The sequence below is a fragment of the Eulemur rufifrons genome, chromosome 16 (genome assembly GCF_041146395.1).
Source record: "Eulemur rufifrons isolate Redbay chromosome 16, OSU_ERuf_1, whole genome shotgun sequence".
Taxonomy (NCBI): domain Eukaryota; kingdom Metazoa; phylum Chordata; class Mammalia; order Primates; family Lemuridae; genus Eulemur; species Eulemur rufifrons.
The window spans coordinates 11,524,806-12,077,974 of NC_090998.1; the positions used below are offsets into that span (position 1 = coordinate 11,524,806).

At 42.9% G+C, this 553,169-nt stretch overlaps 2 protein-coding genes and 2 pseudogenes across 5 annotated transcripts; 2 read left to right on the forward strand and 2 right to left on the reverse strand.

Moving 5' to 3' along the window:
• Positions 1-92,427: 92,427 nt before the first annotated feature.
• LOC138397231 (HIG1 domain family member 1A, mitochondrial pseudogene) lies at positions 92,428-92,709 on the forward strand (annotated as a pseudogene).
• Positions 92,710-169,455: 76,746 nt separating this feature from the next.
• LOC138397232 (putative uncharacterized protein encoded by LINC00269) lies at positions 169,456-192,784 on the reverse strand. Its single transcript, XM_069491200.1, has 4 exons — positions 192,759-192,784; positions 185,869-186,041; positions 180,793-180,812; positions 169,456-169,590 (listed from the first exon to the last, which is right to left on the reverse strand). The coding sequence occupies exons 1-4, from the start codon at positions 192,782-192,784 to the stop codon at positions 169,456-169,458; spliced, it is 354 nt and encodes a 117-aa protein (XP_069347301.1).
• Positions 192,785-198,662: 5,878 nt separating this feature from the next.
• ETV6 (ETS variant transcription factor 6) lies at positions 198,663-420,055 on the forward strand. Of its 4 annotated transcripts, none has more exons than XM_069489514.1 (8): positions 198,663-198,947; positions 290,949-291,078; positions 372,704-372,868; positions 384,708-384,842; positions 399,252-399,797; positions 412,175-412,317; positions 413,661-413,761; positions 419,611-420,055. In XM_069489514.1, exons 1-8 carry the CDS (start codon positions 198,915-198,917, stop codon positions 419,714-419,716), a joined length of 1,359 nt encoding a protein of 452 aa, XP_069345615.1. In that variant the 5' UTR covers positions 198,663-198,914; the 3' UTR covers positions 419,717-420,055. The 4 variants fall into 4 exon arrangements, with proteins under 4 accessions (XP_069345615.1, XP_069345616.1, XP_069345617.1 ...); XM_069489515.1 differs by having other exon boundaries at positions 290,952-291,078; XM_069489516.1 differs by lacking the exon at positions 198,663-198,947 and adding an exon at positions 202,754-202,911.
• Positions 243,123-243,554, reverse strand: LOC138397190 (prefoldin subunit 6 pseudogene; annotated as a pseudogene).
• Positions 420,056-553,169: the final 133,114 nt, after the last annotated feature.

A 553,169-nucleotide genomic window follows, 5' to 3' on the forward strand; every position in this document is an offset into this window, starting at 1 on the left:
CTCTTCCCTCATGAATAGAAAAAAACCTCTCAAAATTCTATTCAAATGAACATTTAGTGAGCCCATATTAAATGGGGCACAGCTATGAAATTCCCCACTCCCATTTCTGTATGATTCACACCACACAGCAGGATCAATGCTTGTTGCTGCTCAGCTGAGCACATCCTGTGTTTCTCTTGTTCTCTATGTTATGCAATCTTCTATAGTGTAGTGGTAGGCTTGTTCAAAAGCTCAGAATCTTCTTAGAAAGTGATGGATAACACAGTCATAGTCACAGCTAATGGAGAATTTGCTTCATTTTCTAAAATAAAAAAAAAATGCCAAGAGTTACCAAGAGAAACAGAAGAACCTAGGATTCAAAACATCAGGCCCATTTTTCTCACTTACCATGATGACTTTGGACATTGTACTTAATTAATTTCTTTAAGGTGTGATTCTTTATCCTCACTCCCTCTCCTTGTGCCTTAAGTGAGATACACACATTGTCTAGGTATCCATTTTACTGCATGAAGAAACTACTGTAGGGACTTCCAAAAATGCCAAGAATAAGGTGAAGTACTAAAATTGGGAACTCTTCCTTCAGAGCTCTTAGGTATTAGAGTATTTGATAGGATTATATCATGTTCTATGCATCAGAAAACCTGATGCTCTCCCTTTGTCATGCTCTCCTTAGAGAAGACTGCATGAGCTGGACTGGAGCCATAACCTAGAGAGACAGAAGGAAAGAATCTTGGAAGACTCAAGGCAGGATGCTTTGTTTATCCTATGTCTTTTAGTTTACAAAAATCAAATCAATTGCACTTGAAAGATACTCCTCAGAGAGTAAAGAGCATGTCTTCAACCTGCTTATTACATTTTATAGCTGATACCACCATTTGGAAAGGGTTAAGTGTGGAACTCTTTTCCAGTGGATTAAAAAAGCATTGAAAATGGTATCACATCTTTTCTAGGACACCAGCGCCAAGTGAGAAGAAACTTACAAGCACGGACTTAAAACATTCCAAGCCTTTAGACAAAGCTTCATTTCTCCAAACAATTACATCAATGAGTCTTTAAACCCACCTATATCCTCTAGGTTACCCCACCACCCGAGCTTTCACATGGCCCACCTTTTTGGGTCCAACCCATATATGCCTTCCATTTAGTAATTTATGACTTTACCTGTAATTCCTGTCTCCGTGAAATGTATAAAACCAAACTGTAACCACCCACAGCAAGGCTTTGAGCACAAAACCCTGATCTTTTTCTTTTGCCGAAATTCCTTTCTAAAGCGGCTTGGTGAGTCACACCTACAAATGATTCAATCTCACTATACAGATTTTGATAACTGAATATAATGTGGTTTACTTCCCAATCAGATTCTGATATAGCATTACATAAATGACAGAAGACACTTATCTGAACTCAAGCACTCCTTTAGGCAGGCTCCTGGTCTTTTAAAAAAAAGCCTTACTCTTACAGCCAATTGTCAACTAAACAATCCCTAAATCCAACTATTATTTGTAAGCCCCCCTTCTTCAAGTTGTCCTGCCTTTTGGGAACAAACCAATGTATGACTTCCAAGTACTGATTTATGACTTTACTTGTAATTCCTGTCTTCCTGAAATACATAAAACCAAACTGTAACCCAACCAACCACAGGTGTCCACTTCCTGAAGGCTTCTTGGGCATGGCTCTCGGCCATGGTCTTCAAATTTGGCTCAGAACAAACCTCCTTTAATTATTTTATGGAATTTTTCTTCTTTTCCATTGACAAAGTTCATCTTTCCTCATAAACGCCCCTTTAGTGTTCCAGGCAAACTAGGGCTTGGAAAGTTAAAAAATATTCTGCTTTCTGTCCCACTCAGAGATCTTCCCATTTTTACAGAAAGAGAGAGACATGTGGTGGTGGAAAGAGCAAACGTATGAAACTTATATCTTACTATAAGTGCAGTGGGAAAAACTCCAAGGATTTCAAACAAAAAAAAATGACATGATCTGACTTTTGTTTTGAAAAGATCATTCTGACTGTTGTGAGGAGAATTGAGATGGGATGGGGTGGGAGCAAGAATATTACCAAGAACAGTCAGAGGCTGTGAAGGTCCTCTGGGGAGACAATTGTGGCCTGAACCAGGGCCTTGTAGTAGACATTATGTAGTGGTCATACTTAGGAAGTGTTTTGAAAGTAGAGCCAACTGGTTTTGCTAATGGCAGTGCCTGGGGGGAGTGAAAGGTAAAAGTGACTCCTATATTTTTAAACAACTGAGTGAAACAACAGTCATTAACCAAGAAAAGATTGGCAGATGTTATGGGCTGAATTGTTTCCCCTCAATTGATATGTTCAAGTGCTAACTGCCCACTAGTGTTTCAACACAGGGCCTTTAAAGAGTTTTTGAAGTTAAAATGAGGCTGCTGTGTTGGGGCCTAATTCATTCTGATGGGTGTCTCTATGCAGAGAGAACATTTGGACACAAAGAGAGACACCAAGAGGCTTGTGCACAAGAGAAAGTCTATGTGAGCACACAGCAGGGATTCAGCCATGTCCAAGACAAAGACAGAGGTCTCAGAAGACACTGAACCAGCTGACACCTTGATCTTGGTCTTCAAGGTTCCGGAACTCTAAGAAAATAAATTTGTATTGTTTGAGCCACCCAGTCTGTGGCATTTTGTAACGGCACCTAGAGCAAACTAATATCTGAGAGAGCAGATTTTAGGATGTGGAAATCAAGAGTCCTGCTGGGGACTTGTTAAGTTTAACATCCTTATTGGAAGGCAGTGGATGGCTGGAGGGCTCCGACTCCTGGGGAGAGGATCCTCGGCTCCTGCAACAATCCTGCAACTCACTCTCACCCCACCTATGTCACAGACAGCGTCTCTTTCAGTGTTCCGTAACTCATGTTTCGCCTTTCTCTGATGACTTCACACCTGATATTTATTCTTTCCCAATTCACTAATCTCTAGCACTTATTGCTGACATTGGAGTTCAAGGAAAGGGCCTGCACTGAGTGATATTTCAAGTACTGTCTCTTCTCTTCCTGTACTCAGCAAGCCAAGGTAAGACTGCCTTACACCAGGACTGATGCCTCTGCAGCCACCCACGTGATGAGGCAAGTCTGCCTGGAACTGCAATCTGGAACTCCTCTCTGACCCTCCTTTCCACCTGAATATCTGCCATGAGGCACCTGGACAGGACCACTCATGTTCAGTTCTCATTTAAAATAGTGTCCAGTGAAAGTAGGGACAGTCATCAGGTAGGCACAAGCAGCTACTGCCTGCTTCCCATAAAGCACATTAAGCCCACCTAGAACTGTTTTGCTTTCTCACATAACCAGAAAAGCCTTGACAACTGCTAATATATACCCCCTTCAGGATACATCCATTATTATGCCAGGAGAAAAAAACAATCTACCTGGTACAAGGGCAAAGATATCTGGAGCAAACTCCATTGTATTAGCAAGCCTTGCTGTCATATTACCTACAGCACTTGGGAAGGGCCACGGGAGACCATCATGTGCACAGCATAGGTGTACACTGGTCAATGGACCTCTCTTTAGGATTTCCCATCACATGACCTTTCCTGCCTTATCTCTAACCAAGCCATCCTCAAATTGCCACCAATTTGCACACACACGAAAAATGAATAATTACATAAGTCATAAAAGGCAGCTAAGAGGCAGCTGGTGATACTGACTCATCTAGATCTTTCATGAATCGATGAGCAGTCAACTACCAGATATAACAGAAGAAATGTCAGCTGAAAAGAGAGTTACCAGTTCAGGGGTCCTAAAAATGTACTTTTGGAAGCATACTACTTTGTTGTCAAGTTAAAAAATGAAAAAGAGCTTGTGAATAATACAATAGGCTTTGATTTAACAGAGTAAGTAAGAAATTCTTCCAAAATGTGTATCCAAAAAAAAAAAAAAACTAGAGGTAAGAGCAAAAAAAACCACAAGATTGATTGATTCAGAAGATAAAATACCAACATATGAGTTTCAGGAGGACAGTGGTGAGGAATGAGTATCAGAATATTCCAGAGAAAATCCCCTGTTGAAGAAAAATTTGAGAAAACAGATGACATAGAAACTGACTGCAAAAGAGTAAGTCACCACATTGCATTGGAGACTTTGAAGGGAGAATCAGACTACCTAATTGGAGAATATAATTATCCATAGTGGTGGTGAAAAACATTTCCTAGAATAAATAAGGGCTTAACTGAATCTTATAGAACACTCTAGAAAAGGAAAAGAGCACGGAAGAAGTTTTAAAGACATGGAATACCATGGCTCATTCAAGAATCTGTGTCCTCATCTTGTTCACCTATGGAAATCCCATGGTGGTTTGCATGGCCACTTTTGTTTTAACAAGTCCTGAAGAGATTAATAAACCTAGAATATTTTAGGCCACCTATGTTCTACATCACTCAGTCTTCCCTGGTTGCACTGAGATCCAGAGAGTCTTAGACAATTCTTGAGGGCCTGAGCAGGTTGATATGGCCTGGATACTTGTCCCCTCCAAATTTCATGTTGAAATTGGAGCCCAGTGTTGAATCTCGGCCGGGCGCGGTGGCTCACGCCTGTAATCCTAGCACTCTGGGAGGCCGAGGTGGGCGGATCGTTTGAGCTCAGGAGTTCGAGACCAGCCTGAGCAAGAGCGAGACCCCACCTCTACTAAAAATAGAAAGAAATTATATGGACAGCTAAAAATATATATAGAAAAAATTAGCCCGGCATGGTGGCGCATGCCTGTAGTCCCAGCTACTCGGGAGGCTGAGACAGGAGGATCGCTTGAGCTCAGGAGTTTGAGGTTGCTGTGAGCTAGGCTGACGCCACGGCACTCACTCTAGCCTGGGCAACAGAGTGAGACTCTGTCTCAAAAAAAAAAAAAAAAAGAAATTGGAGCCCAGTGTTGAATCTGGAGCCTGGTAGGAGGTGTTTAGGTCTTGGCTCTGAATCCTTTCTGAATGTCTCAGTGCCCTCCCAGGGACAATGAGTGAGTTCTCATTTTACAGATTCACACAAAAACTGGTTGTTTAAGGGGGCCTGGAATCACATCCTCATTCTCTTGCTCGGCTATTGCTGTGTGACATGCCTGGTCCCCCTTTGCCTTCTGCCTTGATTGGAAGCTCCCTGAAGCCCTCACTAGACACAGATGCTGGTACTGTGCTTTTTATCCACATTCTGCTGAACCATGAGCCAAATAAACATCTTTTCTTTCTAAATTACCCAGCTTCTCGTATTCCTTTACAGAAAGGCAAAACAGACTAACTCACGGGGTGAGGGTCAAACTTCTGTCATCCATGCATACCCAAATATATTTTCTTCTCACATTTCTCACAGCTAAACAGAAATGATCCCTATATCCTCAAATAATTTAGAGAAATATCATAAACATATGACATATGTACATACAAAACATGAATGATGGAGTTTGGGCTAAAATAATAGCCAGAGATATTGACCATGTTCATTTCTTCCCATAGGATCCCTGCTGACAAAAACATACACAGAAACACACACACACATGCATGCACACACACACATGGCACAACACGGTGGGAGGACTCAGTAATAGTCCCTCTGACCAGACTAGAAAACAAACAATGACCACTTCAATTCTAATATTTGTGCTGATTGGTGGCATTCTGTTCCTTCAAAACTTTGCCCAAGTCACAAGTTTTACCTTTTAGATATGAAATATAGTACCCACCCAATCCTGCTTGGCTAAAGTCCCAGAGAGAAATAAAAGATGCCGTTGACTTAATGTGAGCAAAGTACACCCAGGCTTTTAGAGGGTAAGGTCCATCTAGGAGGGAAATCAAAGGTGCCATTGTTCTGGTCGTCTTCATAAAGGGAGCTGCCCCGTTTCTCTCAGCACAGAGTTGGGGGAACAAACCCTGAGCATCCTCCAAGATGATACTGGTCCTGCTCTCAGTGGCTATGCTGGCCCTGACCTCAGTTCAGAGCACAGATAATGGTAAAAAGAGAAAAACAAGTGGGAGGTAGGGAGTAGGGGAGGCACTGTGACTGGGCTTGTGGCTTCAGAGACCACACGGCAGAGGGGCAGGAAAGCAAGAGGGCAGGGGGATGGGAAGGGGCTACAATGTTGTCATGCCAAAGGTAAGACCTGTTATGTCCTCAATGCCAAGGACTTATACTTTATTTAAAGTACTCTGGAGTCCAGTCCAGAACATTGACCAAAGGAATGACAAGGTAAGATCTGTATTTCTGGAAACATCTCTGTGACTATGCTGTGAGGGATGAAGGGGAGGACGGAAAGATTGATCCAGGGAAGCCCCGTTGTGAAGTTACTATAGTGGTCAAAGTCGACAGTGGGGATGGTGGCCTTGCTGTACACTGGCTGCAGGATCGATGACAGAGATGGACATATATCCAAGCTAGTTCAGAGATGGACATTCAGGTAATAGATTTGTCTCTCTCTACATAGAGATACACAAACGTCAGGGCCTAATATTGTCAGTGTTCTCCCACTCACATTTAATATTTCAATGTGCTGTAAGCCGTTTGTGTAATATCATATCCAAATAACTACTCCCAGGTTGCCTTCTTGAGAAAGCATGTGGATATAAGCAAAGTAATTAGAGAAGAAAGAGAGCAGAAGAATACTGAAATATAACATTGCAATGCCCAGAGCACTCACCCTAAATTAGCACTGGGTTTGAGAGATCCCAGGGAGGACAAAAAGGGCTTTTCTATTTTGAGTTCATGGTTGACACTCTGCACAGTGACAACCCTGCCGCCTCCTCACCACTTCCTCCCTTTCTAACACCACCACAGGTGGGGGAGGGTAGTTAACTTCAGGGATACATGGAGGATAGACAGAAGTCCCCTAGCCTTGTAAAACACTGAGAGCCCGGATAGATTTGTGATGTGACTTTAATCGCATCCTGTGATTCTTTTCCTAGATGTCCTGTTTGAAGAGTCTCCTCTCCATTTACCAGGTAAATTCCAATAATTCTCAATCAACTCTCTGTTCCTAGTTTCTCTTAGGATTTTTCAGCTCTCCAGGGTCGTCTCACCAACATTTCCTCATCAGGAATTGATTACTGTGAGTGCTCCTATAGACTCAGGCAAACCTCACCCAACCATGACTCTGGAGACCATGAGCAGGGCCACCACCTTGAGTGACAGATCCCATGGATGAGATGACAATAGGTGTTGCCTAATACCCCCAGCCAGGTCTAAATGCTGAGAGAGACTAGAGGAAGGGGAAGTGTCTTCACTCTGTCTCCTCCATCACCCTGAGAGACTCAGCTGCTTCTTTCTTCTCCAGCATTCCTCTCATGCTTCTATCGCTTCAGGAAGAAATGCAAATAAATTGTTGTCTGGTTCCCTTTTCTCTGCATTGACACACTTACCTGTGTCCTGTTCCTGATGAAAATGTGCCACAGCTATCGAGTGAATCAGTGTGGCCCTCCACCTTGTCTTTCTCTTCTCTGTTTCTTTACTTGGATCTTGTAACCTGGCCAACCAGCTCTAGTTTTCCCCATCAGGCTCAGCTGACCAGAGTTGGAGCCACAGTTAGCAATTAATTACAGAAGCCTGAAACATAGCTGGCAACTGATATTCATGATCGCTTTGCTTCTCTTCTGTCATTGGCGACATCCTCTGGGGATTCTAAATTGTTCAAGACTTGGTTTTGTGCCAATTTTAAGGACCCATGCTTGTCCCATAAGCAAAAAAAAAAGAGAGAGAGAGAGAGAGAAAGGTTCAATATCAAGTGTAAAAATTAAGAGGAGATCTGAATAAGGAAGTAGTGGGCAGTCATTGAGAGCCAAGCTGTGGAGAAAACTATGTGATAAGGTCAGAGAAGTGAAAAGAGAGGAGAATCTTTCATCACTGAGGTTGGCTATTCTTGTGTATTACTTTTACAGATGTATGGAATTCAAACCAGAAGCCAGACAAGCCCCAGGGATCACCTCCTGAAGGACACCCATCTGAACCCCCTCCCTATGACGGTCCTCCACAAAAACCACCTGGACCAGGAGGCTACCACCCCCATCCTCTTCCACTTCATCATGGAAACCATCATGGACCACCTATACACGGAGGCCATCACCGTCCTCCTCGGCCACCTCCTTCTGGAGCACTCCCAGGACCACCACCACCACCACCACCTCCTTCGGGAGCACCTCCAGGACCACCACCACCACCTCCTTCGGGAGCACCCCCAGGACCACCACCACCACCTCCTTCTGGAGCACCCCCAGGACCACCACCACCACCACCTCCTTCTGGAGCACCCCCAGGGCCACCACCACCACCTCCTTCTGGAGCACCCCCAGGACCACCACCATCACCTCCTTCTGGAGAACCCCCAGGACCACCATCACCACCACCTCCTTCTGGATCACCCCCAGAACCACCACCTCCTTCTGAAGCACCCCCAGGACCACCACCATCATCTCCTTCTGAAGAATCCCCAGGACCACCATCACCACCACCTCCTTCTGGATCACCCCCAGAACCACCACCTCCTTCTGGAGCACCCCCAGGACCACCACCATCACCTCCTTCTGGAGAACCCCCAGGACCACCATCACCACCACCTCCTTCTGGATCACCCCCAGAACCACCACCTCCTTCTGGAGGGCCCGTGGGAGAATCACCACCACCTCCAGAAAAACCAGCCATCACAGTAATCTAAAATTCACTGACAGGTATGCTTCTACTTCATTTTTTATCAAAGGCCCTAACTGCTACATTTCTAAACCTTTATTGTGTCAGTCAATCAACTATAACCATGTTCAAATTGTATAGTCCTAGACCCCATTTCTAAAGATTTCTGTTTCATATTCTGGGATAGGGTACCAAGCCCCTGTATTCAAAACAAGCTCACCAAGATAATTCTGATGTTCAAAAATACTGCCCCCAAACTTCTTTTCATTCAGTGATTACCCTTCTAAAATTGGCTTGGTAGTTAGGAAGTAGAGCCACGTTCTTCTTGTGGTCCTCTGCCTCCTATGCTCAGAGTCAATGACTTGCCCTCTCAGGTTTCCACCTGAGCACTCTTTACTCAGTCCTGCTGCACACCAAGCCTCTCAGGTGCAGTATTTCAGCTATATTAATCTTGAAGTTGGTGCTGCTAAATGTTATCTAGCTTTCCATACACTCACATTTCAATTTTACATGATCAATGGAAAGGCATGAAGCTAAATATTAAAGGCATATCTCATCCTAGCTCCCTACCCTCTCCCTAAATGCCAACACCATTAACCCTTTGCTTTGAGGCATCCTCTTGGAAATATGTATATAAACATGTATAGCTCTTTTTTTCCACAAATGATATCATACTTTCTATGTAGATCTGTATGTTGCTCACTTCAAATCATATTTCTTACAAAACTTACATATCAGTTAATAGAGATATATAGATCTCTTCCATGTTTTGATATTTTTCTTGTTGTTTATTTGATTTGGTTTGGCTTTTTTTTTTTTTTTACGATTATATACTAGTCCATTGTATACTTGTTCCATGATTTCCTTAATCAACCCGTCACTGGACATTGAGCCTAGTGTCAGTTACTCCCCATCACACGCTATGTTGCAGTGACCATCTGTATGTCACTGAACATATTCACCAGCAACCAAAACAGAAACACTCTAAGAATAATGTTTTCTCTTCATCTTGTAAGCAACAATTTAGTGCACATTATCTGCTCTGTGAATAAACACAGTAAACGAAGAGAAATTAGGAAGGAAAGGGGGGAGGAAGGATGGAGAAAGAGAGACAAGGCGGGCTCTCACCTACAACTCTGTGATGATACCAGCAAAGGATCCTGCCATGAAAGCTCTTGTCTATAAACTTTCTTGTTTGTTTGTTTGTTTGTTTCATAGAGTGAATAAGAAGACAACAATCTTTGAAGAAGCTCTGACACTTGAACAGTGTGATCATAACTTTAACTTGGATATGCCAATAAAATAATAAGCATCCAATTTCTGATTGCTGTCTTTATTTCTGGGTGTTTGTTAGGCTTGAATTTGAGGGCCACTAATACAATTCAAGAACATCCAGGGAAAATCAAGGTGTTGGATTAGAAAAACCACCAGCTTGGCCAGGTGCGGTGGCTCACGCCTGTAATTCTAGCACTTTGGGAAGCCTAGGCGGGTGGATTGTTTGAGCTCAGGAGTTTGAGACTAGCCTGAGCAAGAGCGAGACTAAAAGTAGAAAGAAATTTTATGGACAGTTAAAAATATATATAGAAAAATTACCTAGGCATAGTGGCGCATGCCTATAGTCCCAGTTACTCAGGAGGCTGAGGCAGGAGGATCGTTTGAGCCCAGGAGTTTGAGGTTGCTGTGAGCTAGGCTGACGCCACGGCACTCTAGCACAGGCAACAGAGTGAGACTCTGTCTCAAAAAAAAAAAAGGAAGAAAGAAAAGAAAAACCACCAGCCAGAGTGTCTCTGCATGAAAGACAGATTTTAGAAGAAAGTGAAAAAATATATACAGGCAGACAAACATAGATCAGACAAGGGTCAGAAGGAAGTGTGCCTGAAACTATAGGAGACTCCACAGGAAGAAGTTGCGGAGGAGAACTGGAAGGAGAAAGGCCCCCAAGACACTTGGAGACCAGCAAAAAGGGTAGGTGGAGCAGCTACATTTCTCCTCCCTTATGTTTTGGACTGTGGGTGAGCTCCTGAGCAGAGAGACCTGCCCACACCAGCCCAGAAATGGCCATCGCCAGTGAGCCGTGAGCCTCTTGTGGACAGGGCATCAGGCTCCCATCTCCCTCAGGGCACCTCCCAGTCTGCAGACCCGAGCCAATTGGCAGGCACCATATTGCTTCATTCTCCCCTCCCCTTTGCCTACTGGCCGCTGCCGAGAAAAACAATTTAGCCAGCACCTGGAAGCATCTGCAGGGAATGGGACCTTTCCTTTTGGGGACCTACAGCAGACTGAGAGGTACTCAGATTGCCAGCTCCCTACCCACCAGCCCTCCCAGGTGCTGTTTGCCTGGTGACTCCAGGAGATCGGGGCAAATCCTGAGGTGGAGAGACACTGATCCAGCTTGGGCACCCCGTGGGTGACTTGAGACCAGCACTCCTCTCCATGGAAGGGTCAGGGATTGATCTCCAGGGCCCAGGGGACAGGCCTGCAGACCAGATCCTGTATACCCAGGCCTCAATCGCATTACCCTGGGGCACAGAAGGGTTATTTGTGAACGACCCTACTGAGTGTGTGTGCTTTCAGGGGCAGATCAGCGTGCCTGAGGAGCAACCCTCCTCTCACAGGAAGGCCGTGCTTCCAGCCCAGGCTGCGATTCTGGGCAGGGAATCTCCTGACCTGCATGACAGCCAGGGTAGATCCACTGGCTTGAGGTCCTGCCTGCAGACAGAGGCCCCTGGAGAAACTGTGGAATAGGGGAGGGTGGAAAGGAGCAAGGCCTTCTCTAGACTGTAGGTCTCAGACAGCCCCACCCCCACATTCAGACTTTTCTGCTGAGAGGGCCATTCCAGCCCCTCCCTGAAAGCTTTGCCCAGAGGCAAAGAACAGACCTTTGACCCCTACTAACAGCATTTGTGGAGCTTGAGGGCAGGCTCACCCAACCCAGCTCTGCCCAGACTCACTACCCAACCTGCCCCCACTGAGGTCCAGAATAAGGACACCCCTGGAAGTCTCAGGGCCCCACCCACCACGTTAGGCACTAGAGTGCCTCTCCAGAGGAATGAGAGCCAGTTACAGGACCCAAAACAACACTGCAGCCTGCTCCTCCCAGCAAGTGCCACCTACTGACAGGGGGGTCATTCTGCACACCCTTTTACTGCATCTACTGACTCATCATATAGGGTGTGGCCCAATCTAACCCACAAACAACACCTACTGGCTCTGAGACTAAACAGGATGTGTCATCATCCAAACAAAAATCTAAAAGTAAGAAGCAACAGCTGATCCAGATGGGAAGGAATCAGCGAAAGAACTCTGGAAGTACGAAGAATCAAATGGAAAGCACACCCCCAAAGAGAAACACCAGCTCTATAGCAATGGACATCAACCAAATTCAGAACACTAAAGTGACAGAAGAATTTCAAACATGGATCATCAGAAAACTCAATGATATGCAAGAAAAAATGGATAACCAACACACAGAAACCACAAAAAAAATCCAGGACTTGGAAGAAAAATTCGCTAAAGAAATCAAAATATTAAAGAAATATCAAACCAAACTCCTGGAAATGAAGAATTTATTCAGGGAACTACAGAACACAGTGGAAAGCCTCGAGAGCAGGGTAGATCAAACAGAAGAAAGAATCTCAGAGATCAAAGATAACACCTTCCAATTAAATAAGTCAGTCTTAGAGATAGAACAAAGAAATAAGAGAAAAGATCAGAGTCTGCAAGAAATGTGGAATTACGTGAAGAAGCCTAATGTGAGAGTTATGGGCATTCCTGAGGGTGAAGAAGATAATACACAAGGGTTGGATAAGCTATTTGAAGATATAATTGAGGAAAATTTCCCAGGCCTTGCTAAAAATCTAGATATACAGGTACAAGAAGCCCAAAGGACCCCTGGCAGATTCACTGCAAATAGGAAGACACCACATCATGCAGTCATCAGACTGACCAAAATATCCACTAAAGAGGCCCTTCTTCAAGCTGTAAGGCAAAAGAAACAAGTAACATACAAAGGAAAGCTCATCCAAATAATTCCAGATTTCTCAACTGAAACCTTACAAGCAAGAAGAGACAGGGGCCCCATTCTCACTCTTCTAAAACAGAATAATGCCCAGGCTAGAATCTTGTACCCAGCAAAGCTAAGTTTTGTATATGAAGGAGAAGTTAAGACATTCTCAGATAAACAAAGACTGAGGGAATTCACCAAGACAAGACCAGCCCTCCAAGTACTCAAAACAGAGTTACACATGGACCAGCACAAGAAACACTCACGAATGTAAAACTACTCAAAAGCTAAAGATCAAAGGCCAGATACCACAATGTCTCAAGAGAGAAAACATAGCAATGAAGTTCTACCCAACAGGATGAACACAAATCTGCCCCACCTATCAGTTCTCTCAATATATGTGAATGGCTTGAACTCCCCACTCAAGAGACATAGGCTGGCACAATGGATAAAAAGCCAAGTATCTGCTGTCTCCAGGAAACTCATCTAATCTGCAAAGATGCATTTATACTGAAAATAAAGTGATGGAAATCAATATTTCAAGCAAACAGAAGCCAAAAGAAGGCTTGCATGGCAGTTTTAATTTCAGATAACTTAGTTTTTAAATCAACCGAAATAATGAAAGACAAAGATGGTCACTATATAATGGGGAAGGGTACAGTTCAACAAGAAGACATAACTATACTTAATATGTATGCACCCAAAATAGGTGCACCCAGATTCATAAAGCAAACCCTACTTGATCTAAACCAAATGATAAACAGCAACACCATAATAGCTGGATACTGAAACACCTCACTGACAGCATGGACAGATCCTCCAAACACAAAATAAACAAAGAAATAATGGACTTTAACAGAACTCTAGAACAAATGGGCCTGACTGACATTTATAGGACATTCTATCCAAAATCCACTGAATATACATTCTTTTCATCAGCTCGTGGGACATTCTCTAAGGTTGACTATATCCTAGGATACAAAGCATGTCTTAAAAAATTTTAAAAAATAGAAATTACACCATGCATCTTCTCAGATCACAGTGGAATAAAAGTAGAAATCAACCCTAACAGAAATTCTCATTTCTACTCAAAGTCATGGAAACTAAACAACCTTCTCCTGAACGATCATTTTATAAATGAGGAAATCAAGATGGAAATCAAAAGATTCTTTGAACTAAATGACAAAGGAGACAGACACAGTTATCAAATTCTGTGGGACACAGCTAAAGCAGTCCTGAGAGAAAAGTTTATTTTCATAAATGCCTATACCCAAAAGACAGAAAATTTACAAATAGACAACTTAATGAATAGACTCAAAGATCTGGAGAAAGAAGAACACACCGACCCAGAAGAAGGAGTGAAAATAATAAGATCAAATCAGAACTAAATGAAACGGGCAACAGGAAAACTATACAGGGGATTACTAAAACAAAAAGTTGGTTCTATGAAGAGATAAACAAAATAGACACACCTTTTTCGAGACTAAGAGCAGAAAAGAAAAATCTCTAATAACCTCCACCAGGAACAAGAAAGGAGAAATTACAACTGATGCCACACAGATACAAGGTATCATCTATGAATTCTACAAAAACCTTTATGCACACAAACTGGAAAATGTGGAGGAAATGGACAAATTTTTAGAAACATACAGCCTCCCTACGCTCAACCAGGAAGAAATAGAATTCCTGAACAGTCTAATATCAAGAACTGAAATCGAAACAGCAATAAAAATCCTTCCCAGAAAGAAAATCCCCGGACCAGATGGTTTCGCACCTAAATTTTACCACACCTACAAAAAAGAACTGGTGCGTATCCTACAAAAGTTATTCCACAACATCGAGAAGGACAGAATCCTTCCCAACACAGTTTATGAAGCCAACATAACTCTGATACCAAAACCAGGAAAGAATGCAACAACAAACAAGAAAACTACAGACCAGTATCCCTTATGAATATAGATGCAAAAATTCTCAATAAAATCCTAGCAAATTGAATCCAGGTGCTTATCAAAAAAATAATCCATCACAACCAAGTGGGCTTCATCCCAGAGATGGAGGGATGGTTCAATATATGCAAATATATAAATGTAATTCACCACATAAATAGAAGCAAAAACAAAGACCATATGATCCTCTCAATAGATGCAGACAAAGCATTTGACAAAATTCAACACCCTTTTATGATAAGAAAGCTTAACAAAATAGGCATAGACAGGGCCTATCTAAAAATGATACAAGCCATATATGACAAACCCACAGCCAACATCATACTGAAAGGGGAAAAATTGAAACCATTCCCACTTGGAACTGGAATCAGACAAGGTTGCCCACTGTCCCCACTGCTATTCAACATAGTGCTGGAAGTCCTTGCGAAAGCAATCAGGCAAGAGAGCTAATCAAGGGTGTCCAAATGGGGAAAGAAGAGATCAAATTCTGACGCTTTGCTGATGATAAGATATTATATCTAGAAAACCCCAAGGATTCAATGAAGAGACTCCTGGAATTGATAAATAAATTCAGTAAAGTCTCAGGATACGAAATCAATAAACACAAATCAGAGGCATTCACATATGCCATTAACAGTCAGACTGAGAACCAAATCAAAGACTCAATACCCTTCACAATAGCAACAAAGAAAATAAAGTACGTAGGAATATATTTAACTAAGCAGGTAAAAAACCTCTACAGGGAGAACTGTGAAACACTGAGGAAGGAAATCGCAGAGCACATAAACAGATGGAAAACCATACCATGCTCGTGGATAGGAAGAATCAACATTGGTAAAATGTCTATACTACCCAAAGTGATCTACAGATTCAATGCAATCCCTGTTAAATTACCAACATCATTTGTCACAGATATAGAAAAAATAATTTTACACTTTGTATGGAACAAGAGAAGACCCCGTTTAGCAAAAGCAATTTTAGGCAACAAGAACAAAATGTGAGCTGTTAATTTATCAGACATCAAACTATACTACAAGGCTGTGGTTATTAAATCAGCTTGGTATTAGCACAAGAACAGGGACACAGACCAGTGGAACAGAACTGAGAATCCAGATATAAAACCATCCTCATATAGCCGTCTAATCTTTGACAAAGCAGACAAAAACGTACATTAGGGATAAGATGCCTTGTTCAATAAATGGTGCTGGGAAAACTGGATAGCCACATGTAGAAGACTGAAACAGGACCCACACCTTTCACTTCTCACAAAAATCAAATCACAGTGGATAAAAGATTTAAACCTAAGGTGCAAAACTAATAGAATTCTAGAAGAAAATGTGTGGAAAACTCTTATAGACATTAGCCTAGGCAAAGAATTTGTGAAGAAGACCCCAAAAGCAATCACAGCAACAACAAAAATAAATAAATGGGACTTGATTAAATTAAAATGCTTCTGCACAGCCAGAGAAACTGTCACAGGAGTAAACAAATAAACTACAGAATGGGAAAAAATTTTCACATGCTACACATCTGATAAAGGATTGATAACTTATTTAGAACTCAGAAAAATCAGCAAGAAAAAATCAAACAACCCTATCAAAAAGTTGGCAAAGGACATCAATAGAAATTTTCCAAAGAAGACAGAAGAATGGCCAACAAACATATGAAAAAATGCTCAACATCTCTAATCATCAGGGAAATGCAAATCAAAACCACAATGAGATAGCACTTAACTCCAGCAACAATGGCCTTTATCAAAAAGTCCCAAAGCAATAAATGTTGGTGTGGATGCAGAAAGAGAGGAACACTCATACACTGCTGGTGGAACTGCAAACTAGTGCAACTTCTGTGGAAATCAATATGGAGATACCTTAAACAGATACAAGTAGACCCACCATTTTATCCAGCAATCCCATTTTGGGCATCTACCCAAAAGAACAAAAGACATTCTATAAAAAAGACATCTGCACTTGAATGTTTATAGCAGCACAATTCACAATTGCAAAGATGTGGAAACAACCCATGTGCCCATCAATACATCAGTGGATTAATAAAATGTGGTATATGTATACCATGGAGTACTACTCAGCTATAAGAAATAACAGTTATATAGCATCTCTTATATTTTCCTGGATAGAGCTGGAACCCATTCTACTAAGTGAAGTAACCCAAGAATGGAACAACAAGCACCACATGCGCTCACCATCAAATTGGTTTCACTGATCATCAACTAACAGCACATTTAGGAATAACATTAATCCAGTGTTGGGCAGATGTGGTGAGGGTGGTGAGGGGATGGGTGTATGCATACATGATGAGTCTGATGTACACCATCTCGGGGAGAGACACACTTGAAGCTCTGATTGGGGGATATACGTAACCTAAAATTTTGTACTCACATAATATGTTGAAATAAGAAAAATATGAAAAAACAATAATTTAAATCACACAAAAAGAAGGATATCCAGGAACCTTTCCACCCATGCTGTTAGCAAGCTCCCCTCCTCCTTGATCCTGATCCAGCCACTGCCAGGGGAAAAAGTTCCCTTATTTCTCCCTTTTCCTGATTTCTGTAGAACACATGCTAATTTTTCATTATAATTAGATCTTTAAATGATTTTCTAGTAGCTTCCAGGAAATAAGGAAAATATAACCAATGTGAGGAAGCTTCAGAGACTGAGAAAATTCTTAAAATTTTCAAAATCATTGGTCCTGGTTTCTAGGGAAATCAATGTGGTTCTAGGCCTCTTCTCCCTAGAATCCACTGTACCCCCTTTCCCCTTTCTTATCATTACTCAGTTTTTTCCCTTCCTATGTTCCCCCATCATTCCTTAACAAAACCGGAGTGGATTACATAAAGGAGGCATCATGATGTATTTTAAAGGACAAGAAATTTGGAGTCCTTCAGACTTGAGTTTAAATCCTCTTTTGCTTGCTAGCTCTGAATTCTCAGTAAGCTAACTTAAAACTCTAAGACCTTCCATTTCCTTATCTAAAATGAGAATAGTAGTAATGACTACCTTAAAGCACAAATGTTAACATAATGTATGAGATAACATACATAACTTTCTAACAATTATTTTAGGGAAGAACAGTAGACTAAAACTGTAAGGAATTAAATGCTTCCAAATTAAAATTTTTAAGATAGCTTTGTCAAAAGGTCTAATTACAATATTTCCTCCAGATCTTAAAAAGGAAAAAAAAAAAAGCATGATTTTGTCTATACTTTTATCATTTTCTATCTTACTACTCTTCATAGATTTTTTTTTTTACATTTCTTATTAGCAATTTTTAAAAAGTGGGTACCTCCTGATTTGTTGTGTATGCTGATAAACAAAATACGGAAGTTTAAATTCACAACATTTTGAATTTGAAATGGAAAGTCATCTTAAACTTCTACCAGATCAGGTTATGAGTTAGTTAGTTCACAGAGTGATGTGTTACCTACATAATGTTAAGGTTTGTCAGTCTACCACTCAAATTAGAATAAACTCTCTTGGATGAGAAAATAAAAAAACAATCAAATTTATAAAACACTCAATAGCTGATTCTTGGACTATCATAAATGAAGCAAGCTTCTTATAATTCAAATCAAGAGAAAAACAGGCCAGACACAGTGGCTTACACCTGTAATTCCAGCTCTTTGAAAGGCCAGTACAGGAGAGTTGCTTGAGGCCAGGAGCTCAAGACCATTCTGGACAACATAGTGATACTCCTTCTCTACAAAAATATATAAAAATTAGATGGGTGTGCTGGCACCTGACTGTAGGCCTGTAGTCCCAGCTATATGGGAGCTGGAGACAGGAGGATTCCTTGAGCTCAGGAGTTCAAGGCTGCAGTGAGCTGAACTCCAGCCTGGGCAACAGAACAAGACCCTGTCTAAGAAAGAAAGAAAGAAGAACAGGAAACAAAGCAAACTTCAGAAATGAGAAGGCAAAATTTTCCACAGATACATGGATTTTTAAAAGAGTAGTGTAATAGAATGTAAAATTCTATTCTGATGTAAAATATTCAACAAAATTGATTTTATTTTAAGATAATATAAATTACTAAATTTGACTCAGAAAGGCTAGGACAAGTTCAATAGAATATAACCTTGAAAGAAATAGAAGAAGTTGACAGGTAACTGTCTCCAACCACATCTCAGTATCACCAACATCAATGGACACAGCAATTTTATGCCTAATATTATACATGATTAAGGAAAACATAATTCTTATACTATTTAAAATTTTCTAAAATATAGGAAAGATTAATGAGTTTCTGAATTTATTCTGTAAGGTTCACTGAAAAAAAAACACATAGACCTGCCAAGATATTCCATTAGGAAACATAAGTACTTAAACAAGTCAACACTGTGATAAAAAAAAATAATGTTAACATGCCATATTGAAAGAGGATGGCAAGGAAGTCTCAATATTAGTAAATTTCCACCCCCCCCCCCACACACACACCTCAATGTCCTCAGAAATTTCACTGAGAAGTTCAAAAAAAAAAGAAAAGTACAATCTCACTATAAACACCACCAAGGGGGCCAACACACATACACCCCAGCCTGTTCCCTTGCTTTTCTTCTGCCATCAGAGGAGAAGATTCCTTGCTCCTGTCTTTTACCTTCACACTGAATCCCACACCACATTGCCTAATCAAGGATTTTCCTTCTTTGACTATTTCCCTTTTCTCCCCTACATCTTCAATTTCTGCTTCTTTATAAGATTGAACCAATCAGCACAAATCTGCAGAAGTATCTACCATTTTACAAAGCTCTCTCTACACCCTTAACCTTTCCTATCTAATATACTATTTGTCTGTCAGCTTCATTGCAAAAGTCCTTGAAAGAATGTCTATAGTTATTGCTCCCACCTCCTCACCTCCCATTTTCTCTTCCACAAATTCTGTGAAGGCTTTTGTGCTCACCCTTTCATTGCTTTGATTCCACAAGAACAAAATCCAAATTTGTGACTATGCCCAAAACTCTACATAATTGGGCTGTACCTCTCTCTGAACTTATTGGCCTTTCTATACCTAATTGACTCCACTCCAGTCACACTGGCTGTCTTCATACTCCTCCAATACATCAGGATTGTTCCTACCTTTATCAAGAATGCTTTGGCACTTGATGCAACTCGGCCCAAATGTCACCACCTTGAAGCTTTCTTTAAATACACAAAACCCCTCAATCTCCTTAACCTGCTTTATTTTTGCATCACTATAATTGGCATTGTGATTTAGCCAGCACCCAAGATTCCTATCTCCTGGTATGCCCACCCTCATGTAGTCCCCACCACATTCTATTAGGATGGTTCCGTGTGACCAACAATAGGACACAAATGGTGGTATGTGACCTCGAGATTAAGTTAGAAAAGAAACTGTGGCTTCATCCTTTATTCTTCAATTTCTCACCCCATCTTTCTCCTCCACCCAATCACTTCTTTTGGGAAAAGCCAACTGCCGTATCAAGTTGCCCTATGTAGAGACCATCCTTTTCAAGCAATTCTCTCAGAGTCTCCCTCATTTGTTGTCATACAGGGAAAACACCCAGAGAGGCTGAGAAAGAAAAGTCTCCAAACTCCAAGCCTTCACTGTTGACCTGACCTCTTTACCAACCTCACTCTTCCCAAATTGTTTCTAGCAATAACACACGTGTGGAATGAATGATAGACATGGGCCTGCTTCCTCCCAGTAAGTCCTGCTAGGAAGTGAGATGTCCAGTTCCAAGTACTGAAGACACTTAGGTAGTGATTGTCTCATTAGAATGGGGAACTGTTTTTTGCCATTTGTTTATAGTTGTATCCTGCAATAACCAGCATTAATGCTGGGAGTTATCTATTCTCCCAGCAAAACAGGTCCCAGGCAGCATCATCACAAGAGATTTGGAAATAATAGAGAGAAAGAAATAACAAAGACAGAGACAAAGTGCAGTTTAAAGTGATGGGGGAGTCAGGGGTCCTGCAGCATTTCCATGAGCTGTGAGGCCCTGAGTGAAATCCCACATCAGTATTTATTGTTACAGCAAGCAGTTGTCCTTGGTTAAAGAATATGTGTACAGCTTGTTCACTGAAGTTTCAAGGCTCCCCAAAGATTTCCAGGGACACTTACCTAATTCTGTCTAGAATAGTCGGTTGCAAAATTTTTCTAAGATAAACATGTTAAGCCCTAAGTGAAAAATAGACTTAGCTGAGCGTACAAATTAAAGACAAAAATGTAAAAAGCAGGAACATTGAGTCTGTATACTAATCTAATTTATTTTTATAAATACAGAGACATGTAGTCAGGAATGAAGCAGGAATAGCCTTGAAGTTTAAGATATTCCCAGCTGCACGTTGTCTGCTGGGCAGGCATTTCAATCAGCTTCTCAGCCTTGGGCCCTAACAGAGCTCTGCCTTGCTCTAAGCTCTAGGTTATAGCTTGCAGCCTCGAAGAAACGTTGCTTTGTAGATGTCCTCTGACAATTCCTCCCTTTGCTGCCAAACAGTTTCTAGTCTGTGAACTAACACACCCACAGATTCCTTTGAAAGGCAAAGCCCTGTAAAACTCCTGAAAACTCTCCTGACTCTTAGCTTTATTTCCCAACATCACTCCCTTTCATTTTAGAAGAAAGTTGATGAAGTTGGATAGACATCACTGTGAGGCATTGTTCTCTGGAGTCTTGTCTTCTTCTGAGCTTTTGCCAGATTATACATAAGTACAAGAAAATGATTAAAATAATTCCAAAAATTTTACTATAGCGGAACTCCCATAGATCTGAAAATGAGAAAGTGGATTAGCTGAGTCCAATGCAGATGAAATGCCATTAATGATGTCAGCCTCAGAGAATAAATTAATTTTGTGACTGAAGATATTTAATATTTCTTGTTGCAAATTTCCAATCTCTTCAGTCAGATTTCCTTGATTAAGTAGATGTTTCTTAATGTTTTCCCAAGCAAACCGAGTCTGATTATATATATGAGGTGTAACACAAAATTGAGTGATATTTCAATCACAACAGAGTCTAATTTGCTTTTGTAGGCTTACAACTTGAAATCCCAGTAAGGTGACCGCCTGTTGTAAGTCAGGCACTTGAGTAGCCAATTAGTTGGCAATTCGAATTTGGGTAGACCATAATTGATTTAATTCATGATGCCAATTTTGAGCAAATTCAGTAGTTTGCACGGTTTGATGTAAAGCCGCTCCTGCTATAGCTGCAGAGGCGGTCACAGCAATGATTCCTTAAATAGCTGCTATTAGAAGATCAATAAGTCTTTGGTGTGCTTAAAAATGTGGTTAAGTAGTTTGTCTAAAAGGAACATTGCTGGGGTTTCTTTCCAGACTCTATTCATTTTAACAGGTAACCATAGTTTGGTTCTGGCTTTGAGAATATGAAGTGTTTCTGTATAAAGATTAAACTTTATGGCGTTGTCAATACAGGTATAATAAGAACAGTTGTTACAGGTCACAAGAAAAGAAAGTGCATTGTACTTGGCAAGGCCAATCATAAATAAGTAAGGCAGTTTAACACAGGCTTGGATATAATGAGTAGAGTTCAAATTAAAAGTCCACACTGGACTATTGTTTGTATTTAATGTGTGTGTGCTAATCCAACCCTGTAGAGAGTGCAAAGCAACTGACAGTTTCCACAATTGATCATGAATAGGACCATTTAAAGTGTGAAGGGCTGGAGGGCTCACACTGTTATTGAGCCATCTAATATGACTTTGAAAGCCAGTGTCATTTACAGACATCGAGGTGGCAGTTTTATTCCAATGAATTTTTTTTAAGATTGTGACAGGAAACATGCATCTTCTGTTTTCTCCATTTGGGCTTCCAGTCTGGGCTTGATTCTTCTGCTGGGAATCCATATGGTCTGTCCATCATCTGTCAAAACGCAAGCATAAACTCAACCCCACACCTTTGCCCATCCTTCTCTCCATTTATTTTCTATATCATCTTTCCACCAGATAGGCTGGTGAGGAAAAGAGTCTGGTTGTCGACTCCCATTCAATGTTTCTCTATTGCTGTTATATTGTCTTCTTTGTGAATATTCAAAAAATTTAGAGTAAATAAGGATGGATTTATTCTATCTCTGGGGGACCGTATACCTCCCCCTTTTAGTTTAAATAACAATTTTTTAAGGTTTTATGAGTACATTCTCTAATACCTTGTCCTTGAGGATTATAGGGAATACCAGTAATGTGTTTGATATTCCACTTACTGCAAAAGGTTGCAAAAGGGTGACCAGCATAAGCAGTGCCTTTGTCAGTTTAGATGGTGGCTGGGACTCCCTTATTTGTAAAACAGGAGTATAATGTGTCAAAGTACACGTTGAACAGTTTCTCCAGGGGATGGAGTGGCCATATTAAGACCAGAATAACTGTCTATTGTGACATATGCAATTCAGAAATATGTTTAACATCCATTTGCCATAACTCATTTGGTGACAGGCCTCAGGCATTAACCCCTGCAAGAGACTAGGCTGATTAATTGTTTGCCAAATGGGACAGTGGGAAACAATAAGCTTGGCTTGATTATTTGTTAGGTGAAACATTTTTTTTATTTCAGTTTATTATGGGGGTACAAAAGTTCAGGTTATATATATTGCCCATGTCCTGCCCATCCCCCCAGTCAGAATTTCAAGCGTGCCCATTCCGCAGACAGTGCGCATTGCACTCATCATGTAGTTATACCCGCATCCCCTCCCCCACCCCCATGCCCCCGATTCAGAACATTCAAGCGTGACTATTCCCCAGAGGGTGCACAACGCATTCATCATGTAGGTATACACCCATCCCCTCTCCCCACCCCCCACCTCAGTCCAATATCCAATTGGTCTTATTCCCAAATGTGCACTTAGGTGATGATCAGGGAAACCAATTTGCTGGTGAGTACATGTGGTGCTTGTTTTTCCATTCTTGGGATACTTCACTTAATAGAATGGGTTCCAACTCTATCCAGGAGAACAAAAGGGATTCTATATCACCGTTATTTCTTATAGCTGAGTAATACTCCATGGTATACATATACCACAATTTACTAATCCACTCATGAATTGATAGGCACTTGGGTTGTTTCCACATCTCTGCAATTGTGAATTGTGCTGTTATAAACTTTCGGGTACAGATGTCTTTTTTATAGAATGACTTTTGTTCCTTTGGGTAGATGCCCAATAATGGGATTGCTGGATCGAATAGTAGGTCTACTTGAATCTTTTTAAGGTATCTCCATAATGCTTTCCACAGGGGTTGGGACTTTTTAATTAAGCCTTTAGTACTAATATGAATTAATTGATGAAATTGAGTTGCCTCTTGAACACAATCAATAAGTAATTGATCTATTTTTTCATTGCCAGCCACCAATGGGCCCGGAAGATTAGTATGAGATCTGATACGAGTAATAAAAAGTGGAAACTGGCGAATCCATATAATCAACTGAAGTTGTTGAAACACCTTGGAAACATCATCAGTTTTTGTAATAGTAATTGTTTCCAAGGCTAGAACTGCTTGCACAACATATTGTGCATCAGAAACAATATTTAAAGGTGAAGTAACATCTTGTAAAAGCTGAGTACAATCCTGCAGTTCCATTTTTTTGTGCTGAATTATAAGGTGTGATCCGTACTTTATTTAAATGACCAGAATAACCTGCCTGACCATTGCTGCTACTGTTAGTAAAAAAGGTAGGGGCATGAGGTATATGTGTGGATTTTACTGTTTTAGGTAATATACACTCAGTTAATTTTAGAAATTGGTACAATTTGTTTTTTGGATAGTGATTGTCAATTGTTCCCACAAAATCAGATATACTTGATTGCCAATCCAGATTTTGTTGATAAGCAATTTGAATTTGTGAATTAGTAAGAGGAACAACAATTTTCTCAGGATTTTGGCCACTTAGTTGTTTTAGTCTTTGATGGGCTTTAAATATAATCTGACCAATTTTGTCCAAATATGTCATGAGATGTTTCTGTTGTTTATATGGGAGAAAAATCCATTGAATTACACCCTCTTCTTGAATTAAGGTAGCACAGGGAGAATGTTCTGATGGGTAAACAATGAAATCTACTCTTTTTTCAAGATCCACTCTAAAACGTTGAGCTTTGTGAATATGAGATTGAATCCACGCCACTTCCTCTTGAGCTGCCTGAGTTAGCTTATGAGGACTATTAAGATCAGAGTCACCCTTCAGTATATCAAACAAGTTGCTTAAAGCATAAGTAGGAATTCCTAACATAGGTCAAAGCCAATTTATGTCTCCTAGTAACTTTTGAAGATCATTCCGAGTTTGTAGTTTGTCCATAGGTATTTGAACCTTTTGAGGAACTATTGTATTTCTATCAATGAGAGACCCTAGATAAGTAAATGGATAATCCACTTGGAACTTATCTTCAGTAATTATTAAACAAAATTGAGGCAATACTTGTCTGCCCTGTTCGTATAGTTGTTCCAATTTTTGTTTACATGAACATGCAAATAAAATGTCACCCATATAATGAATAATGTAACTATGAGGAAAACAGTTTTGTAGTATTTCCAAAGGCTGATTGACAAAATGTTGGCATAGGGCCAGGCTATTAAGCATGCCCAGAGGTAAGACTTTCCATTGGTACCATTTAGTTGGCTGTTGATTGCTTAAAGCAGGAATGGCAAACGCAAATTTTTCTCAATCAGATATTTGTAAAGGGATTGTAAAAAAGCAGGCTTTTAAATCTACTATTACAACATGTCAATCTTCAGGGATTATAGTGAGAGATGGGAGTCCTGGCTGAAGAGTCCCCATTGGTTGTATAATTGCATTGATCTTTCTTAAATCAGTTAACATTTGCCATTTATCAGATTTCTTTTTAATAACAAACACAGGGAAGTTCCATGGACTGGTGGACTCCTCTATATGTCCTCTTTGTAATTGTTTTTCTACTAATGTTTGAAGAGCAAACAAATTTTTCCTGGTTTAGCAGCCACTGGTCTGTCCATATAGGCTTCTGTGATATCAATTTTAGAGCCAGTGCATAGTGGTGCCCTTCAACAGCAGTGGCCACTATCCAAAATTTGGATAGCCTACACCGTGTCAAGAAGAGTGCTCTTTTGATGCTATGAACTTCAGTCCCTTGGCCTTTTTTACCCAAAACAAAACAAGGATTATAATTCATATTAAGCATCATTTGTTTAGCGGGAGCAGAAAGAGTAGGTACACTGATGGAAGCTCCCCTTTGTTGTAACAAATCTCTTCCCTATAAATTAATAGCTATGTCAGCCATATAAGGTTTTAAGGTGGCTGTCTGTGTATCAGGGCCACAGCAATTTAATATTTGTTGACTTGGAAATATATTAGTCATAGTTCCAATTCTGGTAAGCACCGTGGAGACCTGTTGTAAAGGCCAAGCAGTTGGCCAAAAACCTTTAGAAAGAATTGTAACATCAGCTCCAGTATCTACAAGTCCAACAAAAGATTGACCATTTAGTTTGATCTCTAGTTGAGGTCTCTGGTCATTAACAAAAGTTTGCCAATACACTTTAGTACCGGTACTTCCAAACCCTCCTTGTCTTTGAACATCAGATTTTCCAATTTGCATATAAGGTAATACCAGAAGTTGTGCAATATGGTCTCCAGCCTGGATAGGATAATGAGAAGTAGAACTCACCATGACTGAAATTTCTCCTGAATAGTCTGAATCAATTACACCCAAATGCACTGAAATTCCTTTCATAGTAAGAGAAATCCAGCCAATAATTAACCCTACTGTAGGTGGAGGAATTGGACCAAATACACCTGTAGGTACTTTACAAATGCTAGCAGATGGAGATAGAAGACAATTATCAAGAGATGGCAGCTCTACTGCAGCACTTCTCCTGGCGGGAATCAGGTCAGCAAACTTTAATTTTGTGGAATCCAAGTTTGAAATTGTTGTGAGGGCTCCTGCCCGGGGCTCTGTATCCCCACATTGTTCTCCTGAGTCTGCAGCTGCCAAGTTGGGAACTGTTTGACAAGATTGCTTCCAGTATTGATTTTCTTGGGGTCCCAGGCAGGGCCCCATCCCTGTCTCCCTGGTCCTTAAGGAGGTGGCCATCAGCATGAAATTTAGAATGGCAATTATTAGTCCAGTGGTACCGTTTACCACAGCCAGTGCAAAATGCTGGAACAGGACCAACCGGCTAGCTTTTATTAGTCGTTCTCTGAAGTTGTCGCCAATCTTTTTTCAAAGGAATTTTCAGCCACAATTAAAACATTTAGAGGCCGTTTTTTGTCCACTGGGGCTTTTTCCCTGGACAGCCTCAGCCAACAGTTGCATATTATAAGTGTCTGACCCGACATCCCAACAGGCTTTTATATATTCCTCTAAAGGAGTGCCATTGGACGTTAAAGGGTGCAAAACCCACTGAAATTCAGCATTAGCATTATCAAAAGCCAACATATGTAACAGCATATTTCCTAAATCAGGAGGACTAACCGTTTTTTTGCACAGCATCTTGCAATCTAATAATAAAATCCACATAAGTTTCATTAGCAGTTTGCTTAACATTCACACAAGAAGACACAGTTTGTCCAGGTGGGGTAATCTTTCCCCATGCTCTAAGACAGCATTGCCAGACCTGAGCAATAGCCTGATCATTATATTTCAATTGGGCATCTATGTCAAACCATTTTCCTTGTCCCATAATTTGTGCTTCCAAAATATCCTTTGGTGAATCTTGGGAGTGATTAAGCCACGCTTGCTGAGGAGCCTCAACCCCCCACCAGGTGGTAAACTGAAGAAACTCAGAGAGAGATAAGACTCTCCTAGCAAGCGTTTACCAATCCCAAGGAATTAATCATTCTACTTGAGCCAATCCTCAAGCAAGACCTTGGTGTAAGGAGAGTTTGTACCATATGAGATACAGGCAAGCTTTAATTCTTTCAAAGTTCCAATGTTCCTCTGGCATTGTAATTCTCAATTCTTTTCACATAACATTATTTTCTCTAGAATATTCAGAATCTTCTTTTTGTCCCACAAAATACATTAGATGTAAATTGATGTGTGTCTTTTTCCCATTTATTGGGCTAGGCACTCAGTTTTCCAAGAGGGGCCCCTATGCTGAGCCCTGCAACTTATAGAAGGGCCTGCACTCCAACACCAAAACCGAATCCATGATTTATTCTTTTTACTCGCAGTAAATATATTTTAAATGGCTGAGCGCAGTAGCTCACGCCTGTAATGCTAGCACTCTGGGAGGCAGAGGCAGATGGATAGCTTGAGCTCAGGAGATGGAGACTGACCTAGACAAGAGTGAGACCCCTGTCTCTACTAAAAATAGAAAAAATTACCTGGGCAACTAAATATAGAAAAAAATAATTTAGCCAGGCATGGAGGTTCAGGCCTGTAGTCTCAGCTATTAAAGAGACTGAGGCAGGAGGATTGTTTGAGCCCAGAAGTTTGAGGTAACTGTGAGCTAGGCTGATGCCAGGGAAACAGAGTGAGAATCTGTCTCAAAAAAAGTTTTTGAAATTTCACCAAGTAAATACAAAACAGGAATTGTAGGAGAGCGACACAGTCTGAGCTGTGGCCCTCTAGGCCTAGGGATATAGGATTGAGAATGTACAAAGAGAACAAATTAACAGTTTCTGCTCTGGGGCACCAGAGGAAAAATGAATGCTACTACTTAAAGTTATTCATGCTGGCTGGTCTGCGTGCAGTCGTGTTTACAGCTAATCATTCACAACCAGTTACAGATCCCTTTGTTCCTTCTCCACTACTTCAGTTGACCAGCCTAAAAAAAATAAATTAAAAAAACAAAACAAAAAGTTAATCACTGCAAACAGAATGAAGTAGTATAATACAGCTGGCAGACAGGTTGACCTACCCTACACGAATTTCACTCTTTACCACCCCTATGCTCAATAGCGTAGTGTAGGGAGGTACTTAGAAATTGCTGGAAATTTCATATCAGCAGTCAGGTGTGAGGGAGGAAAACTTGCCTAGTACACTCCTGCAGAAGCTTGGCCAGGTCAGCCCTGAGCCCCAACTAAGCTTCCTCCCTGCTATTCCAGAAGACAGCCCTACCCCCTGCCCTCCTCCCACCTCTCCACCTGCTGGCTCAGGGTGGATACAGGGAAACATGCTCCTTTAGGCTCTAGGGCCTAGGTCACAGGGCACTTTCCAAGTCACAGGCAGCAGGATTTGACTGGAAAGGTGACCTGAACCTGGGGTTTATCCTGGTATATAACCTGTGAACATTTCAGAATCTCTGGTCCTGCATGTGTTGGCAGTGTGTATCCCTGCACTGGACCCCACAAATGTTAAGTCAGGGCTTGTGTATAATCACTGGGCCCTTTCCCTGTGAAGAGTCATCCTTAAGCTCTGGGAAATGTGTAGTGTTTCACTGATAAAGTCTTTCCCTGTTTTCTTTGTCTGAAATTCATCTTAGTTCAATTTTTATTCTCACCTAAGAGTATCATCTCTTTGCCTTTTTTACTATTTCATAGAGGAGATATTTACCTTTATATTTCATTGAATGTGTCCTCAACTGCATTTACAAGTGCCAATATTTCTTTCTTTTTTCTGCTCATTCCTTTATTCAATAGCATCCTCCTCTGATTCAAGGCGGCAGTTTCTATTCTTACCACTCAGAATATGTTAGGTACCATCTCTTAAAGTTTCTACTGCTCCTTATCTGGTCTCTGTTTCCTCTAAAGTCTCCTTTTTCTGTTTCTTTGAGTTTTGTTCCATGAAGTTTGTCTACAGATGCTTTGATTTCTCTTCATTCTTAAGCGTTAGACAATAAGATGATCAGAAAGCTCTATGTGCATTGCAAGGGTTTTGTAGACTCATGTGCCTCACAGTAGTGGGAATGAATGCCCTGGTAGCTACTTTGTGAAGACCTTAGGATGCTGTCTCTGAAACAGCACTGACCCTACAGGAATATCCTGTCTCCTGACCTGCCAACAAAGTTGTCCCTGCTGGCACTTTGGAGCTGGCCAGGGTAAGAGGTAGGGCCTCCTCACATTCATTGTATAGGCTTTCACCTGACTTCCCTGTTTTCACCATAGACTTTTACTCGAGATCTCTTCAATGACCCCAATTGTCCCCACCTCCAACGCCTCTCTGGCTCAGTTTTTCTAAATAAAACTACTGTCTCTCTCTCAGTAACAAAGGAGGATGTGAGCCCATAACTTTCCCAACACCTGTCCCACAACCATCTTCACCCTGCCCCTCCCACATCATGTTCAGAGCTCCTGGTGCCTGTAGTCCCTAAGCATGGCCAGGGCACTAGGAGACCAATCAGCACCCATTGATGTGGCGCCTCTTCCTTCCCAACAGATCCTCACAGGTACTTGACGGTTGCCTTTCACCTTTCTGCTTTGCCACGGACCATTCTTCTGTTGATGTCTGTTTATAAAGTGTCAATGAACAATAAAATTAGGATGGATATCAACACAATGCAACAAAGCCATCTCTTCCCTCATAAATAAAAAACACTCTCAAAATTCGATTCAAACAAACATTTACTGAGCCCACATTAAATGGCACAGCTATGAAATTCCCCAACCCCATTTCTGTATGATTCTGTCCATCCAGCATGGATCAATGCCTGTTGCCCCTCAGCTGAGCATGTCCTATGTTTCTCTTGTTCTCTATGATTATGTAATCTTCTATAGTGTAGTGGTAGGCTTGTTCGAAAGCTCAGAATCTTCTTAGAAAGCGATGGATAGCACAGTGATAGTCACAGCTAATGGAGAATTTGCTAATTTTCTAAAATAAAATATTAACAAACAAACAAAAGGCCAGGGGTTACCAAGAGAAACAGGAGAACCTAGTGTTCAAAACATCATGCCCATCTTTTCTCACTTATCACTGTGACCTTCGGCATTGTACTTAATTAATTTCTTTAAGCTGTGATTCTTTATCCTCCCTCCATCTCCTTGTGCCTTTAGTGAGATACACACATTGTCTAGATATCCATTTTACTACATAAAGAAACCAGTGTAGGGACTTCCAAAAATGCCAAGAGTAAGGTGAAGTACTATAATTGGGAACTCTTGATTCAGAGCTCTTAGGAATTAGGGTTTTTGATGGGATTATACCATGTTCCATGCATCAGAAAACCTGATGGTCTCCCTTTCTCATGCTCTCCCATAGAGAAGACTCCACAAGCTGGACTGGAACCATATCCTAGAGAGACAGAAGGGAAGAATCTTGGAAGACTCAAGGCAAGATGCTTTGTTTATCCTATGTCTATTAGGTTACTAAAAATCAAGTCAATTGCAATTGAAAGATACTTCTCAGAGAGGAAAGAGGTTGACTTTAACCTGTTCTTACATTTTATAGCTGATACCACCATTTGTAAAGGGTAAAGTTTGGAACTCTTTTCCAGTGGATTAAAAACAGCATTCAAAATGGTATCACATCTTTCCTAAGATACCAGGGCCAAGAGAGAAGAAACGTAGAAGAATGGACTTAAAACATTCCAAGCCTTTAGACAAAGCTTCCTTTCTTTAACCAATTACAAGTCAAAGAGTTTTTAAACCCACCTATAAACTGTGGACCACCCCAGCTTTGAGATGGCCCCCTTTTGGGTCCAAAAAATATATGCCTTCCATGTATTGATTTATGACTTTACCTGTAATTCCTGTCTCTATGAAATGTATAAAACCAAACTGTAACCCACCCACAGCAAGTCCACTTGCTCAAGGCTTTGAGAACCAAACTCTGATCTTTTTCTTTTGCCCAAATGCCTTTCTAAGGGGGCCTGGTGAGTCACACCTACAAATGAATAAATCTCACTAGAGAGGCTTTGTGAACCCAATATAATGTGGTTCACTTGCCAACCTGATTCCAATATAGCATCACATAAAAGACAGAAGATGCTTACCTTATCTCAGGCATTCCTTTAGGCAGACTCCTGGTCTTTTAGACAAAGCCTTACTCTTTCAGCCAACTGTCAACTAAACAATCCCTAAATCTACCTATGACTTGTAAGCCCCCCTACTTCAAGATGTCCTGCCTTTTGGAGCCAAACCAGTGTATGCCTTCCAAGTACTGGTTTATGACTTTACTTGTATTTCCTGTCTCCATGAAATGTATAAAACCAAACTGTAACCAAGCACAGGTGTCCACTTGCTCAAGGCTTCTTGGGCATGGCTCTGGGCCATGGTCCTCATATTTAACTCAGAACAAACCTCCTTAAATTATTCTACAGACTTTTTCTTCTTTTCCATTGACAAAGTTCATCTTTCCTGATAAACGCCCCTTTAGTGTTCCAGGCAAACTTGTGCTTGGAAGGTTGAAGAATGTTCTGCTTTCTGTCCCACTCACAGAGCTTCCTATACTTCGAGAAAGAGAGAGACATGTGGTGGTAGAAAGAGCAAAGGTATGAAATTTATATCTTACTACAAGTGCAGTGGGAAAACCACCTAGGATTTCAGGCAAAAAAAGTGACATGATCTAATTTCTATTTTAAAAAGATCATTCTGCCTGTTGTGAGGAGAATTGATATGGGATGTGATGGGGGCAAGAATATTACCAAGAACAGTCAGAGGCTGTGAAGGTCTTCTGGGGAGAGAATTATGGTCTGAACCAGGGCTTTGTAGTAGACATTATGTAGTGGTCATACTTAGGAAATATTTTAAATGTAGAGTCACCTGGATTTGTTATCAGTAGCTCATGGGGGGTAGGGGGTGAAAGATAAAAGTGACTCCTATATTTTTAAACAACTGGGTGAAACAGCAGTCATTAACAGAGAAAAGATTGGCAGTTGAAATGGCCTGAACTGTGTCTCCCCTATTGATACATTCAAGCATTAACTGCCCTCTAGTGTTTGGAGACAGGGCCCTTAAGGAGTTGTTGAAGTTAAAATGAGGTTGCTCTGTTGGGGCCTAATTCAATCTGATGGGTGTCTCTATGCAAAGAGAACATTTGGACACAAAGAGAGACACCAGGGGGCTTGTGCACAAGACAAACTCCACCTGAGGACACAGCAAGAATTCGGCCATCTCAAAGAAAAAGAGAGAGGCCTCAGAAGACACTGAACATGCTGACACCTTGATCTTGGTCTACAGGGTTCCGGAACTCTAAGAAAATAAATTTGTATTGTTTGAGCCACCCAGTCTGTGGCATTTTGTAAGGGCACCTAGAGCAAACTAATATCTGAGAGAGCAGATTTTAGGATGTGGAAATCAAGAGTCCTATTGGGTGCTTATTGAGTTTAACATCCTTATTGGAAGGCAGTGAATGGCTGGAGGGCTCCAAGTCCCCCAGAGGAGCCTCAGCTCCTACTATACTCCTGCAACTCACTCTCACCCCACCTACCTCACAGAAGCGTCTCTTTCAGTGTTCCATAACTTAAGTTTCACCTTTCTCTGATGAGTTCACACCTGATATTTATTTTTCCTGATTGCTGATCTCTCTCATTTAATGCTGACATTGGAGAAGTTCAGGGAAATGGCCTGCACTGAGTGATATTTCAAGTATCACCTCTTCTCTTCCTGTACTCAAGCAAGCCAAGGTAAGCCTGCCTTCCACCAGGACTGACGCCTCTGCAGCCACCCACACACTGAGGCAAGTCTGCCTGGCGCTGCCCTCTGCTCCTCCTTTCTGACCTTCCTTTCCCACCAGAAAATCTACCATAAGCCACCTGGGCAGGACCACTCACGTTCAGTTCTCACTGAAAATACTGTCCAGTGAAAATAGGGACCGTAACCCCAATTCCACGCTGGCACTTGCTAGGCACAAGCAGCTACTCCCTGCCTCCCAGAAAGCACTTAAAACCCACCTAGAACTGTTCTGCTTTCTCACATAACCAGAGAAGTCTTGACAACTACTAATATATACCTGCTTCAAGGTACATCCACCATTACACCATGAGAAAAAAAAAAAAATCTGTCTGGTACATGGGCAAAGTTATCTGGAGCAAAGCCTGTTGTATTAGCAAGCCTTGCTCTCATATTACCTGCAACACTTGGGAAGGGCCAAAGGACAGCCTCATGTGCACAGCGTAGGTTCCACAGCTGCACACTGGTCAAGGGACCTGTCTTTAGGATTTCCCATCACATGACCTTTCCTGCCATATCTCTAACCAAGCTATCCTCAAATTACCACCAACCCTGCACAAAAAAATGAATAATTACACAAGTCATAAAAAGGTCAGAAATGTTACGTGGCAGCTGGAGATACTGACTCATCTAGATCTTTCATGAATCGATGAGCAGTCAACTACCAGATATAACAGAAGAAATGTCAGCTACCAGTTCAGGGGTCCTAAAAATGTGCTTTTGGAAATATACTACTTTGTTGTCAAAGTCAAAAAATAAAAATAAAGCTGGTGAAGAATACAATAGGCTCTGATTTAACAGAGTAAGTAAGAAATTCTTCCAAAATATGGAACCAAAAAACAGCCAGACATAAGAGCAAAAATAAAGACAAATTTGATGGATTCAGAAGATAAAATATTACCATATGAGTTTGAGAAGGAGAGTGGGGAGGAATGAGTATAAGAATATTCCAGAGAAAATCCCTATTGAAGAACAATTTGAGAAAACAGATAACATAGAAACTGACTGGAAAAGAGAAAGTCACCACAATGCATTTGAGACTTTGAAGGGAGAATCAGACTATCTATTTGGAGAATATAATTATCGGTGGTGGTGATAAAAAACATTTCCTGGAAGAAATAAGGCCTTAACTGAATCCTATAGAACATTCTAGAAAAGGGGAAGAAGTTTTAAAGACATGAAATGGCATGGCTCATTCAGGAATCTGTGTCTTCATTTTGTTCACCTGTGGAATTCCCACGGTGGTTTGCATGGCCACTTTTGCTTGAACAAGTCGTGAAGAGATTAATAAACCTAGAATATTATAGGCCACCTATGCCCTACAACACCAAGTCTTCCCGAATTGGACTGAGATTCAGAGACTCTTGGACAATTCTTGAGGATCTGAGCACGGTTCTATGGTCTGGATATTTGTCCCCTCCAAATCTCATGTTGAAATTTGACCCCAGTGTCGAATGTGGGGCCTGGTGGCAGGTGTTTGGGTCATGGTGGTGAATCCCTCCTGAATGTCTCAGTGCCCTCCCGGGGACAATGAGTGAGTTCTCATTTTACAGGTCCACACAAAACTGGTTGTTTAAGGGGCCTGGAATCACCTCCTCATTCTCTTGCTCCGGTTTTTGCTGTGTTACATGCCTGGTCCCCCTTTGCCTTCAGCCTTGATTGGAAGCTCCCTGAAGCCCTTACTAGAGGCAGATGCTGGCGCCATGCTCCTTATACACATTCTGCTGAACCGTGAGCCAAATAAACCTCTTTCTTTATAAAGTACCCAGCCTCACATATTCCTTTATAGCAAGGCAAAAAACACTAACTCACAGGGTGAGGGTCAAACTTCTGTCATCCATCTGTACCCAAATATATGTTCTCCTCACACTTCTCACAGTTAAACAGAAATGAACCCTGTATCCTCAAATAATTTAGCTAAATATCATAAACATGTGTACATACACACCATGAGTGATGGAGTCTCGGCTATAATAATGGCCAGAGATATTGACCATGTTCACTTCTCCCTATAGGATCCCTGCTGACACACACATAACATAAACATAAACACACACACACAGAGCACAACACAATGGCAGGACCCAGTAATAGTCCCACCAATCAGACTGGAAATCAAACAATGACCACTTCAATTCCAATATCTGTGCTGAATGCTTGTTTTCAGCTTATTGAAAAACTTTGCCCGAGTTACAAAACGTACTTTTGAGAAATGAGACACTAACAGCATCCTAGCTGACCTATAATGCAGGGCTAAAGTCCCAAAAAGTAGCAAGCGATGCAGTTGACCTGTTGTGAACAAAGCAAGACCTATTCAGTCAGGTGGAGACGTCTACCCAGGAGGGAGCTCAAAGATGCCATTGTTCTGGTCATCTTCATAAAGGGAGCTGCCCTGATTCTCCCAGCACAGAGTTGGGAGAGCAAACCCTGAGCCTCCTCCAAGATGCTGCTGGTCCTGCTCTCAGTGGCCTTGCTGGCCCTGACTGCGGCTGAGGACTCGAGTGAAGGTAAAGGAACTGGGAGAGAAGGTGCTGTTTCTGTGCTTGGGGCTTAGAGGTTCTAGTGGCCTTGCTGGCCCTGACCTCTGCTCAGAGCAAAGATAATGGCAAGAAAGGGAAAACAAGTGAGAGGGAGGGATTAGGGGAGGCACTGTGACTTGGCTTGGGGCTTAGGAGACTACAGGGTTGAGGGGCAGGAAGAGGGCACAGATATGGAAAGGGGCTACAGTGTTGTCATGCCAAAGATAAGACCTGTTCTGTCCTCAATCTATGCCAAGGACTTATATTTTATTTAAAGTACATTGGGGTCCAATGGAGAACGTTGAACAAAGGAATGACAAGGTAAGATGTGCATTTCTAGAAAGGTCTCTGTGACTGTGCTGTGTAAGGATGGAGGGGAGGATGGAAAGACTGATCCAGGGAAGCCCTGTTGTGAGGTTGCTATAGTGATCAGAGTTCACAGTGGGGACGGTGAACTTGCTGTACACTGGCTGCAGGATCGATGAAAGGCATGGACACACAACCAAGCTAGTTCAGAGATGGACATTCAGATAATAAACTTGACTCTCTCTACATAGAGATACACAAATATCGGGGCCTAAGATTGTCAGTGTTCTCCCACTCACATTTAATATTTCCATATGCTGTGAGCCATGTGTGTAATATCATATCCAAATATCTACTCCCAGGTTGCCTTCTTGAGAAAGCATGTGGATATAAGCAAAATAGAGAAGAAAGAGAGCAGAATAATACTGAAATATCACATTGAAATGCCCAGAGCTCCACCCTAAATTAGCACTAGGTTTGAGAGATCCCAGGGAGGACAAAAAGGGCATTTCTTTTTGGAGTTCATCGTTGACACTCTACACATTGACAAGCCTGCCACCTCCTGAGGACTTCCTCCCTTTCCAGAAGCACTTCAGGCAGGGAAGGGGAGTTAACTTCAGGGATACACAAAGTATGGACAGAAGTCCCCTATCCTTATAAAACATTGAGAGCCCTGATGGATTTGTGATGTGACATTAATTGCATCCTGTGCTTCTTTTCCTAGATGTCCAGTCTGAAGGGTCTCCTCTCGAATCATCAGGTAAATTCCAATAATCCTCAATCAACTCCTATTCTTAGTTTCCCTTAGGACTTCTTAGCTCTCCAGGGTCGTCTCACCATCACTTCCTCATCAGGAATTCATTACTGTGAATGCTCCTATAGACTCAGGCAAACCTTACCTAACTGTGACTCTGGGGACCATGAGCAGGGCCACCACTTTGAGTGACAGAGCCCCTGGCTGTGATGACAATAGCTGTTGCCTAATACCCATGGCCAGTTCTGACTGCTGACAGAGGCTAGAGGAAGGGGAAGTGTCCTCACTCTGACTCCTCCATCCCCTTGAGAGCCTCAGCTGCTTCCTTCTTCTCCAGTGTTCCTCTCATGCTTGTATGGCTTCAGGGAGAAATGCAAATAAATAGGGACTACGGACTACTTCCCTTTTCTCTATGTTGGCACACTTACCTGTGTCCCTGCTCCTGATGAGAATGTACCACAGCTACTTAGTGAATCTGTATGGACCACCACCTTGTCTTTCTCTTCTCTGTTTCTTTATTTGGATCTTGGAACCTGGGGAACCAGCTCCAGTTTTCCCCATCAGGCTCAGGTGCCCAAAGTTGGATTCACAGTTAGCAAGTCATTACAGCACCATGAAACATAACTGGCAACTGATATTCATGATCAATTTGCTTCTCTTCTGACCTTGGCGACATGCTCTGGGGATTCTAAGTTGTTCAAGACCTACATTTGTGCCAAGTTTAAGGACCCACGCTTGTCTCACAAGCAAAATTAAATGAGAGAGAGCGAGAGACATTCAATATCAAGTGTACAAATTAAGAGATCTGCATAAGGAAGCAGTGGGCAGAAGGGAGGTGGTTGTTGAGAGGGATGTTGTCAGGGAAAGGGGCTATGTGTTAACGTCAGAGAAGTGAAAACAGAGGAGAGACTTTCATCACTGAGCTCAGCTATTCTTGTGCATTACTTTCACAGAAGTAGGGCAACCAAGCCAAGAGGCAGGCAAACCCGATGGACCACCTCCTTCTGGAGCACCCCCGGGACCACCACCACCACCTGCTTCTGAAGCGCCCCCGGGACCACCACCACCACCTCCTTCTGGAGAGCCTGAGGGAGAAGCACCAGCAGCTCCAGAAGACCCTGCCGAGGAATAGCCATCCCAGTAATGTAAAATGCAGTGACAGGTATGCTTCTACTTCATTTTTCATCAAAGGCCCTAACTGCTACATTGCTCAAACTTCATTGTGTCAGTGAATCAACTGTAAACATGTCCAAATTGTGTCATCCTAGACCCTATTTTTAAAGATGTCTCTTTGATATTCTGGGGTGGCTGAGGAAAACCCTGTATTTATAAGAAGCTTGCCAAGATAATTCTGATCTTGAGAAATACTATCCCAAAACATCTTTTCATTCAATGATTACCTGTCTAAAATTGGCTTGGTAGTGAGAAAGTAGAGCCATGCTCTCCTTGTGGTCCTCTACCTCCTGTGCACAGAGTCAATGACTTGCCCTCTCAGGTTTCCACCTGAACACTCTTTGCTCAGTCCTGCCACACACCAAGCCTCTCAGGTGCAGTATTTAAGCTATAAATTCATCTTGAAGTTGATGCTGCTAAATGTTATCTAGCTTTTCATATACTTACATTTCAATTAATACTGATCAATGGAATGCACAAAGCTGAATATTAAAGGCATATCTCATCCTAGCTCCCTACCCTCTCCCTAAAAGCCAACACCATTAACCCTTTGCTTTGGGACATCCTCTTGGAAATGTGTATATAAACATGCATAGCTCTTTTTTCTCCACAAATGATATCATTCTTTCTATGCAGATCTATATGTTGCTCACTTCAAATCATATTTCTCAGAAAACTTATGTATCAGTTCATAGACATATATAGATCTCTTCCATCTTCTGACATTTTTGTTGTTGTTTGTTTGATTTGGTTTGGCTTTTTTTCTTCGCAATTATATACTAGTCCATTGTATACTTGTTCCATGATTTCTTTAATCAACCCCTGTCACTGGACTTTGAGGCTGGTGTCAGTTTCTCCCTATCACACGTGACGTTGCAGTGACCATCTGTATATCACTGAACACATTCACCAGCAACCAAAACAGAAACACTCTAAGGATGATGTTTTCTCTTCATCTTGTAAGCAACAATTTAGTGCACATTATCTGCTAGGTGAATAAACAGAGTGAACGAAGAGAAATTAGGAGGGAAAGGGGGAAGGAAGAAGGGAAAGACAGAGAGAAGGCGAGCTCTCACCTACCAAACTGGGGTGATACCAGCAAGGGATTGGACAATTCCTGCCATGATAGCTCTTCTCTATTTACTTTCTTGTGTGTTTGTTTGTTTCATAGAGTTAAAAAGAGGACAACAGTCTTTCAGGAAGCTCTCACACTGGAACAATATGGTCATAAATCTAACTTGGATATATCAATAAAATAATCAGCATGCAATTTCTGATTGCCGTCTTTATTTCTGGGTATTTGTGAGTCTGGAATTGGAGGGCCCTAAATACAATTGAAGAATGTCAAGGAAACCATCCCAATGATGCTGTCAGCAAGCTCCCCTCCTCCTTGATCCTGATCCAGCCCCTGTCACGGAAGAAAGTTCCATTATTCCTCCCCTTCCCTGGCTTCTGTAGCATTCATGCTAATTTTTTATTATGTTTACATCTTTAACTGTTATTCTAGTAGTTTCCAGGAAATAAGGAAAATATAACCAATGTGAATAAGCTTCAGAAACTGAGAAAATTCTTAAAATTTTCAAAATCATTGGTCCTGGTTTCTAGGGAAATCAATGCTGTTCTAGGCCTCTTCTCCCTAGAATCCACTGTACCCTCTTTCCCCTTTCTTATCATTGCTCAGTTTTCTCCCTTCCTATGTTCCCCCATCATTCCTTAACAAAGGCTGAGTGGATTTCATAAAGGAGGCATCGCGACGTAATTTAAGGGACAAGAAATTTGGAGTCCTTCAGACCTGAGTTTAAGTCCTCTTTTGCGTGCTAGCTCTGGATTCTCAGTAAGCTAACTTAAAACTCTACAACCCTCAGTTTCCTTATCTAAATTGAGAATAATAAAAACAACTGCCTTAAAAGACACAGATTAATGGGATAACATACATAACATTCTAATGATTATTTTAGGGAAAAACAGTAGACTAAAACTGTAAGGAATTAAATGCTTCCAAAGTAAAATTTTTAAGATAGCTTTGTCAAAAGGTCTAATTATAATATTCCCTAAAAATATTACCTCCAGATGTTAAAAAGAAAAAAAAAGCATGACTTTGTCTATAGTTTTATCATTTTCTATGTTGCCAGTCTTCTTAGACTTTTTTTTTACATTTCTTATTAGCATTTTTAAAAAACTGGGTACCCGCTAGTTTGTTGTGTATGCTGACAAACATAATACAGAAGTTTAAATTCATGACATTTGAATTTGAAATGGAAAGCCATCTTAAACTTCTACCAGATCAGGTTTGAGTTAGTTCAAAGAGTGATGTAGTACCTACATAATGTCAAAGTTTGTCAGTCTACCACTCAAATTAGAATAAACTCTCTTGGATGAGAAAACAGAAAAACAACCGAATTTATAAAAGTTTCAGTAGCTGATTCTTACACTATCACAAAAGAAGCAAGCTTCACTTGTTTCATCTTCTTTAAACACCCAAGTCTTCCTGAAACCTCCCACAGACTGTAAATTCCCACTGAGTACAATTTTCATCACTCTCACACATGTCAGATCATCTACCTCTCTTCTGGAAATTCCCTTTCCTGCTGTTACATGGGATGGTGCATATCCTGACTTAATGCCTTTTTCTTTCTTGATATTCTTTGGTGAAACACATCCTACATTAGCTTCTTGGAAATGAGCACATGAGGCAAAATATTTCAAGATATTCAATGCCTGAGAATGTATTTTGTCTAGCCTGATACTCGATTGATAATCTGACTGAATACAGGATGGATATTATTTTACTCAGAATCTTTAACACACTGTTCCACTGTCTTCTGACTTTCAATGCTCAAATGTTCCTCTATCATTCTAATTTTCAATGCTTTTTATATAACTTTTTATTCTCACTAGAATATTCAGAATATTCTTTTTATCCCACAAAATACATTAGATGTAAATTGATGTGTGTCTTTTTACTATTTATTGTGCTAGGCACTCAGTTTTCCAAGAGGGGCCTCTATGCTGGGCCCTGCACCACAGAAGGGCCTGAAAACCAACACTAAAACAAAATCCATGGTTTATTCTTTTCACTCTCAGTAAATATATTTTAAATGTCCAGGCGCAGTAGCTCACGCCTGTAATACTAGCACTCTGAGAGGCAGAGGCAAGAGAATCGCTTAAGCTCAGGAGCTTGAGACCAGCCTGGACAAGAGTGAGTCCCCTGTCTCTAGTAAAAATAGAAAAAGTTACCTGGGTAAGTCAATATAGAAAAAAAAATTTTGCTGGACATGGAGGTTCGTACCTGTAGTTTTAGCTATTCAGGAGGCTGAGGCAGAAGGATCGCTTGAGCCCAGGAGTTTGAGGATACTGTAGCTAGGCTGATACCATGGCACTCTAGCCAGGGAGACAGAGTGAGAATCTGTCTTCAAAAAAAAAAAATTTAAATTTCAGCAAGTAAACACAAAATAGGAATTGTGGGAGAGGGACGTATTCTGAGCTGTGGCCATCGAGGCCTAGGGATATAGGATTGAGAATTAACAGCTTCTGCTCTGGGGCACCAGAGGAAAAATGAATTGCTACTACTTAAAGTTATTCATTGCTGACTGGTCTGAGTGCACTCATCTTTACAGCTAATCGATCACGATCAGTTACAGATTCCTTTGTTCCTTCTCCACTACTTCAGTTGAGCAGCCTAAAAAAAATAAATTAAAGAAACAAAACAAAATGTTATCCTTGCATATAAAATGAAATAGTATAATACAGCTGGCAGACAAGTGGACCTAGCCTACATGAAATTGACTCCCTACCATTCCTATGCTCAATAGCGTAGTTTAGGGAAGTGCTTAGAAATTGCTGGAAATTTCATATCAGCAGTCAGGTGTGAGGGAGGAAAACTTGCCTAGTACACTCCTGCAGAAGCTTGGTCAGGTCAGCCCTGGGCCCCAACTAAGCTTCCTTCCTCCTATTCTGAAAACAGCCCTGCCCCCTGTCCTCTACCCACCTCTCCATTTGCAGGGTCAGGGTTGGTACAGGGAAACATGCTCCTTTAGGCTCTAGGACCTAGGCCAAAGGGCACTTTCCAGGTCACAGGCCACAGGATTTGAGTGGAAAGGTGATCTCAACCTGGGGTCTATCTTGCTTTATAATGTGTGAACATTTGAGAGTCTCTGGTCCTGCATACGTTGGCAGTGTGTATCCCTGCACTGGACCCCACAAATGTTAATTGGGGGCTTGTGTATAATCACTGGGCGCTTTCTATGTCAAGAGTCATCCTTAAGCTCTGGGGAATGTGTAGTGTTTCACTGATAATATCTTTCCCTGTTTTCTTTGTCTGAAATTCATATTAGTTCAATTTTTTTTCACACCTAAGAGAACCATCTCTTTATCTTTTTCCCTATTTCATAGAGGAGGTATTAACCTTTATATTTCATTGAACTTGTCCTCAATTATATTTACAAGTGCCAATATTTCTTTCTTTCTTTTTCTGCTCAATTCTTTATTCAATAGCATCCTCCTCTGAATCAAGGTGGCACTTTCTATTCTTATCACTCAGAATATGTTAGATACCATCTGTTAAAGTTTCCACTGCTCCTTATCTGGTCTCTATTTCCTCTAAAGTCTCCTTTTTCTGTTTCTTTGAGTTTTGTTCCATGAAGTTTGTCTACACAAACTTTGATATCTCTTCATTCTTGAGCGTTAGACACTAAGATGATCGGAAAGCTCTATGTGCATTGCAAGGGTTTTGCAGACTCATATGCCACAAAGTACTGGAATTGAATGCCCTGGTAGCGATTTTCTGAAGACTTTCAGATGCTGTCTCTGAAACAGCACTGACCCTTCAGGAAAATCCTCCTGTCTCCTGACCTGCCGACAAAGTCGTCACTGCTGGCACTTTGGAGCTGGCCAGGGTAAGAGGTAGGGCCTCCCCACATTCCATTGTACAGGCTTTCACCTGACGGCCCTGTTTTCATCATTCACTGTTACTCGTGGCCTCTTCAGTGATCCCAACTGTCCCCAACTCCAGCACCTCTCTGGCTCAGTTTTTCTAAGTAAAACTAGTATCTGTCTCACAGACACAAAGGAGAATGTGAGCCCATCACGTTCCCGCCATCTGTCACACAACCATCTTCACCCTGTGTCCTCCCACATCATGTTCAGAGCTCCTGGTGCCTGCAGTCCCTCAGCATGGCCAGGGCGCTATGAGACCAATCAGCACCCATTGCTGTGATGTCACTTCCTTTCCAACAGATCCTCACAGGTACTTGATGGTTACCTTTCACCTTTCTGCTTTGCCACGGACCATTCTTCTGTTGATGTCTGTTTATAAAGTGTCAACAAGGAATAACATTATGATGGATATCAACACAAGGCAACTAAGCCATCTCTTCCCTCATAAACAAAAAACAGTCCCAAAATTCAATTCAAACGAACATTTACTGAGCTCACATTAAATTGGGCACAGCTATGAAATTCCCCACCCTGATTTCTGTATGATTCTTCCGACACAGCCAGGATAAATGCCTGTTGCCCCTCAGCTGAGCACAATCCTGTATTTCTCTTGTTCTCTATGATTATGTAATCTTCTATAGTGTAGTGGTAGGCTTCTTCGAAAACTCAGAATCTTCTTAGAAAGTGGTGGATAGCACAGTGATAGTCATAGCTAATGGAGAATTTGCTTCATAGTCTAACATAAAAAATTAACAAACAAACAAAATGCCAGGAGTTACCAAGAGAAACAAGAGAACCTAGTGTTAAAAACATCATGCCCACCTTTTCTCACTTATTACTGTGACCTTCGGCATTGCACTTAATTAATTTCTTTAAGCTGTGATTTTTTTATCCTCCCTCCATTTCTTGTGCCTTTAGTGAGATACACACATTGTCTAGGTATCCATTTTACTGCATGAAGAAACCACTGTAGGGATTTCCAAAAATGCCAAGAGTATGGCCGGGCGCGGTGGCTCATGCCTGTAATCCTAGCACTCTGGGAGGCCGAGGTGGGCGGATCGTTTGAGCTCAGGAGTTCGAGACCAGCCTGAGCAAGAGCGAGACCCCATCTCTACTAAAAATAGAAAGAAATTATATGGACAGCTAAAAATATATACAGAAAAAATTAGCCGGGCATGGTGGCGCATGCCTGTAGTCCCAGCTACTCGGGAGGCTGAGACAGGAGGATCGCTTGAGCTCAGGAGTTTGAGGTTGCTCTGAGCTAGGCTGACGCCACGGCACTCACTCTAGCCTGGGCAACAGAGTGAGACTCTGTCTCAAAAAAAAAAAAAAAATGCCAAGAGTAAGGTGAAGTAGTAAAATTGGGCACTCTTGATTCAGAGCTCTTAGGAATTAGGGTTTTTGATGGGATTATATCATGTTCTATGCATCAGAAAACCTGATGGTCTCCCTTTCTCATGCTCTCTCTTAGAGAAGACTCCATGAGCTGGACTGGAACCATATCCTAGAGAGACAGAAGGAAAGAATCATGGAAGACTCAAGGCAAGATGCTTTGTTTATTCTATGTCTATGAGGCTACAAAAAATCTAGTCAATTACGCTGGAAAGATACTCCTCAGAGAGGAAACAGCTTGTTGTTAACCTGCTTATTACATTTTAAACCTGAACCACCATTTGGAATGGGTTAAGTATGGAACTCTTTTCCAGTGGATTAAAAACAGCATTGAAAATGGCATCACATCTTTCCTAAGATACCAGGGCCAAGAGAGAAGCAACTTACAAGCACGGACGTAAAACATTCCAAGCCTTTAGACAAAGCTTCATTTCTGAAACCAAGTACAAGTCAAAGAGTTTTTAAACCCACCTATAACCTATGGGCCACCCCACCACCCAGGTTTGAGATGGCTCACCTTTTGGGTCCAAAAAATATATGCCTTCCATGTATTGATTTATGACTTTACCTGTAATTCCTGTCTCCCTGAAATGTATAAAACCAAACTGTAACCCACCCACAGCAAGTCCACTTGCTCAAGGCTTTGAGGACCAAACTCTGATCTTTTTCTTTTGCCCAAATTCCTTTCTAAGGGGCCCTGCTGAGTCACACCTACAAATGAATGAATCTCACTCAACAGGTTTTGTTAACTCAATATAATGTGGTTCACTTGCCAACCTGATTCCAATATAGCATCACATAAAAGACAGAAGATGCTTATCTTAACTCAGGCATTCCTTTAGGCAGACTTCTGGTCTTTTAGACAAAGCCTTCCCTTTCAGCCTATCCTCTACTAAACAATCCCTAAATCAACCTAAGACATGTACGCTGCCCTGCTTCAAGATGTCCTGCCTTTGGGGGCCAAACCACTGTATGCCTTCCAAGTACTGGTTTATGACTTTACTTGTAATTCCTGTTTCCCTGAAATGTATAAAACCAAACTGTAACCCAACCACAGGTGTCCACTTGAGCAAGGCTTCTTGGGCATGTCTCTGGGTCATGGTCCTCAAATTTGGCTCAGAACAAACCTCCTTAAGTTATTTTACAGACTTCTCCTTTTCCATTGACAAAGATCATCTTTCCTAATAAAGATCCCTTTAGTGTTCCAGGCAAACTAGTGCTTGCAAGGTTGAAGAATGTTCTGCTTTCTGTCCCACTCAGAGAGCTTCCCATTCTTCCAGAAAGAGAGAGACATGTGATGATGGAAAGAGCAAAGATATGAAATTTATATCTTACTACAAGTGCAGTGGGAAAACCTCCAAAGATTTCAAGCAAAAATGTGACATGATCTGATTTCTGTTTTTGAAAGATCATTCGTGCTGTTGTGAGGAGTACTGATGGGGTCAAGAATATTACTAAGAACAGTCAGAGGCTGTGAAGGTCCTCTGAGGAGAAAATTATGGCCTGAACCAGGGCCTTATAATAGACATTATGTGGTGGTCGTACTTAGGCAGTATTTTCAAAGTAGAGCCAACTGGATTTGCTAACAGCAGTGCCGGCGGGGGGGGGGAGGGCAGGTGAAAGGTAAAAGTGACTCCTGTATTTTTAACAACTGGGTGAAACAACAGTCATTAACCAAGAAAAGATTTGCAGGTATTATAGGCTGAATTGTGTCCCCCCAGTTGATATGTTCAACACTAAATGTCCTATAGTGTTTGGAGACAGGGTCTTTAAAGAGTTGCTGAAGGTAAAATGAGGTTTCTGTGTTGGGCCCTAATTCAATGTATGAGTGTCTCCATGCAGAGACAACATTTGGACACAAAGAGAGACACCAGGGGGCTTGTGTACAAGAGAAACTCCACGTGAGGACACAGCAAGAAATCAGCCATCTGCAACACAAAGAGAGAGGTCTCAGAAGACACTGAACCTGCTGACACCTTGATCTTGGTCTTCAAGGTTCCAAAACTCTAAGAAAATGAATTTCTATTGTTTGAGCCACCCAGTCTGTGACATTTTCTAAGGGCACAGAGAGCAAACTAATATCTGGGAGAGCAGGCTTTAGGATGTGGAAATCAAGAATCCTGTTGGGTTGGCCGGGCGCGGTGGCTCACGCCTGTAATCCTAGCACTCTGGGAGGCCGAGGCGGGTGGATTGCTCAAGGTCAGGAGTTCGAGACCAGCCTGAGCGAGACCCCGTCTCTACTAAAAATAGAAAGACATTATATGGACAACTAAAAATCTATATAGAAAAAATTAGCCGGGCATAGTGGCGCATGCCTGTAGTCCGAGCTACTCGGGAGGCTGAGGCAGTAGGATCGCTTAAGCCGAGGAGTCTGAGGTTGCTGTGAGCTAAGCTGACGCCACGGCACTCACTCTAGCCTTGGCAACAAAGTGAGACGCTGTCTCAACAAAAAAAAAAAAAGAATCCTGTTGGGGACTTGTTAAGTTTAACATCCTTATTCGAAGGCAGTGGATGGCTGGAGGGCTCCGACTCACCCAGAGGATCCTCGGCTCCTGCTACAATCCTGCAACTCACTCTCACCCCACCTACCTCACAGACAGTGTCTCTTTCAGTGTTCCGTAACTTATGTTCGCCTTTCTCTGATGAGTTCACACCTGATATTTATTCTTTCTTGATTCACTAATCTCTAGCACTTATTGCTGACGTTGGAGAAGTTCAGGGAAATGGCCTGCACTGAGTGATATTTCAAGTATCACCTCTTCTCCTCCTGTACTCAGTAAGCCAAGGTAAGCCTGCCTTCCACCAGGACTGACGCCTCTGCAGCCACTGACACAATGAGGCAAGTCTGCCTGGCACTGTCCTCTGCTCCTCCTCTCTGACCCTCCTTTCCCACCTGAAAATCTACCATAAGCCACCTGGGCAGGACCATTCACGTTCAGTTCTCACTTAAGGTAGTGTCCAGTGAAAGTAGGGGCAGTGATCCCAATTGCATGCTGGGACTTGTTAGGCACAAGCAGCTACTCCCTGCCTCCCATAAAGCACATAAAGCCCACCTAGAACTGTTTTGCTTTCTCACATAACCAGAGAAGGCTTGACAACTACTAACATATACCCGCTTCAGGATACATGCATCATTATGCCAGGAGAAAAAAAAAATCTGCCTGGTACAAGGGCAAAGTAATCTGGAGCAAACCCCATTGAATTAGCAAGCCTTGCTGTCATATTACCTGAAACCATTGGGAAGGACCAAAGGAGACTCTCATGTGCACAGTGCAGGTTCCACTGGTGCACACTGGTCAAGGGACCTGTCTTTAAGATTTCCCGTCACATGACCTTTCCTGCCATATCTCTAACCAAGCTATCCTCAAATTACCAGAAACCCTGCACAAAAACTGAATAATTACACAAGTCATAAAAAGGTCTGAAACACTAAGTGGCAGCTGGTGATACTGACTCATCTAGATCTTTCATGAATTGATGAGCAGTCAACTACCAGATATAACAGAAGAAACATCAGCTGAAAAGAGAGCTACCAGTTCAGAGGTCCTAAAAATGAAAATTTGAAAGCATACTACATTGCTGTCAAAGTTAAAGAATAAAAATAAAGCTGGTGAAGAATACAATAGGCTTTGATTTAACAGAGTAAGTAAGAAATTCTTCCAAAATGTGTAACCAAAAAACAGCTAGACATAAGAGGAAAAATAAACACAAGATTGATGGTTTCAGAAGATAAAATATTAACATATGAGTTTCAGAAGGAGAGTGGGCAGGAAAGATTATCAGAATATTCCTGAGAAAATCCCTATGGAAGAACAGTTTGAGAAAACAGATAACATAGAAACTGACTGGAAAAGAGAAAGTCACCACAATGCATTCGAGCCTTTGAAGGGAGAATCAGACTATCTATTTGGAGAATATAATTATCGGTGGTGGTGATAAAAAACATTTTCTGGAAGAAATAAGGCCTTAACTTAATCCTATAGAACATTCTAGAAGAGGGGAACAAGTTTTAAAGACATGAAATAGCATGGCTCATTCAAGAATCTGCATCCTCATTTTGTTCTCCTGTGGAAATCTCATGGTGGTTTGCATGGCCACTTTTGCTTGAACAAGTGGTGAAGAGATTTATAAACCTAGAATATTTCAGACAGCCTATTTCCTACAACACTAAGTCATCCCGAATTGGACTGAGATTCAGAGACTCATGGACAATTCTTGAGGGCCTGAGCACGGTTCTATGGTCTGGATATTTGTCCCATCCAAATCTCATGTTGAAATTTGATTGCAGTGTTGAATGTGGGGCCTGATGGGAGGTGTTTGGGTCATGGCGGTGAATCCCTCCTAAATGTCTCAGTGCCCTCCCAGGGACAATGAGTGACTTCTCATTTTACAGGTTCACAGAAAAACTGGTTGTTTAAGGGGGCCTGGAATCACATCCTCATTCTCCTGCTTCGGCTCTTGCTGTGTGACACACCTGGTCCCCCTTTGCCTTCTGCCTTGATTGGAAGCTCTCTGACCCTCACTAGATGCAGATGCTGGCGCCATGCTCCTTATACACATTCTGCTAAATCATGAGCTAAATAAACCTCTTTTCTTTATAAATAACCCAGCCTCGTGTATTCTTTATAGCGAGGCAAAACAGACTAATTCACAGGGTGAGGTCAAACTTCTGTCATAGATCCACACCCAAATATATGTACTCCTCACTATTCTCACAGTTAAACAGAAATGAACCCTTTTATCCTCAAATAATTTAGCTAAATACCATAAACATATGTACATACACACGATGCATGATAGAGTCTTGGCTATAATAATAGCCAGAGATATTCACCATGTTCAATTCTGCCTATAGGCTCCCTGCTGACACACACATACACATAAATGCACACACACACACAAACATAGCATACAACACAGTGGGAGGACCCAGTAATAGTCTCACCGATCAGACTGGAAATCAAACAATGACCACTTCAATTCTAATATCTGTCCAATTACTTGTTTTCAGCTTATTCAAAAAGTTTGCCCAAGTTACAATATGTACCTTTTAGAAATGAGACACTAACAGCATCCTAGCTGACCCATAATGCAGGGCTAAAGTCCCAAAAAGTAGCAAGCGATGCAGTTGACCTGTTGTGAACAAAGCAAGACGTATTCAGTCAGGTGGTGACGTCCACCCAGGAGGGAGCTCAAAGGTGCCATTGTTCTGGTCGTCTTCATAAAGGCAACTGCCCCAATTCTTCCAGCACAGAGTTGGGGGAGCAAACCCTGAGCCTCCTCCAGGATGCTGCTGGTCCTGCTCTCAGTGGCCTTCCTGACCCTGACTACAGGTGAGAACGCGAGTAAAGGTAAAGCAATAGGGAGAGAAGGTGCTGTTTCTGTGCTAGGGGTTAGGAGATCTCAGTGGCGTTGCTGAAACTAACCTCAGCTCAGAGCACAGATAATGGCAAAAAGAGAAAACAAGGGAGAGCTAGGGAGTAGGAGAGGCACTGTGACTCGGCTTGGGGCTTGGAGACCACAAGGCAGAGGGGCAGGAAGGCAAGAAGTCAGGGGATGGGAAGGGGCTACATTGTTGTCATGCCAAAGATAAGACCTGTTATGTCCTCAGTCTATGCCAAGGACTTATACTTTATTTAAAGTACATTGGGGTCCAATGGAGAACATTGACCAAAGGAATGACAAGGTAAGATGTGCATTTCTAGAAAGATCTCTGTGACTGTGCTGTGAAGGGATAGAGGGGAGGATGGAAAGACAGATACAGGGAAGCCCTGTTGTGAAGTTACTATAATGATCAGAGTCGACAGTGGGGGTGGTGGCCTTGCTGTGCACTGGCTGCAGGATGGATGAAAGACATGGACACACATCCAAGCTAGTTCAGAGATGGACAGTCAGATAATAAACTTGCCTCTGTCTACATAGAGATACACAAATATCGGGGCCTAAGATTGTCAGTGTTCTCCCACTCACATTTAATATTTCCATGTGCTGTGAGCCGTGTGTGTAATATCATATCCAAATATCTACTCCCAGGTTTCCTTCTTGATAAAGCATGTTCATATAAGCAAAGCAATTAGAAAAGAAAGAGAGTAGAAGAATACTGAAATATCACATTGCAATGCCCAGAGCACTCACCCTAAATTAGCACTAGGTTTGAGAGATCCCAGGGAGGACGAAAAGAGCTTTTCTATTTTGAGTTCATGGTTGACACTCTGCACAGTGACAACCCTGCCACCTCCTCACGATTTCCTCCCTTTCCAGCAGCACCACAGGCATGGGAGGGGAGTTAACTTTGGGATACACGGAGGATGGACAGAAGTCCCCTATCCTTATAAAACACTTGAGAGCCCTGATAGCTTTGTGACGTTACATTAATCGCATCCTGTCTGTGCTTGTTTTCCTAGATGTCCAGTCTGAAGAGTCTCCTCTCGTATCATCAGGTAAATTCCAATAATCCTCAATCAACTCACTGTTCCTAGTTTCCCTTAGGACTTTTCAGTTCTTCAGGGTCATCTCACCATCACTACCTCATCAGGAATTCATTACTGTCAGTGCTCCTATAGACTCAGGCAAACCTCACCCGACCCTGACTCTGGGGACCATGAGCAGGGCCACGACCTTGAGTGACAGATCCCATGGCTGAGATGACAATAGCTGTTGCCTAATACCCCAGGCCAGATCTGACTGCTGACAGAGGATAGAGGAAGGGGAAGTGTCCTCACTCTGACTCCTCCATCCCCTTGAGAGCCTCAGCTGCTTCCTTCTTCTCCAGTGTTCCTCTCATGGCTTCAGGGGGAAATGCAAATAAATAGGGACTACGGACTACTTCCCTTTTCTCTATGTTGACACACTTACCTGTGTCCCTGCTCCTGATGAGAATGTACCACAGCTACTTAGTGAATCTATATGGGCCACCACCTTGTCTTTCTCTTCTCTGTTTCTTTATTTGGATCTTGGAACCTGGGGAACCAGCTCCAGTTTTCCCCATCAGGCTCAGGTACCCAAAGTTGGATTCACAGTTAGCAAGTCATTACAGCACCATGAAACATAACTGGCAACTGATATTCATGATCACTTTGCTTGTCTTCTGACCTTGGCGACATGCTCTGGGGATTCTAAGTTGTTCAAGACCTACATTTGTGCCAAGTTTAAGGACCCACGCTTGTCTCACAAGCAAAAAATGAAAGAGAGAGAAGCGAGAGACATTCAATATCAAGTGTACAAATTAAGAGATCTGCATAAGGAAGCAGTGGGCAGAAGGGAGGGTGGTTGTTGAGAGTGAGGTTGTCGGGGAAAGGGGCTATGTGTTAACGTCAGAGAAGTGAAAACAGAGGAGAGACTTTCATCACTGAGCTCAGCTATTCTTGTGCATTACTTTCATAGAAGTAGGATAACCAAGCCAGGAGGCAGACAAACCTGACGGACCACCTCCTTCTGGAGCACCCCCGGGACCACCACCACCACCTGCTTCTGAAGCACCCCCGGGACCACCACCACCACCTCCTGCTGGAGAGCCTGCGGTACCACCACCACCACCTCCTTCTGGAGCACCCCCGGGACCACCACCACCACCTCCTTCTGGAGCACCCCCGGGACCACCACCACCACCTCCTTCTGGAGAGCCTGCGGGAGAAGCACCACCAGCTCCAGAAAACCCTGCTGAATAAGACCCATCCCAGTAATGTAAAATGCAGTGACAGGTATGCTTCTACTTCATTTATCATCAAAGGCCCTAACTGCTGCATTGCTCAAACTTCATTGTGTCAGTGAATCAACTGTAAACATGTTCAAATTGTATCATCCTAATTTCCATTTTTAAAGATTTCTGTTTGATATTCTGCGATAGGGTAGCAAGACCCTCTATTCAAACAAGCTCACCAAGATAATTCTGATGTTGAGAAATACTGTCCCAAAACTTCTTTTCATTCAATGATTACCTGTCTAAAATTGGCTCGGTAGGGAGGAAGTAGATCCTTGTGGTCCTCTGCCTCCTGTGCTCAGAGTCAATGACTTGCCCTCTCAGGTTTCCACCTGAGCACTCTTTGCTCAGTTTTGCCACACACCAAGCCTCTCGGGTGCAGTATTTCAGCTAAATAAGTCTTGACGTTAATGCTTCTAAATGTTATCTAGGTTTTCATATATTTACATTTCAATAACTACATGATCAATAGAAAGGCATGAAGCTAAATATTAAAGGCTTATCTCATCCTAGCTTCCTAACCTCTCCCTAAACACCAACACCATTAACCCTTTGCTTTGGGACATCCTCTTGGAAATATGTATATAAACATGTATAGCTCTTTTTTTTCCACAATTGATATCATACTTTCTATGCAGATCTGTATGTTGCCCACTTCAAATCATATATCTTAGGAAACTTATGTATCACGTCATAGACATATATATATCTCTCTTCCATGTTTTGACATTTTTGTTTTTGTTTGTTTGATTTGGTTTGGCTTTTTATTTATAATTATATGCTAATCCATTGTATACTTGTTCCATGATTTCTTTTTTTTTTTTGGAGACAGAGTCTCACTCTGTTGCCCGGGCTAGAGTGAGTGCCGTGGCGTCAGTCTAGCTCACAGCAACCTCAAACTCCTGGGCTTAAGCGATCCTACTGCCTCAGCCTCCCAAGTAGCTGGGACTACAGGCATGTGCCACCATGCCCGGCTAATTTTTTGTATATATATATTTTAGTTGTCCATATAATTTCTTTCTATTTTTAGTAGAGACGGGGTCTCACTCTTGCTCAGGCTGGTCTCGAACTCCTGACCTCGAGCGATCCACCCGCCTTGGCCTCCCACCATGATTTCTTTAATCAACCCCTGTCACTGGACTTTGAGGCTGGTGTCAGTTTCTCCCTATCACACGCTATGTTGCAGTGACCATCTGTATATCACTGAACATATTCACCGGCAACCAAAACAGAAACACTCTAAGGATAATGTTTTCTCTTCATCTTGTAAGCAACAATTTAGTGCACATTCTCTGGTAGGTGAATAAACAGAGTGAACGAAGAGAAATTAGAAAGGAAAGGGGGGAGGAAGAAGGGAAAGAGAGACAGAAGGTGTCTCTCACCTACCACACTGGGGTGATACCAGCAAGGGATTGGACACTTCCTGCCATGATAGCTCTTCTCTATATACTTTCTTGTGTGTTTGTTTGTTTCATAGGGTAAATAGAAGACAACAATCTTTGAAGAAGCTCTCACACTGGAGCATATGGTCATAACTCTAACTTGGATATATCAATAAAATAATCAGCATGCAATTTCTGATTGCCGTCTTTATTTCTGGGTATTTGTGAGTCTGGAATTGGAGGGCCATGAATACAATTTAAGAACATCAAGGAAACCATCCCAATGATGCTGCCAGCAAGCTCCCCTCCTCCAGGATCCTGATCCAGCCATTGCCAGGGGAGAAAGTTCCATTATTCCTCCCCTTCCCTGGCTTCTGTAGCACTCATGCTAATTTTTTATTGTTTAGATCTTTAACTGATATTCTCGTAGTTTCCAGGAAATAAGGAAAATATAACCAATGTGAGGAAGCTTCAGAGACTGAGAAAATTCTTAAAATTTTCAAAAGAATTGGTACTTGTTTCTAGGGAAATCAATGCTGTTCTAGGCCTCTTCTCCCTAGAATCCACTATACCCCCTTTCTTATCATTGCTCAGTTTTCTCCCTTCTTATGTTCCCCCACCATTCCTTAACAAAAGCAGAGTGGATTTCATGGAAACAACCCAAATGCCCATCAATTCATGAATGGATTAGTAATTATGGTATATGTATACCATGGAGTATTACTCAGCTATAAGAAATAACAGTGATATGACATCTCTTTGGTTTTCCTGGAGAGAGCTGGAACCCATTATATTAAGTGAAGTATCCCAAGAATGGAAAAACAAGCATCACATGTACTCACCAGAAAATTGTTTTCCCTGATCATCACCTAAATGCACATCTGGGAATGATACCAATCGGATATCAGACTGAGGTGGGGGCTGGGGGGAGGGGATGGGTGTATGCCTACATGATGAGTGCCTTGCGCACCGTCTGGGGAATGGTCAGGCTTGAAGGTGCTGACTCGGGGAGAGGGGGATGCGAGGAGGGGATGGGTGTATACCTACATGATGAGTGCAATGAGCACTGTCTGGGGAATGGACACGGCTGGAGCTCTGACTTGGGGGGATAGGCGGTACATGGGCAACGTATGTAACCTGAACTTTTGTACCCCCCATAATAAGCTGAAATAAAAAAAAAAAAAAAAAGGAAGCATCACGACGCAATTTAAGGGACAAGATATTTGGAGTCCTTCAGACTTGAGTTTAAGTCCTCTTTTGCTTGCTAGCTCTGGATTCTCAGTAAGCTAACTTAAAACTCTAACACCCTCAGTTTCCTTATCTACACTGAGAATAATAATAACAAGTACCTTAAAGCACACAGATTAATGGGATAACATGCATAACATTCTAATGATTATTTTAGGAAAGAACAGTAGACTAAAATTGTAAGGAATTAAATGCTTCCTAATTAAAATTTTTAAGATAGCTTTGTCAAAAGGTCTAATTACAATATTCCCTGACAATATTTCCTCCAGATGTTAAAAAGAAAAAAAAGCATGACTTTGTCTATAGTTTTATCATTTTCTATGTTGCCAGTCTTCTTAGACTTTTTGTTACACTTCTTATTAGCATTTTTTAAAAACTGGGTACCCGCTAGTTTGTTGTGTATGCTGATACACATAATATGGATGATTAAATTCCTGACATTTTGAATTTCAAATGGAAAGTTATCTGAAACTTCTACCAGATCAGGTATGAGTTAGTTCATAGAGTGATGTAGTACCTACATAATGTCAAAGTTTGTCAGTCTACCACTCAAATTAGAATAAACTCTCTTGGATGAGAAAACAGAAAAACAACCAAATTTACAAAAGATTCAATAGCTGATTCTTATACTATCATAAAAGTAGCAACCGTCTTATAATTTGAATCAAGAGTAAAACAGGCCAGATGCAGTAGCTTACACCTGTAAATTCCAGCTTTTTGAAAGGCCAGGGTAGGGGAGTTGCTTGAGGCCAGGAGTTCCAGACCATTCTGGGCAAAAGAGTACAACTCCACCTCTACAAAAAATAAGAAAAATTAGCTGGGCATACTAGCACCTGCCTGTAGGCTTGTAGTCCCAGCTATTTGGGAGGCTGAGACAGGATGATTGCTTGAGCTCAGGAGTTCAAGGCTGCAGTGAGCTATCAATGTACTACTGCACTCCAGCCGGGGCAGCAGAGCAAGACCCTGTCTCTGAGGAAAAAATAATGAAGAAAGAAATAAAAAACAGAAAACAAAGCAAACTTCAGAAATGACAAGGGGAAATTTACTATAGATAAATGCATATTTAAAAGAGTAGTGTAATATAATGTAAAAGTCTATTCCTATGTGACATAGTCAATGAAATTGACATTATTGTAAGATAATATAAATTGCTAAATTAGGACAAGTTCAGTAGAGAACAACCTTGAAAGAAATGGAAGAAGTTGGCAGGAAACTGCCTTCAGCCACAGTTCACTGTCACCAAAATCAATGGACACAGCAAATTTTAATATCTAATTTTATATATGTTTAAAGAAAAGATAATTCTTATACTATTCAAATGTTTCTCAAATATAGGAAAGATTAACAAGTTTCTGAGTTTATTCTATGAGTTTCATTAAACAAAATACAGAGACCTGCCAATATATTCCATTAGGAAAAATACTCATTACTACATAAACAAGTCAATACTGTGATAAAAAATAATGTTAATATACCATATTGAAAGAGGATGGCAAGGAAAGCTCAATATTAGTAAATTTCCACCCCCACATACACACCAATGTCCTCAGAAATTTCACTGAGAAGTTCAAAAAAACTGAAAAGAACAATCTCACTATAACCACAACCAACGGGGCCAACCCACATATACCCCAGCCTGTTCCCTGGCTTTTCTTCTGCCTTCAGAGGTGAAACTTCCTTGCTCCTGTCTTTTACCTTCACCCGGAGTTTAGGATGCAACGATAAATACACAATAACAGTTCCCACCATTCAGAAGCTAACACCTTGTGGGTCCTTTGCTGATACACCTGCTTCTCTCCAGCCATGAAGTTATGAGAGTTCTCCATGTTATGTTGGTCTCTTACCTCTAATCAATAAATAGTATTTCTTTACAAAAACTCATGCTTGCCCACTGCTTCAATTACTATCCATGTGCCAAAGGCACAAAGTTGTATTTCTTGCCATGACTTCTACTCCAAGCTTGAGATCTAGATCTATTTGACATCTCCATTTGCATATTTTAACAATACCACTCAATATTTCCCAAACACATATAATTCTGATAACCCTAACCCTAGTGACCCCCACCCAACCATCCCTGCAATACAAAATCTATAGCTTTGGCTCTGTCTCATTCCACATACAAAGTCTACCATCGATTTCTGTTCCCTATCCTGTGAGACAATAAATTCATGTCCATTTAAGCCACTAAGTTTGTGGCAATGAGTCATTGCAGCAATAAGGAAACTCATAGGCTTTCCACAGATTCATCTCATGCTTTCCTGTGGCTCCTATAAAGTGTTGATGTCTGTTTTTAAAGTATCAATGAGGAATAAAATTAGGATGGATACCAACACAAGGCAACTAAGCCATCTCTTCCTTCACAAATAAAAAACATTCTCAAAATTCAATTCACACAAACATTTATTGAGCCCATATTAAATGGGGCACAGCTATAAAATTCCCCAGCCCCATTTCTGTATGATTCAAGCCACCCAGCCAGGATCAATGCCTGCTGCCCCTCAGCTGAGCACATCCTGTGTTTCTCTTGTTCTCTATGATTATGTAATCTTCTATAGTGTAGTGGTAGGCTTGTTCGAAAGCTCAGAATCTTCTTAGAAAGCGATGGATAGCACAGTGAGTCATAGCCAATGGAGAATTTGCTTCATTGTCTAAAATGAAAAGATAACAAGCCAACAAAATGCCAGGAGTTACCAAGAGAAACAGGAGAACCTAGTGTTCAAAACATCATGCCCACCTCTTCTCACTTATCACTGTGACCTTCGACATTGTACTTAATTAATTTCTTTAAGCTGTGATTCTTTATCCTCCCTCCATCTCCTTGTGCCTTTAGTGAGATACACACATTCTCCAGGTATCCATTTTACTACATGAAGAAACCTCTGTAGGGACTTCCAAAAATGTCAAGAGTAAGGTGAAGTACTAAAATTGAGAACTCTTGATTCAGAGCTCTTAGGCATTTAGGGTTTTTGATGGGATTATATCATGTTCTATGCATCAGAAAACCTGATGGTCTCCCTTTCTCATGCTCTCTCTTAGAGAAGACTCCATGAGCTGGACTGGAACCATATCCTAGAGAGACAGAAGGAAAGAATCTTGGAACACTCAAGGCAAGATGCTTTGTTAATCCTATGTCTATTAGGTTACTAAAAATCTAGTCAGTTGCACTTGAGAGACAATCCTCAGAGAGGAAAGAGGTTGTCTTTAACCTCCTTATTACATTATATAGCTGATATCACCATTTGGAAAGGGTTAAGTTTGGAACTCTTTTCCAGTGGATTAAAAACAGCATTGAAAATGGTATCACATCTTTCCTAAGATGCCATGGCCAAGAGAGAAGAAACTTACAATCACGGACTGAGATCTGCTAAATGCTTGCTGCGCCAGTCACGGGATGATCTGCAATTAAGTAAAGAAATGGTTTTCATTCACCATGCATCTAGCATTCTATTAACAGCCTCCAGTTAGTGTTAGTAAATTGTAGGATTCCACTGGGTCTGTGGCACCAAACCTTTCTTCTCCTAATTGCCAAGATACACTGCCAGGGCTGAAACCCTATCAATGTAAACGGAATGCAAATGCACTCCATGAAAAGGGTTGGTTAAAGGTCTGGTCTCCACTCACATCAGAAGTCCCTAAACGTAGCAGGTGTACTGGGCCCATGTTCACATACTAGTACCATACCCCCAAGAGTGGATCCAGCCAAGCAGACATGGTGCCAGATGAGAAGGGTACAAATGGGGACAGAGTACCAGAGATCACTTCGTGAGTCTGTCCTGGAATCCCTCCCAAGAACAATCACTCAAAGACCAAGAATAAATATCAAATACGGAAATGTATGGCCTTACCTGTTGTTCCAGTTATGGGCCCTTCAGAATGATCAGCAGCGACAGCTTCCAAAAATAAAAGAGTAAATCTCTTAATTTAAAAGGCAAAACCACCAGGGAGGGAAATCATCCTTCCTATTACAAACTAGAGATTCTCAGTGTGTTGGTAATTGCCACAGTCAGAAACCTTCTCCTGATAGACAGGAGTGGAAAGAGGTGGGGGCCTGTCCTCTAGCGGAAATGACAGAGGGGTCTGGGCCACGAGGCTGCCTCTTGCTCTTTAGTCAAACGTGAGAATTTTCCTGACACCCTATGGGTTGTGAAGGAAGGATGGGCATAGCTAACTTTGACCTTTTACTGCAGGCTGGGAAGCTGGAACCCTACAAATTCTGAGGGTGAGCACCATTCTGCAGGGGAGGTGTACCCTGCAAAGCAGACAACTGGAGGCAGAGGCAAGAATTCAGACTCACCCAACTATTCCCATTCTAATAGGTCCTTCAGCCTCCACTAAAATACAATGTCTAGGTTCCTCCGACTACTACTGCAATTCCCCAATACACTTAGGGCAGTGCTAGCATATAGTTAGCTATTATTTATAGACATAATCAGATTAAGAAATTTACTTTTGTAGCCAAGGTCCAAAGCTTAATTTCAGCGAAATCTGTGGCTTTCCTCAAACTATTGAGGTTTGTTTACGAGGGAAGAAGGCACTGAAATCTTTAGACCCCTTAACTGATAGACAGAAAAACAAAAAACACCTTGGACGCTTGACACAGGCAGTGGGTAGAGGTAAAGCCACTACTCAGTTCATGAAAATTTTAAATCCTTTTTTTCTGTTCAGTCCAAATTCACTTAACATTTTACACTTACGCATATCTGCTCTCCTGAAGTTCCCTGCCAGAATTACATTGTAATCATCTGAAAAAGAAAAGGAAATTAACCCCATTCTTGTCACCACATCCAGCAACCCTGTGGAGACACCAAGGAGCTTGTCCTCTTTAGAGAAGCCCAGAGGTTGGTCCCAGAGATCAGGTCGGGGCAGACCGCAGGGCTGGAGCCATGTTAGTGTTCAGATTTCATTCTTTGTCTGTTTGTTTGTTTTGTTTTAGAAAACCGATAATCTTTATTGTAATGAAAGGATTCAACATAGTTCTTTCTATGCATGTAAATATAAATCACTTTTTAAATTTAGACACAGAAGTAAACAGTGCATAACACAATGTCTCACATTTAGTAGACTAAAAATTGGTAGCTGGTATCACTATTCTTGTCACTATTTTTAGGCATCTATGGTATAGTGGATCTGACAATGACTTTGACTTAGGCTCAGAATATGTCTTGGCTCAGTTCTGTACTGTCTATGTGAGCGTGGGAAAATTTGTTACTTCTGAAATTAAAATTTTCTGCCTCTTTGTGTATGTGAAATCCTTTTTAAATTCTTTTTTTTTTTTCTTATCTCAGCATATTGTGGGGGTACAAAAGTTTAGGTTCCGTATATTGCCCTTGCCCCACCCCCTGAGTCAGAGCGTTTGAAGCAGATTTCATTCTTGAAAATTCTCTGGGAAAATTCTTAAATCTGCCTCAAGTTTCAAAGAACTTTTGGCAAAAGTTTACTCCACCTCAAACAACAAAGCAGCCAAAGTATCCCTGAATGTATAAATTACCGTCAGAGATTCCTAGGCAATGAGACGTAAGCAAGGAAATGGAGGCAGGGAGAAATCTCTGCATGCCTGACGACAGGAATCCTTACCTGGGGCCATGGTGACTCCTTCCACAGAGGAAGTGGCTGCCTCCACGTCAGGAGCGGATGCTGGGAAGACAAGGTGGGACACAGGTGTGGTCACAGGTGATGGAGGGAATCAGGTCCACTGGAGGAAAGCAGGCCTTCCCTCCGGAGGGCAAAAGCTGGGAGCCCACCCAGACCTGCCCAGGCCACCTCTGAAGCCAGACCCTCACTTACAGCCGGCATGCCTGTTCTCCTGTGTGGTGGAGTCTAAGGCCATACGTGGTTGTATTACAACACTGGCTGCTTCTAGAGAAACCAAAAGGAAAAGAACAGCTCAAGTACTTCCCAATAGGAACATTTCCACCCTCTCCACACCCTTTTCATTCCCAGCTAGATCTTTTTTCTGGGGAAAACACAGAATATAAGCCGGCACACTACATCACTTGTGGCCTCATCACGAGTCTCTTCCGCCACCTGCTGGAAAGGGCAGCAACCTAGCTGCCGCCTGGGGGTGTGCTCAGTGCCACTCTTTGGAGGGGTCAGTTTAGGAAGGGGCACTCAGTATTGTGCCTCTAAATATGCATCGGTCAGACGGGAGCTGAACAACATTCCAAGACTCCCCCTCTATAATTCTCCAGGTTCCTGAAAGCTAAAAACAGAAATCAAGGAAAATAACTATTTCTAAGGAGTAAAGCAAAATGGAATAGACACTAAATGGGCTACTTTTGCCACTTTTTCATTTTCTAGACTGTGTAGGTCTTCATTTTCCAGCCTGTCCCATAGAACGCACAATCCAGGCATTCCAGGGCTTCCTAAACACACAATCATACCCGTGTATGTCTGTTGAGCAACAACGAGGGTCTCCTTGGCCTACAGTAAAAGAGATGTGCGTTGTCACTGGGGCAGGTTATGGGCACCCTGCCAGCGAGGCCAGAGTCCTTAGCTCTCTAACGTGGTCGCTTTGCTTCATCAGACATTCACAGCAGCAAAGAAGCCCAAACCCAGCATCTCACAAATTGAGATGGAGCAGAGAGGGAGCTGGGAGGAAGAGGGCAGCAAAACATAACCATTCTAATGCAAATGAAAAAGCTCCCCTCCTCCAGAGAAATCCACCTGAATTCAGGAAGAGCTAGGAAAGAAAGCTTTTGGGTGAAAGCTTGGTGAAGACAGCTATTTCTTTCCTTTCTCAACGTGATTCCCAAGTTCCCACTCCAGACCCACTGATTGCGATTGCCCGAGACCGAGCTAGCTGCTACAGCCCTCCAATATACTGCGCTCCACCATAACGCGGGGATACCCCTAGAACTTTCTAACCTGAGATAAATACCATAACATCTCTTTAGCACCGAACAGGGAATGGAACCCACGGAAACCTCAGAAGTCCTCTAGTCAAGTACCCTAATTCCGTCTGGCCCACCCTGTTACCTTTATGAAGTCAATACAAACATATTCCAAATCTTATTTTGGCCACTCAGCTACTCAAGCCCTAAAAGCTCAGTGGCCCTTCCCACCTTAAGACCAAGTTGATATAAATCTTACCCAATGCTGCTTTACAACTTTTATAGCAGGTCTCTCTCTCTCCCCACCAAGTGCGCACGCACACACATTCACACTCCATGTGAGGATTTTAGCCTCGTTTTCAAATGCCTTCCAAAGGTCCACTTACCAGGAGGTACTGAGGGAAAAGCCACAGCCAGGGCACACAGGGCAGCGAAGATCACGGCCTTGCTGAGCATGGTGCTGGCCAGGAGGGCAGGAGGCTGGGAGGCTGGGCGGGCCCCGGAGTGTGCTCACCTAGAACCTGCCTGGACTTTTATAGAACCCTCAGCCCCTGTCCCTGAAGGAGGCATTCCCAGGTGCCTGTGAAAGAAAAAAACAAAAGCCTCGCCCACACCAGGAGAATGCCCCTGGAGGAAACGGGAACTGAGGGGAGGGGGGAGCAAGGAGTTGTTTGGAGAAGATTCTGATAAGATCCTTTTCAAATGGGGTTGCATCACCCCATTGCCATCAGCACCTTTTATCTGCTTCTCTGAGGGGCAGGGGAGAAATTCTCATTCCACCAAATTGCTGAGGTGACCCCCACTCCTGGCCCAAAGTTGCAAGATTGTCATGTAGGCTGGAACCAAATATTGGCTTTACTGAGCACCCAAATTGCCACTTTGTGTCAGAGGATGGGACCAAGTATCACAGTGGGAGCCTGCGGGCTACTGTGTCTCTAAGGGAGCACCCTAACGCAAACAGAATCCTGCGCTTGGTAGAGCCCCGTACGAGAACTGTAGATGATGGTATTAACCACTGCGTAATAATAATGAGAGAAATATCTAAAATTACATGCTATTCCACATGTGCTACTACCTCCTGTGATTCTCACCAGGCTTCTACGCAGGAGGCATTATTATCCCCATTTTTCTGGTGAGAAACCTTGAGGCTGAGAGATTAAATGATTCCGGATTCATCTAAAGATATTCATGCTCCTCAGAAGTGTCATTAGCATTGAGTACTTTTTGGCTGTGTGGACCTGGTTCCTGCTGGTGACTTTCTCAGTCCTCCTGGGGCCATTGTGAAGCTGAGATGTGTCCCTGGCTGCAGCTCCGACTCTTTAACCCTCACAGTGGAGATGCAAAACACGAGAAAATGCAGGAGCAAGGCACCACCCCCTCGCTCAACTAAAAGTCACCATTTGTGCCTGGTGGTCATTAACTGATATTTACAGGGTCAAACTCCCATGAGGCTTTTACATCTCAATTTTCTTTATTTTGAAGTTCATGACTGCCCCATAATCCTCAGAAACCTCAGGGTTCACAATATCTTCTTGGAAGGAAACTCTCAGTAATAATGGTAACAGCTAACATCTATCAAGTGTTTAACTATGTGCAATAGGCATGTATTACTTCATCATAATACCAACCCTATGATAATCTTATGATTCCCCTTTTGTAGATAAGAAAGCTATGGCACAGAGAGGTTAGTTAACTTAAGAAAGATCACACAGTAAATGTTATACAGTCAGGCGGCAAATCCACTGGCAGTTTGAAGCTACAGCTGGCTTTGTCTTGTGAAGTGTGGTACTCCACAAGACAATAAAGGAAGGAAACACACACACACACACACACACACACACACACACACAGGAGAGAATATTTTGTTTTTCTGGAAACTCAGTTTCCTTGGCAAGCCCTATGCAATGAAGTATAATTAAACACAATAGTCAGGAGCTTGAGAAGCAAGAAACTCATGAACAAATTGTAGGCAAAGAACACCAGCAAACAGCAGGACTCAAATGAGGTGACAGTGTAATAAGTCACAGGCCAGTAGAAGAAGGAGGAATTTTATCTGCGTCAGGCATAATATGAGACTATGTCCTACCACTGAAACGTACAAGAATTGACTTTCAGGCCAGGCACGGTGGCTCTAGCCTATAATCCCAGCACTCTGGGAGGCCAAGGTGGGAGGATAAATTGAGGCCAGGAGTTCGGGGCCAGCCTGAGCAAGAGCAAGACCCCCTCTCTACAAAAAATAGAAAAAGTAGCCAGGCATGGTGGCACACATCCGTAGTCCCTGCCACTCAGTAGGCTGAGCCAAGAGGGTTGCTTAAGCCCAGAAGGTTAAGTGAGCCCAGAGGTTGCAGTGAGCTCTGATGATGCTGCTGCACTCTAGCCTGGGTGACAGGGTAAGGCTCTGTTTCACAAAAAAAAAAAAAAAAAAAAAAAATTAGAATTAATTTTCAAATGTGCAAAGTAGAATTTCTGAAGTCCTTGAAGAGATCTAGATGAGCAGTTAAAAAGATATTGAAGGGGCAGCAGTGACCTACTTCCTCTAGAAATTATGGCTTGTTCCTGATCATTTAAAATGATGAACACTGCTTTAGATATCCTTCCAAAGGTCATGGCACCGTGTTATTGCCTCGGTTTCCACCAGAGTCAAAGGAAGAGTGGCCACCTGCTGACCACTGTGTTGAGACATGGCTGCAATTTGCTGTCCACTCGTGGAGATGTTAAGTAATTGACATAGTAGGTCCCGGAGAAGAACCAGGGCTCTGCTTAGGAGAGAGCTAATTAAATTACAAGGTTTTCCTTATAAGATTTTTTAAAAAAGGGATTGTAGTTCTGTTGTTATATTGATATAATGTTTTGACTTCTTTGGCTTTTTACATATGCTATCAAATGTTATGAATCATGTAATCTTAAGGTTTGAGGGTACCTTAAATTGCATCCAGCTCATCAGACATTCAAGGTCTTTTTGTTAAATAGAAGATTATTTTTCCCTCATGTAGCCACCCATGGTGATGGAGAACTCAGCACCTTGAGGAGAATAATTCATTGTTGGACAATTATTTTTTTCTAATAGATGAAATGTGCATTCCTGTAATTTCCACCTTTTTGCCCCAGTTCTATTCTTGGGGGTCATATATATAAAATTAGGCCCTTCCCTGCTCTTCAGATGTCAAGGCAGCTGTCATCTCATTTTCTAATTTCTTCATCATTCTAAAAAGAAAGTATAAGTTTGCTCCTAGCTTTTCCCCTGAAGTTCTCTCACTACCTAGCACAGTGTCATGCACATAGGAGGAGAAAAATATATTTATTAATAAATTAATGACTAAACGACTCCTGGTCACTGGTCTGTGATCTCATTTTTCCATGATCTTCTAAAAATGAAGCACTAGTATTAAAAGAAATTATCACAGGTTTGATCCAATTAGAGCAGGAAAAAAAAATAAACCTACCAGCATCCTTCTATCTGGAAAATATGTGTTATTAATTTGGTTGTATTAAATTGATTTGTATATTAATACCAAAAGGGAGGCCTCACAGAAAGTATGGAAGGTTTTTTGACAGCACTCAGAACACTCCAAAGCCTTTGCATCTGCCTGCTCCAGAGTGCGAGGGGTTTCTGGGAAGTGAATTGGGCTGGGGTGATGTCCTGCCGCTGTCTCCCTGTGCTTCCCTAACGCCCACACCCAAGGGAACCAAGCTCTGAGGCACCCAGGAGCATGCAGGCCACACCCGGCCCAGGGCAAGGTGCTTATTTCCCTCCAAAGCTCCACAGTTACCCCCCACTTAGGGAGCAGTTTTCAGAGACTAAGACTCAAATTTCTCCCCTGGGAGGTAGGGATCCCAGAATGGGGTAAAAATGCTGTGATTTGGGACCTCTGACTCCACAGATTAGATGTGGATAAAGATCATCCCAGTGTCGTAGCATCAAATCAAGCATTTTTCGAGTATCTGCTCAGTGACACTATTACACTCAGTATCTTGGGGAGTTCAAAAGAAGCCTCCAAACTGATTCCTTCTTTAAAGGTGTAACCATGGAGTGAGTCAGAATCTCTATAACACAAAGGCAGTTGATAATAAGATACTAAGAAATCTAATCATGTGCTTATAGTACCAGAAAAGTCTATGTTTTGAAGGAATGCGTACAGAGTGACTGCGCAGTGCCGTGACGAGGACAGAAGAGGCCCTAGCCAAGGAGGTGCCGCACAGACCCTGGGTCCGGCTGCTGGCTGTGAACCTGGCTCTGCTAAGAACAGGTGGGTGGCCTGGGCAAGCTCCCTAACTCACAGTCCCTCGGTCCTCTCTTTCATGTAATGGAGGTAGAAGTCAGTTTTACTTCATTGGTTGCTGTGAGGATTAAATGAATGTATTACTATAAAGTGCCTAGAATAAAGAAAATGCACTGTAAACCTTGGCTGTTATTATTAAGTGTTAAAGATGAAAAAAGCTCAGGTCTCCAATGAGTTGATAATATTGTTTTATGATGGGAACAGGAAAGAGCATGATCCTGGAAATGTCCAAGGGAAAGATGTAACAAGTTGAAATTAGAGTAAGATTGACTTGAATTCAATAAACAAATCTCCAGGATATAGACAGGCAGAAAAGCCTCTAGGCAAAAGGAACCAACAATGCCTTGAAGGACGGGAAAATGTATATGAAGAGCAATGGTCCTTAGGACATGAATTCCCAGAGCTGAAACCCCCCTGCTAAAAATGAAAAGACAGAAACAGAAGAGGAAGACAAGAGAATGAGAGTTCCTAAGATTTGCCTGGAAGGCTTGCCTGGGAGTGAATGAACCAGGAAGAAAGCACACCGTGGTACACCAGGAATGGATTTCAGTGGGTTTGACTGAAGTTTTAGGCCCCATGTTTTCTCTGGCACTGGCACAAATGCCTCTGGGAAATTTTGAGACTGACTGTAACTCAAGATCAGATCCTTTTAGCTGATTATAGTAGGATGGTAGGGGGTGGGGAGTTCCCATCAGCTAATTGATAAGAAACAAAATAATTATAATAATAAGATATCACCTCACGGTAGATTGGTGGTTGCCAGAGGCTATGGAGAGGAGAAATTGTCTTATAAGATAGAAAATTTCTAGAGATCTGTTGCAATGGGAATGTATATTTTTTTCTTTTCATTTATTTATTTATTTTTGTGGAGACAGAGTCTCACTCTGTTGCCCACGCTAGAGTGCCATGGCATCAGCCTAGCTCACAGAAACCTCAAACTCCTGGCTCAAGCAATCCTCCTGCCTCGGCCTCCCAGAGTGCGAGGATTACAGGCATGAGCCACTGTGCCTGGCCAGCAATGAGAATATATTTAACAGTATGCAACTGTGTGCTTGAAAAGAGGTTAAATGTTAAATTTAATGTTATATGTTTTTTACTACATTAAAAAATTCTTTTTAGACAGTTATAACAGCTAATAATGACTAAATGGCGATTACTATGTCCTAGGCACTTTTCTAAATATTTTACAAATTCTGGGTACTTTACAAATATTTAATCATTTTAATCCTCACAACAATTCTAAGAAGCATGTAAATTATTATTACAGCATCCAATTTACATACGAGGAAACTGAGGCAGAAAGAAATTATGTGACTTGCCCAAAGTTACAGAGCTGGTAAGAGGCAGAGGCAGGATTCAACACAGGCAGTACGGCTGAGAGTCAGTTCCCATTTTTTTCTCTACACAGGCTCATCTCTACTCATCATCTCAGCGTTAATGGTAATGACTACCATGGTTTGAGATTGGTCCCTTCCTATGTCTCTGCCAACTATATTGAAAGCTTCAAGGGCAGGGGACAGACTTATCCGACTTTATAACATCATGTTCTCCAACAGCAGCCAGCTAGATGCCTTTCCCATCAGCATTGAACCAAACTAGCTCATACATTTGAAAAACAGACATTGACCCTAACAGAATCCCATCCATGTAAGATTTGAACCAGAAGATTTCACCTACTCTGCTGGCTGACCCATTTCTAAATAGCTGCTCCTTCCTTATCACTGGGTTGGGATAGGGACGATGGTGAGAGGTTGGAAATAGGGAATGAGAACAACTTCAGTTTCCCTTATCACATTATGAGCCACAGAGGGAAATGTCAGGAAAACGTTTAAGTATATTTTGCTGACCCCCCAAAGAGGTTTAATAGATATGCACTATGGAATTTTATCCACTGCTATTTTCCTTACAAATGAGCCTCCCCTAACCACCCCAACACTCATTTAGTGAAGTTGAATGGAAGTTCAAGGATGGATAAAGGGATCTATGGAAGAGCCCATCATTAGATTTGATAACCCCCCCAGGGCAATCCTACACAGAAACATCAAAAAATCTTTTATATACTAAATTTCTTTTCTCTCTTGATCACTGGAATTTCGTCCAGCAGTATGGTCTTCTACCCTTTCCTAAAACAAGGACATTAAGAGAATCTCTCTTAAGAACATGAGTATCTCTGGTCCCTTAGGAACAGCCTGAAACAGTGGTTCTTCCCTATAGTGTTACAGTCCCCTTGACAGGCTGCTTGTCCCCCACTTCTTCCTAGAGAATCACCACCCATACTGTTACCCAACAATTCTGTTAAACCAACATTTAATTGAGTGAATATTAAGTGAAAGAAAATGTACTGGGCATTCAGAGTTTAATAGACACTGCCTGCCTCCAAGAAACATACAATCTGCATAATCTAGTGCTTGAGGGTGGTGGAAAGGTTAGAAAATATAATCTCAGGGGAAAAACTTAAACTTAGCACCACTTCTAACATTTGAGCAAACTTGCTCTTTACTCTTCCCTACTTTTGAAGCTCCTGGAGTTGCCAGACACTAGCAACACAAAGGCAAATAAGTTACTGTCTCTGACTCTAAAGATATTGCTCAGGAATAGAAGTTTGGAGGAGCCTTCATAAAAGATGTTGCATTTTAATTGCCTCTTAGAAATATAAGATTTCATCAGGGTAAAATGGGGGGAGGTTATCAGGAAAAAGGAATAGTGAAGCGAATACACATAAGGTAGAGAAAAGAGTGCAGGACACATTCAGGGGGCAGCAATCAGTCTAACATGTCTTAAGGGGATATTGTGGAGGTCGAGGCAAGTTGAGGTCATATTATGGAAAACCTACCTTGAAAGAGTAGACCAAAGAGAATTGGTTCATTGATAGATTATGGCCTGTGATTGAAGAGCTTTTAGTAAGTTAAGCTGATCCAAGTCGTATTTATGAAGACGGGTAGTGAGCAAAATTTTAAAGGAAAGAAAGAAGAGGGATAACACCACAGCACAGGCAGGACACGGAGCAGCAGGACTACCACGATGGCAGCAAGCATGACGATGGCAGTTTACGTTTCCACGTGTGGTATGGAGAGTCAGGGTCCAGGGAAGGAAATCAATGACTCCAGGTTGCGAAGCCTGAGTTATTCCAATGACGTAAGCAGGGGGTCAAACCAGGAGCCAGTTTCTGAGTGGTATTGTGAGGAGCAGAGCTTGATGGAGAGGAGATTTGCATAAGGGGTGAGCGAGATGAGCTTGGCCCTGGAAACGTAAGGTGTCTTAAGAGAATCTTCATGGAAATGCCCCGTAGGCAGCAGAAAACGTGAGGCTGAAGTCCAGGAGATTTTGGTTTATGATCATGATTTTGCTTTATGTATAGACATGCATGAGTCATTTGCTTAGAAGTGCTAACTGTCCCCAAAGCAGTGGATGTGATACCAAGAGAGATGTAGAAAGACAGGAGGGCGGGCCTTACCTGAACCAGGCAAAACTCTTGGTCTAGGGAAATTCTTACATTTAGGGATATAGAGGAAAAATCTGCAAAGGAAACAAGTTGGAGAAGTAGGAAAACCAAGCCAGACTCTGTGGCACACGCCTGTAGTCCCAGGTACTTGGGAGGCTGATGTGGGAGATCGTTTGAGCCCAGGAGTTCAAGTTCCACCTGGGCAACATAGTGAGACCCTGTCTCAAAAAAAAAAAAAAAAATTCCATTACTCATTGACACTTCTGTATTTTCTCCCACCTTTTAGGAAGGGACCAAGAGTTGTTCATGTTGGCATCCTAGATTGCTTGCTGTGCCTATTGCCCATCTCCTCCTCTCTCAGAGAAACAGAATCTCTGATGTTTAGCTGGACACACGGTTCCCCAGTATCAAGACTACATCTCCCATCCTCCAGGGGATTTGAGCAGAACTAGTATGTGTCACCTCTAGGTTTTGTCATTAAAGAGAACAGCATACTCTTTACTTCCACTTTCCTCCTTTTCTGCTCTATGGGATGTGGGTAGGCTGGAAAGTCATTCTGAACCATTTGAAGAAGGGCAACACTATAGGGTCGGCAGAGGAGATATAAGGATCCTGTGCTCCTGTCAAAGGTGCAGAACAAAGCCATTGCACCCGCTCAGAGAAAGACACCTCTGTCCTGTTTAAGACACTGTTAGGATACCATTAGTGTTAGTGCGGGATATTGTTAGTGTTTCCCAAGTAACACAAACTAATCCACACCCCAGCATCTCGCATAGCTCCTAGTAGTTATGCCACTGGAAAAGGGAGGATGGAAAAGATCTCCAAGGACTGTACCAGTAAAGAGACACTTTAGATGATGGCAGGTCTGCAGGAATCAAACAAAGACATTTTGCTTTGAATAAATCACACAGGTTTGGTCCCTTGTGTTTCTTTGTACCAAGTCAAGCTTGCGATGACAAAAGTCTCCAATTTGATCTTGCTGCACTTTGCTATAATTTCATGAAAGGCTTTTTTATTATAAGTTCAGTCTCAAGTGAGGCAAGAAATTCCCTCTTTGATTTTGCAGTCTTTTGTTCTGAGATGCATGACATTTATCAATGTTTCAAAGGGCTTTAAATCTGAATTTATTCTGATACCAATTCCGAGAGACTGGCAGAGCACATATCACTACCATTCTGTAAGTCAGCCCCCGGCACATTGCCACCTCCATGAGCAGGTAAACATTGAATGCTAAATGAGAAAATGGAAATCCAGGGTGGCAACCGACTTGCCCAAAGTCCCAGCTAGTTAGTGCAACATTGAGGCCTTCAGAATTCTCTCCACATCTCAATTGTCAAAAGGCAGAATTACAGCAATTTAGTTTAAAGATCTAAACTGGCTTTACTCGCAGTTCTAGAACAAGGCACACTTTATTCCATAAAATAGAGTAGATATTTCAATGAACCAAGGGAAGGAGGTGGGTTTAATAGACAGAGAAGAGCTGAAGAAAGCAGAAATAAAGAACGAAAAGTGGTTATTTCAAAGTTACTTTCCTTGTAAGGTGGGAAAAGGGAACTAGAACAACAGAGAAATAACTGGTTTGTTAACATCAGGTTACTTCGGGCTATTTCTTTCTTTTTTTTTTTTTTCTCTCTCTCTCTTTTTCTTTTCCTCCCCCCTCCCACTTGGTAAGGATTAAATCAGAGGGAACTTCATTATCCTGCCAATTGAAACTGGTCTGTTCAGGGAAATTAAGCTGTTATCTCTCCTATTTCTCGGAAGGTTGGATAACAACTCAGTTTCAATCTGATGACATGGCACCTCAGATGGTAACTCCATGCTGGTTTTTAGTCTGGTCTGTTGGGCCCAGTGCGGGAGTTTAGTCCAAAACAATGGCCTCCTATAGTTTTGATTTGATACAACATACCAGGCTTAATAAACAATACCTTCTGGAGCACCTCTGTTGACACAGGGTTTGCTGTCAGTAAGGTTTCTCTGGAAATTCCTCATCTCTTCTATTTGAAACCCAATGTTTCATAAGTGGCATTTTTTTCCCCTGATCACTTATAAGGAAACACATGCAAACACATTTTCCTAACTTATTTTATATGGACAGTGGGAAATGGGAAAAGGCAAAGAAAATTCCAATTTGTTTCCAAGTAACTAAGATCAATACATTCTCAACTTGTCCCAATCTTTGCTTTCATAAAAAGCAGCTTATTCACATAGAAGCAAACATCCTGTTCACCTTCCTTCTCTGTTTTCCGTAGGAAGTCCCACTGCAAGCATGGAAGCTTGCAAGTTCTTTTACTTAAGGCACAAATACTTGACATTTCACTCATAAAAATACTTTTTAAGAACAACATCAAGAACCAATGAATGCTTTAATCATGAGAATTCCTAGGAAGACAGGAAGACAGAAAGACAGGCTTTGTTATGATGGTGGGTTTGTTTTGGTTTCTGTTTTTGTTTTTGCCTTCCAGGGCTTTGTGATTTTGATTAAGATACCTTAACCTGGTGGCTTTATGTGAACAGTTACTCAATATCAGCGACAAAGAAAATTTTCTGTGTTCCCCATGACCCCCTAACGCCACCAAGTAGCTGTACCATACAAATCCCACTGTGCCCAGGGGCTACATGAAATCACTAAATTGCTGGGTGCAGTGCAGGTGCCTGTCATCCTAGCTACTCTGGAGGCTGAGGTGGGAGGATCGCTCCAGCTCAGGAGTTTGAGGCTATAGTGAGAATGACCGTGCCTGTGAATAGCCACTGCACTGCAGCCTGGGTAACTTGGTGAAACCCCAACTCTGAATAAAATAGAGAGAAAGAATTCCCCACAATGCTTCCAAATCTTCTCAGTCCTCAAAATCCTGACCCACTTCTCCTCCCTTCCATAAGAAGTTCTCTGATCTCTCCTGTAGCAATCTGATCTGGGTATGTTTGCTCTTGGGCCCCTTCCAGTTCTCCCACTCCATCACCCCTCCCTCACCCCCACCGTATCTGATGTTGAATGGTGCATAGATTACTAACATCACTTCTACTTTCGGCTTAGTCACATCACCCAACAAACATTGATTGCACACCTGCTATGTTTCAACCCTCTGGTCACTCCAGGTGTTTTGCTGTGCATGACTTCTGTGGTTAGCCTTTTTCTCCTGGGCTAGTTACAAAGCTCAGCCTATGTGTGATATTTCTTTTCCCCTTAGAAAAAGTACCAACCTTACTCAGGTGAGGTTTTCCTCACCTTTCCCACTGCCCTGGGGGTTCCTGGAGCCTGGCTGGGTGAGAGCAGGAGTGGGGACCAGGAGCTACAAACCCTTTGTCAATTCTGCCACACAATGCTCTTCATGTTGGCTGGGATCTTATCCACTGAGATCAATCCCTCTTTCTCCATTTCTATTTGGATTCTCCATATAGTGGGAGATCAATAAACTACTCACTGAATAAGTAAGTCAGTAAATGTAGAAATCAAAGACATGAACCTTTTGAAGCCAACTTTTTAGATATTCTCTGTTCTCAATTCAGTGGGCCATCCTATGACAGTCATTCTGTGTGATCCTGTTCCTGCAATTTCGGTACTTGTCCCCGAGCCTGAATCAAAGAATGAAGAATGAGTACAAGTGGCTTGAGGAAACTGCCAGCAATTGAGGAGGACGTCAGACTAGCATCTCAAAAGACCACCATCCTTCCTTTAAGCAGAAATAAAGACTTTTTAAAGTGGAGGTGGATTGTGGCTTTGGGCTATTGTTGTTTAACTACAGTTGGTGGTTTCAGTGGACCTCATCTCTGGTGAGAACAACTCTGTTGAGCCATCTCCTGTGTTTCTGCTAGAAAACAAATGGCAAAGAACATGTTCTGCCCCTTTGATTACTGGCCTAGGAGAAGGAATGCAAGTTTTAATTCCCAGAAAGGGTGGCAGTTTTAGAGAGACAACTCCTAAAGCATTTCCTTGCCCTTTTCCTGACCTTTATCTCTGTTACAATCCAGCAACAAATGTCCCAAAACAAGAACACTGTGTGTAACACAACCCTGTGTGTTTCACTGTGTGTAACACAAAGATCCAGAAAGCCAGAAAAGGGATTCCGGGAAATTCAGGAATGTATTCTGCTTTTCCATGCAAGAAAATAAAGATGGGTGATAAGGACGGGGATGGGAAGCCTGAAATAGAGCGGAATTCAAAGTCACAGCTCAAGCAGTATTTTAGACAAAACCAGAAAGAATTTTGCCCTGCCTAGATTTTTTATTTTTAACCAGCTAGGAAAATTTAATGGAAAATGTAATATCATGCTGCACCTAGGAACTCTGGATAGTGACCAAACATCCTAGGGCTTTGTTTATAGAGATTGTTGTGTTCTTGACTCTAGAAAAGCTGGAACAAAGATGAGGATTTGTCAGGTTTTGGTCTGAAATGTTCGTTCTTGATGAGCTCATGGCCGCACAATGACCAGATGCACCAAAGTAAGGCAAGCATGAAAATGAGGTTTATTGAGGAGAGAAAGATAGGATTATAGAGCAAGGGCAAGACATAGGTTTACAGAGATGATACACATGCCACAGATGACTGCCAGACCCCCTGTTAGGGCAAAGGGAGAGCAAAAGGAAGTACACAAAAAAAGGGGGTTGGTTATGGTCTGCATCTTGTTTTACAGTGCCTGGATCGGGACCTCCCTAGTGGCTCAGATGTCACCATGGAACCACTTTGATTGGACAGTTGGGAGTTGCATGACTTGAGCGTAACTGCACATGCGGGTTGTTCTAGGTCAATTTTCAGACTCTATGGTACCTATGCAGCTTGGCCCGTGGGTTAGAAAGTCCGCCACATTCTTTTGCAAGTGGTGTGCTAAGTTCTGATTGGCAGATTCGTAGGGTGTTCCCTCCTCCCCCAGGTATGGCAGTAGCTCAGGGCAGGATCAAAGTGGGGCAGGACCAAGATGGGGGCCTGAGGCCCACCTTTGTCCTTCTTCCCAGGTAGAGCAATTGCACCAAGGCAAAGCACCCACGTTTGTCCCTAGGAGACTGAGAATCCCTTGCTAACAACATAAGAGGTATCTTCCCTTCAATTAGCACAGGCACCAGCCAGAGCAGGCAAAACATCTCTTTGGGCTTCCCAGGTGCAATCTGCATAGCAATCAACTAGTCCCCCAGTTTCTTCATGGTGAATCAGTGTTATAGGACATCGCCAGCAATTACTGGCTTTTATACAGAATTTGGCAAGTTTCAGGACAGTTCCCAAGCATTGTCTTATTTGAGTCTCACAGCAGCTCAGAGGGGTTATTCTCTATTTTATTGAATAGCTTCAGGATTTGATACTGGTTATTTAGAGGTGAGAAAAAAATGTGTCAATTCAGGCTTCTCTTGTTCCATGACACCTTCCTGGCCCAAAAAACAAAAGCAAAAAAACAAGGAAACTGGGGAGTCAGAAAAGAAAGTGTCTGCAGTCCTGATAAAGGCGGCTCCCAGGGCACCCAGCCTTATTGTCGTAATTACTACATGAAACCAAACATCCCAACTGCATGGTGGCGTCCCATCTGTAAAACCTCACAGACTCACAGGGTTTTAGAACAGAAATAAGTATAAGATGACAACCTTAGAGATCAATAAACTTAAGATCATTAGAATAGAAACAAACTTAGAGATCAGCCCAATACCTTCATGTTAATGAAAATGAGATTCAGAAAGATTGGGCAAGATTGTCTGGGTTCCAATTCCAACACTACCTCTTAGCAAATTTCTTAACATCTCTATGCCTCGTTTGCTCCATATATGGTATGAGAATAATAATATCTACCTCAGAGGGTTGTACTGAAGGCTAGGAGAGTCCCTGTAGTTAGTAAGTACTGAGTATTTGTAGATTCTCGATAAATGGCTGATATTAAAACCACTGTCATTATCTACGAAGCACACATGGAAAAGTTGGAAATAAAATTTGACTCTGAGTCCAGTATTCTTGCCATCACAGGACATTATCAATTTTTGTGGGAAGAGCTTTTCTGCTCTCTTTGAGTTGCCTGAGGCATTGAAAGTAAATTCTTGCTCTCCACACCTGAATGCATAACAGGAACTGTATTCAGAGCAACCCTAAGGCAATGGGTGTCTAAAAAGTGTGGTATCAGGAAGTCATTCTTTAGCCCTACATAAAGGCACAATCAGTTGATCTGGAATCTTTCTTTATTAGACAAGGAGTTTCAGACAATGAGCAATGGGAAAAAAACAGTAATTAGCGTGATAAGGTCAAAGAATGTATAATTCTTCCACTTTGCTTCAGTAGCTGTTATCCCAATGTTCTATACATGGAAAGGCAGGGGGAAGGAGTAGGGAAAAAAAAACTCAGAAAGTCTAACATCTGAGAGTTACTACAAACGACAAAAAATAAACACATAGGTAAAAGTATAGAATTGGCTGATTCCATCTTAAAGCCAGATCTCTCTGGAATAATACATATAGTAAGATACAGCGATTTCACTTGAAGGGCACCAGAACAGCTAGACCCATTACTAAAAAGAGTCTCAGAGGAGAAACCAGTCATGACACTCGAGAAATACTTTGCTACAAAAGCATGTGGAATAGAATCAGAGTATGTTAGACTATTGTCAATGGAAAAGAAGCCAAACTCTATAAAATAATTTAAAGAGGTTTATTCTGAGCCAAATTTGAGGACCATGACCGGGAGCCACCACGCCCAAAAAGCCTTGAGCAAGTGGACTTGTTGTGGCTGGGTTACAGTTTGGTTTTATACAATTCAGGCAGACAGGGATTACAGGTAAAGTCAGAAATCAATACATGGAAGACATACATTGGTTTGGCCTGAAAAGGTGTGCCATCTCCAAGGGTAGGGGGTGGGTTTAAAGACTCTTTGACTTGTAATTGGTTAAAGACATGAAGCTTTGTCTAAAGGCTTGGCATGTTTTAAGGTAAGTAAGTCTGTTAATCAGAGACAAGCTACCAGACATATTTGTTGTGTAAATTGAGGACCTGCAGGTTTGTCTTGCATAGCCCTAGGCCCGTTAATGGGTTACAAAGATTATCTCCAACAAGGGAGAGGGGTATGATAAGGCATGTCTGACCTCCCTCCTCCAGGCAGGGAACTTAGTTTTACGATATCCCCTTGGCCAGGAGGGGGTCCATTCAGTCAGCCAGTGATGGTGGGGGAAGGCTTAGGATTTTGTTTTAGCTCACACTATAAACACCTACATAAAGTCAGTCTAACTTCTCTGTGTTTTCCCAGAAACTAGCTATAAGTCTGGAAAATAGTAAGTTTTCACAGCTTGATAAAGAACAGGGAAAACATCTCTGGGACAAGAACATTCATGAGAAAAATAATGATGTGATCACAGGTCCCCATTTGTCCACTTGGGCATTGGGATCCCATGTGATGAGATGCCGCAGGAGAATGAAATCATTCTGGAGCCTGCTGATCACATCCCCTCTTGAGCAAGCTCTAGTCAGACACACCCGCCACATGAAGTGCAGCACCTTGGTTTACATAGTGCTGCCGTAGTGGCCCTTCCCCCGATCCTGGAACTATAGGGAAAGTAGGATAAAGGTAAAATTTTCAGAACTGGGCATAGTGGCACATGCCTGTAATTCCAGCTACTCAGGAGCCTGAGGTGGGAGGATCCCTTGAGTCAAGGAGTTCAAGACCAGCCTGGGCAACATAGAGAGACCACATCTCTAAAAAATAAAAAAATAAAAATGGATAAGATCAAATTTTCCAGTTGTTCCCTGATCTGGAAGAGCTTTGATCTGGAGCAGAGCCCCAAGGGAACAATGACACTGTAATCCTACTAAGGACCATAAAGTGAGTTGTTAAAGGAAAATTATACTGGCAGTAGAGGGAGAGTCCCAGGCCCCTAAAATGGTAATCAAAATTTACTTGTCGGTTTTCTTCTTGTTACATTCTCCACTTCCTTGTTTACTGAATTCCCAGATAGGCTGTCTGACGTCACACTCCCAATTAAAGTCAGGATGTCCTTCCCAACCATCATCCTCACTGGACGGAACCTCAGGACATTCTCCTGACTGCTTTTTCACTTTGGCTTTCCCAGTGGGCTCTTTTCTGGATCCTTCACCAAGTGGTTTAATTGAATTGTCAATGAATTCCCAACTGAAATGCTGTTCCAAAATTTCCCCTTATTCTCCACTGGTACCTCCAGTCTGTGGTCACAGCAGAAGACACTAAATAAAAGGCACAGAGCAAATACAAGCAAAAGACACTGAGCATCTCAGCAGCCAAAGCAATGTTTGTGAAGAGTCTCTTTCCCACTGCTACTAAAAACTCAGCACTTGTCCCTGAGGCCACATCAGAAGAACAAGGACAAGTGGTTTAAGGAGAAGGAGACGGACGTTTACTAATTTGCCAGCAAATGAAGGGGCAGGCAGACTCCTGTCTTAGAGTTCCAACGTCCTGCCTCTGAGCAGGAATACGGAGCTTTAAAAGGGGAGGTTTTCAGCTTCAGGCTATTGCTGTTCAACTGTAGGTGATGGTTCTGGTTCACCCCATCTTCCACTAAGACAATCTAGTGACCTCTGCTGGGACAATTCCCTTGAGCCATCTCCTGTAGTACAAAGAATAAAGGACACTCCCCTGCCATTTCTGACCACTGGCCTGGGGCAGGGATGCAGGTTTTAATTCCCAAAAGGAGTGGAGGAGGTTTTAGAGAGACAAAAATCATTTTTACCCTTTTTCAGGCCACTCCCCATTACACCATCTTTCCTATCCTGAGGCAGGAGAGGGGACGGCACGCCTGCAAATCTCAGTCATCTTCACAGCGATGGAAATGTTCTAAATCTGCACCGTCCAATACCATAGCCAACACTCACATGTGGTTATTGAGCACTCAAATTCTTAATTTCAGTTAGTTGTTTTAGTTTTTTGTTTTGTTCTGTTTTTTAGAGACAGGGCCTCACTTGCTGAGGCTGGTCTCAAACTCCTAAATTCAAGGGATCCTCCTGCCTGCTGAGTAGCTGGGACTATAGGTGCACTCCACTGCACCTGGCTTAATTTTGTTTAATTTTAATTATTTTGATTTATATAGTTATTTGTTGCTAGTGGACAGCACAGCCTTTATTACATTCCTTGTGTAACAGGGAGAGTTAACTTTTCTAAATTATGGAATAGACGCCTTTTTCATGCTACCTGTGCAGGCTAATTTCCCCTATTAGGAAAGAGAATTTTCTCAGAATAAAAGAAAAAAAATTAGAAATAACTTAGATGTTTGGGCCTTCATTAGCACAAATACTGTCTGAATCACTCCCATAAAACCATTCTTATCATACTGTTCTGTGTGCTGACCAAATTGATTGCCGTTATCCTAATTTATTCTTATTATTACTGATATTAAAAAAGAATAGTATGGGAATTATAATTCCTAGTACTGGTATAGAACATTTCACAGCACAGAATTTTGTTCTGTTTCCAATACTTTCGTATTGCCATCTCATTTAGAGAAACTATTACTCATTTAAGAAATATCTATTAAGAGAAGCAGACAGCTAAGTTATGTATCCAAGCAAGCTAAAGAAGAATGTATACTCAGGCTCATTTTCTCTTTATCTGTCTTTGATTTAGGGGTCCTTGATACTGCCCACCACAGCTTTGCCTCTATCATCACCGCTGGCCCTGCCTCTCTCAGTTCTCCTCCACCCACCCAAGGGCAGAGCTCAGAGACTCTCATGAGCTAAGCAGTCGGGAACTCGACACCAATCAGAATAAATTCAGGACTTGGACTTCATTCTACATTTTTCCACTTACTGTGACTTTAAGCTAGTTTTCTCCAGGAGAAAAGAAGCATAGTAACATTTTCCCCTACCGAATTGTTACCCTGATCTCTATGTGGAAAACAAACATGCAAATGTAACTTACTGTTGTTATTATTCTGCAGGGTCGCAAACAGCCTAAGTTTGCTGTAGCTTGGAAGGCAAACAGATCCTCACTGCTTCCCCTGCCATGACCCTACTGCAAAGGCCAGACAACATCAATGACAAATTTAAAGGTCAGATTTCCTAATTGAGTTATCCCTACACGTCTTCCAAGACTTTTTCTCTATAACTCACCCAACATGATCTTGGCAGGCTTTATTTAATCCAAGTCTGTGTGTACCACATTTTGGATGCTCAGAAAACATCTCTTATGAGAATGAATCAATGGTGTGGGAAACAGATCAGAAAGCTCAGCCGGACCAAGGTGTGATGGGATTCATGGAGAGCCCTTAGGGTTCAGGTGCGTGAGGAAGCCAACAGTCAGGAAACTGGGCTGGCCCTGTGAGTATTACTGAAATGTTTAAGGGTGCTAATAAGCTGGCCAGGGCAGAGGCAACAGCAAGAAGGCAGAGTTCACAGGGCTCACAGAGCAATCGAGTTACCTTGGGTTGGTAGTAGACTCCCTTGGAGCAGGCATAAGAGGGTCCAGGGTGCCTTCCTCAAGGTGGGCAGTCTTCTGTCTCCGATGGGAAATGTGCTGAGAAACAAAGCAGGGAAGTGCCCAGAGGGCAGCTGTGCTAAGATAAGGCAAGAACCAAGCCATGGCCCTTCCCCCACTTTCAAGTCTCCTTGTGGGAGGAAGAGAATTGATACATGATGCACTAAATTTCACCGGGACAATCACCAGCTGGGCTGGACAGGTAGAAGTCATTACATATAAGAGGTCAAATCATAGATTTCAAAGCAAGTTAAGAATAAAGAAAGGTAAAAGGAGGAAGATTATAAATTGGAAATGGCTTGGAATCATGTTAAATACAGCCATCACTATAAAAAAAAAAGGCTGGGAGCCGTGGCTCACACTTGTAATCCTAGCACTCTAGGAGGCCGAGGTGAGAGGATGGTTTGAGGTCAGGAGTTCAGAACCAGCCTCAGCAAGAGGGAGACCCCATTTCTATTTAAAAAAAAAAAAAAATGTTGAGCACCTTCTGGGACTGAGAAGAGGTGACCAGTTTTGTAATTCAAGGGAAAGATTTGTAAGAAAAGACAAGTACAAAACATCAAAGACCGGCCGGGCGCGGTGGCTCACGCCTGTAATCCTAGCACTCTGGGAGGCCGAGGCGGGTGGATTGCTCAAGGTCAGGAGTTCGAGACCAGCCTGAGCGAGACCCCGTCTCTACTAAAAATAGAAAGACATTATATGGACAACCAAAAATCTATATAGAAAAAATTAGCCGGGCATAGTGGCGCATGCCTGTAGTCCCAGCTACTCGGGAGGCTGAGGCAGTAGGATCGCTTAAGCCGAGGAGTCTGAGGTTGCTGTGAGCTAAGCTGACGCCACGGCACTCACTCTAGCCTTGGCAACAAAGTGAGACGCTGTCTCAACAAAAAAAAAAAAAAAAAAAAAAAAAACATCAAAGACCAATCCAAGATTGTTCTGACCATGACCTTGAATTGAAATTATCAGAATAAAGAAAACTAAAAGAACAATGAGACTTGGAAGAAGAAAAGATCTACAGGTATGGAAAAATACAAAATGTATTCTATAGCTGCAAAGCATACTCTAGAAATACATGGGTGCTGGCAAAACCCAGTTGGCTGTTCAGGTTGTGTTTTGACTTTAAAATTTGTTGTTCTGACTTGAGGAAATAGTGAAGGATGGGGAGGGTAAATGATAGGACAATTAGAATGCTGGTTTTGAAAGTCGTTAGAAGGCAAAGAAGGTAATGGGAAAAATCTATGATAAACTTGGTCTCCACTGGAAGATAAGAGGATGAAAAGAAGTAGCAAGCCTGAAGCAACTCTGAAAAGTAAGAAGGTATAAGAAGTCTTTACCACATCTATAAGTGACCTAGGTAGGGTGAGGTAGCCCAGGCACAGACAGGTTGTTTCAGCACGGCTAACTAATGGCATATTCAAAGGCTAGTGAAATATCCATGACAACTCCAACAGATGGTCACCTCAAAAGCTGACTGAAGGCTTACAAAGGAGACCTGAGCTCAGCTCTCAACCCCCCAACACATTGTCCTGATCTCACCCCAAACTTTTCTAACCGATACTGAAGGGACCTAACAATGGACTTCAATACAGAAGGAAGAAACAAATGCATATAAACAGGTATGTGTCCCTGCTGTCAAGAAGCAAGGCAGTGCCCTCCATCTTTCTCCATTCTGTTTCTGCAAATGCAGAGGAATGAGTACGAGATAGGACAGTGAGAAACAGAGGAAACAAGAGATGGCCTGTCTAGTCCAGGGTCCTGGGCCAGGAGTCTTCACGAATAGCATCTCCCTCAACCATGCCAGGCCCACAGGCCAGAGGCTAAATGCTGTAGTCTTCTCAGTCACTGAAAGTAAACAGATCAAACACATGGGTGGGATTTTAAAAAATGAGGGGATAGAAGAAAGGATCCAGAGTGAGGGAATTTCAGGGCCAGGTGAGAACTAGATGTTCTTCTGAAAAAGCAACCATACATTCAAATGTATAAGACCTGAAATTTGAATGCACATTTAAATAGCAAGAGCCACCAGATGTTGAGTCTGCCACACTCATCTTTGGGAAGGCAGGCCCAGAGAGGACAATAGAAAGAGAGGTTGGTCGCCTCCGCTTTCCTCCAAGTTCTACGATTTCCCGCCCATGCCCTGAGCCTCCTGGGACTTCATCACCGTTTTCACTGCCCAGTTCTCACCAGCTGGTCCCTTTGGTCCTAGACCTCTCCACAGACAGGCTCAGAAGCTTCCCTGAGGGGCGCTCCCCACAAGGCTCCAGGGGAAGCTTGCAATCCTCAAGCAGCTTGGGGTTCTGCGCTGGTGCAGGGCACTCCCACCACCAGTTGTGGGAAGCGAGGTGGCTACAGTGGCCCTGGCCTACTGCTCCAACTACCTGATTCATCCCCTCAACCCATTTCTCATCCTGTTCCACCCCGAGCTGAAGCACTCCCAGCAGAGCGCCCAGACTCTGAGTGTAGCCTGCGCCCTGGCTGTTGCCTGGTGCCTGACGGGCACAAAGCCAATATGTGGATCCAGCTGCCTCGAGAGCCATGTGTACCTCAGCCCTGGGCCTTGGGCCTTGGGCCTGGACTCCCACCACTGCGCCTTCCCTCTGCCTAAGTCCTTCTCATCCCTCACGTGCCAGGAAGCTGCTTCTAACCAGCCAAACCCACTGTATGTTCTTCCTAAAGAACTTTGTAGGGGTGAGGGGAAACTTACCCTTTCCTCTGAAAGTTCACTGAAAGATCAACTCACAATTAAGGCAGATTCATAAGAGAAAGGGTTTATTTACCATGCGCATGGGGAGAATCACACAGTGATTACCCCATATCCCAGTGAAGTTCAGGTATTTTATACCTCTCTTTTTGGAGGGGACGGGAGATGAGGAGCACAGGTAATTCTGTTTAGGGGTGACAAAGGGTGCTGGGGGGACAAATGGATGGGGAGACAGATTAACTGGCATTAATAAATGATTCTCCTTGCGAATTAAATTAACCTGAGAGACAGGTATTATATTTAAAATGATTTTGGCCTGGTCTGGCTGCACTCTTGATCCTCTTTCCTGCAATATATTGAGATAACAGGGAAGGGAAGGGAAGTCAATTGTCCCCTTTGATATTTTGATTGAGTCAGTCCGGTTTATGCAGATAGAGGGAAAACCACTTCCAGTGCTTTTTGTTCTTAGTACTTTGGCCCCTTCCAATGGCCTTTAATTCAAACTATTCTCCATACCAAGGAGCCATATTTTGGGGTGAAATTTCCTGAGCTTCTTCGACTTGCAGTTTGCAGCATGAATTCAGCACCTAGTTTAACATTTATCTTTTTTTTTTTTAAGTTTTGCTCTCCAAGACTAAATTCATAATCTCTATCAGTGCAGGGACACACTGTTACTCCTGTTTGTATGCCCAAACAGGGTCATAAAAAAAAAATGTATTGATGATGGGGAGGAGAAAAAAGAGGAGGAAGATTATATGGTTTTTATGATTTCTGATACATTCCCACACCATCGATTGAATTCATGTTATGAACCCAGCACTGTCCTAAGCACCAAAGTGGATGGCTCCTCCTCTCTGTCCTTAATGTGCTTGTGATCAAACGGGCAAGACAAACATGGAATATGAGGGATTTTAAGAATAAAATGTCTTAGAAGAATAAACTGTCTCAGAGGAGGAGGACAACACTTCAAACAAGTACAGGCTAAGATATGAGGCCATTCATGTCCACAATGGTCTTTCATTCTTTCAACAAAAATCACCTGAGTGTCATATTTGAAGTCTTCTGGTAAGTGTTGAGCATACAGTGGTGCATAAACATGACTGTTCCTATTTGGGAGCTTATGATCCAGAGAGGAAGAGAAGAAAGTCAGGCTGTTTGTGTAGGGAGGAGCATGCATGAGGTATACTCTCTCCAGTCTCAGAGGAATTCAGTGACAGGTTTCCAGAGACATAAAACCCAAAGTGTTGTGTCACAAAAGGTGTGGATGTTGTGGGGAAGGTTCCTGGTCAAAGAAAAGAAGGAAATCCCTGTTTCTCAGCCTCTTTTATGGTCCCATATCTCTATTTCTCATCTCTGCCATATGGTTCAGAGACTTAAAAAATATATAAATTTATTAAAAGATGGCAGAAAAGACACAGAGAAAATAAATAATTTCTGAATAGTGCTTTAATTGCTAATGTGGTTCACCATCCTGATTTTAAAAGCAACACAGGTAACACCTATAATATAATATTATGTAGTGGAGGATACAAAATGCTAAACTATGTATACAAATTGCCTACAACTGGATAAAAAAACAGGCTATAATACAACATACTGTATGATGTTCCTTGTCTAATAAGACTATGGATGTTTCTCACTTATTTTAATAATAATTGTTTGAGTAAGCATGATCTGCCTTTATAAGGGGTAAATTTTTATATTTTTTAATGTTTTATTATTATTATTTTTTTTTTTTTTTTTTAGAAACACAGTCTTGCTATGTTGCCCAGGCTGGCCTCAAGCTCCTGGGCTCAAGCAATGCTCCCACCTCAGTATCCCAAGTAGCTGGGACTATAAGTACATGCCACCATGCCCAGTTTGAGGGTTAATTTTTTTTTTAAGAAAATATAAATGGTGCCCCCTTTTTCACATGTTCTGACATGGATATTAACTCATTTGTCAAATATGTGTTGAGCATCAGGCATTGTTCTAAGCACCAATAGGAAATAAAATAGGCTTAGTCTCTGCCATCATGGTGAAGGAAGAGAGACACAAAAAATAAACAAATACAGTAAACTAGATGGGAATAGTAGCATGGAAAAGAGTCATGAAGGAAGTGTCATAGATAGTGCTGGTATAGCAGGTCTGAAGGAAGTCAGTGGGTAGTGCTATTTTATCAGGGGCTCCAAGAAGGTCTCTCTGGGAAAGGTTTTCAACAAAGCTAGAGAGAGAGACACATCCTCCCTCAGGAGCTGTGCCGTCTCCCTCTTCAGGAGCTCTGCTCTCTGAAGAAAGAGTGTTCCAGGCAGCAGAAAGAGCAAGTGCAAAGGCCCTGAGGTGGTGTGGAAAGGGGCTGGTTCATTTTCTTCACGCACTGCTGCCTGGTCTTCTCTCAATATAGGAGTAAAATTAAGAGCCACCAGAGAGAAATTTTCTTGAGGCAAATACATATATACCAGACTTAATTTGTTCGACAAATATTTATTGAGTGCCTGGGGGATACCAGGCACTGTTCTAGGTGCTAGGGCACAAGCAGGGTCCAAAGCAGAGTTCCAGGCCCTAAGGAAACATCATCGTAGAGAGAGGGACTGATGGGTAGGTTAAAGAGGTAAAAAATGCACAGTACGCTGCACAGTGCAAGCGCCAAGATGGACAGTGAGGCAGAGAAGAGGCACAGGGACTGGAGGGTCGTAGGGGGGGGCGGGGGGGGGCGGCCAGAACCCGGATGGATCCTGAAAGGAACACAGGTGAGTCGAAAAGGAAAAAACACATAGCTGAGCTTCCTGTACTGGAATTGTTGCTTCAGTACGGCTTCATAGTGACAAACAAAGGTCATAATTTCAGAACAACAATAAAATCCTTCCATTGTATTTACTACCATTTCCATGTCATTCCCTGCTTCTGCGCAGAACCGGCGTGTACTCAGGGAATGCCCACTCGCGGGAAGCTTCGCTTAAGCAAAGCACAATTAAGGAGTCAAATATGCTAAAATAATGGCTGACATCTATGGAACACGTACTCTGTACCAGTTCTGAGGGCTAAATCTATATCTACTTAATTTATATAAATGAAATTTATTTTTATCTGCACAACTCTATGAAGTAGGTACTATTATTCCCAGTTTATGAACACAATGAATTAACAAATGAAAAGTCAAGCCGTTTATTTGAGGTCACACAGTTCATGAGTGGCTGACCCTGGAATACGACCCCATGGTGTCTGGCATCCAGGTGCAAGCTTTGCACCACTGTGACAGCCCACACCACTTCCCCTGCCAGAGCCAAGGGGAAACCCGTAAATAATGACTCTCACAGTAAAGTAAGAATGACTGAGACTTACATGGTGTTAAAACGTTAAATGACTTCAGAAACCTTGTCACATGCCTTGATCTTAGAGGCACAGAATAAATGGCCCAAAGCCAGGAACCAGGCGTTTCTAAGCTGGTCCCCTTTCGACATAGTACATGGTCACTATTGTTCATGCCTATATATCTCCATCTACAGCTATATATCACACCTTCACTTAAGTAGCTCAGGTAAACAAAATTCCTAGCAGGGTGTGTCTGACCTTCAGTACGTAGGAAGCCAGATTTTTTTGGCGTGCTTATTCACAAAGGCCCACCAATGTTACTGTTCGGACCCAGTGGCATCATCCGGGCCCGCTGCTCCTAGTTACCTTAAATATAAAGGATGAACACGTGCTGGGCAGGAGCCCAATGCAATTGCAGAGTCAATCTGCTTATGAGCAGAATCAGGGCGATCATCCTCAGCAGGACCGGCCAGAGGAGGCCTGGCCCCAAGGCCATCCTGAGAACCACCTGCCAGGTGAGCTCTGTCTGTCCTTGCTGGGCCGGGCGCTGTGGCAACCTCACACAAGGGCCAGCCACAAACAATCCTTGCAGATGAAGGAAGCAGTTAAATGTTAACACGCAGACCCAAAATGATACAAACAACAGGAAGCAAATATTTATGTGGTTGCTGATTAATTTATCCAGTAGGCATTTTTCAGGAAGTATTTTTGAGGTAAGCTACAAAAGACTGCTCAGTGAAGCTAGAGAAAAAGTTAAATGGGCTCCCAAAGGGTGGGAAGAAGAGAAGTCAGAAAGGGTGGCGGATGCACCTTACAGGCAAAGCCACAGAAAGCAGACGCAAAGGTGAAAGGCATCAGGGACTCACCTCAGGAAACCGTGTTGCAGGAAGACCACAGAAGTCGCAGAGCACAAGCAACAGTGCTAAGCTCACCCCATGGACACCACTGTTCAAACAGATCCCATAACCCGCTGCATTGTGGTAGGAATCGTCTGCACCTGTCATTATTTCAAGTATCGATTTCCTCCAGCTCACCGCCAGCTCTCAATGGTGTCACATTCCTCAGTCTTCCACCTCTTCTGGCCAAAACAGTAATATTAATGACTAAAACATTGACACCAATAACTGTCTACAGTTTGATTCAGTAACAAGTCCCACTTCACACAACAGTGGCTATTCCTTAGGCTGGGAACAGGTAAATATAACACAAAATACTCCTTATATATTTTTTCTTTTGCCAACAAATCTCTATTGAGCATTTATTATGTGCAAAATTAAGAGAAAAGAATAGTCTCTCCTCCTACCCTCTCCCATACTGATTGGAAAGGGAAAATAGGAAGAAGGGAGGCATATGGGGTCCTAGGCCTTGACTTTACCATTTAGTTTTAGGAGATGGGTATGAAATGAAGGAAAAAAAAGAAAAAAACAGGAAGAAACGATGCCATGGGAGCTCCGGACACGTGACTGACAGCGAGCCTTGGAAAACTTGTGTTAGAGAAGGTAGCAATCGGTTTGAGCTGTGAAAGTTTAGGAAATTATGAGATGGGCAAGGGTCTTCTGTGCCCTGGTTCACCAAACTGTTCATGTTAGCCACTAAGAAAACATGAGGAGTTAGAGCTCTGCTGATGTTCTACGCCTTTGCTAGCTCCTCTGGAGGGATTTCCCTGAATGGGTGGGAATCCTCATTCCTCCTTCAGGCCACAGACTGGGATTCTTCATGTAATCGCTCCCATGTGTAGAGTAGGTGACCGTTCTGTTCTGGTCCTTCTTTCCACAGCAATGAAATGAATCTTTTTTCCTTTAATCACTTCTGTCTGGCTCTAAGTCACAGTCTTCATTCATGATCATTTACTGAGCACATACTAGACGCCAGGCAGGATGCTGAACAGTGTTCATAGAAAGATTAAATGACATGATCTCTGCCTTTCCAGATTTCAAGGACTAATGAGAGAGAGAGGCGCTTAAAGAAATAATGGCACAGGAGATAACATGAGCTAGAACTCATGTCTCTGTAACATCCACGGAGATACAGCGGAAAAATTAAGTATCCCTGGGGTGGGGAGAAGGAAGATTCGAGGAGACCCTGGCCTGAAACCCACTTCACAGAAAAGGGATCTCCCCGATAACCGACGGGGTCCGTGTGGGAGCGGGGTGGGGAGAATCACTGGAAACACAGCAAGGCCAGGCAGGTTTAACACAACGCGGTGAGTTGGGTGATTTCAGGACTGGAGACTCACTGGGAGACCAGAGAGACAAGGGCCTTGAACACCTGTTGAGGAGCTCAGGCTTCGTCCTGTAACCAGTGAGCAAATACCCTTTGCTCAGGTCAACAGGGCGACTGGCTAAAAATATGAATTTTGAGACCCTACTCCAGAGCAGGACCTGAAAGTCTACATTTTTGGCAACCTCCCCAGGTGACTCTCAAGTACACTGAAGTTTGATAGCAATGGCTACACCAAGGGGGGAGTCTTCAAAAATTTTTCAGCATGGGAGGAAAATAAATTGACACTGTAAAAGTGGTATACACATACGTACTATTTATGGATCACATCTAAACTTTGTACTAGTTCAAAACTCGTATCCGTGTGTGAACATCTAATTTTCCCATTAAGAAGGAAAGACCATGCCTACCCCAATGGGCACCATCAACCAGCTAATTCCTCCTCCTCTGACCACAGCCAGGATGCCTGGGCGTCTTCAAGCACATGTAGCAGGAGTACGCCAGCAGGGAAAAGGCCATTCCTAAGTATTATAAAATATCAAAATACATGTCAGAATGCTAAGCACATGGCAGGTGTTAATTATTTTTCCTAATGAACCTGTGGAGGCTTTCCCTGTTTTGTTTTCTTTTGTTGTCTTGTTATGTTTTGGTTTTGTGTATTTCAGCATAACTTTAGTTCCATAGGATTTTATATTAAGTCTATGTAAAGCAGCGTTCTTGTTTAAACCAAACTGTCTTCTTGATTTGGTTGTATATGGAACCCTTTTGTTTTAACTTTAAGGGGTACCTGAAGTAGGGGGGCGGGGAAGAGGGACAGTAGAACGAATAGGAGAATATTTATCTCCTGCTGCCAGTTAGGCAGATTTTTTTTTTAGAGGAATTAGAAGAGAAGCTAGAGAAACCATGCTCAGAAAAGACTGTAAAAGACTCCAAGTATAAGCAACGCTAACCTGACTCCTTGGGTTTCACTTCTCAAAAAATTCCAGTGACCCACTTCATTAGCGGAGGGAATTTTCTACACACATTATTAAGAGTAGAGATTCCCACTGAACAGCACAGCCTTGACTGACAACCAATTCCTGGGTGCAATAAGCTTTCATGTGTCTTCCACACAAAATATTCCTGACTAAAGAGTATCCATAAATGAAAGTGCCCTACAGTTTAAGGAAGAGAGCCCCAGTCTGTTTCAGTAACAAGGTCATACTGTAACGGAAGTTTTTATATCCTTAGGTCAAGTCTGTCTTCAAACCCCAGATTTACGGGCCGGGCTATCCAATGGACACTTAGATTTTCTACAAGGACCTCAAAGCAAACAAGTTCAAAACAGCTCATCTTCTCTCCCCAAAACCTGTTCTCCCTCTGGTGTCTCCTGTCCCCATAGATGTCGCTTATCTCTGCTAATCTCTGCTGCTAATCTCTACTCAGGCCTGAAAGAAACTTGTGTTACCTTGTTTCCCCCAGATCTAATCGACTAGATCTTGCTCATTCTATTGTTTAAGTAGCTGGTAAATCTGTGCCTGCCTTCCATTCCCCATTGAGGACTATTATGTTTTACTGGCAGCGACCTCCTAACTGGTGCCCCTGCATTCAATGTCACCCCCTCCAAGTTAGTGAGCACACTAAAGAGGGCGTGATTATTTTGTTCTAAAGAACAAATCTTTTTTTTGCCTCCTTGCCCTCAGGATAAAGTCCAGCCTTTCAATACAAAGGTCTTGGTCAAGAGACCAAGCTCACCTCTTGGCATTAAATCTTTTCAGCCCTCTAACGTCAGGACCGCTGTGTCCACCCTCCTAAACACAGAGTCTGAACTGCAGTCAGATCACTGCCTTGTGCTTTGTCAGCCTCGTGTAGATGTCATCCTTGCAGGGAAGATTCCTTGGTCTGACAAGAGAGGGTCCCACATCCTCTCTAGTGTTTAATTACATGTTTACTTACACCGACAGGACTGGAAGCTCCTTCCCGGTCTCACAATTCCATCCTCGGCTCCTAGTCCATATATATTGTTAGCAGCATCTGTGTGATAATTGGAAAGTACCTGGTAGACAGAGTAAGGTTTCAACTGTCCTGACTGTGGTCCTTGTATCTATCTCAGTATCGCCAGTATCATGTACTTACTAATTTGTTGAATAAGTAGATGTGCTTTTCCGTCACACACAGAGCTTTCAGGCTGTCCCCAAGCCCTCCCCCACCAACCACCCTCATCGTTTCTATTTAATACAGAAAACTCTCCTAACTCCAGCTGCAAGGGTTTTTTTTTCCCTTTTTCTATCACTTTAAAGTCTCACAAAAAATGTAGTTAGCATTTTAAACTATCTTTTAAAATATTTAAACAGTATTTTTAAGACAACAGTGATATAATCTGACTTTTCCCCATATATTTCCTTTTTAAAAATTGTGGTAAAAGGCACATAACATGAAATGTATCGTCTTAACTATTTTTCAGCGTACAGTTAATGTTATTTATTATGTTCTTGAAAAGCATTTGGCCATATATATGCAAGGGTTTAATTCTGCAGTCCCAAGTTTTTATAGCCATGCCACATCTCGTCCTAGAAGTTTCCTTGGTTTTCGTAAAGTTAAACACATCAGACCACTGTTTGGGCAAGAAGTTGCCAGAGGAGGGAATGGACATTGCCCTGGATGACTTCAATACAACGATAGCACAAAACCGAAGGGCAAACCTGGGGCTTCCAGAAGGCCCTCTTGTGGTCATCACTACTGCTGTTTAATTGCTCAGCCTCAGAGACCACAGGCTCTGCGGAAGAGCATGATATGACGGGCTCAGGTGGGGTCAGGTGTGATGTGAAGTCAGTGCTCACCAGCCAGGCTGGTGCTCCCACAGGTCAGGGGCCCACAGCCAGCACACTGTGGCAGGAGCCCTGGAAGGAACTTGGGCACTTGACTTTCTTTCTCCCATTCAAATCAAAAAGGAAATAAATACACACACACACACACACACACACACACACACAAAAGAAAAAAAAAACCACAAAACTTAATGTCTGATGAAGGCGGGGGATCTGCATTTGCCACCATTGATACCAGTTAGTCCCTGTGAGTTTATGAAGGCTCCCAAAAGACCTAATCCTCCACTTCAATTTACTTCACGTTGTCTGGCATGGGCCCTGGAGACACCAAGACACCATCATCCCTCTGATTTTGAGGGTATTCAGGAGTCCTCTATCAGTGTTCAGGAGACAAATCCTGAATTCAGGAGACAAAGATTCTGAAAATATTTGTGGTGCTAAAATTATTTGTGGAGTGAATGGGCAAGTGAATGAATGAATGAGTGACTGAGTGAATGAATGGTAACAGCCAGAGAAGAACAGGCAAGGGGGAAAATGAGAAGGGTGCAGTCTGTGGATTACGTACGAAGCCTCCAAATCCACCTTCTCCTGCTTTGCAACATGATCCAGAGCACATACCGCTCTGATGTTTGTCATTGTATTATGAAGTGGAGATCCCAAACAGAAGAGTCACAGTTGGTCCTCTTGGGGGGGGGCCTCTTCAGGCTGAGCTGAATGGTCATAGCGACTCCATCACCTACCTCTTGGTTCACCCACGATCCAGTCCCCTTCTCTGCTCCCACCTACGCTCTCAACTCTTGCACTTGAGAAAGCTATCCTTAATGTCTGCCGGCCCTGTTGGCTTCACCTTAATTTGTTTATCAATGAAATACTTTAAAATTGTGAAGGCTGCTGATGCCAAGATGGAGTTACGTCAGACCCAAACCACAGTGGAGCCAGAAGGTCATGAGGGAGGGGACCTCATACCTGTAAGTCTGAGATAAGAACTATTACAAAGACTCTCTGCCAGTCCGTATGCATGTATGCCTGTGACAAGAACTGTTACAAGAACTCTCTGCTAGCACAAAAATATTCCAGAGAAGTTGCTTCCATGAAGCCATCTCCCTGGCAACAACCAGAGCTACCAATGAGTAATTGCCAGCTCCTGCAATGAGCCTCTATGACTGATGAACTTTGTTTCAAAACAGCTTATGTGAACTTCTCCTTTTTGCCTTGGCTGGATGCAGTGGCTCACGCCTGTAATTCTAACACTTTGGAAGGCTGAGGTGGGAGGATCGCTTGATGCCAATAGTTGGAGACCAGCTTGAGCAACATAGTGAGACCCCATCTCCACAAAAATTTTTTTTAAAAATTAGCCAAGTGTGGTAGTGTACACCTGTAGTCCCAGATACTTGGGAAGTTGAGGCAGGAGGATCACTTGAGCCCAAGAGTTTGAGGTTGCAGTGAGCTATGATGATGCCACTGCACTGTAGCCTGAGCAACAACCAACAAAGCAAAATCCTGTCTCAAAAAAAACAAAAAAATAAAATATTTCCGTTGCCTCAACTTCCCTAGATATGCTATGATTTATAATAACACAAATATCCTTGGTTATAATTCTTCTGCTCATTCCCAAATAAACTCATTTATTTTCAGAGCCACTCTCTTTGTTGTTATTTTAGGTTGACAAAATTAACATTGTGGGAAAGCTTCAAAAATAATTAATTCACCAAAGAATAGTCTAGTAGAAGTGTCAAGAGAAAATAAAAGGACTCTTCCTACTTTTCTTTTGAGAGTATTTGTTTATTTAACAAGCATTGATTAAGCACTACCATGTTCAAGGGAGTGTGCTAGGGACTGTAGAGGAAACAAAGAGAATAAAAGCAGATGCCTGCCTTCCCCGAAGCTCATGTGTTAGTTGGGGAATGAGGCATAAAAACAACCAACAAGAAGCCAGTTGGATCATGAGGGGTTTTGTTGCTCCTGGGAGATTCTTCAAGTGATCACAATGTCATCTGACACAGATGTTTCTTTCTCTTCATATGATGAAGATCAGGGATCCAAATTTATCCCAAAAGCTAAAGTGGCACCATTCATCCCTCTTGGAATGATGGGTCTTGCAGCAATTGTTGCTTACAGATTACACAAATTGAAAAGCAAGGGAAATGCTAAAATGTCCATTCACCTCATCCACATGCATGTGGCAGCCCAAGGCTTTGTTCTGGCCACAATGATTCTTGATGTGGGCTACTCCATGTATAGGGAATTCTGGGCAAAACCTAAACTTTAGAAGAAAAGATGTTATCTTGATCTTGTTGAAGGATCTCACTTTAGTTACACGTATCATTACTGAGGTTGCACGTTTGTTGAAAATAGATCATTTGAGTGAATTCAGATGATCAAAATAAATAACGAACAGTGATAATGCAATGTGATCAACTGCAGGAGATGACCCTTGAGCTAGAATATGGAAATATTGTTACTGAAAGCTCACCCCTTGTCCACGAGGCTGCATCTGAAGAATGAACACAGGAGGTTTGAGGATAAGGAAAGGGAAATTTATTACCGGCAAAGAAGTTTATTGCCAGTAAAGGAGGAAAATAGCAGAGACTATCATCTCAAAATCTAAATTTCTGAGTATTAGCAGAAATACAGAGCATTTAAAGGGAGGTCCCTCAGTTCTAAGCTACTGTGGTTTAACCACAGCTAATGATTCTAATCCTCCCATCTCTGCCAAAGACAAAGCCTGTCCCTGACCTCCACTGGCCAGGCAACCCCCGCCAGCCAGGCGCCAGGCCTGGGAGGGAGCCACAGTTCACCTGAGCTATCACCCATAACACAAAGAACAAAAGACATTCCCCTGCCCCTCCCTAACCTCCTGCCTGAGGCAGGGATGCAGACCTCAGTTCCCAAAAATAATTGGGGAAGTTTTAAAGAAACAGAAAACATCTTTTGCCATTTTTTTTCCAGGCCATTCCCTCTGTTACAATATGAGGAACAGTTCACCTGGTGGCAAGAAACCATGTTTGCACTTGAGGAAGCTATCCTTAATGTCTGCTGGCCCTGTTGGTTTCGCCCTAATTTGTTTATCAATGAAATGCTTTAAAATTGTGAAAGCTGCCAATGCCAAGATGGAGTCACTTATATCAGACCCAAATGAAAGCAGAGCCAGAAGGTCATGAGGGAAGGAATCTCATGCGTGTATATCTGAGATAAGTACTATTACAAAGACTCTCCGAAAGTCCATATGCATGTATGCCTGTGATAAGAACTGTTACAAGAACTCTCTGCCAGCACAAAAAATGCCAGATAAATTGCTTCTATGAAGGCATCTCCCCAGCAACAATCAGTGTAACCAAGGAGTAATCACCGGTTCCTAAAACTAGTAGCATGTGTAAATAGTCACAATATGGTAGGCTGGGAGAACATTTCCAAGTGCTACATGGACAGTCTGAAGGTATACTTTGTAAATAGAGAAAAGGGCAAAGAGTAAATGTAAAACTGGACCAGGTTCTGAAGGCATTAAGTGTCATCCCACATACAAACCACTAACAATGAATTAACAATTGAAAATGGAGAAGCGATATGATCTTATTTGCATTTTCCTAGAGAACTTTTGTGGCAGTGCAAAGGATTATTTGGAAAGTGAAGAAGAGAAGACTGCCTGATATATTTATTAAAATGAAGGCATTTTACAGAGGAACATGACTCAAAGAGGGTGTGTTATGGGCTGATTGTACCTGGGTCTTTTTTAGTATCAGCTACTGTTTTCCTGAGTCATAGGCACAGTTCATGGCTGCTCTAGAACTGCCACCTCAATGGGTCTCAGAGCAGTCAGCTGTTTCCCGGGGCTACCAATAGACCCTTGGAACAAACTCTGGGCTGGAGCCACCCCTCTAGGCATATTGCACAGAATCTTGGACTAGACTGCTGAATCTAATCCAGTTCTTACAGGAGGAAATTTAGGCCCAGAGAAGTTAAGTAACTCACCCATGGCCAAACAACCAATCACACTGGCTGAGTCAGGACTCATATCTATCCCAGGAGGTTCCGTGTTTGTCACACAACAAAATAAAGCCAGTTAGAACCAAAACTCAGAGTCCTTGTTTCCTGGTTCTGTTGTTTTTCTATGGCTGAGTCACACACAGATTTATTATTAGTATAAAGTCATATGTGAATATTGTTGGGCAAGGTTCTAACATTTTCACAACTCTTACAATGGACTAGGCAAAACACTAATCTCTAAACTACAAAAAATAAATGTAGTTACTTCCTCTGGGCATTCTATTAACCTGGTAAGTTCAGTCAGGTTCTTTTCTACATAACACCAGAGGAACTTGTAGGACCTCAGGGAATTTCACTCCAAAATATGACTCCTTGGCATAAAGAATATTTGGAATTAAAGGCCATTCGAGGTCAAAAAAGCACTGGAAGTGGCTTTCCCTCTACCTGCATAAACTGGACTGACCTGATCAAAAGATCAAAGGGGGCAATTGACTTCCCTTCCTTTCCCTGTTATCTTAATATATTGCAGGAAAGAAGATCAAGAACGCAACTAGACCTGGCCAAAATTATTTTAAATACAATGCCTGTCTATTGTGTTAATTTAATTTGCAAAGAGAATCATTTACAAGTCAATCTGTCTCCCCCATCCATTTGTCCTCCCTAGCACCATTTGTCACCCTAAACAGAATTTCCTATACTCCTCATCTCCCCCTTCCCTCCAAAAAGACAGGTATAAAGATATCTGAACTTCATTGGGATATTGAATAATCACTATGTGATTCTCTCCACGTGCATGGTAGACAAACCCTTTCTCTATGAATCTGCCTTAATTGTGAGTTGATCTTTCAGAGAACTTTCAGGGGAAAGGGCAAGTTTCCCCTCACCCCTACAAAGTCAAAGAATTTGTAGGTGTGCCTTAGTGTAAGCATAGCACTAATTGTGGTTGGGGAAAAAAGCTCATTAAGTAGCAATAGAAAAAACAGTGGATTGTGTAGTTTTCAGAGAGGATGTAACAGAGGGAATGGCCTGGGGAACAAAGGATGTTTTCTGTCTCTTTAAAATTTCCCCCACTCTTTTTGGGAACTGAGCCCTACATCCCTCACTGAGGGGGCAGGTGGTCAGAGAGGCAGGAAAATGTCTTTTGTTCTTTGTGTTATAGGAGCTAGCTCAGCTGAACTGGCAGCTCCATCCCAGGCCTGGTGCCTGGCTGGAGGAGATCTGGGTGGGCCTCCCAGGTGGGTGGAGGTCTTAGGCTTTGACTTTGGCAGAGATGGGATGATTAGAATCATTAACTGTAGTTCAATGACAATAGTCTAGTACTGAGGGCCCTCCCTTTGAAACCTCTACATTTCTGCTTATGTTCAGGAATTTGGATTTTGAGATGACAGTCTACCATTTTACTCCTTTGCTGCCAAAGTAATAAACTTCTCTTTCCTTCTCCTCAACCACTTGTCCTCGTTCTTCTGATGCTGCCTCACAGACAAGTGCTGAGCTTTCGGTAACAAGGCTGCCTTTAAGAAAGGAAATTCAATAGAAGATAGGTACACTTTCTGATTTAATACTTTAAACAGAACAGATGTAACCTGTCTGATGCAGAATTATGTAGGTTTCCAATCTGGGGTGTGATGTAAGACACCCCTGACCAAAACCACATACCTACCATGCCTCCAAAGTTGCCAAAATTTACCACCATAAGAAACAATATTTGTGAGTGGCAAGTCATCGTCTCTAGAAACTCTTACCTCCTCCTTCTTTTTCTATTTGAAAGACTTATTAGGAGATGCATTAATTAATTCATTAATATCCACTAGTGTAATGCACAGGAATATGTGAATGCTATGGCAATGTAAAGGTTTAAGATAAATGACAAGAGCAAATGTCATTTTACAGAGCTTCTATTGCAAACTTTACCTCTTGATCCCTAAATCAGCTTTTTTTACAGAGATAACATTTTTTCCCATTTTAGAATGAGAAAATTGAGGCTCAGAGAGGTTAAGAGGTTAGCCCCAGGTCACACAACCAGGAAGAGGCAGACTGTGATTTTAATCCATGTCTTCTGACCATGAATACTATATTCTTTCCATTATATCTGTTTGGTGTATTAGTAGAAACCTCTAAAACAAATGGGACTCACAACTCATTAAAAAAAGGGGATAAATACAAGATCTAAGAAAGTGGTATAAATAACATTCAAATTTTAAATTTAAGAAAAAAAAAAACCTTCATATCTACCAGCTGCCTAGATATTACTGAGTACACACTATGCCTAAGGATGTAGCACTACATCTAGGAAATACAAGCTCATATCATCACAGAGCTTTCCTCAGAAAGAAAGGCAGGTTTTTAAAAAATGATCTAAAGGAATTCAGCAGATACATGTTTCCCCAAATACCTGATAAACTCACTCACCCTCTCAAGGCAAGTCTGTTAAAACAAAACTGAAAATTAAGCAAAGGTTTCAATCCAAGTCTTTCTTCTATTGTGTTGATTATAATACTAACTAGACACACTTTAACTGAAAACAGCTGTTCTTCAAAGTTTAAACTTGCAGTCTGCACTCACTGGTGAGAAGAGATCATTTCAGAGGAAATGCCCTTATAACAACACTCCTTAGACTTAGTATGCACACGATCACCTGGACATCTTGTTAGGATGCAGATTCTGATTCTACAGGACTGGGTTGTGGCCTGAGATTTTGCATTTTTAACAAACCCTACACTCTGATTCATGTGTTTAGGTTTACGTATATTGACAGATGCTGGCTTCCCCCAAATATTAATACCATAAGGCAAAGCTGAGTTTACTGCTGACCTCCACAGAGAGATTGTTACCTAGATTAAGTCTTAATAGCACATCTCAAAGCCAGAGGGCAAAACTGGTCTTTCAACTCAGGGGGCCTTGCTCGGGATTTGGTAAAGATCATGACATAATAATAACTAAAGATCAGTGAACAGCAAGGGCTTTGAAGAATCTTGGGGAGTAAACAGTTGTTACCAACTTCAAAGTTTAACAGTCTGGTTTTTTTTTTTAATGGGTGTTTTTGGGGGAATTTCTTAAAACAACAAAGTTATTCGCAACTTTTAATCTTCCCAGACAAGACTTTCCTCAAATGGCAAAGAATGTTGTTGAAGATAGTAAGGTCTTGTTGATAGTAAACTATGTGGGTGGAGATGGCTTCGAGTTTAATAAAAATCTGCACATGCCTAAACCATGACGGGCTGCGCAGCCATCGTTAAGGCTCTCTTGTCAGAGAGCGCCGCCTGCTGGCTCATGTAAGTTAAAAAAATTAGAATTGCAAAAGTTGCTTTTAATATTATAGAACAGTTCTGCTGCCACCTACTGATTTGTTTTTAAACTTTTCAAATGTTTTACAGCAGAGAGCCCCAACCTTTTTGGCATCAGGGATCAGTTTCACGAAAGACAATTTTTCCACGGATGGGGAATGGGCGAGAGGTGGAGCTCAGGCAGTGATGCCAGAGATGGGGAATGGCTGTAAATACAGATGAAGCTTCTGTCACCTGCTCACCGCTCACCGCTCACCGCTCACCTCCTGCTGTGCAGCCTGGTGCCTAACAGGCCTCGGACCCGGCGTTAGGGACCACAGTTTTAGAAAAAGATGATTCACTTTCATTTAATATATGTATGCTAAGCACCAATCATAAGAGATGCTAGAAAAAATAGAAAAATGACACAATGTTGTAGAGGCAAACACAAAGACAGGTGAGATTCCATGAGGTGGTGGAAGGGTAGGTTAAGAATAGGGGACAGGATACCACCCAAAGGACAGAGCTGTCTACTTACTAGGGGGTGACCAGCATGGGGGGCGGTTAGGGAAGCTTTATGGAGGCAAGGAACCTCAAGGTGGCTCCTGAATGAGAATTGCCAAGCAGATATGCGAAGGAGGGGATAGGAATTCCAGGCAGAAGGAGAGGCCGGGTGAAGACATTGTGCCTGCAGAGTGATTTAGTGTGGCTGAACCACAAGGTGTACAGGGAGGTCCCAGGAGAGACGAGGGGCCAGATCATGGAAGGCTTCCTGTGCCACGTTATGGAGGTTTTCCTATAGACAACGACTGGGGAACCACTTTTGGGTATAAAGCAGGGAAAATGCAGGGTTAGATCTTTGTTTACAAATACTTCTCAGGCAGCAGTATAGAGAATAGATTGGAAGAAAGCAAAATCGGAATTCAGTGCATCAATTTGGAGTCTTTTTTGTTGCAAGTCACATAAACCTATTCTACTCAAATATAAAGGAGGAATTTACTAGCAAGATATCAGAAGTTGACCTAATTATCAAGAGGCTGGAAGACCAGGCTTGGAAACAGGCAGGAGCAAAGGTGGTTGGGGGGAGGCACAGAAGCTGTCTCATGGCTGGACTGTTCTACCAAGAGGATTCTGCTGTGGTAGGACATTGCTGCCACTGCTTCTCTGAATTTGTCCTGATCACCCAATTGGGACACCAGTCTGTCAGCACTAGGCCATCTGCCCATGCCTTGGTAGCCAGGCAGCAGAGTGAGGGATAACTGGCTACTATGACTTCATAAATAGAGCATTAGTTAGGATATCTGCTTGGCTGCAGTAATATAGGCCAAAATTAACAATGATTTAAGCAGGCTGTGGTTATTTCTCCCTCATATGAAGGCCCAAGTTAGCTTGGCAGCTTTTCTCTGTGAAACCATTGCTGGCCCAACCTTACTCTGTATTTTCTCTCTGCAATACTCCACACGTAGTTTTCATTGCACAGCCCAAGGCAGCTGTTCCAACTCCCACCATCACCTTTGCATTCCAGCTAGCAGGAAGAAGGAAGATAAATGAGATGGCATGCTCCTTTCTTTTAAGAACACAACCTGAAAGCGGCATATCTCTCTTGCACTTATTAATACATGCCACTGTCCAGAACTTGATGACACAGCCGCACCTAGCTGCAAGAAAAGCTAACAAAACAAATGTACTCAGGATTCTGTGTGGCCATGTGGTCAATTAAAATCCTATTACTATGGAAGAAGGTAAATGAATATTGGGAGACAACTAGAGGATCCCCAAAATAGGGAGTGAGGGGCTAGATTCTGGAAAGGCAAAAAAAAAAAAAAAAAAATACAAGTCAAGTGTCCAGTACAGAGAGGAAGACTTGGGGGAAGAGAATTTTAATCATCTGTGTAAGAGGTCATAAGGATCAGAAATAAGGCCATGAACAGGAGGATGGGAACAAGTGTTTCAAAATAGTATGAAGGACTCCAATTCTTCAAGATTTGGAGACTGATGGTACATACGAAATAAGAGAAGGGGAGAGGAAAAGGAGGAATCTCAGTTTTCTGACTTTGATGATGAGGTTGATCTTTGTGCCATTCTCAGATAAGAACTATAATGGGAAATACATATGTTACTTTAAGGTCTGTGTGACATTCCAGTGGAGATGCTCCGTGGTCGGTGAAGTACATGGTTCTTGACACGAAACTGATGGATTTGATAGTTGTCAGAATACTGGTGGTAGTTGAAACTGTGGAAGAGAATTACATCACCAGGGGAGAACATGATGCTTGAGACTAAAAGAAGACCAAGTGTAGAGCCTCAAATTAACCTGAGAGCACAGAACCAAAGTTGTTAACCAACCCCACAGCTACAAGGAAAGCTATCAAATCACAGTGCCAGTGACAACACCTGTGTGAGCCACCTCCCAGTGCATCTCTGCCTCCTAACTCGTCTTTGCAAGCTAAAACACTTAATAAGCACTCACTGGACAGAAACTCAAACATTTTCTGTAAATGCTGACCAGAGTGAGTTCATCAGCAGAGTAGATTATCACTGACATAACACAATCCATGGGCTCAATGGGGAGCTTGCTTCAAGCCATTCCTCCCCCACTGAACTGACAAACCATTGTTAACCAGAAATGTCTTTGTGTTAAACATTGCTTTCATTGGAGGCCCATTCCATCAGAGGAATATCCCATTAAACTCCCAGTATCTCAGGTAGTGCGTTTTCCAAATCATTTTCCTATCTGAAAGGAGAAGAGGATGCCCTGCAGAAGAGTTGAAGACTACAGAAGGAGGCTAACTTATAAGAATTCACTGCCTTACAATGTGCAATGCATTGCAGCTACTCCTGTCTACTACTCTCTGTATAACCTGAAAAACACATATATAGTGGTCATTATAACAAACTAGAACAACCGTGCTTCATAAATGTTTAGTCAACAATGGGTGGATCCTCATAAGTTTCACCACCACGAAGTTTTTTGACAGGTCAGACTCCTTCTATATGAACAAAATAAACTCTTTTCATTTTGTAATCCCAAATATCCAGCCTGAGATTGTTTCTCATTTTGTTCTCCTTCCTTTCCTTTTTTCAGCATGTAAAGTTACAGTTGTGGCCTCAATGAAACACTGTGGACAGATATGAATAATTTTTAGCCATATGAAGAATAATTAGCATGTCACTTGATTGTCCCAGTAAAGTTCTGGGAGAACACACAGAACTTCTGTGCTCTGTTCCACTTTTTTCAATACTTTTTCAAAAAGTCAAGTTTATGGAGTTATAATTTATGTACAATAACATTCATCTTTTAAAAGTGTACAGCTTGATGAGTTCTGACAATGGTTTATAGTTGTTTAACCACCATCACAATAAAAATGTAGAAAAATTTTAGCACCCTAAAGAGTTCCCTTATCTTCAAAGTCAGTCTCCACACTGATTCCCAACTCCTGGTTTCCATTATCTGATTTATTTTGATAGTTTTGCCTTCTTCAGGACATCACATGAGTGGAATCCCATGGTATGTACTCTTTTGTGTCTCACTTCTTTCACTTAATGAAATGCTCTTGAGATTTAACCATGTTACAGAAATCTACAGTCTGTTCCTTTTTTACTATTGAGCAGTATCCACACCACTGAATGGATATACCACAGTTTGTTTATCCTTCCATCAGTTAATAGACATTTGGGTTGTTCCCAGTCTGCAGCTCTTAAAAATGAGTCAGCTATAAACATTTTCACACAGGCCTTGGTGTAGAGATACATGTTTTCATTTCCTGTGGGAGTGGGATTAAGAGGCCATACAGACAGTTTATGTTTGTTTAACTTTAAAAGTAATGACTAAACTGTTTTCGAAAGTGGTGCTACCATTCTATATTCTCACTAGAAATTCATGACAGCTCCAGCTCCTCCTTCTCACCAGCGATTTTTATTGTCTATCTTTTAATTTTAGCCATTCAAGTGAGCATGTCATTGTGGATTTAATTTTCATTTCCTTGGTGACTAATAGTGTTGAATATTTTTTCATGTACTTATTCCCATCTTTATTAGGTATCTGTTCAAATCTTTTCCCCCCATTTTTTCCCCTGGACTCTCTCAGTATTTCTTTTTCTTTCTTTTTTTCTTTTCTTTAAGAGATAAGATCTCTCTCTGTCATGCAGTCTGGAGTGCAATGGCATGATCATGGCTCATTGCAACCTCAAACTCCTGTGCTCAAGCAGTCCTCCTGCCTCAGCCTCCCTAGTAGCTAGGACTACAGGCGCACACCCTCATGCCTGGCTAACTTTTAAAATTTTGTAGAGACAGGGTCTCACTATGTTGCCAAGGCTGGTCTCAAACTCCCTGGCTTCAAGCAATCCCCCTGCCTCAGCCTCCCAAAGTGCTGGGATTACAGACATGAGCTACCGTGTGGAGCCCAGAGCTTTTCTTTAGATGAGAGTTCAGCTTTGTTACCGCGATCATCTAAAATATTGTGACAAACAACCTAAGTCTTTTGACAAGATTGATCAAAAACCACAATGGGGTAAGTCTGTCCCAGCTCTCAGAGAGAGACCAATTCACCGTCTGTATTTGTTCTGTCTGGACCCCTGGCTGATTGGATGGTGACCACCAACACCGAGGGCAGATCTTTCCTCTAGTTCCCTCAGACTCACACATTAATCTCCTCTGGAAACACCCTCACAGATACACTCAAAATAATGTTTTACCTGGTTTCTAGGCATTCATTATCCAATCAAGTAGACACCTAAAATTAAGTCCACTCTTGTCAATGTGGCACCCAAATGCATCTCCTTAAACCATACTTAATTTCCAAATACAGACAATATCAAAGTAATAGTTCCCACCTAACATGATATGACTATCCTGTGCACAAGCAAAAACACACACTGATCCATCCCTTCCTCGGAATTCAGCTTTCAGGTTTCAGCATTCAGGATGATGGTGTTCGGGACTGTCTTTCAAGATTATGATTGGCATCAGTTATTATACCTAGAAAATTAATAATTACTTAATATCATTAAGTATTCCATGTTTGTATTTCTCTAATTTTCTTAAAATATTTTGCCATTTGTTTGTTTGAATTGTGTCACAAATAAGATCCAAACCTTACAATGAAATGATATGTCCTCTACGCCTCATTTTATTTATAGATTCCCCCTTCATCTCTTTTTTCTCACCTTTTAATTTTAATTAAAGAAACTGGGTTGTTTGTTCTACAAAATTCCCCACAGCCTGGGTTTTGCTGAGCTACATCCCTGCAGTGCCATTTGACAGATTCTTCTGTTTTGTCTATTTCCTATAAGTTGGTAGTTATGTCCTGAGGCTTGATCAGATTCAGAGTCAGTCTTTTTGTTTGTTTTGCACGAGTATATATCATAGCTGGCAGGGGATGCTTCAGGAGGCACTTCCTGTCTGTCTTTCTCTCTGTTTGGCTGTTAGCAGTCCTCAGGAAGCATTGCCTAGACCCACAGGCGTGCGTTCCCAGGCCAGTCCCATCACAGGTTAATAAGCAGCTACCACAGAGGTGCCTGTTGGAGATGTAGAAATGCATAACATAAGGTTTGACCCAGAAGTAGTCTGCAGCCCACGGGGAGGTAAAATACAGTGGGAGACATGTAGAAACTATGACAGTGCCACAGATGTGTTGAAATTGAAAAATCTAAATGTAATACGAAATCACAAAGGAAGGTGATAGCCAGCATTCTTCAGACCCTGGCCACATACCAGCATGAGAAAGCCCCCAATATGATTTCATAGTCACAATGTTTTCCTCTAAATCAATAGAATAATGATGCACCACATGTTTTCACCTCCGTTGCACAAATATAGTCTAAATACAATATGGTTTACCAGCAGGACATGAACATATTAGTGAACAGCAAACTTGATATTGTCACTAGTCAATGTCCTCTTACCTCCTCTACACCTCTCCCACCCCAATGGCCAATGCCGTCCTAGACTATATGAGCATGATTACCATAACCAGACTCTGAAAGTCAATGACTCTGTTCTATTCCTCACTGGGCAAGGCATCCCAGGAGAACTATGAGAGGGAAATATACAAAGAAAAATACAGTCTGAGGACAAAAGCAGGAATGAAGGTGGGGCATGAAATGATGAAAGTGTGTTAATGAGGAATAGCTGGAAAGACTAGGGATACCAACCCCACAGAAGCCTTGGTGGCAGTGACTTGGCATCTCCCAGCATGTGAAGGGCTGCCATGTAGAAGGCGGCTAAGGATTGCCCCCGGAGTACAGTCAGGCAAAGAGGGGAGGTTATAGGATGCAAGAACAGTCTGAGCTGGCCAAAATGTGAAGGAGCGACTTAGGAGTAATAATTTCCTGTTAACTGGCAGCCAGTCACAGAAGGGATTTGAGCATCCAGTTCAGAGTTTGACCCATCTCTTCTAACCCTGCAATTTGAAGACTGTGAGTCTGAAGCAGCAAAGCTTCAAGCCTCCTGTTGTTTGCCCCTAACCGATTTACTACTGAAATTCCCACAATAGTGTTGCAGTCGTGCTCCTGTCTCCTCACTCCCCCAGCTGCTCTCTTCTTGCAGGGGACACCACTGTCTTCTTTACTGGCAACATGGGGCCTTCCGGTGCCCAATCCCTGGACGCCCCTGCCTCCCACCCAAACCTTCCCTGTGTGTTTGCACTTATTTTCTTTCCCTTCTGTCTGTTCAAGAATAAACTTTTCAACTGCTTTTGACCCTTTCTAATCTTCAGCCCACTGCAATCTGCCGTTTACATCTACCCACGCTACTAAAAATTCTCAGGAAAGTTCACTATCGACTTTCCAATCAACAGAAAGTATTTCCGCAAAAGTCGTCCCCCTGTAGCTAGCAAAGGTAGCACGTAGAGAGGAAATTATGGGAAATGAGACAGGAGAAATAAGAGAGTCAGAGGCTGGATCTGCGGCATTCTTTTTTTTTTTTTTTTTTTTTTTTCTTTTCTCAGTTTTTAATTTTTTCAAATCTTTAAAAATTGTGGTAAGATACACAGCATAAAATTTACCATCTTAACCATTTTTAAGTGTTCAGTTCAGTGGAAGCTTGAAGACATTATGCTAAGTGGATCTATGTTTTTTTTTAAGTGAAATCCACAGACCACTTGCATGAGAAACACACCTGGCGCTTGGTAAAAATTGTGCCTCTTGAGGTCCCAGTCCAGACCACGTGTCTGAAATTGGGGGGGTGGAACTCACAAATTTGTGTTTTTGTTGATGATTACACAGAAAGTTTGAAAAACACTGGGCTACATCATGTAGCAGATTTGGTCAACAGGAGCCCCTTCGAGCTGGCTTCATGCCCTTTTGCCATTTTTCCATAGTGTGTGTTTGTTTCTTTGTTTGTTTGTTTAGTGCTTTCTTGCTTTGAAGCACAACAAGATGTTCCAGGCTCATCTTGTGCTTTCTCTACCCACCCCGGACTTGGCCAATAATACTTCAAGGAGCCCTAATGTAAAAGACTAAAAGAGTAGAAAATGGTTTAGAAGTGCCAATCTGGGCATCAGATGGGCTCCTTGCTATTGGACTGTCATTGCTCCCAGGCTCTCTCAGTGGAGAGAGCTAAGGCACAGAAACACACACACACACACACACACACACACGCATCACATCACATTTATACTTGTACATGTATCTCTTCCTGCCTACATCCTGAAAACCGTGAATTTACTGATACCTCCAATCCCAATCTAATACCACAAATCACAGGGATCACTGCAGTTTCTTCTCTCTCTGTACATTAATTTCCTTCTCAGACAGTGAGAAGCCTGGCTTCCAGCACCCTTAACAATATTCACCTATTTGATCAGTCCCAGTGGTTGTACCTTATCTTCCATCTTCACCGCCACCCCCTCCTGCTCCAGCCCCATTCCCATTCCCAGCTTCCTCCCACGGGATGCCTTCCTCAGCTCGCCTGGCCTTGACGTGCCACATCAGGACATGCCCTGTCCCGCATGGGCACTGGCTTCACCCAGCGCCGGCTCTATACCCACCTTGGGCTAGAGAAGCTCCTCGCCCTCCTGCAGATGGTTTAGGATTGAATTGCTCAGGAAGAGATGTGAAAGGAGGGTTCAGGAGGGAAGAAAAGAGAGGAAAGTGTGAGAGAAATAGGAAGAAGACATACTAGACTTATGGTACAGAGGCAAAATAGATGAGGGTGGGTTCGAGACACCAGCTAAGAATCTTACATTCCAAGTTAAGGATGGTGATAGTTTAAAGGATTGTGGTAGTGAGATAGAGAGAAGTGAATCTATTTGAGAAATGTTTAGGAAGTAAAATGGACAGAACCTGATGACTGGTTAAATATTAATATAAAGGGTAGGGGAAAGGGAGAGGGTAGCATTGAAGGTGACTAAGGTTTCCAGCTTCATAACTTTATGGAAAAGTCACCACTGATGAGCAGAACACTGGAAAAGAACCACATTCCACATATCCACGCATCTCATACCTCTGTTATGAAGCATTAACATAGCTCCTTTGTATTATAGTTGTTCATATGCATGTGAGTTTCTGAAATCAAGGCTTTTCAGAGGTTGGCAAACTATGAACCATAGATCACATTGCAGCCTGTTTTTTGTGTGGTGCACAAGCTAAGAATAGTCTTTACATTTTTAAGAGTGTGAAAAGGAAAACAGACATAAAGATTTGTGACATAGACCATAAGTGGCCTGCAAAGTCTAAAATATTTGCTCCCCGGCCTTGCATTGAAAAAGTTTGTGGATTCCTGCTCTATGTACTTCATTTTGTTTTATTAGATTATGAATACATGTTTATAAAATTGAACTTGATACTTGCAAACAAGATCCTCCAAGGAATTTTAAATTGTAAAGTAAAAATGATACATCAGGAAGCATAGATTTCATGTGAGTCATAGATAGAAAACTGTATCTTTTAAGTTCAGAAAAATGGAAAACTTTGTGCTTAGTCAACAAAAATTCATGGAGAGAGATTTTGTAAAAACTTGAAAGTTCACCTTGTACGGTCTAACTGAAGGAATTTAAGCAGTCGTGAATTTTTGTGGTGAAATGAACATATCATTAATTTTTCAAAATTATATATTGTGGGTGATACAGTCTCCTAACCACCAAGTTTTGTCACTCATAATTTCTCACTTTCACCTTTACTTTCCTTCCTGATAGCTACAGAAAAAAAAGTTCTTTATGCTGAACATTATTATTTAAGTGGACAATAGCTCAACAATTTGGTAAATATGAAGCCATAATCTCTTGTACTTACAATTTTACAGGGACAGAACCCAGTAATTTCTCCATATAAAAACAATTGCTTCACCTCTACAGACCCTCACCACAGTCTACACTGTGCCAACCTTTTCCTAGAATTAAGGTCTGGATATTTGTGCAGTTGGTTGCCTTCAGTAATTAATTTTATTTTCTCTAGTTTTCTTAAGAGACAAGGTTATAGGAATTGCCATGTAAATGAATATGTAAGCCAGTAACTTAAGCTTATAGCCAAGGATACTGTATTTTTAATAGGATAGCAGCCGGGTTGATCTTTTTGCACACAGGTGGTTATAAACAAAACATATTGGTCATGGGAAAGGGAGAAAAAAAGGAAGAAAGGGTAAGACCTGTCCCCTGTCCCATCCATCCAATCAATTCATCTTTAAACATTCAGTTTAATGGAGACTTCCTTTATGAAGGTTTTTTTTTTAATTTTATTTTTTGTAGAGATGGGGCCTGGCTATGTCGCCCAGGTTGATCTCCAACTCCTGGCCCCAAGTGATCCCCCTGCCTCGGCCTCCCAAAGCACTGGATTACAGGTATGCACCACCGTGCCTGGCCCTGTGAAGCAGTTTCTTATCCCTCCTCCACCAGTTGTTGAAGTTAGAGTTAACCACTTTTTTTATACCCCATTATACCTTGTTCTCACCTGTCCTCACCTGTCCTTGCCTGTCTTTCTGGTCTCCTTACCTATTACAGTGCCTACCACAGACCACATACATTTGTCAGATGAGTAAATCCATGACAGGTTTGGAGTTCTTGGTAGATGACAACACCTGATGGAAGCAGCCAGGAAGACTCTTTTAGGATTAGAAAGACTGAAGAAAAATAAGAGGACGTTGAGTTTCAGATGTCCTAGGATTCACTCCTCCTCTGTGGTTTCTACCTTCTGAGAGACCGTGTGGTATGGCAGCAGAGATGGCTGAGTTGTCCCCAATATCCATTCTCCCCTTCTTCCAAGGTGATGGAGTCCTCAACTTTTGCCTAAATACATGACCACCCAGAAGGGGGACTTCAATTCCCAGCTACCATTGTAGCCAATGGGGTGTACGCATCAGCTCATGGGGTGGTTTCCAGGCCTCTCCTTCCTTTTCCCTCATTACCCAGCCTGAGTGACGAGGTCGAGGGCTACATCCTATGTATGGTGGGGCCGGGAGGCCAAAGGAGCCTGGGATCCCAAGGACTTCATGGTGCAGAACTGCCGCTCAAGCCTCAGGCTGCAAACTCTGGACTACTGCCTGAGAAGGAAATTAACTTCTATTTTTAAAAGCCATTGTTACTTTAGGTTTCCTTTATTCGTTTCAGTCGGACCTGTTCCTAAACAATGCAGGGCTCGTGTTGCCAGCTTGGGGAACCTCGTCACCTGCAAGCCACAGGGATTACAATAAACTGCTCTGAAACAAGGCAAAGGTGTAGGGCTTCTACCCCAACTCAGAGCTGGGTTTCAGGACTCCGTCTGGGGAAGCTGGGTCTGCAAAGTAGACGATGAAGGAAATTTCCCAGTTTTCTAAAAAAAAAAAGAAATGGGAGTGGGGGAAAGAGAGTTAGGACAAAACAGAGAGAGAGGCTGAGAGAAAACTAATGATTCTGTCAAGCCTCTCCCAACTCCCTCCTCTTTCCCTGGAAATGGGAATAGAATGTAAAGAAGGGAAGATTAAGATTTCTACCCTCACTGAGGAAAGCTACAAACATTAGAGCTCAAAGGGACAATAAGGAATATCGAGGCCAACCCCATAATTTTGCATATGAAGAAAGTGAGGTTCAGGGAAAAGAAAATACTTTATTCAAATCACACAGCTATTAGGATCAAAGCCAATACTGGACCCTAACATGAGATTTCCCATCTTATTCAGTGTTCTCTTTCATTATTCATGGATTGTTAAAGATGGAAGAAGGCTTAGAAATAATCTAGTCAACCTCCTCATTTTAAAGCAAGAAAAGATATATTGAGAGGGGTCAAATAATTTGCGCAAAGTCACATAGTTGGCTTTTTACTACCAACCCAAGCTTCTCTTTCCTAGTCTTTGCATGTACGTACAACAGTGTGTTGGATAATTTCAAAAATTAAGAATAAATGTGCTTATTCAGTGGAGCAGAGAAGACAAGAAATATAGCAAGTGTAAAACCATGTCACCCCTAAGACTCAATTTATATTGGTCCATGAACAGTTAACAGTTTTCAACATCTAACACTTTTCTTCCTGTACTAACTGGCAGCCAAAGTTGTTTTGCAAAACCGTTTCGAACTCCCCAATACCACGTGTAAGTATGCTTTAAATTTGCAAATGTTTTATCTTTGAACTCCTTAAATAGTAACACTATCAATCTTCATCTTTAAACTGCTTTGTTAAATTTGTTATGATGTGCTTAGACATACCTCTGTGTGTGTGTGTGTGTGTGTGTGTGTGAGACTACACAAAACTTGTCAGCAGGTCACGTAACTCCTGAAACTGTGCCCTTCAAGTTACTGGGCACTTCCCTATGGAAATAGCATTGGCTTTCACCCTTGCTGGAAACAGGGTAGAAGGAACGAGATCAAGGAGGAAATAAAGTTGGATAGGAAGAAGCCACCATAACCCTGTGAATAACATTCACATGCAAGTTTCTGTGACTTGTAAGAGCACAGGGAGGAGACAGGGATTTTCCAGAAGGGTGCTCACAGGGGAGGCAGAAGGAGGACCACATAGGGAGAGGGCCGGCCTCAGGGTCGGCACCAGGATGCAGGAAGGGCAATCTGGGAAGTGCTGAGGGCAAGGCCACACTTTGAACCAGGGTCTGTGCCCTGCACTGGGAAGAAGTCTCAGCATATATTCACCCTGCAACTCTCTGTCCAAGCGAGCACCAGTTGATGTCCTTGAAAATGTTGCTATTCACCCAGTTCATTCTTACTGAGGCCAAACACATTAGTTATGCAGATCACAGACAAAAGAGAATGTCTGTAGCTCTGGACACAGTCACGGACTCATTGTACTTTACACAGGAAGCTCCACACTGAATGCTCAAATGTCATCCTCTAAAGGTCATCTCTAAGTACACAGAAGCAGACTAGGAACACAGGCGGCTCAGCTGAGCACTCAGCACATCAAACAAGACAGCCACGCAGTTGTTCTCCCTCTACCCCAGCGGGATCAGCTACAGGCAGAACAAGCCCAGACTTCGCCCTCAGGCAGTCTGCCCTATGCGAGGAAAGCCTCTCTGGAGCAGTGCCTGGGGCTGAGGAAAGTGAGGCAGTCTAAGGAACCAGTCCTGCTACAGCCAAACTAGACTAGCCTGGGCTCTGATACCCTTGACCTTACATGTGCCTTTTTCTCCTTAATTACCCTGCATACCTCTGTGCTCCCAAGATGGTCCTTTTGCAAGGAGCATCCTTGCCTGTGCCACCCACCCCCACAACATAAATCAGTGTTAAAGGGTTTGAATGGCTTTAGAGATCATGGGCTCAACCTTTCTCAACTATTCATCAAAGTCCACCTCAAATACCACCTTCTCCATAAAGATGCTGTGGTTCTTCTGTCTCTTACTCATTGGTACCTGGTAAGATACTGACCACATTCTGTCTTGTGTTAGGGTTATTTGTGTACCTATTTTCTGCATCACCTACAGAGCTAGGTTAAAACCTACAAATCTTAAAATATTTTGATGTGCTAAAAATTAAACGGTATCATTCACAGTTTCCACAGTTAAAGCTTTCATGCTTTTGGAGGAAAATACATCGTTCTTCACACACACACACACACACACACACACACACATCCACCCCCAAAACTTTTTTTCTCTGCTTTTCTAGATTCTCATGTGTGTGCTTAGTGTGTCTAGTGGGTCTTCCAACAGCCCTGATCCACCCCCCACCCCCACCCCTGCCACTGGTAGGCTGTGAGCATTTTCAGGACAAAAGCAGCCTTCCTCCTCCGTAAGATTACACACGGAGCCCAGAGCACAGTCAAAACATGATAAATGTATGATGAAATGAACAGAGACAGCACTGACTCCTGAGAGCCCCTCAAGGATGAGCAAGCATGAAGTTGAAACGGTGCCATCCAATACTTCCCGGCGCCCCCGGAGACCACACAGCTCCCTTACCCAGGAAATAGCATGAGTCCCGCTAAGCAGGGAGTACACAGTGCACGGCTTCCTGCTCTTCCTGTCCCTGCCACTCAGTGCCCCTGGCAGGAGCCACCTGCCTGAGCCTTCTTTTAGGGAAGTGCTCTTGAGACGACAGCATTAACATTGCACAAACTAATACGTCTTTGGATTTTTCTGGGGGCTGCTGCTGAAATGCATTCAGCAAATGCCTCCAGATGCAGTTTCTCAGATGGCTGGAAAGGTCCTCTACTTTCGCGCCCTGTAGCATCACTCTCCACCCTCTCAATCAGAGACCAGAGGGTGCACACCTCATTTCCTATGTTCCTGACAATAGAAAGCTGCAGAGAACTCCTGCCGCTGTGGGCTGGGTAGGGAGGACTCGCAGCAGGAGCACTGGAAAGCCTCCCCCACGCCCCCAGCTCCTCCCCCCTGTGCACACAGCAGCACCTTCACAGCCTCCTGGTCGTTGCTATCTGATTTCGGCCTAGATGCCCACAGGAGATGAAATACCTTAAGGAAATCCAGCTGGACGGGTCTTTGAAGGTCACTGAGTGACTCCGTGTCACGGTGGAACCCATGCTGGTTACAGTTCATACTGCTTCTGTGACTTCAGAACTCAGGGTATGGCTGGCTGGTGGAGAAGGTTGCAATTATATTTAATGCTGATCTCTGAACATATTATTTAGGAATATTAACTTACGTAACTGCCTAAACAGCTTCCCATCTGGGCTCTCAGTTGCTATAATACATTCTCAAAAGCCATATCTCACCCACACCTTACTGACACCATGCTCTCCTAAAGCATTCACCCCTGAATGAAGTAAGGCTTCCATTCTCCTTTAAGCATTCATTGAAAAGAAAAGTCTTTTATTCCTTTATAATTGTGTTAAACCATTGGCAGATGATTCTCAAAACATTTTCTTTAAGTGCTCTTTTCCATGCAAGAACCACAGAAGTGATGACCAGGGTTGTGAAGTTTTCGGTGACCAGGGGAGGCCTAATACTCGAGGTGAATAGTCACCACTATCCACAGGCACAGGCATATACTGGGCTGCAGTGTTCCCCCAAAATTCATATCCACATAGGACCTGTAAATGCGACTTTATTTGGAAATAGGGTCTTTGCAGGTATAATCAATTTAATATGAGGTCATCTTTGATTAGAAATGCTCCGTGTTGAAATTCAGCCCCTGTGCCATGAGGAAGCCCAAGCAGCCACATGAACAGCCCGTGGGGAGGAAGACGGAGACCCCAGCTGACAGCATCAGCTGAACTCCAAGCACACGAGTAGCACCAATATCCAGCCATAAGAGTGAGACCATTTAAATCTTCCAGTCACCCCACTGCCCCAGCTGACACCACGTGAAGCAGAATTGCCCAGTCAACCCACAGAATCATGTGAAATAATAAAGTTGTTGTTTTAAGACACTAAGTCTTAGGGTGTTTTGCTATGCGGCAATAGATAACACACCAAACCCTTAGTTTTATTCTTTGCTGGATCATTCTCTCCACTCTTCTTGGGCAAAGAAAAAAAGAGAAAAACATCTCTTTCAAGGCCAGATCATGGTGAGTGAGAGAGTTTCACTTAAACCCGTAGACAACGAGGAGTCATTGGAGAGTCTAAAGCAGAGAAATAACATGGTCATGTTCTTGTTTGGAGAGGTCATCGGGGCTGTATCTGCAGGACAGATCACCAGGAGCAAAACCAGAAGCAGTAGCACCTGTTAAAGGCCCGAATCAAAGTAATGAAAGTGAAGTTGGAAAGGAGGAAATGGATGTGAGCAATATTTAAAAGGGAAAATAATAACGTATACATAGGAAATGGAGAAAGAGAAGAGTGAAAATAATTTCCTATTTTACCTTCCTTTCTTTCAGCGTTGGAAGTCTCAAATGGTGTGATTGGTAGCACTAGGGTTGGGGGAACCAGGCTGGCCCAGCTGGAGGACTAGCTAGATAAATCAATATATTGAGGATAGTGGGAATGAAGTTTCTCAGTGTTAGAGACAGAAGTTACAAACATGAAAAGGAAAAACTGTGGTATTGGATTGGAATTGGAGGTACTGGAATCAATGCAACCCCAGTTGCAACGAGCATCCCAGCATCCAGATCTCAGTCTCTAAATACCATTTTCCGTGAAAAGGAACCAGGGCTCCTTAGAGAAATGTCTGATTCCAGGGCTGGAGAAGAGAAAGATGAGCCTGGAACTTTGTTGTGCCAAGAAGTAAGGAAGCACTCAGAGAATTATGAGGACATGTCCAAAGGACACAGGGGCCAGCTCCCATTCATCAAATCTGAGATGATTTGAGCATTAAAATAAATAATGGTTGCAACCGATTATAGTCCATTGAAAAAAATCAAAATTCATGAATCCATATGTGTATAAATACATGAATAATTAAATATATGAGAGTGAAGAGAAAAGTCTAACTTATAGTAGAATGGCAACTAATAAGTGTAGAAGAAATGATATTAGAAAATCATTGTTTGGCAACCATCATAGATGTAATTAATTTAAATAGAATCACCATTGGATGGGAAAACTAGTAGGTGAAAATCTGAGGAGACTATAGACAGTAGCAAAGTACTTCCCCCAAATGTTGATTAATTGCTTATTAATTTATAAATACAAACTACTTACTAATTAACTCTATAATGGAGAAACCTAGCTAACACCATCTTAATCAAGTGATAAAATATAATGTTATCTGTAACAGGATAAATCCACATTAAGTTACTCCTGATAAACTAAGAAAATACAACATTACTTCCACGAAATTCCTGCCAAAAATGCATTATCTATCCATTCTAAGTATGCACTATATTTTTAAAAAAGCAGTATCCAAATCTGAGCATGAGGAAATATCAGACAAACCCAAACTGAGGGACATTCTACATAGTAATTAGACTGTTCTCTTTTTAAAAATGTTGAGGTTGTGAAAACTAAGGAAAGAATGAGAAAATACCCCTGTGGAAAGCATTATGGAGGTATCTTAAACAGATTCAAGTAGACCTGCCATTTGACCCAGCAATCCCATTATTGGGCATATACCCAAAGGAAAAAAGGTCATTCTTTAACAAAGACACATGTACCCGAATGTTTATAGCAGCACAATTCACAATAGCAAAGATGTGGAAACAACCCAAATGCCCATCAATACATCATTGGATTAGTAAGCTGTGGTATATGTATACCATGGAATATTACTCAGCTATAAGGAATAATGAAGATACGACATCTCTATGGTTCTCCTGGAGAGAGTTGGAACCCATTATATTAAGTGAAGTATCCCAAGAATGGAAAAACAAGCATCACATGTACTCACCAGAAAATTGGTTTCCCTGATCATCACCTAAAAACAAATCTGGGAACGACACCAATTGGATATCAGACTGAGGTGGGGGGTGGGGGAGGGGATGGGGGTATGCCTACACAATGAGTGCATTGCGCACCGTTTGGGGAGTGGTAACACTTGAAGGTGCTGACTCGGGAAGGTGGGGTGGGGAAGGGAGGGATATATACCTCATAATGGGTGCAATGCGCACGACCTGGGGAACAGACACGCCTGGAGCTCTGACTTGGGGGGAAAGGCAGTACAGGAGCAACATATGTAACCTGCAATTCTGTATCCCCCATAACAAGATAAAACAAAAAATAAAAAATAAAAAAAAAGAATGAGAAAATATTTCAGATTAAGGGAGGCTAAAAGAAGACATATTGACTAAATACAACGCATGATCCTGGGGTGGATTCTGGAATTATAAAGAAGATTATTGGGACAATTAGTGAAATCCAAATGGGGTCTATGGATTAGATGGCCATGTTACATCAATGTAATCTTGGTAGTTGCATTCTGGTTATATAAATGCCCTTGTGTAAGGAAATACACACTGAAGTAGTAAAAGCTTATGGGGCACCATATTTGCAACTACTCTCACCTGGTTCAGAAAAAAAAATAAGATAAAAAAATACATAGATAGAATGAGAAGAAATGTAAAATGTTAGCAATTAGGGAATGTGGATGAAAGATGTATGGAAGTTCTTGTACTAGTCTTACAAACTTTTCTATAAGTTTGAAATTGTTTCAAAATAAAAATGAAAAATGTATCAATACTCTAGAAAATGCAAATTCATCCGTGCTGATGGAAAGTAGATCACTGGTTGTCTGGGTGGGGAGGGGCCAGAGGGAGGAATTAGGACTACGAAGCTGCACAAGGACACTTCGGGAGGTGATAGATGTGTTGATTATCTTGACTGAATCAATGGCTCCCTGGTGTAAACGTATATCAAAAATATATTGTACACATCAAAACATTTATTAATAAGTAAAATAACATGAAAGAATTATTTTTTAAATTTTCTAATATTTGCCTAAGGAATCCAACCCATCTCTTCATCATGTGAATACTTTTTTTGCCTTGCTTTTCCATATTCCTGGAATGCCCTATCTCAGCAATTTCCTCCATCACAGCTACTCCCACCATTCAGGAAGGCAATGGATTTCCATCTCCATCGACTCTTCCTACACTGAAATCTGCTGTGTCTTTCATTCATTCAAATCTTATTGTCACAATGCATACAATGGAAGTCTACAATCTTTCCTATTACTATATTTATAATTGTCTTGATTGTTCATTTTTATATTTTTTGCTTATTTTTACATTAGGATTGAATGAAGATGTTTAAGTCCCTGAAGAGTAATGTATTATTAAGCGGCATCACACAGCGCCTACCCCAGTATAATCAGGTAGGAGGAAGAACAAACGCATGTGGCTGAGAAAGGGGGCTGGAGTCAGGAGGCTGAGCATAGCCCAAGTTCTACCACTAACTAACTAACAAAGCCAGGATGCTTTGCTTCACATCCTTAGATTAAGTTTCCCCACATGTCAAAACAAGGGTGGATTTAAATGTCATCTTTAAAATGTTCTCTTAACCCCAGTGAGATTGGCCTCTATCAAAAAATCCCAAAGCAACAAATGCTGGCGAGGATGTGGAGAGATAGGAACACTCTTATACTGCTCGTGGGACTGCAGATTGGTGCAACCTCTGTGGAAAAGAATCTGGAGATACCTCAAAGAGCTGGGAGTGGAAATACTGTTTGATCCAGCAATAGCACTGTTGGGCATCTACCCAAAAGATCAAAAGACATTCTATAATAAAGACATCTTCGCCCAAATGTTTATGGCAGCACAATCCACTATTGCAAGGATCTGGAAACAACCCAAGTGCCTGTCAATTCATGAGTGGATCACTAAAATTTGGTTTATATTTACAATGGAATATTACTCAATTATAAGAAATGACAATGATCTAGCACCTCTTATATTTTCCTGGATTGAGCTTGAGCCCATTATCCACAGTGAGATCTGGAGGACATTATTTTAAGCGAAATAAACCAGGCACAGAAAAACAAATATTTCATTTTCACACTCAAATATGGGACCTAAAAAAAAAATTGATCTCAAGGAAGTAGTGAATAGAGTGGTGGCTACTAGAGATTGGTCAGGGTGGTGGGATGGGGTAATGAAGAGATGGTGGTGAAGGGGTAATGCTGTTTAATAGAAGGAAGAAGTTCTGATGTTCAGTGGTACAATGGGGCAACTATAGTTGATGATAGTTTACTGTATTTCAGGATAGCTAGAAGTTTTCAAATGCTCCCAACATAAAGCAATGATGAATGTTTCAGGTGAATCTTGTCCCAGTTACCCTGATTTGATCATTGTATGTTGTGTGCTTGTTTCAAGATGTAACATGTAATCCATGAATATGTACAATTATTATGTATCAATAAAAAATAATAAAATAAAAAAATAAAATGTTCTCAAAAAAAAAAATTCTCAACTTTTAGATTATTTGAGTAGTGACCGCTAGATGGAACCCATGAACCCACGTCCATAGTGCTTGATGCAACAGGCCAGTATATAGGAAAAACAAGAGGAATCGTCCCCCTTGGACAACGGTGTTCTTGTGTGTTTGGCATCTGGGCTAGCAAGTCGGTGCTCAGAGGAAGTCAGACCAAACCAAAAGCCATAGACATTTTCTGTTCTCCTCCTTACTAAATCCCAAGGCTCTTCAACATGAAATATACAAATCCTGTACGATTTTCTGTTATCTGAAGTGAAACATGTTCAAAGTTCCACATATTTTTAGCCAAATAAGCTAAAACAAATATTGTTTTGAGAAAAGGGGGATTCTAGTCACTTATTTCAAAGGCATTCAAGAATATGGAGAGAATTTGAATTTTGTAGAATTTGAAAATAAAATTTCTGAGATTGATCAAAATGGATGAGAAGAAAACAAGCAGTAAGTAGATACAAAAACTATTATTTTGTGTCACTTTTGTGTGTTAATAAATTAACTCTGTTAACATTTATTGAACACAGAAACATCAAACACTACGGTATTACTGATTCCTTAATAAGTGTTTACAAGTCACATATATAAGTGACATACCATGTGCTGTCTGAGTAATCCTTTCCTTTTACCACTGAAGTGTCCTGCTGAATATTTCAAAACTTTCTGTAAAGTGACTTCAGCATCTGGGTATTCCCTTCCAGTGCCAACCCTTAGTTGTCACTGGACACCCTCTGCTATTGGGAAGCTCACTACAATTCTAGAACAAACCTAGATACTTAAGAATGATGAAGGATGATGATGATGAATGATAATAAGACTCTGATATTAATACAATTCATATATCTCAATCTCGTTCAGATCCATCAAACACATTGAGAAAATAGTATTTGGCAAGAATTTTAATTCCTTTATTCCCCACAACATCTTTATAGGTAGTCATTTTTAACACCATTTTATAGATGATGAAACAGAATCCTGATAATACAAGTGGCAAAGCCAGAATTCAAATCCAAGTCTTTTGATTTCAAGTGCAGCTCTTGACAACACAGAGTGATGGAGAGTGTGCTCGATTACCTGAGCCCTGGCACAGAAAGTCGCGCTCCACACAGGTGAGCTAGCATGAAGCTACGGGACTGTCCCCTCCACCCTGGTTGGAGCTGTTCTGGTCTTCCCCATCACAATTATTATTCTTTTTCACCCAGCAAAGAATCTGGCAGGGGATTACACAGTAACATAATCACTTGCAATCGATAGTGCAATGCGACATAACCCCCCTGATGGGTAGCAAATGAAGGAAAAATTGTATCAAACCATTGGCAAATAGCAACAAAATTACTAAAAGAAAACCTCCATTGTCCCCAACCCAAACCAGAGAAAGAAAACTTGTCTGAGGGACTTAGGCTGCATGCAGCTCACCACAGTGCCAAAGACCGGTTTTCTTAAAAAGGGATATTGAAGATAGTGAATTATCTGAGCTACATGAGGTGGGGAGGTTAAGCGCTTTTCTTTTTGCCCACAAACCGGAGTAGGATGTGGACTGGCTTCAGCTGATCCTCATCAAAGCAGCTGGTTCGACAGCTTGGTTAGGAAGCTGATTCACTCAAGAAAGCAAGGAAGGGAGGCGAGAATGTGGAAAAGGATATTGAAATTTTCCCCTAAGGCTTCATAAAGTTGACATCTTTTGCCATCACTTCTGCAGTTCAAGAAACAAGTTACAGCCCTGTCACTTTCATATGAAACCGAGGGGATTGTCCTTTGAACAGAGAAGTCTCTCACAAGGAACGTGCAGGTCCCTTCCAGGTAGGGAGAAAGCTTGGTCCCTACTGGCGTCTGCTGAGCTGCAGGCAGGGGAGCCAGCAGGCTGTCCTACTTCATTTCCCTAAGACGTCCCAGCCCCATCCCGTCCTGGGAACAGGAGCCAGGGCTCGGTCTGTGAGCCCAGTCTGCAGGCGGAGCCTTGGCAGGCCCTTTTATTTTGGCAAAGGCTGAACCAAAAGAGAAGTTTCCTTGCACTATTTACTTTTCCTCTTATAATATCTCCGTCTCGGCACAATCGGTGAGAAGGCAGACTGTTCCCTCCCACCTCCCACAGTTTCTAGTCTGGTTGTTTCCAGCTTGTTCAGTGGGAAGAAATTCCTTCTTGACCTCAGCGTTCCTTTCTGACAATTACCAATGCCTCAGCAGACCTGGGAAGCTTCATCCTGTCTCTCTGTGTCACCCTGGAGGTCTTTCTTATCCACAATAAGACTGAAAGGTTTTTTTTTTTTTAAAGGCTGTAATAAGCTACCTTGTCTCTATGAGATTCTGTAACAGTGAATTGCACGAATTAATTATCTCCTCTATTTAAAAGTTTTCAAAAGTTTCTTCTTCACCATTTAAAGCATATTGCCTTGGCAGGGGCCTCAAGGGGACTGACATAGGTCACCAGGCTGAGTTTAATTAAAGGATTTTCATGTCAACAGGAGAGAGTAACACAGTCTCACTTCTCTAACTCAGCAGGAGACTTTGATTAAAGTGAGAAATAGTCATTATCCCAGGGAGCATGTTCTCCTCCTGTCCCCTCTCCCAGACCTTCTGCAGGTGTCCCTCCCTCCACACCAAGGAAGAAGGGGGTGCAGGAAGGAAACGCTGTACTTCCCTAGGACCCTGGCCGGGCTGCACAGGGGAGAGCAGACCTGCTCACGGGAAGGGAAAGACGACGTGTAAATGGTTTCACTAAAAAGCAGTGAAATTTTAAAAAGTCAACAAGGCAGTTTTTTCCCCCCAATTCCTAGAAAATATTTCTATTTATTATACTAAGTTAATTACAAAGTTTTACTTATTTAATTTTTGTTAAATTATTTCGTGAATAGGAAATATGGTACAAGGGTATATAGTGAAAAGTAATCCTCCCCGCTCAGGGCCCTGGCCACCCATCTCCAGTTTTCTTGCATAGCCTTGCAAAGACATTTTACCCAGTTATAGGCTCAAGTGTCTATGTGTTTACATATGCGTGTATGTGTACGAGTTTATTGTTTATCTGAAATTCAAATTTAACCATGTGTCCTGTAATGTTTAATCTGGCAACGGTATGCTGACTTTAACCCTATGCTCGGCTCTGTCTGTGCCACATTGAGAGTATAAATCACCACTGAGGCAAGGAGAGAACAGCCTAGCATGTTTGGAAAGTGTTGGCCACATATAGACACATGTGTGTATATAGGTATGTATACACACATATCTGCAATGATATATATATATATACACATATATATATATATGTTTCAATATGAGTTCGTGCTGATGTCTCTGACTCTCATCCAGTACCATAGGTGCCTTCTAGCCTTCCCTCTTTGGTTATCTATAACTTCCCCCTCCGACAATGAAAACCCTGGCCCCCACTATCCGTTTACTTATTTGCCCATTATTACTGATGGTACATGTAAAACTGTTTCAGAATTATTAACCCTGGCTGGGCACGGTGGCTCACGCCTGTAATCCTAGAACCCTGGAAGGCGGAGGCGGGAGGCTCTCTTGAGCTCAGGAGTTCGAGATCAGCCTGAGTAATAGTGAAATCCCATTTCTACAAAAAATAATTAGCCGTGCATGGTGGCACACACCTACAGTCCCAGCTACTTGGAAGGCCAAGGCAAGAGGATCACTTGAGCCCAAGAGCTTGAGGTTGTAGTGAGCTACAGTGATACCACTGCCCTCTAGAATTGGTAACACATACTCCCATGAGAAAAATTTGCCAACTGGGTGCAGTGTTTCTGTACAGTTCCTTTTGTCTTTAGCCTTATAATTGCAAATAAAAACAGTGTTTGCAAAGGTACTTTGGCACGCCCCTTTTCTCCATGCCCTTCAGTAATGTGACGACATCCAGTTAGATTCATTCATCAAAGTCTGCATTCCATCCTTGGATCTCCTAGCATTCTGCCTGATATATTTTTTTTATTGTATACATTACAGTTCCCTCTTTGTGATGGACGGTTTTATGGGTCTTGACACATGCAGAGCCATTTATCCACCATCTATCTTAGTGTCACATAGCACAGTTCCCATCACCCAAAAAATTCCTATTCTAGTGCCTATTCTAGTTCCTTTCTCCTGCATCCTGTTTAGTAGGGATGGGGGAGCAGGATTCTGATTTACAGTTTAGTTTGCTGTAATAACTTGATCCTTCAGAAAACTCTCAGCCATAATATAGCTTTGGGGAGGCAGGTGAGGAGCCCCTGGTGTCATGATGGTCCCTGGCACATGCTGACTGGCATCAGCTTCTCCCTGGGGCAGTGACACTTGTTCATCTGATCACTGGCCCCCTACAGAGATCTGCTGAGATCTGTGGCTGGTGAACTTTTGGTCTGTTCTTTTGGCTTGGTTGGTGCTATCTGTAACGGATCCATGCTCCATGGGCACATAGGGCAGTTCAAGGATCTCCCTCTGTCTGATCATGCTGGCTCACCAAGCTTGCATTCGTGTGGCTGTACCCCCATTTAGCACAGGCAGCTTAGAACTCAGCACCCTCAAACAGGAGTAAGTCAAGATGGTGAGGTGAAAGTGTGCAAGTGGTTGGTGATGGGAGGCTAGAGTCCCCCCATCCTCGGTGCTACCATTCTAAGCTCTCACATCTCCCCTTCTGCCAGCCAAAGCCAGGAGGGAGGAAATCAGAACCACAACCGCTACTCTCACGCACCTCACTCCCTTCCTCCTATTAGTCTTGTCACAATTCCAACAGGTGAGAGAAGAACTGGCTTCCTCCCTTCCCTTTCCTGCCTGGACCACGTCCTTATGCATACTTGATGAAGTCTATTCTGGAGTTGACAACTATGGCTCTTGGGCCTCTCCTGTTTTCGAACAAGCTGAGAATATAAAAACCATTTTAAATGGTTGGAGAAATATAAAAATAAGAAGAATATGTTGTGATGCATGAAAATTATAGGAGACTCAAATTTCAGAGTCTAGAAACTTTTGTTAGAACACAACTGTGCTCAGCCATTTACTTATTATCTATGGTTGCTTTTGAGCTAACACCACAGACTTGAGCAGTTGTGACAGAGCCTGTATGTGGCACTCTCAGGATTTCACACTGCTGCTCAGTGTACTATAAATCTCAGTGACACAGTTACAACTAGACAGTATTTCTAGTACCACACATTTTGCCAAACCATGACATTTTGTTTTACTTTAAATACCAGTGCATACCCATTATGTCAAAACAAGAAGAGAAAAGTGAATTTCGAATGTCACACTTTTAAGGCATATGGAGTGAGAATTATTTTGTTATTGCGTTAAATGGCAAAGTGTTGTGTTTATTATGACATTGTAGCTGTGCTAAAAGAATGTACTACACATCAACAATCATCAGGCTAAGCATTCGTTGTGATATGTCCAACTCAGGAAAGCAGTGGTCAGAAAAACATTAGAATATTTAAAATGAAAATATCTCATCCCAGCACAATTCTTTTACAAAAACAAAACATAAAAATGAGATGCCATCAAAATAGGTTTCTGAGCGACCCATTTGTCAACAAATCGAGGAAAATCATTCTCTGATGGTGAGTTAATTAAATTGTGTTTGTTTACAGCAGCCGAAGAAATGTGTCCAAAGAAAACAAACTTCTTTAAGACCATTAGTCTTTCAGTGACAGTAGTTCCTGGTAGAGTTGAAGACCTTGGAAGCAATGTCAATAGTCAATTAAAGGACAAGACAAATAATTTCAGTGGTTTTCCTGGGCTCCTGATGAGCCACAGATGTCACTGATACTACTGATTTGTTTATCTCAGAAATCAGTGCTAGTTGAAGTGACTGAAAAATTAATCTCCACGAATAGTCTGCGTGGAAGAACTCACACAAAAAAGTTCTACAGTCCTGTGCTTCTTAAGCTTCAATGTGCACACAGACCACCTGGGGAGCTTGTGACGATGCAGATTTGTATTCAGTAGGCCTGGGATTCCCAGAATGTGGAAAGTGCTCTGCTGGTGGAGCAGGTTTGGACTAGCAAAGCTGCAGGATACTTAGAAGTTGGCTATTTTTTTTTTTTTTTTTTTTTGTTGAGACAGAGTCTCACTTTGTTGCCCAGGCTAGAGTGAGTGCCGTGGCGTCAGCTTAGCTCACAGCAACCTCAAACTCCTGGGCTTAAGCGATCCTACTGCCTCAGCCTCCCGAGTAGCTGGGACTACAGGCATGCGCCACTATGCCCGGCTAATTTTTTCTATATAGATTTTTAGGTGTCCATATAATGTCTTTCTATTTTTTAGTAGAGACGGGGTCTCGCTCAGGCTGGTCTCGAACTCTTGACCTTGAGCAATCCACCCGCCTCGGCCTCCCAGAGTGCTAGGATTACAGGCGTGAGCCACCGCGCCCGGCCTAGAAGTTGGCTATTTTTGCAACTTAAAGCTGTCACCTGCAGGTAAGGCTAAGAAACACATCAAAAAGTGGTAAAAAATAATTCTACTACTTCATGCATAAAAGATATAGAGGTAAATAATACAACGTATCTTGGTCAGATGTTGAAATGTTAGTGGGTTGGTACATAACCCTGTCTGAATTCAAAACCAATGAAGCTATAAGAGATATGGAGATCAAAATGTCACATTTAATACTGATAAAGCTATTTAGAGAAAGTGCCTTAAATTTGGGCCAACTGGGCTTGCTGGTTCTCCTCTGAATTGAATGACATAAAAATTAACTTTCTAAAATAACGAGTCGGACTCAGGGACAGAGCCTGGGCCGCAGGCTCACTGCATGGCCAAGAGCTAGTGAGAGCACGCAGTCTCTGCACACGGCACATCCCCACAAGAGACGGAGACAGGCTGAGCCCACACACCCGGCCCCTGGAAGGAGCCACTGAGGAGTCAGAGAAGAGTTATTTTAGAAAAATCCCTGCACGTGGAATGAGGAAAGCCTGCAACCCACTCAATCCTTGCATGACTTCAGAAGACCTTCGGGGTAGATTAAGAGGGACAGCACTTGTTTGCTGTCACCAGATGACTCCGTCATCCAGTTATACTCTCAACCCAAGGTTTTCTAACGTATCTCCCACAAAGAGATTTACTTCTAAAAAAATGCAAAATAGAGCAGGGTTGTGTGTCCACATTGGAGCTGCCACAGGGCTAGGAAACAGAGTAATGGGGCCTTGTTAGCTTCTGGAGACCAAGATTCATCTGATTGTAAATACCCAAATGTAAGAAGGGGTTCCAAACGCTGGTGAGTCAAAAAAGAAATGAAAACTGACCAATGTCTTGCAGTCAGGGCCCCACCTGGAAACTGGAAGTTGATCCTCCCCCTGAGCAGGCATTGTTGCTCTGCGCCTGTGAGTACTGCCTGCTTGCAGGAGTTCCTTCGTGCTCTTGACTTTGGCGATGCAGCTGAAGGACTCCTGCCCACTCCACCTCAGTGGCCAGACTGTGACCTCCTTTCACGTCTCCCAGTGCCTCATCTGACGGTATCCTCCACGGTCTCTTGCCCTGGAGAGAACCACGTACCTCCTCATCAAACTGCCACCTGTGATGTTCCTCTCACCCACCATCCCAGGGACAATGTGATTCACATCATCCTAGCAGTTTCCCAACTCTCCCTCCAGCAGACGCCCCTCTTCCCCTGAGGAGGTAGTCCACTGACTCCAAGTCACTAAACCAGTCTGAAGTTCAGCTCTCTTTTCTGGGTAACAAGGAAGTGACAGTAACTGGCTCTTATATGTTCCTTCCAACTCTGAAATTCTATGATTCAGTGATTGCGGTTTTACTGGATACCTAAGAAAAAGTAGAGCCGGTGTTTTAATGGTCTTGGCAATTTTTGTAAATGTTTGTAATCGCTGACAGACCACTTAATCGAAATTAAAACATTACGCAATGTCCCGTACTCAAAATCAGTTAAAAAAAATTCAATTCTTTCTAAAACTGTGAAAATTTTGTGGATGCTTATGTTATGTTGAGCTACAAATGCCTTCATTAAATGAGGCAGCATTCAAACTTATTTAATTTGGAGCTCCACTGTGGTAGTATATAAAAAAGAGCTTGAAGCAAGCGAGCTATAATCATTTCTTTGTTGATCTGTACCCTGAATAGCCGGTTCTGTTCTAATAGCATGCAGCTGGGGGTTTTGTTGGAGGACAAGGGTGCTTAACCGCAACCATTAATATGTGTTTACCAATGTAATTTATCTCTACTCATTCTTCAATTACTATCTCTTATTTAAATATGGATATTTTGTTTCCAATGGTGTGATGTTCATAAAACATTGGAGGACACCTTCTTGGAGTTTAACTAGAATTTTAAGCACTAACCTTATGCTTGCTGCTTTTTGCACCCTATAAGAGTTTGTTGGATTGCATGCCAATTTCCCTTCCAGATTGATTGATTGATTGATTTTGGTGGAATCCAGCTAGAGGTTCAGCTAGAGAGGTTAAGTTGATGCAGCTAAATATATGGATTCAGAAAGAGGAAGTTGAAATCTTATTGCCTGATGACATCTCTTGGAAAAGCGAGAGCCATGGTTACTTGCCAAGATTGTCAGAGCTGTGAGAAATCTAAAAGAGTATCTATGATTCCCATATTTTACAGATGAGAAAACTGTGGCCCAGAGAGTTTGAGTGACTTGCTTTACATTTCTCTGAGAACATCCTACAGATTACAGGACCAGAGAATTCAAGGTGTCTTTTAAGAAAAATAGTAGTTGACTATAGCAGAGGTAAAAATAACATGTTTCCATAAGATAAGTAAAAAGAACAAAGATGAGCTGGATAATTGAATCTTATAGAAAGACCTGGAAGGAATAATAAAAGTCAACTTATTCAAATATTCTTTCCAAGTGAAGAAACAAGACCAGAGAGATTAAGAACTTTATCTGGGGTCACACAGATGGTCAAAGTCAGAGAGAGGACTTAGAATCCAGGAATTTTCACTCAAATCACCTCACTTTTTCCATCTCTCCAAAATAGTCTGCTCCTTATTTTCAAAGAGTAGAAGTGAGCATCTGTAGAATCACAGAAGGCATTAGGACATAAAGCAGATAAGAGATTAATTTCCTGTCTGACAGTGATTTCCTGCAAAAAAAAACCCTGAGATTATTTAGGTTCAATTAAAATTACTATGCTTCTTTTATGACAAAATATATTAAGATAGGAGATAAAGTTGGTACCATATGAATAAAATGATTCCTGCCCTCCAGCTGCTCATTCTTTTGGGGGAAGACATATACAAACACCTTTTACTCCACTGACTGATAATTGTGAAAAGTGCCAAATAAGACGTGTAAAATGGATTAAGAATTTAAGGAATAGAGAATAAAAATATATTTATCAGATATTAAATCCTTGTTAAAAGTCTATATTCTTGACTTAATAAAGACTTTACCACTTGGAAATGATGAAAAGGATTGAAAAGGATTCTAATTAAGGATAAGTCTCTCTTCTATAATATTGGTAAATAGATTAGCTTAACTATGACAAAATGTATTTACTTCTACCCATTAATACTGGTACAGTGCAATTTTTGTTTAGTGCCTTTACCCAGCTTTTAAATTGTACAACATATCCATATATAGAGATCACGTCTATGGCTTTTCTTGGGAACGATTTTACCTTCCTGATGAAATCTTTTTTATGTCTTGCTTCACCTAATATACAATCTTTATACAATCATCAGGCTAATCATCATCTCATCGAAGGGGAGCAGCAAGCCCTGAAGAAGTTGAGAATGGAGGAACATGGTCTCAAAATTGAGAAATCTACAAAGTTAATGTATCCATTAAACTGCATATTCGTGCATTTGCTCAACCAACAAATATTCATTGAGAAAATATTAGAGACTAAATATTCTCTAGAAAATGAAAATATATAATAAACCTTAAAATCTCCTAAGAAAGAATTACAAAGACACCAAAATAATACACTGCTGTGTGATATAAGAAATATGGTCAAGGAATGTGAAATTTGATTGGCAGTCAGGGAATGCTTCTTTAAAGGAGAGGACAAAAGACTTAAATCTTGAGTTATAGTCTTTATCTTGAGTGTGACTTCCAAGTCTCAATGGTTTGTTTTCACTGAACCAATATTTACTTAGTAACTATAGACACTGTTGGGGCCATTAAGAAAAGTAAACATTAGCTTGCATGTTTTGGTTTTAATTATGAAGCATGTCTCAGAATGTAAACCTATTTTCTTCACTCACTATTCATTGTGCTACTTGACAAACTTTGAACAGATAAGACTCATTGAAAACTAGTAATTAATGAGTATATAAACACTTAAGAGTGCTATTAAAGTGTTTAAAAATCCTTAAGAGCCTTTACAAAGTTTACATTGTTTTGATATGCAAGGCAGAGAAGTTTCAGACCAGCTTCTAGAGAGACAATTGCAAATGGATGGGAATGAATTACTGAGGTTTTACTTTAAATGGAAAGACATTAATAGCATTTGATATCCCATTTTTGTTCATATTTGTTCTCGTAGGCCCCACATCAACCAAAATATGTTGTTTAGTTAGTTCATTTTTATGCCTGGTCATAAATACTCTAACCTTTGATTACTTAAATAAGGGGGGTTTATTTCTTCCTCAAATTAGGGATAAAAAAGGGTGAAAATTATCCCAGGTAAAAGGTCCCTAAGAAAAACACCAAAATATTGATAATGATTATCTTTCAATTGTGAGATTGTCGGTGACTTTACTCTTTTGTATATAATTTTTGTATTTCCCAAGTGCTCTACAGTTAGCATGCCTTGCTTCTTTAAGAAAAAAATTGAAATAAAATTATAAAATACTTTAATACATCCTTCTAGCAGATTTAGCCTAAAATATTCATTTCAAGACCATTAATAGTTAAGGAACAAGCCCTTCTGTAAGCAGTTCAATGTGGACCGTACTTAATTTCAATCTTCGTATTATATATATTGGCTTCACACACCCCCTGAATCAGACTGAGAACCTGAAGATCAGAAACATGATGGGAGACTGAATGGCAAGAGTGAGCAGAGACCACTGAGGTAGAGAGGGTTGTGGAGACCTAGTAATTGGTCTAGAAACCATGAGCGGGCGGGCAGTGGAAAGAGCAGTAGAAGGGACAGGTGCAGAGAGAAGCTGAGTCACCAGCGTGGCAGAGACTCACGAAGAGGGCAGCAGACATCCACTCTTCAGGGACAAGACAACGAAATTGATAGAGCTGCTTCTTATCAGAATAGCTCTTTAGTGCTCAGGGAGGTCTGTGTGTCCTATTTGTGATTGATGAGATTATTTTATTCTGTCTCTGTTTTTCTTATAACATAAGCCATCAACTGAGGCAATCTGCAGATGTATCTGTTCCTTGCAACAGAAAAGAAGCTAGCTGGCATAAGCAGACATATAGGTTGTATTCAATAAAATTAAAGCGAACAATAGCAAAACACTGTAATAAATAGCATAGAAGGTAAATTTTTTTCAGTGTTTTAAATTATTTCTTTAGGATTGCATTCTGGAATGAAATGGACAGGCCAAAGAGGTAAGAACTTTTTTCATAAATTGCTTTGATTACGATTGCATTTTATTATTTTTGTATGATTTTCATATCTTTTAATTTCTTATTTTGTGAAATTTCTGATTCTGTTCTGTCTGTGTGGCAGACATTGTATTTTGGCCAACCCAACCTCCAGCTGCAATGTGTTTCTCCCTTACTTGACTCGCTATTGAGACAGTAAAAGCTAAATTTTGATGTTCCACCCTTCCTTGTTGGTACAAGAAATAAATCTTCTGGTGCATTCTTCTCCAATTTCTGTTTTCTCCCTGCTTGAACTGCCAGGAGATGCAGCAGTCATTTGAAACCAAAAAGATAAAAGCTACATACTAAGAATGATTGAGCCAAAAGGTTTACAGAGCCTGGGACATCAGTGATGTTTAGAGTCAATGTATAAGCCTTCAATTGATTCCCATGGGACTTCTCGTTAACCAAGGAAAACAGTTCCTTTTATCTGTTAAGCCACTCTGGTATGTTTTGCTGTTTCTTTTAGCTAAATATGTTTTTTACTATTATACCCATTTTTTCTTATGGCGGTCTATGCATATTCACACCTATGTTTTCTGCTATGAGTTTTATAGTTTTCATTCTTATAATTATGTCTACAATCCATTTTGTAGTTAATTTTTGTATACAGTGTGAAGTTAAAGTCTAACTTCACTCTTTTGCAGGTGCATATCCAGAACATTTGTTGAAAAGACTTTTCTTTTTTTTTTCTCTCTCTCTCTTTTTGAGGCAAGAGTCTCGCTCTGTCGCCCTGCCCTGGGTAGAGTGCCATGGCATCAGCATAGCACAGTGCAACCTCAAACTCCTGGGCTCAAGTGATCCTTCTGCTTCAGCCAACTGTGTAGCTGGGACTACAGGCACACTCCATGGCACCCAGCTAATGATTCTATTTTTAGTACAGATGGGGTCTTGCTCTTGCTCAGACTGGTCTGGAACTCCTGAGTTCTCGCAATACTCCCGCCTCAGCCTCCCAGAGTGCTAGGATTACAGGTGTGAGCCACTGCACTCGACCAAAAAGACTATTCTTTCTCTATTGAATTGTTGGACACTCTTGTCAAAAATCAATTGACCGAAAATGTAAGAGTTTAATTCTAGATTCTCAATTCTGATCTAAATGTCTCTCCTTAATACTAGTAACATACTATCTTGATTACTGTTGCCCTATAGTAAGTTTTGAAATTGTTACATGTGAGTCCTAGATTCATTTCTCATTTTCAAGATTGTTTTAGTTATCCTGGGTCTCTTGCGATTCCATATGCATTTTAGGATCAGCTTGCCAATTTCTGCAAAAAAGACTGCTGGGATTTTAATAGAGACTATTTTGAAATTGTAAATCAATTTGTGGAGTATTGCCGTCTTAACAATATTAAGTCTTCCAATCCATAAGCACAAAAAGTCTTTGCATTTATTTAGATCTTCTTTAATTTCTTTCAATGATGTCTTGTAGTTTTCAGTGTACAAAACTTACACTTCCTTTGTTAAATTTATTCCTAAGTATATTATTCTACTTGACACATGCTACTTGATGAATGTAATTATTCTCTTAGTCTTATTTTTGGATTGTTCATTGCTGGTGTATAGAAATAGATTTTTATATATTTATCTTGTATCTGAAAACTTGCTGAATTCATTTACTAATTTGTGTATGTGTGGCTGGGTTGGGGAAATACCCTAAGATTTTCTATATATTATATAATATCATGTCACCTGTGAATACAGACATTTTTACTTCTTCCTTCCCAATCTGTATGCTTTTTATTTCTTTTTCTTGCCTAATTGCCCTAGCTAGAACCTCCAATACAATATTGAATAGCAGTGGCAAGAACAGACACCCTTGTCTTGTTCCTGATCTTAAGAATTCTTTCAGTGTTTCACCATTAAGTGTGATGTTAGCTGTGAGTTTTTTGTAGATATCATTTATCAGATTATAGATGTTCCCTTCTATTCTTAGTTTATTGAGTAGTTTATATTATGAAATGGATTTGGTTAAATGCTTTTTCTGCATCTATTGAGATGATCATGTTTTTTTGTCCTTTATTCTGTTAAGGTGGTATATTACATTAATTGATGTTCATATGTTGAACCAACCTTGCATTGCTCAGATAAACCCTACTTGGGCAATGTATATTCTCTTTATATGTTGCTGGATTCAGTTTGCTTGCGTTTTGTTGAGAATATTTACAGCTATAGTCATATGGGATATTTGGTAGTAGTTTATTGCACTGTTTTTTTGTCTGGTTTTGGAATCAAGGTAATACTGCCTTCATAGAATGATTTGCAAAGTATTCCGTTCTCTTCTGTTTTTTGTTTTTTTTGTTTTTTTGTTTTTTGTTTTTTTTTTGGAAGAGTTTGTAAAGGAATGGTGTCATTTTTTAAACATTTGGTAGATTTCTCCAGTAAAACTATCTAGGCCTGGGCTTTACTTTATGGGATATTTTTTTTATTATTAATTCAATTTCTTCACTTATAATAAGTCCGTTCAAATAATCTATTTCTTTCCAAGTTAGTTTTGGGGGACTGTGTTTTTCTAGAAATTTTTCTATTTTATCTAGGTTACCTAATGTGTTGGCATATAACTATTCATAGTATTCCCTTATAATTCTTTTTATTTCTATAGGTCAGTAGTGATGTCCCTTCTTTCATTCCTGATTTTAGTAATTTGAGTCTTCTATCCTTTTTCTTGGTCAGCCCAGCTAAGGTTTGTCAAATTTGTTGATTTTTTTTCCCAAAGAACCATCTTTTAGTTTTGCAGTTTTCTCTGTTTTTCTATTCTCTACTTCATTTATTTCTCTTATAACATTTATTGTCTCCTTCTTGGTGCTGGATTTGAGTTTAATTTTTCTCCTCTCTTTCTAGTATCTTAGGGGAGATGATTATGTTATTGTTTTGAGATCTTTCTTCTTTTTTAATGTAGGTACTTTACAGCTATAAATTTCCCTCTAAGCATTGCTTTGCTGTATTTTGTAAATTTTGATATGTTGCATTTTTGTTTTCATTCATCTCAAAGTATTTTCTGGTTTTTGTTGAGATTTCTTTGACTCACTGATAATTTAGGAATATGCTGTTTTAGTTCTACATATTTGTGAATTTTCCAAATTTCCTTTTACTGTTGATATCTAATTTCATTCCATGGTGGTCAGAGAATATACTCTGGAGGATTTTAATCCTTTTAATTTATTTAGGCTTGTTTTATGGCCTAACATATGGTCTATGCTAGAGAATGCTCCAGATGTGCTTGAGAAGAATGTGTGGTTGAGTAAAGTGTTCTATAGACATCTGTTAGGTCTCGTTTTTGTATAGTGTTGTCCAAGTCTTCCATTCCATTGTTAATGTTCTGTCTAGTTGTCCTATCCATTATTGAAATTGGAGCATTAAAGTCTTTGTTATTGTTGAATTTTCTATATCTTTCCTCAATTCTGTCATTTTTGCTTCATATACTTTGGAGATCTGTTGTTAGGTGCATATATGCTAATAATTGTTGTAACTTTCTAATGGATTAACCTTTTTATCATTATAAAATGTCCTTATTTATCTTTATTAATCATTTTTATCTTAAAGCCTATTTTGCCTCATTTATCTATAGTCATTTCAACTCTCTGTTAGTCACTGTTTACATGGTGTATCTTTTTCTGTCCCTTTATTTCAACCTATTTGTTTCTTTGCATCTAAAGTGTGTCTCTTATAAACAGCATATAGTTTGATCCTGTTTTTTAAATCCATTCTGCAACTTCTGCCTTTTAATCAGAGTGCTTAATATATTTACATTTAATGGAGTTACACATAAGGTAGAATTTCTGTACCATTTTGCTATTTGTTTTCTATATGCCTTATGTTGTTTTTGTTCCTCTATTCCTCCATTATTGCCTTCCTTTGTATTAGGTAGATATTTTATAGTGTACCATTTTAATTTTCTTGTATTTTTAAACATATTTTAAAGTTATTAGTTCTTTTCTTGGGGATCACTATTAACATTTTAACTTATAAAATTATAGTTTAGATTAATACCAACTTAATTTCAACTCAATACAAAAATGTTGCTTCTATATAGTTCTGTTCCATTCCCCTTCTTGGCACTGTTATTGTCATACAAATTATGTCTTTATACATCATGTGCCCATCAACACAGATTTATGATTATTGCTTTATGCAGTTGTTTTTTAAATCAGATAGAAGAAAAAAGAGTTAAAACAAAAATGCCTATATACTGTCTTTTATATTAACCTAAATAGTTGCCTTTTCTAGTAAGTTTACATAGTTTGACATATACCCCAAAGATGAAACTAGCTACAGCTCTCCACTTACTTCTCCGGGTTTCCACCTTCACTTAGTTTGGAATCTTTATTTTTCTTATTTTTGTATGATTCATTGATGAACTTTAAAATATATATTGTGTGAATGTGTGCATATATTTGTACGTGTGTGTGTGTGTGTGTGTGTGTTTATCCAACATTTGTAGTTATGTTTGGTTGGAAGCCCAGTTAAAGAAACTGGTTTCTCCATATTGCCAGAAAGCAAAGTGAAATTTTTATTCCTTTAATTATGCATGATTCAGAACTATCAGGAAACAGAGATATAAGGATCATCAAGAAGTGTTTCTCCAATTCCTTTTATTCTCTACTCCAAGAAAATATTCAGTAATACTGAATATTTTTCAATACTACTGATTTTAATCCTCTGTAGGGAGATAAATGTTTTTAAGCATCTAAGCAGTTCTGAACACCTAGTTGCTTGGTTTGGGTGGCAGATAAAGAGGCATTTGCATGTAATCCTTACTTAAGCTCAGTGGACATAATAGTTTCAAAAGCAGCCAGTGTTCCAACCCCTTTGAGTCTTTCTAGGATATCCAGTAGAGCAAAAATGATTGCCAGTGATAATATTCACTCATAATTTTATTATTTCATTTAAACTAGATTCAGTGATCAGATTTCTCTCTGTTACATAAAAGCAACATTAAGATAGAAAATAAAGATATCTTCCAAACCATGAGAGATTGCTTATACAGTATTACCTATCCATTGTAAGAATATCTTTATCTTTCTGGGAAAGATGTGCAGAAATCTTGATAAAACTGAAATTGGGATGTGTAAATACAATTTATGCTGATTTGTTTGTTGATTTTATGCTCCCCTCCCCAAGAGAAGAGAATGTATGATAAGTGATAGGGGACTTTTTTGGTTCCCCAAAAGGGAAATGAACTAAGAGTGTTTCCGAAGAGGTGAACAAAATACACATTAAGGCAGACATTGTCTTCCTCTTGCTCTGTTTCTTACAAAATCTCTGCTGTTATTTCAAACGTTAAGTATAGCTTTTCATCTTATCACAGTGGTAAGATCTTGGGATCAATCTTTGGGATAGAATTAGATAAAAGAATACCTTTGATGTGCTTTGATTTTATGTCAATAAATATCAAATATTTCCACCATAATCTATTCTCTAGCCCATGAAAGACATTGTTAAGATATCATGCCATTCTGTCCCACTAAGTCCTGCTTCCATATTAGTATCCTTGACGGTACAGAACTCAAAAAGTCACTACCAATTGATTAGAGTTGGAGAATAAAGTGGAACCTATTTATTAATACTATCCTTGTTGTAAGAGCCATTCAGGTCAACCTAGATTAAGTAAGATTGTTCTTCTGAGGACCCAGACTAGCTTACCACAGTTCTGAACTAGTGTTAGAAACTGAAATCACAACCACTTAAAAAGTGTTATTTGTTTTTGCTTCACTCTCAATGCATTTTCTTAGGCTGAAAGTAACAGGTCTGAGACAAGATTTAGGTGTGAATGGGTCATTTGAAAAAATACAATCCTAATTTTCCCTATACTCCACTACAGAGAAAAAGTAAGTAAACAAAAGGAAAGAAGACAAAAGGCAGAGTAAAGAGCAAAGGAATAATTAGTAAATTAACAAAAAAGAATTAATGTATGAATTAATGAAATTTCTGGCTTGTTCTTTTAAAAGACTAAGAAACTAAAGTTGTGGCAAGCTTAATCATAAAATTTTTTAAAAAATACAAAATACAAGGAATGAGAAAAGAGGTCTAACGAAGGATATGGAGACTTTAAAATTATAAATGAATTTTATATATTAATATAATAATTCGAAATGTGACTGATGTGAACCAATTTTGACAATATCAATGACTAAAATCAACTTATGATGATCAAAATAAATCTACAAATTTTTTTAAATTAATCATCATCAATGTTCTACACCCAAACAAATTCAAGACCAGTTTTATTCACTAGTACTATCAAACATTAGGTATGCAAAGACAGTTCAACATTTAAAAATATTCAAATGTAATTGATCACTTTCATAAATCAAAGGAGAAAATTTATATAATTTTTGTTATAAGTGATAAAAATTCATTTGATATACATTCGATACACACTTTTCCCCAACTTTCTATTTTCAAGTTTTTCAAATCTAGAGAAAAACTAAAAAAATAGTAGAATGCATACTCACATAGTCTTCATATAAATTCATAAACTGTTATAATATTTCACCACATTTGCTTTTTCTATGTGTGTGTTTTAGATAGGTGAATGGATATAAATCAAGAGATATACAAATATGCACTTTCTATTTGCTGAATCATTTGGGAGTAAGTTTCAGACATAGTGACACTTTACCTCCAAATACTTTAGTATGCATGTCCTAAGAACAAAGACTTCTCCAACAAAACCAGATACTATCACCACATCTAACAAAAATTAACAATAATTTCACAAAATTGATTAATAAGCAGTTCATATTCAAATTTAAGTGTTTCTTATTAAGCCCTTTCAACAAAAAATAAAAGTCTGTTTTATTCATCTTTTTCAGCAATTCCTACCTCAAACCAATAGCCAACATTATAAAAATTGGTTAAGGATTAACAATAAACAATCCATTCATAAATACTGGAAGAACTATAGATGAATATGTACCCAAAAACCCATAAATCCTTGGGTTAGGGAAGGGTTTTCTAATTATAGCAACAAAGCTAGAAAAAAAATACCGAAGTATTTATCTATTACACAATTGTATACTATTGTGCAAGTAAAAATATTTATGTGGCTGAAAATGCTATGAACAATGATAAAAGGCAAATGGCCACCCTGGATCAATATTAATCATGGCCAGGGAAACAGAGTCACATAATACAAACATGTCCTATGGTGACCTACTGCCTGGGTAGAAGGGGCAAGGGCCCAGAAAAGAGAATCTGGAAGCCCAGCAGCTGTTCCAAGAATTGTCTACTGCAAACTCCACAGTAATTATAGAGAGTAAACATTTATATCAGATGTTGGCAATATCTTGAATATCATTCTTAATTTTAATATGTAAGTTTTCATATTGTCTCTCATTTTTTAGTCTTTGTATGAGAAATTGAAAAAATGGAGTTTTGGCATCTGGCTATAGCTCATTCTTTAAAACTGGAAGGCATAAAAATTGCATTATTTTGTTTTTATCAAAGTTATATACGTAAGTACATATAATCAAATACATTGTTACTATTATTGTTTTGAACAAATGATCATCTATTAGCTCAATTAAGACTAAGAAAACTAAAAGTTTTTGTTTTGTCTTCATTTATTCATTCTCTGATGCTTTTCCTGTATTTATGTGGATCCCTGTTTCTGACCTGGATCATTCTCCTTCTCTCTAAAGAACTTCATTTAACATTTCTTTCAAGACAGGTCTACTGGTAACAAATTCCCTCACTTTTTATTTGTCTAAGAAAGCCTTTATTTCTCCTTCACTTTTGAAGGATAATTTTGCAGGGTACAGAATTTTCAGTTGGTAGTTTTTATTCTCTCAACACTTTAAATATTTGACTCCACTCTCTTCTTGCTCATGTGGTTTCTACAATGAAGTCAGAGTAATTCTTATCTTTGCTTCTCTATAGGTAAGGTGTTTCTTTCCTCTGGCTTCTTTCAGGATTTTTTCTTTATCTTCAATTTTCTAAAGTTTGAAAATCATGTGCCTACATGTAGATTTTTGACATTTATGCTATGTGGTGCCCTCTGAGCTCCCTGAATCTGCAGTTTGGTATCTGACAATTACTTGGGAAAATTCTCACCCATTATTGCTTCAAATATGTCTTATGTTCTTTTCTCTCTTTCTTCTCCTTCTGGTATTCCATTATACATATGTTACACCTGTTGTAGTTGTCCTATGGTTCTTGGATATTCTGTTCTGTTTTTTCAGCCTTTTTTTCTATGCTTTTCAGTTGTGGAAGTTTCTGGTTTTGTTTGGGGTTTTTTATTTTTTGTTTTGTTTTTTATTCATCTTGGCTTCAGTTTAGGAAGTTTCTATTGTTACATCATCAAGCACAGATATTCTTTCCTCAACCATGTCCAATGTACTAATGAGCTCATAGAGGGCATTCTTCATTTCTGTTACAGTGTTTTTGGTCTCTAGCATGTCTTTTTGATTATTTCTTAGAATTTCTATCTCTCTGCTTACATTATCCATCTGTTATTCTCATCAAAATTATGCATGTACACAGGTACCTGGTGACACCAATTTTTGTGCCATGATCTCCCTTTGACACAATGTAACTTGGTCCTGAATTCAGGAATTTTTCTACCTTTCACAAGCATGTCAGATTCTCCAATTTTCAAGAATCTCCAAGATGTCTCTGCAGAAACAGTGAGAGAATTTGTTCTCATTCTAGCTAAGAAAGCAATGATACTAAATATAACAATAAAACTGAATACAGAATGCCAAGCAATTTAGAGAATCCAATTAAATTAATTTCATACACCATTAAAAATGTGCTGCTGCGTCATTTCTTCCTTACCACTCTTTTCCTGGATTACATTGAAATCTTACATTTTATTGTTGGTGCCTAAATAAAATTATAAATTCTGATAAAAAGAATCATTGAAGAAGGGTCATGCACATATTTATTTCTGTATGTATTTTTAAATGTATTATTATTTTAGACTTGCTCTGAAATTTGAAGTAATTTTAAATTGCTCCTATGGACAAAACCCTAAGCCTTCACCACTTTGCTATGATGGAAAAGGCCACAGAGCACATTGAAAAATATACTTTTATCCCCATTGCCTCAGCCAAATGTGAACCACGGCAAACATTCTCTACCTGCCAGCTTCTCTTCACCTATATGGCTCCTGTCTTCTTCATATGCTACTCTTTCTCCTTGTGGGTGAATGTCAATTGTCTGGAGTCAAAACCTGGGAGCAGGTCTGCTTTTGGTCAGCTATGCCTGTCACGAGATTTTTCTGTCCTCAGCTTTCTTCAACTATACAAATACTAGATCAACTAACAACTGTTCAAGCCACAAAGTTTAAATCCACTTCACTTACATTCTGTTATAATCTGCAAAGTATTGAAACACTTAGTGATGGTCTACTGCTCCTGCAATAGCTGAATACATCTTTTCTTCCCCTGACTACTTGATTCTCATCCATTCTTGGACAGTTTTAATTAAGTTTTCCCTGAATAATATGAGGACACTATGAAGCACGGTTTCTCAACATCAGCACTATTGACATTTTGGGGCTGGAAAATTCTTCATTATGAAGAACTGTCCCATGCATTGTAACATCTCTGGCCTGCACCTGTTAGATGCCAGTAGTACCCCACACACACACCTCCAGTTGTGTCAACCAAAAATGTCTCCAGACATTGCCAGATGTCCCCAGTGAGTGGTGGGAAAATTTATCCCCAAATGAAAATCAATGCTATCAAGGAAACCTAAATGTTTTAACCTATATATAAGGGCCTTATAAACTACACAGCTTAGAAAAGATTATCTTTGTACATGCTGTGTTTTTGCCTGTGTTGCCGAAGAATATGAGATAAAGTATAGATAAAGAGTAGGAAGGTGGTATTTAAAGTATATTCCAGTTTATTATCTGTATGGAAGTTGCCTTATAAGAAAAGGCAGAGGATCTCTAAGGATGTCTCAGAAGAGGTTTCTGTAGCTAGTCATGTAGCAATTTAGTCGTCCAAGGCACCCACATCATGGTGACCTTGCTCCTTGAGGAGATGGACTGGCCTGTTTCCTGCTTGCTATAAAAGCTGCTGAGCCTTTGACAGCAGGTTCCTCACATGTGGCACAACCCACTGTCCAAGTAGCTGCTATCTGGGCCCATTACCACCTTATGGGACTTAGGGGCAGGAACTAGAATGATCATGCTGGTGTACCCACTGTGTGCTGTGCTGTGAGTGATAAGCCATCTTGCTCTGATCTGTTGAGTGTCTCTGTCTACTTTCACACCGAGGGAGCGGTGGCCAGCCACCCTGGCTGCTGGCTTTGTCAGCTCCTTTGCCATCTTGTTACTCTTTGCTTCTCTATGAGGTTGAGGGTTTCCCCCAACACTTGGTTAAGTTATTTAACTTCCTTGTGCCTCAGTTTCCACATTTTAAAATGAAGATATTAATAATAGTACTTACCTCTTAGTGTTGCTGTGAAGATGAAATAAGCTAATATAAGTTAAGCTTTTAGAACAGGGCCTGGCATATGATTATGTCCAAATTAATGCCACGTTGTTCAGCTCTATTTTCTCCTAGATGATCCTAACTTCCTGAGTTGCCTGCTAAATTCCAAACTCTACCTTTATTTCACAGTAACATTTACTTTTCTTTGTCATGGAATCTGGTCATATTTTCCAGGGTACAACATTCTGCCATCTTTCCTGCCTTCTCCCTCCCTCAGTCTCCTCTACTCATTAACTTTCCTCCTCCTCCTTTGCTGGTACAAACTAATTCCTCCTTTTGTCTTTGGTGTAGTAGTTTGAAGAACACCTTTCGTTATAACATGCTCCTAGTATTTCAGTTTTCACCCCAACGTGATTCAAGGGTTTCTTCCTATCAAATTCCTTCCTCAAGATGAAATTCTTGTAAATAAAATTTCATCATCAACTCAAATAATTAGTTGTTCCTATAGTGGCTGAATATTTTGATATTCTAACGATGTGGGTTTTTCTTAATTCCTCTTAATTACCTTTTTCCCCACTATTCAAGGAGTGTCAGAGTTTTAGAGATACAAATACAGAGAGGATTCAGAAAGAACAATTAAATCCTTCACCTGAAGCTCTTGAAAATAACTCTGTAAAGTCTATAGCAGAGAAAAAGGTCTCGAAGCCAGTGTTTTCGATTACAAGAGCCAGACACTTGAAAGGGAAGCATGTTTTTTAAATCTCCCAAGTTTGGCTTTAAATATCCAAAGCGTCTGGAGGGCCACGTGCTTCATATTTATACCAAAACCACAAGAGAAGTGTGTCATGTCCTGCTCAGAAGGAGATAAGAGCCTGACCAGTGGGCAGGAAAATGAGGATTATGAAGGATGTGCTAAGGGTTCCATTGCTGGTGGGGCCCAGGCCTGTCACTTGCTCCACCAAGGCCAACTCTCTGCAGAGAGGCAGAATAAACTTAGGTACATTTGAGGCATTCCAGAACAAAAAGAACCATTGCCCACCTCCCCAAACAACCTGAGCAACTGTAACCTCCATGCAGGAGCCCTGAGTCAGCCTGAGCAGTAGAACACTGATGATGGGGGCTGGGGCTGGGAAGAAGGGCCTGAGTCCTCAGAGCTTCTTACACCTCAGTGTGGTACGGGGAAAGGCTCCAGACAGGGTTGGGACAGGCTGAGTGCACCAGGTGCGTCATCGTGCTCGGGACAAGGAAGACACAGAATTTAGACCTGATAACTGGGGGCCATGGTGGGTCCAGTGGGAACAGAGAGCAATGCTCAAGGCCTGAAGGAATGAGTTACAAAGGTCAGCAAAGACAGGGACATCCACGGCCCAAGCTCACACACACCCACCACTGATGCCACAACATCACACAAGCATCCCCATCCCTGAGTTTGAACTCAGCGACCAGACCATCCAGCAACGAAAGAACAAGAGCAGTAGGGTTGGAGGGTTAATTTAAATCACTGAGTAGTTACTCATAAAAGACTAAGTTTTAAACTGAGAGTGAATGAAGTTCTCAGAAAACAAGTGAAAATAGAGGCTTATGTGCTAAGCTAGATTCAGTTATAAAGAAATTGTTCCATTTTTTACATATGCAATCTTGTAATAATGAAAAGTTGTGCCCCAAATCTTTTGAGAGAGTTACCTAGCAGTATTTACTAAAGTTAAAAATGTAAAACCCTTTGAACTAGCAATCCTTTAAAGGTGAAAGAACCAGTACGCCAAGAGATATGTACAAAGATTTTTATTTTAGCAATATTTGTAAGGGCAAAAAACTGGAAATAAATGTCTATCAGTACAGGATGGGATGAATAAAGAATTGTACATCCATAGCCCAAAATATCATGTAGCTATTAATATGTTCATATATATATTATTAAATGAAAAAGCAAGTTGTGGTGTTGTGTATATTTTCTCATTTTTACAAAACAAAAGGGGAGGTCCTTAAATATGTTAGTATAAAAATGTAAAAAGACACATCAACTGTTAAGATTCATTCTTTAGGGTTTGGTGTTAGAAGGTGGTGGAAAGATGACTAGTTTTGTGTTTATATTCTAAGGCTATTTGGCTTGAAAAAAAGAACATGTTCTAATCTTGTAATATTTTGAAGCAATAAAATAAAAATGTAGAAAGAAAAAAATGGATAGGAGAAGAAAAACCCTTCAGTTTAGCTGTAACATTCAAAGGACCCTCTCAAAAAATTCTATGAAAAAATAAATATCATTTTGAAAAATTAGACTTTCACTTCTCTCTTGCCTGTCATCCCTTAACTCTGCATCTCTGATGAAAGTGATGAAATACAGTGAAATGAGAAAAAAAAAGAGGGCTCTTAAAATAAACCACCCAATTGTGAAATATACTCAAGAGTTAAGATGTGATCTTGATGATTTTTTGAGTTCTAATTTTCAAAGACAACTTTCAGTTTTGAGAGGGGATCCCCCTTTCACCAAAAATACCCCTAAACCTGCAATTTTCTCCATTCCTCCATTCTCTTCCATCTCCACCCCGAGCTCCTGCCCCACGCCACACATCTCTCCCTAGTTCCCACACTGCACAGTTACATGTCCAGATCTCCTTGTCTTTGCCCTAATCCCTTATTGCCCCCACTTCCAAGCTCCCCCATTCCCCTTACTCAATATCTTATTTCGTTCTCGAGACCACATTAGACATCATAACGTCATCGTGAGCAGCATTAGTCTATTAGTCTATGCAGGGGTGTCTGGAGTCCATACCGAGTTCCACACAAAATTTTTTCACGAAAATCCCTTCATCCTAAGAAATGGGACAAAGGACAGGGACAAAGCTGGCCAGACTGGGCTGTGCACAAGAACAATGCAGGAACGGATGTACCAGGCTGTGTGGAAGACGGTTCACAACTACTAGCCATTCTAGCAAGGAGAGAGAGGAAAGGAGAAAACTACCTGGAGCCTGAAAAAGATCAGAATGGGGAGAGAGCTGAAGGGGTTGACCGAATGTTTTTTAAGAAAAAGAAGAAAGAAAAAGTATCAAGAAATAGAGTGTCAGAGAAGAAATTCAGCAATCAATTTGTTGAATACTATGCCATTCCTACCTTCTTCCTCCTGGTTCAGTGCACATCCTGAGCTCCAGATATGTCCTTGAAGTTTCAAAGTCAGGATGGATAAGTTGGGGTTTATGAAGAGGAGCTTCTGGGGGGTGGTGTCCACTAGCTACAAATAAATATGTGTGCATACTTTAGTGTATTTTCCACTACATGATTTAATTCAGGGTAAAAAGCATAAAAGCAAGCATTACAATTTTTTTTAAAAGTAAATTCAATATGCAACAGTTTTTCTTATCTGCATGTGATGACAAGCAATGGGAGATGTTGGTCTCCATGATTTTGTGTCCAACCAAGTAGTGTAAACTTGATTAATCTTTTCTGAACAAAACATGAGCAATTCATGGGAAGACCTTGGCTTGAAGCAGGGCAAAATGAGGCATGCAACTGAATCAGTGGTGGATTTAGTACGATGGGACTCCTCTTTAGTGATTAAACCATCCCAGAACACATTCAACTCACTTCAAGAACCGATGATGCAAAAGCACATGACCTACTTAATGCTTCAGCTCCTGTGCCTCAACTTTTGTGTAGCATTTTGAAGCAGCCCAGAGGACCTGAACCCAGATCACCCATGAGGAAGTACTGAACTCCCTCCACCCACAACACTGCTCCCTCATACGGAAGTGAGAGCAAGTTCAAAATTGGGTGCGAGTGTTTGCTGCAAGGACTTCGGTCCTCTGCGTGCACATGTTAAGCAACTCAGGCACACACCTCCAGTGTCCTGGCAAGAAAGTCTAACTCACACAAGAACGGGAAGAAGGCCAAAACTACCTTTAAACAGAAGCTCAGTAGCAAAACTGTGGGAGGGAGAGCAGTGAGGTAAGTGCCCTGGGTATATTGGGTGACCCAGCAAGAGAAGAGCTTGTAATGATGGAGAAGTTAGGGTTGGTGCCACCACGGGTTTGGGCAAAGATGAAGAGAGAAAGTGTTCTCCTTGAGAAAAATGCACGGTCTAGCCTGCAAGGATGGAAATGCCTTCTCCACCTTCCTCTGTTCTTCCTGAGAAATTCTGGGTTCTCTATCCATGCCTGCAGGGAAACTCTGTGAAAAGAAAATACCCAGCAGGTGGCAGCACCAGACAACTGGAGGGACACGTGGCTGTGCAGCAACACTAAAGTACTTTGCACGGTAGCTTTTTTGGTGGAATTTCATTTAGCTCTTAGTGACTATTTCCCATAAGAAGGAATTTGTATTCCCAGCACCTAGCACACTGCCTGGCACATGCTGGGTATATTTGTTGATTGAATGGATGAACGAATGAATGAGTGAATAAAGGAATTTTAACAACTCACCTAAATTAGAAAAAAGTCATCATTTGAAATGGTCATACTTTCCTCTTCTTAGTCCATCACTGCTATTGTCATTTTAATTAGTTTTATTAATACTAATAAAGCATCGTACTAGATTCATCTTCTCTATTTTACCCTTTTGCCAACACACATCTACTTTTCCTGTCTCTTTTGGAGACTTTTAAAAAGCATGAGGGTTTTTTTTTTTAAAAAAAAAAAAAAACCTGAGCTTAGAAACACAACAACTAAATCCCAGGTTTAAAAAAAATCACCCAAGTTTGGATGTTGGTGTTTATAAGGGAGGCATTTGTGAATAGATAACCATTCTTTGATTAGGTGCAGACTGTTTAAGTTTTACTCTTTAAAAAACTATTCTTTCATTGGCCCTCTCCAAAATATGCTAATACTTGTGCTTTTTTAGAATCCTTGCTTAATAATAATTTGAGGTAATAAAAATAAACCAACACACGGTTTATTAGTCACTATGCACCAGGCACTGTGCTATATTGGGTTATGGTGATGACTTGCTATCACTCTTGAGATAGGACAAAGAAATCCTCACTCTTTGTTTAACCAAGGACAGAAAATATCCACACTAGGCACCAAAATAAGACCTTCCATATCTACCTATTAGAATGAGGTGTGGCAAAGCTTTCCCTAAAAGCTGATGGCAAGACTTTTGCCAGTAAGATAATGACAGTTAACGATACTCAGTTGGAGCATGAGGGACAATTACATATACAAATGGATTCTTTGAAGGCAGGAATATTCTCTTGTATATTTTCATATTCCCAGCATCTCTTCCAGTATCTTGCATATTTTGAGGCCTCAATAAATATTTATGGACCGTGTAGAGACTATCAGGGCATATCTCAGTGAACAATGGTACTTGAATCAGAGCCATGTTCTCAGCAGAAGAAAATAATAAGCAAGCAGATCCATCAGCAGACTCATAAGAATGGGCCCAGGACCAAAAATATTAGCATCCTCTGGAGGTGGTGACACCCTGATTATCTCTCCTCTCAGAAACTCGCCTTTTTCAACTTCGTTACACCTGGCTGCCTTGCTACTGCTTTTACACCTTTACAATGTATTAAATGCAACTTTCCTGAACTCAAAGAGCCCATCTGAGTTCCTTTTATCAGGAGAGGAAAACATTCTGAGTTATCATTAGTCTCTCTAACTCTGGAGGAATACTGAATCCTAAAACCTATTGTCTGAAATGCTGCTGGTCCCACTGCATCAGGCCCAATTCCTACTTTCTCCTCATTCTGCACACTCTCCCTAGGCAATCTCATGCCACCCATCATTTCTATACCAGGAGCTGCAGATCTTTAGATGTGATTTGGATTGCTTTTTGAATTCCAAATCCATACCTATAGCCGATTGCCTATGGAACACCTGTACCTGGATGTACCAGATAGCTACCTTAAACATATCATACCAAAGGTCAAATTCAGGAGCTCTGGTTTAAGATGGAAGATTGAGCACATCCATTTATCTTTTTTTCCAGAAAACACACTAAAATCACACTAAACGTAGTAGGAATGGCCCCAACCAACCCAGCCCAACAAAAAGAATAGGAGAAAAGCTACTAGAGGAGTGGAGATTCCAACAAAGTTCTGGAAGTGGGAAGACGGGTACAGAGGGATGGCTGGTGATCAGAGCTGAGGAAGCTGCAGCCCAGTGCCCCCGAGGACTGGTACTACAGCCAAAAAGGGAGCCAATTTGCCTAGAGTAAACTCAGAGATGGTCTCAATTGGAGACTGCAAGTCCTACAGAAGGCAAGAATGAGAAACATGCACACAACCAGCAAAAGCCCTTCAGCACCCTCAGAAATATTCACAATGACATTGCATCCATGAAACAAGAACGGGATAAAAGGCATGAATGCCACAACCTCATGTTTCTCCACAACTACTTCTGTCCCTGCACCTCCTGTCGCCGAGAAGGCTTCCACAACCACCTGGTTTCCCAAGCCAGAGAGTTGAAAGTGATCCTTTATTCCTTCCTTCTTCCTATGCCGCCTTCAGTAAACTAAGGGTTGATGCTGTCTCCTAAATATCTGCTTTATGTTTCCCCTCACCTCTCCTATCTACAGCCACTGCCTTTTACAGACCTTTAGTATGTCTTCCCTGGATTCCAGTGACACCTTTATCCCTGTTCTCTCTACCTCTCGTGCGAAGCCTTCTCAAACCATTCTCCAGGATCACGTCGTTCCCTGTCAGCCCTGCATCTAGCACACCTGTCCACCAGCATGTGCTCCATCGTTTGGGTTGAGTGTTGCCCGACCACCTGTCCAGCCCCCAATTTTCACTACTCCGTACTTTGTTCTTTATACCCCAGCCATATGGACTTACTTTCAGTTCTTCTTCAAAACATGTCCTCCTTTTAAAACATGCCCTCTGCTACCTGGCTGGGACCTCTGTTCTCTTTGTTGCCATGGAAACTCCCTTCAGGCCCAGCTCAAGTGTCATCTGCGCTGAGAAAGTCCCCTCCCTCCCCTGAACTGCCATGGGTACCAGGCCTTATATGCCCTGTGCAGATGTCATTTATAATACCTTGTCCGCAGCAAGTTTGTGTTGAATTGTATTTCCTGGCGGTCCCCCCCCCCCCCCCCCGCCACCAGACTGTAGGCTCTTTGAGAGCAGGAACCAATCCTCTGAGCTTTGCATCGCTTGTACACATGCCACAGACATGAATGAACATAATCATAGAATTCTATTTTTTGCAGCAAGGAAACTCAAGAAATCATCCATATAGTCCCTGTCCTTGGGCCAATGAAGTACTACCATTCCCATTTTATGCATTGAGGCAACTGAAACACAGAGGAGAAGTGAATTATTGAAGGTTGCAAAGGTGGAATATACAAGCTTGTATGTGCCGTGGGGGCAGAGGCAGGGAGGGGAGAGAGTGGCCATCATAACTAAAATCCTGGTTTCCCGCCTTCTTACTCAGTGCTCCACCCACAGGATAACACCTCTTACCAGTCATCCGTTACTAAAGAAATTCACCTTGGAAAAAAAAAAAAAGGAAATATAAATGACAACAAAAAATATATTGCCCAAACTGACAAGGCGATTACTTTCTTTAAAATAATGACAATTATTATCTAGATTGTTTTAAGCCAGAAGGGTAATCACCCTTTGAGAGTGTAGAACCATTTATTCATTAGGAACTATGTCCCACACGTAATTTTCTAGTAAACTAACAAGCAAATGCTTCCATAGGCTACCACATTCAGTTCTTCCCATATCCTCTTATTGCGACTTCCGGCACGTATGCCAAAGGTGGCAAATGCGCAAGATGTTATTAGCATGCTGACTGGCCAAAGGCATTTTGGTCCCTACCTCAACACAGTCTCACATAGCCCACCATTGCCATACTCAATTCTTGAGAGTTTGCTACTTTTCTTCACTTCAGGAAAAGATCTGTGTCTTCTGTCTCTTTTGTATCTCCCTTGGTACTCTGTCAATGATCATAACAGGTACTCAAGGGATAACTTATTGAGTTGATAAAGAAGAAGGGAATGACAGAACACGAGGTGACTTTTTACACTGGCTTACCCATTTCTTGCCCTTTGATGTTGTTATTTGATAGCTCTTTCTCAATCTACTTATAGCCTGAATCTATATCGAAATTTTTGCAGATGAGCTCCATTGAGGACATGTATTTTTAAACTATTTGATCCTGGTTTTTCAACCAGGTAGAGCCATTCAGCTGGCCCTAGTTTCACTGGGTTAGCACAGTTAATAGGAACTGGAGCAAACCTGATCAACTGGATTGTGAGTCCAGAATCTGGTTAGCCCAGGGTGTAAACAGATGTTACTTAGTCCTTTTTAGAACCACCATTCAAATGATGTAGATTTCCTAGATTCTTCCCTCAACTGTCTTCTCTTTGAATACTTTCTCCCTGATCAATCTTATCCACTTAGCATCATGGTAACCAATATGTTAATGACTCCCATATCCACAATTCTAAAACCAACCCCTCCTAAGAGCTAAAGACCCCAATTTCTAAGGGCCTCCTACATAATCCCACATGGATAACCTGATACCACCTCAAAAGTAAGATGTCTAAAATAAAACTCAGCACTTTATCCAAACCCGTTTCTCTATCTGTTAAAGATACCATCATCCTCCCTAATACAATGGCCCAGAACCCTAGTCATAATTTAAACTCCTCTGTCCTCTTTACTGTCCCCCTTGGGGTTAGCTGAGACGTCTCCTCCACTCACAATGAGTGCACCTGTGGCCATGCCTATAATATCTTCCCTTGCTCCCAACTATGATTTTCATGGGGTCTGCCCAAAACAGTACCTCATTGCCAGATCCAGTGACTGGTCCAAGGCGTGGCTCCAACCCATCAATCAGCATTTATCTCTGGAAACCTTCAAACTGGCCCAGGAGAAGATTCCATTCTTCTTGAGTCCCACAGCTAGAGGAACATGACTACTTAACCAACTATGGCCATGACCCTCCAGCATGGAGAGAGTCTCTCTGTAGTAGAAAAGTATAGAAACCAGATTCAAAAAGAGGATATGGAAGAAGAATGACATCTGAGGCCTTGATTCAATGGTCTTTACCTGGTTTATCTTTTCCCTTCCCAAATTTAGGTTAGTCATCTCACTTTGCAAATACATTTTCCTTTTTTCTTTTTAGATGAATCAAGTTGGGTTTCCATCACTTACAAAGTCCTAACTTAAGCTTTTTCTTTTCATCACATGCTTCCCCTTCCCCTGGTCAGGTAGGAAAAGATTTAATCAGTTGCCAAGTCCTGTGCATTCCACCTGGTAAACATCCTTCATATGTATCCCACCTGCTTCACCTAGCCCAGGCCCTGGGGCACAGTAGTGGCTTCCCTGCTGTATTCTTCAACTCTAGTCCTGCCTCCTCTAAACATCCACCAACCGCTGTCAAAAAACTTCTAAAGCTCAGACTAAATGTGTCAGCCTTCTCTTCAGTAACCTTCAGTGGCTCCCTAGGCTCACAGAATAAAAATGAAACTCCTAAACTGCCTTTTTTGTTTCTGTTTCATCTCTCCCGATATATCCTTCAGCCAAACACGACCACTCACCTATTGCTAAATATTTCCTGAACTTTCCTGCCTGTATACTTGCAATTTCCTCTCCATCTATCAGAGATACAAATCCCACCTATTTTTAAAATGTCACCTTCTTCATAAACCCTACAATCTCTCAAACAGTAGCAAACTACATTTTCTTTGCTCCTACAGCACTGATGCCTCTACCAAAGCACTTTGCTTTATGCTATACTTATTTTTATACATCTTATATTCCTTTTAGGCTCTAAAGTTCCTTGAGGACATGAACTCTTCTGTGTGAACCATCAGTACCACACATTACCTAGTAAGTTTTCACCAAACACCTATTAAATTGATGTGGATCTAACATGTAGATTTGGGGAGAGGGTTTGTTTCTCCTCAAATCATTTCAAATTTTAATTCAGTGTTGGAATTATGGCTTCCTATGGAATCTCTGAGACATTTGTTATGAAAATCCACACTATTTTCTATTCTACCATTCTCATGGATTTTCTCGGTAAGAAAAGTCCTGTTTAAAACAAATTCTGTAAGGTAATTGAACGCCTGCATCTCTCCCATTAAGAAAAAACATCTTCCTGTCTCCCTCCCTTTCTTCCTTCTTTTCTTTCTTCCTTCCCCCCCTTCCTCCCTTCCTTCCTTCTTTCCTGTCTTTCTTTCTGAGACCATCAAAATGCAAGCTATGGCTCAGGTGTCACTATAGCCGTCAAACCAAAGTCAGCTTTTTGCAACCCCTTTGCCGTGTCAGCAGTTCACCTCTTCTCTCTGATGTATGCAGACTACACCTGAACCAGTGTGAGTCATGTTATTTGTGACATTAAAACAGGGCATCTGATAACATCTGCTCCCTTTCTCTGATCCAAATCATGAATGGAGCTCCTCTTTCTTCCCTCAGTCACCAACTTTTGAATATTTACAGCCTGTGATAGTACAAAGAAATGGATTTTGAACTCTAAGCAGTCTATAGTTAAAGTGAGGAAGCCACAAGGGGAGAAAACACATTATTAGAGCAGATCCCTAATAATAATGACTTTTATGAGAGTGGGAGTGAGCTATGGAAGACGGGAGAGAAGAAGAATGAGAACGAATGACTGAGAGCAATAAAAGTTTACAAAGAAACCCAAGAAAGCTGAATCTCTGCTTATAGATGAAAAGGAAGTGAAGAAATAGTCTTGTGCCCCTCACGTACCAAGTACTCAATAGCCATTTATTTAAGAATTTTGACGGTGCTTAAAATATAGGGCATGCATTCTTAGAATTGAGAATCAATTTAAAAAAAAAAAAAAAAAACTATTCCTTTGAGAGAGCCATGGTAATTTTTGAGACTATGGAATGACTTGTTTAAATGGCTTAACTGAAACTTAGTCAAAGTCCCTTAAGTCCCTATTTGCATGCAATTCTGTATAAACTGAGTTTGAGACAGTCTTTGATTCTAGATATTTATACCCTGGGTCTATATTGAAATTTTTACAGATGAGCTGCATTGAGAACATGCATTTTTAAACTACTTAATCTTGTTTTTTCAACCAGGTAGAGCCACTCAACCAGCCCCAGTTTTGCTAGGTAAGCACAGTTAATAAGAACTGGAGCAAACCTGATCAACTGGATTATGAGTCCTGAACCTGTTGGCCACGGGCAATAGACAGATGTTATTGGTGCAGAGTCAAAGAGTATATAGGCAACTGATCCAACACAGAAGCAAAGAGTTGGGATGTAAGTGGAAATTGCAACAGATTTGTGGTCAGAACAATCATAAAAACATGAGGGTGGGAGAGAGGACTACCTGGTGAGTTTGCTGGAGGGGGTCAGAGGGGATGGGTAAGTAGAGGAATGGGGGGAGAAGGCAGAAAGCCAAGGTGGCACAAGGCAAAAACTTGTATCTTGCAATTGAAAGATTCCATTACTGGGCCACAGGAGGCGGTGGCAGGTTAAACATAGGTGGTAGACAGCACCATTTTGGTTGCAGCCGTAAGATACGTGTGAAGAACAAGGTAAATATTTCAATGAAGACAAAGAGAACATGAAGTTCATGGTATTGTAATGGGGAGAAATTGACTTCATATCTTAAGGAGGGGTGTCTGGGTTTAGAATGTATCATCCATATGTCATGAAGAGCAATATGTGTTTTTAGGTGATCTTCCTTTTTGCTTACTCTCCATTCAATCCATTTCTTAAGTTCTGTAATTTCTACTTCCCAAGTTTTGCTTGGATCTGTCCACTTCTGTTGGTTCCCACTGCTAATGCTCTGTTCTGAGTTACTAAGATCTCTTCTCTTTACTGCTGCAGCAGCCACCTAAATGTCTCTCCACTTCTATTCTTGTCTCTCTCTGATTTATTTTCCACATAGATGTAAGAAAGAACTAATTAAAATATCAATCACACATTTTTCTGATACTTGGGACAGTCTCCTTAAAGTCCTTCAATGGCTCCCTGTTTCACTTGGAATAAATTATAATGATAAAAATAGCACACACCTAGCACATACAGTATGCCAGGCACTCTACTACAAGTATTACACATATTAATTTATTTAGTGTTCAACCCTGTGAGGAAGGTACTGTTATCATAATATATATTTATCAGATGAGGAAACTGAGGCACTAAGAGGTAATTTGTCCAAGAAGTCTGCCTTACCCTGGGTTTCCAAGGAAGCAGAGCCTGCAATAAACACCTTGTACTACTGCCCTGTTGGGGGTACAATCTCAGGCAAGAAGCAGTGAGACAGGCAAGGAGAGACACCCAGTATCAAGGTGAGGCCACCTCTAGTATCAAGCTCAACTGAGTGCTTGATCTTGCCTCACCATCTCTATGTCAGGACACTCCATCTGGGTGGAGAAGGAGAAGGATTTATTCACTGGCATCTCCCTCTCTCTCCCTCTTTGGTCAGAGGTTTACCTCCTGGGGCCTTAGCCCCCTGGCACTTGTGCCCACAGGCAGGTCTTTGCACCAATAGGAATGTACCTGGGCAAAAGATGACAGGTGTGATAGGGCATAAGGCAAGCTGTTACCAGATTGGTCTATGTGCATTCCATCAGAACCCAGACAGAGCTGCCTGTCACACTGGCAGCTGGGGCAGAATGAGTTGCCAAAGACCCTCAAGATATATGAGGCCGCAGGGTTAGAAGTAGGGCACAAGTGGCTGATGCACACAGATAGTGAGTAATAGAGATGGAACACAGCACTGGCAGCCTGGCCTCAGAGACCACCCGTTTAATTGCTGATATATGCCTCGCATGGTAAGACCCAAACCCTACACCATGTCTAACAACGCCCTGCACAATCGGGCCCTGCCATCTGTGCAACTCCATCTTGCACCATTCTTTTTCTCACTCACTAAGCTCCGTGCACACTGTTCTTTCAGTTCCTAAACTACCCTCCATCCTTTCCTGCCACAGGGCCTTAACACATGTTAGTCTTTCTGTGGAGATGTTTTTCTTCCTCTTTTGCATGCCAAGCACTTCCTTATCTTTTAGTCTCAGTTTAAGTGTCACATTCTCAGAGAGGCCCTCCTGACCACCCTATAAAGGAGGATTTCCCCTTGTAATTCTCCTCCTCAACTGCAAGTGTGTCTCTTTTACAATACTGATCATAGCTTGAAGTCATTTTATTAATTTCTTTGGTAACTTCCTTGTTGTTGGTCTCTCCACTAGAATATAAGCCTCTTGAGGCAAGGGCAATGTCTGTCTCATTCACCATTATATCCTCAGCACAGAGCACAGTGCCTGACCCCAGGAGGTGCTTGGTAAATATTTGTAGAATGAGTGAATAAAGGGCTCTTATATAAGAAACAGATTTTAAGGTGGCATTGAAGTGTTTGAAGTAAAAACACCATGGCGTTACTGAATGGACAAATGAGAGGCACCATAGGTGAAGGTAACAGACTGAAAAGAAAGAGATGGATGACCTGGCTCCCTTAAACTACCCTCCAGCTCTAGGAATCCTTGAACTATGGAGGGTATCTTTAAGGGGGTGCAAAGGAAACAGGAAGGAAGCAAAAGTAGGAATTCCTTAGGAAGTTCAAAAGAGGAAATGTCGAGAATCCAGTACATTGTATGACAGGAAGTTTTTTAAAGCAGGGTTTTGAAACTATGAATCTGTAAATGGGTTACAAAAATCCAGAAGCCCCCATAAAATTTTATATAAAAACATGTCTATACATGCATGTGCAGTTTTCTAGGTTATAGTTTCTGTTGTAAAACTCATAACATTTACATGGTTAGGAAACACGGATTGCAGCAACATCTAGATAATCTAGACTCACTTCCTCAGTTTTCAAATGAAGACATCAAAGCTCAAAGGCATTGAGCTAAATTCAAACAAAATCAGTTAGGTGACATGAAGGCCCAGGATTCATGTCTCTGGATTCCCGTTCCAGGGTTCTTTGTTGTACCACAATGCCTTCCTGAAACTAAGTCATGAAATGCTATGTGAAGAAAAAAGAAAAGTTTAATTTCTTGGGAAAAATAGAAGAGAAAATCCAAACCAATTACAAAGGTAAATGCAATAGAATCACAAGGCCAGAGGAGCCTCAAGTGTCCATTGAACAGTTTCCTGATTTCAAGTGAAACTCCTGTAAACGTCCTGGAATGCTTATTTGTCAAGATGGTTAAGGACTATGAAAGAAGGGTCTAAATAATCATTCAGCCATTTAACTTAGAAGCAAAAAGCTAGATTATCTTTATTTCATAAATATAAACATGAATAAGCTGTTCCTCAGTATCCATGATTGGTTCCAAGACGCCCCTGGGATACTAAAATCATGGATGCTCAAGTCCCTTATGTAAAATAACGTGGTATTTGCACGTAACCTACACACATCCTTCCATATACTTGTTTAAATCATAATATCTATCATGGAGCCTATACATCACTGCATTTGCATAGTACTCAGCATGTAGCAAATTCAAGTTTTGCTCTTTGGAATTTTGTGAAATTTTTTTTCTGAATATTTTCCAGTTGGTTAAATTCATGGATGCAAAACCCTCAGATATGGAGGGCCAATTGTATATAGCAAAACTGCCCATGAAAAAGAATTTTAAAATAAAACATCAACTGACAACCTATCAAAGTCCAATGCTCAGCTATGATGCAAAGCAAAAATAGAAACATGGTATGTTTTTTCATAACTGCTAAAATAGCAAAGTGTGCTGAACATTTAATTATCTTTCACAATGTAAAGTTTAAGGATAAATTAAGTAAATGAAATCCACAATCCCTAGTCCTCATTTTAGGCATTTAATCAATTTTTGTTCAGAGAACATTAGACTATTAGGATATCTGAGTTCAAATTCTTGCATCTGCCACTAATTCCTGAACTTGGACAAGTCAATTTCTCTGGTTCTCAGCTTCTTCCATGTTCACAGTGGAAAAAGGTTGATCTTGGACAGTGTCCTTCAAACTTTTTTTATTGTTTTTGATTTTTTTAATTTAATTTGTTTGATTACCATACATACAGTAAGATATATATTTTATATTATCTGCATGCATAAACATATATGCCTATAATTGAAATAAAAGTTTCATAAGATAATACTGAGCCTTTGTAAATTCAGTGCACTCTGATATTTTCTATTCTGTTAGACTGTGTCCTGTTGTTTTTTTTTTTAATGTAGGTCATGACTTATTAAATCAATCTCATGACCTACACATGGGTCACAATCTACAGTTTAAAAGACATTACAAAAAACATTAAGATCACTTGTAGCTTTCATATTCTAATAAACGTTCTACAAGAACCACAAGTCAATAGTACAATCAATTCACTTGAATTTCTATTTTCTCCCTTCCTATGCCGAAGATGAAAATGGGCAGTGATGGAGATTTACAGGTAGAGAAAGGGAAAATCAGAGCTTTGAGCATCCATGAAAGGAAATTCTGCCAGTAAGTCATTTAGCATTTACCATAGAGAAAAAGACAGGACATCCACAGCTAAATGGGAACGTTTTCACAGACATTTTTTTAAATCTGCCTATGAACTGTTTGAGATTTAAGAGCTTCCAGAGAGAATGTTTCAGAGGAGCAGAAAGCTAAGGGGATAGAAAGAAGGAGAGGAGAGGGAAAAGGGAGAAAAAGAAGGAAAGGAGAAAAAAGAGGTGAATGGCCAGTGTTGGGGAGTGGTCTTGACCCTAGACCTTCACTGATGCAAACCTCAGTCCAAAGAAGAACACCCCGGTACACCTGTGATAAGGACGTCCTGAGCCAGGTCACCTGCTCCACCGCTGGAGCACTCCTTAGAAACCCCAAATCTGACCATTACACGTCTGCTACAAATACCTCAGCGCTTTCTCTGCCTCTCCAGGGTAAAGTACAAACTCTTCAGCGCGGCACAGAAACCATTCACAGTCTGCCTTCACCCTCCCCTGTTCCCCCAACACCGTCCACGACCCCACTGCACACACATACCAGTTACATACGGTCCTTGGTGTTCTCCAAACACCCCTTTTGAAGCCTTCAGGATTTTCTTTCAGCTCCTCTCTCTTTCTAGAATACCTCCTCTCTGCCTACCTCTTCTAGTTCTTCAGGTATCTTTTTTCAGTCATTCACACCTGGTCAGTGCGCCTCTAACCCTGTGCTTACCCCAATCACATGCTAACAAAAGGTATCACAACACATTGTATCTGTTCACCTGCCCCACGAGACCAAGGGTTCCTCGAGGGCAGGGATCGTGTCCATCCTATTCAAGGTGAACAGCGTCCAATACATAGCAGAAATGCATTAAATATTTGTTAACTGAATGAAAATCAGAGGATTCTACTTGTCCCAGCTGCTGTGGGTTATAGGGAGCTCTGAACTTCAGCTATCGTGCTTGGTAGTCAAGTGTGATCAGATTAAATAGATAATTCTCTACCCTCCTGAAAAAACGTTAGCAAAATCTCCACAAAAAAGTAAAATGTAAATCTTCACTGGTTAAAGAAAAGAAAAATGATAACGATTCAGCAGAATGGAAATATAGGCCCGTGGGAGCCACCCAGGAGAATGTCACCCTCTGGAAATGGCCCCTTCAGAAAAGTTTGAAATTAAAAGAGAAAACAACTCAGAAAACAGAAAACCACAATGGATAGTTAACAGATTTTAGGAAATTTCATATTTTAACTACATCCCCTTTATTAGAGGAAAACAGACGCAAATAGGGCTAATAGCAAAAATCGTATGTGTGAAAGAAAGAGAAGCACGTCTAAAACTCATAGCTATATTTCTACTTTGGCTATTAAAGGAGTAGAATTTCTCTAAAACAATAAATCACTGGTGTGACGAGCAAGTAACCTGAGATCAGGATAATTCATTTTTAAAATATTGTCAGTAAAACAAGAAATGGTCACTTTAATCCAATAAGGGATAGTGATAGGAGGAACAAGGTATTGAATGCTAACCCCGAAGGGGCAAATGAAATATCACATCTTAGAAAATGAGCAGAGGCGAGTCCAATGAAAGCCCGAAATAAGGAGGAGCTAAAACAAAACATGATTCTAGAGTGGCTGAGCAGACCCTTTGGCATTGAAGTCATTTCAGATTTGGTGTCTTAACAGGAAACACAAGTGGACAGCCCGGAAGTGAAGAACATGCTTCCATTAAATGCTGATAAAAAGCAGATGAGAGAATATAAAGTACTGGGGCCGTGGTTTGAATCTCCTTGTCTCTACGACATACGGGATATCTCAATTAAATAATGATTTCTCTTCATTTCCTAGAGAACAAAGGAACTAACTGAATAACAGTAAGTGTGTTTGTGGGTTATCAGAAAGAATAAGGAAGACTGGTTCCAAAAGTATTTCCCAGTGAGTCAAAGTCTGGTCTTCAGTGAACTATTTGAAGAAAATGTCTGTGAGCACATGAAGAAATACAACCAGTAAAATATTATTTCTTGGGGACAAGTCAAGATAATGATGTGGTGATGTGTTTCATTGTTGTTGGGATTTTATCCTAAAAATTACTGATGATTATCTGTGGGTGGAAAAACTGAGATTTTAAAAAATTTTTCTTTTACTTATATTTATAGTATCAAAAGTTTTTACAATGAACATGTATTACTATTGGAAGGAAATAAAATTCCCTTTCCACTCTTCTTTCTCCAAAAAGAAAAATTCTGAGTAGGATAACATCCAAAAATTTGGTTTATTTGATCTGGTGTGGTAGAAATATGAAAAATGTGATCCCATCACTTCAAACCACTGCTAAGATGATTGCTAGGAAATTAGACTATTCAGAAGAGCATCAAATCCAGACTTTAAGACGTGGAAACTGGAGGACTTAGTTCCAATAGTATTAGGGGCTTTAATAACCTCTTCTCCCTGGGTGGAGGAGGGCTTTGTGCAGTTGTTGCTGTTACTTTGCAGCAAGTATGGTTGGGAGACTTTTATTTTAATTGACTTAGTCATTGACTATGTCATTACCAAGTCCTTGATTGAAAGGAACAGAAACTAACTCAGCTAGCTCAGATTTTTTTTGAAAATAGGTTTATTTTTAAGGGTACAAGAACCATAAAAATATTTAGTCCAGCCTCACAGGAGCTGTGGATGGGAACTGGTAAGCTACTGGGCTGGGGGTCACGCTCCACAAGTCCCGGCAGCTACACGGCCTCCCTGCTCTTTCTGAACATCTGCCCCATTCTTATCTCTGCAGACCAGATCCCTTCACTGTTTCAAAATTTCTCTACTCTCCTGTGATTTGGGCCTGTGGGTGGCTTTCTGTAGGTCACAAGACTGTCGCCAGGCATGATGCCACATGACAGGGCTCCCACAGCTAACACACACTTTCATAGAGTCCATTCCACGTTGGTTCCAAGAGAAGGTGCGGACTGTCTCAGCCTGGGTGAGGTGTACAGATCTGCCCTGCAGAGGGACTGGGATACAGGACATCAGTGGCCACCGATGCCCAGCCCTTCAGCAGAGGCTTGCTGGGGGTAAGTTCCAGAGAAAGAGATTTTGTGCCAACAAGCATCCAAAATATATTTATTATATTTTATTTTTTATTTATTTATTTTTAAGAGACAGAGTCTTGCTCTGTTGCCCAGGCTGGAGTACAGTGGCATGATTGTAGCTCACTGCAATCTCAAACTCCCAGGCTCAAGTGATCCTCCTACCTCAGCCTTCACAGTAGTGTGCCCAGCATACTCAGCTAATTTTTTTTTTTTTTTTTTTTTAGAGATGGGGTCTCACTGTGTTGCCCAGGCTGGTCTCGAACTCCTAGCTTCAAGCAATCTGCCTGCCTCAATTCCCACAGTGCTGAGATTACAAGCATGAACCACCACGCCCAGCTATTTCTTATTACATCTTATTAAGCATCTTTGAATGAATCTGCACTTCTTCTCCTCATCCAAGTCTCATTCCCACTGCAGCCTGCCCTTTCCTGGCTGAAGCAGAAAGCAACTAATTCATAATAAAGTGCTCATGGCGGATAAAGTGACTTTACAGCAAACCACTCGTCCTCCTAGGGATTGACGTAGTTTACTTTTCTCTAAAGAGACAGAACTTGGAATGTTTTTTAGTATAACTTTCTAGTATAGAAATGGTTTTCTAGTATAACTTTCTAAATCTCAAGGATTAAAGTTGAAGATCACCTCTCCAGGGCTATTTGCATTTTTAAAGAGAATTCTAAATAATGATAATAGTTAACATACACTTAGTGCTTATTATACGTCAGGCACTTTTTTAAGAGCTTCACATATGATAATTTGTAATTCTTACAACAACCCCAGCAAGAGAGTGTGTTAGTTAGGATAATATTAACAGTGGCAACAAATAAATGCTGGAAATATTGATATATACCTTAAACAAAATCAAGGCTTATTTCATGCTCACATGGCAGGCCAGGCTGGGTATTCCTGGTCTGTGTGTGGCTGTTCTCCACTTGCTGATTCAAGAACCTAGGCTTTTTTTCCCTTATGTCTCTGCCATCTCCTAGACCTCCCTGTCATCTGCTTTTAGCCAGGGAAGAAAAAAGAGAGTGTGGAGAAGTTACCCATGTCTTAAAGAGCCTGGCCCAGAAATGACTCACTTTATTTTTTAAATTTATTTTATTCTTAATTTTTTTTAATTTAAAAATATTAAGGATATACAAAAGATTTTGTTACATGGATACCTTGTATAATGCGTAAGTCAGGGCTTTAAGTGTATGCGTCACCAGAATAGTGTTCATTGTACCCAATAGGTAAGTTCTGACCCCTCACCTTCTCCCCCCTTACTCCCTTCTTGGTTTCCAGTGCCCTTTACGTTTCTTTGTGCCCATGTGTGCCCATCGTTTAGCTCCCAGTTATTAGTGAGAACATATTTGCTTTTCTATTCCTGAGATATTTCACTTAGGATAATAGTCTCCAGTTCCCTCCCAGTTTCTGCAAAGGACATTATCTCATTCCTTTATGTGGCTGAGTAGTACTCCACGGTATATATACCACATTTTCTTTACCCACTCATGAATTGACGGGCACTTAGGTGGATTCCACATCTTTGCAATTGTGAATTGTGCTGCAATAGACATTTGAGTGCAGGTGTCTTTTCGATAAAATGACTCCCTTTGGGTAGATACACTTTTAAATCTTCTCTATTGGTGGGACCTAATCTGGAGGCAATACCTTGATGCAAGGGGAGTAGGAAATATAGTCTCCAATGTGACAGCCAGTTCTCAGAAAAATCATCAATCCTGATTTGCACATTTTATAATGATAAAACAGGGACAAGATAACCACAGTAAAAGCTCCTATTACGAAAGGGAAGAATTGTGAAGACGTAGCAATCATTGATCCATTGCAGTACAGATTCTGCCTTTTAGTGATAAGGAAAACCCCCATCTATTACTTGGCACAGCAGCCACCTGAGACCCCCACCCCTCACGGAAGACCCGCACCAGCATAATACTAACCTATTACCTGGTGCATCAACTAATCTATTACCTGGCGCATCAGCATACTACTAACCTATTACCTGACACACCGACTAACCTATTACCTGGCAGGCATTAGCCACCTGTGACCCCACCCCTCGGACCACCCCAACTTAATAAAAGTGGGAAAAATTGGGTAGACAGGGCTCGGAATTTGGTGAGGAGACCCCTCTGAGCCCACCGGTGAATAAACCTTGATTCTCCGACTCTCTGTGTGCTGCCCGGTTTGTCCTCGGGACCACGCGCTGTAACACTTGCTGTAACATTAGGTTATCATAAATATAGTTTTTTAAACGCTTTGCCAAGGCATAACGTGAGTCTCCATCTTACCTAAAGTCAACATCTGTTTCTGCTACCCAGGTGTTCAGTCGATAGCTGTTACTTTAGATTTATTATAGTAGTACTTCTTTCAAAGTAGCAATTATCGTGTTCATTAGGGTATTGTTAGAGGAGTACAAAATATACAGCTCAAACTTAACGGATGTCTATTCCTCATTCCTGTAACCACCCAAGTCACGTGTCACCTGCCGACGGTCAGCTTTCCTGCATGCGGTGATTCAACCATCCAGTCTCCTCCCAGCTTGTGGTTCAGTCTTCCCCTACGGCCACATCTTCAGAAGAATTCAGCAGATGGAAGGAAAAAGTTGACGGAGAATGTATACCTTCTTCTTAAATCTTGACCTGAAAATGCCATACATCACTCCTACTCATATTGTACAGGTTAGAACTTGAAGGAAGGCCACATCAGGTGTCCAAGGAACAGGGAAACGTAGCCTTTGTCTGAGTAGCTTCCAGTGACAACTCCTTATTCTCTAAAGGGGAAGCACAAATTTTGGCAGACAACTAGCTGTTTTTAATATAAAAAGATAACTATTGGATCTTGAGTTATAGATCTTTAGTGACAGGAGAAAAATTTTAAAATAGTATTAAGGAGTTCCTCCCAGGGTGCCTCAGATTGTAACGTCTCAGTCCTCACCAACTCTGTCTCCTAAACCCGTCTGTATGTTATTTTGAAATGTTAGATAAAATATCCATGACAAAAATAGACTCAAAAACAAGAATAGGTGACATAATTTTTTTTAAGTAGCTAGTACTGGTAATAGTAATTGTATCACAGAAGTAACTAGCATTATTTTCAGTGATTTCTATATGTCAGGCACTGTATTAAGCACTTTTTATTTCAATCTCACTAACATTATCCCGATTTTATGGATGTATACATTTAGGAAGTTAACCTTCTGGGTTAAATAACATCTCCTTCCAGGGCCTAGTTCCTAACATTTGCAGGGGAAGAAAAGACTTTTCCCTCTACCCTGCTGGGTTCTCTGGCTGGGGCCCCTGGACATTAAACTGACAAAAGATAGATTAACACGAGAAAAACAGTTTAATTTTGTACCTACCCATGGGAGTTTCACAAAGAAATGTGACTCAAAGAAGCAGGCAGATGGTCGAGGCTTATATGCCATCTTGTAAACAAAGGAAATGGGGTTTGGGGATTCTGGGGGAGGAAAGGAAATGAGTGGTAAATAAAGATTGTCTTTTTGTGCAGATAAAAGTCTCTCAGGTGGTTCGAGTTGTCCCCTGGCGTAACTCTATTCCTTCACAATTGGAAATTTCCTTTAGAAATGAAAATTTCCTTTAACAAAGGTGAAATTTATACTCTACCTTTAGGTAGTTATGGGGAGGTAAAGAGCTTTCCCTGCATCTGCTGGTTCTCAATTGCCTTCAGGTAAAAATACTACATCCTCCAAGGAGGCATAGTTTTGGGGTGTCCTATTCACATGCCCTTCACCGTACACCAATTATTTTTTCAGCTTAAAATTCATGAGTCCCTAAGATTTCTTGAAGAAATACTTGTGAAGTACGGAATTAAAAGATAATGATGATAATTTAGGTGAATGGTTGGTAACAACACAATCATAAACACAAATGCAAATGCATTACCTGAAACTATATGTGAGTCCTCGGTGAAAAGATTATAAAATGATTCAGAACATGCTTTAAAAAAAAAAGAAAGAAAGAAACATATATTTTATGTAATCATCAAATTAAGAAATGAAAGATTCTTGTAGAGAACGTGCAGTTTAAGGAATATTTCCTATTTCTGTAATGTGTAGATCCCTAACTTTATCAGTAATACTTTCTGCTGCCTCAGAGTAGCTCTAATTTGCTAGGAGAGGTTTCTCCTCTGGGTTAACGTTATTTGGCTCTTTCTACTCTTTTTTTTTTTTTTTTTTTTTTGAGACAGAGTCTCACTCTGTTGCCCAGGCTAGAGTGCCATGGCGTCAGCCTAGCTCACAGCAACCTCAAACTCCTGGGCTCAAGCGATCTTCCTGCCTCAGCCTCCCAAGTAGCTGGGACTACAGGCATGCGCCACCATGCCCAGCTAATTTTTTCTATATATTTGTAGTTGTCCAGCTAATTTCTTTCTATTTTTGGTGGAGATGGGTCTCCCTCTTGCTCAGGCTGGTCCTTCTTCTAATCTTGAGGGTCATTTAGAACCGGCATTAGTTCCTCTGAAACGCTGAAAGGTAAATGTCCTCAAAGTCAAGTTATAGGGAGGGAATGATGGGTTCTACTCACGAGTGCCCAAGGATAACAATAGACAGAACACAAGCCAGTCAGAGTTTAACTAGGAAAAATATGTAGCAGTTCTCAGAGAGAAGATGGAGAACTCAAACACCTGGCCCAGGGAAGGACAGACTGCAGGCATGACCACAGGAACTTCTTTGGAGGGGCTTTCCAAGGAAGATACCATGAAATGGGATACGGTAGAATTTGGTGACTATCCTTTGGCTTTCTTGTCATCTTAAGGCACTTTCTCCATTTTTACTGTTTAGCATCCATTTCTCTCCCTGGGCTTCTGAGTCTTCAGTCTTCCTTTCATTGTGGAGCTTCTCCCTACTTGGACTCGTTTGTAAATTAACATTACAGAGAATATATGGAAGGACTAAAAATTTGCATCCAGATGAAGGAACAGAGGGAAGCTTCACACTGCAGGAGGCTTATTGCAGGACCGTCTGCACGCAAAGAGCCGGCCACCCTGGGAGACCCCGCGTGCTCAGCCTATGCTGATGACAAGGGTCTAGGAGCAAAGTATTCAGGCACGTTCTGTTAGAAGCAGAGGGAAAGAAGTTGTACTTTCTTCTTGCAATAAACTCCAGAGTGCTCACTTAGGAGACTGACAGCCAGATAAACAAATACAAATGACGAGGAAACAACTTCTGGAATGTAATAGGGAGAACTAGCTAGGTATAAAATGTATTGCTGAAGAATCGAAGAATTTTTTGACTTGCAAGGGACTTGAAGACCCCCATCTCATCTAAAGGTCACATATGGCAGCCTAGGGTCGAATCTGGCCCACAGATGTGATGTGTTCTGTTTGGTTCATAATTTGAATTAGTTGTCAACATTTAAAATCAGAAGATTTCACATTTTTTAAAAGCCCAGATCCCTGATCACTACTGAAAAATTGGAAGATCTGTCACCCTAAATAGCCAGCATTTGCCCACTGAAGTTCCTAGAGCCGAGCAGTGAGTTTGCCCTTTGGACGTGGCTCTTGTTCCCACAGTCCCTGCCTGGCCTGCTGGCATTTATTCACATAACCTGTCTTTGGGCAGCTTTTGAATTTAAACTGCTAGACTGACCTGTTCATTTTTACAGATAAGAAAGGGAGGCCCAGACTGCCTATCCCAAGCATACCACTTTTTCTGGTTATAATGCCTATGTTGGAGCTGTTTCCATACATTCTTCTATCCCAGGCTTTTTCACTTAAATGGTGAGATTTATTTAGCAAAGGAAAAGAGATTTGAAAAGTAAGCATACAGTCTGAGGAAACAGGAAAGACAAAGGTAATGTTAACACAAGAAATGTGGGAAAGCAGGAAAAGACAAAGGTGATATTAACAAGAGGATAATTTACAGCAGGGGTGGCAAACTTTTCATGTTGGAAGGCTGCATTAATTTAGCTGTAATCAACTAAAGTCACATTCAAGAAACTTCAATTGGACAGACTTGAAAATGTACATTTTTTGTAAAAATTTAACTACTTTGTATTTCAGAATTTCAAACAGTGAACACTATTTGTTAATTTTAAAGTTAACTAACCCTTTAATGACTTTGTTGTGTCTGCTTTTTGTCGGAAAGCATTTGAATATTTGGTTGCCGCATGGAGGTCCACAGTCTCAGCAGATCCTCTAGATGGGTATCAGTCGTTCATGACGTAAGGGCGTCTTGATTTGGGTTAAGTAGGAGAAGGTAGATTTGTAGCAATAAGGGGTTGAAAAGCAAGAAAACATTTTTTGGGCATGTTTCCAAAGGCATGGGTATTCTACTATATTTTTCCATATTTCAAATGGATTTTTCTTAGCATTAAACAATGACTTTAAAATGTCATCTACTGAGAGCTCAATCAATTCCTTCTGTAGTTCTTTAGGTCAGCAGTCACCAACCTTTTTGGTGCCAGGGACCGGGTTCATGGAAGACAATTTTTCCACAGACCTGGGCTGAGGAGGATTGTTTCGGGATGATTCAAGTGCATTACATTTATTGTGCAATCAAACCTCTCTGCTAATGATAATCTGTATTTGCAACTGCTCCCCAGCGCTAGCATCACCATCTCAGCTCCACCTCAGATCCTTAGGCATTAGATTCTCATAAGGAGTGTGCAACCTAGATCCAACCATGCACAGTTTGCACTCCTATGAGAATCTAATGCCAGTGGCTGATCTGACAGGAGGCGGAGCTTATGTAGTGATGCGAATGATGAGCATTGTCTGTAAATACAGATGAAACTTTGCTCCCTCACCTGCTGCTCACCTCCTATTGTGTTCCTAACAGGCCATGGACTGGTGCCAGTCCGCAGCACGGGGGTTGGGGACTGCAGTTTTAGGTGGCTTCGTGATATCAACTAGGTGAGGCTGAAATGTTGATTTGAGTGTGATGTCATGATTTTCAACGTCAGTGAACCTTTCATTGTATTCTCCAATTAGTAGGTCTATAACAGCTGTGTATTCTTCAAATGATTCGCATATATCATCCTGCACATCAGTGACCTTTGCTAACTGGGGAAAATGTTCATCTGAAATTTCCTTTTGAAGAAGTGTTTTGGAAAAAGATAGCTTTTTTCAAAATACTTGGATTTTTTTTGCCACATATCATATATAGGCTTAGTTTTACCTTGCAAAGAAATATTCAAGTCATTTTGATTTGACATATCACACAGAAATGCTTCATTCCTATAAAATCTGCCTTCAATAATTCATATTGCTGATTGTGTTCTTTATAAAATTTAACTATATGTTCTTAATAGAGATAAAATTTTGGCTAACACCAGTCCCTGCAACAGTCAATGCACATTAGAATGATACAGCAAATCTACACTGCCTACCTCGTTGTTCAGCTATAGCATGTTATGAAACTGATGATGCCATGTTGCATTTGCAGGAATATAGTTAACAATTCTCATAACTTGTTGCAAAGTGTCACTTAAAAAAGTAGCTTTAGCACAGAGATTTTGCTGATGCAAAATACAATGAAAACAAATGAGAGCATCTGCATCGGCAATACTTTTTTTATCTGTGCAATAAACCCTTCACATTTTCCTGTCACAGAAGGTGCACCGTCTGTACATATACTCACTAAAGACTCCCCATCCCCCTCAACCTGCCCCAAGGTATGTGGCCCCTCCTTCAACTAAATCTCTATTAGTTGGTGAGACGGATTTGAGACAGCTTCTCCCATTCTCCCGACAAGATGTCTTTCTTGGCAATCCTCATTATCTCAATAATTGAATCTTTATGTGACAAGCTACCAGACCTAGGCCTGTTGGGTCATAGTCTGTTCTCAGTTCTTGGTGTGCTCTTGGCCAAAGAATGGCCAGACACACCAACAGCAAGGCAAGTGTGAAATGAAGTTTATCGAGGAAGTGCAAGATAGGTTTACAGAGCAAAAGGAAGATATACATTTACAAAGTAAGCGAGGTATGTTCACCACAGAGGAAGGAATGGGCCCTCCTGTCATATGAAAAGGGCCTTGGTTATGGTCTAGGGTCTTCTTTTATAGCGTCTAGACTGGGCCCTGCTTGTGGTTCAAACATCACCATCAAACCATTTTGATGAACAGTTGGGGGATATATAACCTGATTTCCCATCAGTCTCTCTGAAAGCCCATGGCGGGCAGGGTGGACCACAATGTAGATTTAAGCGAATGACATGATAATTAGCCTTAGGTCATTTTAGGTCACCTTCTACACCCTATTGTACCTGTGCTGCTTGGCCCACAGGCTAGCAAATCCTCTGCATTCCTTTGCGGTTGGCATGCTAAGTTCTGATTGGTAGATTGGTAGGGCATTCCCTCCTCCCCCAGATGTGGCAATTGCTTGGGGAGCCTGCCTTTGTTCCCAGGAGGGGCTGGAGGTTCCTTGCTGTCTACCGAACAGGCCAAAACCCCGTTGTGATTTTGATAACAATTATGGGGGCTCATTCAGGATGGCATTGCTTATGGTTCAGGGGCTGCAGAGTGGGGAGAGATCCAAAGGCTACCTTAGCACCTGCCTGGCCATATTTGCCAGAGGGCGGCTTTGGACTCTCCCACCACCTCTGCTGACACTGACCTCCAACACATTCATGATTGTCCCCCAATTACCTCTGAAGAAAGGACCTATGGATTTTGACATTTGCATCCAGACAGGTGAGAGCTGTTTGAAGGTACCACACAGTGGGAAACCCCTCTCAATCTGGGTAATTCTGAGGGAATTCCCATTTGTTTTGGGTTGGATAAGCTCCTAATCATTCGTGAGTGTGGGAACTAACCTGTTTTGATTTGGCACTCCCTGGGCTTATTAGTTAAACTGCAGTTCATTTGTTTGGACTCTTTATATTTTACCTGTATTGGTGTGCTACTTGTAAGTGTGGAGGCGGTTAAGCTTTCTGTCTCTATTATCCTTTCTATCTACTTGGAATTTGCTGTTGATGGTATTATAAGCATAATCCAAAGTCTGGGAGGTTGAAAGATACACCTTCTGGTGGTTCCTCTTGTGATAGGTTCTAAGGTCTGAGAGGTTAAAAGACACCTCCATCCTAAGGTCTGGGAGATTAGAAGACATTTCTGTCCTAAAGTCTAGGAGATTGAAACACGTCCCCATCCATGGAGGCAAGTTGACTAAGATTTGAGGACTCCTGCTATTGCAAAGGAAAAGAGAGGGTTGGAAATATAATATATACAGATTTATGTGGAACTTCAGAGGCTCTCATGGCTAGAGTTCTGAGATAAAAGCTATTGAAACTTTGTGTATATGCATATGTGTTTAGATGTGTTTCATGTATGTACATGTATTATATGTTGTATTGACATGGTATCAAAATTGGCTTATAAATGAAAAGAGCGCTCATAAACTAAGTAAATAAACCCTAAGGCTTTTCAGGTTCATGTGAATTTAGTAATCTTTGGTTTAAAAAAAGCTGTTTTTTAAAAAATTGTTGGTAAAATAAAAACAAAAATGTCTTCAAAATTGTCAGCATACGTTTTTGCCTGGGTTTACTGGTCATTTTTATATTTGAAGTTATCAAGGTTTGACACAAAAGTTATAAAACTATAAATCAGCCAAAAAAAAATGATCTGTGTTTGTGTGATTTTTGATAGTTAGTGTAATGAAAACAGCTAAATCTCCTGAGTTAACAGCAAAGTTATCCATGTGTTTAACTTTAAGGTTCTTGCTTAGATAAAAAGTAGGAATGCCTAAACAACAAGTGTCATTATTAGAATAAATAAAACTCTAAGTAAATCATAGCACAAAAACAGAAACTTTTTTTTTTTTTTTTTTTTTTTTTTGAGACAGAGTCTCACTCTGTTGCCTGGGCTAGAGTGAGTGCCGTGGCATCAGCCTAGCTCACAGCAACCTCAAACTCCTGGGTTTAAGCGATCCTACTGCCTCAGCCTCCCGAGTAGCTGGGACTACAGGCATGCGCCACCATGCCCGGCTAATTTTTTTGTGTATATATATTTTAGTTGTCCATATAATTTCTATTTTTAGTAGAGACGGGGTCTCGCTCTTGCTCAGGCTGGTCTCGAACTCCTGACCTCGAGCGATCCACCCGCCTCGGCCTCCCAGAGTGCTAGGATTACAGGCGTGAGCCACCGCGCCCGGCCAAAAAACAGAAACTTAAGCTCAAAAGTTTGTAAAGATATTTTGGTTTTGGTCTCAATTCTAGTTGTAGATGCAGTTTCTTCCATTGACTTTACTGTCTGCAGAAAGGTACACACTAAGTCTGTCTAAATCAAATTGGAAGCTTCCCTTTGGTCTGGATTATTCTTGATTTGTTTTGAGTATTTAGTTGTAAGCCAGCCTGTTATGTTGTGTTGTCATAGCAAAGGCCTTTGGCTAAGAAAATTTAAAAGAGAATCTCTGAACTGTTAATTTTTGTATAGTAATTATTGTTGAATCCAAAGAGAATCTCAAAACAATCTTATTCTTTGAAAGTACTACATGTACTCAAATTTACACTTAGGTAGAAAAGTAGTTTGAGATCATTTAGATTGTTTCTAAAATAGCTTGATTTTGATCCTTATGTAAAAGTGCTATGACTTTGTGTCATTACTTGAGATGCCAAATATTAATGTGAGAGGTTTATTTGGTCTATAGTCAAGTGATGTTATGTCAATAAATTTTATTCTGGGATATACTTACATTTGTAAGTTTTTATTTTTAAGTTTAAAAGTAATAATTAAAACTATATTTTGTGATTGCTTTGGCCTATGTTTTAAAAATCTTTTCCTTCTCTTTTTTCCCAATTTTGTATAAGAAAATAAGTTTAGATATTGAATTTGTTTAGACATTGAATGACTATATTGAGGGCACAATTAATCACATTGGTTGTATATCAAATATACACAGGCTATAAAAATGGTTAACAGAAAACATAACAAACTCTACCTTAGTTTAAGTCTCAGTTCTGTGCCTTGAGATGTAAATTTTCTACCAGGTATCATGTCTTTGGAAGTGCAAATTAGAGTTGCCTAGCAACAATTGTTTAGGGCAATAAAACAAGTAACTAAGAAATCACTAATCTAAAGTGGGGGAGAGAAACTATTTAAAAACTGTCAGATGAAAAATCTTATAAATCTTTAAGATGTGCTTCTGACCGTGTGTCTGTATGTCATAGTTTCAAGATTCTTTTCAAGTAATTTGAATTCTTAAAGTAAATTAAGTAGTAGATAATTATAAAATGTCTGAGTCATTTCTGGAAACATAAGTTTAACAGTTTATAATCAGCTATGGTCCAAGATTTACTTCTTTAAGAAAAAGTGATGGAAAGAACTGAAATTTTTGTAGGACTTTTTATTTAAAACATTACTGATTTTGTTGTGTTGTCAAGACAAATACTAAGTAAATAGCAAAGTTTACCTGATATCTCTAGAATTTAAAAACTATTCCATTGCCAATGCCTTGCTGTTTAAACTATAAACATCCTCCCTCCAGGCCCAGGGACTATCATGGAAAAGGGTGGTATGTAAGATTGTAAGGGATGATTTCAAGGGATGGAATTAGTTCAGATCTTCCAAATCAAGTACAGACACATAGATGCCTAAACAGCTAGCAAAATGAGGGACTTTACCTTTTTGGGCCACATGGTGCAGGCATCCATTGCAACCATAAAGAATTTCCTGCTTCCCATAGACTTAAAAGAAAATTACACAGAAGATATCAAGATACTTGATGACAGAGCTTCCTGGGTAGAGTTTTCCCAGTTATGGAATGTATGCAAATAGACATAATAAGAAATTTATCAGGTACTTTAGGACAAATTACTAAAGTGACTGCAAAATGTATTGCTACACAACAAAAGTCTCTAAATTCCTTAGCTTAAATAGTCAACAATGCTTATGTTTTATATAACAAATTGCTATAAGTTGGTAACTAAATCCAAGACTAAAATAGCTCAATGCTTATAGGTAAGTTAACTTTATAATCTTGCTTTTGGTGTTGGTTTTTTTGATCTTACATTGTAAAAGTTGACAAATGCCTGTCCACCAGCATTCCCATCTGGCCTAGAATATTTTATTGGCTAGAAGTCTTTTGACTTTAAGTCCTTTAGCCATAAAGTTCCCTCTGAGAGACAGGATGGAACCAGGACAGGTAGCCATACCACCCTGGCAATGATGAAACAAAATAAGAGTTTGGCCATCAATGCTGCCTCTAGCAAATCTTGGCCAAAATCGAGGAAATATAAAGTCACACCCCTCTGCCCCACTGACTTCACAGATCCCTCCTGGGCCAAGAGGACCCACCCAAAAACAAAAAAAAAAACTTAAAACTGAGTTCCCAGCCATGATGAGAAGGGAAGTAAGACATGCCCCCTGTGCCCTACGTTGGGCCACCCAGACTTATATAAGCCTTTTGATTTGTTCATTCAAGAAATGCAAGGATTTAGGCCGGGCGCGGTGGCTCACGCCTGTAATCCTAGCACTCTGGGAGGCCGAGGTGGGCGGATCGTTTGAGCTCAGGAGTTCGAGACCAGCCTGAGCAAGAGCGAGACCCCATCTCTACTAAAAATAGAAAGAAATTATATGGACAGCTAAAAATATATATAGAAAAAATTAGCCGGGCATGGTGGTACATGCCTGTAGTCCCAGCTACTCGGGAGGCTGAGGCAGTAGGATCGCTTGAGCCCAGGAGTTTGAGGTTGCTGTGAGCTAGGCTGACGCCACGGCACTCACTCTAGCCTGGGCAACAGAGTGAGACTCTGTCTCAAAAAAAAAAAAAAAAAAGAAATGCAAGGATTTCGACTCAGGGTATTCATAACCCTTTGGAGAATCATAGCAATCTGTACCTTATTTCTCTAACAATTGGATATGGTAACAAAAGAGTGGCCCATTTCTCTGACAGTGGTGGCTGCACTTAAGATGTTATACAAGAAGCTGAAAAGTTTACCCTTGGGCAACTGGTGACTGTTCACACCATTCATAATGTTTTATACCTACTAGAACAAAAAGGAGGCTTTTTGTTAAGGGCCACTGCATGGGTAAATATTAGGCTACTTTGTGAGATAATCCTAATGTAACTCTGAAGGTGGTGTCCACCTTAAATCCAGCCCCCTTGCTGCCTACGGACTCTCATTCCCCATTCTATGATTATATTCAGATTATTAACCAAGTGCATCCTAGTCTCCCAGATTTGACTGAGCAGCAGCCCCTGTCAGACCCAGATGAGGAGCTCTTTTTTTTTTTTTTTTTTTTTTTTTTTTGAGACAGAGTCTCACTCTGTTGCCCAGGCTAGAGTGAGTGCCGTGGCATCAGCCTAGCTCACAGCAACCTCAAACTCCTGAGCTCAAGCAATCCTCCTGTCTCAGCCTCCCGAGTAGCTGGGACTACAGGCATGCGCCACCATGCCCGGCTAATTTTTTTTTTTTCTATATATATTTTTAGCTGTCCATATAATTTCTTTCTATTTTTAGTAGAGGTGGGGTCTCGCTCTTGCTCAGGCTGGTCTCGAACTCCTGAGCTCAAACGATCCGCCCGCCTCGGCCTCCCAGAGTGCTAGGATTACAGGCGTGAGCCACCGCGCCCGGCCTCGGAGCTCTTTACAAATGGAAGCAGTGTTACAAAACAGTGACAACGCAAAGCTAGGTATGCTGTGGTTACTAGCCAAGAGGTAAATGAGCTACAAGCCCTACCCCCTGGGACATCTGCCCAGAAGAATAAATTAACTGCACTGACTAGACTGATTCTAAGTATGCCTTTATGGTAGTGTATGCTCATAAAGCTATTTAGAAGAAATAAGGGTACCTTACCTTTGAAAACAAGAAAATTAAATATGGACCACAAATTCTTGAGTCATTAAAAACCATTTTACTTCCCAAGGAGGTGGCCATCATGCACTGCCAGGGACATTAGATAATTGTGTATGGTAGGCTTGAGGGTCAAAAGAGCAGCCCATCAACTGTCCAACCAATTGGTCTTAATCTCCTCCTTCCAATTGGTTAGACAAGGGACCCTTTATTTGTACAACAGTACACCAGCAAATGATGTTTCCCCAAGGTTTAGGGAAACTGATAACCTCTAGTTCCCAGACAGGCAGGCAAACAGGAGCAGGTACTGTTGGTGCACCCTCTGAGTATATTTTTGCCTATGGGGGTCAATGGGAAAAAACTTCTTGGATATATGATTAACAACTGGACAGTGAGGAACATTTGCTTGTTGGAAATCTTTACCACCACTTTTCAGTCCATACCAGGTCAAAAGTTGCCCATTAAACTAGCTCGCTAAAACTGCCTTCATGAATGACTAGGGGAATTTTGAATAGAAATTCCATCTGGGGGACACTGGGCCAATATTTCCTGAGAAAGATCCCAGAAGGGCAGGGTTACTTCTTTTGATATACTTTGCTACCTTGGTGGGGAGAGAGTGGCAGTTCAGCAATATGTACTAAAAAATTTCAGTTACAGACCCAACATGTTTGTTCTTCCTCCTGTCCCAACTATGTCCCATTTCAGCAGTAAGCAACCAGATAGGTCAACTTTATGATTCCCCAAGATTGAGGAATGAACTAAAAAGAAGGGGGGGGTGGGGGAGTTGTAACTAGCTCTACAAACAGATTTCAATGACCTCTATATGATTTTTTATAATCCTCCCCCTTAACTAACTACTTGACCATTTGAGTTCTTTCCCAGAAATGGTGAATTTTCTGCAAGACAAAGGAGTTGACACTCTGAAAGCCCCAGGGGTAACTTCCTGATTCTAAGACCTGCCATTCCCCTCAACCTGCCCCAAGGCACCTGGGCCCTCCTTCAAAACCCTATGATCTCTGCTAGTCAGAGAGACAGATTTGAGACAGCTTCTCCCATTCTCCCAACAAGGCATCTTTCGTATTAAAAATTCCTTTCTTCCTTGGCAATCCTCATTGTCTCAATAATGGAATCTTTGTGCGATGAGCAACTGTACCTAGGCTGAAACCTGTACTAGATGTTTAAGACTATAAAATTATAATTCAACCGAAGATCAAAATGTACAATAAAAATGAATTACTTGATGTATGTCAAGCATGGTAGTTTAAAGGAAAAACTTTTAGATTCTTTACTTTTGTGATGTCTGGTACCTGCCTAACATGCATGTGTCACACAATTTATCAACCAGGAAAAAACTCTAGATGATGACTAGCTTTGATTAATGTCTGATGAAATTTTTCATGACCAATCCAAGCATAACTGTTAGGAAAAAGTAAAATAAATAGACGTATGTGAGATAAAAGTCTATAACTGAACTTTTCAACAATAATTATGTTCTACACATATCTGCTTAAATATAGCATCCAAAATCTTTTTGGTAACTTAAAATCTTAAATGTATACTAAATTAAGTTAAATGATGGATATTTATTCAATATTAGATTATTTCTAAATAATATATAAATACTGAAATATTAGTTACTGAACATAAGTTTATCTATATTTGGCTTCTTGTTTTTACAGAGTCTAAAGAATGTTTGAGTCTCTTCATAAACATATTCTTTCTGCCACATTGAAAAAGTCTACTATGAGGAAGCATATGCTTCTAGAAATTGTGAAAGGGTATATTCCTAAATTTGTTAATCTAATCTGCAGAATGCTGCTATATATAACAAACAGTCGCCAGTTGTCTACTTCCTTGTTTTCACTGAAAATTAAGGTTATTAAGCATTAAAAATTCTAATCAATATACACAAAGGAACTATTAGGAATAAGAAGGGTGAAGGGAAATAGTATGTACACAAAGTGTGCAAGGAAATTAAGATGTGTTTTAAAGATATGAGGTATGAAGGATGCATTTTTGTTAAGGACAAAGAGTAATTTTTTTTTTAGTAGTTGAAAGTTATTTAAAGATTATTTCAGAATGAGAAAGAAGAAAATAAAGAACAAAAATCTAAATGCATATAGGAAATTATAAAAGGAGAGAGAGAATCTTGTGTGGTCAAGATAGCTAGAAGTAAATGGGTTTATTACAATGTTTTAAAATGAACTCTAACAGCAATAGTGTACTGATGCAGAACTGGAGTTTCAATTGCTGGTTTGTTCTTAATAAGAGATTGCAAAACATTATCTTTGCCTTTTGAGTACTTTGCCTAGGAAACAAGGATTCTGTGACTTATCAAAAATAATTTCCTATGCTTCTTGTTGCCTTTATCATGTCTTTTACTAATTTTTTAAAAAATGAGTCTTCTCAGTATGGAAAAAGGTAAGGTTTTTTTTTTGGAGACAGAGTCTCACTCTGTTGCCCGGGCTAGAGTGCCATGGCGTCAGCCTAGCTCACAGCAACCTCAAACTCCTGGGCTTAGGCAATCCTTCTGCCTTAGCCTCCTGAGTAGCTGGGACTGCAGGCATGCGCCACCATGCTCCGCTAATTTTTTCTATATATTTTTACTTGTCCAGCTACTTTCTTTCTATTTTTGGTAGAGACGGGGGTCTCACTCTTGCTCAGGCTGGTCTCGAATTCCTGATCTCAAGCAATCCTCACTCCTCGGCTTCCCAGAGTGCTAGGATTACAGGCACAAGCCACCGCGCCCAGCCAAGGTTTTGTTTTTGATTTCTTTTTTTTACAATCATGTGACCTTCCTTGTTAACCTTGAAAATCTTTATCACTTCGCTTAAATAGATAACTGTTGTTTCAGAGTTACCTATTATCCTATTTAATCAAGTGTTCAAAATTTTTGGAATTTTTGACAATCTTCTTCAAATTAAATTATAAAGTCTTTTTACCTTGAACTAACTTTTGAGATTCCACAGAAGGCCCCTTGAAAATCTCAAAGAATTTGTTCGCTCACCTTGAAAAAGAGAGATATTAAACTAATTAAGTTTATTTGATATGCTAAATTACATGAGAATCAATGTTTCAACTAAAACATGGCCCATAACCTTCTTTATGTTATATTCGTATAGGTAGATTATTAATATAAATATTTCAAAAATTGTATAAAGTTCCTAGAAATTCATCAATCTCTGCTATCCATGCTATGTCCTGATATAATGTTATTTATAAATATAATTATTACTATAACATATTGTATGCCACAGAAATAACCAAATTTCCTTGTTAATTGTGCTATAGTGAACTCTCACCAGACCTTTATGGCTATTTTTAAATCTTTTGTCATTCGCAGACAGTTATTGCTTTACTTTGATTCTCTGAAAGCTTTTGCAGTCAACTGCAGGTGAAAACGCTTCATCTTCAAGGAGATTCATGGAAAAGACTCTGAGAGGTATCCTGAACTAGTATATTTAAAATCATGCCACTGAGCTCGGTAAAGATATGCAAAACTCTAACGAAGGAACTAATGAATTCATAAAACTGCAAACCTCAAATCAAGCAAAACAGGAACTAATTTCATGGTACTGAATGAACGGATAGGAATGATTATAATTTTTATGGCCTTCTTGTTCAAAACATTGCTCGTTCTTTAATGCTTTGTTTTCCGTATTTTAGGAATTCCTTTTCTCTCTTCTCTTAAGCTATCTATAATTTAGAGCAATTTGGTAAAGTATATCTTTCTCAACAAAGATGAAACACTTACTTTTTCTCTTTACCTGATCCTTCCAGAATTCAGAAATCCTTACTAAGTATTCTTATTTTCATGGCAATATATTTATTTGCATAAGTTCAAGAAGAATCTGTTCTCCTTGTAATAGAATACAATTCAGAACATTGTTTATATGACCAAGGCTTTGATTGGAATGTCACATTTTAGGATGTTGTGCATAAAATCAGATAAGACCAGTTTTAAGGAACTAAGGTTGACTTTATGGAGCCAATGCTTACAAAGTCCCTTGGAATATTGGCCTGGTGCCTGGCCGATAGGGTTCCCACCCTTATGGATGAGTAAGAAAAGTCACTTACTGGTAGACCTAGGAATCTTAAAATATGTTTGGTACCTCAGAAAGAGAGGAATTCACCCTAATCTATAGGTATTGCTGGGAAAGTCTAATGGTGAGTTCTTGGATTGGTTTCCAAGCCTTCATAGGCTTTTAAAAGTCTAATCTGAGATTGCTTATTAAAAGTTCCAAGAAAGCAGACTTCGAAGAGCCTATACATACAGTTGACCCTTAAAGAATATGGGTTTGAACTGCTTGGGTTCACTTACATGCAGATTTTTTCACTATGAGTTATATACCAAGTGGGCCTGCCTTCTCTGCCTCCCATTCCACCTCTTCCGCCTTTTCACGCTCTGCCAACCTAGAGATAGCAAGCCCAGCTCTTCCTCCTCCTCCTCCTCAGCCTACTCAACATGAAGACTATCAGGATAAAGACCTTTATGATAATCCACTTCCACTTAATGAATAGTAAATATATTTTCTCTTCTTTATAATTTTTTAAAAAACATTTTCTTTTCTCTGGCTTACTTTATAGTAAGAACACGGTATATAATACATGTAACATAGTTCTGGTCAACAGTAGGCTATTAGTAGGTAAGTCAAAAGTTATATACAGATTTTTTGAGTGTGCAGGGGGTTGGTGCCTCTAACCCCCATGTTGTTCAAAGGTCAGCTGTATTGTCAATTATTATTCTTGCTGTATTCATGTAAATAATCCGGCCAAGTTTAATGAGGTTAGACTTATTTTGCTAGCAAAAATAGTCTCACTTTGATTATCTTTGATAGAAATAAGGTGATTGTAGAGAGAAGTATTCAATGTTTCAATGAAAAACTGTAGCACACTCTTGTGGATTGTCAAATTCTAGCTATGTTCATTGTCTTTCAGCCTTTTTTTTAAATCTCTTTGTAAGCTGACCCCCGCCATTTTTTGCATTTTTGTCATAATTAACATTTTGATTTTTCTCTCACCCTCCTGATTTGGCACCAATGAGAACTAAAACCTGACTGCCCAGATCCAAATTGGCACTATCTAGAAAAAGCCCTGCAAGCTGAAACTGGACCCTTCACGCTCCACTCTGAGAAATAACCATGACTGTGACATTGTATGTGCCATCACCAGAGACATTCAAACTACAAACCAGGAAATTTGTCAGAATGCCAGTTCCTGGCTTCTTTTCACCATCTCAAGATGCTTTGAGCCCAATATCTAGAAATCTTCTAAACTGATTGTCCTCTGGACTAAAAAGTTGGGTTTATAATTTGTTCCGTTAATCTTTGGTTTTCTTTTGTTTCCGTAGAAATATCCCTTATTAAATGCCTGATTGCTAGCTCCATATAGAGGCCTAACATAGGTGGTTGCCCTATTCCCTCTGGCAACACCGTCTGTGAAATGAGATACAGCTGTTTAAGTAGTCTGACCTATTCCCAGCACTGAGAGACCGATTCAATGACAGGGCACAATGTCTTTAAATGTGTTCTTTTCTGCTTACTCATTCTTGTTCCAGTCTGTTTTTCTCCCCCTTTGCGGATCTCTTATCTTGCAACACCTAAACTGATCTGTGTCTACAGCTACACACTTGGATTTTGATATATGAAACTTCTGGAAAAAAGAAAAGTTTCAAAGAGTGGAATGAAGGGTTCTAACATATGCCACCCCAAAATATGGATTATTTTGAGCTAAAAGAAATTGAGAATCAGCAGACATGGAAACCCTGTTTACCTTCCCCTAACCGCTTAAAAGTAGAGTATAAATTTTCTCTTCTGTAAAGGAAATTTACATTTATAAAGGAAATTTCTGTTGGTAAAGGTGTCTCTGTACCAGGAAGAGAGCTACACCTGGAGACAACTCATCCTCTGAGACACTCTAATCTGCATAGCAAGTCAATCTTTATTTACCATACATTTCCTCCCTCCGTTTCCCATGACTTGACATTTGCATGTACAAGGCCAAAACGCCCTTTTTCTTTGTTCAGCCTGAGATGGTATATAAGCCTTAATCATCCAGTAGCCTCCTTGAATCTCTTTTCTTTGTGAAACTCCTATGCATATTTGCATGCTTAACTGTTTTCTCTCTTGTTCATCTGTCTCTTGTCAGTTTAAATTCAAAGGCTCCAGCTAGAGAACCAGAGGGCAGAGGGGAAAAGTTATTTTCCTCACCTAGAAAACCAAAATGCAGTCCTAGCCAGAGAAATCAAGCAAAAGAAAGAAATAAAAAGCATCCAAATTGGAAAAGCAGTCGAATTGTTTCTATTTACAGATGATATGATCTTATATATAGAAAAGCCTAAAGACTCCACCGAAAGACTGTTAGAATTCATAAGCAAATTCAGTAAAGTTGCAGGATACAAAATAAACACATATAAATCAGTAGTGTTCCTTACACCAATAACAAACTAGCTGAAAAAGAAATCAAGAAAGCAATCCCACTTCCAACAGCTACAAAAATAAAATAAAATACCTAGGAATAAATTTAACCAATAAAGTGAAAGACCTCTACAAGGAAAGCTACCACTGATGAAATAAATTGAAGAGGACACAAACAACTGGAAATACATCACATGCTCATGGATTAGAAGAATTAATATGGTTAAAATGACCATACTGCCCAAAGCAATCTACAGATTGCTACAGATTCAATGTAACTCCTATCAATATAGCAATGACATTCTTCACAGAAATAGAAAAAGCAATCCTAAAATTGATACGGAACCACAAAAGACCCTGAATAGCCAATGCCATCCTGAGCAAAAAAGGACAAAGCTGGTGGCATCACACTACCTGACTTCAAAATATACTACAACGCTATAGTAACTAAAACAGCATGGTGCTGGTATAGAAACAGACACATAAATCAATGGAACAGAATAAAGAACCCAGAAATAAGTCCACATATTTACAGCCACCTGACTCCTGATAAAGGTGCCAAGAACATATATCGGGAAAAGGACAGTCACTTCAATAACGAGTGCTGGGAAAACTAAATACCCATATACAGAAGAATGAAATTAGACCCCTATCTCTCACCATATACAAAACTAAACTCAAAATGGATTAAAGACTTTAATATAAGACTTAAAACTATAAAACCACTAGAAGAAAACATAGGGGAAATGTTCCAGGACATCAGTATAGGCAAAGCTTTTATAGCTAAGACCTCAAAGCACAGGCAACAAAAACAAAAATAGACAACTAGGATGACATCACACTAAAAAGCTTAGGCACAGCAATACAGTGAAGAGATAACCCACAGGATGGGAGAAAATATTTGCAAACTATTCATTTAACAAGGGACTAATATCCAGAATATACAAGAAACTCAAACAATTCAACAGCAAAAAAGTCAAATAATCCCATTCAAAAGTGGACAAAGTATCTAAATAGACATTTCTCAAAAGAAGATATATGAATGGCCAACAGGTATATGAAAAAAAAAATGCCCGACATCATTAATCATCAGGGAAATACAAATTAAAACTACAATGAGACGTTATCTTACCCAAGTTAGAATGACTATTAACAAAAGACAAAAAATAACATATGTTGGTGAGTATACATAGAAAAGGGAACTCATACACTGTTGGTAGAAAATTATAACCATTATAGAAAACAGTATGGAGTTTTCTCCAAAAACTAAAAAACAGCACTATTGTATAATCCAGCAATCCCACTTCTGAGTATTTACCCGAAGGAAAAGAAATCAGTATATCAAGGGGATACCTGCACTCCCGTGTTTACTGCAGCACTAGTCACAACAGCAAAGATATCGACTCAACCTAATTGTCCAACAACAGATAAATAAAGGAAATGTGGAATATATACATAATAGAATGATTTTATTCAGCCATAAAAATGAATGAAATTATGTCATTTGTAGCAACATGGATGCAACTAGAGGCCATTATGTTAAGTGAAATAAACCAGGCACAGATAGACAAATATCACGTGTTCTCACTGAAATGTGGGAGGTAAAACATTGATCTCATGGAGGTAGAGAGTAGAATCGTAGGGGTCGAGTGAAATGAAGTGAGTTTGGTTCATGGATACAAACATACAGTTATTACAAACAGGAAGAATGAGTTCTAATGTTCAGTAGCAGATTAGGATGACTATAGTTAACAACAATATATTGCATGTTTTAAAATAGCTGGAAGAGAAGATTTGAAATGTTCCCAACACAAAAGAAATGATAAATGTTCTAAATGATGGATATCCTAAATATCCTGATTTGATCATTACACATTCTATGCATGTATCAAAATATCACATGTACCCCATAAATACATGTAATTATGTATCTATAAGAAATTCTTCAGTTTGCATTTTGGTTTTTACAAAAATATTTTTAAGGGTTCAGCAGAAGTTTTTCTAGAAAGAAAATGAACAAAAACTGTGGCACAGGGCTCTTTTTCTTCAGGAGAAGGAGGATCTCAGACCTGGTATTGCTGCAAGACTGTAGGATTTATACCAAAAATCGTTGTGTGAATTCACTGTAAAGATTAATAGAGGGAAGTTGCAGAATTTTATTTAAAATCCTGACCAGTGCCAAAACAACAGGGGGGGGAGTGACATAGACAGTTAATAAACTTCAGGAGAAACAATGGGATATGTGTGTAACCAGCATGTGAAAGTCAGCAGGTCAAGGCATTTGTCTTGGCTCTGCCACTAATGGGGTGGGTCACTTTGGGACAAACACTTCAATTCTTTGAGGCTGAGTTTCAACCATGAAGTGAGGGGCTGATTCTCAAAGTGTTATCCCCACACTAGAGTCATCAGTGTCATGAGGGAACATACTAGAAATGCAAATTTTCAGCCCCCTTCCCAGGCCTCCTGGGATGACACTCAGGGTGAGACCCTTCAATCTGTATTTTAACAATCACTCTCAATGGAAACTAATAAAATTTGCGAATGATTGAGTAAGCCACCGGGCAGATGATCTCTATGTGCCTTATTGCTGTAAACACTCTAATTATAAGCTAAAGAGGAAAAATAGCCAAGTTGCCCTAGTATTTGGCATAATACAGTTTTTAAAAATATTCAGCAGGATAAGACATAATTATCTGTTTTGAATGGTGCAAGTGTTTGTGTAGCCATTACATTTCATGAGATGGGAGAACACCATGCACACATGCAAGGGGCATCCCAGTGATGAACCGACCTGAGTCAAAACAAACGTAAAGACCACAAGTGGTGAGACAAGGACAGTCACATAAGCAGTGGGAGTCATCTGCATCTGAGGGTACATGCATATCAGGACTGGTTCAGTGTGCATGCAGCAAAGGAATACTCCCTTCCAGTGTTAAAAAGTTGTATAGTTTTTTAAAAATACATTTAGTGCTCAGTTAATGAACTACTTCATAATTAGCTACTTTCTATTAACATTGTTTATGTTTAAAAAAAAATCTTCAAGCCTCATTGGAAGTCTTAGTGGTATCACAGGGCTCAAAAGCTGAGCTATGGCTGGGCACAGTGGCTCAATGCCTATAATCCTATTACTTTGGGAGGCCAAGGCAGGAGGATCACTTGAGGTCAGGAGTTCAAGACCAGCTTGAGCAACATAGTGAGACCTCATCTCTATAAAAACTAGAGGCCAGGCTCAGTGGCTCACGCCTGTAATCCTAGCACTCTGGGAGGCCCAGGTGAGTGGATCGCTCGAGGTCAGGAGTTCGAGACCAGCCTGAGCAAGAGCGAGACCCCGTCTCTACTAAAAATAAAAAGACATTATATGGACAACTAAAAATCTATATAGAAAAAATTAGCCGGGCATAGTGGCGCATGCCTGTAGTCCCAGCTACTCGGGAGGCTGAGGCAGTAGGATCGCTTGTTTAAGCCGAAGAGTCTGAGGTTGCTGTGAGCTAAGCTGACGCCATGGCACTCACTCTAGCCTGGGCAACAAAGTGAGACTCTGTCTCAACAACAACAACAACAAAAAAAAAAAAAACCACAAACTAGAAAAAATTATCCGGGTGTGGTAGTGTGTGCCTACAGTCCCAGCTACTTGGGAGGCTGAGGCAGGAGGATCACTTGAGCCCAGGAGTTTGAGGTTACAGTGAGTTGTGATGACACCACGGCACTCTAGCCAGGGAGACAGAGCAAGACTCTGTCTAAAAAAAAAAAAAAAAAAAAAGTTGGGCCATAATACCAAAACTCAAAGCAAAACAAAAGAAAACACATAAGCAAAGAAGCCAAATGCACAAGAGAAACCCACTCTCTAATAAACTCGGCTGTCCAGGCACAGCTGAAGATAGTAGGCTGCAAAACTGAGAGATTTCGGTTTGATTTCTGTAGCGTCCCCTTTGTGGGCTTCTCCTTTCCCCTTCGTGGCCTTCTCCTTTCCCCTTCAGAGACCTGCTCTTTAGTTCCTTTTTCTTGTCAGGCATGTATGTTTGTTAATTCATTGGCTATTAGCACTTGAGTGTGAATAAACTTCCCAATGTGCTATTCCAACCGAGCATTTTCATTTCGTTGTTCTTAATGAATTCTAAAACAAAAGATCCTGTCACCTAAAAAGGAGCTGCATGTGTCACCCTTTAGGTAGGGAAATGGTTGAAAGGGGCAGAAGAGCCTCCAAGGTCGGCAAGGAGGGCTGGGCAAGCAGGTCTGACTTAGTGATCTGCTGAGTGTGGCTGGGAGCCGTGAGAGTGGGAAGGTGGATGGGGAAGCAGCCAGGAAACTGCGGTGAAATTCATAGAGACTACACTGTCCACTTTGCCAAAGAGCTTTCTCCCACAGGAAGGACAATCTGCTGGTTGGCTAAGGCAAGATGGTCTGTATCAGTTGTCACAAAATCTGTATGGAGTTTCTTCCAGAACTGAAGCCTTCCTGCCCTGCAGATCAGCTCTCCCCACTCCTTCCTGCCTCTCTGCCCCATCCTCCCTTGCGTGAGTGCAGATCCCGTCCTCTCTCCCTTCCCCTAATCCTGACCCATGTCTGTCCAGGGAGCCAGGGCTGCCGTGTCGCACAGTTCTGTGGGTTGTGCCATACACAAAAGGGCTTGGCTTCAGTGGCACCCTGCTGAGTGGGCAAGTGGATGTTGAACTCAGCCCAGCACATCCCTCACCAAACCCTGAGCTAGCGGGTACCTTCTTTTAACTCCCACAAAAGTGCCCTATGAGCTAGTTGCAACCATGCCAGTAACCCTGTGTTGTGTTTCTGGGCATATCTGACACTACAGTTGTTCTCTTTAAAAAAAAAAAAAAAAGTCCTCTTAACACACTCTCTAGATTGTCCCACACTTTTCATTCCCTCTGGGGAAACACAGTGATGGGCAACCATGGCACCTCCAAGCCGGCTGTTGGCAGGCTGCTTGCTGGTGTGCCCGCACTACCTCCACTCCCTTCGGTTATGTTCTGTGCATGTCAAGCATCTCTATTTGTTCCTGTACTGGTTTCTGCTTGTGATACTTGTTATTTTAATCATCCAAATTAATTAGCTATTGAATACACTGATGAAATAGTGTAAAAAGGAACAGAGTCGTGGTGTCTTTGAAAACCAAGTTCAACCCTTTGCAAAGATGGGAAAGGATAAGTGGTAGAAATAGCTGTTGACTGAGTTGTGGGGCGACAGCTATACAAGGTTGGCAAGAGAAAAATGCAACGTCTACGATTCTGTGCTCTAATTATTTTATATGTGTTTTGAAGTCCTTGAGTCACTTTAAAGAAACTCAAGCTAGAAGTCATAGACTCTGAATTATGGGTGCAGTTCATAAAGAAAGATGTGTCACCATAATCGGCTGACCAGTGTTAAAAACAAAAAATAAAATAAAATAAAATACGTTTTTTAAAAAAAGCTCTGACTCTATATGTAGATGTTTTAAGGTCAAACACATTCATGAATATGTGTGTGCTATTTTAATCAATTTTTCTGTTAATGAACTGTCAACCAATACTCAGTCTAGATCATGTCGTAGAAGAAGACATCTATAGTATTTTATTTAGTGCCTAATGGGACTTGTGTATAGTAGCCCCTCACCCTTTGTGATGCCTTTCCATGGAACTTTAAGTACCCTATGTTGTTTGCCTTTGGTAACAATGTTTGTGACAACAAAGCAATAATGTATCACACGACAAAGGAATCATTCTTAGTAACAACCACATCATATCTAGGCCAATTCAAAATATTTCTTAAAAGCTCTTTTAAATCCAATGTGACTAAATGAAATATACTTTACTACAGATTAGCACAGGACACACATTCTATCTGGCAACCACTAAATCAATATTTGGCACCTCTGCTGGGAATTTTGTAAAAAAATTGCCTTTTAACTTCTAACTGACTAAGAGGCAAGTAATGAATTCACTTCTCAAAAAAAAAAAAAAAAATGCCTGGGTATAACAAACTCAGATCTTTTCTTAGGAATGATAATTTAATATGAGATTAATTATTCATTAAGGGAGGAAGGAAGGAGACCAGAAAAGAAGTTTTGTTTCATCATTTCCCAACCATTTGGAATCAAACTATTGTGCAACTTTGGAGCTGGGAAGGAAGTTAAAGTCAGCAAGCTATGCCTTTGTCCCCTGGCAGAAATTCTTTCTTCCGATCTGATGGTCCCCCATTCTGTTTTATTACCACCACCAGTGAGAAGTTCCCCACTCTAGGAAAGCATATGCTTCATTATGGAAAGCTCAATTTAGAAAATTCTTTCTTATGGTGAGTTCTGGTCTGTCTTTTTATCACCTCCACTTTGTGACACCAGTTTTAAAATTTTCAGATTTGAACATTTCCGTCCTTGTACATTTTCAGGGAACTGAGTATATTTCACCCAGAGATAACAGGATGTGTGTGTGTGTTCTGGATGGATTGGTGATAAGGGTAGTAAATTGCTCAGTATAAGAAAAACCCTATCTATTAGTTTGGCAATTAAAAAGTGGGAGCATACCTGAGGAAGTAGTGAGCGCAAGTGTTCCCAGCTCAAGCATTCCAAGAGAGAAGCAGTGATTATTCATTGGGAGGTCTTCAGGATGGAGTTTTTTATTGGATACAAGGTTAGAATAAGAGGCCTCTAAAGTACCATCCAAAGTTCTAAAAGTCTAGCATACTCTTGACATTCCCCATGACTTTCTACTCCATAACATAATTGGTTTCTTCAAATATTCTTTATACGCTATAGCTTCCAGACCTTTTTAATATTCTAGTTGACATGCTATGAAAATATGTTGATGTCATAAATACCTATAAAATCTTATATTTGAAATTAAATTTGTAATCAGTAAACACGATGTTGTTATGGGGTCATGAAGAAATGACCTCCGTGAGGACCTTGACGTTGCTTGTGAAAACCAGTAAGAAATGGATTGCTGCTTTATAAAGAGCCTTGGAACACACAAATTTCCACCAAAGTGACCAGAATTCATCCTTAGGACTAGAACATAAATTAAAAATCAATAAGTTAATCAATTACTTTGTAGCTTATTTTAAAAAATACAAGTCAAGCATCCCTTATCTATAATTCCAGAAAATCATGAAAAACAAGGTTTTTGTTTGTTTGGGGTTTTTTTTTTTTTTTTTTTTGAGTCTCGCTCTGTGGCCATGGGTAGAGTGCAGTGGCATCATTATAGCTCACTGCAGCCTCAAACTCCTGGGCTCAAGCTATCCTCCTGCCTCAGCCTCCCCAGTAGTTGGGACTACAGGTACACACCACCATGCCTGGCTAATTTTTCTATTTTTTGTACAGATAGGGTCTCGCTCGTGCTCAGGCTGGTCTTGAACTTCTGAGCTCAAGCAATCCTCCCTCCTCAGGCTCCCAGAGTGCTAGTATTACACGTGAGAGCCACCACACCCAGCCTGAACAACAAGTTTTTTTCATAACTAATTAGGTGGCAGAAACTGATGTGAACCACTGGAGGATAATTAATTATCTGTAGTTATCCTATTTTTTTTCTGAATACTCAAACATTTGGCTGCTGAATTATTTAAATGTTTGACTTCGAGTTGCACAATACCACCTTTCTAAATCGAAAGTATCTGAAATCAGAAGCACATCTGGCCAAAGCATTATGGCTTAGGGACTATGCACCTGGCATATGTGACAAGAGACTGGGGTGAGCATCTGTGTATTTGCAAGAAAAAGGATAAGGGATTCCACTTCTGGTAGTGTGTTGTACCAGACATTCTGAAGGACATGGAAATACAAATAAAAACTATTAGATCCTGAATTAAACACACTTTTAACGCCATTTTGGGCTCACATGCAGTAATGGAAATCTCCTACTCTGCCCTCCCCCCTCCCTACTAACCATGAAGTAAATAGAAATAGACAAAATGCATTCCAAACCTGGGCAAAAAGATTTTAAAAATGCAATCATTCCAAAGATTTCAAGATAATGTATTAGTCACAGTAGGCTACTTTATGCTGTGATAATAAATTAACTTCAATATCTCACTGACACAATAGAAAATTTATTTCTCACTCTTGCTGCTACCAGTGCAGGCTGGTAGGAGACTCTTTCCACAAGAGTCATTGAAGGACTTGATTGATGAAGGCTTTCCCATACGGCACCTTGCAAATTGTTGCAACAGGAAAAAAGAACTCATGGGGAACTCAAACTCACCCTTCCCAGCTTTGGACCATAAGTGACAGGTGTCACTGTCACTTCTATTTGCCTGGGATTATTCATATTTCCTCCCCCCAAATGGAAATGTTCATGTAGGACATGACAAGGAATATTTGTTTGATTGCTACTATCTCTGCCATAAAAGGAGAGAAGAGAAACATAGGAAAAGTGGGTCAAATAGAAATTTTTAAATGACATGGTATAAACAAATCCAGATAAATCTAAAATCACAACACTCAAAAAGCAGGTAATATCATAATGGATCTTTAAAATCTAGTCAGATGATATTCAGAAGAGACCCATTTAAAATGTTAGAACAAATAATGCTTGAAAATAAAAAGACAAAAAATGGATAGAACAAGAATATATAACTAAAAGAAAGCGGTAGCCAGGCGTGGTGGCTCACGCCTGTAAACCCAGCTACTCGGGAGGCTGAGGCAGGAGGATCGCTTGAGCCTAAGAGTTTGAGGTTGCAGTGAGCTATGATGATGCCACAGTACTCTAGCTGGGGTGACAGAGAGAGACCCTGTCTCCAAAAAGGAAAAAAAAAAAAAAAAAAAAAAAAAGGAAAGCTGATGTGGCTGTATTTGTATCAGAAATAATAGATTTTAAGACTAAAAAATTATTAGGTATAAAAAGGGACATTCATAATAATTTTTATTTTTTCCCCACAAAATTTTTAGTGTGTCCAAGGAACATAATAATTTTTTAAAAGCTCTATTCACCAAGGAGATATAAAAATTCTAAAGTTATATGCATCCAATAAAATAGTATCAAATTATGTAAAGTAAAAAATTGATAAGGTAAAGAGAGACTATGGTTTACAAAGCTGAAAATATTTACTATTGGCCCTTTACAGAAAAAGCTTGTTGACCTCTGTACATGGACATAAAGCCTTTCAGCAAATTTCCAAATATCAGAATCAGACAACAAAAATCTCTGAACCATAATGCGATTAAATATAAAGTCATTAAAAAGTAAATAATCTCACACTCTTGAAAACTTAAAAGGAAACCATACTTTTAAATAATGCATGGGTGAAAGAAGAAGTAATAATGAGAATTTAGAATATGATGTAGTAAATGATAACAAAATTATTATCTATTAGAACTTGAATGGTGGCCAAGGATGGACAATTTGAACATTACTAAGGGCACTAATTCCAATGCATTGAAACAGATCAAATATGTTTAAATCCATGAGTTTAGATATTTGGGGGAAAAGCTAGTCGATCACTTTGGGAAGATGTAGGGAACTATTCAAATAAAGAGGAAAAAATCAATCATTTATCATTCCTTTCCTACGTGAACCATACCACTGAGTAGTCAGTAACCAATCATCTGGAAACACTAGCCCAGGCAGACAAGTTGAAATGTGCAAGGAAACCCAAGAGGCCAATCATATGCAGCTGCTCAAGTGAGACCACAAAAAGGGAACCCTTGGAGAGGTCTGTGGAAGCCATTGCCTCTGTGGGCTGAAAGAGGAATTGAAGGAGAGTGAGGGCAATCTTGGACCCAATGGGCGCCTCTGCATCTCTCCATCACTACATCTGACTGCAAGAAGCTTCTGAAAGTCACGTTTACTTCTGCCTTCTGGATTCCACGCAGGCTCCTCTTCTGGCCAACTCTAACTCAGAATCATAAGGGAAAGGGAATTGTGGAAAATTGTAGAACACTTCAGTGTAGTCCCACTGTTTCAATTTTGACAACTATACATCCTTTTATAACCACTTCTGAATAGAAATAATAGCAAAATTATGCTTCCACCTAAGATGAAACTAGCTTTCATGTACCTGAAAAGATACTGATCCTCTCCCATAAAGGATACACAAGTGAGATGTATCTTTGTGTCATGTCCATTTATATTTTAGCTGATGCTCACTCTCCCTTTAATATCCTGTAACTTAAATACTAAGGCACAAAGGTAATATCTTTTTTAAAATTTATTTTTTATTTTTACTTTTTTTAGAGACAGAGTCTCACTCTGTCACCCAGGCTGGAGCAACCTCAAACTCCGGGGCTCAAGTGACCCCCTGCTTCAGCCTGCTGAGTAGCTGAGACTACAGGCATGTACCACCATGCCCAGCTTATTAATTAATTAGTTAATTAATAGAGATGAGGGTCTATGTTGCCCAGGCTAGTCTCAATCTCTTGGCCTCAAGTGATCCTCCAGCCTTGGCCTCCCAAAGTGCTGGGACTACAATCATGAGCCACTGCGCCCAGCTGAAGTTAATACCTTATGTTAGATAGAAGAAGGATGAAAGGAAAAAAAGGGGGAAATTAGTGTGTGTACAAACATATTTGAATATATTCATATCAAAAATAATACTTATAACTACTACCATCCTCATTTCTGCTATTGGTCACATGGTCATAGCTGGTATTTATAATTTCCTTTTCCTGCTATCCACTCAGTATTCTCTGCATTCAGCAAGCACCTCAACTTTCCTGGAGGACAACCCAAACCTTCATTCTTGAAGGATCTTTACCATTTGCAGTTCTGCTATATTGAGTTGTTGCAATTTTCTATCAACTTTTTGCCATGGGAGTATGAAGAGGAATAACCAGAGGACCTGTTCAATTCCAAAGATACTCCCATAATGTAGTAGCAACCCGATTTCCCCTTAAGAATCAGAATCAATCACACTAGCTAGTGTAGTAAGGCAATTTTTATGCCCAGAGGTTCAGTGATGTGAGAAGCTCAAAGTGGCCAGGTTGCAGTCTCAGTTTCCAGTTTGCTGAAACTGTTGTGCTCCCAATAGAAAGAGTCTTCCTTAAGGGACTAAGATTTCTAAAACAACAGAGCACAAAGCTGAGAGAATGCAAAGCTCAATTTCTGCTAGTAGACCATTAGAGTTAGTAATAAAAGGAGCCAATTTTATTTCCTCCCCTTAATTCTTTGACCTGGGAAAAAAGCACCACCTGATGGTTGCCTACTCAGTGCATAGATTCCATCCTGGAAAACATCACTGTATCCCTGCAAAGTGTTGTCATTCATGTGGTACCACAACTGAGTCTCCAAAGGACCATCCCAATATCTTATCGGGCCAACTACCTGAAAGTGATGAGGAATATGTTAAGCCCAGCGAATTCCATGAGTTCTAGTCCATTGCTATAATTTATTTGTTATAAAAGTAGTTTCCTGGTTAGAAGTGATGTGGTGTGGAATACTATAAGGGTGAATAAGGCATGCTGTAAGTTCACAAACGGTGGTTTTGCCCAAAGAAATAGAGGCAGAAGAACCAAATCCATATCCAGTTCTGCCCAGTGGAAAGATTTCCCTTAAACACTGTCCCTTAGAGCCACTCCTGAGGGCCTTCGGTGCTACAGCTGTCTACTTTAGGTGGTACTGCCATTCCCTACAAAAAACCATCTGTATCAGGCCTGAACTTTCTTCTCCTTCATAAAGTGGACACAGAGAACTTCCCATGAGACCAGAGGTGTGGACTGAGAGAGAGATGGCCATTTAATAGTAATAAAAGCTGTAGGAATCTGAGCCAGTTGCTAATGCAACTTACTTGTGCCGTCGGGATCTGCTTAAACCCAATCTTTATACATTACTTTCACGTATGTTGGAGTGTTGCTGTGCAGGCCCAAATTTCTGGCCTAGTGGGTCAAACAATACCTAGTTCATAATGGGCAGATCAGGTTGAGTGACAACTTGGCAGTCCAAAGTCAAGCATTCTGCCTTTTGTAGGGTCCAGGAGCAAATCAGAAGCTATCTCCTGAAAGAAGAATGGTTATTTCTAAAAGATGACATAACTTTGCCCCTAAATCCTAAATCCTAAAGATCTGCACTGTAACTCACCAATAGGGTCCTGCCAAAAGCCCCGTAACTACACCTCTGTCTGTCATAGCCATTTCAAATATCAGTGGATCTTCTCTATATCAAAGGGCTCAAGTGACAGATGAGCTGGCATTACAGCTTGGACCTGTTGAAGAGCCTTCTCTTACATTAGGCCCCATTCAAACCTGGCAGCCCACTAAACGTTGTGCTTCCTTCTTTTGGATAGGAAGGGCTAGATGCAGCTATTTTTCTTCACCTTCTAAGAGATATCGTGACCATGTCCCAGATCAGAGGAGGCAGCCACTGAAGTGGAAGGCTCCTAAACTTTTGTGAAATTTATTTCTCATCCTCTGGCTTTTGCTACTTCTTGGTCCAGGTCCAGTCAACATGGCATCATCGCTGTAATTGACTAAAATTATGTCTTGTAACCTGGAGAGACTATCAGTGTCTTTTCAGGCAAGATTATAATAGAAGACTGGAGAGTTGATAAAGGCTTCAAATAGGAGAGTGAAGGTAAATTGCTGAACCTACCATTTAAAGGCAAACTGCATTTTATAATCTTTACCATCCACACTTTAAGGCCTTTAATGGTAGCATTATTCTCTACAGTCCCTCCAAGAATTGTATATTGTTTTTTTGTTTTTTTTTTTTTGAGACAGAGTCTCACTCTGTTGCCCAGGCTAGAGTGAGTGCCGTGGCGTCAGCCTAGCTCACAGCAACCTCAAACTCCTGGGCTCAAGCGATCCTCCTGCCTCAGCCTCCCAAGTAGCTGGGACTACAGGCATGCACCACCATGCCCGGCTAATTTTTTTTTTGTATATATATATTTTAGTTGTCCATATAATTTCTTTCTATTTTTAGTAGAGACGGGGTCTCACTCTTGCTCAGGCTGGTCTCGAACTCCTGACCTCGAGCGATCCACCCGCCTCGGCCTCCCAGAGTGCTAGGATTACAGGCGTGAGCCACCGCGCCCGGCCGTGTATATTGTTTTTGATTTAATATTTTGACAGGTGTAAGCAGTTTTAGAGACTTCTTTCTGGCCTTTTCTATCATAAAAGCCCTCACTCCATAATTTGGGGAATCAACTTGGGGATTCTACCATTTGCTGAATACGTGAATTGCAACTTGCATTTTGGAACTGGGAAAATAAGAATGGGGTGGGTTCAGGTATCTACCAGGCCCACTATGAACTGAGCCCAAGCCAAAATTCCACTTATTCCCTAAGGCCTTACTCTGACTGGTGCACCACAATGACATTTTGGGTTTCTAGGAATAGAGCTAGTATGCAGTAATGCTCCCAAATTCTGCTTATTTTTCTTTCCATAATGTACAATCACAGTGCTAAGTGGCCACAAGTCCCTTTGGGAAAGGGTAGGAAGATGATTTACAATATCCATTTTTGGCAGTGTAGCAGTGTTCTTCCTCAATGGGCACTGCCTCCCCTTAATTCAAGGGCCTCTCTGACTGTGGAATGGATCAAGTCTGGAGATCAGTTGAGGATCCAGGACTGTCTATTCTAGGATTTAAGTCAGATTTCTCCACTCCAGACCCAGAACTTTTTTGTGTATACAAATCCAATAAGACTTTAGTAGGCTGTCCATTTATTTTAATCCTAGAGATATCAAAACAAATTAGCCAACACCAAAGTTCAAACCATTTTGATCACCACCTTAGCTCTGCTTCACATTATTACAACCATGTTTTTTCACCCCTGGGTAGTTAAGATAGTTAAGTGATGTCACTTGGTGCCTGTCATGCCAGTATCCCACCATCCTCAGTGACTTGAGGAAGCCCAGTTTAGTGGAAGCATTAATAGCTTACAGAGAATGGCTACTTCAGAACTCTACAAAGATGCTGGTGTTTTGCTTCAACAATGCATTGCTTAAAGCCTTGAGGAAGAGAAACTCTCCCAGGTCAGAATTAAGGGATGACTAAGCAGTTCTTACATAATAAATCCACGCCAGCCTTCCGACTCCTGATTTTTTGGATACCTTCTATTTATAATAGTGTGAGATGGGCTTATGAAAGAAGTGCTTTTCAGGTACTAATTGACAGAAAAAAAATAGTTTTGCAGTTTCTGTGTGTGGATACATTTTGAATAATATGGGATAAGGACTAAAAACAGCAATAAAGTGATGGTTAATTTTGGGTGTCAACTTGACTGGGCTAAGAGATGCCCAGGTAGCTGGTAAAATATTATTAATAAGTGTGTCTGTGAAGGTATTTCTGGAAGAGATTAACACTTGAATCAGTACACTGAGTAAAGAAAATCCACCCTCACCAATGTAGGTGGGCATCATCCAATCCATTGAGAGCCTGAATAGAACAAAAAAGTAGAGGAAGAATGAATTCTTTCTCTCTCTCTTCTTGGACTAGGACATCCATCTTCTTCTGACCTCAGATATTGGAGCTCCTAGTTCTCAGGTCTTTGGACTCAGACTGAATTATACCACCAGCTTTCCTGGGTCTCCAGTTTGTGTATCACAGGACTTCTTGTTTTTCCTAATTGCATGAGCCAATTCCCTTAATAAATCTGTTCTTACATATCTATCTTTCTCCTATTGAGTCTGTTTCTCTAGAGAACCCTAACTAATACGTGGTTTTAGCAGAGATGAAAGATTCAATAGTAATAATAGATGAACTACAGAAGTTTGGTGGTGGAAAAGGGAAATGGCAATAATCTGAACTGGAGAGCTGCTGCTTCTAGAACAACAACTGGAAATACAGAGGGGAATTTGTAAATGAAACAGAAAGATTTGGCAACAGACAATATACATGGCATAAAAGGCAGCAGTATGTCAAAAATTATTTTGAGGTTCATTAATTTGGAGGTTAATAATATGATGGCATTAGTAAGAAAGATGAGCAAGCCACAGAGAGCAGGCATATGGAAGACAGTAGTTTGAAGGTTAGGTGGAAAAATAAGTGACAAAAGCTCTGAAAAATTCTAAAACTATAACTGCCAAAGAGTGGGCTGATAGAAAGCTAATTAGTGCATGTAGTGACTTTATAATGTGACAACTTGGCTAGGTTGAACTATAGTCCCAGAATTCCCTTCCCTGTATGTTTCCAGTTACGGTGAGCCACAGAGCGAGTCTTGAGTGATTTGTAGGGTAGATATGAAGCAACAGACATTCTGTAGCTCACACATGTTGTCACTTATCTGTTGGCTCGCCTTGTGGGTGTGAGGCAGTGGCTGAGGCTGCGACTGCTCAACCTTTGCCAGGATCCTTCTTCAGTTTCTATAACCCCTGGGCCAGGTGTGTGTGTGTGTGTGTTTAGGTCCATGACAAAGAGCCCCAGCTTGTGTAGGACACCCACTCTGTCAAGGTCAGAGGCAATGAGAACTGACACGGGTTTCAGTCAGTTCTCATGGTCTGGCTCATGCTTTTGAGTTCTAGCTTGTTCTTGATTTCACCTACTTTACATCCATCTTCTCTTCCAAAATGGCTGCCCTATATATATTTCCTGTGCTCTATCAGTCAGCATGAAATTAGAAAAGCAGAACACACTCATACACGCGCACATGCACAAGCATGATTCCGCTTCTTGGATTGCATCCTGACTTTAAAATAAAGGAAATTATATAATTTAGGGCACTGATTCTCAACATTTAAAAATCCATGTCTTATTTGGATTAAGCATAAGCATTTCTCCTCTGCTTTCTCTTTCCACCAGCTATGACAGACCCTTCTTAAAAAAGCATGCCCATTATATTAAGTCATTTCTGGTTTGGCACAGATACAAGGATGGTGTTTGTTATTGTAGTTTGTATTGTTTAAAATGTTATTAATTCCATTTTTTTCAAGTATAACATATTATAGTAACAGCTGTTAAGATTTTAAATTAAACACATCCACTTCCACAAATTCCCCACTCTTTACCCCTCCTCATCACTCTTTTGGAGGACAAAGATGAGACATGCAGGTTGCTCTTCCAATTTGTATGTAGAATGTCTTAAGAGACCATAATTCACTCTTTACACTCCAAACAAGAACAAAAAGAATAACTGAGTTAAACTTCAGAAAGTGACAGTCCTTTATGCGAGGAAAGACCCACATGGTTCTCAGCCCTGACTGAAGTGGAGGGAGGAGGAACATACCATACATGATGGTAAAAAGAAACCAGCCTGTAACAAATGTTAATGGCAGTGTGTGGGCTGATGAGACAGGTTAGACTCCAGGGAAGCCACAAGCATGCAGCAACACCATAACACCTCACAATTCTTTCCCATTGACATTCACTAACTACTGGGGTAGGATAACAAAAACAAGGACAGTGAAGAATGGCTGAGAACAACTCTCAGAGATACACTGGTCTAAAAATGCTGAGAATAACTGCTCTAAGACAAGATTTGCTTACAGGAAAAGTCCTAATCCTACCTTCAACATATTTGAAGCCAATGGTAAATTGAATCAAACTAAAGCTGTAACAAAGCCGAAACCCAGCTCAACTATAGATTATATTGACTCAGCCCCAACTCTAGTGGCCTGACAGGAGAAGGTGTGTTGCCCTTTTTGGAGGATAGTTCATGTAATTCATTGTGTACTATGCTCTTACATAAAATGTCTAACACACAATCAAAAAATATCAAGACACACACACAGATGCAAAAAAAAAAAAAAAAAATGTGACCCATGGTCAAGAAGGGGAGCCATCAATAGAAGTTAACCAAGAAACAGCACAAGTTTTAGAATTATCACATTTTGACAAAAATGCTAAAAGATTTAAAGGAAAGGGTGGAAACCATGTGCAAAGTGATGGGCAATTTCAGGAAAGTATTAAAAAACCAAATGGGGCTGGGCGCGGTGGCTCACGCCTGTAATCCTAGCACTCTGGGAGGCCGAGGTGGGCGGATCGTTTGAGCTCAGGAGTTCGAGACCAGCCTGAGCAAGAGCGAGACCCCATCTCTACTAAAAAAAAAATAGAAAGAAATTATATGGACAGCTAAAAATATATATAGAAAAAATTAGCCGGGCATGGTGGTACATGCCTGTAGTCCCAGCTACTCGGGAGGCTGAGACAGGAGGATTGCTCGAGCTCAGGAGTTTGAGGTTGCTGTGAGCTAGGCTGACGCCACGGCACTCACTCTAGCCTGGGCAACAGAGTGAGACTCTGTCTCAAAAAAAAAAAAATAAATAAATAAAAATAAAAAACCAAATGAAAATGGTAAAAATAAAAAATACAGTATGAGAAGTAAAGAACTAATTAGATGAGCTTAATAGTAAATTGGAAAAAACAGGAAAGAAACTTGAAAAGAGATAAATAGAAAGCATCCAATGGAAACACAAAGAGAAAAAAGATAAACGAAACAGTATTTGAGATCTACGGAACAATATCATATGATCTAACACTGGTATCATGGGAGTAATAAAAGGAGAGGAAAAATAGAATGAGCAGAAAAAATATTAAGAGATAATAAATACAAATTTTCTAAAACTAATGAAAGATATCAACCTATAGGTCCGAGAACTGCAGCCGACATCAAGTAGAATAAATTAAAAGAAAACTACATCTATGCACCTCATAGTCAAAATTCTGAAAACCAATTTAAAGAGCAGATCTTAAAAGCAGCCAGAGGAAAAAAAAAAAACACTGCCCATAGGGGCACCAACATATAAACTACAAGTGACTTTTTATCACAATAATGGAGAAAAATGAGGAATGACATGTTTAAAGTGCTGAAAGGAAATAAAAATCCATCAATCCCAAATTTTATATAGAGTAAAAATATCCTTCAAAAATGAAAATGAAATAAAGACATTGATAGACATACAAAAGCTGGGAGACTCTGTCTCCAAAAGACAGCACTACAAGAAATGCTGAAAGAAGTTCCTGAAGAAGAGAAGTGATACCAGATGGAAAACCAGATCTGCAAGAAGGAATAAAAAAGTACCAGAAAGGATAAATATCTAGGCAAAATAAAAAGAAACATACATTTTAATACATGCATTATATGCACATATTTACAAATTTCTAGATAAAAATACAATATATAGTGAATGTTACAACATATAGAATAGAAGCAAAATATGAGACAACAATGTCACAGAGGATGGGAGATGGATAAATGGAATTATGCTGTTGTAAGCTTTTTATAGAATCATAAAATAGAATACTATTATTTCAAGGTAGACTGTGATAATTAAATATGCAAATCGTAATTTACAGAGCAACCACTATGTTTAACATAAAGAAGAAAAGCTAGAAAGACAATCTAGCAATTTAAATGGAATATAAAAATATCCAATTTACCCAAAAGAAATTAGGACACAAGGAATAGAGAAACAATGGACAAATGGAAATGAATGAATGAAAAGAACTTCCCTCAACCACTATTATTGAACACTGAATGGCTTTGGAAATGAGATTTTACTACAGACTTGATAATGTTTCCTCATGAATTCAACCTAAAATTACAAGGCAAAATAGGGCTAACATGCAAAACTTATACTGCAGTAAAATCATTTTGACACAACTAACATTGTTTGAATCACAAATAATGTCAAGCTGTTTTACACACTTCCCATGCTGTCAAAAGTTAAAACAAGAAGCAAGATCTTCATTCCAACACAAATTTGCAGCAGTTATATTTTTCTGAACTCAAACTATATTTCCAATGGTGTTTTTTGGATTTCAGTGCAAGTGCAAAGGAAATGTCCATATATTATATGAAATCCACTTAACTGTGCAAGTGAAGAGCTTCCACCTAACCTTCAACTGGAAGTGATTAACCTGCAGTGTAATGGCATGCTAAAGGGGAAATATTAAAAGAATTTATAGAGTTCTAATAGAATTTTAGAAATCCCTTCTAAGCAATGAATACACTCAAGTAAAATCACATGCTCATGGATTGATATCAATATTTGGCAGTACCTGTCTGGGTGGAAAGACATTTGCAAAAATGAAGTACATAAAATCTCATTAAAAATCAACATTAACAGATGAACATTTGCAATTTTGATGATAGAGAGCACTTACTTTGCACCCAACCAAGTGACATGTTATTCCCCCCGAAAAAATTTCCATTCTTCTGTATTAAAATTGCTATTATTACTATATTTTGCATTTTGTCAATAAAAAAATTGTGGACATTTGTTTTCCTGTTATATAAGTATCTTCCTAATGTCCTCAATTTTGTCTCTTGACCTGTAAAGACTAAAATATCTACTATCCGCCCGTTACAGAGATGGTCAACCCCTGGTTTAAATGCAGCTTTTGCCACAGCTGTCACTGTGTATTTTGCTTTGGAACCACAAACATTCTTTGTCAAACCAAACATCTATGAATCACTTGGAGAAGGTAAGGAGGAGTTAGGAATGGAAATTGAGAGTTCATTTAATCCTGGGGTTAAAGAATAATTGTAGCTAATTTTGACTACATATAGTATATAACTCTCTGCTAAGGAAGCATTTGTATAATATTTTCTTATTTAATCCGAGAATCTTCTAAGATAGGTGCTACTTCCCCCTCCCCCCATTTCGTAGCAATTCTGATTGAGTTGTAAGAGATCACACTGATAAGTGATGTAGAGGACTTAACCCAGCAATGGGACATCAGTACCAGTATCTGCAACACCAGTTGAGAGGGGCAAAGGTAAACAAATAATTGTTGAGGGGGAGGAGCAGGTGGGCAAAGGCAGAGGAGTTGGTGTGGGCAAGACTGAGATCTCACAGGGAGGGTAGGACCACTAGGTGGCAAAAACTGAGGTTCCTGGAGGCTCACAAAAACCCATTCCCACCTTCCCGGCAACAGGACTCTTGCCCACCCATCTCCTTTAATAAATTTTGGTTCGGAGTGTTCTGATCAATGTGCGAACAAAAGTATTGTTTGTACAAGTCTGGACACATTTTATCATGCAGAGAAGTGAAGGAAAGTGGGCAGGAAAAATCCATGGGGCGGGGGAAGATCTGGGAAATGTACAAGGAACGTATAGGTATATATGTATATATACACATATGCATATTTATAGTGTATTTAACATATTACTGTATAAAGACAAAATTACAACAAATTTCATTTAACATCCTACATCTACACATTAAACCCCTGTGTATGTATTAGCAGGGTTTAGAATTTAAACATATTATAATGCTCTCAACCTTTTGCGGTGGACACTCCAGGGCAATTTGAGAGTCTATAAATAATAATAAAAATAATAGAGTGATCAGACCACTCGTACTCAAGGCTAGCACCCTCTGCCCTACCGGCTTTAACTTCCCCAAACTGCTTTTCCAACCAAATATCCCTCCCCCTGCAGGATCCCAGGGACGTCCAATTGGCCAATGACGGTTTGAGAGAAGCGGTCCTGGGCAGGGGTATTATCTGCAGAAACACGTCCGGTCAACTTTGTAGTCGAGTCACCTATTTCGGTTGGTAGCGGCCGCTATTTCTTTAAATGGGCAGTGGATTTCGAAACGGGAGGGGGGTGGTCAGGAAAAGGAACTCAGCTGCCTTTGATAACTGCCCAGCAGCCTGCCCTTCCCCGGAACGCGTGCTCGCCCGGGAAGCGCCCGCGGCGGCCGCATCCCCGAGCCCGCGCGCGGCGCCGCCGCGTCCCCGGGCGCCCCCTGTCCCGGGGAATCCCCCCACCCGCAGGCCCCCAGCTCTGCGGCGCGGCCGCCCGGCTTTGTCTCCGGCGTCGCGCTCGGGCGCTCGCTCGCCCCTCGCTTCCCCGTGTGCAGTCTGTAACCCGATCTCCCATTTCCTGGTGGATTCTCTTAAAGAGGCAGCGGTCGAGAAGCAGAACAAAGGCTATTGTTTTATTTCCTCCTCCGGGTTCCGCGTCCTTACCGGAATGGCCCTTCGTACATAATTATTTTCTTTGCATCTGCGCTCAGGGAAAAATGTTCAGAACCCGTGTGCACACCCGTGTGTCTAAGACTGAGCTGGGGGAGGTGGGAGGAGTTGAATAAACCTGTTCTGTGGTGTCGGGGCCACGATGTAACGTTTTTCAAAGGCGCCTTCCCGCGGCCGGGAAGCGTTCGGCGGGCGGGCGGGGGTCTCGCGCGCAGGGCCGGGGGCTGCGCCCTGGGCCGGCCCGGGGTCTGCGCCGCGCGCCCAGTGCCCGCACCGCTGCCCCGCGCGGCCCCGCTCCCCGGTGTCCTCCGCCCGCGCCCCCGCGGCCGCCCCTCCCCCCGCCGGCTTTTATTTCCCCGATGCCAGGCTGTAACCCGAGCTTTTATTTCCTGGTGGCTCCTTTAAGAGGCAGAGCTCAGTGCTGGGAATTCACGTCAGTTTCTGCACTGAAACTCTCAAGATCAATGAGCAAAGCGCTTTCTCAGTTCTGCCTTTCAGTTTCTCTCTTCCAGGAAGGAAAACATTCGAGAGAGCGAGGGAGAGCGGCGGGAGGGCGGGGGGCGGGGGCCGGCCGGGTGGGAGGAGAGACGGAGGCCGGCCGGGCTGCGCCCCGGGTCGCCGCGTCGCGCCGCGACCCGCAGACCCCGCCGCCGCGCTCGCCGGCTCCCACGCCCCCGCCGCCCCGCGCGCCAAGTCCGCGGCCGCCCGCCCGCCGCACCCGCAGACCCCCGGGGCGGCTGCCGGCGGAGATGCTGGAAGAAACTTCTTAAATGACCGCGTCCGGCTGGCCCTGGAGCGTTTCTGGGTTGGGGAGAGGAAAGGAAAGTGGAAAAAACCTGAGAACTTCCTGATCTCTCTCGCTGTGAGACATGTCTGAGACTCCTGCTCAGTGTAGCATTAAGGTAAAATTCTTCTCCCCTCCCTCTCCGTGGTCGAAAACCTTGAGCTGCACGCACGGCCGGGGCAGTCGTGCCGGGCTGCTCCGAGGGGCTGTTGCAGTTGCTCTGCGCGCAGGAGATTATTTGGGGCGCGCAGGGAGGAGATGCAGCTCGCGGCGGCGGCGGCCGTACCCTTTAGCGTAACCTTGCTGCTGCCCCCCGCCGAGCCCCTGCCGGCGCCTCGGCCCCCACCCCCTTTCTTTTTGACAATGAAATGCCCGTCACAATTGGACAGGAGGAACCCGGGATGTCTCCAGAACTGTAGAACACCCCCGTAATTAGTGCGCTTTAAAAAAATCCCTGCTCCGTATTCCTACACCCAACATGTGACCGAAATGTAACTTTTGTTCCCGAGGGGTGGTCGTCTTAGAAAAAAAGTTCTTCAGCCCCCATGAGGGATGGAATCGTTTCTTTTTTTTTTTAAAGGACTCTGGATTTGATCAGACAGAATTCCTCCCCCCCCCCATTGTAATTGCAAGCGCTGTCGGAGAGACAGTCCTGGTGTCAGCTTTTCCTGGGCATTGCACAATGAATTTTTTTTTTTTTTTTTAAACCAAGGTGAATAAAGTTGCTGAATAGTTATTTTACTCTGATGCGTATGAAAGTTGAGCAATCCCAAAGTACAAAACTCGTGTGATGCAGGGAGAGAAAGAACTAAGCGACCAGGCAAAATGACCTTCTGTGTTTGACAGTGCGGGGAGGATATCGAAGAGCAGGAATCTCCCAGCTTTCTGGCCATGTTTTGCAGTATTGTAAATGCAGGATGGTGGATGTTTGCAAACACAGTACTTGGCTTCCAAGTAGCTGTGTGTATGCATATCTATATAGCTATAAAGGCTGTGGTGCTGCCGTTTGTTGCTTCTAAAAAGTTGTTGTAAAGTTTGCCACCATTGGGAGGCAGGATGATTTATCCATCTCCCCCAGTTATTTTTCCCATCGCTGCATTTATTGTGAACTTTACTTTTTCCATCAGTGCCTAGGTGGAAAGCCTTTTGCTCTTGTGAGGCTGACACTGCTGAAGTTTGTTTTGGGCTTGGCCTATTTAATGTGTGTCCCTTGAATGGACACTACAGAAACAATGGACAAATAACCTGTTTTCTTCATCTGTGGGGAGTTAGAAAAACCTTTCCTGTCTTAACACTGCTTCTTAATTAGGATCTATGTTGGGGGAAGGCAGTATTTTATCATACTGGGTTTTCATGATTACAGTCAGATTGTAGTGTTTCTTATCAGGAAAGATTTTCATGGGTTTGGGGTAAGGCTACTGTGAACTCACAAGGTGGGCTGGGTTTCTTTGTTTTTGCCTCACAAAAATGCCCAATGGAACTTTTAGGCTTCTGCGTTTGTACATATCTGGGGGTGGCAGTATATCTGTGGGTGTGAAGGGGGTGCCACACTAAAGAACTTAGGATACTTTGATACTTCAAGACCAATTTCTTTTGCGGCATAAATTAGATTCTACATTGAGTTCAGGAAAATCCTGCGGTATAGATAATCTAATTTATTTGAAACTTCATAACACAAACAGAGGCAACTAAATAATAGGGTATTAAACCAGTAAATTGTATTTAGCTTGATGGCAATAAACGTAACATCAGGAAAATCTGCACGAACTATGGGTCAGTAACTTTAGGGTGAAAACAACACAAAGCAATGCTTTCTGTGACTTTTCTTGATACCTCTTCTAAACTGCTCTCACTATTGTGATTGGCTTATGGCTGTGTGCTGGAGGCAGAGTGCTACTGAGTGGCTTGTTTCATTGTGCTTTAGTGGGAAAAGAGTCCAACAATCCCTTTCCACACACACACACACGCAGAACCAGTCCCGAAGAAAACACTTTCTTAAATATGACATAAAAATTGTGTCCATAATTTGCATGTCATTTTTTCCCCTTAATGCGTACACTCTAAGTTCTTTTAGGGTGCCTCTTTTCATTACTGTGTTCTTCTTTGTAATTAAAATAGATACAATGTTCTTTACCAATAATGAAAGTATCACTTTTATTTTGGGTTGGTCTTGATGGAACTAGTACGCTTAGACTATGCATGTGTTTAAGCACATACACCTGAAGAGTATCTTTCCATGGAGTTTGTTTAATTCACTGTGTTCCAGTAATAAGCGCTGGAGATCAAGGACAGGGATTATTCCAGGTCATCTGAAAATGTTCTGGGGATGTGCTGCGTTTCATTTAGTCCCTGGGATGTGGTACAGTGACTGCATAATAAAAAATGTTTGCTGGCAACCCACAAGCAAGTTGCTTGCTTCTAGAGTTCAGTAAACAGTATGCTTTTCTGTGGAGTAGAGAACGAACGTCTCAGGCTTTCAAGGATGAGCTGATGAATCTGATATACCGAACGCGTGTGACATGGAAGGCTCTCCCTCTTCTCTCCACTCCTGAAACCTCACTGGCTCTCATTCCGTCCAAGCAGCCCGTCAGCAGGCAGGCAGTCCCTCAGCAGCTGGCAAGGTGGAGCTCGGAGGAGCCCGACCACAGGCGGCCACAGAGGGAAGTACTTTGTTTACTTCTGAACAGTGTCTGTTCTGGTAGAAAAGAGTAGTGTCCAATTTGGGTGGAGTTGCCAAGGTGAAAGTTTCTGAATTGCCCAATCAGTGACACCTTTGTAGAGATTGCTTATGTGGTCGTGGTTGACAATCAGTGCCCAATAAGGGCTTTTATATTTCTTTTGCGCTTTGTAAGTGTGTTCTCATTACCTAGGGAAGTGAACATCACACACACTTTTTATAGTCAAAGAAAGCTTGACTAGCCCAAGGTCACCCAGACTGTCACTGAGCCCCACTGTTTCTCTGCTTGGGGCTGTCCCTTCGAGCACTGTGGTACTCTTATCATGAGAGTTTAAATGCTTCAATTCCTGATCATTTGGGGCTGTTTCAATGTAAGGACAAGATCAACGCTCTATAAAAAGCCAATTTTTTTTTTTTTTTTTCCCAAAGGATTGCCTGGCTGACTGTGCTGGTCACAGGAAGAAGGAAGAGGCTGTCTTTTCCATCATGAGCCTTCACCTTCAAGTCACCTGTTCATTTTTAAGTTCAGCCAAGTTGCGGCGGAAAGTGGTTATGGCCCAGCAGACACAGTCCTTCTTCAGGGTTGGCACAGTGCTTTAGTGGGCCAGGGTTATCCAGAATGCAAAACTAGTTGCATAATGTCCTTGGTCCCCTCCTTCCCTGCCCTCCTTATCAGTCAGCTAGCATAGCAGAATAAAATTTGTTTTGTTTTTTTTTTAATTGTACTACTAACTGGGAGACTCTCTTGATCTCCCCCTCCTAGACTCTGAGCTCCTTAGGTTTAGTGATAATTATCTTTGTGTCTAGCATCTAGCTTGGCAGCTGGCACAGAAATGTTTCTCAGTACTGTTTGCTGATTTGAAGTAGGAGGTGGGAGGAGGCCAATGCCCTTTCCTCTCTCTGGCTGTGTGTGACCTCAGGGTGACTTAACACTTTCATCTGCTGGCTTTCAGGAAGCATTTACTAGGACCCCGCTACTGCCTCAGAGAGAGCTAGAGCACTCTTGGGGTGTCTGTCCAAAAACCCTTATTAATAGAATTTTGACATAGCCATAATGTTTTATTATTTTGATAAAATTCTCCAAAAATGCTTTTGTGTCAAAATAAACAAAAGAAGGAATTGAGTAAAAGATACAACAAAGGGGCTTGAGGAATCACTTTAAAAGGTTCAGATTAGCAAGCTTCCAAGTTTCCCCAGTTTCTCTGACTGTAGAATCAGGGAACTTTCAGATATTCGGCATTGAGAACCCTTAGAGATCACCTGGGCCAACCTCCCATTTTTTATAGAGGGGGGGAGGTCCAGAGAGCTAAGTGGTTTGCTTCAACCCGTAGGGGACTGAGCCAGGTTTGGAGCAACACAGGCCTACTGGGTCCCAGGCCACCACGCTGCATTCTCTGGGTTCATGGTGAGTCCCTATAAAAGGCCAAGGAAATTCGATACAATAGGCTTCACTCTCTCTGGCACTTCCTAGCTTGGTCCATTTTAATCACAAGCCAGCTGTCTGAGGGTACCGGGGTATGTGCCAAGAAGATGATGTGTGGGGGGAGGAATGGGCTGCAGGGTCTCGTCAGGTGTGAGAAGAGGAAGTAGTAGGAGATAGGGATGAGGGAAGAAGGGCCCGATGCACTTGTGTTTGCACCACTATTTGCAGCAATATTTTTTTTATGGTGCACCGGGGCCTGGTAGTTCTGCGTTGGGCCAAAGGTGCTGGTACCTGCTGTCAGGCCCGCTCTGAGGAATCCTTGCTTGGGCCGTAGGCTCTTTCATCAAGGTCAGCCAGACCTTTTTATACCTTCGTTTATGTGCACCAAGCTCCCTGTTAAAAAGAGCAAAAGCTAAAAACGTGGCAGCTGGTCCTATAGAAAGTGTCCTCGGTGGGGTAGGTAAGTCAGGGGAAACAAATACCCCAAATGTGAGTAGCAGAGGCAGGTAGAACTAAGACCCATCCCGTGACTCTGAGTGGAGCTGCGTTCGTGTGTGCCAAAGAAGGGCCAGGGACAAGGGGTCGGGCAGGGGCTTGCTGGACATAACATGCAGAGCAGTTTCATTTTATTACTGATTTTTAAAACTTGCCCTTTGAGGTCGCTCTCCAGTTGAATGAATCAGTGTCCAATGAGGCCCCCTAGGGCGTAGGGTGTACAAATGACATCTTTTTCTCTGTGAATCCTACTTTAGAAAAAGCGCTGGAGCCTGTTCTCAGGCAGGGTGCGCCACTGCTGTCCTTGTCGTTAGATGTGTGTAAGGAACCAGTCTCCGTGTGTATTTGTTGAATAGCATGAGTGTGAGTTCAGTCAGGGTTCCCACGCCAAGTGGGGCCCTGCTTCAAGACTGTTCACTGTCGAACCTGGTTATTTGGGGAGAGAAAGACTAGACGAAATTCGTGAGAAGTTAGAATTATAGCCCATTAAAAAACAAACACATTTTCATTGATTTTCCTGAACATACCGGAAGCAGGCTAATAAAGTGTTGCTTACTGGGGCATTTCAGGAGAAGCCTCAGTGAATAGGCAAAAATGACTTGTGTTGCACGTTATCCGTGGGGTGGAAACCAACGCTACGACGTGCTTGCAACTGCTCCTTCAGTGTCGAAAAAGGACCACACGTGTTTTATTTGCTCTGTTAATTTGTTTGATAACCCTTTCTCCTTGGATAGTGAAAATCCACAGTTCAGTGTGGTCTTTGACTAAATGATCTGGAACTCTCAGCGTGTGGGCCGGAGGTCTGATTATCAGGGCAGACGTTGCTCCATGGTAAGGGCGGGCTCTCCGGTGAGTGTAACTGCTCACCCAGCCCTGTGGACTGTGCTTGTGGAAAACTGTGGGACCCTTACATTTTTGGAACTTTATCAAGTGTATGTAATTAAAAGTGTCTGCTGCGTTAGTGATCATCGTTTCTACAGCAACCAGTACTAGCTTACAACTGTGTAGTGATTTACTATTCACAAGGCACTTTCTTCTCCGTTTCCTTCTTCCTCTTCTTTTCTTCTTCCTCCTCTCCTCCTCCTTCCTCCTTCTCCTTCTTCTTCTTCCTACTCCTCCATCATCATCACCCCCATCATTTATTGAATACTGCTGTGTGCTGGTCTTTGTGCTAAGTGTTTCATCTACATTAATTCATTATCTACATTATCTCATTATCTCTCAGGGATGCAGTTTTTCTCCCCATTTTACAAACGAGGAAACTGAAGCCCAGAGAGGTTAAGGGATGTCTTGGCCCAAGATCTCCCAGGCTGTAAGTAGCAAAGCTAGACCAGAGTCTATGTCATGGGTCTACAATTCTAGAGTCTCTTCCACGACTCTGTTCCAAAATACAGCCATCTTTGTGAAGAAAAGCAGGAAACTCGGAGTGAGGGGGCTGGTGGGTGGTGGCCTGAGCTGAGGGGAGAGACGGGAATAGAGCTGAAAAAAGTGCTCGTCGAGGTCCCTAATTTCCTTTGCTCTCTGGTCTCCTCTGAAGGTGGCTTTTCCTTGCCATTACACAAGTAGTGGGGACAGCCAGGTGGTCACATCAAGCCCCCCGCCCCCACCTTGGATTGAATGTCTGAGTCTTCTATTTTTGCACCAATCCCCTATGTCCTCTGGTGATACTTTGTCTTTTTATGGGTTTCATTTGGGGTCCTTCATGTTTTTCTCAGAAACCTTTCATTTCCTTCTCTGCTTTTCTCTTCCCTAATCACTTTTTCATTAGGTGGTTACAAGTCTGAGAGGTTGTGTCCCTTCATCCTGCCCCCCAGCCCCAGCTCAGGGCACTTTTGTGTTTGTTTGTTTTTTTTTTAAGCTTTATATACAATCCATGAACACAATGTTCGTTTTTGTTTTCTTAAACCATCCCTCATGTACATCTTTAATAATCTTTAATGCTGTGTGATTTCTAGGAATCTATTTGATGTCTTTTTAGGTGTTCCCTGATTTTCCCCTACCACCCAAGGAATAATCTTTTTTCTTCTCTTTCTCTCATAATGGCGTGACTATACTGGCCTTGTTCTAATTTACTTAAATGAAGAGAGAATTTTAGCCATCTGCCTTCATGAATTTCTGAATTTGAACGTTCTGTCCCCCCCCCCCCCCCCGCAGAAAAGCGGTCTCTGTCACCCAGGCTGGAGTGCAGTGGCATTATCATAGTTCACTGCAGCCTCGAACTCCTGGGTTCAAACGATCCTCCCACCTCAGTCTCCCCAGTAGCTGGAACTACAGGTGTGGGCCACTGTGCCCGGCTTGCACAGCTTTAATGTGGAGTCTTCAGAGCAGATGTAGGGAAGGAAGCAAAGAGAGAGAGATGTGTTGTGAGATAATGTAAGGGGATTTAGAAAGCATAATCTAATTTCTCATGAAAAAGATGAGGAGACTGAGTTTTGTGGCATTTAAATTGCTTGCCTGAGACCACATTGCTAATTGTAGCCAAGTCAGAGTTAGAATCAGGTGTTCTGGCCTAGGTCTGTGTTCCTCTTAACACCATGGCAGAGGAAACGTCACAGAAAGCAGGGAAGAATTCAGAAAGCCTCCCTTCCTTGTTAGGACTCATGTATAGGGTAAAATCTCTTTGCATGGCGCCACACAATGCCTGATAGTCATGTTCATAATGATGACTTCTAAGTTAAAGACAGAGTTTAACTTCTGAGATTTAAGAAGTGAAGAAAGAATACAATGTGTTTTAGAAACATATCCAGAGAAAGTGATTGGCATAAAAATAACGTTAAGTTTTCTAAGGCTAAACCTCCATTGTCTGGATGAGTGATTTATGAAAAATAGTCCCCAGCGAAGACATGGCAGAGCTGGCCGATGCATCTGCACACTGGCGAGGCCTTCTGTGCTCCTGGGGGTATTTTCCCTTTGTATGTGGGAGTCAGACGTACAGAAAATGACCTCATTTCCTGAATGACCCAAAAAGGACACGTTGCCCTGTTGGTATGAGCAAGGTTGGTGAGTGTGCTCAGTGATATAAGTGTGCCACGGTGTAGTTCCCATCGCCACTGCTTGAGATTTTGATTTGAACTTCATGGTGTCTCCTGCTGATTCTTACCTATAAAGTTGACTTCCCTTAAGGGGATTCTAAGTTGCTGAGAAGAGGGCTCCACCTCAGTGCCGCCCTGTGCAGTGCTTCTAGGAGAAGAGCACAGACACTGGAGTACACAGACCTGTGAATCCTGGAGAGAACTTGAACTTGTTCAAGTTATTTAATTGTGAGCCTTTTAACTCATTTGAAGTGGCAGTAAAAATATGTGTCCCTTAGGGTTATGGGGATATGTAAATTGCCTACTACAGTGTCTTACACTGTTTAAAAAAAAAAAAGTTCTTCTCCCCCTTTATATATGCTCCACAACATGTGGATCTAGAAGGGGCTAGAGATTTTCTAGTCGTGTTCCCACATCATACAGTTGAGATGACAGAGGCCAGCGATGCTGATGGTCTTGCTCAAGCTGACGTGGCTGGTTGGTGGTACCGCCTGCACTAAAGTCTAGGCCTCCCACGTCTGCTGACTCCCAGCACGGTGTTTTTGTCACCATCCCATTGAGCTGTTCCTAGGGCTAGGGTCACTCAGTGCTCAAAAAGCTCTTAACTTTAATTGGATACAACAATAGGAGAGATGAGCCAACTGCAATTACATGGTAATGGTAAATGCTTTATGCTTCTTACAGCAACATTTTGAGGAAATAGCTAGTATGGTTCTGAATAAGTTTCCAGAGATTAAAAAAAAAAGGAAAAAAAAAAAAAAACCCCTCAGTCTGGAAGTACTGTGCAGCGCCTAACTAGCATTGTTACTCAGCACTCAAGTATTCGAACCTATTCAGGGATCTGCTTGTTCATACTGTTGCTTGTTTGCGACTGGGGCGAGGCTTGAAAGAGAGCATCGATCCGCTGGTCTGCTTTTGTTTCCCAGGCCGTTCCACGTCTGTCTGGCCACAGAACAGACACCGCTCGCCGTGGGGTGGAGAATTTTCCGTTTCAAGAGCACAGAGTAGATGGCCCTTAGTGGAAGTTTAATTATACAGAAGACTTTGAAAAAGCCAAATTTGTGACTTTGGGCCCGGAAGGAACCTTCATTTAGTAAATGTGAAGGGACCGAAGTACCTCTTTTCAGCGGCTGTAGTCTTCTTGCCCTGGACTCAAAATACAGTCCTGACTCTTCTTTGTATGTACGTGCTAAACGAGAAGGTGAAACACAGACTGGGAAACGACCCTTTTTGAGGAATAGTGGAGAGAATGTTAGCTGCCTCTTCTTCCCACCCCATGAAATAGGTGTGGACTCCATTAAACTGTTGAAGAAAGAATTTAGGTTTAGAGAGAAACTGTTCCTCTGCGCTGCTCTGGGAGCTAAGGGTGGAAGTTTGTGCTGTTCTTCTCAGCTGCCTTGTACCCTCCCTAGTGGGTTGTGAGGGGCCGTGTCACTTTATCTCTCTTAGGACTTGTCTGTGTGATGAGGTGAGTAATCCCTGTTTCACTCATGTCCCCTATACATCAGGAAGCAGTGAGCAAAGATGAGATGTTGACTCTAAAGTATTTCCTGGAAGAAATGAGCTGCAGATAGAAATCAGTCTTGTAATTAAAAAAAAAAAAAAAATCAAACTCCAGAGAGTATCCTGTTTGTCTCTGAAGTTACCCATTTCCCCAAACACTTCCTCTTGTTCCCCAGTGAAAGTGTGAATTTAGGTGTGGCGGGGGGATGTTCTGGTACCACTGAAAGAAGAGAAAGAGAGAGGGAGGGCAGGTCTGTCCACCTCGCTGCAGGTGTGGCCTGGAGGAGTGCTGGGGTCCCTATGGGAGAGTCAAGGTCAAGGGATGAAGAGATCTTGGTCAAGGAGCCCCAAAAGATAGTTAGATTAGAAGGAATATGTTCCTTAGGAGTATGTTCTAATAGATTAGAAGAAATATTAGTACAGTAGGGAAATTATAGTTCACAATAATTTGTTGTATATTTCAAAATAGCTAGAAGAAAAGAATTGTAATATTCTCAGCACAAAGATAAATGTTTGTGGTGACAGATACCCTAAATACCCTGTCTCGATCATTACACACTGTATACACGTATCGAACTATCACATGCACCCCCAAATATGTACAACTATTATATATCAATTAAAAAAGAGGCAAGGTCAAGAGACAATTTAGAATTAGTGTTATCTCAGGCCTGATAACGAATACGTGGGCAGGTAGATCTGCACGGGGGTGAGGAAGAGGAAATGTCACGGAGACTGCACAGAGGAGGAGGCAGGAGTGTGCTGAGCTCTCCGCTGCTTTGAGGAGCTCAGACTAGGGAAGGACGATTCTCTCAACCCTAGTTCCTTTATTATTTGTTATTTCTAGACCATTTTTCTTTCCCAGCCTATCCTTGACCAACAAATCAGACTCCTGCCTTAGCAAACCACGTTGTAGTGTTTCTGGACTCCCGCATACGGGTCCCCTGTTTATTTTCATGTATTGATCTGTGATCACAGGCCAGGCACCCAAAGGGACAGAGGTGAGTCCTCTTGTTTTGGGCTGCTGTGAACTCAGGCCCAAGCCCCTGTCACAGGGTTGGCACTCCTGGTTTTGGAAAAAGGGAAAATCTGACGGATTGGAACCCGGGTGCATTTTGTAGCTGCTGTGTCCTCTTTTTGACTTGAGCTCTGCGAGGTTTAAAAAAACCTGTGTCATGAGTGCATGTCATGGCTGCTTTGTGCTGTTGAGACCCGTGGCTGTCCTGACTGATGGGTCTTGACTGACTATAATGGCCAGGGGTGGGTGGGGATGGCAGGTCAAGGGTCACTCTCACTTTGCACCTTTTGATCTGGTCTTTATTCGGAGCAGGTGAATTTGGTGGGAGAGTTGTCATTTGTTACTCAGCGTTTACCCTTCCGAGTAACATAGATTCCCCAGGCCGGGTGCATCTCCTCTGCTCCCCGACTTTGAGACCTGAATGACCTGATTTGGCTGACTACACCTCCAATCCCCTGGAAAGCTGCCAGCTCCTTACTTGACTTTGTGCCACTTAGTCCTTCCCTCGTCTGCTGACTCTAATCCTTTAGGGTGAGGTGGAGGGAGGGACCGTACCAATTGGAAAGGTAAGAGTGTTTTCCCTTGGAGAGCCAGAGAATCAAAGGCTCACTTTTTGCATCTCTGAGGCTCCTTGCTTTCTGCAGGGCTGTGAGTGGGGAGGTGAGGGTGCACTCCTCTGCAGGCAGAAGTCAGCTGTAGGTCAGACACGGCTTTGGAACACGAAGGCATCCAGGGGGAATGCTGGCGAGCACAGGGAGGCTGGAGTGGTATCCTCTCATCTTCTTCTGCGTGCTGTAAGGGTATCTTTAACTTTCACCCAGATGGGCAGGGAGATGGGCAAAGGGACCTCGGTGTTAGGTGACATCTCAAGTAGGGTACCTAGTAGTGCACCCTTCTTACATGTTCCTACCCTTGCTGGCTTTTGAGCTTTTCTAAGCCGTCTACTCCTGGAAAATGAGCAAGGAGCCACGAACATGCACAGCAGCGTATCTACTTAGCATCTTCTGGGTGCGAGGCAGGATACTCTGCTGAGACATGTGTGGAACAAGGCCTCAGAGGGGAAAATCCTTAAAAATACAAGAAGGAAGAAAGGTAGAGAGCCAGGCAGACCCCACCGAAAGGGGGAAAAGATGGGCCCCGCCGCACAAGTCATCGCTAATGTTAGCCGGCTCTTCTGAGAATTTGTCTGTCTTGAAAAACTTGGTAAAATGGCCAAATGGAGCTTCTCTCAAGTAGGGGGAATGCCTGTGTGTGCTTTTGTGGTTAGCCATCATGTCGAGCAGTCTGATTTAAGGGAAAAATGGTCTGTGTACATTTTCATTTCAGCTGTGGTCTTTGAAGGTTTACCATGGAGGAGGTGTGGGTGGATGAGAATATAGTCCTCTTGCCTCCTGCTTGGTTTTTATCTAGGTTATAGGTGAATGTGAGTTCACAACACAGCCTGTTTTTTATTTGGGTGCATTTTAGGACGACCTGCAGAGCTTAGTTTGGGCAAACCCTGTGACCCTGCCTCAGTGTACATGTTCGTGGGCTGCCAGGCTAAATGCCAATGGATCGCTGGAAAGAATTTACTTTGCAGCTCTGGCCCCCAAATTGCTGTCTGCAGTTCGTCTTAGGATCTCATATTATTAGTTTTCTCCCCTTCATCCTTTTGGAACCTCAAGTGGGGTCTGTGTTGACAAGATTGTGCTTCTCTGGGGAAGTTCTGGCAGCACACTTGAGGAGGTGAGGCCAGTGTTAGTCCAGCTGGCTGGCTGCATCCCGGGCAGGGGGCCATGCTCAGATTGCAAGGGTCTCTCAGCTGGTCCTAGTGTCCCCAGGACACAAATGTTAGGCTTTGGAGGAAAACTTATGATTTTAGGTTCATTCTTTATCTGCATTTGTATGCATGAACAGCCTCATAATTGAAGTGCATTGAAAGATTTCTTCACACTCCAACACGTAGAAAGTGGCTTCTTTGGGTCAATGAAAGGTTCCTAGGTAAAGTTATTGAAGGCTCAACCTTAGAAACGAACACCAGAGTTTAGAATTAGCATGTTCTAGAGAGAACAGTAAGATGGTAGCTGACACGATGCCTTTATGGGCTATTTTTAGCTCTGGTTGGGACTATATGGTATGACTTGTGCTTTCTTGGGCATCATCCTGCTTTTATTCCAAGGATTTGTTCTTGTGACTCTTGTTTGCATATATGCACATCATGTATTCTTTGCTTATAGCATCATAATTTACTGAACGTATGATATAATCTGTTTCCTAGCATATAGAGAAAAAGATTGCACAAAACCCAGCCTTGTTGTGGCAAAGAAACCTAACATATAGATGTAAAATATATCTCCTTGGAGGGTTGGCTTTGTGATGGGCTATAAACGGATTGTTAAACAGCAATGCGAGGGGCTGTTAACAAGCTGTTTCTAAGAGCATCTCCCTGGTCTGGTCTGAAAAGGTAATGTGTACATATTGCCGCTATGAAATAGTTTGCCTGTGGTGTTTGGAGAGAGAGAGAGAGTGTGTGTGTGTATGTGTGTGTCTTCAGTGGCGAATGAACTGAAAGGATAATTTAAAATGTTATTTGCTCCTATGGTAGTGTCTGCATTCTAAACTGGGCAATGTTTTGGTTTGTTTTTTAAGCTGGCTTAAATGAAGAGGTGTTTGGTCAGCCACAGGGTATGAATCAACCAAACTTCAAAAAGGTGCCGTATGTTTATAATAACACCCTAAGTATATGAGAGCTGCTTTAAGGATTTATGCCTTAGTGTACGTGGATGAATAGGTAAATCATCTCCCCATCAGCAAACTATCATTTAGTTTCCCACGTTCAGCAAAGCAGGGTTCTTATTACGTGTCTAATCTTACTTGAACTTGTTTTCGCACTTAGGTGACATAGCTAAAAATTGTGCCATGCCAATTTCAGCTACTATGGGTTTTTTAGTGGAAGAGAACTCTTTCTCGTTACTAGGATGCCATGTGTCGACTGTGTTAGCAGCTGCTGTGTTGAAAAACAGGTGCCTCTTGTAATCCTCTGATGGCTCAGTTTGCTAGCCTGGCAGAGCCTTATTATTATTGTTTTTATTTATTTATTTTTGTCCCACGTCAGTCAGATACTGCCAAGGGATGTTGATGAGCGGGATTAATGTGAGAGGAGATGGCAGCTTCTCTTGGTGGAGGTTTCTGTTACAGGAATCCGTCTAAGAGTCTCGTATCATAAAGATAGGGCTAAATAAAAACCATTCAGGATACGAATCCCAGGGGAGAACCGCCAAAAGAAGGATAGTGAATGAGTAGTTCTGCCAAGTCACCTCTCTGTCATTCTTCAAAGGCCAACTTAAAGCCAGTGCTGCCACAGAAGCCATCCAGGACTGAGGGTAGCGAGTGATGACCCTCCCCTGGTCCACTGCACACTATTAGACTCATCCACTGCTGCTTCTTAAGGCTACTGGATTGAAAGTGTCGGGAGGGCAGAAGTGCCGTCTTTTCTAATCTGCCAGTCAGTCTGGTGCACGCTGACCTTTCCTCTCCATGCTAGGGCTGTGGCTGTCTTCTTTCTGGCCCCAGAACTTTCAGTTGTCTTTTATCTGACCTTTCTACTGCCCCTTTTGCCCCCTCCAATCCAACCTGGAATGATTCTTTGCAGATAAAAATGTGATCATATCCCTCCCCATCTCACACTGCAGAACTCCTTGTGATGTGCAAGGCCTTTTACAGTCCACCTTTCTAGCATCATCTCCAACCTCCCCCTCCACATTATGTTCCAATCAATAAATACCTTCTCTTATCCCAGACCACATCATGAACTTTTATGCCTGGAATCTTCCCCTGATCCTTTTCTTGCCTGGCAGCCACCTTGTCATCTGCAGCCCATTTCTTAAACCTTCCCAGCTGGACACCGTGTTCCCACAACTCGTGGAACTCACCTCTGCCGTTGGCAGTGATCTGCCTACAGTTTAATTGTTTACCATCCCTCCTAGAGTGAAAGCCCAGTGAGGACAGGAGCCTGATGGATTCATGTTTTTATTTCCAGTGTCCAGCACAGTGCCTGGCACAGGAGGGCCAATGGATATTAGCCAAATAGAATTGTCTAATCAGGAAGTATTTATTAAGCTTCTGTTACAGGCTTAGTGGGTGCTAGGCTCTGTGATACGTAAGATAAAGACCTTGCACAGTTGAAATCCTGAGCAAATACCCCTTGGGGGTAGAGGCAGGAAGAAAGGTAGATATCTGTAATATATTTTGAGGCGTATCAGGACCACATGGCAGGGCTAACACGCTGCACCTCTGGTACCTCTGGTGCTCCTGGGAGGCCTTAGGGACTGAACACACGTGGACACACAAAGCACCCACTCATGCTTCCTTCTCCGTTGCTCGCCTTCCAGAGAGGGACAGAGACAGCAGGAGAAAAAGCTTGAGAACCTTTCGGCTGGATATGCTGGAAGTAGCTCAGCTCAAGATAAATGACGTTCGCTGGTTGTCCTCTTTCTTGGCGTGGCTCAGGATGCCCCCTGGGTGAGAGAGAGTGAGCGAGCGTGAGCGCCAGTGGCTGTTTGTTGTAGTTGGGTGTCGTCTTGCCGTACCCGGCTGTGATACTCCGGGACCCAGGGGCCTGTCACCACCATGTGGGGCTGCCAGTGGTGACAGCCCATCTCCCTAGTGGCTGGTCAGAACAATGTCCTGAAGGAGCAGCACAGCTGTCTGAGAAGTCTGTGATTGCCTTCCCAAGTCAGGGCAGGACTCCGACCCTTCACTCGGGCCAGCTCTTTCCACCCTCTCCTCTAGATCCCATGTTCTCTTCCACACTTACCTGAGATGCCAGTCTCTTTGGGGCTCTTATTTTACTCCTAATGTACTGTGTGGGGGGAACTAAACCAGTGGGAATGACTTGAGTGTACCACAGGACCAGAAAAGCAACTCAAGTTATGTCTTGCGGAGCGCATGCCAGCCTCAACGCTTCTGTTGACAGTGGACAACTCATTGGTATTTGTTTATGAAGAGAGGACTGTTCGGAGAGCGTTAGGGTTGTGGATCTGATTTAAGGATGGCCCGATCAGTGTGAAACGGACCAATGGTCAAGTCAGGTGCTCTCATACAGGGAGAGGAAGGCCGTCTGCACGCACCCACGTGGCTCACTTCTCCTGATTCTTGTTGCCACTGACATTCGGCAAGCACTCGGGGCGGTAGGATATGTGAACAGTTTCAACTTCCTACACCCAACCAGACCCCCGCAAGGGGCCTTTTACAGTTCCCCCAAAACTGTCACGAGTGTCCCCGCCACCTGCCAGAGGCTCTCTGTTTCAGACCACGAGGCAGCTGCCTGACAGCCCTGCTGGCCTCCACCTCGTCTTGGCTGCAGGTGGGTCATCTCTGTGCTGCTTCTCTGTCCTCGCAGGGGATTTAAGGGTTCCTTTGCCTCTCTCGGGCTCCAAGAGGGCTTGTGCGGCCGGTCGGGAGTTGTTTCAGGGTTGCTGCTCTAAGCCCCAGAGAGAGCTGGAAGCATAGGTCTGTGTGTGAATGTGAAAAGGCACGTTCATGAAGCTGCTCTCGCAGGGGGAGGCCACCAAAGCTGTGCCCTTTCCTGAACACTCAGCCTACACACCTCACACTGGACGACAGCGTGCTGCTATCTGGTTTCCTCCCACGATTACTACCAAAACCCTTGCTCAACGTCTTGTCTTCACTGCCGAGGCTGTTGAGTTAGAGCCGTTTCCTTCCCCTTCTCCTTCCTCTCTCTTCCTTCCGGCCTTATCAGCCCCGGAGGCAAGCTTACTGTTCAGAGAACTTGGGGACCCAAGGCTTAGTGCTCACGGACCTAGGGTTCCTGAGAATTGGTATGTCACAATCTCATCTTGAGACTGTCCCCCATTTAGTCCTGTGGTGAATTATAGTCTTAGTCCTAGCAACCTGCTTAAGAACAAACTTTTGAACCACCCTGACTGTAGGGCTGTCGGACAGTGTTTTCTCTTGAAATTGCTTAAAAATTGACCTGCCTTGGAGAAAATTTCGGGACCGTTGTCTTAATGAGCGGTTGAAATGTAAATAGGAATGGGGTAACAAGTGCCCTGTGCGGCTAGGTGTGTGGGGGGGAGATACCCTCCCCTGCTCCCACCTGCAGAAGCTAACATTTCCCAAACCCTAAGTTGTGATGTGTGGTCTGATAAAGGACTTCTTGCTATTTTTTTTAAAAAAGTATTTATGTGGCAAGTCTTACAAAAGGCTATGCTGTTACATTTTAGCAAATTACTTTTATGGAAAAGAGAATCGCTTGAGATCAGGGCTGTGAGGGAACAGCTTCACTGTCAACCAGTCTTCTGTGCCACGACAGTGACACCCAGTTACCAAAGACAGCACCCACGCCAAGGGTCTTTAATGTACTTCTTCCATTTTCGTGATCCCTGGCCGGTATTGAGAAGGGCTAGTGAGTGTGTTTGTCTTTCTTCTGGATGAACGTTGCAAGGACACTTAAGCCTTATGCTTCAGGGCAGAATCTGATCACAGGCTGAGATCAGGAAGAAATTTCCCCCCTGTGGCTTCCTATTGCACAATCGCCCGGCCAGGTGTGCTACCTCTGTTAAGCAAACACACACACACACACACACACGCGCACACGCACACGCGCCTCCTTGCTGGCCATGTTCAGAGCAGGATGTTGGGCTTCGTGGGCCAGCAGCCTAATTTATTTGGCAAGTGCCCGCACTCTGAGGAGGCCCCTGCATGTGTGCCCCTGCACGGGGCTGTCCTCCGGGAACGCTGGACTGCGCTCAGGGCCACGTCTTCGGATCCCTCCAACTCTCTGCAGCTCTCCCTTGGTAAGAGATTGGGTCTAAACCTACACACACCCACACGCACACGCACACGTATCATTTTCAAAGTTTTCTGTAAACTTGCCTCCCCTCTCCTGGGCTTTGCTTTAGTTCCTACACCACATCAAACCCGCATCCACTGCCGGAGCATCCAAACACTGCTCGCGGATAATAATAGTAGAATTCTTCTAACCATAAGGCCTGTGGCTGCCAGCCTCAAGCTTGTGTTATAAGTGACTTCCAAGTCTGATCCAAAAGCTGCTTGGGGGAGGGGATACGGACAGGGATGGACTTTTTTCTTTTCTTTCTTTCTCTTTCTTTCTTTCTTTTTTTTTTTTTTAAGGCCCTGGTTGTGCAGCCTCTTGTGCTATCGGATAATTGCCAGCGATTCCCAGGCGCGCCTGCTTTTCTTCCTTTGCGTCTGTATCTCCCATGGCGCAGTTCTTCCTTCTGTCTCTATTATTAGCTTGCTTAGCCTTTCCCTTCGGTTCCCCCCTCCCCCGGCCCCTCCTCATCTTCCTCCAGCCTTTCTTTTCCCTTCACCTCTGCAGAGGTATTTTGGGGAGCCACCTTTCATGTGTTGTTCATAGAGGAACTTTCTTTTTATTTATTAATATAAAATCATCTTCTCCTTCACTTCATCATGCATTCATTCATATTCCCGAAATAGAAACCGTCACCGCCCAGCACATAACGTCTGGCCTGTAAACCTTTAAAGCAGGATATGCCCAAGGGAGGTCTTCAAAAACAAGTTTGCCCCGTGTCCCGGACTTTGTGGGCTCTCTTCTTCCTCGACTGCCACCGCCACGCCCTCTCCTTGCCCTTCTCCCTGCTGTTGGGTGGTGCTCCCCCAATCCCATTCCTCCCCCACATTGCTGTTAGCACTTAATTGTGCACCTGGGTTTGTTCGTTGTTTCCTTTTTCCTTTTAAGTTTTTCTTGTTTTGGGGGGGGTACACTGATAATCCTGTTAATTAGAGATTATATCAGTTTTCATTACCTAAATTTGCTAACTGGACATGATAGTATTTGGTATCAACCATGCCTTTCAGAAATAAGGGAAGAAAAGTAGGTTTTTGGCAGCTTTTGATATCACAATAATCCCAAATTTATAATAATTGAGAAATAGTTCATATAATTCTTAAAGAGTAAAAGCTTAAAAGTTACTCATTTCTTTATAATTGATATGGGTCTCATTCAGTTTTGGTAAGAAACCCAATTTAGATGTACCAGTTTTTCAAATAGTGGTCTTAGAAACTAATTTAATTATTGCTGCAAGAATAATAATTGTAACAAATAATTTCTGGATATTCAGAGTTTTAATGTTTATGATACATTACTGTGTGATGTTGGCCTATTGGAAATTATAATTTTCTCACCGTGTAGCAGAGTTTATGAGCTATGCTGTATTTAAGTAATGAAACTGCATTTCTTTCAATAGACTTTCCTATTGAACTTTTACTGAGGTAGCCATATTCTTTGACCCTGTATCGCTGCTCATTTGTGTGAGGATGGTGTCCTCCTGTTTACAACACACCCTGCTCTGGGAACGGATGGCAAAGGTGGGGGCAATGCTGTTGGAATCTTACCCCACAGCATCCTTTTAGGAACAAAAGCAAAGAAGTTCACACTCTTCTAAAAATAATTGGGAGGAGATTTAGGGAGGTGGCTTATAGGATCAGTTTTAAGACCAGGTCAGACATACAGATAAATTCCCTCTTTGTAAATGAGAAGTAGCCTTTAATAGCTTTAATATGGGAAGTGAGTAGGTGAAATATTATTCCATCTAAAGCATGCCATTTCTGGCTGGTCCGAAGGCAGTGAGTTACCTCATTTGATTGTTCACAGTCGGTTACAGATTGAACTCCTTGTTCTACTACTTTACCCTCTTCTCACTACTGCACTTGTCTAGTCTTAGAAAAATAAAATAAAAAATAAAGCATGTCATTTCACTAAGTATTACTACACTTTGAAACTTGCCCTGCAGGGTTTTAAAAATGTTCTTTTCTGGATTCTAATTATTTAAAACATATTTAAAATAAAGAACCATTATCATTTTATTAAAACCATGCATATTTTTTAGAGAGGGATAGTTGGATCAGCAGGGGTTGTGGGTTGTTCTTGCTTTTCCTTATCTGTCTTGCTCCCAAGAAGTGATGGGAATAGTCAAGAACTTAAAGGTTATTTTGGCTTTCTCTTTTCCAGGATGGGGACCCCTCCCCCCAGCTCATATCCCAGGGGTTCCTGAAAAGGGGTAGGGGGAATGATAGAGCTGTTGGTTTTTGCAGCAATGCCAGAACAATGACTCACCAACTCAGGTTTGGGAGTCCACTGGGTTTTATTTGTTAGAGTGAGGAAATTGGTGTTCTAGCTTTAGATTGGTGCTAGAGTGGTAGGTCTGGGAGCTTTGTAAGAGGGCCTACGGTGGCAGACTTGTTTCTTTCACCCTTTCATTAAACCTGGGATTTGTTCTACAATGCTTTGGGACTCCTGTCCCAATGATAAATGGTCATAGCAAGCAGCATCATGACATCTGTCCAATCGTTCTGACTGCAGAGCACATGTAATTCAGAAGATAGTCATCAGAACAACATAATTTAGACATTCAGAGCTACAGTTTTGAGGAATTTCAGACCAAGGCCCAAACAGCTTAGCTAAGTGACCTGCGTAGGGTCCATGGCTGTTATTGCCATTTTAGAACTAGAACGTAGGTCTTCTGACTCCCACCAGCTCATTGGTTATTGACTCAGCAGTTAGTTTTAATTTAGGTGTATTTCCAAAATAACCAATCAGTTCAAGTGAAATCACTCTTATTAATGAAGAAAAAAATCAACCGGGTTGGCCGAGTGAACATGTCTACTTTTCAATTCGGTATGTTTTGGTCACATAAAGAAACCACAAATCAGAAAGTCGTACACGCTTTATGTTTGGATTTGCTCTTTTTTTTTTTTTTTTAATCTCTATATGAATTAAAAACAGTACAGTAGGAAATAGACTATGCATAAAACAATGCCTCCTCTTCTGCCTTGTCACCAGCACTTCCAGGGGATGTTTCAGGGCTCATTTTAGGGTGAGAGGTAAGTTCTGGCCCCCTGATTGCTCTGTTCCTTCTGCTGAGAAATGTGATCACGAGGTTTCTATTTTACAATGCGCTCTGACTATGGGAAGAAACCAACTCCCCATCCAAACCGAATCGCCTCTGAGATCCTATTAAACAGAAAATGCCCTGAACACCAGTATATGAAAATGCTTTTCTGGGATGAGCTCAAAGCATTTCATCCTCCAAATAAAACCTATCTGCTCGCACTTAGATTGTTCAAAGGCAGATGGTAAGCAATTGAAACAGAGAGGCAAGCTGGCAAAAGGAAAAATAAAACCACAAATATCTGTACGTGAAGGTGATCTACGCTCTTGCCAAACCCCCTCCAAACTTCGTTAACACAACAGCGTAGCAATTAAGTAACATGGGAGCTCAGACTCATATGGCGAATACAGTTGTCCTCCGTTAATGGGGTGAAACAAAGCTTGTGTATAATATACAGTGCTGTTCACCAAAACGCAGAGCTAAAAGGGATTTTAAGAGATTTAAGCGGCAATGTAGCCTAGAAACCATACTACTCCTAACAAACACTTATCTTACTGAAATCTCACTGACCCCCACCACATACTAGCAGTGAGGTCACTGGCATGAAATGTTTGCATTTAGCGAGTGGCCAAGTCTTAAAGAAAAGGGACCGCTCAGCAATATTGAGCTTCACATTGGAAGTGAAATCCCCCAGGGTGAGAGACGGAAGGTGGGGAGCAGAATCGCTCAGAACATCGGTGGAGTCCAGAGCAGTTGCTTTGTGGGAAACCCGCAATCAGCCAGGAGCGAAAGTTACTGCCATCTGACTGCTCTGGGAAGGCTGCCTGGTGGCGAGAACCTCTGCGTTCCCTCAGCCTTTTCACTGACGGCAGGACTTTCCAGACTCAAATCTGGCACTTCTCACTAACCTTGAACTTGAACACTCAGTGACAGCAGGGAAAGGGAGAGGGTTTCCGCTGCTGGAGCTGGGTAACGGTGAAGTGCTCTCGCCGCGGGCCATTTGTGGCTCTGCTGATGCCAAGCCATGGCGTTCCGAGGGTGTGGGAACGAGGGTGTTGATACAGACGGCGGAAGGGGCAGCTTTGTGAGCAGGTGGGAGTGGTGAGTGAGGAGGGGATTTGGTGGGCAGGATGTGAGATGAGTTTACCCTGCTGGGAAGCAATCTGGGGATGTCCGTGAGGAAGAAGATCTAGATGGCTGTTGAGAGTGGGCTGATGTCGGAGAGGAGGGCCCATGCTGCAAACCAGAATAAAAGAAAGGACATCTCAGTATCAAAAGGCAACCGCTGCCAGGGTGTCAACCTTCTGCTGCCCAAGTAGTTCAGGAGAGACCATGGAAGAGTTCTGTATGAGAAAAGGCAGGTAGAATCAGGTCTAAGCTTGGAACTTTTTAGTTATAGAAAGTTCAAATATGAAGTATCTGAGGAGTAGTGATTAGAGGGAAATTATGTTGGCCGAGTGAATATATTCCTTCAGAAATCAATATTTTTTCCTTCCAGGCCCTCCAAATTTTATCATTGTAGTTGCCCAAGTACATCAGTTTATTTCTTACGTGAGAGAGCTTGTCTCATTTTATTGCTGTATACCATTTTCAATTGTTTTCTCGCCTGAGGGTCCTGTGTTTGGTCTTGGTCAGATATTGCCAGTGACGACTGCTAGGATGACCCCTTTCCTTTCGCCCAGCCCAGGCAGACTGTTTCCCGTGGTCTCCAGCCTGAGGTTTGGCAATGATTCATGGCTGTTGAGAGTGGAGTTCAGTAATAAAACTGAGGAATGGAATGGCCGTATTATGAATTTGGTGGAAGCAGGTGTCATTTTTATTCTTCTGCCAATGCAAATCTATCCCAGGGAATTTTTCTTTACTCAGAGAGAATGACCGCCATACCACCTTTCTCTAAAAGGCACAAATGGTAATGAGTATTGGACTCATTCGTTGGCTTTTACCTTGGGGACCGGCAGACCACCCCAGCACGTACAATGCACGGAACCCGGCGAACAATAGAGAACTGTATGCTCGCGTGGCCAGATCGTTAGCTTCCTTCCTCTTTTGCCTTGATTTTTGGGAAGTCCTTGCTTGTTAGTTCCACAGACCCCGGGACATAGCAATATAAAAGGCCAGAGGATGTTCAGATGGGTGTGCGGAGGAAGAGGGAAAGCAGGAATTCTGGGCCAGAGAGCAGATGGCCAGCCAGTGACCTAGGAAGGGAAGCTTAGGCTTTAAAGTTAAAAAATAGTATTTTTTCTTTTATGTGCAGTTTTCAATAAGGAGTACCATACCTCCTTAAGTTGGAGGATTCCAAAAATGATCATAGAGTCGAGGGTTTACCACCCAAAGAGGAAATGATGGCTTCAATGTCATGAAGCCATGCAGACAACACCCAGAGGCAATGGAAACACCCTTGTTCCGTACTTTCTGCCCCTCCTGAAATGTGCACCGTGGCTTAGGGTGTGTGTGTGGGGGGTTTAAGGTTTGTTTGTGGTGTTTTCTCCTTGATGCCCCAGTTGTGCAATTCTGCAGTTGTGAGCCACCTGCTTCCTGCTCTGCTCTTCCAGGAGACCATGAGTGTCCGTCTGCTGGGGAAGTGATGGGGAGGGCGCAGGGTGGTGATGGCTCTGGCTCCCACGCAGGTCCCTGGTGCCCAGTAGGCCTTTGGCTGAGTCTGGATCAACCAGTTCTTGGCTTCCCTAAGGGTAGGAGGGGAATCTAGCGGTGATCTGATGAGAGCCACAGCCCCCCGATGTTGGAGGAAAGCTGAAGCCCCCAGTCAACATTTATGGATGGCGTCATGGGCTGTACAGGTGCAGCCCAGCCCTTGGTCAGCTCCCTGGGAGGGGCCTTGTCCTTTTTCGTGCACACATTTATGAATAGTTGTAGACCCAGCAGTAGCCACAGGAGTGAGCCTAGTTTCCAGTCAAAGTTTATTATCACAAGGAGCCAGAACACCAGAATTTTTTTTCTTTTTTTTTTAGATATTCTTCTGTAGCCCCAAACACCTGCAGCTCCCAGGTGTTTTCACATTGATTTTGAAATTACCCAGAAAACACTCTCTGAGGACCTTGTAGAGATCACCATTTGTACTTCTGCCATGAAGGGCAAAAATAAAGCAAGCAAACAAAAAAGCCCTTAGAAATCCTTTAGTTAGAGTGATATGTATTTTTAAAATATTGTCTATCACTGGGGGGGAGGGCGCTGTATGCATTTTAATCCTTTAAAAAATGTACTCAAACTTCATGATTTATCTCTCTGATATTAGCACATCTGGTACATTCCTAAGAATGTTAATTTACAGTAAGGCATGGGGTTTTCTTTCCTAAAAAAATTGGTGGAGGAGTTATAGGTACCCAGAAGTGGTTAAATGAAACACTCCTTAAAGAAAAAGTCCTTGGTAGGGTGCAGTGGCTCACACCTCTAATCCTAGCACTTTGGGAGGCTGAGGCAAGACGATTGCTTGAGGCCAGGACTTCAAGGCCAGCCTGGGCAACTTAGCGAGATGTGGCTAACAGAAAAATTAGCCAGGCATGGTGGTGCATGCCTGTAGTCCCCCCTACTTGGGAGGCTAAGACAGGAGGATCACTTGAGCCCAGAAGTTGGAGGCTACAGTGAGCTATGATGTTGCCACTGCACTCTAGCCTGGGTGACAGAAGGAGACCTTGTCTCAAGAAACAACAACAAACAAAAACAAAAAAAGAAACAAAGAAAAAGTCCTTGAAGGCTCCTATCTCATTCCTTGTTTTGTGTTTCTTGCCACTGTCTATGGCCACTTACTGCTTATTCATGTCCCTTTCTTGTCAGTTTGGAATGGGCTCAGCCTGGGTGATGGCTTTGGAGATGACCAGCAGTCACTGGGGACTGGAAGCTGCCATGTGAGGCGAGGTGACAGAACACACAAGCTTTATGTCTTTTTCTCAGTCTACTCGTAGTGGAGAAATGTAGGGGTTATAGTGGCACAGCTCAGTCTGCCTCCCCTCCCCCCATCCTGGATCGGTGACAATTCCCTGTTGCCCCCAGGCTGAAGCCCAGCTAACCCTGACAAGGCTGCAAGCTCTGCGTGGTCTGGCCCCGGTCCTTGCCTCCTTTGCTTGGACTGCATTTACCCACTCCAGCTCCTCTTCCCTCCTGGTCTTTGCACATGCCGTTCCCTGAAACGCTGCTTCTGTCTTTCTTCTCCAAGCTGACTGTTCATCCTTTGGTCTCATCTCCCTGGGGTCTTGTCTTGGGTTCCTCCAGTTTGGATGAGATGTCTCTCTTACGTGCCCTCCTGACTTCCATTTTGAAATTTCTATCGCATTATCTTGCAATCGCCTGTTTGTATCCGTCATCTGTCAATGAGCCCGTGAAGTCAGGGCCCATCTTGGTTTTGTGCTTGTGACCACAGTGTTGGGCATGGGCTTGGTGCTCCATAAACATCTGTTGAATGAAGGAGCGTGTAGAGAACAGAATGTGGTCTTTGATTACTTCTGTGTTCTACTCAGTGTCTGAGGCTCCACCGATCCTTCTTGCCATTCCTCAAGACTCTGCCGGCCTTTTAGCTGAGGATAACGCAAATCTGCAGTATCGTCAGGGAGAGTCAGGTTGTTGGAAGTTTGCTTACGCAGAGAGGACAATTCTGAGTTTTACATTTTTAGTTGTGAATTCAGAATCTTGAGTTATACATGAGCTGCAGTGGTTTGGTTTTTAAATTGACTTTCTGCTTATTGTTAAATCCAAACTGAATCAACTGAAGGAAGGCCCTTATCTTTTGCTCCTCCTCCCTGCAAGGACACTGTGGCTCTCTGGATATTCCTGTAAGACAGGAAAAGCGATCACAGATCAATTCTAGTTGCTGCCGCTGAGGAAGGAGAGAAAGATAGATGGTTCTGGCTTTGTGAGGAACCCTGCCTCCCTCTCCCGTCCTCCTCCCCCTCCCGTCCTCCTCACCCTCTCTCTGCCAATAATTACAAAGCTGAACCGAACTGCTACTGAGTCCAAGTTCTTTCCTGGCTCTGAATAAGAGAACATAGATAGCATATGCATCTAGATTCTTTGAGTATATACGTGCATACATACGTGCATATACTCATACGCTCTGCCTTCAGCCTGAAATGACAACCCTACATGAAAACCTATTTCTTGTTTCCTAAGCAGATGGACAGCTATGTTTATGTTTACCTGAATCTTTCTTGGTCAGTTTACTAGGATGGAGCTAAAAGAACAGGGATATGGAGTCTAGTGACTTGAATTAATTGTACAAATACTGAGCATCTCTGATGTGCTAGACAGTATTGGACTTACCAACGTGAAGAGGACAAGGCCTCTGATTCAAGTGGCTTGCTGTGTAGTGAGGTCATCCTAGTGCCACTTTAACTTTGAGAGAAAAGTCATTTAACCGCTTAAAACTTCCCATTTCTTAACTGTAACATGGGGCTAATAGCACTTACTTTCTACTGTTGCTGAGGGCATCTACCTGATAATGTTTGTACGATTTCACCTGACAGGTACCTGTTTATCCTTGACATCTTTCAGTGCAGTCACCGGAGTCCTTTCCAGCATCTGCTGGCTCAGGCAGATGCCCCACCTCGTGCAGTCTCTGCTGGGGTGCTTCACCCCTTGCTGTAAGCACCATTGGCTTTGGTTCCCACACCCGTGCCAAACTCTGTGGACAAAGAGCCTTGTCATGCCCGTGCCTGTAATCTCAGTGCCCAGCGTGGTGTCCGGCACACAGCACTTGACACGTGTTTGCTGCTGAATAAATTAAAGAACAAGGGTTACGAATGGCTAAGTACTATACACGTCACATTATTATTATAAGAAATTTGGGCAAGACAGCAGAAGAAAAACTGAGGGTGCTTTGAGGCCCTGGAGATCAGAGGAGATCCTGGCATACTGAACTCCGGTTTCAAGGCTGTAAATGTGCCCTGCTTTTTACTGTGGATCCTGGTCAACTGCCCAAGGTAAAAAACAAACAAACAACAACAGAAAAAACAAACCTCCTGAGGTCAGAGAGGAGGTCTGTATGTTTAATCTAGAAGTCAGCACATGCCTTCATTAGCTACCAAAACTGCCAGATCCAGGTGGCTGGCAGTCAGAGCCTCATTTTGATCATTTTATGCCACGTTCTCCACAAGTCACATGATGGCACCTTCTTCCTCTGGGTTTCCTCTCCCTTTGCAGGAAGAAATGTGTTTCTCATCTTCTTGGAATCGCCTTCTTTTCTGCTTTGGTCGCATCTTTTTTTTCTGTTGTCCTTATAAATTAGAGAATTAACATGAGTTATTGTGTTAGGGTTCTCCAGAGAAACAGAACCAATAGGAGGTAATTCAGTTACTCTGAGGCATTGGCTGACATGATTATGGAGACTGAGAAGCGCCGTGATCTGCCATGTCCATGCTGGAGACCCAGGAGGGCCACTGGTGTAGTTCTGTCATAGTCTGGAGGCCTGAGAATCAGGGGGACCGATGTTGTAAGTCCCCATTTGGAGGTTGGAGAAGATGCGATGAGATGCCCCCGTGCAAGCCCCGAGGTAGGAGAAAAAAGGGGGTGACTGGTGAATTCCTCCTTCCTCTCTGCTGCTTGTTCTGTTCGGGCCCCCAGCGGATTGGATGGGGCCCACCCACATTGGGAAGGTCCTTCTGTTTCCCTGAGGCTACCATTCACATGCTCATCTCACCCCGAAACATCCTCACAGACACACCCACAAATAATGTTCAATCTGGGCACCCCATAATTCAGGCAATTTAATATACAAAATTAATCACCACAGTTATTAATAACATTTGGGTTGAAAGGAGAATGTTCTTGTCTGTAGTGTGTGCACACACGTGTTTGTATACAATTTTTAACATAATCTGAATGTGAGAAATAAGGAATAAGCACTTTTGGGGAAAAGATCATCTCAAAGGATCATTTTTTTCTCTTTACCCACCTCTTTGACTCTCAGCATTGAAATCACAGTAAGGCCTGATGGTTGTTTGGAAAGAAAGAGCAACTCTTAGCAGTTTATGCACAGTGTTCTAGGTAGATTAAGTTCTTAGTGCTTGATGAATGAATGAATGATTGCATTTTTGACAAAGGACATTCCTTCTTAGGTAAAGCGTGCTAATTCTTCCCACAAATTCTCTTTTCATCCCTTCCCTAATTTCTGCAGACTGCGGGGTGGGGGTGGGGGGATAGAGTTGATCTCTTCCTTCCTTCTTGCTGGGCTTGCCACAGAGCATGTTAAATGATCTCGATGTTTCTCCAATCTATAAATAAACACTTCTTCTTAAAATGGGGCCATCATGGGATCTGACTGTATTTATTCTTGTCATTCTCTTCTTCTCTCCTCCCACAGAGAAATGGCACATTTCGGAAGAGTTTCCATCATTTGCAACATTTGATGATTTGTGTCTTTCACAGACCATGTATCAGAGCTCGTGAAATAGTTTCTTACTCTCAAACATGCTTGTCCTAGGCTCCATGAGCCATCTAGGAGAGCGACCACGGTTCTGCAGGCATCCATCATGGGCATCCTCTGTTTCACACGCCTTCTTACTGCGTTACTCTTCTCAAGTTTACAAATCTCTTTTCATTGATTTCATTTTAGTTTGGCATCGTGGTGTAGTGAGACTAGCACTTGGCTGGGAATTAGGACTAGCTGTGTCCTTGGATAAGACACTTACCATTCTTCCTGGCTTGTAGTTTTTCTCTTCAAGAGTTGAGCTATCCAGCTTGGTGGTTCTCTGGCTATAAAGGCGTTTTGACATCTGAATTCTGAAAGGATGCAGGGAGAGTTTCAATCTTTCATACTTTATGCTTTCCAGAAGTAATTTCATTAGGTATCTGATGCATTCCCATGAGAACCAAAAAAAACCACGCTGGCTCCTTCAGATAGAAACTGGTAGAAATAAAAAGTTTACAGTTGTTGGGGGCAATTAATTTATTTCAGGTATACTGATAATAAGCTAGAACCAAATTGCTCAGCGGACCCATGCACATTATTTAATATTTTCTCTATTTACATTTTTCTCATTTCTAAACTACTTTGGATGGTAGAGTATTTTGCTGCTTTTGTTTTTGGTTAAGAACCCCTTACCCACTTAGTGACGATGGTGCTGTAACTGCCCTCCTCCCCAAAAGGTCTATATTACACATCCAGCTAGGACAGGGCAGGCAGGCATCTCATATAGTTAGACTCAGCCCTAACACATTGGTTTTCTTATATCCAGGGATTAACTCCCTCCATTAAAGACTCATGCAAGGGGAAGAACAGGTAACAAAGGGTTTGTTGCAATGATGAACTGTCCCTATTTCACCTTCATACTGCAAAGTGATCTGCTTGGAAACTAATTAGAGCATTTCCCCAATGGTGTTAATGATCTACTTCTACATGCCTGTGGTCTCCTAGACAGTGGTACCACGTGTCAGAAACTGGCCATAAAGCAGCCATCTCCCTGGCCTGTCTCTCTCTCATAGAAGAATGCTGAGAGTAGCTCATTCCTTCACCTGAATCTCACACCTTTTATTTCAGGCTTATTTAAGGATTTTCCTCTTCCATGATGCTCCTTACCTTCTGTTCTTTAAAATCCTCTTTGCTCTTGGATTCCAGGGTGGACAAGGAAAATGTGCACCATCTTTAATATACAGGCAGTTAGGAGACTTTCAGGTGCTCAAAGTCTGGTCAACATTTTCTGGTGGTACAGGTGAAGATGACCTTTTTATGGAAGCCTGCTAGGCCAGACTCTTCTGCATCTCCCCGAGTATAGACCTGATTTCTTTCTGATATGGCTGGTATACTTGCCACGTGGATGGAGGATAAGGATGGTCATTTACCATGCTGTGGCAGCTGTGCGCCACCTGCATCCGGTTCCATTGCAGCTGGAGCACCATCAAGTCCATTGGGTTTCTTTGTTTTTAAGGATAATTTTTGTTTAGCTCATATGTTGAGTGGAAGACACAGTCCTACCTTTTCTTTCTCTTATAGTGTGCTAAAGATTTGGGTTCTGTGGCCTTAGGCAGTTATTTGCATGGTTAAAGGAGACTGTTTACACTTTTTAGCAAATTTCATGCCCCTTTCTGCTGGGTCCCTGGTATTTTTTGTTTTTGTGTATCGTAAACCACAAAAGTGCTGTGATTTCCATGGAAGGATATGGAAAATCAGGAGATAAGACTGAAATTAGAAATGAGAATGCCTGACTTTAAATATGATGCTCATTTTCACCACTGGTGGAAGGGCTTTAGACCACACAATTCAGTGAGTAAATCAGTACAGCATATTTTTGTTTACACTTTCATTGTCAAGGCTAATTGTTTTGATGTAAAGATTCTGCCTTGATTGGATTCAGTAATCCGAACTGGACATAAACACGAGATATTTTGTTTGAACTTTTACAAGGCTAACTAATTTCACATTTCACAGATAACACAGAGACTTGGCCACATTTTCATAACAATGCCTTCCTTGTAGAGAAGAGATTTAAACCATAATGCAACTAAGATGAAATAAAAAATGTAAAAAGAACTACAATAAATGAATTTGCTCATTCTTTTTCGATGGACCCTATGATCAGCTTTTAGCCTTGATGTATATATCACAGACTGTATTATTTCCTCATTTTTACATAGGTTCGGAGTACTGGGAATGGAAAGAGGAAAAAGTGGGGGTACAACTTCTTAGGACTTTTTTTTAAATACGGCTGTTACTTTCTGTGACTCCTATAACTCAAGGAACTGAGAACAAACACCAGACGCTAAACTCAGAAACAGATTGCCCGAAGAAAAATTCCCTAAAGAGCTGTTGCTACTTTTTTTCTTATGTTACCTTTTTTCTTGTGGGATTCCATCCCATAATATGTACTTTATAAGTTGCCTCTCAAACTTTTCTGCTTTTTTTTTTATAGAAGTGGTATTTCTTTAATTACTGTATAGAAATATACATAAAGATGGAAGACCTTTCTAAATACTGTTATAGAATTAATTGATAATTAATTCCATAGATGTGTATTGCCACATGGATAGAAGATAAGGATGGTCATTTGTCACAGATATTGACAACTGAGAAAAAAGTGATTAAAGGGAATTGGCCTTATGTGTAAGAACAACCATGGCCAATTAATTTTACCTATTTTTCTTTTAATGTGTGCACAAGATGAATGCAAACATCCTGTGTGCATCTAAAAGTTCTTTCAATAAATGCAAAATAATTGTAAATGATAATGTGGATTTTTTTTCTCAGTGGCAGATAAATCAATGCTGCTAACAATTGCTGGCTTCTCATCTATAGCATTTTTTTGAATCGTTGCTAATTTGGTAGACTAACGGAGCATCAAGTTTTATTTAGCTTTTTAAAATATTTCTGTGGTTTTTTTTTTTCCATTGATGTTTTGCTTAGAAAGTCTATTTCCACCCTAAGATCAAGTAAATATTCAGTTAAATAGATGAAATATTACCTGTTTCCTTTTTCCATTTAGGTTTTAAGATTTTGTTAGAGAAGTTTCCACACATTTTCAGAAGTGACAGGAGCAGTGTAATGAACTGTAGGGACACATCACTCAGCTTCAACAATGATCGATGCGTGACTAAGCTTCTTTGTCTATGTCCTACCGCACTTCTCACCCCTCCTCCACCCTGTTATTTTGAAATATAATTCCCTCACAGTTCCATCTGTAAATATTTCAGTAATGTGTTTTTAATAGACCTAAAAAAACTCAACCAAAACAAAATGTCATTATCACACCTAATAAAGCTAATGGTAATATCTTCATATCATCTAATTAATACCTAGAGTTCAAACATAATACCTATTGTTTTTGGCAGTGAGGATACAACCTATAAAAGTAAGGCCTGGAAGTCTCAATACCCAAGAGCTAATATTCTAGTATGAGGAAACAGACAAAATATAAGTCAAAAAAACCAGGATGATTTCTGCTAAGGATCAGTGCTCTGAGGAAGCACAGCGGGTAACAGGAAAGAGGTGACCCAGGCCAGACTGAATCTGTTCCAGGTGGGGTGGTCCGGGAAGGGCCAAGGCCAGGTGAAGAGAAGGAGCTGGCCCTCGGGAGCCCAGGGGACGGTGTCCCAGGCGGAGAGGTCTGCCAGTGCACCGGGAGCTTGGTGAGCCTGCGGAGTGTCACCTAACCAAGAAAGCTTTTTTCACTGTTCATGCTGGCTTTCGTTATAGTCATTTGTGATGTGTCACTTTTCAGTGTCTGACTTTTCAACAGGGTAAATAGAAAGAACCATCCGAGTATACTGGCAGTGAACTTTGGTGTTAATTTTACCTTGTTAGTTATGCTTAATTGCTCCTAGACATTTCAGAAAAAAATGAAACTGAAAATTCAGGCTTCTTAAAGACCTTTTGAAATATACAACCCCCTAAGGAAACAGACCCTTCTCTGTGTGTAATAACAGAGTTCTAGTTTCTGCAGGGCAGGTTCCTTCTTGAGATTTGGGGCACTTCCTGATTATTTCTGGGTAAAATAAAAGTGACAACTTTTTTTTTTTTTCCCTTACAACTTTTTAATACTTCTTCTTTGGGTAAAAACCAGGAAGTGGGAAACGAATGTATAAAAACCAACAATACCTACACCCACATGTGTGTATTTTCATGTACATGTGAGCATATATAGAGGTGAGAGGAGAGAAAGGATGCATAGGGAAGATGGGTTCTATTAAATTTGATTTAAATGAAATGGCAAATTAGAGCACATTCTTGTCTTAATCTTTTCTGTAGTAAAGATAAAATGGGGTACTATGTTCATATGATTGAACAAAAGTGGATGATTCCAACCTTTTTTTCTCAGCCATTAAAAGAAGAATTTGAAAGAAACAGCCTTTGCATATACACACGGAGAGTTTGTCAGCCTTTCTTCAAACACAGCCAGCCACAGTCAGACTAAACATTCGCAGACATTTCATTTAGTCCACAGTGGAGGTATTTGTTGATTCACATATTTTCTTTTTACAAGAAAATCTTCAAGGTTAGTATTCACCACTGAATTTAACACAAAGTAAAATTCCATTGTGTTGTAAGACAGCTTAAAATGCTGTCTTTGATTGAATCTAGAAACTTCTGTTATCATCACTCCTGAAAAAGGTGCTGGTAGTTTAACTTAACCATCAGCTACAATACGGGCTGTGGATAGTTTTGCCATTTATTAAATTATTACTCTTCCTCATTTGTCTTCTTGATTTGCTAAACATCAGTGCTCTGGTGTCACCAGGGACTAACTATGGGATTTTCCTTCTCAATACATGGTATGCCAGTAGGTGGGATAGAGAGTTTATGGTAGATTCAGTTTGTCTTTATTTACTCAAGCACTCTTCCAGGGCCTGGAGCTGTCAAAGGTGAACTAGGAAATTATTGTTTACATCTGCCAGGAATTCACCGTTCTTTTATGAGCTTTCATGCCCTTCAGAGAACATTTTTTTGTACACTATGATTGTCAGAAGGGGTCTGGGATAATTTTAGAGTGGTACAGAGATTGCAGGTCAGCAGCTTCGTCTGCTATGACTTTCAATGCTCTGTGGTAACTGTTTTCTTAAAATCTAAGTTTGCTTTGCAATACCTTTTTTTTTTTTTTCTTAATGAGAAAATGGTAGACACATCCCTGGGTACCCACCACTCATTCAGTCAAGATCACTAAGTATGTGAAATCAATAAATTAAGTGAATATGAAGGACTTATTTTAATAGCACAGTTCTGGCAAAAGTAGAGCTTGTTAAGTATAGTATTGTTGAGTTGTTAAATAGCAAGCGTTTATTGTGTTTCTGCATTTAAAACACTTTCAAGCATTGTAGGGAAAGAAAAGCACATAAGCTGTGGTCTTTATCTTTAAGGAACTCGTAGCCTAATTGAGATACATGTAAGAAGATAAGGAATAGCATAAAGCAGTATGTGATCAATGCCAAATGCAGATGTGTGCTAAAGGGCTTTCAAAGAGGGAGGCAGTTCCTTGTGAACTGGAATAATGATAATAACAGCAGTGACAGCAGCCAGCATTTACTGAGTGTTTGCCATGTACTCAGTACCGATCAAGTATTTTGCAGGTATTTGCTCATTTAATCTTCACGTCAGCCACGTGAGAAAGGCATGTCTATTATTCCTGTTTTACAGCTCAGAAAACTGAGTGAGGTTAGCTAACTGGCACAGGGTCCCACATCAAGGAAATGTTAGAGCCTGAGTTGGATTCTGGGCTGCCTAAGTCCAGAGCCACCATGTTATCTGTGCCAAGTGGTTTAGGAAAACTCGATGGAAGCAGGGACCCTGTGAGCCGAGGAAGCCAGCCTCCTGGAAGAGGCTGGTGTGTGTAGGGAAGGAGTGAAAGATAAGGTCTTGCGGGTGTGATTAAAGGGCCCTCAGTTCCAGGTTGAAGCACTGGGACCTGATCCAAAGGCAGCTGGAGAACCAGTGAATGAACTTAGCAAGAAAATAACATGATCACCCTGCGAGGACGGATGTCACAGGGGAACGTTGGGTGTGTTGCTGGGCAGCCACCATGGCTCGCATTGGGGTTTTCTGATCCTGGCTGCTTTAGTTTTGTGGCTGTCCAGTGGTTTGATTTTTCCATTAGCCCTTTCTCCCTTGGCCTTGAGGGATGAATATCTCCAAAATCTCAGGCATCGGGCCGTAGGAGCACCCTGTCCCACTGGTGATCCACTGGGCTTTCCACCAACTCCTACGAGGCCTAAGTCCTGCTGCATACGCTGCCTTAGATGGCAGAAAGTAAGGTCAGGTGGTGTCCCTCCCCCTCAGGGGTTTTCTTACGCTTTTCTAGATTTTGGGCCCCAAAGTCCACATTTCAGAGCTATCCTGGAAACCCAGGAGGAGAGTGGTTGGCATATGGAGACCCTTCCAGGATAGCCGTAGACCTAGCTGCCCCCTGAGGCCTGGCTCCGGGTCCCAGGGGCTGATTAGAAGGATACTTTGTGATCACTCAGTCAAGACCACATGTCTCTAGAGAACGCAGTTAGGGGAGTAACCACAGTGTTCTCCTCCATGCTGATTAATCTGGGATTTAAATACAGGCTTCAAAATAAAGTGTAAGTGGTGGTAGCTCAAAGAAGCAAACCAGGCTTAACATTAAATGACACGGGGCTCCTGGAAATGTGGAATGACTCGGAACAAAGGTTACTTACTGCATCTATGACTCTTTTTAGACAAAGAAAATATGTGATTAAGAAATATTTTGGCAAGATCTCACCAAGATTATTTACTGGGAAGGAGGCCCAGGACTCAGCCAGGCAGGGAAAATGTGGGGTGTTTGCTTGGATTGTGGAAGGAGTGCATTTTACAGTGTGGAAGTGGACTGAATGCCTGGGGGAGGGGGTGCCATGATACAGGTTTACGCTGGTAGAGGATTCCTGCGGACTCCCGAGTAAGTAGAGGAAGGCGTCTGCTTGCCACAGGGACCAGGGTACGGCTCAAACCTATCTCCGCTCATCAGGCATGGTTTGCATCTTTAGAGACACAGCACAGTACGTAAACTATTTTATTTTAAGCCATGGCTAACTTTTCTCCGATCTTCTCCAGGAGGAAAACTTGATGTTTGCTGTCATCCTGGCCTAAAAATGTCCACAGTTGCGCTAACAGGCAAGCTTCCGTAAGCAGATCAAATTTGCCATTCTGGTTCCAACATTTGACTACCTAGCTTTTTATAAAAGAGGGAAAAAAAAAAGGGAGCTGACATCAACTGCTGTTTCAGGTTTGAGGGTGTTTGGAGAAGTGGGAGTTCTCTGCCTAGGCTTTTGTGGACATTGGATGTGTGTCTGCCTCCTGGCTGGCCACCCTTCCCCCGGGCGGATTCTCTCGGAATCATTTTCTCCTGCCGGGAGTCTCTTCCCTCCCCCAGCTTTGTCTTTTTCTCTGACATCTGCCGCACACTCTCTCCAGGGCATACGGTCCAAAGCCTCCCGGGAGAGCTTCATCTGCTTAGTGTAACTTCTGGAAGAAGATAGAACTGATGGATTTTCATGTGCAAATATGGGCTCACGGTGATGTTCCTGCCAGAAGCGCCACGTACTCAATGTCACAAGCATGAATTTATGATGCAATTTGAAAAGGGTCAGCATGTTCAAAGATGAGATTAATGCCAGTCTGTGAGCACTCGGTGATGCTGAGGTAACTGAAGTGTATCTGGTGGTGTCCGGAGCCGGAGTCCTCCCCTGCAGATGCCAAGAAGAAAGAGGTGGCTCTGCAGACCGGGGAGGGATGTGGGACGCACGTTTCTTGCTGCCTGTCGGTTGGTAATCTAGACACAGGCTGGCAGGCGGAAATCAGTGTGGGGCAGACGTGGCGTGAGCTGTCCTCCCCCCGTCCCCCCACATCACTTCCTTACAGGACACCCGTCCATTTTGTATAAATTCAGGCACCATGTTATAATATTCCTGTAATTTCATTTTTTTTCTTTAAGCATTAGACTTCATATACAAAGAATAGGATTAGTCATAATCCTTCATGACACATCCTCTTCACATTTTCATTTATTTAAAAGGATGGAATAGACAACTGTCTTAGTTCAGGCTTCTGTAACAACATACTATAAAGTGGGCAGCTTATAAATGACAGATTTATTTCTTTCAGTTCAGGCGGCTGGAAGTCTGAGGTCAGGGTGCCAGCGTGGTCGAGTTCTGGTGGCGGCCCTCTTCTCGCTGTGTCCTCGCACGGCGGAAGGGTGAGGGAGCTCGTCAGGGTCTCTTTTATAAGGGCACTAATCCCTTTCGTGAGGGCTCCATCCTTAATTACTTCCCAAAGGTTCCACCTCCAAATGCTATCACATTGAGGGGTAGGGTTCTGCCATGTGAATTTTGGGGGTACACAAACATTCAGTCTGTACCAGTGACCATAAACTCATCCCCAAAAACAAAAGATAGGACTTTGAAAATAACCTCTATCTGACCACGTCATGGGCCTCCCCACACCTCATCCTTTTTCCTCCTTCTACCCAAGGTGACCTTGTCTGAATCCTGTGTGCATCTTCCCTTTCTTTCCAACATACTTTCTTTCGGCTCTGTGTAGTCCTACAGAAGAGCATAAAATATATACACATAAAAAGTGTGTATCTCTAGATATATACTTGATTTTAGTTGTCTTCTTATTTCATAAAACGAGCATCAGACTTTATATAATCTTTTGGGGTTACTTTTTTACTTAATGTTTTTACTGCTAATGTTCATCTATATTGCTACATGTCATTAGTTCATTTGCTTTGTCTGCCCTATAATGTTGTGTTGTATGTAATTATACTCTGTTTATTCCTTTGCTCTCCCACTGATGGGCATTCACGTTGGTGCCAGGATTTTGGCTATTGCAAACAGGTTTGCCATAAATATATTTGTGTACAGGTAATCTGTTGTCTGTGTGCGAGAGATCCTTTGTGTATATGACTCCATGTTTTGAAAACCAGCAGTATACTGTACGCTAGGAGATCATTTGTGGGAAGCACAGTAAAGGTAAATCCTCAGTACATTATATTTCACTTTGGTGTGAAGAATAGCACATGAACTTTGTAGGGGACAGGACACTTCGATGGTTTGAATATTTGTCTCCTCCAAAATTCATGTTGAAATTTAATCCCCAATGTGGCAGTATTGAGAGGTGGGGCCTTTAAGAGGTGATCGGTCATGAGGGCTGTGCCCTAATGAATGGGTTAATCCTTCCGTGGATTAATGAGTTATCATGGGAGTGGGACTGGTGACTTTACAAGGAGAGGAAGAGAGAGAACTGAGTTAGCACGTTCAGCCCCTTGGCCATGTGATACCCTGCGCCACCTTGAGACTCTGCAGCGTCCCCACCGGCAAGAAGGCCCCTACCACACTCGGCCTCTTGGACTTCCCAGTCTCCAAAACTGGGAGAAATAAATTTCATGTTTTTATAAATTATCCAGTTTCAGGTATTCTGTTATAAGCAACTGAAAACAGACAGATACCATCTTATTTTAACTTTATTCCTCCTACCAACTTCCCAGCCCTATGCAGTGCTTGGAACGACTCTGGGCACACAGTAGGCACTTTCATTCATCATGGTGTCACTGTAGTTAATGCCTGTTGACCTCATCTTATGTTAAATTCTTTGAAAGTAAAGCCATGTTCCCTATGATACCAGTCATTTTTTTCCCTCTAATCAGGTCAGTTGTTTTCTTTGCATTGTTTTATTTAGCATCTTCCATGAACTGGGCAGGCACCATCTTAATAGGGCCTGGTTCTTGCTCTTAAAGTACTTCCATCTAGTGGGGAGAGGCTGTGTACAAGCTGAGGATTAGAGTGCATTATGATAATGTGCTCTAATTCCTAGGCCATAGAGAAAGGGTGTTTACCTCTCCCTGGGAGAGAAGACTCCCGGGGTGGGAGGGGGAGACAGTGTTGGGTCTGATATTTGGATAATGGGTAGGAGTTCACAAGATAGATTAGGGAGGCGGATACGATAGATGATTTCAGGAAGTTAGAGGCATGGGAGAACGTGGCACACTCAGGCCGTGGCAGGTGGTTGGCTTTGACTGGAGCATGCAAGGTGCAGTTGAGTGAAGGCGCACGAGGCAAGTCAAATGGCTTGCTTGTGTTTTTGTGAGTGTCTAACGTTTTGGGGTTTTTAGATAGCCCATAGCCATTTTCATTTATTCTCAACCTCTATCTCACAACTAGTCTGGGTCTGTGCTCCTTAGTGACATCCTCTCACCCTTTCCCTTGGTGGCATGTACAGTTGGCTAAGAGGGCCGGTCTGACTGTGGGCCCAGAGTAGGGGAAGGACCCAGGTCACCTCTGGCCCTTGTCAGCCTGTGTGCTTGGACAGTAGAGCTCACCCAGGTGGAGACGCAGGAACAGCCTCTGGGCATGGAGTGGTGCTTTTCTTTCCAGGGACTAAGCCAAGCTAACTCCTTGGCAGAGGTAGCAACCGTACGTGCTGGAGCGATGCTGCTGCCCACTTCTGGGTCGTTCTCTCCCCTCCGTCTCCAGCGGCTTCCATCCATTTGCCTTCTAGTGCGGAAGCACCGGGGGAGCTGCAGGCAAGACCACTCACCCACACGCTTCTCTGCCCGTCTGTTCTCAGGGACTCTGGCTGGAGGGAGTGGTGATTTCAGGAAAGAGTAGCAGAGAGGGCCGGGGGACAACAGGAGGTTCTCTTCTCGGAGAAAACAGCTAGTCTCTGCGACCAATTATCCCTCTAAGAGAGATCAGACAGCCACCACACACACACAGGTGCACACACTTGGGAAGATAGGATGGAGTTGTATCGAGTAAAATTTTTATTGGAATAGCTGTGGTAGAGGAACACTCTACATTATGCCATGGCATAACAGAGTGTTATATTTTGGATGACTATTTGGAAGTCTTTATTTTAGGTCTGTTTTGTTAGAGATCCAATTTCTTTGTGTTCTCGTGCCTACCTAGCGCAGTGGTTAAGGACACAGACTAACGTTTGATGGGCTGGGTTTGAACTCTACCTCTGCTGCCGCTTAGCTCTGTGACTTGTGGCATATTAGTTAACCTCTGGGGCTCAGTGTCCTTAGTTGAAAACTGGGCCACTAATACTTAGCGCTCACACTGGGTTATAATGAGGGTTATGGAAGGTGGCATGTATATAAAATATTTTATTATACCTTAGCTTTTATGGAGTTATTTGAATTTGGGACTCATGTTGCTTTTATAAAAAGTTCGCTTCTTCAGAAGAGTCAGTGAGGTGGCCATGTCAGAACCAAGTGGACCGTCCTCTGTCACACACAATAGATATTTCATGTCATTCAGTGCAGAGAGTAAGTGGAAAGATGATCATACACAGACAGAATGGGCACCTCTCTGCCTAAACATGCTGCTCTTTCATTTTCTTTCTTTCTTTCTTTTTTTTTTTTCTTTTGAGACAGAGTCTTGCTCTGTTGCCCAGGCTAGAGTGCCGTGGCATCAGCCTAGCTCACAGCAACCTGAAACATTTGGGCTCAAACATCTGGCGATCCTCCTGCCTCAGCCTCCCCAGTAGCTGGGACTACAGGCATGCGCCACCATGCCCGGCTACTTTTTCTATATATATATATTTTTAGTTGTCCATATAATTTCTTTCTATTTTTAGTAGAGACGGAGTCTTGCTCTTGCGCAGGCTGGTCTCGAACTCCTGACCTCGAGCGATCCACCCGCCTCGGCCTCCCAGAGTGCTAGGATTACAGGCGTGAGCCACCGCAGCTGGCCTGCTCTTTCATTTTCAAAACAATATTTTAAAAAGTCCCCTCCCCTGTAAAACTCTGCCAGTGATCCACCTGGTCATTGTCACGGTGTTTGTTGCAGCCTTCTCTCTGCTTTCAGATATGTAGCGCTGCGGAGTCGTGATCATTTATCCGCAGGTACTTTTGCGTGTGTTTGTCTCGTCTCTCTCTTTAGAAGACATGTCCCTGCTGGTGCATGGAATAAGATGTTCTTTTCCTTTCCCGAGGAAGTGCTATTTTCGCTCTCCTTAAGGAGCTAGAGCAGAATTTGGTTCAGCATTTATCATGTATCAGTTTATCACTGTGCTTTTTCCTTCTTAGATTGACATGTGTCAACAGAAAATGTGGACTTGGTCATATAAAGATGGTGCCTGTCGCTTAGCATGTGCCATCTCAGTACCTTCTGATTATGGAATTTTGATGAAATCTGTCAAAGGGTGCTGGAAACAGGCTCATGTGAAACATTTAGTTTTCTGGCATTTTCACGCATGTCAAACTGATCTGGTGTGGACTGAAGGTATGTTGTCCTTCCCTTTAATGATGTTATCAAATCTGGTCCAAATTCATAGGACTCCTTAGAAAACTTTGGTGGTATGAACAGATTCTAACGCGTTGAAATAGAGATTTCTCCACCTTCTTTAATTAGCATCTTGAGAGGGAACTGATAAAGTGGAGATACAGACAGGGACAAAGCAGTGTGGAGGGAGTTGGAGAAAAGAATAAGGGGGAAAGGAAGGGAGCCGCAGCAAAGGCCATTGCTTTTAAGGAATTAGAATTCTTCCATCAGACATTGGAATTCTCCTACCAGGTACCGGACTTTGCCTTAGGTTTTCTCTACTTTCCCTGGATCCTGGGTATTCCAGTTGAAGTGAGTTGCGTTGCAGTCCTGCCCGGTTTTGCACTTCCAGGGGGTTGGTGGTGAAATGGAGCAGACACTAACGATGCAAGCTGGAGGGAGAACTAGTTTCATTACTGTGACTCAAGACCTGGCACGGCTGTCTTTTCCCAACTCAAGGTTTCGTCCAATAGACTCTGTAACACGTGGAGTCAGATTGTGAGGAGCTTCCAGCTCTCACCTTTATACTGTCCTCATTTGGTAGCCAGGTGGAGGGTGTTGGTGTTCTTTTGACACCTCTTTCCCATCACTTTTGCTCCAGCGCTGGAGACCGAGGGGTGTCCTGAAGGATGACGAGGAACCTTCGCCGTTCCCCTTGTCCTCTGACCTAGCCGTGCGCTCGGGGAGCTTTGGAGTCTCATGTGGTCAGCAGCCCTCAGCGTGGCCAGTTGGCTTTTTCCACATCTCCAGTGACATCTTTCTTCTTCCTAATGGTTGACTCATGGATCATTAGCATTAGAAAAACGCTTGTGGTTCTTATAGTCCAACTTCTTCATTTTAGACATGAGGAACTCTGACGCCTGGGGAAGGGTGGTGATACGTGTAGGGGAGGAAAAAAAATCTTTTTTCCCTTTAACTTAGACTAACAAAAGACAGATTAACAAGAGAAAAAGGAACGTTATTAACACATGCAGTGCACATCACCTGGGAGAAACCTCAGTGATGAGTAACTCAAAGGCTTAAGTTGTTTTTTTTTTCTTTCTTTCTGTACAGCACTTGTCACTCTCTGACATTGATCTTAGTTGTTTCTTGCTTAATGTTTGTCTCTTTCTACTAGTTTGTACACTCCATGGGGACAGTGATTTTTGTCTCGTGTTCACTGCTATATGCCTGGTACCTAGAGCTGTGCCTAGGACACAGTGGGCAAATATTTGTTAAAACACTGAATGCATGAACTTTGGGCAAGTAACTTAACCTTTCTGTACTTTAGTTTTCTTATGAGTAAAATAGGGGTAAAAATAGTACCTGCTTCATCGAGTTGCAATGAAAACTAAGGGAGTTAACCCATCTAAAGCACTTATGGCCAGCCTGGCACATAGTAAATGCTCAATAAAGGTTCCCTATTATTATAATTATGGAATATTTGACTTCTAGGCTGCAGACTCCTCGAGGACAAAGACTGTTTGTTGTATCATCTTTTTATTTCTAGTAGCAATTTGGCAGACACGTGATGGATATTCAGTGTTTGTGGAGCAGATAGATAAATAAATTAGAAAAATTATAGGCAATACCTCTGTAAATATTTGTCACATTTAAATGAATAGGTCTCCTTACTGTCTTTTTCCCTAAGCTGCAATCGGTGAACCTACACAGAATAGTATGATCATGTTGTGCCTTAGCTCATCGCTTAGGCAGTGGGGCCAGTAATTCATTTTTGTTGCCATGACATGGCTGACGTTTCTTGGGGATTGACAGCAATGGCAGAAACTTGGTGGGTCATGAATGTCACCCCAGCCTGTATGATACACAAGAGCCACTTGAGAGCTCTTCCATTCGTAGTTGATACTTCACAGAAACACTTCCCTGGCAAAGGAGGTACTTAGCAGAGACTGCAGACATCTGAGCAGACAGTTGCAGGAAAAGATGAAAGGGAAGGTTAAGGGAGAAACATCTCCACGCTTAAGAAACAGTTTAAAGGTTGTAAAAGGATTTCACTTTTAAATTTGAGCCAGTCATTACAATTTCTCTGGTAAAATTAGAGAGTATGACCAGATCATCTCCAAGGAACTGTCTTACTTAAAAAATTTCCTGATTCTGTGGAAAGTGTTGAAGAAGGCCCAAGACCAAAGAAGAGTTTAAGGGTCTAGATTTAAGTGGAGATACTGTTAAAATGGAAGGGGATGTTACTGTAAGAGCCGTGGGCCAGTGGCTAAATATTAATGGCATGTAGTATCTGTTTGTGAGAGGAGGTGGAAAATTACAGTATAATGATTAAATAGAAAATGAATTCAGAATCCACATCTTCACAACAATTTCTGACCTCCTGGTTTGGATGAGCATATTTCACATGAACTAAGTTGCATGTTGTCTGTCCAATCTGGGCGTCTGTTTGGTGAACCTTTCCCATAACTAATCCCCAAGAGATTTCCAATCATGCCCATAAGGTACTACAATTTGGCAAGAGGATTTGGACCTTGACGAAATCTCTTGCCCAATTTGGCATCCAGAAAAGGCTGACTTGCCTAATTTGAAAAGAAACTGAAAACAAAAATTAAAAACAAAACCTCTGGTTGTCACTTGTTTGATGAAATGCCATAGAAAACTATAATTTTTTTTCCCATACTCTATTACTATAGAGAGTATTTTTACCATTGACTCCTAAATATCTGTCCTTGGTTTCCTGTCCTTCCCTGATGCAGTGTTCTGATGAGGCTAAATCATTACAGCAAGGGTATGAAGTGGAAATGTGTATGTGTGTGTGTGTGTGTGTGTGTGTGTGTATTTTGTACCATATGTGTCTGTCCGCATTCTCAACATCTACATTAGTTGCTTTGTGTTGCTTCATAACAAATTACCACAAATTTAGTGGTTTAACACAACATACTTTTATCATCTCAGTTTCTGTGGGTGAGGAATCTGGACGTAGCTTGTCTGGGTCATCTGCTTGGGGTCTCACAAGGCCGTGATTAATATGGTTAGCCAGGGCTGTGGTCTCATCTGAGGCTTGACTGAGGAAAAACCCATTTTCATTGGCAGAATTTAGTACCTTGTGGTTGAGGGACAGAGAAGTTCAATTTCGTATTAGCTGTTGGCCAGAGGTTGCCCTTAGTTCCTTACCATGTGGGCCTCCCGATGTGGCATCCCACAACAGGGCATCTTGGTCTTTCAAAATTAGCAAGGGAGTTTAATGTTTTCCATAGCACAAGTGTCTTTATAGACCTGTCCTCAGCTTTTCCCTTGTGATCCCTGTATGGTAAGATAGAAGTAGGGAGAGCCAAGATCCAAAAAGGCTAAATGAAATGTCTAAGGTTGCAAAGCAGCTAGAGGTTGCATTGGAATAAGAATATAAATTGATTAATAACAAAAATGAACACTTACCATATGCCAGGCATGGTGCTAAGAGCTTCACATCAGTGCATTCTTGTTTAATTCCTAGCACAACCCTCTGAGTTAGGTATTACTATCACTAAAGCATTTAACAGGTGGGGAAATTGAAGATTAGGGAGGTTATATGACCTGGCTAAGATTCATAGACAGAAAATGCACAGCCCAGATTTGAACACAGGCAGGCAGATTCCAGAAGCAACTACCATTGCATTCTGAAGACCTCTCCGTGAGAGCATGATACCACTGTTTGGGATTCTTCCTCTCTTTTGTTAGATACTTAAGTTGCTGCAATATTGCAAAGGGATAATTGTAACAGGTTGCTCCTTTAAAAGTGCATTAATAAAATGGAAGGACAACATTCTTTTCTACTTGAGCCAGGCTTCCTCATTTTTCTGAAGACACCTAGGACAAATGGAAGGAAATCAGGATTTAGTGGGATTTGCATGTGTTAATAACACTTTTGCTGCATACGCATCCAAAAAACAGAAATCAAACATGCAAACTCGTCAAAGTTGGTAGAATACAGCTTGTTCATTTTTAATTCATTTAAAATGTTCTTTTTAATGAAGCATTATCCATTTTATTATTCCATAAGACATGAATAATCTAGAAAAGGCAGTATAGGTCTATTTTTCCAACATATAAAACCATATGTAGATGGGTCTTGTTGAGAGATGTTAAAGAGTTGAGTATTAGAAACTGAAATTTTAGAGTAAAAAAATCCAGGGGTGTGTGTATTTCTTCTGTATTTGCAGAAACTCAACTATGCTGTAGGAGACTTTAAAATCTATAAATACAGTGAAGAAATAAAATACGGAGGAGGTTTGCTGATTATTGAGCTTTTTCATGAGTAGTGAAATCGAGCAGCTGTAGGATGGAGGTGAGGAGAACAGAAAAGTGCCACACTGGCTCAGATCCAGGCACACATCCAAAACTGCCGCGGCCATGCCCCCACGTTATGTGTTAATAGAAGGTAGAATGCCAGAGTCGTTCAACTTCAAGTATGCTGTGTACCCCCTCTTCATTTGCATGCATTCAACTTCCTTCATTAAATGGTTATGAATTTGGCCTCCCCTGAACTGATGTTGGAGAACAATTTTTTTTTTTAAATCAGAAAACAAAGCCAGGTATTTTTACATTTTATTAGCTACAGTATAGATCCTAGAGCTGCCTGATTCCCTCCCCTGCCCCCCACCATGGGGTCAGGCCTTCCCAGGAGCCCCTGCCTTTGCCGCCGGGCCCTGCTGGAACTCCTGCTGCAGCTGAGCAAGGGTTTCCCTCTGTAGCTCTGACTGCCGCTCAAAGTCCCAGAGCTGGGAGGCGCATCGCTTAATTTCAGCTGAATCTTAGTCCAGCCTCTTTCCCACTGTGGCCGAGCCTCCCCCAGCTCCTTTGACCAGCACAGGACCCAGAAGTTTAAAGACCACGTTGGACCCATCCAGCAGGGCCAGTTCCTCCTTCACAACATGATTTTCTGTTAGTTGTGCCTCAGGCTTCTGCCTCCCTGACATGGATTTACTCAAGTCCTCCTGTAGTGGTTGACATTTCTCTACTTCTCCCCACAGCTTCTTCTGGATCAGCTCAGCCATGGCCGGGACAAAAGCCTGCAGGGAGTGGGAGAGGGGTGCTGGGTCTCACTCTCTGGGAGGTCCTTGAGCTCCCCTTTCTGGCCTGGCCTAGCCTACTCACGTTCCCCCTTCAGTCTTGGAGAACTTCTTGAACTTACTGTTGTCCTTTCTCCTATCCTGCATTTGTATTTCTTTATCTTAATATTATATAAACCTCAGTCCAGATTTGCCCAGTGCCATAGTTATTTGTGTCTATGTGTCATTCTCCCTACTAGGCCATTTTTCATCAGCTTTGATCCCCTTGCAGTGCCTAGCATGAGGCCTGGAACGCTGGAGGTGCACAGTGTATATTGATTGAATCGAACGAAAGGTATTTGAATGTACAGTTAAACCTAGAACAACACAGGGGTTAGGGGTGTCAGTAAAAATCCATGTATAACTTTTGATTTCCCCAAAACTTAATTACTAATAGCCTACTGTTGACAGGACACCTTACTTAAACAGTCCATTAACACATATTTTGTATATGTTTTACATACTGTGTTCTTACAATGAAGTAAGCTAGAGAAAAGAAATGTTACTCAGAAAATCATAGGAAGAGAAAATATACGTACTATTCATTAGATAGAAGTGGATCATCATAAAGGTCTTCATCCTCATGGTCTTCACATTGAATAGGCTGAGGAGGAAGAGGAGGGGTTGGTCTTGCTGTCTCAGGGGTAGCAGAGGCAGGAGAGATGGTGGAGGTGGAAGGGAGGGCAGGAGAGATGGGCACACTGGATATAACTTTTATTGAAAAAAAAAAGTCACATGTAAGTGGACCCATGCTGTTCAAACCCATGTTGTTCAAGAGTCAACTGTATTTCATGTATTTGTTCCTACTGTGGTAGACAGGGCTTCCAGTCATTAGTTCTGAAACTTCCATTTAAGGCCTCAAGGAGGGTCCCCTCATTCCAGTAATCTGAGAGTTGGCGAACAAATTCAAATCCACTGGGTCACTGTCCGTTATATTCCCATGGGGTTTTTTTGTTTGTTTAAAAAAAAAAAAAACTCTTTTGGCTCTCAGATACTGTCTTTATTTTTTCTTTTGCACTTAAAAATTTGTGGTAAGTTATATTTAACATAAAATTTGCTATTTTAACCATTTTTAAGTGTACAATTCAGTGGCATTAGGTACATTCACATTGTTGGGCAACGATCACTACTCTCCGTCTCCAGAACTTTCACATCTTCCCCAAATGAAACTGTACCCATTGATATGCTCTTCTTCCCTCATCCCAGCCCATGGTGACCACTGTTCTACTTTCTGCCTCTGTGAATTTTGACTGTTGTAGGTATCTCATATGAGTGGAATCATATAATATTTGACCTTTTGTGACTGGCTTATTTCACTTAGCATAATGTTAAAAGGCTTATCCATGTTGCAGCATATATCAAAATTTCATTCCTTTTTTAAGTCAGCCGTTGTCTTTCAAGACTCAAGAGTTTAAGTGTTTTTAGTCTCTGTAGCCAGAGGTAAATTTTCTTCCTGGCCTTGGCCTCTTCCTGGAATGAAACTTCCAAAGGCATTCCCTGTCTTCCGGAGTGGTATTCTTTGGGAGAGCTGAGTAGCAAAACAGAGGCAATTAATGTGAGTGTAACAAATGAGCACCTACTGTATGTCAGGGACTCTTCCTGTGACCAGGGAGTACACGGTCTTGTGGGAGAGACAACTGTATACTCAGCTAACTGTAGTATCATATGCTAAGTGCTAAAGCAGGACCAGAAAGGTTCAAAGAAGAGGTCATATTTCAAACACACTTTGAAGGTGTTCAAGGTAGAGAAGAAAGGGATGGCGTTCCATGAATGGCTGGAGCCAGGGCAAGGGAAAACACATGGCATATTGTAAGGCTGGCAAGGAGAGCCAGAATGCACCGAGAGTGCCGGGGAATGAGGCTGGAGGGTGCATGAACGCCATGCTGAGGAGCAGGGGGCACAGGTAACTTGGAGGCTCGACCCAGTTATATCTGTGGGTTGATGGGTGGAGGGTAGGTTGGAATGGGAGAGATGGGGACTAGCAGCCAGCGTGCAGGGGGAACTGGGGAGGCAACATTTTAGGCAGATGATGAGGGCTTGAAGCAAGGCAGTCACAGACAATTTTCTCATGGCCAGTTGCAGTGGGTCTGTCGACAGCAGAGTTCATTGGATGGCCCCTACCTGGACATCCTGCCTTTTTATATTCTGAAATTCCTATAATTTCAATTGCAGTTTAGAGTTCTGTTTTTGGAACATTTCTGTCAGATCTTTCCTTGTTGTGCCCTTAGTGGCAAAAATGAGTTGATTGGTACAAGACACCTGGACAGTCTCTGACCTTCACGCTTTTTTTTTTTTTTTTTTTTTTTTTTTTGAGACAGAGTCTCACTCTGTTGCCCAGGCTAGAGTGAGTGCCGTGGCATCAGCCTAGCTCACAGCAACCTCGAACTCCTGAGCTTGAGTGATCCTCCTGTCTCAGCCTCCTGAGTAGCTGGGACTACAGGCATGCACCACCATGCCCGGCTAATTTTTTCTATATATATTTTTAGCTGTCCATATAATTTCTTTCTATTTTTAGTAGAGATGGGGTCTCGCTCTTGCTCAGGCTGGTCTCGAACTCCTGAGCTCAAACGATCCGCCCACCTCGGCCTCCCAGAGTGCTAGGATTACAGGCGTGAGCCACCGCGCCCGGCCTGACCTTCAGGCTTTTCACTCCATCATGCACTTGTCAGGATAGTTTTTCAGTCTTCATACTAAGTGAGGCCTGCCTAACAGGCAGAGAGGGATAGTTCTTATGATTGTATCTGACATAGAATAGCTGGACTATAACAATAATTAGAACAGATCAGCCAAGCCGTAGTAGAAGTGTCTCCCCCACTCCCTTCCCTGTGATCTTTTAGTAACAGACGAACTCAAAGAAAACTGTCATACAAGTGTATAAACTTAAACTTTGCCAAACAAAGCTGGGTTGACGTCGAAAGTCATTGGCCCAGCCAATGGAGCTTACCACATGGCCCATAAAGAACTTGGCTCTCCACGAAGGGCTTTGAAGTAAGCTTCCCAGGAAAAGGCATAGTTCCTGCCCATATGCAGTTTATATTCGAAGCTGTAGAATGTCAGAAATTGCTCTGGAAATGGAGAAAAAATGAAATGTTCAGTACCTTAAAAACCAATATTCAAGGAGGTCCCCAAACATATAAATAGAGAAAGTGAAAAATACTACCTGATACAAGTATTGAAAGAAAATGCCCAGGAGTCATTATTTGTCAAAAGCTGAATAAGAAAAAAGTGCTGAAATAGACTAAAAATAATATGTTTCAAAGAAAATAACCTTTTGCTAACCTTTGCATTAGTCAGTTCCTTATTAGAGTATTTTTTTCCTGTTTTAGTCACTACTTTAAAAGAATGTGTATAAATATAGAAGATCAAGAAACGTGTGATAAAAATAATTTAAGATTTGGAACATGAGTTTTAAAAGAAAAGGTTAGAGATTAAAATGGACTCGACTTTATCATCTTCAGTGTGAAAAAAATCAAAAGAGTATTTTTGGACAAGCCAATGCGAATGATACCAAGAAGTTTAAAGCACACGCTCTGCCCCTGTGAGACTTTAATGTCGTGGCTGGGTTTTTATCTCGCAGTTGACTGCTCAGCTTATTTCTTTATTTCCCAAGAGCATGAAGTGAGAGGAAATGCATGTTAAGTTCTGGGAGATATTTTGAAGGAGGAGTAGAGCCAATGAGGAGTTTCCTTCTTGGGGGTTGACAGAACTGACCTGGGGAACTTCCTGGGTGGAAGTCTGGACTGAATGACCTTAATTATGCCATTCCTTTCAAGTTTAAGATCGGAGGAGGACAACTTTAGGGAGAGATAGGTAATTGACTGCCCGTGAGTGTAAGAGTCAACACCTAAAATAGATGTTTATTTCTAAGATTTTGAAAATAGAAGGAAAGAAGGAAAGACAGGCAAAAAGAAAGAAAGAAAAGTTGATCTTGTGATTGAAAAATATTTTCAGGTCATCCCTCTGCTGTTTTTATCTTAGTCTTATTAGTTTCTTTCATAGAAGTTATTATACTTGCAAATACAGGGTGTCCCAAAAGTCTCCGTACAAAGGAAAAATTCTGTCAAATTTTGTAATGAATATTTTGTAAATAAAGGTACGTTAAGCTACAATTTCCCATTTTCCCCATGTATGGCGACTCTTGGGGCACTCTGTATATTTTATCTATTTACTCGTTATTTTGTCTGTCTCACAGGTAAGCACTATGAAAACAGGGACTGTTGGCCGGGCGCGGTGGCTCACGCCTGTAATCCTAGCACTCTGGGAGGCCGAGGCGGGCGGATCGTTTGAGCTCAGGAGTTCGAGACTAGCCTGAGCAAGAGCGAGACCCCATCTCTACTAAAAATAGAAAGAAATTATATGGACAGCTAAAAAATATATATACATATATAGAAAAAATTAGCCGGGCATGGTGGTGCATGCCTGTAGTCCCAGCTACTCGGGAGGCTGAGACAGGAGGATCGCTTGAGCCCAGGAGTTTGAGGTTGCTGTGAGCTAGGCTGACGCCACGGCACTCACTCTAGCCTGGGCAACAGAGTGAGACTCTGTCTCAAAAAAAAAAAAAGAAAACAGGGACTGTGTCTTTTAGTTCTTTACTGTATTTCTGTATTTCTGCCGTCAAGCCCAGTGTTGGCATATGGTAGGGACTCAAGAATTAACTGGCTGAATGAAGGTGGCTCAAGAAAAGAAGAGTGCTAGTGGAAGAAGGGGAAGGGGAGTGAGTTCACAAAGCCTTTTTGTTAAAAAATAAATTTTATTATGTGTATTTGAGGTTCACAACACGATATGGGATACATGTAGATAGTAGAATGGTTACTAATAATATAACAAAGTTAACCTATCTATCATCTCACTGTTACTTTTTTTTTTTGTGCCAAGAGCAACTAAAATCTAGTTATCTGACAAAAATCCCTAATGCAATTTTGTTAAGCCTTAAAAAAGAAGATCCTGCCATTTGCCACAACACGAACAGACCTGGGGGACTTTATAATAGGTGAAATAAGCCAGACGCAGAAAGAAAAATAGTGCATGATCTCACTTATATGTGGAATTTTTTTTTTCCTTAAAAAAAAAAAAAGGCTCAAATACACAGAGGGAGAATGACACAGTGGTGGGGGTGAGGAGGGGAGAGGAAATGGGAGATATAGGTCAAAGGACACAAAATGGCAGTTACAAGGGATGAGCGAGCTAGAGATCTAACGTACACCACGAGGACCGAGGTGAACGAGGCCTTTTCTCTCTGTTGCTGTTACATTAGATAACAATGTGCTAAGACAGGGAGACACATAATGTCATATAAAAATCGGGAGACAAAGCAGGGTAGTGCCCAAACATGCTAGCCCTGGGAAATAGTTCATGCTTTGCCGATGGATAAAGTTTGTTAATTTTTTCTACAACAGCCAAAGGCTCTCTAAAAACCAAGGTTTCCTGGTTTGTAAGTCATCCCGGGAAGGGGGTGTGTGTGTGTGTGTGTGTGTGTGTTTGTATTTCAAGCATCTGACTCCTTTATTTGTATTCTCTGCCCTGGCCTTCAGATGTTTTTTGAGCTGCTTTAGATTAGATTCTCTGCCCTGGGATAATGGAGCAATTTTGTGGCAAACTGCCTCTGTGCTGTGGACTGTTCAACTCTTCTTTGCCTGAGTAGCCCAAAAAAAGTCTCGATTTAGTCCATCTAGCCTGCTGTAGTCTGACTTAAGGATATAAAGTCCCAGACCTTAGGACACTTAACTTTAAAATATTAACATATTAACAAAAGGGTAAAACAAAACACTAGAAGAAGACAAAAAGAGATTAAAAAGCTCATTTTTTCAAGTGTTTGACTTGGTCCACACCATGAGAATATTCCAGGAGGCAACGGGACAACTCTGACCCCTGTCTGCCCACCCGGACTCTCTGACCACCTCTGTGTGCTCGCCCCCGCGAGAAAGCAGGCCAGGAGTCAGCCCAGCTGCCTGCGTTTAAGTGCCTTTCATATCCATGGAAGCACAGAAAAATGAAAGCGGGAGCTTTGAACTTACAGGCTTTTCCAGAACACTGTTGAGAGACTTACTGCAACGGCGGGAGTCCTGTCTTTTGGAGCCACCCTTGAACTGTGGTGGTTTTCAAGCCTTTGGAGGGCTTACGGTTCGCTTTGGCTTGTTTCCCCTGTGGGGACCTCTCTGGGACAGGGAAGCTAGGAAGCCAGCGCTCTTCTGCTCGTGTGTCTGAGTTCTTGATGTCCCAGGCCCAGCTTCCAGGTAGGTGAAAGGAATGAAAGTAACAATGCCTTTCATTTGCAATGCAGCCTTAAGTATTTGCCTTTGCTGGCTCATTCCGTCCTGGTGATGACCCTGTGAGAAGAGCAGGTGGCATTCTCCTTGTCCTTGTGCACGTGGAGACACTGGCACACAGAGAGGTTACGTTGCCCAGTTTAGGGAAGGGCAGAGCAGGCACTAAGCTCCACGTCTCTTCGCTGGGAAAGCCCGACTCCGCCCCATTGCAAGACTGTCTCTCGTCAACCAGGACTGAATAAAAGTAAAAAAGAGTCTGATGTTGTGAGCTTTAGTTTTTAGAGGCCACTACTCATGTTTCCTCTGTAAAATAGCGAGTCAGGGTGCTCTGAGCGTCTGTGGTGGTCAGGCCTCCCTACCTGCCAGGTTACCGAGTTTTTCTACTGACCTCAAGGTTAGGTTTCAGAGACAGACTGTCTTTGTTTTTTTTTTTCAGACAGAGTCTTGCTCTGTAGCCCCGGGCTAGAGGGCCGTGGTGTCATCATAGCTTACTGTAAGCTTGAACTCCTGGGCTCAAGCAATCCTCCTGCCTCAGCCTCCCAAGGAGCTGGGACTATAGGCGCTTGTCACGATGCCTGCTAATCTTGTCTATTTTTGATGGAGACGGGGGGTCTCGCTGTTGCTCAGGCTGGTCTTGAACTCGTGAGCTCAAGTGATCCTCTTGCTTCAGTCTCCCAGTGCTAGGATTACAGGCATGAGCCACCATGCCTGGCTGGGACTGTCTTTTGTGAGCAGGACAGGTAAGAGACAGGTGGAGGGGGTGGGTGAGCCCCCAGCTGGCTACCCTCAGCCCAGACTGACAAGCCAGGAGCTTCTAGGATGACTGCTTTCATGGCTGAATCTGTTTGCATATAATTCACCTTTTGAATTCTATAGATGGAATTGAGTATAAAATCTCGACTCTGTCGGACACACGACCCGCAGGTTGGTTTTTCTTGTCGGGGAGCCCCCTGCCTCGCAGTGAACACCTCGAACAGTCGGGTAGACCTCTCTGCCAGAGGACCAGCTCCTGCGTGCTTGAAAAGGAAGACAAACCTGTATTGTGTTGAAAGGGTCTATTGTTCCCAGCGGGTGGTTGTGGCCAACTTCTTGGACTCCTTTGGCCGACTCTGAAGAAGGATTTGAAGTCGGAATGCTAATCGCTGACTTGCACACAGACATCAACAATCAAACCTCAGGGAACTCATGAAGTAAACAAGAGTGCTCAGTTTCAGAGTCTCGAAGAAGAGCGGCCATGTCAAAGAGGCTAGAGAGGAAAAAATTGTGTCGGGGAGAAAAGATAATTCTCGTTCTCACTCCCTGCTTCTCACATGGGTGGTCTTAAAAATACTGAAGGCGTCCTGAGCTGCGGGCACGTTTCCCACGAGCAGGACCGCTGAGGCAGCCTGGCCCTTTTGGAGCGGGTCTGCCGGCTGAGGACCAGAGCACACCTGTGGGAATCCCACCCCGCGGGAATCCCAGCATTTCTCACCCTGAGCCGGACGGGGTGTCTTTTATTCTCGCTGTGCACCGCATCTGCGTGGATCCCTCATGCACTCACTCGTTCCGTCTAGTTCCAAACAGCAGGCTGGTGTTGAGAATTCTGTCCCGTCTAGTTCCAATCAGCAGGCTGGTGTTGAGAATTCCGTCATCACGAAGGAGGGTTTTCGTGTAAATGTGAGAAATTTGGGATTTGTCGGAACCAATGTGTCAGCCCTAGCGGTGGGTCCACGGGGTCCTCTCGGTTTGGTTTAGCCTTTGGTGATTTTCCTTCTCTCAGTGTAAAGAATGATTTTCTCTCGAGTCCTTTCCTCTGACCTCCTTCGTGTAGATTTATGTCTTCTAATCTGGACCTTCCTTTGATTCAGTGCCGGCTCCAAGTCATGTTTGTGGCAAGTGGCCTAAACAGTCTATCCTGGAGTACAGTGTAGTGGAAGGGCTTTGGCATGGTGTGGGGATACCTGGCTCTCGCTCTTCTCCCCGTGACCTGACGTGTCACTTCCCAGGGACGTATTTACCTGTTAATCGAGCGACTGAACTAGAACCTGGCTATGATCGTTTTAATCTCAGCTTTGTCTCCTTCTATATTATAGCACACAAAGTGACCTTTTAACAAGATCTATTTATAAGCCATTTGAAGCCTATCCATTCTTCCCTTAGCAGTTGTATTTGTGATTTTCTCAGCCTGATTTACATCAAAAGCTCTACTTTTCCTTCAGGTTAACCTTTGTTTCCAACAGGAGAGAGCTCTCACTTCCACATACAGCCTTGATCTCTTTTAACCTGAATTGGAGTCAGTCAGACAAAACTGGGATTCCACGGCCAAATGGAAACATCTCAAGTTTAGGGTTGGGGCATCCTGATGAGAAAAGTTAACAAGAGTATAGACCTGGGATGTGAGGACAGATGACTCTAAAAAGAAAAAAAAAAAAGAAAACATGAGTTCTACACAGACTTTCAAAAAAGAAAAAAAAAAAGGAAGGCAATAAGGCCCACAAAATTTAATCTTTTTTAGAGTCAGGGTCTTGCTATGTTGCCCAGGCTGGTCTGGACCTCTTGGGCTCAAGGGGTCCTCCTGCCTCAGCCTCCCGAGTCACTGGGACTACAGGCATGCGCTGTGATGCCCAGCTAGAACTCAGGTTTGCTTTGGAGATCTCTTAATTGTCTGTGATACGGGCAGGATCTCTGAAGGTGAAACATGTAGGGCATATGTGATGATTAATTTTGTCTGTCAACTTGCTTGGGCCCCAGTGCCCAAATATGTGGTCAAACCTTCTTCTGGATGTTTCTGTGAAGGTGTTTATGGATGAAGTTAACATTGAACTTGGTGGGTTTTCAGTAAAGCAGATTGCCCCCCATAATGTGGGTGGGCCTCATCCAGTCCGTTGAAGGCCTGAGTAGAACCAAACGCTGACCTGCCTGCAGTAGGAGGGACGCTGCCGCAGATGGCCTTGCAGCATCGCCTCCCCCATGGCTCTCCAGCCTCCCGGCCCGCCTTGCAAATGGGCTAGGCTGCCTCCACAAGCACGTGAGCCAGCTCCTTAAAATAAACCTCTTTACACACACACACACACACACACACACACACACACACACAAACCCTATTGGTTCAGTTTCTCTGGAGAACCCTGAGTGACGCAGCATGCCGTCCCTCCCTGCGTGCCATGCAGGTGGCAGCACAGAATTAATTTGCAGAATATCCTCACATCAGGAGGTCAGCGGTATGTTAGTCACGTACCAGGAAGGCATTTGGATGATTCTGGCCTAGGCCATGGAAGAGAAACCTCGATTTTCTGTACAAGCAAAGCCAGCTCTCTCTTTCGGGAGTACTCCTTTCTCCTTGTTAGTATTCTCTCTCCTCCCCAAGCTCCATGGCTTTCCCTGGTCACTCAGATACCTCCTACTCCCCGGCCCCAGCACACGTACACCCACCCTCCACATGCACCCTCATGTTCGTGCTTCCCCTGCCTTCTGCGTGGAGCTCTGGTTCTGCTTGTCACAAGGAAAGAAGTTTAGCTCCTCTGAGCTCCTGTTGCCTCCCGTGTCCCAGGGTCGGGTGGGGGGCATCGTCAGTCTGTATTCAGTACATGTCACCATGTGCCAGGTACTGATCTAAGTGCTTCACCTGTTTGTCCCTGGCCGTAGCTACTATCACTGTGCTCACTTTACAGCGACAAAATGGCAAAAACATTGTAGAACTGGGATTTGAATCCAGGTAGTCCGACTTCAGAGCCCTGCTCCTGATGCTTCTAAACACATTCTAAACTAGAACATGCTCTACAGCTAGAAGCTACTGCTAGGATTAAGATGCGTCCATCGCCTGCGGGCCCTGTGCTCTGCTGGCTGATAACTAGGGCATTTCTGGAGCTGATCCAGGCTAATGAGGCCCTTGGTGGGAATGTTCTGCTGTTTCTAGAAAGCTTTGGTTCTTCGACAGAAGCCTGCTGGCGACCACAGTTTCTGAGCCCCACAGAGAAATCCTAATGGGCCCTGCAGGACATGATGGTTAGTGGGAGGGTTATGTGCCTCCTCTCTGCTCGCCTCTGGAAAGCTACACCCTACTTTGTGTTTAAACAGGTCCTGGAGGCTGCAGTGTAGCCCACTGAGACGAGGCAGTTTCCTACTTGACTCAGGTGAGGATGCAGGAACTTGGAGGGGCAGAGGCCTCAGCCAGGCCTGGTAAATATTTGGGACTTCCTCTCCCTCCCAGGACCACGGCAAATGTTAAATAATCACAGCACTCTTCAGTATGACCACTACTGATCGATTGAGTTGGGCAAATAGCAAGAAAGGTCATGGCCCATCCTCTGGGAGTTCTGGGTGTCCCCGGAGCATTGAGCCTGGCATTAAGTTTTGCCCCTTTATCTTGTTTTCTTTTCCTGAACGTATTTTCCCAGGTTTTCAACATGGACTCGGCCATTATTTTTGTTTCTTCAGTGTTTTTAACTCTTTCCTTTTCTGATAAGATGGAGTCTAACTCAGTGTTTAGTAATTGAGAGGACCATTGCACATCACGAGTTCTAGAAGTTTCTCTGCCTGCAAGGTTAGTTTTCTCCACCCTAACTGGAGGGAGCAGAAGTTATTCCACTTAAGTGTGGAAACTTTCTTTTTGGAACATTCCTTCCTTTTTCTTTGTATATCCTGGTTCTTTCTCTCGTGTAGACACTGGTATGTAGAGATCTCGTTTCTGGTGCCCAGATTCCTTTTCTGAAGGAAAGAGAATGTGTGTGCTGTTGTCTGTGGCAGATCCGTGCTGCTCCTCTGCTTCCAGACATTGTCCCTTAAAGCATTTTCAGATGTCAGTCAAACAGGGAACAGTGGCCCCCTGAGTCCTGTTAGGGGCACATTCTTAATGGCTTTAAAATGAATAAAGTATAGAGAAATACTGTCTGAAGTCATGATTTCGACGTCATTTCCTTACTTTCTTCAACACCATTATTTTTGAACCAGAAAGTATTTTGATCAACATTTTGGAGGAAGAATTGTATGGTATTTCCCAACCTTCCCCCTGTGGGTGGAATTGCATCACTGAGTCGCTTTTCTCTATTTTTCTCCACTTTCTGTCTCCTGTTTTGTCAAGGCTCCAGCAAACTCCAGCCTTTCTTCTGTGTTTTTTAGCCCTGAAATTTTAGCCTGGCATCTGCGGTTGTGTTAATTTCCCATCATTATTTTTTAGCCTAACAAGGAAGCCTCATGAAAACAAAGCGTTTTGTTTAATCCTCAGGTGGAGGTTTGAGCCCCGGTACACGTGGACCCCGTCTTACCTTTTAGCCATCGCGGAGGGGAAGGCAGTGATCTCAGGCACTGCAGACAAGGGGAATTATGTTCCTTTCATTCGCCTTTGCCTTGGTCCTATTTCATCCGTCTCATCCGTTTTAAGGGATAAAAGTGCAATTACAAACATTTCGTGTGTGGTCAGATTTTTAATATGTTAATCTGGTCTGAGATTTAAGATGAAATGCCAGCTCCAACAGAGGTCCTGTGTGGAAGAAAGGACCTGGGTGCCAGTCTCGGTCCAGTCCCTTTTTAGACGTGTGACCTTGGGAAGCCTCTCAGAGACACAGCACCTCATCACAGATGGGGATGGTGTTACCATCTGTCTTAGGGTTCTCCAGAGAAGCAGAACCAATAGGAGATCTCTATGGGTATCAATAGATAGATAAGTGTGTATGTGTGTATGGAGGGGACGGCAGGCTGGAGACCAGAGAAGAGTTGCTATTGCAGTCGGGAGGCTGAACCCCCTTTTCCATGGGAGACCCTGGTGTTTTTCCCTTTAGGCCTTTGGCTGGTTGGGTGGGGCCCACCCACGTTATGGAGGACAGTCTGTTCCACTCAGAGTCTACTGATTTAAGTGTTAATCTCATCTAAAAAATATCTGCACAGTGTTTGACCAAGTATCAGGTACCATGTCCTAGCTAAGCTGACACATGAAAGTCACCATCCCCCCATCTCCCAGGGCTTTTGTGAGCAGCAGATGCGAACAGTCTGGAGCTCAGGCATGGATGGAGGACGCAGCTGTTCTTCACACTTGTCTTTTTTCTCTCTCAGCCGCCTGTACTTCCTTCCTTCCCTCCCTCCCTCCCCTCACTTTCACCCTTTTCCTCCTATTTCTGACATCTGCCCTCCGTCTCCTACCCACTGCTGAGATGGGGATGTGTGTGAAGTGGGAGGAAGGGAGAACGACCAGGTGGGTGATTAATTTGTGGTGAAAAGAGAACAGATCTTGAAGTCCATCAGGCTGGAGTTAATCTAGCTCTCGTATGATCTCGGGCGAGTGACTATGCCTCAGTGAGCCTCAGTGATCACTTATCTATACTATGGCCATAGTGGTATGGATCTGATACAGTTCTTGTGACCTAACATATACGTGTGCCTTTCTCTTGCTTCCAAATGTTTGGTAATTGTCCATTTCAGAATGCTTTTTATATTTAAGTCATTACTCATGTTGAACGCCTTCAGGCTTCCCATTAACATTAGATTTCTTAGTTTACTATGATTATAAACCATTGTTTTCATAAAGTCAACTTATGAGTGTTCTTGTACATTAGTCTCACTTTGCTGTTTCTCAAACATGCCAAGCACACGTCTACCTCAGGGCCTTTGCACGTGCTGTTTCCTCTACATGGGGCTCAGATGACTGCATGGCTTGTCCGTGAACTTCTTTCAGGCATCTGCTCAAATATCACCGCCTCAGAAAGGCTTTCTCTGACCTCCTTATATAAAATAATATACACTCTGTTGCACTTACATTGCTTTGTTTTTCTTCATAGCACTTATCTGGAATAAGTGTTTATTTCTGTCTACATCCTCCCACTAAAACAGTGGTTCTCAACCTTGGATATTCATTAGAATCACCATGGGAGTTTTAAAAAACCCTCCACTGTGCTCCAGAACAATCATATCAGAAATGCCGGGGAAGAAACCCAGGCAATGGTATTTTATAAAACCCCAGGTGACTCCTGTGTGCAGCCAAGGCTGAGGACCACTGCTCTAGTCTAGAACCTCACTCCCCAGAGAACGTGGACTGCTGGCATCAGCATCGCTGGGGAGCTTATTGAATTGCAGGTTCTCGGCCCCACCCTGACCTACTGAGTCCCAATTCTGTTCTTTGGCAAGATCCTCAGCTGATTCATATGAAATGAAAGCTGAGATGTTGCCCTAGAAGGCAAGTGAGGGGCTTCATTTTGCTGGCTGCTGTATTCCTGGTGTGAGAACAGTGCTTAGCACATAGTAAGCACTCACTAGATATTGAATGAATGGATGAATGAATGAAAATTGGAGATGAGAGAAAGAAGGGGGTAATAAGGGGGAGAGGACAAAGAGAAGGAAGAGAAGACAGAGAAAGAAAACAGTTTTGCCTGCCCACGTTTCCTGGACACAGGTATAACAAGTGCTGCTCTTCCTTGCTCTCTGCTCCCAGTCAAAACCCAGCCAGCCTCATGTCTAACATCTCATGGGCTGGTCTTCCGGTCTCCGCACTTCCCAGAGTGATAGCTGACTGATCAAAGATACTGTGATAATGAATTGTCTAACTACCCAGCCCTGCTGCTTCTCTTCAAGCATATATTTGATTAGGGCCTGCTGAAACCAATTAAGTAAATAATTCAGTAAGACTTTAGGAACTACCTGCTACATGCATGGCTTAACTCAGGCTCAAGAGGCTAAGAACCAAAGATGGAAAAGGCACAACTTACAGTCCAGCTGTAGAGACAGACATTTAGGTTAAGTCATCATAACTTGAGGCAAAAAAATGTTCAGTGCTGTAACACACTTCTAGACAGACTGGTGTGGAAGGTCAAGAGTAAGTGATTCCTTCAGATTGGGGGATGGGAGTAGAAGTCTGGTGGAGAGGGCAGGGGCATCTGAGTGGAGGGTGTGTGCTGGCTATCACAAAGGCAGTGGAAGGCTTGGAGTACGGGCAGTTCTGTGTTTCGAGAAGGTGACTGACTGCCGTGGGAGATGGATTAGAGAAGGAAGACCGTGGACCCTTCACACCCAGTTTGGAGATGATTCAAGATAATTTCCAAGTTATATGACAAGGCCCTGGCCTTGGGCATTGGCAGTAGGATATAAAATGTAGAGATAGTTTTGAGAGGTTTTTCAAATGTGAAAGATTATGCCTTTTTTATTTAACCCAAATAAGCAGGAATTCCTGGGGTGACATCAAAGTCAATAATTTTATGAACATATACACCAAACACTGTACAATATTATTAAGTTTTAGGCCATTTCTCTTTCACTGGGCATCAGCTAGACTGGATTAGTGGAGAGTTGAACACTTCTTTTCTTACAGCTTTGAGTCGATGGACCCTGGTGATTATTTATTTTGACTACTTTACTGTGACGATGAAGAGGAGGAGACCAGGCTATAAAATGACCGTCGGAGCCAGGAATGGAGCCGGGCTCACCACTACTGGATATACGCTGAGTGCCAGGTGGCTTAAAGCCGCATTGTCTCCTTCAGTTCCTCACAACCATCCTGTGAAATAGGGGACGGTGTTGTTATTTTAGAGATGAGTAACTCACCCAAGGTCACCCAGCTAGTACATGGGTATCTAGGATTCAAACCCAGGTCTGTCCCGAGTCAGCTGAGCTCTTCACTGCTGTGCCTGTCACCTCCTCAGTCAGCGCTCCCTGGCGCTACTGATGATGCGTCGCCCTTATAAAGAAGGTCAGACATTGTTTTCCTTATTTGGGTGCAAAGTTTTGTTTTCTTTGATAATCATAAATGGAGGATTTATGACAGCTGATTTCTCTCTGTAACTTCAGGCTCGGTTCCACAGCGTGAACTTTGGAAGTAGAGACTTTGAGTTCTTTAAAATATGTAAATTGTAAGAGGGGATAAAAAAAAAAAAAACTAACCCATCAGAGAATTTCTATCAGGTTCCTTTATTAGGTTTCTTATAATAATCGGTAAATATTCAGCAATTCTTTCTTCATGTAAGTAGGAGAGCCCAGGAAAGAGCACTATCCTTTGACCGGACTCTATCAAGCCTGCAATCTGAGTAAAAGGGACATTTGCTGAGCACTCTGGGTCTGTTGCTGAAAAGTTAAAGAAAGGAACGTCTTGCGTGTGATCCTTGTGTGGATGGCCATTCAGAACCACACACATGAAGATCGGGGCTGTGGTCTGGTCGATTGGGAGTGATTTATGCCACCCAGGTGGGGCGGCCTGATGAGTGGGGTCCGTCACCTGTTCGGTTTCTGCGCTGGCATTCGTATCAGCGTTTGGTGGAAGCTGGTTCGCTTTTGGCTGCAATTGGTGCGTGGGGGCAGAGCAGAACTGGTTCCTCTCGTTCGTCCTCTCTCCCAGCAGTGCTCTGAGGATGCCCGGGAAGACTCATTATTCAGAGCAGGACTACCTTAGACATCCCTGTTTCTCGTATCTGTGAAATAAAGGACCCAGACAAGAAGATCACTCTCTTCCCTCCCAGCTCTAAAATTGTGTGATTTTTCATTCACGTGGCGAGGGAAAGAGCCACCTGGGCTGCTGTCGCAGGGCGTACTTATTGCATCAGACCCGCTGTGCTGCCACTCCATGTTCATGCCGTCCAGTGCTGGGAACACCTTCGTGGCCTTGAAACAGTGGTGCACAGTCCGTAACTGCTCAGCCACGTCTCCCAGTCTTATGAGCAGGCACAGATTTCTTGTCTCTTAGATCTAAAATAATTAGGTGGATTTTGCTTCTGAGGGTCGAAAGGCAGCGTGGTAAGCAGCAAGCTCTCCTCTGGGCAGGTGTCGCAGCAGGTGATGCAGAGGTGCGTTGGGCCTTGAGTGCACACAGAGAGACGCTTCCCCTGCGCCTCAGGGAAACCTTTATTTTGCCTGTGTCATTGCTCTTCCCGTACCATGTGTGTGTGTTAATGTTGCTCTCCCACTCCAAATACAGCAGCGTCCGCTCAGCTCCATTTTCTGCCTTTTGCCAGAAAGCAGGCAACCAGCCCTGCCTTCCCAAGAGTGGACAAACCCGGAGCCCAGGGTGCCACATTTTCAGCCTTGATGGCAATTGCTTCGGCTCCCTTATTTCATCACCTATTAGGATGCACAGGCGGCGCTAAGTGACACATAGCCCGTAAAACATATCTGCTTCCTGCTGACTTCATGGCTCTGGAGGAGAGGCTGTGCGCAGGGATTAAGATAGACCGGAGCACCAAGCAGGGGAGCTATGGAATATTTATTTATCCTAAATAAATGACTGTCTCTGTGACAGCTGCTTTCCCTTTCCCCTGAAGTTTAATGCAGTAATGCTGTGGGGCGTGTGTGTGTGTGTGTGTGTGTGTGTCAGGGAGTAAGGAGCATCCATCCATCTCTAGCTGTCAGGTCTGAGAACGTTAATAAAAGGCTCCACCTCATGTTGCCTGCAGGTGATCACCAGACAGTCACTGAAGCATTCAAAGAAACAACGTCTCTGTCTTCTGCTCCTTTGGAGGAAGCTTAGGAAAGCATTCCCAAGGTCATTTCTTAGAGCATATACTTTGGGACAGTTCTTCTCGTATATTTTGCTGTTGTTACTTATCATTGAGAAGTTTGCACCCGAACAGACTCCAGACTGTGCGTGGGCCCCTCAGGTTCCCTACCTCTGGCCTGCTAGGTGGTTACCAACTACCTGCTGCAGGACCACTTCTCTAGCTGACTGGGAATTAGCAGCCGGAGAGACTGAGTTCTCTCAATCTCAATAGCCCCTTATCTCATGCAAATTTCTTTTGAACTGAAAAGAACAAATAAATAGAATGCCACCTTTTAAAACAAGCTTTTATAAAACAGGAGGAAAAAGCCAGACTGTGTAAATGAGAGAGAGACAGAGGTGCCCACAATCAAAATTTGGAATAGATTTGGAGTTTCAAAAAAACAGTGGTCTAGGCTGGGTGCGGTGGCTCATGCCGGTAATCCTAGCACTCTGGGAGGCCGAGGTGGAGGATTGCTTGAGCTCAGGAGTTTGAGACCAGCCTGAGCAAGAGCGAAATCTGTCTCTAGAAAAAATAGAAAAATTAGCCAGGCTTGGTGCCATGTGCCTGTGGTATCAGCTACTTGGGGGCTGAGGGAGGAGGATCACTTGAGCCCAGGACTTTGAGGCTGTAGTGAGCTATGGTGATGCCACTGTACTCTACCTGGGGTGACGAAGCGAGACTCCGTCTCAAAAAAAAAAAAAAAAATAGTGCTCTAAAGTGAGCAATACTTCTTGTGTGCATTTGAGGGGCACTTCCTGGTGTCACGGTCAGTACTGGTGGTATTGCCCCATCCCAGGCCCCCTGTACTGAGTAGTCCCCATACCTCAGCCCAAAGCCTTAGCCTTGCCTGACCACACCCTGCTTCTCTTGGCACAGCTTCCCAGACTTTCTAGATGTCATGAAGTGTCTCTGGCTGGAGTTAACATTCGGCAGGACTGGCTGCGTACATGGTGGGACTCAGTGTGGGAACGCAAGGGCCCCTCATTCAGAAATCATGAAGAATTTCAAGACGGCCCCAGCAGAGCATCGAAACAAGCACAGACACGTGCAGAGCCCCCGTGTGACTGCACAGGCCACACACTCATAAATCTGGTGCCCAGTACTGTATTTCGGAATAAGCAGGAGTCGGTTTTAGGGCTGCCAGACTTCCAGCCCCAGTTGCGGGGAGGACCCCTGGCAGGGCCCTGACCTGTGACTCAGAAAGAGTCATTCGGACAGGAACTGCCCAGGGTCTGGGTTTCTCTCTCCTTTCTGAAGTCATGGAGGCAGCACAGAATGTGTGTGCTGAGTGTTTCGTCCAGTCCGTTAGGGCATCTCTGGCATCTCCAGAACTGGAAGCAGACAGGATTTAGTCAAGGATGCTGAAGCTCCCCAAGGAATGGCTAAGCTGCACCCTGTCAGTGAGGCCTCCGGGGAGAGGGAAACCGAGGGCAGGGCCACGGGGAGCCACGTGACTGGGTCTGGAACCCATTTACTACAGGCAGGAGGCCCGCATCTAAGTCAGCAGGCACTGCCGGGGTGCCCAGCATCAAGCTGGTGTTCTTCGGTGAAGGAAATATGGTCCTTGCCCAAATTATCTTGCAATCTCTTTGAGCAATGTAATGCATGTTAAAAATATCAACAAACTTTAGGCCCACGTAAGATGCTGATCCTTTAGGTCCAAAATGTCATAGAAACAGTCAGTGTTCTGGACAGAGACATGAAGAGATTTTCTTTCCTGAAGGACAAGTTCTGGGAGTGTTTTCCTGCTCTGAGAGGAGGTGACACCAGCCTGTTGTTCCCTCACCAGGGATGGCGAGGAAGGATCGGCTGGCTGACACGTATTGAAGTGCGCCTGTTTGTAATTTACAGGGCTGTAAATAAAGATGCATTTATCTCTGGCCAACACCCACAGGCCTCGGTGCTGCTCATGGTGAGGAACTCGATGTGCTGTGGCATCTTTGGGGGTGCGAGGGCAGAGCGACAGGGAGCAGGCGGGCGAGCCAGGCTGGGGGGGATGAGAAAGGCAAGCCCAGGCACTGAGATCCAGGGGTGGCTGGGGCTGGGGCTGGGGCAGGAGCGGAAACAGGGCAATGCGTGGTGGAGATGGAGACTGTTGACAGAATCTCTGTCTCCCCTCTTCTCTCTTCCCTCACTGCATGGGGAAGCCGTCATGCGGTGCTGCCGGGGCCCAGGCTTCTGCTGCCCGGGCACCAGCACGCTGGCCGCCTCCGAGCCATCCAGGAAGTGAAGGCGTCGCTTACCACCCCCTCTCCCACTGTGGCCTCAGGCTTCCACTGCGCAGGAAGTGCCGGGCCTCCCACTAACCAGAAGCTGTGAACAGGACCAGCAGCAGTTCATACGGTTTGGCAAAGAAAGGGAAGCCGGGGAGTTACGAGTATTAGTGATTCTAGAAGGGGAAGAGTAGCTCTCTGAGGGTACGATAAGGGGGTGTTATTAGCGTGGTCAGGCACAGCCTTCATCTCCGAAAGTCACAGTCACCCCCCCAGTGAGCCCTGAGCGCACAGTCGGAGACGGTTCTGGATGGAAATAAGAAATCTTGTCAGTGAGGCTGAGTTGTGTGGTAGAAAAGAGCATAGTTTTTAGGGAGAGGAAACAGGCAGCTCTGTGTTCAAATCTTAGCTCTGACACGTACTCACTCTGGAACTTAAATTCTCAGAGTCTTAGTTTCCTTGTCTGTAAAATAAGGGTAAAACTTTCCTGCCCAAATTATTGTAGAATTAAACAAGATAATGTTTATAAGATAACCAGCAGGGGATCCAGCACCCCGTCATGGTAGGTGCCCAAGGAATGTTAGGTTTCTTATTTTTCTTATGAGAGCAGAGATACATGTTCAGTTATGTCATGGAAAGTTGGGGTGGTGGGAGAAATCAGGTGTTAAAATGGGCTCCATAGAGACAGGCTCACTTTTTAAGCCTTTTCACCTGTGATCAAAGTTGTCCATGACCTTGGCATTCTGAGAGCTGTCATTTAAGGAAGAAGATATCATAGGTTGCCGCTGTGGAAATTCTAGAATTTGAACATTATGCTTCTGTTTACTTGTAAACCAGGCTGTCACTGTAAAGTTAGGCTGTCTTGACTGTATCTGATAATAGGGGCTTAGAGAGCATGGAAAATTGATGTCTATAGATGATCCCAGTGTCTCATTTTAGCCAATGATAATAATTCTCCCACCAAGTCTTTACCAGAACCGCTAACAAGGAGAAAATCGACCGGTCTGAGTTTCCTCACCTTTTATTGCCCCCTGCGTAGCCTCAGTGGAGGTGCTAATGAACAGTGAAATGGCCAAGGGGTGAGTTGCAAAAGGCTCAGATAATCCACAAACTGGATAATCGCTTTGAGTGACTGAATTAACTCTAGTAGAAAGAACAAACAAATTCACCTGCTGGGCATTGTTGGAAGCTAAATTAACACACTATAAACAAAGGTTTCCTTTTTAAATTTGATTTTTAATCTAGTGGCAGATATTTTGGGACACCGCAGGCTGTCACATCTGCTAACTGATGTTTGGGTGCTACGAAGGAATTACACCATTCTGAGAACATCCGAGGCCTCTCCCTCCTTCCCTGGCCTCTCTACGGCAAAGTACAAAGTCAGAGAAGCAGCCTAATTGGTTTCTCTGAAAGTAAAGAGAATGGAGATTGCTCTCCAACTGAGAGAAATGGGTGACTCAGGTATTTTGACCGTTGCCCATTGCTAGGTGAGGCAGTTCCCAGGAGGGAGCTGTGTTTTATTGTCTGCCTTGACTTACCACTGAAGGGAGAAGCACTGCAGTGTCATTAATGCTGCCTGCTCAGACTCTGGTGCTCATCAGAATCCCCGGAGGGATTTTGAAAACGGTTGTGGGGCCCTTCCCTCAGAGACTGTGATTTTAGTAGGCCTGGGGTGGGACGGAGAACTCATGAATCTAAGTTCCCAGGTTCCAGGGACTGCACTTTGAGAACCACAGGTGTAACAGATGAGAAAATGAGCCCTGGAATCAGACTACCTGGGTTCAAATCCCAGATCTCTCACGAGATAGTTGTACAACTGGGTAGTTTATAGTATACATGGTCTCTTAGGGTCCAAGTTTTCTCATTTGCAAAACAGGAATACTGTTATCTCCTAAGGTGGTGAACATTAAATGAGTTACTGTGTGACAAGCCCTGAGATGGATGGTGCGTGTTCAGTGTAGATGAGTATGACACCCGCCATAGGCAGCCCACAACAGTGAATATAACGGCTGAAACTTTTGAACATTTACCATGTGCCAGAGACTGACCAGGCCCTTTGCATTTAATACCCACCTCCTCTCCCCTGTGTTCTCACTTCCTGCCTGTCTTCTTCCTCTTTCTCTCCATGATCCCCTCCCTCCCTCCTCTTTTCCCTCCCATTCTCTCCTGCTCGTCATAAACAATATTGTGCTATTAAACAAAATTCATAAAATTCTAAATAACAGAAACATGCACCTGTTGTCATAAAGTGAGACCTCTAGGAGTATGAGTGCTTCGAGAACCGGCCACTTCTTCATCTCTGTGTCTCAGAGTGGTACCAATCACATAGCAGTTTGGTGAACGTTTGTTGCATGAATCCTGTGAGCCTTCCAAGTCAAGCTGGATTTATCCGTCAGGGTTCCCTCTAGTTCTTCACCCTACCCTGTCTCTCTTTCTGCCCTTTCCTTCCCCCAGTGCCACGGCACACACACCAAGGCAAGGTGGCATTGCCAACCACCGAAAAAGCTTTTATTTCACTGGCTGCTACCTGGACCACATATCAAAATCTTTAAAACAGGTATTCCTTAGGACAGGGCCAGGTGTCCTTAAGAGCCTCCAGGAAGTATGGAGCCCTGGTCCGGGAGGATGGAACCTGCACACCCAGGGATTCCTTGAGGGAGACCAGGCCCTCTAAAGCCACCTGTGTTTTCTGACCCAGCGGAATCGGTGCCCGGCTGCAACAGCTCTCTCCCCAGCATAAGGGATGTGACATAAGAGATGTCAACTCTCCTAACTCTTGGTTGTGTAGGGAAGTTGGTTGTCAGGTATTGCCCAGTTACAGTTGGTTTAAACTCCCAACTAAACTGCGACTGCCCCCAGAGAGCAAGCAGATCAGCTGCCTGAGTCTCCGGTTACTCCCGCAGCTCAGGTTTCCCTCTGACAGGTCCTGGTAGGGGCTGCTTGTGCACTGTTGCTGTGGCCAGGACCTATCGCAAGGTTTAAGGTTTCCTTGTGCAGCCTGCTTGTTAGGCAGCTCCTAGAGAAAGGAGTATGTTCCAGGGGTTTGGAAGGAGGCTGCAAGGTGTGGACCTTTAGTATTCGGAGGTAGTCACGTGGAGTGGGTCTGTGCCCACCAGACCGGGAGAGCTCGTACCCAGGAGAGAATCTGTAAACTATGCGGTTTTCCAGGGTCCATTTCCTCATTGTTTCTCTCTGCTGGCCCTGTGGCTGAGAACTACATAAACACTGACTGAAGGTACACTATGTGCTGGTTTCTCTGCTAGGTCCTAGCAGGGATCAGGGATAGGATACAAGGATGAATAAGACCTAGCCTTCAGGAAGCCTTTATTTCTGCTCCGTGTATCAGTAGAGAGTTGAGGGTGGTGACAAGAAGAAAGAGTTGGAGGGAAGGAAGGCTTAAAAAATAATGATAAGCCTTAGAGAAGTAGCAATAAAGTGTTAACGTGGGAAAATGGTTTAAACAGCTCATGAAGGTATTTGTAGTAGATATGTCTCCAGATCTGGGCTTGTCTGGCCATGCAGTCCATGCGTGAGGCCCTGGCAGGCTTCCTAAACCCCTTCTGCCTCGGTGCCCTGTGTTGGCTTGAAACTCAGGGGAGACCCTCCTCGTGTGTCAGCAAGGTTTCGGGTACAGGCTACTCCAGCCTTCATACATGTATCCACCTCCCTTGGGTTCTTCAACTTCCCATGTAGGAAGACTGGAATTTTATGACCATGTACTTCTTCCCTCATGGGCTAATGATCACCCCACTTCTCTGCCCATATCCCCTATCAGGTTCACCTTGGGTCATGGCGCGTCTTCGCTCTAGGCCGTGTTCCCTGCCAGGAGTCAGCAGGGAGCTGTTAAGATTTATCTTTCTCTTTATTTTGTATTTTTTTCACTCAACATCTAGTCTAGCACTAAGTTCCTATATGTCATGCTGCGATTCAATGTGAGAATGGATGGGTCAGAATTCCAAATTTTATTTGTAAGAAGACTGTTTTGTTTTGCGTGGTACATGGCTTCAAATGAGACAAGGACTTGGCAGTCCCGAGATTTTCTTTGGAGTGACGTTTGCTTTAATAAGTTTTGACCGATTTTGTAACAGACCAGGATGGAGTTTCCCTTTTACCTACTGTTTCAACAAAGTTAAGTGCATGGAAGAGCTAACGCAAAGGCAATATATATTTTAAGAATTTCAAAATAGTATTCTCAGGGTGCATTACGACGTCCTCTTTGTCCCATGGGATTTATGTCTACACTCTTCTCTCCACATTTGTTACGCTGTATTATTTTGAGTGTTACCTTCCCATCTGGCTCCCTCCACTTGTCTCGAGGGTAGGCAAGAATGTGTCGTACTCATTTCTGTGTCCAACTGTGTTTCCACAGGGCCTCTTGTATTTGGCATGTAGTATGTACTCAAGAAACATGTATGTACCCAAGAAATGTACTCAAAAAGTGATCAAATGAATGGATAACTTGGCTCATGCTGGTTCTTAAGGGCATTCCAAATGACAGGATGTTCCAAAGAAGGGGTATGAGGCTATGAAGGGACGGGGAGATCAGCTGTATCCAGAACCCACAGTAGTTTCCTCAGGACACATTGCCAGATGCATTCTATGTGGGGGAAGCGTCCACTTGTTCAATACCTAGACCAGCGGTCCCGACCTTTTTGGCAGCAGGGACCAGTTTCATGGAAGACGATTTTTCCACGGATGGGGATTTGGGGGGAGGCGGGGCTCAGGCAGTGATGCAGGCAATGGGGAGCAGCTGTAAATACAGATGAAGCTTCCCCCTGCCCAAGTTCACGGAAGACAATTTTTCCATGGGTGGGGAGGGGGCGATGGAGCTCTGCGGCCAGGTCCCTAACAGGCCGTGGACCAGGGGTGGGGACAGTAGGCCTAGCACACAGTTTTCTTTGGGGTACCTGCTATGTGCATAGCTCATATAGGGGATAGTAAAAATGAAAATGACATGATTCCTTCATAATCTAGGTGGGGGGATACTATAGAAACAATAATAATTGAAAGTACAAATCAGGATTGAGCCTGTGAGTACTTGGGCTGGGGAGAGGCAGAGAAATGCCTCTTGTGTGCAGACATTGTGTAACACAGCAGACACATGACTTGACTTCATCCGCGGGCCTTTCAAGGTAGCATCTTTAGCTCCAGTTTACAGGTGAGGAGACCGAGGCTCAGGGGCTGAGTCACTTGTGCACAGTGACACAGCTAGTAAAGGACAGTTGCCAAGATTTGGGCCTGCGTCTGCAGCAGGGCAGAGAGAAGGGACGCAAAACGGTGGTTGTGGTCAGGGAAGAGACAGTGTCTGCACTGCGGGGGGCGGGGGGCGGGGGGGCGGGCAGCGGGAGAGGTGGGCGGGCAGTGGGAGAGGAGCTGCCATAGCTCCGAGGAGGTCGCCTGCCCTTGCGTATCTTGCAGCGCCGCCCTGGCCCACACGCTGCTGAATGGGGAGTTTGTCTGACGCTCCAACAGAGAGCGCAGCACAGAGAAACCTTACATAACACAGACGTGCCCTGCATTCCGTAGGCGACTCGCAGCCAACCGCACACCTCACAGATCCGCCTTTCGTTATGTAGGCGCTGTGGGGTGAGAACCGTATCTTGGGGTCCTCTGGACGTCGTGGCAGCGTGCCTGGGAGCTTCCTGTTCTATTTGTGGTGTCTGTGTTCCCCTCGATCATCCGGCGGTGCTCTGTTCCTCGTCTCCCTCACCAGTGTCAGCTATGAAGTCACTTGAGAAGAATAATAATCCTAAAGAAAGTCTCAGAGGATGAGAAATACAAAGAACTAAGAAAATAGAACCTCGAGCATACTTGGAGCTGGTTTTCCAGTTAAGAAGCTTTTTTTTTTTTCCCTCCCCGCCTCCCCACCACCAGTTAGGAGGCTTGATTAAAAGTGCAAGGGGAATGAATCTGTGATTTACATTGTTACGACAGGTGAAAAAAGCGTTACAGCACCTGTCTATACAGGCCACATCACACACATGGGGGGGTGGGAAGCCCAAGGGCTTGGGGGTCCTCAGGAGTGGGCAGGGTGCTGCAACCATGTGCCCCTCTGACGGCGCCGCAGGAGGTGGTCCTGGGAGGAGAAAGTGGCTCTTGTTCCCATCGTGGGACTTGGTGATCTGTGCTTCGGTTAGGGCGCCTTAGGTAAAGGCTCCCGTAGCCTGTCTACTCCGCCTTCGAGCTGGCTGTTTCTTCAGCATAGAGGAGCAAATTAGGGGCGATGATGCAGGAGCAAGCATGAGTAGAATACACCTTCAAAATCTGATTCATTTACTTTGCGGTGCTGGAGGAGGCAGGGCCGGCCTTGAGGCTGTCTACTTGGAGATCCCCTAAGATTTATGACACCAGCTTTACTGCTGAATTGGATCATAGACATTTATGATTAAAGGAAGCCATTTAAATTAATTTATTGTTTCAATGTTTAAACCACTTAAAGACTTTTTAAATTGAGCCTGTTTACATAGTCGCCAAATACCTGTTCCTGACTTCCTCAGGTCTTTAGCCATGTGTCCACAGAGTTGTTCCACAGTTATCGATGCTTATTTATAATGCAATAACCTTTTTAGCATTATTTTATATCAAAATAATAATATTGTAATACTGTACTTTGGGCTTTTGTAGTTTACAAAGCACTCACATATAGTCTCTCGTTTTTGCTGACTCTGTGACACTGAACTGAAGCAACAGTTTGAGGCTTTATTTCTAAGTTGCGTTCTGCTCAAGTGTGAGGAACCATGACAGTCAACACGAATTAGCTTTAGCCTGATCACTGTTTCCTGCTCAGGCAGGTAAGATCTGCTAAGGAAAGGAACAGGTGCCAAATGGCCAGGTGTGCCATTTCCTGGCCTAGAAGGGGCAGCTGTCAGTTGAACTTTGCCCATGTTTTCGGGATTTTATCTCGTCTCTGGGTGTACTCCTGGGTAGTCTCCTCTCGGGGGGAGCTTGAGCATGGAGGACCTGTTCAAAGGCTTTGTACCTGTAACTGAAGAATCCTTTCGAAGGTCCTCAGAGCTGCTCAGCAGCCATCTGGGAGCAGCCGGGAGGCTGGGTTGCTGTGCGGTAGATGTGAGTTCATGCCTCATAAATTGACTCTCCCAGCATCTGAGAGGGTTGTCCCCTGGGTCACCTACTTTATTATGAGCAGAAAAGGAGCTGTGACAGGTGTAGCCAGTTCCCTGTCTTATTTGGTGTGACTGCTGGCAGTGTGATGATTCCGTCCTCAACCTTGAAGCAGTCTCAGCATGACTGACTCATATTATGTGGAAGATAATGGCCTTTGAACTCTTGGTTCAATACAATCTTGACTTTGGTTAGATACCGTCTTGACCTCTGGAAAAAACTGTACCCTGGGCTACTGTTTTATTGATTCTTCGCTCCACAAAACAACTGGTATCTTTTAAGATTTTTTTTTTTTAACCTTACATGTCTGAAGTAGAAGGTCATCTCTTTTGTAGTGAAAAAATAACCATTTTCCCCGTGGTGTGCTGGACGCATGGGTTGAAGCAGGAAGACTGGCCATCCTGGGTTTTATCCCTAGGTCTTTTGCTGATTCACAAAGGCGGTTAATTTCTCTCTGCCACGTTTTCTAGATCTGCAGAATAGAAAGGGGAGTTCATGACCATGTACGTGCTACTGGGGGACTTTCTGTGCAAGGGAAAATTATTATTGATGGAACCACAGGATTTGCTGCCAGCTTCGAGGGGTGCATTTTACTCCCTCTGGAAAGAGGCCAGCAGTAATGATAGAAACACATTGCATTTGACTTTGACCTTACTTTTGACAACTCTTCCCTCACAACCCTTAAAAACACACCCCACCATTTAAGAGAATAGCAGCAAGCCTTCAGCAAAACCCACAGACGGTGCATGCCTTTGTAGGCCTCTGGGATTGCTGTAGTGAGAAAACCTTATTTATCCCTCTCTTATTTCCTGATATCTTGGCATTTTAGAGGTGTCTGGAAAGAAAAGTGGCAGAAAAGCAGCATAACCTGCTTGACAAGTCTTGTACAAACAGAGGAAGTCCAGTAAGGCTCCTGATCTGGGATTGCCAGGCTCAAAGAAGCCAATTGTAGTGTGCACAAAGGTGCAAGTCACCAAGGCCCCGAGAGCTCCAAGGAGGCTGCGTCAAGGTGGGACCCAGAGCTCTCCCTGAGGCCGGGAGGGCCACTGCAGCACAGGGGAGAGCTGAGGTCAATGACTGTGGACTCTGGTGAGGTGGCCATGTTGCTGGGTGGACCTCTGACAGTTGTCCCTGCTCTGCTAACCTGAGACCCTCTCACCTCAGTCCTCTGGACTTTATCCCACGGGTGCAGAGAATGGGGTCAGCAGCTCTCACCACTGCAGAACATGGGTGGATTTGTGAACTGGATTTGATTTTCCCCTTTTGCTTTGGAGGCTACAACAACGAACCCTTTAGAGTATAAGTAAAAAAAGCCTTTCCCATGGCTCTATGGCCCCTCAGTGGGCTGCCATTTGCCCCTCCCCAGAAAATGGTAGTGTTCACGTGATACCTCGGGGAGACCAGAGAAGGTGGGAGAGTGCCTTTCCCAAATATGTACACAGGGCAGCTTTAAGCTGCTTCTGTGAGCAGGGGCCCGGTGGCATACTCCCTGCTGTGACCCCCACCCCCCAGGCTTCATATCCCCTCTGCCCCATTCTAGGCTGATGCCCCCAGTCTGTCTGGTGACCCAGGAAAGGTGAAGGTGAGCCTGCCTTTTGTGGTGCCGCTCTCTGTGCATGAGAAGTGCTGGGAGAAAGGATTTTAAGTGAGAGCTTTTCTTTCTCTACTACAATAAGAAGAGTCATGAATAAGTCCAGAAAGACAGTTTTTGATTTTTAGGATACTGTGATATATAAAATCAAAATATGTTCTTATTCAGTGTTATATGGTCAATACCTAGCACAGAATTTAATAGCAAAAACTTTTTTTTAAAATTGAAAATATAATCAGATGGATGAATAGGTGGGTGTTATTTGAATGCAAGTATTTATTTATCTTTTCTAGTCAGATGATTTTCTGCTTACCCAAAATTACATGTAGCAAGAATTTAGGATGCTTATGGAGAAAAACGAGTGTTGTTTGTTTCTCAGTAGTATTTCTATATGGAAGCAAAAGTTTGCTAAACTTTTAGAATTCTTTGGAGGTGTTGAAATTCCCCACTGTTATTCTTAAGAAGAGAAGAGAGAACCTTTTTTTTTTTTTTTTTTTCCTACCTTCCTGGCCCACAAGGAAAAGCGAATTTCAGAAAAACATGGGACAGAACAGGAAGTGTTTAGAGGTTTAGTCATACTTGTTGGGTATGAAAAAGCCCCACTGCTTTCTCATATTGTTTCTTTTATGGACTTAACACTTCCTACTTTGAGAATACCTTCCTCCCCAAGGGCTCAAAGTCCTTTATAGTCATCAATCTTCATCCTGCTTCTTTTCTTAAAAAATTGAAATGTTAACTACCAGCTGAAACTTCCAGCTAAATGCACTTTGTCCATCTGGGTCTATCGGATCTGTGGGGAATGTCGCCTTACTGAAGGCGGTAGGGTAACCAACTTGTCCCGGTTTCCCTGGGACTTTCAGAGATTTAGCACTGAAAATCCCACCTCCCAGAAACCCCGTCAGTCCCAGGCAAACTAGGATGGTTGGTTGGTCACCCAAGAAGGTGACCAGTTTAGGTAGCTGTGCATCGGGAGCAAACATTCTATCCTGCAGTCCTTACTTCAGACCTGGCCAGCTACCTTAGTTAGATGATCGTGGGTGAAATGCTCATGGCAAATCTTTCACGCCACCAGGTAGGAGAAGACTCAAAGCTCACAGCCGTAGAATTAGGGAAATTTGAGATAAGTAGGTGTGTCTCTGTTTGTGTCTATAAAGTAAAATTTCTGGTTTCTTGTTTTTCATCTACCGTTTCTCTGTTTGCTATAGTATATAGTGTGAAACGAAAACAAGAAGTGATAACTACCTGGTTTCTGAAACAAGAAGTGTGACCTCAGATACTTCTCTTGGTCTCAGATTTTTTCATCTGAAAAATGAGGATGCTGGTCTCACTTTCTAAGGCCCCTTCCTGCCCAACCTTACTCTGAGCACAGAACCTGGAAGTAGAAAGCAGGAGAGGAGAAGTCAGGAAGAAATGGACTCCATCTCCATCAGTGAGCTCAGTCAGGAGGTTTCCTTCTAGTTCAGACCTTTTAACATGCTTGGGGCATTTCTGTCCGTTATCTTTCACACCATCTTTTGTTGTTTGAATGTCCTGCTGTATCCGTGTAGGGCCTGCCACAGTGCTCCAGCCTGGCCACACCTGACACACAGACGTCCCTCTCCCCTCCTCCTCTAGGAGACCTAGAGCCACCCTTGCTCCTAGGATACCCTGTCACTGGGCCAAAATACATTACCCTGGGTGACACCCTGAGTATCAGATCCTCTCTTCTGTTTAAATTGCCCAATTCAGCTTTGTAATCATCATATTAAATGCTAGAACTTAAAAAAAAACCAACTCTCTAATACATTTTCTACTATCTTCCAGAAGTCCACAGTACAACTTTTCATTCTTATTCCTCATTTTGGGGAGAAAAATGTAAAAAGATCCTGGCTTTGGAATCTGACATACTTTGCTTCAAATTCTAGCACCACTTGTGTGGCACTGAGAAGCAAGTTCTTTAGCCTCACTAAGACTCAGTTTCTCCATTTATAAAATAGAGAGGGAGAATATCTCAAGTGTCTGGCACATAGAGGGTGCTCAATATATTATATTTACCTCTTCATTTTCCCTTAGCCCTTCCACTTCCTATTCTATGCTCTCTGACACATCCTTGTTTTCATCTTTTCTCCTCTCTTCAATTTCAGAGGTCACAGAAAAGGTGGAAATTACAGGTGAGGGAGGGTAAGTGCGCAGTGAGTAGGTACTGATGAATAATGACACAGCTTCTCCTCCCGACGACCCGGACTAGGCCACGTTCCCCGAATGTTTATGGAACCAACTGGAAGAGATGTATCTTTAGCAAAGGACTAGTACCTGGTTGCAGGAAATGAAATGTGTTTATAATTAGAGCAATGCAGGCATGTTCCATACAACCACCCCCCCCCCACACACACACATACACACACGCACATCCTGTGCTCAGCGATATTGGAGAGTTGATCTGTAAATCCAGGTGAAGCTGATGCTGACAGATGGCCTGCTCTACTGATTTTGTAGCAGCCAGCAGGAAAACCTCTGCTCAGCAGATCACTTGATGTTTTAGCTGTAGCCACTAACATGTTAATCAAAATAAGCAAATGAGTGTTTTCCCTTTGGGCAGATCATGGGTAATGGTGTTACAGAAATTGCCTTGAATTATTCCTCCTTGACTCCCTACCCACTCCAGAGAGATGGATCATCTGATCATGCCAGGACATGCACACCTGGCAGTGGCCACTTTTCCTATTGCAGCATCTTTATGGGAAACAGGTCTTTTGGTTTCCATTTTTATTCTCTTTTTCCCCTGCTTAAAAACAGATGATTTGCAAAGGCACTTGAAAGGAACATAAACTGTGTAGTAGATAATAGTTTTACATGAACATTGTCTTTTATCACACAGTCCTTTATGTAATTACGTGGCAGCCTGAGCCCGGCACAGGTGGAGCCTCTGAGACGTTGCAGAAGTGACCACATCTGTGTGTCTGTGCATAGATAACTTTTACTGCAGTGCCGGCGCAGGTACTTTTGTCATTGACGTGTAGTAAACTTTTTATGCTCCAGGCCCTGTGCTAAATTGTAGGGCATTATCTCCTTTAATCCTCAGAGTCTTACTCAGTAGGGCCACTGTGGCTGCTACTCCATTTTACAGATGAAGACACTGAGTCCTGGGGAGGTTAGGAAACTTGTACGAAGTCATGCGGTAAATGCCAGAGCCAAGATTCCAAAGCAGCCTGGGTGCTTCCAAGCCGTAGCACTTAATCACTATTCTGCACCGCTCAGAAATATTTGTAGAACAGAATGAAGAAATCTAAGGAAAAGGAAAACGTGGTCCCTGTTGGTCTTTTGTGATAACAATACAAAAGCTTTTGTCTCTTTAAAATGTCTTGGAAACGAAACTTGAAAGGCTCTGTTCTTCATCTTCTACTTAGTAAGAACGGGCAGAATGTCTTGGTAATTTGTGGCCTATGTCCCAAAGGTAGCAAGGTGGCACCTTTTAAGGTTGCTAGTTCCTGCTTTTAAGCCTCCTTTTTTCTTTTGGTTCCATGTGTACCAGGGTTTATCTGCTGCTTAATCCACCTCCGTCAGTAGGCGTTTGTAGGCCACCAACATTCGCACGGCCACCTCTGCTGAAAGGACCTTCACTCCAATGTCAGTGCATAACAGGGGCATGGACCCTCGACGGAGCCAGCCTTTGGCTTCTTGATGCATGTGTGAGTTAGGGTTATGGGAGTTGACCTTTGGAGTCCTTCTTAGACTTCCCGGTGATGAGATTAGGGTTTGTGAGTCACCTACGGTGATTTCTTGAGTCTTGTGAGATAAGGCCGGGAAGCTCGGATATCCATGCCAGTGTTGTCTCCTTCAGAGTTTCAGAAGTCATCGCCCTCGTAGACAAACCATTTAATTGAATTGTATAACCGTTGCTTGGTGTGATCAAAGAAAAGACCTAGACTTTGCTGTCAGTAGGCTCTGGTTCCAAGCCTGTCACTTATTAACATTCTGCAGGTTACGTAACATTGCTGAATCCCAAGTTTTTAGTCTTTAAAATGGGAATTAAAGTGTCACGCTTATTTGATTGCTGGGAAGTGTAAATGAAACAATATATGTGCCTGTCACATACCAGTTGACAGTAAATGATAGTTTTTCCCCTTTCCTTTTTTTTTTTCCGCTCAAGACTATAAGCTCCTTAAAGACGATAGAGATTTTATTCCTTTCTCACTTATTTCCATATTTTCAGCATCTAGCAGTGCCAGGCACGTATTTGTGGAATCGAAGAAAAATCTTTTACAAAGGTCTTCAGACCGTTTGTTTGTTCATCCGCCAAGCAGTTATTAGTTGCGTCTCTGCAGTGTAACAGGCACTGTGCTTGGGATGGCGAAGTCACCGACACAAACATAGCCTGTGCTCCCACTCTTTTAGTCTAGCTGGGAGAGAAACATTACATAGATAATTAGAGGAATGAACAACTTTGAGCCTTGCGGTGGGATTTAAATTTTGGAAATAACTGACATTCGGCATCAAGTCTGACAAATTATACTTAATACTGTTTTTGGCCAAGGACAAGAAATGGCAATAAACCGTTATCTGCAACTTATTCTGAAAGTTCTAAAAGAAGTGTTTCTAAAGCATTTTTGAGGAATGGTGGTATTGTCGGAATAAGTATAAACACATTATAAAGTATCTAGAGAGGCAACAGACTTGATGAAATGGGATCATAGTAGACAGGGTGTTCTAGGAACTTGGAATGTACTGGAATAAGGCTTAGAAACAGGTCATAGAACTGGATAACAGGGCAGCAAGCGCATCTCCTGCAGAGGAGACTGGGCAATGCTGGCCGCTTCAAGTGAGATTTTTACGTAGACAGGCTTAAAACTTTGTCAATGTCAGTTGACGGCCCTACATGAAAACACAGGACAGTCCCAGCACTCTGGGAGGCCGAAGGCGGGAGGATCGCTTGAGCTCAGGAGTTCAAGACCAGCCTGAGCAAGAGCAAGAGCAAGACCCTGTCTCTACTAAAATCAGAAAAAATTATCCGGACGTGGTGATACAGGTCTATAGTCCCAACTACTCAGGAGGCTGAGGCAGTAGGATTGCTTGAGCCCAGGAGTTTGAGGTTGCTGTGAGCTAGGCTGACGCCACTGCACTCTAGCCTGGGTGACAGAGTGAAACCCTGTCTTAAAAAACAAAACAAAATAAAAACAAAAACACCACAGGACAAAAGATGGATTTGTGTTGGCATTAGAAATGCTTTGAGTGAAATGAGGCTTATTCATCCGTTCAGTAAATACTTAACAGGTGCCCACTGTGAGCCCTGTCCTAGGTGCAAGGAATCTATATAGGGGTGAACCAGGCAGACAGGGTCCCTGCTTTCGTGGCATTTGGGAGGGCCTGGGGCTCCTGTGTGGTTTGGGGCTCAGAGAGGCAGATGAAGGTGTGGTAGGCCCCCAACTGTGGACGTGGACACAGGAAAATCAAAGTCCAAACTCCAGTGAACCATCAGCCCAGAAACAAGGAATGGTGAAGAACAAGACCTGGATCCATGCTCAAGGGCAGGGTGTGCTGAGGAGGTCAGGCCAGCGTGGGCTGGGAGACTTGGCCGGGGCCCTAAGAGGCGGGACGGGAAGCCCTGAAGGGAGCACCGCAGCCGTGTCCAGGGATGGGAGGGACCTGCTCGAAGCACCAGGGCAGGATGCTTTAAAACCCTGCAGTCAGGGTAAGAAAACTGTAAGAGGTTTTCTAAACACCTTTATCGAATGAGCAAGTATTTATCAACAGTGGTTTGAAACAAGTGGGATTTTTGTTTAGGTCGTAAGATACTCGGGGTCCTATGGAGATTTTCATTCTATCAGTATTTGCCCTGGGATCTAAACGGGGCACATTCAAAGGCAGCCTTTGAAATTAGATTGACTTATTTTTCTGGTATGAACTGAGGAAAACGGTTCATACCATTCTGTCTCCCAGTGATCTCATGTATGTAAAATGTTGTCACGCAGTGAGACAGCACGTGTTTATGTCTTTAAGCGCCTGACAAAAGAAGTGGAAAGGGAAGCAGCCTTGGCCTTTGAAACGGAGGCTCTTGGGTAAGAATAGCGTGCAGTGCTTCTTCACGCATTTTAACTCACCTGATTCACTGACAACCTCATCAGTCGGCACAGTTGGCCCCGTTTCATAGCCCAGGAGAGTGAGACTCCGGTCGGCCCCACCCTCTTTTTTGTCCTTTTCTGGGGGCAGAATCAGCGTGGGGGAAGGAGTGAGTATGGTTGCTCAGGCTTGCCAGTAGGACAAGCAAAGCAGACAAGGGTGGCTGGAATTGGTAATAGAATAAATGCAAGTTGTGTTAAACTGGGTGGTGAGTCTTGTAAGAGGTTGATGATATGGTGTTGGGGTGTGTGTGTCTTACCCAGGGTCCTTATGTAGCATTCTTCCTCTTAAGAAGGGTTCTTTTGGGTGAAACGTCAGTCACAGCCTAAGCAGCCTGTGTCACTTTTCAACAACTGCTTTGCCCACAGCCTGGGAGTCAAGTTGGCACAGCAGACACAGACGTGCTACAGAGGAACTTAGAATCATGTATTTTACCTTTGCATAGAGCTTTTGTTTCAATTCTGTTTTCTCCTAATTCGACATACATCTTTCCTCTGGGGAGTGCAAATTATCCTTTGGGGAAGTTTCAACCTCTATTTTACGGTTCAAATTCTAGATGGGTGGAAATAAGTCATGTGCAACACAGTGCCCAGAGCTTTAGGAGTCACAGCTGATTTATATTTTTTAGGTATCTCCTAAGAACGATCGTGGCCAATTCAAGAGTGATCCACCTGAGGAGAGGCTGCGATGCCCAGTGCTAATTTGTGTTGGGGAGGGAAGCCGAAAGTGCAGAGTAGCATCCTGAACCAACGTGTTTCTCAGCTCCCAGGGGAATTTGTTAGGTAGTGAAAGAGAGAGAGAAGTAGTAAAAGAGCTTATTAAATGGAGCCTACACTGTCTTCTTGCTGTGGAGGCTCATGGTTTTTGAGTACAGAGGGCAGGAAAGTACCCCCTGTGTCCTCCGTTAAGTGGCCTCCAGTTTGGAGGACTCTGACTATTGCTATTGGAAAAATGGAGGAAGAGGAGCACGGGTCATGCACAGTCATCTATCCAGAGTTTATGCTGTTTCTGAAAGGACAGGGAGAGCTTGTGCCCCTCCCCTGGCGTCCTGCGTGGTGCTGCTCCATCATCTAACCCGCAGCTCAGGTGGTCCTCACTAGCACTGGGAATAGCAAGTGCAGCAGAGAAATGGAATTCTTAACTTACTTAATTTAAATGAATTTTAATCTTAAAAGGTACTCGACTCAGTTATTAAAAGCCTCTTTAGGTATGTTTAGAATAGCTTGGGTATGTGAATTTACCTTCTTAACTGTGAATTTTATGAACTGTAAGTACAAATCAAGTATTTCTGGTGAAAATTTTAGTGTCTGATTTGAAATGTGCTAGAATGTAAACTAGACACCAGATTTCAAAGACTTAGTATAAGAAAAGGTAAAATATCTCAGTAATTTTATATATTGATCACATGTTGAAAGAATATTTTGGCTATATTGGATTAAGTGTAAGATACTATTTAAATTAATTTTACCTGTCTCTTTCTTTTTACCTGTGGCTACTAGAAAACGTTAAGTTACACATGTGGCTCGCATTATAATTCTGTTGGCCAGCGCTTGTCTAGACAATGCCTTGTGGGATCCATCAGAAGTGTTATTAGGACTTTCTAGGGAAGGTTGCTAGACTTCAAAAGTTAGAGGCACATTTTCCCCCACTGTGTTAATAGGCTGCTGTTTTATATGGATGGGTTTATGACAATTGACGGTTGGAAAATAGGCTTTAATAAGAGTGAGTTAATTGAGAGGATAGCTTTTCCTGTGTTAATCAGAATGATTTTTAAGTGCATTTTCACCCACTCAGAAACCACTGCTGATTCTCCTGGGAACAAAGAACTACATTACTGCTTTGTCATTTGTGTCTGTTTGGTCCTTTCAGCTTTTCTGCAGGCAGAAATCTTGGTGATCGTTAGCATGGATTTGATTTGCTGTGGCAAGGAATATGAAGTAATACAACCTAAGGGGAATTCCATTGCATGAAACGAAATATTAGCACTTGTCAAGCTCTTGTTGCAACCCTACAAGCTCCAAGTGATTTTCAGAGTCCCTCCTTCAACTTTTTTGATAAACTTTCCAGATCTTTCTATTTATGGATTTCAGTTTTTGGCAGCTACGTGTTAGAACTGCTGTTGAAGCCCCTGGTAAGGCTTGACTGGTGATGCTATAGCGCGCGTTCACAGCTTGGTTTGCAGGTTGCTTTCTAAAGATGCAAAGAGAATTCCTGCCCACTCTAGTAGCTTGAACACCCCAGTGAATTTCAGATGTTAAAGCCATGTTCACGCCACAATCCTATCACTGCTTTAGAATTGCATTTTACCTAAAAGAAGCAGAGATAAAATACTAGTAATATCAAAATGCTCGGAAATTGTTGAAAGTTTTGTCTTACGGGAAGAAATTAAGTTTTCAGTGGCTTTTTTTTTTCTGTTGAAAATGTTTTTATTAAAGATTGAATAAATCAGCTAGGTTCTTGAGTAAACAACTCTTACCCTTCAGAGTCACTTTGTACATAGACTTTGTCATGAGGACCAATGTTTTAAAAATGTTATAGGCAGAAGGTGTGCTCTAGAGAAAGACGACAACATCGGGTTTAGGACTGCAGGCTGCATCCAGAGCAGTTATGTGGTTCATTCAAGGATCTTGTTAACCCTTCAACCTCAGTTTCTACTTCTGTCAAGTAGGTTTTGTGCTAGTTCTGGTGACATGACTCCTGGGGTTACTAGGAGGATATAGCAGCATGTAATTCAAGGACGTTAATCTTGGTAAAGAGCCTCAGCAGGCTCAAGGTTTCTAGTAGTTTAGGGTTCTAAGATTTTATTAAGTCAGCTGCTTGGAGTTCAAGGCATTTCTCCAGATTATAATGAGTTGATAGTTCAATGTGCAAAAATAAAGACCTAACCATAGTAAGTAGCAAGGTTACTTTGAAAAAAAAAAAAAAATATGTCCCACTGGCAGCTTTAAAATGGCACAGATGTGTCTCTGTAGCAGCCCTGACAGTCCTCATGGGGACTGTTCCCCTCACCTAGGGAACAGCAGCAGCTCCCCAATCTCCAAGCTGCTGGATGGGGACCCATTCTGGAGCAGGAGAAGGGGGTCTGGGGCCTGAGCACGTGCAGACAGACCCTTCCCTAATGGGTGAGGGGGAATGCAGTGCAGGTGGAGTGGGTTTTCCTTTCCCCTTGCTTCTCCTTTATTAACCTGTCCTGCTCCTGCCGCACGCGAGAGCAGCCAGTGCTGAGAACACGGGCTCTGTGTGGAGCTCCAGCAAGTGAAGCCGAGCAGCCTGCCTTGGGGTACACGTGAGGGAAGAGCCAGGGGCAATTGGGAGAACAGAGGAGCCACCGCGCAGACCTGTGTGGAGCAGGCGTTCATATGTAGGTCAGGTAGTCATCATTCAGGAACTTCCTGTATTACTGATAATCTGTGTTTTGTGGTTATAGGCAGCACAGTGGTAATTTACTCAGGAGGGACGAACAATTAGCAAATTGATTAGTAAGGTTTCTCAAACCTGTTGTGAAAGAGAATCATTTAACACGTGTCTTGATTTATTCCACCTAGTTATGTCTTGATTTAAGGCAGTGATTTGCAGTCTTAACACTGCCCATCGGAATCACCCGGGGGAGTGTTCACACTATCAATGCCTGGCTCCCGTCCCACGGACTCTGATTTACTTGGATATTAGGAGTTTTTAAAGTTTTTCTCGGTGATTCTGGTAGCTCAGATTCAGAATACCTGATTTAAAGTGTGTGTTTAGTAAATTGTGAGCTAATTCCGTGTCCCTGAAGGATGTGGACATACAAGCATTTTTTTCATGTACTGTTGAGCACTAATAGTCTTTTTATTATTTTTCTTCTTTCATTTTTCCTTTTGAAAAGCAATGTGGCAAACACTAATAGTTTTAATGAAGGCACAGGACCTTATGTAAAATAAACTATTAATTAGTCTTGGGCTGCAGGAGTGTCCTTATTAACCCAAGCTGCTTACTATTCTGTTAATCACTGTGGTCTACACAGTGCTGCTACACACACTGCTGTATTCCGTTCTCACTCCCATCATTTACTCTTTAGAATGGTATTAATGCTGATGGCATTGTCACAGTAATATTCACCTTGTTAGCAAACTTGTTATAGTAATTAGTTGTCAAAAACAAAACTCCCAGGTCTTTCTAACCGTGGCCACATTGAAGGGAATGGTGCATTTGTCTTGAGTCCTTATGGGGAGTCTTGTGTCTAAGAATCAGGGAGTTTCCATGATTTTTGACAAGTATAGGTAGAAATTACTTGCCAAAATGATTACTTCTGGAAACGTTTTTCTAAAAGAGAAAACAGGTGTGCAATACTCCTGATCAGTGTATAAGGTTGTTTCTGTGTTACTTTTTGGAGTTATAGAGTCTGGGGGAGGGGAGAAAAATCCCCATTCCCCAGTCATTGTCGATCTTCAGTCTTTTCAGTTATGTTACGTCCATTATTATTTCAGTTAGTTATGTCAATTTTCAGTTACGTTACTTTCCCATTTTACGACATAAAGACCGGTTTCATTTATTAAAGCATACATAAAAAGTAAGGCTAAATTTGGGGCTTCTCAAATTCCTCATCCTATTAATGCCTTGCATTAATAGAGAGCCTTTGTTTCAAGAAGCTCAAAATAGTTTACATTTCATCTCATTTATCTCTGAAATAACATTATGTGATGGTAAAGGTTGGGTATTGTTATCCCCATTTCTCAGACGGCAATGCTGAGGAGACGTCGACTCATTTCTTTTACGTTGCTTCTTAAGTACAGTGTCATTTGGTTTTGTGGAAAATTGTTTTGGTAGTAAAAATTTTCCGGAGATATAAATCTTTTCCAGTTCCGGTTTGTGCTTGTTACCCTAGGTACAGTCAACAGGGCTTTTCTAGTGGTATTTATGTCTCAGCCCGAAGTAACCCAGGAATTATGTGATATCTATAGAGCAAGAGGATTTCTTCAGTGGGACAGTGGCTGTAACCCAGCCTCCTCCTGGAGGGATGGGGCAGGGTCAGGGCCCTGTAGGCTTCCTGCAAACGGCTTCCTTGGGCGGCCTAGAGGCTGGGCCAGCACTGGAGCAGGAGCCAAGCACGCAGCATGAGGCACCATTCAGCGTTTCTCTGCATTAGCCTCGTGCGAATTAGAATGTCAGTCTTCTTTCTCCCTTGGCTCTGATGTTGGGTCTTTAAAACCTCAAGTTTCTTATTAGGTGTGTGTGGCCCATCTAAGCTCTAGACATTTTGTAAAGATAAAAAAAACAACACAAAACAAAACAAAAAAAAAAAAAAACAACCTTTTTAGTTTTGGAGGAAGTCTGGGTTGCCTGCCTTCGCCATCCCAGCAACTCCCTGGGCTGTGGGTTTGAACTGTTGCTTCTCTCTCTCAAACAAGACTCCCAGGGTATAACCATTAAAGAAAGAAATGAAAAAGAGCAGAGCCCTGAGTGACGCTGTAACAGAAGAAAGCTACTTGAGGAGGAGGTGAGGGGTTTGTGAGGCGGGAGAAAGCAGGGGAAGGGAGGGAGGCGTTCAAGTTAATGCACAGGTTTCAGCCCTTTGGGCTGCCACTGTCTGCAGAAGCCTCTCATCCTTTCCTCCGCCCAGGTTTTAAGTCCTGTGAGTTGCCCGGGGAGCTCCCACCCCAGGGCCACCGTGATCGATGTACAAGAGCAGTCACGTGGCACTCGTACATGCCTGCAAGGTATCTCTCATCTGGGGGGGAAGAAATTGAGAAGCCTCTCTAATGGCGCCCTTGATACAACTAAATAGCAACTCTCTCAGTTCATTACTTGTTAGCCCCGGGCAGGGACAACACAGATTGGCTAATTGTAATCGCCAAACCATTAAAGGGAATAGCATTAATGGAGGAGAAAGCAGCTAATAAGGAGCCGAACTTGGCTACTCTGTTGCACCCAGGATGCAAGCTGCTGTTAATTTAAGTACCTGTTTCTCCTGCTATTAGAAATAGTTCTGAAGAAAGGATTTAGCAACCCTCTCTTTCAAAAGGTGGATCAAAAGCTCAGGGGCATTTCTGGATAAATCTAACAGCAAGAGTTTATTTTTTCCTGGAGGGTAATGCCTGATGGTTCTGTATGAATAAAGTCACGCCACCTTTCCTATACTGAGGCGGTGCTGCTGACTGCTATCAGTAGGACATGCACTTTTATGGTGTTTCCAGGAGCGGTATGTGTCCCTGAGCTCATCTAATCTCTGCTTTAAGCAAAAGCAATCATCTACATCGTGGCAGGGATTAGAGGTGTAGTCTGGGACTGTGGAATGGCGTGAATTTAATTTTCCTCTCTAGGTCTGAAGCTTGAAACCTTGTACATCAGTGCTGGGTTCCAGCCAAATGAGCTAACCATCCACGCACCCTTAAAGCTGGGCCCACTTCATAGACCTCCCTGGAAACCACAACCTGGCATTAAAAGGAATCACAGCTTTAGCTTCTGCTTACTATTCATGTCAGAAATATCTAAGAAATTCAGAAGGAAAAAAAAAAATTTTCATGGCATCTCAGAAGTGGAAAGGATCTTAATTAAAATGTTTTAAAATTGGAACAATAAGGAAATCTGTTTGAGTTTTTTTTTTTTTTTTTTTTTGCTTTGGTGCTTGTCTTTAAAGGGATTGTTCCTGGTTCTAGAAACTAGTGCCTTTTCAAATTATATTTGATAGAACCTTAGGATCCTGTGAGGGGACTTAGGGGACTGATTGATAGAGGAGACTGTGTTCATGTTTTATTTGGAACTATTCCACCCACCCTGTAATTAATAAGCTTCGACTTCTAGGGAATATAAGATTGTATAGAAGCAGCATCTTGAAACCTTCAAGTTCTCCTACTTGAGTTCCTTCCCAGTGCAGGAACCCCTTTTAGAGTAACCTCCTAGCCTCAGCTTAAGTCAGCTTTAGGGGAATGCATAAATCACACACACGTGGAGGTTTCAGCGGTTAGAAAGCCCTTTCTTCTCTTGCTTAGGTACGTGTTGCTGACTCTGCCTTCTGGTAACACAAGTGAGCCTTAACTCTCTTACACTCGTCCGCCTATATTTGAAACATCTCCGAGGATCCCTTAAATCTCCCCCCCACCCCCCACCCTGCAGGCCACATACACCGCAACGCCTTCATCCCTTCCTCAGAGAGGCTTTGCTTGGACTGTGGCCACTGTGATTTCTGGAGGTGGACCCCGCTCCTTCCTGGTAGTTGTGTCAGCTATAGGCACCCAATAAATGTTGTCAGGGTCCTGTCCTCCTCACTGCTCCTGTTTATTTCACCTGTGCATTTGGATTTGCTGCTCTGGAGTAAGCGGAAAGAAGTTGAGTAAAGGAAATGATTTTCTGTTGTTGTTAAAGCAAACGTTAGGGATTAAAAAGTAATATGTTTTTACTCAAAAATACCCAAGGTGAGATTTCTTTACAAGGTCAAGTTATCATAGGCACAAGCAACCTGTAAATGCCCTTGTGTCCCACAGTTAACACAGATCCCTGGATGAATCTGAACAGCGACTCCTGCCCAGAGGTCATGCCAGGAGAACCTCTCTCCTGTATCATCTAGAGTCCCCTTCCTTCCTTCGGCTAAATGTGTTTAAACCCTCAGTCTGTGCTCTTCAGGAGAGGCAACAGGCTTAAGAAAGTAGGCTTTCTGGCTTAGGTGGTCTGTTGAGTCACCCTCAGGAACCCCACTGGAATTCTGTGAAGAGTGAGGGTGCAAAGCAATGAACTAGTCCAAGGCTGAGTTTTTACAAGCTTGAACTTATCTCTTGGAATTCCCCGTAAGTTGTGAAGTCATTGCCGACTGGCTGGTGTTACTTAAATATAGATTCTTATTTCTGCTTTTGATTAGAAGCAGTTCAGAGGAGTGCAGTTAGACCAGCCTGCACCCTAATACCAGCTGTACCATCTCCTGAGCTGGCGATTTGAACAGGTCGCTTAACCCCTGCAGTCTTCAAATCAGTTTCCACATGGTGGAATGGAGATAATCATGCCTTCCTTGCAGGATTATTGTGAGGCTAAAATAAAATAAAGGCTTCATGGGAAGTACATAGCACATGTTCCCTTAATGCTAGCTCTCTTTCCTGATCATTGTAGTGACTATATTTTCCAAACAAAATTGGGACATGTGTTCTGAGAGGTTTAAGTATTTATATCAGTACCATATGTATTTATGGGTAAAATGACACAGAATTTTTAATATTGGGGCCATCCTGGAAATTCTAGGACTTATGCTTACATAATTTGTAATGCCTAGTACAGGCGTGGGCTCAGAGCTGACACTTGATGAATACTGAAATGTTTCTTAATCATAGGAAACAAAAAGTCAGTGACCTTTGATTGCAGGGCCTACTGCTAATGCTCTCGCTCGCTGACACTCTTTCTCTTTTAACCTCACTATGTATAGATAACACAGTTTTGGGTAAAAGGAAGACTTGAAATGCTTTGACTTCATTGTATCCATTTGACAGACACAAACTATCTTCTGATTGTAGGATGTAACCATCCAAGAAGGTAAGGAAAGGGACTGTCTATTTCAGCTCTACATAAGAACCCACATATTTCAGGCCCTGAACTATCTACATAAACTGCTAGGGAAAGGGCACGCGGAACACCCCACATCGGTGTTGAGTACAATGTGTCGGGTGCACCTTCTCCCCAAGGGCCGACAGGGCCATCTGGGTAATCTAGGGAGGAAGCTCTAGACACCAGTAGTGACGTTCCCACCCATCCTCATCTTCACAGGACACTCCTATTTTTTCCCCTGAGAGTACTGATGTACGTCCCGCAAGCATGTTAAAAGCCGAACACCGTTTGGGTTGTAAAAATCTCATGACTCAGCACCCAGTTTAGACATCTTCTGGAGCCTCTCTAGGATGTAAAGAAGGCATCCTAACTTCACTTCTGTGACTGGATGGATCTGGTTTTCTGTTTCACAACTTGTATTTGAATACCTGTGGTTGTCTTTCTGACCCCAGATCCTAGAGCGATACTGTTTCTTTCTGCAAAGATTCTAAAAATGTTACTGATTATAGCTGTGTGTACCCTGTATATATAAGAAAGAAGACTGACATTTACATCCTTTCTCAAAAATTTTTAAGTTTATCTCATGGAATTTTGGGGTGGACAAAATAGTCAATGTATTTTTTTTTTCCAAGTGAAAGAAACTGACTTTTAAGAGTGTTACTTTATGTTCTGGTATATGTCAGTTTGTATCCATGATGCCAAAAACCTAAAAAACTATGCAGCTTAAATTTCAGCTTATTCAATTTTTTGGTAATGTGTAGTTATAGCTTGTTATTGAAAGCTTATTTAATGAAAACTTATCTAATGAAAGCCAACATCACCACCTTGAATCATTTTGCATCCAGAAGAGTATACTTGAGTAATTGTATCTTCAGACTTCGGTTTAGTAAATCTAAGTAAACAGCTTCTCATAGGAGAGATTTCTTCTATTTAATCTATACAAGTTGACTATAGTACAAGCATCAGCTTTCCTAAAAGCCTGCAGGGTGGAAAAGAGATTCTTCCCTTAAAATGTTGAATATTGCCGGCATGACCACTCTATCTCTGGTCCCTACTGTTTTCCATCTCGTTTGGGTCGGGTCACGGGCTTTCATCACAAGGCTGGGACACCAAAGTGCAACAGGATGAAAGGGTGCCTGTGGCGTTATTACCGTCACCCAGGGAAATGGTCACCATTCTGTGTCCATGACACTCTTCCTCCTCAGGGCTTTCAACACAGGCTTCAGAAGCCATCACCAGGGGCAACCCTGGCATTTATTATAGGGATGGGCACAATTTCTAGAAAAAGTTCCTAAATCAAGAACATCTCTTCCGCAGTCAAGACATCTTTGAAATTACCTGTAAATCATCTTTTTTCGTGTATAACGAAATTCATTTCTGTTTTCCTTAGCTCCAGAAATGCTTTATCTTTATTTCTAGAACATTAATATTTAGTTAGCCATGGGCTCTAAGTTTCCCAACCCCACAGCCTTTCAAGGAGTTAATGGTGTAAATGTGCTAGGAGAAGTCCCTGTAATTTATGGAAGCTTTATATTGAATGATTTTGAAGGGGAAAGACTTTTTTAGTAATAATAATAATAAGCATTTCTTGACTGTTCTGTAATATGCAGCCAGGGTTGAAGTGAGGGGAGGAGAAATGCTATTCTTCTACTGAGCACAGAATGTCTAAAAACCTGTTTGACATGGAAGTCACAGGTTCCTCACATTCAGTTTAAAAATGAGCAGAATTAGATGGGTACCCTTCATTGGCCCTTCATGGTTGGGGGAATGAGGAGAGGGAACGAAATCATCTTGGTTTCAGTAGTTACACTTTCAGGAGACAACCCCATTCCATACTCTGTACCAAAAAAAAAAAAAAAAAAAAGCTTTCTATAATGGTTAGTAAAATTTCCGTTTCAGCCCTTGCCTAAAACTGTTTTCAGCCTTATTTTCTCTTCCTAGAGCTTTGTGCTGCTCCTCTCTCCCCATTCTTGACACCCTTCTCGAAGGTATTACAATTGGCCCCAGAAATTGCAATGCCTCCCTTTTGTTCAGCCGGTTGGTGTGACAGGTTGTATCTGCAAATTTGAGAGCAGCATGTTTTATTTTTCACAGCATCTAAACAATAATGTAACCACATCACGGCATTTTTAGTCACATCATTGACCTACATTGGCAGTTTTTCCCCCTACAACACTTGAATGCATTAATACCACTATCTGCAGCATTTTAATTAGAGCAGTGGTTATAATCCTCTTGGGGAAATTGGTACCCCTCCCCGCCCATAATGTTAAATAAAACACTGCTGGTTTTCATCTGTCTGACAATTTAAGTCACCTTTAGAGGTGGACCAGAGAAGCAGTTGCAAGAGTAAAGAGGTTCCCTTTATTTGGAAAATTGGATGTTAGTCTCCTTAAGCTTCTCTGTCTAGATATCTCCATCCAAGATACTGGTATTTGTTTAATTTTTCTAACTGCTGATAGTCTGCTGATGTACCACTGTAGGTCTTAAGTGTGTGGTTATAGCAATAGAATAAAAAAATGAGGGCCTTATGAGTGGACCCTAGGGATTCACAAAAAGAGTTAAGTCTGTAGCGTGGGATTCCCAGGTGTGTGTTTTGTTCTCCTGGGAAAGGAACCCGTGCACTGGAGAGCGAACTTTCTGGGGTCCCCTGAGTGCTCTGCTGGCTGCTGAGCCCTGAGTTACTTTGGTGTGTCGTGGCTGCTGGCAATTTGCCCAAGGCTCTAGAAGCACCTTTTGCTTTTGCCTCGATTGGTCAAGGTGTCCTCTCTTTCGTTACTGACAGGTCTCTTCATTGAACCTTTGAGAAGGAGCTTCCGGCCTAAGCTTATGGTGTGGAATGCTGTCCTTCAGCTGAGTGGAAACCATCAGTGGGCCACAGTCTCTGTCTCTGGCCTTCCTTTTACTCTCATCATGAAATAGCATAGTTGTCTCCATCTAAAATTGTGTAGATCGGGGCTGGGCAGGGACAGCATAAAATCCCAGAGCACGTGGGGAAGTGTGGCATTTCAATGTAGCTGTAAGGGGTTGCTTTTAAAGAGAGTACAGTGAGATGAAGTGACTCTCAATGATAGTTTAGCAAGTCAGAGTATATACACCTTAAACGTGATACCCAGCTTGACTCTTTTGTCAGTAGACTGGAGGTAGATTTCCCAAGAAATAAAATCAGCTTTGAGGGCTGGGCTTCTCCCAGCTTGCCCTTGAGGGAGTTGGGAGAGGCTGGGATGAGGTGGCCTCTTGCTCTGATGGGCCAGCTGGAGGATCTTATGAGTGTCCCCTAGCTACAAGGGAGAAGTCTTCGTATTAGGAAGTACTATCTTTTTTTCTTGTGCTCATGCCATGCCATTTGAAGACCCTTTGACTGCACAATGTTTTCTTCACCCACAGTTTCACTTCTGCAAAAAACCCTAACAAAACAGAAAACTAGTTCTGGGAATAAAGTTAACAGTAGACATCCAGGCATATAACAGGATTAGGGGCTCATGTGAGGTTACAGAGTGTGGAGAATTTGTTAAAGTAGGGAAATAGACTATGTTTGAAACATTTAAAAGCCCATCTCACTTTAAAAAACCCCTAAACAGATTTTATATGCATTTCCTATATGTGTGTTTATGTCTTTGCCTCCTTCACCCCAAACAACCCCAAAGCAATCACCAAAAAGTATAACTCATCCTTAAGTTAAGAGTTTCTCAAAATACGTGTGATGTTTGGTAAAGTTCAAGAAAAATGAAGCTGAAGGTTTTGCCTCTGGGTGACCTTTCACAGGACATCTTGATTGATATAGAAATGAAATGTAAGATATATGTGCCTACTCTTAATTAAGAAATTGCACCAGGAAACTTTAGGATGTATGTTTAAACAGAAATATTCCAACCGCCCTAGTTGCTGCTGGTGGGTGCCTTAGGGAAGGTATAGAGATTCCATTCGGAAATTACAACAATATGTATCTATTCATTTAAAATCGAAACTTCCTACCACAACCACCAAACTTTCCAGGCTATGAGCATAAGAGAAGTTTTAATTTGGTTATAGGGCCGGGGACTCCCCTGCTTCTCTTTGCATATTTGATGAGATGTAAAATGTTAAAGAATCATCTTTCCAAAACATAAATATGCCCCTCCCCTTTACTTCCATCTACAATTTTCTTTTGCTCCTGATTTTTATTTTCCTAGTAGCACCTTACCGGTCTTTCCCTACAAGTTATTTTGGACCTTGTGTATCCCACTTTGCTTTGCCCAGTGAAACCACAGAAACTAACGGAAGTTATGTTTATGCATGGGCTGCAGGTCAGCCTGCTTGCTGTGTTGATCTGAGATGCAGATTGCGCTGCTGTTCTGCTGAACACAATAGTTGGTTTCTTGCCATTATTTGCAATATTTTAACTTAAAACTCATAATAATCCTTCCCTCCCCACCCCTTTGTTAGTTGATAAGTATCTTCAGTCAAACAGTACTTCCCTTAAATTCAGATAATTCTTTCAATAAACTCTGAAATACTTCAGAGGGAAAGGAAATGATTGATTCTGAGATGGAGAATGAAGGAACAAGGAGATATCCATTAGTGCTGCAGATAATTCCCTGCTATGAAGGAAAAACATTAAATGTTGGGTATTTTTGGTTGTGGTTGTATAGTGAGATAGGTAGATGATAGAAAAATCTTGCTCATGGATTAACTAAATCTGCAACTTACCTTTGCAGCCATCACTTTGCTTGTGTAGCTCGCACTCATTGGATCTGAGTATAGAGTCATACTTAGGTTAGAAGCTGAGGATATTGCCAGAGAAGAGGAAAGGTGACTTTAACATATGAATAAAATTAATTATGTGACCCGGGCAAGTAATTTTTGAGAGAGTTGCCTTTAAGCCATTCTCCTGGAGATATTTTTTTCATTCCCTTTTATCCGTCCTCTTAAACAAACCACAGGGGTGCACACCTATTGACCTGAGTCCAAAAGAAAAGCCCTGTTTTCAACCTTTCCAAAGTTTTATTAGATAGCCCAAATGCATACAGCGTCTCTACGGAGAGAGCAAACTAGATTGCTCGTGAAGCTGGTGCTCCAATACCCGCTCCCCACCCCCAGGATTCCACACCTCCATTCCAAGCTTTCATTGTCTTTTTCCCCCTCCCCTCTTCCTGCCCTTATTTTCAACAGCAGGAACGAGTTTCATATACACCTCCAGAGAGCCCGGTGACGAGTTACGCTTCCTCGACTCCACTTCATGTTCCAGTGCCTCGAGCGCTCAGGATGGAGGAAGACTCGATCCGCCTGCCAGCGCACCTGCGTGAGTGTTCGCGCTGCCATCGGGGAAGGGACCGAGAGGGACACACCCTTGATGGCGCAGGGTGGGGAAGTGGGCAGTGGGCTCCAGGCCAGACGGGGGCGAGCCCCCAGAACGCTTTCCCACGACTGTGCCCTGCTGCTTTGGACACTTTGGCCCCCACTCCAAAATGGCTTTGAAAAGTTTGAGATTTCTGTCCCTTGTTTCTCAATGTATTCATTTCGTTCCCAACTGTGACACGTTAAAAAATCTGGAAATGTGCAATATACAGCAGAGTCAACTAAATGTCCTAGGAGGCAAGATTTTTTTTCCTTTTGTCAAAGTTTATCTGTATTCCCAAATTCACGCTTACTCCCCTTTAATATTTTCTTTGGTCTTAAATTTTGCTCAGTTTCTGAGTCCTGCTTTGTTGAGCTGTGTGCTCTTCCTTTACGGGGCCTCCCTCCCGCTCGCTCTCCTTGCTGGCTACTTCTCTTCCCTTCATTTAATCTGCCAGCACAGGTCCTTTCCCTAGCCCCTCTCTCCTCCTACTCTCTCTCTCTCTCTGTCTCTCTCTACCCCACCCTCTTGTGCCCACTTTGCCTCGACACTGCAGTTTGCAGTATTTCCACCTTTCTCTCCCAATCATCCCCACCCTGCCTCTGCCACCTCCCCGTCTGAATCTTCAACTGTAATTTGGCAGAGCGCTGGGGCCCATGCACCTGTGCTGCGGATACTAGTCTCCAAAGCCGTTGACACCTGTCATTTCCTTTTTGTCTGTCTTTCCTGTACTGCCACCCAGCCCGGGTGATAAAATGCGATTGGGCAGCTGGGGAGAATGAATCACCTGATTCCCACCCTCATCACAAAAATGCCAGATTCTCTGGCTTACATGTTATCCTGAGGGCACAAGCCCAAGCTAGGGAGGACACTGGTGTCACCTTGGCCCTTTCCTGGTTGATTCCCAGTGACTTAAATGGTGGCATGGTCGTGCTCTCCATCTCCTTCCGGCCTGGTGATGCTCCCAGGTTGTTCGCCTCTCATCCCGTCCGTCCTCAGAAGGTTGCTTGCCGAAAGCGGGGAACAGTAGGAGTCAAGGACGCTGACTCTGCCTTTCTCTCTGTGAGACTTCAGGGAATCCGGTGACTGTGATGTGGGCAGCGGTGGAGGGCAGTTCCTGGGGAAACATTGCTGCCTTACCCCTTCTGCCTCACAGTGAGATCGTTGCTAGGATTTCTGCAAGGAGTTGGGGGCAGGAGAATCCGTCCCTCCTCCAGCTTGCTGTGAAGTTGCCGCCAATTCAGTCAAGATATTTCTGCTTCCCTTGGGCAGGAAGGTAGAGGACACAGGCCAACTCTGCCATCTTTTCCTCCACAATGACTTCTGAAGGAGAGGTTGAGACTGTAGAGGTGCCAAGGTCATGTCTGGGGGCACCATGGGAGCCAGACAGAACTGGAAAAAGAAACAGCAGCCGGGTATTAGCAAATATTCCTCCGGACATCATCGTGTGACTAGCATATTCACTAAAGGAATACTCACTTTGAGATACAACATGCTCATCCCGTGCAGGCAAAGCACTTCTACCACCTAATCTCATCCATTTACTCATCCCGCGTGCAGTTAGTGATTGCCTCTGCTGTGCCAGGCACTCTTCTAGGTCCCGGGGGTACAGAAATGAACAAACAACTCCCGGATCTTGTGAAGCTTAAATTCTAGTAGAGGGAAGGAAAAGGATTATGAACACTTGTCCTGAACAGGCTGAGGTTTCTTTCATGACTTTTTATTCCTCTGTTTTGCAATATTCCCCAAGGAGGCCCCAATTCCTGGTTTGCCTCTGGATGCCTTGACAGGTGTAAGCTCTTTTGCCATAGAACTGTGTCTCCACGGGAGGTTATCATGGCAGAACAAAGAAGCAGGTACACCAGCACCCCGACGGCCATCAGGAAGTAGCGCGGACTCTGCTGTCTGACCACGTCAGCCATTCCACTCCGTTCTCCTGTCATACAGCACTGTGTCTGAACAAGAGAATGTGTAACAGCCTTCCTAACTTGAAAATATTATGATTTTCTTCTAAGGCATCATTCTACTTGCAATTGTTTCTTCCATACTAACACTTGAGCATTTTATTGAGTAGACAGTTTCCTCTTTGGAAATGCTTACCAGCATTTTACTAACTCCTACTGCGTGCCTAGCACACGACCATAATAGCTACTATTTATGGTGGGGTTACCCCGTGCTGGACACTGTGGGAAGTCTTTTGTATAAATTATTTTATTTAACTCTCACAATAATACCTATAAGGTGGGTCTTCTTTTTATCTCTGTATTGCACATGAGGGCTTAGAGAATTTAAGTAATTTTTCAAGGTTGGTTACAGAACTAGTAAGAGAGTCAAGATTCAAACTCAGTTCTGCCTCACTCCAGAGCCTAGGCTCATATCCATTATGCCACCGTAATAAGTAGGTGTTTCATAAATGTTTTTTGTTTGTTTGTTTTTTTTTTTTGGATAAATGGATGAATTCAGGATTGACACTTAGTATTCACTGATGTGGCCATAGCATTGGTTTATGGCTGGTATCTATTCTAACTGTTGTTATGTCTGTTCTATCTGTTGACTAGTTTGTGTGTTGCCCTTGGATGAATGGATGGATGGATCTCTACATAGATAACTATAAAATATAGAACTATAGCACATTACTGCTGACCTTGGAGTATAATCAATACTTAGATTATGGATTCAGGTCAGGGTAACGGTTTTGCCTGAATGCTCACTCTAAGTTTAGATTCCTTTCCTGCAGAAGACCTGTTGCAGCACCATTGGTTCCAACATCTGGAATGAATCCTCCGAAAGTGGAGGTTCCCAGGCTCTTGCTGTTTGCCCTCAGCTGGGGCTTCCCGAATGAGGTTCAGCTTCCCCCCTCCCTCTCCTGTTCCAGGACTCGGCTGCTTGGCAATGCTGTTTGAGGCAAGCATACAGCCCCTGTGATGGTTGAGGCCATGCTGCACACTTGGAGATGCATCCCAGCCGAGTTTCCAAACCTAAGAGAAAATAAATACTCTAACAAGGGAATTGGGTTATTGCTCTTTTAATCTGGGATTCCAGACAATTCCCAGTGGAATGCTCATGGAAAGTACGGGGAAGAATCTGAAAGCCAAGACAGCAGCAGGACATTTATGGTATTGCTAGGTTGAAGGCATTTTTAGCTGCTTGTTTTAAAGAGATACTCACCAGACTGGTATGCCTTGAGCGGCTTCTTTTTTACCACCTACCATTGGTCTCCAGATACATCCTCTCCCCCCTAGTTCTTTTTCTTCTTTCACTCTTAAATCAAAATATATCCTTGGGGATAGGGATTGGGAGGTGAAGATCATGATATTTAAGAATCTCATACAGAGAGTTTCTCACCATTTTGTTCTGCAGATGCAGAGCTAGACCCAAGCTGAAGACACAGCATGACAAATTAGCAAGCTATTGAGAAGGAGAAAGTGATGCCTTTTCTTGTTATTTGCTTGCGATAAAAGCAAAGTGATAAATGGAGCAGAGTGTTAAGCAGTGACTAGGGGAGGACTTGCGAGGGACTGGCAGGTGGTCTGAGAGCCCAGGGGAGAAGGGCCAGACCCGTGCCACCCTGGTCTGACTTACTGCCCAGATGTGCAGGGTGGTGCCCACGAGCAGCCCTACAGCAGAACTCCCCTGCTCACCAGGAGAGCAAACACACGTATGTTTGTTGAGAGGATGGAAAGGGCATCTTTTTTTCTTTCTTCTTCCATCGAGGGTACTGAATTTTTTTTAAGCTTGAGACTAGAAGGGCTGAAGTACAACAGTTATAACAGGCAGGGCGGGGGGGGGGGGGGGGAAGTTCCATTCTTTAAAGGGAATATAAGCCTTTCATCGGAGTTTGAAAACACTTGAAGGACCAAGGGACCCCCAAGGGTGCCCGGGCAAGATCACTCTTGACTCTCTCAGCAGAGAAGAGCTCTTGCTGGGAGCAAAGGATGCCTTTCCCCAGTTCTCACCGGAGGCCTCGCAGTGTGAGGGATGGACTTTAACTTCCCTGCCCAAAGGGCCGCTTTTTCTAAACCCCTGGGAGGGTGGGTACCGGAGAGGGCAGTGGAAGGCGCCTCACTCGAGGAACCAGTCTGGTGATCGGCAGAGGCTTGTGCTGTGTTCCTAGCAGCCCGGTGAAGTGCCAGGCCAACTCAGGCCCAGCCACATGATAGCAAGAGAAGCATATTTCAGAGAGGCAGAATTTAAATAATTCAATGTCTTTTCTCTATCCTAAATTTCTTTTAGACACCATCATCTCACGTTCAGATGATTTAATCACATCTAATCATAGGTTGACAGTCGGCCGTTTGCCCAGAGACTGTGCAGTTTGCAGTGTCTGTTTGGCCTTCTGAAAGTCCTGTGAATGAATGATTTAAGAAGCAGGGACCTAGGACTCATTCATCATATTTAACTGGGCTGTGGTTTATGATGTTGTGGGTTAATAAATAGCCGTGATAGCTGTGCGGAGTTTTTGAGAGTTAGAACACCAGGAATAGTTCCTTGGCTCTATTTCTTTTCCTTGTGAATCTTTCAAAATTCTTACATTACTACTCCTGCTTGTGTGTGTTTAATAATTGAATTTAATGCCTTCCTTTGGAAACGTTACCTCGCTGCTCACCCACTCGGCTGTTCTGCCTTCTCAGCAGAGTAACGGAGTTCAAGACAGCCACGCGACACGAGAGCTGTATCAGAACCAGCGTAGTGAGAAGGCTGCAAGGCCTCTCTTCCAATTGGCTGCAGCAGCAGTTTTATACTCTTCCACGTTTATGTTTGTTCCCAAAGAAAGAGGCAACAATGGGAGCCAAATGTGATCATAGTTAATATTTGCTATTTTTTATGAGTAACTAAATGCCTTCATACGTATCATCTCATTGAATTGTGCGGCCGTCCTGGACATAGGTGTTGTTAAGTGTTTGATTGACAAGGTGACCGGCTCCAGTATTGTCCGGGTTCACCCAGCATGTGAAGGGCCTGTTGTGATTTCTACTTCCAAAGTCACCCGTCAGCTTTCTTGGGAGAAAGCCTAATGGCAGAGTTTCACGGCCTCGAAAGCAGAGGCCCTGCTTTGGGAGCCTGTGCGGCCAGGGGTGTGGGGGTTGGAGGGCAGGCTGGTTCCCTTGATGCCGCTGACCATGAATTTGTGCTGAACCTCTGACAGGCTGGCCTCTCCCTCTCAGTAGGATGAGGGAGAGGTGTCAGGATGACAGCTTGTCCCTGTGGATAATTTCTTGTTTTTTTTTTTTTTCCCCACCAGTTTCTACTGCCCCCCCCCCTTCTACTCTCTCGTGAGCTTAGTTTGCAGTCTCTTCCTGCAACCAGCATGCCAGGGCTGGTCCCACAGGCCCCCGTGGGCCAGCTCCAAGCGCGGCCGCCACCCAGGGCCCGCTGCCCCAGCGTTGCAGGAGGGATGCCGTTCCAGGAGCAGGGGCCCACTGCTTTTTGAAGTTGCCAGATAAAAACGTGTGGTAGTAGAAAGGACCTCAGTCCAGATAGACCTAAATGGGCATGAATTTCAGGGCTGGCACTTACTATTAGATGATTTAACCTCTCTAAGACTCAAATTTCCAAGGACGCCGACCACCGAGGGCTTCTTAGAGGTATCAGAGCTCATGGATGTCTAACCCTTGGCACGGCGCCCGGCCTGCAGCGGCAGGTTAACTCACTGGCGCTCCGTGTCAGCTTCCAGTTCCGGTGAAGCCTGGGTAGGAGGTGGCTTCCCCATTTGGAGGGGCCAAGGGAGCGTGCATGTCCTTGTTTGTCTGTTTCGCTAAAGAAAGGCCCTCGAGTTCTGTCTGCGTAGTATTGAGACTGATTTCTCCAAGTCACTGTGGAAATAAGCTTTACTTTCCAACTCTTCCCTGAGATTTCTGGGACCTCAGTTTTGCCCTAGGGCATTCTGTCCAGGGCCTTTTCCTACCGGAACATCTCTCCCTCAGTCTGGAACTTTCTTCACGGTCTTACCCAGACCCGTGAGTCTCCTTCCTCGGCCTTACCCGGTCTTCTTCTAAGCCCCGTCAGACTCCGCCATGCTTTGCCGTTATCCGCATTCCAAGAATGGCCTCTCCTCACGCAGCCACCCGTGCCATCACCGGCAGAGTTGAGGCAAGGACAAGGGAAGAGATGTAGTTCGTAGTCATATCTTAACGAAGCCATAGCGACTGCTAGCACGGTTGGCCGGCCACCAGCATTTTATGTTGTGTCCCCCCTTAAGCCTTCTTTTGGGGGCCTCCACTTTTCACATGCCAATGCTGAAAGCCTTTCTACTTTCCTCGCAGCACATGTGGCTGTACAAGGCCCTGGTTAGCTGCTTCAAACAGCTTGAAGAGAAAAAACAGCCCGCAGCAGAACCACCAGGATGCTTTGGAAGGGAAATTTCCTTTTTGGGTCTGCTGTCTGAAAGAATTTCCGATGCAGGCAGACGTTAATTCCTAGCTCCATGCTTCCTGATAAGGAAGCAGCTTCAATAAATGCAGCTATTTATAGATGTCTTTTTTTTTTTTTAAAGAAAAAAAATATATAACCAGAGGTTTATTGACCTTTTCTTTCACTTCGCATTTCATGCAGGGAGCTCTGTGTACATTTAAGGCAGTTCCTCCAGCATAAGCTTTGACAAAATGGCTCTGATCCCGTGGGGGTGGTGAGGGGAGGCGAGGATGAGGGTGGCACAGCCACCTCTTTAGTGTCACGGGCTCTGGATTGATTTCCTTGGAGTTCTGAGGTCGACATTTGGAAGCCATTGGCTTCCCTCCCTGGTGCTGTGGGTTATTTATGTGAGCCCAGAGGGCCCAGCTCTGTTCTAGACCCAACACTGAAAGGTTATGGCAGACTCAGAGCCATTTGACAAGTAAAAGAATGAGAACCAGTCCGTTCTGTGAGTAGAGACTGGAACAACAGGAAGTAAGAAACCTTATTTCCATTTTTCTTTCTCCTCTCTGCTGTCTCCCTTTGGATTTTCCCACCTATCAGTACCCCTGCGGGCTCTCTCTTGGCATGAAAGTGTCTGTCCATGAGCCCACGGCCTGCCTCGCACATGTCTACGCAGTACTTGCTGGCAGTAGGAGAAAGACTGAACTGTGCCCTCCTAAGTCAGTCCCACCTCCTCTTCGTCATCACAGAGCATTGGTTGAGCTGAGTATATGCAAATATGGTAAAGTTTCCATTCCAAATAACAGATCTTTTCTCTCATTCTGCTTCATGCCTGAGTTCCACCTCATCAGTAACTCAGACTCTGGGAGTTTCTGGCACGATGACTTTGGCATCTTCATCCTTAAGCTTTCCCAGGGGTGAACCTTAGCAGGGACCTTTAGACATTACTGGTTGCACTGTTGCTGCAGGTGGATTCTGATTCCCAGTTGCCTGTACCATGTGTGAGTGTTTTGGGGGTTCTTTTTTTCTGATCGTGTCTGAAGCAAGGGTAGAGCAGGATTTGAGAGATTTAAACTGGCCCTGGCTCTGGCCACATGGCGACTGTAACTTCCCAAGTATAGTTAGTCACCCTTCTCTGATATTTACTGCTTCCTTCTTGGATGGTGAGCTAAACCCCATTCTTTTGAAATTGGTCTCTAGTTCTGCTTCCTTTAGATCCTGGACACTAGTAGTCCTCAAATGGGGCTCTAGGATTCCAGCAATAGAAATGCAGATTGCCGATGCAGATAATGGATAAAGAGCTAAGGCTGTGTAGGAGGTGCAGGTTGGGTGTCTGGAAGGAAGAGGTACCTGTGCAGGGCTGTGCAGGGCCCACTTTATTTCACCAGCTCAGCTCAGGCTGAACTCTCTCCACTTGGGGTGGGGTTGTTAACTAAAGTGGTTCACTGAAGAGGGTGAAGGTTCATAAGGAGAGATGTGATAATCATTTTTTTAAAAAAGTACCTAGAACAAGTGTTGAAGGGTACTGAGTAGCATATCGTAAGAACAATTACAGGGATATCGGGCAATTTCTGTAGCTCCACTTTAGAAGTAACAATGTTAGAATTTAATTATCCATTTGTTTTCCCAAAGTGGCTTACCTTTGCAAATGAGTTTTTATTTTTTTTTAATTTTTATGTATTTTTTGGTCATTGTACCCTGCCTGCTAGCTTGCAGGAGCTTCTCCTTAGGGTCCATTCTGAGGCCAACTGTGTTGAAGATCATAAAGCCACTCCAGGGAATCTCTATGTCAATGATGTATGGAATAAGTAATAAGAGTCACTAGTATTTATTAAGCACTTTCTGTGTTCCAGGAGCTTTATAGATATTATTCTGAATAATCGCACACACTGCAAAGTAGATGTTCTACCTGAGGCTCAGCAGGGGGACATCACTTGTCCCGAGGTCACACGGAGGGTATGTGGAGGGGCCAGGATTTGAATCCACATCTAATTCCAAAACCCAGGCTTTTTAAAGTTTTTCGCTTCACCCTGTTGCTTCCTAAAAGTTTTAGGAACTGATGGAAGTTGTTTCCTTCCAGTTACTGGTTGGAAGCAGAAAATGTAAGCCAGCAGGCTGATTTAAAAAAAAAAAATTTTAGGCAAAATTTATATAAGTTACTGACAAGAAAGCCCAAAGGGATAAAACCAGAGATTTAAACCAAATCATCTTTTGAACTGGGAGGAAGATAAACTTTCATATCCAATCCTGTGCACACTATTGTCTGCCAAGTATTTTCTGCCAGATATTTTCAGGTATCTGTATAAATTCCGGAGTGTTAGAAAAAAAACTAAGTGAAGTCAAAAGAGGTTCACATTGTCCATGATTTTCCTTCTTTTAAAAAGAAATGCTCTACCTCACAGATTATTATTAATATTAAACAGTCAGTGATGTTATACTTGAATGGACATTGTATTATTGAGTTTACAAATTACAACACTGAACTTCTTAATAACTTACGTTAGCCAACATGCCTTGGAAAAATTGCCTGAGGTTTTGGTGCCTTAGTTTACCCACATGCTGTTGGCACTAGGACACTCCACAGCAGGGTGATGGAGCAGAGCTTGCTCTTCTGGGGCTTGGTTCTCTGGGCGCTGGTCCCACGTGGTGACGACGTGGGTCATCTTCCACCAATTCATTCCACCTCACAGGACTGTACTTCCCTCTCCTGTACAGTGAAGTAGGCTGAGTGTCTGGTTCCCGAGGTTCTTTCCAGCTCAAACATTTTATTATTCTCTAATTCTAGAACAGAAACACAAGGGATATAAGCAGCAGAGCGTTATCTACAAACGCCAAGTATCTTGATCATTCCCTCAATTTCCAGAGCTCAACATCCAATTCTAGTGCAGATGGTGGTATTTTGATGACGCAGGAAACCGTCCTCCACTTTAGCTGTGATTGTTTTGTGAGGATGCCCTTCCGCAAGGAAGTATGGAAATCCGACGGCTGGCTCTGTTGGACGTTTCCCTGTGATGTCCGAGATTGAGATCAGGTTAATGCTTTTGTGGGATGAGAGCTGGCGCCAGCCCCGAGGCCTTGCAGGGCTTCTGAAGACTGTCCCTGCCACTCTCACCTTATGCTGGCTCCCAGGACTTTCCGGCCAAATCGCAGTCCTGTTCCTCTGTTCCCAGAGCCTCCCTTCTGGCCTGAGAATTGTCTCGTGTGTTGGCCCTTTGCCCGGTGCACTATGCACAGGTGTGTCTTTTGGTCACCATCTCCTTGACCCCAACTGCGTGATTTGTGGGAATCCCCTCCCCAACTCCAGGCACGTTTGCCTTTCCCGTAACCTGTAAAAATTACAGTCTGCATTTTTCTCCCTCTATAGGTGGTATCCACGGGGTTTTCGGCTTTTTAGAGCCAGCTGATCTGCCAGGATAGGCCACACTATCCTCCTTCAGCTGGCTCCATAGCACATGCACAATTAATACTGCATTAATTAATTATGGGGGAAAAAAGCACAGTTGGCAAAGGAACGAAGGCTTTCAGCTTCTAAAGTGAAGGCTTTGATGCTGAGCTTTAAAGTACATTTCCATCCGCCTCAGCCAGCAGAGAGAATCTGTGACACTTATACCATCCCTTGGGCACGAAAACTCACACCCAAGAAACTATTTCTAAATAGAGGCCCTCAACTGGTTGCTCAAATCATCCACTCATTGCCGCAGGCTGTGAAAAGGCGGTGTAGGATTGGGAAGAAAAGACTTGCCCAGTGCAGCAGGGATCTGTGACCAAAGCTGATGAGGGGTTTTGTTTTGTCCTCTTAAGTAGCTCTTGGGTCACCAACATCAGGAACTCTTCACAGGGAAACAAACAGGAGTAAAGGATTTGGTGCCAACCCTGTTGAGGAAATAAAATCATTCTTTCTTCTTCCTGCTCTTTGTGAGCCTAACTTCCGGAAGGAGCCCTAAGGCGGTGCAAGTTCGCAAACCTGTTATTCTGATGGGCTGGGAGGTTAATCTATCTTGGGCACAGTTTCCTACTAGCGGGGCTCGAAGTAGGGGAAAAAACTCTCCTTTCTCGCTCTGATTCCTTCCCCAGCGCTGTTCTTGCACTACCGGACTCCCACACTCGCCTTTCACTTCTCGTGTGAGGTGGGAGTGAAGCCACTTCACAAAAATCCCCTCTCTGGACAGGCACAGTTCTTGTTCCCCTATTTACAACTCTGGCGGGTGTTTTGTGCGGAGCTCCTGCTGACCTTAACATTTGGCCATGATTCAGATATTCGCTCAGATAGTTGGGTTTTTATTTAAAGGTCTTTTAGGAATCTAAAATACAAAAGGAGAAATTCCCCGAGAGATTTTCCTCACTTGGGATTCATGGGTTATAAACCTCCTTTTTAAACCACACTCTAATTCCCCGATCAAGGGCTGAGAGGAACGGCAGAGACCCACAAAAACCTAATCAGAGGTAAAATTTTGTTTTTTATGAAATATATTTTGGATCTTTTAAAAGGAAAGAAGGCCGGGTGCGGTGGCTCACGCCTGTAATCCTAGCACTCTGGGAGGCCGAGGTGGGCGGATCGTTTGAGCTCAGGAGTTCGAGACCAGCCTGAGCAAGAGCGAGACCCCATCTCTACTAAAAATAGAAAGAAATGATATGGACAGCTAAAAATATATATAAAAAAAAAAATTAGCCCAGCATGGTGGTGCATGCCTGTAGTCCCAGCTACTCAGGAGGCTGAGACAGGAGGATCCCTTGAGCTCAGGGGTTTGAGGTTGCTGTGAGCTAGGCTGACGCCACGGCACTCACTCTAGCCTGGACAACAGAGTGAGACTCTGTCTCAAAAAAAAAAATAAAAGGAAAGAAGTTTTGCTTTTGATTCCTAGGCAGAGAAAAGTTTTACTTCAGATGAATCCAAGTCTATGTGATTGAGATTGTCTCATGGCTGTGACCCCAGATACCCGATTCACAAGCCTTCTGCGGTGATTCCTGCCACCCGAGTGATGGGGGAAAGAACTTGAAATACAACTGGGTATTGTGGTACTGGCATTGTGCATACAGCCGTATGGCTGTCTCATATCTGGTACTTCTTTGTTTGTTGAAGGAGTATTGAGATTCAGAAAGTGTCTGGCTTCTCAACTTTTATTGTTCAGATAGCGTTCCTGTGGACCTGAGACAGAAAGCTTATAGTTGTCTATGAACAGGGTCAGTGTTATGCTTAAGCAGGGAACGTGGTCACCCAGTTGCAGTGATTTCGAGTGCCTGGAACATAACTGTCTCCCATGATGAGCTACTCTGGTGCCTGAAATTCCATTGTTAAGAGACATTTCTTTTGGATCAGGCACTATTTTCACAAAGCTCCACTTGTAAAAGTAAGTAGTTATGTTAGCAAATTAATACCTCAAGTCCCTGATATCTTAATGAAAGTTAGTTTATCAAATCTCTTGAATATTTTGAAATGGAAGGCCGATGGCCAGCACGGAGGGTCACGGAGGGAGCAGAGTTGGAAATCAGCTCCATCGTTTTATTACAGGCTGGCCCTCTCCATGGAGAAGACAGACGTAAGATTGGATGGAAAATCCAGGCCTCTTGATTTAGACAAAACATTGTGAACCTGAACCTCTGAGGCTGAGATGAGCAGTCTGCCACTTCCTATGCACGGCCCTTGGTCTCGAGACCTTGCCAGCATCAGTCTTGGCCGAGCAAAGCTGGGCCTGCTCTAGCTCACTGTCAGCTGGAGAATGTGCAAGTCATCTGCATTTCTGTGACAGCAGTAGTGAATTGGGGGGTATAAAGCTGAATCCTGAAGTCTTTCAACCATTCTAACTGAATGTCTTTTCCTCTGTGTTGACTATATGTTTGATCATAATACCAAGACCTTGCAGACGCATAAGGGGCGTGTTAACCCAAGCCTTGAGTTGAAGTGATCAGGCAAATCTTGACCCCCGGGGAACCTGAAGGAGCAGCCAGGGCTGGGTGGCTTATATGTGTGTGACGAGGAGAAGGTATGTGTAATTTGGGGGAGAGAGAGCCTTCGCAGCTCTCCATGTGGAGTAATAACTTCCATTTACTGAGGGCTTATGGGAGGCACTTTTCGCATGTACTATATTATTTAATCCTCACAACAGCCCTATGAACTAAGTTTTATTATCCTCACCTTACTGATGAACAGTCAAGCTTAAAGAGGCTGAGGAATTTGGCCAAAGCCACAGAGCTGGTAGGCGGTAGGCAGGTCATTGGACTGTTTCCAGTCTACACCTTTCCTCCCCATAGACGCCAAAGCCGTATTCCTTACACCATTCATTCTCTTTAAGAACATGAAAAATAGTACCAGGTCTCCCTCTGAGATGCAACTGTGGTTAAAACTTCATAAATTTTAGAAAAACAGAGTAACTCGCTAAAATAAAAATTTAAAGCCACCCCACAGAAAACATCTACCACAACCCAAACCCTCAGGGTTCATATATCCAGGTTTTAGTGAGCTATATGATTCTCACTGGTCCCTTAAGTATCGCCCTGTTTCCTTTCAGAGCCTTGGCACATAAATAGTGCAATAAGCTCAGACCCCTCCCCCTGCCATTCCAGCACAACCTAATTGCAAGGTGAAAATCCCGGGCCGTGGTAGATCCTCCATCTCTCTGTGTGTCTCTTGTCCCCTGCTTGCCGTACAGTTTGAAGTTCAATACCATTCCCTCTTTTTGAGCTTTAGGTCTTTCTGTTGTTGCCTTTCCACAACTTCTTCTTTTTTTAAATGAAGTGATTTGAAATGGAAAATTAAAAACTTAGCTGTGAGTCTGGCAGTTTCCTGCTAATGCCTCTTTGCTGAGAAGCTTCATAAAATACTGTATCTTGTTATTCACTTCAGCACAGCTGCTGTGGGCTCTCACCACTTAGCTATTCACAATATGTCTAAGAGATTAATTTTTATAAGGCTGTGGTTTGAGATATTTTCCCCCCTCTGTGTTTTACTTAAAATCCTCACAGGGAAAGCATGTGTGGAAAAAACCCACCGCCCTGGATAAAAGGTGCCTCGGTAACATACGGGCTTTGGGAACTATAATTTGCCATCTTATTTCCTTGTGCCTTCTTCATTTGAGATACCAGAAGTCTCAGGTTTGTGTGCGAGACTGAGGGGGAAATAAGAGTCGGTGCTTGGTGTGGACGCTGCCTCGTGATGGCTGTGGGGTGCGTGTTTGTGAGTGGGTGACACACAGGTGCACATGTAGACACGCCTGTCTCTTCATGAAGGCTGAGGAACTGGTTCCCTCTCGGAGGGTTAAAACTCGGTGTCTCACAAGATGGGAGGAAGGGCAGGGACACAAGAGACCGAAGGAGAGGGAGGAAGAGGTGGCCCAGGGTCAGTTTCAGTGGGGTCCCCACCCTCTGGGTAAAAGCCCAACTGTTTATCCCGACATCCCGGCAGCAGCAGAAAGCCAGGGGTGTTTTCAGGACTCAGCTGCCAAAGTTTCTTGAAACAGCTCTGCTCAAAGGCATATGCTGGGCTCACTTCTGAGGGAAATTTCCTTTTTGGGGAAGTTGAAGCAAAGGAATTTCCTGTGTGGGCAGACAGAGCTTCCTGACTTGAAGGCTTCTTGGAAGGGAAACAGTTTCATAATGAAATGACAAATTAAAGACATACCAGCCGGGTTCACTTCAAAACAGCTATTGAGAGTGCAGGCAAAGCCCTATTATACTCCTTCACAGAACAAAAATAAATCCCATCCTGACAGGTTTCTGTGTGCCGGATTATATCCGTCCCCCCACACCTTCCCTCACAGCCTTCTTCATCCTCCCTTCCTCCCACCCCCGCCATTAGCTGCCACCAGCTCTATCTTGAGCGGCTCCCGGGAGCAGCCGGCGGGGGAGCTTGGAGCTGGTTCCTCGCTGCCTGTCTTTGTGGCTTCGCCCATCTCTGACCTACACGGAGGCCTTCTAGGTTGTGTGACAGCCCCGTGCTGCCAAGACTCACAGAAATGACCTCTTTCCTTCCCCCTTTGACATAAAGCAGTGATCGAAGATGTCTTCAGCAACCAGGGACGAGGGTTGGTGGGGTGCAGCCATGTCCTCAGGCTGGCCTTTAAAGTCTGGCAGGCAGTAAATACAAGCGCTATTCCCGTCTGGGGAGCTGGGTCTGAAGTCTTTGCTTTGTTGAAGGTTATAGGGCTCTTTGCTGGGCAGACAGTGTTCTTGTACCTGAACATATCATTTTCTACCGTTCAGTCAGCCTGCATGTTTCGTTTTGTTTTGTTTTCTTTTCTTTCTGAAATCGACATGAAGATGCCTTAGGAACTAAATTTCTTTTTTTTAACAGAACGGACTAGGAGAAAGAATGAGGGCGGTATCTTTCAGCGCAGTATTTGAGAAGAATCATTATTAATTAGGCTTAGGTTAATGAAATAGAAAAAATACAGGCTTTGGAGTCAGTTGTCTCAATTCAAATGCCAGCTCTAGCCATATATTAATACAACTGGCACTGTAACTTTGAATAAGTCACTTAACCTCTCGGCCTAGGTTTTCTTATCTCTAAAATGAGTCTAGCAATACCTTTTTCACATTGCTGTGAGCAGATTAGATTATGATTTCAAAAACACTTTGTGAACTCATCTGAAGCCTTCATACTTCTTATTAAACCACTGTCGGGATCTTTTGAGGCTGAAATACAGTGTCAAGCTAAGAAGGCAGAATTGTAGAATTTGTAGATCAATCCGGCAAATGTTTATTAGGGGTCTTCTATGTGTGCAGGGTGGCTGGGCTCTATGGGGGAGAGTAAACACATGTGAAGCTTAGAATGGCCACATGATGTAGCAGAAAGAGTCTTGGACTTGGGGACAGGAGGCTAGAGTTCAGTCCTGACTGTCACTCAATTTCTCTGTGGCTTGGGGTGAACTGTTTAACCTTATGAACCTCAGTTGCTCATCTGTAAAATTGAAAGAAATCAAACTCTGTGACTTTAACAAATTGTGTCCAACTCTAACATTGTATAATCAATTTTAAGAGGTTCTTGCCTTTTGCAGTTTATAGGATTTTATTCTAAAAAGTAGGGAAGAAATACTCACTATGTAACAGCTTGTCTGATGAAGAAACTTACATCAAAAAGCTAGACATTTCTTATAAGTATATCTGATGTAAACAGGAAATATTAGTGCTTGCCAGATATGTCAGCTATGGCAACTTGTTTTTTTGGGGGGGGAGTTCTGAGTTAATACCAACATGAAAATAACTAGGATCATGGGTTGAGCATGGCAGTTTCCTCAAGAGAACGGGTCTCGGGGCCTTGGTTTACCTTCTCCCAGATGCTCTAGGGGACACTTAGGATAATTTCGAATGATTGTTGATTTCAGCCATTCCCATCCTGGATCTCCCTGTCCAAATAGGCTCCCAGGGTGATGGCCCAGTGTTGACTGATCCTGGTGATTAGCTTTTTTACGTGCTGATACGTGATTTTAGGACTGCTACACTATTCTTCCTCTTTCAGTTTCTATTAGTAAAGGACTATTAGTAATTTTGCCTCAAAACAAGTCTTCTCGCTTTGATTTGAGAAAACCTAGGTACCAGAAAAATTAGATGCCATGTATAAAAACACAATTTATTGGGTGTGTATTGCATCTTACTGGTGCTTTAATAAATGCCCTCATTAATTTTATTCTCCTAACAAGCCTGGCAGGTAGGTGATATTATCTTCGCTTTACGCATACAGAAACTGTGGCTTAGAAATGGTAAGTAATTGGCTCAAGGCCATAGAACCGGTTGGCAGTAGGGCCAGTATTTGAACCCACGTCTGTCCGCTCCGGAGCCTGTGTTCTTTATCCCCTCCGAGCAGCCTATCTGTGCTGTTGACTGTTATTAAATCCACCTCAGTGCTTAGAAGTGAAGTCAACCCATACCAGGCCCCTAAAAAGAAACAAAGCTAACCTCATAGTCAGCCTACTCTTGCAATGGCAGAAAGGCCCTCAGCTTTCCGTTTGCAAAATAATAGACCTTAGGTGATAAACTGAGCAAATATATCCCTGCCCTTGGCCTTGGAAAGAGAGGCTGTTCTGGTTCATCCTGGGGCCAAGTTGGCCTGGAACCCCACTCCACCCCTCGCATATCAGGACAGAAATCTGCTGACCAAGTTCCAGACAGATAAGGAGAGTGGCCGGTGCCTGACTGTGTCCTTTTCTCTCTGAAAGTCCTTGGAAATATCATGTGTGGCTGCCTGGGCTTGTTCTGAAGAAAATTCAAATCTTGTTGTGTTCAACAAGCATTGATTAAAGAACCACTATGCTCAGTGCTAGAAACACAAAGGTGAGCAGGGTCCGAACTCAGGATAAGAAACAGAAAACGTGGGTAATCGTTCATCAAAGCCAGTATTTACTAAGCTTCCCCTATGCCCAGTAGGATGGTAATTACAGGAGGTAAGTATCTAAAACTCCCAAGGACATAACTCTCCACAGAATATACATTTCTTCTTAATTCTATGTTTGATTTTATCAGCTTTCTTCTTACAAGTAAGCTTTTAGCGTATGTCCTGTTGCCCAAGTCCAAAGTTGTATTATTTATCACTTACTGGACTGTGGTGTAAATAGCTCCAGAATTAATTTCTCTTCCTTATTCCCATTGTTAATCTCATTTTTCTTCTCTGTAGGATGTAGACTTTGAAAACTATTTTCCCATCAAGGCTAAAAGATGTTTTCAATTCACTTATGTTTAAGATTCAGATAACACGCAGGAGAAAATCTGAGAAAAAATATGATGTTGACGGCATCTAATTATAAAAGACTCACAGTACTAAGTTATTCCTTGGCATGTGTAGCGAAACACTCTGTAGGTGTCATTTTGAGTTCATAGTAAGGGGAGAAATGGTGTCACTTCTCTTGTCGAGAAAGTTAATATGTCACTTTAATCTTTCATTTTCCTATAGCAGCCAGTGGGGTCTTTAAAAAAAATTCCTTTTCTTCATTACTCTCTATTTCCCATTTGGGCTTAAGGTGGAGAAAAAGAAAGTATTATTGAAATGCTGTGGCCAAATCTACCCTGTAACATGTTCCTTTGCTCCTCTGGTGAGGAAGTGGGGGGAAGGGGGAGCGACTGATTGATTGATAATTTATATTGTTTGGAAGTGAGAAGGGAGGTGAGGTGTTGAATGGCTCCCGCATCCCGGTCCTGTGACTCCTCGGCATGTTTCTTGCTGGGCCACTCGGACAGCATGGCAAGGGTGACGGGTTAGGGGGAGGATCGTGTGACCGAGAAGTGGCAGGAGCTGCAGAGGCATGAAAGGGGGCAAGATGACTGACAGGTGGATGGAATTCAATATCTTTTCAATTAAAAAAAAGTGATAAATAAGTTTGAGTTATAGCTTATCTGTAATAATCCCTGCTCTTCAGAAACAGGTGCTGGTGGTCAGCAAAACGTTAAGTAAACAGCTAAGGGGGAAAGGAACAGACACCTCTGGCCTTGAGAGCCCCCAGTAGACCACCAGGCCTTGGATATCGGGAGTTGACAGTGACTTCTCATGTGCCTAACAGGGTTCCTGCACCATCGAGACCCTGCGTGACTGAGGCCGTGGCCCAAGTTTCACACTGGGCATTCAGAGAAAGGACGTTCTGCCTTTTTTGTTCACTTCACACTTATTAGATGCTGGAGGGCCTGTGCCCGCCTTCAAGGAAAGCGGAGAACTTTATGTTTCCATGTGGCCCAGGCCCATCCTGAAGCCTGGGGGTTCTGAACGTAAACATGGCAGTTCTAGTCTTCTTTCCGTAACTCCTGGAATTCCTACAGGGAGGGTCCTATCTAGCTGCTGTCAGACTGATGATTAACTTGTTTTGTCGGGCCTTAGCCTCTCTCTCCTTCCCCTCCTCTGTCTTCCAGTAACCTTAGGATTTAGGGGCAAATTAAAATATGCCACCTTCTAGAAAGGTATCAAGGACCCATGCACAAATGTAACCTCTTCTGCTTGAGAAAGAAAGCCTTTTTGACTTCTGCAAATAAAGAATAAGTAACAGCTCTGTCACACACTCCTGGATGAGCCAGTGGACTTGCACAAGACCCAGAGTGATTCTGACATGCTTTGACTCGTGACCAACGTCAAGTCTATTTGCCTCTCCCATTAGAGACTGATTGTGGCAGCATTGCCATCAAGCTGCCACAGATAGGAACTCTAGTTTCTGAAACATGGGAGGACTTCGTAGGGATTAACACTGAATAATGCTTTAACATTTCACAGCTCACAGTAATGAGCTAGGTATGGTGTAAACAGTACATTGCAGATATCAGTAAGAGGTAGGCAGTAATTCCAATGTGTCCTTCCCCCTCCACATTTTCATTTTGGTTCTTTGTCAGGTAGTATAATGACTGAGTTCAGAACTCTAACCTAGGGAGCAATTGCTATGTGTGAGCTTTGTTGCTTTAAAATCTTGAGACACCTTTACAGTACCCCCATCTTTGTCTCTGAGTAGTCATAGTTTGAATGACTTTTAAAAGTCAAACTCCAAAGACTTTAGAGCTAAATCCCAGCAGACACGAACTTTAAACTGGTAGGAGAGAGGGGTAGAGAAATCCTTCTGGGAGTCAGAATGAGATACTTGTGTGTCTGGACTGGTGGCAGGTTTGTGTGTTGCCAGAGTGATCTCCATGGTAACAGATCAACATGGCGCCAGTGACAACTCTACACTAAGAGCTTTAGGTTCCCATGAGAAAGTGGATTCTCACAGCAAATAGAGAGGAAAAAATCAAGAAATATGGAAGCACACTCCCTTTCCTTGTAGAGTTCTGCCCGTGAAGTTTCAGTTCGTATAACACCATGTCCTGTTTAACCACTTGGGTCCCTCTGAGTAAACCAAGACTCTTTAGAGAATGTAGTGTTCTCTTGAATTTCAACCAAGCACATACAAGGTTTAATGCAGTGGAACAAGAATGTGACTTGGAGGTGGGAAGCCCGGCCTCCAGTCCCAGCTCTGACACTGGGATGTGAGGAAGTCACTTTGCAGGTCCTTATTTTCAAGATCCACAAATCTCCACCAGTTCTAATAGTCAATCACTCAATTGCATTGAAAGCCCTCAGTACTATACATTCACAGTGAAAGAGGTGGGTGACTGAATGTAATACAGTGTCCTTTCCTCTCCCCTGTTAAAGGTATGATAGTGTTGTGGTCATGTGTACGAAACTTTCAAACACCTGAAAAGTAGAAGGTGGGAATCATCTCTGTCAAAGATTAATCTCTGAATGTAATAACCAAAATTTGAAGGCCGGGTAGCCAACAGAGGATTAATTTTTCTGGAATCTTGATCTCAAAAGGTTATTCGTTTGCAGGAAGAATCAGCAATCACAAGTTTATCTTAAACCACAAGAGAACATTTGTGAATTTGGAAGAGCAATTATGTAATTTGGTAATTTCATGAACCTCTTCCCTGGGGAATCTTATGACTCAACCATGAAAAGTGTCAGAATAGTAAAGATGGTTTTCAGTGGTCAGGTCTGTGCCTGTGGCTGGGCTTGGGTCCACTCTGAAGTGAGGTTCTTTGTGTGATTGTTGTGATGGTTTCTGTTGTGTATATTTAAAGGGAACCAGATTCCCCCTCTCAAAATTTCTTTTCTAAGGAGTTTAATCCTGGAGGTGTGGGGGAGTTAAACCCACAGTGAGTCAAGGAAGTAAGTGATCGCATATTTCCTATAAAAGGCAGCTGTGGATTTGGTATCTGTAATACTAAAACAAACTAGCAGTTCCCTTCCACCACCAAGTCACAGTATTTTTTTTACCACTCTTTTGCATAATTAAAAGAACAACTGAGGATGGTAGTGCTCCATTTAAACTTCTCTTGTGATCTCTCTGGTCTATCTTTAATCAACAAAAGTCTAAAATTTTCATTTTAGAATCATGATGTTAGAAGACCTTAAGATTGCCCACACCATAAAGCTGCTTCTAAGATTGGTCTTGGTAAGGTCCACGTTCAGGATTTAAGTATGAAAAATCTGGAACTTACTATTTCCCTTGTCACCTCTTTGTCTTAAGTTTACTTTTTTGGCATAAAATAATTTTTGTTTAATTCAGCAAGAGCTAAAAGAGCTTTATATAAATTAAAAATCTTTCTGCCCGAGTCTCAACTATGCCGAGACTGAGTAGAAAATGAGAAAGTTCTCATAGTGATGTCAGAGTGAACAAGATGGAGAGGTGGAATTTTAGAGCATGGTTTCCTTATTGTGCAATTACGAGTCCAGAGAATTAGCACCATCTAGTTCACATGTGAATATATATTATTTTATTGTTATCTGCTAGTTTAAATAGTTTATTCTACTTGTAAAGAAGAGATAATTGATAGTTATGAGCCTTTTTAAAAGAGACTTTATACACGGCTCAGTCCAGCTAAGCTGGTGTTGGAAGCATTTTCCTTATGCTCTGCCTGGAAGGGCTTTCAGAAACAAGCAGGGTTCTGGTGGGAAAAAAGAGGGTAGTTGAGGAAAACAGTGCACATACTTGTAAGGAGATTATACTTTCTTTCCCTCAAAACACAAACCGGAAGAAACCTAGACTCCCCACGCCAGCTCTGGGGAGGCAGTCCCTTCCCCGGAGCTTACACTGCAAACGCCCCGTGTCTGGGGGTGCAGCACAACGTGGGGGACCTGGAAGTCAGGGAGATGCAGCGCAGCCTGCCGCAGTGCTGACTGGTGTCTGCCCTCCGTCTCCTGGGCGCTGCCACAGAGAAGTGAGAGATGGTGTGGAGAGGGCAGGGACTGACTTGCCATCACATGACTGAGGGCGGACCTGGAGCCCAGGCCGCTGAGGGTTTGAACGACCGACCGACCGTTGGGAGCAGGATCGAACCGCAAAGCCGATGGAAGAGGAAGTTGGCAGATCTCAGAAAAGGGAGGGAAAGGAGAGGTGTTTGTTTTGTGTTTGCTTTTAATGAAAGAGGGAGAGTTCAATGAGAAAGGAAAGTGAGCTGGGAAGGTTCTGAGCAGTTTCAGGCCCAGGGTTGAGAGATGTTCTTCCTGGTCAGCAAACTGCCTGGATTTCATTTTGACCTGAATATAGCCCCACCTGATGGGGAACTACTGAGAGTTCCTGCGTGTCAACCACCCAGAGGAGTTTGCAGTTGGGGGCTTGTGAAGAGGGAAGAGCCCAGAAAGTCAAGGGCCAGATCTGGGCAAAAAGACTATGGACTCTCTGCCTTAATACCTTGGCTTAAAGTGTCCTGCATGCCAGCTTTTCCCAGGTCCTGGAGGGACACAAAATGACAAGAACGGTCTGCATCTTAGAGTGTGTGTTGCAAAATTTTGTTGGCACCTGGAGCATCTTTTTCTCTCCCCAAGAGGAATAAATAAATAAATGAAAAAAAATGGTGTTCAGATTTCCATTTAGCTCACAAAAGCCTATATAACTCATAATCTGTCTGAAACATAGTACTGGTAGACCTGTCTCAACTCACTACCTTTTCTAGCATAATTGATCTGGCAAAATACATGCCCAGAGTCTAGCCGTGGTACTGAGGAGCGCATCATAACTGCTTTACTCCTTGAAGGAACTTGGGGAAAATGAACATCGAGTAACTTGTTAACTGGTCTTTGAATAAAGAACTTTGAATGAAGAAGCATTCTGCTTTAGACAGCCCGCAGGAATTCTGAATTACTTGTTAGAGAACTGTGCCCCCAGGGAGGCAGGGTGAGGGGATCCGACCTCCGTCTTTCTATGTGGGGGTCACTTCCAAGTTGAATGTCTCTAATCAGGAACTCCGGATGTAAAAACATGATCTCTGCAGACTTGGGCATGGCTAGGTGCCCTCGCTGTGTGCGACATCTGTAATTCTCTGCTTTTGTGTGGTCTCGATCTTGGAGGAAGCCTTGCACCAGAGGTCAGTTTATTTTCTGCAGCCAAAACTATGCTTGGAGCATTTTGGCTGTTAACAATTGGGAGTAAAGGAAGGGTAAAGCTGATGCTCCCAGGATTGTGAGCTAAGGAAGATAAATACATGGTGGCAGTGAAACTGGTGGCAGAGGCAGGGACGCTAATACTGTGCGGCAGCCTCCTTCACACAGGTCCTAACCTGACACGGCTGGTCACTCCAAACTGTCACCCATTCACACGTGAGGCATACATGTGGAAGTTGACTGTGGAGGAAAACTTAGCCATTCACAACAAGCACTTACCAAACTTATTCTGTGGCAGGTCCTGTGATGAGTTGCTGGGGTCCTACACAGACTCTTTACTGTTCATTAAAGTGTCTTTATGTAAGCTTCTGTTTACTTCTTCAGCAAATATTAATTGAGCACCTATTGTGTGCCATGTCTGCTAGGCACCGTGGATGCTGTAGTGGACAAGAACATACTGTCCCCTATTAATTTGTGGAATCTACAATCTAGAGGGGAAGCTCCACCCACCTCACCAGATGCCTACAAAAGACTCATCTCTGTTTTAGTTACGAGTCTTTGCTCCGGTCACTCCCCCCAATGAGTCCCCATTTATAATAAGTCATATAATAAGTATTATAATCAGTTGTGTGAGCTGCTGAAGGGCCGGGGAAACCAGACAAGCCACGCGAGCATCACATGTAAGAAATGTTCCCCAGCAATCAGTGGGGCAGCGAGGGCTCCCTGCGCTGAGCACCACGTTGTTGCTGATTGCTTCGTTGTGCTGATTTGTTCTTGTTTTATGTAGTTCCTTGGGTCTGTCCAAGCTGGTATTATCTGTCTTTGCCTAACATTTCTAAAATTCTAGGAACCTGTTTAGTCCACTTTCCACCATGTCTGCTGCAGCGCCAGGCACCAGGCCTGCTAACTGTGCTTGACGGTGACGTTGAAAGGGGTGATTATTGCCAGCACTGAGTCTGCAAACCAGGGCACCAACTATGGCATTTTCAAGGCTCAGCCTGGGAGCTCAGAGTCATGTGGAGAGAGAAGCTCGAGACTAAGTCCAGGGAGGTTAGGGGGTGATGGAAATTGATCCAGTGATGTGACGATAAGCATGTAGAACAAAGCCCTATGCTGAAGCATCACAGCAGCGTTAAAAACATCCTAATATGGTGACCTGACTTCTGCCTTGGATTGAGCCTTAAGATTAAATAACTCACTGAAGAATAAATACCAACAAATACTCGAAATGCAAATTATTAGAATAACAGAATGCCAATTTTTGCACTAGCAGAGATTTTTTAAATGTTAATTCTCAGTACAGGTGTAGCTGCGGGAGATGGGCACGTTATATCTACCCAACACGGCCGGTCACTCCAAACTCTCGGCAGTTCACACAGGAGGCATACATCTTGGAAGTGAAATGAGAAACCACAGCAGTGACCTGAAAATGAAAATTCAATCCAATGAGCATAACCGTTATGGGAGCACATTGGCAATATGGGTAAAGGACTATAAAATAGTTTTGCTCTTTGGCTCGGTAATTCCTTTTCTAATAATCCATCCCTAGGGAACAATCTGTGACGTTCACAAACATTCTCACACACGGGTTTGCCGGGCAGCTGGGGCCAACGGCAAGGAATTGGTTCAAAAAAAGGGCAGATCATTGTGCTGGAATATTATGCACTAATTAAAAGTCATGTTTTTGAAATGTTCACCTGATGTAATTGAAAAGGCAACATACAGATCTCAGAATAATCACAAATTTTTTTAAAAAATCCATAAAACAGAAGGAAATGCGGGAAAATAGTTATTGTGGATATGTCTAGGTGAAGGATTGTGGGTAGAATTTTTTTCTCTTTCTTCACTGTATTTTTCTTTTCTGGCATTGTCTAGAATGATTTGTCCATAGGGGCCTGTTAAGTAGTGGTCATTTCTGTACCCAGCACTTTGCACCTAGATTTATTGGGTCCAGATGCAAATCTGGGCGTGTGTTTTCCATTGTCCCCCTCCCCACCTGCCCTTAAAACCCCTCCGAGTCTTCCCACCGTGCATGAGATAAATGTGTCGGCCTGCAAGGGCTCGTGTGCTCTTGGCCCTGCTCACCTCTGCAGCTTCATTTTGTACACTCACCTCTTTGCATTCTGTGCTCCAGCTGTGCTGGGCCTTCTGCCATTTCCCGTGTTGATCACATTCTCTCATCTCTTCCTCTGGCTGCAACACACCTGGCCACAGCGAGCCTTTCCCCCTGCCCCGCCCCCACCCCTCCTTTAGTGAGGTAAGTTCCCTTGTCATCACCCCAGTGTGCCTCCAGCATGCTCTCACCTTCCCTTCTTGTGACAAAGGTTCATTGTCTGTCCTCACCCTGGGACTACAGCCTCCCTCAGGTCTGAGACTATGCTGGCTTGATCACCAATTCATTTCCCCAGAACATAGCACAAGTCTCGACTCACCCATGATGGTTCCAAAGTATTTATGAATGAGTGAATCTCACCTAAGTGAACTGGAACTTTTGTCCTCTAGAGCAAGCCGTGTCAAATAGGAGAAAATGCACCTGCTTTGCAGCCCTGCTGCAGACCTGAGTGTCTCAGTTTCCTCATCCCTACAAGGGGCAGTCACAATGCCCATCTTAAGCAGTTGTCATTGCTTGTGAAGGGCCCAGTCCAGTGTCTGCTTCATGGTGGGTCCTCAGTGCACATCCACACGGCCAGGCCTGGCACATACCGTGTTTAATATGGCCTTATCTGTCATGAGTCGCTTGAGGAGAGGTGTCCTTTTCCAGAAATCGAGGTCTTGCTAGTGCTCATCTTGAGTTCCTGGAAAGCAGGATTTTATCTTGACCATCTCAGATTCCTGGGGCCCAGTGTTCTCGCCGTATGTGTGCGGAATGGAACCGGAACCAGACTGAAGTATGGAGTGAAAACTTACGTGTTCATCCTGCTGCCTTCTCCTCACTGGTGGTGAATCATTCCAGACTCTGCCTGAAACTGTGTGATGTCTTATTGGGAGAAAGATAACTTCTCTTTTGGACCAAAGAGCTCTTATTTTTTTCTTTCTTAAAATCATTCTTCTTTCAATACTATTGAACTAGTTCCACTGTGTGCACTGGGTTTATATTGCATGGTGCAAAAGCCGCGTTCTTTCTTTAAGTTTGGAGCCCGCTATGTGAGTGATTTCGGGATAAAAGGCCTTAGAGAATCAGACACATCATTCTTTTATAAAACTGATTATTCAGGCAATACAGCCCTAGGGCTGTCCCCTTATAGTAAATTTCTTGAACTTTGTCAAACTGTCAGACTTGGGCTGCTGGTTATTTTATCTCCTAAACAACCAAAACCAGATTTGTGTTGTAAGTAGATATTAGTGTGGCTTTGTCCTTCCTATATCAGGGCCCTGAACAGTTCAGAGCCAGATTAAATGCTTTGCTCCATATTTTCACAGATTCGGGCTTCAGCCAAACAAGACAATTGGGCCTGTTGACTTTCCTCTTATGTGTGCACACGTGCATCTCTGCGTATATTTGCGCCTGCTTTTCTGAATAAGTCCTCTTTTAAAACTCAGCCTTTCATCATTTCAGAAATGATGTGCTCTTTTTACAGCTCGTACTTTTTATGGTTCTGAGAGGATCACTGCAGCAAATATATTTGGCAGAAAGTTAGCACACAAACCCTTCCCCAGAACTCAGTACTGAATTTGCTGAGTTCCTATCTTAAAAACTTGAAATGCCTTTGACTTTTCCTATAATGTACTCATCTCTGATCTGAAACTGTTGTTGAAAGCTGGACTTAGTAATCATTCACATCAAGAAAGGAATGGATTGCTCAAAAAAGGAATCAGATGCTAAAAATAGCTTCTACACGAAGGCTCACTTACTTTTCTACCTAGGGAATCAAGACAGAAACGTCTCCAGGATTGAAATGACATAGTTCAAGTGATGCAACCCTTTGGCTGCCTGCTATTTTTCTCTTTTCTGCCAGAAGAAAAATGTATAATGTAGAAAAATTTCCCCAAAGTTGTTAAAATAATCACTACAATAACGTTTGGTGCTTAGTAAGATATCCTGGAAAACTTAGATTTCTAGAAAGGTTCATTTCTTAGGTTTCTCAGATAGCCAAGTTTTTATGCAAAAATCGGTCAGTATAGATGGTTCCCACTGTGACAGTTCAGTGTATTGTGAGAGTCCTCCTTCATAGAGGTAAAAAGTGTAAAGAGAATTGCTGATAAGTAACCATTTATTCCCTTCTGCATTCCTCTAGTGTGTTGTATAGTTAAATGAGTGGATAAAGTCTGCAAGAAATGAAGTTTTATGCAATATCAGATAAATCACATGACTTTTAAAAAGGTTTTGTCCATTTTTTACAAATATTCTACCTTTAGCCTTCTCTGCTTTTACATGAATGACAACCAAAAAGGGGGGGGTGGTTAATTAGGAATCGTTCTTTTTTTCTCTTCCTGGCACAGAGAAGGTTTTCAATAAATATCTGCTGAATGAACCAGTCAGGAAGTTATAATTTATTACACATTTGATTCATGGAACTATAATTGTTACCTCGTCTAGTTTAATAGACGTTAGCTATTTTTTTTTTTTTTTTAAGTTGAGATTATCTCTGTCACTTGGGATGCCGGCTTCTTAGAAGAACAAACATCTTGGGTTTATATTAAGATAGGCTGTAGGCACAGTGGCCTGCATCCTTTTTTATTGCACTGGGACAAGGGCAATTATTCACATAAACTCATTCTGTAATATAACACTTTTAGAAGTGCACGAGTTCTTACTTGCAAATAACAACAAAAAGGTATGAACAACTTGGTCAGAAAAAGCTTTTACTGGAAATATATTGGGTGCTCATTGGCTCAATAACATACCAGAAACCAAGGGAGGCCTGGCAGTCCCGAACTCAGCCGAGATGGTGCCATGGGGACAGTTTTCTTAGGATGTCACCGTGGTTCAGCTGCCAATAGACACATGAATTCGTGAGGCTGGTGCCTCTGCCATAAATAATATGTCACCATTCCTGGGGAGTTGATCATTCCTTAAGATTCAAAGACTGGGTCAGGTGCATCTGATTGGCTGAGTCCAGGTTATTTTCCAGGGAGCAGGTGAGGAAACTCTGCCCATCTTGGGATTCCCCCAAACAGAAGGGGTGTGTGGATGCTGAGCAGACAAAAACATAGAAATCTAGTACACGTTTGCATTCCCCCCAAGTCCGCACGCCAAAGGGGAATGGATTGTCTTTTCCCTACTTCCAGGTACAGGTATGAGGTGTTAACAAACTATCCAAATCTCATTGCGTCTTCATTTCCTAATTCTGCTAGCTTGCTAGGAAGCTTGCCTAACACCATGACACAAGCAAAGCCCTGCTTCAAGTAAAAGTTGAGACTGGCTTTTTAATATGTACAGTGTCCCACTCTTTGGGAGGGTTTATTTACTTTTTAAAGAAGTTGTCTTTAGTAATTTCTGATAAGTGTCAATGAGCCTAAGAGTTGCGATGGACCTCAGAGATGATATATTTCAACTTGTCACGCAAGTCATCAGTGTCTCTACGGCGTCCCAGCTGTAGCAGGACATTCTTCTTCTGCTTGAAGATAGGAATGTGTCTCTGCCCCTTTTTCATCCCATTCTCACATGGCCCTAGATGCAAAAAAGCTTTTCTTAAATTGAGTTGAAATTCACCTCACTATCACTTTGCTTTTTGGTTCCAGTTTTGCTATGCAGAACCCAGGAGGACGTGTTGACAAAAAGAACTTTGAAATCAGATATGGATTTGATTCTCAGCCATTTGCCCAAAACAAAACAATTATTTCCTATATCAGTATTTTTTTCCAATAGGTATAAACTCTTTGTTGAATGAGTAAATAGGCAATTATTTTATTAATGCAACATAAGGTTATATTAGCATTTTAATATGTGTGTTATACTATATTCATATTGATCATTATTACTTGGACTATAACCAAAGTCAGAGTTCTTCTCCCTTATTCTTTTGTGGGTCTTTTTTTTTTTTTAAATTTAAATATATGCCTTTACATTTAACCCTGTTAAATTTCATTTAAATTGGCTGAGGCAGTCCTGATCAGATACCTGTCATCCCTTTCTGTGATCTCTTCTTTGCTACTTCATGGCATCCAGATGGGATGACCATTCCCTCTATGCCTTTATATTAATTGTTTGAAAAGAAGAAAGATTGAGTGAGACAGGACCAGTGAAAGAGCCTTGTGGCATACCATTAGAGACTGCCTTCCAGGTAAGTATAGACTCATCTTTATAATTAACAACTATATTGTGATTCTGTAATGTTTTATGACATATAAATCTCTTTTTGTATGCCATGTGCCATAAATGACACATTATCATTTTTTAAAATATGCACAATGGTGCTACATTTCAGTGTAACCCATAAGAAAAAGTCAAGATAGGCTGTCATATTATTTGCTGAAATCAAGATGCACTGTTGGCTCTCCTGAAAATCTTTACTGAGTGCCCTCTTTCACTCTGCGAATCTGCTCATGGTGAATATAAAACCTTATAGTTAGGCTTATGCAAGAGGTCTTTTGGGGTCAGTGGTAATAAACAGATGGTTAATTTATCTACTCAATGCTTTTAGAGAGAAAAAGAAGAATTTTAATTTTGTCTAAGAGGAGTTTTTAAGCTGGCAAGATAGCTAAAACATTTCTGAAATGTTAAATGCTAAGCATATCTTACTACTGAATAAGAGAATATGTTTTATTCTTTTACTCATGACAATATGTGTGTCTTTGTTTTCTACCATTGGATACTTGTGATAATAGGTTTCTATATTTTGTTTTCCATTTTAAAATTGACTCTAGAATGTTCCACCAATACAATGGAGAGACAGGGATTTGGGGATCACTGGGAAATGCTTGGAATCAATCCATTGTGTAGATCTTCAAGGTAATGAGTTCAGAGTGAGAAAGCTCTTCTTGGTTATATGCTAATTCTCTCTAAATATTTTTTTTAAACTCAAAAAATAATTTATAACTATAACATCCAAAGAATATGCTACCTTGGTTTACATGTGGCATAAAATTATATATAAAATAACCTCCGGTGTGTTGATGGAAGAAATACAATTATTTTCATATAAAAGAAACATATAGGAGGTGTACATATATGTGAAGCAATAACTACAAATCTATTGACAGGCTAAAGAAGGAAAAATGGAATTAGTTTTTGAAGTGCCTATAGTATGCCATGCTAAGGAGTTTGGATTTTATGCTGGAAATTGTAGGGTGCCCTTCAGGGAATTTAAATAGGGGAGAGAAATTATCAGATGTGTGTTCAGAAGGTTTTTGCAGGTGGCAACATAGAGGATGGGACAAGGTAAAAAGCTGTTGCAGTGATCTGGGTGAGAAAAAAATACAAGTCCAAACAAAGGCAATGTCAACGGGATGGAGTGAAAGGAAAACATTCTAGTGATATTCAGTAGATTGTTTGGGCAAAGTCAGTGACAGATCAGATAAGGAGGGTGAGGGATGGGAAGCAGAAGACACAGGTCTCTGTGGAGCCCGCTACCTAGGGTGGCAAGATAAGAAGGAAGAACCTATTAATGAGCATCCAGAGAGGCAGGAGGGAAACCATGGACAGAGCAAGGGAAGAGAATTTCAGGAAGGAAAGAATGATCCTGCCCGATCAAGTGCTGCATAGAATCCAGCTACGGTGAGGACGGAAGATGTCTTTGGCTTTTGCAAGTAAGGAAGTCATCAGTGACCCAGACAAGAACAATATCCTTGGTGGGGAGAGGCAGGGGGAAACCTGATGGCTGTGGGTTAACATGTAGAAGAAAGTGATTATAGATGACTCTTTGATTGACTGTGGATTGGGATGGAGAGGAAAAGATAGGAGTTGGAGGGCAACAGTGGATAAAGGGAGGTTTTTGTTTGATTGGTTTATTTGTTTTGTTTGTTTGTTTAACGGAAGATACTTGGCCATGCAGAATTGCTGGTACGAGCTGGAGACTTGAAAGTATGGAGAAATATGGGGTGATTTTTGGAACAGGGGCTTTTCAGAGGTAGGGAAAAATGAGGGGCAAAGTAAAAATGGACGTACTGTTTGGTTTTCCATAAAAGAATGGACACCTGCTCTACTGAAACCAGAGGAAAGGCATGTATGAACATAAGGTAATTGTACAAATGAGGGCAGGATTAATAATTTGTGGGAATTCCCACTCCACTGCCTCCTTTTTTTTTCCTGAGAAAACTGAAGATAGAGGAGGTGTCAGTGAAGGAAATGGAAGAGCAACTGATTGAACCAGAGAAATACCACGTGGGAAGTTGGGGTCCTCCCACCGCCCAGCATTGCCTCCCAGTGGGAGACTGGGAATTTGTGTTGATACAAGTTTGTCTGCTGTGTGGCTTCCCCCTGTGCTGTTTAACACCATACCATAGAAGGGGAGAAAGGAGATCATGAGACTTGTTTTTGCAGCAATGTTAGCCAAGTACCTGCTATGTGCTGGGTATGCTCTATAGCCCTGAGATAGAGCAGTTAACAAAACAGAGGAGTGAGAAGCAAGCCGTGTGGCTCTCTGGGTTAAAAGTATCCCAAGCGCAGCCAGATTGCTTGGAGATGGCCGGGAGGAGGGCACGTGTCTGGTAGAGTAAAAGGAGAGCGAGGAAGCTCGTGTGTCTAGAGTGACTGGCAGGTGAGGGAGAGTTGGGACTGGAAACAGGAGTGGGGTCGAGAGGATTTGGGAGTACCCTGTAGGCCACTGTACAGACTTTGGCTTCTAATTTGCCAACAAAAAATTTAAGCAGAGGACTGAAATTGTCTGCCTTTGATTTTTAAAGAATCATTCTAGCTGTTGTGTAGAGAATTGGAGGAGGGAGAGTGCAGGAAGGGAGGCGGAACTGTGAATTCAGAGAGGCCTGTTAGGGGTCTCTTAACAAGAAGTCTGGCAAGACATGATGGCCAGCTGGACCAAGCACGTTCCTACCTCAGGGCCTTTGCACTTTCCCACCGTCTGGGATGCTCTTCTCACAAATGTACACTTGACCCACCTCCTCCCCTCCTTCAGACATATGCTGAAACGTGAGATCTCAGCCATCACTACTGTGCCCTTCCTGTGACCTTTGTTCCCTCCATAACACTTACCGCCATTTGACATAGTATGTATTTTACTTGTTTATTTACTGTCTGCTTTTCCTAAGAATGGGAGCTCAGTAAGAACAGGGACTTTTCTGTGTTTTGTCCATTGCTGTATCCCTGATGCCCGATGGCCATCCCAAGGAGGCATGCAGTAAAGTTTGTTGACTCGATTAGGGAATGAAGCTCTTCCACCACCATCATCACCAGTACCACCTCCACCATTGCAATTAGTAAGAATAACGGCAGTGCTAATATTATTTTTTCTTTACCATATGGCCCTTTTTGGAAAGACTTGCTGCATCAAGCTTCACATGTCTCCCTCTGCAGAGCAGAAGTATGTCACTAAGCCACGGCGTGGATTTCCTGGCTCCTTGTGTAACAGGCAGCCTTGCATTTGGTTTGTGTCAGTCTTCGCATCTTTTTTTAGTCACGTTGCTCACACTCTTCACAATCCTCTAGCTTAAACTCTTGAGTAACTCTGGACATTGGAGTTAGCTGGGAACTTGAGAACCAGATGAATGATATTGCCAATAGCATGCCTTATGTGCTTGGCATCTAATTTTGGCACTCGTTTTAGCAGGTTTGATTGTATAATTTAGCCATTGGCTACAAAAAGTGGCCACATATCCTGGGAGGATTGGGAGGTACAAGATGGAAGCTGTTCTACGGATTTGAGGATGGGCTAGGGTTCTTATTTTTTTTTTAAATATACCTTCATTTTCTTTTTAATATTCTTGGGATTATTCCAGGCCTTATGCATTGACCATCACTGAATGTGCATCCTTTGGAGAGTATGGTATTATGCCATGATTTCTAGTCTTTTCATACCAAGTCTCCATTTTTATTATATTTTTCATGCCCAAATCCCATGTTTTGCAATATTTTCTCTACCACAAAATCTGTATCGATTAAGTACAACTTAATTGGTTTTCCCATTTTTCCCTAATTAAAGACACATTCTGCTAATTCAGAACTTCTGTTAAGTATGAAATAACTGAAAATAGCATGTATAATTGACATGATTCCAAAATAAAAGCAAAGAATTCGTAGATGTCGTCCTCATAGCCTCACTGCATCAATGTAAGATTTGTGATCATTCTAAATATGCAAATGGAATGCATTTTGAGAACTCTTTAGTTTGTGTCCACAGGAGAGACTTTACGTTTGTTTTTAATTTGTGGAATTTAAGTTTTAAGTGAAAAGAGCACTGCATCAAGAGTCAGGACAATAGCTCCACTCTGAAACAGATGTATGATGTTAGGCAGGTCACTTGGAGAAGGAGGATGTATGGAAAGTATTGGACCAGGTGATTTTTAAAGACCCTTCCGAAATTAAAATGTAATAATTCTTTACATACGCCCGTGTTTACTTTTTTTTTTTTGGCAGCATTCAGGGTTAATGAGAGCTGTCAGGAGCAGTGTGACCTTGGAGGGAAACGCTCATATCAAGAGAGCAGATGCCAGTCCCTTCTAGTACTCTCCCTGGGCAAACACTCCCTATTTAAAGCCCTAAATAGTTTGTTCTCTGACAAATGCCTACATAATTGATACTATTGCCAGTGATCAAATGCTGAAATGGCCAAATGGCAGTGCTGGAAGAGACCCTAAGGTGTTATCTAGTCCAGTTATGTCCCCCTGACCCCTAAGAATCTGGGAGGGTAATGGGGGTGGGTCGTGAGCCAGTGTTAGTATTCCAGATGTCTCATGGTAATTCTGTTATGGGGGACAATACTGTAAGGTTAAGCAAGCTATGGAAGCATGAGGTTGCTCTGCTGTTCACTGGAGTCGTAAATGTGAAAATAAATCAGTTATTTCTAGTAACTGCTCTTGGGTAAGCAGAATCTTTCAAAAGCAAAGTGTCTAAAAAATAGCCGTGTTGTCCAATATGATAGCCACTAGCCACACGTGGCTGTTGAGCATGTGAAATGTGGGTATTTCTTATTGAGCTATGCTGTAAGTATAAACCACACACCAGGTTTCAAAAACTTGGTATAAAATATGAATATCTCTTTAATAATTTTATATTACATGTTGAAATGATACTGTTTTCAATATATTGGGTTAAATAAAATATTTTATTAAAAGTAATATCAACTATTTCTTTTTACCATGGGGACTGAAACCTTTTAAATTATATTATATGGGTCACATTATATTTCTGCTGGAAGAGCTGGTCTAGAGTGAGAGACTTCCCGGTGGTAAAAAGGCTAGGACTAGCTCTTCATTTTGCAGATAAGCACAATGAGATCAGAGAGGTTAGGCCACTTGTTCCAGATCACACAGTGAGTTGGTAGCTGAGCCAGGAGTAGGCCAGTACACTTTCCATCACCAAAAATGGCCAAAGGATCATAGCAATTTGTTTTACCTGGAGTCTATAAAATTACTGCTTTGGGTCAAAGCCAAGAATATTGTGCAGAGTATTAGCAGTTTTCTAAGACAAAAGTTCCAAGGTGTATCAACCCAGTATCAAATCCAACCAAAAATATATTAAATTAGAGAGAAAGAGGAAGAAAAAGAAAGAAAAAAAACCTGCCTATCAAATCCAACGAAAAATATATTAAATTAGAGAAAAGGAGGAAGAAAAGGAAAGAAAAAAACAAAAAAACCTACTGAGCAATCTCAGTTTTCATCCTTGAACGGATTTCTTTTACCCTAACACCCTGGCATGGAACATTAATTCCTGGAGAAAAGCACAATAAGAAAACATTTACAAGGAGTCCAGCCCTCATCCATCTTGTTTTTCCCTTCAACACAGCAAGAATCTCTTTAACAAATACCCATTAAGAGATTAAGCCTAAGAATAAATTGTTTCTCAGTCCCCAGGCAGTTCATTTGGCATCATTTTCATGGGATTAGGTCCCCCAACAATATGGGTTTCACATGGGGCTGTATTAATACTATATAATATTATTCTAAAAAGTTCTAATGTTTTCAAAATCTTGAACTAATAAGACTTTAATGTGGCTAATAATCATAATCATGTTTCACCCACAAATGAGCTTTCTTTTCCTGTCACAGTGTGTAACCAAACCTAACAATTCTGCCTTTAAAAAAACTGTAAAAAGTGGTCTATGAAGTATAGGGACATCATGGAGCCCTTGAGGAATTGTAGAACTGAATGGCAAGGAAACTTCGTATCTGGTGCATTTATTTCTTGGTCTCTTTGGCTTTGTGCCATCATTTCTCCCCTTATTTGGTTTTTATAATTATTATTATTATGTATGGAGTTTAAAGTATCTATCAGTTCTATAAGATTTGTTACAAAAACCTTCAGTGCCTCCACTCTTGATTTCCTTTTGCTTCTCTGCTTACCAGCGACAGCCACTTTCAAATCTTTTAACTGATTCTTTTGCCATTTACCTCCAATTCTTTAATCACATGCTCATGTTGTTACTTTCTCATTTTTCAGTCCTAAACACTGTCATTATTACACTGTTAAAGATGACGGTGTGTCCCCTTCGCTCCTTCCGCCTCCCATAGGAGCATCGTGGTAATCACAAATTTGGACAGAACAATATTTAATGTTTGCATGTTATAGTTAGATATGTACATAAGTGCAATATTTAATGTTTGCATGTTATAGTTAGATACGTGTGTAAGTGCTGTTTGACACTGAGTCACATACTCTATCATGGTTATTCTTCCTCTCTAGTCACTTTCTGTTTTCCCTGGAGTTAATAACTGTGGTGCTTTTACAGTGTGCTTATTGTTTTAATGTCCTCACTGCTTAGTTTTTTATATATTTATTGCTAATTCACACTCCCTGCCTCGCCCTCCTCTGAAGAGTTCTGATGCAATAGGTATTATAAACCTTGAAGCAAGAGCCTTCCACCTGTTCCAGCCTGGGCCTCCCTTTGGTCCCCAACTGGGACCTTTCTTTACCTTACCTCTCCTTAGAGTGTGAGTCCCTTTCCTGAATTCCATGCTTTCCTCTTAGTTTATTCTCTGGTTTTAGTGGAGGACAATTTCCAATGGCTTTCTGAGAAAAGGGTAGCGGGGAAGTAGATGTACTGAGACCTTGCATGTCTGGAAAATATGTTTATTCTTTCCTCATACTTGATTGATAATTGAACTAGAGTATATGATTCGAAACAGGGAATAATTTTCCCCCAGAATTTTAAAGGCATTGCTCCACTGTATTTTCCTTCAGTGCCACCATTAAGAAAACCATGACATTCTGATCCTTAATCCTTTGTGTGAAACTTTTGCTGTGTGTTTGCTTGTTTGTCCCCTAAAACTGCGGTACCCAACCCCCAGGCCACGGACCTGTACCAGTCAGTGGCCTGTTAGGAACTGGGGCTCACAGCAGGAGATGAGCAGCAAGTGAGCAAGCGAAGCTTCCTCTGTTTTTACAGCCGCTCCCCATCGCTCACATCACTGCCTGAGCTCTGCCTCCCGTCAGATCAGCAGCGGCATTAGATTCTCATAGGAGTGCGAACCGTACTGCAAACTGCACGTGCAAGGGATCTAGGTTGCTGCACGCTCCTTGTGAGAATCTAATGCCTGATGATCTGAGGTGGAGCTGAGGTGGTGATGCTACCACTGGGGAGAGGCCACAAATAGATTATCATTGGCAGAGAGGTTCGACTGCACAATAAATGTAATGCTCTTGAATCATCCTGAAACCATAGCCCCCCTGCCACGCTGGTCCGTAGAAAAATTGTCTTCCATGAAACCAGTCCCTGGTGCCAAAAAGATTGGGGACCACTGCTCTAAAAGCATTTGTATTCCTCAAGTTCTGCAGTATCACTATCACGTGCCTTGTCTGGGTCCGTGCCGATCCACTGACACCCTTTCAATCTGGACGTTCATTTCCTTCTGTTCCGGGAAATTTCCTCCCCTGTTTTCTCTGTTCTTTCTCTGGAACTCCCACTATTAGGATGTGTTGGTCCTATAGTTTTCTTACCTTTTCTCTTTTGTTTTCCACCTGCTTGTATTTTAAGCTCCTCTTTGGGAGATTCCTCAACTTTCCCCCAACATGTCTATTGAGTTTCTATATCTGACATCACACCTCTAATATTCAGGTGCTCTATGTTCTTGACTTGCTCCTCATTTTAACATCATGTTCTTGTTTCATAGTTGCAGTATCTTCTTTTATTTCTCTAAGGATAATAATAATTATATTTCATTTTTTCTTTCCCTGAATTTTCTGTTCTCTCCAAGTTGCCTTTTTCTGGTTTTGGTTTTTTTTGTTTATTTGTTTGTTTTCTGCCTTATATACTCAAATGTCTGGTGATCTCTGCTTGTCTGCTCATATTTAAGAGTTGATGGAGCCCTAAAGCACTGTTTGCAAGTTCTGTGTGCATGGGTGGACTTATCTCCAGAGTGACCTGCCCACACATTCCTTGGAATACCATTGGGTGAATATCTCCAGGTCTTTTGTCTTTGGCTACTCAGATTCTCAGAGACAGATGACTCTATCCTAGAGGGATAATTTAGCTGCCAACCTCCTGGGAGCACAGTGGGAGAAGAAGGGGTGGGGAAGGTCTCGATGCTCAACCTATACACCTTCTTTTAACCCTCTATATATAAACTTTCAATTCCACCTAGTCATTTTGGTACCAGCTCTTTCTGATGTGGCTGTATTTTACTCTCTGCAGAGCATAACCGTCTAACTTGCCATGATGGGGAAGAGCAGTGACTCGATGGTCCAGATTTCCAGAGGTAACTGGTGCCACCAGTTCCCAAGCCTTCCAGTGGTTCTGCCGTGTAAATCTGGTTATTTCACAGCTTTCCTTACTGTGAGTTCAGCATTCCACTCTCCGGGATCTGCTAAGTAAATTGTCACCGGTTCTTCTGCTTTCAGGTTTCTGGTTGGTTTTTCTTTCTTCTCTTCTCTCCCCACCTCCACTCCATCTCTTGTCCCCGTGTCTTTCCCTTGTGGGCTTGTGCCTTCTTAAAAATCTCTTTAGTGGTATTTTAGAGAAGTTAGGGGAAAGAAAACAGTGCTAAAATTAACTTCTTCCTCTGATGAATTTCGACAGCCTCTCTACCATAGGGAGATTGTCCAAAATACCCGTGTTCCTGTGTATGTCAAGCTAGAGCTGCTCAGGAGGAAAACTCTTTGTCCACTGAAATTGTTATTACTGTTGATAATTGCTTTACCCTTAGACAAGTACAACAAGTACAACTTTACCCTTAGACAAGTACATCCCATGTTGACAATGGAGAATTCCTGAAAAGTGCTGCTTAAGGTACAGGTAGTTGTAGCTTTGTATTTCTATGTCTGATTGAGGGAAACATTGTTACATCTCCTTTGTTATAAGAAATTCATGGAAGAATCTGGATAAAACCTAGTTAGTTAGGATTTTTGTTTTGTTTTTATACCAACTCCTTATAATTCCATAAAGAAATCAATATATGAATTAATAATACATTAGTTAGTACATGGAAAGCTCTTAGATCCGTGACTGATACATAGTACTATATAAGTGTTAACTGCTAGTTATATACTGTTATTTTTATAATACTTTAAAATTTTCCAAGAGTTATATCTAATGATTCTCAAACCCAGCTGCACAATAGACTCACCTGGTTATCTTTGAATAAAAAAATATTTTTCCTACCTTGGACCTGCTTAATCAGAATCTCCAGAGGTGGATTCCAATTACATAACACAATAGAGCTCCAATTTTGTGGAGAGGAGGTAAGAGAGACATTTCAAGGACCACTTTGAGGAGGGGGGGTCGACATCACTGATGGAATTTAACATACAGATGGTAGTTGAGGAAGACAGCGACACAGTGAGGCGCCAGCTCTCAGAGCTAGTGCTAAAAGCAAAATCTACATACACAGCAAATAGATAATTATATATGCGTATAGTATAACTATATATATATATAACCTGGCAGCCAAGGTACTCTACCTGGCCCTCCTTCTGTACAGAATATTCAAGCAATATGCTGCCCCCTTTCTTTATGATGTCTTGACCCTTCATTTAAATCAGATTTTGCCAGGATAGGAGGATTAGCAGAAGAGGTTGTGTGGCTGTGCATTCGTTCCTGCTCTCTCAGGGACAGACGTTTTTGAAGTGTTGGCTGGAGTCAGATAAGCATTTACTTTAGACAAAATCCACACTCCTGAATGGGACCCACATGACTCTAAGATGGATTACGTTTAAATTAATCCTTGTTCGGCATCAGGTCTCATCTGCTAATGGGGTTCAATTTTCATTCCTCTACTGTAAAACCAAACAACCCTGAGCTAAGGGGGAGAAAAGGTGGGAAATAAAAAGCATTAAGTTTTATTTCCATGTAAGTGACTCAGAAGGCTCTAAATGGTTATTTTATTTGAGAATTAATGGCAATTCTTTGTTTAAAACAGTGTTGAAAGAATAATAGAAATCTTAGTTGAGGGGACCAAGGGAGGGATGGGAGATGCAAAATTGCAAAAAATGCAAAAATGCAAAATTGTAGAATGACAAAATCCACATACTCTAATATTTATATCTTAAAGTTTGTAATGCTTCTAAGGAATATTTATTTATAATTAAAAAGTTGATGTTAACATTTTCTCTATACCCTAGTGCAGGAACAATACCAATGTTGTTGGTTTTAATACCGGAGCTTTAAACTGGTACAATAACAATAGCTAACGCTTGCCATGTGCTAGGTGGCAGGTACTGTCCTAAGCACTTTACATTTAATGCTCATAGCAGCGCTTTGAGAAGGTGCTACTGTTACCCCCAATTTAAGATGAGGAAACTGAGGCACAAGAGGCTATCTTGCTAATAAGTGTTGGAGCCCCCTTTTACTTAACCACTTTGCTGTGCTGCTCTGTGTTGGTTACCACAGGTGCTGGGCCCACGGGACTTGATCTTCTGGGCTGGGCAGGGCTATAGAAGATGTTTTAGACAGAAGCCAAGGAGGCCATACCGTTCCTTCCACACTGTCCCATTCAAAACCAACAGTAACTGGTAGGGGCCGGCCATTAGGAGAGATGAGGCTCAGAGAACTCAAGTAAGTTAACCAAGGCCACACAGATGAACAGTGACTGTCACCATCAGCGAGGACTCAACCGTGGTGGGATTCCAAAGCCAGTGGAATGGCTCCCTTCTTCTCTTAGGATTAACTCTTGCTCTATTGTGCCGCTCAGGAGGCAGGAAAGAAAGGTCAGGGATGAATAGGTTACCTCTACTCACAGTTACTTTGCATATGGCTACACGACTCTTAGGCTATTTCCCAGGCACAAACCCAGCTGCCTGGCAAATAAAGCCAGGAAGGCAGAGTTCTCCTTTTGTGCGTGGAAGAAAAGAACGCTTTTGCCTCAGCAGCCGAGAACTGTGCCCACCAACTCTGTTGATTTTCCTCCCCCCTTTTTCTTTTTTTTCTTCATCAAAAACATATGAATGCTGAGATCATCCCAGAGAAATCTAGAATAAATACCATGAGAAAATGGTCCCTCTGGAAGGCGTCTTGTTCTCCTGCTGTTTGTAAATGTGAAGAGCTCAGCAACCGGGCAGCTGGATGGTATAAATATAGCCCACGGCATGACGGCCGCTGGGTCCTGCTTTCTTAGAAGCACAATGGGAGCCCACGGAAGTCAGGGAAGGAGCAGTAAAGCCCAGTCTGTCATTCAGCCTCTCTCCCCCTCTCCCTCCATCCCGGACCTTAGCGTGGGCGTGAGGATAGAAGCGGCTCTAAGAGTGCACTTAAAATAGCTCTCGGCACTGGGCACTGACTAAGCTCAAAGACAGGGAAGATGCTTGCTATAAACCTGACCTCTGCCTGACCCTTACCTGGGGATATTTGGACCATTCTGGTCACAATCTCAGGAGCACGTGCTTTCTCATTTCAGCCTCTTGGGCACAAGCAGGTTTTCCAGTGCGAGCGCCAGGCGTGTGGCGCCTCTCTGCTGCCTCCGTACTCAGATATCTTATTCGCACTAGACTCAGCTGTCTAAAGCCTAGGGATTAAAAATAGCCTCCCGGTACTAGCTGTGGAATGGCGGGGAGATACTCAGTGAGCAGAGAGGTCAGCTTTTCTCAAGGCACCTGACTCTCATACCTGTGGCTTTCGTTGCACCTGAGTGTTGAATCTCTTGAGGTTATTTTCGCTTTATGCTATATCGTTGCCCACTTTTTATGGCTGTGCAAGGTAAAACAGTCACCTTAGATTTGTGGGTATCAGTATCACTAGGAGTCTGCATTTTGGCAGGAGAAAACCATTATTTTACCTCGTGGTTCCCAGAAATAAATTGTGTCTAGTTATCTTGCCATGCAGACATCAATGGGATTTGCTATTGAGACATACATTTATTTGTTTTCTCTTTCCCATTTGGTGGTAAATACTTCAAAGAAGAGAAACATGTCCTCTCCTTTCGTTGTAACTGCCCACAAAACTTCATAAATCGTCTTACACATCTTCACGTGTTTTGTGACTGTTGAACTGACCGTAACAACCTTTCTTGGATGTCCACGGCACTCCATTAGCAAGTGGTATAAATCCTGTGATATTCACTTAATATTCCATTGTTTAAGGTCTGTGTTCAACAATAGTCTGAGTACTCGGTGTGTGCTTTTAATTGTTTCGTTGGATGTGAGTTACATCTATGAATTTTTTTTCAATTTCTAAGATTGCTTCCCTCAAATTGAACCTCAGAGTATGTTAGAAAAAATAAAGCAGGAGCTATTATTCAGTTAAATGAGAATATATTTCAAATATTACATTTATTTTTATTTTTTTTTAAGACAGAGTCTCGCTCTGTTGCCCTGAGTAGAGTGCAGTGGCATCAGCCTAGCTCACAGCAACCTCAAACTCCTGGGCTCAAGTGATCTTCCTTGCCTCAGGCTCCTGAGTAGCTCGACGCCTGGCTCATTTTTTCTATTTTTAATAGAGACGGAGGTCTCGCTCTTGCTCAGGCTGGTCTCGAACTCTTGACCTCAAATGATCCTCCAACCTCGGCCTCCCAGACTGCTAGGATTACAAGCATGAGCCACCATACCTGACTAAAATAGTAAATTTAAACATGGATACATTAGGGAAAGCCCTGAAGTTGAAGTGCCTGGGGCTCTGTCATTCTTCTGGAGACCAGAGTGCCCCAGCACAGGGCCTTTCTCACCAAACATCCTGCGTCCAATTCTGTCCTTGGAACTGGTGCCCAGTTAGCAGGAGAACACCAGCTGTTCTGGCCTTGATGTTTGGGGGTGGGGGGAGGGGTCCTCCCCAAGGAAATCAGGCCGGTAGAGCCAAAATGAACATTTTGAGTTACAGTCGTGAACCATTGCAGATTATATAGCGCTTTAATGATTGATTTCCTAAAAACCATTCAGGGAGTCTTTGAGAGTCAGCTTATCACTTATTGGGGGTTCTCCAAGGCTTCTGTACATACTGATTTTACCACTACATCTGTACCCACAGATGGCATAGGTCAAACCCACCCATCTTCTAGAGAACAGGTACAGTTTCCAGGTATATAAAAAGGCAGTATTGTACGGTGGGTAATAGCCTTCAAATTCTGGTTCTGCCACTTCCCACTCCCAAGTAACTTGGAAGGTTATGTAGCCTCTCTAAAGACCATATAGAACAGGGTTAACAATAATAGTGCCCACTTCATAGGGTCGTCCTAAGAAATAAATGAGAGCATAAATGTAAAACACTTAGTGCAGTGTCTGCACACAGTAAGGGCTCAGTCGGTGTTGGCTAAGATAGGAAGAGGTTCCCACCCTTATCTGTTAGCCCAACTTCAAAAAGCAAAATAACATCGTGAATTTGATCCGAGTAGCCACAGCAAATCCATTCCCTCGGCTGATGACGTTCAAATTACCTTGGCCACATTCTTGAGATTTTTCCCTTTGCCTCTGAATGAAGCATCCACTTTATACAGATAAAACGCAGACACCTCAGCCTCCAGTTCAGCCACTGTGGGGTAGAGCAGGAAAGCACTTGTAAGTAAGCCTCAGGGGAAAAGGGCTAGTTGTGATACATTGAGGACGAGAGGCTAGATTGAGTTTTAGGCTTTTATATACACACCACAAAGGAAAGGAGAAAAGCACATTGCACTAAATCATCCTCCGGTCCTTGGCTAAGGTTCGTATTCCCCTGTTATACAGCAGCCTTATATTTATCTAGCCCTCACCACAACCCATGAGCTGCAGGGGTGTCATCCACCATCTACAGATGAGGAAACTGAGGCTTGGTGAGCTGAGATGACTTGCCCAGGGGGGTTGAGCTAGTAAATGGCAAAGTGAGTTTCGGAGCCCAGACCTTCTGACTCCCAACCCAACGAGGTGCGAATAAAACAGTGGGAACAACCTGCAACCCTCCCAAAGTGCTTATGGGCATTGAAGGCCCTGACAGTCTTAAAGGCGGCACTTACTCTTCGACATCATTTACCACCGGAAGCAGAGCTGTCGCTGTGTCATGCCCATCGCGGATGCCAAGGCTGTGCATTGACAGCTTTTCTCTCTCCTTTGTTTGAAGATGTTGACTAGCACTGAGGGATAATCTCTTGAAGTAGAGCCTTAGCAACTTTTTCTTCTTGAGAGGTATTGAGACGTCCTTTCTTCAATGGAAGATGCGTGTTCTTCTATAAAGAACCTGGAAATAATTTGTTGGTCCTTTGCTATGATGTTCCTAACAAATCCAAATCATGCCATCACAGAGCACGGTTTTTAAGAGGCCATTCTTTCAAACACCATTTTTTTTATTATTCATAACGGTGCCGAGCGCTAGTCTGGGCACTAGGAACTCAGAAATGAAAGGTTGTTCTTGTTCTCCTTAAGAAATTCACAGCTCCCTGCTTCAGCTGTGCCCACAGAGTCAGGGTCATTAGGGAAGTTTCGGGATCAGATCGTGGGAGAAAGGCCAGGACTACCAGTCATCAGTGAGTGTGGAAGGGAGGCAGGCTGTGCGGCTGGGACTGGACCCAGCACTCTCCTTAGAAACGTGAGCTCAAGGAGCAGATAGCAGAAACCCAGCCACAGAAACAGGGGTTCAGTCATAGGACTTCTGCTACTGAGAAGGACTGGAAGATAGAGCTGGGTGGGGAACCAAGATAGGGACCCCATTATATCAGAGGCTTCGGGTGGCAGAGCAAGGCAAGGGCACAGTAAATCCAGCAGTAGGAGCGACTGGACTGATTCCCCAAACTACTCATCCTAGGCTTCCTCTTGATAAAGGGCAGGATTGGTCCTGGAGTCTGGGTGGAGCTGAACTTTTAGTAGGAGTGGGTAAGTAAGCCTAGTGGGAAAGGTTATAGGGCCAGAGGAGCAAACAGCCAAGAATCTCACTACAGCTAAAACCCAGTAAAATAAATAGGACTAATGTGATGCACAGATCTCTCATTCCAGAGAAAACGGACATTCCACGTTTTGTGATTTGAAGGAAAGGATTTCAGTTCGGTGGGTCTTGTAGGCCACGTTACTAGATTACTAGAATGCTCATGATACAAGATAGTTTTGTGTGATCAGTTTGTTTGTGGATGGGATGGTAGAAACAAAAGAAAATTCCCTTAGTTTGCATTACCATATAAGGATAAGATTTCAAGATTATCTTTCCAACAAATACTTATCAACTATCTGTTATGTGTCAGGCACAGTCCTTTGTGCTGGGGTTCCAGAGACAAGGTAGTTGCCCTCAAGGAACTTGCCATTCCTGGAGGAAGACAAATACATTACCAACAATTAGAATACAGGGTGACTTGGGGATGTGTTTCCTGTCACTGGCCCACAGAAGAGAAGCAACTGACTTAGGAAAGGGGAAAGTATTTACCCTGGGTCAGGAAGGAAAGTTAAAGAAGGGTCCGAGGAAGGCAAGCAGAGGAGAAAATGCCTGATTTGTTCTAGAAACAACGAGAAGCTGGTGGCTGGAGTTAAGGGGAGTGGTAGAAAATAAAACTGGAAACATGAGCCTGAAGTGCTAACCTGAAGAATTACATTTCACCCCCAAATCAGCGGGCAGCCATTGAAGGGTTTTAGGCAGGGAAGTTGTGTGCTGACGATGGGTTGTAAGACAGGAGGCAGAAAGGCCAGTCATGAGGGAAAATGATGCCGGAAATGCCCTAGTCCTTGCATTTTTCTCATACCAGCTATTGTAGCTTCTGAAACTGAGACTCACCTATAAAGAAGCAACACAAATGGGAGATACCAGCTTGTGAACCACATGGGAGAGATTGAAAGGATTCTATAATGAGAAAATAAGTTATGTTAGGGCACATGTGTATAGACACTGCAGAAAAGTTTAAAATCTCAATCACTTTGTAGCCATGGTATTAATGATATTAATAAAAAATTTTTTACAAGAGTCATTATAAATGCTTTGAAGTTGCTCCCCCAAAACCTGCAGACTTTCACCGAGTTATAAATAAAATTCCGTTGTTGCATAACTGTGTGAGCGGTATTCACCTTCTCACACATTTTAGATCTCTTGAGTTCATTTTGCTAGTATTTGTTTTCCTTTGAGATAGGATTTAATTCAGTCACACTTTCTTCCCCTGACAATGATTGCATTTTTTTTTTTTTCTGTTCCTGAGGTAGCTTTCCCTCAACCGTTTCTTGTTGTTCTTACCCAAGACCCAGTATCTGCCAAAACAAATGTATGTGAGTGATAAACGCTATGAGGAATGTCTGTTGGACCACAGGAAATTTCCTGTTCAGGAAGAGATCTTGGGAACTTCCTGTGGAGAGGTGCATTGTGGGACTTTTGGCTTCAGGCCCTTGACCACAGCTGCAATTAACTAAAGGCAAAGGGGGAGGGAAGAGGAAGAAGAGGAGACAGCTACCCACAGACGTTTTTAATCCATGTAGCCTGAGGAGAGAATGGGCTGATGCAGGTTCAGAATTTTCCAAGTGAACTAAATATCTAGTACATAACGAGGTCACTGTGCCCATCTCCTGTACTGCTACCCATCTTTCACAGCATCCCAGATGCTTTCTTAGGGTTCCTAAAAACAAGCGCTTATCATTATCCATGTGTGTCCTTCTGTCGTGAAGTGTCCATGTCCCCTTCAGCCCTCCCCTAATTCACTTCTGGACCACTGGCTTCTGATAGGCAGGCCTGGGAGTTGGTGATCTTTTTCTGCCCCACATTAAGTATGGGAGAGAGAAGAGGAGAACCCTTGGCTCTTTGGCATACCTTCATCTGACTCTAAAAGCGTTAAGGAAGTGCTGTGGAATTATATATAATGAAAAACTACATTAATAAATCCAGTTTATAAGCACAGTCAAAACCAGCAGGAGACCCATGCATTCTTGCTCTACAGAGCCCTTCAGGAATGAAGTCCTCATTCGTGTCTCACCCCCAGCCCCCACCCTTGATCTTCAAACTGGACTCTTCCGCTTTGTATCCAAGTGCCCATCATTTCTTACAGCCTTCATTCACCTCTTTTATGGAATCCATCTCTGAAGACCAGGGCTTATGTTTGAGTTTCAGAATCAGAGTCTCAGGCTGGTGGCAGATTACGTCTGATAATATATGTGACCTTGGGGGTCGCACCTAGGGGTAGGAGAGGGGAGTGACCATCAAAGGACTTGAAAAACAGCCCAAGCCATTTTCCGGATCTTGAAGAAGTAACCGGACTTTCCTGTCCCACCTCCTGTCCATCATTCGCCTTACCTCCCATCCCTGTCACTCCGTCCCCACACGCACCTCCCTACTCATATCTGGGGCTGATTGCTGGACATTAATTTATTATTGTATTAATAGTTACTTGTGTGTCTGCATCACCTACTGGAGAGTGACTCCTTGAGGACAGGGCCGTGTCTACCACATAGTATGTGCTTAATAAATGCTTGTGAAATTCAGTCAAATTGATTTTAGGGAAAAGTTCCAGGGAGGCCTTTAACATGGGACTTCAGCGAAAGACACTTGTGATATTATGTTGTATGACACCATATTAACCAGGCTGAATGTTGTTGGTTATTATTAAAAACATGTGTCTTTGTGCTCTGCTGGCCGTATGTGTGTGTTCTCTTCCCTTGTCGTTTGGCGTACGTGCTCAAGATCACATTTTTGAATTTCCATTTCCATGGCCCCTATTTCTGCAGAAATTGTGTTTTCTTTTTCTTCACCTTTTCTGAGTCTCCTCTTTTTTACTATAGAAACTTGAAATACAGGCCTACTTTTGCAACAGGTCTGTAAACAAAGGGCAATTGTCTTGACCTTGATATAGTGAGCCCCCTAAATTATCTTGAAAAATAGGGTTCAATTTATTTACTATAAATGTTAATTCTTAATTGACATATAGACATTGTGTTTATGGTGTACAACATGATGTTTGATATATGTATACACTGTGGAATGGATAGGTCAAGCTAATTAATATCCATTACCTCATATACTTACCATTTTTTGTGGCGAGAACATTTAAAATCTCTTAGTAAGTTTCAAATATACAGTACATTATTATTAACTATGGTCACTATGTTGTACAGTAGATCTCCTGAACTTATTCCTCCTGTCTAACTGAAATTTTGTACCCTTTGACCTACGTCTCCCCAGTCCCCTCCGCTGCCACCCAGGGACCATTCTACTCTTGGCTTCTGTGAGCTGAACGTTTTTAGATTCCACATGTGAGATCATGCAATATTTGTCTTTCTGTGCCTGGCTTATTTCACTTAGCATAATGTGTTCCAGGTTAATCTATGTTGAAGCAAGTGATGGTTCACATTTTAAAATATTCTTCAAGAGTATAGGACCAGTTGTTCATTGGAAAGAATTAAAAAAAGCAAGAATGTTTTGCAGCAAACATTTTCTAAGAGTTTTCTAGATAATATTAGGCTTAGTCTACCCTCCAAAGCAGTGTACTTACATCATGGTTTTACAAATAAAAGCAAAACTACAGGTGAAGCAAAAAGTGAGCTGTATTGACTGAAAAATTGTCCTCATTCATCCATGTGACTTTGCTTTTACATGATTCTGAGGAGACTCCCAGCATCAGGATCACAAATATGTGGACAGAGAAGCATGAATTAACTGGAAGAAAAGAAAATAGGCCTCTCAGCTGGCCATTTTTTCTACCCCTGACCTTGGCCTTTAGAAGAGAAAGGCAAAATTAAAAGGAAAAAAAAGTTATCTGATTTAGTTCAAGAGGTAACTCTCTGACTATGGCCCAAGGCAGTTACGCCTATTTCCTTCATTTTGAAAATGTTTCCTAATGTTGGAAAAATAAAAGCTTGTTTAATTAATCTTGATGGAACCCAAAAATCCAAGTAATCAGACCGTTCCATTTCCACAGCATTCTGGTGAGCCCAAGTACGGCTTGTGCTCGGTTCAGTTCGGATTGTCCTGACACAGCCTGGGAAATAGAATGGTCCTCCGTGGGCCACACCTGACTGTTGTGCAGATGACATTTGCAGCCGTGAAGCTATTGCTGTAGTTGAGCTGGTAGTGTCTTATATGATACCTTACAGTTTACTAGTCTTAATGTCATGTATTAATCTATCTTGTTTAGTCATTGCAGTGCCCCTTGGTGCACAGGTGAGGGGAGACACTCAGATTGGTTAAGGGGTGGAGGTCGCCCAGCAGAACCTGCATCTACATTAGGTCTTCTCTCTGCAAGTTCAGTGTGGCCTGGGGTGAAGCTGCTGGCCAAGGGTGAAAGCCAACATGTGCCAGTGAGTAAGCAATTTTCTGACAAATCCAAGGCCAAGGGAAGTAAGATAACTTCTTTGTTCCCCTGCATTTTTCCTATGCTGTCTGGCCCTCAACCCCCTGCCACCTTCGAGCCCTCTCTGCCCACACAGGCTGAGTGGGCTCTGCAGTTTCGGCAGGTGGGGGTGGGGAACTCTTTGTTTGTGCACTAAGAGCTTCCTCACAGGAAATTTCCTGTGATGGAAACTCCGGGAAACTTCCTGTGGGTTAGGCCACTGCAGGGGGCTGATAACATGAACCACTTAAAACCTCCAAACCTCAGCTCCTGAAGAGGATGGGGTGGTCCTTCCCTGCTTTCACAAGGGCCCGGAAGGCAAGAAAGTACAAGTGTACAGAAGCCTCAGGATTCTCTCTTGGGTGGTATATTCCAGAAGCTAAAAGCTACAGCTGTGATCAGCAGGTTCTTCTAGAAGATCAGCCCTCATGTTTAAATGGCCTGCTTCGGTTTCTAACAAGCGTGGTATCTGCTGGGACATAACTGTCTGGATGCATTAACAGGACTGTGGAAACCATCTCAAGGTTCTAAGACTGATTCTTTCCACATCATTTAAAAACATATTCCTATCACATTACTCTCCAGTGGGATGGGTTTATGAGCGCTGCAAACATTTATTTTCAGCTATCACTTATGAACTGGCGATTTTAATTAATCCTTGTCATTGTCAGACGTGGTTGACTGTGCCACATAGGTCACTTGGCACCAAGTGTAAATCATCTGGGGCGTGTATCCCAGGACAACCAATCTTAAGCCATAGCACAAAATTCCCAAATAGGTTTTATGATCATTTGACCTAGTCTGGACCTCTAGTGGATTATACGTTGTTGGCAGCCCTCCAGCAAACATAATTATTCCTAAATCATCCCTTAGGGTTGAACTCAGCTTTGAATGTCTCCAATGTGGGGAATTCTGTAGGTTCCCTTAGCAGCTCTCAGAGCCCAGCTCATAGTTTAAAAGTTGGTCTCCTAATTAGCCTGAATTTTCCTCAGTAACCTGTAAGCCCGTTACTGTAAGCTCTGCCCTTGTTGTATAATAAAAATAATCTACCCTTTGTCCTCTTTAATCACTTGACTTGCCCCAAGTCCATCTCTCTACAAGTTTCTTAGTAGGTGTTGTTTTCCTGGTTTAGGGGTTAATGTAGCCTTTCTTCCTAGAATGCACTAGATTTACTGGAAGCTTCAGCCACTCTCTCCAAATGTTTGCCACAGCTTGGTGTTCTTTCTTGCTTTGTGTATGGGAAATGATCATTTCAGCATCAGGATAAATCAGTGAACTGGATATATCTTTAGGTGGGGTTTTGTGGTTGTCTTCCTGATCCACGCAGCAAATGAGGGAAGAATGAAAGAAATTACAATTGACCAGGAAGAAATTTGTTGACTGATAAGAAGTCTGCTTGTTAGACTCCTAGAAGACAGAGACCATTATTCAGCTTTGTTTGTATCCACAGTATTTTATAATTTGGGGGCACATCGTCTCGATACACATTTGTTGAATGAATCCTGAAAGTCAAAAGGGAGTAGGTTATTGGACTTGGGTTATTTCTAGAACACGTAAAAATTGTGAATTTTTAAAACTTATTTGTAAGAATATGCTGTCCTCATGAATTGAGTATTGATCTTCAAAATGGTGAGTTATCAAATGATGAGTAAGCCTACACATAGTGTACTTAGGAAGGCTAGGAAAAATATTTTTATAAAAATGCCTGGGGATAAACTTTAAATATGAAAATGTAGAACAATGATTTAGTTTGAGCACTTAGAAGAAGAAGAACAGGGCCTGTCTAAATTTTTTGCAATATGATTGCTTTTGGTTTTACATTTGATTTTATATTATAGAAAGGGATTAGCTGGAATGTGTTATAAATGGTGAGAGGCTGTCATTGTAAACACCAATTAGCACCATTTGTCTATATAAGAATAATTGCTGTTTTCAGTGCATACTTGCTCTAAAATACATCACAGTGATGTCATAATGTTTGTAGGGTAAGCCAAGATATTTATTTTTACTATTATTGGTATTGTGTCATCATCATCTCATGTTCTTCATCAAAATCGTATTAAAATACTTTAGGAATCTAGATATCGTCATCTGTTTTGGAAGTCTCATTAGCACAATAGAAAGGACCAAGGGCTCTGGACTCTCTGGCCTGATTTCTAGTTCTATTTTTGCTGTTCTATAAATTCTTGGAACAGATTTTTATTGGGTGACTACTGTATACTGTAAGGTACCAGGAGATGCATACAGTGTAGTAGGGGAGATCAGCACTTACCAAGGAATTAACACCAGCTGTACAGTACATTTCCTACACAGCAACTAGAGTAATCTATTGTAAAATATAAATCAGATTGTGTCACTTCCCTGCTCCAAAACCTCCGCTGACTTCCAGTTACATTTAGAAGCTTTCTGGGTATGAAATGCCAGGCCCTGTACCATCTGGACCTGGTAAACCCTGTAAACCCCTCCACCCGCATTCTTTGTCACCTTTTGTTCTGCTCGTCCCTCTTCAGCCATACTGATCTTCTTGCTATTTGTGGAAAACTCCAACTTTGTTCCCACCCCAGGACCTTTGCACTTGCTGTCCTTCTGCCTATAAAGCTATTTCTCTAGATGCTCCCTCGTCATAGTCTCTCACTTTATCCAGGTCTCTGCTCAAATATCACCTCTGTGGAGAAGCTTCCCTGACAGCACTATCCGAAATAGCACCTTCCTTCACTCTCCATCCCCTTTTCCCTGCCCTGTTTTCCTTCTTAGCAACTTTCACTTCCTGCTTTGTAATTTTTTTGTAAGTGGATGGTGACTCTCAGGTGTCTATTCCAAATGGCAGTTCTGTGTGCACAGGTGGGGCTTGATGCCCGCTGGGTCCAACTGTAGGATAATTGAATGAGGGCCTGGCTGCCTCATGGGGAAATCCAGAAGTCTTTTCTTTTGGGCCAGTGAGTTTACCCAAAAACAAATCCTGTGGTCTCCTGCTTGGAAGGAGTCAATGTGGGATGGGGCTTGATCCTTTACCCTTCATTATGCAGATTTCCACTGAATTCCCCTGTTTTCAGGGTTTGTCACCCTTGCTCTGTCCTGGACTTGGTGCTCTCTGACTCATCCTGATTCCAGCAAGTAAATGTCCCAATCATCTGCTCGGAGGAGCAGTCGCTGGGCCAGGGAAGGCTGGAAGACAGACATGCCTCAGACTCTTTGTTGTTAGCTCCTTCGCTCCCTCCTGCCTTCAGGGGCACTTGGAACCTCCAGTTTCTGAGGGCTTTTGAGATTCTGTTAGGAAAACCAGTTCGAGTTTCGGTATCTTCCCCTGCAGGCAGATAGAGTTCAGCTTTTCTGCTCTGTTGTCAAATACCAACTGTCCGTCTGATTTCCATCCTCCAAAACTTTGTGTACCTCTCCCAACTGCCATTGTTTCCTCTCCTATTCTCTTGCCTCGTGGGTTTGTACATTTCTTATTCCTCTGCTGTAGTTTAGCGGGACTTCGGATAGGAGCAGGAACAGATAGGCTGTGTCTCATTTATTTAGTAGCAAGTAGGGGTAAGTGCATTGATGTGGCAACACCAGACGCTTTGAGAGCAGAAAGTGCAGGGACCTGGTCTCATCAATGACATACATTTAAGAGGAGACTTAAAAGCTTAGTAGGAGTTAATCGGGTAAATAGGAGGTAGGATTATTTCTGGGAAGGGGAATAGAGTGCGTGGAGGCCCTGAGCCTGGAAGAGGATTTGTTCCACAGGGAATGGAAAGGCCAGCCCTACTGGGATTGGTGATTTTACCGTGGAAACCCAGAGCGACGTGTTATAGAATTGCAGATGGGGTGGTAGAAAGAGACAGTCACATTAAGGATTCCGGTCCTTATCCTGAGAGCAAGAAGCAGCCATGACTGTGGTACCTGTGTAACCTTGACCTCGTTAACTCCTTGTTCTTTTATAAACCAAACACAGTAATATCTACCTCATGGAGCTGTGCGCATTAGACGACATCATGTATATACTCTATTGACTTAAAACTGTCATGTTTGTTTGGAATTCAATCTTCTGGAACAATGACAACTCACTGTAGGCCCTCAGGAGAAGAACGGCATAATCAAGATGTCAAGCTGAGGAATAATCTTTGTGATAACTGAGCGGAAGTTTTAAAGTAAGGAACAATTGAGAGGCTTTGTTCTGGGACCCCAAAGTCTACTAATAGGGAAGTTTGAATTGTCTCCACCTCGGACTAAAGTGGACTTTCAAGACAGTATAAAGGTTAAAGAATAAGAATTTAGAGTGTTCTAGCTATATTGCAAAGTGAATACTGCGCTAGGGTTGATTAAGAAGCTTATCCATTGGTAGTTGGGAACTATAGAGGAAGCAGGTACCAAGGAAAGATGGGTAGCTCTGCACACCTTTGTCCTCTGCAATTTAAGTTGATAACGAAGCTGTCATTTTAGGTTTTCATGTTTAAAAAGTATCCTGATGATATGCACATTGTTAACCATGTGCTCAACACTATAAATAATACACAATAAAATATTAAAGAGGTATCTCATCCTCAAGGAACTTTCACGCTTCAATACATTTTTATTTTATTGTAATATATTTATTATTTTAAAGAATTGGCCAGAGAGTCGCACCTTTTGTGGATGGATAAATCAGTGGATGTCAGGCCTCTGAACTTACTGGCACACACACATGGTGCTCATCCTCCCTTTTGTGGGTCAGCACCAAAGAAGATGTTGAAGCTCAACTCCATGACCTCACACCCTTGGAGCCTGGGAATCAGCCTTGACTCATGATCTGACATTGCTGAACATGTCTTAAAAGAAAGCAGTGACTTTTAACAGGTCTCACTGATGGTGTCCCACCAGTCACATCAGTTAAACAGAATTGGCACAGCGGAGAATTGTCTTGGGTGTCTAGAATTCATTCTGGGTTTTAAAGATGCAGGCAGATTTGGAAGCCCGTGAATTTCAGATTGCCAGGTATGTTTAGGCTGTAAAATTACCCATGAAAAGGCGTTGCGTTTGGTTTGCGTTGAGATTGGTGTGATTGGATGTAACTGCATTCCTTTTTACAGCTCAGTAGCAACTACTTGCAGTTGTAAGTTTTAGCAGAAACAGGCATCTACTTAACTTTGATCGGAAGGAGTTTTAAAGAGAATTAATACACACTGGAGAGTAGGTGGGTTTTGATAGTATGCTTCAGCATGACTTTTTATTTAACACATGCAGAAATGTGTACTCGTAGAGAAAATTCGTAGAGTCCATTAAAGTACAGACAGATCCACATGGGCTTTAAATGAACACATGCATGGTCAGGTTTCCAGTTAGGAAACGGTGGCTCTGGGCAGGGGTCTTTAAGTTTTCAGGGCTCATTAGACAGTGAGCAGGTGAGGCTCAACACTATGAGGTTGACGAATGTGCCATGAAAACTCAAAAATGAGAGTTTTTCATTTCTGAGCCTGTTGAAAGGTAGAGGAGAAGGAAAAGGGCAGTCTCATAGTAAAATAATATGTAAAGACTAACCAAATAACCCACTGTAGGTTCTACTCACTGGCAGGCAGCAACAAATCATATTTAAGAAGGAAAGGCTTTACCTAAATGGTTCTATGTAAACTACCTGCCTTCTCAATGAAACAGGATGCACCTGTCTGGAGAGGTGTCTTTGTTACTAGAGCAGTGGATGTTTGGACTGACAAATTTTGTTGACTTTTTGGAAAAAGAAAATTGTAGGTGGTATCAAATCACCGATTCTTTTGCCCCAAGAAGTTCTGCAGAAATAGGAATTACTTCCTGAACTTAAGAAACCACTTATTTGGCCTACGTTTTTTGCACCTTAGCACATCCTTCTAAAGTAATAGGAGTATATATATTTTTCTCTCATATCCTGCATCCCTGTTCCCCCAATGGTCATTGGCAGGATATGCACCCATAAATCAATGAAGGTGTCATGAAAAAGAAACATAAAATTCACTTGAGAAAGAATACCTACAAGGCATTCCTAAAATTTTCAGTGTAAGTCATTTTTTGCCAGCAAAGCTAATTGTTCTGAAATACTTGATATCAAGGATGGCATACACAGCTCCTTCCAAAGTCTCAGCTCTAGGACAGATGCAAGGGGAATGGAATTGGGCCCCACAAGCTGCTGTTGTCATGTGAGTAACTCCAGCTTTAATGAGAAGTTCAAATTTTTCTCTACAATTCCAGCTACCACCACCTCCACCCATTTTCCCCAAGGGGTACAATAAGAAGAAAAAAGTACCTGACAAGGTATACAGTTGGCCCTTTGTATCCACGAGTTGTGCATCCATAGATTGAACCAACCAAGGATTGAAAATGTTCTGGAAAAAAATTCAAAAAATAATGCAACAATAAGAAATAATACAAATTTTAAAAATACAGCATAACAACTATTTACATAGCATTTACATTGTGTTAGGTACTATGAATGATCTAGATATGGGAGGTTGTGTACAGGTTATGTGCAAATACTATGCCATTTTATATAAGGGACTTTATCCGTGGATTTTGGTATCTATGGGATGTCCTGGGGCCAATCCCCTGCATATACAGAGGGACAGCTGTGCTGGAAAGTAAATAAAGCCACACCAAAGAGGGTAATAGCAGGCAGTAAAGTAGCAAGAGAAACTAATAGAAGAGAGTAAGGTCCTTATGAAAAATAAAGGACTGCTGGGAAGAGGAAGGATGAGTAGAAAAATGTGACTTCAGGGAATTCGTTGTTAGCTGGATGCCCTGCTGAAGAATGGCAGGAAGTGGGTGAAAGAGAGGGCGTAGGTAGTGGGATGATGGAATGCGGAATGGAGGAAGCAGCGGATAAGGAGGAGGAGGAAAAGAACACCGTAAAACAGGAAGGGAAGACACAAGATGAATATAGAAAGGAAACTGAAGAGACCTGAAGGCAAAAGGAGAAAAGGAGATGTAAGAAGGAAGGAATGAAAATAAATAAGTAAAATAGGAATGAAGTTCCAGGTTTGTTTAGCCACAGCTGTAGAAGCTTATCATCAACTATTGATTTTCTGTTCTCATGAAGAGGAAAATGATATGGATAATCCGATAGAATGGATCATTTCCAAAGCATTCATGTGTTTTGACTTAAGGTACATGTTCTTAATTATTCTGAACTGTATAGTTGTATTTTTTTGTGTGCGGTTTAAAATTTTTTTAATAAAACAAAGAAGCCACAAGTTACCTACGGTTCAGTAGAACCAGCTTTTTATGCCTAGTTTTGTTCCTTCCTGCATCCTCCTTTGGGATGGGAGGGACCAATATCTGCAGATGTCCCTTAATCTGTAGTTAAGCCATATGCTCACCCACCCTCCCAGTCTCTTGTTCACCATAAACCCTGATCTTGGCTATTTCCTGGAAATTGAGGAGGGAATAGAGCATTTTACTCAAAGACTTCTATGAGCTGGTCCAGGGTGTGGCTAGTGAGCCCCCACCCTCTTTTCTCCTAATTCCTTCTGCATTGTGCTGTCTTAGAGTGAGAATAAACAGAGGGGTTGAAAGTAAGTTTATGTTCAAGGCCTTTCTAGATGGACTCTCAGGTTGGACTTCTAGATGGACTTAGGAGTCCATCTAGAAAGCCCTTAAATGTAAACCCATGAAGAAAAGCACTCGTTTACATCACAAAGAGCACAAAAGACCAGTAATTCAAATGCATTTTTGAAGACCTGGGAAGAGCTGGGGGTGGCTTAGGTGTGGAGGGTCCCTGTGTGAGTCTCCTTGGCTATACTGCTCAGAACCAAACATCTGTGTGCCTGATCCGTAGTTTCTAGATGTCATGGAGGGGCAAAAAGCATGAATGTGAATGAATGTGAGGGAAACGGCACTAAAACAAAAGTACCTGTGGTGTCTTCAGATTCTAGTTGGCAAGATCCAATCTAAAACATGTGTGACTGTCACAATTAGTGAGATCCACATGTCAGATTTTCCTCTCTCTTCCTGATTAGGATTAAACTGGAAAGGTAGATTGGATCCATCTTTCATAATAACTGCACCTTCTGGAAGATTTGAAATTATTATTTTCTTTTTGTTTGCTGCTGCTTTTATACATGTATCGTAGGACTGTGGGATAGATGGGCAGTCCAGATCATCTCTCCCCACTTTTCCACCAGTGACCCCCATTCCAGACGTGGCACCACTGAGCAATGGCCACCGACCTCTGCTTGGACACCTCCAAAGGTGTCCCACAGGCAGCCCTGGCCCTTTTTAAACACCACCAATTTTCAGAAAGTTCTTTCAACTTTTAGATATGTGACGTTTATTAAAACAAAGCCTCACACCATTTTCAGAGCTGTGGTGTGGCAAATAATTGATTGTTTTCATGGTCCGCCCTGTGCTTTTTCCTCTCTCTAACTCTAATCATTGCCCCAGTATTGCTAATAGCAGGAGCTCAGCCTCAGCCCATCTTTCTGCTTTTACCTCGTGCTCTGGCGCTATCTCGATTACCGGACTCATTTTGTATCTAAGTGAAAACGAGAAATGCTCTGTTTATATAAACATAAAGCTTGGCAATCACTAGGAAAAGGAAAGGCGGCTTAGCAAAGGCCAGTGACAATTCCAAGAAGCGGTGTCTTTTGGAACATTCTGTGATGACCCTGCCACTGGAGTTATCTGCTTTTCTGTCTGGTTTCAGAGTTTCCAGAAAAGACTTGCTGCCTTCAGAATACTTCCCGGCCCTTCCTTTGATGCCTGGATTTCTACCATGAGCAGTTTATCCCGTGAGCAAGGATTTTTGTTCAAAAAAAAAGCACATAGACCAGGGAGATAGATCATTAAGCTCTTGGTGGTCATTTCACTAGAGCATTAATCACTTTTAGATTCCTTCCTGGACGCTTCTTTTAATGGGTGGTGGTGGTGAGAGGAAGCGGGATGTGTAGGTCACTGGCCAGGCTCCTGGGGGAAGGAGGTGTGGGGATCGGGAGGAAAGAAGGAAAGGAAGGTAACGTTTCTGAGTGCCTGCTGTAGACCAGCATTTTCACGTGTATAATTTTCACAATCCCTGTGAGTTGGAATCCACTTTTTACAGATGAGGAAATGAAAACAAGAGATTAAGTGACCTGCCCAGGTCATAGGCTAGTCAGGCACAGGGCTGAGATTCAAACCAGAGCTGCCTAATCCAAAATTCGTGCTCATTCTATTAATATTGGTCCATGATACCTTATGCCGTCCTCGAAGGGAAAAGGGCGGAGAGCTGGAAAGCTGACACAGCATCACCTGCTTCAGAATTTTGCCTTGTCTACAAGCCTCGCTTTGAGGCCAGGCACTGTGGCTCATGCCTGTAGTCCCAGCTACTCAGGAGGCTGAGGCAGGAGGATCGCTTGAGCCCAGGAGTTTGAGGCTGCTGTGAGCTATGATGATGCCACCGCACTCCAGCAACGGAGTGAGACCCTGTCTCAAAAAAAGTAATAAAATAAATAAAAACATCACTTTGAAATCATCCACAAGTGATAAAAATGTCCTAATGCTATCTCATTTTAAGCTTTGGCTTTATTCCACCTAACATTTATATAACACTGTAAAATATTTTGCATGTAGTAAGGTGTTTGTTTCTAAGGAGCCTTCCTCCACTTGTTTAGAATATTTTTATCATTTTCCCGCTCATTATCATGGATACTGCCCCATTTTGGAGAAATGGACTGTGTGCACACTCTTCACGTGAGTCCGTACAAATGTTGCATTTTTACCGGAAGGCTGGTGAAGATGGGCCCAGAGGTGCCTCCACCTCTGATCCTGGCAGTATTTTGTCTGTGCCATGTGCTCTTACATCAGATCACAGTAAGCGGACGGCCGGTTTTCTGCACAGGTTCCCATAGGGACGGATATGGGAATAATTCGTAGGAATCTCCCCCAATTAGTCATAGCCATAAATGCTGCAAAACCCCTTTCACCCCCTCCTTCCCCTGCTCTCACTCACACACTCCACTGTGTTTAATGCTTGTCTTGGATATTTTATGCCTCTCTCACTCTGACGCTTTCGGGAGAGCCCTGGGGCCGGTGGGTGCCTTGTCCTCGGGTGGATTTGCCTGTGTTCCTGGAACAGGCTGCCATCTGACTTGAGGAGAGGATCTGAGGCCCGTCTCTTCTCCCCCGGCCCTCGGTGTTCTTTCACAGCGACCGCAAAACAACGCCTGCTCTATGAAGTACACATTCCTAGGACTGTAACAAAAGGCTTCTGTGAGTTTGAAAGCTGCAGGGGAGGCTACCACGTGAAGGCCTGAAGATTTAAAGGGTTTCATTTCTTCCGTGCTGGGGACTGTATTGTGTTGGAGTGCAGTTCGGAATCTGCTTCTCCACCACAAGGAGAAATAGAAATCTGCCCTAAAGCGGCACAGGGACCCCAACTGGTCTTTATCCTCCTGGTTTAGTGATTTCCTGCCACCCCAGCCCAGCGGCAGGCAGTCGGGTGCCCTGACACTCTGGAGCCTGAAGGCCCCCTCGGACCAGGGGAGGGGCCCCACGGAGCAGGCTCCCAGGCTCTGGGCCCGCAGTTCACAGTTCGAGTGGTGTCTTTGCTTGGCCGCTTAGCCAGGCCTGTTCCAACAGCCACAGCAAACCTGCCCTTCAGGGAGAGTGGGTTTCATTGTTTTAGGAGAGATACAGGAAATCAGAATTTCCCATCCTTCCTAATCAGAGAGAATTGGATTCAACAGAGAAAAGAAAGAACATTAAAAAGAAAGTCCCCTCCCCTTTCTTCTCTGCCCCTCCTCAGCCCATCCACCCCCGACCCCCAGTCCACCCCACCAAGAGCACACTGTCCCCCTGCCCTGCATTGGAGGGAAACTTCCTCCCTGCCTGGTGGTCCTGTGAACCCTGGGGCTGGCTGTGTTGCCGAGCTCTTGCCTTGTCGATAGCAGAGGTAATGTGGCCATGACTCAGAATTATGGGACCCCAGATGCTAAGGAAGTAAACTAACTTCTTTTCAGCTCACAGCAGACTCAGAGTCAACACAATAGGTTTCATGTTCTAATGAAACAGTGTAGAAACCTTGTCCTTGGTGACTAAGTGCTTTGTGGTGTGAGCGCCTCTCTTCCTCTCTCCCTCCCAAACCCCCACCCCTTCATTGCCTACCCTTTCTTGCTTTTTCTGAGCTGACAACTATAAATCCAGCCCAAATTCCTTTAACCAGAGGGTCCCTCGGAGCACAACCTTGGAAAGAAGACGTCTTGTGATAGTCACTTTTAGACTTGGATGTTGTTCCTTGGATTTAGAAAATGCTGGAGAAATCTTCCACTGTATTTAAGGAGAGGCTGTGTGGTTAGTGGCTAGGGCCTCGGACACAGAATTAACAACAATACAAAGAAGTACACATGCAAAACGAAAACTTAATAATGAAAAACAGCTTACAATTATATGGCACTTTTTTTCCAGGGAGTACCAAGTACTTCCTTGTGAATTCTGCCCTATTCTCACAAAGCATGAATTATTTCCTAGAAATGATTTAGGCTCTTTTGGAAAATGCATTGATTCTTTTAAACATGTCACGATTGCAGTTACAGTAAAACCTCTATTATCTGATTTTCTGTGAATTGTAAAGCTATTATTAACTGGTACATTATATATTTTACCAGTACAGTGACAGCTGATGTTTCTAATGGTGACCCCAAAGTTCCATAAGATCCTGAATTACCCACACAGGAATCAAAGAAAGATTGAATTGTGAGTTCGATTATGTCCACGTTAAGTGTCTATTTTATTATATTCAGATCTGTTTTAAGGAGAGTCCCCGATTGTACATCCATTATGATTTCGCCAACTTAAAATATTTTGTCCTTTCTTGGCCTTGTAAACCAAACCTTGTAAAGAGATTTTTTTTTTCAATACTTTGTGTCCAAACTACAGATGATTAGTTCTCAAACATGACAGGGAAACAAAATTTCTTTTTCATAGCAGGTATTGCAGACATGAAATGTCAAAAATATGATCACTCTAGTGTGGGACAGGTCACCCTAAACATTTGCCACTATTATTCTTTGAGATCTTAGCCCAGCTGTGTGTGTTGTGAATCGTGCCTGGGTTCGACACCATCAGAGGCTGGCAGTAGTTGGGCATCCACGTCCTAAATGGCTCAGATTGATGGGTCTTCTTGCCGAGCTCTGCAACTCTCTCTCAGGCTTTGTGAGATATGGTTCGTGTTATTTTCCTTGAAGGAAACATTATAGAGAAACAAAAATGCAGTATACAATGAGGAGCCTTTAACCAAGAAATTAGAGTTGGATAAATGTCTAGGAAAGGGGTTAAGACAAAAACACACCACGGGGAAGGAAATGTGAGCAGAATGCGCCTCTCCCCCACTGCCTCTGCCTTGCATCAAGCCCTTCCTGAGAAGCACAAATGCAAATTGCCTCCAAGGTAGTTGTGGTACAGGGGCAGGACGCAGGTGCTGCTGCTTGCAGGTTAAGCTCAGAAAGCCCAGAGCTTGAGCCCAGCAAAAGCCTAAAGGAGAAGGAAACAGAGGACCTAAAACAACAGAAAAGGAAATACCCTGCCGTCCTGTGGTTCATCAGGTCACATACTTATTAGAGACGTCAAATCATGCCACAGAATAGGATATATCTACTTACCGCTCGGTGGTGTTTTATGGTAATGTCAAGGAACCTTCATGTTCATTGCCTCATTTGATCTCACAACAGCCCTGCAAAATGGGCATGATAGAAAAAGTTATTCCTGCTTTCCAGGTGAGAAAACAGGCTCAAAGATAGTGAGCACGTTGGCTAAGGCCTGTCCAAGCAAGGGAGAGGACAAAGCCAGGACAAAAGCACAAGGCTTCTAATGAGTCATCCATGATTTCCTGATGCCTATAATAACCTGCTAGCACAGGGTCACCCTTTAAGGCAGCTGGTCCATATGGGGAGTCCCCTTGGAGGACACTGACCCATGGTGCCACCTGTCTCTACCGTGGGAGTTCAGTGTGTTAGGAGAGCCCGGGACTGAGAGCCGGAAGATAGATCTCACTTCTGATCCTGGCCCTACCTCTAAGTGGTTGTGCGACTTTGATCAAGCCATTTAGCCATTTAGCCTCCTTCCCCTCAGGGGGCTCAGATGAAAATAAGAACAATAATGTCTGCACCACTGACTCACCCGGCCACCGTGAAGCCCAAATGAGATGATGTGTTCGAAAGCACTTTGCAAAAACTGCAAAGAGTTGCCTACCATTTCTCCTGATTTGGCTCGGGGGGAGAATGACGTCCAGGTGAAGGAATCGGTGTGTGTGATGACTTAGGCTTGGGAATATTTGTAAACAGGACATAACAGATAAATTCTTTTGACAGGGGCAGGGGACAATATGCTGGCTAGAGTAGAAACTCCTGGAACCTGCAGTTGTTAAAGGATTTGAAACTCAAAAATTATGCAAAAGGCAGTTCCATTATGGTTTCTACTATTATGCTGTTCCACACCTCTGACGATGGCGTGTCTAGTCCTTCTGGGATGGTAGGTTATAAGAGACTTCACAAACAGGGTGACCCTGAAGGAGTGTTCGTGTATTTTGGATTGCATGTGTCGCACCAGGCAGAGGGGGTGGCTTGTGCACAGGCCAGAGAAGGTGCCTCCGGGAGTTGTAGCATGTCGATGTGGCTGGAGCCAGGTCTGCTGGAGGGTGATGTGGGAAGCTTCTGAAAATGTTTGAGCAAAGGCGCCATGCAGTCAGCTTTATGTTTGAAAAAGATCGCTGCCTCACACTCGGTTCTCAGCTACCTGACCCTGTTAGTTTTTATTGGATAGAGGAAGAGATCTTAAGGTATCTTAATGAGCTTGGAATCTGGAGTCTTGCCGGCCCCCCTGCTCCGTGAGCCTGCAGACAGCCGTCTTTCTCTGGCTAAGCCAAAGGCTGGTGGGACACCACCCAGCAGGGAGCTGAGGAGTTGGCTGAAGGGTCCACACTGCAGTTGACAATTTCATCAGATTAAACTGTCTCCTGCTTTCCCTTTGATAGTCCCCTATAGCAAATGGGAACTCTCACCAGACACCAAGTTCTTTCCATCCTCCCGCTGGACTCACAGCCCACTTAGATAATTCGGATGTTCAGAGTCCCAAGCCAGGGACGTTACCATTACCGTCCTCAGGGTGGGTGGAAGGGGGGACACTCTCCAGCCTGTAGCAGTACGTGGTGACGTGCTGTGAACATGGTGAGGGAGTCTGAGCTTGGAGTCAGACAGGCTGCAAATCCCGGCTCCATCGCTCACTGGACTCAGGGTCTAACCGAGTCGTTCAGCCCCTCTGACCACGTCTGCATTTTCTCATCAGGAAAATGGGAACAGTGATATCTCCCTTCCAGAGCTATGGTGAGGATGATCTCCAAAGCAGCAGGTATATAGTAGAATCTCAATGTATGTTCTTGCCTCTAAATGCCAGAAGTTATATTCTTTCAATACTCTCTTGGAAGCAAAAGAGACCGTGTGTGTGTGATGCCCCCATCTGCTGTATTAGATTATGGAAGCTCAAGAAATAGGGATTAATGATGAAGCATATCCGAAAGGAAACTGTCTCTAAGATGCCAAACAAGGAAAACTTAGGAAGGAAGAAAAGCCAAGAAATAAATCAATTGATCAGTGGTCAAAAATGTCATGTGCCGACCTTATAACTCTGAGGACTAATTTCCACCAATAATCTCAATGCCTACCCAGCTAGTAATGTATTTTTCTAGCTAGAAAGACAACGCTTATATGGTACATTCAGTTTTACTGTACAAATCATTGTCAGAAAGTCTTCTTGTTCTTCTCCATGGCCACAGACAGCACACTGAGGCCTGGCCTGTCCCCGTGCCGGCCTGAGAGGGTGGACGCTACCGGGTGGGTTCCGCGGGGGGCACAGAGGCGGACACACAGAGGCTTGCGTGCAGGGTCTGTCGCCTGGTGGGAAAAGACATACGCACTCGGAACTCTAATTTAACACGCCGCCCTAGAAATTCTGCATACATCTTCAAAGTTCTCTGGAAGCAAGAGGACAGGAGGAAAGACATTTTTAGAAGGAGCTTCATGGAAGAAGTGGCTTTAATTTCAGGCCTTTAAAGGAGATGTGAGTTTCCACAAAGAGGGAGGAGAAGGTATCCCAGTCGGTGCAGCGGCAGTGAGCGGGGCCGTGCCGGGGAGTGCTGGTTGGAAGGGCTCGGAAAAGGCTAGGGGGCCAGATTTGGATGTGGGATGCCTCTTTAAACAGAGGGATTTTATTCCATGTGCCTTTGGCAGGGGGAGCCATGAAGGTTTGTAATCACAGGAGCAATGGCAATGGTAGTTAAGGAAGGTTTCTCTGGGAACTTGGAGTATTCCCCCTGGCGAACCGTCTGTGCTCTGCTAGCCCTGCGCTGTTCCCTGGCTGCAGCCCCTCGTGCCTCTGCGAGCTCCCAGCCAGCCGCTCCTGCTCCTCCACAGGGACCGTCAGCACCCTCACTGCTCCCCCACTCGCCCCCTCTTATCTGCACTCACGCCCCGTCTCCTTCCTTGTCCTGTGACTGTCCGCAGAGACCCCTTCCTCCAAGCTCTCCCCTCTGTCTTCTCTACGGTCAGCCTCGTTCTCACCTGCACTTAGTTCCTTCCCATCATGAGAGACGCCTGCCTGGGCTCTGCCTGCCTGGGCTCTCCATCTCTCTTCACCAGCCCCGGTCTCTTTTTCCTTCACAGCCGAGTGTTTGTTTTTGAAAGAGTGACTCACATGTGCTCCTCGTGCCTTCACCTCCCATTAATCGCTCAACCCACCATGGCTGGTCTCTGCCCCATTATGCTGCTGCTCTGGCCGTAATCACCGGATGCCACATCCATGTGACACGCCTTGGTGCTCCTTGTCTGGACTCCCACGTCTGGCGCTGCCTGGAACACTCTCCCCTGACTTGTCCCCTCCTTCAAGAGTGCACCTTTTATTCATCGCTTGTTGCTTACATGTTTTCCCCTCAAAGGCTCTTCTACTCCAGCAGTTTCAATAATCAGCAGCATGACGGGGGCTCCCAAATACTTTCTATCTCCAGCCTAGACCTTTGTCTGAAATCCCAGATGCATATGTACAACTGCCTACTGGGCCTCTTCACTTAGATGTCCCACAGTCATCTCATCCTAAACAAAATGGAATATACCCCCCCATTCCGTCCTCTGTGGGTGGAGACAGATAGGCACCTCCATCCATCTAGTTGCAGGAATCAAAGCCTGGATGTTGTCATCGACTGCGTCCTCCAGGTTGAATTAATCTCCAAGTTCCATCAGTTCTACCTCCATAGTAGCACGAGCCCGTCCCTTCTCCATTCCTCCTGCTTTGGTTCAGGCTAACAATGCCCATCGTCTGCGTGTCTGCCACAGCTTCTCACTGGTCTCCCACTGGTCTCCTTGTACCAGTCTTTCCCTGTTCTAACTCAGTCTCCACTCAGCAACTGGAGTGATCTTTCAAAAACAATATCTGATTATGCTACTCCCTTGTTTAAAATTCTTTAGCGACTCCATTGTAGCCTTAGGATAAAGTCTAAACTCCTTAGTAGGACAGACAAGGCCTTCCTAATAACAGCTAACATTTATCAAGTACCTAATCTATGCCAGGCACTCTTCTAAAGGCTTTGAGCCTGTCTCAGCATGCTTAATGCTCACAGTTCCCTGGTAGAGGTCCTGCTACTATCCCAGTTTTACAGTGGAGGAAATCGAAGCACAGAAAGGTACATACCTTGCCCAAGGTCACACAGCTAGGAAGTTGGGAAGTCAGCATTGAACCCAGGAAACCTGACTCCAGGGCCACGCTCCTGACCACTGTGCCGCACTGTCCCTTCCTGTGGGATGGCTTCTCGTTCACTCAGAAATATTTATTGAGTACTTACAGTGGGCCAGAAACTGCTCGAGGCACTGAGGAATCATTCCTGTCTGTATTCTAGTGAAGAAAATGAATAATAAGGTAAATAGTCAAATTATTAGTGATGAATGCTAAGAAAAAAATAAAGCAAGAAAGAAGATAAGGAGGAATCAGAGAACAGAGATGTGTGGTTTTAGATGTCCTGTCCGGGGGGGACGTGAAGGAAGTGAGGGTGTTTAGGAGAAGAAGGCTCCAGCTGAAGGGGCAGCAGGTCCAAAGGCCCGGAGGTGGGAATGTGCCTGGTGTGTTGGAAGAATGACGAGGACGTGGGGTGGCTGCAGCACAATGAGGGAGGGGAAGGAAGGTAGGAAATGGGTTCAGACAGGTCGGATCGTGCGTGGCCCAAAAGATCATTTCAGGGACCTTGACATGAACTCAGAGTGAGGCAGGAAACACCGTGGGATTCTGAGCAGAGGAGTGCCGTGATTCTCTGGCAGGCCTGTACAGAACTGACTGCAGGGGCCCTGTGGTGGGGGCTGGGAGACTGTCAGGGACCAGTAACAATGATCCAGGGGAGCGATGATGGTGGCCGGGACTGACGTGGTGACAGCAGAGGTGGCAGAAGTGGGAGCATCTGGATACCTTTGGAAGGCAGGGCCAACAGCGCTTGCCCGTGGATTGGCAGGGGACGTGAAAGGAGCAGACGGGGATAACTGCATGGTGTGGGGCCCGGCCTTCTCTGAGACGGGAAAGGTGGAAACTCAGCAGGTTCGGACAAGTGACATCTGGAGGTCAGGTTGGGACGCATTAAGTCGAACATGCCTGTTACGCATCAAAATGGAGAAGCTTTGTCCTCTCCCACTCTCGTTTGAACACACACTCACATAAATCTCATGTTCCAATCCTACTGAACTCCTCAAAGTTTCCCAAACTGGTTGTGCCCTCTCATGTGTCCAGCCCTTTGCGTCTGCTGTTCCCTCTGCCTAGGAAGCCGTCAGCCCATCCTTCAGTTGAGAAAGTCTTCCCTGGTCGTGTATGAATGCTCTGACTTGTAGCCGTCTCTGTACATTCCTCTCTTACATTCCTTCTAAGTCCGTGACATCCAGGTGCCATTCACCTTGATGTACCCAGCACCCAGCCGGCGGAGATAAATAATGGGCGCCTGACAGATTAGGTGGATGGGTGAGTGAGCAGAGAGGTGGACACAGGGGCACGCAGCACACTGAGACCAAACTGTGTTTTGATGGTGGTGACGGGAATTCCCCTGGAACGTAGCCAGGTGAGATGATCGCCCGGACTGAAATGAAAGAAACAGCAGATGTCAGGAAGTTTTTGTGTTAATCCCACCGTGTGCGTTAGAACACTCCAGCATAAGTCCCCTTTCTGCACCCTCTCCCGCCTTCCTACCCCGGTTCTGGCTCCTGGTCTGATTAATCTCTAGCATCAGCAAACGTGTACCCTCCACGTTACACATCCAGGTCTGTAGGGGAAATTTTGGTGATAAAACCGGAAGAGTGTTTAACCTAATGGCGTGCTGCAGGCTCGCTTTCCACGGGCCTCGGAGTCTGCCAAAATGATCAGGCCTCATTATTTAGGAAGCTGCCTCAGCCAGGCATTACTAATTTGGGCATTACTAATTCGGATGCCTATTCAGGCAAATGAGCAATGAATGTAAAGTGCTTTTGTCAGTGAATTGCAAGTGAAGAGAAGAGGGAGGGGAGGGAGGCAAAGGGAAAGTGATAGAATGTTTGAGTTTTGCTTCATTTCCAGAAAGGACAGCCATTGCTTCCTGGAAGCTGCACTTGGCAACAGGCACGGGGAATGGGAAAGATTTATTTCCCTTTGCCAAAGCTCAATAATTCAGCCTGAGTATTTCAAATCGATAGGTTTCTTGCAAAGTTTCCAAGGGCTGCATTAAAAAAAGCCATTTTTAAAAATTATCAGTACACGACAGCATCCTCTGAGCAGACTGGCAGGTGAGGGACGAGGCGGGTCTTCCAAACAGACAAAACTGCGGTGAGAAGGGAGGCTGTCGGAAGCCCGAAGGCGGAGTCAGGGCTGACAGCAAGAGCTGCGGCACCTGCAGGGCCTCGCACACCTCATTGCTTTTGTGGGGCTCTTTGTGAGCAGAGCAGCCGACTCCGGCTTGCGTGGGGCTTGCGTGGGGAAAGCTGTGACGAAAACTCCCTGTTTCTTTGAAGCTGCGATTTGTCACTGACTTGGGAAAGACTAACCTTGAGAAGGTCCTCACCGTGATGTAGGGTTGCCGAGGTGTCTAGTCGACAGGCTGAGTCACTCAAATTTTTGTAAATTGTTAAAAATGTCATACTTTTGACATCTGAAAGTCTTTTTGTGATAGGAAGGAGGCAAAGACAGTAAAAAAAAAAAATCGTGTGTCTTTATTGTTGTCGGTGTTGTTGTTGTTTTAATCCCCACGAGAAATTCCTTCCGTTTGGAAGTTTTATCTTCACCAGAATCGTTCCCTAATTCAGGCAGTGGGAGAACCTGCGTGTCCCCTGCCTTGACTTCCAGTGTCCTTTAGGTGCCACCGTCATCTGGTTTTCCCGCTATTCCCTCTGGATGTCGTCTCTGTGTTTCCTGAGTGTAGAAGTTCTTGTGCTTTGGGCTGTAACCCCCTTTGTTGGGCCAGAGACCCCTCGGATTAATTATCACATTTCTTTCACTTGCTGCCACAAAGCCCAGCGGCAGTTCACCAGGAGACTCCCAAAGATTGGTGCTCTTTTTATAAGACCCCAGAGGGATTCTGTCCTTTCCAATACAAAGTATTCTTGGACAGAGTCTGGGAAGATGGCACCGGCAGCAACATAATTCCCGGGACCCCCACATAAGAGCAGAGCAACTTGAGAGCAAAACAAAATCCCATGGGCTGCACTTACAGAAAACCCAGTGAGAAGATATCCCCAGGACGCAGTGGGGCTTTTGATAGCCCTCAGAACAGGGAAACCCCAAAATAGCCGAGAGGCATTCACTCTGAAAGTGGGAATGGTTTTGCTCATTCCTATAGCAGTGAGTGTAAGTGGCCACGGTGAGGTCTGAAGGGTGTAGAATTCTCTAGTCGCTGTGAACTCTGCAACCAACCAGCCACGTCCTCCTCCCGGGATGGCCCTACCCTGTGGAAAAGCTGCTGGGAGTAGAAGCACATTGAACAGGGTAGGCAAAACAGGGACTTAGGACAAAGGTCCCCCATGGAAAGCAGAGCCAGGAGATTTCAGAAAGCCAGCCGCCGCGTATTTGACACTACGTGTAAACAATAGAGGAGAGAGCTTGCTAAAGCTGGAACCATTCCATTTCCTAAAAATTCGGGAAAACTATCTTCTCACAGAAATGAGCAATAGAAACGTAGTGAGGTCAAATCCCATGCAAAGTTTTTATAAGATAAAAAAACAGAAAGAGCAGAATAGCACCCTTAAAGAAAGCGTGCCAAAACCACATGACTGGAACAATTCAAAACCATAACCTACTTCCAAATGAGCGAAAAGACAATAAGAAAATGAATGAAACATGGGGGAAAAATAACATAAATCAGCATTAGAAAAACTTAGATATGTGATAATAGAATTCAGGAAAGAATTAAAAGTAAAAAAAAAATCATCTCAGAAACAAAGTAAACTGATAAGAATATAAGGTGAATATATACAAAAGATAATTTTTTTAAAAGAAACAGAAGGTGGAAACAGGAAAATTTTTTAAACAAGAAATAAAGAAAATAGTTTGAGAAATTGACGGATATTGAAGACAGACAAAGAAATCTCTACATGTGGATCACAGGAGTCTGTGTAGAGAAAACCACAGCAAGCTTGTGTCTCCATCACTCCGTTCTCTACTCTGTCTTGACGTGGCCAGGTCCTCTGTGTCACTCCTCTGTGCTCCCTTATAAGGATACCTGTCACTGGATTTAGGGCCCACCTGCATAATCCATGACCATCTCATCTCGAGACCCTTAACATAATTACATCTGCAAAGATGCTTTCTCAAATTAGGGTGCGTTCACAGGTTCTGGGGATTAGGACGTGGACATATCTTTTTGGCAGTGCACATTCAACTCTCTAGTCTTCGAGCTAGTAGGTGACAAAAACAGGATTTGAATTTTTATTTTATAATAAAATGGTTAAAGAGATTTTTAGTGTTTCCATCAAGTCAACAATTCTTGCCAAGAAATAAAAGTAGGCAGCATGCTTTTGTAAATGGTAGGAGGATAGATGCCCAGCCTGGAGACCTCGGCCCATCTCACGCTCTGCCCGGCCTCAGGGAAGTGCTTGTGCACTTTGTGGATGCACGTCACTCACCTTATCAGTGATGTGCCACTTGTGATCGTCATGGCTTCTTCAGACTCCTGTGTCAAAGTTAAAAAACAGACATAGGCCTCTCTCCAGAACTCAGAAGCCCACATCTATATTCCAACACTCATACCTTTTCCAGTGCAGAACTCACTGCGCCCTTGAAGAACCGTAAGCCATGAGTAACGACAGGCAGGAGTGAGCAAGGGCTCCGTCCTTTGGGTGCTCTGCCGGTCTGCTCCCCTCCTGCTGACGACCCCCACCACCCACTTTGGAGTCTATCCTTAAAATTCAAGGGCCGCCTGACCCATTTCTTCCCACTCATTCACCTTACTGCCCCTCCAAGCTGAGTGTGAAAGGACTGTATTGATTTGCTGTTTTTCCTTTGTCAGCTTCCTCTTCCACAGAGCTCTTCCTGCCTCATCTGAAGGCCGAATGACGTAAATTCTCAGACTGGATAACAGAGCCAAAGAGAAGGGGGTTCTGCTCCCAGGGAGGGCCTCCCAGCTCCACTGAGCCGGCCCAGCCACCCCCTGACCCTGGGGGGGTCTCAGGGCAGCCCGGGGACAGTGGCAAAGCACAAGACATGGGTCTCTGCATCCAGTCACTTATCTGTTGCTCTGGAAGGGGGAAGAGGGTTTGATTTGTTTTGTTCAGTTTTCCTGACTCCAAGTGACCATCATAAGCCAGGGGATTAGTGACCTTTACAACTGATACCAGGGAATATAGCTAGTGATAAAAGAGACCATAACTTTTTTATGGCTAAATCTACAAAAGCCATATCCCTATGAAAGTCCTCAGGAAAGAAGGAACAAGGGAATGAGATAGGATAGAGAGTAGTCTCTCTCCCTCTCTCTCTCTCTCACACACACACATACACACACACACACACATGCACACACACACAAATGCAACACGATTATCTTTAAATAGAAGTTGCTTCTCCAAGTTTGATTTTTTTTGTTTCCTGAGGCGTCAGCAACACTGTTGAAATGATTTCATCCCGCCTGTGTGCCGTAGGCAGTCTGCCCTGAGTGATGCTGAGTCAGCATCGGCCCAAACAGCCTCTAGAAGGAGCGTGGATTCCACACCGACAGGCACCCAGTGTGGCCTCTGGAAACACTTGGAATCGCTCTCCAAAGAGGGAAGAGGAGAGAGAAGAATGGGGGGGGTGGGGGTGCAGCAGAATTCTCCTTAAAAGAAGACATTTTCAAGAAAAGGCTTGTTTTAGAAGTATTTTAGGTGGCCTTGTATCCCAGGACAGATCTGCCTTTGGGGCCCCAGGTGTGTTTTCTGAGGTCCATGGTGTTAATGCTGTAAAAGTTCAACACATCTTTCGTGCTCCCTTCTGGCCCCCGTCCCCTACTCCTGTCCACCTCACAGGGTTCAGCAATAATAGCGACTGTCTCCATCCCTATTAAAAAGGCAGCTTGCTTTTTCAAATTTTGTAGAAGAATAAAGAGACAGCCGAGAGGGAAGGGAACAGGCACAGCTGAACCACACAAAGCCAAGCGTCCCCTGTGGCAGTGACTGGGCAGATCGGGTCCCTGTCCGGAATGAGAATGAGCTTTACTCTTGTTCCGCTTTGCACAGGAATGTTCTGTAGACTGTGGTGGGCACCAGAGATGATCCGTGTGTGGCTGAAAAGAGCAAGAGGGGAAAGAAAGGACGTTCATTCTTTTTTATTCAGGCCTCCTTAATAGAGCCCCCGTGCTCTGTGAGCTGCGAATCCAAGGGTCTGCGTGTTCTCTGTACCCCCATCCATGTCCAGGGAGGGTGAAAAAACATCCTCTCGCCAGCTTTCCACTTACACTTTCAATTTCTCATCAAATCTGTTTGAGGAACTGTTCAACTCTTAGTATCTATTTCTCTACGTTTTTTTGGTTCTTAAAGTGGACCTTTTTTGTGGGCACACATATCAGTAAATTTGATAATAAAAAGTATCTTTCTGTCCTGCAATATGGGAAATTCTGGCCAAATGCCTCATTGCTTTGGAAAATCATTTCTCAATAGTATCTCTGCTTACATAGCCACGTTGCCACACTGTACATAAATTTAGAAAATTTGCAGTGATTAACCTTTGCTAGTATGCATAAAAACTTCCAGTAGGTTAGCAGTGATTTCTGAAATACCTAAGGAAGGGATATTCCCTATTTAAGATCAGGTATGTACATTTTGTAAAGAAATGACACCCCGAGTTGACTTTTGTTCTTTTATTGTCCCTCCACTTCTGAGTGAGAAGTGGGCACCCCTCCCGGCCTCTCTTTTCTGTCTTCCTTCCCAAAATATCAAGAGAGATGTATGTTTCTCCTCTCGAACCTAATTTGGTTTTTGCATTATATCACAGGTACATATTGTCCTATTTGCATGTGTAAGACAAAAAATACCAAACTGATTCTCTAAGGGTCCACGGATAAACTTGAAGTAGTCCATCAACTGTGAAGTTGCAGGCAAATATTTGTGTGTATGTGCCTATGCATTTTGAAAGAGAGTCGAACTCTCACTAAATTCTCCGAGTTATTCTTTACCTCCCTCCAGAAGCTGAGAGGTTCTGTGCTCATCCCCCACCTCCCGTCCCTGCTATCTCTGTGCCCCCCTCACCATCATCTCTGCTTTTGATATGACTTTAGTTAAAATGTTGATGTTTGCCATGAATTTTTTGCATTAATTTTGATTTTTAAAATATTTTATTACATGATTTTATTTATCTTAATTATTAAGGTTTTTTTTAAAGGTGTCCCTTAAATTTCACACCTGAGGCAAATGCCTCACTTGGCTCCCCTTAGCCTGGGGTCTGAGTGGGCTCCTACTTCAGCCTTCCTTCCTCCATCCTCCCCCATGACAGATGGTTCTCTGTGTCCCCACCTGAGCCAGTTCCCAGCCTGAGCACGGACGATGCCAGTCCCCTAGTGCAGGCTCTGTCCTGGCCTCACTGGATGACCTCCCTCCAGAGTCATCATGCAGCTTCCAAGAACCCTTAAGCTGCAAAAAGTTTCAGTCCCCTGGAGACACCTGGCAAAGTACAGCTAATCTGCTATCCAGTCTCTATCTTACCCAGCCCCACAAAATACATCGAGCACTTCCTATGTACCAGGTACAGTGCAAAGTCATTATAGGGATGATTTCATTTCATACTTACATCTGCCCTAGGAGATAAATATCGTTCTCGGCCCCATTTTACTTCTGGGGAAACATAGAGTCAGAGATGCGATTTACTCAAGGTCTCCGAGCTAGTAGGTGGCAAAACCAATACTCTAACTCAGAACGATCTGACTCTGAAACCCAAGTTCTTATCTAAAATGCTACGTGCCTCTCACTACATTGGGCTTGCTGCCCAGAAGCAGAAATGAAAAAGAATCTTCTAAGTCATGTTTGTGAGGGTAAGTGGCAAGCCCTGGGCCAGTTTTCGCTGTCAAAAGGTTTTCTGCCGAAAACCCCCTTTGTGGCTAAAACTAGGTGAAAGTCAGAAATAGCCACAAAATGAAGTTTGTAAGAAAAAAGCATCATTCAAGGGAATTGACTGTGACTTTGGATCTATACATGAACATATAGTATTCCTGTTCTTGGGGTTTTGACTGGAAGACATGAGTATAACCTTCCAACCTCCACGTGGAAACTGAGTGCTGAGATAGGGGGTAACTTTGAGTACAAAAATAGGCAATGTTTTGGAACTTCAAATCTCTAGTGACAGAATTCACGTGCAGAAACCATATTTTGGTCAAATAGCATATCCAAGGTTAGAGGCAGACCCAGGGGAACGAGGAGGCTGAGCTTGTCGGAATGCATCCAGGGCTGGCCTGGGAGCCTTGAGCACGCGGTGGAGTGCGGAGAGCAGGCCAGTGGGGACGGGAAAAGTGTCAAAAAGGCTCCAGGAAAGGTCCTGTGGAGCTTGAAGGGCTCTAGGGATTCTTGGTTTTCTTTTGGTGGGCAAAGTGCACAGGGAAGAATTCTAAGGTAAACCTGCAACCCCTCTGCAGAGGACCGTAGGTGCTCGTGGGCCCTGCACAGGGTTCTGGATCTACAGCTAAACCAGGCCTGCCATGAGAAGTTGAGTTTATGGTTTATTATTCCTAATTCCCTTGCATTTTTACAGTGCATTTTAGAGTGCAAGGGACTTTTACATCCATCATTTCCTTTAACCCAGAGGAAGTTCACTGGGCTAATACAAAACACCTGGAGCTGGAGTTCTGGTCCTACACGCACTGTGACCTTGGGAAAGTCCCTCGACTCCTCTGAGCTCCAGTTTCTTCTGCCAGTACAGTTGTGCCAGCTTCAGCTCCCTCACGGAGTAGTTGCTGGGATGACACGGACGTGGAAGCATCTGGTAATGTTTTGAACTGCACAGATCTGAAGTGTCCTGGCTATCAAAGCCAGAGCTGGAGTGAGTGATGAGGATGATGTCCAGGGGAACAGGAGAGCCAGTCCCAGACTGCAGAGGTGAAGTGTTTCGTAATGGGGATCTTTAGCCTTACAGTATGGTATTACCTGGCAGCCGTTGTGTGCCAGGCACTGTGTGCAGATCGCTGAGAAATCCCCCTCAGCTACAGGCATGCACGTTTTAACTCTTAACACACATATCTACCGAGTAGCAATTTTACCTTCCAGAAGGTAGAAACAGTAACGAGGGGCACTGCTAATTTGGACTCAAATCTGACAAATGAGGAAGAATTGGTTGGCAAAGTAGAAATCATGAGAACTTTGGGTGAGAATGAAAGCATCGTCTTAGAATTAGGGGGAGGGAAAAGAAGGAAAATTTTTAAAATTTAGTGAAAAAGTACCTATGATTCCATGACCTGAAATATGAAATACTAAGACACAACTCAGGAGAGTCAGGGTTCTCTTGAAAATGAAATTCTGACTTAGCAACTGCATGTGGCCCTTACTGGAATGAGAAGGGAGGAAAGCAACTAAAGAAACTGGTGAGGCTATGTTGGGGATATTCTCTAATGAGCCCAATTTTTAAATAGATCTTTTTAAAATATAAAAGTAACACATGCTTACTATAAAAAATTGGGAAATTAAAAATGAAAAGGAGGCCATAAACATCACCTATAGTTCTATTGAGTGACAGTTACTGTTAATATCTTTATTACAATATTTTTCTGTGCATTGAGATTGTTATATATATATGCACACACTGTTTTGTTTTTCAATATGAATACATACTCTATGAATATCTTGCTACTGGCTGCATAATGTTCTAACATAGATGCTGTTAATAATTTACTTAACTATTCACTTATTGATATTCCTAGTTTTTCACTATTAAAAATAATACGTCCGGGTGCGGTGACTCATGCCTGTAATCCCAGCCCTTTAGGAGGCTGAGGCAGGAGGATCACTTGAGCCAGGAGTTTGAGGTTGCAGTGAGCTATGATGATACCCTGGCACTCCAGCCTGGGTGACAGAGTGAGACCCTGTCTCAAAGAAAAACAGATAAACCAAAAAAACCACTGCAATAAACATCTTTTTTCACGAAAGGTTTTTCTACATACTGGGTTATTTTTTTAAGGTAGTTTCTCAGAAGTTAACATTTACAGAGCTCTTAAAATTATCACCAAGTTGTTTGCCAGAAAGATGATGCCAATTTATCTTCCCACTGTTTTGTGAGTACCAGTCTAATGAGCTCAGATTTTTGAAAAGATGTATATAATGGATGAAAGAACAACTTACTAAAAAGAAAAATATAAAGGAGAATTTCTTAGACCTATAGTGAATTTCTTAGATCTATAAATGAGCCGAAAACTATGGAAGGTGCTTAAGAAAACAGTAAGGGGGGTATAAGAATAAGCGTGATGTCACCTTGCTGATTGGGTTAGGTGGAGTAACAAAAATCAGCAAATGGCAAAGAGAGAACAGAACTGTTCAACTTCTCTCTTCCCTTTCTTCCATAAAGGAGGATGATTGTCAGACTGAAACAGGTAGTGCAAACATTGGCATAAGGGAATTGAAGCCCCAGATAGGTCAATTGATTGTAAAAGTGAATCTAAGTTGTTCTAAATAAATTCAAGGCTCTTGGCCCAGACAAATGATATCCCAGGGTAAGGAACTCACAGGGGGGAAAGATAAGCCATTGACAATGATCCTTCAGGGTTGTGGGAAATGGAAGAGGCACTAAAAGAAAGAATATGAGCTGTTGTTTACCTGATATTGGGAATAGAAGGGGAAACAAAGTGTGTGTACAGACTAAAACAGCTAACCCGATAGAACTTCCAGATGCAATTCAGGACGTGTTCTCAAACATGTTATGTTATGAGAACATAGGAAAACATTCACTTTGGAGCCAGCCATCCAGTCCTCATCCTCTCTCCTCATCCTCTTCAATAAGGTTACTGTCAGTTTTGTGGTTACTGTGTTTCAGGACATAAGGAAGGCATTTCATTGAATTTCTAATGTTGCTATTATGGATGAGCTTGGCAAATGTAGTACAAAAACCAGAATATTTAGATGGATTGATAATTGAACAACTCTTCCCAAAAAGAGCCAGTAACTTGACCAGTATCCATCTAGAGGAGGTGGCTGCTGTGTCACCAGGGTGCTCCCATTCCACCCTACCTGATCAGCACCTGTCAGTAACCTGTTGAGGTGACAGATGTTTATCAAAGCTGCAGATGACGTGAAACTACAGAGTATAGATGATACTAGAAATAGATCCAAATCTGGAGGGACTACAGGAGGCTAGAATCATAGTTAAAAATAGCAAAATGAAATTTAATATTGATTAACATACATTCTTACAGTTGGGTTCCAAGTACTAGCTGTATATGTGCAGGGTAGGGCAAGATCACAAAAATGATTCTGGTAATAACAATAGCAGAAAAACAATAGCTAATTATTTACTAAATGATGGCTCTGTGCCAGATACTGGCCTTTGTGTTTTATATCATCATTATCATTTGTATAATATTACACAAGCTTTATGTCATCTGCAAGTTTAATAAGCACAATCATCTATGATTCAATGGTACTTAATTCACAGGTTTAAAGTTGTCCCCATTTTTCAGCTGAGGCAAGCAAAACGCAGAGAGGTTAAGTAACTTTACAAGGTCACACAGCTGGGAAATAGAGGTTCCATGCTGGTGCTCAGTGCTTGCATGCTTAACCACCGTGAAACTTTGTTCTTTTTTTAATTAAATCATAAATTCAATTTGGTGTCCTGCCAAAACACCAAATAAGCTTAGAGAGGCAGGTGGTTAATAATGGGGACTTTATGCCAGTCCGCCTGGGTTCAAATGTCGGCTCTTCCACAGGTCAGCTGTGTGACTTTGGCCAAGTCACTTAACTTCCCTGTGCTCTGGTTTTCTTCTCTGTAAATGGGGATAGTGATCGTTCCTACCTTACAGGATTGACATGGGGATTAAATGAGTTAGATATGCAAGGCATTTAGAAGGCTCCCAGCACCTAGCAAGCACTTGCTTACAAGTAAGTGCTTGCTGTTATTAGGCTACAGGGGAAGCGATATGGTAAGGTATTGAGAGTTGAGACTGCAGGAGCCAGACCACCGGATCTCAGTCCTAGCACCACGACTTCTATGTGGATTGCAGTTTTCTCACCTATAGAACGAGAATAACAATCATTGTAGGCCTTAGATTCGGTGCAGGTGCTCCGTAATCCTTAGCTATTACTGTCAGAAGTGTATTGTCCAGAGAAAGAAAAGTACTGGTCCTGTTCTTAGTGCTGTGTTTAGGAATGGGTGCCAGGTAGGATCTCCGGAGGAGGCAGGCTGGTTGGTGGGGGTCTACAGGCTGCAGTGGAGGAGTTACACCTGGACCAATTAAGGGCATTGGATCTGGAGGCAAGAGGACTAAGCAAGGAAGTGATAATTGTCCTCATCGTGTCAAGGGTTACAAAATTGTTGTGTGATTGAATCAAGTTATGAGACAACATGGAACATCAGAAAGAGGGGACGTGGGACAGATTGATCATGATTCAACCTCTTGACTTTTCCAGGCTTCATTTTCCTAATTGGTGAAATAGGGTGTAGGTTGGACTAGATCATCTCTGAGGTATCCTCCATGTTTCACATGTTATGATTCTGTCCTCCAACCCGCAGAATCTAGAGCAAATTCCTGTTTATACCAGAAGTTTGGGATAACGGGTATTTTGGGTGAATGGCTACTGCAGCAGAAAAGCTTAAACAGAGTATTGTTCAGACCAGTAAAATCACCTAATGACTCTGAGCAATGTGTCATTATAATGACATCTGTTAAACTGAAATGAGAATACCAATGCCTGTTAAACTGAAACAAAAATACAACTGACTTTGCGGGGCTTTTGTAAGAATTAAATGAGGTAATAAATACGTGTGAAAGCACTTATCAGCTGCAAAGCACTGCACAGATGCAAGCTGATATGTTTATGATTGCCATGGCTGGGTTATAACCTTTCCAAGAATTAGAATAAAACACCCATAAACACTAATTCGTCTTCCATGATTCAGAAGATCCTTCAGGAAGTTACAAAATCTCAGAGTCATGGTCGTGAGCATGGAGTCACTCAGTAGGAAAAGGTTCTGACTACTTGTATTCTTTGGTTTTTAAGATTCAAATTAAATAGGATCCTATTGACTACGTTAAATCCTGAAGGGAATAGAGATCACATCCTTGAAGCCCCTCGTATTAAAGATGAAGTTACTGAGGCAAAGAGAAACTGACCGGCCTGCCCAGAATCGCATGTTAATTCATGGCAGATCTGGGAATAAAGTCCAGGCTCCTGACTCCCAGCACATTTTTTCCTCATTAGTTTAAACATAACTCAGAACATCTGAAATGAGGGTGCAAAAGTACTGATACGTGTGGCTGCCCTTTTGAATGTGGAATTGAAGAAATATTAGAAGAAAGTTTAAGGGCCGGAGTATGTCAATGAGGAGGATGACACCACAAACTTGACCCACGTGGGGGAAAAAGTGCAGTGGAATTCTTAGTAATTTTCTTAATCATAGCAGTTCATTTCCTCTGTACAAAATTCTTCCCAAATATTCTCTGAAATTAACTGGCATTAAAAATGCCCATCTTAGTAAATGGCTCTCAACGGGCTTGTTACGTGCATAGGGAGTGGTATAGGTGCAGAATAACGATGTCTCTCTCTCTCTTCCTTTTTTCTCTTTCCTAATGATCGTTAACATCTATACTCTTCGGCTTTGTTGAGTTCACGTTGAAAGGGACAGCTATAAAACAAGTTCTATGTGATCCTCCCTCATCCTGCCCATGTGTCTTGTATCCCATGCGCAGCCGTGAGCTGGCTAGAGTCTGAACACGGAGCGTCCTGAGTGCCTGTGAGCACTCCCCGAGTAGCCCGCGAAGACAGCGCTTTCTTCCTGAATGCGTTAGAAGCAGAGTCCCACCCACACCTCCCTCCTCCTCCCATTTATAAATCTATTTCGCCAGGGATCTACGCATTTTTTTTTTTTTTTTTGCATATTTTTAGTCTGTTGGTAACTTTAGAAAGCCTCTAAGATCTAAATCTTGGATGGGTAGGAGTCAATTCACTCCGTCTTTTTTGAACCCCTAATAGATGTTGAAAACCAATCTCAATTCTGGATCTGGAAGGGACATGCATGGTGTGACAGACAAGAGCACAGACTCTGGAACCAGGCTGCCTGCATTCCAGTCTCACCTCCGCTTGTCACTAGGGCCTTGTGACCTTGGGCAAGTCCCTTAAACATACTGGTCCTTAATCTCCTCATCTGAACCCCCATCTCCTAGGCTTGTGTGAGCATGCAGTTAAATGAACTGATATTTATAAAGTGCTGAGAACGGTGCTAGGTGCGTGGAAGTGCTTAATGAACGACTATTAAGTAAATTAAATCGTCCTGATTAGACCAGAGCTGCCTCTGGGCACAAGCCTCTATTCCTTTTAGATGCTGTAACACACAAGGTCTAAGAGCCCTGAGGTTTGAGGGAAGGAGCTTTCTTTTCTCCTCAATTAGAATTGCAAAGCACATCCTCCACCACAACCTTTTTATTCTGTTGAATTGAAAAGGAAATAGCAGTGGGATTGACTTTGAACACCAAGGTTTCAAGCCTCTTTCCAGCTCAGTGAAGTGTCCACCTTCTCTCTGTATGCTAACAGGGGAGCAGCGACTCCCATAAATCTGTGGAGTGGCCCCGAGCAGGTCGCTTGCTCTGCCAGGATCACTTTGGTGTCACTGCTGGGATCGCGGCAGCCTTCCCAGTGCGCCCCCTCTGTTCACAAGCCCAGAGCGCTCGCCTCGGTTCCTGGTGAGGGGGTTTCCGCGCGGTGGCCCTGGCTGCTTCACGGGCTGGGCTGTGGGAGAGATTAATGGGAAGTGAAAAGAGAAACTGTTGTTCTTAACCGGCAGAGCTGTTTGGAGTGTGTGACTCTTCTTGTATTTAGGGAAAAGATTACTCATGAGTATTTTCTTCCATAGAATAGAAAGAACCTCAAATTACTACTTGCGTCCCCCACCCCCTTCTCGCCCGCCTCCCTCCGCTTCAGCGTGTCCTCTGCAGAAACTTCAGCATTTTACTCTCATTTCCCCTCCCAAGCGGGATTCAGTTCTGTATTTGCTTTGGCACCCGCATTTCCAATGAGCCACCCCGTAGTTTTTCCTGTTTCTGACTGCGCCTCCTCTGCGCTCTGGCCCCCTTACCGCCCGGCGCTTTCCCAGGCCAGGCGTGCCCGGACCGTCGCGTGTGTCCCCTAGTGGCTCCTTGTGTGAGGGACAGGGAGGTGACCATCCCGAAGAGCAAATGGCTGTGCTACACCTGTCAAGGGTGACACCATTGACAGGGAGAAGTAAGGCTGAAAAATCGCAGTTCAAAAATTGCGATTCTGCTGATCCAGCCTCACTGCCACTCCGCCTCCCTGTGATTCCAGAGATGCATTTTCAAGGTCATCGGAAAGAGCTGGACCCCTCCCGTAGCCTTGGACCATTTTAAATAGGCAGCGCTTTCTGGCCTAGGCACGAGTCAAACAAAACCTTTAGTGGCCATATTTTATTCTAAGGATCATAGAGCGGTTGCATACTACAGATTCCTAGTCTATGATGCTACTGTTTTTCCATGTGAAAAAAATTATCGTAAAACTTAAAAACCGAGAAGAAATTCTTAAATGTCCATCTCTAATTATTCCAGTGCCCAGTAGTTCTTCATTGGTGCCCTACAAGATGGACTGGGTTTGAGGGGACTTCCACCGGGTTAGAGGACGCCATTCTTATAAACTATACTTTGCAAAGGAGCCACTTGGAAGACAGAGCTGACAGTCATGCCCAGAGGCCCTGCACATTCTCCAGGGTGTGTGAGCCATTTGCTCCCCACTCTAGCAAAGAGGAAGAGCCACCTATCCAGTAGACCAGACAGCCCTTTGTCATGTGCATGCCTGGTTTAGGACGAAAGGTGATTCTTCCCAGGATCAAAATGAAGGACACTTTTATAACATACCGATGGAGTCTCCTTACATGTTCGAGTAACTTATACTGAGAGACTGAAGCTTCTCTTAGCAAATACTGACTGTCTTGTACTCTGAACTATTGATTCATACCATGTGATTTTAGAGAATGGAGCTCTGTTGAGCATCTAGCTTCTTCTAACCCGGCAGTTCTTAAATTTTTGGTCTCAGGATTCCTTTCAATTCTTAAAAAATTACTGAAGACCCCAGAGAGCCTTTCCTTATGTGGGTTATATCTATCTGCATTTACCATGTTATAAATTAAAACTGAGAATTTTTAAAATGTTTATTCCTTGAAAAATAATAAGCAAAGTATGTAGTAGTATAAATATATATTCAAATGTCATGTAGCCTCTAGAAGACTCTACTGTATACTCATGAAAGAATGAGAGTAAAAAAGGCAAAAAATCTCTTAATGTTGTTATGAAAAGAGTTTTTACTTTGTACATGCCCTGTAAATGTCTTGGGAACCCCAAGGGGCCCCTGGACCACACTTTGAGAACCACTGTTCTAACCATTTGACGGATACATGAAAGATTTCCTACATTAGCATAATAAAATAAAAATATACTGATAGACTCAACGTCAGGCTCCCAGAGACCCAACCTGAGCCGCCCTCTCAGCCTCACCCCAGACCTCCCTCCAGCCTATTACGGGTCCTACTCGGAGTCCAGGGATCCCCCCACCAGGAAGTCTGACACCAGCAAGCAGAATACAAAGGGGAAAGACCTTGTATCCTTACCTCGCCCTCTTACTCCCACAGGCTGGCCTGATGGTTTCCCAGAGGCTGAGTGAATTGTTCTTCCTGGAAGAAGTTTCAGGGAACATTTCATTATTTGGCAGCTCCGGAAGGTCAAGCCCAGCTCCGGAACAGTCTCACTTCAAAGGACGCCGGGCTGCCATCAGATCAGTCTGATTCTGAGGTCTCCTCCACAGCACACTGAGATGTGTCCTGGTCCTGAGCCCCTCAGGCCACCACAGAGCAAACCTGGAATCAAGACAGTTTCTGGGGCTGGGCGAGGAAGGGCAGGACTCCGAGACCTACCAACACGTAAAAAGGATCTTTCTCTCATTTTGCCTCTAAATAAAACATTAATCTGGCTGCGCACTTGAGCACTTATGAAGCTAGCATTTTAACCTGGGGCTGAGAGTTGGACATAAGGGCTCCTGAGACATGGAGACTCGGTTTTGTTAACTATTCAGAGATCTTTTCCCTTTATTCCAACTGTCTAACTGACAAGACCTTTTTTCTCTCTCTCTTTCTGCCTTGCTCTCTCTCCAACAGGCTTGCAGCCAATTTACTGGAGCAGGGATGACGTAGCCCAGTGGCTCAAGTGGGCTGAAAATGAGTTTTCTCTAAGGCCAATTGACAGCAACACGTTTGAAATGAATGGCAAAGCTCTCCTGCTGCTGACCAAAGAGGACTTTCGCTATCGATCTCCTCATTCAGGTGAGAGTCTGCACTCTTGGCACATGCTCAGCTTGGACAATCTGCTAGTCCACGGATGGTCTCTGCCACCCCCCGCCCTGCCCAGAACATCTCCACGGGAGGTCAGCACGGGCGAGGGAGGATGACAGCTTAGTAGAAAGAAGATTCCGCTGACATGAGCCAGTGTGAGGGGAGAAGAGGAAGAGATTCCAGATCAAGGGGAGAATTTTAAGGCTAGGAGAGGTAACCCACTTATGACCTACAGACATTGAGACTTAAGGAATCCAGTTGTGACACCAAAAAAGGGAGAAAATGCCGCTCCAGGCCTTTCACTCTCCCTTGCCCCTGATTCTGAAGACCTCTGAAAGAGGTGCCTGAGAATGAGTGTGGGTTGTGCACTGCTCAATTCTAAACAAAGACAGGAGAGGAAGGGGAATGAGCGTGCTGAGGCAGAGGAGGTAGAAAGGAAAGTAGAAATGTGGGAACGAGATCAGGGTTGAAAAACAGGATTTTATTTGGCAGGGTTGAAAAAAGCTGAAAAACAGGGAGAACCTAGTGGCCAAGGTGAGTTCAGAAATAAACTTGGAGGGCTTCAAGATTTTTAAAAGTAACGCATCTCGTAGCTTGTAGAAATCCTAAAAAATACCAGAGGAGGTTTCCTCAGGCTTATCTAACCAGGAAGACTTGGCAAATTAAGGGTTTCTGAGATCACGTGGGAAGATCTAATTCAGTAACAAGCATTGGTATCTGCAAAGTGTATTGCCCGCCATGGATAAGACTTCAAATATGCTTCTCAGTTTCATTTCTTAAAACCTATGGATATTTAGAAGACAGCTATCTGGGAACAGCCTATGCCCCGGGGGAACTCTGGTCTCAGGTTTATGCCTCTCGAGGGGTTAGGTTTTGAAGTACCAAGAGGCTCATTCTGCCGAGTCCCGTGGCAGCCTTCGACTTTGCTGTCACTTGTCTGGCTGCGTCCCTTTTCTCCTTGACAAAGGGCAAGGATCCTGCAGAAGGTCTTGGCACAGTCCCTAGCTACGTTCAACCCTTATTTGCTGCTGGCGGCCTGCCAGAGGTTAATAAACTAACCGTCATGAGGAAACGTCCCTCCGTACAGGAGCTGAGATAAAGCGATAGCCCAGTATCTCCCCTGCTTTTTCCAGTTGCCACAGACGGTTTAGATGAAGAAACGTTAAAGGGGAAGTTTCCCCAAAAGTAGAACTGTTATTGAAACTTGAAAGTTTATCTCTCTGAAAACAAGTAATTTTTAAGGTTTTAGAAGGACACACACGTACCTGAAACATTTTGTCTCAAATCACTGATTCTTTCTGTAATCTCACAATAAGAAGACTGCAAAACAACCGTATAAATAAATAAAAACTATCTGAAATAATTCCATTGAATTTATTGCAAAATACTTCCCTTTTCTGTTCCAGTGGAAACTCAGAGATGCTATACTCAAAGAGACAAAGTTATATATATGGGGGGGGAAATAACAGCTCTTTTGTGTTCCAGTGAAACCATTCATGTAAGGCAAACAGAGTCATGTGTTTTGACCTGATTTGACTTAGACCTTGGGCAAGCTTTCCTCTGGGTCTTTGTAAATTTCCCCTTTATCATATCTCAGGTGCTCCTTTTTATCGCTGGTTTATTTTTCTCCCCATTGACCTCTCAATTTTACTTATGAAACTAGGTTCTCTCTGCTCAAAGCTATACACAAAGATATGTGAAAGCCTGACGGTAGGTCCGTGCCACTTTGTCAAGCCTTTGCCGGGGTGGGCGGTGTGCAAGGTGCTGCTGCTCTCAGGGAGTCCAGACGAGACCGGGCTGCATTGACCCTGAAGGCCAGAGGATGCAGACGAAGGGAGAGAGCAGGATGGGTCTCACGAGAGAAGGAATGGAGTGGGTGGCCCGTGAAGGCAGAACTCAGTAGGCAGAGGGTGGCTGGAGCAGCATCAGCCTCGTGTGTTTGGGTGAGGGTGAGAAAGGCCACCTGGTGTGCGGCAGAAGCAGAGGCAGGAAGGCCAGCTACCGCTGCCGCACTAGAGCCCACGCGAGGTGCTGTAGCCCACAGTGAGGGGTGGCGGTAGACGTTCATTCCGTGATCATCACCAAGCAGCTCCGGGCCAGAAGTACAGAAGTGCGGGCTAAGGGAGGTCACGGGGAGGAGAGGTATGTCCAGCGGGATTGTCAAAGGAACCTCAAGGGTATGGTAATGGAGCCAGACTTTGAAAACTTTGAAAGGTAAACAGGAGGGAGATAAGGAAGGGTACTAAGGAGAAAGTGTCGGCCAGCATGCGGAAGAGTTCAGAGATAAGGCCACAGGTGGCAGATCCTCCCTGTAAAACTCCCTTCTGCGTCACTCATCACGCCTCCCCACGCCTGTGTAATTGCCTCCTCGCGTTTCAGGTTGTGCTGACTCTTGGAAAGCTTTATGTGACTCTCATCCCTGCTTCCCTGATTGCACCCCACCTGCCTTTCCCCGTCTTGTCGCACCTCAGTCTGGGGTGGGTGTGGTTGCTCTTTTCTCCCCTCACACACACCGTGTCATGCGTGTGTTTGCTGCTCTGTCTCCCGCGCCTAGCGTACAAAGTTCAGCGGGGCAGGGATTGTGTCCTATTAAGTTGCCGAGTCTCCGGTGCCTAGCACAGAGAATGGCATCCAGTCGGCACTCAGTACATATGGCTTGAATTATGACCCAGTTTGAGAGTACTAAGGTTAAGAAGTTTGGATTTTATTTGGCAGGTGATGGGAAACCACTGAAAGGTGTTGATCAGGAGAGTGTGGTTGGAACCTTCTCTTTGGAGCAGACATTTGCCATCAGTGCAAAGGGTAGATGCATTGGGTCACTTGAAGCAGGAAAGCTGGCTTGGTTGCCGTTGTTACCATCCTAATGGGAGACATTGAATCCAGAATTGGAGCAGTGAGACCAGGATGACAGTACTTTGTGCGCAAAGTGGCTAGCTAAGGTGGGTTGCTGATTTGGAAACAGTGGTAAGAGTTTATTTTGGGGCCAGCAATGCCAGGACACACAAGAAGATGTGTCCTGTTCTGCAGTCGGATATCTGAAGCAAGAGCCAGGCCAGAGCTGGGAATGATAGATGCTCGCATCATCCCCATCACATAGATATTTATGAAGTGGGCATGAAGATGGATTTATACTGTACGTAATTTAATGAAGGCATCAACCAGAAAGCCATAGACAGGATGTCAAGGTGATACCTGCCAGTGAGGACTACCTGGAAACTTACCTCACAATACAGGAGTGTTGTCAGAGGGTTTGGAAGACAGAACTAAGGAGGGGGTGAGAAGACCCATCTCATGACGTGGCCACCCAGCAGGGTGAGGAAGGCATAGCGTAGCCACATGCATTCTCCTTACTCAGAGGCAAGGTCTAGATTGAAAATCCTTTTTATTTCCTAGATGTTACCTTTGCCACTTCTGACAAGGGCTTTCTGCTTTAGCAGTTTGGCATAGTAGGTACCCCAAGGCCTGGGTTGGGATATCTGTCTACACTTGGCTCTTCGCAAATCACATCCCTTCATCTGGACTTATTTTCCTTATCCATGAAATAGGGTTTTCACACCATGTGCATCCTAAGCTCCCTTCAGCTCTTAACAATTCGGTCTGACTTCAACACTGAAACCGCGTTAAGTTTCTAGTAAACAGTATAGCCTCCTGCCCTACAGGCAGTGAATAAATACTTGGATCTCCCTCAATCTGTATACTTTGTAAAACTCGTACTTCACCGATTTTTTCCTGTTGCCTTCCCTTGAATCTTTTTTGCTGGGTAAAGAGAATCAGCAGTAGCTTCTTACTAGTCATGGCGCTGCTAGAATAAAACAAAAGCATCGGGATGCCCCATCACTGTGAGAGGATACTGACATCTTCCACTCAGCCTTATTTCCTACCTGGCCTCTCCCAAAACTGTGCTGTCTGTATATGGAAGTAACATTCCTTAAAACAGCTGATCTCCAGTGTGGAGAGGTGATAGCTGGGCTCCATGAGTTATATTAATAATTAACTGGAATATCAATATGCCTGAAGTTCAAATACTTAATGCCACAGTCTTTGTGAACTTAACAAAATTACACTTACTTTATCCACATCCAGGATAAGACTTCTCCATTGTCAACCATTAGAATAAAGCAAGGAACATTTAGAATAGGTTTTAAATAACTAGATGGTCTCTATACAGAAAGATTTCAAGATTCAAGATAAATGGAGTATTTTCTTTGGAATATTCTCCCAGTCAGAGGGTATTAGAAGACAACAAATTTATAACATTTGGAAAGCTAAAGAATAAATGTAAAGGGATCTGAATTTTATAAAAACCTCACCTAAACAGAATAATTTTGCCTTGTCCTTGGGCTAGTAGGCAGTTATCACATTAAATGGTTTTGAGGTGATTTATATTCAAAGAGGTATTTATTTGATCACTTGACTACTTTGAGTCTCTGAGAAAACACATTGCTAGGAAGGCACAGACAAATTGGCATTTATATTAACTCTTACGTAGAGTTATCCATTGTTCGACATTCAGGTGGGATGGATTTATGTACCCATTATTTTATATGAACAAACAACCCACAGATTAAACATCAATTTAATTCATGTTACACTCACTCTCTACCAATGCTAAAAAAAAAAAAAAATGTAAGAAACATATTTTTTCAAAGTTCCTTCAAATCAGCAAAAATGCATTAAGGATTTGCTAACTATATTGGGGTATATAAAATATAGTATACTATATTTTAGTATACTAAAATCTTTTAGTATACTAGAGTGTGATTTTGCATATTATTTCCAGACCACCAGAACCTTTGTCTTTGGAAATATGCTTTTGCTTACATTCTTCAAATACAACAAAATTCCCTTTCAAAGTTAAACTGAAAATTCTAGTCTTTGTCTACATATAGTTCTTTGGACCAATTTGCCTGTTAATTTCTATTAAGCAATGGCAGATGGTTTTCTAGATTGAATGTCAACTGGCTATTTTAGAATTAAGTCAGAAAATTCAAGGATTTGGGTCACAGAAGGGAAGTTGTAGCCCTGAAATGTGGGAATTGTAGCAGGTATGACCCTTGACTGAAAACACCCAGAGTTGGCTCTTTCTCCTCATACTGTGTCTTTGAACAAGCAAAACAATGTGTATCACACATGAGAGAAAAGCTTAGATAAGTCACTTATGGGAAAGTCATTTATTTCTTAGCACATTAGTCCTCCCATTTGTGAAATGAAGGTAGTCACTGTCACACAGAGTGATGTTATGATGACATATATAAAACAAACTGTACAGTACTGCCTTCAGTAAAGCGCATCTTATTTCACAGTATTTGTTTCCTCAAGAGCTCATTATTTTGCTTATTTTACCTTATGTTCTATATCCAGCTCGAGGCAACTGTCCTACTACACCTGTTTTCTGAATGATTTGTTCTTGTCTCAAATATAATATTCAAATTTCCCTGCAACCTGCCCCCTTTTTCTCAGGGTCTCTGTGTCTAAGATATAAATATTAAGCTAAATTTCAAATATTTGTTCCTAAGTAAAAGCCTAGTTTATCTTTATGGTCATAGAAGGCATTTTATATTAAATTAAGAAGGTTAGTAATTCAATCCACCTATAAAAATGCATTGAATGGAATGCTTGGAAACTAGGATCCAGCAGAGTTAGGAAACAGAGCAGTCCCATGACAGGAATGGGCGTGTTCAGTGGGATCCCCGAGGCTGTGACTGCCCCGCTGTTCTTGCTGTTTAATTCATGCTGAAACTTATGGGAACTGAAGCCCTGGGCTGCATCCTACACCCATCGCAGAAAGAAAGGACACAGCAGAGAGAACCTTCTGACAGATCTAAAAAGTACCCCCCAGACCAGGCATGCTTTTATTTATTTTTTTTTTTAGTTGGTCAGAAGGAAACTAAAATCTCTGAATCAAAATGAAAGAGAAGAGAGAACGGTTTGCAAATTTAAGAATGTGTTACTTCAGATAATCTACATTTGAGGATATGTACGTAGCCAGTCGTCATCTGGAAAATGCAAATTTGAACAATGTTAGAGTTCTGCTTTAAACTTGATAAACTTGAGAAGTGAAAAGTTGTAAAACCCCTGGGAGAGGCTCTAGGTAGCCTTGCAGATGATGCAAAACATTGCTCCCTGCCTTCTGAGAACGAGTAGTGTATAATAAAAACTTTAAAACTAATCATACCCTTTCACTGATAATTCCATTCCTAAGAAAATTGTCCCAAGAAAATCATCCAATAGTGGCAAAAAAAAGATGCCCTTAGCAATGCTATTTATAATAGTAAAAACTGGAAATTCCCCAACCACCCCCAACGTGGGACTAGCTGAGCGAACTCGGAGAAGGTAAATGTCGTGGACGACACCATAGCTTTTCAGCCACTCGTTCACTCACTGGTTTATCATTTCATCGGTAGATTGTGCCGTGCTCTGCAGGTCATGTTCAGGATTTCAGATGTTACTTTAAAGATGGGTGGAAGCCATCCAGGGTTTCAAGCAGAGGATTGGCATGACGAGCTGCAGAGGTGGAGCAGTGGAGGTGGGACACCCGTGTGGCTGGAGTCTAGGAGCAGTGGGGGTAACCTGAGCTCAGGTGAGGCCAGCTGAGGGAAGGGGGTGACTCCAAGAACATTTAGAAAGCAGAGTCGACAGGTCTTGGATGTTAGATGAGAGGGAGAGAGGAGTCAAGGATCACTCCCAGGTTTCCGGCCTGACCAGCTGAGCATTTACTGATCTAGGAACACCATCTGGTTCGTAAAGACTTTTGTCTTAGATGCATTAAACATGCGGTGCCTGTATGACCTCCAGGAGGAAGTACCTGGGAACTGAGTGTGGTTCTGGAGCTCAGAAGAAACACCTGGCTGGAGTCGATTTATCCTAGCCGAGCCGATTGAAACCATGGGAATAGATGAGGTTGCCCAAGAAGAAAGGCTAGTGAGAGCCCTGGGAACCTTGGTATTGACAGGTTGGAGAAAGAGGAAGAGCAGAGAGGTGGGGAGAAAACCAGGACAGGTGGGAATGTCTGAAGCCGTAGAGCATTCTAAGAGGAGGAAGGTAGTCATTGCTGGTGGTGGATGTTGCTGAGAGGTCAGGCAGTTCCCCAGGTACCTCCCATTGCCCTTTGGATTTGGCAACAGGGAGGTGACCTCAGCAAGAGGAGGTTGGAGACGGGTGGGAGTGGGAGCCAGATGGACGGTGAAGGAATGGAGAGAACTGCGGTGAGCAGCTCCCGGGGAACATGTGGCTGTGACAGGAGGAGAGAAACGGGAGTGGTACCTGGAGGGGAAGACGAGAACAAGGGGGAGGTGTGTGTGGACAGGAAACACTTGACACTGCTTAATTGCTAAAGGGGAGAAACCCAAACAGAGAGGTTGGCGATGCAACTGTGAACGGGGTGTGGGGGGCTGGGGGAGAGGGAGAACCGCAAACTTGAATTGTCTGCACGAAATGATGTCGGCGGGAGAAAAATATTCCATCCGTATGAATGTGACTGTAAAACTTATGCACGTGCTTTAAATGCAAAAGTCCTGAAACAAAAGAGTTTTTTTGCCAGCTTTTTTGAGACACATCTGTTAATATAATAATTATCATACTCATAAGAGATATTATCCATTGATGGGGCTGGCACTTTATACATATAATCTTGTTTAATCCTCGTAATAGCCCCACCAAATCTGGGGCGTTATTCTCATTTTACACACAAGAATACTGAACTAAGCCTTGAACTGAGGCTGAAAGAGGAAAAGTGGTTTGCCTAAGGGTAGGCAACTGACAAATAGAGCAACCAGGATTCAACCTGGGACTGCCTGCTGCAGAGCCCAAGTTCTTGCCTCTAAAATTAAGTAACTTAAATAAATGTAAAGTTCTCAAACAGTATCTGCATGTTCTGGGTCTTCAGAGACTGGTAAGATTGACAAGGCAATTTGCAATAGTATTGTTCACTCTCTTAATTACCCATTTGAACCTAATCCTAAAAAAATAATAAAATTTAGGATTCTCAAAGTAGGTGCCTGGATTTTCAGGTCAAGATCAGCAGGGCATAATTGTATGTGTGTTTTGTTTCTGTGTGTGTATGTGTGCGTGTACCCAGGATAGGTTTTATGGCCTCGTATTTGGGGCATACAAATATATCTAGCACTTCTCCCAGGGACCCGTGCATGTGAAGGGCCCTGAAGCCCCCTAGCTTCATGGCAAATCTGCCTCTGTGCATGCATGTGTGTACATGAACTATGTGTATGTGCATGGAGATACATGGGGAACCAACAAACGCTATGGTCCCTTGACCAATAGGCTTTGGTTCCATTGCTTAGTACAATAGAAGCACTAGTTAGCACTAGGCACTTGTTTCTTTTCTGGGATAATAAATTCAGCAAGAATCCAATGGGCTAAGAATTTTTTGAAAAGTGCCTTTCAAATTTAAGCCAATGGTCGTTAGCTAAGTTAGACACACAGTGCTGTGACTCATGCTCTTTATTTTCAGTAGGCAAATGTAACTTATTTGCAAATACCTTCTTTATTCTAGAGACCTTTTTGTTAATATTACTTTTTAGGTGTGACCTGCATAAATGAAGGTATGCAGAATGTACGGAGGACAGGCTGGGTGTTGAGGAGCTCAGGGACAGGGGACGTGGAGCATGGGGGGGCATCTTCATTTATTTGGAAACCTGTTGTAGACACCACTCAGGGTCTGTGTTACCCCAGAAGCCAGAACTAAGAACCGAGGTACAGGGATTGCAGGGGAAGCCAGATTCCAACTCAGCAGGGGAACTTTCAACTAGAGCTGTCCAAAAATGGTTTGCTAGTGCTGTGGCCAGCTGCCCGTCACTGGAAGTACCCAGCCGAAGCCACTTCCTGGCAGCAGGAGGGGAGGCAGGGGACTCTATCTAAGAAACCTCTAGAATCCTCTCTAGGTCTGAGATTCCACTGCCAATCCTATGCTCACAGCACCTGCACGGTGAGTTGGGTCCCCGCCCCCACAGCAGGGATGTGTTAGTGCGGAGTCAGCCACATTCCCCACCCGAGCCCCTGGATGCTGAGGAAACATACCTGTGAATGGACTGGTCCAGCTATGGCCGCACTCTAGGGTCTTAGAATTAAGTTTTTTCCTGGCCTAGGACCTTGGGTCCATGCTCCCACCCATTTGCCATCCCTCATGGGTGGCACTTAACTTCCGCTGTCTTACTAGATCTCATAACAGGCTCACGGCTCAGGTGAGAGGCTGGCAGCCTCCATCAGACTCACTCTTCCGCAGCTTTCTCCTGCACGCTTGGAGAGAAACCTCTGTCTGTTCCCTTGGCTGGCTTCGGGCTGAGAGCTGAGAGCCCTGGGAACGTATGGGGTGGAACACACGTCGGCCCCACTGTGGGTTTAGCCCCCAGGTTGGGACGAGATGTTCAGCCTGAGAATGGGCGAGGAGAATGGGCCTGGAGAAAGTGCAGGGCGTGGCTGACGGCACCAGTCTGATTCCAGAGCATGGACTATTGACCTGTTCTGCCGTCTTGCCTCACTTTCTGTGTGTACGTAGAGACCTGAAAACATGGAAAGGAAAGCAGCTAGCCCACTCTCTAGCTTTTGTTGTCACCACCCCACCAGGGAGCTTCTCCAGGCCCAGAAGCAGCCTCCAAGCAGGGGCCAGGGAGCAGCATGTGCACCAAACCCAACGCTAGGCGCTTCCCTCATGTAAGCCCTGTGCTATTAGCTGCATTTTGTGGAGAAGTTCAGGGACTTCCTCAAGGTCACCTGGTGTGGAGGAGCTGGGCCTCCGACCCAGGCAGCCTGGCCTGTGTCTGCAGTCTGCACGCACCAGCGCCACACCAGCCTGCCTTGCTAAGTGACAAAGTTGAAACCCCCTCCCCCGGCACTAAATTTATATTTCCTGGCCTTCCCTTCCAAAATGAATACACTAATTACTGACCATTTTTTTTTAGTAATAGTAATCATCAGGAGCACATTTTTTAAATGTTTTCGTTTTCTATTCTGCAAACTACCGAAATAAAGCACTGATCAGACCCACAGGATAAAACCCAGTGAGCGGAGTGTGAGGCCGTGTAAATTAGGAAGGGTTCAGGAAGACGTTACACTAAACCAAAAGAAACAAAGTGTTGATTAGAGACTTATTTTTGTGTGAGATTAAAATATGAATCATTAAAATAGGACTGTATTTCAGGCTCCGTATCCTGCCTCATCAGAGGCATCACCATGACTACTAGGTTTGGATTCAATGAATTCCGAAGCCGTTTCCAGCTCGCAAATGCAGTGGCGTGTGCCATGGTTCCACCTTAAATATAACGTTTTGGGAAGTCTGGTTCAGGACATCTCTGCATTGTCCTGCCCATCTCCTTTTAACAAAATACCCCAGTGGCATGCTGTCTACAGCTCTTTGAAGTCTTTTGCTTTATTTAATCATAGCAGTAAGTAGTGGCAGAAAGGTATAGCAGTAGCAACCAAATTTCGAAGGTAGAGGAAGGAAGAGAGGTCAAGGAAAGGAACAGGGCTCCCTCAAGCATCGCTTCCGGTGGGGCACGCGGGGAACTTCATCTGGTGCCAATGGTAGCCGAGTGAAGGTTGCAGAAAGAAGGAAATTAACGTGGAGCATTTCTCCAGCTCATGCTGAGTTTGAACGGAAAAATAATACAGCAATATCTACAGCCCCAAATATGCAGTTAAACTAAGTTGTTAATTAAAGTATCTGTTTAAAATGGCTAAAATTAGAGACAAAGGCCTATTGTTTGGTACATTGTTGACTGCACATCCGCGTGTGGGGAAGGGCGTGGGGGGACAGTCAGAGGCCTGTGATATTTTAAAGATTAACCACCCACCCCTATGGGATTTGAGGCACCCACTTGCATTTTGAACTTGAGCCAAAGGGTGGGACAAGACCATGACAGTTTGTATGCTAATTAATTACTCAGCGGACACTTCAAATACTGAATACATCAGAACACAGAGCCCCCTGCTCAACTCAGCGCCAGCCATCCTCTGCAAGGGGCTGACATCTCGAGATGATTTTCTAGAGACTGTAGAACCTTGGAGCACTGCCTACATGTATTTTTAAAAGAGGGAAGCATCCCAGAATGTGCCAGTTCCTTATAGAGCATCTCCAATAGTTAGCACCTCTAACTGGACTTGTGAATTTTTTTTTTTTTTTTATATTCTTTTCTTGCCTGGGATTGGGGTTGGGTAGAAAGGCATATTTTTCACTGTAGGAAAGATTTCTATGAAGAATCTATGAGTTGTCATTGGAACATGAAAAATGTTCATACTTAATGACTTCATAATTCTTCTTTGAATAATCTGAAGTGCAAGCAAAGATAGATGTAAAATGGATATCTTCATAAAGATAATAGCAATAAATTGGGACAATTAAAATTTCCAGTAAAGTCCGGTATATCCCTCTGATGGGTCATTATTATGCAGCTACTAAAGCAGTTCAGTAATGTGGGGAAGTCTTTAAAACCTAATGTGGAGGGAAGAAGAGATACTAGACTATTAAAAGCTGATTCAAACTACGTAGCTGTAGATAACGATTATCAAGGCTTCTCTCTCTCAGCAGTGGGACTATAGGTGACTTTCGTTTTCTTTCTGGTTTTCTGCATTTTAAAAACTTTTTTGTATATTACTATCATCAAAAAAGTTTGATTAAAAAACATCACATGGCTCTGACCTTGTGAGTTTCAGGTGCTCCATCCTGTCCCCACGATCTCCGTCCGGGAGGGTAGGTGGCCGGCCTGTTTTTCTCACCATTGTACCTTTAGAACAGTCCAGGCACACAGCTGAAGCTTGCTAAATGGTTGTTGAAAGAAATATTCCCATTTCTCTATTTCCCTTTCCTTTTCCTTTCCAGGTGATGTACTCTATGAACTCCTTCAGCATATTCTGAAGCAGAGGAAACCTCGGATTCTTTTCTCACCATTCTTCCACCCCGGAAACTCCATACACACGCAGCCGGAGGTCATACTGCATCAGAACCACGAAGAAGGTACTTGCTGGAAGAGGCTTCTGTTTCCTTGCCTGAGGTTTAGACGCATCCAGGTTCAGTTGTTAACTTGATAAGCTGTTCTTACTCCTGTAAATTCACTTTTCATTCAGCAGGCATTTATTGGGTGCTTATTCTGCATAAGACACGGGGGGAATGCCTAGATGCATAAGATATGCTCTTGGTTCTCTGAAGCTCAGCCTCCAAGGGCAGCACTGAGATGGATGTCCGCAGCCGTGCAGAGGCATAGCTGTAATACAAAGGCGTAGTGGGAGGGGGTCTACGGCCAGGTGCAGGAAGCAGGCTCGGCTCATAGAGGAGGGGGCTCTGGTGGATTCCTTAAAGGTCCAGCGGGATTCTGATAAGCAGGGATGATGTGGAGAACTTCCAGACAGAGAAAATGACATAAAGGTGGGGCAAGACCTTGGAATAGGGAGCAGTCAGATGACTTGGGTGGTAGAGCTTATCTTCTCTCTCTCCCACTCTTTTATTATGAAAAATTTCAAACACACCCCAAAAAGTGAGAATAAAATAAATGACCCCCTGTGAGCCATCCCCCTGCTTCCACAGTGACCAGCATTTTGCCATTGCAGAGCGAGTCCAAGGAGCTTAGCTTGGAACCAGAGTGTGGAGAGCTTTGATTTCTGGGATATAAAGGAAAGTGGTGGGGAGTTATTGAAGATTTTTGAGCATGAGGTAATAAAAGCTGGGAGAAAGGGCAAAAACCCACACCCTATGAACTCAGTGTTGGGGCGGGGATTTCTTCGTCAGGCACCACAGGAGGCTGGTTAGAGTTGTGCTCAATGTCCATGTTTAGTACAGATGTCCCGGTTGTTCCCCTTCCCTTGTGAGTAGTCATAAAATCTTTGGTGGAAAACAGAAGACCAGGCCCGGCACAGTGGCTCATGCCTTTAATGCCAGCACTTTGGGAGCCTGAGGCTAGAGGATTGGTTGAGGCCACGAGTTCAAGACCAGCCTGGGCAACATAGTGAGACCTTGTCTCCAAAAAAAAAAAAAAAATTCAGAAGTTAGTTGGGCATGGTGGTGCACACCTGTAGTCCCAGCTACTTGGGAGGCTAAGGTGAGAAGATCACTTGAGCCCAGGAGTTTGAGACAGCAGTGAGCTATGATCACGCCACTGTACAACAGCCTGGGCAAAAGATCAAAATCTTGTTATTCATTAATAAATAAATAAATAATCAATCAATCATACATACATGTATAAATAACCAACCAGTCGACCAGTATTGAATTTAGGCCATGGGTGCAGTTCCAAAGTAGGTGCTTGGTACAGAAACAGGCATAGATGTCTTACTTTGAGAGCCGCCCCATGGAACAGCTGAGTGTGTGGCAGCATTCACTGCTGGGTTGTGCCTCGGAGGCTCAGGATGGCCACATTCCCCTGCCCAGATGGGTCAGACAACACATGTGCAAACATGCACTCCTATGTTTTCACCTACGCTTTTCTTTTTTTTTTTTTTCCTCCATTTTATTTTATTTTTTATTTTATTTTTTTTTTGTTTTGTTTTTCAGTTCATTATGGGGGTACAAAAGTTCAGGCTATATATATTGCCCATGCCTCCCCATCCCCCCGAGTCTGAGCCTCAATTGTGTCCATTCCCCAGACAGTGCTCATCATGTAGGTATACACCCATCCCTTCCTCCCACCCCATCCCCCCCAGTCAGAACTTCAATCGTGTCCATTCCCCAGGCAGTGCGCATCCCACTCATCAGGTAGGTATACACCCATCCCTTCTCCCCAGCCCCCACCTCTGTCCGATACCCAATTGGTGTTATGCCCAAATGTGCACTCAGGGAAACCAGTTTGCTGGTGAGTACATGTTTCACCTGCGCTTTTCTTTTTTTTTTTTCCCTCCACTTTTATTTTATTTTTTATTTTATTTTTTTTGTTTTGTTTTTCAGCTCATTATGGGGGTACAAAAGTTCAGGCTATATATATTGCCCATGCCTCCCCATCCCCCCGAGTCTGAGCCTCAATTGTGTCCATTCCCTAGACAGTGCACATCGCACTCATCATGTAGGTATGCACCCCTTCCCTCCCCCCACCCCATCCCCTCCAGTCAGAACTTCAAGCGTGTTCATTCCCCAGGCAGTGCGCATCGCACTCATCAAGTAGCTGTACAGCCATCCCTTTCCCCCAGCCCCGACCTCTGTCCGATACCCAATTGGTGTTATGCCCAAATGTGCACTCAGGGAAACCAGTTTGCTGGTGAGTACATGTTTCACCTGCGCTTTTCTGTAGGTCCAGATTACTAGGGGCTTAAAACCCCAGTCATTTCTTAAACTGATTGATCATCCCCCGGAGCAGAACTAATGTTTTTGTTTTGTTGTTGGCAAATTAAAAAAATGAGAAGTTTTTTGTTTTCTTAATTAACGCTTCACAAAAGAGAGCCTGACTCCAGGCTACCAGCATCACCTCCCTGTGCCAAGCGTCTCACAGCAGGGCCCTCGCTTCCGCGGTGGAGAATAAACGAGCATTTTGTGCATGTCCTTGCCTTCCTCTCCTCCTTTCCTCCCCTGGCTTTACCCTTGCTAAATTTAGCAGCTGCCCTCCTCCCCCAATTCGGTTTTTTGTTCCTTTGCTCTTCCTGCCATGTACATTTCCGGCTTGCATAATAGCCAACAGCCACTCCAGAGAAGAGGAGGTGGGTTTACTGAAGCTTGACGTTAAGGCAAGAAATATATTACCTGGCCTGCCTTTCAGACACAAAGGATGTGTGATAGGCGCTCTCTCTCTCTCTATTATAAAAAAAAAAGTGTTCTCGAATGTGAATGGAGACTTATAGTCTCACCTCCAAATCTTCCTCCTTTCCCCTTGGCCTGATTTGACTCATAAGTCAGTGAGTGGTGTTCTCGTTTGCTCATCAGTAGAGAAAGCTGGCTCACTCTGAGAGCTACTCTCGAACCAAGTAAATACAGATGTGCCACGGCATATGCTGTAATGAGTTTGCTCTCAAGTGTTACGATGTTGGTGGTAAGCTCGGTAGGTGAGAGAACGGAGCTAATGAGGCCAAGGTCAAAGGCATCACCACTGTCATCACACCCCGCAGACTAGTTAGCTCTGCCTCAGACCCGGCTCTTAAAAGTAGTGCGTTCTTAGAGACCATTCCTTAAAGCTGATGGCCAGGAAGCAAGATCTGAGGGGACATGTCCTCTTCCTTTTTCTATCCAGACAAGATCAGTACAAATTCCAACCACCTCCTCCCTTTTTCCCTTCTCCACCAAGAAGAAAAGATCCAGCTCCATGTGAATTATCTCCAGAATCAATACAGTTATATTTAACTGTGAAGGATAACAGATGACTGATGTGGGCATACGTTAACATATGGAAAGATCTGGCCCTGAAAAAAAAAAAAAAAGTCTGTGAAATTATACATATCAAATATTACTCCCCCAATGGTTTGTTTTACAGAACTGAGGATACAGTAGCATGTCGGAGTATGCTGGCCCAAGACAACTCATGCTGTTATCAAGTTGGCATAGCTAGGTAGATGGATGGATGGATGGATAGACAGACAGACAGATTAGGGCCCGATTCCACTTGTAAGCAGCCTGGCCCAGTGAGGTGTGCAGGGTCAAGTGCAAACACAAGTCTTCATTCTACCTCTTCGTGACTTCACCCCATCATGGCGGCCACCAGCTTAACCAGTTCAGACATTCATAATTTCACAATGGGAATTTATGTCGCAATACAATATGTCTTGCTCAATCTAGCGCCAGTTCCCCACATACATCCTCTCGATCTTACTTTGAAATCTCACCTCCCTTTGCAGTAGCCACGTGGCAGTGCTAGAAGCTAGGAAGCTTGTGTTCGCACAGAGGTCCCCCTCCGTGCCCGGACAGGAATGGAGGAGGACAGTGCTCATCAGACCCTTTATTTCGTCTACATTCTTTATCTCTACAAGTATTCTATTCTGAAATCGTGTCCTGCTTTGAGCAAAGCAGTCCTCAGATTACCACCTACCTCTAGAAAAACCAGCATTTTCCTCTCTTCCCTACTTATTAGTTACGGGAAGTCAGGGTGATACATAATTAGCTTAACCTTGTAACTTTTCATCCATACCAGAACACGTATGGCAGTGACACAGGGCTCCGTTAATAAGTAAGCCAGGACAACAGGATTACCCAGAACCATTTCAGACAGACTGGGGGGGCGTAGGGAGGGTGTGTGTATAAAAAATGTTTAAAGGGTGGGATCTGGAAGCCAGGAAACCAGCTTCTAATCCTCCATTCTGCCAGAACAAATCAGGAGGGCTAAGATTCTCATGTCCCTGGCTCCCAGTTTGCCCAGGAGTAAGACGGTGGATTAGACTAATGGTCTTGGAGCTCTCAGATCCTCCCGTTACATCCAGGCTGCCTGAGTCTCTGTGGGTGACACGAAGACAAATAAGACACATTCTCACCCTGAGGGTCTCAGGCATCTAAAATCCAGAAAATCATAACCGTGTCCTGCCTCGTGTTGCCCAGAAACAGTAGAAACTCTCTTCTGTTCTCATTTGTCTCACCTTGTCGAGAATTCTGATGACATCGCCTCCTCAGTCAAACCAGGAGTCCTGTCGTTCCCTCACTTCATGATAAAAAGCTCAGTCTAAGCAGATTCCTTTTCTTTGACTGTCATGACTCATTTTATCTGCGGAACGTGATTTAGAAGGCAGGTAGTAGTTATGTATCATAGAAAGGAGCCAAAATAAGCCATGATGCTACTTCTTTCATGAAAGCCAAGAATCAAATCATCTTTAGAAATATTAGACCAGCAAATGACAATAAAATAAATTTGTTTTTTCACACCCATAAGTGTCTTCAGATAACTTAGGTTCTAAAATCAGTTCCTTTTAGATCCCATGAAGCTAAAAGGAACTGATTTTAGCTCCTTTCCAAAGAAAGGCTGTGTCCCCAAAATATACATTCAGTTGCCACTGGTGCTTTGGTGGTGGAACTATTTGAAAAGTGGTTCCCTAAAAGCATCATTGGGTGATATAAAATAGGCTTTTCTTCTGGGCTAAAATTTCTGAGTAGGGCCAGCTTTGCAGAGTCACCCTGTGGAACTTGGATATGCCACAGTCTGTAGAGAGAAGGGACAAGATGTCCATTTCTCAAAACTTTCTCATCCCACCACCCCCTTGGGGACATTTTGATAATTGTAGCTCTTTAGTCCTGCCCTTTCTTGTGCCCCATCAGAGAGGTTATGAAAGGTAATTTTTAATCACTTTAATTTGATTAAATTAAATGTCCGCGTGTGCAGTACTGTGATTGTTTCTGCAGCAGGAAACACAGTTTTAAGGTACTAGTTCTGCTTTAGGGCAGCTCTTTGTCACGAACTGGACGTGAAAATTGCAAGTGGTGATGAGAAATTTCAAGCATCGACATACTGTTGATCTCAGTTTTCCTTACAGCTAGCACATGGGGATGGCCCAGACAGTAGAGAGAAATCATTTCTTTGTGGGGAGCAGAGAGGGTGGCATGCATTCCATGCTGGCCCACAGAAGTTTTATTTACATGATTGCTTTACTAGGGGGAATATTACCCCTCCCACCGCACCACCACCACCAAAGCCCAAAGACTGCTTTGGAGGAAGGAAATCATATACAATTTTAATGAGATAATTAAAGAAGATGAGGTATATGAATTTGCTTCATGACAACAAAATAATAGCTAACATTTATTGGGTCCTTGTTGTATGCTAAGCCCTGTTCTAAACTCTAAAATGTTTAAATCATTTAATCTTCACAACCACCCTATAAAAAAGGTAATATTATTATCCCCACTTTATAGATGAGGAAATAAATGTTAACAGCAATAAAGTAACATGCCCCAAAATCAAGTAACAAAGCTGAGATTTAAACCCAGCTGGGATTGAGTCCACCACCTGTGTTCATTTCACTGCAGCATGAATATACAGATCAAACAACATTTTTATAAATTTTTGTTGTGCAAGTGGCCTGAAAATAGGGTGAGCAATTGGAAGATGAGTAGAAGCGGTGGAGATTAGGACGCCAAGGCAAACTTCAGGTCACCTGACTGAGGTACAGCATGGCAGATCCCAGTATTCCTGTTTGCATTACTGCCAAATTTGAACCAACAGAGTCAAAGATCACTTTTTGAGACCCCAAAGTGTGTCTGTAGTTTATAATATTAAAAACTCATACTGACTTGGACTGAATTAACCCTCACAGATGACTGACTCCCTCAGGATGAATGGGTATCGCATGATCAGAGTCTCCCAGTCGTAAGAAACGTGGGTTCCGAGTCAGGCACTGGCTTCTGAGAGCAGAAGCACTGGCTGTCACCCTTCTGGGAACCGGCCCCTCAGTGCAGGTCACGTCTGGAAAGCTGGCCCGTCATTATAGCTGCTGCGTAGGCACCAAGTAGATGGAGATTTTAGCTGCTCAAGTCACACCCTAGTACTGGCTGTTGTATAAACCACCCCGATTCTCTCGTCTTGCTGGAATCATTTTGATGCCTGAAGTGTCAAGAAGACCATCAGCTGGGATTTGACATCTCTGTTATACATTTTAGCCAGTTATATGTGACAGAGCCAGAAAGGGTAACAGGACATATATGTGCTCTGGGTCCAGACCACCTGGTTCAAATCCCAGCTGCCCCATTTCTAGCTGTGTGAGTTTGGGCAAGTTATTTAATTTCCATGTGTCTCAGTCTCCATCTTAAAAGAAGGAAAACAACAATACCTATCTCATAGGGTTGATGTGAGAAAAGGAATGAGTTAGTAGGGGGAAAATGCCCTTAAAGTAGCACCTGTCAGATAGCCAGCACTCAATAAATGTTATTCATTATCATTATTCAATATTTCTTACCATTATTTGGTTGGGCTTTTTCTTCTTCTTTTTTTTTTTTTTTTTTTTTGGTAAATTTTTAATTGGGGTCAAATACCTATAACATGTACCACCTTAACCATTTTTAAGTGTACAGTTCAGTAGCGTTAAGTGTATCACATTGTTGTGCAGTGGTTGGTTTTGTTCTTCCCAGTCCAATGTTCTTAACCATTCTCATTATTGCAACTGCACGCACTTTGCGCAAGCACCAGATCTGTGCATCCTGTACGTGGAAAAGGCCGGTTGCCTCCCACGCCATTATCCTAGAACACCTTCGTGGATTAACTGGGCACCATCTGTACTATGGTTTCCGTGGGGAAATGCTTTTAAGGTGCCAATCTTACTTACTTTCAGAACACAGCCTGTTTTGAAGTGAGCACTGCGTGCCTTTCTCGTTACCTCGCAGTACCTGGCGCACGGTAGGTTCTCCGTGACCCCTTGGGAGCCTTTGTATTAATCATCTGGCTGTTGCCTATCACATTTCTGAACTAGAAGATTAAGCTTTTTGCAGCCCTTCCTAGTCTTTGATTCTTGAATCTGGCAGCAGGTAATGAGAGGTCCCCCGGAAGAACAGGACCAGATCTTGACTTCCTGGTCTCCCAGGCAGCAGAGCCTCCAGGCACCACTGAACACCTTTTCCCCCTGACGGGCCTCATCCACTTTTCTGCAGGTCCTTTCCTCTTCCTGCTTTGCGTCCTGTATTTCAGGGCCTAGGGCAGCATGACCTTTGACCTTCTGACCTTGCCTCTGTGGTAGCATTTGTTTGCTGTGGCAGATGGGGTGTGGGGCACTGGATTATAAAAGGGCCTCTTTGCACCTCCTCTGGGCCCTGGGTTTACTTGGGGGCCCTCTCGCCACCCCTGCCTCTTCCAGTGACCTGAAGTCTACTTTTAGCCCTAGGGCTAACTTGGTCTCTTAAGCCAGAAGTTTTAATGGCCAGAGATCCCTAATATGCATGAATAACTCTCCCAAGATAGGCAGGAAGTCGCCAAGAAACTTTCTTCTACCCCTAGGGAAAGGCCACCTGATCCCTTTGAGATAAGGGGGCTGGGAGCAGTCTGATTTGCCTCCAGAGAAGGAAGCCCTGGGGGAAGGGCTTATCTTGCTCTCTTCCCCCCAGCAGGACTGCACTGCCTCCTCCTTGTGCCTCTGTGACGCCTGTCCCTATAAATGATTGAGAGGTTTGCCCCCACAGGTCTCATTGGCTCATGTGAAATCCAGTCCCTTGATTTCTCAATTCACTTCCTTGGCGCTGCTGTGTTGAGACTCCAGAGACGCCCTACGCTGCCGGAGGAGAGCAGGAAGCCTCCCTGTGTGCAGCTCTGCATCTGCTCTGCGTGCCGAGCCACTGCAAAGGTCGCCTGTTTGGAGGCAGTCCCGCCTGGCACCTGGGAATGAAGATTAGGCCTCAGAGTACTACCTGTTACCCATTTTGTTTGTCTTAGCTCCCTTCATCAAAGGCTTATAAAATTCGAGGCGCTTACATAGGGTTTATTGTTGGCGACCGCAAACATATGTGAATCGTCCACTCCAAACTAGGGCACTTCCCAGGCTCTACCAGGGAATCCAGTGATGTTGGCACCTTGTTGAGATGCATAGGGTCAGTGGAAGGCCTCCAAACCAAGCAGAAGTTGAACCCCAGGGAAAGGGAGTGGGGGCTGGCGTGTTTGTTTGCTAGGGCTGCTATGACATAGTACCACAGCTGGGTGGCTTAAACAACAGAAATTTATGATCTCACAGTTCTGGGGGCTAGAAGCCTGAGATCAGGGTGTCACCAGGGTTGGTTCCTTCTGAGGGCTGTGAGTGAGGACATGTTCCATGCTTCTTTCCTTGCTCCTAGTGGGGTGCTGGCCATTTTTGGCGGTCCTTGGTTTGGAAATTGTCATCTTCACATGGCATTCTCCCAGTGTGCTTGTCTCATGGCCAAAGTAACTTTTTATCAAGACAACAGTCATATTGGATGGTTCGAATGACCTCATCCTAACTAATGACATCTGCAAGACCCTCTTTCCAAATAAGGTCGCATTCTTGGGGGAGACACAGTTCAGTTCATAATGTGGGTTCAAACACTTGAGTGTGCACATGAAATAGTTTTTGAATTCCACCTCAGGGCCTAGAGCCTTTAACTTTTGTGTAGCTCTTTATGTCATTCATAGTTCCTGCTAATTTTTTCCCAAACCGTGTTGAGATGTGGTCGCCCCTGGAAGGACGTGAACCACGGTGGGCCGAGGCTGAGGCATGGGAGTCACCTGTGGGTCCTGTAGATCTGCAGCTCCCCGACCAGCTTCTCTGATCCTCACCCCGCGCCTGGGGAGAGCTGGATGGCGGAGATGTGATCCTGGGGTGTGAGATGCAAACTCCATGTTAGCCTGTGCTCCACCCCGGAAACCTCCCAGTTAAAACCCAGGACTTTCACTAAAGGCACTTTTTTTTTTTTTTTTTTAAGTTTCACTAGTTACTCATTATTTATAACATGATTAAATTGGGTCAAATTTACATGAATTTTAAGTAGAGAAACATTTCTAATAAATAAAAGGAGAGAAGAGAAATGAGACCTTGTTTTAAATTATCACATTTAAAGTCCTGATGTGTTTTAGGCTGTTTGGTAGTAAGAAAAAGGGATTATTTGTGTCTAACCAAGGTCTACAAAGAGAAAGGTTTGGGATCAGAAAACACTTTCATCCCGGATGACAGTTCCCGACCGGTCCGTGGTCTTTCTTCCTCCCTTCCTCCTCTGCCCACACTGACTAATGATGTGCGGCTTTCCCTCCTTCCCTGTGTGTTTTTCTCCCATATCAAGACCTTCAGAATGAGGGCAACGTGGATAATTTCCCAGTTTTCCAGCTGGGCAACTCACCAAGAACAAACCCAGACATCAAGGCCAGACCAAAAAAATCTTCTTGTTTTAGACAGAAGACTCCTACATCTGGGGGATTTAATGCACCCACTGTCCGCTCAGTGCATTTCCTGTGTCCGGAGCTTCTCTGCCTGCCGGCTCTGGTCTCGTAAGTTTCCATACCCTGCTGCCAACTTATAATGACAGAGGCAGCAGGCAGCAGGGTAGGAACGTCATAGCCCACGCCGTACGTGGGCGCTGCTCTGCAAACTGAGACAAAGCTTGGAAGGTCTCATTGCAGGCCTTTCAGCCTTGACAGTGGTTGTGCCCAGACCACCAGGAGCCTGGAATTAAATACCCTCAAATCCAGTTCTCTTCCTTTAATGTTATCAACTTCATCAAGTACTTCCTCTTTGAGTGGTGTCTGCAGAGAAATAAATAAATCAAGCTCCTCCAAGTCCTGTTCCTGCCTGGATCCTGAGTCCAAAGTAAAATCTGAGTTGGATTATCCAGAGCACTATCACCCTCCTGCATTGTTCCCGAAGATCTGGGCAGGAACGGAGAGTGAAATCTCTCCAGGACATTACATCAGTTCCTCTTTTACCCTTGGCATGAAAGTTCTTCCTCTCGTAGTCCTCCCAGACTTCCTAAGGCTTGCTAGGAGTGCACACCCACACACTGAGCCTTGAAGCCCGGGACATCAAAGAAAGCCTGCAGGTAACCAGATTACTGACCAACGCCTGTGTCCATTTTGAAATTTATAAGATGGGAAATGGATTCAGGAAATGGGAATTTTTGATACATGGGCTTCATCATCCTTAAGTATTTTTAAACCTTAATAAGCTTTTAAGTAAAGAGAGACATTCTGTAAATGGCCTTTGGAAGAAAATATATGAAAGTTCAAAATGAAACTGTCTTGAGTAGTTGCTTACAATGATCATATTCTGTGACAAATGAAAAGTGAACCCTGGACAAAAGACAAAAGATAAATTCTTTTTTTATGGGCAGCAGAATTGAGATCCACATTAGCTATGAAAAGAAAACTCGCCTTGTCCCCAAAATCGGTGCCCTGTAAGCATTTATATGCATTTGGGGTAAAGTGAAGAAGTGAGTGCCTGTCATTCCAACCTGTATCCTTGCAAGGTTGATTAAACACTTAAAAAAAAAACTTTTTATGATGGGAAATATCACACCTATGCAGAAGTAGAATCATATAATGAACTACCATGTACCCATCCCTAGTTTTGACGGTTAAATCACAGCCAGTCTTGCTTTTCCATGCTCCATCTACTCTCTCTTCCACCATCCCAGATTGTTTTAAAGCAAATCCCAGATACATCGTTTCATCTGTAAATATATCAACATAGGTCTGAAAGGAAAAGGACTCTTACGAAATCATAATCACAGAGCCTAATAGTGTTCACATTTTGCCAGTTATCTCACAAATGTTTTTTCCAGTTTGAATCAGAATTCAAACGAGGGTCTATATGTTGCAAATCATTGCTTTCTCTCTCAATCTATAGGTTCCCATCCATATTCTTCATGTGTGTGTGTATGTGTGCGTGTGTGCACTGTTTTTTAAAAAGAAGATAGACATAATTAGTATAACTTTCCCCCTGTACATGGTATCCTTTTTTCCTCTGGTTGCTTTCAAGGTTTTGTCTGTATCTTTGGTTCTCAGCGATTGGACTAGGATGTGCCTAGGTGTGGTTTTCATTGTCTGTATCCTGCTTGAGCTTCTTGGATCTTTACATCTGTTGTTGTTGTTACCAAATTCGTGGACAATGTGGCCATGATTCTCTCTTCCCCGCCATCCTCATTCTTTCTATATTCTCCTTCTTGGACTCCAATTACATGTGTATTAGGCTGTTTGATATTGTTCCACTGGTCACTGAGGATTTGTTTGGATTTAATTTTTACTAATCTGTCTTCAAATTTACTAACCTCTTCTGTCATCTCCAATCTGCTATTAAGTCCATTCAGTACAATCTTTCATTTCATAATTGTACTTAGCAGTTATATTTAATAGAATCTTCATTTTGTTTTTTTAACAATTTCTGTTTCTCTTTTGACAATATCTGTCATAACTCATTATGACCATCATTTCTTTTGAGAACTTGAACTTATTTATTAATATAATAGCTGCTGTAAAGTCCTTTTTTGTTAACTCTGACAACATCTCAAGGTCTGTTTCTGTTGACTGCCTTTCCTTTTTATTATGGGTCACATTTTTCTTTTTCTTCTCATGTCTAGAAAATTCTTATTGGATAAATTGTGATAATATATTATAGAGACTCTGGATTATGTTCAGTTCCTCTCAAGAGTGTTGACTTTTGTTCTAGCAGGCAGTCACGTTGAATTTGTGGAGGCTTGGTCTTACATTTTGTTAGGTCAAAGCTGTTTCAGTTTTGTCTTTTTGCCTTGGCCAGATTCCTCTGTCCTGGAGCACAGTTCTTATTCCTAAAGTGTGGCCATTCTGGGGTAATAATGGACAGCCTGAGGTATTTACGGAGCCTTCTAACTTGGTGAGACTCAAACTCTGAACTCTGTCTCTACTGCAGTAGCCAGTAGCTGAGAGTCCTGTGGGTATTTTTTGACCATCCAGCGGTTGCTTTTCATTGAACATAGAGTCTCCCGTGCACTTGTGCTGTTCAGGAGTCAGACAAGAATTTGAGGGAACTTTTACACGCCAATTTAGTCACTACCCCCCTCTGAGGCTTCTGCCTTTATGGGATTTGCTTCCTCAATTTTCTGCCATTCTGACAGCTACATACTCTATCCTCTAACATCTCAAGCAACCCTCCGTTGATCATCTAACTGTCCTGTGCTGCATGGACTGGGGAGCTCCCTCAGGGGGGAATGCTGTATAAATTAATATGCATCTCACCCTGTGCAGGTATTTTCTTCCAAGAGTGAAATCCCCTTCAGTTTTTGTCTGCTTTTGGCCACTCTCCAGTACCTTTGAATAGTTTTTAAAATACGTTTTATCCAGATTCTATTATTTCTATCTCTAGGAAGGCTAGTCTAATGCTCTGCCACTACTGAAACTGGAACCTCCCTCCCTTTTTCAGATAAGTGGTATCGGATCATAAATACTTCATCTTGCTTTTCTTGTCTAACAATAGAGCCTGTATACCAGCCCTTAGCAAAATAATGAGATTCTACTCATTCCTTTTTGCAGTTGCATAGTACTCCATTGTTTAGATGTATACTGTGATTTATGAAACCAGTCTCCTATTGATAGCTATTCTAATGATAAGCACTTTTGAATTTATGGCAGCAGGTTATACAGTAGTCACAAAATAAGCCTGTTGCCTTTTAAGGAGATGATCTGTTAGTATCATAAATAATATTTCTTTTGTTCAATGTCTCATATGATAGGTAAGATCTAATAGGACTTGTAAAAAGAAAAAATTCCCCATTTTCCTCGTAACCCTGTTTAAAAGTTGAAGAAACCAGCACCTCTGTCTCTGTTTATTGGTCCTGTCAGATTCCCAGACCCCTATACGTATTCTTCTTATAGGTATTGTCTTAATGGACAAAGGTTGGTATCTTTGACTTGCTTTACTTAGAACCATGAGACAAGTCTTTAATAACCAGAACAGGGACCAGCAAATATACACATACTTTTGGTGAGACAGCTCTGGAAACAGATGTGGCCAGAGAGACCTCATTGAGATGGATGTGGGGCCCCACAGAAATCCCTATTTTCATGGGCAAATTTGTTTTTCTGAGCCTTAACAGAGACTTCTGGAGCCATGTGTGTGCTGTTCCATCCCTCAACTCAGCCCCCAGAGCTACTTCTCTTGCTGAGCTGTGTTCACATGTGGTGTTGTCCTGGCTCCGATGTCACCAGCTGGAAAGTTCAAGTGGGATGGGTAGAGGTGTTGTTAGGGGTGTCCATCCATCCTGCTCCTTACTTACCTCTACCTGTCTCTGAGCACTTGTAGGGTCTGTGCACTCAGAAACAAAGTACTCCTAAAAGGTCTTTGAAGTTCAACAAGACTGTCATTCTCTAAATTAGTGCCACTGTTCATGCTTTGAACAAGTTTTGATATGATGTTGTGCCCCAGTTTCTATGTAGCAAGGTGACAGATATTGTAATGAGTACACAGGTTGTAGAATCTGACCAGAGTCTGGTTCTAATCCCCTAATTGGCTTGTGACCTTTGGTAAATTGCTTAACTTCTTTATGCCTCAGTTTTAACATCTGTAAAATAGGGGTGATAGTGGTAGCTCCTCCTTCGGAGTGCTACAAGTTTTAAACAATAAAATTCATTAATCATTATTACTAATACTATTAGCATTATCTTTAATACCAAACACTCCTGAAGGTAGGGAATTTGAAAATTTTGTTATGAAAATGTAAGTCAATAAAAGTATCTAGAGAGAAATCCCCAAAGACCCATCCATCTCCAGAAGCCGCATGGAAGAGTTAAGTGAGGAAAAGAACAGAAGTTTGGTTTCATTGTGTTTATAAGCCATTTATAGGTGATAAATGGAATGCTTGTAGACATGCTTAGCATATCTAGCAGTAGGAAAATAATTTCAAGTATGTGCACTTTAATTTTTTTTTTAAGCTGTGAAAAAGACGCTCAGCACCCTGGGGAGAAAGGCGGTTTACGCACACATACAGCCCTGCTGCTTACTGCCTTTACAGCGGCAGCAAGGTCCCTGTCCTACCAGGTCACTGCAGTCTGTGATTGTCTTTCCCTCTGCTCCACAGATAACTGCGTCCAGAGGACCCCCAGGCCGTCCGTGGAGAACGTGCACCACAACCCGCCCACCATTGAACTGTTGCACCGCTCTCGGTCACCCATCACCACGAATCACCGGCCTTCTCCCGACCCCGAGCAGCGGCCACTCCGGTCCCCCCTGGACAACATGATCCGCCGCCTCTCCCCGGCTGAGAGGGCCCAGGGACCGAGGCTGCACCAGGAGAACAACCACCAGGAGCCCTACCCTCTGTCAGTGTCTCCCATGGAGAATAATCACTGCCCGCCGTCGTCCGAGTCCCACCCGAAGCCATCCAGCCCCCGGCAGGAGAACACACGTGTGATCCAGCTGATGCCCAGCCCCATCATGCACCCCCTGATCCTGAACCCCCGGCACTCCATGGATTTCAAACAGTCCAGGCTCTCCGAGGACGGGCTGCACAGGGAAGGGAAGCCCATCAACCTCTCTCACCGGGAAGACATGGCTTACGTGAACCACATCATGGTCTCTGTCTCCCCGCCCGAAGAGCACGCCATGCCCATCGGGAGGATAGCAGGTGAGTGAGCGCCTGTCCCCTGCGACAGCGCCGGGCGGCCTGACAGGGCCTGCTCTCCCTCAGAGCCTTGCAGCTGCCCTCACACCACTCCCAATCAGGCGCCCTCCAAGGCTCTGCCAGGGCGAGCGGAGGCTTCTGCCTGGATGAGGAGAAATCCCTAATGGCTTGGTTAATGAGCCGCTGGGATGGAGTAGTTAATGAGCCTCAGAAATGTTAAGAAACAAATGTCCTACGTCCAGCTTACAAGGAGAGTCACATCAGAATCAAGGCTAAGCGAAAACATTTAAAATAAAAGGTTTATGAGCATGCTAATGGCCCTGTCCTGAAGTTTCCAGCAGCTAATTAATGACCAGACACAGCATAAAGAAGCTTTGTCTCAGATTCAGGCCTGTAATTCCATCCTAGCGGCAGTAACTCACTGCAGCCTTCACCTTGCAAGGGGGCAGGAGAGGAAAACAGGACTGTGGCATTGGAGCCAGGTGTTGCTGGGTCATTTGGACAGGGGAAACCACTCCCGAATCCTTTTCCTTTCATGATGACAAGCCCAAATTTGCTTACCTATGGCACGAAATGAGTGGAAAAAATCCACACATTGTTTGCTAGTCTGCCTGTAATTTACGTGACGTCATTCTTCAGAAGCTTGGCCCTCTAACCATTGGACCAGGTTAGCTCTTTTCCTAGAACATCTCTCCGTTCGTGTGAATTTGTTGAGCACCTACTATGTACAGATAAATGCATTAGCAGTAAGGATACAGAGCTAATGTAGCATAGAGTATGTTTTTCCTTAAGGAATTTAGTAGGAGAGAGAAATGTGAAACCACTAAGATATAAGACAGAATAAAATAAGCCTTATGTCCTGTTCATTGAGTGTACAAGCATTCATTGAGCACCTACTGTGTGCCAGAATAATAAAGTGCTCGGAAAGCAAAGCAGAAGGAAGATACATTTTCACTGGAGGAACCAAGGAAGGCTTTGCAGAGGTGAGCTCGATACTGAAGTGATTGAGCTTTCAGTAACGGGAGGGCGGCCTGGGGTAGGAGAGGACAGACCTGTTCAGGAGGAGGTGAGAAATGCCCTTTCCTCCCTGAGCGGGTGGCCCAGGACAGAGCTGACCAGCAGGGTACAGCCATGCTCATACCAACACAACACCAGGTACTCCCACAGCTTACTTTACCTCTGCCTTGATGCACTATGCTTGTTTTGAATGTTAATCATTTGTTTCTAGATTTTTCTCTGGCCCCAAGTACATCTCCATTATTGCCTCCATTTTATGGTTATAAATAATTTACATCAGGATATAAAGAAAATAACATGGCAAATAAACAGCTTGTATATTTAAAAAACTACAAAAAATGAAATGATAGATGTTTAGGATTCAATTAAAAATGAATTCCGCAGGGTTGGGGGTGCGGGGCATTTTGGCGTATGCATAAAATGAAGTTGGTTGTGAACTAGCCGATGGTTCTATGGCTGGGTGGTGGATGCATGGGGTTCTCATTATTGTTCTCTCTACTGTAACACAGACATGAGATTTTTTGTTGAGACAGAGTCTCACTTTGTTGCCCAGGCTAGAGTGAGTGCCGTGGCGTCAGCTTAGCTCACAGCAACCTCAAACTCCTGGGCTTAAGCGATCCTACTGCCTCAGCCTCCCGAGTAGCTGGGACTACAGGCATGCGCCACTATGCCCGGCTAATTTTTTCTATATAGATTTTTAGGTGTCCATATAATGTCTTTCTATTTTTAGTAGAGACGGGGTCTCGCTCAGGCTGGTCTCGAACTCCTGACCTTGAGCAATCCACCCGCCTCGGCCTCCCAGAGTGCTAGGATTACAGGCGTGAGCCACCACGCCCGGCCGAGATTGTTTTAATAATGAAAGGAAAAAAAAAACTGGAGAACAAAGAACAGGGGATAAAGAAGCAAAGAGCTTAGGTAAAACTTGTGAATTTCCCCCAGATAATTAGAGAAAGAGGATGGGATCAGTGTGTTGCTGTGAGTGCTGTAAATGCCCGTCTTGTGCTTTCCATGCAAGACCCTTGTCTGTATATACCCTTCTTGTCTCGTGCCTTGCATGGTGTGTACAGCAGTACTTGACACTTTGCAGATAACTTGTTGCTTGTTTAGAAGTCTCAGGGCGACTCTTTAAGGTAGGTTATTACTGCTATATTCATTTTACGTGGAAGGGTCATCTGTACCGGGGGAAGCACAGAGGCAACTGAGCCCCAGAGAGGCAAAGTCCTGTGCGTGAGGTCAGAGAGGGGCTGGGCATCCAGGCCCTGAAGGACGGTCCCTGCTGACCCCATGGCTGCTGTCCCAGTGCTGTCCATGTGGGCCTGGCTTTCTCATCACGGTCTGTCCTGTCTACCTCCTCTGTGACACTATCTTCACCACAGACTTCTTGGGAATCTAAAATAAGCTCATAGAGCAATAAACATAAATTGTTTTGACGTGAAGAGTTATTTTTTCCTTGTTTAGGTTTGTAAATTTCAAAATATGAGTCTCTTAAAATCAACTACTTTTTCTTTAATCTTATTCCCGAACATCAGCGTTGTTTGATGAAGGGTGCAGGTTCTTGGTGGGGACAGTATTCCATCGAGCCCTGCTGTCCACCAATGCCTGTCTTGAGCACAATCAGAATGGGGGAATCTCTGCTTTTCTTGACAGCTCTGGGAAGTGAGAATATTTGTGAGAAATAACCCCAGAGCCCAGATCTTCGGGGGAATGCATTCACTCCCTCAGTATGACAGGCCCCTAAAACTAATGATTAATGTTCATTATTATGACATATCCAAAAGTTTTTAAATCTCCAAATGTATGTGTTAACTCATTTAACCGAAAGGTGTTGTTTTTCTCCATGGTGAAATGAGCAGGTGAGACTGGGTGGTCTCTGAAGTTTCTCCCAGCTCTATTCATCTGCCATCTGACATTTTTCTTGATTCTTAGCCCTCCAAAGAGAACTCACCAGAGTTCTAGGCTCCTTTGTTTCTTCTGGGATAACCCTGCCTCTCTGCCCTACCCTTCCTGTATCTTTCTGGATTACTCAGATCCTTGTAAAATTGATTCTATTTATTGGAGATCAAAGTCATCAAGTGATTCCTATGTATGATGTAAAGTTCTGTCATTACTGAGCAGTCATAAAAAGCCTTTAAATCTCCATAAAGCAGCTGTTAGATGAGAAAACTTAGTTCCTTAAAGCTTTTTAAATGAGCACAGCACAGAAAGCAATGAAGGTACTGCTGAAGGCCACATGAGGGACATAGCTGGGGGGTGTCGAGGGAAACACTGCTCATGAATGTGAGTCACAAAACAAAGCCAAATTCTTACCATTCGGATATGGTTTGCTCGGGCACACTAGGGTTTACGTACTTGGACACCTTCTGTGTTAAGGCACTGTACTGTTTGAGGTGAGGGCAAGTTCAAGGAAGCATAAGACACAATCTTTATCATGAAAGTGTTGAGCATAGTTAGCTCTAAAAGTGAGGCATGTGATGTGTGTCTCAGAAGGGTTCCTATTAAGTACTGCAGGAGGTCAGAGGAGGGATGTGAGGGAAAGTTGTGTGAAGGGCTGGCTTTTAGCTGGGCTTAGATGAATTCTCAGAATATGGACAAATGGAAATTAGAGAAAAAGAGGTCATTCCCAATAGAGAAAAATTCCAGGAGCAAAGTAAGATAAGGCTCAGAATATCTTTTTTTTTTTATTTCAGGCAGAAAATGTAAATCTAAGAGTCCAGGTCCATCCAGATCAATTTAAAAATCTATCATTTTTCATAAATTCTTTTTTTTTCATTTTTTAATATCTATGAAGTTGCATCATGCAAATAAGAGATTACATGTAAAGTTATAACAGTTTATTTAGGTATTTACCATATGGGAAAATTAAGATAATCAACGAAGGAAATTCAGTAGGTGGTTGACATTTTAAAGACAAACCACAAATGAGATCTATTTAAACATAACACGTAGCTGACTTTTAAAAGTGTCACTTTTAAAAGCATAAGAAGGACTTATTATTAAGAGTTTAACAGGTTGGAATGGCTAGCATTTATGAGAGAGAGTTTATTTAACATAGGACCATGAGACAAGTTTCGTAGGTTCTATATTGACTAGTCAACAGCGTACAGAGCAATGAGCAGGTTGCTTCTTTCTGTGCTGGTTTTCTATTTATTATCTTCAGGAAAAGACCACTCAGGAGCAAGGGGGATAGTGGGAAGCATCTGTCAAAAAACTTTTCTCTACCTAACGAAGTTTTACTAGCCTGTGCCCCACCAGTGTGTTTCATAGCCAAAGAGTCTGTTGGCCTCAAGCACCTGTAGGTTGATGAGGTGTGACTCCAGTGAGGCTGTGAGTCATGTTTCCAGTACGTACTGAAAATCCTTTTTAGAACTTAATGATTTCAAAGCCAGAAGGGTCTTTTACAGATGAAGGAACTGAGATTCAGGTACATCAAAGTCCAGCCTAGAGCTTCTGTTCAGGATTCTTCCTCCTAGCCTGGGACCCTAGAGCAGAGGTTGGAAACTACAGCCCGTGCACCTAATCCAACCACCACCTGTTTTTGTAAATCAAGTTTTACTAGAAAACAGCGACACCCATTTATTAAGTATCGTCTATATGTGCTTTCGTGCTGCAAAGGCAGAGTTGAGTAGTTACAGAGATTGTATAGTCAGCAAAGCCTAGCGTATTTACTAGTTGGCCCTTTGCAGAAAAAGTCTGATGCCTTCTGCAGTACGGCATTGTTTACTCGTATGGTCAGCGTGCTCGGAATCACAGGCATAATGTGGGATGCGGATGCAGAAAACACTGCTCTCAAGGAATTACTTGACTTTAGATGACAAGGCATGTCTAAGATGTGTGAAAGAAACAATAACAAGTAATGAAGAGAGTAGACAGGTTCTGGACTGCAGGCTACATTTGCAGATGAATCCAGAATAGTTCCAATACCATCATTAATATAAATAAAATACAGCTAAGTGAAAGTAATGGTTTCTTTGGACATTTGAGTTATGTAGTTATTCCTGCATTTATTCAAAGATTATCACCAGTCCACTATGTGCCAAGGCATCATTCTAGGTGATAGGTACAGCATCTCTAAATGCCAAATTTTGTCTATGCTGACATAGAGCAACATCCCCCTTGCTGTATGCCATCAGACAAAATAAGCTTCTGCTTCCATTTTCATCATAGACAGCTAAATCTTAAAAGAGAATTTTGTAAAGTCATTTTGTTTTCTCTCTCAATAAAATAAAGTTAATTAATTCCGTTAAAACCTGAGCTACCAGATTTCCTGGTCTGCTTGTCCCTTCCTTGGCCTTAATCCAAAACTGCTGAGGAAGATTTGTTGGTAAACTGAGAGTCATTTTATGATCCATTCATAGCCCCTCATTTGCTACACAAAACTCAGGACTTCAGAAGTCTGTACAGATTTGTTTGTTCAAAGTCCGTGTCCCACCCAGAGAGATAGTATTTCCGTTTTTGTGTTTATCTCATAACTTTTGCGGAAGCCTCCGATCTCTTCTTAAACACGAACTTCATGGTTTGTGAGGATGTCACTGGTTGGTGGGGTCACTGAGGTGTGGGATCCCTCCCAGCGCGAGGCTTCTTCACCTCCAACCCTCGACCCTCTCCTAGCACACGTGGCAGCAATCTTTCAGATCCCTAAAGACAGCCTTTTGGGACTTTAAAAAATGTTTATTATCTATCAAGCTTACATCCTTAACGGAAACAAAAGGATTCTAATCAGGGAGACATCGAGTCTCCCGTATTGCTCATTTTGTCCCCTGACTAAAATGGTGTAATTTCTTAATTTGGTTTTATTGACAGGATGAGTTATGTATGTACACAGAGACTCATTTCTGGAAGCCTCTAACCCTAAGTGAGATGAAGAAAAGCAGCATGAAACCAGGGAAGGCAGCTTGAGGCTTGTCTCAGGGGCTCCAAGGACCAGGGGAAGTCACTGCATTCTGAACTCTTGCTTCTGTCTTTTCTTCCTCCCTGGCCGTATTTAGTGCTGGTGTGAATTAGTTTCAAATGAAGCACGTGGCCTTTTTTTTTTTTTTTTTTTTTTTTTTAGTTTTCTGTAAATGAGTCTCAGGAGCAGGCTTGAAGGCCAAAAGACACCATAAAAGAAGAGTCCAAAGGGATGGGTGTGAAGGTGACGGGGGCAAGGCTTGTGCATGTGCATGAGCACCTTTGCGCGCACGCGTGTGTGTGAATATCTGTGTCTGCAGGAGAGAAAAGACAGGCTGCGGGATGGCTCCATGAGCCACAGGGATTCTGGTTTTATGGTGCCAGCTGAAAGAGCCACTTCCTCCCGCACTGTCTCAGGGCGATAACCTTCTGCAGAGCCTTGTAGTCCAGAACCCTCTAGGACTCCCTAGGCATCCCTGGGGAAGCAGTGCGGGCCTGTGGGGTCAGCGGGATTGGAATCCAGTTCGTGTCTCCCAAGCAGAGGTGCTCTTCATGTCCCTGCGGCCTCCCTTCCTTATCCATATTAATGAGAATGATAACACCCATTTCTGGGCACTTTTGACCAGATATGTGAATATATAGCACAAGTAGGTTGATTACTAAATGTTAGTGTCCCTCCTCTGCTTCACTACAGCGCTGCCACCATGGAGATCTGAGAGGGACTGAGGGGACAGCCGTGGGGACAGCCAGCACAGCTGCCCCGAGGGGCCGGCACAGAGCACTCACGGGGAAGGCTTGCGTGTGGCGCAGTTGTTTTAAGCGCATCCCTTCAAGCCACCATGGTTTCCTTATTTCCTTGCAGATCTGCTTTCGTGCTCCTCCGAGGCTCTGCCTGCTGTCCGTATTTGGAGGGGGTGGATGAGACCGTGACTAGGGCCCGATGGGCCTCGGGGAGGGGAGGATCCGTCACCCCAGCAGGAATATTTAGAGTGGCCGCATTTTATTTTCAGCGTGAACAACTGAGAAATCAAAGAGCCCTAAAAAAGAAATAAGTTTCAGGACAATGTTTCTGAAAGATAAAACAACGACAGCACAGTGGCTGGGTGGAAAATAATAGAAGGGACTTGAGACTGGAAATTCCAGTTTAAAGGTACACTTGGCTGGAATAGTGTCCCTGCTCTGCAGTCTCTGGGGGTGGGGCCCCGGCTGCACCCACACCTAAACAAAGCAGCGGCCGGGCTTCGGGCTTCGTTAGGTTCCAGCTGCCACCGAATCTCAGCTGTGAGTTTCCCAGCCGTCCCTGCACCTTGTGTAATCAGAGGTGAAAAGGTCCGGCCTCTCTGCAGCTGTGGTTCCTCTGCCCCATGAAACCAGGAAGCACAGGTTTGTATTCTTTGCATCCATTTCTCCCTGAGCGTGCCACCGTGTACATATGGCTTCTGTTTTCCTAAGCCACAGCAAAGCACAAGCAATTGCCCATTGTAAACACACCTCTGCGTATCAACACAGAGTTGGCTGCACTGGATTTATCAACTTTCTGCTTCCAGATAAATGAAGAAAGAAAAAAGACTCAGCAGCAATGGCACCCTGAATGCTGTAAACGTGTTTCTATACGGAGGTTTCTCAACCTCAGCACTTCTGGGTATTTGGGCCAAATAATTCTTTGTTGTAAGGGGTTGTTCTGTGCGCTGTAAGGTATTTAGCAGCATCCCTGCCTCTGCCCACTAGATATCAGTAGCGCCCTCCACTCTAGAAAAGTCTCCAGACTTTGCCAAATACCCCCCGGGGCGGCAAAATTGTCCCCGCTTTGAAACTACTGCTATAAAGCGCAGCAGCAACTTCTTATTTTGTACATTCCTTTACCTGTTTTATTGCTGAACTTAAAATAAATGTATTCATTTTTAGGTGATAAACTTTTAAAAATTTAACAGGGACACTCAGCCACTCCCTGTTGGTAATTATACCCGTAGAACACTGGTTTACAGACCTTCCTTTAAAATTCTACTGGGGAAGCTAAAACAACATGAAATGACTTTCTTAGAAGCTTTCCTGAAATTTAAATTACCCACCCTCATTAAACATTCCCTTTGTCAATAACTTGACTTGCCGACTCAAGTTTTTTTAAACATCAGTTTTGTCTGGCATGGTTTTTCCCTTTAGAAACCATGTTGGTTATGTGTGAATTGCCCGTCTTTTTACAATCTCTGCTCAATGAGTTTATACAATGAGTCTCTGGCAGGAGACAGACGTGGGAGTGAAAATAGTTCTCCTTAACCACAGGAAGAGATTTTTTACAATGCCTTTTAGCTGCGGATGCCCAGGGCACCTCACCCAGCAAGAAAGAGTGTTCACTGTCTGCAGTTGGAAAATGGCATTGTACTCACGCTAAACCCTTTCATAAACTTCTCGCGGAAGAGACAATCCAAATAATGGACATTTCTTTAAAATATCCATATGCCTTGATATAGAAGAAGGCCCTTTAGTTCAAGAGAAACGCACTTAACTTGAATACCTTGTGATACTAAAATATTTTTTACCCACGCATGTTCGTTTTGGAGTGGGGTGAACGTTTGTTTACAGAATTTGGTGTGTTTTATTATGTAGTATTAAGCATTTTCCTTGGTGATCCAAGAACATTGTATCTGTGCAGACATGGATTTAGACAAAACTGAAAAGTTCCAGGTGGGCCGTGATAACAGCCTCCAAAGGATCTTCGGAACTAAAGAGGCTCTGCCTTTTATTTAATAGAAATCTTAAAAACAAAAATCACTCACATTGCTGGAACTTCAATTGTTTAAAAAAAAAAACCTATTGTATGGTCAGGCAGTTGTTTTTATCATTTGGACATAATTTTTAACCAAAGAAACAAAACAATCAATAACACTCTAAAAGCCACTCTTACTCTGAGCTTGAAACAACTGCTTTATGCCACAAAATTCCTGTTGCTGCCTCCATTAGTGACTGGAGTAATTCAATATGTCTTGAATGTCAACATATTTTTATTACTGAGCTAAAGTTGGCCTTGCTGGATGAAATGTCATTTAAAATGATCAATTGGCAGCTTGTTTGGGGTTATTTTCACATTTATGAAAGGGAAAAACTTGCAAGATACAAATGTTCTTGAAGTCCATAGGTAAAATCTGTTCCCTGGTAAACCCTGCCCTTCATTTGCCATCCAAAGAGTAGATAATGTTCTAGAGCCCAGTTTGATGCCTCTGACAACCCTACATGGTACCCCAGTGCTGGTTAGTCCCTTGCATGCAGAAATGGTCTGCTCGTGTTGCATCGTTTTATGAGAAATAGAATGTACCATGGCAATAAGAGAAATGACGGAAACAATGCAGTCATTGTTTCCCTTAAAACCCTTATGCAGACGCAGATGGGGAACCACCCACTTTAAGTTTCAACTCCATGGTGGGCTGCCGAATAGAGTGCCTTCCTCTTAGAACTGCCAGGAGCTCACTCACCTTCCTGTGGGCAAAATGTCTTTACACCAAACTGCAGAAGACAACCAGGTAGTTCTTTATTGCTAGACTTTCTTAAGACGAACGCACTAGGGGATCACATTCCCAATCCAGGGGAACCCAACGGCGTCCTCAGCCTATTTGCCATGAAGATGACTGAAACCCTGCAGGGAGACAAGGGAGGGGTCATCCACAAACCACCTTTGTTCCTCCTCATTTACTGGCATTTTCTGTGACAGTATTTGGTTTTGTCAGATATTTTGCAGTTGGAAGGGACTGTGGAAAATTTAAGTTTATCTGCCATTTGATAGTAGGACATTAAACCACAGCTCGGTTCTTGTCTTGGTCTGTTCGGGCTGCTATGAGAAACCACCCCGACCTGGGGGCTTATACACAGTGGACATTGATTTCTCAGTTCTGGAGGCTGGGACGTCCACGGTCAAGGCACTGGCAGATTTGGCATCTGCTGAGGGCCCCATTCCTGGCTCTCAGCACCTTCTTGCTGAGTCCTCACATGGTGGCAGGACAAGAGGTCGCTCTCAAGCCTCTTTTATAAGGGCACTGATCCATCTTGTGAGGACAGAGCCCTCATGACCTATTCACCTCCCAGAGGCCCCACCTCCTAATGCTGTCACCTTGAAGGTTAGGATTTCAACACGTGTTTTGGGGAGGACACGAACATTCAGACCCTAGCAGTTCTCTGTGTCTGTCTGTAGTGAGAGTGACTACACGGGGTGACTTGGAGGGGTAAAGACACTTTGCCAGCTCTATACTCTGCCTAGAAACCAGAGCCACCCTCTTCTAAGTGTCTTAAGAATGAGCTAGATTATTCCATCTGCAATAATATGACACTGACTTCTTGGATCTCCCTGTTATTTTCCCCACCTCAGCCCACCCTCTGGCAATAAATGACGTGGTCTTGGGAAGGGGGTATCATGGAAGTGGCTGGCCAGCTTCTGCTCTTAGGATGGGGTTCAAACTCCAGCGTGATGGTGTCACTATTTCAAGGAGAACACCACCTGTCCTTTTCTAAGACACAGCAATTACACATCACATTAATTTTTGGACACACATAACACAGAGGAAAAGGATATAGTAAAGGATACTGAGATACAGGGTCATTGTAAGTTTAATGGTAGTTCCTTGAAAGATTAAGCCTCTGGGAAATGCCACATTTATGCCAGTGCATTCTGCTGCTCAGAGAGAAAGGTAGGTTCACAAAGGTGAACTCACTAAGCAAGGCTGACCTTTGCCCTGGGAAGCCCTAAGATTTTACAGACATAGGCCCGTTAACTGGTTTCTCTGAGAATAGAAATCGCATATGGCATAGCACAGACTCCAGAGTCTTGCAGAGTCTGGAATCCTCTGTGTGCCCCCCACAGGCTGTGCCCTTCAGTGAGTAAGTCACCAAACCCTCTCAGCCTCAGCTTCCTGGTCCATAAAATAGGAATAGCAACAGCACCTGCCACGTAAGGCGGGCACGAGGGTCAGATGTAACCTCGCTTGTAGAAGGCATGGCACGGCGCCTGCACCCTCTAAATATTGTTATTATTTTTATTACTTTCTCTTCACTCACATTATCACTGATACAATAATCCTGTAAAGTAAGTGTGGTTATTCCCGTTTCCTAACCGAGGAAGCAGGAGCTCAGGAAGATTCAGAAATTGCCCAGAAGATTCAGAAATTGGCCTGACTGAATTTCCCTTGTAAACACACCCCAGAGAAGGGTGCATTTCTTTCTCTGGGACAGGGATGTGTGGGCACTGAGATACCCCAAGTCTCACTTGGACATTCCCCTCCAGGTGTGCCAGGCCCAGGCCTCGCCCGAGGTAACAAAGAAAGGACATTGTAGCGCAGGAGCCCAGGGCTCACTTCCCAGAGACCTGGGGCGAGTTATTTCACCCTCCCTGAGGATCAGAAATAGTCCAGGTACGGTGCTGAGCGCGTGAGTGGCTTTCAGTAACTGACCTGCTACCAGCATTCTGACTAGTGCCTTTACAAAGTAGGCACTTCCAGAATCCTGCAGTGACACCTGGAAGGTGGTGCCCCCTATTCTCACCTGGAGGCCAGTCCAGCATCAACTGGGCCTAGAAGGCACATTTCATCCCCACCTACCTGTAAAGGGCAGACCACATACCTTTACAGCCCAGATCCTGAAAGCAGGAGAAGGGGGAGGAGTGCGTCACGGCTTCTGTTAATTACCCAGCCCCTGCCAAAAGCCCAGGCCTCGTGCCATGCCCGGGCCATACTCGGTCACTTAATAAATATTTGTCGCCTAACCCAATCATCAAACATCAGTTCTGCAAGTGGAGAAAACGATTTTTTGCACTGGGTTCCTTTCTACCATGATTTCGTTCTAATGAAATGATTTTAAAAGCCTCGAAAGTATGCTATAATGAAAATATCTGTATTTCTTTTTAAAACCATCCTAGCCACAGTTCCCACAGTCAGCGTCACCAAGCCACACAGTATTTCTTTTCCCACAGCATTTCACTCATCGCTCGTCTTCTTTGCCACGTTTTAGCCTACTCCAGTTGTCTCGTTTTTATCTATTAGGTGTCTCCCACCAACTCCCAAATAATCATTTAGCCCCACCGTTTTTTGCCACACTGCTCCGTTGGCAGCATCGGCGCCCTGTTTTTACCCGTCCAGCCTGTTTGCAGCCCACTCGCAGAGCCGCTTTGTCCCCAGGTACAGCTCGCTCCCTGTCTCTCACGTGGCCTCCGCTCAAGTTCAGGTTTTGGTCATGACCTTGAACTTCTGGGTCACTGAGTCCTCTGGGGAAAGGGGGCCGTTGGCCTGGCTCAGACCTCCACGGGGCAGAGGTCATACTTCTCCAGCACTCCCTCACTCCCGCTCTCCGGACCTCAGTTTCCTCTCCGTAAAAGGAGGAAGTCAGACAGTCAGTCCACACTAGGCAAACGCGGCCACTGGGTTCCTTCCCGATTCTTGTTGTCAGGGCCTCGACCAGAAGCATTTTCAACAGTGTTTTCTTGCCCTTTTCCTCTATAGACTGTAGACTGCTTTGGGATTACGTCTATCAGTTGCTCTCTGACAGCCGGTACGAAAACTTCATCCGATGGGAGGACAAAGAATCCAAAATATTCCGGATAGTGGATCCCAATGGACTGGCTCGACTGTGGGGAAACCATAAGGTAAAAGGGCACCAGATATTTGCTGTATGAACTAGTGCCAAATAAAGTCCTTATCCCTGGATTAGAGGATAATTGTCTCTCTTCTCCTTCCCAAGTCTGCCCGTAATTATTTAGTTTCTTCCTCACTGGGCAAACAATTAGACAGTTGCAAAGGAAAGGAAATAATTAAAGACGTCTCTTTCCATTTGTTCCTCATGCCAGGTGCCCATTAACTTGGCGTACCCCGGTTAGATAGGGCTGTGTCGTGAGAACCCGCATTCCCACCCCCGTTGACCTAGCCCTGCCACCCCGCTGTCGTTGGGAACGGGTAAAAGGGAAGTACTGCAAGACTCTGTGACTCCCAAGGGACGTTTGGGAAGTGGCACTGCTTTCCTACTCAGTTAGAAACTGAGTTCACAAAAGCCCATTTCTACACAGCAAATACTTCCATGCTGACTGTAAGGTATCCCCTTTATAAGCAAACAGTGCAAGGAGTGTGATTGCCCCACAGTTTTCCAAACGGGGAGGAGGGAATAGAATTTAAAACATAAAGTCTTTTCTGGTAAGGGAGACTGCTCAAGGGTGCGGATGTAAAACAGTGGGTGACCCTGATCCAGGCCAGCCAAGAGGTGGATCTGGGGCAAAGCCTGAAGACACCGCAGTGGCACAAGCCCAGATCCGCTGAGTGAGATGGCAGGGAGGCCCGGCCATGCTCTGCCCAGGCCTGAGCCTTCTAAGAAGGCAGCAGATAATGCCAGTTGTGGCCAAATATGGCGAGACCCCACCGACAGACACTGCAACGTGTGAGTCACTGAGAAAAATCCCTGTGCTACTCCCACATTGTGCCATATCCTCAGGGCTCCGAACCACTGTATTCTTGCTTCCACAATAGGAATTTAAACAAAACAAATTCTTCCTTAAAATGACAGACCAGAAACACAAATTTGAGAAAGGTCATTGCAACAAAAAAAGAGAAACTCTGTATGGGTCAGAAGGTGAAGGATGACCCAAAGATTGGGGGAACCTGCAGGAAATTCCTCAGGCATAGCAGAGAGCTGTCTTGGGAAAAGGAAATGAGAGGTTGCTGTGGGACACGCTTTATTAGCTGGGGCTCCAGCACTTCTGACAAAGGGTGATTCACCTTAGGAGTAAATAAACCTTGGCGACAGTGAAGGTAAAAAGCTAAGGGGTGGGGACGAATGTGCTTGGAAGGCAGCAGATTAGCAGGTAGCATTCCCAAACTGGCAGTGCCCCAGGGAGCAGCCAAAGAGCTTTTATTTTCATAGCTCCCCCTGTGCCTTTTCTAAGGTTCATTTCATTGTGTCTTTGTGCTTTTTTTCTCTCTTCCTCCTTTGAACAAACAGAACAGAACAAACATGACCTATGAGAAAATGTCCAGAGCCCTGCGCCACTACTACAAACTAAACATTATCAGGAAGGAGCCAGGACAAAGGCTTTTGTTCAGGTAGCACTTCCTTTTTCTCCTTTCCTTCTTTTGGGAGAATATTGTTTTCTTTAAATAAGAGGGAGGAGGGGGATGTTAAGGTCTCTACCTGCCTGTCTAATACTCAAAGCCATCATTGCTACAAATTGGATACCAGGTGCCGGTTTGTTAGGATTTAAGGAAAAAGAAAAAAAAAATTTTTTTTTTTACTTATGTCTGTCCTGTCATAAAGCCAATGCTACACAAACACAATCTGACTCACCTTTAAAATAATGCAGTGACCAAATAGTATTATCTGGCATTAAAGTCCAGTGTAAAGAGATCAATCAAAGGAACACTGTCAATGGCAAAGCAAGGAATTAAACCTGGACTTCCAGGCTACCCACCCTGTAAGCTGCTTTCTGAACCAGTGGAGTGACCCATAGTGAGTCATGGAATACATTTAACGGGTTTGTCCAACTTTTGTTTAAATGAAATAAGAATTGGATAGTATACAGTTGGAAATATCAGACTGCATCACAGGAAGTAAGAGTGACTGTTGATTCATGAAAATTTTGTTGCAGGGGTATGTGAGAGAGAGAGAGAGAGAGAGATGAGTCATGGTGTCAAATGTATTTCTTATCATAGTCAGAAAAGTCTGAAAGCTGCAGCACTAGAATTCCTCTTTCCAGAATTCCTCACAGATAATGAGTTCCAACCACTTAACCTACCACATAGATTGTGATTCCAAGTACAATACAAGAGAGGAGACAGAAGTAGAAGAGGAAGAAGAAGGTGCCTAAAGGACCCAGCAGGAGAGGTAGAAGTAGACCTCCGACACTAGTAGTAATTGATGTGTTGGGACCCAATGTAGGTTGGGAAACGGTGAGATTAACAAACGCAACCTTAGGTTGTGGGTTTTGGCAGGTGCGACAGAAAACAGCAACAGATAGGGATAGAGATGTAGATTTTGAATTATCTATATACAGGTAGAAAATGACATTACGTAGCAGATGAGCTCACTGGGATGAGAAGTATTTATTGGAAAGAGTGGAGAATGTAGCATTTATCATTGGGAAGGAGAAGTAACTTAAGAGTAGTAAAAATAATTGATAATCTTCAAAAGAACAGAAAAGGCTATTCAAGAGATGGGAATAGAATGGAATGAATAAAAAAGAAGCCTCCCTAGGGATTCTCCCTAACTCATTCTGTGAGGCCAATATCACCCGGATACCAAAACCAAACAAGGACACAACAAAAAAAGAAAACTACAGACCAATATCCCTGACAAACATAGATCCAAAAATCCTCAAGAAAATACTAGCAAACTGAATCCAACAGCACGTCAAAAAGATAATACACCATGATCAAGTGGGTTTTATACCAGGGATGCAAGGATGGTTCAACATCTGCAAATCAATAAATGTGATACATCATATAAACCAAATTAAGGACAAAAGCCATATGATCACACCTCAATAGATGCAAAAAAAGCATTTGGTAAAATTTGGCCTCCCTTCATAATAAAAATCTTCAACAAACTAAACATAAAAGGAATACAACTCAAAATAATAAAGGCCATATATAACAAACCCACAGCCAATATCATACTTAACAGGGAAAAGTTGAAAACATTCCTTCTAAGAAATGGAACAAGACAGGGATGCCCACTTTCACCACTCTTATTCAGTATTACACTGGAAGTCCTTACCAAGCAGTCAAACAAGAGAAAAAAAAAGGCATCCAATTTGGAAAAGAAGTCAAATCATTCCTGTTCACCAATGTTATGCTTTGATCTTATATCTAGAAAACTCTAAAGACTCCACCAAAAAAACTCTTAGATTTGATAAGTGAATTCAGCAGTTTCAGAAACCATTAGTGTTCTTATACACCAATATGACCTAGCTGAGAACTAAATCAAGAGGGCAATCCCATTTACAATAGCTACAGGGGAAAAAAAAAAAACACCTAGGAATAAATTTATCCAAGGAGGTGAAAGATCTCTGCATGGAAAACTACAAAACACTGATGAAAGCAATTGCAGATGATGAATGGAAAACATCCCATGTTCATGGACTGGAAGAATTAATATTGTTAAAATGACCATACTGCCCAAAGCAATCTACAGGTTTAGTGCAATCCCTATCAAAATAACCAATGTCATTTTTCATGGAATTAGAAAAATCAATTCTAAAGTTTGTATGGAGCTAAAAAGAGCCCAAATAGCCAAAGCAATCCTAATCAAAAAGAATAAAGCTGGAGGCATCACATTACCTAACTTCAAATTATGCTGCAAGGCTATAGTAACCCAAACAGCATGGTACACATAGATCAATGGAAAAGAATAGAGAACCCAGAAATAAAGCAACATACTTATAGCCAACTGATCATTGACAAAGTTGACAAGGACATACACTGGGGAAATGACACTGTTCAATAAATGGTGCTGGGAAAATTGGATTGCCATATACAGAAGAATGAAACTAGACCCCTAACTCTCACCATACACAAGAATCAACTCAAGATAGATTGAAGGCTTGAATGTAAGACCTGAAACTGTAAAAATCCTAGAAGAAAACCTGGGGAAAACTCTTCTGGACATTGGTCTAGGCAAAGAATTCATGACTAAGACCTCAAAAGCACAGGCAACAAAAACAAAAATAGGCAGATGGGACTTAATTAAACTAAAAGGCTTCTGCACAACAAAAGGAATAACAGAGTGAACAGACAACCTGCAGAACTGGAGAAAATATTTGCAAACTATACATCTAACAGGGGACTGAAATCCAGAGTTTACAATGAACTCAAACAACAAGAAAAAGATAAATAATCCATTTTAAAAAGTGGACTAAGGACATGATTACAAATTTTTTCAAAAGAAGACATACACATGGCCAAAAAGCATATAAAAAAATACTTGACATCACTAATCATCAGAGAATTGCAAATTAAAACCACAGTGACATATCGTCTTACACCAATCAGAATGGCTATTATGAGAAAGAAAAAATAACAGATGTTGATGAGGATGCAAAGAAAAGAGAACTCTTATATACTGTTTTTGGGAATGTAAATTAGTACAAGGTCTATGGAAAATAGTATGGAGATTTCTCAAAGATCTAAAAATAAAACTACCATCAGATCCAACATCCCCCTACTGGGTATCTACCCAAAGGGAAAAAAATCATTATATCAAAAAGATACCTGCCCTCATGTTTATTGCAGCACTGTTCACAAATAGCAAAGATATGTAATCAACCTGTCTATCAATGGAAGACTGGATAAAGAAAATGTGGTATATATATACTGTGGAATACTATTCAGCCATAAAAAGAATGAAATCATGTCTTTTGCAGCAACATGGATAGAACTGGAGGCCATTATCTTAAGTGAAACAAATCAGACATAGAAAGATAAATACCACTTGTTCTCCCTTGTAAATGGGAGCTAAATAATGTGAACACATGGAAGTAGAGTGTGGAATGATGGACAGTGGAGACTTGAAGGTGTGGGGCGGGGTGGGGGGTGATGGGACATTTGGTGGCTACAATGTGCATTGCTTCAGTGATAGACACAGTGAAGGCTGACTTCCCCACAATGCACTATTATCAATGTAGCAAAATTGTACTTGTACCCCATGAATATATACCCCTACAAAAGAACCCTATTTCTGGCTCTGCTGATCCCTTCTCTTCATCCTTCACCTTAAACTTAGTCCTTAGTTCCCTGCTATTCCCACTCTACATTTTTTTCCTGGATAAACTGATCCTATTACACAAATTCATTTATCACATCAATGGTTGAACTTTTAAATCTTTATATCCAGCACTAAAATCTCCCTGAAATTCCAAATTTGAATTTCCAAGAGCTTGAAGGATGTGTCCACTTAAATATCAGTATATTAGTATTAGTATTTCGTATTAGTATTTTGGACATGACACCTCCAAGACAGACCCTCTTCTCATATTAGAAATTCTAGCCAGAATCCTTGTTACTCATCTGGGACATCACCACTGTTTCAAGCAACCATCCTTGAAACTAGAGTTAACTCTTCCTATATCCAAGTCAGTCATTGTGCTGGATTATTTATTGGCTATTCAGCACCCTTCCCACTCCATTCTGTGTTGCAGGGACTAGAAGCCTGGGAACTACATTTCCTAGAATTTATTGCCAGAAGGTCCCAGGTTGAAGTTTACCAGTGACAAGCACTTTCATGAAATTTGGAAGATGAAAGAAAGGCAAAAGTGTTACTATTGTTTCCCTGGCAATGGAAGCTGATGTCCAGATTTCATGATTTACATCGAGACTATTCCAACAATCTCTTTGTATCTCTGGTCCACTCCCCTGTCTCCCAAATTCAAAATACTGCTGGCTTCCCTACAACACTAATATGATTCCCTGTGCCAGAATGTATATCCCTTTAACTTTTGCTTTTCTAATATACCTTCAAGGCCCACATCAAGTGTACTGCCCTTTAAGAGGCCTTCTTCAGCTGCTCCAACACACATAGATATCTTCTTCCATCATCTCATGGGTTCCCTTGGCCCTTAACCTCACCATGATTTGCATTTTTAATACAGGTTGAGTATCTCTTATCCAAAATGCTTGGGACCAGAAGTGTTTCAGAGTTTCAGATACAGGGTTGTATGTGTAAAGCCCTTTCCCCACAACTAGATCGTAAGCTCCTAGAAGGAAGAGGATTACACTTTATATAATTCTGTTTTCTACCTTATGGAGGCTTTTAATATATGTTTCATCACAAGCCTGGTGTGTAATATCAGAAGGTTAACATGCAAAAGTAGTCAAGAGAAGAAAGGAGTAGTTTGGAGGGTCAAATACAGCACGACTGTGGAGTTGGCCTAGAGGGGATCATTTGTGACTTTAGACGTGAAGGGAGAAATTTTAGCTAGAGGATTCTTGGAGTAGACAGACTGTAGACGCTGCAGATTATGCTACTTGAGAGGTTCCGCAATAATGGGCGGAGAGGAAAAGCAGTAGTAGTTCTAGGTAAAGATGATAGAAGACCCAATGGGAAACCCAGAGAGTGTATCCTTGACTTACTAAATGGCCATCATAGGCTTTTGAACATGGAGGGATGAGAAGAAATAGAGTTTATTTGGTGCAGGGAAGCGTATACAGGAAGGGAAAACTGTGCGTGCACAGAGCGGGGCTGGGCAAAGGGCACTCCCATGGTATGGGCAGAACGTCTCGCAACCAGGCTGCCTTCCTGAACCCTGTCACTGATGTCATTTCCAACTAAACCCATTGAACAAGAAGATAAGGCTTGCTGTGTGCCCCAGCTGCAAAGGAAGACAGACTGAAGGGGATTCATTGCTAGCATTTTGGGTGGCTCAGTGATAATACTGAAAAACATTCTCTTTCTTTTTGCCTTTCTGGTTTTCCAGAAGCTCCACTAACTTGTCCCATTATCAAAATTTTCCACTTAACATTTAATTGTATCCTTTGAGTTAAATTCAAGTGTTGCATACCATTCCCTGGACTCACTCAGAGTCTGGAATGGAAATAGATACATGGCTCTCGTGGGTCTTTGTAAGATCTAACTCTCTAAAAATAAGAAACCCAGGTAAGTAATTTAGGCCAGGGTTTCCTCAAATGGTCACACAGTAATGCACCCCACAGCCCCAAAGGGCACTGTCTACCTCATAGTCATCCTAGACTTCTTTTAGAGTCATTTTGCCACTTTCAGGCAGTCAGGGGCAAGGGTGCCTTTTCCTGATTTGCACTAAGTTAGCATTCGTGTTGGGTTCAGTAGCGCTCCAGCTATATAAGATGATGAGGCCTTTCTTTCCGTATACTCTAGGTTAGAGTTCAGCGTGAAGGAAACTTTAGGAAAAAGTAATCTCTTGACTCCTCCATTCCTTCTCCCAAAGGTTTATGAAAACCCCAGATGAAATCATGAGTGGCCGAACAGACCGTCTGGAGCACCTTGAGTCCCAGGAGCTGGATGAACAAATGTACCAAGAAGACGAATGCTGAAGGAACCAGCATTCCACCTCAGCGGGCGGCGGCCCCGGGGACCCCTGCCCACCAGGACTGCTGGAGGCGTGACGGGGCAGGCGGGCTGAGGAGAGTTGAAAAGGAAGAGAGCCCGAAATGGCAGGGACACTTCTCTTGCAGACCAAGAGGGACCCCAGAGCACCTTAGACAAACCACCCAGCAAAGGCGGGGCTGGATTCTGGCGGAGGGCAGGAGCCTGGGACTCGCATGTCACTTTTCCTTCTCGTTTGGAATCTCTCCATCTGTAACTCCTCACCTTCACCCTTCCACCGTTGTTAGTTTCATGGTGTTTTTGTTTTTTTAAGAATACGCAGTTTGACTTTTCATCATTCATAGAGGGGAAGACATCTGATGTTTTCCTATGGAAATATATTATCTATTATATATATATATATATATATATATTTTTTTTTTTTTTTTTGCAAATTTCACAAAGTACAGCAAGCCCAGCTGGTCAGGAAAGAGAATATTTGCAGAAGGTTCAGGTTCCTCTTTTTCCTGCCACATGGATCAGGTTTGTTCCTGTTACTGTTGGGTGTTGGCTGGGGGGAAAAAAAAAAAAAAGATGCTTTTTAAAAAGACCAAGTGAAAAGGAAAGCTCTCTTTTCTTCCCTTGCTCCCCTCTGTCCTCCCTCCGTGCCTGCTGTCAGGCTTCGGATGCCTGTCAGCAGAGTTCAGCCTCTTGGAGAGTGTCAGGGATTGTTGGCACCTAAACAGTCGGTGACCTGGGTGCTTTGTGGCCAGCGGCACAAAATGAAACCCGCATCCCAGCATTTGGTCGCCCGTCTGAGGGAGGCCAGAAACAGCCCCAGTGCTGCCGTACTCCAGAAAGGTGTGCGAAGCCAGCAGCCGTCCCCGAAGTGGCCGTGAGAACCACGCAGCTGAGGGCGAGATAAGGACGGAAGGCTGTCCGAGTTATTTGGAAGGCCCCAGCAGCTTGGGATTGGCTTGCGAGTGCTGCAGAGTGGAAAATACGAAAAGACCACACAGGCCTGGCAGCCCAGAAACTGGGCGAAACTACGCTGCTGTGGGGGATTTGTTTTTCCGAAGCAAGTTATCGAGGCTAGTGAGAAAACTCCTCTCTGCTCCATTCCGAAGACCGTCTGTGGTCAGCTTCATGCCCTCGGCTGAGTTTTTTTTTTTTTTTTCAATCCTAGCCTTTTTAAAGACTTCCTGGTCCCACTGGACACAGAGCATTTGAAAGGGAGGATCCCACAATGCAGTCTCAGTTGCAAGCGGTGTTTGCCCAGCCAGGGCAGACAGGAAATTCCTCAGATGCGTTATTTTTTTTCCTTCCTTCGTAGCGATGTTTCAGAAAGGACCCATTTGTGGCTCTTTTTCACCTCAAAATAAGGTCCATAGTATCTTGTGAAAGGAGGGTAGTGCCATTCCTTAGTACTTTTGATGATAACAGATATTTTTAGAAGGCTGTTTTAGATTTTTTTTTTTTTTTTTTTTTTTTTTGCTTTTCTAGCCAGCTAGATTGACTCTTCCAATATAGGTTCAGAAATCCAATATTCGGAGTACAGTCTTTTGTAACCCAGAAGGTTAGACCTGCCTTACAAAGCGCCCCTTCCTCATCCCCTCCATCCCGCCCCAGTTTCCTCCGTCAGTTGGGGGAGCATCTCACAGCTCCTCAGGGGTACGCCTGTGTCACCAGCAGCAATTCCCAGGTGAAGCTGCCAGACACCCCCAGGCTTCTCCTCAGGCCTTTTATGATTCAGGCACTTAGAGGTTGGGGACGCACAGGCAAGAGGAATTCGCCCTGGGCCCTGCTGACAAGGACACCAGCCCAGGGGACAAGTAGATGGACCATGGTTCAGGGACACTGGAACTGAGCTAGCTGACCAGGGCTCTCCAGCCTGGCTCTGTCCCTCCCTCTCCCCAGGGCACAGGTGGACACATAGGGATGGCCAGACCACCCCTCCTGCCACATGCTTCTCCCCCCCCCCACCCCCCGCTCTATTTTGCGGGAGGTCAGGGACCTTCTGTAGATCTCGTTGTGAAGGGTTTGGTCTCAGGCTTCTTGAAGCGTGATGAGATTGGGCTGGATCCCAGCCTGCCACAGATGTCTTTCCAGAGTGTTCAGCAGGAGATGGTGATATATTTTTTAGCCTCTAAGATCACTGATATTGTGTCTCAAATAGAGAGATTAAGCCAGATACCGGGTGTGTTCTGAAAGCTGCTGAGTTTAAGAACTGAGAGAAAGGGTGGATTTCCACTGCAGCCCTGTGTAGGAATATGAAATCAGAGACCAGGGCATGATGTTGCTAAGATGAGGACATCTCCTTCTGGCCACTTTACCCAAATATAAGAACTCAGTTTCCTACTGTCCAAAGAGTCTTACAGTCGAGTTATGGAGAGAAATTTTCTTTGGCCCCAAGGATTTCTGTATTTAAAGCAATATCCAGTGAGACTATGTAAGATTTAGTATGACACCTTCAACTACTTGAACAAGAAATAGAAGGTGCTAATTCTAATATAGTCTTTATTTTCCAGTCACAGGTTGAGCATCCCTAATCAAAAAATCCAAAAAGTTCAAAATCTAAAATGCTCCAAAATCTAAAACTTTCTGAGCACCAGTGTGATACCATAAGTGGAAATTCCACACCTTTGCTTTCTAATGGTTCAGTATGTATAAATGTTGTTTCATACACAAAATCATTTAAAGTATTGTATAAAATTACCTTTGGGCTCTATATGTATAAGGTGTATATGAAACAAATGAATTTTGTATTTAGATTTGGGTCCCATCCCCAAGATAGTTCATTATGTATATGCAAATGTTCAAAAATCCAAAATCCAAAACACTTCTGATCCCAAGCACTTCAGATAAGGGATACTCAATCTGTATTACCAATAATGAATTCTTTCTGTTGATTCCTTTAATTGCAAAATTCCTCCTCATTTGTTGTTTGAGAGAAGACCTGAGCAGTGCTGACACCGGGGATATAATATTTACACACTGTAGACGCTAAAGATTTCAGATTCAATTTAGCAAACTTTGATAAAGCACCTGCTAGACACTGTGAGAGATCCAGAGATCAATCAGGCATAATCCCTGCCCTCAGAGGGTTTATATTCCACCGGCAGAAGCCATCTAGCATGAAATGTCTTGGTTCAACACTAAGTACTCGGAGTGATGAAAATTTCACCAGGGGCCAAACTAAAAGCTCATCTGTCATCTGAATAGTTGGTCTTTCCCTGTTGCCATCATAGGAATTCTTGACTGACAAAATCTGAAGTCAGGAGAGGAAAATGCAGAAGAGCCCTGCTGTGTGGGGGATGGGCACTCGTGTCTTGAAACTCTCTTCCCTCCATTTGAGTTAGCCAGGCTGTCTTCTCTCCATCAAAAGAAAGCAGTAGTAACTGGCCATGTTGAAGGTAGCATTACCTCTAAGATCTTCTCGACCCAGGGCAACTTGGTCTTTGCCTAAGGCAGCATCACCAATGTTCCAGGTCCTTTGGGGAGTCCCCACAGGAAAAGAATAATAGACGAGTGGATTTTTCTCCTTTCAACAATATGTTTGGAACCCTCTGATCCAGCGTGTTCTGACACTGATGTCTTGTCTAAATGAGAATGTTGCTTTAGCTGGAATGTAAATGACGATGACAGAATTTACCGACTTGACTAAGTAACCACCCTTTCTACCTTTACTGCCTGGGCTCCAAGTACAAATACATTTTTGAAACATTAACTCCCTTGTGCAGAAGGGAAACCTGAGTATCAGGGAGGTAATGTGACTTGTCCTAGGAACAGACAGCATGCCAGGAACAGAGTTAGGATTGGGATCCAGCCCGGCCGTACCCTGGTTGACCCCTTCCCACCCAGGAAACTGAAGATAAAAGGTTTGGGAAAACACACCAAGAACAAAGGGCAGTTTTCTTTGCCCGAGCATTCGGTGCTAGTCAGAAGCTGTTCGCTCAGTCAACCTGCTCCTCTTCTGGGCAGAAACCTGGAATAAAGGGAGTGATACAAGGAAGTCGGGGGGTGGGAGGAGGGGACACGATAATCCCTGCCTGTCTAGAAACCACAGAAGACTAACCTGATACTCTTTTGGCCCCGTCTGCATCAACACTAAACAACTGCAGATTCCCTGAGTCTTTCACACATGCCAAGTGAACATTGTTGAAGATTCTCTTTGTGACTGCAACCACCTGCAAACCAGAACGAATCTAGAATTTCTTTTTCTTTTTCCTTTTTCTTTTTTTTTTTTTTGTTTAGTTTCTAATCTCTTGTTGTTTATGAGGTGTGGGGTTTATAAGGGACTGAATCAAATGAATGTAACAAAAAAAGAAAAAACAAAAAACAAAAAAAAAAAAGCCTTTTCTCAGGGCCAGTGAGTTGCAAATAATTTTTAAAGAAAAGCCTATAATTACATCATCTCAATAAATTTTTTTATAAAAAAAAAAATGAAGTCCCAAGTCTCTGTTTTTAATAACATGAAATGGAGTCAGACAGGCAAGGTGCTCCGATGAGGTAAATCCCGTCTCCACTCAATTATGGCGTAGGGAGCAGTCATGGTTTTCCACTGGCAGGAAGCCTCCGTGACAGAGCAGTCTGCAGGCGATCTTGAGATAAGTAGCACCAGAAAGGTCAGAGCAAGCCGTTCAGATCAGAGCAGCTGCCACAGGTGGAAAAATTGCCAACAGAACCCCAGAGATGTGTGGGTCCTATGCTGTGCCGAAGACTCGCTCACTGAGGACTTAGTGATGCCAGGTCCTCGCACAGAATTGCCCCTTAAATCTGCTGAGATCATGGGTCTGAGCCTACAAGGTGATGAGGGCATATAGGCTGGGATAGATCTTTATGACTAAACACAGGACCGAAATGTTCTAGAAGGTCATCACACAGCCCAGAGCCAGCTGACATGCTCAGAATGTCTCAGCCACCCTGTTCAGTGCAGCCACGTGCCAACCAGTGGGCACCTAGGATTGCAAGCTCAAACATCCTGCAGTCAACCAGCACTATCTAGCTGCCATCAGCGGTGGGCGGAAACAAGAAGAATGGAAAATGAAGCAAATTCCGTTGCTAGTTAGCAACTCGGATGTAGATGTGGAAAGCAGAAATTTGAAATCAATGGTCTCAGAAAGTATCGTCGGATTATTTCTGTATTTAGGTTGTCCCAGGTACTCTGTATCTACTGACAGTGGATAGCTGAAATTTGGCCCTATAGTCTATATCATTAAAGCATGGTATCAAATAAGGGTCCAGATATTTCCTGTGGTGCTAAAAATGTATGTGACATATTATTTCTATAATACAGTGCAGCATTAACATCACCTGAGAATTGCTAGAAATGCAAATGATCAGTTTCCACCCCATAAACTGAACCAGAAGCACTGGCGGGGGTGGGGCCTGGTGATGTGTCTTAACAAGCATTCCTGATCATTCTGACGCACACTAAAGTTTGAGAGCCACTGCTATTAATTTGTTCATCTTGGTATGAAAAAGAGTGTGCAGCCTTCTAAACAATAAGTACTCAGAATAATTGATGACCACTAATTTGTATTAATAGTACTCATAATAAAACTACATTTTCCTAAGAGTAGATAACACTGTGGAACGAGGCTACGTGGACACAGAATCACGTACCAAAGTCATCGTCTTGTTTCCTCTAAGCTTTTTAAGCAGTTTGCTATAAAGATGGGCTGTTTTAAAGGGTAACTCCAACAGTTGACCTGCCCTTGCGAATTAGAGCACTGCAATTTATCCACTTATGCCCACTTATCTGCCTAACCAGCCTGATCTAAAAAGAAAAATAAAAGGATCATTCTCATCTGCTGACTGACCTTGGCTATCTGTCCCTGGAATTATGAAGCAGTGCCTGGGAGACCACTTAGCCAGGGTATTTGCAGAGGACTCCAGAACCTCTGCACTAGACCAGAGCTTCTCACCCCTGAAAGTGCTTGCCGATCAGCAGTGGATCTTGGCAAAAGGCAGATTTTGCTTCAGTAACAACGTCTTGGGAAATACGGGCAGATTTGCTCTTCTACACTACTCTCTCGGTGGGGCTTGAGATTCTGCATTTCCAGCAGGCTCTGGTGATGCTGTTGCTGCGGTCCTCAGGCCACACTTGGAGTAGCAAGAGCCCAGTGATCTCCAAGCTCTGAGGTGCTGACCCTAATGCAAACGGAGCGAGCCTCTGTGCTCTATTCCTTTGCCCAGCCCTCCCTAGAAAAGTCCCTGTGGGCCAATCCTGCTCTGCAAGTTTGCTTGTCCTTTTTTCAGGCAATCATGAGAGGAAACAACACGATCAAAAGCCTCTTCACCAAGCGAAGGAACAGCTAAGCATGTGCTGGACCCTCAGAACCTCACGGTCACCATCCTTATGGGATGAGAAGGAATGCGAATTCCCAGCATCAATGCCTCTCTCTCGGCCTCCGGAAAGAGCAGTCTTGATTGCCATGATCAGATAGAAAGCTGGCAATGCCATTCTTGATGTTCCAAAAGGCAAGAGGATAAATGAGATCTTCCATCCAAACTGTCCGAGATGTTGACATTAAAAGCAGACATTCTTGGGTCAGGGTCCACACTGGGAGTACGTACAGATGTACTCCCTGCTAGAGTGAAGAGATGGATCTCTGCTAGTAAAAACCACTGAAGAAATTCTGCCTAATTTCTTCTAAAGCAATAGAATATTCCCTCTCCCCAAACCCTCTTAGCCACGGCCTCTTACCATCCTCTGAGGATCTCTGTGCCTTTCCCCTCAACCGGAATTTTGGTCATGGAATCTCATGTTGGGCCATCCACTGAGTTGACTTTTGCCTCCTCTGTTGCCGGAGCTAGAGCTGAGCACTCCCTCCTTGGTGCCCCGGACACAAGCGCTTCTGTAAAAGCGACTAAATGCCTCCTGCTATGTACCGCTCATGTGCCTCTGTCCCCCGCTAGAGCTCTCTGAAGGCTCTGTGTTTTATGCACTTTTACCACCAGCCTCTCGCATGGTGCCTGGCACATATTGTACATTTTTAGAAGTGTGTTTCTTGGTTGTTTTTTTTCTTTTTTCTTTTTTTTTTTAATGAGGGAATGATGTCAGAGAAATTCTTTGTGACCTTGAGTTAAGCAAAGATTTCTTAGATATGACACTGAAACCATGATTCATGAAAGACAAAAATTGATAAATTGGACTTCATCAAAATTAAAACTTGCTCTTCAAAAGATAGCATTAAGAAAATGAAAAAACATGTTACAGACTGGGAGAGGATATTTGTGAGTCGTCTGGCAAAGGACTTGTACTCAGGATATATAAAGAATTCCTACAAACTCAATAATAGGATGAATAATCCATTTAAAAAATGGTCAAAGATTTGAATAGACATTTCACCAAAGAAGATATAAAAATGGCCATTAAGCACACAAAAAGATGCTCAACATCATTAATCACTAGGGAAATTAAAATCACAATAAGGCCAGGCCCGTGGTTCAGGGCTGTAATCCCAACACTTTGGGAGGCTGAGGCTTGACGATCGCTTGAGGCCAGGAGTTTGAGACTAGCCTGGGAAAGAAAGCGAGACCCCATCTCTATCAAAAAAAAAATTTTTTTTTAAATTAGCCAGGCATGGTGGTATGCACCTGTAGTTCTAGCTACTCAGGAGGCTGAGGCAGGAGGATCACTTGAGCCCAGGAATTCAAGGTTACAATGAGCAATGATTGGGCCACTGCACTCCAGCTTGGGTGACAGAGCATGATCTCGTCTCAAAAACAAACAAAAAATCACAATGAGATACTGCTACACACCCACAAATAGGCCACAATGAAAAGACTGTCAACATCAAGTATTGGCTAGAAGGTGGAGAAACTGGAACACTTATACACTGCTGGTAGGAATATAAATGGCACAGCTGCTTTGGAAAATAGTTTGGCAGCTTCTTAAAACAATATAAAGTTCCCATATGGCCCAGCAATTTCCCTGCTGAGTATCTTCTCAAGAGCAATAAAAACATATGTCCACACAAAGACTTGTACACAAGTGTTTATAGCAACATCATTCATAATAGATAAAAACTGGAACAATCTGTATGTCAATCAACTGGGGAATAGACAAAAAATGTGGTGTATCCATGCAATGGAATACTACTTAGCAACAAAAAGGGAAAAACTATTGATACAGCAATAAAACAGGAATGAACCTCAAAAACATTATGTTAAGCTCACATAAGCCAGACACAAAAGACCACATATTGTCTAGTCCCATTTCTATACAATTTCCAGTCTTTACTACAGAGACAGAAAGCAGATGAACGTCTGCCTGGTGTGGAGTTGGGAGTGGGGAGTGAATAGAAACAAGCAAGAAAGAGCTTTTGGAGATAATGAAACTGTTCTAAAATCAGATTATCATGATGATTCCACAAATCAATAAATTTACTAATTTGCATTGAACTGTGCCCTTATAAAAAATGTACTTTATGGTATATAATTTTACTTCAAAAAAGCTGTTAAATGCAAAACAAAAAAGAAAAAAACAAATCTATGTCAACCAATTCACGCTGGTTATGTGGTGGGTGGGGCTGTCTTCAAAAGCTGCATATAGGACCCAAATAAAGGAATGCTAGAGAAAATATACTAATAATGTAAAAGTGAAACTTCAGTAAGAGAACACCATTACGGCAGGGAGCATTATCCACATTCTGTTTATCCTGCAACATCCCCAGGTCTGTGATTTTCAACAGCCTAGGGAGTCCAAGTGAACCACAACTCTCTCTTGGAAATTTTTTAAACTATGGATGCCCCAAAAAGGAACCCCAGAAACGCACAGCCCTTGATGAACACCCACTGCCAGCATCAGGTGGCTTTAGGCAGTTGTGCAGATGGTGGTCCTAATCTGAGCTGGTGGCCTAAGATACTGGAAGCCTGTTTGGTGTTGAGATTCCAAGTCATACGTTCTTATAGCTAGATGGCAACTCAAAGGTCACCTGAATCTATGGGTGCAGAGTTGTATTGTGGGTGGCCAGAGAGCTTCCCAAAAAGGATAAGGGGTCAGGGAGAGGAAATGCCTCAAGGATAAAGCCAAGGAGGGTGAGAAGGACCCAGTGAAATGACACAGGTGGGAGCACCAAGCAGGGAGATGATTTAACACACCTGTGAGCCATTATTTATTCTTCAACTATTTCACTAACATCTATTTAGTTGGGGTGGAAAGAAAATGATTTTCTACTAATAACAATGGTGGTACTCTTTTACGTAAAAAATAAGAAATGTATTACATGCATTGAGCATATCTTCACGTTTTTATCTAAAACTATCTTGATAAATAGTTATCCTTCCATTCATAACTGGGTAGCGTTAGTCACTCACGCGTAAAGGATAGAGATATATTCCGTGTCTACTGTAATGAAACCATCTTCAAAATGTGTTTTAAAATCATTTCTCCTGTCATGTTGGCAAAACACTGTTTGCTGTTCTGTGGTTCATATTTCCTCTTCCCTCTCCTTTTGTGAAATTCTGAACTAGGCAGCCTCTTGGGAGGCATATGAAAGGCTTTTAAAATTAGATAATAAAATTATTCACTCATCCCTGGTAAACAGTGTTATATACTCAATCATGTGGTCTCAGAATTTCAGCCTATTGCAACTCAAGGGGAAGCAACATTTCGAGGCCGTGGTCTTCGGGGCTGGGGGAACAGCACGTGCCTGGCCGTGGGGTGGGCGAAGCTGTCATCAGAGAGAGAGCAGGACCAGAAGGGATGCTGGTTTTGTCCACCTGAGGATTCTATTTGGGCGTCAGGGTCCACCTTTCATTTTGCCAGTTAGAGCAGGAATCTTAGACAAAGACTTGAGTTCCTTGGTGCCAAGTCTCTGCTTTATTCAGCTCTGATTCAGCGTCCCTGACAGACTAGGGCCCGACACAGCTGGCTGGCTGGCCAGAGACAGCACAGCGCACAATGGTGACGCAGGGACACTCTGGTCACAGTGCCTGGGCCCAGATCCCACACCTCCTCTCACTAGCTATATGACCTCAGGCAGTTTACGTAACCACTCTGTGCCTCAATTTCCTCAAATATAAAACTGGGGTAATGATGATAACGGTGCCTACTTCAGAAGGATGGTTGTGGAGATTAAGTGAGTTATTACAGAGAAAGGGCTTAGAAAAGTGCAAGGCACATTAAATATCCACTGTTGTTATTTTTATAATTCTGGATCTCGCAAGCCTCCAAGTGCTGCTTCCCTCAGAGCAGCCCTGCTTTTGTCATTTCTATACATTGGGATTCCCCCAAAAGATACCTTCTAAAAAAAGTTTCCACTGTTTTTGTTTTATTTTGTTTTAGTTTGCACACGATGGAACAATTGCAACCCCCTCACTTCACAGACGAGGGATCAGAGGCGCAGCTGGGCGAGGGAATACCCCAAGCTCCCGCACCCTGGGGCTGTCTGAGCCTGGGCCCCCACCTGCCATCCTCATGGCACCTCCCTCCGTGGGGCCGTTTCTCAGCCTCCAGGGGCACCTGAGCAGTGTTTACTTGGGGCAGTGTACTCGACCCAAGGGAAATATTGGCTTGACTCAGGTTTACTGAGAATATTTTGATCTGGTTTTGTTCCAGTTCAGTAGCTTTAGGACATGTGTAGGTTTTGTTCTACTTAAAATTAGTTGTGCTAGGCTCTTTGATTTTGCTTTCTTTTTCTTTATAAGGAAGTCCAAGTTCAGCTCTTCCGTGCACAAAGCAATGTTATTTGGGTTCAGTCTGGAAACTAGGAAATTAGAACATTACTTTTGAAAAGGGCCCCAAATATGGGGAGCCAGTCAGAAAGCCCTAGATGTCTGGCCACTTGGGGAATTCTCCTGGCTGTCTTGCTCCCTGCTGGACTCCTGCTTTTTTGCTAGACAAGGAAAAGGTGCACATGACCAGGTGGAGAATCTTCTCTTTCCAGTCTAAGACAACACATAGCATGGAGCAACAGGAGGAAGCGCAGCCCCGCTGGGGCCGGTCTAGCCACCGCCTCGGGCAACTCACCCAAGGTCAGAGCTTTGGTTTCTTGTAGAATTGTTTTCCTCAAAGCACGTGGAAATGATTCAATGAAGAAAATGTGTAACAATCCTAGCACGTACAGGATAGCTTCCTTCACTCTGTCCTGCCCGCTGAACCCTCCCCTCAGCCCACATCCACACCGCCCTTCCAGCTGGAAATTTCTGTCATTCTAATTCTACAGCGTTGCAAGTGGGAAAATCAGCCAATGACAATTGCTGTGGTATCTTAGACCTTTTGTTTCTAATCAACTGAATCGCCACTTTACTTCTTCAAACACATATGACCCTTAGTCAAGACCTTGACCAAAATAAGATGGATTTACCTTTTGGCACAACCTGGGAAGCCAGAACCTCCTTCCTTTGCCAGCTTCCCCCAGGACTAGAAATCCACAAGCTCTTCTCCCCCAGCCCCTTCCTCCTAGTAAAATTCTGTGTGCGCCATTTGCATCGGCTTGGAGCTGGTTAGTCACATGAGTAGATGGATGCAAATTCTCCAAGGAATTTGAAATGTGTTTTGGGCGATTCAGTTTGGAGCTCTTTCCTTTCCTTTTCTTTACAGTTCCCTGCCTGAGAAAGACCTGGGAGAAGATGGAAAACTCCAGAGATGACTCTATTCCCAAACCAAAGATTTTCCATTTAAAGGGAAATTTTGGTTCCGGTTTAGCCTATTTAGGTATAATCGGGTTTGAAACAATGAAATAAATATTTCTTGTTAATGGGTACTTCATTCTCTCCCTTTGCTCCCAAGATTCACCACCATAGTCATCTTCGAATATTGCCAATAATGATGTGGCACCTGGCTACGTGAAAAAGCCACCCTTCAGGACCACAGAGCCCTTCCTCATAAAGGATATGGGCTTGGACTCAAATTCAACATGAGTAGAGGAAGAGGTGGTCACTTCAGAGACTTCTGGACCAGGCCACCTTGGCTAAGACTTTTGCCATGAAGAACACCTAGTTCAATTCTACACTTACCTACAAAGGCAGCTTCCATTTCAGACATGTGACGTGGCTTACCCATCAGTCAAGCAGGAATTACACCACCATAAAATAATTACGCAATGTCGTGATGTAACTGCTCCTTTAGTCTCCCCCACTTTGTAATTTTGGGTGCCAACTTTTGGATGGACTCAGACTTGCAAAAGCACGTTCCCTTCCCTACTGAGTGCTCCGCAGAGGACCCAGTTCTGAGGAGACTACTCAGCCCGAAGTGCAGTTCTAACAGGTCTAGCCCAAAGGCCTTTATGCCAGTCAACTGCAAATTATTTTGGAACATGCCTGCTCTTTGTTTTTTGAATGTATTTTGACGGAGATCCAGGTGCCTGGGGTGGTGGAGCTCCTGAGTTGGATCATTACACTTTCTCAGGGAAGTAAGATCAGGGCAGGTGGCGAAAAGGGCACTGGCTTTGGAATCAGACAAAGCGGAGTTTAGACCCTGACTGTAGCCAATGCAGCAAGGCAATCTTTGTAAAATTGCTCACTCTCTCTTCGTAGCCACTTGGTTCTCTACAGCATGGAAGGGCTTCCTTGCAAAGTAGAGACACTGTACGTAAATTGCCTCGTACGTAGTAGACATTCAGTAAACAGTACTCATTATTATTCAACTGGGTGGGTCCTCGCTCCAGAAAGTGGATGGATAGCTAGACTGGGATCTTCTCTCCAAAAATCTTATTTCCCACTCACCAAATCTTACCCAGCTTCTCTCTTCATATTTTTTTTCTCTTTCCCCTTCATTTTTCAAGGAAAAAAATTTCTTAAAAGATGCAGCTCCGGCCTAGGGAACATTGTAGACCTACTTTTCTCCAAATGAACTCGCCTCTTTCCCAATTAGTAATGAGTACGGTGAGGCTGCGAAGCATTTTTAAAACCAGAATAAAAATCTTTTATACTTGCCCAATACTTACAAAGAGTGCTTGCTTACACTGTATCTGTAAACGCTTATAACAACCCTATGAAAATGTTTTCTCACTCATTTTAGGAAAAAGGAATCTGAGACTGAAGGGAGGATAAGTTACTTCAAGTTCACATAGAAGGAAAGCAGGAAACCTTGGTTGCAAACTAAGATCTTCTGATTCCTTTCTTCCCATTCTATTATATTATTTAGGAAAGGAAACTCTTCAAACCATTGTCATCTTTTGATACAGATGTTTCTTGAATTGGCTAGTAGAGCACAGGGCCCTAAAGGAGCACTCAGGACAAGTAAATCTGACCCAACGGAAGAGTCGGACTCAGCAGTGATCTGAAGTTTGGAGTCCCAAGAACTAGGTGAGGGTGCTGGTGGTGTTTCCCAAGAAGGCAAGAGGGCGGATGAGAGCACCGGATGTCATGAAATGTATGAAAGGAAAATGTGTCTGCAAGAGATATGAAAGAGCACTGATAATAAACTTTCCCTACGTTATAATTTCACCTTGGGGCACTCCCACCTCTCTTCGTTCATAAATGGACTTCATAAGCTTTTCCAACTTTTTCCATGGCCTTTTCTACATGACAAGAATGTAACCCAGTTTTTTCCTATACTGGAAATGGCTGGGGACGAAGTAGAATGGAAGTCCCCTGTCCCAGGTGAGGCCATCTGGAAAGAGAGGGTGTGGGTGACGGGATTAGGGAGGAAAACGCTCCAGTGACTCAGCAGACAGAGGTGGCTGCAGCACCAGGAGCAGCGCAGACGGTTGCAGGGCAGCTGAGACGGGAACACGCCAGATCTGAGAACATACACGCCGAGGGTGTCTGAAGAGGAAGGAGCATAAAACCAGATACGGGTGACAGTCGGGAGACATACAGAAACAGCTTTTAAGAGTAAGCACAGTCAAAACCAGAAGTGTCCCAGGACAACGAGAGAGGAGGGGCGTGTGTGTGTTATGTGTTTATGTGTGTGCACGAGCAGGTGATGATATTGGTATAGCAGCTCCAACCCCACTTCCTGCTGGATAGTGTTTGTGTGTCATTAAAGGTGCAGTGCAAGTCATGGGAACACAGAACGTTAGAACTAGAAGGAATCTTAGATCCTTTTATGTATATTGGAGCTCACAGGAATTGGAGTGAGTGACCTAAAATCACACAGCTCCTCAGTGGCATTGCTAGCATGCTTCTGTATGGCTCATTGGCTTTGGCACCTACAGTCAGAAAAATGCCTCAGCAAGGAGTCAGAGGCAAAGAATCAAAAACACTCCTCAAGAGCTACCAACCCACAGCATAAACATGAAGGCAAAAGAGAGACAGGAAAATGTTCTGGAAAGCACAAGTTCAGATGTGAAAATTACCACATGAGAAGACAATTTAGTCTTAGGAAAAACAGATACTAAAAGCAGAAAAGACATAAGATACTATCTCAGAAAGAAATGTAAAAAAAAAAAAAAAAAAAAAGACTAGTTTTATGGACAGCTTGATGCCAGTGTTATAATAAAGTGCATGCCATAAATATTTGATTTTGCATGAAGAAATACAGGGAGCTGGTTTGTGTGAAAGGGAGGAGGCTTGGATGTTCACTGAAATTTAAATCAAAAAAGAGGATGAATAAACCTAGTTTATTAGGTGAAAGCCTGAAGTTGGATGAACATAATAAAGAGGCTTCTCAGTGATTTATAAATACACATAGACAGTTTCAGAAACAAGGAGTCTGTCTACTGGGGCTATAAGCTAGGCCTTGGTTCTCACTCTTGTCCCAAAAACTATTAGGTAGACTCATGTCTAAAATTTCAAAACTTTAAAAAAAAGGAGATTAGAGCAAAAGTTATAACATTATAGTGTAAAGTTTATAACATACAGAGATGTAATGCATATGATAACTAACTCGTTTTATATCTATGTCAAATAGATATAAATGACAGAGGGGCAGGTGGTAAATGGATCTATAAGGTTACCGAGTTCTTACATTTACATGAAGAAATACATTAATTATGTGACCCTGGAAGGTTAGGAATATATTGTAATGTCTATGCAATTGCTTAAAAATGCAAAAATGCTAATAGATTAATTAAAATAAAAATTTTTTAAATATTCAATTAACCCCAAAGAAGTAAGAAAAACAGTAACAGAGAAAAAGAACAGACGCAACAAACAGAAAATGAAAAACAAAATGTAGACCTAAATACAATCATATCAATAATTACATTAAATGTAAAAGGACTAAGCACTCCAAACAAAAGACAGAGATTGTCAGACTGGATAAAAAAGTACGATCAAATATAAGCTTTCCACGAAAGACATACTTTAAATAGAAGGACACAGCTAAAAATATGAATAGAAAAATATATGCCATGCAAACAAAAAGCGTAAGAAGGCTGAAGTGATTACATAAATATTAGATAAAGTAGACTACAAGGCAAAAAATTTTACTGAAAGTAAACAAAATGGGAGCCTCTGGAAATAGGCATTAGTTTGCTGATTATAAAACTTAAACAGTCAAATAAAAGAAAGTTGAAAGAATGGAAGACAAGATGTAGTACGTACAGCCATTTCCCCAAATTCTCTCTCATTTATCTTGAAAAGAATTTAAGACAACTTGGTTCAAGCAAACTTAACTTCCTGAGTTCTCAGTAGGAAAGATAAAAGGAAGATTTTTCAAAGAATAGCCTCTTCAACTAGAAGAGAAACTTGGGAACACTGAGTTATGTGGGCTTTCCAGCTTTATGGATAATTGAAATGAATGGGGATGACCAGTCATTTGTTTAAAAAATATTCACTGTGTTCTCTCCAGGTGCCGGGCACAGGCTAAGCATTAAGTGAACAATGGAAACATAGACCCTGCCCTCATGTTGATAAAACAAATAAGCCAAAAAGTCACTGTACCAACTATAATTAGTGATAATTATTATCAAGAAAATACTCATGATGCTGAGACAGAGAATAACAAATAAGAAAGGAATCCTGCCCAAGACGGCATGATCAGGGAAGGGCTTCAGAAGAGCCTGCAAAGGATCAGCAGGGAGAGGAGGTCAGAGGAACAGGATGCACAAAGGCACTCACTCAGGTTTAAAAGAGCTTAGGAGTTTTTCTGTTTTTTTATTATTATTCTTATTTTAATTTTCATTTATTTATTTATTTATTTTTATTTCACCATATTATGGGGGTACAAAAGTTTAGGTTACGTATATTACCCTTGCCCCCTCCATCCCGAGTCAGAGCTTCAAGCGTGTCCATCCCCCAGACGGTGCGCATCACACTCATTATGTATGTGTACACCCATCCCCTCCCCCCACCACATCTGCCCGACACTCGATTAATGTTATTCCTAAATGTGCTCTTAGGTGATGATCAGTGAAACCAATTTGATGGTGAGTACACGTGGTGTTTATTTTTCCATTCTTGGGATACTTCACTTAGTAGAATGGGTTCCAGCTCTATGAGCTTAGGAGTTTTTAAGGAACTGAAATATGGCCAGACTGAGTGGAGCTCAGAGGAAGATAAACAAAGGACTAAATCTTGTGGGACAGCTTACCAAACCTCCAAGGGACATAAAATCCAATCTTATGTAAAATTTTCCATAAAGTAGAAAAAGAAGTAACATTTTCTTAACTCATTTACAAAGCTCACATAACCTGGACACCAAAATCACATAAGGATGATACAAAAATGAAAATTATGAGACACTCTCACTCATTGAATAGATTAAAAATTCCAAATCCAGCAAATAATAATAATATTTATATATGCCCTGGGAAGTATTGTGAAACAGCCCAAAGCATCTTTGAAAACTGGCAAAACAATTCATTCTTGCTTTTCATAATAGAATATGCTTTCATGCTTTTCACTGGAAAATTTGCACCTGAGTAAGATGCAAACAAGCTTACAACTGGCAGCGCTTATGGTCCTGGAAACACCCAGCATTCATGTTTTATGTTGCAGGAGAGAACTGGCCCTATGCAAATTTGTAAATAGGTAAATTTTACCTTTGGAACCTAGTTTGCTCCTCCCCTACTCCACAATCTCACCTTGCATGGTCCTACTACCTTTCTCTTTGGAGAAAGTTTTTGGAGATAGGGTTGGCCATTTACTAGGCGTGTGACCTCTCTGTAAAATAGTAATAACACCTAATTCTTTCAGCTGTCATGTAATGACTAAATGAAATAATGCACAATGCATGTATGCCATAGCACTTGGAAAGTAGCAGGAATTCAGCCTTTTTTTCTATTTGTAGAATGAAAGGTTTTGCTCTATGTTCTAGGATTGCTGGTGTTTTGTGAGCACAGAGAGCAATCATGGGAAATAAGCCTCCAATATAAAATCTCAGTGAGTTATGCATAATCAATCAACCAGATTCTAAAATTAAAATTAGCGCTTCTGAGGGAAGTGCTGACTTTTAATTTTATTGTTCCCAAATAGAGTTTGAATTGCCTTTGGTCAATCCTTTTTCTATCCTATAAGCAATCTCCTTCTTTTACAAATCTTAGCTGCTTGCATCCAACAAGATAAAAGGATCTCGTTAAACCTCAGACCCTCTCTTAATGACTCAACGACTATTCATTAGATTGAATCTATCTAGGTAAACATATTGCTTTTAAAAGACATCTCTTTAAGGTCATTTACTTGGTCCATCTAAGTGTGTGTCATTAAGTCCGTACCAAAGCCGTCTAACACTTGACATCTTGGGAGTTCAAGATCAGAGTTGGACAGGTACCATCCAAAAGCAGAACCAGATTTCTCCATTCAAAAAGGAGTTCTGTTTGTCTGTCACGGACTCTCCGGGCCCAGTTTCCCACTTTCAATTCTGTAGCAAAGGGGGAAGTAACGGAGTGAAGGGAGTATAGGGCATAGCTATGACACACATCACGAATCCATTGCTGGGATGGGATGTATCGCGCCTCACAGGAAGCTGCCTCTCAGTCTTTTCCTATAGCTCTTTCCACTACATCGGGTACTCCATGAAAGGGCTTCAGCCATAAAGAGAGAAGAATATCCTTTTTTAACACACCTAGAAACTAAATTCTAAACCACAACTACCCTAAAATTAGCTTTAATAAATAGCAACTGGCTGACTGACTACTTGTTTCTATGAGTACACAGGCTCCCTGTGATGAGGATTTGGATTCTGGCTTGTTATCTAGTTATTTATGTAATTCTTAGCTATTCCCCATACTTCCCCAAATTTCTTAAGGTGCATGAAGGAAGGACTACGATTGACTCATGTCATCCTGCTTCATTGCCCTTGCAGCTGTGACTCTCAGGGAAGAGGAATCAAGACTGAGCTGTCCCCGTAAGAGCTCTGGAGAAATGAACAGAGGCAGAAAAGCTGATCTGGTCCCCAACATCACCAAGTCTAGAAGGGGCGTGGCAATCTGGGATCTGAGCCATGCGTGGATCAACAGCCAAGAAGTCATACCCGGTGCGGCGCTGGAGGAGAGTGCTGAGAATGGCGGGGCAGGGCTCCTTAAAGATTTAGGCTCTCCCGTATCGCCACAGATAACTGCTGAGGTCCTATTTCTCAGGCAGTTCTATCTGGTTGGAGGAAGACAACAGCCAGTAACTTGAGGACAGGGAAAACCAAAATCAGTCCCCAAAAGTAAAGAGATCCCCCTAGACCCAAGAACTCTTAATGATTCAATAAGTATTCAACAGTTGGAATAGATCAAGTGTAGACACATTGCTTTTAAAGGGCACTTTTGTCATTCTCTGACCCATCTAAATGGCCTTTCCACTGGCAGGATTCACATACGTGGTACCTGAGAAAAGCAAGCGCTAACAGTGCATTCTAAATAATTTTGACCCATCCAGTCATGTTGTCCAGCCGCTTGTTAGACTAAGTGTGAGTTCAGCAATGACTGAAACAGTCCATCAGCCCTGCTACCTAGGTAGACCCTATGTCCCCACAGCCCTCTTTGTTCCTCCTTGTCATAAACTATATCCTCTTCCCCACTTTAGAAACAAAGATGGTGGGAGGCCGAGGCGGGTGGATCGCTCAAGGTCAGGGGTTCGAGACCAGCCTGAGCAATGAGCGAGACCTCGTCTCTACTAAAAATAGAAAGAAATTATCTGGCCAACTAAAATATATATATAAAAAAAAAAAAAATTAGCCGGGCATGGTGGCGCATGCCTGTTGTCCCAGCTACTCGGGAGGCTGAGGCAGTAGGATTGCTTAAGCCCAGGTGTTTGAGGTTGCTGTGAGCTAGGCTGACGCCACGGCACTCACTCTAGCCTGGGCAACAAAGCGACACTCTGTCTCAAAAAAAAAAAAAAAAAAAAAAAGAAACAAAGATGGAGCACCAGGTGCAAACACTGTGATGAAATAAAGCTCAAGTGGCAGTAATCTGTGCATGGTATGGCCAAGCTATTTCTGCAACCCACTTATGGCTTTAATTATGAGTCACCCACTGGAATCTTCCTTCAGACTCTACCTTGCTTCTCTACTTGCTTCCAGGGTCTGAGTCCTTACGACTACAGTCTTCCTTTGGGGTGACCTGCAGCCTCGGCCAAGCTCAACCCTTGCCAGTGAGTCAATATTCTTCGCCCCAACTACACATAGACTCAGCCCAGTCTCCTGAGACACTCCCCAGGCAATTAAAGAAGGAGGAATGAGCTGTATCTAAATGCAGCCTCTAGGAAATTCCTTGAAGTAATGTCTTCATCTTCCAATAGTCATTCAGGGGCTTTGCTCCTTCACACCAATCACTAATTAAAGCTTAGCTCTCAGGGTGGCCAGCCCATTCTCACCCTTGCCTAATATAAATCTGTACAAAGCTGAGAATCAAGGAAGTAAAGGGTCGGAGAATGTGCTTCTTTCTTCTGAAAAGGAAGGCACGTATTCCCTAGGTCAAATAGAGAAATAACTCAAGGAGAATATTCTTACTCTCTTTAACTCATATCGTAAGGTTCTCTTACTGGATTTCTGTAGCCTTGGTGAAAGCCCAAACTAGAATATATAGCAAAATCCTCAAACTTATCCTATTTTCAATATTTTTAGAATTTAAAATTGTATTTAATAAAGAAATAATTCATCTGTCATGAACACTGATGACAGGAAGTATTCATGAAATTTAGAAAGCTGAAATTACTATTTTAAGTCCCACATGATGGTTTTTGGGGGTGGTTAATAGACTTTATTTTTTAGACTACTTTTAGGTTCACAGAAAAATTGAGCAGAAGGTATAAAAATTTCCCATATATCCCATCCCACACATGTATGGCCTCCCCCATTATACCAACATCCCCTACCAGAGTGACACATTTGTTACAATTAGTGAACCTATACTGATATATGATCATCACCTAAAGTCTACATTTACATTAGGTTCACTCTTGGTGTTATACATTCTATGGGGTTTGACAAATGTATAATGTTATGTATCCACCAATGTAGTATCATACAGCACAGTTTCACTGCCCTAAAAATCCCCATGCTCCGCCTATCCCCCCCACCCATCCCTGGCAACCACTGATCCTTTTACTGTCTCCATAGTTTGCCTTTTCTAGAATGTCATATAGTTGGAATCATACTGTATGTAGCCTTTTCCGACTGACATTTACTTAGTAATATGCATTTAAGTTTCCTCCATGCCTTTTCATGATTTGATAAACTCATTTCTTTTTAAGACTCAATAATATTCCATTGTCTGGATGTACCAGCTTATTTATTTATTCACCTACTGAATAAATAATTCATCTACTTGGTTGCTTCCATGTTTTTGCAATTCTGAATAAAGTTGCTATAAACATCTGTGTGAAGGTTTTCTTGTGGACACAAGTTTTCTCCTCCTTTGAGTAAATTCCAAGAATGCAATTGCTGGATCATATGTTTAGTTTTATGTGAAACCACCAAACTATCTTTCAAAGTGGCTACCCCATTTTGCATTGCCACCAGCAATAGATGAGAGTTCCTGTTGCCCCACATCCTTGCTAGCATTTGGTGTTGTCAGTGTTCTGGATTTTGGTCATTTTAATATGTGTGTCGTGGTATATCATTGCTGTTTTAATTTACAATTGCCTAAGGACATGCAGCACATTTTTTCACATGCTTATATGCCAACTGTATATCTTCTTTGGTGAGGCATCTAAGTCTTTGCCCATTTTTAAATTGTGGTGTTTGTTTTCTTATTGATGAGTTTTAAGAGTTCTTTGTGTATTTTAGTTAACAGTCCTTTATCAAATGTGTCCTTTGAAAATATTTTCTCTGAATCTGTGACTTGTCTTCTCATTCTCATGACATTGTCTTTCAGAAAGCAGAAGGTTTTAATGTTAATGAAGTCCAGCTTATCAATTTTTTCTTTCATGGATCATGCCTTTACTATTGTCTCTAAAAAGTCAATGTCTAACCCAAGGTAATCTAGACTTTCTCCTATGTTCTAGGAGTTTTAGAGTTTTACATTTAGGTCCATGATCCATTTTGAGGTAATTTTTGTTAAGGGTATAAGGTCTGCATCAAGGTTTATTTTTTTTGCATGTGGATGTCTAATTGGAGTCCAGCACTATTTGTTGAAAAGACTATTTTTTCCCCATTGTATTGCCTTTGTTCCTTTGTCAAAGATCAGTTGGGTATTTTCATGTGTGTTTATTTCTGGGGTCTCTATTCTGTTCCATTGATCTACTTGTCTATTCTTTCACCAATACCGCTGTCTTGATTACAGTAACTGTATAGTAAGTCTCAAAGTCACTAACTTTGCTCTCCTTCAATGTGGTTCAGCTGAATGACTTTTTAAAATTTATTAAAATCTTTTTGGACAGAAGCTTTACCACTGTTAAAATTCCTTGGCTTATTAAACATCCATTTATATATTTTAATTTTTTAATGACTCAGAAACATGTATTATTCTTTGCCACCACACAGAATGACCCCAGATTGCATTATGCTTTGGTGGTTCTACTTGTTCTATAACCTATTCTTTCTGTCCCTCATCCCTTTAGTTCCCTCCAACCTTTTTCTTTCATGCCCAATACCATCTAATTAAGAGGGAATGAATTGAGACAGCCAAGGGAACCTTATTGTACACTCCACTTTACGATAAATGCTCTAAGAGTTCCTGGAGGGAATTTTATGTCCTTTCTGTGGATTGAATTTTCCTCAAAAGCTCTAGATTCAGAGGCATGATACCCAGAGCCACAATACCCAAAATCCTTCCTTCAAGATATGAGGCATTGTTCTGATACAACTCTAATAATAACAAAAGGAGTTAGCAGGTAAATATTAACTGCATCTCTTTTGTTCAATAATTCAAATTCTGGGAAATTTTCTTCTTCCTTTCAGTGACCCCCCACCTCACTTCTATAAAAATAAACAACTTGAACTCCCACAGAACCTTTAAAACTATAGAATAGATGTCACTATTAACAATCACCCAAACCTGCATCTATCAGTGACACATTCCTCCCCAAATCCCCTACCCAGACACCTGCAGGTTACTTTTCAATGCGTCTTTGCATCTAGAGATATGGGAAGAACTGTATCTTGGAAAGAATTACACAGTTGAGGGATTAGAATTGATCTAATGAAAGTTGATAAGACTTGTTTGCCTGGGTCATTGATTTGTAGCCAAGCCCGGCTCAATGGGCCCAGTTTCTACTTTATCACTTTTCACCCTTCATCAAGAGCGGGCACCGGAGGGACAGCTGAATCCACAAAGCCAGTATTGTTGACTGTGATTAAAAAGAGTGTGGGATTCACTTTCTCTAACACAAGGGGGAAACCAAAGCTGACGCAACTAAGAGGAGGGCAAGAGGAGTCCTGGCCAGTGTCACCTCACCTGGAGAGGGGGTCCAGAGAAGACTGGGGTTTCCATTGTACAGTGTCTGGGCAATGCTAGAAGAACAGGGCTCTCATTGTTCCACTTAGAGTATTTAGCTACCAAAGATGAGAGCTTCCTTTCTACTTATTACCTAGGGTCCAGATTCACTGGGAGAGGTAATCAGACCATACCGTAACATCCTTTGAACTCCTTGGAGAGCTTGTGCTATGATAAAACGTATGGGATCCTTATCAACGCTAATTCTCTTGGGTCCTCCTCTGCCATCTCTGTCACCTGTGCATAGTCACTCAACCTTGTACACTCATTCTTCACTCTTTGCTGCCTCTGTTTGTTTCAAATCCTGGAAACTCACTGCAGGAAGCAGAAACTAACATAGAAACCTGTGCCAGTTTCCTGAGCTCCAAAGGACAACCTGGCCTGGGGAGTTAGGGGGTGGGGTTAGCATGAATTCAGCCTCTTTGCAAATACTAGAATGATAACAGTACACCCTGATTCTGCAAACCTGAAACCATTGAAAGAGGCCTTGGTCTTCAGTCAGCACTATCGTGCCTACGTAAACCTTCTCCAGAAGCAAAACCACTATTTTTTTCCTCTACATTCTTCTTCTCCTTCATTATCTCCAAATCAGGAGTTTCACTACTTTTCACATCAAAAAGGAGGCTTTACTAAAAGATCTACAGATTCGAAAGATGCTGACAAGAAAGCACATACGGACGGAAACATTACTTTTTAAAAATGCATTCCTTTCCAGGAAGAGCTGAGCAGTGCAGGCACGTGGAAGAATATGGGGTCATTTCAGAATATACCACATTGGGTTTAACCCTCAATTATAAGCACCAATTCAGTCTCACGATTGAGTCCCTGGGCAATACAGGTATTCAATTCCCATTTTCCAGTACTGCGACACACTCCACTCTGAAAATGTTCCCCTTTTATAAACTTCATCATTACACCACTGTCTGCATAAGGTCTCTTTTTCTCCTCTCCTCCATACTGCTTGGATTATCTCCCATATGGTCAATGAATCTAAAATGCATGGACTTACAGCCTAATTTCATTTTTTAAAATAAGGCTTCTAAAAAGGCATCAGTCAAAAACTCTTAACATCCTAGGAAGAGATGGATACTTTCTTGCAAATATTACATATGTATATACATACACACAATATTACATACATATAAAATAAGAAATATATTTATTCTGTTAAATTCATAAACAAGGCAAGGCCATCAGCTATCACTGTTTCTATTTCTGTTTAACATTATTCTGGCAACGTTAGTCAAATCAATTAGACAAGAAGAAAAAAATGAGAAATATAATCCTTGGTGAAACTATGATGTTTGCCCGGAGAACCCACAAAAATTCACTAGCAGACTCATAAATACTAAAACATTGAAGGTGTCTAGATATTTATATCTAAAAATCAAAAGTCTGTGTATACAAACAACATCCGCTTAGAATTTATAAGGGAAGGAATCCATCTACAATGGTAACAAAAGATAAAACACCCACAAGTAACTCTGAAAAAAAATCCAAGAAAATTGTAAAATGCTACTGAGGAACCACCCGCCCTCTGCAAAAAGAATCTTAAGGAAATGAAAAATAGCATGTGTTCGTAGACAGGAAGACTCAATGTCATAAAGTTGTTAATAGTTCCTAAATTAATGTGTATCATCCTATAAAATATCAACAGAATTTTTTTAACTGGACAAAATCATTCTAAATTTCATTTGAAAAATAAACATGCAAGAACTGGCAGGAGAACTCACGGAAAAAATAGTGAAAGAAGTCTAGTCTACCAAAATTTAGCTAATCAAAAAAGTGTGGTACTTGTTCATAAATATGTCAATAGAAGGGACTGGAAAATAAAGAATTGTACTCAAATTTACACAGGAATTTTGTATAAGATAAAGGTGGAATTTTAAATCAGTGCAGACAAGATGGATCACTCAATTAATAGTGTTAAGACAACCTGGCCTTCATCTCAGGAAAAAGTTGGATCCATAGTCTACAACTAATAATAAAATAAAAAGAAAGTGGTTCAGCGATTTAAATGTGAAAAATTAAACCATAAAAATATTAGAAGGAAAACCGGGGAAATTGTTTTTATAATCTGGTAGTGGGGAAAATCCTTTCTAGTGTCCTAGACACTGGGAGTTGTCTATCCATTATATACATCATTCACTTCCCTCTTCTTCCCAGCGAAACAGAACTCCGATTCTATTCAGGGTGGCTGTAAGCCCAACCCCCAAAGATAGACAACAATGGCAGTCTTGTTCTCCACTTTCCCAGCCTCCCTTACAGCTATGGTGTCTATGTGGCTTAGTTTGGGTCAACAAGACATTAGTGGAAATCTCCTGGGAAAATTCTTGCTTTCCCAATAAAAATGGACAGATATGTTGGCACTTCATCTCCTTTGAAAAGCTAGTTTTGTAGAAATCATCTTGGGACCAAAAGGGAAAGCCCAAGTGAGTAGGATAAGAGACATTAGCCCTGATATTGTTGAACAACTAAACCAATGCTAGCAACCACCAATCCCTAGACTTATTACTATGGAATGAAATAAATCAAGTCCTATTCACTTGAGCCACTGTGTTTAGACTTTTGGTTTTTGGTAGTTGTGCAATACTTGGAATCCTACCTGACACACTGCAAATGCCATAAAATTCAGAAACCTTAAAGAAAAAGACTGAGCAATTTGACAACATGAAAATAGTCTTAATTCTTAAAAACAAAAAAAAAAAAGGGCTGCAAAAAGAAAAAAACTAAGATATTTTAAATTTACATTACAAAGGGTTAATATCTTTACTATATAAAGAGCTCAACAAATAAAAAGTAAAAAAGATCATAGTCCATTAGGAAAATAGGCAAATGATATAAACAGTGATCATCAAAAAAAGAATAAGATGGCTTTTAATCATATGAAAAGATGTTCAACCTCGCTCATAAGATAAAAAATAAAATAACAAAATAATTAAAACCATAGTAATATGTCATTCCTATCAATTTGGTAGATATTTAAAACAAAACTTGACAAAACACTACATTTGTGGAGAAACTGATACTCTCACCCATTTTTGTTAGGAGAGAAAACCACAGTAGCTCCATGGAGAGCAACTTGTCAATGTCACTGAAATCACAGATGCCACCCCAGCAATCACAACCTGTGTATAAAATTTAAAAATTCAAAATAATCTAAAAGCCCAAGAATATACAGCTAGTTATCTAAATTATGATATATTTATATAATAAAATATTATGCAGCTATGAAAAAAATGAAGAGGCTGTATATGTATAGATGAAGAACAAGCTCCAATATATGTTATTAAATAAAGAAAAAATCAAAGTGCAGAACAATGTGCAACCAATTGTATTAAAAATTTATTAAAAGGAAAAATATATGATTGTGTAGTCTTAACACATTGACTGCCACATTAGAAAAAAAATTTTTTTTCCCTGGGGTCATGGTGTTTTATTAAAACAAATGTTCCTTTCTAACTTGTTGTTTTTTATTGTTTTCTGTGTATGAGTTATATGCAACACAATCTACGTTTTTAGAATTAAATTGTCAATACTAATTGTAACAATAAGAACATCAAGTAGTAAGATTTTCATGAAACACCTGCAAGGTTTTGCTTCACAAGGCCCGGGGCTCAAAACTAGCCTGAGTTAAATACAACTCACATGGTAGTCAATGTGATAAACTATCTTTGATACAAGAAACTGGTAATGGTGGTTGTCTCTGAGAGGGAAATTGAATGGCTGGTGTTCCAGTTACCTATAAATGCATAATGAACCATCCCAAATCTTAGTGCCATAAAACCACATCCATTTTCTCATGCTCACAGATTCTGTGGGTCAGGGATTTGGGCAAGACACAGCAGGCAGCTTATCTCTGCTCATTGATGTCTGGACCCAGCTGGGAGGAACTGCTTGGCAGTATGTCACTCAAATGGTTTGGGTTGGAAAAATAGGAAGGTTTCTTCACCCACATGTCTGGTACTTAGGCTGTGATGACTCAGCTGGCATTGTTAACCAGTGTGCTTGCTTGTGACCTCAGACAGCTGGGGTTTCCTCACAGCATGGCAGCCTCGGAGTAGTCAGACCTCTCATGTGGAAACTCAAGGCTCCGGGAGCAAGTGTTCCAACGAGAAAGGCAGTCGCTGCACGGTGGCTTTTATGACTAGCCTCAGAAGTCACCGAGCCTCACTTCCACCCTGCTCTGTTGATTGAAGCAGTCACCAACCTGCAGCCCACATTCAGGGAATAAGAAAATAGAAATTGAAGTACATCCATATGATAACAGTAGTTATCTCTAGGGAATGGAATTTGGGGAGATTTTCATCTTCCTCATTTGACTACCTTAATTTCCTAATTTCTTTAAATAAGCAGGTACTACCTATGACATAAGTGTTCTGGAAAAAAAAATCATGAATCACCCTTAAGATTCTTTTCTGTGCACTACACCAAAATCATGTTTCTTTTTTTTGAGACAGAGTCTCACTCTGTTGCCCGGGCTAGAGTGAGTGCCGTGGCGTCAGCCTAGCTCACAGCAATCTCAAACTCCTGAGCTCAAGGGGATCCTCCTGTCTCAGCCTCCCGAGTAGTTGGGACTACAGGCATGCACCACCATGCCCAGCTAATTTTTTCTATATATATTTTTAGCTGTCCCTATAATTTCTTTCTATTTTTAGTAGAGATGGGGTCTCGCTCTTGCTCAGGCTGGTCTCGAACTCCTGAGCTCAAACGATCCGCCCACCTCGGCCTCCCAGAGTGCTAGGATTACAGGCGTGAGCCACCGCGCCCGGCCAAAATCATGTTTCTTATGCATTTTCCTTGTGAGCTTAATACAGTGACAGAGTTCAGAAATGCATGCATATATTTTCCAAAAGTCTCTTTACGCAGTGAGGCGTGACATAAGAAGCATCATGATCACAGGTGACTGCGTGAGTGAAGGCACACCTTCCTCATGCGCAGAATCAGCTTCTGCAGGTGCAGAGAAGCACGACTCGCATTTGCTTCCCCCAGCTGCTCCAGCTGTGTGGCAGCTCCGTGGGACCTCCACCCTGAGTCCTGTCACATGCTTGCGGGGCAAGCCCAGGACAGCGAGCAGCTGACCTGCCTTTGTCCTCGAGCCTGGCTGTCACACCTTTACCAGGGCATTTCTCCCTCTGTCTCTCGGTCCCTCCTTCTCCCCTTGTTCTTCACTCTCGCCAGAATTCAACCTCCCCAGATTTTTCTTCTTTAACCAACTTCCTCTCCAGCTCTCACCTTTTACTTTCTTTCTACACCACACCCACCTGCATAAGGATGACACAGAAACAGCAGGGAAGGGTGGGGAGAGGCTGAGAGGAGGGGAAACCAGGCTAAATTAACAAAGCAGGTTTACGGGGCTCTGTCCTGTCTTTGTTTGTTGTTTGTTTTTCCATGTTATTCTGTTTTACTTCATCATTGGTCTCAGAGATTAGAAAGTATCACCCGATGTTTTCTAATGTCCTTCTTTTCTATTGTGGTAAAATAGACGCGACATGAGACTGACCATTTTCACCATTTTGAAGTACGCGTTCGGCGACACTAAGCACACTCACGTGGTTAGGCAATCGTCACCGCCGTCCATCTCCAGAGCTTTACGTCCTCCCAGACTGACGCTCTGGACCCACTAAGCACTAACTCCCCCTCCTTCCCTCCCATGCCCAGCCTGTGACAGCCACCATCCTGCTGTCTGTGTCTGAGTCTGACGACACTAGGTGATTCATCTAAGTGGAATCACACAGTGTTTGTCCCCCTGCGAATGGCATCTTTCACTTAGCGTGACGTCCTTCAGGTCCATCCGTGCTATAGCCTGTGTCAGAATTTCCTTCCTGTTCAAGGCTGAGTAATACTCCATTGTACGGATAGACCATATTCTGTGAATTCTCTCTTCTCTCAATGGACGCTCCGGTTCTCAGGTACCATTTCTTCCCAGACATAGTGAGGTGGGCCTTTCTGTCCCCTCACCTCAGGGACACCCACCAGGGAGGGACACCCACTCCCCTGTTCCTTCATCCCAGCCCACAGGCTCCCTCCCCGCTGCTGGAGCCCCTGAGGAGTGGGGCCCCCGCCCGCCCCCTCACTTCTTTGCACACTCTCTCAGACCACGGCATCTATTTCCACAGCCTTAGGAACCCTCCAAAGCTGGCGACCCCAGGCCTGTCCCTCCAAGCAGGACTTCTCAGAGCCCAAACCTTACACCCAGCTACAGGCTTCACAGCACCACTTAGGAATCTCTCATCACATGTTCAAACCCAGAATTCTTGACTTTTCCCACCCATTTTCCCACAGGGTAAGAGTGATCAGAGCCTTCCCTGAGCCAGACAGCAGACTAGAGGTTTGGTCTTTTGCTGCTCGGGCCACCAGGCATAGAGAAGGGTGTGAGGGAGACTTAGAGCTGAAAACAGGGTAACTCACAGAAAGTCTGTACACTTTACAGTAGGAAGCATAGCCCACTCCCTTTCTGGTCCTATTTCCAGAACAACAGGGCCAGTTTCAAGCAAGAACTCCCAGGCAGTTTCTTCCCTGGAGAAACCCAGTGGCCCCACAGAAATGACCTTCAGACACGGCTGTGTGGCTGCTTCACTGCCTGTTTGCTCCCGAGAAGGCTCCTACTAACCAGGGCGAGGCCCAGCCATGCACACGAAACTTCAACCCATGCACAGGCTCTCACTCTTCGCTGCAAACAGCCAGCCAAGGTTCAACAGGCATTTAAAATGAAATAGCAATGTAAGAATATTACTTAGAAACTGAGAAATAAATACCAAGAGCAGAGCTAAAAGAGTTGAAGATGTTTGCCTCTGGGGGAAAAAAGTGTTCCATAGGAATGGACTAATATGTTCAGTTATGCATTTTTTAGTACTGTTTGATTTTTAAATATGTATATAAACACAAACATATGCATACATATATAGGTAAAAATACTTTTAAAAAGAAAATATGGGCTTGGTGTGGTAACTCACGCCTGTAATCTTAGCACCCTGGGAGGCCAAGGAGGGAGGACTACTTGAGCTCAGGAGTTCAAGACCAGCCACAGCAAGAGCTAGACAGGTCTCTACTAAAAATAGAAAATATTAGCCAGGTGTCATGGTGCGCACCTGTAGTCCCAGCTACTTGGGAGGCTGAGGCAAGAGGATGGCTTGAGCCCAGGAGTTTGAGGTTCCTGTGAGCTGTGATGACGCCACCACACTCTAGCACAGGCAATAGAGCGAGACTCCAATGGAAAGAAGGAAGGAGGGAGGGAGGGAGGGAGGGAAGGAAGGAAGGAAGGAAGGAAGGAAGGAAGGAAGGAAGGAAGGAAAATATGAGTACCACCATCTATCTATTTGCTAAAGACTGGATAAATCCAGAAATTATCTCTGATTCCTCCCTTTTTCTCATCCTACAATGTCCAATCTATCACTAAGACCCATCGACTTAACATCCAAAATATTTCTTGATCATCCATTTCTTTCCATCTTTGCCACCACCCTCCTCAAATAGACCACCAGCACCTCTTCCTGGTTACACCCAGCCTTCCAGTGATTTCCCTTCTTCCAACCTGGCTCCCTCCAAATTATTCTCAAGGCAATAAAAGTGATCTTCATAAAAGGTAAATAGGGTCATATAAAACCACACAATGTCTTCCTGTTGCTCTCATAGTGAAATACAAACTCGAACAGCACCCCCAGGGCCCTGCCGGTTGTGACACTGCCGACCTCTTTGGCCCCATCTTCATTTGTTCCACTCTCTTCCTTGTGCATTCAGCTTCAGCTTCATTATTTTTCTTTCCTCCAATTCCTTTTTTGAAAAGCCAAAAAAAAAAAAAAGAAAAAGAAAGTGTTTGCTACTGCAGGCCTTTATATTATGTTATTCCACGTCTATGGAAAGGTGTTTGTCCTGCTCTTCCTCAAGCCAGTCCCTTCCTGTCCTTCAGGTCTCAGTACAAGCATCACCTCCCCAGGGAGATCATCTCCAACCAACCTATCAAAAGTAAGTCATGGCTGGGTGCAGGTGGCTCACACCTGTAATTCTAACATTCTGGGAGCCCAAGGTGAGAAGATTGCTTGAGGCCAGGAGTTCAAGACCAGCCTGAGCAAGAGTGAGACCCCATCTACACTAAAAATAGAAAAATTAGCCAGGCATGATGACATGTGCCTGTAGTCCCAGCTACTTGGGAGGCTGAGACAAGAGGATCACTGGAGCCCAAGAGGTCGAGGTTGCAGTGAGCTATGATGACACCACTGCACTCTAGTCCGGGCAACAGAGTGAGACCCTGTCTCAAAAAAATAAAAAAATAAAAAAAAGTAAGTCACTCCTATTATCCTCTACTCCGTGCTTTTACTTGCTTCCTTCATAACATTTTTAATTGTTTCTATTGTTTTATCTACTCATTTGCTTTATTTTTCTGCTCCCCCAGTAGAAAATTAGCTCCATGAAGGCAAGGACCATGCCCTATCTCTGGTATCTGGCACAGTACCTGTTTGAATACATTACATCCTACAGCGAATGCAAATATCATTTGCATCTCTCCGGGCAGTTTTCCAGGTTGTACTATTCTTCAGAGGAAGCACAACAAACTTGGTTAAGGATTAAGATGTGTGACAACAGTTGCTCCCTAATGTGTGACACGGCATCAGCCGCACTCCAAACTGCTAAGACATCTTCCTTATGGGGCTGGTGCAACAGTTTATCTATTTATGTTGGAGGGAGTGGAGAATGGGAAAAACACACACATAAATTGATTCGGGGGAAGAAAAGTACTGTTTTAAAAAATTGATCAATAAATCTTCCTTAGATAATAGAGAAGAACTCCATCTTTTTTTTTTTTGACAGAGTCTCGCTCTGTTGCCCGGGCTAGAGTGCCGTGGCGTCAGCCTAGCTCACAGCAACCTCAAACTCCTGGGTTCAAGCGATCCTACTGCCTCAGCCTCCTGAGTAGCTGGGACTACAGGCATGTGCTACCATGCCGGGCTAATTTTTTTTTTCTATATGTATTTTTAGCTGTCCAGATCATTTCTTTCTATTTTTAGTAGAGACGGGGGTCTCACTCTTGCTCAGGCTGGTCTCAGACTCCTGACCTCGAGGGATCCTCCCGCCTTGGCCTCCCAGAGTGCTAGGATTACAGGCGTGAGCCACTGTGCCCAGCCAAGGAACCTCATCGTGATGGGCTTTGGCGGGTGGGAGTCCAGTGCCAATTTCCATTTGAATCACATTGGTATGGGTGCTGTAACAGCTTAGCTCTTCATTGCACTAAAATTGTAATAATGCGAGAGAGTAGAAAATCAGACGATGAAAATGTATAGACAGTTGAAATAGCCTCACCTGTGTTCTTCAGACACGTTAGTCGTATCTACACCATATCTTCACCAAAATGATCTTCAGGGAGTTAGAATAATTCTGGTGACAAGGCATTTGCACTTTCTTTGTCCTGGAAAGAAATATCTACTTTGTTACCTTAAAATTCAATTCCTGTCATCCCTGTAATCTGTCCTGTCCAAAAACACAATGACCTATCTGGGCACTATTGGACACATATCTGAAAGGAAATGTGTGCACGGAATTGTTGTTGAGATCTGACATTACACAATCCACTCTTCCCTCTCACTTTCAATGGAGCAGAAACCCAAGTCCTGCCTTGAAGAGGAGGGACCAAATGATTCCTCGACATCCCTTCCAGCTCTAAGATCCAATAATTGGATGACCCATCATTTTCTAACTTCCACTAGCCTACAAGATTGAGTCGTGGTAACCTGTGAAACCATCACAAGCCTCCTTATACCTACTAAGCAGCTAAATCTATACATTAGCATCGTATAAAATGGAAACCCCAAAGAAAGAAAGAGAAAATATCAAATTTTATATCAGTAGAAACCAGGAGGATGAAATCCCACTCATTATTTACTTGCTTATTGAGCAGACATTCATTTAGCACCCACTATGTAACTCGCACAGTGTTTAAAACTGGGGGTGTTTATGTAAAATAAGTCTCTGGGCTCAAAGTGTAGTGAAGATGGCTTTTAAATAAGACATAATGGTGATATAGAATCTCTTATGTTCTCCTGGATAGAGTTGGAACCCATTCTACTAAGTGAAGTATCCCAAGAATGGAAAAATAAGCACCACGTGTACTCACCATCAAATTGGTTTCACTGATCATCACCTAAGAGCACATTTGGGAATAACACTAATGGGGTGGCGGGCAGATGAACGGGGTGGGGGGGAAGGGGATGGGTGTGCACATACATAATGAGTGTGATGCGCACTGTCTGGGGATGGACACGCTTGAATCTCTGACTCAGGGAGTTGGGGGGGCAAGGGCAATATACATAACCTAAACTTTTGTACCCCCATAATATGCTGAAATAAAATAAAATAAAATAAAATAAAATAAAATAAACAATTATAGCACAGTCTGATGAATGCTGTTGTGGGGGTCAGTGCTGCAAAGTTCTATAGAAACCCAGAGACGTGAGTAGCTCTACTGAGGGAGTTAAGAAAGACATTATCAAGGAAATGATATTTGAACTGGGCTTGAACTATGAGTAGGAGTTTTCTAGTAAAGAACAAAAAAGAGATTCCAGGAAGAAGGGATGGCATACATAAAGGCTTAAAGACATATTTGGAGTGAATAGAGCAAGGGGACATAGGGATGGGAGACTAGAATCAAGGAGGACAGGGAACTGATTATAAAGTGTTTTGCACACCATGCTAAAAGCTTAGATTTTTTTCCCTATAAACAATGGACATGATTGAATGACTTTTACCAAGTATACTCTATGATCAGATTACTTTTGTTAGCAAAATTCCCTAGAAGAATCGCAGAAATTTAAAGAGAAAACAAAATCAATGAAACCAGTTAGGAGGCTACTGTAACAGTCCAGTCATGAAGTGAGAATGTACCTTAGCATATGAAAACACGTTCAACTTCACTATAATGAGAGAAATTCAAACTAAATCCATAGTGAGACACCATTTCTCACCTATCAAGATATGAAAAAATCAAATTCTTGAGAATACACTTGGTTAGGCATAGAAAACAGGCCCTCTAATATATTAACATTGCTGGTTGGAGTATAAAATAGTGCAACCCATATGGAGAAGAATTTGGAAATTTCCAACAAAATACTGCATGCCTTTATTCTTTGACCTAACAGTCACATTTTTAAGAATTTACCCTGACGATATATACTTCTACAAATACGAAACAATATATGTTTTTGTATTAACAAAATACTGGAAATACCTCTAAATGAATATTCAAAGAAGTCTGGTTGAATAAACAATGGTATATCCACACAATAGAATATTATGCAGCTATGAAAAATAACATGAAAGATCTCTATGAATTGATATTAACTGATTTCTAGGATATACTGTTAAATGAATAAAGCAAGGTTCTGAAGAGTGTATAGTATATGTCAGTTTTTGTTGAAGGATGAAGGAGAAATAAAATTACCACTTTGGTAATCTCTAAGTAATAATCTTAGGGGTTACCTAAGCAGTCATGATCAGAACGTTGGTAAACAGCAAAGGCCATTCTGATGAGGTGTCAGATGAAAATGAGGAACAAGGTATTGGAAACCGGAGTAAAGATCATCTGTGATATATTAATAGTTGCAAAGAACTTGGTAGAATTGTTTCTGTGTCCTAGGACTTTATGGAATGCAGAACTTAAGAGCAATGAACTAGGATAAATAGTAGAATTAATATCTAAGTAGCAAAGCATTCAGGTTTCTGTATGGCTACTTTGAACCGCGTACAGTAAGATGCAAGAACAAAGGAATGACTTAAAGACAGAAGTTATAATTAAAAGAAAAGCAGAGTGCAAAAATTTGGAAGTTCACAGCCTGGCCATGTAAAAATGAAAAAGCATGTTCAAGTGTGGCCAAGTGACCATTTGCTAAAGAGACTACAGTAGTCCCCCCTTATGCAAAATTTCACTTTCCAAGGTTCCAGTTCCCCATCATCAACCATGGTCCAAAAATATTAAATGGAAATTCCAGAAATAAACAATTCATAAGTCTTAAACTGTGTGCCATTCTGAGCAGTGTGATGAAACCTTGAGCTGTCCTGCTCTATGATACGTAGGACACAAACCATCCCTTTGTCCAGTGTGTCCACACTGGATATGCTGCCCACTCACTCGTCACTTAGCAGCCATCCCATTTGTCAGATTCACTGTCATGGTATCACAGTGCTTGGTGTTCAGTAACCCTTATTTTACTTAATAATGGCTCCAAAGCACAAGAGCAGTGATACTGGCAAGTTGGATATGCCAAAGAGAAGATGTAAAGTGCTTCCTTTAAGTAAAAAGGTAAAAGTTTTTGACTTACTAAAGAAATCTTTAAGTGAAAAGGTAAAAGTTCTCAATAAAGAAAAAAAATCACGTAGTGAGGTTGCTAAGATCTATGGTAAGAAAGAATCTTCTATCTGTGAAATTGTGAAAAAGGAAAAAGAAATTTGTGCTAGTTTTGCTGTCGCACCTCAAATGCAAAAGTTGCAGCCACAGTGCGTGGTAATATCTTGGTTAAGATGGAAAAAGCATTAAAAGATATGAACAGAAAGTGTGTTCTGACTGATAGCAATGTGCTATGCCAGAAAGCATTGAGCCTATACAAAGACTTCAGTAAGGGTTTCCCTGAAAGAAGCAACACCACACCATTTACTGCAAGTTAGGGATGTTTACACGGATTCAGGAATGCAGAAGGTCTGTAGTAGCCTAACACTGTGTCACTATGCCTACATCATTTACCTCACTTCATCTCATCACATAGGCATCACATCATCTCACATCATCACAAGAAGAAGGGTGAGTATTGTACAATAAGACATTGTGAGAGAGAGAGAGAGAGACCACACTCACATAACTTTTATTACAGTATATTATTATAATTTTTCTGTTTTATTATTGTTGTTAATCTCTTAATGTGCCTAATTTATAAATTTAACTTTATCATAGGCACATATATACTGCAAAAAGCATAGTAATACAGGGTTTGGTACTATCCTTGGTTTCAGGCATCCGCTTGGGGTCTTGGAACATATTCCCTGTGAATGGGGGGACTACTATAGCACAGACAAAAGGAGCCAGAGGGTACTCATCAAGACAAAGGGAGAAAGACCTCAAGGCATTTCAGAGATCTCCAAGGCTGCCCCTCCCATCACAGGCCCAGAGCTCTAAGAGGGCAGAATGGTTTTGGGGAACAGGCCCAGGACACCCTTAACAAGCTCATTGCCTAGAGCCACCTCAGGACTCTTCTCCCTGTATCCCAGCACAACACTCCTGAGCCACTCCGGCTGTGTTTTAAGCAACCTAGGGCTGCTCGACCTGCTGCTCCAGAAGGTGCAAATGGCAAATTGAGGGGGGGGAGGAGGCGGGGCATCCCAGATGTGGTGTTAAGTCTGCAGGTGCACAAAATAAAAGAGCTGTGGGGCATGGCTTCTTCCACCTGGATTTCAAAGGATGTTGCAGACAGCCTGGGGGCCTTAAGTCCTGTCTTAGGAGCAGAGCCATCACAGATAGCCCCTCCTAGGGCAATGCCTAGCAGAACCCTGGAAGCAGGACCACCAAGAAGACTTCCAGAACTTTAGAGCTACCAGCATGCAACACCAATTCAAGAGAGCCGAAGCATGGGATCAACCCAGCAAAGCCATGGGGTCAGGGCTGCCCAAGGCCTTAGTGGTACAACCCTGTACCTGCTCAGGATATAGGACATGAAGTCAAAGGAAATTATTCTCTAGCTTTAAAACTTAATGTTGTTTTTCCTGTTGGGTTTTGGGCTCACTTGGGACTAGTTACACATCTTTTCTTGCCTATTTCTCCCTTTTAGAATGGGAATGTCTATCCTATTCCTATTCCACCATTGTATTTTGGAAGTAGGTAACTTATTTAATTCCACAGTCTCACATCTGGGGAAATTTGCCTCAGGATGAGTCATGCCTTGAGTCTCATCCATATCTGATTCAGATGAGACTTTGGGCTTTGGACTTTTGAGTTGATGCTGGAACAAGTAAAGATTGAGATGGTATGAATGTACAGTTGACCCTTGAATAACGTGGGGGGTTAGGAATGCCACCCTCCTGCACAGTTGAAAATCCACATAACTGTTGACTCCCCCAAAACTTAACTATTAATAGCCTACCGTTAACCAGAAGCCTTACTGATAACAGTTGATTAACACATCTTGTATGTTATATAAAGGGGTACATTCTTACAATAAAGGTAGAGAAAAGAAAATGTTACTAAGAAAACCATAAGGAAAGGAAATATATTTACTATTCATTAAGTGGAAGTGGATCACCATAAAGATCTTCATCCTTGTCTTCATGCTGAGTAGGCTGAGGAGGAGGAGGAAGAAGGGTTGGTCTTGCTGCCTCATAGGTGATAGAGGCAGGAGAAAATCTGCATATAAGGGGACCAGCATGGTTCAAACTTGTGTCATCCAAGGATCAATTGTATTTTGCATGTGAGAAGTATATGAATCTGGGGGGCCAGGAGTAGAATGCTATGGTTTGAATATATCCCCCAAAGTGTATGTGTTGAAAACTTAATTGCCTTTGTAATAGTATTAAGAAGGGGGCCTCCAAGTGGTGATTAGGCCAGGAGAACTCCACTTTCATGAATACATTAATGACATTGTCAAGGGACTGGTTAGTTATCATGCGAGTGGGTTCCTGATAAAAAGGATGAGTTTGGCCCAATGTCTTCTCTCTGTCTAATGCACTTGCTTTCACCTTCTGCCATGGGATGACCCTCACCAGACGCCAGCACCATGCTCTTGGACTTCCCAGCCTCCAGAACTGTGAGAAATAAATTTCTTTTCTTTATAAGTTACCCATGCTGTGGTATTCTGTTATAGCAACAGAAAACAGACTAAGATAGTGGCATTTTTAGTATGATGTGCCCTATAAGCTTTGCAGAAAAATCACTCAGCCCACCATGTTAGTGACTCATGGGTGTTAATAGTGACAATTCATAACTCTACTGGAGATACAGCCAATTTCTGCTTATCCACAAATAGATTATTTCTTTGCCAAGTATTTGCAAAGCAATCTGTTCCAGCCTGGGCTACCACAGTAGGCGCCAGCTTGGGTGGGTCAGGGCCATATAACAGAATGTGGAGGGGGGAAGTAGAATATAGAGCGAAGGTTAAGGAGGTATTTTCGCCCCAGCAGGAGTATGATTACATTCGAAGGTGAAATGTTATTCATCTGTCAACTAAATATTTATTGAGCATCTACTAATTATTGGGACACCGTGTAAGCCCATAGAGATTCAAAAGCTATAAAATAGAATTCCAACTTCAGAAACCTTACACTTGAGTTTAGGACACAAACCATAAACATAAAAATATATGCATTAATATTCACCAGCGAGGATACATGCTAAGTGTGCTGTACATACAGCAGAGAGTTGAGAGAGAAATTATCCACTACACAGCCGTGTTCGGACTGAGTGAATTCCCCAGGGAGAAAGGAGAAAGCAACACGAGCAAGAAATATTAAGCATCTCTTAATGATACTACTAACAGCTACCATTTGGAGACATTTAATAAATGCCAAGTGCTTTACCTGTGATTTCTCATTTAATTTTTGTGACCACCATCTGATAAAGTGAATTTTTATTCCTATATTTAACTAAGCACAGTTTCAGATAACTAATTACCCCAAGGTCACACAATCTATAAGCGACTGAGTAGAACCCACACGCAGGTTTTTCCAGCTCACAGTTTATGTTCTTCCTGTTTCAAGGCCTGGGCTGTTTCCTCTCTCTCTTTCCTCATTGGAATGGGTCATGTATAACCTCCACGGCCTCTGCCTTCAAGGGGCAGGTCACATACACAGGATGGCGGAGGACAGGAAAATGCCAAACCAAAGGGTGAATGAACGTCCAAATATAAGGCAGAGATAATTTGTGCTGCAGGGGGCAGGGGGTAGTTCTGGGTGGCAGAGGGGTAGGTCCTTGAGGAGAAGATACCCTTCTTAAAACTTCATGTCCCTTCAGCCGCCTCCATGGAATCCTAGTAGTGCCCCTAGATCAAATTCTGGGTACACAAATTGTAAACTGCAACACCAGCCCCTCAAGAGGTCTCTTTACCTGATGCCACACAATGGGGCACCGTCATTATGCTCTAATACCAGAAAAATGGCTCATGGATGGCCTGACTAGATAGATGGTGGCCATGTGAGGGGTGGCAGCTCTCCTTGCCTGTGATGGACCTCATTAGTATCAATATTGACAGGGGACCTCATGGGACAACAGATGGATGGAGTGACCCAAAGGGCAGCCACTTCCCAGTCTTGACTGTGAAGCCCCTGCTGCAGAGAAGGAGTGATCGGGCAAAGTGGTGCTCCCTTGTCACCTTAGCCAATGTGATCATCTCATCACAAACATCCGAGTAATTACCCAGTGGAGATGGATAATAAACGGCAGGAGTTCAGTGAAGTGTTCGTGTTTCTGTCTTAAGATAAAACAAATCCTCTCCCCTCCACTTGACTGTAATTTCCTTCCGTATGATTTCCTAGCAAGGCTTGGCAGGTTTGGGAACCACTAGCACATAGTCATTAGCTGTAGAAAATGACAATAGACGATACCAAGAGTCCAGAGTGAAGAGAACTGGCCGAGAAAAACCCTGGGGGATGCCAGCATCTAAGGCCATTGATAGGAAGAGAAGAAGCCCATGGATGGGGCAGCCTTTGAATGACAATGGATGTCATCGTGTAGGATGATAGCAGGATGGACAGGTATCTTGAGAGTGCCAAAGTGTCAGAGGCAGCAGAAAAATCCAGGAAGAAGATAACTTAAAAATGTCACTTGTGTTTGGTACATAGGTCATGAACGGCTTTTGCACGAGAGCTTTGGTAGAATGACGGGGTTCAGAAGACAGACGCACGCAGACTAAGGAACAAAAGGGAGGTGAGGAAACAGAGAGAGAAGAAGTGAGTTTTCAGAGACATTTGAATAAGAACTTGGAGGGTTGCTGACAGGGGAGGTCAGAGGAGAATAATTTGGGGGTGGCAATTATTTGAGCGTGGTGAGAGGTTCCAGAGTGAGAGATCGGAACAGAGTTGGGGGCGCTGATGGAAGGACGCTGGTAGACATCACAGAAGAGCCCAGAACATGAGCTCTTCAGTCAGACTCTCAAGGTTTTCTCGAGAACCTACAAACAACTGGAGTCATTTTCTTTGATATCCCTTCTTAACCTACCCAAGGACAAGAGGCCCAGACTGGCTGTCTTTGCTAGCTGCCAGCTAATCACTTTGCCAACCCCCCTCCCCCCAAAAAAGTGCAGATAAGATTTACTGTGTGCACTGTCTGCAGTTTTTCCCCAGTCTCCACTCTTTTTTTGTAAATCCTTAACTCAGCTTAAGAACTGATTTGCTCACATATGAGGAAACAATTTGCATACAAAATAATTAACCAACATGCAAACTAACTGTTTTTTGAGTTATTTTTTGAAAAGAGACAGAATAGCTGAAGATGCCAGAGCAAATGGTGGTAACGGATGAAGAAAGGTCCCAGGGAGGGTGGGCGGCGGCAGTGTCACAGGTACCATGAAGGGGTGCCTTCGGGTAGGAGAAGGGGTGCCCCACACGCTGGCCTGGAGGAAGTGTAGGAAGGATGGGTGTAGATTGTTGGGCCACGGAGTGAGGGTCCCGGGGGACCGGGTGAGGGGAGCAGGGAGTCTAAGTGCTGTCTGCTCAGATGCGGAAGGCCATGCATGTGGAAAGCGGTGAGCGTCCTAAGTTGTTGAAGAGACTAGGAGGGGGACATAACAAGAGAATGAAAGGATTACTGCACTGGGCACCCACCGAGACCCACTTGAGGTTGAGACACAGATGGTGGCAGTCTGCATGGTTATGTAGTTTCCCAAAAAGCTGCTCAGCTTTCCAGGTGTAAAAGGAGAGGAAGCAGGGGTAGGTAGTTTGTAGCATGGGCGCAGATGAAGGGCGGTGGGAGACATAAGGGTGACAAGAAGAGAGTAGCTCCGATGATCACAGGACTTGGGCTGTGAAGGGAGGGGAGAGAGAGGCAGGGAGGCTTCTTATGGGACCCAGTGTTCTCATTAGAGGCAACAGAATCCGCTCCAGCTAGTTTAAGCAGAAAGGGATATAGATAGCTCAAAAAAATTGCTGAGAGGTGTAAAGAAACAGACTCTTGGCTGAGCATCCAGGACTGACTCCCCACCACATACTGTGGAACTGGCCCATCAAGGGAGCTGAGCCTCCGCCATCACTGTGAAGCTTGTGCTCGGAGACCCGCCACCAAGGCTGCCCGCTCTAGAGCCACCCCTGCCACCACCCTCCTGGTAAAACAGAGGCCCCTGCTCTGCCTTCCCTGGAGGACTCGGTTTTGAGTCAAAGACCCATGTAGGAGCATTAGATTGGTGGAGCCCAAATCACATACCTGCCCGGGGCAGGAAGCGAAGCTGAGAAATTAACTCAGAGAGAGAGAGAGAGGGAGAGAGAGAATGTGTATGTGTGTGTGTGAGTGTGTGTTTGGGTGTGGGGGTGTGTGTGTGTTTCATCTCCCATCCCCTCTGCAGCCCTGTTGGGAGGCTGGTATCTAAACCGTGGAGAGCCATCGAAGTGCAGAAAGAGCTGGAGAGGTTTTGCACAGCCATCCCCACAGGGTACAGCTGCTGGCCTGCAGGGTGTCTCTCTGAACACTTTTCAAAATACCCTGCTAGGCACACGCAATCCTGTAGGCACATGACTTGGCAAGATGTTCTTTCCTCAGGGGACCCCTGCCCTGCCCCAGCACACAGCTTGCCGAGCAAAGTGCGTTGGGTTTCAGCCCCTTCCTGCTTCCTCAGGTGGCACAACCGCTTGTGACAGCTCTGGACCCTACTGCCTGGGAAGAAATGGAGGGAACAAGGGCCTCTTGGCCTCTCGGAGTCTCTCCGAAGGGACAGAGCACGTGTGGTGGGAACGAGACAACCAGGGAGCAATAAGGATGGCGTTGCGGTGACAGCAGGAAACACAGGAGTCTGTGAGTTCCAAGGGGTGTGCTCGGCGTGGGGAAGGGCACGTCCCCGCGGCAGGGTACGTGCCACGGAGTTAAGCAGACCTTGAAACGAGGAAGCAGTCTGAGACACAGGTCGCCTTTGTGGACGTTAACAACGGAGTTGGAGGAAGAGTAAGAAGGAAGCAGGATTCCAGAGTTCTCAGCGAGAGAGTGGGGAACAGCAACCAGAGCGGGAAGACGGGTGAGGCCAGGTGACAATAACCTGGCAACAGGAAAGGCTTTGTGCACAGGTGGGCAGAGGCAGCGGCAGGGAGCAAACAAGCAACAGACACAACAAAACCCCAGCTTTCCTGTCCTGGCCCCTTGCTGCACGCAACACTCATTTATTCATCTAAGCAAATAACAAACTTCCGTGTCCTAGCTCAGGCTGCCATGACAAAATGCCACGGCTTAAACCTCAGGGATTTCTCTCTCGTGGTTCTGGAGTGTGGAAGCCCGAGACGAGCATGCAGCCAGCACGGCTGGGTTCTCCTGAGGGCTCTGACTTGCAACCGCCTTCTCATTCTGTCCTCACTCGGGGGAAACGGAGGCAGAGAACTCTCTGGAATGTCTTCTTATAAGGACACTGATCTCATCACGAGGGCCCCACTCTCAGGACCTCAGCTAGGCCTGACCACCTCCCAAAGGCCCTGCCTCCAAATGCCAACACATCAGGAGTTAGGGCTTCAACGTAAGAATTTTGGGGAAGGACACAATTCGGTCCCCAGCACTCCACTATTTGTGAACAAAGCAAAATCCCTCTTCTCATGAAGGTTAGATTCTACTGGAGGCAGACGATAAACAAGATTTAAATATGTTGGGGTAGCAAGTGCTATATAATTGTTGGGTTAGTGGGGTGAGGGAGAGGTGGGACCTGACTGTGCATAGCATGAGTATGGAAGATGAAGGAGTAAGACAGTGACTGAGTGAAGAGTGTTAGAGCCCGAGAGGGCAGCAAGTGCAAAGGCCCTGAGGCAGGATCAGGTTTCACCTGTGAAGCTGGAGAAGCGAGAGGGAAGAAGAGAAAAGTGGTAGAATTTATTGTCTTCGGAGTATAACGGCGGGGGGCAGTCACGTACGGACATTGTAAAGAATTCAGCTTTTACCCTGAGCGAGGTGGCAAGCCATGATAGGCTAACGGAGGGAGCAGTGACTCGATCCAGCAAGGGGAGAATGGAAACTCCACAGTAGAGGAGGTCACACGTGTGGTGCTCCCTAGAGAAAGGTGGGTGGCAGGAAGGACAGGAAGGTGAAGGCAGAGCGGTTTGAACAGGCTGAGTGCAGAGGGATGAGGGTCCCTCCGGCACAACAGAGTTGGGTGGTGCGAAGAGGCCATCGTGGTGGGAGGGCCCCGGTGGGGAAGAACTGGGCAGCTGAGGCAGGAGAGAGCAGGAGAAGGGACAGAAGGTGGGAGGTGGCCTTGGTGACCCACGAGGAAAGGCATGAGAGACACTGGAAGAAGACTGTTCCAGGCAGGGAGGGGTTAGGAGTCAGAGGCAACTTGAGAGCTACCTGGGGTCTCCAGAGGGCAGAAAGAGCCCCAGAAAAGGGCTGAGGTACCAGGTGGAAGCCTCTAGAAACAAGTTCCCACAAGGGCTCAGGGTGTTTGGAGGAGATGTGGGGAAGCTGGAATGCCTCTCAGAATGTGCGGAAAGGCACCCTGAGGAGCAGGAGGAGGCGGAGTGCAAGAGACTTTCTAGCCAAGATATGCCTGGTGGCAAATTTTGAGAGGAAAAGGTAGCAAAAAGTAGAAACCTGGAAGAGCATCCAGCCCAGGAAAAGCCCCCACCCAGTAAGATGTGGGTCAGCTTCAAAGTTGTGACGATTCGGTGAGCCGGAGGAAGAGCTTGACGGGAGAGGGGGCCTGAAAGGAGAATGCAAAACCAGGGAGGGAAGGGCCCGCAACCCGGGAGACTCCCTCCTCCACAGATTTGCCCGTCCAGTGACCTGGGCCTACACGGGACCCAGTGGGGAGGTGCCACAGACTGTCAAGGAGAATCAGCCACAGAGCAGATCTAACTAAGAGCCACTCTCCACATCCTCGTTTGCTCCTTTGGCAAAAGGCCCCGTGCAGCTGTTCCGCCCAGAGGGCCTTTGCCAGGTGACCCCGGGGGGCTGTGCTCGGTGCCCGGCAGCTGTGGGCCTGCTGACTGGGGAACCCAAGCTTCCACCACTCCCAGCTTCCCTGACTCAGGGCTATCAGGCTTGGAGTGGCACTGGGGACAGGTGAGGGGGAGGCAGAGGCGTGGCAGGGAGCCCTGCGTGAGCTGGCTTTTGTCCCCTTTCCTGGTGAAGCCAGACACAAAGCGCTCTTTGATCTGTGCCCTCTGCCAGTGCTGGCAGGGCTGCGTTTGTCACTGCTCCAAAAAAGAGCAGGAGGTTACTTAGCTATGGATGAATAATAATTGGGCATTTGTCTAACAGCTACTGTACTGATGAATAATTAAAATTTTTATTACAATGGAGGCGAAAAGCACTCTGCCCACACGGATGGTCTGTCAGCCGCGCCAGGGAAAGGCAGGTAATGGAAGAGCACCTTCCAAGTCCCGAAATAAGAGCTGTGATTACGGTTCAGATGTCTGGGCAAAAGCTGGGACCAGTTAGAGGTGAAGCAGACCCAACCACTGAGGTCTTTGCAATAAGGTAAATTGGCTAGAGCCAACCTGGGAGTGCAAAGAGCTGAAATAGTGAGGGAAGACTAGAGTGAAACTCGTAGGAACAGAAAGAGAAGCAGATAATGACGTAACTATACAAATATCCTTGTATCGTAGCTGATGATGATGACCGATGAATGGAGGGGATACCTGGGGTGTAATGGAAAAGTCTGAACTCAGGAGTCAGAGTGCCTTAGTCCGAGGATTTAGCGACTTCTTGGCTGTGACCTTGGGCCAGCTCACTCAACCTCCACAAACTTCCCTTTCTGCACCTATAAAACGGGGATAATACTGCTTAATCACTGGGTTGTCCTGAAGATTAAGCAAATAGTGTTGAGAGTATCTGGTAATTATACAGAACAGCAAATGCAACTAATTATATATATTTATATTATATATATTAAATAACTCAAAAGTCAGAATTAAAGGTAACTGGGTCCAAACAGCTTCAGAGTTGGGATGGGTTGAGTGAATTAGGATACAGAAACAATGGAAATATTTTAGTTATTAAATACCATTTGGTATTTTCCTGGCTTAGTGAAAATCCACTTAAAAAGGGGACTGCTGAACGATCATGACTTTGATGGGAGAGTGCCTATGAAATTCACACAACCATCAGTAAATATTCATACAGTGGGAAGTGACTGTGGGCAGGAAGGACTGTTATATCCCCTTTTTGAGAGCATGTCACGTGCAATAGAATCTGGACATACCGAAGAGATAAATGCCAAGAACACCCCAACCCCCCAAACATCTAAGGATACCATAGCATGGATGGCTTAGTCTTCCTCTACGCAGTGACTAGCCTTGCAGTTCATGTGATTCAAGCTCACCATAAGCACCAAAAATCTTAAATGTATAAATGCTGAGCATCCAAAGCACATTATCTCCCTTAATCCACACAACACCCCTGTGTTCCCATCGTATGTAGAATGAAACTAAGGTTCTAAGGAGTTTAAGTAACTCGCCAAAGTCCAAGGTTACTAATGCATAGAGCTAGGATTTGAAGCTTATTTATCTCTTAAAAGCCATTAAAACACTCACTATAATGTTATCTCTTGCGGTTCATGTGGTGGATGCAAACACTGGCCACAACATAGCCCTTTCCCTTATAATCTACTAGGAGAAATGGCAGTGAGACAGGTTAGTTCAACAAGTATTTGTTGGGTGGGTTTGTTCAAGGTGCGGGGAATCCAGGGATAAGCGAGAGAGATGAAGCCCTGCTCTTGGAGTAACTACAAGGTGAGAGCCGTGTGCACGGTGCCCAGGGCTGGAGGTCTCGGAGGGCCACTTGCTAGCTCGTGGTGGGGAGTCCCTTACGTTCAGGCCATTTGGGTCCATGGATGCAGCTACCGCCCGAGCAGCTCCTACCAGACTTGAGCATCCAGACATGGGTGGAAAACAGGCAGGCTGGCACGGGAACAGACAGTTGAGACTTGAAGGCAAGAACCTGGATCCAGTCCTAGCTTCACCAGAACGAGGCCTGTGACCTTCTGTGAGCCCCTCAACATTCAATAGAATGAGTCAGTTCTATCATTTGTAGATAAGAATATCGTTGAGTGGAGATTGTCCAAAAGTGCTTTGAAAATTATGCTAAGTTAATGTCAGCTTTTATTATCTCTTATGTTTCTGCTCATCAAACCCAGGATAGATTGTGTTTTCAGAAATCTGTGAGGCTCCATTAAACACGATATTTGAATATTCCAAACTACTCCTCCCTTGAAGGAAGGATCCGTTACCTCCACACGTGCTTCTGCCCCGAGGAAGGCGTGGTGTCGCGGGAGGCGGAGGGCCGTGAAGGAGCACGGGTGTCAGGCCCCTTTCCATGCCAGCCACTTGTCTCCGTCTCTTCCTGGGCGTAGCTTTATGTAGCACATGCTGGAAGTTCGTGCAGTTTCAACTGACAAAGAGTCAGGTGGGAAAGGAAAGAATTTCTAAAATTTTTGCTAGAAATCCTAAAGTATTTCACTACACAGAAGCTACCGGAATGCGACCATCCTCTGTAACTCTGCCCTGGTCTGTGGGCTGGACACCATGTCTGAATGACTTTGCCCTGACCACCAGGCTCCAAAGGTCTGGAACACTGCTCCGTGTCACAGGATAACAAAGCAGCGGCTGTCCGGCCATCTGAGTGCGCGTGGACATCTGGCTGGTGTCCTTCCAAAGGGCTCCGTCCCAAGCAGTCCTCAAGCAAACACTCTAACCGTCCACCGGGAACCCCGGCCAGGACCGTGTGCTCGACTGCTGGCGCATCCGGCTGAGCTCCAGGCGACCTGGGGCGAGAAGAGTTGGGCTGTTATCTCAGTCCTTTCAACAACCAGATCAGGTGTGACAGGTGAGCAGTCCGATTTATTTGCCCAGCTCTGGACTCTTATTCCTCTCAGCGAGAAACAGGGCCAAACTCTGAACGGTCAATTTGAGGAGCTGTGTAAACACTGTCTTCACTGTGGCTTTTCCTCCTTTCTTAGTTACCTAAAGTTGTTTAGAGGGGAAGTGCGGGCACCTGGGCCGCAGGTATCGAGGGGTGGATGTCTAATGGCATTTCACTGAACCTGCGTCTGCTCCTAAACTTCAAGCACATTTGTAGTTGGTTCACCTGCACCTGCTCAGTGTCCCTAGAGCATCATGGGAGAGATGGGGATATTCACACGCTCTATCCTCGAGAAGAAGGTCCTCCTATCCTGGTGCCTGTGGGGTGGAAGGGACGGGAGATGGTGCCATGAAAACAGTGCAAGAGCCCCACCATTCAAAGAGCCAGTCCACCCTTGCTGTGACCTGTACAACCTCCCTCCCAAACGCAAGCCTGAAGCCACCCATGACCTCACTGACAGGGAACCACCCGGCTTGACCTCAGAGTCCACTGCATGGGGCGGCCCCCTCCTCTGATGCATATTCAATTATTTGAAGAAAAAATAACCTTCCTTATATTGAAGTGAAATCAGCTTCTCTAGAACTTTCTTCCATTGGTCCATTAGCTATACCATGGTTGTATTATATGTTCAGAAAATATGGGGCAGCCAAAATAAGAGGGACAGGTGCTTCTGCTCTGTCACTTCTAGATCTTCCTGTAGTCTATTCTCTGAGAGGTTCTTTGTTTTCTGACTTGCTTTTTATTTTTATTTTTGTAGAGATGGGGTCCCACTATGTTGCCCAGGCTGGCCTCAAACTCCTGGCCTCAAGCAATGCTCCCGCCTCAGCCTCCCGAGTAGCTGGGACTACAGGCATGAGGCACCACCATGCCCGGCTCTCACTTGTTTTTAAAGTGAGACACTCAGTCTCACATCTTGACAGATTATAAAAGGCTTTTTCCGGTCGCCGCTTTTCCTGTGCTGCCCCCACCTGTCCTTCCTCACAGCACAGAACCTTCCGGTCATTGCAGTTTGCAGCACGTGCTCCATGGGGCACCATGGAGTACCACGAGAATGCCCCGCAAAGGCCAAAGTAAAGCACTGTGGATATCAAGAAAAAGACGACTGTGACAGCTCCTCAGTGCCCATTAGGGGACAGATAAAACCCACAGTGATAGACTTGACATTTTCTAGTGGTGGAATCACGTAGCTCCATCCAGGCACTGCACTTAACACCTCTCTAAAAGTATCTGAGCAAATGTGTCAACACTGCTCTAAATAAAAAGCACAGGTACACTGTGACACACAGCATCATCACAAAATCCCCCGATCCCCCCCTCACAATTGCCCCATGTGCCAGAACCCTCACGTTGGGTGGGAAGGGAGGTGGCCGAAAGCAGAGCATTAACTGATACATCCTTTTACTCCACACACTTGCAACGAGTCAATTTTCGTCTCACAGCATCAAGAGGCTAGGAAAAAAAAAAAGACCTTGAGAATTCATGACCAATGCCCTATATTTTCTGATAGGTCTATATTTGAAATCTCCCAAGTGGTAGAGAATTCCTTCATTGTTGTTGATGACAACGATGATATTTTTTGTGTTTCCTTGTCTTACATCTTAAGTATTTCAACATAAAGAGAGATGTGTACACAATAATAAAATAAATATCTGCTTATCCAACATCCAGCTTTAGCATTATTAAGAGTTTTGTTAGATGTTTTTGTAAAACACAAAGCACTGAGATCCGTGTAACGCCGCCTGCGTGTTCCTCTCTTGTCCCATTCACTCCCCCCACGCCGGCGGTCACCTCCGGCCTGAGACTAACGGCATCAGGCCCACGAAGACCTTGCAATGGTGTCTACTACATGTGGACACACAAAGAATTAATGGAGTTTTTTCAACATGTAAATGAATTGTCATATTGTAGGTTCTGTTCTGCACTTGCTTTTTCCACTCCATGTTGTGCTTTTGAGACAGAGCCACGATGACACACGTGACTGTCAGTTACGCATCCCAACTGCTGTTGCTTCTCCCATCTTAGAAACAAAAACAGAAAACTTCCACTGACTTTGCCAGCAGCTACTGCCCTCTTACTTGTTCTCTTCGCCCTTTTGTTGTGATAAAACTCCCTGAAAGTGCTGTCTGTGGTCGCTGTCTTTAAGTTTTCTCCCAAACTCTCTCAACCCACCCTATTAGGCTTTTGTACCCCGGACTCCAGCAGCGAGCGACTTGGGTGCTACAGCTACCGCCCCTGCTCCCTAGGATTCCTGCATCGCTTCCTGTCTCAGATCCCGGGGGTGGCTGCTGTGAGAGCACCTTCCTCGGCTTGTCTGTCCTGATCTTTAGGACGTGGCACCAAGCACCCGCGTGGACTGGCCTACCTCGAGAGGTGACAGCAATTCTGCTGCCCCTGTTGCTACGGGATCGTCTGAATAATGCTGCACGTACAAAGGTGCATGACCTAGAAGTCCTTTCCGACGACTCCTGAGGAGACGCATAAACATTACGCTGAGTTTTCCTTCCCTTGCAAGCACTGTCCTGTGGGGGAAGGGGAAGGACCTAGAGGCACTCTCCAGGGGTCCCCACCCATGGGTGGCTTTCAGCTGCTACTCCTCTCACCAGCAGAAGTCCCCAACTGCCAGGAGGACAGAAGAGCCATAGTGTGGGCGGAGAATGGCCTTCCCCCCACCCTTTCCACCCCTGAAAACGTATCTTCACTGGAGTGTGCCGTAAGGGCCTGTGAATGAATGCTCAGATCCCCAGGAAGGAGCAAGGGCGGGCTGTTCTCAGAGCCCCCACCTGTGACAGGACACCTTCCCTGTCTATCCACACGTCTACTGCAGCCCCCTCTCCCCTCCCCACTCACAGGCCAAGAAGCCTCACTATAGCTAACTCTATTTATGAATTACATAAACACACGGGTCAGACTCACGGTGGTACAAGGGTGAAGCATTTCTTTTTTTGTTTGTTTGTTTGTCCTGTTCAAACACTTTGCATCTCAGTTGATGCTGCAATATCAGTGGATTTGCGCGAGTTCCAAAACCTTTGTGTCCTGCTCAGGAAATGTGGAAAAACGAAACAGACCCTCGCAATCTCCTCTCCAAAGCCCAGCACTGAGAAACAAATGACCCACGCAGAGAAAACTGCAAACAGACGCCGTTTGCCCTGTTCATGTATTTTACAGACTAATTTTTGTTTTGCAGGATGCTTTTCATACAACCGCATCCTAAACAGATTTTCACGATGAATGTGTTCATATAGCAATGACGGCAGACAGAGAGGGAAATAATAAAAGGTAGAAGCAAAGACAAAAAGTTCTACCATTGGAAAGAAGGATCATCTGGGACAAATAAAATATTTTTAAATGGGTGGCGTATAATTAACCAGCCAGAGATATAACTCAAGACAAATAAATTGACTTTTTTTGATATCCTTACATTTCTCATCTTGAGTTACTTCCCACTGGATAAGACAACCAAGGTTTGAACTTCGGCATTCTTCTTACTATCTGTGTGACACTGAGCAATTTATTTTACCTCCATAAGCCTCAGTCTCTTTATCTGTAAAATAAAAGACAATTAAAGCACCCATCTCTTGGTGTAACTATAAGTATTAAATGTGAATGCAGCTCCTGGCACATTACTTGGCACATAGAAAATATTCTACAATGGGCCGGGCGCGGTGGCTCACGCCTGTAATCCTAGCACTCTGGGAGGCCGAGGCGGGTGGATCGCTCGAGGTCAGGAGTTCAAGACCAGCCTGAGCAAGAGTGAGACCTCGTCTCTACTAAAAATAGAAAGAAATTATATGGACAACTAAAATATATATATACAAAAAATTAGCCGGGCATGGTGGCGCATGCCTGTAGTCCCAGCTACTCGGGAGGCTGAGGCAGTAGGATCGCTTAAGCCCAGGAGTTTGAGGTTGCTGTGAGCTAGACTGACGCCACAGCACTCACTCTAGCCCAGGCAACAGAGTGAGACTCTGTCTCAGAAAAAAAAAAAAAAAAAAAAAAGAAAATATTCTACAATGTTTGCTGCTATTAATATTCACATTCCCTTCATGAATTTCTCAATATTCATTTTCTCCCAGTGTAACCCTGCTGGGTCCTCAATCCGCTCGATCTGCCTTCAGCCTTCATTCCCACCTCCTTGAGTCAGGCTGACGAGTCCCTTCCCAATGTGTCCCTCCTCTCCAAGCCCCAGATATTCTCCTCGCCTGTCAATTCACCCTCTGCACTGGCCACCCTGCACTCTTCTCAGGTGGCAGCTCTTTGGTGTCTCTCTGTCCTTACTTTCTTTGAGCTCTTTTCCTGGAATGCCCATCTCCTCTTGTTTTCCTGATCAAGACAACCTGTCCCTCCCTCTGTCACTCTTTGAGGCCATCTCTGACAATGCACTCACTGCCTCGTATTGCCCAGTTTTGTATGAGACACACGCTTAACCATATTACGAGCTGCTTGCAGGAAGGACCTTACGTATCTGGATGTCTCCATGCAGCATGCACTCAAAGCATGCTTGTGGAACGACTGTTTCTTCTGAGCTCGCTCCAGTCTTGCTAGGCCACTTAGGGATGAATTTCCAGGAACACCGCAAGACAGAAGGCTGCCTTCTCTTGCCACCTACAAACTTCAAAGAGTGTGGGACCCTCAGGACACTCAGGCATGTTTTCCAGCCTCCTTGACAACACCAGGCCTGAGCGCATTTGCCTCTGAGGATGACCTGGAGACGAAGGGGGAGGCTCTTCCAGCGAGTGCTCCAATGTCCCTGTGAGATCCTCTGGAGATGTGAAAGCAACTGGGAAAGAATTCCTTGACACTTGCCCTACCCATCCTGAGCCATAAGATGAAGCTCTCAGTGGTCACTAAGAATGCATATTTGGGAGCCCCCTCCTGTCCCCAGTGTTCTGGGATGGGGAACATTAGTACACAGATGCCCTGGAAACCCTGAAGACACCTCCCCATCTCACTGTGGCAGCAGGAGCCCACAGGTGACTCACAGCCGAAACCACTGCCTCACATCAACACACCATGTCACGTGGCCATCTAACTGGGAACCAAACAGCCATCTGGCGGGACACAATCTCTCTGTGATTTTGTGAAGCTGTGAATACGCAGTGAGTGAGAAGAGTGCAATGAAATCTATTACAATGTTGGTCTGGGCCACAATGAATACCCCTTAATAGACATCCCCTGATCCGGTGAAGGACATGCTCCCTTGAGACTCTTGCTCAGGGACCCTGCCAGGAAAATATATCTAAGGGACAGAGAGGCACTTCCCAGTAGGTATTTTGCTTTTTGTAGGGCTTGTGTTTTGTTGTCATTGTTTGCCTTGCTCTGTTATATCTTTACTGTAGTTCCATCTATGGGTAGCAGAGTGGGACTCCTTCATGATATGGCACAAGTTCCTGAATTTTAGCAAGAGATGTAAGAAAGTTTGGCCTCCATGACAGAGAGGTGCAGGGAGGGCACCAAGAGAGGCAGTTCTGGCCCTGACTCCGACAGTCTGGGCTCAAAATCCAGCTCCACTCTTAGCCTCTGGGAGACTTTTGTGCATTTGCGTAATTTCTTCATGCCTCTACTTCCTTACCTGGAAAATGGGACCAATGATAATATGGGTCACTCCAAGAGCTCAACGACACATCAAAACTCTCCCAAAGCCATGACCCATTCCTGCTTGGAAATTTTCAGTAGTAATGTTCACCGTTGGACAACAGCAGCTCTTAGAAAGATCCCTCTTGAATTGGGATAAAATCGGATCTGTCCCTCTATAGCTTCTCCCCATTGGTCCTAACACTACTGCTTTACTTCTCACGCTGGGATAAACGTAGCCCCGGGGACTCTGGGTGAGGTACTGGGGATCTATAACGCCATAAAATAAATATGGCATGTTTTCCTGATGAACCAAATTAAAATGAAGATTTATTATGGGGAAGGAATTTAAGTTTTGCATTGAATGTCTATGCTTTTAAAAATACTTTCTGATTTAAAATATTTTCCATTAAAACAAACAAGCATATTTTAGTGTATAATATAAAATTCAAATGATTTCTTTTTCAGATTTGGCATAAAATATGGCTTCGGGCAGCCACTGCCAGCTCTACCCCAGACCTCCCAGGAGCATCTATTCACTTGCCTCTGACTTTGGGGATTTCTAGATGGAAAAGGCTGGGAAATGCTACTCTATTGAACAGAGCTACAAAGAACAAATTTAATTCCTTTCCCACAGGGCTGCCCGTCAAGTTTTCATAAGATCTTACAGTTGGAAAGAGACTCAGAAGTTGTCTAAATCGATCTTCCTTCTGCAGTAGTCCTAACAGATGGTCACCCAGCCTCTGCTGGATCAGGCTCAGAGCAGAGAAGGGACCACATGGTGATCGTTGCCATTGCATTGCTGGCCAGCTCAGATTGTTAGAATGTTCTTTTTTTAAGCCTAGCAACAGGCACATGGGCCCCGGAATGAGCAGACCTAAAGTAGACTCCTGGACCAGTCACTTCACCTCACTGGGCCTCAGTTTCTTCTGCTGTAAAATGGGACGAATGGTGTTAGCTATATCACGGCAAATGCTGGGACAGAAAACGCATGTAAAGAACTTAGCATTCTGCCTGACATGTTGAAGCATTAAACAGACATTCACCATCATCATCACCGTTTCCCTCCATAGCTTCCACGAGCTAAAATCCCAGAGCCTGTTTGTAATGCTTCTGCTACAACAAGTTTCTGTACTCTCCCCTCACTGCACCGGAAAAGCTTTTGTTCCTCAGTTAAATACTCCCACCTTCTTCAATAGAATAACATTCAGACCCTTCAGTTAATGTACCATTTTTCAGAAAGCTATTTGAAAGTGTGTTAAAGATTCCTAGGAATGAACTGGAGAAATGTCAGAATATTGAAAGTGCCATGGAGAAAACAAAAGGAGCTGGGCAAAGGGATGGAAGAGGCTAGGATGGGGGTGGGGTGCAGTTTAGGATACAGAAGTCAGGTAGCTCACTCTCAAAGAACTGGGCTTTCTCATGAAGTTTGATTGGAGAACATGGCTTGGCCCAAAATGGAGGCATTCTGCCCCTTCCCAGAGTTGCAGACAGACCAATCTGTAATGCAGCACTGTCCTGACTCACCTGCCCAGCCAAGGCTGAGAAGCAGAGGACACCAAGCAGGGCCTTGGCTAGGGCAGCCCAAGTCGGCTCACTGTCCTGCCGGAAGCACAGCTTCAGCCCCAGGCCTCGTAGGAGAGGGCCGGGGAGCAGGAGGCAGGGCACAAGAAGACCCCTCTTTGCATCATGCCCCAGGCCCTAAAAATATGGTCCAGTGGATATGTCGGGCTTTCATCCATGCAATTAACACAACCAAGATGTTAGGAGATTAATTGTGTTCTCCCAAAATTTCCCATGTTGAAGTCCCAATACCTCACATGACTGTGTTTGGAGATCTGAACTTTATGGAGGTAATTAAGGTTACATGAGGTCATAATGGTGTGCCCCTAATCAGATAGAACTGATATCCTTATGAGAAATGGAAGAAAAACATCAAAGCGTACTCTCTCTCCCCCCACATGCCACAGAGGAAAGACCACGTGAGGACACAGCAAGAAGACAGCTGTCTGCAAGTCAGGAAAAGAGTCCTCCCTAGGAGCTGAATCAATAGCACCTTGATCTTGGACTTCTAGACTCCAGAACTGTGAGAAAGTAAATTTCTCCTTAAGCCACTATCAACTGAAGAATGATGAGGTTGATAAATTTGGAAAAGAGAGCTTTATTTCTCATAAAGGGTTGCAGCCTACAGGCTGGGAAACACAGCCTCTGGCCAGAAACCAGAAACAGGCATTTCAAGGGATGGGTAAAGGGAACAGGAATTTATGCTGAGCAGGGTGGCTGGGTATACATGTTTAACAAGCCATAGGAGGAATCATGAATATTTATGAAAGGTGAAACACGTACATGCCCAACTGAGTTCTGTGTCTCTTTATGGGTCATGTGTTCAAAAATGGTGGTGTTAGCATGATCCAAGAGTAGAGTTTATGGCCCTCTGACATCAAAAGGTGAAACAGAGGACATGAAAACCCTCTGTTCGTAGCCTCCATAGGCTGGCCAGAACCACTCAGTGGTCTCTTATCAGGAAGGAATGCTGATCAATTTTGTCAAAACACACAGAAGGGAGGGGTGGTCACGAGGTTGGTTGAAGTCAGTGATGAAACAAGTCTTTCTAAAGGGCTGGTTTCTGTTTAGCCCTTAGGGAAGGAAGCCTGATGGGGGTTAGCGAGGGAGGGGGCATAACGAGGCGTGTCTGACCTCCCATCCCCTCATGGCCAGGAGCTCAGTTGTAAGGTTTCTCTGGGGTCCCGTTGGCCAAGAGGGGTTCTATTCAGTCAAATGGTAGGCTTAGGATTTTATTTGTTAACTCTCACCACCCAGTGTGGTATTTTGTTCTGGTAGCCCTAAGCCAACTAAAACATAAAGTATAGCAGTTCCTCAAGAAAGTGATATTGTTAGTGGAAGTTTTCTCCTTTACAGGTTGAAGCAGAATATGGGGAGAGAAGAGTTCCCCACTATAGGTATATTCTTAAAATAATTTAATGCTGTAATTATAAAAGAATGTAGGATACAACTAAATTTAAATAGAAAGTCACATATCTCTAGCTATGTGTTCGATATGTTTATTTATTCATGGAAAAGAAGGAAATGAAATAAAGCCTTGAAAAGAGGAAAGGATAAAGAAAAAAAAAATCAGAGAGGGAAATGGGAAAACTAAAAGAAATTGGAAGTTGTTAAGTACAGATACTCTTTAAATCCAAATTCCTCCCTCACTGAAGGTAGGAACATTTGTAAAGTATTTACTGAATGCCTGATGTATTCAGGGTGCTAAGTGTGGAAGATTAAATAAAAGTAGAATATAGATCCTGCCTTTAGAAACTTCTATTCTAGAATACAAATACTAGTAAAAACCCATTGAGAATCTTAGAGACTACCTGTCACTTATCTCCAGGGGCATTTTCTCCCTAGCAAACATTAAGGAGCCAAAGAGAAGACCAACAGCGCTAGCAGGAAGCAGGAAGGAGAGGGAACCCACTTGGAGGCAAGTGCGAGAAGAGTCAAGGCATTTGGGGACCACAGCTGGGAAGGAAAACAGGCCTGCGCTCCCGCTTAGGACCTGGGAGCCAGCAGTGAAGCAGGCCGTGTGCAGCGCGCTGTGTCCACAGTTGGGGATGACATTTCAGAGAGATCATTTGGGCCCAAACCCACAGAGCCAGACAGGCCCGGAGCACAGTAGCGGTGTGAGCCACATGGTCAGGGTTCCCGCTGCCTGTGGACTTTCTGAAGTCTGGTGACACTTCAGTCAGTGGGAGCTTAGGCTTGGACATTGGGTTGAAACACTCGGAAATCTCATCCAACCCCCAGATTTTACTGATGAAAGGAAAGGAAAAGATGCTCAGAGTGGTGGTTGGACGTTCTGCCCTTACGGCCATGCGAGAGCTCCCACGGCCCCTCCCTTCCTCCGTGGGGATAGAAGTGGGTGCTTTTCAGGTTCAGAGAGAGAGAGATCATTTCTGTGTGGGAGCAGGCAGACCATACACTGTACAGCATGAAAGCTCAAACCACCTCCCAAACTCCATCCGATGCTCCTTCATTCAACTCCTGCTGAGCTGGGGGAGCAAGCGCTTCATGATCTCACAGGCCTGGATCGTATTCCCCCAGACAACGATCTGTCCGGAGGGACGAGCTATCTCTTTAGTCAGCCCCTACAAACGTGGGAAATTAAAGTCCTATCAAAGCAGTGCTGAAGAAATGTGTTCTTCCTTCCCTCCATCCCTGCTTCCTTCCTCCTTCCTTCTCCCCATCTTCCTTCCTCCTTCCCTCCTACCCTTCCCCTTTCCTCCCTTGGTCCTTCCTCCCTCTATTATCTACCAAACATTTATCAAGCCAGTCCTTTGCTGGAGGTCACACAAGCTATATAAAGTTCTAGATTGTCCTTTTGCAGTGTTCTCTGTCTTAGGGGGAAAAAAGAACCAAAAAAAACAGAGATGAGTTAAAAATTAAACCAGCCTGTGAGGAGCCACTAGCTTTCCAGAGACGAAGAAATTTAAAGGAAGACTATGAGTTCCACAGCCAGGACGGAGGAGAACACCCGGAGCAGAGGTGGCTGCCTGAGCCCAGCACACAACCAGCTTCGTGTCCCTCTGGGAGTCCCAGCCCCGTCCTGGGAGCGCTGGGTGGGAGGGGCGTACGGCTCAGGGGAGGTTTCCTCTCCGCCTGCAAAATACCTCTGAGGTGTGGTTTTTGCCTTGAGTCACTAAGCTGAAAAACAAGCCAGAAATACCTATTTTGCTAAAAATAGTCAAGTCTGCCCCACTCTGAGCAGGTTCTCCAAAGCTGCCCTTGGTGCCTCTGCCCCACGCAAACTCCCATCCCGCCCACACTGGTGGCCAACCGCATGAGCAGAAAAGACGCAGAGGAGGACAGCAGCTTGGCTTCTCAGCCCTGCTTCTTAGCACCCTTTGTAATTACAGTTTTGCCAGATCCTTGAGCCTCCTACTCTTGCTAAGTCTCTATCATCTACTCATTAATAGTTAGGATTTTCTTGTTTTTTTTTTTTGTTGTTGTTGTTGGGTACATTTTTTTTTTTTTAACTGATCTTCAAAACAAGTCCAAGAGGTGAGTATTGTCCTATTTACAGATGGGAAAACTGAAGATCAGAGCTATTGTATAATTTGCCTAAGGCCATAAAACTAGTTAATGAGGGAAATGTAAAACCAAGTCTGTCTGACTCTATAGATGTGGTTCTCAAAGTGTGGTCCCTGGACAAGAACATCAGCACCTCCCGGGAACGCGTCAGAGACCTACTGAACCAGGAACTTTCGGGAGTCAGGTCCAGCAGGCTGTGTTCCAGCAAGCCCTTAAGATGATTCCTCCACTGGATACTAACAACTGTGAACTGCTTCTCAAAGCACGTACCATTAACCTCTGTGCTGTGCTTTACCTCCATGTTTCTGCCCTGCTCACGCAAAAACTCACCATGGGGATCATCCAGAAATGCAGATGTTGTCACTTCTCCCCGTGGATGCTTCCAAGGAATTAAAGGCGGCTCTTCACTAACTCCAAACTTGACCGTCATCTCAGTTGGCCACCCCAGGTTCGTTATCACACCAATTCGTCAATTGTTTAGAGTAGAAATCTGCTTTCCCACCCTGTAAGGAATTCTAAGACACTAGCTCTCCATGAAGAGGGGAACGACAGCTTAGCTATTGAATCCACTGGATATTATTAAGTTCCCTTTGCTCAGTACGACCCTACCCTCTTGCAGGCTAACAGCTCAACCCGGGCACCAACCCTGCAGACGCTGCTCCACAACTGCGGCCAGTCAGCGTTCACTGATCAAGTACCAGGTCTGCGGCAGGGGCTCTGCAAGGCCCTTGAGATGCACTATCTCAACTAACCCTTACAACAACCTAGGAGGTAGATACAATTACTAGCCCATTTCAAAAATGTAGAAACCAAAGCACAGAAAGAGTTAGCAATTTGCCTAAGATTACTAGCTAATAAACCGTTGTTGAGAAGCCAACTCAATTTTATTCGAGAACCTATGTTCTCATCCACTATGCGTTAGTGCCTGGCGGGGGCCTTTCCTGAGCAAGTCTTCTCTCGTGGTGTGCTCCAGACTCAACACCCGTGCTCCAGGCTGAGTCCTCTTCGCAGCCGTGCGGATCCCGTTTCTGGCTCTACCATAGTCTCCTCAGGCACCTCCGCCCAGCTGTCCTCCATCACCCTCCCCACCTGGGTCACGTCCCCTCTGGAGCTGCTTCCTGCTGGCCAGGCTCTCACACCCCACCCCCATCACCTCTCCCCGCTTCGGGCCAGCTCCCTCTCCTCTCAGTGCTGCTCAGCATGGAATCAATTTTATCTTCTTCCAGTTCCCAATTTCTAAGGCAGTTTTTTTTTTTTTTTTTTTTTTTTTTTTTTTTAATCTTACTGTTTCTGCTTTGACCAGACACTTGGTACAACTTCAAACATTGTTGCCTGTGGTTTGGCCAGCTAACAAGGAACTCTTGGCCCACTCCGAAGCCAGGCTCCTTGAAGCCTACCCTCCCATTTAGCGCCCTCAATATAGACGGTGTCTACCACCACCAGGGTGTGTGGGGGAGACAGATGAGGATCAGGGAGGAGGCCATTCCTGTGTCTGGTGGTGGAACCAATACTGAGTCTGGTGATAGAAACTGGAAAATGCAACACTAGGAAGGAAGGGTGAGGAGTGAACAGGGCTTCCCGGCGGGGGCCATCAGAGTTCACAGTAGGGCATCTTAACAAAAGTCCTGGGGAGGCCTCCTGGAGGCTCCTTTCTTCCCAGAACCATGGGGGACAGGCCAGCCCAACCTTAAAGGCAAACAGGAAACTCTGCCAACAAACAAAAGGAAAAAGGAAGCTCCCAGATTCCTGTTCCAAGTAGCCTCCTGAGAAGGGCTTTATCTTTGGGGAAAATTTTGCTAAAGGAAATTTGAATTGAAGTTGCAAATTTCCTTTGTTACGAAAAGCAAATAACATGAAAAGGGAGAGAAGCACCAAGACAAAGATCAGTCATCACAGATGCAGATGTAATCTCTGCAGTAACATAAACTGGAAGAACCTAGACTTCAGTGCTGCACACAGAGGGGAGGTGGGAGCAGAGGCTTAAGAGGAGATGAGCCCGACCCCTGCAAGGGGCAGCAAGGGGCCTGGCCGACCAGACAGAATAGTCCAAAATAAGGCTGTTGGGGCAGGTCATAGTCCTTCAGTGCCAGGGTGTAGTGTTTATCATCTCACGGGCCATACAGAGTTCTGTGCTTCGAGCATCTGGGAAATGAGATAATCAAAGCATAGTAATAATACCAGTCAACTATTTTTTAAACAGTCATTTTTTAACATAGACTAAAATCTTCTTAAGCCCTTTGTAGGTACTAACTAATTTAAACCTTGCAACAACCCTACGAAATAGGTAACCATTACTATCACCATAACTAGCACGGAAAGGTTGAGCACCTTGGTCAAGGTCGCATAATTTGTCAGACTCAGAGGCAGGATTTGGATGCAGGATCATCCTGAATCTTGACCACCACATGACTGTAAAGCAGTTCTCAAAATTAATACCGTGTATCTTCTCCTCGCTGTTCTTTAAGAAGAATTTTAGCAACTCCTGGAATGGCAACAGGGTAAAGCAGAAAGAAACCTGGGTTGGAACCCTAACTCTGCCACTGAAGAGTGGGACCTTGCCCTTGAACCTCACAGGGTTAGTAGTTAGCAGTGAGTAAGAGAATGCATGCCTCTGGCACATAGTAGATGCTCAGTAAATATTTACACTAGCTCATATTCATTGATGCTTATCAGGGCTGGGAATGTGCTAGGCCCCAGACACATGTCTCCTGCATTGAATTCAGTGGGCTAGATGGGTTTTACACGCCTGCTTCATTTCAGGGCGTGAGGAACGGTGACGGTCAGCATCTTGGGGAACTTCTCAAAACTTCACATTAGATTTGTGCAATAGTTGCTTGAGCACAATTCAGATGCAATTCTCATGTTCTCTTAGTCATATTTTAGTAAATGAAATAAATTCAATAGGGTGTAATGATAAAGCCACTTTCTCTCTTCTGTTGTCTCTTCAAATCCTCTCTTTAAGCAGGTTCTTCCTCTGCGCCCTTCGTTGAGATTTCAGACAAAGGTCCAATAGATTTCTGGTCATTCCTAGGCACATGGGTCATTTTCAATCACAAGAACAGGCTCATTTCAGTATTTGAAACATCTAGGCTATGGCAATAACAAAAATCCTGAACTTTTATTTAACTTAGCCTTTCCTCCTCCAGTGGGGTAGAACTTCAGACGCTGAGTGTTTGCCTGGAGGGGGTGCTGCATGGCTATCTCCCTGCCTCTCCCCCACCGGACCCTCCCATACCACCAGCTGCTGTCTGTGACCCCTTCAGGGTCAGAGTCAGAGTAGTGAGGATTAGAGGAAAAGAGCAATGATCTTACATGGCTGGACAGTCAGGACCAGGCGTTGGCCCTGCTGAGGCTGGCAGACATGCAAAGCTGACCCTTTTGTGGGAGGCATTGCAGGTTGTCATGGGAATCTCCAACCCAGTGACCTTAACACAAAGGTGGCTATATGTCCTGTTTGCAGGGACCATTCCAGTTTAAGCCAGTTGCCTTGGCTATCTGTTAATAGCAACTTTTCTTTCTCAGGAATGTCCCCATGTAGATGATAAGTTATATAGTCACTCTACTTAAAACAGATGAGAGTTCCTCTGGATAACCAAATTTCAACTTCCCCCAGACCTGTAGCTCCCAGCGATCTATTTCCTCTGGTCACCCCATCCCACCACACAGGGAACATACAGGGGCCCCCTGCTGCCCCTCATTTTTCTCCCCTATGAGCCCTCTAACACCTGTTTCCAAGGGAATCTTCGCTCTTGGCTTTTCATTTCAACTCTTTTTAAAGGCTGGAGATGGGCGACTATCAATGCTAGCAGGTGTGACCTTACCATTTCTTAGCATGTCTTGAATAGTGGTCTAACCGCACACTCTTATAATGTGGTGTTACTTAGCACCTACTGTAACATTCTCTGACTTCAGGGACTCTGCCCATCTCCTACACAACACAAAGAGTTAAATTTAACATCTAGTTGTGTATGATTCAATAATGAAGAAGAGGAAGAAAAATCCCAGGTCTACTAAATCCTACAAAGAAGGTGATTCTTATAGCAGTGTATAACCCAAAGCCACAGAAGATTCCAGAAACGCAGTGTTGACAGTGCAGGACAGGAGCTGAGCAAGTGCAGCTTTAGCCAGGCTCGCCCTCACCATGAAAGGGCAGGTGCCCTCAGGGCTCCCTCCATCAGTTTCCCCATGTTCCTTCATGAAGGTGCCAATGCAAGTAGCATCTGAAAATCTGAGACATGTCCATGGCACTCATACCCTGGAAACAAAAGGTCTGTGCAAATTTTATGTCAGCTTTGATTATGGGAACAGAAAGTCCACCCTCAAATTGCCCCTCTAATAGGGGGCGCCTGACCTCGCTGCTAACTGAGGTATGCGCAGAAGTGTCAGCCTCCCTGGTCCCAGTTCTCAGTCCCCGTCCCATCCAAGCTAAGGAGCAGAGGAGGAAGCAGAGGGAAGGCTCCTCCTCCGCATGTCTCTAACGGGTTCACAGTGGTATCCTAGAAGCTGAAGGGCGGAAACCCAACAGTGTGGCCATGGGGAGCACCCCCCTCCCCCCGCCGTTGCTCTTCATTTTTCCTGTGGGTACCTCGAGAAGACCTCTGGGTATTCCGGAGCCACAGGCTGCATGAGCAGCTTAGCCAGGAACAATCTGTGCGGCCTGACTTTTAGCCTCTGTGGAGTAGAGTGTCCACAGAAACAAAGAAAAGCTTTTTGGAGTAATCACACCTTTTCCCACAAGCCATGTTTTCATAGGAGCGTTTTTGTTTTTTTCCCAGCAGCAAGGTAAAGCGAGCAATTGAACTAACTTGTTCTCAGATCAATGCATCCATTGTGTGCTTCAAGGAGCAGAAGGGTTTTTTTGTTGTTGTTGCTTTTTTTCCTCTTTCAGTGTTGGTTTGGAGTAGAAATTAAACTTGGCTGTGGGCTATGAGGGAAAAGAACTGGGTAGACAAACCTTTCTTTCTTTGGTTGGGATTTTGATCTCCTTAAAAATCCGTAGGTTTATAACTGAAATTGTTACTAAAAATGTATTCACTTATACACATGTACTCTTGCAACCCCCCTCCTGCCTTCCGTCCTCACAGTGGCACCCGCTGAGCTCCAGAACACTAGAACCATCTTTGCTAAGGTGCTGAAGTAGTACGTGCCTGACGTTGCTTGATTATCTTGCCAATAGAAACAGATGCAGGGTTACTGAGGTTATCACCAAGTAAGTGCTGGCAGAAAGGGGGATTTCAAAGTTCATGCGCACCATGGGCAAAGTTTCAAATCAAAATTCTAGAATGTCCAAATCTACTTACAAATTGGGGAGGGGAGTGGCGTTCTTTATTTCACTGTTTCTCCTCTGCTCACAGATGATTTGGACAGATTCTATTCTCAGTTCTGAGCTAGTACTGGAGCCAAGACAATTCAACAGGAAAGAATCGTTTTTTTTCACCAAATGATGCTGGGACAAGTGGACAGCCACCTGCAAAAGAATGGAGTTGGGCCCCTGTGTTGGTCAGCTTGGGCTGACATTATGCAATACCATCAAGGGTGGGGCTTAAACAACAGACATTTATTTTCTCACAATTCTGGAGGCTGGAAGTCCGAGATCAGGGTGCCAGCATTGTGGGGTTCTGATGAGGGCCCTCTTCCTGGCTTAAAGATGGCTACCTTCTCTCTGTGTGTGTTCACATGGCAGGAAGGGGTGAGGGGGCAGAGAGAGAGGGAGAGAGAACGAGTACATGGGATCTTCCTCTTCTTAAGGCCAAAGTCCTATCAGAATAGGGCTCCACCCTTATGACCTCATTTAGCCTTAATTACCTCCTAAAGGCCCCATTTCCTGATACATCTCATGGGGGGTTATTAGGGCTTCAACATAGGAATGTTGGAAAGACACAATTCAGTCCACAGCAATCATGTCCTCACACCATGCACAAAAACTAACTCAAAAATATATCAGAGACCTAAATGTGAGAGCAAAAACTATACAATTTTTAGAAGAAAACATAGGAGTAAATGGTCATGACCTTGAGTTAGACAGAGTCTTCTTAGAAATGACACCAAAAGTACAAGCAACAACAGGGGAAAAAATAGATAAACTGGACTTCAAAATGAAAAACTTTTTTGCTTTAATGGACACCATCACAAAACTGAAAAGACACTTCACAGAATGGGAGAGAATGTTTGTGAATCATATATACCTGGTAAAGGACTTGCATTTAGAATATATAAAGAACTCTTACAACTCAATAATAAAAAGATAAATAGCCCAGTTAAAACATAGAAAAAAATTGAATAGACATTTCTCTAAAGAAGATATAAAAATGGTTGGTAAACACATGAAAAGATGTTCATCATCATTAACCATCAGAAAAATGTAAATTAAAATCACAATGAGATACCATTTTACACCCACTGAATGACAATATTTAGAAAGAGAGATAATAACAAGTATTGGCAAAAATGTGGAGAAATCAGAATCTTTATACATTTCTGGTGGAATATAAAATGGTACAGCCACTTTGGAAAACAGTCCAGCAATTTCTTAAAACATTAAACCTAAAGTTATCATATGAACCAGCAATTCCCCTCCTAGGTCTAAACCCAAGAGACATGAAAACACATCCACGTAAAAACTTGTCCGCAATGTCCATAGCAGCATTATTCATAATAGAGCGGAAGCAATCCAAATGTCCATCAACTGATGAACAGATAAGTAAAACATTGTAAATCGATACAACAGAGTATTACTTGGCCATAAAAAGGGATGAAATACTGATACATGCTACAACAAAGGATGAACCTTGAAGATACTGTGCTAAGTCAAAGAAGCCAGTCACAAAAGCTACATATGGTATGATTCAATTCACATGAAGTCTACAGTAAACAAATCTATAGAACAGTAGTCCTCAACATTTTTGGCACCAGGGACCGATTTCATGGAAGAAAATTTTTCCACAGAACGTGGGAGGGGAGGATGGTTTTAGGATAATTCAAGCACATTACATTTATTGTGCAGTCAAACCTCTCTGCTCATGATAATCTGCATTTGCAGCCACTCCCTAGTGCTAGCATCACCGCCTCAGCTCCACCTCAGATCATCAGGCATTAGATTCTCATAAGAAGCAAGCAGCAACCTAGATCTCTCGCACGTGCAGTTTGCAGTAGGGTTCGAGCTCCTATGAGAATCTAATGCCACTACTAATCTGATAGGAGGCAGAGCTCATGCGGTGATGATGGGGAGCGGCTGTAAATACAGATGAAGCTTCACTTGCCCACCACTCCCCTCCTGCTGTGCAGCGCAGATCCTAACAGGCCACTGACCAGTACCAGTCCACAGCCCAGGGGTTGGGAACTGCAACTATAGAGACAGAAAGTAGATCAGTGGGTTGCCTTGGGTAGGGTGGGGTGGGGTAGGGGGAGAAATAGGAAGTCACTGCTAATGGGCACAGGGTTTCTTTTTGGGGTGAAGAAAATATACTAAAAATGATTGTCATGACAGCTGCATAGCTCTGGGAATACACTAAATATCATCATATTGTACATTTTAAATGGGTGAATTGTATGGTATGTGAATTACATCTCACTGAAGTTGATACATGTTTATATATATACACAACTGAAAAAAAAATTGCATTACCTCAGATTTGAAATAAAAGCAAGATTGAGAGAAAAACGCTTTGGGAGTTAGACCTAACATTTGGGCTTTCACTCATTCTGGAGAAAGCATCAAAATGTCTGAAAGCTACAAAAACTTAATTAGGGCAAAACATGCCCAGAAAAACCAAGCAGGAGGTTAGACTGTGTTAAACTGAACAAAATAATGAGGCACTATCTTGTTTCGAGGGGTCAGAGCACTAGCATATGGCTCATACCATGCTCGGAATGCTTCCTGTTAGGAAGGAAATGGAACACACAGAGTGGTCATGTCTCCTTCCCTGGAAGTGACCTCATCTCTGATATGTGAGCATAAAGAACAACAACACAACTCTTTTCCCCATCATAAAAATAATCTATTTAAGATAATATAAAAAGTACAGAGAAGAGGGGGGAAAAATCACTTAATCTTGCCATGCAAAGATAAGTACTGATATTTGGTAGAGGTCCTTCCTAAGCACATAGTTCCATATATTGGAGCTCATACTACACATACAATTTTGTACCCACATTTTATATTTATAATCAATATTTTCCATTATATTTCAAACTCTCACAAGTATCATTTTCAATCAGAAGAATAAACCATAATTTTCTTAACTAATTTCCTAATACAGGGCATTTTTCATTTCAATTTTTTATTCTTTTATTTTAAAAAACGTTACAAAGAAAATTGGGGGCATAGAGTTTTGGTCATATTCAAATTATTTCCTTGGAATATAATAATTTTATAGTCAAAAGGTATGAAACTATTTAATGGTCTTCATAGTGCTTCTCAAAAATGCCACACTAACATATATTTACAGCAATATGTGATATGCCCATTTCACTACAAAATATGAGGACCCTTAAAAGTAACTCCTATTCTCCTTCTAGGAAAGGATCCTAAGGAAAGAATTCTCATCACAGCATTATCTGTGACAGCAAAATTGGAGGAAAAATGAATACCCATCAATAATAGAAAAGTTAGATTATGGTGGATTATTTTTCAGTGTTTAAAGGTGAGCGATTTCAAAGAATATGAAATGACAAAAAACTGGATTTCTACACATTCTCAAATGAATGACTTGTATGCTAAACACTAAATTCCCTGTAAGATCAGGTGATTAAAAAAAAAACACACCAGCAGTGATGAAGTCCCCCTTGTGGGATCACTGGTGATTTTGTTTTCTTATTTGCACTTTTCTCTATTTTCCAATCTACCTATTCCAGTGAGCATCCTGCATAGAAAAGACGGGAAAGGCGGTGGGGCATGGGGCGTCTTGCTGCTCTGGCTTCGAGCTCCAGTCCCGCTGCTTTCTGGGTGTGCTTTGCACTGAGGCCTCGACTGGACCTCATTTCCCCATTGTTGCAGGGAAGGCGTCAGATGACCTCTGTGCACTAATGTTCCTGAGCCCGTGTTCCCCAAGAGCACCACCCCGGGACCGCGTTGCAGCCATTTATCGCGCACCGACAATCGGTGCACGTGAGGCAAGCATCCAAGTGCAGAGTTCCACATTTCCTGCCAAGCACAGAAGGAGAAGGTAAACCTGCACAATACTTTCACTTGGGAATCTCAACACAAGTCTGGCTTCGAGGAAACCCCCCAGATTGCAAAATTCTGAGACAGAATGCAAAATACATCCAACATCCTTGCCACCATCTCTGTGAGTTTTCTGCTACCATCCTCCACCTTGATTTCTGACTTGTCTGGCCGCCTGCTGGATTTCATAGTAAGAGCAAGGCTAAAATGGGAAGAAAAGAGGGCCTGGGGGAGGGAAAGGAGATTGACAGAAAATCCAGAGTCAATGGGATACTCTAGACCTGCTGTCCTGTAAGCTGTTGGTAATGACTCACTCACTGGTCAGGCATTGACAAAAAACTGAATTACTGCAGGCTCAGAGCTAGAATGTTGGCAATGTCATCATCCTTAATTTGAAGAGCTCAAATGATGCTGGGATGCATTTATGATCGGGTAGGGAAAGCAACATTTGCCCTAGATCAAAAATTAGTGGCAGCTGGTTACCAAGGATGGGAAGTCAGGTTGATCGTATTCATTTCCTTCCCAGGTGATTGTCACATTGTCTCTGTATAGTTTTACATAGCCATATGCACAGGTGGCCAGAAATCCCTTTCTAACCAGCAGGGCCCCATGAGGGTCTGTTTAGCAGACTTATCCCAGTGTATATCTGTCCTCAATAAATGCTACCTAAGGAACCACCTCAGAACCCAGTGGCTTAAAACAAGGATTAAGTCTCACACTCACAGGTCTGCAAGACTGTGACTAACCTGATCTGGGCTAAGAAAGGCTACAGTTCAGCTGTACTTGGCTCCATCCTATACTTAGCTCCAGCCTATAGTGTGGGCTGTTGGCATGTGTGTTCATGCTGGGGCCTAGGCTGAGCAGATAACAGCTGCCTGGGGGAAGTTCTTCCCATAATGGATCACTGAGATACAAAAAGACCAAGCTTTAATGCACAGGCTTTTTTCAAGCCTGTCATGTCACATCCACGGTATTCTTTTTGACCAAACCCAGAGTTAAGGGGCAGAAATCACCCTCCTCCCATCAGGAGGCCATAGCAAGGGTGTTTAATAATAATTCTCCAGGAATATTTGCAACCAAAAACATTTGTATCCCCTTAATATTTTGATATCTTAAAAAATTCTCTTAGAATGCTGTGAAGATTTGAGAACAATGATTCTGTTTTCCATAGTGATGATTAAATCTCCACATGTCAACCAATTCTTCCTCTTCTGACTACTTCTGGTTTTCTCCTCTGCTTTCCCAGACCATGTCTGCACCCCTACAGGTGAGCTGAGTTGCCAAGAGGTCAGTGTTATCCACTTAAATGGAGAAAAAATGGCTTTTCGAAGGTTCTGCCCAATCTGCCATGCTGCCATGTGTCCGGTTATCTCCATTATTTAGGAGAAGACACACAATTATGCAAAATAACTGAGTATGAAGAACTTAGAGACAAAAGGGGAAGGAGGGGAAGAAGTAGATTTAGCAGTTTGAACTAGAAATGAAGTTTAAATTAATTTCAACCAGAATATGCCAAGCAAAGACTATTCTCTCAAATCTCTCTCTTTTTTTTTTACTATTTTATCACAGTGGCAATAAATGTTTATTGGGGAAAAAAATCATTCTGGTGAGTAGAAAACACAATCACTCATAATTCTACCACCCATAATTAGCCCATGAATATTCAAATTCTTTATATTACGTGGACAACTGTAAAGCACTGGTAATCAAGGTGCCACTACCTAAACGATGTAGTGAAAAATTTAAGGCTTTGGCTCTAGGCCCCTTGAACAGCTGAAATTCTTGTTCTCATCCCTCAACTACAAATGCCTAGGTGAATCCTCACTTACAGATTTTTTTCAATGCTTATCATATATGCCTATTTACCTTTTTGCAAAAAAAGGAATCATCTATTACATACTACTTTTCACATCAGAACAATTTTCCTTATCAACAAAGATATGTCTGTATCATCATTTTAAATTCTACCTTGTATTTCACTTATGAATTATCATAAATTATCTAACCAATGCCCCATTGATGGAAGTTTAGGTTATTTCCAGTTTTTCAGAATTACTTTCTGCATGCATAATAACCCACATCACTTCATATACAAACTAAGGCATTTATTTTCATTTTCAGATCTAAGAAATCTAAGCAGTGCCTTATTGACAATAAATAGAACCACCCTTGTGGTGTTAGAATGTGGGCAGCAAGAAAGGAAATAGTGTGGTTGGGTGGAGATTAGTCACTTCTGAAAGAGCACGTATGTGCATTTTGCATGTTGATGGCAATCCACTCAAAATTTTATAGATGCCGGTTAGTTCCAGAACCCAGCTTAAGTTTTGAATCAGCATTAAGCACTCCTAGATTCAGATGCTCATCTCAGCCTCTCGGGTCTGCCAACCAGGCTAGAGACAAAACAAGATCAGGCTCCCTGGTGGCCTCTTGGCAATCCTGTCCTTGGAGTCATTTCTGGAAAGGTAAAGGAACCCCATGGACTCTGTGCCGCTGGGACAGAAATGCCTCCCAGCTTCTTAGCTCCTCTCCATCACCACAGCAGGGGAGGAGGCCCAGGCTTCATGACATGGGTCAGAAACAGCTCGAAGCCAGCACCCAGCTGGCTGGCTGTGAACTAAGCCAGGCATTCAAGGGAAGGCTTTTAAAGGAAATAATCCAACAAAACAGCATCAGAAACTGAGGAACCATTCCTTCTCCAGCCCTGCTCCCCAAGAGATAGCAAGGTGACACCGTCTACAGCAGGTGTGGAAATTATTACTGCATGGAACAGTCCTTCTGGCACCAGAATAACTTACTCTCTTCCCTCAACCCTCCTTTCCCCCAGATTTATTTCCGATCCTTCCCAGAGTAAATCAAGATTGTCCAGCAAACAACATGTTTATCCAAAAGACTACAGTGCCACTCAGAAACAAGAAAGCTCAACTCTTCCTTTCGTCCACTTTATAACCTATATCAATCCTCTGACCTTATTACCTTGTAACAGAGTCAAGATAGCAGATTTACAAAATGTTAAAGCCTATGAGGACCGTGGGGATTTTGTCAATATCTTCATCCTTCAGTGAGCAAGTAGAGGCCCCAGAGAGGGTGTGCAACCTGCCCCTGGGCCCACAGAGTTGGTGGCAGAGCCCAAGACTCTTGGCCCCCAACCACTCTGTCCAGACTCCAAGCTGGTCCTCTTGCCAATGCTGCACGCTGGTACCAGCCTTTTTGCCTGAATGCCTCCTGGGATGTCATGAAGACAAATGACTCTCTAGCTGTATGGTTCTTTAGTCCTTTGGATAAACTTGCAGCATGTCAGTGTACCTAGCAGGCCCCCGTGGAAACTAAAGCTGGGAAGAAATGAATGAAGCAGCCCACCTTGGTTAAAACCACTAACGGAACACTCACCCCAGATCCTTCCCTCTCTAGACAACCTAGCAGGTAAATGCGAGGCATTACAGAGAGTTAAACTTTATATATCAGTCAGGCTAAAAGAACAGCTTACTTCATAGTCCTAAACTTTACAGGAATAGAACACAAGCTACAAGGCAGCAAGAACAAAGGAACAGACTAGATACATACATTTTTCAGAAATTTTAAGCCACAGGAAAAAAAAATTTTTTTTCTTCAAAGAAAATTTAGGGGCAGGGGATTGAAATACATGCAAAGCTTATTTTTAGTGCCCTTTACAGATATAAAGTCATGCTGTTCGTTTAGGAACAAAAAAATGCATTATGTATAACTTGTTTCACTCATAAAATTACCATGTTTTGTATATTGATATATTTAGACATTGGGAGATCTGAAAAAAGAGCTTTTATGATTTCTTTCCTGGTTATTTTCTTGGGCAAAAGGGAGTTTTTAAAAAAAAAAGTTCTCAGTAAGAAAACTTTTCAGAATTTTCAGAGAATGTACAGATTTTAGAGTCTTTACTTCTCCCAAACTGACTATTTAAGTCTTCAAGCTCTCAAGTCATTGAACTCTCATGTGTTCAACCAATATCCTCTATCTACTCGAGAGATTAGCATAACCTAGTTTAGTCACGGTGACCTACTATGGAACTTTAGAAAGTCCACTTTATAAGTTCCCCAAATTTGAAATTCTTTACACCCTCCAAGGCAAATCTCTTCTGTTCTTCCCACCGTAGCATTACATAAAGCACATTTCTAGAAATGAACCAGAAGAGACAAGTCCTTTAGTTTGGACCCTACATGAGTCTTCCCTACATGAAGTCTACAAATGGTTCACTGTCCCTTGCTTCTCCCACAACCAATGGCCTGAGACCTGTTGCTACACTTCACAATACACATTTATGCGTGTGTGATTATCTGATCAATTGTCATCTTCCACACTAAACTGTAGATGCCGTCAGGCCAAGAACTGACTATTTTGTCCTCAGCACCTATCAGCCACAATGAAACACAGCAGTAAATGTATGTTCGCTGCCTTCTGAGACAGCTATTATTAGAATTTCCCTCTCTATACTGAACTTGTATCACTCTCCCTATAACTTGTACACACTGGCTGGATTCTGCCCTCTGGGCCATCTAGATCTTATACAAGATAACCCTCCAAATATGGGAAAACATTGTGTCATCATCAACTCTTTCCTCTAGGCTAAATATCCCGTTTCTTCAGCTGTTCCATATGTGGTGTGATTTTTTAATTCCTTTATTACCTTGGATGCTCTTCTCTGAACATATTACTGCTCTGGTTTCGATAGACCTACACAGCTAACAGGGAAGGGAAGCAGTTATGGGGATGGAAGGTTATTGACATATTAAATTCTCTCCCCCAAAAATGGTTCCAAGGTCTAGGACTAACCTGGAACTCTGTAATGCTCTTCACCAAAAAGCTAACTGGTGACCAAGACTACTAGTTGTCCCCTAAAATAGATTCTCTCCTTTCTCCATGACAATAGAACCTCCAATTTTTAGCTGGACGTGTAGCTGTGTACAATAAAGGCTTTATTGCCCAGCCTTTCTTGCAGCCAAGTGTGGCCATGTGGAAAGAAGTTCTTGTCAATGGAATGAGCAGGAGTGTATTGGGCAGACTCGGAGAACCTGCACCCTTTGCCCTGCTACTTTATATCTCTTCGATTCTTTTTCCGAGAGTGCCATCATCTTAGACCATGAGCCCAACATCACATATGGCTGAACAACAGGTAGAGAGATCCTGGGTCCCTGACATCAAGGAGTGTCCTGAACGAAGCCTTTTTTTTTTTTTTTGAAAGAGAAATAAACTGCTATTGTGTTGAAACCATTGTTACCCTGGGTTTTTGTCACATACAGCTAAAACTAATCCTGATAGTCTGTTGCTCTGTCTTCAACTCTATTCAAGTAGTTTTGTAACCGAAGCAGCACACGGTATAATTAAACACGAACCTGCAAGCTGTTAACTTTCCCAATGTCTGTGACCCTGCCAAGAGTGAGGCTGCACAGGGAAGCATAGGGTCTAACACAAACAGTATTTCAGAGAAGGTGTCTGTGGCTTGACCAGAAAGCACTTCCAACTCTTTGCCCAGTAAAAAATACAATGAAAAAAAGGAGGAATTGCCACCATGAAGCTATTCAAAAGAATGAATTAGCTATTATATTTTGACCTGGAGGGATTTCCATAGCAAAATGTTATGTGAGAAAAACACATTGCATGAAACTATACACAGTGTTATCCCACTTTTTTTTTTGAAAAAACAAAGTAATATATATTTGCATTAGTTTGGTAAAAGGTGTGAAAAGATGGACAGGAGGTTGTTATCATTGGTTACCTTAGGGTACCAGGGGTAGAAATGCAGAAATGATGAGAAAGATGCTTAATTTTTTATTTTACTAGTGAGAGAGAACATGGGTGAATTCTCTAATTTGGGAAATGGAATTTAAACTCTTTTAGAAGATTTTTAAAACTGAAGAATATACACCGTGCATGCTTCTCTCTCTGGAATGGGATAGACTCCAGATTTTGTCTCCCTCCAGGTGATAGAATGAATTCTTCTTCTTCTTAGATGGTTCATGGCCAGTAAGTTTCCTCTGGTAACCTTAATTATCTGGCTGTTTGATATATGAATATTTTTACATTTTTATTTCTTGAAAAAAATTATAGCGTAGTCATTCCACGCTGAGGCTAACTGGACACAGCATCTCTAAATCTATCTAAATTATGCCACGCCGTTGCGTGCATCCAGTAATTCCAGGAAGGGTGAGAGGAAGTGAGAGGAAGTTGCCAATCTCAGGCAAGAAGTGGGAGATATTCTTAAAAGTGAAAATAGGATGAAGATTTGAAAACCATCCAAACAGTATCTTTTCGGTTCCGTCCATTCTAGCACATTTCTCCTTGCTTATGTTAACCACTGCCATAGTTCAGTTGGACCAAACGGCTGTACAATTGAGAGGGATTTTAAGTGTCACCTGAGTTGGCCTACTGTGCTGCCCAAAGTTCTGAACATGCCGGCTGCCACGTGCCCAGGCCAGCACAGGAGTCCCCTAGTAAGAAAGGCCCTTTCAGCTGCCATAACCACTCAGTGGGACTTGGCAATCAAGAACCTAATTAAGAGGTAACTAATCAAGAGAAACTAGTTGAAATCTGCCCAGTCTTCATGTGAAAAAAATATGTGGCTCTAACAGTGGTCAAACCTCTCTAAAAACTATAAGATCCTGGGGGGAAACAGTGACATTCTTCTATTTGTTCCTTTCCCAAAAGTCACTTCCCTCTGCTTTTCAGTAATTACCAAATCAAATGGCCTGGTGCTTTCTGATTATCCAACCAGAAGGTGGAACTGTTGCCAGATTCCTAGTTGATAAAGTCATCGCCAGACATCGTGCTGTGGCTCCTGTGTTTTCCTCTGGGGACAAAAGGCACAGAACTTTACTGGTCTGGGAATGGTCAGGTGCTAACATGGGGACCTCTGATGAGCCAGGAGGCACCCACTGGGAGGCAAAGGCCATTTGAACACTAATTATTCTTACATGCCTGATAGTTCAGGAAGACCCTTGGGCTCATGTGACTCCCCAGACTTTAAAGGCAGATATAAAACTGCTGTTTCTACCAAACTTCTCCACCAGGCAGCTCTCTGCTGAAGAGAGAAGCTGGCGTTTGGAGTTAGCTGGCTTCTAATCAAACCCTCTAGAGCCTTCTTCTACCCATATGTTCTGAACTTATCCCCATACAAGAAAGTGAGAGGATCCAGAGAACAACAAGGGCTTAGAATGGGTGGCCTTGGGGTCACAGGTAGAGTAGACAATTGTCATTTGCTCCTTAACATCCACTCCACGTTCTTCTGCCTACAGCTGCAGATTATTGTTTCAGGAGTATATTAGTCAGAGTTCTCCAGAAAAAACAGAATGGAGAGAGAGAGAGGAGGGAAAGTCTCTCTCATGCACACACACACAGAGATTTATGATGGGAATTAGCACACACAATTGGGAAGTCTGAGAAGTCCCATAATCTACGTCTGCAAGCCAGAAAGCAGGAAGGCAGTGGTGTAGCCCAGTCTGACACCGAAGGCCTGAGGACGGAGTGAGGATGCTGGTTCAAGTCCTGGAGTCCAAAGGCCTAAGAACCAGAAGCTCCAATGTCCAAGGACAGGAGCAAATGCATGCCTCAATTCAAGAGAAAGCTAATTCACCTTCTTCCACCTTTTTGTTCCATGGGGACCCTCCAACAGATTGGATGATGCCCGCCCACATTGGTGAGGGTGGATCATCTTTATTTGGTCTGATTCAACTGCTAATCTTCTAGAAACACCCTCATAGACACACCCAGAAATAGTCTTTCACCAGCTGTCTAGGCATCTCTTAGCCCAGTCAAGTTGACACATCAAATTAACCATCACAGGAAGCCACCCCTCCTTCTCTCAATCTCAATCAAAGCATTGCATTCTCTGCCATAATCCAAGAGCCCCAATAACATAATCCAATAGCTGGATTGGACATGAAATGGGACTTTTGCTGGGACTTCTGGGAAAGTGGCCAGATATCTTTTCCCTGAGATTTGAAGGTGAGGTGCTGGGCCGCCATTGTGACCCCAAAGAGAGAGCCTCTGAGAAAGGTGAACAGAGTTATGGTGTACGTAGAGAGAAAGGGGCATGGTAACAGCAAGTAGCCCCCTCTTGGACCCAGGACTATCACATAAATAATAAATTCCCTTTTTGCTTCAGCCATCTGGGGTAGGACCACTTTTGTCCTTTGCAAGAGAAAGCATCCTGATTGATAAGACATGAGATGGCAAAAAGCCACATGTCAAAACGAGGACAGCCATGTGTTCTCTTTTTTCCAATTTACATTTCCAAGCATTGTGCTTCTATCCACATGGCTGAGGAAGGTGTCACATTCTCACCTGGGGAGGGGCTCCTTCCAGTCTGTTTCAGTCTTCTGTAGAAGACATCTATTTTCCTGAACAAGAAATCCTGGTGGGAAGTCAATGTGTAGCTTGCTGTCATTTTAATTTTACTCTTATTAACAGTAATTACAACGCATCTCCCAATATCCAGGGATCATTCAGTTGGTCCAACATTGGCAGGAGTTTTGTTCTCCCCAGTTGTGCAGAGAGTTTTGCTATTAGTCATCCACATTCTCACATGGCCCCCATGGTGACAGTGGCACACTGTAGTGTGATGGCCTATCCAAATCCTCCCTAGTCCTCCTGTGTGCTTTAATTAAGTTGGCCGCTGCACCCTACTCACTTAAAAAAGATAGGGTTACTGAGGTTTGTAAACAAAAAAGGATAGAAAAGACGGCACTGTATTCTCCCACTCCGGGTCCCAAGGCAGGATACTCTCCCAATCTGGTCTTCCTTGCTCAGGATGAACAAAGCATGAAGATGTCAATGACCTCCCTTAACTTATAACCTGGCTATTGATAAGCCCCCATTTTTATCCCTTTATTTTTTGCTTATCTTCTCTTTATAGGGGAAGTTATAAATATCAGGTTGCATCTTACATTACCATCCAACCAAATAAGACATGCGCCAAAGCACTCCCTGGCCAGGGCTCACAACTTGCAGGGTGTTCCCACCCTATCCTGTTGGCAAGGAAATGGCTGGCTCTGGCTGGCAGCTTGCTCGCTCCATGGCCGTGATACCAGAATGGGGACCGGCCCTCCAAAGGCTGGTTTTATTCTTAAGATCCAGCCAAAGGGACTGAGAACTAATTGTTATTGGCTGTGCTAGTTTACTGTACTGATATTCCTATACCTTCAGAAAGAAAATTTTTGAAGGGACTGGGTCTCAGTAAATAGAAGGAAATCACTGCCAAATGAGTTGTTAACTTCCAAACCAAATCAAACTGATTGTCTACACCTACCATGATCAAGGTGGCTTTTCTTTCACCTTTCTCCAAGGGCAAAAGTCTAATAACAATAACCTGTGTGACACTCTTGGTCTGATATATCTAAATCCTCCCAAACTAGCACTGGTGTTCCTTTTTCCTGTCTCAAGGTGAGATCATCACAAACAGAGCTTAAAGAAGCCTCACACACAGCCTGGCAAGGAGCAAAGGAGAGAGACAGGAGGTTCCTTCCCACCTGGTCCCAGTGTGTCCTGGCAGCTTTAACTGCAGGAGAAGGTGCTTTGCCTTGTCCTCATGAGAGGATGGGGCACCTGATGTCTTGCAGCTGAACTTCTGATTATATTACAGCAGGACACATCAAAAGAATAAATCCAAATAAAGACATAAAGGAAACTAATCAAAGAAATACCAACACAATAATACAAGACATTATAGCCAGAGAGCATCAGTTCACAGAGAACTGAAACAGACTCCTTTCCAAAGTCAAGGCATCATTGTAGCAGTGAAATTCTGAGGGGAAAAATACAAGCTGTTCTTCCTCTGCTCTCACACCACAACAATTCACACAAAAGACTTGTGTAACCAAGCAAGCATGGGGGTGTTTTTCCCCAAACACCAACAGTGGACTCCAGATGGTTGTCCTTTAACTCAGTTCAATTCCAACACATCCACCTGGAGACAGCCCCAGAGCCCACAGGTTGAGGGTTCAGTCCCCAACGACCCTCTCCTTCCCACCAGTCACAAGTCCGGGCCTCCAGGACTTCTGACCGACAGACTTCAAGTTGGGGTCCCATGACTCCTCCCTTTGGGTTCCGTTAATTTGCTAGAGCAGCTCACAGAACTCAGGGAAACACTTAGGTTCGCTGGTTGATTATAGGATACCAAGGCGCACAGTTTCCACGCCCTCCCTGGACGCCACCCTCCAGCGACCTCCAGCTGCTCAGCTCTCCGGAAACTCCAAACCCAGGCCTTTTGGGTTTTTCTGGAGGCTTCATTATGTAGGTATGATTGATTAAATCATAGGCCATTGGTGATGACTTGAACTTCAGCCCTTCTCCACTCCCCAGAGGTCGGAGGTAGGACTGAAAGTCCCAACCCTCCAATCCCGCCTCAGTCTTTCCTAAAATCAGCCCCATCCTGAAGCTGCCCAGGGGCTGCCAGCCATCAGTCACTTTAGGCTGGGCGCAGTGGCTCATGCCTGTAATTCTAGCACTCTGGGAGGCCGAGGTGGGAGGATCGCTCGAGGTCAGGAGTTTGAGACCAGCCTGAGCAAGAGTGAGATCTCGTCTCTACTAAAAATAGAAAGAAATGATCTGGACAGCTAAAAATATATATAGAAAAAATTAGCCAAGCATGGTGGCACATGCCTGTAGTCCCAGCTAATCAGGAGGCTGAGGCAGGAGGATCGCTTGAGCCCAGGAGTTTGAGGTTGCTGTGAGCTAGGCTGATGCCACGGCACTCTAGTCCAGGCAACAGAGACAGACTGTCTGGAAAAAAAAAAAAAAAAAGACATCACTTTGGAGATTCCAAGGATTTTAGTTTTAGGAGTTGTATGCCAGGAATTGGGGTAGAAGACCAAATATATATTTCACATTATCACAAAAATATATCTACTTGTAAATTATCAAAAAAAAAGGGGGATCAGAACTCTGATATTTTCTGCTTTAAACTCTGGAATTAATTCAAGGACTCTGACTCTATTTCTTGATGATGTTCATCAAAACGGGTGTGTGTGTATGTGTGTGCAGGTGTGTGTGTGTGAGTGTATGAATGTGTGTATGTGTATGTGTGTCCGTGTATGTGTGTGAATGTGTGTGTATGTGTGCATGCACGTATGTATGTGTGTGAATGTGTGTGTGTAACACATACAGCACTGGCAGTACAAACAATACGCCAAGGTAGAAATTGAGAATTCTGAGATCTGTTTGAGCTAAGTCAATCTTATGTCATTTTTTCTATTTGGAGAATAAGAATTAAATTAACAAAATACAGCAAAATTATAAAAATAAATCTGATATTTTATATATCCATAACACTGTTAACATCCACCTCTATTCTGAATACTACAACAATGGAATTCATTGTGCTCTTCATCATTTTATTTTATAAGATTTATTTAATATCTACCCAAAAGGGTGTGTACTATTATCCCCATTTTTGCAGAGGGGCGAATTAGATTTCACAGACATTGAGAATCTTAGCTAAGGACAATAGCTGATAAGTTGCATGGCTAGAATTCAAACCCAAGTCTTTCTGATTCCAAAATTCATGATCTATATATAGGATTGCCTCTTTTCAAAATATTTCTACCTGCTTGAGAAAAATCCAGCTCATTTGGCCTGAGGGGGGAGTTTAGGATTCCCCATTTTTCACAGTCTCTTGCGGAAGGAAGGTACTTCTCCTACCTGGGCTCCTGGAGAAGACTCTCACCAACCAACACCAAGACCACTGATTGCAATGCCATCAGCCCGCTTGCAACACCTGGAGCCTGGTACTTCTTTCCTTCTTGAATATGTTCTAATCTAACCAACCTCTGGGGGCTCTAATATTCCTCACGGCTTCCTAACCAACCAGGCTCTTTCCACAGAATTTGCTTCTTTTTTTCCTCCAGAGCATCTTTGCTACCTTCCAAGGAGACTCTACCTTGCTCCTGTTCTGGCCTTGTCATCCACTTCTTGGGTTTGCCGTCCCAATTACTCCCTTTCCTTAGGCTGGTTTGATAAGGTTGTAGAAATTCGAACCCAAATTAACTGCCTCCCCCCTCCCTCAAGTCTTCATATTCATAGCACCACCTACCAGGTTCCACCTGCTCCTGCCCAATCCTTTCCTTTCCCAGCCTGGCTCAAATGGAACAAGCTTTCTCTGGCTCAATCTATGTGCTAGGTTAACATCCCAATTCAACTTGTCTCCTCCTTCCAATATGCAAAGATGTTTTGGAATGTTTTAATAAAACAAATATGAAACTACAGCCTTCTGATTAAAGTTTAATAAATTTATTTATCAAGGAACTATAAGAACATTCAGATTAAAAATAATGAAATGTAATAAAAGCAATAAAGATGAGTAATAAAATCAATAGATATTCTAAAAGCAAGAAGCAAATGATAACAAAAAATAATTAGATCATACCCAAGGCAATAAGTGATTCATTAAGAGAAAGGGAAGGAATACTTTTCAAATAGAAGTAATGACAAGTAATAAACTCTTGGATTGTTTAATAATCCAATTAATGAGGAAAGGTGAATCATAAAAATACATTGGGAAAAGATTTAAATTTCTTGCTGATTTGACACAAAATACTGGCATCAATGAAGATAACATAGAATTCATAATATACCATGAAAATGAGACATGTATGTGAACAGCTCAAAGAGTATTTAAGATAGAAACTCACAAGAAAATCTCAAATGCCCTGAAATCTTACAGCTTTTATAAGATGAAAGTTGATAGTGGTTTGTCCAAATTTGACAAATGCTAAATATTCTCTTAGCATTACCAATCATAAATTGTAAAGCTGGAAAAAAATTTCTAAGCTATCAATAATAAAAATGAATCATTTTTATCAACCATGCTAGATAAAAAACTGAACCATCTTTCTGTTCTCTCTACAGAAAATGTCATAAAGTTGCTGTCATATACAAACACAAAGAGAGGATGATTAACGAGCACAAACATACACCTAGAAGAAATAAGACTTGATGTTCAATAGATTAGTAGGGTGACTACAGTTAACATTAATCGATTGTAAATTTCAAGATAGCTAGAAAAAAATAATTCAAAAGTTCCTAGATAAAGAAAACATAAGTATTTAAGGTGATGGATATCCCAATTACCCTCATTTTATTATATGAATGTGTCAAATTATCACATGTATCTTGAAAATATGTACAGCTATTATGTACCAATAAATAAATAATAAAAAATGCAAAGAATATATAGAATTTATAATGTAAAAATAATTTTATAAGTGTCCAATAATTAATAAAAATATTATTGTTACAATTTCTGTTCTCATTCTAAATAAATATTCACTTGTCATCCCTAATTTTGCATTCTTTTACTTAAAGAGGGCTCCAAAAATTGTCTAAATTTCAGCCCTACAAATTCTGGATCCCTCCTCACAATGGGATCTTGGGTTTCTCCCTCTCTCCCTCCTTACCCAAAGTCAGGGCTGACCCTCTTCCAGACAGGCAGACAGAGCAGAACCAGAACAAGATAAATGGAAATTCTACCCACTGTGTTTTTTACCTTAAAAGTCAGTAGAATTCACTCACTAACAAGTATAAAGCCCCATGAAACTGCAGTGTACTCAGAGACTCAAGGAACTATTGTTTTCACCAAATCCCCTATGAACTCCAGACAGATACAACAGCTAGATAGAACATGTTCGACTTCATTGTTGTTGTCTTAATTATTGTTTTTTCAAAAGTAAATATTTTGCTTGCATAAGTTAGCAGAGTAAACCCAGGGCTTTCCTTCCTTGCCTAATGAAACCACAGGTGACCAAATGGATTAACATACCTGGGGAAGATCTGGCAATCTTCTCACACCATTTGGACTGTGGTACCCTTTCTAAGAAAAAGCTCTTTGTTGCTTGAATAAGCATTTTTTTTTTTTTTGTACATTAGATAAGCTAAAACCATGTCTGCATAACTGTATCACTATAGAAAGAGTTATTTTTTCATTTCACTATTTCCTCAATTCGTATTTGCCCTTGGCTAGGTCTCAGGGATTGACTATTATGCTTAATTAAATTTAAAATGCAAAGCTTTACAAACAATGTAATTCTTTAAGTTATTTCATTGATATGTTTTTCAGATCAATTCAATTCAATTCAGCAAACATTGGTTGGGAGCCTTTCGGTATGACAGGCATGGAACTGAGCACTGGGGAAAACAGCGAGGACCAGGACTTCCGCAAACACATGTCAAGGTGATAAATGCTCTGACAATAAGATCAAAATGTTGAGAGAAACAGAGGGAGGAGCAATTAATCCTGCCTGGACCAACTAGAGGGGAAAAAAGTAGATTCAAAGTGTGTTTTGTGGATCCCAAGGTGTCTGGGTGTCTGCTGGGGCAGTGGAGAGCTGAGAGGTGGGCGCCAGGTCTCCCGTTATCGATTCAACCAAAGCAGAGTTCCCTCCATCTGTTTTATTTGTTGGAATTCTGCATTAGACGTCTTTGACAAAATGCCGTTGCTTTTGAAAAACAATGTTTTTAAACTACTAAATGAGATGCCCTTTGATCTGAGCTTTGAAGGTTATAGAATCTGTCCAAGTAGAGATGAAATCCAGTGGCTTCGGCTGTCTTTAGTATGTTAAAATTCCCAAACCTACATCTTTGGCCGTAACTGTTCTCCTAGCACTAGTATCCCCCTTCTTCCATCCATCCTCTGTTCTCCATTGTACACGTTTTAGAAGCTTTGATGGCTCCCCATTGCCTACTGGATAAAATCCAATCTCCCTGGCATGGTCTACAAAATCTTCCTAATCTGGCTCCAAATGGCTTCTACCATTCATTATCCTCCACTTACCCAAAGATACTGTTGGGAAACAATTTTCCATGGATTCTCTCACATTTCTGCACTTGCAAACAGAGGCACTGACAAATTGTGTCCCAGGCTACCTTTTCAAGAATGTTTGTACAGTGAACAGCCTCGAGAAATAGAGATAGTGACTCTCCAGAGCACAGGGAAGGTTTGTTTGCTTTCAGGTATACTTAAAGATATTATGTCCCTCATGGAAAATGTTGGGCAGGTTTGCTTGCAGTCCATTATAAGACACAGGGAATTCCTCAGCTTGGGGTTCCTCAGGTGTGACACAAACCCACTGGAGTATCTGAGCCACTCTACATTGCTACAGGGGAACCTGGAGGGCAAGGAAAACCAATGCAAAAATGAATCCCATGCTGTTTGTTTTGTTGTAATACAACCCTTTGTCTCTGACTCAGAAATCTCAGAAATTCTGCCAGCATCCAAGTAACTGCAGCAGGCTAGCTTGTTAGCTTACATGCAGTGCAAAATCTCAGACCCTTCACAGTTCTTGACAGATCCTTGTCTTGGTCAGGATAAACCAAATTATGCTGCAGTAAGAAATGACCCCCAAATCTCAGTGGCTCACAACAGAGATGTGCCTCTTGCTTATCTTCCATGGCCATCGCAGGTCAGCTGGTGGTTCTGCTTCCATCACCACTGTCCTCATTCTAGGACACAATCTAGCAAAGCATCCACTCTCTGGAACACTGTTAGTGGTCAAAGAAAAAAAGCACGTGGCAAAGAATGTCTCAGCTTTTCAATCTTCCCCCTGGAAGTGAGACACATCCCTCTACTTGTTTTCATTGGCCACAACTAAACTCAGTTCTACCGGAAAGTACAAAGCTACCACATGCCCAGAAGGAAAGAGAGTTGGAATATTGCTAAAATCCCTAATGGCTACCACAGCACCCTGGTCTCCATTCACACCACATGACTGATCTTTATGCAAACTTGCTATGCTTGCTCATGCCTGTGTATTAGATATGCAATTCCTTCTTCCCAAAAGGTGCTTCTTCTCCATGCCTCTTCACCTCTTCCTACACCTCTTATTACCTAGATAACCCCTACTAATTTTCAACACCCAGCTCAAACATTATCTCCTTTTTGAAGCCTCTGTGACCACCCCTCACCCAGAAAGACATCTCATTTCTCTAGGCTTCCATAACACTCTGTATGTAGCTATATCAAAGCACTGAACACATTGCCACATCCTGGATCATGAATTTGATTCCTTCCATAAATCAAGATCTCTCAGAGATAAAGGATAGAGGACGGGCCAGTGATTTTTTAAATCTACCTTTATGCAAACCTAACACCATTGTGATTAAAATATTTCAGAGGATTTCTACTCAAGATAAAAAAATATCCTTAGCATAACCTTCAAAGCCCACACAGTCTGACCATTTCCAGCCTCAACTTGTGCCATGTTTCCTCTGCTTTTAAGCCTTACTGGCCTCGTGTCAGTTTCTCAGACCTATTACACTCTCTCCCTCCACAACATCTTTGCCTCTGCCTAAAACCTTCTCATCCTCCATGCCTTGTCTCACCTAATTACCCCTCCAGATCTGAGCAGAAACATTGCTTTTTCAAGGAAATTTTCCTACCACCCACCTACCACCCACCCCTGGTCAAGGTCAAATCCACCCACTATATGTTCGCATAGCACCATGGACTTCTCCTTCATAGCACTCTGCACAGCTAGTATTTTTTTTTTTTTTTTTTTGAGACAGAGTCTCACTCTGTTGCCTGGGCTAGAGTGCCATGGCGTCAGCCTAGCTCACACCAACCTCAAACTCCTGGGCTCAAGCAATCCTTCTGCCTCAGCCTCCCAAGTAGCTGAGACTACAGGCATGTGCCACCATGCCTGGCTAATTTTTTTTTTTCTATATATTTTTAGTTGTCCAGCTAATTTCTTTCTATTTTTAGTAGAGACAGGGTCTCGTTCTTGCTCAGGCTGGTCTTGAACTCCTGACCTCCAGCGATCCTCCTGTCTCGCTCAGCCTTCCAGAGTGCTAGGATTACAGGCGTGAGCCACCGTGCCCGGCCCACAGCTAGTATTTTATTTTAATCTGTATGACTATTTTACTATGTTCTCCACATATTTGATCTTAAGCTGTAAGTTCATGAGGCTATGAATCCTTTCTAATTTTGCCCACCATTGGATCCCTTGTTCGTAGTATATTGTTTGTCACGTAATAGGACTGAGTAGACATAGGGCAAGTAAATGAATGAATGAATGAATATAATGAGATACTCAATGTATGTGTGTTGGATGGAAGAATTTCAACTGGAGAAGACAACAGTGAAAAAAGGCATAAAAGTTCACCTGGTCTGTAGGACAAATTTTTCTATGAATGACAAGAAGAACACAAGAGACAAACCAAATTTTACATAAATCTTTCAGTGTTTCATCTCATTGTAGAATCTGAATTATGAAAGATCAATTCAGTAAGTGCTGGATTTCCAGGAGAGTTTTAGCAATATAATCTCATTATTTTTCAACCTTTGTCTTTAGGTGTAATTTACACCTAATTCTTTAAATAAGCAGAGACCGTCCAAGCCTGTTACTCTTACCATTATCTAAAATGTATTTGTTGATTTACTATTTGCAAAGCATTTTCCCTTATGCTGTCATATTTAACACTATACAACACTCATAATCAAGATTAAAAGTACCACAAAAACACATGAAAATAAAAAACTCACAGGTCTTATAAAATAATCATACAAAGGAAAAAGAGAAAGTAATTAAATGGCAACATGCCAGAAGCTCAGCACCCCACAAAGAAAAACAGAGAAAAAAAAGAAAGAATTTATAAAACAACTAGAAATCAGAACAATATGACAAGAACAAGGCCTCACATATCAACAGTAAAGATGAACGTAAATAAATGCTCCACTTAAAAGATACAGATTAGGCCAGGGCATGGTGGCTCATATCTGTAATCCTACCACTCTGGGAGGCCAAGGCAGGAGGATCCCTTGAGGACAGGAGTTCCAGACCAGCCTGAGCAAGAGTGATATCCTGTCTCTACTAAAAAAAAAACAAAAAATTAACCAGGTGTGGTAGCATGTACCTATAGTCCCAGCTACTCAGGAGGTTGAGGCAATAAGATCACTTGGGCCCAGGAGTTTGAGGTTGCTGTGAGCTAAGCTGACACTACAACAGGCATTCTAGTCCAGACAACAGAGAGAGACTCTGTCTCAAATAAAATAAAATAAAATAAAATAAAAAGACATAGATTGGCAGAATGGATTTTAAAAATGAGCAAACTGTATGCTGCTTACAAGAAACTCATCTTACCCATAAAGACACATAGACTACAAAAGCAATTCATGTAACCAAAACATTTGTACTCCTGCAATATTCTGAAATTAAAAAAACAAAATTTCTAGATTTCACATTTTTGAAACATTCAAAATATCAGTACAATTGTTGTTGATAATAAAATTGTTCTCCTGAAGTTATCAAAAAATTTTTCAAAAGATGCATAGACTGAAAGTAAAGGGGTGAAAAAGATAATCCACACAAACAGAAATAAAAAGTGAGCAGGAGTAGCTATACTTATATCAGATTAAACTATAGCCAGATGTGGTGGCTCATGCCTATCATCCCAGCATTTGGGGAAGGCTAAAGAGGTAGGATCACTTGCGGCCAGGAGTTCAAGACCAGACTGGGCAACATAGTGAGACCTCATCTCTACAAAAAGTTTAAAAAGTATTTGGGCATAGTGGCATATGCCTGTAGCCCTAGCTACTTGGGAGGCTGAGACAGGAGGATTGGTTAAGCCCAAGAGTTGGAGTTATAGGGAGCTATGATCACACCACTACACTCCAGTCTATACAACAGAGCAAGACCTTGTCTCACTAAAAAAGAAAAAAAGAAAAAAAAGGACAAAAAAGCTCATTATATAATGATAAAGGGATCAATTCAGCAAGAGGATGTAATGATCCTAAATATACATGCACCCAACATTGGAGGACCCAGATTCATGAAACAAATATTACTAGACCTAAAGAAAGAGATAGACAGCAACACAGTAATAGTGGGGGATTTCAACATCCCACTCAGAGCACTAGACATTTCATCAAGACAGAAAAGCAACAAAGAAATATTGGACTTAAATTGGACTTTAGACCAAATGGAATTAACGTTTACAGAACATTCCACCCAACAACTACAGTCCACCCAACAACTACATTCTTTTCATCAACACATGGAACATTCTCCACGATAGATCACAAAACAAATCTTAACAATTTTTTAAAACTTGAAATCATATTAAGCATTTTCTCAGACCACAGTGAAATAATGCTAAAAATCAATATGAAGAGGAACTTCAAAAACTATACAAATACTCAGAAATTAAACAACATGCTCCTAAACAATCACTGGGTCAATGAAGAAATAAAGACAGAAATTAAAATTTTTTTGAAATGAATGAAAATAAAAATACAACATACCAAAACCTGTGGGATACAGCAAAAGCAGTGCTAAGAAGGAAGTTTATAGCATTAAATGCCTACATCAAAAATGTAGAAAGAACACAAATTAACAACCTGACATTGCACTTCAAGGAACTAGAAAAACAAGAACAAACCAAGCCCAAAGTTAGTAGAAGAAAATAAATAAGAAACATCAGAGCAGAACTAAATGAAATAGAGACACACACACACATATATATATATATATACATACATACATACACACACACACACAAAGGACTAACAAAATGAAAAGTTGGTTCTTCAAAAATATAAACAACATTGATAAACCACTAGCTGGACTAACCAAGAAAAAAAAGAGAGAAGATCCAAATAAACACAATCAGAAATGAAAAAGGAAATATTGCAACTGATATCACAGAAATATAATAGATCATCACAGAATATTACGAACAACTATATACTTACAAACTAGAAAAGCTAGAAGAAATGAATGAATTCCTGGAAGCATATAACCTCCTGAGATTGAACCAGGAAGAACTAGAACTCCTAAATAGACCAATATTGAGTAGTGAGATGAAATCAGTAATAAAAAAATCTCCTAACATAAAATGCTCAGGACCTGATGGATTCATAGCCAAATTCTACCAGACATACAAAAAAGAACTAGTACCAATCCTACTGAAACTGTTCCAAAAGTTTAAGAAAAAGAGAATCCTCCCTAACTCAGTCTATGAAGCCAGTATCACCCTGATACCAAAGCCTGGTAAAAAAAATGCAACAAAAAAAGAAAACTACCAACCAACATCTCTGATGAACATAGGTGCAAAAATCCTCAACAAAATACAAGCAAACCAAATCCAACAGCACATAAAAAGGATAATGGGTTTCATCCCAGGGATACAAGGATGGTTCAACATATGCAAGTCAATAAATGTGATTCACTACATGAACAGAATTAAAAGCAAAACCATATGATCATCTCAGTACATGTAGAAAAAACATTCAATAAAACCCAGCATCTCTTCATGCTAAAAACCCTCAAAAAACTCAACACAGAAGGAACATACTTCAAAATAATAAATGCCATTTATGACAAACCCACAGCTAACATCATACTGAATGGAGAAAAGTTGAAAGCATTCCCCCTGAAAACTGGAACAAGACAAGGATGCCCACTTTCTCCACTTCTATTCCACATAGTATCTGGAAGTCCTAGCCAGACCAATCAGGCAAGAGAAAGAAAGAAATGGCAACCAAATTGAAGAATTGGAAAAGAGGAAGTCAAATTGTCTCTGCTTACTGATGATATATATTTTTTTTAAGACAGAGTCTCATTCTGTCACCCCAGGTGGAGTGCACTGGTGTCATCATAGCTCACTGAAACCTCAAACTCCTGGGCTCTAGTGATACTCCTACCTCAGCCTCCCAAGTAGCTAGGACTACAGGTGTATGCCACAATGCCTGGATAATTTTTCTGTTTTTAGTAGAGATGGGGTCTCACTCTTGCTCAGTCTGGTCTTGAACTCCTGAACTCAAGCAATCCTCTCGCCTTGGCCTACCAGAGTGCTATGATTATAGGCATTAGCCACCATGCCTGACCTGATGATATGATCTTTTACCTAGAAAAACCTAAGAACTTCTCTACAAGACTCCTAAATTTGATAAATGAATTCAGAAAAGTCTCAGGCTACAATATCAACATACAAAAATGAATAGTATTTCTATACACCAACAATGACCAAGCTGAGAACCAAATCAAGAACCCAGTCCCATTTACAATAGCTGCAAAAAAAAAAAAAAATACTTAGAAATAAATTTAACCAAGGATGCAAAAGGTCTCTACTAGGAGTACTACAAATCACTGGTAAAGGAAATCACAGACAACACAAACAAATGGAAAAATATCCCATGCTCATAGATTGGAAGAATCAATATTGTTTAAAATGACCATACTGCCCAAAGCAATTTACAGAGTCAATGCAATTCTTAACCAAATATCAATATCATTTTTTATAGAACTAGAAAAAACAATTCTAAAGTTCATATGGAACTAAAAAGGATTCCAAATAGCCAAAGCAATCCTAAGCAAAAAGAACAAAACTGGCAGAATCACATTACCTAACTTCAAATTACACGACAAGGATGTAGTAACCAAAACAGCATGGAACTGCCACAAAAGTAGACACATAGGTCAATGGAACAGAATAGAAAACCCAAAAATAAAACCATATACCTACAACCAACTGACTTTTGACAAAGCAGACAAAAACATATACTGGAGAAAGGACACATTATTCAATAAATGATGCTGGGAAAATTGGATAGACACATGCAGAAGAATGAAACTGGATCCTTCTCTCTCACCATACACAAAAATTAACTCAAGATGTATTAAAGACTTAAATGTAAGACCTGAAACCATAAAAATGCTAGAAGAAAATCTAGGAAAAACTCTTCTGGACTTTTGCCTAGGCAAAGAATTTATTACTAAGACCCCAAAAGCAAATGCAACAAAACCAAAAATAGACAAATGGGACTTAATTAAACTAAAAAGCTTCTGCACAGCAAAAGGAATAATCAAAAGAGTAAATAGACAACCTACAGAATGAGAGAAAATATTAAAAAATTATGTGTCCGAGAAAGGACGAATATCCAGCATCTATAAGGAACTCAAACAACCCAGAAAGAAAAAAACAGACAATCCCATTAAAAAGTGAACGAATGACATGAACAAGCATTTTTTGAAAGAAGACATACAAATGGCAACAAACATGAAAAAATTTTCAACGTCACTAATCATCAGGGAAATGCAAATTAAAGCTGCAATGAGATACCATCTTACTCCAATTAGAATGGTCATTATTAAATCAAAAAACAATAGATGTTGGCACAGATGCAGTGAAAAGGGAACACTTACACACTGTTGGTGGGAATGTAAATTAGTACAACCTCTGTGGAGATCCCTATGGAGATTTCTCAAAAACTAAAAGTAGATGTACCATTTGATCCAGCAATCTCACTACTGGGTATCTACCCAGAGGAAGAGAAATCATTATATCAAAAAGATACTTGCACTCACATGTTTATCATGGCACAATTCACAATTGCAAGGATACGGAATCAACCTAAGTACCCATCAACTGATTATATATATATATATATACACACACACACACATACATATCATGGTGTACTACTCAGCAGCAAGAAAGAATGAAATAATGTCTTTTGCAGCAACTTGGATGGAACTGGAGGCTGTTATCCTAAGTGAAGTAATCCAGGAACAGAAAAATAAATGACGAATGTTTCACTTGTAAGTGGGAGCTAAACTACACAGTGGTATAATGGACATTGGAGACTCACAAGGGGTGGGAGAAGAGGGAGGAAGGGAGGGATGAAAATGACCTATGGGGTACAATAGACCCTACTTGGGTGATGAGTACACCAGAAGCCCAGACTCCACCACTATACAACATATACATGTAACAGAATTAAACTTGTATCCCTTAAATCTATTAAAATTTTTACAAAAGTAGGTCATAGGATCTAAGTTTGACATTTTTGCAGAGTAAGTTTTTTGATATATTTGTGGAATAACAAGATGGCAGATAAGGCAGAAAAGAAGCCCAAAAGAAGCAAAAAGAGTGGATGGCAGAGGAACAGAGAGGAACATTGAAAGACAAATAATCAAAAGGAGGGGTAACAAGAGGAAGGGTATCGCCTACGAGTAATGCAGGATGGACCAAAAGCAGGAAAGAGGGCGGTGATCTTTGAAGTTGGCCTCAGTGGTGGTCTTTGAAGTTAGCGCCAACAGATTGTGGGGAGTGGAGACGCTGACTGTGTGGGTTAAGAAATGAGTGGGACTCTTTAGAAGGGGCAAGTCCCTGGGGCAGGGATGACACGGGGGTCTACAGGGAACCTATAGGGACCTGAACTTGTCAACATTACATAAAGTATATTTTTAGTTGTCCGTGTCATTAAAGGACTTCTTACATGGGTGAATGGGGGTTATAAGCTTTGACTTACAGGAATAAAATGGGGATTGGGTAATAGGTCACCGAAAATGGAAATCAGTCATTATTGTTTATCTTTGAAATTCCATCAGTGTCTGAGCATGGTCTGGTTGGGGAAATGAGCATCTTGAGTGGGATGGATGCCCAGGGAGTCTGAATAGATTAGCAAAGCTGCAGAGAAATGCAGTAAATGCTGTCATCATTTCACTGAGGCACATGATCCCCATGATGCTCCCAGGAGGGCTGGGCCACCCACAGGAGACTTGCATATGTTCTGGGGACCCTGAGTTGCTAGCAGAGGGACCCCTGGCCCTAGCCAGCTTCTGTGTGAGCCTGCACGTGTCCAGAGAACCAGCATCACCCTCCACCCCATTGCCCATGACAAAACCTGGACATCACCCTTGACTTTTCTCTCACTTTACTCCCCATGTCTAATTGGTTCTATGTCCTAATATCTACTATAGTTGAGGATACCATCACTGAAGCATGTCCTAATGTCCTGTCTACCTCTGTCTGGCTCTCTTCCTATCTGTTTTCTCACACTGCAAAACTGATCACAGTCCTTCCTGATTATACCTCTTCGTTAGTTCCCTTCCAACCTTGGGATAAGGTCCGAAGTTCCTAATATTGCCTTCAAAATCCTGTATGAGCTGGGCTCTGGTCGCCTCTCCAGCTATGTCACTGGGCTTCCCACACAACTTTCTCCAGCCATACTGAACTCTCAGTCCCACGGCAATGCCTGGCTCCCTTTCACTCCTGGACTCGGACAATGCGTCTTGCTTTCCCTGGAAATCATCTTAACCGCACCCCTCCCACTTACCCTCAGCCCCCTCAGGCCTGGTTCATCTGGTTCATTCCTGCTTTTGAAATCTCAGCTATGATGTTTCCTAGTTCACCAAATCTCTCCAACTCTTTCTAGGTTGGGTAAGTGGCCCTAACTCTGTGCTCCCGTAGCAACTTGTATTTGCCAAAATCAGAGTGTATCATACTCTGTGTCGTAGTCTTGTTTTTTGTTTTGTTTTTTTTTTTTAACCTAGCTGTCTCTCCACCTAGTGCAGCAGTTCTCTAATCTGACTGTACAATAGACTCATCCACGGACCTTATAAAAATGCTAATGCCAATTAAACAAGAATCTCCTAAGGTGGATCTGAGCATCAGCGTGTTATAAGTTCCCCCAAATAATTCCAGTGGGCAGCCAGAGATGGGCACCACTGAGCTAGATTGTAACTCCCCGAGCTCGGAGAACATGCCAGATTGGTCTTTGCTCCCTAGGGCACAGGAAACAACCCGGCACCTGTCGCACAAACAAGTCTCCCACCACTCCTGGTCTGCAGGGTAGAGCCTCTGCAGAGAGGGCATGGAGAAGAAATGCATCTTGGAAAAGAACCCTTCACTGGGGGAGCCCACATCTCACCCCTGACTCTACAGCTCCTGCCGGTATAAAATCCCAAAGCTGAGTTGTGTGTACAGACCTGGGGGTGCAACACACGTGTGCAACTCTGTCCTGTCGGAGAGGCTTTGAGGTCAAACAGCCATCTACTCCTCTTCATGGAGGGGACTGTCAATTTGGAATGATAAATTTGCTTTTCAGAGCTCCTTAGATTTCATCACCTCCTCAGAGCAAGGACATGCCTGGATAAACTGAGGCTCCAAGAGACCATGAGTGTCCCTCACCTCAGATGTCTCTAGAACAAGGCAGGACAGAAAGCAGTAGGCACACAGGATAACGTGACGCCCCTGGCCGCCTGGGGCAGACGGAGCTTGCCATGCACGCCCTGCCTCCTGGTGTTTGAGGGAGGTGCGTCTGCAGGGCCAGCAATCTCGCAGGTAAGATGCAGACAGCCAGCAGTGGACAGGACAATCTGACACCTGAGTGACCCTTTTCATAAAAATGGGATCAGGTTAGTTCCTACTGAAGCGAAGGGGAATTTTATCAGAGAATCTGGGGCCCTGATTCACATGAAAAGACAGAGGTCTTTGCCAAACGATGCATTGAGGGAGCCTGCCCAACCCAGTCCCCCAGGACACCCAGGGCTGGAGTCTGCTCAGAAAACCCTCAGGCTCCCAGTGGATGTGACAAACAGGCCTAGTGTGCACTTGCTACCAGATGTCTGTAAGGGCAGGATCGGCTCTGGGGATCTGGGTTCAAATCCTGGCCAGGTATAGCACCTACCAGCTCTGGACCTTGAGCAGGTAAAGATCATGAATCTAAACTATCCACCACTCAACAAATGTGAGTATTTATTATTGTTATTGTTGCTGTCACTGTTGGCACAAGGAATCCACTTAGCAGCTGCGCTGAAAACCCAAGAGGGCAACAAGAAATGGGGAAGAACCCAGCGACCAAGGGAAAGTGCAAGTGAAACACACTTGCCCTGCGGATTGTCTCCGAGAAGGTTCCCGAGGCCTCTGCTGACTGTCCTCTGCTTAGCCACGGGCAGCAGCGGGACTCTGTTCAAGTCTCCCCCGAGTCAGGTGGCCTCCTGGGAGCCCCAGGCTGATGCTGTGGTTCAAAGTGCCCGGGACACAGCATTTGAACTCATTTCCTGCCTGCCTGTCCCCACAGGCAACGGCTCCTGAAAAAGGGGAACTGAGCGCCGTCCGTTTCACCCCGTCGATAGCTGACAAGGTTCAGGTTCCCACTCTGAGCAGCACGATCGCGGAGGCTCTCCTGACATGCCTGCCCAGGCGAGGGGAAGGGAGCCGCCGATCCCCCCACCAGCCGTCGGAAAAGAGCCGGTGCGCCTTTAAGCTGAAGGTGGTGGGCAACCATCCATCTTCCCTAAACACAGCCTTGCCTTGTTCTTCCATTTCTGGCTGAGTGATAAAAACGTTAAATGTCATTTCCTGTATCAGTGGTTAACCACTAGATGCTGGATCAGAGATTTACCAGAAGTGCTGAAGTTAAGGAAAAAAAAAATAAACCTGCTGTTTTCAATAACCCTTTCTTGCACCCTGTGGGAACTATGTAACCTTTGGGGAGGGGGTTGCTGGATTTGGCCTGAGCAGTACACTTAGGTCTGGATTTGCCAAAGGCTTTCTTATGCTTCTTGCAGGAAGTGCAGAGAGACATCATCTAACCATCCTATGCCTGTCCCCGAGCGGGCATATGTGCGTGCGAGCAGAAAAGCAGGGAAAGGCAAGAGGAAAGAGCTGCCACGCGCCTTCTTGGCCCACCTCCCTCTCAGGATGCCCTACGGTTTTACTGACCCGGCGTTTCTGTGGAGGACAGCAGCCCTGGCGGCTTGACTTCCCCAGCTGCCTGCAACAGTGAGCGTCCCCCAGTGGCAGGAAGGTGCGCTAGGGAGGCGTGCTTCCAGGGCACGCTGCTGGGAGAAGCCGCGGTCTGGGGGCCGAGAGCCCAGCTTGGTCCTTTGTCGTGTCTTCTCCATTCAATTGCTCCATTAATTGATTAAGTGCTCAGAAAAGTAAGGTGGGAAGTCCTGGCTCAGCCCCAAGGAGAGGTGGCAGGACCAACTGCAGCCCACCCGCAGCTTTGTCCAGCCACTCTGCATGCACTTCCAACATATGGGACTGTCACTGGGACAGAGATGCACACCAAGCTGCCCTGGGCTCCTCCCATACCTCCCAGGCCCCTTGAGCCTCTCTCAGCCTGGACACATGAGACTCCTGAGCTACACTTTGTCCCTGCAGTGACATTCCCCCTGCCCAGAGCCGCCCGGGGTGTTCTGTGCACATCACATGCTCCTAGCACCTCACCTACCTCTGGGGTGACCCACAGTCCTGGCTTGCCCCGGACTGACAGGATTCACGGGGGTGGGGGCGGGGTGGGACTTTTGTTACCGAAACTGGGAAAGTCCCTGGCAAACCGAAATGAGTTGTTCACCCCACAACGGATACGATGGTTTGCATGGGCACATGCACGCTCCACATCCACACTGCGGCCACACGCTGACAACAGACGCAGCCGGGGCAAACTGCAGAGGGCATTGCGGGGGTATAAAAGTTCCTGGGGAAAACAGACGGAGCCATCACTGCTCTCCCACTGCGCCTGGCACGGACACGGACATCCTCCTCTCCCAACTCAGTAGCTATCAGAGGAGATCGAAATCAAAGTCAGAATCGGAGGAGAAAAGAGCATGGGGAAAAAATATACTCCACCAAAGCCCCTGTAGGCCCCTGAAACTCAAACTCCTTGTCTCCCTCCGCCCTCTCCTGGGACTAACGCCGTCAGCCTCAGGTGCCCAAGACGGGAAGTTTCCAGTGCTGCGTAGCTCTTCTCTCACTCCCGTTTCACTAACATGCCACGATTGTCACCCAGAACCTCCCTCCCCACTCCCAGTCCTCGGCTGTTCCTGCTCTCATAAACCTGCCTCCATCCTCTCCAAACTCAACTTCCTTTCTCCCTGACATGCCAGATGCGCTCTCCCTTTTTAAAATTAAATTCAAGAAACACTTATTGAATACCTAGATCAGAAGGATGCCATTGAAGCCACACCTAGATTTCATATGACGTTGGACAACATGTCTCACGATGTCTTCTCGATGGAGCAAACCTCCCTGACACCGCCCGGCAGAGCCGGCCACCTCCTCCCCTGCTCCCTGGTGCGCATCACGGTGCCCTCAGCACCCGGCTCTGACTGCACGTTATGTTGCTGTCTGGTCACTAGCTGGGAACCGCTCCTGTCTTATTTATCTTGTATCCACAGGGCCCACCCCAGACCCTGACAGAGGGTAGCCATCATATAAGAGTAGAAAATGAGATTGTATGGAGCTTAAAAGGAAGACTATTGGCTGGATGCTATTATACTTCTATGGGTCTGTAGCCATTGGAACATAGAAAACTCAAAGGCCATTGATTATGGTTAGATCAACCTAGAGGGTAATCTCTGTTAGAGAACCAAAAGTCTCTGCCCTGGGCCCTATGTATCCTAAAGAAAGTTTTTATAAACACACTGCATGAAGATTTTTTTTTATTTTAATTAAATTTCTTATTCTGTGGCAATGCATGAAGATTTTTTTAAAAAGGTACACAGAACAGATTTCCAGATGAACCAAAGCTTCATGTTCCAAAATTATCTCAGCTTCCTGGACTGACGGATCAAAGCTAACAAGATAACAATTCACACTAATAAATGTAAATACACTTGTAGTAGCGCTATGCAGTAGTATAATATAATGAGGAAGATCTGGTTTAGCGGCAGTTCATATGAAAACAATTCCAGCAATTCTCACAGTCTTTGAGCTAAAATAGAACTTAAAGACTATCCAATATCGAAAATCTCAAGCTCTTTTTAAAAAGTAAAACACTTAAATCAATTAGATTTTCACACAGAGGCCCGGTAAGTAAAAGAAATTTTTTGAAGGCTCTGCTCTGGCTAGGGTTTGGGGCACAGGGCCAAACGAGTTAGCCCCCCAGAATTCGCCTCTCCCACCTGCACTTATGGAGACCCTAAGGTGCCTTCCCAAACTCCTGGGGCCCTTGTGAGCACTGTTTGAAAACACACATCTGAGTCAATCCCTTTGCTCTTCCAAGGCTGCCCAGCCAGCGAGTGTCAGAGCTCCCGGAACCCTCCAATCCCTGAGCCAGCTTTACTTTTGGTTTTATTTTATTTGTCTTTGTGTTTGGCCCTCCCTGGCGTTGGATTATCCATTTGACTATCTGTCCACTGCCCGACTCTCTCACGGGGGTGCTGTTCTCTTTACCCACCGGTGTACCCCCAGGGTATGGGGCACAGTGGGAACTCAGTAAGCATTTGCTGGGAAAATGAGTGACTCCCAGCCCATGTGCCCTCCCAGGAGTGTGACTGTCCCAAACCACCACCACCAAAGCCAAGAGCACATGAGGCTGCATTAGGAGATCGCTGTCCTTAATAAGGATGAAGGGGGCCCACGGTGCTCATCATTGTTCCAGCCTTGTCTGGAATCGTGTGTTAGCTTCTGGAAATTACAAGAAAAACAAAAAGGAAAACGAACGTAGCAGGAGTGGTGTAGAAACACTATTTTTGAGGGATAACTTTATGCCAGACATATTGCACATTTATCTCATCTGGTCATGACAATTATGCTATAAGTAATCATTATGCTCCTTTTACATCTGGGGAAACTAAGGCTGAGAGAGTTTAAGTCATTTTTCCAAAGTCACAGACTAAAGGCCCAGGATTCAAACCCCTGGCAGAGCTTGTGTTCTGTCTACGCACCAAGGTGCCTCTTGGAGGGTCCCCCAAGAGGGCAAGCAGAGTGTGGAGGGTCTAGAAATCATGACGAATGAGATGTCCCACCTGGAGACTCCCAGGCACACGTGCCAAGCTAGGTGAGGAGTGAGGGGACTGTGACAGCAGTCATCAAAGAGAGAGGACCCCTTTTTGAGGGGGGAAAGTGCCGAGGCTCGACACCATTTTTCAGCTGAGGTGTAGAGGAGATTCCTGGCAAAGTAGAAAAGTGGTCCAGACAGCTCTGAATCGTATGCACTTTGGACTGACTGCTCCTTCGGGGGTGGAGACAGCTCCCTGTGCCTGTCACTCACACTGACACCATCCCTCTGTCACCGCATCTTGCCTGCCCTAGGCTCTCAAGAGCCACCTACTGGCTTATTTTCCTTTGACAATAGATAGCAGCAGCGGCAGCAGTATCATAAGAGCTGCCCACACACTGTAGCTGGAATCGTTTTCAGACCCGCCTGGTCTCTGTGGTTAAAGAAACAGCCCCGGGTGGTGTGTAGGAAGCAGGTACCAGCCACAGGACACAGTAAACGGGCACAGGTCCGTGGGAATGAAGGAGCAGGGCTGGGGTCCAAGTCAGGGTCCGGACGCACCACGTGGGGGGAGCTGACCACGGGACCCCACTCCCTGCAGGGACCGCGCTGAACACAGGGCTCTTCCCAGACCCCGTCTCCCAAGCTGTTCTACTGCACGAAGGCAGAGGGCAGAATGGGAAACTCAGGGTAAAAACGGGCCTTTCCCCTCCTAAAAGTCTGCTCTGATAAAGACCCTTCCCAGGGGTTGGTCCCTGTCTCCAGTCCACGAGAAATTCTTTCACGAGTGTGAGCTTTTAGAAACACCAGCGTGACCATGATATACTTGCTCAACTTTTGATGGATCATATTATAATCGTCATGACTAAGAAATGGTTTTCTGTTCCGTGTCGAGGCACCTTCTTCCCACTTTTCCCTGGGCCCCCTGCTGGGTGCCTTTTATTATAAGCCCAGGTGTAGCCACCCCCTCCCCAGGGACCTGAACGCCACTTGCCCTCAGCTGCCAGAGAAACAGACGGAGAATTCGCAAGGACAGTCGTGGCTGAAAGGGCAGGCGGAAGACTCCACGGGTGACCATAGTGCCCCGTCTAGAATGTGAGAGAGCCAGGCCCATGTGGAGTCATCGAGCCTGCTAGTGAATATATTCAACTTCGAGGGCCACAGGCAGTCCCTGTCACAACCACTCAACAAAAGCAGCATAGACAATATGTAATAGAATGGGCATGGCTCCGGTCTAATACAACCTGATTTATGAGTGCCAAAATTTGAATTTCATATAATTTTCATGTCATGAAAATATTACTTCTTTTTTCAGTAATTGTAAAATGTAAGCGCCGGTTTTAGTTCACTAGCCATAGGCAGCGATAGGCAGAGAGCTGGATTTGGCCCCTGGGCCGCAGTGTGACAGTTCACAGTTCCTGATCTAGGCCCAGCCCTTCCCGACACATGTGAGAAATCGGACGCCCGGGAAAGGCGGCGGCCGGTGGTTCAGCACAGGATTAGAATCCACACGCAGCGTTTGATTCTGGGGCTGTGCTCTCTCCCCTGCAAAATGCTATTTCAGCTGCCCCCATTCCCTTGGGCATGATGTGCCCCTACTGCAAGAGCAACAGCCGGGCCCAAGCCCTGCCAACTGCGGCAGCTGACGTAGAACTTCTGGACACGACACTCCGACTCTGTCCCAGTCCTGCACCCATTCACAGGATGGCTTGGCCAGGCCAATCGCCCTCGCCAGCTCCAATACGAGCTACAACCTGCGAACTAGACCGCGTCACCTCTGAGAGTGTGTCCTCAGTCCTTTTCCTCCCTTCCCCATGCCCCAGCTTGGCTCTGCCCACCCTCTGCTGGGACATCTCGGTGGCGGCAGGCCCTGGCACCCCCTCCAGCTGGCACGGCCTGCTGCCCTCTCCAGCCACCATGCCTTGGAGTAGCCAGTTCTGATGCCACCAAAGGATGATGGCTCCGGGCAGGAAAACCAGAACTGGAAGCAGATGAATTGTCTATTTTCATGCAGATGAAGTCGTGGGAGGGTACATGATTCATGTGTTGAGTGCTTTATGAATAGCAGGTTTCTATCATTTTCTGGAAGGCAGCAAGCTAGCTTCTCCCTGAGGTGGTGGGTGAGCATGTTGTTTGGGGTTTTCTGTCTTAGAGGGGTGTTTGATTTGGGTTTTGTTGTTGTTTTGTTGGCTTTTTAATTTTTGTTTTGTTCGGTTGTGACTTGTTTGGATGTGGATTGGAGCTGGCAGATGGGGAGAGAAAGTTTTGGGAGAGGAAAAAAAGCAGAGCCGGTGTACGGTGTCTGCAGGGTCTGATCATACAAATGAAGGTCAAGGTGGTTCAAAGTCATCGAGTCGGGTGTCTGGGGACCTGCCAAGCACCAGATGTCTTGGTTAGGAAATTAGTGACAGTTTGACATCTGGGTCTTGTGTGATTGCCATCCCAAGATAAGGGAGGGAAAGGGGAGAGCCCTGGCACGAGTCGCAGGCAGGCTCAGAGCCCTGGGCCTGTCCCTGCCATCACACTCAAGAATGTGGCCGCGCTGCCCTGCAGCAGTTCCCTCCTCGTGCCAGCCATCGCAGCCAGGAGCCTGGGGCACAGCAGCCTGGTCACTGTCCAGCGCAAAGTGCTCAGTATTGGCTCCCTGCACCCCAGGTTTCCAACACTCAAAGAGGCTGGATGCCTCAAATTGGGGTATTAAGTCACTGGATCTTTTCCGGATCTCTAGGGGCCTCTGGGAGCTTGAATAGACGCCACTCCGAGGACCACTCTGAGTCCTGCGTCCCCCTTAGCTAGCAGTGCCCTGGGAAAAGGTTAACAAGCAGCTACCCAGGAAAAAAGGCCCTGATTTGTAGTATCTGCTAACTCCCATGGTGTAAATATTCCCACCTGGGCCTGTGTCACGTTGCCAGTGTGATGGCAGTTGGCTCACGAAAATCCTGAAAATGAATGTTCAGCTCTGCCCAGTCGGGACAACAGGCTCTAATACACCACAGCCCTGAGCCCTTTGGAACCCATGGAGAGAGCAGGAATCACAAGCCACTGGGTGCCAGGCTGCCCAGGTACCAGGATGAACTGTGAGCCCCTGGTAAAGCCACAGGCTCTCGGGGCCGCAGCACATCATGGTTGAGGTACCCTGGTGGGGGGAAGAGGGGAGCAGGGGCTGGCTAATGAGAGGCCCTCAAGGCCCCTGAGGATGCAGATAGGAAGGGAACAGCAATAAATGCTAGAAGCCCTTGAATACTTCTAAATGCTAGAGGTATTTAACCACCTCCCTTTCCTGTTTCCTGAGAGGGTTCCCGTCTCAGTCCACCGTTTCCAGGGAAAGTTTTCCTGAAGGATGTTAGAGCAGCCATTCTCCAGCCCCGAGAATGGGTGCCCTGCTTCACAACGTGCTAAAGAAGAGATGGAATCTGTCCCCCACACGCAGGGCTGCTCCGTCCACCTGGCCAGGCCCAGGCGGCACCAAGGATGGACTCGCGCTGCCCCACTGCCACCGACAGTCCCCTTGCGCCTCCCTACAGGTCCCACCTAACACACCTGTGCTTGGCCAAAGGAGGAACCCCTCACCTCCCCCCACTCCTTCCATTCCCTGCAGTCCACACAAACTCGCTCGTTCAAAGGATATCTGAGGATTCTTGGATCAACTAAGGCCCCTTCCCTTGGGCAGTTTCGGCTAACAGGCACTCTGGGAAGACAGCCAAGCAGTAACTCACTTATGAAACACTTCATTCTGTGTCTGCTGCCCTTGTCCAACAGCTGACACACACAGAGCCCCCTCACTGCCAGCTCAGCGGCCCCGGCTGTGCGGAACCCGCTCACCTGGCCTCCACCCTTCCCTGGGAGACAGCAGGCCTGGACTCCCCTCCTGCCTCTGCCGCTAATTGTCTTCGACACTCATTTAACCTCTTTGGACTATAGTTTCCTTTCTGGAACATAAAAATGGTTGAACTTTAAAATAGTAAAGTTCCATATAAATTTTATAGAAAAGTAAGATTTGTGTGGGACTTAAAAATGACCCAAAAACATGTGCTATAAGTAGTAATATTAGATAATAATAGGAACTGAAGTTCAGAGAGGTTGAGAAATATATCCAAGGTAATATGGATAAGAGGTAACCCAGCCAGACTCCAACATTCCGCATAGACTCCTGAGCAAGGTGCTACAATTAGAATCCCACATCAGGGGCTGGGTGCAGTTGCTCACACCTGTAAACCTAGCACTGTGGAAGGTCAAGGTGGGAAGATCATTTCAGGCCAGGAGTTCAGACCAGCCTGGGCAACATAGCAAGACCCTGTTGTTTAAAAAGATTTTTTTAATTAGCTGGGCATGCTGGCGTGCACCTGTAGTCCCAGCTACTCAAGAGGCTGAGGCAGGAGGATCACTTGAGCCCAGGCGTTCAAGGCTGCAGTGAGCTATGATGTGCCACTGCACTCCAGCCTGGGTGACAGAGTGAGACCCTGTCTCTAAAAAGTAATGGTAATAATAATAGAATTAAGAAAAATAGAATCACACATCAGAGCCCCATAGCTTTCCCTCGGGGTATGACACAGCTCTGCAGTTCACATCCATGTCCCTTTGGCTCACCCAAAGTTTAACTCATCAGATTCCATTCACACTGTTTCCATTCCCAGGCTGAGAGACTAACGTGAATGTGCTCAACATCGCAGAGAAAAGAAAGGTCTATTCTAAGCAAAGTTGGTGAGTGGGGACAGTCCTTCCATGAGCCCCCGTCTCCTGTCCATAATTCCATGTGCTATACCTTCGCAATCTAACGCTCTTCCTTGTCTTAATACTGTCCTGGTCCCTCCAAAGGAAAACATGTCAATCAAAGAACCTTATAGAATATTTCCTCCCCAGCCCCTGCCATAAAAACACTCACTCCTCACAAAAGGGGGAAGAGGGCCCCTCTCACCTGACGTGGATTTCTTTCCCCTCCTTACACATAGTGCTCACTCTCCATCCTATGCTGCCCTCTCTACCTCGGGGTGGAATTGTTCCACCTGCCCTGAGCGCCTTCTTTCTATAATCACTTTCTCATTGTCTATTGTGTGTCCTGGATGCCAGCCATGCCCACACTCCCCACTAGCACCCCAAAAACAAGGAGGTTAAAGCAAGAGGAAGAAACAAAAAGAGGCACAAATTACTACCATCTACATAGCACTTTGTAATCATAATACCCTTCCAAACCTCTCACTGAATGAGGACAATCAGATGAAGTAGGCACTGTTATGCCCATTTTTACAGATGAGGACACTAAGGCTCAAAGACCTTATCGATCATTCAGGTAGTAATTAGAAGAGTGGGAATCCATGTTCATCTGACTCCAAAGGCAATGGTATGACCAGGGCCCTCCCTAAGAAATTATCTGATAAGCATCTTCAGGGTCACTTGCCTTTTAACAGCTAAATGTTGAAGCCAGAATCTCACAAACCAGCCGACAGTGCTCCGAGGGGCTGTAACCAACACTTGCTGATGTAATCGTACAAAGAAACCCAGTGGGTTTGAAATGTGGCAGTCTCTTACTACACCACTTAGACACTCGCCAGTGCTGCTGACCATAAAACCAACCATAAATGTAAACAAAGAATTCCCAATCCCATGGGTCTGGGAACTAAAAAAGATGAGGTCCTCAAACTTAGAGAAGCTCTGAGTCAGAACGTGCCAACGTTTTGGCTTTGCTCAGATTCTACAGGGAACTCTACACAGTAAGAGGTTCTCCGACGCTGCCCAGACACTGGAAATAGTGACCAGGTGGCGCCTTCTAAAGTCCCTGCAGTCTGACACCTGCAATGGAGACTCCAGTTGTCAATTCCTTATGGATGAACCCTCAGTACACAGTGGCAGACCTTCCTAGAAATGAGTAGTCGGTTCACATCATCAGAGATACCAGATTTATTTCAGAGACTTGATCAGTCAAAGCGGGTCAGGACACTAGAGGACCTTTTGGGGATTCCACTGGGCAGGTCAAATCATAAAGGTTTGTTCACAAAGACATTATGACTCAGTTAATGAGACTTGGTGAGGCATTAACCATCTCGGCAGAGCCAATAATGGTCGACCATTATGGAGTTTAGACTGAGGAAATAGGAAATTGAATCGTTATCAGAAAAGTTTGAGATATTTTGTACATGTTTTGTATGGGATAAAGTCTTGCAAAAGATATGGAAACAACCTAAATGTCTATCAGCAGATGAATGGATAAAGAAAATGTGATGTGATTTCATACATACGATGGAATATCATTCAGGCTTAAAAAATGGGAAAGCTCATCATTTGTGACAACACAGATGAACCTGGAGAACGTTATGAAGTGAAATAAGCCACACACAGGAAGACAAATACTGCATGATCTCACTTAATATATGGAATCTCAAATAGTCAAACTCATAGAAGCAGAGAGCACAGTGGTTGCCAGAAGCTAAGGGGTAGGAGAAATGGGGAGATGTTGGTCAAAAGGTACGAAGCTTCATTTCCGAACAATGAGTAAGTTCTGGACGTGAATTGTGCAGCTGGTGCCTATGGTTAATAACACTGTATTGTATACTTGTAATTTGCTAAGAGGTTAGGTCTTAAACATTGTCACCACAAGGAAAAGGATCACTATGTGAAGTAATGGATATGCTAATTAAATTGATAGTGGTGATCATTTCATAACGTACACATATCAAAACATCAAGTGGTGCACCTTAAATATATACAATTTCTATTTGTCAATTATACCCCAATAAAGCTGGTGAAAGGGGAAAAAAATGAGATTCCAGAAATCTGCTGAGTGTCCCAAGAAGTCAAACATTCAGGGGTTGAGAATAAAACCATAATGACCTGGTGTGTGGCCTTTGTTGTAGAAAGACTCAGCAAACCGCCCAAGGGCAGGCTGGGCGGGCTGGGCTGGCTTCAAGGGTGCAGAATGAGAGGGGAAGTGACAAAGCCTGGGAACATCTGCTCCAATTAATTCACGGAAGCCACCTGGGATGGGAGGGCGGGGAAAGGGGTTAGTAGAGCTTTAGGGAGAAATGGGGGAGGGTAAAGGAGATTGATTTCAGCTGGTGGTTGGAAAAAAGGAAACAAGAAAAAGCGAAAGAGCAGGTTGTGGTGGTGAGTGCTGGGGAAGGAGTCTAGAAGATGCTTCCAATGAGGAAGAGGACTGGGGCAAGCCTGGCTTTAGGACGAGAGTTCTGTGAGGTGGGTGAGAGAGCAAACAGAGGAGGGACAGCTGTCGAAGGCGAGACTGGCTCAGAGGACATAGGTGGACCCCCAGCCCTGAAGGAACGGGCAGAGAAAAGGAGGCAAAGGAAAAGAAATTTTGTAAAAAGCCTTCAAAGACTAATTAAATTCACATAAAGGGGATAAAGAGTCATTCCAAATAGAAATGTGAAATTAGCACTGAAAAGAAGGCAAGAGGTACCACTTAAAGGACCGTAGGAAAAGAAAACTGGGGCATAAGTTTGTGCCAAAAGTCTAGACGTTACCTGTTCGGAGCAGATTATTTACTGGGAACAAGGAGAGGAACGGGCTCTGTGGGTTTCCTTACCAGATGGTTTTCAAAGAGTAAAATTTTTGTTGAAAGTTTACAATAGGAACGTTCCAAAGATTGTTGGGATCTGTATTTGATGATCCACAATCATAATGGCTGTGAACTGAAGAATCAAAACGATGCACTTCATGGACACGCATGTTCCCCAACAAAAACGTGAAAAAGAAAAGCCGCGTGTAAACATGTGACTCACTTCCACGAAAAGGGGACGGGTGGAGGGAGGGGAGAAAGATCTCCACTAATTCTCAAGGAGAAAAATGAAATGGGAGATCTAAGAGGAGTGTCCCAACAAATCCAATCACCCGGCTGTGAGAGCATAGGACAGAAAAGTGTTTAAACACACAGGTCAGCAGTTGGCCACGTGGTTATCGACACGGAGACTGAGGGGGGGGGCGGGGGACATGATCTATGCACAAGAAAGAATAGGGGTGGCGACACGTAACATGCATGATGCTCCCATTTTTATTTTATGAAGGTAACAGCCAAAATTCACTTCTCGAAAAACTACAAGTCTGGCAGTGGTTTAAAAAAGAGAGTAAATTCCTGATGGAACATGGAGAGATTAAAAACAAAAGAGCAGAGATCAAGGGGCGGGCAGGCCTCTGATCTCAGCCTGGCAGTGGCAGCACTGAGAAAATGCTATGAGGAGGTGCCCGGGAAGCGGCCCTGAAATCAAAGGTCTTAAAGCGAAAACCAGAGTCCCTCAAGTAGAAGCAGTGAGCGGAGAGACCAGAATGAAAAAATTGGAATAGAGATGATAAAATTTAATGTAACACGGGGAGGCTTCCAGAGGAGGCTGTACAGAGAAGGAAATGAGGAAAAGAGAGGGATACAGCAAAAATAAAGCCATTGTGTACAGAATCCCAGAGTGTGCTGGAAAAGTAGGGGGAAAGGAGGAAAGGTAAAATTGAGAGAGAGAAGTGCATGGGTTTTAGTGGCATGATGGGAATGGATAATAAAGGGGCTCTTTATGAAACTGCTCCCAGAAGAAAAGGTATAGAAAGAGAAGGAAATGCAGTGGGATAATTCCAGTATGCCAAGAATAATAGAGAAATGCATGAATTACCAGCCAACAACCCTGTCGGGAGAGAAGCATGCTCCACTGTATGTTATGAAGTACACCACGCTCTGGGATCTCCCTGCTGATGCCTGAGGACTTTGGCTTCCTCACCTGGGCCTCACTGAGCGCTTGTTTTCAATGGCAGATGGGGGAAAGCATGAAAAAGATGAACAAAATGATACTCATTTCTTCTTTGGTTCTATCCACGAGGTTTTAAAGAAATGTCTGGCCAGGCATAGTGGCTCAAATCTGTAATTCTAGCACTTTGGGAGGCCAAGGTGAGCAGATTGTTGAAGCCAGGAGTTTGAGACCAGCCTGGGCAACATAGCAAGACCCCATCTCTACAAAAAATTGTTAATAGAAAAAATTAGCCAGGCATGGTGGCACATGCCTGTAGTCCCAGTTACTCTGGAGGCTGAGGCAGGAGGATTGCTTGAGCCCAGGTGTTTGAGGTTGCGGTGAACTACGATGACACCACTGCACTCTAAACTGGACTACAGAGTAAGACCCTGTTTAAAAAGAATATATGTATATATATATATATATATATACACAGAGAGAGAGAGAGAGAGAGAGATACCAAGCACAGTGCTTGATGCTGAGAAAATAGAAGGATAAATAAGGAACATGGCTAATCTGACAAAAATAGAAGCAGAAAGGGGAGGGTGAATATTTAAAATATAGAACTGTTGAGTCGCAGTCTGAAATGTCAGTTCTTGGTGCACTCACTCTTGGCCGAAGAATGACCAGACACACCAAAAGCAAGGTAAGCACGAAAATGAGGTTTAGTGAGAAGAGAAAGATAGGATTATACAGCAAGAGCAAGATAGAGGTTTACGGAGTGAGAGCAAGATACATTTGCCACAGACAATGGATGAACCCCTTGTCTCCACAAAAAGGCCTTGGTCATGGTCTGGGTCTGGTTTCATAGTGTCTGGATTGGGACTGTCCCATGGTTCAGACGTTATCATGGAACCACTTTGATGACCTGAGTCTTACTAGGCATGCGGATCTCCCATGAGCCCCTTTGAAAGCCGGTTGTTCTAGGTCCCTTTCCAGACTCCATTGTACCCGTGCTGCTGGGCCCGTGGGCTAGAGAGTCTTCTGTATTCTTTTGCAGTTGGTGCGCTAAGCTCTGATTGGCAGATTCATGGATTCATGGGGTGTTCCTTCCTCCCCCAGGTGTGGCAGTCACCCACCTTGTCCCCAGGAGGGGCCAAGGGTCCCTCGCTGTCGACCTGTCAGAACTTGCCAGATAACATGGAACAAAGTTCAAAGCCATGAAAATGAGAGTCCATGTGAAATATGATAGAATCGGCGATATGAAGGTGAACATGAGATTACTATATATTCTCTTTGAAGGGGAACAAGATAGAAAAGGAAACTGGGAAGCAAAACGAGGAAGTCATGTCAACAGCCCTGCTCTGTAGCCACAGGGACGTGGGCTCTACTCTGAGTCCCAGCCCTTCCCCAGCTGGTTCTGATGTGATCTTGAGCAAGGTGCTGGTGTACTCTGAGCCTCTGTTCCTTCAACCGTAAAATAAACTAATACTGTCCGTCCCACTGCAGAATAACTTCTGGCTGCCACCGTGACAGACAAAGGAATATCAGGCTCACCCTCCTGCCATAAACAACAAAAAAACTGGGCCAAACACATATAACAACTGTTTTCAGGTGCTGCGCCACAGATGGTGCTGGGCTGTGACCCTTGAGAGAAGAAAAACAAAAGAAGTTAAATCCACATTTACTCTGGCCTTCTGCCTGGGGGCTTTCCAACCACCATACAGGAAGTGGAGCCCAAACCGAGGATGGAGGAAAGAGAGACCACATGTTAGCGCTGCTGAAGGGGTTGGGTTTACGGGGCAGGGTACTAGGGAGGAAGGAGCTGCAGAGAGCAGGAATCCAGAAATTTGCACCCGGGACACTTGACTCTTTGGCTGAAAACAAACTGCACGTGTACAGGGCATCATTTCACAAGGCCTTTTAGAGAATAGATAGTAGGAGCCATGTGCTGAGCAGAGAATCCAGAGGCCACACAGTGGGGGACAGACACTACTGTTTTCGGTGGCTCTGGTGGAAAGAACTTGATGAACACGCTGGGCATTCAACTGAGATCCAGGAAAGGCCACACCTTTGGAATTGGGACACCCTAACCCTAGGTAGGGGCTGCACTGGACCCACCATAACAAAGCCAAAATCCAACAACCAATGATATCAAGCTGATCCACCAACAAACTAACTGCCTGCCAGAACAAATGCAGTGCTCTTCAAATGAGGACAATAAAATCCATCATGTTTGGCATGTAACAGAAAATTACCAGACACATAACAAGGAGGAAACAGAGCACTCAGTAGAAAGAGCCCCAGAGGTGATACAGATGGAATTAGCAAACAAAAACTTTAAGTGACTAAAATAAATATGTTCAAGAATTTAAAGGAGAAAAATGAACAGAAGGAATGAATATATGGATAATCTTCTCAGAGAATAGAAACTATGAAAAAGAACCAAATGGAAGTAATAGAGCTCAAAAATATACAATGACTGAAGTCAGTCATGGGATGAGCTTAACAGGAGATTGGACACTGCAAAAGAAAAGGTCAGTAAACTTGAAGACAGAATAATAGAAGTTATCCAAATTGATGCACATAGAGAAAAAAAAGGACTGGAAAAAAAAAAAAGAACAGAGCTTGAGTTATATGTGGAACAATATTAACCAGTCTAAGATATACATAGTTATAGATATCTGAAGTCTCAAAAGGAAAGCAAAGAAGAATTGGGGCAAAAGAAATATTTAAAAAATAATGACCTCCTAATGTGATTAAAAATATCAGTCTAAAGATCCAAAAATCTCAATGTATCTTAAACAAGATAAACACAAAGAAAGCCACATCTAAGCACTTCATAGTCAAGCTGTTGAAAAACAAAGCTAAAGAAAAGATCTTAAAAGAATCCAGCGGACAAAAAAAATCCCACCTTACTACAGGGTACAATAATGAGAATTAGCACTGACTTCTCATCAGAACCAGGATAATCCAAAAGATAAAGGAATGACGTCTTTGAAGTTCTAAAAGAGAAAAAACTAAAAAAAAAAAAAAAAACCTAAAAAATAAAAAATAAACAATAAAAGAGAAAAAACTGTTAACTTAGAATTCTCTATCTAGCAGAAATAATCTTTCAGAATTGAAAGCAAAATAAAGACAGTTCAAATAAGCAAAAGCTGAGAGCATTTATCGCCAGCCAAATTGCACAGTAAAAAATATTAAAGGAAGTTCATCAGGCCAAAGGGAAATGATACCAGAGAGATAGAAACGTAGATCTACAAGACACAAAGAAGAGTGCCAGAAATGGTAAATTATGTGAGGTAGATAGAAAATACTTTTTTATTTTTAAATTCCTTTAAAGTACATTGTCTGCTTAAAGCAAAAATAATCACAGTGTGTTTCGGGTTTATAATATATGTAGAAGTAAAATGTGTGCCAACATAGCATGCAGAACAGAAGAGGGGTAAACGGAAGCATATTGTAAGTTCTTATATTTCACATGAAGTCTCGCTGATTCAGTTCAGACTGTGACAAGCTAAAAAGCCACGTTTGCAGAAACCACTGGACTAAAATAAAGAGCTGTGGGGCAAAAGTCTATAGAGGATTCAGAAATAGCCTGTATTTTAAAAAAAATAAAATAAAAGTCAATAGAGGAGATAAAATGGACTACTCGGAAGTACTTCATGCACCCAAAAAGAGACAGGAGGGTGGGGGGAAAAGGAACAAAGAATAGATGGGGAAAATCTAGAATAAATAGCAAGAAGATAGAATTAGACCCAAGCTAACTTACAGAGCTGTTATAAATAAAACGAAACCGTGGCAGTAGAGCTCTGTGATAAAGCTGCCCTCGTAACAGATGTGAGGTTCTGGCTGTGGGTTTCTGGAAGGAGGGGAGGAGGGTGACAACGAAGGCAGTTTAGAAAAGCAAACCTGGGAGACATGGAAGTTCTGATAGGATAGTTGCAGGTGTTCACGCTGCTTCACACACTGATTTCTTGGCACATGCAGCTACGGGTTACTCTCCCGGATGGGGCACGCAGCCCGGCTGATGGGTGCCATGCTCATGGCGGTGTGGAGCAGCCACGTGAACGGGCTCAGGCATCTACCCCACCGGAAGGGAAGCCGAGCTGGTTTGCGGGCTGTTTGAGATGTTAGGAAGGCAGCAGCCACGCTTCCAAATCTATGTCATTGTCAACACCTGGTGGGAAGAGAGCACCCAGCCGACAAAGAAGAAGGCTCTGTCCACTGAAGGCACAGTGTGAACAGGAGGGGGAAGAGAACAAAAACAGAGGATCCAGAAAGGAAAAGTATAATCCAACCCTGACATGGGGAGGGTAACTATAAAATTAGAATCTGATAAGGTTTTGAATAGGCAGTAGGCAAAAGATCAATAAAAACAGGGCTCTCACGGCGTATGTGTGGACAGACTTGGTCATTTGACCCATGAAGGCTCTGGGGATGAAGATGCCGCAACGTCTGGTCTGAACGTGTCATCCCAGATAACATTTGTAGCTGAATGGCAGAGAGAAGTGGCCAAGAGTGATTCAGTTCAGTCCAACACCCGCTTACTGGGGACCGTGTGACGACAGGCTCTGCGTCAGGTGCTGGAGTATAAAAATTACCAACACCAAGTCCATGCCTTTAAGAAACACCCAGTTCCACCGGGGGAAAGAGGCACAGAAATAAGTCGGAGAGTAGTGTGGCTTTGGTCCCTATATCCGTCTGCCCCTTGCCAGCTGTGTGGCTTTGGGAAAATCACTTGCCCTCAGTTTTGTCACCCATCAAAGGAGGATAATAATTACCTAGCAAGATTATTGTGAGCATCACAGACATAGTTTTTAAGGTGCCTAGCACACCATCTGGCCCATAGTAATTCAACAACTCTCAGCTTGAGAACAAAACACACATTTGAATCCAGGTGCAAGAGGAGGGTGTTTCTAACTAGAGACTCTATCAACCTCCCGCTCAGCTCCTGATGCCCCTGGGAGAACATACCTGCCTATTCCAAACCCTTTACCTGTGAGAAGGATCACTATGTGTGATGATGATGTGAAGTGCAGGAGTGTATGAATGGTGCACAGGTAGAATTAAGTTTGATAATCACTGTGTAAATATTCATCTCAGCTCAACACTTATAAAGCACCTACTGTGTGCCAGAGCAGACTCATAAAAAACTAGTTTGAATGATTTCCATGTAGCAGTACAAGGAGAAGGTACTCAGCCTGGGGTAGCCAAGGCTGTTAGCCAGCCAAGCAAGAGTGAGAAGGGCATCTCGGGTGCACAGAAAGGTATGAACTGGCAATAGCATGGTGTGTGCAGGGAACTACACTCCAAGCATTAAATCTGATCGGGGAATTGCATGTCTGGAGAGGTAGACAAGGGCAAGTTCATGAAAGACATGGCAAGAAACCCACCTAATCCTGTGGGTGGTGAGTGCCACAGAAGAACGTGATGAAAGGGAGACCAGGTCCCCTCTCTGGAAGCAGTTCCCAAGCTGGGTGTAATGAGAGCGTGGCTAGACTCAGCCCAACTTCAGAAGGAATTCTTCAAGGGCAGGGGCCATGGCTCACTCGACTTTGCTTCTCCAGCACCCACCAGCGTCCAACACACAGTAGGGATTCGGTTAATTGTACAGAATGGAAATTAATAGACTTCCTTATCCAGAACCTCATGCATTTTTAACCTGATCTCCAACTATGGGATTCATTCAATCACAAAGATTTATTAACCCCCTGCAGGCTACACACTCAAGTAGAGAAGGAAGATACGAACACGAATACAGTCGTGTTGCTTAACAACTGGTGTATGTTCTGAGAAATGCTTTGTTAGGCAATTTCATCGTTGTGCTAACATCAGAGAGTGTGTTTACACAACCTAGATGGTGTAGCCTACTACACACCTGGGCTACACGGATAGCCTATTGCTCCTAGGCGACAAACCTGCACAGCATGTTACCATACTGAATCCGGTAGGCAATTGGAACACAATGGTAAGCACTTGTGTATCTAAACATATCAAAACATAAGAAGGTACAGTAAAAATATGGTATAAAAGATAAAAAATGGTACACCTGTATAGGGCACGCACCATGAATGGAGCTTACAGGAGTGGAAGTTGCTCTGGGTGAGTCGGTGAGTGGTGAGAAAATGTGCAGGCCCAGGATATCACTGGGCGCTACTGTAGACTTCATAAAGACTGTACTCTTAGGCCACACTAAGTTTATTTTAAAAAATAAAGTACTTGTGCTACAAAATTATGACGGCTATGTCACTAGGCCATAGGAATTTTTTAGCCCCATAATAATCTTATGGGACCACTGTTGTATATGTGATCCCTGGTGGACCAAAATGTCCTTATGCAGCAAATTACTGTAATTACCGTACAATGAAATAAAGGTTATAACTCAAGTGCATCCAAAGTGCTTTAGGTGATAGAGAAAGAAGAAATTAACTGTCAAAGAAAGCCAGAAAAGTCTCCACCATGAAAGAAATATTTGAACTGAGTCTTGAAGGATAAATAGGAGTTCAGTATTCAGAGACAGATGCAAGAGTCTCCCAGGCTGAGGGTGGGCAGAGTGGGGAGGTACGAGAGAGAGCCGCAAGTGTTCGAGGATGGCTGATGAGGACTTTCACTCACCGAGGATTAGATATAAGAATGCAGTAAGAGGCCAGCCTAGAACTGTGACTTTTCAACCTGGACGGCACATCAGAAACACCTGGAGAGCGTTCAGCAGTGCCAATGCCCAAACCACATTCCAAACCAATTCAATCAGGATGTCTGGGGCTGGGAGCCAGTCATCAGTATTTTTTTTTTAAAGCTCCCAAAGTGATTCCAATGTGCTGCCAAGTTTCAGAGCCACCAGTCTAGAAAGGAGAGATAAGGATCTGTAGCATCCCCAGAGGACAGGCCCTCTTGGTGACCCTGCAATCCTGGCTCACACGCTCCCCTGGGAGAAAGGCCAGCCAAACCACAGCCATCAGCTGTTTCCTGCTGCTCCTTTCCCCCCACTCGCACTTTGCTCTGCAATGGTGGTTCTCAAAGTGTGCTCCCCAGAACAGTAGCATCAGCCTCAGGGGGGAATTGTTACAAATGCAGATTTTCCAGCTGCACCTGGACCTACTAAACCAGAAACTCTGGCAGTGGAGCCCAGCAACTGAGACATGCTAAGATTTGGCAACCACTGCTCAGGAACACTGACTCCTCCAAACCTGCAGCAAAGCAGGCATCTAGGTGTGGCTCTGCCCGCACAGCAGTTCACTGGAACCTGCTGGAATCACTGATTAGCCAGCAGCGGTGCCAAGGGAGCTGGCCTGAGTGCCATCACTTTGGCTGACACCACTGGGCAGTGGCCCTTGGCCTGGAATTGAAGATGCCAGAGGGCTGATAGCTCAGTCGTTCTTTGTGGTACCAAGAAAAGGCTTTAGGGTTGAAGACATAGAGTTTTTCGCTTGTTTTTTTTGTTTTTTTGTTTTTTTTTTTTTTTTTAAAATCTCCTTTTCATACAAAGTAGCCCCTTAAAACAAATTTTCAAGATATTTCAAATCAGAACTGTCCGAGAAATCCAGGATGTGAATGCACATGGATATACCACATGCATTTTTCCTTTGGAGGAGTGGGGTGGTTTTGGTGCTGGAGGTGTTACCTGAAGGAGGAATGGGAAGGAAGAGAGGGCACTACTGATTCCCTGCTCCATCCATCCCTCCTCCCAGCCCTTAACCTGGTTGGGAATTCCTGGTTCCTGGGAGGAAAATAAAATAAAGGAAGCAACAAGGAAACAAGTTCCCCATATAGAAATGGAAATTGCCTTTCCGCTTAAGGGCAGACTGGTCAGAAGTAAAGAAGTAGTATGCCCTAGCTCCAACCACTGCGGAGTCCTAATCCTGGGGTTCTTTTGCTGTCTTGCTGCTGGAGCAACCACTTCCTGATTCCCCACTCAGTCGAGGAGTCAGCCCGCTCCACAGTTACTCAATGAGTCCCAAGAGCACTAAGTGGATTATCTGCCACACAACTAAAGAGGGCAAGTTCTTTGGGGGTCTTACCACCTCCTTTCAGTGCTACTATTCTGGGCTGAAGTACTGAACTGTATTTTTTCCCCCTGGTTCAGTAAATCAGGAAAAATTCCCCAGGTCTGGAAGAACTGTTGTTTGACAGCGTGTGTGTAGCGCCACCTGGTGACCACAGCGTCTCAAAACAGTTTCCTCCCGGGTTCCCGTGGATCTCAGAAGCCCCAGCTGCCAGACAGGTACACACACATTCGGTTCTCACACCTAGTCTACTTTCTCATGGCAACGTCAGCCACTTTGATTTGCCTTGCCTGAAAATCTCCTGTCTTTTCACAGGCACGAAGCACAAATAATAGGAACAAGCAACAGAGTTTTCTCTTAAGTAGCCAAGCATTTAAAATCTTCTGAAGTACACATTTCTCTAATTGACAAAAGGGAGCAAAGGAGAAATTTCTGGCTGAACCTATAAATCATGACAAATGGTAGGAGATGCCTTCTCCCTTACCAGGATTGCTGGGGTCCTGGTGTATAGGAGACTTGAGGTGCCCTGCCCCATCCTGGCTTGCAAGATTCTGATGTGATATTTGATAGACGTGAAGGACGGGGTGGGAGAGTAGGTGATCTGGAGAGAGCGGCCGAGGGTCGGGGAACATGCGGGTGAGCAGGCATCAGGGGAAATAAGTTCTGGTTCTGGTGCTGCTATTAACCCACCGTGCAACCTTGGGCAAGTTCTTCAATTTTTGAGGATCTCAGTGCCCCAAACTTGTTAGCTCCTTTGCTATTTTCCCCATAAATTCCATGCTTTTAAAAGATGTTGCCACAAAAATGCATCTCCAAAACGGTAACTAATACGTTTCCACCTTCAGGAATCAGATGTATAAATGTGAGGCCAGCCTCAGACCGTCATGAGGCAGCCAGAGTTAGCATGATGCGTCTACATCACAGACAAAAGCAAAGACACACCATCCCTACTTACCATGGTCCCCAGCACACGTGTGGTCTCTGTTAGGATTTTAGTGTATTGAAACTAACCCAAAGACCCTAGTTACAGCTTTCTCAGGTCCTAAGGGCTGAGGAATCCCAGTTTGGGAACCAACAGATTAGAAAATCTTGAGGGTAACTCAAGCAGTGAACTAAAACAGAGGAAGAATGGAAGGCCTTGCTACGTATGTGCAGGTGGAATGTAAGAAACAGCATGACAAGGAATTAACACATCAGAAATGCCAGCTCTGTGCCTGGAGTTTTTTCCTTTCATTGTATATATTTCTTATGTACAACATGGTGTTTTGAAATATGTATACATTGTGGGATGTTTACATCAAGCTAATTAACATATTTATTACCTCACAAAGTTATTTTGGGGAGGAGAACACCTAAAATCTACTCTCTTACTAATATAGTCACCATGTGGTACAATAAATCTCTTGAACTCATTCCTCCTGTCTAACCGAAATTTTATATTCTTTGACCAACATCTCCTCAACTGCCCCCCAGCCCCTGGCAACACCACTCTACTCCACTTCTATGAGTTCAGCTGTTTCAGATGCCACACGTGGGATCATGCAGTATGTGTCTTTCTGTGCCTGGCTTATTTCCCTTAGCATACTGTCCTTCAGGTTCATCCCTGTCACAAATGACAGAGATTCCTCCTTGTTTAAGACTTAATAGTACTGCATTGTGTGTAAGTGCCACACTTTCTTTATCCATTCATCTGTTGACAGACACTTAGGCCGATTCCATATCTTGGCTATTGTGAATAGTGCTGCAGTGAACATGGGCATGCAGATATCATACTGATTTCATCTCCTTTGGATGTGTATCCAGTAGCGGAATTGCTGGATCATATGGTAATGCTATTTTTTAATTTTTTAAGAAACCTCCATATTGTTTTCCATAATGGCTGTACTAATTTATATTCTCACCAATAGTGTGCAAGTGTTACCTTTTCTCCACATCCTTGCTAGCACTTGTTATCTTTCATCTTTTTGATAATAGGTGTGAGGTCATATCTCATTGTGGTTTTAATTTGTATTTCTCTAATGTGTAGTGCAAGAGTTTTAAATACAGAATCCAAGTTAGTTCTCACAATAACTTCTAAGTGAGCCATGCAGATAAGGAAATAGAATATTTTCAAAATTGCCTGCACCTTACAGCTGGAATCGGAACCAGGGCTGTATAATTTCAGAGCATATAATCTTTCAAAATAACCAACTTTTTAACTAAATCATGGCAATTTTCAAGTATGAACCAATAGCCTGAACTAGAGCCAATTTATGTTCCTACAGGTTGCTGTCTTCTTAAAATGTAGCATTTTTGATTTAGTATTTATTGACAAACGTTTTGAATATCTGTGATGTTAATTTTTTTTAATATACATTATTTTATTGTTACAAAGCCAGTTTCCTGACTTCTGGCACATTTATCTGAAAGCAAACTGTGAGGTATTTCCATTCTACTTCCTGGTGACTTTTAGTGACTTGATGCTATGGTTTGAACATACATGTCCTCCAAAATTTGTATGTTGGATCTTAAACCCCAAGGTGATGGTATTAGAAGGTGTGGCCTTTGGGAGATGATTAGGTCATGAGGACCCCACCCTCATGAATGTGACTAGTGTCCTCATAAAAGGGCTGGAGGGAACTCATTAGGCCCTTTGCCCTTCCAACTCTTCTGACAGGTGAGTACACAGTGTTAGTTACCTTCCGCTCTTCCTCCTTTTCTGCCACCTGAGAACACTGGAGGAAATGCCACCTGTACAACAGGCCCTCACCAGACCTTGATCTGCTGACACTGAGATCTGGACTTTCAGCCTCCAGAACTGTGTGTAAATAAATTTCAATTGTTCATAAATTACCTAATCTGTGGTATTTTCTTATAGCAGTAGGAACAGACTAAGACACTTGGGGTAATGTGTCTTGCTTCAAGACATGAAATCTCAATTCTGAGATATTTTCTTCTATTATTTCTTTGATGATTTTCTTCCACTCATTATGTGTTTTCTCTTTCTGAAACTACTAACAGTTGAATATTGAACCACTCTAGTTTTTTTAACCTTTTTTGTCTGTATTAGGGAATGTGGTTCAGTTAGGTGTAAAAGAATATCCAATTAAACAGTAACTTAAACAAATTAGGGGCTATTTTTTTTTTTCCCTCACATGAGATGTCCAGAGGTAACTGGATTGGTATTATTTCAGAAGCTCAAGATTGTTAGGGCAAAGATCTCTGGAACTCTCTTGGCCTCTTATCTAAGGCCACAAGAGGGCTGCTGCAGCTCCTTCCATTCCATCCACATTCAAAGCAGGAATAAGGAAGAAGGGATATTGAAACAGAAAATGTTCAATTTCAGAACAATAAAAGCTTTACAGAAATTTCCTGCATTCTTCAACTTATTACTCATTGACCATAAATGTATCAAAAGGAAAATATAATTACAGGAAAGTCCAGAAAAGGAAGTTTTAGTATCCCACCCCCAATAGTAAAGGGAGACAAGAGAAAGGGGAGCAGTAAAGAAGTAATGAGCCAACCCAGTGTCCTATTTTCAAATCTTTTTTTTTTTTTTTGCTACTTTATGTAAGAATTTCTCAATTTCATCTTCTGAACTTTCTGTTAAATATTTTATTTCAGCTCTAATAATTTTAATTTCTGAGAGCTCTTTCTTGTTCTCTGATATTTTCTTTTATTGTTGTTCTGTTTTAATAGCTTCCTTTCTTGTTTCACGGTTAGAATATCTTCTCATCTCTCTAAAGATATTTATAATTTTTCTTTAAGTATTTTCTTTTGCCTCACCCTCACAATATTTTCTTTTTCTTCAAAATTGCTAGGTCTCCCCTACATACACATTTCATCTCTGTCTTTTATTTGGGTAATGTCCTTCAAAAGTCTGATGATGTTGGCTGTTGACTTATACCTTAAAATGAGACACCAAGAAGTTGCTTGAAAGAGCTGTGTAATTAGATCAGAATTGTCACCTGGTGGTCTGCAGAGAGATCAGGTGTTGAGCCAGCTCTTTCACTGGGAGAACTCCCCCGACCCAGAAATGTCATTATGTGTGAGTATTTTTCTCTGGGCCTATTGTATTTTTCCCTGGACTTTCCACTCTTCTCCAAAATGATGCAGTTGTGGACCCAGGTCTAAGTAGTAACCCCAATGGCATAGTGGGTGGATGGTGGGAATCCCCAGAGCCAGAGATTCTGGTCAGTTTCTCCAGAGAAGAAACTTCATGTTCTACAGGGACCAGGAAGAGGTTGTCCTCTAATGGTGTGGGTTAGAAGTCTAATAGATCTTTAGAGAAACTTTCAAACAACTTCTCTCTCTTTGTACCCATGAACTCCTCTTTGCCCCTTCACTATACTAGTGCCTCCAATTCCATAAGGTTTCTGGTGTTCTATTGACAAATCTCTTGTTTCTCATTAGTCTTCCCTTCCTTAGGCAGTTGGATTTCCACATCCTCTGCTCTGCTAAGTCAGTTACCATTTCTCAAACACTTTTCATCTTCTCTGCTCTTATCTCCCTCCAATTTTCTTGTTCCTTATGGTATTATGCCTTTCTATTCCTTCATTGTAATAATTGGACAGGGAGAGAAGGGTGAGAGTGGAGTTCAGAAATAGGTATGTGTTTACTCTGCCATGCTAAATTGGAAGTCTACACATTTTTTTTAATTTTTCCAATTTCACAACATATTTCCCCCCCAAAAAAACCCACAGAGATTTTTACTATGAATGTGTCACCTGCTTCCAGTCATAATATGTCTTAGCAAGTATTGCACACATACCAGACTGAAGGTTTGACAAACACTATTCTGAGAAACCCACATTTGGTCAGTAATCCCTAAGGATTCTCCAAAGTAAACAATTTGTTAAAGAGGAAGATGAAACAAATCCAGATTGTGTTTGTGTTCTATAAGTCAAAAACAGAAGGGGTTTTGAAAAGTAAACTTAGGTAATCCAATAGTACAATATCTGGAGGGTCAGGATAAAATGAATTAGGCTTGTACATTAAGGAGGTACCTTAACACCTATGAAAAATGTGATTTCCAGATGAAACCACTTGCAAAATTATATAAACAGCCTTTATGTAATTAAAAGAAAATGCATTTTTAGAAGGTAAGGGCTGCAGAGGAAAAAAGAGCTAGCCTAACTATATGGAGAAAATTAGCATAGTCGGGCTTATCTCCTAAAAATGACTTGTGAAGCATACCTTTTGATCTAACAAATGTACTTCTAGGGACTTGTTCCACAGATACATTTGCCCACATGTTCAATTATACACATTCAAGGAAGTTGATTTTGGAGCATTTGTAATAATTACACAACATAAAAACATTCTATAGTTCCTTCAATAAGGCCCATCAGACCAGATATCCCAGTGGCCAAGAGTGTAAACCAAAGGACTAAAAACATGGGCAACCAAGAGAGTGCCAGAGTTCAGCACCAGCAGGATCTTTGGTACAGCAGTGAGCAAGGACTCATTGGGTCATACAAGGCCATTTTCAACAGCTATCCTTCAGAGGTTCTGGTGCTTTCAGCCTCTCCAATTCTCTGCCTGATGTTTAGAAACCAGACTGACCTCCGTATATTGAATAAATCCCTGGTACAGACCACATGAGGAGCCTGGACTTCCTCCTTCCCCAAGCAGTGAATAGGAGCCTCTCTCCTCTCCCCTCTGCGGTGATATCAGAGGAGGCCTAGTGGAGACTCAGGATTTGCACCATCACCCAAAGGCTACAAGGCTAACCCCCACCATGGTGTCAGTGGAGACACATGGGGAGACTCAAGGACCGATGGGACTATAACAAACGATATAACATTTATGTCATCAGTGTTGCAGAAGGTGAGAAGAAAATGGCATAGCTTAAAAAGTATTCTCCCAGAATAAAATGTTTGAATTTTTTTTAAATTTGCCAAGAGACATAAATCTGCAGTTTCAAGAATCTGAGCAAACCCCAAACACAATGAACTCAAAGAAATCTACACCAAGACACATCATAGTCAAATTTCTGAAAATTAAAGACAGAGAAAAAAATCTTGAAATCAGTCAGAGAAAAACATGGAAGAAATCATTAGAATGACAATAGATTTCTTATCATAAATGATGTATGCCAAAAGGAAGTGGCAAAATATTTTTCAAGTGTTGAAAGAAAAAACTGTCAACCTAGTCCCATACCCAGAAAAAATATCCTTCCAGAATTAAGGGGAAGTCATAATATTCTCAAAAGAAGGAAAATTAATAGAATTTATCACAAGTAGAACTATGACAAAAGGAATTTCTTTAAACAGAAAGGAAATGATAAAAGAAGCATGAAACACCATAAAGCAAGGAAGAGAGTACATGGTAAGCAAAAATATGAGTAAATACAATATGCTTTTCTTCTCTTGAGTTTTCTAAATTGTGTTTGATTGTTGGAGCAAAACTTATAACACTGTTTTATGTGGTTCTCAATGTACGTAGAGGAAATATTTAAGATAATTACACTATAAACACAGGAAGGTAAAGAGATGTAATGGTAGGAAAGGTTTCTATACTTCACTCAAACTGGTAAAATAATGATAGCAGTTGACTGCAGTAGGTATATATAATGTAAAAACTAGAACAACCACTAAAAAAGCTATACAAAGAGAAACAATTTAAAACACTATAGTTAAAAATTGGAAAAATGTTCAATTAACCCAAAAGAAGACAGAAAAAAGTAAACAGAGAAACAAACAAACAAACAAAAAAAAAACAGAGAACAAACAAAACAAAAAATAAAATGGCAGGCTTAAGTTGTAGCATAGCAATAATTACATTAAATGCAAATGACCTAAATACATTAGTTAAAAGACAGAGATTGGCAGATTGGATTTAAAAATATGGTCCAACTGTATATGTTGTCTACAACAGATTCACTTCAAATATAATAATATAGGCAGATTGAAGGTAAAAAGATGGAAAAAGATATATCATGCAAGCATAATAAAAGGAAAGCTGAAATGGCTATGTTAATATTTGATAAAATTGACTTCAGAGCAAAGGAAATTACCAGAGACAGAGAGGGACATTACATAATGATTAAAGAAGTAATAGCAGTACTAACTATGTATGCACCAAGCAACAGAGCTGCAAAATATGTGAAGCAAAAACTGATAGAATTGATAGGATAAACAGACAAATTCACAATTATAGTTGAAGATTTTAACACCCCTCTCTAAACAATTAATAGAACAAGTAGACCAAAACTTAGCAAGGCTATAGAAAAACTCAACAACAACATCAACCAATAGGACCAAATTGGCATTTATAGAACACTTGACACAACAAATGCAGAATATACATTTTATAATAATGTACATTCTTTTTAAGTGACCATTGAATATCTACCAAGATAGAATATATCTTGGGCCATAAAACAACCTCAAGAAATTCAAAAGAATTTAAATAATGCACAGTGTGTGTTCTGGCCACAATGAAATCAAACTAGACATCAAAAACAGAAAGATAACAGGAAAATATCCAAACAACTTGGAAAGTAAACAATACACTTCTAAATGATTCATTGGTCAAAAAAGTCTTAGCTGAAATAAAAAATTACATTAAACTGAATGAAAATGAAAAAATAACATAAAAATTTGTGGGACACAGCTGAAGTAGTACTGAAAGGAAAATTTAGAGAACTAAATGCATACATTGAGAAAAAAATCTCAAATCAATAATTTAACTCCCACCTCAAGAACTTAGAGAAAGAAGAGCAAATAAGCCCAAAGGAAATAATAAATATAACAGCAGAAATCAATGAAATAGAAAACAAAAAACCAGTAGAGAAAATAAAAAGAGCTGGTTCTTTGAAAAGATCAATAAAATTGGCAAATTTCTAGCAAGACTAAAAAGAAAGGGAGAAGGCACAAATTGCAATATCAGTAATGAAACAGAAGATATCACTGTAGATCCTGGAGACATCAAAAAGATAATAAGGAAATGCTATAAACAATTCTACACACATTAATTTGACAACTTCAATAAAATGTACCTTTTCTTCAAAAATAAAACACAAACTACCAAAACTCACCAATATGAAATAGATAATTTAAATAGCCCTATAACTATTGATAAAATGGAATTCATAATTTTAAAACTCCCAATAAAGAAATCTCTAGGACTAAATGGTTTAACTAGACAATTGACCAAATGTTTAAAGAATTAACACCAATGTTGCACAATCTCTTCCAGAATATAGAAGAGGAGTTAACTCTTCTGCCTTAGCCCATTTATACTGCTATAACAAAATACCAATAAAATACCTAAGGCTGGGTAATTTACAAACTATATAAATTTATTTCTCACAGTTCTGGAAGTGGAGAAGTCCAAGATCAAAGCACCAGCAGGGTTGGTGTCTGATGAGGGCTGCTCTTCTGCTTTAAGATGGCCCTCTGTTGCTGTGTCTTCCTGAGAAGATTAGCTGTGTCCTTACATGGTGGAAAGGCAGAAAGGCAAAAAGGGCCTACCTAGTTTTCTCTAGCCCTTTTATAAGTCACTAGTCCATTCATGAGGGCTCGCCCTCATGACTTAGTAACTTCCCAAAAGGCCCAACTTCTTAATACCATCACAATGAGTATTAAGTTTTAACATGAATTTTAGTAAAAACATAAACATTTAAGCCATGGTGACTTCATAATTTGTTTTATTTATACTAAAACCAGACAAAGGCATAAAACTACAAAAACACCAGCAAACTACAGATCAGCATCCTCTTGAATATATACACAAAATCTTGAATACTATCAAATAAAATTCAGGAATATGCAAAAATAATTCTACATCATGACCAAGTGGGGTTTATTTTAAGAATGCAAGACTGGTTAGTATTGGAAATCAATCAATGTAATCAACCATATTAACAGGCTACAGAAGAAAAATCACATGATCATATCAATTGATGTAGAAAAAGTATTTGACAAAATTTAACAATCATTCACAATAAAAACTCTCAGAAAAAAGTATGAATAGAAGGGAAGTTCCTTAACTTAGTAAAAAGCATCTACAAAAAACCTACAGCAATACTATATTTAATGGCAAAAGACTCAATGTTTTCCCTCTAAGATTGGGAAAAAGGCAAGAATTTTCACTCTCACACTCTTATTCAACATTGTGCAGGAAGTTTTAGCCAGTGCAAAAATGCAAAAAAAAAAAAAAAAGAAGGAAAAGAAAAATAAAAAGGAAGATGTGATTTTTCTATACATAGAAAATCCCAAGGAATATATAAGAAAACAAACCTCATAGTACTGACTTCAGCAGAGTTACAGGATATAAGATAAACATACAAAACTCAATCGTATTTCTGTATTCTAGCAATGGACACCAAAATTTAAAATATAATACCATTTGCAATCACTCAGAAAAGAATGGAATATTTAGGTGTAAATCTAACAAAACATGCCCAAGACTTTTGTGTACAAATTATGCAATACTGATGAAGGAATTTAAAAGAAATCTAAATAAAGGGAGAGACATACTATGTTCATGGACTAGAATATTCAACAAAATAAAGGTGTCAATCCTTTCCAAATTGATATACAGGCTTAACACGATTGCTGTCAAACTCCCAAAAAGTTTTTTTTTTTATTTTAAAATTTAAATGAAAACCTAAAGAGACTAGAATTCAAAAAATTTTTTAAATTTTTAATTTTTTACTGACATATAATATTTGTACATATTTATGGAGTATGTGTGATATTTTGATACATGCATAGAATGTGTAGTGATCAAATTTGGGTATTTAGAATATCCATCACATCAAACATTTGTCATTTCTTTGTACTGGGAACATTTCAAGTTCTTTCTTGTAACTATTTTGAAATATACAGTATATTGTTAAAGTCACCTTACTGTGCTATCAAACACTAGAACTTATACCTTCTATCTAACTGTGTGTATGACCCATTAACCAACCTTTCTTCATCCTGCCCCTCTCACACATACACACAGAGCCTTCCCAGCCTCTGGTAACTATCATTCTACTCTCTACCTCCATGAGATCAGCATTTTAGCTCCCACATATTAGTGAGAACACGTGATATTTGTCTTTCTGTGCCTGGCTTATTTCACTTAACAAAATGACTTCCAGTTTCATTCATGTTGCTGCAAATGACAGGATTTTTTTTTATGTCTGAATAGTTTTTATTGTGTATATATACCACATTTCCTTTATCTATTTATCCATTAATGGACACTTAGTTTGATTTTATATCTTAACTACTGTGAATAGTACTGCAGTAAACATGAACATACAGGTATCCCTTTAATATGTTCATTTCTTTTCCTTTGGATAAATGCTCAGTAGTGAAATTGCTGGATCATATGATCATATGGTAGTTCTACTTTTAGTTTTTGTTTTCCTTTTTCTTTCCTTTTTTTTTTTTTTTAGACAAAGTCTCACATCTCGCTCTAGATTGCAGCAGCAGCATAGTCACAGCAACCTCAGACTCTTGGGCTCAAGCGATCCTCCTGCCTCAGCTTCCTGAGTAGCTGGGACTACAGGCATGCGCCACCACACTCAGCTAAGTGGAAGTGAGTCATCATAAAGGTCTTCATTCTCATCATCTTCATGCTGAGCAGGCTAAGGCGGAGGAGAAAGAGGAGGCATAGGGCTTGCTGTCTCAGGGGTGGCAGAGGTGGAGGAGGTAGAACAGGAGGAAGGAGAGGCAGAAACACTCAGTCTAACTTTAATTGAAAAGCATCTGCGTATGAGTAGACCCATGCAGTTCAAATCTGTATTAGAACTTCACATTGCCTGGCATGTAGTAATCCCTCAATAAACCACAGGAGTTTCTTCTTTTAATATAGGGGTAGAGGGTATGCTCAGTCTTACTCTGACAGATAAAAGAATCCCAGTATTCCAAGGTGGAACTCTGAAAATATTTTCCCATGGAAACGCTGTTGTACGCTGCAATCATGTTCTATACAATTATTATTACTCCTAAAGATTCTACGATTGCAGTGCTTCAGCTCAATTCTACAGGTCAAATGGGCTCTCCTGGCCTGGTCTGGCAAAACTAACCACCATGAAGAACATTATTGTGAGGGGAAAATGTGAGTTCTAAATAAGTTCCTTACAAATGAGCTGTTGAAATAGAACCCATACTTGAGTTTGAGATTGCCTAGAATTTAATGTTGTAAGGGAAGATGCTTTGGAGGCAGTACGTTTATCAGGCTGATATCTGGTAGATACTCTACTGACCTCTCTAAGTGAGGACCCTAGGAATGAGGCCAGATGGTAGAAATGCTTAAGGCCAAGGGCAGGAAGCAAAACTATGTTGTAAAGAGAATTAGATGGACTTGAGGGGTCAAACAGGAGGTCACAATCAATACGCTGGCATGCAGAGGCTGGAGAGGAGTCTTGCAAAGGAGCCTCAAAAGTAGGGAAAACAGGATCCTAAGAGTAATGCCAAAGGGGTACCTACATGTTGGTGAGGAGACTGTGAAACAGAAAGGTTTTAACTGGAAGCTTATGGGAGCCTATCTGGAACCCAAACAGAAAAGGAGCAGCCAGGCCCATGATTTGAGAAGGAAATGGAACAGCCAGAAGAAATACACAAGCTATAGCTCCAAAGCTAAGAGCCTACAAGTGATGGATTTGGGGGCCTTTTTGTGGAAGTGCTAGGTAAGGATTGAATAGCACTTTATTATAAACTGAAGCTAAGCTGAGAAGTTTTAGGATTTAACTTGACACCCCCAAAATGCTTTTGGACAAAACTCGAGACTTTTCGCTGTTGTAAAGTTCAGCATGAAATTGACCTTCTGGGCACAGGAGACAGCAGTGAGCAGGGAGGGAGAGGGGGAGGGAGGGGATATTGCAAGAAATAGAGGCCATGGGGACAGGAGTCAGCGCTCTGTGGAGCACAGTCTCTTGCACACTGGACTAGCAAGAGGCAAGAATGAACCTGAGTGAGACCCGGGTCCACCCCGTCAGCCCACCAGGCATCCCACGCATCTGCTGTGAGCCCTAAAATGTTAGCAGGATTGTTAGTGCTGTTGAAACCCCACTAGTAATCAAGGACTCTCAGGGCGCATCCTGTATTCCTCTCCACCTCAACCCTGACAGTGGTCACCATGCCCTGTCGGATACCCTTACCTTGCTTCTCACAGGCCCCCTCCCTCATTAATGGCTGTCACTGTGAAGAATTCCCTCCATACGGCCAGACCAAATCTGCACCCCACCCCCAGGACTTCTAGCCCCCGTCCTCATCCTGGTCTCTGGCTCCAGGTAGCTGAATCTGATCTTTCCTCCCGGAGATTCAATTCCATTCCTCCTAAATCTTCTCTCTTGTAGGATAAATAGTTCCACAATACATAACGTTCACAATAACCAATTCAACGAGCATTTCACAGTGGCCTGATGGGTGCAAAGAACCATGCACGTGCAAAGTGGGATCCTAGAGTGAATATTATCTCCTTGCTCTTCAGGCAGACAGGGTGAAGACAGAGGCACGGAGGATGGACTGTAACACTAACAAGACTGATAAGTACTATAATACATATGCCAAACTTATATGGGGCAGGTGTGGGGGTGTAGACCGATTCAACTGGGAGGATCTGGAAAGGCTTCTAAGGAGAGGACGGATTTGAGCTGGAGGTTTCAACAGTCAGAGGTGGGGAGGGAGGCGGGTGATGAGTGGTAGGAGCACAGGACACAGCTTGAGGACCCTCGTATCTTTCTCTCTCTTTTTTTTTTTTTTAGTTTTTTCTTTGTTTTTTGTTATTGTTGCTTTAATTTTACTTTTCATCGACAAATAATAATTGTATATATTTACAAGGTGCAATGTGAGTTTTGATATATGTTTATAAAGTGGGATGATTAAATCGGGATAATTAGCAAATCTATCACAGAACTGGAAGCCATAAAGCAAATACCGCGTGTCCTCGCTTATAATTGGGAGCTAAATGACGTGTATGCAGGTCACACAGAGTGGTGCAGCGGGCTTTGAAGACTCAGAAGGGGAGAGGGTGGGAGGAGTGTGAGGTATCAAAAATTACCTACCAGGCACACTGTACTCACTCGGGTGATGGGTACACTAAAAGCCCTGGCTACACGACTATACAGTTCATCCGTGTATCAGAAAACTACTTGTACCCTCTAAATCTATTGAAATTAAAAAGAAAAGAACTATCACTTCACATGCTTACCTTTTTTATGGTGAAAGCATTTAAAATCTACTCTTTTAGCAACTTTGAAATATACAGTGTGTTATTATTTATTACAGTCACCATTCTGTGCCATAGATCACTAAAGCCTATTCCTCCCGTCTCCCTGAAACTTTGCATCCTTTGGCCACTATCTTCCCTTTCCCCAGCCACCCCAGCCTCTGGTAACCGCCATTCTACTGTCTATTTCTATGAAATCAACTTTTTCAGATTCTGTGTATAAATGAGATTATACAGTGTTGGTGTTTATGGGGCTGGCTTATTTCACTCAGCATAATGTCCTCAAAGTTCATCCATGTTGTCACAAATGACCGAATTTCCCTCTTTTTAAGGCTGAATCGTATTGCATTGTGTGTATGTGTGCAGCATTTCTTTACCCAGCCACCTGCTGGTGGACACCCAGGCTGATTCCACAGCTGGCTGCAGTGAACATGGGGAGCGCAGGTGTCTCTTCAACATACTGATTTCAGACCCTCTAGACATAACCCAGTGATGGGATTGCTGGATCAGGACCTTGGTTTCTTAACTTCCATGTGACCTTGAGCATGTCTAAAATGAGGGCCCTGAACTAGGCCATCTCTAAAGCCTAGTGCTAGAGACCAAACAGAGTATAAGTTTGAGTATTCCAACTTAGGTAAGAGCCCAGAAGTTTTAATCTCGCCCATATCAAGAGAGTGGGGCATGTGTTTGGGGCAGGGACATCGGAAATAGAAAGGGGGGTTGTTGATTCAATGTCCTGCCTGTCGCATTGATGCAGCACCCTTCGCCATTCCGATCATGTCCCTCTGGGACACTGACAATGTCCTTCTTAGAATGGTGATGGCCACCAGCACCACCAGCAGCAACAGCAGCATTTCTCTAGCATGTCCATGATCCAGACACCTTTGGAAGCACGTTACATATTTACATTTACATCCTATCGAATCCTCATAACAGCCCTAAGAGATAGGTACAATTTTTAATATTCCCATTTACAAATTAGAAAGCAGAGGCATAAAGAATTTAAATAATTTGTCCCAGTTTATAACACTAGTTTAATGGCAGGGCTGGGATTTGAATGCAGGAAGTCGGGTTTCCTACTTTACTTCTTCAATTAAAAAAGGCAAGGTCAGGCTGAACACGACTCTGTAGACGCGGTCTGCCTCATCTAGACCAGGGCACAGTGGCACTATAACTTCCTTTGCATTCCCATTACCGCTGCCTAAGACATCCTTGGCTTTCTTGGAAGCCTCATCACACTGCTGGTTCATACTGAACAGACAATCACCTAAAAACCTGTAAAATGCTTTTGACATGAGCCACTCGTAGGCCAGGTCTCTCCCGCTCTGGTCATATGCAGTGGACTAGTGAATCCCAAATGTTGGGTTTTACATTGAACCCTACCAAATTCTAGGATTTAGCTCATGGTTTCACCCTACAATCATTTTGAAACATAGTGTATTATCAATGTCACCTCTCCCAGTTTAGTTAATAATATAACAATAACAGCTGACATGGTATCGGGGCACGGACTTTCTGCCAGGCACTTTGCTGAGTGTTTTTCACATAGTAGCTTTATACTTGTTTAGTCTTTACACAAAGTCAAATATTATTATTATTCTCAATAGGATAAGAAATCAAGGCTGGTGAAGTTAAGAAACTTGCTCAAGATCCAACTAGGAAGTGATAGACTCAAAGTTCACATGCAGGATTATCTGACCCCAGGGCCGGAACTGTCACCCATTTTCTCTGCCACCTCTTGGCATCATCTATAAATGTGTCATCCAAGTCGATCACAAAAAATGTCAAATAGAATCAAGGGCAGAACTCAGAGGTAAATTACATCCCACCAGGTGTACATGAGCCAATTACTCGTGTAGTCATAAGCAGAGATTGAGGCATTTTTCCCAAAATATTGTGGGCCAGAGAAGCTGAGCAATTTGCTCACACTTGCACATTTAGGAAAGAAAACAGTCCACCAAGGTCAAGTCCCTCATTCCATCAGCACACACTTCAAGTACGTATAAGCGGGAAACCATCTGGAAAGTTTTGCAATGACAGTATCATCTAGCCAGCAGTTCTCCAACTTGTCCGCGTCCAAACCTTGCTGGAGTGAACATGCGCTTCATCAAAGACACCTCTGATCTGTGGGAGATGGGATTCGTTTGTGCCGACCAACTCTCCAGGAACACATGAAACTATTCTAACAGTTCATAAATCATCCATTAATAACTCAGTACAGAATTTTGCATGGAATTAACATCAGAGTGAGGTTTTTGAGACCCGCCAATTCCCTGAAACTGTGTGAGCCACTCCCAGTCCTCAGACACCCCTCAGCGGTCGCCCCGCATCTCCCCGCACTGGGCCTGACAGTCACTTAAGGCTGCAAAACACACCTGGGCCGTCTCCTCCGGTACCGAGAGCTTCAACTTCTCTCGGTCATTTCCAATGGAGACTGTTCTCCTTGGTGAAGAAAGTAAAAGCCAGTTGACTCAGAGCGGTTCTGCTTTCTCTCTGCCTTTGGTTGACAATAAACCTGAAAAATTCCTTCTTTTGTTATTAAATTTTCAAGAACCTCCTTTTGTCTGGAATTCTTATTCCAGGCCAATTCCACCCTTTTGTATTTTTTTTTTTTTTCCATAGCCACTGACAAAGACTGTCTCCGTGACCAAACTTTAGTCAGTCTCCTCTGAGGCCAACTAGGCCCTGCCCTTGGGTCTGTCCTCCACCCCACCTTCAATATCTGATCAAATCCCTCACACCTCATCATCACCTAGGTCATGACTGATCACCCTGGCTTGTCTCCAGCAAAAATTCTGCTAGATGGATTTAGACAGAGTCCCCCTTATCCCTGAAGTTTGCTCTTGGTAATTTTCTATCCACTGACCCCCAACCATGCTCTTTGACTATAAATTCCCACTTGCCCATGCTGTTGGCAGAGTTGAGCCCAATCTCTCCCCGCTTCTGCAAAGCCCTATTGCAGTAGTCCCTACACCTATCTCAATAGTTCTGAATAAAATCTGTCTTACCATTTTAACAAGTGTCAGAATAATTTTTTCTTTAAACTCATGCTAACTTGTTATAACATGTCCGAACAGGATCTAGTTTAAGGCACTAAGAAGGATAAGACATCAGTTTGAAAAGAACCCCTATCAGAGCAACATGAATTCTACCAATATTGAAGCAAGAAAAAAACTGACATAAAGCTTGAGTAGAAGTGAAATCATTGATGCTTTTCAAAAATACAATGCCCCAAAGAAATCAGAAGTTTCCGAATGGATAACTCATTTTAACAAGGGATGAGATGATATTGAAGATGATGCCTGCAGCGGGAGACCATGCACATCAATTTGCAAGGAAAAAATGAATCTTGTTCATGTCCTAGTTGAAGAGGACTGACAATTAACCACAGAAACTATAGCCAACATCATAGATATCTCAACTGGTTCAGCTTACACAATTCTGACTGAAAAACTAAACTTAAGCAAACTTTCCACTCAATGGTGCCCACACCAGATCAGCTGCAGACAAGAGCAGGACTCTTCATGGAAAATTTAAACAAGTGTGAGCAAGATCTTGAAGCATTTTTTCAAAGAATTGTAACAGGACATGAAACATGGCTTCACCAGTATGATCCCGGAGACAAAGCACGATCACAGCAATGGCTACCAAGAGGTGGGTGTGGTCCAGTCAAGGCAAAAGTAGACCAGCCAAGAGCAAAGGTCATGGCAACAATTTTCTGGATGCTCAAGGCATTCTGCTTGTTAACTTTCTGGAGGGCCAAAGAATAATAACATCTTCTCATTATGAGAGTGCTTTGAGAAAGTTGGCCAAAGCTTTAGCAGAAAAATGCCCAGGAAAACTTCACCAGAGAGTCCTTCACATTCTTCTCATCAAACAAGGGCAATTTTGTGAGGGTTTCAATGGAAAATGTGTAAGCATCCACCTTACAGTCTTGATTTGGCTCCTTCTAACTTCTTTTTGCTTCTTACTCTTAAAAAATCTATACAGGGCACCCATTTTTCTTCCATTAGTTATGTAAAAAAGACTGCATTGAGATGGTTACATTCCCAGGACCCTCAGTTCTTCAGGGATGAACTAAATGGCTGGTATGATTGTTTCCAAAAGTGTCTTGACCTTGATGGAGCTTATGCTGAGAAATAAAGTTATTTTTATTTTATCTTTTAATTCAATTTTTCTATGAGCTTTTTGAAGTCCTCTTATACTTTTAAAGTGAGAGCTCATCTCTCATCCAAGAACTTTCTTTTTAGCCTCAAAATCAAGTGTCTCCTTTTTGCTTCTTTCTCCAGATCACTCCCTCATACTCCTCATCTCATAAGAGGAAGAATCAGGATTCTATTCCAAGACTGCCTGGGGAGCCTGAGTCCTAACTTACTGAGCTCTATTATACCTGTATCATCTGTAAATTTGTCAATAATTAAGCCACTAATTAAAAACACAATCAATAACAGAACCTTGAGGTCTCTACCCAAATGCATCTCAATCATTTAAGCACATGAACAAAGAAACTGGAGGGGACCTGAGGTCTGGAGAATTGGAGTGATTTACCCAATGTTAAAAGATAATTTTTAAAGGTAAAATCGACTCTCTGTATGTTAAATCATGATATAAAAGAACATGTGCCAAATATGTTATTTAACTCATCTACCTGGTATAGTTAATACAATATTACTGGTACAACCAATACAATATTACAACCAGTTCAAAGGAGAACTCCAACTACCACACATTTATAGTCAGATAAGAAACGCTGGAATAAACTTACTATACAAACAGGCAAAACTGGAAAAACTGGTCAATACCTGCAGGACAATAAACAATTGCATTCCATAGCAGACAATTTCCTTTTAAGATGAGGAATTATTTGCATTTCTCTCAGTTTTCTCTAAGTTAAGTTCTATTTCTTCAGATCAGAGTCGTAAAATAGCCTAATCAAAAGCCAGCAAAGGGGCATAACCCTATAAAATCAGATAATCCCCAAAGGTTGCAACATCCCACTGAAAGAACATCCAGCCATCTCTTTTGCCCATTTCAAATCTTCCAGTTTTTCCCTACAGCAAAGTCAAACAGCAGTAACAGCGAGTCCAGAAAAGAAAAAAGAGAATCAACAAAAAGGGTTGCGTCAAGCAGTGTGACAAAGATGGCCACGTTCAGTGGTTAGGGTCATGGGCTCTAGAGACAGACACCTGCTCGCCCTCAAACCCCAGCTTTGCCACACATGGGTGTGTCACGGTGGGCAATTTTACTTAAGCCTCTGTGCCTCCGTTTCCTCATCTGTAAGATGGGCATCATGGTAAGTGCCAACTGCACGACTGAGTTAGTAAATGCCAAGGATTCAGTAAATGATAGCTATTACGGTTATGCCTCTTTGGAGCAGTGGCCGTCAAAGCATGCCTGTCTTCACAAGTTCATGCCCGACTAGGCTCGGAATTCTCTCTTAACCATTACAAATTCTACAATAAGATGAACATCAATTCTTTCTCTAAGGTTCCTATTGCCTCTGTGAGACTAACCAGTACCTCCTTGTCAGTTGGGTTCAAGAGTACAACATTTATCACAATGGCTTCCTTTGCCTTAAGAGATGCTATTAGCATCAAGTAGGAGATGCTCTTTGTTTTTATCGGGAAGCTTCAAGGGAAGTGGAGGAAGTTAAATCTCATATCACAATCATATCTGCCCAGGTACTGCTGTGATCTCTGTACCAAAAGCATTGGCCACCTTGCCTTTGGGTGGGCCAGTCACGGCAACCCGAAGATTGCCACTTCAAGTCCTTCTGTTACTTTGTCTTCACCCAAACCACAAGTTAGAAGATTTCCTTACAGGTTTAGGGGAGGGAAAAAAATTTTTTCCCTCTATTCTCCTAAGTTAAGGGCTGGGGCTCTGCAAATTAGACTGACAAAGGGCATATTAGCAACAACAAAAACCAGCAGTTTATTAACATACGCAGCTGTATATACATGGGAGAATGCAATGGTAAGTAACTCAAAGGAGTGATTAGAACTCCGGCTTATGTAATTTTTTTTTTTTTTTTTTTTTGAGACAGAGTCTCACCATATCACCCAGGCTAGAGTGTAGCAGCATCATCATAGCTCACTATAAGCTCAAACTCATAGGTTCAAGCAATGCTCCTGCCTCAGCCTCCCATGTACCTGGGACTACAGGTGCTCGCCATCACACCTGGATAATCTTTCTGTTTTTTGTAGAAATGGGGTCTCACTCTTGCTCAGACTGGTCTTAAACTCCCGGGCTGAAGCGATCCTCCCGCCTCGGCCTCCCAAAGTGCTAGGATTACCTGCCCCTGGCCACCGCACCTGGCCCCTTATGTAGCATCTTAACAACAACAACAACAAAACACATAAATTTGTACAGAAGTGGGACAAAGGGAAAGGGATTTAGTCTTTTGGGGGCGGCAAACAATGGAAAGGCAAATCCACGGGGAGAGGGAGAGTGACGGGAGAGGAGGGCTGTTTTAGCGAGTTTGCTGTGCACATTCTCTCGTGCCCTCTCCAGGCTGGTAGAGTCTGTAGTTGTCCCCAGTGACTAAAAGTTGTTCTGTCCCTCCTGGTAGAGAGGGGGAGGGCAGAGAGGTTTCTCGTGGCTGCTGCTTCTGCATTGCTTTCAGCTCAAAATAATCCTCTGTCAAAATGACACACATTGGGTGGCATCGCAACCCCGCCACAGGTGTATGGCTCTTCTCCTCTGCTCCTTTTTCCAAATGTCACGTCCTTTTGTTGCTTCATTCCACCTCTGATCCTATTTCATTGAGTTTCATCATCAAGATTAAAACAAGGATGAGAGTCACAGCCTCAAAATAACCTGCATCCTTTCTAAAATCTGCTCCTCTGCACCATCCCATAGAGGGTGAGGGGGGAAGAAAATAAGTAAATAAATAAACAAAAATTTTTTTAAAAATCTGCTCACCTGGCCTTTCAAGTCTTATTTGATTATTTACTTATAACAACAGGCAAGAACCCCCTAAGGATGAGCTTTCTATTCATATTATTCAAACACTTAGGGACTTTTCTCTGAGACATATTGCCAGTGGTGATTTAAAACCATTCCAGAATCATAGATTAAAGCAAATTGAAAGCACATATAACAATTTCAAAAATATTTATACCCAATAATTCCACTCCTGGAAATCATTCCTCGGGACACAATATAAAATACGAGCAAAGATGACAAAGCTATACTCTGCAATATTATTTGTGACAGTAGGCCCTTGAAGACAAACAAAACATTTAAAAACAGTTGCATAATTGTAATGCTTCCATTCATTGAACTGATGTAACTGTTAGAAAAATTCTATTTACAACATGAGTTTATTGACACAAAGAGACATTTATAGACATATGTTAAATGGAAAAAGTAACTCACAAAACTATAACATTTAACTATGTAAAATCTCACGCATTGTTATTTGTTTAGGGATCCATGTGATTGAAAGAAACACTTAAATTAGCTTAAGCAAAAAAAAAAAAAAAAAAAAAAGCAAGGGTACAAGGGAGCCCCCCAGACCCAAGAGTGGCAAGTGGAGAACTCCGAGGACCAGGGCAATGTTCTCTCCCACTCCCTGGGACCCACGTTCCCAGTTCTCTCTTGATTAGTTCCTTCATCACACTCCCTGCCCACAGGCTTTTTCTCCCCTGA

Bases quoted from the DNA above. Each gene is read 5' to 3' on its own strand.
- LOC138397232 (XM_069491200.1), bottom strand. From the start codon at position 192,784: ATGCTTGTGCATGTGCGCGTGTATGA. The intron at 186,042-192,758 runs GTGTGTTCTGCT...ATACAAATACAG, and splicing joins GTGCATGTGCGCGTGTATGA to CCACATCAGCTTTCCTTTTT. The intron at 180,813-185,868 runs GCGTGAGCCACC...TTGTTGAGACAG, and splicing joins CCGAGTAGCTGGGTTTACAG to AGTCTCACTTTGTTGCCCAG.
- ETV6 (XM_069489514.1), top strand. From the start codon at position 198,915: ATGTCTGAGACTCCTGCTCAGTGTAGCATTAAG. The intron at 291,079-372,703 runs GTGAGTGTTCGC...TCTCTCCAACAG, and splicing joins CCGCCTGCCAGCGCACCTGC to GCTTGCAGCCAATTTACTGG. The intron at 372,869-384,707 runs GTGAGAGTCTGC...TTTCCTTTCCAG, and splicing joins CTATCGATCTCCTCATTCAG to GTGATGTACTCTATGAACTC.